The 576,716-nt window shown below is 38.6% G+C and overlaps 1 protein-coding gene, 1 long non-coding RNA gene and 3 pseudogenes across 7 annotated transcripts; 1 reads left to right on the top strand and 4 right to left on the bottom strand.

Moving 5' to 3' along the window:
* Positions 1 to 15,115: 15,115 nt before the first annotated feature.
* Positions 15,116 to 16,206, bottom strand: LOC117077925 (annotated as a pseudogene).
* A 194,193-nt stretch (positions 16,207 to 210,399) lies between these two features.
* Positions 210,400 to 248,918, bottom strand: LOC117077758 (annotated as a pseudogene).
* Positions 248,919 to 258,950: 10,032 nt separating this feature from the next.
* Positions 258,951 to 325,615, bottom strand: LOC117077757 (annotated as a pseudogene).
* Positions 325,616 to 326,441: 826 nt separating this feature from the next.
* ZC4H2 (zinc finger C4H2-type containing) lies at positions 326,442 to 447,228 on the bottom strand. Of its 4 annotated transcripts, none has more exons than XM_033200848.1 (5): positions 447,114 to 447,228; positions 332,071 to 332,242; positions 330,348 to 330,520; positions 329,321 to 329,483; positions 326,442 to 328,181 (listed from the first exon to the last, which is right to left on the bottom strand). In XM_033200848.1, the coding sequence occupies exons 2-5, from the start codon at positions 332,224 to 332,226 to the stop codon at positions 328,068 to 328,070; spliced, it is 606 nt and encodes a 201-aa protein (XP_033056739.1). In that variant the 5' UTR covers positions 332,227 to 332,242; positions 447,114 to 447,228; the 3' UTR covers positions 326,442 to 328,067. The 4 variants fall into 4 exon arrangements, with proteins under 4 accessions (XP_033056739.1, XP_033056740.1, XP_033056738.1 ...); XM_033200849.1 differs by lacking the exon at positions 447,114 to 447,228 and adding an exon at positions 426,538 to 426,617; XM_033200847.1 differs by lacking the exon at positions 447,114 to 447,228 and adding an exon at positions 385,400 to 385,611.
* Positions 447,229 to 447,235: 7 nt separating this feature from the next.
* On the top strand, positions 447,236 to 542,186 carry LOC117077217. Of its 3 annotated transcripts, XR_004434701.1 has the most exons (6): positions 447,236 to 447,754; positions 467,586 to 468,242; positions 494,671 to 494,856; positions 495,030 to 495,098; positions 532,420 to 532,524; positions 540,562 to 542,186. It is a non-coding gene; the product is annotated as an uncharacterized LOC117077217 (long non-coding RNA). The 3 variants fall into 3 exon arrangements; XR_004434702.1 differs by lacking the exons at positions 532,420 to 532,524; positions 540,562 to 542,186 and adding an exon at positions 495,636 to 496,063 and having other exon boundaries at positions 447,238 to 447,754; XR_004434703.1 differs by lacking the exon at positions 467,586 to 468,242 and having other exon boundaries at positions 447,256 to 447,754.
* Positions 542,187 to 576,716: the final 34,530 nt, after the last annotated feature.

Below are 576,716 nucleotides of genomic sequence, written 5' to 3'. Positions count from 1 at the left end.
GCCACTAATTATCATTTGAATTTCCAAAAAATCAATAGTAATGTCTCCTTTTCCATTTTTCATTTTATTATTTGCAACTTCTGTCTGTTTTTTCTTAGTCTAGCTAAAGGTTTGTCAATTTTCTTTAAATTTCCAAAAACCAACTATTTGTTTTATTAACTATTAATTTTAATTTTATTTATTTCTGCTCTATTTATTACTATTTATATTCTTCTGCTAATTTTGTTTGGTTTGCTCTTGCTTTTCTAGTTATTTAAGATGCATCGTTACAATGTATATTTCAAGGTTTTCTTTTTTTGATGTAGGCACTTACAGGTATAACTTCCCTCTTAGTACTGTTTTTGCTGTATCCTATGAATTTTGGTATGTTATGTTTCATTATCAATTGTTTCAATACATTTTATATTTTAAAAAATTTCTTTATTATCCCACTGGTCATTCAGGAGCATATTGTTTAATTTCCATGTTTTTATGTATACTTTCTAAAATGCCTCTTGTTATTAACTTCTAGTTTTATCTTATTATGGTCAGAGAAGATGCTTGATATATTTCACAATTTTTGAAAGTTTCAAAGCTTTTTTTGTCACCTAACATATGGACTATTCTTGAGAATAATTTATGTGCTGAGAAAAAACATGTGTATTCTGCAGCCATTGAATAAAATTCTATGTAAATATTCATTTGACCTATAGTGCAGATTAAGTTTGATGTTTGTTGATTTTCTGTCTGGATGATCTGTCTAATGATAAAAGGAAAGTGGTGTGTTGAAGTCTCCAATTGTTATTGTATTAGGGCCTATGTCTATCTTTAGCTTTACTAATATTACCTTTTACATCTGGGTGCTCCAGTGTTGGTGCATATATATTTAAAATTGCTACATTCTGTTGATGAATTGACCCCTTTATCATTATATAGTGACCTTCTTTATTTCTTCTTATAGTTTTTTATTATTATATTTTAAGTTCTAGGGTACATTGTGCACAACGTGCAGTTTGTAAAATAGTTATACACGTGCCATGTTGGTTTGCTGCACCCATCATTTACATCAGGTATTTTTCCTAATGCTATCCTTCCCCCAGCTCCCCACCCTCTGACAGATCCCAATGTGTGATGTTCCCTGCCCTGTGTCCATGTGTGCTCATTGTTCAATTCCACTTATGAGTAAGAACATGCAGTGTTTTGTTTTCTGTCTTTGTGATACTTTGCTGAGAATGATGGTTTCCAGCTTCATCCATGTCCCTACAAAGGGCATGATCTCATTGTTTTTAATGACTGCATAGTATTCCATGGTGTATATGTGCCAAATTTTCTTAATCCAGTCTATCACTGATGGATATTTGGGTTAGTTCCAAGGCTTTGCTATTGGGAATAGTGCTGCAATAAACGTAGGTGTGCATGTGTCTTTATAGTAGCATGATTTATAATCCTTTGGGTATATACCCAATAATGGAATTGCAGGGTAAAATGGTATTTCTAGTTATAGATCCTTGAGGAATTGCCACACTATCTTCCACAGTGGTTGAACTAATTTACACTTCCGCTAACAGTGTAAAAACGTTCCTATTTCTCCGCATCCTCTCCAGCATCTCTTGTTTCCTGACTTTTTAATGATTGCCATTCTAGCTGGCGTGAGATGGTATTTCATTGTGGTTTGGATTTGCATTTCTCTGATGACCAGTGGTGATGAGCATTTTTTCATGTTGGCTGCATAAATGTCTTCTTTTAAGACGTGTCTGTTCATATCCTTTACCCACTTTTTGATGGGGTTGTTTGTTGTTTTCTTGTAATTTGCTTAAGTTATTTGTAGATTCTGGATATTAGCCCTTTGTTGGATGGGTAGATTGCAAAATTTTTCTCCCATTCTGTAGATTGCCTGTTCACTCTGATGGTAGTTTCTTTTGCCATGCAGAAGCTGCTTAGTTTAATTAGATCCCAGCTGTCTATTTTGGCTTTTGTTGCCATCGCTTTTGGTGTTTTAGTCATGAAGGCTTTGCCCATGCCTTTGTCCTGAATGGTACTGCATAAGTTTTCTCCTAGGGTTTTTATGATATTAGGTCTAACATTTAAGTCTTCACTCCATCTTGAATTAATTTTTGTATAAAGTGTAAGGAAGGGATCCAGTTTCCGCTTTCTACATATGGCTAGCCAGTTTTCCCAGCAACATTTATTAAATAGGGAATCCTTTCCCCATTTCTTGTTTTTGTCAGGTTTGTCAAAGATCAGATGCTTGCAGATGTGTGATATTATTTCTGAGGACTCTGTTCTGATCCATTAGTTTATATCTCTCTTTTGGTAGCAGTACCATGCTGTTTTGGTTACTGGAGTCTTGTAGTATAGTTTGAAGTCAGGCAGCGTGATGCCTCCAGCTTTGTTCTTTTTGCTTAGGATTGTCTTGGCAATGCGGGCTCATTTTTGGTTCCATATGAACTTTAAAGTAGGTTTTCCCAATTCTGGGAAGAAAGTCATTGGTGGCTTGATGGGGATGCCATTGAATCTATAAATTACCTTGGGCGGTATGGCCATTTTCACGATATTGATTCTTCCCATCCATGAGCATGGAATGTTCATCCATTGTTTGTGTCCTTTTGTATTTCACTGAGCAGTGGTTTGTAATTCTCCTTGAAAAGGTCCTTCACATCCCTTGTAAGTTGGATTCCTAGGTATTTTATTCTCTTTGAAGCAATTGTGAGTGGGAGTTCACTCATGATTTGGTTCTCTGTTTGTCTGTTATTGGTGTATAGGAATGCGTGTGATTTTTGCACATTGATTTTGCATCCTGATGCTTTGCTGATGTTGCTTATCAGCTTAAGGAGATTTTGGGCTGAGATAATGGGGCTTTCTAAATATACAATCATGTCATCCGCAAACAGGGACAATTTGACTTCCTCTTTTCCTAATTGAATACCCTTTATTTCTTTCTCCTGCCTGATTGCCCTGGCCAGAACTTCCAACACTATGTTGAATAGAAGTGATGAGAGAGGGCATCCCTGTTTTGTGCCAGTTTTCTAGGAGAATGCTTATCAACTTAAGGAGATTTTGGCCTTAAGTTTATCAGCTTAAGGAGATTTGGAGAGGGTGGGGTTTTCTAAATATAGAATCATGTCATCTGCAAACAGGGACCATTTGACTTTTCCTAATTGAATATCCTTTATTTCTTTATCTTGCTTGATTGCCCTGTCCAGAACTTCCAACACTATGTTGAATAGGAGTGGTGAGAGAGGGCATCCTTGTCTTGTGCCGATTTTCAATGAGAATGCTTCCAGTTTTTGCACATTCAATATTATATTGGCTGTGGGTTTGTCATAAATAGCTCTTATTATTTTGAGATACGTTCCATCAATACCTAGTTTATTGAGAGTTTTTAGCATGAAGGGATGTTGAATTTTGTCAAAGGCCTTTTCTGAATCTACTGAGATAATCATGTGGATTTTGTTGTTGGTTCTGTTTATGTGATGGATTGCGTTTATTGATTTGTGTATGTTGCTGACTTGATCATGGTAGATAATATTTTTGATGTGCTACTGGATTTGGTTTGCTAGTATTTTATTGAGGATTTTCCCATTGATGTTAATCAGGGATATTTGTTTAAAATTCTCTCTTTTTTTTGTTTTATCTCTGCAAGGCTTTGGTATTAGGATGATGCTGGCCTCATAAAATGAGTTAGGGAGGAATCCATCTTTTTCTATTGATTGGAATAGTTTCAGAAGGAATGGTATCAACTCCTCTTTGCACCTCTGGTAGAATTCAGCTGTGAATCCATCTGGTCATGGACAATTTTGGTTGGCAGGTTATTAATTATTACCTCAATTTCAGAGCCTATTATTGGTCTATTCAGAGATTCAACTTCTTCCTGGTTTATTCTTGGGAGGGTGTAGGTTTCCAGGAATTTATGCATTTCTTCTAGATTTTCTAGTTTATTGTGGGATTGGTGGTGGTATCCTCTTTACCATCTTTATTGCATCTATTTGATTCTTCTCTTTTTACTTTTTTATTAGTCTTGCTAGTGGTCTATCAATTTTGTTGATCTTTTCAAAAAACCAGCTCCTGGATTCATTGATTTTTTGAGGGATTTTTTTGTATGTCTCTATCTCCTTCAGTTCTGCTCTGATCTTTGTTATTTCTTGCCTTCTGCTAGCTTTTGAATTTGTTTGCTCTTGCTTCTCTGGTTCTTTTAAGTGTAATGTTAAGGTGTTGATTTTAGATCTTTTGTGCTTTCTCTTGTGGGCATTTAGTGCTATAAATTTCCCTCTACACACTGCTTTAAATGTGTCCCAGAGATTCTGGTACATTGCGTCTTTGTTCTCATTGGTTTCAAAGAACATCTTTTTCTCTGCCTTAATTTTATTATTTACCCAGTACTCACTCAGAAGAAGGTTGTTCAGTTTCCATGTAGTTGTGTGGTTTTGAGGGAGTTTCTTAATCCTGAGTTCTAATTTGATTGCACTGTGGTCTGAGAGTCAGCTTGTTGTGATTTCTATTCTCTTACATTTGCTGAGGAGTGCTTCACTTCCAATTATGTGGTCAATTTTAGAATAAGTGCGATGTAGTGCTGAGAAGGATGTATAATCTGTTGCTTTGGAGTGGAGCATTCTATAGATGTCTGTTAGGACCGATTGTGCAGAGCTGAGTTAAAGTTCTGGATATGTTTGTTAACCCTCTATCTCATTGACCTGTCTAATATTGACAGTGGGGTGTTAAATCTCCCATAATTATTGTATGCCAGACTAAGTCTCTTTGTAGGTCTCTAAGGACTTGCTTAATGAATCTGGGTGCTCCTGGATTGGGCGCATATACATTTAAGATAGTTAGTTCTTCTTGTTGAATTGATATCTTTACCGTTATGTACTGGTCTTCTTTGTCTCTTTTGATCTTTGTTGGTTCTGTTTTATCAGAGATGAGGATTGTAACCCCTGCTTTTTTTTTGCTTTCCATTTCCTTTGTAGATCTTCCTCCATCCCTTTATTTTGAGCCTATGTGTGTCTCTGTACGTGAAATGGGTCTCCTGAATACTGCACACTGATGGATCTTGACTCTTTATCCAATTTGCCAGTCTGTATCTTTTAATTGGGGCATTTTTGCCCATTTGCATTTATGGTTAATACTCTTATGTGTGACTATGATCCTGTAATTAAGATGTTAGCTGGTTATTTTGCCCGTTAATTGATGCAGTTCCTTCATAGCATCGATAGTGTTTGCAATTTGGCCTTTTTTTGCAGTGGGTTGGTACTGGTTGTTTCTTTCTTTGTTTAGTACTTCCTTCAGTAGCTCTTGTAAGGCAGGCCTGGTGGTGACCAAATCTCTCAGTATTTGCTTGTCTGTAAGGGATTGTATTTCCCCTTCACTTATGAAGCTTAGTTTGGCTGGATATGAAATTAAGGGTTGAAAACTCTTTTCTTTAAGAATGTTGAATATTGGCCCTCACTCTCTTCTGGCTTGTAGTGTTTCTGCAGAAAGATCCACTGTTAGTCTGATGGGCTTCCATTTGTGGGTCACCCGACCTTTATCTCTGGTTGCCCTTGACATTTTTTCCTCCATTTCAATCTTGGTGAATCTGATGATTATGTGTCCTGGTGTTGCTCTTCTCGAGGAGTCATTTTGTTGTGTTCTCTGTATTTCTTGAATTTGAATGTTGGCCTGCCTTGCTAGGTTAGGGAAGTTATCTTGGATAATATCCCAAAGTGTGTTTTCAAACTTGGTTCCATTTTCTCCATCACTTTCAGGTACACCAATCTAACGTATATTTTGTCTTTTCACATCGTCCCTTATTTCTTGGAGGCTTTGTTCATTTCTTTTTACTGTTTTTTCTCTAATCTTATTTTTTCACTTTATTTCATTAGTTTGATCTTCAGTGACTGATATCCTTTCTTCCACTTGATTGAATCAGCTATTGAAGCTTGTGCATGTATCATGTAGTTCTCGTGTCATGGTTTTCAGCTCCGTCAGGTCATTTAAGGTCTTCTCTACATTGTGTTTACTAGTTAGCAGTTTGTCTAATGTTTTTTCAAGGTTTTTAGCTTCCTTGTGATGGGTTAGACCATGCTCCTTTAGCTTGGAGAAGTTTGTTATTACCAACTTTCTGAAGCCTACTTCTATCAACTTGTCAAATTCATTCTCCATCCAGCTTTGTTCCATTGCTGATGAGGAGCTGCAATCCTTTGGAGGAGAAGAGGCGCTCTGGTTTTTAGAATTTTCAACTTTTCTGCTCTGGTTTCTTCTCATCTTTGTGGTTTTATCTACTTTTGATCTTTGATGGTGACCTACAGATGTTGTTTTGGTGTGGATGTCTTTTTGTTGATGTTGTTGCTATTCCTTTCTGTTTGTTAGTTTTCCTTGTAACAGTTAGGTCCCTCAACTGCAGATCTCTGGGATTTTGCTGGAGGTCCAGTCCAGACTCTGCCTGGGTATTACCAGAGGAGACTGTAGAACAGCAAATATTGCTGCCTGATTCTTCCTCTGGCAGCTTCCTCCTAGAGGGGCACCCACCAGGATGAGGTGTCATTTGGCCCCTACTGGGAGTTTTCTCCCAGTTAGGCTACATGGGGGTCAGGGACTCACTTGAGGAGGCACTCCATCCATTCTCAGTGCTTAAACACCATGCTGGGAGAACGACAGCTCTCTTCAGAGCTGTCAGACAGGGACGTTTAAGTCTGCAGAATTTTCTGCTGCCTTTCCTTCAGCTATGCCCTGCCCATCGAGGTGGAGTCTATAGAGGCAGTAGGCCTCGCTGAGCTGTGGTGTGCTCTGCCCAGTTTGAGCTTCCCAGCAGCTTTGTTTAACTACTCAAGCCTCAGCAATGGCGGACGCTCCCCCGAACCCCCAACAGGCTGCTGCTTTGCAGGTCGATCTCAGACTGCTGTGCTAGCAGTCAGCAAGGCTCTATGGGTGTGGGACACCCTGAGCCAGGTGCAGGAGAGAATTCTCTGGTCTGCTGGTTGTTAAGACTGTGGGAAAAGCACAGTATTTGGGTGGGAGCTTCCCATTTTTCTAGATACAGTTTGTCTCGGCTTCCCTTGGCTGGGAAAATGAAATCCCCCAACCCTTTTCACTTCCTAGGTGAGGTGACACCCCACCCTGCTTTGACTTGCCCTCCATGGGCTGATGAACTACATACCTCAGTTGGAAATGCAGGAATCACCCATTTTCTGTGTTGATCACACTGGGAGCTGCAGACCAGAGCTGTTCCTATTCAGACATTTTGGAACTGCCTCCTACACTGATTCCTCTTCTTATAGTTTTTATGTTGAAATCTATTGTAAGTATAGTGACTCTTTCTCTTTTTTTGATTTCCATCAATGTGGAATGTCTTTCTCTATTTTTAAAGTTTTAGTTTATGTGTGTGTTTACAGGTGATATGTGTTTTTTGCAGGCAACAGATCATAGAGTCTTTTTTTTTCATCCATTTATACAGTTTATGTCTTTTGTTTGGAGAGTTTAGTTCATTTACATTCAATGCTGTTATTGATATGAACTTACTCCTGTCATTTTTTAAATTTGTTTTCTGATTGTTACATGGTTTTGTTTTCTTATCTCTTTCCTTTCTACTTTTTTTATTGAAGATAATTTTCTCTGGTAATATGATATAATTCCCTGCTTTTTATTTTGGTGTGCATTGTATATTTTTTGTTTGAGTTTACCCTGAGGTTTGCAAATGCTTTATTATAATCCATTATTTTAACCTGACAACAACAAAACTGTTTGCTAAAACAAAAAGAAAACTAATAAAAACTCAGTGCCTTTACAGTAACCAAAACAGCATGGTACTGGTACCAAAACAGAGATATAGACCAACGGAACAGAACAGAGTCCCCAGAAAAAATACCACACATCTACAACCATCTGATCTTTGACAAAACTGACAAAAACAAGAAATGGGGAAAGGATTCCCTATTTAATAAATGGTGCTGGAAAAACTGGCTAGCCATATGTAGAAAGCTGAAAATGGATCACTTCCTTATGCCTTATACAAAAATTAATTCAAGATAGATTAAACACTTAAATGATAGACTTAAAACCATAAAAACCCTAGAAGAAAACCTGGGCAATACCATTCAGGATATAGGCATGGGCAAGGACTTCATGTCTAAAACATCAAAAGCAATGGAAACAAAAGCCAAACTTAACAAATGGTGTCTAATTAAACTAAAGAGTTTCTGCACAGCAAAAGCAACTACCATCAGAGTGAACGGGCAACCTACAGAATGGGAGAAAATTTTTGCAATCTACCCATCTGACAAAGGGCCAATATCCTAAATCTCCAAATAAGTTAAGCAAATTTACAAGAAAAAAATCAAACAACCCCATCAAAAAGTGGGTGAAGAATGTGAACAGACATTTCTCAATAGAAGACATTTATGCAGCTAACAGACACATGAAAAAATGCTCATCATCACTGGTCATCAGAGAAATGCAAATCAAAACCACAATGAGATACCATCTCGCACCAGTTAGAATGGTGATCATTAAAAAGTCAGGAAACAACGGATACTGTAGAGGATGTGGAAAAACAGGAACACTTTTACACTGTTCGTGGGACTGTAAACTAGTTCAACCATTGTGGAATACAGTGTGGTGATTCCTCAAGGATCTAGAACTAGAAACACCATTTGACCCAGCCATCCCATTACTGGGTATATACTCAAAGGATTATAAATCATGCTGCTATAAAGACACATGCACATGTATGTTTATTGAGACACTATCCACAATAGCAAAGACTTGGAACCAACCCAAATGTCCATCAATGATAGACTGGATTAAGAAAATGTGGGACATATACACCATGGAATACTATGTAGCCATAAAATGATGAGTTCCTGTCCTTTGTAGGGACATGGGTGAAGCTGGAAACCATCATTCTGAGCAAACTACCACAAGGACAGAAAACCAAACACCGCATGTTGTCACTCATAGGTGGGAATTGAACAATGAGAACACTTGGACACAGAAAGGGGAACTTCACACACCGGGGCCTGTCATGGGGTGAGAGGAGGGAGGAGGGATAGCATTAGGAGATATACCTAATGTAAATGATGAGTTAACGGGTGCAGCACACCAACATGGCACGTGTATACATATGTAACAAACCTGCACATTATGCACATGTACCCTAGAACTTAAAGTATAATTTAAAAAAAAAATCTAAATGCTTTAACTTTGTTCCCCAGCTTTTTATCTTTTTGTTTTCTCTATTTATGTTTAATTATACTACTATGTTTTGAAAAGTTATTGTAGTTATTATTTTTGATTAGTTCATCATTTAATCTTTTTACTTAGGATAAAGGCAGTTTACACACCGGTTTAGTGTTATAATATGTTGTGATTTTCTGTATACTTTTTTCATCTTTTATTTTAAGTCCTGGGGTACATGTGCAGAATGTGCAGGTTTGTTATATAGGTAAACGTGTGCAATGGTGGTTTGCTGCATAGATGAATCCATCACCTAAGTATTAAGTTCAACATCCATTAGTTATTCTTTTTGATGTTCTCCCACTCCCCACTTCCTCCTGACAGGCCCCAGTGTGTGTTGTTTTCCCATATATCTGTGTGTTATCATTCAGCTCCCACTCATATGTGAAAACGTATGGTGTTTGGTTTTCTGTTTCCTCGTTCGTTTGCAGAGAATAACAGCTTCCAGCTCCATACATGTCCACACAAATGACCTAATCTCATTCCTTTTTATTGCTGCATGGTATTCCATGTTGTAAACATACCATATTTTTTTTAATTCACTCTAACATTGATGAGCATTTTGGTGGATTCCATGTCTTTGCTATTGTGAATAGTGCTTCAATGAACACACACATACATGTATCTTTGTAATAGAATAATCTATATTCCTTTGGGTATATATCCAGTAATGGGATTGCTGACTCCCATTGTATTTCTGACTCTAGGTCTTTGAGGAATCACCACACTGTCTTTCACAGTGGTTGAACTAATTTACACTCCCACCAATAGTTTAAGAGCATTTTTTTCCCTGCAACCTGGCCAGCATCTGTTGTTTTTTGACATTTAATAATTGCCATTCTGACTGGTATGAGATGACATCTCATTGTGCTTTTGAGTTGCATTTCTCTAATAATTCTCTGATGATTGTTTATGTATTTATGTGGAGTCAGTGATAATATTCCCCTTATCATTTCTGATTGTGTCTGTTTGATTCTTCTATTTTTTCTTCTTTATTAGCATAGCTAGCTGTCTACTTATTTTATTCATTTTTTAAATTTTTTTTTGAAAATATCAGCTCCTGGATTGGTTGTTTTTTTTTTTTTTTTTTGCAGGGTTTTTAATGTCTCTATCTCTTTCAGTTCCTATCTGATCTTGGTTATTTCTTGTCTTCTGCTAACTTGGGGTTTGTTTTCTCTTGGCTCTCTAGTTCCTTTAGTTGTGATGTTAGATTGTTAATTTTAGATCTTTATAGCTTTATAACGTGGGCATTTAGTGCTATAAATTTTCCTCTTAACACTGCTTTAGCTGTGTTCCAGAGATTCTGGTACATTGTCTCTTTGTTTTCAGTAGTTCCAAAGAACTTCTTGATTTCTACCTTAATTTCCTTATTTACCCAGGAGTTATTCAGAAGCATGTTGTTCAATTTCTGTGTAGTTGTGTATTTTGGGTGAATATTTTAGTCTTGTATTCTAGTTTGATTGCATGGTGGTCTGACAGACTGTTAAAATTTCAGTTATTTTGCATTTATTTAGGAGTGTTTTTCTTCTGATTATATGAGCAATTTTAGAGTAACTGTTATGTGAGAATGAGAAGAGTGTATATTCTTATTTTTTTTTGAGAGGGGGGTGTGGACAGTTCTATAAATATCTATGAGGTCCCCTTTATTCAGAGCTGAGTTCAGGTCCTGAAAATCTTTGTTAATTTTCCACCTTGATGATCTGTCTAGTATTGTTATTTGAGTGTTAAAGTCTCCCACTATTATTGTTTGGGAATCTAAGTCTCCTTGTAGGTGTCTAAGAACTTGCTTTATGAATCTGGGTGTTCTTGTACTGGGTGTACATAAATTTAGGATAGTTAGCTCTTCTTGTTGAATTGCTTTCCTTAAGTATCAAGCTGATTGGTTGTTATATCTTCAGGTACAATCAGAGCTTAGCAACTTGTTGAATAAAATATTAGAAATGTCAAAAAAGCAAACAAAATTTCAAACTAGAAAAAAATCCATTCAATTATTACATTCAGTTTTCAAAACATTTGCTAACATGACAACAGATTTGGTTTCAGGTGCTTTTGTATACACTCACACTCACAAGAGGCACTCCAGCCACTGGTCTGCTTTGCAATACAAGGCCATATGGTCAAAGATGGCATTTTCCAAGCCAAACTTTAAATAGATTTTTAAAAGTAAATTTTAATTTTACAGAAATGCTTCTTCAAAAAATGTTTCCTCTCACTCCCTCATCTATTATACTAAAGAGTGTAAATTTTTTTTCTTCCAAGCTAAATCCAAAGCCTCAAAATTGATTCCTGGAAAAAAAAAACTCTGCAAATATTAATCAAAAACAAAATTATAGAAAAATTCTGCTTTTTAATCTATGTATGTGTGGATAACAGATAGATAAATTAATGGATAGATAGATAGGAATCCTTCAGCCTTTAAAAATCACATTAAAGGTGAATTTTGGGATTGTATCTGATACGGCTTGGCTGTGTCCTTACCAAAATCTTATCTTAAATTTTATTCCCATCATCTCCACGTATCATAGGAGAGACCTGGTGGAAGGTAATTAAATCATGGAGGAAGTTACCTCATGCTATTCTCGTGATAGTGAGTGAGCTTTCTTGAGATCTGATGATTTTATGAGAGACTTTTCCCCCTTTGCTTGGCACTTCTCTTTCCTGCTACCATGTGAAGGGGGACATGTTTGCTTCCACTTCCACCATGATTGTAAGATTCCTGAGTCCTCCTCAGCCCTGCAAACTGTGAGTCAATTAAACTTCTTTTCTTTGTAACTTACCCAGGTGTGGGCAGCTCTTTATAGCAGCATGAGAATGAATTAATATAGTAAATTGGTACGGAGGGAGTGGGACGCTGATGTTAGACTACTCAAAAATGTGGAGGTGACTTTTTAACTGGGTCACAGGCAGAGGTTGAAACAGTTTGGAAGGCTCAGAGGAAGACAGAAATATGTGGGAAAGTTTGAAACTTCCTAGAGACTTGAATGACTGTGACCAAAATGCTGATAGTGATATGGACAATAAAGTCCTGGCTGAGGTGGTCTCAGATGGAGATGAGGAACTTGTTGGCAACTGGAGCAAAGGTGACTGTTGTGATGCTTTAATAGAGACTGACAGCATTTTGCCCCAGCCCTAGAGATCTGTGGAACTTTGAACTTGAGAAAGATGATTTAGGGTATCTGGTGGAAGAAATTTCTAAGTGGTAAAGCATTCAAAAGGAAGCAGAGTATAATAGTTTGGAAAATTTGCAGCCTGATGATGAGATAGATAGAAAAGAAAAACCAATTTTCTGGGGAGAAATTCAAGTCAGCTGCAGAAATTTGCATCAATAACAAGAAGCCAAATGTCAATCTCCAAGAAAATGTCTACAGGGAATGTCAGAGACCTTTATGACAGACCTTCCCATCAAAAGCCTTGAGGCCTAGGAGGGAAAAATGGTTCCTGGGCTAGGCCCAGGGTCCCCTGCTCTATGCAGCCTCAGGACATGGTGTCCTGCATTCCAGCTGCTTCACCTCAAACTGTGGTTTAAAAAGCCTAAGATACAGCTCAGGCCATTGCTTAAGAAGGTGTAAGTCTCAAGCCTTGGTGGCTTACACGTGGTGTTGAACCCGTGGGTGCACAGAAGTAAAGAACAGAGGTTTGGGAACCTCTGCCTAGATTTCAGAGAATATATGAAAATGACTGGATGTCCAGGCAGAAGTTTGTTGCAGGGGCGGAGCCCTCATGGAGACCCTCTGCTGGGGCTATGTGTGACAAAAATGTGGGGTTGGAGCCCACACACAGAGTCCTCACTGTAGCACAGATTAGTGGAGCTGTGAGAAAAGAGTCACTTTTTTCCAGACCCCAGAATGTTAGATCTACCACCAGCTTGCATAGTGCAACTGGAAAAGCCACAAATAATAAATTCCAGCCTGTTAAAGCAGTTGGGAGGGAAGCTGTACTTTGCAAAGCCACAGGAGTGGAGCTCCCCAAGCCATGGGATTCTACCTGTTGCATCAACCTGAGCTGGATGTGAGACATGGACTAAAAGGAGATCATTTTGAAACTTTAAGGTTTAGTGACTGACCTATTGTATTTCAGACTTGCATGGGGCCTGTAGTCTTTTGTTTTGGCCAATTTCTCCTACATGGAATGGATGTTTTTACCCAAATGCCTGTACTTCCATTGTATCTGTGAAGAAACTAACTTGCTTTTGATTTTACTGGATCATAGGTGGAAGGGACTTACCTTGTCTCAGATGAGACTTTGGAGTTGGACTTTGGGGTTAATGTTGGAATGAGTTAAGACTTTGGAGGACTGTTGGGGAGGCATGATTATGTTTTGAAATGTGAGTACATGAGATTTTGGAAAGATCAGGGGTTGAGTAATATGGTTTGGCTGTGTCCCCACCCAAATCTCATCTTGGATTGTTGTTCCCATAATCCCCTCTTGTTGTGGGAGGGACCCAGTGGAAGGTAGTTGAATCATGGTTGAAGTTACCTCATGCTGTTCTCTTAATAGTGAGTGAGTTCTCATGAGATCTGATGTTTTTTTATAAGCGTATTTCCCCCCTTTTCTTGGCACTTCTTCCTGCTGCCATGTGAAGAATGATGTATTTGCTTCTTTTTCTGCCATGATTTTGTTTCCTGAGGCCTTCCCAGCCCTGGGGAACTGTGAGTCAAGTAAATCTATTTTCTTTATAAATTATCCAGTCTCAGGCAGTTTTTTATAGCAATGTAAGAACTGCCTAATACATTATCACTCACAACTCCAAAATCCATAATGATTTAAGGATGTACTTTCTCATGTTTCCTTCCTGGTTACCACCTCCACTCCAAAGCAGTTCAATATAGCCATGGCTCAAGATTAATAGGAAAAAAGAGAAACTTTTGAATAGTTTTTTGGGGTTGCCTTTGTTGTTTTGTACTTTGGTGATCTGGGTGGTACGTATTCCTCTTTGCCATTATATTGAGTAATTCCCTGAGGTATAGTCCTATGGCTAAACTGGCATCTCTTTTCCTTGATTTTTCCACGTTTTCCCTGAGAATGGTATTGGCTCCAAAGCCAGAATAATCCTTACTCATCTTGGCTTCTGGCTTCTCATGTGGTTCCTCAATGGATTTCTCAGGAACTTCCTTGTCTTCATTTTTGGTGGTAGACACTACAGTGAGTGACTTTCCCAGAGTGGCTGCACAGAAACTGAAGATGGCTCTTTAGGGAGCTTTTGGCACACTTCAGCATAAATTAACTTTAGGAGTTCCTGTAGATCCACAGCTGCATCTGCATTTATGTTATTATTATATGGTGAAGCAGTATTTGTCATTGATAACTTTGTAGCACTTGGAGGAGAAACTGATATAGTCATCTGGTTGAAACTGTACCTCTGAACAGTGGAATTGTCTATTAGATCTTTTTCTTGCTGAGTTGTGGTTAATGTAGGAAGCTCAGCTGCACATGGAGAACTGGTACTCGAGTTGATTTACCCTGATCAGAAGTGCATTGTCTGCTCATCTATAGGCACTGGAAAACAAACAACTCTATTATCCTTTTCTTTGTAGACACCTTTAACAGCATGAGAAATCCTATCCTCCAAAATGAGTTCCCCTGGCATTCTTGATAAAGGTGGAAAATTTGAGGCTAGTAAGCCAAACTTTGTTGTTGGATCCTTTGGTTCAGCTGTTGAAGGATGGGGTCTTGGGATACTATCATTTTCTCATCACCTTCAACCTCTGAAAAGAGTTCTTTTGCTTCTACCATAGTCTCCATTCTGTTTTATCTGCACAGTGGAAGTCTCCTTTTGAAGGTAAGTTTGCTCCAGATGCTTCATTACTGTAGGATTATGTTGTTCAGTTTGGAAAGTTTCTTGAACTACATGTGTTCAATGATCCACCCTCCAATAATACAAAGCCCTCTATTTAGTGTTCTGAACCACTAGATGACCTAAAATGAGGTTTCACACACTTTTTTTGGATGGTAGACCCATATTCATAGCAGCAGCATTTATTTTATGAGACCCTAGTGAATTAAAATTATTTGCAAAACTACCATTGGGAAAGGAAGCCAGTGGTGTTTCACAGCAAAGTGCAAGATTTGGAGGTCAAGACTGAGGCAAAATACCGTAGACCGAGTACTGTTGGTGAGGATTATATACAAGCTGCATAAAGACTGGTGAGGCATACTGTGCTTGAGTTTGAATGGGCTGGCTATATATACTAGAATCCATCAGTTGATAATCATTCTTGGCAAATAAAATGTATTGATGGCCTTTATCCTTGCAATGATTGGCTTGCCCTGAAATGTTTTGACTTATTCTCTTAAGCATTTAAAAACCTGTTGTGTGTCTGTGTCTGACTGGAAAGGGATATATCAGTTGCGATTGTGTGCAAACTCACAGATTATCACTTTGGTTCAGTTTGCACTTTTGATCAAAGCTTTTACTTCCTCTATTGATGTTCCAGAAATCTAAGAATCGCAATACAATGCTTATGACTTGATCTCACTTTCTCACCCTTCTTGTCAACTTGTACCATAGGAGAAGATCTCAACACTTCAAGAATTAGATCAGGGTCTGTGGTCAACTTTTTTATTTCTTCTATGTTGGCAACTATCCAAATTTAGATGAAATAATCAATATCCGTGGAGATATCAAGTAAAGATCCTTTGACAACTTTTTGTGTGTGTGTGAAAAACACAATTTTAATTGTTTCTTCAAACATTCTTTTAAGTCTTCTGTAGAAATTGCTGAATTGTTTTCTGTAAAAACATCATATATTTGGTAATTCAGATCTTCTGGGCTTGAAATTAGTTTTCAGTTGATTCTTCAATGCCTGTAGTATTTATTGTAATTTCACAAGATAAAGAATACATTACTTTATATTCTTTACACATGTCTCCTGAGAGCTCTGCATTACACTCAGGATGAGCACCTGATGTAGTTGCTGTTTCATGCCAAGATATTTCAGTTTCATGAGTTACTTGGGTGGCATCAGTATTTCCAGAAGCAATTTTTTGCCATACTTTGGCATTAGGATTTAAACCAGTTCCTTTAGATGTTACCTGCGCATTTCACCTTTCTCCCTCCGCAGCCTCACATGTTGTTCGCCTCCCTCCAGAGGGCCACAAAATGTCTCCCTGTGTACTTACTATTACCAGTGAGGTTTTTACCCTTGGATAATTTCTTACTGTTTATTAATGTCTTTTCCTTTCATATTGAATTGTTTCCTTAGCATTCCTTTTAAGACAGGTATGGTGTTGAAGAAAACCCTCCACTTTTTTTTGTTAGGGAAAGTCTTTATTTCTCCTTCATGATTAAAGGATATTATTGTCAGATATACTATTCTAGGATATTATTTTTCTTCAACACTTTAAATGTGTCATGCCATTTTATCCTGGCCTGTAAAGATTCCCCTGAAAAGTCTGCTGTCAGACATGTTGGAGCTTTACTGTGTGTTCCTTGTTTTTTCTTTTTCTCTTGTTGATTTTAGAATTTTTTCTTTATCCTTGGCCTTTGGGAGTTGGATTATTAGATTTCTTGAGAAAGTCCTTTTCGGAGTTAAATCTGCTTTGTGTTCTATAATGTTCTTTCACTTGGATATTGATATATTTCTCTGGGCTTGGGAAATTCTGTTACTATAGCTTTGAGTAACCTTCAAGCTCACTATTTTTTTCTTCTTCTTCTTGATCAATTCTGCTATTAAAGAACTCTGATGCATTGTTCAGCATGCCCGTTGCATTTTTCAGCTCCAGAATTTCTGCTTGATTCTTTTAAATTATTTCAATCATTTTGTTAACTTTATCTGATAAAATTCTGAATTCCTCATTCATGTTATCTTGAATTTCTTTGAGTTTCCTCAACACGGCTACTTTAAAGTATCTGTCTGAAAAGTCCCATCCCTGGTGCCTTACTTAATTAACTTGGTGAGGTCATATTTTCCTGGATGGTGTCAATGCTAGTAGATGTTCTTCAGTGACTTGACATTGAGGAGTTAGGTATTTATTGTAGTCATCACTGCCTGGACTTATTTGTACCTGTCCCTGGGATGACTTCCCAGATATTTGAAGGGGCTTGCTTGGGTGTTGTGCTCTAAGCTGTTTCTTCTTTACAGGGCACCTGTAAACCCACTAATGCTCTGGTTCTTGCAGACTCGTAGAGATATCATCTTGATGGTGTTTGACAAGATCCAGGAGAATTATCTGGATTACCAGCCAAAGATTCTGATTCTCTTCCCTTGTTTTTTCCCAAACAGAGTCTTTCTCTCTCTCTGTTCTGAGTCATCTAAAGCTGGGGTTCAAGTTGCACAAGCACCTCTGTGGCCACCAGCACAGCACAGCACTGGGTTTCTCTCAAGGCTTGGTGTAAAAACTCCCTGGCTACTGCCTTTGTTCACTCAAGGCACTGGGACACTACAATCAGCAAGTGGCAAAGCCAGCCAGGCCTCTTTTCTTTTTTCTTAAGGGTGGCAAGGTGCCCCATGCCCTTGTTGGGTCCAGAGGTGCCAACCAGGAGTCGGGGACTAGAGTTAAAAATCTTAGAAGTCTACCTGGTGTTCTATTGTACTTCAGCTGAGTTGACACTCAAACCACAAGTCACAGTTTTTCCCACTCTTCCCTCCACTTTCCAAAGGCAGAGGAGCTTCACCCTGTAGCTACCACCACACAAGGCATACTGCAAGAATACCACTAAAATTTTTTTAGTGCCCAAGCGCTCTTAAATCAGATTGTAATGAATACTGCCTGGCCTGGGACTCACCCTTCAGGGTAGTTGGCTCCCCTCTAGCCCAGGAAATGTCCAGAAATGCCATCCAAAAGTCAAGTCCTAGAATCAGGGACCCCAAGAGCCCACATAGTGCTATACCCCACTGTGGCCATGTTGACACCTAAGGTGCAAGAGAAAGTCACATTTACTCTTCCCTCTCCTTTTCTCAAGCAGAAAGAGTTTTTCCTCATAGCCGCTATATCTGGTAATGTGGTGGTAATGTGCTGAGTCTCACCTGAAGCTAGCAAGGGTCAGAGTTTCATCCAAGGCCATCAACATAGTACCTATGTATCACTGCTGGTTATTCGTGGCCCACGGGCTCTCCAGTTAGCAGGCAATCAATGCTGCCAGAACTGAGTCCTTTCTTTTAAGGCAGAGGGTTCCCTTCTGGCCCAGGGTGTGTCTAAAAGTGACATTTCAGAGCTCGTTTCTGGAACAGGGGCCTCCTGGCTCTGACCAGTGTCTTATTCTGCTGTGGCTGAGCTGGTATCCACGACGCAAGACAAAGTCCTCCCCACTCTTCTCTTTCCCCTCCTCAAGTGGAAGGAAGGGGTCTCTTTTGGACCCATAAGCCATGCAGCCTGAGTTTAGGGGAGGGGTAATGCCAGCACTTTCTTGGCTGGCATTACCCAGCAGTTCCTTGGCTGGCTGCTCCTGTTGGTGTCTCCATAGGTCACATACTGCACCCCCAACCACCACCACCACCAAGTCTACTATCTCTGGGCCTAGTTTAGTGCTAAGACTCTACTAAGAGTTGCAGTTCATATGGCCTAGACTGTCTTTCAATGTAGTTGGAGACACAGGGAGCTCTAGCTCTTGGTAATGCGGTTTGTGGGAACTCAAGATTGGGCCACTGGAATTGGCAATTCCCCTCTGGCTAGAGTTGGTTTAAATGCACCCTTCACGGACGGGTGCTAGCTGAGTTTTGTCCAGTTTTTGTTTCATCGGTAACAGGAGAGTGCTGAGTTCAATGCCTAACAATTGCTGTGTTCCCTCTCCCCTGGAGCCCAGAGACACTCTCCACAACATGCTACAGCTGCCAGGAATGGGGCAGGGGTAGCGTTGGTAATTTAAGACTGCTTTTTTTTCTATCTATTCAGTGTCTCTTTCCGCGATATGAAGTTCAAACAAGTGCTCACCTGATTTTTGGCTCTTATGAAGGTGTTTTTTCAGTGTAGATAGCTTTTAAATTGATGTCCTTGCCAGGGAAACAATCAATAGACCCTATATTGTGTCATCTTTCTCTGCCTCCTCTTCCTTAAAAAAATATATGTATATGTATATATAAAATATTATATATATATAAATATATTATATATATATATTTATCTCCTCTAATTTTAGGTTCAGGAGTACATGTGCAGGTTTGTTATATAGGTGGTAAACCATAGGTCATGGGGGTTTGGTGTGCAAATTATTCCATCACCCAGATAATGAGCATGGTACTCAATAGGTATTTTTTCTACTCCTCTCCCCGCTCCCACCATCCCCGCTCAGGTAGGCTCCGGTGTCGTTGTTCCCCTCTCTGTGTTCATTATTTCTCATTCTTTAGCTCTCACTTATAAGTGAGAACTTGTGGTATTTGGTTTTCTGTTTCTGCATTAGTTTGCTTAGGATAATGCCTCCAGCTCCATCCATGCTGCAGGAAAGAACAAGATCTCATTCTTTTTACTAATTTTTAATTTTAATTAATCTATTTATTGTTGTTTCAATAGTTTCAGGGGAACAGGTGGTATTTGGTTACATTGATAAGTTCTTTCAGTGGTGATTTCTGAGATTTTGTTTCACCCATCACCCAAGCAGTGTACACTGTACCCAATATGTAGACTTTTATTCCTCATCCCCCTTCCCCACTTCTCCCCTCAAGTTTCCAAAGTCCGTTGCACCATTCTTATGCCTTTGTGTCCTCATAGCTTAACTCCCACTTACAGGTGAGAACATACAATGTTGATTTTCCATTCCTGAGTTACTTCACTTAGAATAATGGTCTCCAACTCCATTCAGGCTGCTGCGAATGCCATTATTTCATGTCTTTTTATGGCTGAGTAGTATTCCATGGTGTATATATGCCACATTTTCTTTATCCACTCATTGGTTGATGGACATTTGGGCTAGTTCCATATTTTTGCAATTTGAATTGTGCTGCTATAAACATGTATATGCAAGTGTCTTTTTCATATCTGGATCTCATTCTGTTTTATGGCTGCATAGTATTCCACTACATATATGTACCATATTTTTTATACTGTCTACTGTTAATGAGAATTTAGGTTGATTCCATGTCTTTGCTATTGTGAATAGTGCTGCAATAAATAAGTGTGTCTTTATGTTAGAGAGATTTGTATTTTTTTTCAGTACATACCCAATAATGGAGTTGCTGGGTTGAATGGTAATTTGGTTTTAAGTTGTTTGAGGAACCACCACACTGCTTTCCACAATGGCTGAACTAATTTACACTCTCACCAGCACTGTATAAGCATTCCCTTTTCTCCACAACCTCACCTGCATGTGTTATTTTTGGACTTCTTAACAATATCCACTCAGACTGGTGTGAGATGGTATTTCACTGAGGTTTTAATTTGCATTTCTCTAATGATTAGTGATGTTGAGCATTATTTCATATGCTTGTTGGCTGCATGTAGGACTTCTCCTGAAAAGTGTCTGTTCGTGTCCTTTGCCCATTTTAAATAAGTGTTTTTGATTCTTGCTTGTAAATTTAAGTTTCTTATAAATTAAGGATCCAACTTTTGTTGGATGCATAGTTTGAAAAATTTTTCTCACATTCTGAAGGTTGTTTACTCTATTGATAGTGTCTTTTGCTGCAGGAGCTCTTTAGGTTAATCAGGTACCGTTTGCTCGTGTTTCGTTTTGTGCAATTGCTTTTGCTGTCTTCATCATGAAATCTTTGTCAGTTTCCAAGTTCAGAATGGTATTTCCTAGGGTTTTTATAGTTTTAGATTTTACATTTATTTCTTTAATCTATCTTCAGTTGATTTTTGTATATAGGGTAGGAAGGAATCCAGCTGTAATCTTCTGCATATGGCTAGCCAGTTATTCCAGCACCATTTATTAAGTAAGGAATTCTCTCCCTATTTCTTTTTTTTGTCGACTTTGTCAAAGATCAGATGGTGGTAGGTGTAGGGCCTTATTTCTGGGCTCCCTATTATGTTCCATTGGTCTATGTGACTGTTTTTGTACCAGTGCCATGTAGTTTTGGTTACTGTTGTCTTGTAATGTCAGGTAGCATGATGCCTTTAGCTTTGTTCTTTTTGTTTATATTTGCCTTGGGTATTTAGGCTGTTTATGGTTTCATATGAATTTTTTTAAGACAGTTTCTTTTTCCTAATTCTGTGAAGCATGTCATTAGTAGGTCAGCGGAAATAGCATTAAATCTGTAAGTTGTTTTGAGCAGTATGGCCATTGTTACCACATTGATTCTATCTATCTATGAACATGTAATAATTTTTAATTGTTTGTGTCATCTCTGATTTATTTGAGCAGTGTTTTGTAATTCTCATTGTACAGAACATTCACCTTTCTGCTTAGCTGTATTTCTAGTTATTTTATTCTTTTTGTGGTAGATGTGAGTTGGATTATGATCCTGATTTGGCTGTCATTTTGCATGCTGTTAGTGTGTAGAAATGCTACTGAGTTTTATAGGTTGATTTTGTATCCTGAAACTTTGCTGAAGTTGTTTATTAGGTGAAGAAGCTTTTGGGCAGAGACTGTGCGATTTTCTAGATATAGAATCATGTCATCTACCAATAGGGAGAGTTTAAGTTCTGCTTTTCTTATTTGGATGCCTTTTATTTATTTCTCTTGCCTGATTTCTCTGGCTCGGAATTCCAGTGCCCTGTTGAATAAGTGTGATTAGAATAGACATCCTTGTCTTGTTCTGGTTCCAAAGGGGAATGCTTTCAGCTTTTTTTTTTTTCATTTGTTGATGTTGCCTATGGGTTTGTCATGGATAGCTCTGATCTCAAGGTATGATCCCTTAATGCCTAGTTTCTTGAGAATGTTTAACACGAAGAAATGTTGAGTTTTGTCACAAGCTTTTTCTACATCTATTGAGATGATTATGTGGTTTCTGTTTTTAGTTCTGTTTATATGATGAATTAAATTTATTTATTTGCATATGTTGAACGAACCTTGCATCCCAGGGATAAAATCGACTAGAGCATCGTGGATTAGCTTTATGATGTGCTGTTGGATTCAATCATCTATGTTCATCAAGCAAACTGGCCTGAGTTTTTCTCTTTTCGTTGTGTCTCTGCCAGGTTTTGGTATTAAGATGATGTGGGCCTCATAGAATGAGTTGAGGAGGAATCTCTCCTCCTCAATTTTTTTGGAATAGTTTCAGTTGTAATTGTAATAGCTCTTAATAGAGCTGGCATAATTTAGTTGAGAATCTGTCTTATCCTGGGCTTTTTTTTTATTGATAAGCTTATAATATCAACCAATTTTTGAACTCCATATTGGTATATTCCGGGATTCAACTTACTAGTTCAAACTTGGGAAGGTGTATGTTTTCAGGAATTTGTGTGTTTCTAGGAAAACATAGGAGGTTTTCTATTTTGTGTGCATAGATATGTCTGTAGCAGTCTCTAAGGTTTGCTGTATTTCTGTGGGGTGAGAGGTTAATTCCCCTTTGTCATTTCTGATTTTGCTTACTTGGACCTTCTCTCTCTCTTTCTTTATTAGTCTAGCTAGTGGTATATCAATCTTATTTATTCTTTCAACATACCAGATCCTAGATTTGTTGACATTTTGTATGGTTTTCACATCTCAATTTCCCTCAGTTCAGCACTGATTTTGTTTTATTCTCATTTTCTGTTAGCTTTGGGGTTAGTTTGTTCTTCTTTTGGTAGTCCTCTGGATGTGATGTTAGGTTGTTAATTTAAGATCTTTCTATCTTTTTGATGTGGGATTTTAGTGCTATAAACTTGCCTCTTAACAATGCTTTAGCTGTGTCTCAGAGATTCTGGTATGTTGTATCTTTGTTTTCAATGTTAAAGAATTTCTCAGTTTCTGCCTTAATTTCATTGTTTACCCAAAAGTCATTAAGGAGCAGCTTACTTTATTTCCATGTGAATGTATGATTCTGAGTGATTTTCTTAGTATTGGCTTCTATTGTTATTGGGCTGGGGTCTGAGATTATGTTTGGTATGATTTTGGTTTTTTGAATTTGCTGATAATTGTTTTATGGCTGATTTTGTGTGTGATTTTAAAGTATGTGCCATGTACAGATGAGAATGTGTATTCTGTTTTTTGGGGGTGAAAAATCCTGTAGATGTCTGTTAAGCCCATTTGGTGAAGTGCCAAGTTCAGGCCCCAAATATCTTTGTTAATTTTTTGCCTCAGTTGCCTAATACAGTTAGTAGGGTACTGAAGTCTCTATTATTGTATGGGTATCTAAGTTTTTTCATAGGTCTCGAAAAACTTACTTTATAAATCTGGGTGCTCCTGTGTTGGGTGCATATATACTTAGGAAGGTTAGGTCTTTTTGTTGAATTGAATCCTTTATCATTATGTAAGTCATTTCTTTCTCTCTTTTTTTAAAAATTATTGTTGGTTTAAAGTTTTGTTTGAAATTAGAATAGAAAAAAAAGAAATTAGAATAGAAACCCATTTCTTCTGTTTTCTGTTTGCTTGGTAGATTTTTCTCCATCTTCTTACTTGAGACCTATGGGCGTCACTGCATGTGAAAAGGGTCTCTTGAAGACAGTGAACAGTTGGGTCTTGCTTCTTTATCCAACTTGCCACTCTGCCTTTCAATTTGTGGTATTTAGTCCATTTACATTCAAGGTTAATGTTATGTCTAGATTTTATCCTGTCAGCATATTGATAGCTGGTTATTTTGCAGACTTGATTGTGTGATTTCTTTTTAGTTTTAATAGTCTATATAGTTGTGTGTTTTTATGTTGGCCAACAATAGTCTTGCTTTTTACATTTAGCACTTCCTTAAAAACCTTTTATAAGGTGGGTCTGGTGATAATAAATTTTCTTAGTATTTGCTTTTCTGAAAAGGATCTTGTTTCTCTCTTGCTTATGAAGCATAGTCTTCCTGGATATAAAATTATTGGTGGAATTATTTTCTTTGGGTATGCTTTATATAGATACCCAACCTGTTCTGACTTGCAGGGTTTCTGTTGAAAGTTCTGCTGTTAGCCTGATGGGGTTCCCTTTTTTAGGTGGACTCCTCTCTAGCTGCCTTTAACGTTTTTTCTTCCATTTCAACCTTGGAGAATCTCATGTGTGTTTTTCATGGGGATGGCCATCTTGTATAGCATTTTGATGGTATTCTCTCTGTATTTCCTGAATTTGAATGTTAACCTCTGTGTTTTTCATGGGGATGGCCATCTTGTATAGCATTTTGATGGTATTCTCTCTGTATTTCCTGAATTTGAATGTTAACCTCTCTAGTGAGTTTGGGGAAATTTTAATGGATGACAGCATCACTTATGTTTTCTGTGTTGCTTGTTTTCTCTCCTTCTCTTTTAGGAATGCCAATGAGTCATAGATTTGGTATGTTTACATAATCCCATGTTGCTCAAAAGGGGTTTTCTTTTTCTTCATTTTTAAAAATTTTTGCTTACTGAGTTATTTCAGAGAACTAACCTTTGGCCGGGCGCGGTGGCTCAAGCCTGTAATCCCAGCACTTTGGGAGGCCGAGACGGGCGGATCGCGAGGTCAGGAGATCGAGACCATCCTGGCTAACACGGTGAAACCTCGTCTCTACTAAAAATACAAAAACTAGCCGGGCGAGATGGCGGGCGCCTGTAGTCCCAGCTACTCGGGAGGCTGAGGCAGGAGAATGGCGTAAACCCGGGAGGCGGAGCTTGCAGTGAGCTGAGATCCGGCCACTGCACTCCAGTCCAGGCAACAGAGCGAGACTCCGCCTCAAAAAAAAAAAAAAAAAAAAAAAGAACTAACCTTTGAGCTCTGAGATGCTTTCCTCAGCTGTGTTGATTCTGCTGTTAACACTTGCAATTGTATTATAAAATTCATGAAGTGAGTTTTTCTTAGCTATCATGCAGTTTAGTTTTTAATGGCCATTTTGTTATTCATCTCCTGTGTTATTTTGTTCTTTTTCTTAAATTTCTTTGATTTGTTTAAGCTTTCCCCTGAATTTCCATGACTTTTTTTTCTATCCATATTCTAAATTATATTTTTGTCATTTCAGCCATTTCAGCCTGGTTAAAATTCATTGCTGGGGAAGTATAGACTTGTTTGGATGTGAGAAGACATCTGGCTGTTTGAGTTGCCAGAGTTCTTGTGTTTTTTATTTGTCGTCTGTGTAAGCTGATGTTCCTTCTATCTTTGAAGTTGTTATCCTTTGGATGGCTTTTTTATTTGTTTTCTTTGTTGATGCCCTTGAGAGTTTCATTGTTGTATAAGGTAGCTTCACTCAACTGGATTTATTTCTGAAAGATTTTAGGTAACTAAAACTCAGTTCAGCATTCCTGGTCTGCATATTCTTACTCTGTGTTCCTGATACCAGTACCTTTGCTTTGTTCTCTGGCCCCTCAAAGTTAGGAACCTATAGCATTGGAGGTGCTGATGTGTTCCTGGCCCACTGGCCACAACATTCCAATGGGTAGTGCCAACCTATGTGCTTCTTTTGGGCTGTGGAAACAGGATCTATGCTCACTTACATATGCCAGGATCCATGGCAGCAAAGTGGGGTAAACATATGTCAAGAGGGGAGAAGGAACAGTGGAAATGAGACTGTGGTTTATTTCTTGTGTGTGCTTACTCCAGTGGCAGGACTCAGGTGGGGATGGGGTTTAGAGTCCATCACCACTTTCTAATTTCAGAACTTGTTCATCGTTCCCAAGAGAAACCTCATTAATAGTCATTCCCCATCCACTATGTCCCCACCCTCAGCCCTTGGTGAAAACTAATATATTTTATATTTCTATAAATTTGCCCATTCCAGGGATTTTATATAAATCAAAATATATGACATGTTATATTTTGTAACTGGATTATTTCACATAGTATGTCTTCAAAGTTCATCCATGTTGTAGCATGTATCTGTACAAATATTGTCTCCCTGTTGTTTGTCATTGCATTTTCTAGTGGTGTCATTTGGAACACAAACATTTATAATTTCAATGAAGTCCAATTTATCTATTTCCTTTTATTGATTGTGCTAAACCAGAGCCTGTACTGGAGGGGGGAAAGCTATAAAAAGAAATTATTGAGTCAGTTGATAAAATTGAAATACAAATGGTAGGTTAGATACAAGTATTAGGGTCAGACAAGGTGGCTCACACCTGAAAGCCCAGCACCTTGGAAGGCCAAGGTAGGAGGATCACTTGAGCCCAGGATTTTAAGACCAGCCCAGACAAAATAGTGCGATCCCACTTCCAAGAAAAATAAAAGAATTAGCCAGGCATGGTGGTGCATACCGGTAGTCCCAGCCACTCTGGAGGCTAAGGTGAGAGAATCACTTGGCCTGAGAGGTTAAGGCTGCAGTGAGTTATGATAATGTCACTTACTACAAACTGAAAGGCTTTCAGTTTTTCGCCATTCAGTGTTATACTACCTGTGGGTCCTTTGTATATGGCTTTTATTATGTTGAGATATGTTTATTCAATAAACAGTTTTTTAAGGGTTCTTATCATGAAGGGATGTTGAATTTTATCAAATGCTATTTTAGCATCAATTAAAATAATCATAAGGTTTTTGTCATTTATACATATACTAAACCATACTTGCATCTCAGGGAAAAATCTCACTTGATCATAATGGATGATCTTTTTAATGTATTGCTGAATTTGGATTGGTAGTATTTTGTTGGAAATTTCTGCATCACTATTCATCCGTGATAATGGCGTGTAGTTTCTTTTTTTTTTTTTTTAATGTGTCTTCAGTTTTGGTGTCAGGGTAATACTGGCCTCATAGAATGAGTTTACAAGTATTCCCTTTTCCACTGTTCTTCAGAATAATTTGAGTAGATTGGTATTAGTTCTTCTGTAAATATTTGGTAGAATGCAGCAGTGAAACCATCAGATCTTAGCTTTTCTTCACTGGGGAAGTATTTATTACGGCTTTGATTTTCTGTATTTGTTATTGGTCTGCTTAGGTTTCTAATTTCTCCATGGTTCAATCCTTGTAGGTGGTATGTGTTTGGGAATTTGTCTATTTTTTCTAGATTTGTTGATTTATTGGCATATTGTTGCACATAGTAGCCACTAATGATGCCTTCAATTTCTGCAGTATCAGTCATAATGTCTCCTTTTAAATATCTGATATTATGTATTAGGGTCTTCTCCCTTTGTGCTTAGTCTCCTTAAATATTTGTCAATTTTGTTGTTCTTTTAAAAATCCAACTTATTGTTTCCTTTATCTTTTATGTTGTTTTCTCCATTTCAAATTGATTTATTTCTGCCCTCATACTTATGTTTTTCTTTAATAATTTTGTGTTTGGTTTGCTCTTACTTTTCTAATTTTTAGACATGTATTGTTAAAGTTATGTATTTTAAGTTTTATTTTTCTTTTTTGATGTAGGCACTTATAGCTATAAACTTTTCTCTTAGTACTGCTTTTGCTGTATCCTATAGGTTTTGATATGTTATATTTCCATTACAGTTTATCTCAAGAAAGTTTTCAATTTTCCTTATAATGTGTTCATTGTCCCACTAGTCATTCAAAAGCATATTGTTTAGATTCCATGTGTTTTTAGTTTCCAAATTTCCTCTTCTTATTGATTTAGCATTTAATTCCCTTGTGGTCAGATAAAATGCTTGATATATTTAAATTTTTTGAATGTTTTATTCCTTGTTTTGTCACCTAACATATTGTTTGTCCTTAAGAATAATCTATGTTCTGGGGCGGAGCAAGATGGCCGAATAGGAACAGCTCCAGTCTCCAACTCCCAGGGCCAGCCACACAGAAGACCGGTGATTTCTGTGTTTTCAACTGAGGTACTGGGTTCATCTCACTAGGGAGTGCCAAACAATCGGTCCTGGTCAGCCGCTGCAGCCCGACCAGCGAGAGCTGAAGCAGGGCAAGGCATCGCCTCACCTGGGAAGCACAAGGGGGAAGGGAATCCCTTTTCCTAGCCAGGGGAACTGAGACACACAACACCTGGAAAATCGGGTAACTCCCACCCCAATACTGCACTTTAAGCAAACGGGCACACCAGGAGATTATATCCCACACCTGGCCGGGAGGGTCCCATGCCCATGGAGCCTCCCTCATTGCTAGCACAGCAGTCTGCGATCTAACCACAAGGCAGCAGCGAGGCTGGGGGAGGGGCGCTTGCCATTGCTGAGACTTAAGTTGGTAAACAAAGCCACTGGGAAGCTGGAACTGGGTGGAGCTCACAGCAGCTCAAGGAAGCCTGCCTGTCTCTGTAGACTCCAGCGCTGGGGACAGGGCACAGCTAAACAACAACAACAACAACAACAAAAAGCAGAAGAAATCTCTGCAGATACAAACGAATCTGTCTGACAGCTTTGAAGAGAGCAGTGGATCTCCCAACACGGAGGTTGAGATCTGAGAACGGACAGTCTGCCTACTCAAGTGGGTCCCTGACCCCTGAGTAGCCTAAATGGGATACATCCCCCACCAGGGGCAGACTGACACCCCACACCTCACACGGTGGAGTACACCACTGAGAGGAAGCCTCCAAAGTAAGAATCAGACAGGTACACTCGCTCTTCAGCAATATTCTATCTTCTGCAGCCTCTGCTGCTGATACCCAGGCAAACAGGGTCTGGAGTGGACCTCAAGCAATCTCCAACACCTACAGCTGAGGGTCCTGACTGTCAGAAGTAAAACTATCAAACAGGAAGGACACCTACACCAAAACCCCATCAATACGTCACCATCATCAAAGATCAGAGGCAGATAAAACCACAAAGATGGGGAAAAAGCAGGGCAGAAAAGCTGGAAATTCAAAAAATAAGAGCGCATCTCCCCCTGCAAAGGAATGCAGCTCATCGCCAGCAATGGATCAAAGCTGGACAGAGAATGACTTTGACGAGATGAGAGAAGAAGGCTTCAGTCCATCAAACTTCTCAGAGTTAAGGAGGAATTATGTACCCAGCGCAAAGAAACTAAAAATCTTGAAAAAAGAGTGGAAGAATTGCAAGCTAGAATAATTAATGCAGATAAGGTCATAAACGAAATGACAGAGATGAAAACCATGACATGAGAAATACATGACAAATGCACAAGCTTCAGTAACCGACTTGATCAACTGGAAGAAAGACTATCAGCGATTGAGGATCAAATGAATGAAATGAAGCGAGAAGAGAAACCAAAAGAAAAAAGAAGAAAAAGAAATGAACAAAGCCTGCAAGAAGTATGGGATTATGTAAAAAGACCAAATCTACATCTGATGGGGTGCCTGAAAGTGAGGGGGGAAATGGAACCAAGTTGGAAAACACTCTTCAGGATATCATCCAGGAGAACTTCCCCAACCTAGTAGGGCAGGCCAACATTCAAATTCAGGAAATACAGAGAATATCACAAAGATACTCCTTGAGAAGAGCAACTCCAAGACACATAATTGCCAGATTCACCAAAGTTGAAATGAAGGAAAAAATCTTAAGGACAGCCAGAGAGAAAGGTCGGGTTACACACAAAGGGAAGCCCATCAGACTAACAGCAGATCTCTCGGCAGAAACTCTACAAGCCAGAAGAGAGTGGGGGCCAATATTCAACAATCTTAAAGAAAATAATTTTAAACCCAGAATTTTATATACAGCCAAACTAAGATTCATAAGTGAAGGAGAAATAAAATCCTTTACAGATAAGCAAATGCTTAGAGATTTTGTCACCACCAGCCTGCCTTACAAGAGACCATGAAGGAAGCACTAAACATGGAAAGGAATGACCGGTACCAGCCATTGCAAAAACATGCCAAAATGTAAAGACCATCGAGGCCAGGAAGAAACTGCATTAACTAACGAGCAAAATAACCAGTTAATATCATAATGGCAGGATCAAGTTCACACATAACAATATTAACCTTCAATGTAAATTGACTAAATGGTCCAATTAAAAGACACAGATTGGCAAACTGGATAAAGAGTCAAGACCCATCAGTCTGCTGTTTTCAGGAGACCCATCTCACATGCAGAGACATACATAGGCTCAAAATAAAGGGATGGAGGAAGACCTACCAAGCAAATGGAGAACAAAAAAAAGCAGGGGTTTCATCCTAGTCTCTGATAAAATAGACTTTAAACCATCAAAGATCAAAAGAGACAAAGAAGGCCATTCGAGAATGGTAAAGGGATCAATTCAACAGGAAGAGCTAACTATCCTAAATATATATGCACCCAATACAGGAGCACCCAGATTCATAAAGCAAGTCCTTAGAGACTTACAAGGAGACTTAGACTCCCATACAATAATCATGGGACACTTCAACACCCCACTGTCAACATTAGACAGATCAATGAGACAGAAAGTTAACAAGGATATCCAGGAATTGAACTCAGCTCTGCAGCAAGCAGACCTAATAGACATCTACAGAACTCTCCACCCCCAAATAAACAGAATATACATTCTTCTCAGCACCACATCACACTTATTCCAAAATTGACCACATAATTGGAAGTAAAGCACTTCTCAGCAATTGTAAAGGAAGAGACATTATAACAAACTGTCTCTCAGACCACAGTGCAATCAAACTAGAACTCAGGACTAAGAAACTCAATCAAAATCGCTCAACTACATGGAAACTGAACAACCTGCTCCTGAATGACTACTGGGTACATAATGAAAAGAAGGCAGAAATAAAGATGTTATTTGAAACCAATGAGAACAAAGATACAACACACCAGAATCTCTGGGACACATTTAAAGCAGTGTGTAGAGGGAAATTTATAGCACTAAATGCCCACAAGAGAAAGCAGGAAAGATGTAAAATGGACACTCTAACATCACAATTAAAAGAACTAGAGAGGCAAGAGCAAACACATTCAAAAGCTAGCAGAAGGCAAGAAATACCTAAGATCAGAGCAGAACTGAAGGAGATAGGGACACAAAAAACCCTCCAAAAAATCAATGAATCCAGGAGATGGTTTTTTGAAAAGATCAACAAAATTGACAGACCACTAGCAAGACTAATAAAGAAGAAAAGAGAGAAGAATCAAATAGACGCAATAAAGGGGATATCACCACCGACCCCACAGAAATACAAACTACCATCAGAGAATTCCTTCTGAAACTATTCCAATCAATAGAAAAAGAGGGAATCATCCCTAACTCTTTTTATGAGGCCAACATCATCCTGATACCAAAGCCTGGCAGAGACACAACAAAAACAGAGAATTTTAGACCAATATCCCTGATGAACATTGATGCAAAAATCCTCAATAAAATACTGGCAAACCGGATTCAGCAGCACATCAAAAAGCTTATCCACCATGATCAAGTGGGCTTCATCCCTGGGATGCAAGGCTGGTTCAACATTCACAAATCAATAAACGTAATCCAGCATATAACAGAACCAAGACAGGAACCACATGATTATCTCAAGAGATGCAGAAAAGGCCTTTGACAAAATTCAAAAGCCGTTCATGCTAAAAACGCTCAATAAATTTGGTATTGATGGAACGTATCTCAAAATAATAAGAGCTATTTATGACAAACCCACAGACAATATCATACTGGATGGGCAAAACCTGAAAAATTCCCTTTGAAATCTGGCACAAGACAGGGATGCCCTCTCTCACCACTCCTATTCAACATAGTGTTTGAAGTTCTGGCTAGGGCAAAAAGGCAAGAGAAAGAAATCAAGGGTATTCAGTTAGGAAAAGAAGTCAAGTTATCCCTGTTTGCAGATGACATGATTGTATATTTAGAAAACCCCATTGTCTCAGCCCAAAATCTTAAGCTGATAAGAAGCTTCAGCAAAGTCTCAGGATACAAAACGAGTGTGCAAAAATCATAAGCATTCTTATGCACCAGTAACAGAAAAACAGAGAGCCAAATCAGGAATGAACTTCCATTCACAATTGTTTCAAAGAGAATAAAATACTTTGGAATACAACTTACAAGGGATGTGAAGGACCTCTTCAAGGAGAACTACTTCATTGCTCAGTGAACTATTTCACTGCTCAGTGAAATAAAAGAGGACACAAACAAATGGAAGAACATACCATGCTCATGGATAGGAAGAATCAATATCGTGAAAATGACCATACTGCCCAAGGTTATTTATAGATTCAATGCCATTCCATCAAGCTACCATGAGTTTCTTCACAGAATTGGAAAAAACTGGTTTATAGTTCATATGGAACCAAAAAAGAGCCCGCATTGCCAAGACAATCCTAAGTCAAAAGAACAAAGCTGGAGGCATCACGCTACCTGACTTCAAACTATACTACAAGGCTACAGTAACCAAAACAGCATGATACTGGTACCACAACAGAGATATAGACCAATGGAACAGAACAGAGTCCTCAGAAATAATACCACACATCTACAGCCATCCAATCTTTGACAACTTGAGAGAAACAAGAAATGGGGAAAGGATTCCTATTCAATAAATGGTGCTGGAAAATTGGCTAGCCACAAGTAGAAAGCTGAAACTGGATCCTTTCCTTACTCCTTATATGAAAATTAATTCAAGATGGATTAGAGACTTAAATGTTAGACCTAATACCATAAAAACCTAGAAGAAAACCTAGGTAGTACCATTCAGGACATAGGCATGGGCAAGGACTTCATGTCTAAAACACCAAAAGCAACGGCAGCAAAAACCAAAATTGACAAATGGGATCTAATTAAACTAAAGAGTTTCTGCACAGCAAAAGAAACTACCATCAGAGTGAACAGGCAACCTACAGAATGGGAGAAATTTTTGCAATCTACTCATCTGACAAAGGGCTAATATCCAGAACCTACAAAGAACTCAATCAAATTTACAAGAAAAACACAACCGCATCAAAAAGTGGGCAAAGGATGTGAACAGACATTTCTCAAAACAGGAGATTCATACAGCCAGCAGACACATGAAAAAATGCTCATCATCACTGGCCATCAGAGAAATGCAAATCAAAACCACAATGAGATACCATCTCACACCAGTTAGAATGGCAATCATTAAAAAGTCAGGAAACAATAGGTACCGGAGAGGATGTGGAGAAAGAGGAATGCTTTTACACTGTTGGTGGGATTGTAAACTAGTTCAAACATTATGGAAAACAGTATGGCGATTCCTCAAGGATCTAGAACTAGATGTACCATATGACCCAGCCATCCCACTACTGGGTATATACCCAAAGGTTCATAAATCATGCTGCTATAAAGACACATGCACGCGTAAGTTTATTGCGGCACTATTCACAATAGCAAAGACTTGGAATCAACCCAAATGTCCATCAGTGATAGACTGGATTAAGAAAATGTGGCACATAAACACCATGGAATACTATGCAGCCATAAAAAAGGATGAGTTTGTGTCCTTTGTAGGGACATGGAAGCAGCTGGAAACCATCATTCTTAGCAAACTATCACAAGAACAGAATACCAAACACTGCATGTTCTCACTCGTAGGTGGGAACTGAACGATGAGGTCACTTGGACTCAGGAAGGGAAATATCACACATCGGGGCCTATCATGGGAAGGAGGAAGGGGGGAGGGATTGCATTGGGAGTTATACCTGATGTAAATGATGAGTTTATGGGTGCTGATGAGTTGATGGGTGCAGTACAGCAACATGGCACAAGTATACATATATAACAAACCTGCACGTTATGCACATGTACCCTAGAACTTAAAGTATAATAATAATAAAAAAAGAATAATCTATGTTCTGAGCAGCAGAATGTGTATTTTAGAGCCATTAGTTGTAATGTTCTATAAGTATCTGTTAAGCCCATTTGCCGTGTAGTGCAGATTAAGTCTGATATTTCTTTGTTGAGTTTCTCTCTGAAAGATGGGCCCAATGCTGACACTGAGGTTGTAATGTCTACAGCTATTATTTTATTGAGATATATTTCTTTCTTTAGCTTTAATAATATTGCTATATATATATCTGAATTCTCCAGTGTTAGGTGCATAAAGATTTACAACCATTGTATTCTGTTATTGGATTGACCCTTTTAGCATTATGTAACAACCTTCTTTATCTTTTACAGTTTTTTCCTTGCAATCTGTTTTCTCTGATATCAAAATAGCTACTCTTGTTCTTTTTTGGTTTTCATTGGCATGAAGTATCTTTTTCTACCTCTTTATTTTTAGTCTATGAATATCTTTGTAAGTAAAGTGTGTGTTTTTGTAGGCAACAGATTATAAGGTCTTGCTCTTTCATGCATTCAGCCACTCTATGTCTTTTGATTGGAGAGTTTAGTCCATTCACATTCAATGTTACTAATGATAAGTAGGAACTTACTCCTGCCATTTTGTTAGTTCCCTGAATGTTTTGTGGTATTCTCTTCCTTCTTTCCTTCCTTCCTGTCTTCCTTTTAGTGAAGATAAATTTTCTCTGGTGGTATGATTTAATTTCTTGCTTTTTATTTTTATTTTTGTATCTATGGTATGTTTTTTGATTTGAGGTTACTCTGACACTTGAAATTACTATCTTATGACTTAGTATTTTAAACTGATGACAACTTTACACTAATTGTGTAAACAAACAAAAAAACATGCAGAAGACACTAATAAAAACTCTACACTTCAACTTTATCCTCTCACTTTTTAACTTCTTGTTGTTTCTTCTTATGTCTTGTTGTACTGTGTATGTCTTGAAAAGTTGTTGTAGTCATTTTTTTATTGGTTCATCACTTAGTTTTTCTACTTAGATATATTGATACACCACAATTACAGTGTGATAATATTCTGTGTGCTGACTATTACTAGTGATTTTGTATGTTCAGATAATTTATTCTTGCTCACTGAAATCCTTTGCTTTCAGATTGAAGAACATTTTTCAGCATTTGTTTTTAGGACAAATCTGGTGCTGATGTAATCCCTCAGCTTTTGTTTGTCTGAGAAAGTCTTTATTTCTCCTTTGGGGTTGAAGAATGTTTTCACCAGATATCTTCTTCTCAGGTAAAAGTTTTGTTTGTTTTTTTCCTTCAGCTCTTTAAATATGCCATGACACTCTCTCCTGGACTGTAAGGTTTCCACTGAAAAGTCTGCTGCCAGACGTATTGAACCTCCATTGTATGCTATTTGTTTTCTTTTTTCCTTTTGCTGGTTTTATAATCCTTTCTTTATCTTTGACTTTTGGGAGTTTGCTTATTAAATGCCTTGAGATAGACTTCTTTGAGTTCTATCTTCTTGGTGTTTTATAGCCTTCTTGTATCTGAATGTTGATACCGTTTTCCAGATTTGGGAAGTTCTCTAATATTATCCCTTTGAATAAACTTTCCACCTGATCTTCTTCTCTACTTCCTCTTTAAGGCCAATAACTCTCAGATTTGCCCTTTTGAGGCTATTTTTGTATTTTATTTTGTAGCTTTGTTTATTATTTTTTGTTTTTTCTTTTGTTCTCCTATGACTGTGTACTTTCAAAGAGACTGTCTTCAAGCTCACTAATTCTTCATTCTGCTTGATAAAGTCTGCTATTAAGTGATTCCAATGCATTATTTGGTATGTCACTTGCATTTTTGCTTAATTCTTTTAAATTATTTTAATCTCTTTTGTTAAATTTATTTGATAGAATTCTGAATTCCTTTTCTGTGTTAACTTCAATTTCTTTGAGTTTTCTCAAAAGGGCCATTTTGAATTCTCTGTCTGAAAGGTCACATATGACTGTTTCCCCAGGACTAATCACTGGTGCCTTATTTAGGTCATTTGGTGAGATCATATTTTCCTGGATGGCCTTGATGCTTGTAGATGTTCATCCGTGTCATCAGGGCATTGAAGAGCTATATATTTATTGTAGTTGTCACTGTCTGGGCTTGGTTCTGACTGTCCTTATTGAGAAGTCTTTTCAGGTATTCAAAGAAACTTGGGTCTCAAGCTAAATATTGCTGTTGTTTTTGCAGATTTGTAGAGGTACAAAATTGGTAGTTTTGGATAAGATGTAGAAGAATTCTCTAGATTACTGTGCAAGGACTCTTTTTTTTTTTTTGCCTTACTTTCTCTCAAATGAATGGTGCCCCTCTGTCTATGCTGAGTCACCTAGGACTGGGGGTGTGGTGGTGCAAGTATCCTTTGCCTGACACTCCTGTGCTGGGTCAGACCTGAAGTCAGCACACACTGGGTCTTGCCCAAGGCCTGCTGTAACCATTAACCGGCTACCACCTATGTTTATTCAAGGTCCTAGGGCTCTACAATCAGCTGGTGATAAAGCCATCCAGGTTTCTGTTCTTCCCTTCAAGGCTGCAAGTTCCCCTAGGCCTCAGGCAGGTCCAGAGATGCCAACTGAGAGTCAGAATTTGAAGTCAAAAACCTTAGAAGTTTGCCTGATGTTCTATTCTACTGCAGCTAAGCTGGGACTCAAACCACAATATAAAGTCCTTCCCACTTTTCCCTTCCCTTTCCACAGGCAAAGGAGCCTCTCTCTTTGGGCACAACCACCACCAGCCCATAGAGCAGGGTGGGTCGTTCTACTAGTCCACCACTAATGCTCACAAAGCCCAGATCTTTTCAGTCATTTTGTGTTGAATGATGCCAGGTCTGAGACTCACCCTTTAGGGCAACGGACTCTACTCTGGCCCAGGACAGGTCCAGAAATGCTGTCCAGGAGCCTAGGCCTGAACTTGGGGACCCTAATAGTCTGCTTCTTGCTCTATCCCATTGTGGTTGAACTGGTACCTAAGGTACAAGACAATGTGCCCTTACTTGTCCCTCTGCTTTTTCTCAAACAGAAGGAGTCTTTCACTGTAGGTACTACAGCTGGAACTGTACTGGTCACATCTTTAGTCAGCACATCTCGGAGCGTAGGGCCCATGGTGTACTGCCTGGATATTGCTGTTTGTTATTTAGGGACTAAGGACTTTTTAGTCAGCAGGTGATGAACTCTTCTAGGTCTGGGTCTTTCCCTTCAAGCAGCGGGTTTTCTTTTGGCTCAGGCTGTGTATAGAAATGTCATCCAGGAGCTCAGACCTGTAATGGGAACCTTACAACTCTGCCTGGTGACATATTCTACTGTGGGTTAGCTGGTATCCAAGATGCAAGACAACACCTTATTTACCCTTTATTATCTTCCCCTAAGAAGAAGAAAGAAGATGCTTTCATTGTTGTGAGCTACACTACCTGAGGTTGGGGGAGGGGTGGGGCAAGCACTCCTTTAGCTGCCCCAGCAGGTGTCTCCCTAGGTCACATGCCACTCTAGTTCTCTGGCTCTGAGCCCAGTCTAGCACTAAGAGTTGCCTAGAAATTGCAGTCCTTGTGTCCTAGATTGCCTTCCAAGTTTATCTAGTACCCTAGATCACTTTGGCCAAGTTGGCGAGGCTTCCTGAGAAACTCAAGTTCTGACCGATAGGATGGGCAGTTCTCCTCTGACTAGAGCTGGTCCAAATACTTCTTCATGCACAAGTACTCACTGAGCCCAACACTTCTGTGCTGTGACAGGGTAGCACAGAGTTCCACAGTCACTGCACTCTCCCTCCCCAAGTGCAAAGACTCACTGTGCTTCATGGTGATCTCTGGGAGATGAGAGATAGGTGTCATTGGGGATTCAAGACTGTCTCTCCAACCTTCCTCAATGCCTCTTTCAATGATATGAAGTTAAAACCAGGTACTGTGATTGCTCAGCTGATTTTTGGTTCTTGTTATGATGCTTTTCAGTGTGCAGGTAGCTGTTAAAATTTGGTGCTCCTGCAGGGGGTATAAATGGTTGTAGGCTCCTATTCTACCATCTTCTGTGTGTTATTTCTATTTTGAGAATGCTTTTGTAACTTGGAAATTATTTCAAAATATGCTCAGAGCTTCAAAACTGCTCACAACAGGAAATCTAACTGGCACAATTTGGATCATGTGCCCATGCCCAGTCCAATCAACTATGCTCAGTGCCTTGGCTGTCCTTTTACTAATATGGGTGCTGGACATCAAGATAGTGAATAAAGGAGTTCTTTTTTTTTTTTTTAAAGGTAAAGGGTAACAGCTTGTGGGATGAACAGACACCCCATAAGGTGATCATAATATGTCACATGCCCCCATTCATGAGCACCACATCCTGTTTCTTCAGAGGAATCTCACCATCACCAAGACTAAAGTAGTATTTTAGCCAGGAATTTCCCCTTCATCTCTACGTAAAGAATGTCAAAGGGATGAGCCTCATCATTTGTTAAGGATGAAAAAACAAGGCCCAGAGAAGAAACTGATATCACACAATGGGACAGTATTACATACAGATTCTCTCACTCAGTTTCATGTTCTTTCTCCCAAATGAAATTCTACTTTAATCTGAGAAAGGACTCAGAGTCTCATCTGTAGGGTTACACATTGGTTCTCAGTTGGCTAAAGCCTAATTTCTGATTTCAGGAGATTTATTAATATATATGTATGGGAGTGAGAATCTTCATCCTTTCCCACCCTGGCTGTTCTACCCCTACCTTCTCCTTCCCCCATTCCCAATTTCACCTCTACCAGACTTTCTTGGTAAGTTGGAAGATGTCGGGCCCATTCCTCAGTAGGGGATGTTAGTGATTCTGGGTAAACTTGTGTTGTGTTTTTGGCCAAGTCCAACCTCTTAGTGTGTGATTGGCTTTCCTTTTCTCTGCAGACTTTACCAATGGTTCCAATGTCAAAATATCTGGAGGTTCATGAACAAATTTTTAAAATATGTATTTTACAATATATTTTATTGTGTGATTCCTTTCTGCTATCATATGCATTTTTGCAACAGCTGCAGGTCTCCTTTCAAATGTGAAATTCAGCCTCACATTAGGAAGCTGGATCAGTAGGTTCAATCCACCTCCATTAAGACCACCCTCATCCCATACTACCTGGTTCCATCTAAAAAGGGATCTCCAGCATACTCTTATCATTTGGGGTTACTTCTAGACTGCTCTTTTTGACTGAGTCTTCACAATAGATTCTTTTTATTCAAAATTTACTTTATTTAAAATGTTTTTTATCAAAGCAATATATAGCTGGAATAGCAGGGTATTCCATCAACCCCATTTCTCAATAGATGTCAGTAACTCCTTCTGAATCCCCAGCCTATTTCCCAGAGTTAAACATCTCTAAATCCTTTTTTTTTTTTTTTCTTTTTTGTCTGGTTAATTTTTGTATTTTTAGTAGAGACAAGGTTTCACTATGTTGGCCAGGCAGGTCTCGAACCACTGACCTCAAGTGATCCTCCTGCCTCGGCCTCCCAAAGGGCGAGGGTTACAAGAGTGAGCCACCACATCCAGCCCACGTTTCTCTTTCTACATCTCCTAGGAGACACTGACCAGTTAGTTGATGGGTCTGTGATTCGAATCGGACATCTAGCAAAGCCCCCACGAAGCATTACTCACTCTTGCGGGAGAAATGAGGAAGAGTTTTCAGTAGGCTGTTACAATGAGAAGAATCAGATTCTTAGTTCCATGGAAATGAATGCCTCTTGGAGTGTTTCATCTTTTAAAATAGAGAAGGAAGCTGAGAGTCCTTCAGGCCATGCTCAGAGATGTCAGCTCAGGAACTCCAGGAACCCAGTATTATTTTGATTTCTTTCTTTTTTTTTCTTTTCCTATTTTTTTTTTTTGTAGCAATGGGTTTTCCTCATGTTGTCAAGGCTGGTCTTGAACTCCTGGCTCAAGTGATCCACCTGCCTGGCATTGGGCTCCCAAAGTGCTGGGATTACAGGTGTGAGCCATTGTAGGCAGCCTATTGTGATTTTTTCTTTCTTTTTTTTTTTTTCTGAGACAGGGTCTCATTCTGTCACCCAGGCTGGAGTGCAGTGGCACGATCTCAGTTCACTGCAATCTCCGCCTCCCAGGTTCAAGCGATTCTTGTGCCTCAGCCTCCTGAGTAGCTCGGATTACAAGTACCTACCACCACACCTGGCTAATTTTTGTATTTTTAGTAGAGACGGGATTTCTCCCTGTTGGCCAGGCTGGTTTCAAACTCCTTATTATTATTATTATTATTATTATTATTATACTTTAAGTTCTAGGGAGCATCTCTAAATCTTTAGTTTTTCTTCTGCTAGATGTTATTATGGCTCTAACCAGAGGATGAAAACTAGCTGCCCGCAGACATGATTTATTGTGCCCATGAACTGTTTTAAACTCCTTGGAATTCATTGGCAATATTTAGTAATTGAATGTTTTCATAATAGAAATCCAATTTTTTAACAGTTCTGTAAAAATTAGTAGAACTGCCAAAAGTAGGCTCACATATCCACATGGAAACAATGAATTATAGTGGAGCAGTAGCTGTCTCCTTTTGAATAGGACCGGAGTTCTTCAATTTTTCAGTTTCTCCTCTTTCACTCATTTATGGTATCTAGCATATAAACATTTGAGTTGCAATATCTTTTGTAAAAGTTTTGCTTCTATAACTATTTCATGATTTATCCCTTTACAATATGATATATTATTTCTTACCCATGATAGTGAAAGCTTTAGCCCTTATAATCCTCCTCTTCCATCCTTTCTATTTTTTTTTTGTTGTTGTTGTTATACTTAAATTTTAGGGTACATGAGCACAACGTGCAGGTTTGCTACATATGTATACATGTGCCATGATGGTGTGCTGCACCCATTAACTCATCATTTACATTAGGTATATCTCCTAATGCTATCCCTCTCCCCTCCCACCACCCCACGACAGGCCCCGGTGTGTGATGTTCCCCACCCTGTGTCCAAGTGTTCTCATTGTTCAATTCCACCTATGAGTGAGAGCATGCGGTGTTTATTTTTCCATCCTTGCGATAGTTTGCTCAGAGTGATGGTTTCCAGCTTCATCCATGTCCCTACAAAGGACATGAACTCATCCTTTTTTATAGCTGCATAGTAGTCTATGGTGTATGTGTGCCACATTTTCTTAATCCAGTCTATCATTGATGGACATTTGGGTTGGTTCCAAGTCTTTGCTATTGTGAATAGTGTCACAACAAACATACATGTTCATGGGCCTTTATAGCAGCATGATTTATAATCCTTTGGGTATATATCCAGTAATGGGATGGCTGGGTCAATTTCTAGTTCTAGATCCTTGAAGAATTGCCACACTGTCTTCCAATGATTGAACTAGTTTACAGTCCCACCAACAGTGTAAAAGCATTCCTATTTCTCCACATCCTCTCCAGCATCTGTTGTTTCCTGACTTTTTAATGATCACCATTCTAACTGGTGTGAGATGGTATTTCATTGTGGTTTTGATTTGCATTTCTCTGATGGCCAGTGATGATGAGCATTTTTTCATGTGTCTGTTGGCTGCATAAATGTCTTCTTTTGAGAAGGGTCTGTTCATATATTTTACCCACTTTTTGATGGGATTGTTTGATTTTTTTCCTGTAAATTTCTTTAAGTTCTTTGTAGATTCTGGATATTAGCCCTTTGTCAGATAAGTCGATTGAAAACATTTTCTCCCATTCTGTAGGTTGCCTGTTCACTCCGATGGTAGTTTCTTTTGCTGTGCAGAAGCTCCTAAGTTTAATTAGGTCCCATTTGTCAATTTTGGCTTTTGTTGCCATTGCTTTTGGTGTTTTAGTCATGAAGTACTTGCACATGCCTGTGTCCTGAATGGTATTGCCTAGGTTTTCTTCTAAGCTTTTCATGGTTTCAGGTCTAATGTTTAAGCGTTTAATCCGTCTTGAATTAATTTTTGTATAAGGTGTAAGGAAGGGATCCAGTTTCCGCTTTCTACATATGGCTAGTCAGTTTTCCCAGCAACATTTATTAAATGGTGAATCCTTTCCCCATTTCTTGTTTTTGTCAGGTTTGTCAAAGATCAGATGCTTGCAGATGTGTGGTATTATTTCTGAGGACTCTGTTCTGATCCATTGGTTTATATCTCTGTTTTGGTAGCAGTACCATGCTGTTTTGGTTACAGGAGTCTTGTAGTATAGTTTGAAGTCAGGCAGCGTGATGCCTCCAGCTTTGTTCTTTTTGCTTAGGATTGTCTTGGCAATGCGGGCTCTTTTTTGGTTCCATATGAACTTTAAAGTAGTTTTTCCCAATTCTGGGAAGAAAGTCATTGGTGGCTTGATGGGGATGCCATTGAATCTATAAATTACCTTGGGCTGTATGGCCGTTTTCACGATATTGATTCTTCCTATCCATGAGCATGGATTGTTCTTCCATTTGTTTGTGTCCTTTTTTATTTCACTGAGTAGTGGTTTGTAATTCTCTTTGAAGAGGTCCTTCACATCCCTTGTAAGCTGGATTCCTAGGTATTTTATTCTCTTTGAAGCAATTGTGAATGGGAGTTCACTCATGATTTGGTTCTCTGTCTGTTATTGGTATATAGGAATGCGTGTGATTTTTGCACATTGATTTTGCATCCTGATACTTTGCTGATGTTGCTTATCAGCTTAAGGAGATTTTGGGCTGAGATGATAGGGTTTTCTAAATATGTAATCATGTCATCTGTAAACAGGGATAATTTGACTTCTTTTCCTAACTGAATACCCTTTATTTCTTTCTCTTGCCTGATTGCTCTAGCCAGAACTTCCAACACTATGTTGAATAGGAGTGATGAGAGAGGGCATCCCTCTCTTGTGCCAATTTTCAAAGGGAATGCTTCCAGTTTTTGCCCATTCAATATGATATTGACTGTGGGTTTATCATAAATAGCTCTTATAATTTTGAGATAGGTTCCATCAGTACCAAATTTATTGAGCGTTTTTAGCATGAAGGGCTGTTGAATTTTTTCAAAGGCCTTTCCTGCATCTATTGAGATGATCATGTGGTTTTTGTCTTTGGTTCTGTTTATATGCTGGATTTTGTTTATTGATTTGCGTATGTTGAACCAGCCTTGCATCCCAGGCATGAAGTCCACTTGATCATGGTGGATAAGCTTTTGGATGTGCTCCTGGATTCAGTTTGCCAGTATTTTATTGAGGATTTTTGCGTCGATGTTCATCAGGTATACTGATCTAAAGTTCTCTTTCTTTGTTGTGTCTCTGCCAGGCTTTGGTATCAGGATGATGCTGATCTTGTGAAATGAGTTAGGGAGGAGTCCTTCTTTTTCTATTGATTGGAATGATTTCAAAAGGAATGGTACCAGCTCCTCTTTGTACTTTTGGTAGAATTCAGCTGTGAATCCATCTGGTCATGGACAATTTTGGTTGGTAGATTATTAATTATTGCCTCAATTTCAGAGCCTATGATTAGTCTATTCAGGGATTCAACTTCTTCCTGGTTTAGTCTTGGGAGGGTGTATGTGTCCAGGAATTTATCTATTTCTTCTAGATTTTCTAGTTTATTTGTGTAGAGGTGTTTATAGTATTCTCTGATGGTAGTTTGTATTTCTGTGGGATCGGTTGATATACCCTTTATCATTTTTTATTGCATCTATTTGATTCTTCTCTCTTTTCTTCTTTATTAGTCTTGCTAGCTGTATATCAATTTTGTTGATGTTTTCAAAAAACCAGCTCCTGGATTTATTGACTTTTTGAAGGGATTTTTTGTGTCTCTATCTCCTTCAGTTCTGCTCTGGTCTTAGTTATTTCTTGCTTTCTGCTGGCTTTTGAATGTGTTTGCTCTTGCTTCTCTAGTTCTTTTTATTGTGATATTAGGGTGTCAATTTAGATCTTTCCTGCATTCTCTTGTGGGCATTTAGTCCTATAAATTTCCCTTTTCACACTGCTTTAAATGTGTCCCAGAGATTCTGGTATATTCTGTTTTTGTTCTCATTGGTTTCAAAGAACATCTTTATTTCTTCCTTAATTTCATTATGTACCAGTAGTCATTCAGGAGCAGGTTGTTCAGTTTCCATGTAGTTGAGCAGTTTTGAGTGAGTTTTGTAATTCTGAGTTCTAGTTTGACTGCACTCTGGTCAGTGAGATAGTTTATTATAATTTCTGTTCTTTTACATTTGCTGAGGAGTGCTTTACTTCCAACTATGTTGTCAATTTTAGAATAAGTGCAATGTGGTGCTGAGAGGAATGTATATTCTGTTGACTTGTTGTGGAGAGTTCTGTAGATGTCTATTAGGTCTGCTTCATGTAGAGTTGAGTTCAATTCCTGGATATCCTTGCTAACTTTCTCTCTCGTTGATCTGTCTAATGTTGGCGGTGGGGTGCTAAACTCTCCCATTATTATTGTGTGGGAGTCTAAGTCTCTTTGTAGGTCTCTAAGGACTGGCTTAATGAATATAGGTGCTCCTGTATTAGGTGCATATATATTTAGGATAGTTAGCTCTTATTGTTGAACTGATCATTTTACCATTATGTAATGGCTTTCTTTGTCTCTTCTGATCTTTGTTGGTTTAAAGTCTGTTTTATCAGAGACTAGGATTGCAGCCCCTGCTTTTTTTGTTTGTTTTCCATTTGCTTGGTAGATATTCCTCCATCCCTTTATTTTGAGCCTATGTGTGTCTCTGTACATGAGATGGGTCTCCTTAATACAGCAAACTGATGGGTCTTGACTCTATCCAATTTGCCAGTCTGTGTCTTTTAATTGGAGCATTTAGCCCACTTACATTTAAGGTTAATATTGTAATGTGTGAATTTGATCCTATCATTATGATATTAGCTGGTTATTTAGCTCATTAGTTGATGCAGTTTCTTCCTAGCATTGATGGTCTTTACAATTTGGCATGTTTTTGTAGTTGCTGCTACTTGTTCCTTTCCATGTTTAGTACTTCCTTCAGGAGCTCTTGTAAGGCAGGCCTGTTGGTGACAAAATCTCTCAGCATTTGCTTGTCTGTAATGAGGCTTAGTTTGGCTGGATATGAAATTCTGGGTTTAAAATTCTTTTCTTTAAGAATGTTGAATATTGGCCCCCACTCTCTTCTGGCTTGTAGAGTTTCTGCCAAGAGATCTGCTGTTAGTCTCATGGTTTTTCCTTTGTGGGTAACCTGACCTTTCTCTCTGGCTGCCCTTAACATTTTTTCCTTCATTTCAACTTTGGTGAATCTGACAATTATGTGTCCTGGAGTTGCTCTTCTTGAGGAGGATCTTTGTGGCATTCTCTGTATTTCTTGAATTTGAATTTTGGCCTGCCTTGCTAGGTTGGGAAGTTCTCCTGGATAATATCCTGAAGAGTGTTTTCCAACTTGGTTCCATACTCCCTGTCACTTTCAGGTACACCAATCAGATGTAGATTTGGTCTTTTCACATAGTCCTATATTTCTTGGAGGCTTTGTTAGTTTCTTTTTACTCTTTTTTCTCTAAACTTCTCTTCTTGCTTCATTTCAATCTTTTGATCTTCAATCACTGATACCCTTTCTTCCAGTTGATCGAATTGGCTACTGAAGCTTGTGCTTGCATCACGTAGTTTTCGTGCCATGGTTTTCTGCTCCATAGGGTCATTTATGTTCTTCTCTACACTGTTTATTCTAGTTAGCTATTCATCTAATCTTTTTTCAAGGTTTTTAATTTCTTCGCAATGGGTTCAAACATCCTCCTTTAGCTCAGAGAAGTTTGTTATTACCAATCGTCTGAAACCTTCTTCTCTCAACTCATCAAAGTCATTCTCTGTCCAGCTTTGTTCTGTTGCTGGAGAGTAGCTGTGTTCCTTTGGAGGCATAGAGGTGCTCTGATTTTTATGATTTTCAGCCGCTCTGCTCTGGTTTCTCCCCATCTTTGTGGTTTTATCTACCTTTGGTCTTTCATGATGGTTATGTACAGAGAGGTTTTGGTGTGGATGTCCTTTCTGCTTGTTAGTTTTCCTTCTAACAGTCAGGACCCTCAGCTGCAGGTCTGTTGGAGTTTGCTTGAGGTCCACTCCAGACCCTGTTTGCCTGGGTATCACCAGCGGAGGCTGCAGAACAGCATATATTGTTGAATAGCAAATGTTGCTGCCTGATCCTTCCTCTGGAAGCTTCATCTCCGAGGGGCACCCAGCTGTATGAGGTGTCAGTCTGCCCCTACTGGGAGGTGTCTCCCAGTTAGGCTACTCAGGGATCAGGGACCCACTTGAGGAGGCAATCTGTCCCTTCTCAGATCTCAAACTCTGTACTGGGAGAACCACTACTCTCTTCAAAGCTGTTAGAAAGGGACGTTTAAGTCCGCCTAAGTTTCTGCTGTCTTTTGTTCAGCAGTGCCCTGTCCCCAGAAGTGGAGTCTATAGAGGCAGGGAGGCCTCCTTGAGCTGCAGTGGGCTCCACCCAGTTCGAGCTTCCAGGCCACTTTGTTTTCCTCCTCAAACCTCAGCAATGGCAGGCTCCCCTCCCCCAGCCTTGCTGCTGCCTTGTAGTTCAATCTCGGACTGCTGTGCTAGAATGAGGGAGGCTCCATGGGCATGGGACCCTCTGAGCCAGGCACGGGATATAATCTCCTGGTGTGCTATTTGCTAAGACCATTGGAAAAGAGCAGTATTAGGGTGGGAGTGACCCAATTTTCCAGGAGCCATCTGTCATGGTTTCCCTTGTCTAGGAAAGGGAATTCCCCGACCCCTTGTGCTTCCTGGGTGAGGTGATGCCTCACCCTTCTTTGGCTCACTCTCCGTGGGCTGCACCCACTGTCCTGCACCCACTGTCCTGTACCCACTGTCCAACAAGTGCCAGTGAGATGAACCCGGTACCTCAGTTGGAAATGCAGAAATCACCCATCTTCTGCGTCGCTCACGCTGGGAGCTGTAGACTAGAACTGTTCTTATTCAGCCATCTTAGAACTTAACTCCCATCCTTTCTATTTTTGTACTATTACTTTCAGCTCCTCTATTGGTACCTTTGTAACAGTAAGTAATATTCCAACACCACTAGTTCTTGTTCCACCCACCATGAACAGTATCTTCTGGCTCACTACTTTTGAAGACGAGAATATTAGTATCTATGCCCTTCCCTTTGGCCCTCATTCCTCCTTCCTGCGCCCACTATCTACAACTGTTCTTTGACTTTTTCCCTGTCAAGGTTGATGACAATCATGTTCTGTTTTGTAGATGTAATTTAGTCTGCTTGTTTCTTAGGTTGATTCTAAAAGTTTAACATCAATAAACCCATGATTACATTATTATTATTATTTTTCTTGTGCAGCTTTTATTTTTCTGAAGTGTCTAGTTGCATTTCTATTCTTTTCTTTTATTCCCTTTTTGTTTTCTTGCTCTGTTTTAATCACATACTGGAGTTTTTTTCAATCTCTTCACTCAATTCAGTTTTCTATTAAGTTCCCCCTTTTCCTTGAGTTCTCTCTGCTTTGATATTCCATGCCTTTGCTCCAGTCTGACTGGTAACCTTTAAATTTGAAACATAATAGCTTACTGGGTTTTTCCTTCACTGTCTGTCTGGGTTGGAGACATTCTTTCCTGGGTTCCATGTCTTCCTTTTGCTTCTTTTGCAGATAAAAGTTTCCTGTAGCTTCTTAAGAATGGGTATGTGGAAGGTAAATTTTTATCATATCTATCTTAAAATATCATTTTTCTACGTTCAGGTTTCATTGATAAGCAGAATGAAATTAATTTCCCCTAGCGCTTGAAGGCATTGTTCAACACAACCAGTGTTGAAAAATCAGACACAGTTTTGGTTCCTGATTCTTGATTGATAATCTGTATTTTCTTTCTTTGAGCTTTTTGTGTGTTTCTTTTTAATCTCTGATGTTCTCAAATATCACAATAAAGTGCCTAAGTGTAAATCTTTATTATTCTAGGCCTTGGGTGGGCCCTTTCAATCTGGAATTTTTGTCTTTTCACTCAAGAAAATTTTCTTTTGTTATTTCTTTAATAATATCCTCCCTTCATTTTCTTTTTTGTCTCTTCTTAGAAGTTCGTTAGTTGGATGTTGAATCTCTTGGATTGATTTTCTAATTTTTAAACCTTTTATCTAATGTTACTTCTTTTTTGTTTTTGTTTTACTTTCTAAATTTTCTCTGCTTTGTCTTCCAACCCTTATTTTGAAATTACTCATTTTGGCAATTATTTTTAAATTATGGGGTATTTTTAAATCTTTTTTTCTACATAGAAATTTCTTCTCATTTTATCAAAAAGGTATCTTCTCTGATCTTCCTGAGGTTTCTAATGGAAGTTTTACAAATTCTCTTCTGTTCTTTTCATTGTCTCTTTTCCTCCTGAGTCTTTTGCTTTTCTACTTATTTATCTTGATCACTCTCCTTACTATTGGAGACATTTTATTAAACATCTGATGATCTTTGGTTGTCCATTTTTATTTAAGAGTGAGACACTGTAAGTATGATTGGAAGCACTATGTAAGTGGACAAAACTGGTCTGGATATGGGCTACAGTTTTAGATTATTGAGTGGAGTTCTGGGAAAGTCCTGAATATCAGAACAAGCTTTTCTCCAAAGATGTTCAATTTCCTTCATTACAAACCCTGATGGTTGGATGTCCAGCTGCTTAGAAGTCTGCACATCAAGGAGTGGGAGTTCAGTCAATTATTATGTACAGATTTCCAATCCTTTACTACAGCATACACCTGTCCTCTGTTGTTCTTTGCCTAAGTCCCAGTCATCTGTTGGATTGTTTTTGTTTGTCTAAATCAAGTCACATTGACCACTATTTTAGCTCTTTCTCTTTGTATATTCTAGACTGTGGCTTCCTCTGTCCTGCATAATTATGTCGCCCACCTGCTCTCCAGCTTCTAGAAGTTTATTGAAATCTTTTATCCACTAATATGCACTCATTCTCTTTATATTAGACCTTCATACTTTTCTTATTCCTTACTTTCAATTTAGGGAACCTCAAAGGGAAAAGGAGAGAAATATGTGTGGTCATTCAGCCATCTTTAATGATAAGTTGTTTGGTGATTAAAGTATGAACTTTGGAGCAAGGCTCCCTGGATTCATGCTCTTTCTTTCCAATTTACTGGCTGTATGCCCTTGCCAAGTCATTTAACCTCTCTACTTCATCATCTGTAAATCAGGGATAATAATAATGCAGCTATCCCATAGAGTTGATTTGGAAGATTAAATGAGCCAATATTGAAAAATACTTTGAATATTCCTTACACATAGTAAGGGGCCTGCAAGGGTTTGCTATTATTATTGTTGTTACTCCTATATTTCTAACAAAATTAGAGCTTCTATTCATGTTTTTTAAAATTTTTATTACACACACAAGCTACATGCTTATTATAGTAAAAATAGGTAACAAAGAAAAATAGAAGAAAATGAAAAACACTGGTAATCCCAGTACCCAAAGATGACTTATGTTAGTATTTTGATGTTTTTCTTCATGTTTTTTCACTAACTCAAACTTGATTCTAGTCTGCTGTAACCAGACTGGCTACTGACAGCTGTTCTCATTCTCTTGTTTTAGAACATGTTTCACCCTTCAGACACTTGGCATCTTTGTCCTGGTTGTGACCTTGGCTTCTCTTGAAAAGCCTCAGGCTACCTTCAGTAGGTCTGTTTCTAATCTAATAGTGTCCCCTTGTTTATTGCTGTCATGGTGTCACTCTAGTCTTGGCCATCAAGTGATAAAAGCAAACTTCTACTTCTAGAATCCCTCAGCGCCCTTTGAAAATTTTCTAGGCCAGGCTCAACATGGTGCTGAAGATGAGGCTGTCATGTGAGGACAAGACCTCATCAACCCACTACCAGAGGTCAGTGCAGAGTTTCTGATCTCATGCACAAGCTTCAGCCTGCACAACTATGGGCACTGGCTCTGCAGCTGTGCTTGCACTGGATGCTTTTGTAGGAATACTTTGCTGGCAAAGCAACACAGTTTCCTGGATTCCTCATGCAAGTGGGCAACTTCTTGTACACTCAGGCTTTGTGTTTCTCAGGTGAATCACAACAGACAGAATTTTTGGTTTCCTGCCTGATGAAGGAGATAGGGAGTTCAGTCTTGGTAGGCTTCCCAGATGTTTGGCAATTTTAGATTTTCTCTTCTTTGCAAGGAGAGAAAGTAAATCAGCAAATAGGTGACAAAGTTCTGACTGCTAAGCCTAGTTCTCTCCTCAAAAGACACCAGGCAGGGCTCGCCAACTTGAATTGGCCCAACAGCTGAAGTTGGCAACCATCTGGAAAACTACTGACTAGGATGTGGTCAGGAAAGCAGCTGTCTTCCTAGCTATGCCTACTGGGAAATAGTCTGCAATGAACATAAAGTGGGTCTCCCTGTGAGATTTAGGATAAGACCATGTGAATAGGGGAAGCATATCTCCTGCCAATTATAGCTCATGCTAGCAGCCAAAAACTATGTTAATATTTACCTCCTGAGGCACAGAACCTCAGATCATTAGGAGTAGGAGAACTGGCCTGGATCACATTTATCTCTCCACTTTTCCCTTCCCCAGCTTTAGGGGTGCTCTAGCTACATATGACTGTATAAAGTCACATGCAGTGAACCCCAGATGGTGGTATACTCCAAGGCATCAAATAATTTTGTCATTTAGGTTTTGTCCAAACAGGCCTATTTTTATTGCTACTATTATTAATATTACTGTCACTGCTACTACTACTACTGCCATTGCTACTACCATTTATTGAGAATCTACATTCTCAGAAACTGCACTAAGTACTTTACATATATTATTGCATTTAATTATCACTGTAATGAAAAAGGTACCTCTATTATCTTCTTTTCACAAATGAGGAAAGTTAGGCCCAAGGGCCTGTGGATAAAAATGACAGAACCAGGATTTGAACCCAGTCTGCCTGATTCCAAACTGTGGCTCTTTCCACTAAACTATACTACCTCCAAACTTGCTACAAGCTCAGGCTTGTCAAGGTGGGCACTGTCAAAATGTGTTCCTGATTAGAAAGACCTGCCATTGCCCATAAGGCCCTACCTTTGGAAGTCAAGGTAGGTGACCAAATGAACCTTCTGGTCCTATTATTCACTTTCCCCTATGCTACCTGTGCTAAACCTTGTATGGTCTGAGCTCTGCTCTCTAACAGTAGTCTGGAACATCCAGGTCATGTCCTTCATTTTGGCTGTTGGCTGCTAACATTTTCAGTGGGAACTGAGGCAGCTGATCAGCTTGTGTCACAGGTACCTAGAGTGCCAGGCTAGTAACTTGCCTGCTGAGAAGCCTTCTTAGAATAAGGCATGGAATAAGGACTACAGTTATGCCATTAACTTTATGATTAGGACCTAAATTCTGGTGAAATGTGTATATACTCTTGTAGAATAAACTTTTGAGAGTACATTGTCAAGGACCTGTATTTAGGGTCCATCTGACCTGAAACATTCATTGCTGACAGTTCAATCTTGGTCATCAAAAAGACAAATTGAGGAAGTTGGGCACTATTAGGCTAAGTGAAGCCTAAATTTGGTGATGACTCAGAATTGCTCCCTACCTCATACCTGCTGGACCAGCACTGAAGAAATTCAACCTCAGAAATTATACAGGAGTTACATTTGAGAAAAAAAAATGTTAAAAGACAGCATTTCAAACCAGATTTCAACAATTCAAATATTAGGTAAAACCCTTCTTCACCTGAAGTAACATGGTTTCAAAGTCCCACTGCTCTAAATGGCATCTTCCATTATGTTCTGACCCTTTGTATAAGGGAGCAGAAACTATGAAAATACAGAGAAAGCAAGTCAGTAGAGACATTCCCTGATATCTGTGCTTTATTAGAGAGAGATCAAAAAGAGGCTAATTTTACTCTGACGAACAAGAAATGAAGTTAAAGCACTTTACAATGCCTGAGTCCTGGTAACACAACAGATTAAAATGGTGGCTTTAAACTCAATCTCATTGCCTAGTTTTTTCTATTAGATTTTTTTTTTTTTTTTTTTTTTTTGAGACAGGGTCTCCCTCTGTTGCCTAGACTAGAGTGCAATGGTGTGATCACAGCTCACTGCGGCCTTGAATTCCTAGGCTCAAGGAATCTTGGCACCTCAGTCTCCCAAGCAGCTGGAACTACAGGGGTATGTCACTACACCAAGCTAATATTTAATATTTATTTATTTATTTTAGAGCTGGGGTCTTGCCATATTGCCCAGGCTGATCTTGAACTCCTGGCCTCAAGAAATCTTCCTGCCTCAGCCTTCCAAAGGGCTGGGATTATAGGCATGAACCACAGTGTCTGAAAAGTTTTCTTTAGAACAGGTAATATAAGCGCCTATAGCTGAACTGTGGCCAAGAGGAGCCATTAACACTGAGTCTGCCACAGGCCATTTATCCTGAGTTGAAGAATGCTCAGATCCCTAGACAATTCACATCATTTTATTCTTTTTCCTTTTTTCCACATACTTGGTAAATGGATCTCTTCTCATTCTCTCTCTCACTGTTTTGTTTTTTAAGCACCTGGCATTAAAGACAGGTTAATTGAGATGAATCATGTGGGTGGACAAGGAAGAAATGAAATAGACTATAACTTACTGAAATCAGCCCATATGAGTCAATTTTGCAATAGACATACGATCTGATTACTTAAGCCTGAAGCATCTGCAAACTCAGTCAGTGACAGATGCAGGGCTTCCTAGGTTCTTATATATGGAAGTTTCATAGCACCTAAGTACTTGGTAAACAAAAGCAAGGCAACACTTTACACTTTCAAGACTTCCAGTAGTCCCACATCTGATAAGATGATCAAAAGTATATCAAATGTGTGGAATATTTCCAGAATTTTCCCAGTGGTGTTGATGCTGTTGGTCCAGGGCCCACACTTTATAAACTACTGATGTAGACTAAGTCTTGTTCAAGTAGCTTCTTGACACTTATCTTCTCCCTAGGACTGCAGCATAACTGGTCTAAGCTTCCCTCTTCATAGCTTCTTTCCTATGGAGCCCACTGATCCTACTGGGCTTACCACATTAGCTATATGGAAGTGAAAAATAAAGAGTTATCTAAATGAGAGTGCACCATGAAGATGCATACTATCAGTAAGTAAAGACCTATTAACATCTCTTACCCCTACTAATTGTACCTTTCTTTCTGTCCTCAACCCACCAACCCCTAGCAATTCCTCCACAGTAGTAGTAGTGATAGTGGAAATCTTGACCACTTTCTGTAGTTAGCATGTGTTACAGACAGTTCTCTACATTTTCTTCCTCCTCTAGTTAAATAAAATGAGCCTAACAGTAGGGCCTGCAGTCAACCAGGGTTGCTTTTGTCTTCTTCGTGGGAAACAATCAGCAGAGTACCAGAAAAGTCCTGTTGTACCACCAATAAAGCTGTCTGTCTAGTTTTTGGCACTGTACTTGGGACCAATAAGATGATTAGATCATTAGATCAGCCCCTCAAGGTCTTCAATGAATGTCTCTCTGAAACTCTCCTTAGAGTCCACTTAAATGCATAAGGGCATTGCTTCAATTAAGCTAATTCCAAAGCTATGCTACAAACAATGCCAGGAAGTCATGTTCCTATTTCCCATCTTTAGTTGTGCTCAACTATATTATACCAGATAATAGCATCAGTATAGTTCCAAGAATTCAGTTCCAGTAATACAAAATGTACCAATTTTCTCCCTTCAAAAACTTATTTAACTTAGCAGTAAAAATACACCACATTAGTCCTTTGTTATCAGAAAGAAATTTGACTTCCCAGAGATACAGCAGTAACTTTTCTTCCTACTTGATTGTCATTATGCTTATTCTCAGACCCACTGAAACAGAAATTCTGGGCCTAAACCCTTGCTTCTCAAAATGTTGTCTGTACAACGACAACATTGATATCACCTGATAACTTGTTAGAAATGCAGAATGTGAGGCCCTGCTCCATATTTACAGAATCAGAATCTTCATTTTGACAAAAGTCCCAGAAAGTTCCTACAGATCACAAGAATTAGGCATCACTGGTTCTTAACACTGGCTGCTCTTAATCTGAGAAGTTTTGTAAAATCCCATTGCTCAGACCACAGCTCAGAGCAATTACAACACAATCTCTGAGTACGGGATCCAGGCATAAGCATTTTCAAAATCTCCTCAGGCAATTTCGATGTGTAGTCAATGTTAAAAACTCTTGCTCTAGACCATAAGCTATGGGGCCAAAATTAGGTCCATGGGCTTATACTTGGTCTAGTTCCATTTATCATGGAAGGAAAGCACACAAGTATTTGGGGCCAAAGTTTCTAGCTAGTAATAATATATATTTGCCCGGAGTAACTCTGCATATGGCCCACAAGGACATGCAGGAACCTCTGGCCAGTTTCAAGGACTTGCGATTCCAGTCAAATATCTCATTCTTTCTCTGAAGGCAATCTGGCTTATGATTTCTAAGACTCACATCTCTGAGACCTATTCTGGGAATAGGTCATCACGTTTGCCACAGTATCAGGTAGTCTGAATGTAGTGCCAGTAGAGCAAAATAAGTTTCTCCCCTTGGATGACCCTCTCTGATGCCTGGTGCTTGCTGGCAAAGGCTTGGTAATGGTATTTGTTTTGCCAGTCTTCCCAGCTAGCCTAAAGCTCTTGCTCTAGACCATAAGCTATGGGGGGGAAACACCTCTAATTTTGGCTCCTCTAGATTCTGACTAGGTTACAGAGTTATGATGGTGTGCTGCAAGAAAGAAACAAGGTGGACACCAAAAATACTGTGGTGAAGGATGATCTGTTTAGAGTAATGACAACATTAGGGAATTAATGTGACAGGGACAAAAAATCAATATTTAAGTACTCACAGGCTTTTCTGTTCCTTGATATTCTAACCCATAGGTTGGCAAACTATGGCTCTTGGAACAAATCTGGCTCCATGACTGTCTATGTATGGCCCTCAAGCTGAGAATGACTTTGATTTTTTTAATGGCTGGAAAAAAGGCAAAAGAAGCATATTTTGTGACAATGTGAAAATTATTCCATGACTGCTTTTAAGCTTCAACAGTAGAATTAAATAGTTGTGACAGAGACTATATGAATCACAAAGCCTAACATATTTACTATTTGGCCCTTTATGGAAAAAGTTTGCCACCCCTTGCCAGTGCTTCTCAAACTTTTAATATGCGCTGGAATCAAATCATCTGGGGATCTTGTGGAAAAGCAGGTTTTGAGTCAATAGGTCCTGGGGGGAAGGGGTTGAAATTCTTCATTTTTAACAAGCTCCCAGCAAATGGTCCATGGGTCACACTTTGTTTGTCAAGGGGCTAGGAAGATTGTTTGTTGGTTTGTGTTGCTCAGCTCCCAAGGTTTTATTGTGCTGATCAAGTTAATGGGTGATTATCCCACAGGTGAAAAATAGCCAGTCAGAAAGCCAAATTCATTTCACTGGTGTGTTTTCTGTGTTTTAGAGATCTCTGACTTCCCATGAAATACTGAAAGATCATGGGCCTAATTTTCAAATGGCAACAATTGTCTGGGCTGAATATAGGCTGCCCCCTTCAGACAAGACATGCACTCTCTGATTTTCCACAGTCTTCACCATTCCCTCCAGTATTACCCTTGGCCTATTTTACCTTTAGGTTACCTGCCTGGCCCCCGTAGTTACTGGAGCTTGCTCTTCCTATGGAAGAGACTTCTATGTGCCATCCAATATTTATTATCCCACTTTCTCCTTATTAATGGAATCACTTAGTTTTAGTTTGCACATAGCTGACCCAGCCTCTCCCAGCCTCTCTGTAGCTAAATGTGACTACACAACTAAATTATAGCCAAGGAGATATGAGTAAAAGTGATGGGTACAACTTCTATGATGCATTTTTAAAAGGATGAATATGCCCACTCCTTATACTTTCCCCCTTCCTAATGTCCGTGATATGGTTAGACTTTGTATCCCCACCCAAATCCCATCTTGAATTGTAATCCCCAGGTGTTGAGAAAGAGACCCGGTGGGAGGTGATTGGATCATGGTAGTGGTTTCCCCCAGGCTATTCTCATGATAGCTAGTGAGTTCTCTCAAGATCTGATGGCTTTATAAGGGGTTTTTCCCTTTCCCCCTTTGCTCCTCCACTTTTCTCCTGCCACTATGTAAGGAAGGTCCTTGCTTCTTCTTTGCCTTCCACCATGATTGTAAGTTTCCTGATGCCTCCCCAGCCATGTCGAACTGTGAGTCATTTAAACCTCTTTTCTTTATAAATTACCCAGTCTCGGCTATTTATAGCAGTGTGAACATGGACTAGTACAGTCTGGAAAGCAGATGTGTAAGCAGGAGCTAGAGCAGCCATCTTATTCCATAACATGGTAAAGCATGTTGAAGATGATACAACAACATGATCTCCAACACCACGGAGCCATCATGTCAGCCCTGGACTGCATTTTCTCAGAAATTTACATGAGATAAAACTTTCACCCATAAGCCACTACAATTTTTTTTACAGTAGCTGAACTGGTAACCTAAGTTATATACAACTCTCAGACTACTCCAAAATGAAGTGTCAGTTGTATCATGTATTCAATGGCTCCAGCAAGCTATCAGAGCATATAAACATCTCAAAACATACCAAAATAAATTTCTAGAACCAAATTGATCTACTGAAGCTGTTTACAATCTTATTCCACCCTCCAAATCTACATTGTTATTATCAGCTGTAGACCATGGCAGATATGTAGTGTAACTTGACAAATAGGGCAAGGAGATAATCAGGAGAAAGAAAAAGAAAATCACTAGAACTTCATGGTTTCTGCTTCTCCAAGTATCAGGCCATCCAAGGACATTGTCCAGAGGGTGTACATGTGATCTGCAAACTCAATTGAAAGAATTGTCCTAACAAAAGGTTAACGGTGGTACTAAGATTTCCACATCCTTGAGAGGTTAGGACCCTCCATGATTGTAGTTTTCCTCTTCTTCTGAAAAATAGTATCTGAAACATGTCTGTATTCTAATAAAATTAGAAATTTGCTTTGCTGGTCCTTCCATGTGGGCCTTCTCCACTTCTCCAAAGTGTCCTTTTTTTTTTTTTCAACACCTTTTAAAAGCTGTAAAACTTTTTATTTTCCTAGTTTATAATATTTCAATATATTATTCATCCATATTCTCTTCTTCCCATGTCCTGTCTCCTCACCCTAAAACGAGTGTGGACTGTCTACAGACATGACCTCTAAATTTTCTTGTGTGCAAGAGTCCTCACATTGATAATAGACAACTTTCTAGGCAAAACTTGATTTGAAGTGGTTGAAATCTGTCATCTGCTTAGGACTTCTGGAACTCCTTTTCATGCAAGTCCAGTTGAATTTGTCAGATATCAACTTGCCTCATAAGATATTAACTAACAAGGTTGGCTGTGTCTTGCTACAGCCTCTGTGACCTCCCACCTCGTTCCATTCATTCACCCCATTCTCTCTGAAACACATGCTTAATAGTTGGAGCCTCCTTGAAGTCCAAGAATCAAGGTAAATCTGAATCATAGAATACAAGGAAACAGCATTGGCCTTACTTGCATTATGGAAGCAGGAAATTTTACATCTGAAACATAACAAAATGGGTATATATTGATCAAGTAAAAAAAGAGAAAACCTCCCATTGCAACATTTTAATTTTATAATCTTCTCCCAGTTCAGCACCTTTACAATGTCCTTCTCATGGCAAACAACAGGACTATTATGAGGAGTGAAAAAAAAGGCATGCACCGACAGATCTTTGATCGTCAGGTGCAGATAGGTTTGTTACAGATATCTCAACCAATAATCTTATCTTTATCTTGGGGACATTTGGCTTTTTGTGTCATAATCAGCACCTGCCCATGCAATATATGCAGTTTCCAGATGGGCTTTCTAAAAAATGTGGCACCAAGTAAACTACTTAGGCCAACCCACAAGAGTGTTGTCTCTTCAAGTGTGGACTGTGGATCACCAATACAAGAATCACCTATTGAATCAGAAACTTTGGGAAAATGGATCTGGGGAATCTGCATGTTAACAAGCTCCATTTGTTTTCTTATATAAAAATAATTTTTACCACATAAAAGTACATAGATATTAGTATAATAGAAACCCATATACTAACCACCCAGCTTAAGAAATAACTTCTGAGATAATCCCATGTGCATCACAGCCTGTGAACCAGTGAATTTGGGAAAAATGAAAGCAAAGGATTTTGAGTCAAGAGAGTGCAAGTAACTATAAAATAGCCTGGATTAATGGGTGAGAATAAAACAACAGCAAGAATATGGGGAAAAATAATAATAAATTTTCAAAGAAATACTAACAATCATCAAAGTATATTATGAACACTTCTATGCACATAAACTAGAATATCTAGGAGAAATTGATAAATTCCTGGATACATACATCTCCCTAAGACTATACCAGGACGAAACTGAATCCCTGAACAGAACAATAATGAGCTCGAGGCAATAATAGCCTACAAACTGAAAAAAAATAAAATAAAAATGCAATACCAGACAGACTCACAGCTGAATTCTACCAGATTTACAAAAAAGAGCTGCTACCATTCCTACTCAAACTACTCCAAAAAAATTGGGAAGGAGGACTTCTCCCCAATTCATTCTATGAGGCCAGTATCATCCTGATACCTGGCAGAGATACAACAACAAAACAAAAACTTCAGGCCAATATCCTTGATGAACATCAACGGAAAATTCTCAACAAAATATTGGCAAATCAAATCCAGCAGCACATCAAAAAGCTTACCCACCTCGAGCAAGTAAGCTTTCTCAAGGTTATCAACTTTATGCAAGATTGGTTAAACATACACAAATCAAGAAATGCGATTCATCACATTAACAGAACTAAAGACAAAAAGCACATGATTATCCCAATAGATGCAAAAAAGACTTTCAATAAAAATTCAACGTCCATTCATGTTACAAGAAAACTCTCAATAAACTAGGTGTTGAAGGAACATACCTTAAAATAATAAAAGTTGTATATGGCAAACCCACAGCCAACATAATACTGAATGGGCAAAAGTTGAAAGCATTCCCCTTAAAAATCCACACAAGACCAAGATGATCTCTCTCACCACTCCTATTCAACATAACATTGGAAGTCCTGACCAGGGCAATCAGGCAAGAGAAAGAAATAAAGCACATCCAAATAGGAAGAGAGGAAGTCAAACTATCCCTGTTTGCAGATGACGTGATCCATAATCCTGTATCTACAAAACCCCATAGTCTCAGCTCAAAAGCTTATTAAGCTGATAATCAACTTCAGCAGTCTCAGAAAACAAAATCAATGTGAAAAAGTCACTAGTATTCCTATATACCAACAACAGTCAAGCCGAGAACCAAATTAGGAATGAACTCCTATTCACAATTACCACAAAAAGAATAAAATACCTGGGAATATAGCTAACTGGGGTGGCTAAGAACCCTAAAAGGAGAACTACTCAAAGAAATCATGCCCATAGAAATTAGAGATCATACAAACAAATGGAAAAAAACATTCCATGCTCATGAATAGGAAGAATCAATATCGTTAAATACCCATACTGCCCAAAGCACTTTATAGATTCAATGCTATTCTTGTTGAACTACTATTAAGACTATTCAGAGAAGTAGAAAAAAAAAAATTGTAAAATTCACATGGAACCAAAAAAGATCCTGAATAGCCAAGGGAATCCTAAGCAAAAAGAGCAAAGCTGGAGTCATTTCACTACCTGGCTTCAAACTATACCACAGAGCTGCAGAAACCAACAGAGCATGGTACAGGGGCAAAAGCAGACATGTAGATTAATGGAACAGAATAGAGAACCCAGAAATAAGACCACACACCAACAACTATCTGGTCTTTGACAAACTGAAAAAAAAAAAAAAAAAAAAAAAAAGCAATGTGGAAAGGATTCCTTATTCAATAAATGGTGTTGAGATAACTGTTTAGCCATATGAAGAAGATTGAAACTGGACCCCCTTTTAAAATTGTTATTACACTTTAAGTTCTAGGGTACATGTGCAAAATGTGCAGGTTTGTTACATATGTATACATGTGCTATGTTGGTGTGCTGCACTCATTAACTCGTCATTTACATTAGGTATATCTTCTAATGCTATCCCTCCTCCCTCCCCCCTCCCCATAATAGGCCCTGGTGTGTGACGTTCACCTTCCTGAGTCCAAGTGATCTCATTGTTCAATTCCCACTTATAAGTGAGAACATGAGGTGTCTGGTTTTCTGTTCTTGTGATAGTTTGCTGAGAATGATGGCTTCCAGCTGCATCCATGTCCCTACAAAGGACACAAACTCATCCTTTTTTATGGCTGCATAGTATTCCATGGTGTATATATGCCACATTTTCTTAATCCAGTCTGTCACTGATGGACATTTGGGTTGATTCCAAGTCTTTGCTATTGTGAGTAGTGCTGGACCCCTTTTTTTATACCATATTCAAAAATTAACTCAAGACAGATTAAAGACTTAAATGTAAAAACCAAATCCATAAAAACCCTGAAAGACAGCTTACGTAATACCATTCAGCACATAGGCACAGGCAAAGATTTCATGGCAAAGATGCCAAAAGCAATTTCAACAAAAGCAAAAATTAACAAATGGGATGTAATTCAACTAAAGAGTTTCTGCACAGCAAAAGATAGTATCAGCAGAGTAAACAGATGACCTATAGAATGTGTGAAAAATTTTTGCAAACTCTGCATTTGACAAAGGTCCAATATCCAGTATCTATAAGGAACTTAAACAAATTTACAGAAAAAAACAAACAACCCCATTAAAAAGTGGTCAGTGAACATGAACAGACATTTTTCAAAAGAAGACACACATCACCATCAATTGTATGAAAAAAGCTCAATACCACTGATAATTAGAGAAATGCGACTCAAAACCACAATGAGATGCTATCTCACACTAGTCTGAATGGCTATTACTGTAAAGGCAAAACATAACAGATGCTGGTGAGGTTTTGGAGAAAAAGAAATGCTTCAACCCTGTTGATGGGAGTGTAAATTAGTTCAGCCATTGTGGGAGACAGTGTGGCAATTCCTCAATGACCAAAGGCAGAAGTACCAATCGACCCAGCAATCCCATTACTGGGTATATACCCAACCAAAGGAATACAGATTGTTCTGTTATAAGACACATGCATGCCTATGTTCACTGCAGCACTGTTCACAATAGCAAAGATATAGAATCAACCTAAATGCCCACCAATGACAGATTGAATTTGAAAATGTGGTATATATACACAATGGAATACTATGCAGCCATAAAAAAGAACAAGATTATGTCCTTTGCAAGGACATGTATGGAGCTGGACACCATTATCCTTAGTAATCTAATGTAGGAACAGAAAACCAAACACTACATGTTCTCACTTATAAGTGGGAGCTAAATGATTAGAACACATGGACACATAGAGGGGAACAACACACACTTGGCCTACTTGAGGGTGGAGGCTGGGATGAGAGAGAGGATCAGGGAAAATAACTAATGGGTACTATGCTTAACACTTGGGTGATGAAATAATCTGTACAACAAACCCTCATGCCAGAAGTTTACCTAAGTTAACCAACCTGCACATGAACATCTTAACTTAAAATAAAACTTAATAAATAAATACAAAAGGGAAAGCTAAAAAATTAATGGGTAAGGAAATGCAGGGCATTTCTAAACTGAAGAACAAAGTAGAGGAAAGACCAGCTAAGGCCTATTTGGTTCAAAACTCCAGCTCCTTAAGTGAAGATTTCTGATAAATTATTCCTGAATTAAACCTGATTTTTTTTTTTTTTTGTATTTGAGACAAGGTCTTGTTATGTTGCCCAGGCTAATCTTGAACTCCTAGCCTCAAGTGATTCTCCAGCCTTGGCCTTCCAAAGTGAAAATGATTTTTAAGCCTCCTTCACTAGTTCTAAATGGCTGTCTCCTTTAACCTCTCTTGTTGCCACAGTTCATCTTTTGAGGACCAGATCAAAATCTGCATTTCTATAAGGTGGTTCTATTCTTCTGGATATGGTTTTCTTTTCTCTCCAAAGCCAGGGAAAGTTTTCTCATCACTTGACTGATCCTGAAAGCTCTAGATACTTTTTCTATTTCTGCACAAATGTGATTTCCAGAGCCAAGACACCAGAGCTACGTTGGTTAAAACTAACACTTTGGCCATTGGATTTGTAATTAGTTTAATTTCCACTTCACTTCAGTCCACAGGGATAACTCCTTCCTTATAGAGCTTATGCCCTGCTCCCTCTCTGTGGTATATATGTGTTTTGGCCATGGAAGAACCCCACTGATACCTCTCAGGCTCCTGACATATAAGATCAAGGCCAAGTATCTCCTCTTTTTGTAAGAGGGCCAGAAGAAAGAGGCAAAGAGAACATGGGGCAGTGGCCATGGGGTCACAGACTATTTTAGAAGTCTATACAGGGGAATGTGGCCAATTCTAATGTGACCCAACCCTGGCCAAGGAAAGAAATCCCTGGTCCTGCCAGGAACAGATTCCTGCCTGCTCCTGGCAGCTTCAAAGATTCATTTTGTCCTTGCCCAGGTTTGACTATATTTTCCTGTGGGGTGGGACTTTAGGGAGCAGAGTTCTGATCTCCTCTGTTTGAAGGTGCAGCAGTTATACTGACAGTAATGATAATGATGATTTCACAGCTTGACTAAAATGCTACTTCCTTTAGGAGGCAATCTGATTTCTCAACTAGAAATGAGCCTAGCTTGCTCTTTCTCCCATAGCATATATATTTGTCTTATTATACAGGCCCCATCTCCTCTGTGTTGAAGTGATTCAGGTATCAGTTAACTTTCACTTGGTTCTGTGCTATTTGTAAACAAGGGTCATGTCTTTTTTATGCTTCTACTTACCACTGTGTCTATCATAGCGCTCTGCACATGGCTGGCCTTTAAATATTTTGCCATCCACGTTGTTGTGAGCTCTTCAGCTCACCCTGCCAGTGTCCGTGTTGACTAAAAATTATTTAATATATTCAGTCAAGAAGAAGCTCTTCTGGAAACTGCACTGTGCCATGTATTTTGGCCTGTGGCCAGAGCAATGTCAGCAGATCCACAATAAATCAAAATTGGAATGCCATTATTTCAAATCCAGAGATCCTTTCAGTCCATATGAAAGTACCTCAATGAAAATCTACAGTAAACCCTAAAATTCCTCTTCACTGGAGTCATGGAGGCAAAAAGAGGAATACGTTACAACCTTGCTGAGACTATGGTGCACTGAAGAGGGTAGTGGTGTAGGAGCCAACATATGTCTCTATTGCTCTTCCCAGACCTTCTGTAAGGGACTTCCCGTTTGTGTTCCCACCTTTGTACTGCTGTCCTCTTCCTTCTTTTCCTACCTCATTATGCATTTGAGGTCAAGCTTCTGCAATCTTAGGCAGCTCCAGCCTCCAAGAAGTTAAGCTGGAAGGCAGCACACATTCCAGGTAGCAAGAACCATGTACAAATGCTCAAGCCCACTAAGTGTGTTGGAAGCTTTCCTTTATCAAAAAATCTCCTACCTTGAACATATTGTTGTCCTGCATTTCCACCAGGAGCTCAAGGTTTATCTAGTGACTGCAGATGAGACACATACATGGTTGAATCTCCAGGATTACTGGGTCCTGGCCCCAGAAAAGGTCAAGTGCAAAAATTTCTCATAAACTCAAATCTACCTAAAAGTCTTATAGGCAAGGCCCAAACCCAGTTAAGCATATTGCTCTTGTATAGAACATGAACTAAGGCAGCAATCTCTAAACTTGCATTAGTCAAGTAAGCTCAATATAATGGAGGAGCTTCTTTGGTTGAAGACAAGGTAAGGCCTTTTCCTTTCCCTCACCGTGTTCTCTAGTGAATCTCCACTGAATCCAGGAATAAAACTCAGACTTCAGAAATTTTAAGGCCTTGGCATAGAGGGCTATTGGGCCACTAGAGAAGTGATCATGAACTTTTTTCTTTTCTATCTACACTCACTTCCTAGGTTATGGTTTTAAATACCACCTGTACACTGATGAACTTCAAATGTATATATTGAGCCCTGATGATTTTCCTGAAATTGAGAGTCAGGTGTCCAATTGCCTACTCAATATCTCTATGTAAATATCTAATACTTATCCCAAACTTAACATGTACAAAATTGATCTCTTGTTCTTTCTCTTAACCCTTGTCCCTCACTCTTCATTTTATTAAATGGCAATGTCATCCTTCCAATTTCTCAGGCAAAATATCTTTGAGTCATTTTTTACTCCTCTCATTCACGCCATATCATCAAGAAACTGTATAGGCTCCACTTTGAAATATGGAGGAGATACTGAAATACATTTTATAAAATCTAACTCCCTCTCATAATAAAAACACTCAATGCATTATAGATAGAATGGAATTTTCTCTACCTGTGAAAAGACATCTATATAACCTGACAGCTAACATCACTCTTAATGATGAAAGACTGAGTGCAAACATCAGGAACAAGACAGAGATGTCTGTTCTTACCATTGCTATTCAAAATTGTAGTGGGGATTCTAGCCAGGGCAATTAGGGAAGCAAATGAAACAAAACACATCCAGATTGAAAAGGAAAAAGAAAAATTACTCTATTCACAGATGCATGATTTCATATATAGAAAACTCTAAGATATCTACTAAAACAGTATTAGAACTAATAAACAAGTTCAACAAGGTTGCAAGATAGGAGACCAATATAAAAATTTAATTGTATTTCTATACATTTGTAAAGAATAATGTAAAAATTAAATTAGGAAAACAATTCCACTTACATTAGCCTCAAAAACAATGAAATAGTTTGCAAGGATTTAACAAAAGAAAGGCAAGATTTGTACACTGAAAACTAAAAAACGTTTTTTGAAAGAAATTAAATAAGACCTAAAGAGAAACACAACAGCTAATTCCACTGCCTGCAACATCCTGGTTAACCAGAGGTCCTGAGTCTGTCTGCATGACAGCTTCACTGCTAGCATAACCAGCATGCAAGAAAGCCAGCACACTAGTATCTACAACCAAGGACTCTCACAGAGTCTACTTTTCTCCTCTCTACCAGAGGAAGTGCTGGTATTCATTGCCAAGAGACCTGAAGACAGATCACAACACAGGATGCTTTGCAAACATTTCCTAGCACCAGCCTGGAGCCTGGTAGCCCCATTGGCTGGTTATACTCAGAAGAGCAATTACAATCACTGCAGGCTGGTTTTCAGCAAGCCTCATCCCTAGGGGAAGGGGGAGAGCACCACATCAAGGGATCAGCTGATGGGACAAAAGGATCTGAACGGATCTGAACGGCAGCCCTTGAGTTCCAGGCCTTTCACTGAAATAGTCTACCCAAATAAGAAGGAAGTGGAGAAGTAATTCTGGTAATATGAAAAAACAGGGTTTTATAACCCCCCAAAAGATAACACTAGCCCTACGGCAATGCCTAACTAAGAGGAAATCTCTGCATTGCCAGATAAAGAATTCAGAAGGTTTATTATTAATCTACTCAAGGTGATACCAGAAAAAGGTGAAAACCAACTTAAAGAAATTTTTAAAATTCAAGATATGGATGAAAAAATTATCCAGGAAATAGCTATCATAAAGAAAAGACAATTGCAACTTGTGGAACTGAAAGACACACTTAAGGAATACAAAAAGCTCTGAAAGGATTCAACAATAGACCAGTACAAGTAGGAGAAAGAACTTCAGAGCTTGAAGACAAGGCTTTCGAATTAACCCAACCAGACTAAGACAAGTAATTAAAAAATGAATAAAACCTCCAAGAAATTTGGGATTATGTTCAATGATAAAACATAAGAATAATTGGTGTTTCAGAGGAAGAAGAGAAATATAAAAGTTTGGAAACATATTTGAGAAAATAATAACGAAAACGTTCCCAGCCTTGTTAGAGCTCTAGACATCCAAATACAAGAAGCTAAAACAAATGAAAACACATCCCATGCTAAAGGATGGGTAGAATCAATATTGTGAAAACGACCATACGGCCAAAAGCAATCTACAAATTCAATGCAATTCCCATCAAAATACCATCATCATTCTTCATAGAACCAGAAAAAAAATTTTAAAATTCATATGGAACCAAAAAGATTCTGTATAACTAAAGCAAGGCTAAGCAAAACAAAACAAGACAAAACAAGAAAAAACACAAATCTGGAGGTATCATATTACCGAACTTCAAACTATACTACATGGCTATAGCTACCAAAGCAGAATGGTACTGATATAAAAATAGGCATGTAGACTAATGAACAGAATAGAGAGCTCAGAAATAAAGCCAAATACTTACAGCCAACTTATCTTCAACAAGCAAACACAAACATAAAGTAGGGAAAGTACACCCTATTTAACAAATAGTTCTGGGATAATTGACAAGCCACATGTAGAAAAATGAAACTGGATCCTCATCTCTCACCTTATACAAAAATCAACTCAAAATGGATCAATGACTTAAATCTAAGATATGAAATCATAAAACTTCCAGAAGATAACACTGGAAAAACTCTTCTAGACATTGGCTCAGGCAAAGACTTCATGACCAAGAACCCAAAAGCAAATGCAACAAAAACAAAAATAATAGATAGCACTTAATTAAAACCAAAATGCTTCCTCACAGCAAAAGAAATAATCAGCAGAGTAAATAGACAACCTACAGAGTGGGAGAAAATATTCACAAACTATGCATCAGACAAAGGAACTTACAAGAAAACTATAAGAAACTCAAACAAATCAGCAATAAAAAAACAAGAAATGCCATCAAAAACTGGACAAAGTATATGAATAGATCATTCTCAAAAAAATATATACAAATGTTTAACAAACATATAAAAATGCTCAATATCACTAATTATCAGTGAAATGCAAATCGAAACCACAATATGATACCACCTTACTCCTGCATAATGGGCATAATTTTAAAAATTAAAAAAAATAGATGATGGCATGGATGTGGTGAAAAGGAAACATTTTTACATTACTGGTGGGAATGTAAACTAGTGCAATCACTATGGGAAACAGTATGGAGATGTTTCTGAGAAACTAAAAGTAGAACTACCAATTGATCCAGCAATCCCACCACTGGGTATCTACCCGGAGGAAAAGAAGTCATTATATGAAAAAGACACTTGCACAAACATATTTATAGCAGCACAATTTGCAATTGCAAACATATGGAACCAGCACAAGCACCCTTCGACCAACGAATGGATAATGAAAATGTGATATATATACACCATGGGTACTACTCAGCCATATAAAGGGACAAAATATTGGCATTCACATAAACCAGGATGGAGTTGGAGACCATTATTCTAAGTGAAGTAACTCAGGAATGGAAAATCAAACGTCATGTGTTCTCACTCATAAGTGAGAGCTAAGCTATGAGATGCAAAGGTTTAAGAATGATGCAATGAACTCTGGGAACTTGAGCGGGAAGGGTGGAAGGGAGATGATGGATAGTTTTAAGGAACTAAAAGTAGAACTACATTGGTGCAGAGTACACTGCATGGGTGGTGGGTGCACCAAAATGTCAGAAATCACAACTAAATAACTTATCCATGTAACCAAACACTACTTGTTACCCTAAAACCACTGAAATAAAAAAAAAAATAAGGAAAGTCTTAAATCAATAACCTAAGTTTCTACCCAAAAAAGCAGAATAGGGTAGAAATTAATAAAATGGAGAAGAGAAAAGCAATACAGAAAATGAACAAGGCCAAAGTTTGGTTATTTGAAAAAATAAAATTGACAAATATTTACTTAGACTGATGAGAGACAGAGAGAGGAGAGAGAATAAACATGAGAAAGACTACAATTACTAAAATCAGAAATAAAACAAGTATCAGTACTCCTGAATATTATTTCATGGCTAAATAATATTACATTGAATAGATATACAAACACTTTCCTACATTTTGTTTTCAATTCACCAGTTGAGGGATATTGGGTTGTTTTCAACTTTTAGCTACTATTAATGCTGATATGAACATTCATATACAAGTTTTGGTGTGGACATATGTTTTACCTTCTCTGGGGTATATACATAGGAGTGGAGTTTTTGGATCAAATAACAACTTTATATTTAACTTTTTGAAAATTGTTAGACTGTTTTCCACCAGCAAAAGTAGCTCACTGGCAATGTATGAAAACTTCAATTTCTCTACATCCTCTCCAACACTTACTGCTATTGTGTGACTTTTTGTTATTACAGCCATACTAATATGCATGAAGTGGTATCTCATTGCAGTTTTGATTTGCATTTTCCTAGTTACTAACAATGTTGAGTGTCTTTTCTTATTTATTGACTATTTGTATTATATCCACCTTGGAGAAGTGTCTATTCAAATCATCTGCTCATTTTAAAATTTAATTATTTGTTGCTATGGTCCAAACGTTTGTGTCCTCCCCAAATTCATATATTGAAATCCTAACCTCCAAGGTGATGATATTAGGAGGTGAGGCCTTTGGGTGATGATTAGGTCAGAAGAGTGGAGTCTTCATGACTGGTATTAGTGCCCTTATAAAGAGACCCCAGAGAGGTAGCAAGTCCATTCCACCATGTGAGGACACAACTAGAAGACGGCATCTATGAACCCCAAAGTAGACCCTCATAAGACACTGGATCTGCTGACATCTTGATCTTGGACTTCCTAGCAAAGAAATAAATACATTTTTGTGTTTGTAAGCTACATAGCTTAGGGTAATTTTTTGTTGCAGCCCAAAGAGACTGAGATGTTTTCTTTTTTATTGTTGAGCTGAAAATATTCCTTATATATCCAGAAACAAGTTCCTATCAGATACATTATTTGGTAAAACTATCTCCCATTTTGTGGCTTGTAGTCTTTCTTGTAATGCCATTTGACGCACAAAAGTTTACAATCTTGGTAAAGGCCTATTTATCTATTTTTTGTCTGATGTTGCTGTGCTTATGGTATCATATATAAGGATATTTTTTCCTAATCTAAGATTTCAATGATTTATGTTTTTTTTTTTCCTAAGAGTTGTATGGTGTTAGTACTTACATTTAGATCTGTGATATATTTTGAATTAATTTTCCTGTGTGGTGTGAGGTACTTTTTTAAACTCCATTCTTTTAGAGATGGGTATCTAATTGTCTCAACACAATTTGTTGGAAAGATTTCTTTCTCCTTTTAATGTCTTGATATCCTTTCAAAAAGAAATTGAAGATAATTGTATGGGTTCAACTCTTTTATATTCCATCAATCTATATTTCTTTATTTATGCCAGCACAACACTGTTTTGATTACTACAGCTTTGTGGTAAGTTTTGAAATCAGGATATATAAGTCTTTAAAGTTTGTTCCTCTTCTAAAATATTATTTTGGTTATTGTGGGTCCCTTGCATTACATATGAATTTTAGGATTAGCTTGTCACTTCTACAAAGAAGGCCTTAGGTGTTATTCTTAGCTCTCTTTTCTTTTGACTTTATATCTCTTTATTAGCCAGGGATCTCTGGGTAAACAGAATGAATAGGAGAGAGAGAGAGAGAGAGAGAGAGAGAGAAATTCATCTAGATAATAGATAAATAGATTTATTATAAGGAATTGGCCCATATGATTATGGAGGCTAGCAAGTCCAAAATATGTAGTGTGGGCTGGCAGGTCCGAGACCCAGGAGAGTTATAGTGAAGTTTCAGTCCAAAGACTGGGCAGCCAGGAAATCCAAGAAGGCTGATGGTGCAGATGAATTCTGATGGCATTATTCTGGGGAATTTTCTTTTGCTCAAGAAGTCTGGTTTTTATTCTATTTAGGCTTTCAACTACTTGTGTAAAGTCCATTCACATAGACGGCAACCTGCTTTAGTCAAGGTTCAATGATTTAAGTGTCAGTCTCATCCAAAAAAACCTTCAGAGTTGACACATAAAATTAACCATCACAACCTCCTCCCCAGCATTTGAAATTTTTATCATAAATTACTTATGATTTACAAGCCGCTATCTTCTGCTAAATAGTTCTCTTGAGAGATTTATTTATATACACACACAAACACCTACTTCCATATATCCACTTACTTTTTCACATCTTCATCTGAATATCCATCAAGCAACTCAAACCAGGTTTGTTCAAAACTAAATTAATCTTCTCTCTCTCCTTCACCAAGGAAGCAAACAAATCTGCTACTCATCCTCACCATTCACCCACTCAATTGAGCCAGAAACTTGGAATCTCTCATTCCTATCACTCATCATCCAACCCAGTGAAATCCTAACTATTCCTCCCCTGTATCTCTCCTATCACCTCTTTCTTTTCATTGCACCATCTCATTGTTACTGCCACTGCCTTGCTGCAAGCTCTTATCCTCTGTTACCTAGGTGAGAGTCTACTAACTGTTCTCCCTTTTCTAGACTCACTTTCTGTGTCCCCAACCTACATGTTGATTCCAAAGTTGCCTGTTTAAAATTAACATCTGCTTAGATCTCTTCTTGCTTAAAACCTTCTGATGGTCACTTAACACCTAAGGTACATCCAATCCCCATGATGCCACCAAGTTATTTCAAGATGTGGGTCTTGCCTCTCTCTCCAACCTCACCTCTATCTAGACCTCCTTGGCACTCTGTCACATTTTATGCTCCAGCAATACCAAATTGGATACTATATCCAGAATACACCATGTCGTTTCTCACCTTTGCACACACTACTGCCTCAATATAAACTTTTGCTCCCATCTCCTTACTCCTCTGGAAAACTTGAATGCATTGCTCAATATCTTGCTGCCATGGTTTCTCCACAATGATGCTCCCCATGACCCCCAGAGTTATAGACAATCATCATTTCTCCGTGTTACTGCCATAAAATATACTGGTTTACATTTTTGCTCTTTTCATAATGTCTTGGCTTTAGATTTATTACACATCTCTCCTATTAGTCAAAAAAGATGAAACTATGTCATATTCAGCACTGATCTCCAATGCCTTGCTAAGGGCTTAGCTCATACAGGACTCAATAAATATTTGAGAAGGAGTTATTGTTGAATACATGTTCAAGCAACTGATTGAAGTGAAAATGGTTTCACCTGATACTTATATGCTATTGGCTCCCAGATCTTTCTTGCCAGTCCTTTCCTGAATTCTAAACTTATGTGCAGCTATTACCTAAACATTTCCACTTGGATACAATAACTCCAACTCAACCTATTCAAACTTACTTTGTCAAACCTGCTCCTTCAACTTATGTAGGTAAATGGCATCACCCAGAAACACAAGTTCAGAATCTGAAACTTATCGGGAGAACCCATTCCCAATGTTTAATGTGGGTTCTTTTCTATTTCCTAAGTGTCTCGACTGGGTTGAGAAATAAAGGGAAAGAGGACAAGAGAGAAAAATTTAAATCTGGGTGTCCGGGGGAGACATCACATGTCGGCAGGATCCCTGATGTTCCCCGAGCTGTAAAACCAGCAAGTTTTTATTAGCGATTTTCAAAAGGGGCGGGAGTGCACGAATAGGGTGTGGGTCACAGAGATCACATGCTTCACAAGGTAATAAAATATCACAAGCAAACGGAGGCAGGGCGAGATCACAGGACCACTGGATGAGGTGAAATTAAAATTGCTAATGAAGTTTTCGGCATGCATTGTCATTGATAACATTTTATCAGGAAACAGGGTTTGAGAGCAGATAACCTGTCTGACCAAAATTTATTAGGTGGGAATTTTCCTCATCCTAATAAGCCTGGGAGCACTATAGGAGACGGGGCTTATTTCATCCCTTCAGGATGGAACATAAAAGACGGGATGCCTTAAAGGGGGCCATCTATAGGCCTACCTTCAGGGCGCATTTTCTTTCTCAGGGATGTTCCTTGTTGAGAAAAAGAATTCAGCGATATTTCTCCTATTTGCTTATGAAAGAAGAGAAATATAGCTCTGTTCCATCTGGCTCACCGGCGGCCAGTTCAAAGTTTCCTCTCTTGTTCCCTGAACATCGCTGTTATCCTGTTCTTTTTTAAAGATGCCCAGATTTCATATTCAAACACACATGCTCTACAAACAATTTGTGCAGTTGATACAATCACAGAGTCCGGAGGTGACATTCATCCTCCTCAGTTTACAAATAAAATGACGGGATTAAGAGATTAAAGTAAAGACAGGCATAGGAAATCACAAAAGTATTGATCGGGGAAGTGATAAGTGTCCATGAAATCTTCACAATTTATGTTCAGAGATTACAGTAAAGACAGGTGTAAGAAATTATAAAAGTATTAATTTTTGGAACTTATAAATGTCCATGAAATCTTCACAATTGATGTTCTTCTGCCGTGGCTTCAGCTGGTCCCTCCGTTAGGGGTCTCTGACTTCCCGCAACAGAAACTTATCCTAAACTTTCCACAACCCTGCCCTTCAATTTCTGTCACTTCCCCTCTAATCAGTCACAAAGCCCTCATGATTTCAATTCCATAACTTATCTTATATGTGTTCCCCCATCTCCCATCTGGCCTAGTGGGGGCATTTAATATGGCAGTCTACATCAAGGTATGGGTTTCTAGGAATTGTGTGGAACCAGAAGAGTTGTGAAGCTCAAATAATATAGTAGGTGAGAAAGACCAAATAACACTCTAACATGTTCCTAATTCCTATTCCGATATGACTGTAAGCACCTCCTCCTCTCTTCATCACTTATCAGAAATCATCACTTTGCCAATGCCACACATCAGCCAGAGAAAATGACTGAATACCTTTTGCACCGGCTGGAGCAGACCAGGCAGGAATGCTGGCCTTATCATCTGACACCAAGGTATGGCCCTAAGAGTTGCGCTTAGGTAAGACAGCTTTGTTCACACAACAAAAATGTTTTGTGTGACTAATAAGCCCTCAGAGAGACAAGATAGAACAGCAATTAAGAGTAAACTGCTAGGTTTGACTTACGCTACTGAGGTATGTGACTTTGGAAAAGGAACTTAGTCTTTTCTCTTTATATAACAATGTACCTATAGGATAATTATAGTACCTACAGATTATGAGGTTGTTGTGAAAGTTAAAAGAATCATTACATAGAAGGCTCATTGAATCATACTTGACACATTATAAACACAATGTAAATATCTGTTATATATTATCATTATTTTATGGGCCAGGCCCTGTGTTCCATGCAACATTGTTGCTCCTATCGATTGAGACAAATAAAATGCAGAAAGTGAAAATGCATTCTATGTGGAGAAGAGACAAGGCCTGTGTTGGAGTTGTAATATCAAGTGTCACTTCCAAGGATCAAAGGGAAAGCCAAAGACAAGAGAGGGTGAAATAAACAAAGACCAAAGATAAAACCAGAGGTGGAAATCAAGTCAAGGAGAGAAAATATATGGGTCAGGAGATGGGACAGAAGACACCAACTAGCAGTGGGGGTCAGAGCCTAGGAACTGCATGAGACTAGATGAACTGTTTTACTGAAGCAGCAGAAAGTAGTATAACCAGAAAAGCAGTGTGGGGGAATAGAGCCTGGATGGAGCTGGGAGAACCTTCCCAAGTGTCAAGGATGAAGAAAGATGAAGAGCTGTGTAAAGGTGTCAAACTCTGTGAAGATCAGGGCACGAGAAGTAGGATGAAGGCATTTGTGTATTTTGGGGTTGAGGGAGGGTCTGCCAGGGTCTTAGGGCCAGGCCACATGTAGGGTGCAGGCTGGGGTCTAAGCAGATGGGCTCTGATAAGGAGTAGTAACAGTGATTGTGGTAATATTAAATAATAACTAAGTCTACTAATCACTTGGTATGGGAGCTAAACCCACTCAACAATTAGTATGGGCTGGAAAAAGTGGACAGGATGGTTGTGCCAGACTGGAGGAGAGGAAGCTGGAAGGACACAAGGCTGGGCCATGAGCTCTGAGATTTTGACTGGGGCTAGGAACAATTCCTTGACATTGGTCTGGGGCAAGACATGTAGTCAGGGTAGGAAGAGATCCAGAAGGAGGCACCTACCTGCACTAATTGCCTAGGGCCCAAGATCTTTGGCAGAAGTGATATTAATATCTTGAGTCAATCAGAAAGAACCCTGCTTGTTCCCATGGGCAGGCTGGCACTTCTCCAGAGAAAGACCAGGATTTGAGGCTGTTGTGATGTTATCAGTAAAGAACCGACTGGAAATGAGAAACAGGTGGGTAGGTATCTACATGGACATATTCGGAGAGGTATATCCACATAGAAACAGTGTGTTGGAGAGGAAAAGATCATTTGACCTGGAATATGTCATGCCTGTGGTGGAATATAGACTCTGTGACCTTAGGCAAGTTGTTTAGCCTTTCTGGGCGTCTGTTTCTTTCTTGTCATACAGGACCCAAGAGTCATGCTTCTCTCATGAGCCTCTTGTGAAGGTTAAATGATATGGTGCCTGTGAAGCACTTAGTGTGGCATCTGACATAGAGTGAGTGCACGATGAATACTAGTTATCATTATCATCAGTATTATTACAATACCCTCAAACAGAGGGCATCAGGACTATGCTCCCAAAAGTTCCATTCCAGAGGAAAATAAATCAGACCTGGGGAAGGACAAAATGAAATCTTTGAAGCTGCCAGGAGCAAACAGGAATCTGTTCCTTGCAGGACCAGGGATTTATTTATTTTACCAGGGATGGCTCACATTAAAATTGTCCTCGGCCAGGCACGGTGGCTCAAGCCTGTAATCCCAGCACTTTGGGAGGCCGAGACGGGCGGATCACGAGGTCAGGAGATCGAGACCATCCTGGCTAACACTGTGAAACCCCGTCTCTACTAAAAAATACAAAAAAAACTAGCCGGGCGAGGTGGTGGGCGCCTGTAGTCCCAGCTACTCGGGAGGCTGAGGCAGGAGAATGGCGTGAACCCAGGAGGCGGAGCTTGCAGTGAGCTGAGATCCGGCCACTGCACTCCAGCCCGGGCGACAGAGCGAGACTCCGTCTCAAAAAAAAAAAAAAAAAAAAAAATTGTCCTCATTTCTCTGTGTGGACTTCTGTGCAGTCTACAGTCCTCTGCTCTACTGGCTGAGCTATTGAACAGTGCACCTTTGGGTGGACTTCCAAAACAGTGTATGACCCCATGGCCACTGCTCCACATTCTCTGTGCCTTTTTATCCTGATCTTCTTGGGGTCTGGGGAAAAGAGGACGTACTTGGCCTGATCATGTATGTCAGCAGCCTGGAAGGGATGGGTGGGGTTCTCCCATGGCTGAAACACACACACACACACACACACACACAACCTAAACAGACAAAGAGAGAGCAGAGCCTGAGCTATATAGGTTATGAGTCATCTCCATGGGCTGAAGTGGAGTGGAAATTAAACTGATTACAAATTCAATGGCCAAAGAACTATTTTTATCTCCCTATACCTGTTGTATCTTGGCTCTGGAAACTACATTTGTTCAGAAATAGAAGAAGAATCTAGAGTTTTTAGGATGGGTAAAATGATGAAAAGACTCAGGTTTTAGAGAGAGAGAAAAAAATCATGTCCAGAAGGATAAGACCACCTTACGCAAATGTAGATTTTGACCTGGTCCTCAAAAGGTGAACTGTGACAAAGAAGTTAAAAGGGGCAGCCATTTAGAACTAGTGAGGGAAGCTTAAAAATCATTCAGAATTCAAGGATGATTCAGGTGGAATCCCCACTTAAGGGACTGGTGGTTTGAAGCCAAATATTCCTTAGCTGGTCTTCCCCTTCCTCAGTTTGTCCTTTTGTGTATATATATACATGCAGAAGATACAAAAATCATTCACATTTTTATACAATATACATACATATACAAAAATGATTTTCAAAGAAATAATATAATAATTGAAATTAAAAAGAAATTTCAATGGACATATACAAAAAGAAATGAACCACTGAATAGATTTGAAGAAATAGCCTAGGATAAAACATAGATAGCATAGAGATGGAAAATATAAATGAGAGACAAAGAAACTAGAATGAGATGCTGTAATATATGTCTAATTGGATTTCCACAAAAAGACAATAGAAATATTTTTTCGAATTGATGAAATACACCTGTGGTTGAATTCAGATAGCCTAATTGATCTTACACAAACATTCTAACATGTCTCACCCTAGAACCATTATGGTGAAACTGTAGAGCCCCAAAGACAAAGAAAAAAAATAATTAAAAAGAACCAAAAAAGATGTATTACTTACTCAGGAACAATGATTAGATTGGCAATTTACTTCTCATAACAATAAAAATGAGAAAAAATAAATTTATATTACCAGCATGCTGAAAAAGAATAATTGTCAACCAGGAATTCTATACCTTGTAAACTGTCTTTCAAGAATGAGGGAAAAATAAAGACTTTTTAACCAAACCAAACCAAAGTCAAACCAAAACTGAGATGGTCTGTCATAAAGAGACCTTTCCCACAGGAAATTCTAAAGGATACATTTGAGTCAGAAAGATAACCCAGACGGAAGATCTGAGATGCAAGAAGGAAGGATGGGTAAAATAAGAAGGTAAATATGTGAGCAGATGTTTAACTATTGACTGAATAAAAAATTGATAATAATGTCTAATTTGTGGGTTTAAAAATTAACTTAAATACTAAGAAGAAAACCATAAATATTGGTATGTAGTAAATGCAGCTAAGATTTTCTGTTGCTTCTGTATTTTTCTGGATGAGTATATGAATGTTGATTTTTTTGACTTTGTTAAACATACATATTAAATTTTCTAGAGTGATTGCTAAAAGCATAAAGCAAAAACAAAAAAAAGAGTGTGCTTCCAAAGCAGTAGACAGAAAAAAGAAAAGAGAAATATAAATTAAAAGGAAAGTTAAAAAAAAATGTGGGTTAAAGAGACTGAACAGGTAACCTACAGAATGGGAGAAAATTTTTGCAATCTACTCATCTGACAAAGGGTTAATAACCAAAATCTACAAAGAGCTCAAACAAATTTACAAGAAAACAAACAACCCCATCAAAAGGTGGGCAAAGGATATGAAAGAAGAAATTTATGCAGCCATCACACACATGAAAAAATGCTCATGATCACTGGCCATCAGAGAAGTGCAAATCAAAACCACAATGAGATACCATCTCACACCAGTTAGAATGGCAGTCATTAAAAAGTCAGGAAACAACAGGTGCTGGAGAGGATGTGGAGAAATAGGAATACTTTTATACTGTTGGTGGGACCGTAAACTACTTCAACCATTGTGGAAGACTGTGGCAATTCCTCAAGGATCTAGAACTAGAAATACCATTTGACCTAACCATCCCATTCTTGGGTATATACCCAAAGGATTATGAATCATGCTGCTATAAAGACACATGCACATGTATGTTTCTTGCGGCACTGTTCACAATAGCAAAGACTTGGAACCAACCCAAATGTCCATCAATGATAGACTGGATTAAGAAAATGTGACACATATACAGCCATAAAAAAGAATGAGCTCATGTTCTTTGTAGGGACACGGATGAAGCTGGAAACCATCATTCTGAGCAAACTCTCGCAAGGACAGAAAACCAAACACCACATGTTCTCACTCATAGGTGGGAATTGAACAATGAGAACACTTGGACACAGGAAGGGGAACATCACACACTGGGGCGTGTTGTGGGGTGGAGTGAGGGGAGAGGGATAGCATTAGGTGATACACCTAATGTAAATGACGAGTTAATGGGTGCAGCACACCAACATGGCACATGTATACATATGTAATAAACCTGCATGTTGTGCACATGTACCCTGGAACTTAAGGTATAATAAAAAAAGAATTTTTAAAATTCAAAAAAAAGAGAGAAATTCCAAAGTAAAATGGTAAAAAAAAAAAAAAAAAAAAAAAAAAAAAAAAATCCAATACATCAGTATCAACAAGTGTACTAAATTATCCAGCTAAAAGAAAGTTTTTTCAAAATGGAAAAATCTGTCTATATTCTGTTACAAAGGATATATTTAAACATAGTAATATAGAGAGACTGGCTGTAGTAAAAACAATGGGGAAAAACGTATGAGGCAAATACTAACTGACAGAAAGCTGATGTAGCTATATTAATGGCAAATCAAATAGATCAAGGCAAAAAGCGTTATTAGAAAAAAAGCCACTACATAATTGTAATAGATTTAATTTACTTTAAAGATACAAGAATTTTTAACTTACATGTATCTAATAACACAGCTTTAAATATTTATATTAGAAAGTAAGTAAGGCTGAAAATTAAGATGTTGAGCATATCTTATTAAATCAAAGAAGATCAATGGAATTAAAGTAAGGAAAATAAAAAGAATGAGCAAAGCATGGTGTAATCCCAGCACTTTGGAAGGCTTAGGTGGGTAGATTGCTTGAGCCCAGGAATCTGAGACCAGCCTGGGGAACATGGCAAAACTCTGTCTCTACAAAAAATACAAAAATCAGCCAGGTGTGTTGGAGCCCACTTTAGTATAAGCTACTTGGGAGGCTGAGGTAGGAGGATTGCCTAAGCCCAGGGAAGGTCAAGGTTGCAGTGAGCTATGATTGTGCCACTGCACTCCGGCCTGGGCAAAAGAGTAAGACACTATCTAAAAATAAATAAAAATTAATTAAAGAATTAAATAAATAAGAATAATGTTGGTAATCACAAGTGAAATAGAAAATAAATATATGACAAAGAGTATTAACTGAGCCAAAGCTGATGTGCTAAAAATGTTAGTAAACCCCTGGCAAGTCTTCTCAATAAAAAAAAAAACCAACAACAATGACAACAAGACATGGCGTGGTAGGATGCTGCATGCCTAAGATCTCAACAATCTGAGAGTACAAGGTGGGAGGATTGTTTGAGCCCAAAAGTTAGGGATCAGCCTTGACAACATGGAGAGATCCTGTCTTTACAAAAAATTTAAAACTTGGCCTTGGGGGGTGGAGCAAGATGGACGAATAGGAACAGCTCCAGTCTCCAGCTCCCAACGTGAGCAACACAGAAGACAGGTGATTTCTACATTTTCAACTGAGGTACTGGGTACATCTCATTAGGGAGTGCCGGACAATCAGTGCTGGTCAGCTGCTGCAGCCTGACCAGCAAGAGCTGAAGCAGGCGAGGTATCGCCTCACCTGGGAAGTGCAAGGGGGAAGGGAATCCCTTTTCCTAGCCAGGTGAACTGAGAACACAACACCTGGAAAATCGGGTAACTCCCACCCCAATAGTGTGCTTTACCAAGGGTCTTAGCAAACGGGCACACGAGGAGATTATATCCCACACCTGGCCGGGAGGGTCCCACGCCCATGGAGCCTCCCTCATTGCTAGCACAGCAGTCTGTGATCTAACGGCAAGTCAGCAGTGAGGCTGGGGGAGGGGCGTCTGCCATTGCTGAGGCTTAAGTAGGTAAACAAAGCCCCTGGGTAGCTTAAACTGGGTGGAGCTCACAGCAGCTCAAGGAGGACTGCCTATCTCTGTAGACTCCACCGCTGGGGACAGGGCACAGCTAAACAACAACAACAACAAAAAAGCAGCAGAAACCTCTGCAGATGCAAATGACTCTGTCTGACAGCTTTGAAGAGAGCAGTGGATCTCCCAACATGGAGGTTGAGATCTGAGAACGAACAGACTGCCTGCTCAAGTGAGTCCCTGACCCCTGAGTAGCCTAACTGGGAGACATCCCCCACTAGGGGCAGACAAACACCCCACACCTCACACGGTGGAGTACACCCCTGAGAGGAAGCTTCCAAAGCAAGAATCAGACAGGTACATCTGCTGTTTGGCAATATTCTATCTTCTGCAGCCTCTGCTACTGACACCCAGGCAAACAAGGTCTGGAGTGGACCTCAAGAAATCTCCAACAGACCTACAGCTGAGGGTCCTGACTGTTAGAAGGAAAACTATCAAACAGGAAGGACACCCACACCAAAATCCCATCAGTACGTCACCATCATCAAAGACCAGAGGCAGATAAAACCACAAAGATGGGGAAAAAGCAAGGCAGAAAAGATGGAAATTCAAAAAATAAGAGTGCATCTTCCCCTCCAAAGGAATGCAGCTCATCGCCAGCAACAGATCAAAGCTGGACGGAGAATGACTTTGATGAGATGAGAGAAGAAGGCTTCAGTCCATCAACCTTCTCAGAGCTAAAGGAGAAATTACGTACCCAGTGCAAAGAAACTAAAAATCTTGAAAAAAGAGTAGAAGAATAGATAACTAGAATAATTAATGCAGAGAAGGCCATAAACGAACTGACAGAGATGAAAACCATGACAGGAGAAATACGTGACAAATGCACAAGCTTCAGTAACTGACTCGATCAACTGGAAGAAAGAGTATCAGCATTGAGGATCAAATGACAGACTAACAGCAGATCTCTCAGCAGAAATTCTACAAACCAGAAGAGAGTGGGGGGCAATATTCAACATTCTTAAAGAAAAGAATTTTCAACCCAGAATTTCATATCTAGCCAAACTAAGTTTCATAAGTGAAAGAGAAGTAAAATCCCTTATACACAAGCAAATGCTTAGAGATTTTGTCACCACCAGGCCTGCCCTACAAGAGATCCTGAAGGAAGCACTAAACATAGAAAGGAACAACAGGTACCAGCCATTGGAAAAACATGTCAAAATGTAAAGTCCATCGATGCTAGGAAGAAACTGCATCAACTAGCAAGCAAAATAGCCAGCTAATATCATAATGACAAGATCAAGTTCACACATAACAATATTAACCTTAAATGTAAATGGACTAAACGGTTCAATTAAAAGACACAGACTGGCAAGTTGGATACAGAGTCAACACCCATCAGTCTGCTGTATTCAGGAGACCCATCTCACATGCAGAGACATACATAGGCTCAAAATAAAGGGATGGAGGAAGATCTACCAAGCAAGTGGGAAAAAAAAAAAAAAAAAAAAAAAAAAAAAAAAAAAGAAGGCAGGGGCTGCAATCCTAGACTCTGGTAAAACAGACATTAAACCATCAAAAATCAAAAGAGACAAAGAAGACCATTACATAATGGTAAAGGGATCAATTCATCAGGAAGAGCTAACTATCCTAAATATATATGTACCAAATACGAGAGCACCAAGATTCATAAAGCATGCCCTTAGAGACTTACAAAGACTCCCATACAATAATAATGAGAAACTTTAGCACCCTACTGTCAACATTAGACACATCAATGAGACAGAAAGTTAACAAGGATATCCAGAAATTGAACTCAATTCTGCACCAAGAGGACCTAATAGACATCTACAGGACTCTCCACCCCAAATCAACAGAATATACATTCTTCTCAGCACCACATTGCACTTATTCCAAAATTGACCACATAGTTGGAGGTAAAGCACTCCTCAGCAAATGTACAAAAACAGAAATTATAACAAACTAAGACCACAGGGCAATCAAACTAGAACAGGACTATGAAACTCAATCAAAACTGCTCAACTACATGGAAACTGAATAACATGCTCCTGAATGACTACTGGGTACATAACGAAATGAAGGCAGTAATAAAGATGTTCTTTGAAACCAATGAGAACAAAGATACAACATACCAGAATATCTGGGACACATTTAAAGCAGTGTGTAGAGGGAAATTTATAGCACTAAATGCCCACAAGAGAAAGCTGGAAAGATCTAAAATTGACACTCTAACATCACAATTAAAATAACTAGAGAAGTAAGAGCAAACATATTCAAAAGCTAGCAGAAGGCAAGAAATAACTAATATCAGAGCAGAACTGAAGGAGATAGAAACATAAAAAACCCTCCAAAAATCAATGAATCCAGGAGCTGGTTTTATGAAAAGATCAACAAAACTGATAGACCACTAGCAAGACTAGTAAAGATGAAAAGAGAGAAGAATCAAATAGACACAATAAAAAATGATAAAGGGGATATCACCACTGACCCCACAGAAATACAAACTACCATCAGAGAATACTATAAACACCTCTACACAAATAAACTAGAAAATCTAGAAGAAATGGATAATTTCCTGGACACTTATATTCTCCCAAGACTAAACCAGGAAGAAGTTGAATCTGTGAATAGACCATTAGCAGGCTCTGAAATTGAGGCAATAATTAATAGCCTACCAATCAAAAAAAGTCCAGGACCAGAAGGATTCACAGCCGAATTCTACCAGAAGTACAAGGAGGAGTTGGTACCATTCCTTCTGAAACTATTCCAATCAATAGAAAAAGAGGGAATCCTCCCTAACTCTTTTTATGAGGCCAACATCATCCTGATACCAAAGCCTGGCAGAGATACAACAAAAAAAAGAGAATTTTAGACAATATCCCTGATGAACATCGATGTAAAAATCCTCAATAAAATACTGGCACACCGAATCCAGCAGCATATCAAAAAGCTTATCCACCATGATCAAGTGGGCTTCATGCCTGGGATGCAAGGCTGGTTCAACATACACAAATCAATAAACAAAATCCAGCATATAAACAAAACCAAAGACAAAAACCACATGATTATCTCAATAGATGCAGAAAAGGCCTTTGACAAAATTCAACAGCCCTTCATGCTAAAAACTCTCAAAAAATTCAGTATTGATGGTATGTATCCCAAAATAATAAGAGTTATTTATGACAAAACCACAGGCAATATCGTACTGAATGGGTGAAAACTGGAAGCATTCCCTTTGAAAACTGGCACATGAGAGGGATGCCCTCTCTCACCACTCCTATTTAACATAGTGTTGGAAGTTCTGGCTAGAGCAATCAGGCAAGAGAAAGAAATAAAGCGTATTCAGTTAGGAAAAGAAGAAGTCAAATTGTCCCTGCTTGCAGATGATGTGATTGTATATTTAGAAATCCCTATTGTCTCAGCCCAAAATCTCCCTGAGCTGATAAGTAACTTCAGCAAAGTCTCAGGATAAAACATCAAAGTGCAAAAATCACAAACATTCTTATACACCAGTAACAGACAAACAGAGAGGCAAATCATGAATGAATCAACAGAACAAAGCTGGAGGCATCACGCTACCTGACTTCAAACTATACTACAAGGCTACAGTAACCAAAACAGCATGATACTGGTACCAAAACAGAGATAGAGACCAATGGAACAGAACAGAGTCCTCAGAAATAATACCACACATCTACAGCCATCTGATCTTTGACAAACCTGACAAAAACAAGAAATGGGAAAAGATTCCCTATTTAATAAATGGTGCTGGGAAAATTGGCTAGCCAGAAGTAGAAAGCTGAAACTGGATCCTTTCCTTACTCCTTATATGAAAATTAATTCAAGATGGATTAGAGACTTAAATGTTAGACTTAAAACCATAAAAACCCTAGAAGAAAACCTAGGTAATACCATTCAGGACATAGGCATGGGCAAGGACTTCATGTCTAAAACATCAAAAGCAATGGCAACAAAAGCCAAAATTGACAAATGGGATCCAAATAAACTAAAGAGCTTCTGCACAGCAAAAGCAACTACCATCAGAGTGAACAGGCAACCTACAGAATGGGAGAACATTTTTGCAATCTACTCATCTGACAAAGGGCTAATATCGAGAACCTACAAAGAACTCAAACAAATTTACAAGAAAAAAACAAACAACCCCATCAAAAAGTGGGCAAAAGATATGAACAGACACTTCTCAAAAGAAGACATTCATACAGCGAGCAGACACACGGAAAAAATGCTCATCATCAGTTGCCCTCAGAGAAATGCACATCAAAACCACAATGAGATACCATTTCACACCAGTTAGAATGGCAATCATTAAAAAGTCAGGAAACAACAGGTGCTGGAGAGGATGTGGAGAAATAGGAACACTTTTACATGGTTGGTAGGACTGTAAACTAGTTCAACCATTGTGAAAAACAGTGTGGCGATTCTTCAAGGATCTAGAACTGGAAATACCATTTGACCCAGCCATTACATTACTGGGGATATACCCAAAGGATTATAAGTCATGCTGCTATAAAGACACGTGCACATGTATGTTTATTGAGGCACTATTCACAATAGCAGAGATTTGGAATCAACCCAAATGTCCATCAATGACAGACTGGATTAAGAAAATGTGGCTCATATACACCACGGAATACTATGCAGCCATAAAAGAGGATGAGTTTGTGTCCTTTGTGGGAACATGGATGCAGCTGGAAACCATCATTCTCAGCAAACTATTGCAAGAACAGAAAACCAAATACCACATGTTCTCACTCATAGGTGTGAAATGACAATGAGATCACTTGGACACAGGAAAGGGAACATCACACACCAGGTCCTATTGTGGGGAGGGGTAGGTGGAAGGGATAGCATTAGGAGATATACCTAATGTAAATGATGAGTTAATGGGTGCAGTACACCAACATGGCCCATGTATACATATGTAACAAACCTGCATGTTGTGCACATGTACCCTAGAACTTAAAGTATAATAATAATTTAAAAAAAAACACACAAAAAAGTTAGCTGTGCTTGATGCCAGGTGCCTGTAATCTTAGTTACTCGGGAGGCTGAGGCAGGAGAATAACTTGAACCTGAAGGCAGAGGTTGCAGTGAGCCGAGATCTCGCCACTTCGCCACTGCATTCCAGCCTGGACCACAGAGTGAGACTGTCTCAAAAAACAAAACAAAACAAAAACAAAAACAAACAAGCAAAAACGAAACAAAACAGAGAGAAAAGAAAAAACATCCACTACACTACCTTCATACTTAGTCAATACAATAGAATGCACCCTTCCCATCAATGTCACCCCTTCACCATGGCATATTTGTCCATATTCATTCTTGCCTTTATGTCTTTGCTTATGCTGTTCTCCTACGTGGAACATCCTACCTGTTCAAGTGATCTAAATTGTTCTCTATCCTTCAAAGTATGCTCGAATCTCACTTCCTTCAGGAAGTTTCCTCTGAAAACTTGAGTCCTCAGTGACTTCCTTCTTCTTTGACAACCTGCATATGGAGTCTGAATTACATAATAAGGTTTTGTATTATTCTCCAATGCAGTGATTTGCAAATTGTATTCCAGGAAGACACAGCGTTCAATAGAGATGTCTCAGGGTCTTCCTGGGAAGAGATAAGGAGCCAAGCAGATAGGACTCAAGGCTTCCAGGTTTGACATCTTGCTCCACTAAAAGCCATTTCTTTTATCTGTTTTTCAGATATGGCTTTCACATAAAGTATTTTATGAACAAAGGGTCTGCTAAAATCAACCACAAGGTAAAAGTATAAAAATCTGCTGCTCCTTTTCAAGATGTTTTACCTCCCAAATAGTAGGCTGAACCACAAAAAGTGTCATTTTTATAGGTCAGCAGCAGTCAAATACCAACAATTTTTGTGGTTCAAATTTGGATTCCTGTTGGTTCCTGAATTGTCCAGCACAGGTTGGAAGATAGTCACAGAAGGCTTTAAATTGAATCTGTAGTGGCAACCGGATCCTATTTCATGTAGGCATTTGTCTAGGCAACTATTTGAGGATCAGTAGAAAGATCTGGGGAGGAGATGAGATACACATATACTGAAAATGATGGTTGGGGCCAGTGAGTATTCCGTGGCCTCTGAAGGCATTATATTTCAGCTGCTGAGTGAGTTTTAAGCTATTTGAAGGGTCCAATTACCCAGAAATAGGTCTGGGAGCAGGGTGTCCCCTGTAAATGCAAAACCATTGAAATATGATGCTACACATTTCTTAAAAGTGGTCTTTGAATATTCTCTTCCAAAGGCATATTTTGCATAATGCAACTGGGTTATATGAAAAAAAAAAAAAAAGATTTTTTTCAGAAGTCCTTGGGGGATGATCTCATTTGTTTTCATTAGATTTGTATAAGAAATAATTATTTGCACAAGTGGAACTACCATTGCCAAGGGCTTTATACAGAAGCATGATTTTTTTCCCTTTTTTATTATTATTGTTCTGTGGTACATGTGCAGAATGTGCAGGTTTGTTACATAGGTATACACATGCCATAGTGGTTTGCTGCACCCATCAACCCATCACCGAAATTAGGTATTTCTCCTAATGCTATCCCTCCCATAGCCCCCAGCAACCCAACACACCAAACTCGGTGTGTAATGTCCCCCTTCCTGTGTCCATGTGTTCTCATTGTTCAACTCTCACTTATGAGTGAGAACACGCAGTGCTTGGTTTTCTGTTCTTGTGTTAGTTTGCTGAGAATAATGGTTTCCAGCTTCATCTATGTCCCTGCAAAGGACATGAACTCATCCTTTTTTATGGTTGCATAGTATTCCATGGTGTATATGTGTCACATTTTCTTAATCCAGTCTATCATTGATGGGCATTTGGGTTGGTTTCAAGTCTTTGCTATTGTGAACAGTGCCACAATAAACATATGTGTGCATGTGTCTTTATAGTAGAATGATTTATAATCTTTTGGGTATACACCCAGTAATAGGATTGCTGGGCCAAATGGCATTTCTAGTTCTAGATCTTTGAGGAATTGCCACATTGTCTTCCACAATGATTGAACTAATTTACTCTCCCTCCAATAGTGTAAAACCAAGCGTTCCTGTTTCTCCACATCCTCTCCAGCATCTGCTGTTTCCTGACTTTTTAATAATCACCATTCTAACTGGTGTGAGATGGTATCTCATTGTGGTTTTGATTTGCATTTCTCTAATGATCAGTGATGATGAGCTTTTTTTCATATGTTTGTTGGCTGTATAAATGTCTTCTTTTGAGAATTGTCTGTTCATATCCTTCACTCACTTTTTGATGGGGTTGTTTTTTTCTTGTAAAATTGTTTAAGTTCTTTGTAGATTCTTTGACAGATGGATAGATTGCAAAAAAATTCTCCCATTCTGTAGGTTGCCAGTTCACGCTGATGATTGTTTGTTTGTTTGTTTGTTTTTTGCTGTGCAGAAGCTTTTTAGATCCTATTTGTCAATTTTGGCTTTTGTTGCCATTGTTTTTTGTGTTTTAGCCATGAAGCCTTTGCCATGCTTATGTCCTGAATGGTATTGCCTAGGTTTTCTTCCAGGGTTTTTATGGTTTTGGACCTTACGTGTAAATCTTTAATCCATCTTGAGTTAATTTTTGTAAAATGTGTAAGGAAGGGATCCAGTTCCAGTTTTCTGCATATGGCTAGCCATTTTTCCCAGCACCATTTATTAAATAGGGAATCCTTTCTCCATTGCTTGTTTTCTGTCAGGTTTGTCAAAGATCAGATGGTTGTAGGTGTGTGGTATTATTTCTGAGGACTCTGTTCTGTTCCGTTGGTTTATATCTCTGTTTTGGTGCCAGTACCATGCTGTTTTGGATACTGTAGTCTTGTAGTATAGTTTGAAGTCATAAAGCGTGATACCTCCCAGTTTTGTTCTTCTTGCTTAGGATTGTCTTGGCTCTGTGGGCCCTTTTTTGGTTCCATATGAAATTTAAAGTAGTTTTTTTCCTAACTCTGTGAGGAAAAGTCAATGGTTGCTTGATGGGGATAGCATTTAATCCATAATTAGTTTGGACAGTATGGCCATTTTCATGATATTGTTTTTTTTCCTATCCATGAGCATGGAATGTTTTTCCATTTGTTTGTGTCCTTTCTTATTTCCTTGAGCAGTGGTTTGTCGTTCACCTTGAAGAGGTTCTTCACATCCATTGTAAGTTGGATTCCTAGGTATTTTATTCTCTTTGTAGCAATTGTGCATAGGAGTTCACTCATGATTTGGCTCTCTGTTTGTCTGTTATTAGTGTATAAGAATGCTTGTGATTTTTGCACATTGATTTTGTATCCTGAGGCTTTGCTGAAGTTGCTTAACAGGTTAAGGAGACTTTGGACTGAGACGATGGGGCTTTCTAAATATACAATCATGTCATCTGCAAACAGAAACAATTTGACTTCCTATTTTCCTATTTGAATACCCTTTATTTCTTTCTCTTGCCTGATTGTCTTGTCCAGAACTTCCAATACTATGTCGGTTCAGAGTGGTGAGAGAGGACATACTTGCCTTATGCTGGTTTTCAAAGCAAATGCTTCCAGTTTTTTGTCATTTTGTCATTTTGTCCATTTTGTCGTTTCTATGATTTTGGCTGTGGGTTTGTCATAAAGAGCTATTATGTGGAAACACGTTCCATTGATACCTAGTTTATTGAGAGTTTTTAGCATAAAGGGCTGTTGAATTTTGTTGAAGGCCTTTTCTGCATCTATAAAGATAATCATCTTGGTTTTTGTCATTGGTTCTGTTTATGTGATGGATTACATTTATTGATTTGCGTATGTTGAACCAGCCTTACATCCCAGGGATGAAGCCGTCTTGACCGTGGTGGATAAGCTTTTCGATGTGCTTCTGGATTCAGTTTGCTGGTATTTTATTGAGGAGTCTTGCATTGATGTTCATTAGGGACATTGGCCTGAAATTTTCTTTTTTGTTGTGTCTCTGCCAGGCTTTAGTATCAGGATGATGCTGGCCTCACAAAATGAGTTATGGAGGATTCTTTCTTTTTCTACTGTTTGTAATAGTTTCAGAAGGAATGGTACCATCTCCTCTTAGTACCTGTAGTAGAATTTGGCTGTGAATCCATCTGGTCCTGGACCTTTTCTGGTTGGTAGGCTATTAATTACTGCCTCAATTTCTCAATTTGCTATTGGTCTATTCAGGGATTTGACTTCTTCCTGGTTTAGTCTTTGGAGGGTGTATGTGTCCAGGATTTTATCCTTTTATTCTAGATTTTCTAGTTCATTTGCATAGAGGTGTTTATAGTATTCTCTTATCATAGTTTGTATTTCTGAGAGGTCAGTGGTGATATTCTCATTGTCATTTCTGATTCTATTCGATATTTTTTCTTTGTGGTGAACAAATTAAAATATTTCATCCCTAAATATATTTATCGGACAAATTTTGAGTCTCTGCTCAGAGAGCCAGCAAACAGAAGTAACCCTGCAAAGTCATCTTTTGTGGGGGAGATTTGTGTCTATGAGAGAATGCATTGATAAAACTGGGTTTTCTTTAAGGCCTTCCCTTATCAAAATTTAGTAAAGATTAACAGAATCTGGCACCTTTAAAAGTCTAAAAGAAATATTTGACATCCATTTTCTATGAGGGATGCTATCTGTGAGGTTTCATCTACCTCACAACACTACGTTTGCTAGCCACTCTTTATTTTCTCCTCTTCTCATAACCTGTCCTGACCACTATAACACGATTTATCACTGTAACCTGTTTTTCACTATGATTTGAGTCCCATTATTTCTGTAACTTCAAGATAGTATGCTTCTGCACCCCACTGGGAGGATGGGAGTAGTCACTCTGTGGTTCTCCCCCATGTGCATATTAATTAAATTATACGCCTTTTCTGAAATTAATCTGCCTTTTTTGAGTTGGTTTTTCAATGGTTTTCAGTTGGCTTTTCAGAGGTCAAAGAGAAAGTTTTCCTTTGGACTCTACAATAGCAATGTCTGGCAGTGTCATTACCTCAGTCAGTACTTAGCAACTGCTAAGGAAAGTGCTGACTCTCAAAGGATTGTAGACCTCTTTGTGTATGTAAAGTGCAAACTCCAGTAGTCTACTTATCCCTTTACCATACCATAAATTAAGACCCAGCTCTCAATAGTACCAGCTAAAGCTATGCTGCTGCCAGGCCAGCAGAGGAAGGACAAGTACAGAGCACTACATTTTCCCAGCTGGAGGGGAGTGGAAGCATGAAGAGCCAGAAAAACAACCATTTCCAAAATTTTAAGGATCCTCACAAGATCCCATGTGGTGGGCAGAGCATGTGTATGTCTAAATCTGTTTAACCAGTGAGGAACGGATCTCAGGGAGGTGAAGAGACTGAGTACCTATCTCAGAGGCTTCTGAGTTTCTCCAAAGAAGCAGAAGACAGGAGACTGACTTTCATTTTCTTAATAGTTTTTTTTTATTATTATACTTTAAGTTCTAAGGTACATGTGCACAACATGCAGGTTTGTTACATATGTAGGACTTGGAGAAAATACTCACAATACATGTACCTGACAATGGATGGTTATATTATGCAAAGGATATGTGTATATTAACAGAATATAGATATATAAAGAACACCTATGACTCAGTCACACAAAGACAAAACAGAAAATAGGGCCAAAGACTTAAATAGATATTTCATAAAAGAAGATACATGAATGGTCATTATTGTCATATGAAAAGATGCTTAACATTGTTAATTACCAGAAAATGCAAATGTAATCCACAATGAGACATTATTTTGTACCCACTAAACTGGCTAAGACAAAACGGACTGACAATATTAAGTGATGGTGAGGATATGAAGCAGCTAGAATTCTTATGCTTTGCTGCTGAAAATGCAAAATGGTACAACCACTTTGGAAAACTTTGGTAGTTTATGATGAAGTTAAATATACATCTACCCTATGACTTGAAATTTTACTCCTAGGCATTTACTCAAGAAAAATGAAAGCATATGTCCATATAAAGATGTGAAAAGAATATTTAAAAATGCTCTACTCATAATGGCCCCAAACTAAAAAAAATCCAAATGCCTGTCAATAGAAGAATGAATAAAAAGATTGTGGATATCCATATAATGGGATATTATTTAGCAATAAAAAGGAACAGCTTGTCAACACAGACAACAACATGGATGAATCTCAAAAACATTATGTTTAACCAAAAATCTAGACAAAAGATTACATACAATATAATTCCACAGATCTGATATTCTAGAATAGGCAAAACTAATCAATAGTGAAAGAAAGCAGATCAGTGGCAGCCTAGGGCAGGGATTTATTCCCTAGAGGGTAGCAAAGTTAATTATAAGGGAACACAAAGAAAATATTCTGGAGTGATGGAAATATTCTGTATCTTGCTGGGACAGTGGTTACATGTGTGTATACATTTATTAAAACACAACAACCAGTAAAAAAAAAAAAAAAAAAAAAAAAAGAAACAGAACAGGATAGCCATAGAAGGAGTGAGAAAGAGCTTGCCAACCAGGTCTCTACAGGACGAGGATAGAATCCTGCACATGGGGGGGCGGAGCAAGATGGACGAATAGGAACAGCTCCAGTCTCCAGCTCCCAGCGCAAGCGACACTGAAGACAGGTGATTTCTGCATTTTCAACTGAGGTACTGGGTTTATCTCACTAGGGAGTGCCGGAATATCGGTGCTGGTCAGCTGTTGCAGCCTGACCAGCGAGAGCTGAAGCAGGGCGATGCATCGCCTCACCTGGGAAGCGCAAGGGGGAAGGGAATCACTTTTCCTAGACAGTGGAACTGAGACACACAACACCTGGAAAATTGGGTAACTCCCACCCCAATACTGCCCTTTAAGCAAACGGGCACACCAGGAGATTATATCCCACACCTGGCTGGGAGGGTCCCATGCCCACGGAGCCTTCCTCATTGCTAGCACAGCAATCTGCAATGTAACCGCAAGGCAGCAGCCAGTCTGGGGGAGGTGTGCCCGCCATTGCTGAGGCTTAAGTAAGTAAACAAAGCCCTGGGAAGATCAAACTGGGTGGTGCTCACAGCACCTGAAGGAGGCCTGCCAGTCTCTGTAGACTCCACCTCTGGGGACAGGGCACAGCTAAACAACAACTACAACAACAAGAAAAAAAGCAGCAGAAACCTGCCCAGATGCAAACGACTCTGTCTGACAGCTTTGAAGAGAACAGTGGACCTCCCAACACAGAGGTTGAGATCTGAGAACGAACAGACTGCCTGCTCAAGTGGGTACCTGACCCCTGAGGAGCCTAACTGAGAGACATCCTCCACCAGGGGTAGACCCACACCCGACATCTCACACGGTGGAGTACACCCCTGAGAGGAAGCTTCCAAAGCAAGAATCAGACAGCTACACTTGCTGTTCAGCAGTATTTTATTTTCTGCAGCCTCTGCTGCTGACACCCAGGCAAACAGGGTCTGGAGTGGACCTCAAGAAAGCTGTAGGTCCAACAGACCTACAGCTGAGGGTCCTGACTGCTAGAAGGAAAACTAACAAACAGGAAGGACACCCACACCAAAACCCCATCAGTACGTCACCATCATCAAAGACTAGAGGCAGATAAAACCGCAAAGATGGGGAAAAAGCAGGGCAGAAAAGCTGGAAATTCAAAAAATAAGAGTGCATCTCCCCCTGCAAAGGAACGCAGCTCATCGCCAGCAGCGGATCAAAGCTGGACGGAGATTGACTTTGATGAGATGAGAGAAGAAGGCTTCAGTCCATCAAACTTCTCAGAGCTAAAGGAGGAATTACGTACCCAGTGCAAAGAAACTAAAAATCTTGAAAAAAGAGTGGAAGAATTGATAACTACAATAATTAATGCAGTGAAGGCCATAAACGAAATGACAGAGATGAAAACCATGACACGAAAAATACGTGACAAATGCACAAGCTTCAGTAACCAACTCGATCAACTGGAATAAAGACTAACAGCAACTGAGGATCAAATGAATGAAATGAAGCGAGAAGAGAAGTCTAAAGAAAAAAGAAGAAAAAGAAATAAACAAAGCCTGCAAGAAGTATGGGATTATGTAAAAAGACCAAATCTACGTCTGATTGGGGTGCCTGAAAGTGAGGGGGAAAATGGAACCAAGTTGGAAAACACTCTTCAGGATATCCTCCAGGAGAACTTCCCCAACCAGTAGGGCAGGCCAACATTCAAATTCAGGAAATACAGAGAACGCCACAAAGATACTCCTCCAGAAGAGCAATCCAAGACACATAATTTCCAGATACACCAAAGTTGAAATGAAGGAAAAAATCTTAAGGGCAGCCAGAGAGAAAGGTCGGGTACCCACAAAGGGAAGCCCATCAGACTAACAGCAGATCTCTCGGAAGAAACTCTACAAGCCAGAAGAGAGTGGGGGTCAATATTCACACATTCTTAAAGAAAAGAATTTTAAATCCAGAATTTCATATCCAGCCAAACTAAGTTTCATAAGTGAAGGAGAAATAAAATCCTTTACAGATTAGCAAATGCTTAGAGATTTTGTCACTACAAGGCCTGCCTTACAAGAGACCCTGAAGGAAGCCCTAAACATGGAAAGGAACAACCAGTACCAGCCATTGCAAAAACATGCCAAAATGTAAAGACCATCGAGGTTAGGAAGAAACTGCATCAACTAACGAGCAAAATAACCAGTTAATATCATAATGGCAGGATCCAGTTCACACATAACAATATTAACCTTAAATGTAAATGGACTAAATGCTCCAATTAAAAGACACAGACTGGCAAACTGGATAAAGAGTCAAGACCCATCAGTCTGCTGTATTCAGGAGACCCATCTCACATGCAGAAACATATATAGGCTCAAAATAAAGGGATGGAGGAAGATTTACCAAGCAAATGGAGAACAAAAAAAAGCAGGGCTTCCAATCCTAGTCTCTGATAAAACAGACTTTAAACCATCAAAGATCAAAAGAGACAAAGAAGGCCATTACATAATGGTAAAGGGATCAATTCAACAGGAAGAGCTAACTATCCTAAATATATATGTACCAAATACGAGAGCACCGAGATTCATAAAGCATGCCCTTAGAGACTTACAAAGACTCCCATACAATAATAATGAGAAACTTTAGCACCCTACTGTCAACATTAGACACATCAATGAGACAGAAAGTTAACAAGGATATCCAGGAATTGAATTCGTCTCTGCAGCAAGCACACCTAATAGACATCTACAGAACTCTCCACCCCAAATCAACAGAATATACATTCTTCTCAGCACCACATCATACTTATTCCAAAATTGACCACATATTTGGAAGTAAAGCACTCCTCAGCAAATGTACAAGAACAGAAATTATAACAAACTGTCTCTCAGACCACAGGGCAATCAAACTAGAACTCAGGACTATGAAACTCAATCAAAACTGCTCAACTACATGGAAACTGAATAACCTGCTCCTGAATGACTACTGGGTACATAACGAAATGAAGGCAGTAATAAAGATGTTCTTTGAAACCATGAGAACAAAGATACAACATACCAGAATCTCTGGGACACATTTAAAGCAGTGTGTAGAGGGAAATTTATAGCACTAAATGCCCACAAGAGAAAGCTGGAAAGATCTATAATTGATACTCTAACATCACAATGAAAAGAACTAGAGAAGCAAGAGCAAACACATTCAAAAGCTAGCAGAAGGCAAGAAATAACTAAGATCAGAGCAGAACTGAAGGAGGTAGAGACACATAAAACCCTCCAAAAAATCAGTGAATCCAGGAGTTGGTTTTATGAAAAGATCAACAAAATTGATAGACCGCTAGCAAGACTAATAAAGAAGAAAAGAGAGAAGAATCAAATAGACACAATAAAAAATGATAAAGGGGATATCACCACCGACCCCACAGAAATACAAACTACCATCAGAGAATACTATAACACCTCTATGCAAATAAACTAGAGAATCTAGAAGAAATAGATAATTTCCTGGACACTTACACTCTCCTAAGACTAAACCAGGAAGAGGCTGAATCCCTGAATAGACCAATAGCAGGCTCTGAAATTGAGGCAATAATTAATAGCCTACCAACCAAAAAAATCCAGGACCAGATGCATTCACAGATAAATTCTATCAGAGGTACAAGGAGGAGCTGGTACCATTCCTACTGAAACTATTCCAATCAATAGAAAAAGAGGGAATCCTCCCTAACTCATTTTATGAAGCGAACATCATCCTGATACCAAACCCTGGCAGAGACAATAAAAAAAAAGAATTTTAGACCAAGATCCCTGATGAACATCGATGCAAAAATCCTCAATAAAATACTGAGAAACCAGATCCAGCAGCATATCAAAAAGCTTATCCACCATGATCAAGTGGGCTTCATCCCTGGGATGCAAGGCTGGTTCAACATTTGTAAATCAATAAACGTAATCCAGCATATAAACAGAGCCAAAGACAAAAACCACATGATTATCTCAATAGATGTAGAAAAGGCCTTTGACAAAATTCAACAGCCCTTCATGCTAAACCGCTCAATAAATTCGGTATTGATGGAACATATCTCAAAATAATAAGAGCTATTATGATAAACCCACAGCCAATATCATACTGAATGGGCAAAAACTGGAAGCACTCCCTTTGAAAACTGGCACAAGAGAGGGATGCCCTCTCTCACCACTCTTATTTAACATAGTGTTGAAAGTTCTGGCTAGGGCAATCAGGCAAGAGAAAGAAATCAAGGGTATTCAGTTAGGAAAAGAAGAAGTCAAATTGGCCCTGTTTACAGATGACATGATTGTATATTTAGAAAACCACATCATCTCAGCCCAAAATTTCCCTATGCTGATAAGCAACTTCAGCAAAGTCTCAGGATACAAAATTAATGTGCAAAAATCACAAGCATTCTTATACACCAGTAACATACAAACAGAGAGCCAAATCAGGAATGAACTTCCATTCACAATTGCTTCAAAGAGAATAAAATACCTAGGAATCTAACTTATAAGGGATGTGAAGGACCTCTTCAAGGAGAACTACAAACCACTGCTCAGTGAAAAAAGAGGACACAAACAAATGGAAGAACATACCATGCTCATGGATAGGAAGAATCATATCGTGAAAATGGCCATACTGCCCAAGGTTATTTATAGATTCAATGCCATCCCCATCAAGCTACCAATGACTTTCTTCACAGAATTGGAAAAAACTGCTTTAAAGTTCATATGGAACCAAAAAAGAGCCCACATTGCCAAAACAATCCTAAGTCAAAAGGACAAAGCTGGAGGCGTCACAATACCTGACTTTAAACTATACTACAAGGCTACAGTAACCAAAACAGCATGGTACTGGTACCAAAACAGAGATATAGACCAATGGAACAGAACAGAGTCCTCAGAAATAATATCACACACCTACAGCCATCTGATCTTTGATAAACCTGAGAAAAACAAGAAATGGGGAAAGGATTCCCTATTTAATAAATGGTGCTGGGAAAATTGGCTAGCCAGAAGTAGAAAGCTGAAGCTGGATCCTTTCCTTACTCCTTATACGAAAATGAATTCAAGATGGATTAGAGACTTAAATGTTAGGCCTAATACCATAAAAACCCTAGAAGAAACCTAGGTAATACCATTCAGTACATATACATGGGCAAGGACTTCATGTCTAAAGCACCAAAAGCAACGGCAACAAAAGCCAAAATTGACAAATGGGATCTAATTAAACTAAAGAGCTTCTGCACAGCCAAAGAAACTACCATCAGAATGAACAGGCAACCTACAGAATGGAGAAAATTTTTGGAATCTACTCATCAGACAGAGGTTTAATATCCGGAACCTACAAAGAACTCAAACAAATTTACAAGAAAAAAACAAACAACCCCATCAAAAAGTGGGCAAAGGATATGAACAGACATTTCTCAAAAGAAGACATTCATATAGCCAATAGACACATGAAAAAATGCTCATCATCACTCGCCATCAGAGAAATGCAAATCAAAATCACAATGAGATACCATCTCACACCAGTTAGAATGGCAATCATTAAAAAGTCAGGAAACAACAGATGCTGGAGAGGATGTGGTGAAATAGGAACACTTTTACACTGTTGGTGGGATTGTAAACTAGTTCAACCATTATGGAAAACAGTATGGCGATTCCTCAAGGATCTAGAACTAGAAGTCCCATATGACCCAGCCATCCCATTACTGGATATATACCCAAAGGATTATAAATCATGCTGCTATAAAGACACATGCACATGTATGTTCATTGCGGCACTATTCACAATAGCAAAGACTTGGAATCAACCCACATGTCCATCTGTGACAGACTGGATTAAGAAAATGTGGCACATATACACCATGGAATATTATGCAGCCATAAAAAATGGATGATTTTGTGTCCTTTGTAGGGACATGAATGCAGCTGGAAACCATCGTTCTCAGGAAACTATCGCAAGAACAGAAAACCAATCACTGCATGTTCTCACTCATAGGTGGGAACTGAACAATGAGATCACTTGGACTCGGAAAGGGAACATCACACACCAGGGCCTATCACAGAGAGGGGGGAGGGATTGCATCAGGAGTTATACCTGATGTAAATGACGAGTTGATGGGTGCTGACGAGTTGATGCGTGCAGCACACCAACATGGCACAAGTATACATATGTAACAAACCTGCACGTTATGCATATGTACCCTCAAACTTAAAGTGTAATAATAAAAAAAAAAAGAATCCTGCATATGGGAGCTAGAGCTGGCAGGGCTCAGGAAATACCCCAATCCCAAAGAATGCCTATAGAGTGAGGTTCAAGAATTGACATATAGAGGAACAGAATTTTTATGATGGAGACAGGCAGATCTGACTTAATATTTGTGGTGCTATGAACTAGATGTGTAACCTCAGACAAGTTATTTTTGCCTCTCTGAGACTATTGTCTCACTTATAAAATGGGGACAATACTTCTAATCTCATGCAATTATTTTGAGGACAAAAAGTTCAATATATGTGCAGTACCTGACAAAAAGTAGGCATTCAGTAAATGATGGCTACTATTGTGCAAGCACCCAGCAGCCAGCAGTGTGGGATATTTCAGTAGGTCCTCTCACACAGAAACCTGGGTGGACTGGGCTCCTGACACCAGGGAGGGGAAAGAACTTGCCAGATATTTTGACTCCCAGGTCTGGGCTCTTTCTGCTGCTCTGAGGGTGGTAATTACGTTAAAGAGGCTCTGTTCTTCAGGCTGTTACCCTTAGTTGCTGAAAGGAAATGAGAAAAGAAAAGAACTCTTGTCTGAGGAATGCAAGTCCTTTTAGATTATCAGGCCCTGAGAGACATTCAAATGAGACAGCAATCACATCCTACTCCTCCGTTTGAGGTATGTATTCATCTCTTGTTGGTGGGATTGTAAACTAGTTCAACCATTATGGAAAACAGTATGGCAATTCCTCAAGGATCTAGAGCTAGATGTACCATATGACCCAGCCATCCCACTACTGGGTATATACCCAAAGGATTATAATTATTCTACTATAAAGACACATGCACACGTATGTTTATTGCGGCACTATTCACAATAGCAAAGACTTGGAATCAACCCAAATGTCCATCTGTGACAGACGGATTAAGAAAATGTGGCACATATACACCATGGAATACTATGCAGCCATAAAAAAGGATGAATTTGCGTCCTTTGTAGGGACATGGATGCAGCTGGAAACCATCATTCTTAGCAAACTATCACAAGAAGAGAAAACCAAACACCGCATGTCTTACTCATAGGTGGGAACTGAACAATGAGATCACTGGACTCGGGAAGGGGAACATCACACACTGGGGCCTATCATGGGGAGGGGGGAGGAGGGAGGGATTGCATTGGGGAGGTATACATGACATAAATGATGAATTGATGGGTGCTGACGAGTTGATGGGTGCAGCACACCAACATGGCATAAGTATACATATGAAACAAACCTGCACGTTATGCACATGTACCCTAGAACTTAAAGTATAATAAAAAAAAAAAAGTGCTCACCATTGCCACAAACAGCTAGAAACTAACCTAATAAGGCCACACCAGACACTATGACATATACCCTATAGCTTAACAATGTTATTAATACTAATCAGGCCAAATATAATATTACAATTTATTTTACAAATAAATTACTCCAAGAAAAATGTATCTGTAGTGATAAAAGACTGAAAAAATGTTTTAAAACACCTGTAATGTACCTGTTATTTAGTTCTAACCTTGTCCATTGTTTTTAAGTTTCATTATTTGCCTACTTCCTGACTATGAGTCTCTTAAGAAAACCTACATTTCATTTTCTTCATGTTTTTAATTGACTCCCCAATAAAATAGTTTTTTTTCCTTCTAACATACAAATTTTCTTTTTGTTATAATCCACATCTCTAGTTCCTTTACTTCTTAAAAAACTAAATTCATAGTACTCCAATGATCCTACATGCAGCAACAGCCATAAATCAATAACTTTGACAGAACTACCCAGAAATGAGCCTTCCTGGCAATGAGAGACATCTCAACACTCAAATTTTGATCATCAATATGAATATTTCAATCTGGTGAGAGCTAAAGGGAAAATACAGAAGGGATGCAGAGTATAGATCTGGGTCAGTGGGATTCATAATGATAGCAGCAGGAGGCAGCCAAATGCCTAGGCAGATGGAGTGGGTCCCCAGTGAAACCCCACCTTCAAGCAGAAGAGAGTTTAAAGCCTGAAAGCCAAGCTACAAGTCAAATCCATGAACCAGATTGAGAACATGTCTCCCCTTTTGACACACTTTCTTCTGATCGATTCCCACCCTTCACCTATTTTACATTTCCCTTCTCTTTCCAAGTTAGTTTTCTACACTGTCATGTCCATCTTTGAGTGGTTTCTTTACCTTAACCATTTTTGCATACTCACAAACCAATCAGCATGCACTCCCCATTCTGAGTCCATAAAAAGCCCCAGACTCAGCCACACTGAAAGAAAAACCACCTGATTACGGGGATGGGTGACCACCTCCCATGTCCCCTCTCTGCTAAGAGCTGTTCTGTGGCTCAAGAAAATTCTTCTCTGCCCATCTTCACCCTTCTAATTGTCATTGTAACCTCATTCTTCTTGGATGTGGAACAAGAGTTCGGGAACTGCAGAATGTGGGTACAATCTATAACATAGGCAGGCCAAGTAGGCAGGGTGCCTCAAGTGGCAGTCCTAAGGACAAGCAACCCCCAGGCATGGGGTCATTGCCATCCATGGAGGTCCCTGGTTGACAAAGTGGCTGAGAAAAATCCTATATCAATAACATATGCATCACATATTCTCAGGCAATAATAGATACTAGTTGTCAAATGCCTACCCTTTGCCAGGCATTCCACATACATTATGTTTTTCTCCTCAAGAGAATTATATGTGATAAGTAGTATTAAACTTTATGTGTGTGTGTTTGTGTGTCATATTCAAGTAATAAGGTAAATTCAGTCAGTGGGCCAGGAGTGAGTGAAATGAGAATTGTGAGCAGCACCATGGTGTGGAGGGAAGAATACTTGTAATGTTCTGGTAAGAGCTATATTTTTTAAGTTCATATTTTGAATAGGTAAAAAACACTAATAACATAAAATCCAAACTATACAAATATATATAGTAAATAGAAAGTTTCCATCCCTCCCCTGTACCTAAGTCACGTCAAATTCACCTTCCTGGAAAAAAATCACTATTATGGTTTCTTAAATTTCCACACAAATGATAGCATACCTATAACATGCTGCTTTACATCTTGCTTTTTAAACTTAAATTATTCTGCAACAGCAGATAGAGTTCTTACTTGTCAATGGCTGCATAGTACTCTATCATACAGATAGATGTACCATAATTTATTTAAAGAGACTCCTGATAGACATTTAGGTTGTTTATAAACTACACTTCAGTGAATCTCCTTGTATATCCATAACGTGCAAGTACACCTGTGAGATAAATTCCCACGAGTGGAATTGCTGGGTCAAGGGATATGCACATAAAAAATCTTGATATAGACAAAATGCCCACTATAGAGGTGTTCTCGATTTATATTCGCACTGGCCATGTATAAGAATGACTATTTCTTTATATTCTTGCTAATACAGTGCTTACAAACATTTTCATTTATGCCAATATGATAGATGAAAATGATATAGCACAGTTTGATTTTGCTTTCCTCTTATGATGATATTATAAGCATCTTTTATGTATTTAAAAGACACTTGTATTTCCTTTTGTATAAACTGTTCTATTAATATATTTTGCCATTTTTTTGTCACTGAGTTTTTTATCTTATTCCTATGACTTGTAGGAGTTTTTATTTTTTGAGATAGGGTCTAGCTCTGTCAATCAGGCTGGAGTATAGTGGTGCAATCTCTGCTCACTGCAGATCCACCTCCTGAGCTCAAGCTGTCCTCTCACCTCAGCCTCCTGAGTAGCTGGGACTACAGGCCCATGAACCATGCCTGGCTATTTCTTTTTTCTTTCTTTTTTTTTTTGGTAGAGACAGGGTTTCACCATGTTGCTTAGGCTGGTCTTGAATTCCTGGGCTCAAGCCATCTGCCCGCCTCAGCCTCCAAAGTGCTGGGATTACAGGCATGACTCACTGTCCCAGGCCGACTTTTAGGAGCTTTTTAAACAGGAAATTAGTCCTTGTGATAAGAAAGTTGCAAATATTTATTGTTGCAGTTTGCCTTCTGTTGCCATGCAGAAAATTTGAATTTTATAGACTTAAATTTATACTTCTCTTTTTTGTGGTTTTTGGGTTCTATGTTATTGTTAGATTGATTATTAAAATGTACTTAGTGTTTTATCTTATAATAATAACTTGTTTTACACTTAAGTTATTGATCTGTGTGGAAATTATTTTGATGTATGACATGAATTAGAGAGGTATATAGCTCTATTTTTTTCCAGATGACTACTCAATTGTCCCAATGACATTTACTGCAATTTTTTTCTCTACTGATTTGAAAAACCACCTTTACCATGTATGTTTGAATTTCCATGTGTATTTGAATCAACTTCTGAACTTTCTATTCTGTTCTAATTTATCAGACAGTCCTGGATGAGTCCTGGTCCTCTCAGTTCTGTCTGTGTGAGTCTGGGCAGACTACAGTTCTTACCAAGTCTCAGTTTTCTTATCTGTAAAGTGGAAGATCACTTACCTCATGGACTTGTAAGGAATGCAAGAGATAACAGATGTGAAGATGCTTTGTAAACTGCAAACACACACAGTCAATATTATGGGAACTGTATAGTTGGAGAAAAAATTGCTAAGAATTAATTTTTAATCAAATATCAAAATAAACAGATCTGGACCCTAAAGAAAGAATCAATTGGATCCTGGCTAAATTAAAGAAAACTGGGGTCAATTGTAACAGTGAGAGTACAGTGCTATAACCTAGAAGACACTTAACAACTACGAATGTTTATGATAAGGAACTGGTATGGATTAGGGTGTAGGTATGTATGTGTGTGTGGTCGGGGGGAGGGTTATAAAGAAAAGAGCACAGAAGTAACCTTAGCAGAGACAGGCACTTGGCAGTCTGTGGGGAGAGGGCCTGGCATAGTGAGTCAGGAAAGAGAAGAGCAGAAATTAAGAGTAACTGAAAGAACAGGCCGAGATTGTTGTTACTGTGCATTTTACTGTGAAATAAATCCCCAAAACATGTAACATTTGCGCTGTAATGTTCAAGAGGTTGTCTTCTGCAATTTCCCATTTTATAGGATTTGAAAGTGAATTTCAATAAGCATTATGAATCTTATAATATGCTAAAATATTTTCAGCTTTAATATTAACAATTGAGCACCCAGCAATTCCCATGTGAACACATGTACACCCCTCTGGCCTGCACTGGTGAGAATAAAGGGAGGCAGCCAGTAAAGGAAAATGGGGGAAGGGGAGGGAAGTGGGTAGAAATCCAGCCTCTCAGCTGCTAGCTAGAGGCAGCAGGTGGCTGGGGCACGGATGGGGCCGGGGCAGGAGCAGAGAGCAGGATGAGTAGTTCAGGCTTCTCACGAAGGAGCTGTAAGGTCAGCCGAGAGAAAGGAAGAGTAGACCAAAAGCCAGGCGAGTAAGTTTATTGAACCTGCCAGGCTGATTCACCACACTCAGAGGAGGCAGCCCTGAGTTTACAAAATGAGGGGTTTATATTGGGGAGGGGAGTTTGGGGCAGTTCTTTGGTATGGCCGCATTCCAGGCTTGTTTGCTGGTTAATTTTGCCACATATCACCTTGTGAGGTTTATGGTAGCAGGAACTTACAGAAGGGTGTAGGTAAAGTTTGTTTATGCTTCCCATGACCTTCCCCTGTGCTATCCGGATCGTTTGTAATTGGGGTTTGCTTATGGCAGCAAGGTCTGATAAGTGAAGTCTGCTGGCTTCACTGAGGTGCCTTGATAAGGGCTTAGAAAAGTGAAGAGGCTTGGGGGAAGGGTGGGCAGTACCAAGAAGCTTTTTGGAGCTGTTTGTCCCTAACAGGAGCCACCTGAGAACTGCCCTGGGCTTCCAAGCAAGACAAGCTGTGGCTAATGGGTGGCTGAGCAGTGCTAGGCAATCAGAGCCACGTGTGTGGGAGGATGTCTAGGCCACTTGTTATGGGGAAGGCTCAGCAGTCTGTTTTGAGGCTGCTATTCCAGGCCAGTGCCTTGTTGCTGGCTATGTCCAGGGGTGCCATGGCTCAAGGTGAGTTCTGTCATCTCTGGATGGAAGATACCTGGTTATGGCATGCAGGCTTCCAGTGCCCGGAGGGATATGATAAGCCCAGTACTACTTTCTGCTGTGGGATCCGTAATCTGCATTACTGTTGTACAACCCTGCAGGCTCGGTTAGATCAGGGACAGTGTCCAGAGGATGCACCTTGGAACTCTCATGAGGCTATGATCCCATCTCCGGAAGCTAATCCTGGGGTTCATGTGAGTAGCAGAGGGGAGCTAAGACTGGCAGGGGAGGAAGATGTCTTCTTTCCACTGAGTTCATGTATTGGTGCCAGGGGAATTTAAGGTAGTTGGCATGGTAAATGGAGGGTCAGATGACCAATGTTGAAACTCTAATTCCACCCCATCCTAACTGTGTGACTTGAGGTCAGGCATTTTGCTTCTTAGAACCTGCTTCCTCAATACCCTGCTACTTATATCAGGTTGGGATGGAGATATGAGGAATCAGATTATTTCTTTTTCTTTTAAATTTTTTAAAATTTTTAATTTTTTTTTTATTATTATACTTTAAGTTCTAGGGTACATATGCATAACGTGCAGGTTTGTTACATATGTATACTTGTGCCATGTTGGTGTGCTGCACCCATCAACTCATCAGCACCCATCAACTCGTCATTTACATCAGGTATAACTCCCAGTGCAATCCCTCCCCACTCCCCCCTCCCCATAATAGGCCCCGGTGTGTGATATTCCCCTTCTCAAGTACAAGTGATCTCATTGTTCATTTCCCACCTATGAGTGAGAACATGCGGTATTTGGTTTTCTGTTCTTGTGATAGTTTGCTGAGAATGATGGTTTCCAGCTGCATCCCTGTCCCTACAAAGGACACGAACTCATCCTTTTTTATGGCTGCATAGTATTCCATGGTGTATATGTGCCACATTTTCTTAATCCAGTCTGTCACTGATGGACATTTGGGTTGATTCCAAGTCTTTGCTATTGTGAATAGTGCCGCAGTGAACATGCGTGTGCATGTCTTTATAGCAGCATGATTTATAATCCTTTGGGTATATATCCAGTAATGGGATGGCTGGGTCATATGGGACTTCTAGTTCTAGATCCTTGAGGAATCGCCACACTGTTTTCCATAATGGATGAACTAGTTTACAATCTCACCAACAGTGTAAAAGTGTTCCTATTTCACCACATCCTCTCCAGCACCTGTTGTTTCCTGACCTTTTTAATGATTGCCATTCTAACTGGTGTGAGATGGTATCTCATTGTGGTCTTGATTGGCATTTCTCTGATGGCCAGTGATGATGAGCATTTTTGTATGTGTCTGTTGGCTGTATGCATGTCTTCTTTTGAGAAGTGTCTGTTCATATCCCTTGCCCACTTTTTGATGGGGTTGTTTGTTTTTTTCTTGTAAATTTGTTTGAGTTCTTTGTAGGTTCTGGATATTAACCCTTTGTCAGATGAGTAGATTGCAAAAATTTTCTCCCATTCTGTAGGTTGCCTGTTCACTCTGGTGGTAGTTTCTTTTGCTGTGCAGAAGCTCTTTAGTTTAATTAGATCCCATTTGTCAATTTTGGCTGTTGTTGCCATTCCTTTTGGTGTTTTAGACATGAAATCCTTGCCCATGCCTATGTCCTGAATGGTATTACCTATGTTTTCTTCTAGGGTTTTTATGATATTAGGTCTAACTTTTAAGTCTCTAATCCATCTTGAATTAATTTTCGTATAAGGAGTAAGGAAAGGATCCAGTTTCAGCTTTCTACTTCTGGCTAGCCAATTTTCCCAGCACCATTTATTAAATAGGGAATCCTTTCCCCATTTCTTGTTTTTCTCAGGTTTATCAAAGATCAGATGGCTGTAGGTGTGTGGTATTATTTCTGAGGACTCTGTTCTGTTCCATTGGTCTATATCTCTGTTTTGGTACCAGTACCATGCTCTTTTGGTTACTGTAGCCTTGAGTATAGTTTGAAGCCAGGTGTTGTGATGCCTCCAGCTTGGTTCTTTTGACTTAGGATTGTCTTGGCAATGCGGGCTCTTTTTTGGTTCCATATGAACTTTAAAGCAGTTTTTCCAATTCTGTGAAGAAAGTCATTGGTAGCTTCATGGGGATGGCATTGAATCTATAAATGATCTTGGGCAGTATGGCCATTTTCACGATATTGATTCTTCCTATCCATGAGCTGGCACAAGACAGGGATGCCCTCTCTCACCACTCCTATTCAACATAGTGTTGGAAGTTCTGGCTAGGGCAATCAGGCAAGAGAAAGAAATCAAGGGTATTCAGTTAGGAAAAGAAGAAGTCAAATTGGCCCTGTTTGCAGATGACATGATTGTATATTTAGGAAAACCCCGTTGTCTCAGCCCCAAATCTCCTTAAGCTGATAAGCAACTTCAGCAAAGTCTCAGGATACAAAATTAATGTGCAAAAATCACAAGCATTCTGATAAGCCAGTAACAGACAAACAGAGAGCCAAATCATGAATGAACTTCCATTCACAATTGCTTCAAAGAGAATAAAATACCTAGGAATCCAACTTACAAGGGATGTAAAGGACCTCTTCAAGGAGAACTACAAACCACTGCTCAGTGAAATAAAAGAGGACACAAACAAATGGAGGAATTCGATTATTTCTATGAATTACAAAAGTCTTATTATAACTGAGAGGAAAGTGATTCAGGATGGTCTTGAACCCAGCAATCTAGGTCTTCCTTGGGAAATCAGACCCCAAGACATTTTGCCTCATAATTTTGCTTTCAAATGTGTTTGTCAGTCAGAGGTTTGGAATGTTCCCACAGTCCACCTTCACCTGAGCTCTTAGGGAAGTCTAGGACTCCCTGGCTAGGAGAAGCAGTTACTCATCAGATCCCCTTCACCCGCTAACGTGTGTTCCTGATTGGTGTCAGTTTGAGATAAATAAAATATTATTTATTTGCTTATTATTGAGCACCTACCCTGTACCAGACAGTAGAGACCCCATGCTGAAAAGTATTGCCTCTCCTTCCCCCTCCCTTTGAGGATGTGTCAGGGAAGGAAAGATTGTGGGAATTGTGACAGGGACAGGACTTTGAGAAGGCGTATCTGACCCTTCTCCCTTCAAAGTGCTTTAAAACTCATTTTTCTTGATTCGACAAGCTTTTCATGCTTCTGAGCCCACCTTGGGGCTCTCTCCCTGCCCTCTTCATTCCTGTTTGTCTTCCCTGTGCCCAAATAGTCTGGAAGTCCTGGGACTTTTGCAAGCAATTCTCCCCAGTCCCCAACCCCAAGGCTACCCTGGAGGCTTTGCATTCCTTTGAACCTAGGATGGCCTTAGCCAGAAAAATTAATACCCATGGAGGCATCAGGGAGCTCAGTATCAGATTTCCTCCAGCCCAACATGTCCTCTGTATAGTGCCTTCACTACTCAAGTCCCTAGATCTGAGGGCTTAGGGCATCCCAAAGTATTGGAAAGGGTCAGTAGGCCTAGGGGATCCTGGACCACAGTCATGTGTGGCCTTGTATAAAACAGGCCTAACCCCTGCTTTGCAGGATGGATGAGGACTAACGGAGACCATACATGTGGCATTGTGCCTGGCACATATGTATTTTAAATATATATTATAATGTCTCTACTGCCTACTGGTGTCCCCTGAGGTTCTACTATAAACTTCCTGACTGGCTGGCTCAGCTCCCCTTCCAGGGTCACTTCTGAAGTGAAGAAAGATCCCTCCTCTAACCAACAAAGCAGAGCAGAGGTGCTCATTTAGACACCTGAAGAGCCTGCCCCAATTGGTAGGCAGAAGTACCAAGAAGTACTTCCTATTTTTCCATCCTATTTTCCCTCACAGATCCCACCCCTTCCAGAATGTACCCTCATTTCTCTTACTCTGCCATCCTTATTCCTTTTGCTTGGAACTTCCATTATCTCTGTCTGTTGTCTCAAGGGTCAGCAGAGCACAGCGATTAAGAAGCATTTAAGGGTCAGTTGCCATGGTTCAAGCCTGTATTCCTGGCACTTTGTGGGGCTAAGATAGGAGGACTGCTTGAACTCAGAAATTCAGGACCAGCCTGGGCAATATAGTGGGACCCTTGTCTCTACAAAAAATATGAAATAGCTGCATGTGGTGGTGTGTGCCTGTAGTTTCCGCTATTCGGGAGGGTGAGGCAGGAGGATCCTCAGAGCCCAGGAGGTCATGGCTGCAGTGAGCTGTGATGGCACTAGTGAGCTCCAACATGGGTAACAGAATGAGACCCTGTCTTGAAAAAATAAAAATAAAACAAAATAAAAGAGAAGAAGTTGAAATCTAGAATCAGAAAGAGGTGGATTTAAATCTGGCCTCTTTCTATTTAGCAACTGGTTCACCTTGGGTAAATTACGTTATCTTTGAGACTCAATTTTTCATTTGTAAAATAAGGCTGTTGTGAGGATTAAATAAATGCATGCAAAACACTTAGCATAGCATCTGGCATACAAGCAGTGCTAAATAAATGGTACTACATTTCCTTGAAACAGCATCTGGCATACAAGAGTGCTTTTTCTTGAAATTTCTGATCTAATTGCAGCTCTTCCAAGAAGCCAGAATGAAATTCTCTCCCTTCTCACAACTCCCAAACTTCTATTACAGTGTTTGTCAGAGTCACCTTTCTAGTAGACACACTTTTTTACCCATCTCTACTAGACTAGGGAGGAGATAGTATCTTATCATCTTTGTATTCCCTACAACGGGGAGGCGCACAGTGCCTGGCACTTTATTCTCAGGAAATACTGATCAAATTTGTTCTGGCCTCCCACTAAAAGGTAGTCCCCTGTCCCATTTCTTCATAGCCTTACTCTAAGTTGTCATAACTTTCTATGATGGTGTGAGGTATTTCTCTCCAAGGTTTAAATATTCACTGGTGGCATTTCAGGAATAATGGCAGGGAGTAAAAATAAGATTGATTTGGGTAGGGAGGCCCGCTGGTACCATTCAGATAATACTCCACAATAGCTGCCATTCTCAAAAATAGCTCTGCCCTGGATTCCCTCATGGCACTACAGACACTTTTAGAGGTTTGGAGAAGGTATATAGCCATTGTTCTTGAAATGTGAGCTGATAAAACCACCTCATATGAGGATGTGGAACTTTAGTTTTTATAGAATTTTTAAATATCTAGTTCACATTGTCCTCACATTTGTTGGTGACTGTAGACCTAGTATTATTTTTTTTTTTTAATAATGAGTACCTTCTTAATTTGGTAGCTTATCGACTCCACTACAGCTGCTACAGGGGTCGGGAATTCTTACATGGCATCAGGATTTTTTTTTTTTTTTAAGACGGGGTCGCACTCTGTTACCCAGGGTCTCATTCCTTTACAGGCTGGAGCACAGTTGCATGATCACGCTCACTACAGCCTTGTGGGCTCAGGTGATCCTCTCACTTCAGCCTCCCAAGTAGCTGGGTCTACAGGCATCCATCCTCATGACCAGCTAATCGTTTTTTCTATTTTTTTGTAGAGACAGGATTTTGCCATGTTACCCAGCCTGGCCTTGAACTCCTGGGCTCAAGCAACCCATGCGCCTCAGCCTCCCAAAGTGCTGGGATTACAAGCAGAACATTTTATTAAAGACATTTTATTTGTACTTACTTCCACTCAGTTCAATATGCTCTGGCGGTTTTATGAGCCAGAAACATATCTAATTCAAGAGTGGTGTCAGCAAGAAGCATAAGATTTCCTATTCAGTCCCACATGAACCAATTAGGTTTGTTATACTAATAAACAATAGAGACCATCAGCAGTCATTCGTTCTCTCTTAATCTCAGATTTTTCACTTATAATATGGTATAATAATAATATCTGGGTTGTTGAAATTTAGAGATGATGGGAAAACATTAGACATAAATGAAGTGTCTATCAATGTGTACAGTTTACATTATGGTGCAGAGACAATGGCGTACTATAAAACCAACCAAAAATTGAAGAAGTTCTCTATAAACTGATAATGGAAAGATTTCCAGAACGTATTGTTTGGTAGAAAAAAAGCAAGTTGCAAAACAGTATGTGCTATGCTACCTTTTGTGGAGAGGAGCAGGTGTGAGAATACAGATTTGAATTTTCCTGTATTTTCATGTAGGAGCACTGGAGGGATACAAAGGACATTAATAAAAGAGGTAATCCTTGGGGGCTTCAAGGATGATACTAGTAGTATGTGAGCTGGGAACTAGTAGTAGGTGAGTAGTATAGAGCTGGGAACAAGATTTCTCAATTGCATGTCATTGTTTATGATTTTGACTTTTGAGCCATATGAATGCATTTTTTTTTTTTATTTATTATTTATTTATTTATTTATATTATTTATTTTTATTATACTTTAAGTTCTAGGGTACATGTGCATAACGTTTATATCATGTATAACTCCCAATGCAATCCCTCCCTCTCCCCCTCCCCATGATAGGCCCAGTGTGTGATGTCCCCTTCCCGAGTCCAAGTGATCTCATTGTTCAGTTCCCACCTATGAGTGAGAACATGCGGTGTGGTTTTCTTCTTGTGATAGTTTGCTAAGAATGATGGTTTCCAGCTGCATCCATGTCCCTACAAAGGACGCAAACTCATCCTTTTGATGGCTGCATAGTATTCCATGGTGTATATGTGCCACATTTCTTAATCCAGTCTGTCACAGATGGACATTTGGGTTGATTCCAAGTCTTGCTATTGTGAATAGTGCCGCAATAAACATACGTGTGCATGTGTCTTTGTAGTAGAGTAATTTATAATCCTTTGGGTATATACCCAGTAGTGGGATGGCTGGGTCATATGGTACATCTAGTTCTAGATCCTTGAGGAATCGCCATACTGTTTTCCATAATGGTTGAACTAGTTTACAATCCCACCAACAGTGTAAAAGTGTTCCTATTTCTCCACATCCTCTCCAACACTATTGTTTCCTGACTTTTAATGATTGCCATTCTAACTGGTGTGAGATGGTATCTCATTGTGGTTTTGATTTGCATTCTCTGATGGCGAGTGATGATGAGCATTTTTTCATGTGTCTGTTGGCTGTATGGATGTCTTCTTTTGAGAAATGTCTGTTCATATCCTTTCCCCACTTTTTGATGGGGTTGTTTGTTTTTTCTTGTATATGTTTGAGTTCTTTGTAGATTCTGGATATTAGCCCTTTGTCAGATGAGTAGGTTGCAAAATTTTCTCCCATTCTGTAGGTTGCCTGTTCACTCTGATGGTAGTTTCTTTTGCTGTGCAAAAGCTCTTTAGTTTAATTAGATCCCATTTGTCAATTTTGGCTTTTGCTGCCGTTGCTTTTGGTGTTTTAGACATGAAGTCCTTGCCCATGCCTATGTCCTGAATGGTACTACCTAGATTTTCTTCTAGGGTTTTATGGTATTAGGTCTAACATTTAAGTCTCTAATCCATCTTGAATTAATTTTGTATAAGGGGTAAGGAAAGGATCCAGTTTCAGCTTTCTACTTATGGCTAGCCAATTTTCCCAGCACCATTTATTAAATAGGGAATCCTTTCCCCATTTCTTGTTTTTGTCAGGTTTGTCAAAGATCAGATGGCTGTAGATGTGTGGTATTATTTCTGAGGACTCTGTTCTGTTCCATGGTCTATATCTCTGTTGTGGTACCAGTACCATGCTGTTTTGGTTACTGTAGCCTTGTAGTATAGTTTGAAGTCAGGTAGCGTGACGCCTCCAGCTTTGTCCTTTTGACTTAGGATTGTCTTGGCAATGCGGGCTCTTTTTTGGTTCCATATGAACTTAAAGCAGTTTTTTCCAATTCTGTGAAGAAACTCATTGGTAGCTTGATGGGGATGGCATTGAATCTATAAATAACCTTGGGCAGTATGGCCATTTTCACGATATTGATTCTTCCTATCCATGAGCATGGTATGTTCTTCCATTTGTTTGTGTCTCTTTGATTTCACTGAGCAGTGGTTTGTAGTTCTCCTTGAAGAGGTCCTTTACATCCCTTGTAAGCTGGATTCCTAGGTATTTTATTCTCTTTGAAGCAATTGTGAATGGAAGTTCATTCCTGATTGGCTCTCTGCTTGTCTGTTACTGGTGTATAAGAATGCTTGTGATTTTTGCACATTAATTTTGTATCCTGAGACTTTGCTGAAGTTGCTTATCAGCTTAAGGAGATTTTGGGCTGAGACGATGGGTTTTTCTAAATATACAATCATGTCATCTGCAAACAGGGACAATTTGACTTCTTCTTTTCCTAACTGGATACCCTTGATTTCTTTCTCTTGCCTGATTGCCCTAGCCAGAACTTCCAACACTATGTTGAATAGGAGTGGTGAGAGAGGGCATCCCTGTCTTGTGCCAGTTTTCAAAGGGAATTTTTCCAGTTTTTGCCCATTCAGTATGATATTAGCTGTGGGTTTGTCATAAATAGCTCTTATTATTTTGAGGTACGTTCCATCAATACCGAATTTATTGAGCGTTTTTAGCATAAAGGCTGTTGAATTTTGTCAAAAGCCTTTTCTGCATCTATTGAGATAATCATGTGGTTCTTGTCTTTGGTTCTGTTTATATGCTGGATTACGTTTATTGATTTGCGAATGTTGAACCAGCCTTGCATCCCAGGGATGAAGCCCACTTGATCATGGTGGATAAGCTTTTTGATGTGCTGCTGAATCCGGTTTGCCAGTATTTTATTGAGAATTTTTGCATCGATGTTCATCAGGGATATTGGTCTAAAATTCTCTTTTTTTGTTGTGTCTCTGCCAGGCTTTGGTATCAGGATGATGTTGGCCTCATAAAATGAGTTAGGGAGGATTCCCTCTTTTTCTATTGATTGGAATAGTTTCAGAAGGAATGGTACCAGCTCCTCCTTGTACCTCTGGTAGAATTCAGCTGTGAATCCATGGTCCTGGACTTTTTTTGGTGGGTAGGCTATTAATTGTTGCCTCAATTTCAGAGCCTGTTATTGGTCTATTCAGGGATTCAACTTCTTCCTGGTTAGTCTTGGGAGAGTGTAAGTGTCCAGGAAATTATCATTTCTTCTAGATTTTCTAGTCGATTTGCGTAGAGGCATTTATAGTATTCTCTGATGGTGTTTGTATTTCTGTGGGGTCGGTGGTGATATCCCCTTTATCATTTTTTATTGCGTCTATTTGATTCCTCTCTCTTTTCTTCTTTATTAGTCTTGCTAGCGGTCTGTCAATTTTGTTGATCTTTTCAAAAAACCAACTCCTGGATTCATTGATTTTTGGAGTTTTTTGTGTCTCTATCTCCTTCAGTTCTGCTCTGATCTTAGTTATTTCTTGCCTTCTGCTAGCTTTTGAATGTGTTTGCTCTTGCTCTCTAGTTCTTTTAATTGTGATGTTAGAGTGTCAATTTTAGATCTTCCTGCTTTCTCTTGTGGGCATTTAGTGCTATAAATTTCCCTCTACACACTGCTTTAAATGTGTCCCAGAGATTCTGGTATGTTGTATCTTTGTTCTCATTGGTTTCAAAGAACATCTTTATTTCTGCTTTCATTTCGTTATGTACCCAGTAGTCATTCAGGAGCAGGTTTTCAGTTTCCATGTAGTTGAGCGGTTTTGATTGAGTTTCTTAGTCCTGAGTTCTAGTTTGATTGCACTGTGGTCTGAGAGACAGTTTGTTATAATTTCTGTTCTTGTACATTTGCTGAGGAGTGCTTTACTTCCAATTATGTGGTCAATTTTGGAATAAGTGCGATGTGGTGCTGAGAAGAATGTATATTCTGTTGATTTGGGGTGGAGAGTTCTATAGATGTCTATTAGGTCCGCTTGGTGCAGAGATGAGTTCAATTCCTGGATATCCTTGTTAACTTTCTGTCTCGTTGATCTGTCTAATGTTGACAGTGGAGTGTTGAAATCTCCCAATTATTGTATGGGAGTCTAAGTCTCTTTGTAGGTCTCTAAGGACTTGCTTTATGAATCTGGGTGCTCCTGTATTGGGTGCATATATATTTAGGAGAGTTAGCTCTTCCTGTTGAATTGATCCCTTTACCATTATGTAATGGCCTTCTTTGTCTCTTTTGATCTTTGATGGTTTAAAGTCTGTTTTATCAGAGACTAGGATTGCAACCCCTGCTTTTTTTTGTTCTCCATTTGCTTGGTAGATCTTTCTCCATCCCTTTATTTTGAGCCTATGTATGTCTCTGCATGTGAGATGGGTCTCCTGAATACAGCAGACTGATGGGTCTTGACTCTTATCCAGTTTGCCAGTCTGTGTCTTTTAATTGGAGCATTTAGTCCATTGACATTTAAGGTTAATATTGTTATGTGTGAACTTGATCCTGTCATTATGATATTAACTGGTTATTTTGCTCGTTAGTTGATGCAGTTTCTTCCTAGCCTCGATGGTCTTTACATTTTGGCATGTTTTTGCAATGGCTGGTACCGGTTGTTCCTTCCATGTTTAGGGCTTCCTTCAGGGTCTCTTGTAAGGCAGGCCTGGTGGTGACAAAATCTCTAAGCATTTGCTTATCTGTAAAGGATTTTATTTCTCTTCACTGATGAAACTTAGTTTGGCTGGATATGAAATTCTGGGTTGAAAAATCTTTTCTTTAAGAACGTTGAATATTGGCCCCCACTCTCTTCTGGCTTGTAGAGTTTCTGCCGAGAGATCTGCTGTTAGTCTGATGGGCTTCCCTTTGTGGGTAACCGACCTTCTCTCTGGCTGCCCTTAAGATTTTTTCCTTCATTTCAACTTTGGTGAATCTGGCAATTATGTGTCTTGGAGTTGCTCTTCTGGAGGAGTATCTTTGTGGCGTTCTCTGTATTTCCTGAATTTGAATGTTGGCCTGCCCTACTAGGTTGGGGAAGTTCTCCTGGATGATATCCTGAAGAGTGTTTTCCAACTTGGTTCCATTTTCCCCCTCACTTTCAGGCACCCCAATCAGACGTAGATTTGGTCTTTTTACATAATCCCATACTTCTTGCAGGCTTTGTTCATTTCTTTTTCTTCTTTTTTCTTTTGGTTTCTCTTCTCGCTTCATTTCATTCATTTGATCCTCAATCGCTGATACTCTTTCTTCCAGTTGATCGAGTCGGTTACTGAAGCTTGTGCATTTGTCACGTATTTCTCGTGTCATGGTTTTCATCTCTGTCATTTCGTTATGATCTTCTCTGCATTAATTAGTCTAGCTGTCAATTCTTCCACTTTTTTTTCAAGATTTTTAGTTTCTTTGCGCTGGGTACGTAATTCCTCCTTTAGCTCTGAGAAGTTTGATGGACTGAAGCCTTCTTCTCTCATCTCGTCAAAGTCATTCTCTGACCAGCTTTGATCCGTTGCTGGCGATGGGCTGCGCTCCTTTGCAGGGGAGATGCGCTCTTATTTTTTGAATTTCCAGCTTTTCTGCCCTGCTTTTCCCCATCTTTGTGGTTTTATCTGTCTCTGGTCTTTGATGATGGTGACGTACTGATGGGGTTTTGGTATAGGTGTCCTTCCTGTTTGATAGTTTTCCGTCTGACAGTCAGAAGGACTGTTGGGTCTGTTGGAGATTGCTTGAGGTCCACTCCAGACCCTGTTTGCCTGGGTATCAGCAGCAGAGGTTGCCAAAGATAGAATATTGCTGAGCAGCGAGTGTACCTGTCTGATTCTTCCTTTGGAAGTTTCCTCTCAGGGATGACTCCACCCTGTGAGGTGTGGGGTGTCAGACTGCCCCTAGTGGGGATGTCTCCCAGCTAGGCTACTCAGGGGTCAGGGACCCACCTGAGCAGGCAGTCTGTCCGTTCTCGGATCTCAACCTCCGCGTTGGGAGATCCACGGCTCTCCCCAAAGCTGTCAGACAGAGTCGTTCGCCTCTGCACCGCCCCCGCTGCTTTCCCTATGGACCTCAGCTGTGGGCTGTCCCCAGAGGTGGAGTCTACAGAGACAGGCAGGTTTCCTTGAGCTGCTGTGAGCTCCACCCAGTTCGAGCTTCCCAGCGGCTTTGTTTACCTACTTAAGCCTCAGCAATGGCGGGCGCCCCCCCCAGCCTCGCTGCTGCCTTGCGGATAGATCGCCGGACGGCTGTGTTAGCAGTGAGGGAGGCTCCGTGGGCGTGGGACCCTCCCGGCCAGGTGTGGGATATATTCTCCTGGTGTGCCTGTTTCCTTAAAGCGCAGTATTGGGGTGGGAGTTACCCGATTTTCCAGGTGTTGTGTGTCTCAGTTCCCCTGGCTAGGAAAACGGATTTCCTTCCCCCTTGCGCTTCCAGGTGAGGCGATGCCTCGCCCTGCTTCAGCTCACGCTGGTCAGGCTGCAGCAGCTGACCAGCACCGATTGTCCGGCACTCCCTAGAGAGATGACCCCAGTACCTCAGTTGAAAATGCAGAAATCACCGGTCTTCTGTGTTACTCGCACTGGGAGTTGGAGACTGGAGCTGTTCCTATTCGGCCATCTTGCTCCGCCCCCTGTTTTTTATGAATGCATTTTCTACAAAAATACTTTGAAAACTGAAAATGGCTAGGATAGCAAGTTATTGTAACACCTAAAATCATTATGGTGTTTTGTATTGTACTTTATATATTTTGCTCCCTTTCTTTGAATGTTCCTCTTTCTTGTACACCTTGAAAATTCCTAAATAGTAATTCTTCAAAATTCAGCTCTAGACAGAAACCATCTTTCACTGTCTCTCCCGAATTTGTGTTTTAGAGTAGTTCTGCTTCTATCTTTACTAAGTCTTATTTCTAAATTCAGTATTTTCTTTCCGTTGAAAGTTACACCTGTTCTTTGGGAAACACATCTTCACTGTCTCAGATAGAGCTGCCCACTCACAATCTCTGATGTATATTTGCAAACTTGCCTGCTTATGGCAGGATTGTACTTGGTTGTTTGTCAGTCATCTTCCCAATTGAGCAGAGCTCCTTGCAGGACAGGGCCCACATCTCTGTCATCTCTGATTCCACAGTAAACCAGATAATCAGGCTGGCCATTATGAGTAAGACTCAGGATCCAGAAAGCCCAGGCATGTGTGATACAGAAGACTGCAGAGCCTCTCCAAGGGCAAAACCAAACATCAGCCCCGAAGAGCTTATTCTACTCTTCACAACCTATTATGGGGCTGCCATACAATAATGAGTGATATCCCCCAAATCTTACTTTCTGTACCATCTCTTAGGACAAGATTACTTCAAGCTGACCACTTCCCCACAACTGCCTATCAATAACCAATCTTTAGTGGTTCTAAGTGAATATTTTCTGAGTGTGTGAAGTTCCAATGCTCTACAAGCATAAAAACCCTTGTATTCTTCAAGTGTTCAGTAAGCTTGAAGATTTTGATTCCACTTTATTACAACCCTCCTTCCCTATTGTTTTGCCCCCTCCTTCCCTATTGGTTGGCATAATTTCACATGGACCAACCTTTGGTTCACACACCCCAGGCACACTACCATAGGACCCCTTGTTGTATCCTGAACTCATTGTTGAGGGAAGCACCAAGCAAATGGGAAAACAAAGCTCAAACCCAGCCCTGGATCTTAGAGGTGATTTTCTGTTTTCTAAAAAAATAAGTTGCTCTTCAGATGGACAAGAGTCTCATCTGCCTGGTTTTTAGTAACAGTACACTGTGGCTGCTGTCATTACTTTCTCATAAAGGGGAAGGGCTTCACTTGCAAACAGTATACTTTAGCTGATGAGTGGGGGAAACTATGTCTCTAGTGGGAATGTTCTCATCAGTTCCAGGTGGTCTTAAGGTTTGTTAACGCATTAAAAAGTGTATTCCATGTTTATGTGCTGAGGGAAACTTATAAGAAGGCAGTATTTCACTTGTGCTGGTTAATATTTACTCCAGAATTAGCCATTTAATCTCCCATTTAGAGTCTGGCTTCCTACAAGATAGATGAGGGAGTTTGGGGTTTCAGCTCACTCTGATAACTGTGGTACTTTTTTTTTTTTTTTTTTTTGAAACGGAGTCTCTCACTCTGTCACCCACGCTGGAGTGCAATGGCCTGATCTCTGCTCACTGCAAACTCCGCCTCCTGGGTTGAAGCGATTCTTTTGCTTCACCCTCCCAAGTAGCTGAGAATACAGGCGCACGCCACCACGCCTGGCTAATTTTTGTATTTTTAGTAGAGACGGGTTTCGCCATGTTGGCCAGGCTGGTCTCAAACTCCTGACTGCAAATGATCTGCCCGTCTCAGCCTCCCAAAATGTTGCAATTACAGGCGTGAGCCATCCCGGCCAACTGTGGGACTTTAACTGTCAGCGTGAAATACACGCACACATATGCATACATATAGATACATATTTCTTTTTCAGAGCAATATTTAATGGAGAACTTTAAAGACAGTTAGAGATCAATGGGGACTGCACCTGCACTTCACAGGAGAAAGAAGGATTTCTAGAAAAAGACTGCAAGGTTGCAAATTTTAAAGGAAGTAGAAAAGGATTTATTGCTCTTTTCCTAAGGGCCAAAACCTCCTGCTGCTAATAGATGGTCTGACCTCTGAGATATAATTAATCCAAAATATTTTTCAAAGGGGTAAACATGCAAAACCTCCCTAGAGTAATCTAAATGGTTTAAATTACAAGTGTTTAAGTTTACAGTTGCAAATTAATAACGTCCTTCAGCATCAATCAGGTGGGGAGAATTATTCATAATTTACTCATGAATAGTTTCTTCTGGTCCTTGAACCAATGAAGCCTGAATTAGAGACCTTAGGGACCTAGAGGTGATTACTGTTTTAGTGTAGATCAGATCTGTGGAAGAATAAGAAAGTCCACCACAAATACTGAATTTAAGGGGAAGAAAAATGCCCATCCCATTCCCCTCCCTTCATGTTGATTTGCTTGTTTATTACCAGTTTAGTGATTTTGTCAGGAATGCTCACACATGCTGATTAGATACTTTCTTGTTGTAGGCTTGGCTATCAGTTTTCTGTGTGACCTTGGGCAAGTTACTTCACCCCATAGGCCTCAGTTTCCCCTCCTGTCAAAATAGGACGATGAAATAGGTAGTTATGCTCATTTCCAGCTCTATCTGTGACAGTGGTTACTTCTGACTGCACATTAGAATCATCTGGGAACTTGGAAAAAGTCCCAGTGGGGACCTACCTCAGACCAGCTACATCTGAATGGGCCAGGGGTGGACACAGATATGAAATTTTTTTTTTTAAAAAAAGATTTCTGTGTGATGTAATGTGCAACTAGGACTGAAAACCACTGGTTTCTGTTCTGTGCCTTTCCATCTTGGGCTAGATCTGATCCAACTTAGAAGCAGTTGCAAGGTAAGTGTCTTTGCTGCCCATTGATGCTGTAACAAATTACTACAAATGTACTGACTTAAAATAATACAAATGTATTATCTGACATTTCTGGAAGTCAGAAGTCCAAAATTAGTTTCATTGCACTAAAGTCAAGGTGTGTCACCAGGATTGGTCTCTCTGGAGGTTCTGGGGTTGAGGTAGGGGAGGGGAGAATCCATTTCCTTGCCTATTTCAGCTTCTAGTGGCTGCCTGTATTCATTGGCTTGTGATTCTTTCCTCCATCTTCATGTGCATCACTCTAATATATGCTTCTGTAATCACATCACTCATTCCTTTGGCTCAGAATCCTCCTGCCTTCTTTTTATAAGGACCATTGTCATTATATTGGGCCCACCCAGATGGTCCAGGATGGTCACCCCATCAAAAGATCTTTAATTTAATCACATCTGAAAATTCCCTTTGCTATATAAGGTAACAGTCACAGGTCTCAAAGATTAGAACATGGACTTACATATGGGGGAATATTATTCAGCCTATTACAGTAATCTTTCACTTTTCCTACTGTATACACTGAGTGATTTAAGAGATAGATAAAATGTTTGATTATAGCTGGAATTTTCTCATCAAGAGAAGCAGAAAGTGTCTCAGAGTGGAATAAAAATAATACCTTGCATTTGTGTAATGCTTCACTTTTACATCCATTACCTCCTTTGATCCTTAGAGTCAGCTTGGGAGGTTGCTGGGGTTAGATGAAGCTGCAGGAAATGAAGTAAGTTATCCAAAGTAAAGTGATTGGGTAGGACTTTGTATAGGGTTGCCAAATTTAGTAAGAAGAATACAGATGCTCAATTAAAATTTAAATTTAGATAAACCACACATTTATTTTACTATATATGTGTCTCATGTAATGTTTGGAGCACACTACAAAAGTATTCATTGTTTATCTGAAATTTAAATTTAATTTGGCATGCAATTTAAATTTAATTTGCTGCAATGTCTCTTGTATTTTATCTGGCATCTCTACTTTGATATGTTCACTCCATTATACTCCAGTTGTCTCTTGTTATTCCAAGGTCCCATGCCCTGCTCCTACCATTATCAGTAGTATTTTAAAACTTTTCATTATGTATAGTTTTATAGTTTATGAAGCTCTTTGACATATTATTAACTTTGCTTCTCAAAATAAACCTGCTCTTCCCAGAGACAAAGCAGAGCACATATTGTGAATTTTCATTTTACAGATAGAAATCAAACCCAAGAGAGATCACTGACTTGCCCACTATCAACTGAAACCTGGATCTTTTACTCTTTCATCGTATCTTGGACTTGCTCCCTGTGATGCTTCACATTCATCCACAGGGCCTCAGTTATTTCCCTCTTTCCCAGATCCTTGAATTCATCCCTTTAACACTTTGAACTCATATAGGCCTTGCTGCAATGTCTGTAAGGTGAGCACTTTCTGGTCTGAACTGCTGGTCTCCCAGGGTGAGGATGTCCTCATCCTGTAGCCTCCTTCATGCAAGCTTCAGATTCTTGTTTAGCAATCTAGCTTTGCTGATTCCATGAACCACTATCTGTTTCTTACTTACGGAGGTGGAGAAGTGGTGTGCCTGAGAAATAACTTGGTTCACTCATTCATGCACACATTGTGACATGAATTTGAGGAGACAAGTGAAGTAAAATGCTAAGAATTGAAGAAAGAGAGTTTGGAAGATAGAACCAAACCTCAGTGCTCTGAATCCTGCAATGGTCCTCAGAATTTCTACTGTTTCTCCAGAAGATTCTATGGATGGGCTTTGATGGGATTGGCCACAAGTTCTGGCAGACTGGACAGCAGAGTTATTCCTTCCTTTTACAGATAAGGAAGCAGGTCCAGGGAGGAGTCATAATGTGTGAGCTACAGCGCTGGAGCCAGATCTCAGTTTTTTTTTCAATTTCCAGTCCAATTTACTTTCTACTCACAAAGATGGGAAACGTATTTTTTTGGTAGCAATCCGTTGCTTGAACAAGACACACTCTTGTCATTATCTTAGTCTTGTTTGTAGAAGGATTAGTCCGAGGCCCACTTCTAGTAGAGGTACCAGCAAGCTAGGCTCATTTGCTACTGTGTATGCCTCTAAACTTTTTTTTTGAAATGGAGTTTCACTTTTGTCGCCCAGGCTGGAGTGTAATGGTGTGATCCCAGCTCACTGCAACCTCTGCCCCTCGGGTTCAAGTGATTCTCCTGCCTTAGCCTCCTCAGTAGTTGGGACTACAGGTGTACACCACTGTGCCTGGTTAATTTTGTATTTTGAGTAGAGATGGGATTTCACTATGTTGGCCAGGCTAGTCTCAAATTCCTGACCTCAGTTGATCCACCCACCTCAGCCTCCCAAAGTGTTGGGATTACAGGCATGAGCCACCATCCCTGGCCTGCCTCTTAATTTGAATGGAAAATAGTACAGTGATCCCCTTTTTTCCTTCCCAACTGGCTGCCGTACCACCATCTCCCTCTTTACACAGAAAAAAACAGAAAAGACTCAGGTAGGCTTGATACACCTCCACATCGTGGCATTAATTGATGCTGGCTTGAAACATTTTTATGCTGAGATACTTTCCTCCTTTATATTTTTCTCTATCCAAATGTAAGGAACAGTGCTCAGCCAAGCTGGATAGATCACTGGATGCCTGTTGTACTGAAGTGCTTAAGAATGAGGCCTCTTTGACTCCCTAGCCCTTTCTACCCTCAGTCAAGAAATAATGGCGGTCCTTTCATTGTCACCTCTGCTAATGATGTGAGGCCTCAGTCCAGGATTCTAATCTTAGTTGAACAATGAACAAAGTAATGGCTTTGGACTTACATGCAAGAGACTATCAGAGGATATAAGACAGGGTTTGATAAAGTGCTACATTGTATATGAGTGCATTGGAGATAGCCAGAATTACTAAGGAAAAAATTATTCTGACAGTTAAAATGGTAAGAAAATCTTTAGGAACACTGTTAATAGATGTCAAGACTATCGCAATATGGGAGAGATCAGGCTCAACTCCAAAAGCAGCAGGGACAAGTGGGGATTTATAGCCAACAAGCAGAACCTCATTCTGCTTGTTGGGATGGAACAAGCAGATGGAAAGTTACTAAGAAGTCACATCAAGGGTAGGGTGTTTCTTGCTAAACTGATTAAACAGAATTCTTGCTGAAGGCAGGCCAGGGTGATCAGATGTCAAGGGTAAGAGATTCTCTATATACTGACTTAGAAGGATTCTTAATACCACTGGAGTAGATGGGCCAAAGATAAGGCCCAAGGACAAAGCCTAGTCAAAAAGAAGGCTCAGAGGAACCTAGCTAAAGTTTAGTCAAGGAGATGGTCTTTGTTGGAATCCAGTGGGTACCAGGAGAACAGCAATGAACTGACTATAGCATTCAATATGGTGTCTGTGAGTGCTTGATGGCAATTAATTTATTAGGCTCACATGACTGCTAGTCTCTACCAAGTTCTAAATCCCGGGGTGTAGAGGTCTTAGTGTTCTGTAAAAATCTGCAAGTACCTTGGCAATAGTAATAACGTCTTATGCTGCTCAGTGTATTTAACTCTTCTAATGTCCTCTTTTTACAAGTATACAATCTCTTGAACTTAGAAAATTTCAGAAGTGGATGTGTCCTTGTAAGTCACATCTAGTGTAATAACTATAATTATAATAATAGCAGACAAGGTTTTTTAAGGGCTTACTGTAACCTGGGCACTGCATTAAGGAGCATTACATGCAGTATCTCATTGAATCCTTACAACAGACACTGCCAGGCCCGACCCACAGACCCTGGCTGAACAATGGATGAAAAAATGTACATAGACACAGATTTTTTGCCTGGATGCATGGTAGGGGACTGGGCTGCTCACAGACATTAAGGAGGATGCCATAAAGAGTCACAGTGTCCACAGCAATGACAAACTGGCACTGCAGCCATGTATTTAGTACAGATTTAATGGCAAAGGCTTTGAGTCAACACACTTGTGGGTAATTAACATGGTAGGGAGGGGGGCCCACCCAAGTCTTGCACAGGGATAATTAAAGGCCAGGTTCCCAGGCCTAAGTAAACTAACTTATCTGGATCAATTTCTTTACATCCCCTTGTTATCTAACCATTGCTTTCAGGCTCCGGATAAGAGAATCTGGCTGCCTTCAGCCAAATCCTCTTTCAAAGCTTTTGTAAAATCTCCTGGCCTTCCAAGAAGGTTTGCATTTTTTTTTCTATAATTTCTCCCACCACCCTGACAGATCTCCTACAACCTACAAAATGTTTACTATTATACAACTTCACAGATGAGAAAACAGATTCAAAGAGGTAAATCAATTAGCCAAAGATCACACAATTAGTATCTGATGAAACTAGGATTTGAACTGAAGTTTGTCTGAAATTAAAGTCTAAGAACTCAGCCATTACTCTCACTTTACAGGACAGAGGACTTGAACCCTAGGGGTAGGAAGTGACTTTTCAAAATCACAGAGCAAATTGGGTGATCACATAAGGACTGTAATCCAGAAATCTTGGCTCTTAGTTCAGTGGGCCTCTATAGTATCTACCCTGTCTCACCAGTTTGTTGACAGCAAGGTAGACTTAAAAGAATGGCAGATTACGTCCTGACTGTCTCACCTACTGGCTGTGTGTGGCCTAGGGTTAGTTACTTAACTTGACTTCACATCAATTTCCTCATTTGGAAAACAGAAGCCAGAATTACTACTCTGACCTGTGAAGCTGTTATGAGAATCAAATGATATATGGGTATGAAAATGCTTTGTAAATAACAATGACTGTACACTTAGAGGGCAATTTTCCAGTCCAGAGCACCCAGTGAATTCTTAATGTCATCTATTATCAATAAGTCCTCATTGGAGAACTATTGGCTAGCAACGACAACTGAAAACCCGAGGCCTGACTCCAGCCTGAGTAAAGGGAACAATAATTGTTGGCTATCCATAACTTTCCAGGAGTTTAAAAGACTAATTTGAAAGAACATTGCTTTAAAGGAGGGTAGGCAGAATGAAATGATTTAAGATCTATAAAGTAGAAGACACTCCTCCAAAGAGAAGCAGTAGAATCAATGAAGACTACTGTTGCTGAGACAACCCGGATGAGAAATTGCAGTGCCCACAAGTCTCATTTGGTGTTTTAGTTTGGAGAGAATCTGTTTGCTAAGTTGGAAATGAACACTGAATTGAATTCGGTGACGGAAGATTGAGTTTCTTCAGATCTTTGCATTCTCAAAGTTTCTACTAGCACACAGAAAACAGCTTGCTTGCTAAATCCCCTTTCCTTCTCAAGAAGATGAATATTTATGATCAATACTGGAGAGAGAGAGAGAGAAAGAGAGAGAGAGAGAGAGAGAGAGAGAGAGAGAGAGCCCTTAATCTCCATGTGTTCCCTTTCCTCCAACAAGAGTTTAACAGGGAGAAGACTAGAGACAGTAGGAAAGTTTGCAAAAACACATCATGATGATTTTCACATGCAGCCTCTTAAAGAGGATGCAAGCAAAATCTCCCCTGGTTAAGAACAAAAAGGGAAAGAAAAGACTATCTGTAGCTACAAGTAAACACAGTCCCCAAAAGCCTCAGGCCCAATTTTCTATTAAGGGGCAATAAACCTAGTTTCCTTAACTGTCTGGCTTATTTCCCAAGTTGTCTCTATTTTCCAAACTCATATTTAACCAGAGGCTGCATTTGCACCACCAGCAGACCATAGTGCTGAAAGAACTGTTAGAGTTGGTCAAGTCCCAGGTAATTAGACTTGGGGCATCTGTCAAAAGAATCCTCATGTGCTTTAGGGGCATGTGGTTGACAAATTATTTTCACTTGAACTTTTCTCTTTTGCTCCTCCTTAAACTCCAGAGAAGTTGGGCTAAACAGGTATTATCCATATTTCACAATTAAGGAAGTAGGTCCAAGGGAGTGATTTGCCTAGTATCTCAGAGTAATTAAGAGGCAAAGACAGTGTAGGTTTTCTGATTCCTAGCTAAGGACTTTCCAGGAAATACTATAGCTTCCTTATCCAACCCTCCTTACTGCCCCAGGATTCTCAGAGCTCTCAAGCATTCTCTCCGTTTTCACCTATTAAATAAGGAGAGGAGGTAGTGGTAGTCATTTGCTGGGAAATATATATATTTTTGGAGGGACAATGCCTCACCCCAAAGGAATCAGTCAAATTATGAATTTCAGGTTATTTGTAGCCAGGTGAGGGTGGAGTCTGAGGAGTAGAGGACCATTTTGGCTCCAGAAAAGGTCCCATCATGTGGGCCCAGGTATGATCAGCCATGTTTATAGTAGGAAATAATAGACTGCAACCTCTGGCCTGGCTTTAGTGTCTAGAGAGACTGGAAAGTGTTTTGAGCTGAACCAGGACATCAAGTTTCCATTCTTGCCTTCGGTGATGATTCACTTCGGTTTATTCTGTTCAGCAATGGTTACATCTAGCAGAAGGCCTCAGAGACCATTTCTCGGGGACAGTGATCTGGAAAAGTCCTCAGAGACCTTTGGCTCTATCTCCATTCATTGTATAGGTGGTAAAAGAGAAGCCCACTCAGGGCACAGGCTTAGGGGGCTGAGGTTACAAGAAGAATGTGAAGGTTAGAAGTAAGGCCCCCTATATCTGGTAAAGGAGGAATAAGGAGAGTGAGTGCCTGGTATTCAACTTTGTTTGTAATAACAAAAATGTTGGTAAGCATACAAGTCCCTAAGAACACTCAAGAATGTTTAAGACAAGTATTACAGATGATCAAATATCTCCATCTATAAAGGGTGACAATGTTTATTTAATGCTTAATATATGGTTACCAAATTCATGAATATGTGCACAGTGGGTGCTCAATACAGATTGGTTGATATAAACAGAGGTGGGGATAGCTAGCAACACACTTTTGTTCCTCTTAGGCTGTTAAGAGCCATAAATAATGTTAGAAATCATCCCAATCATTTTTCCATTCTTCTTTTTAAACTGAGGCATAAAATGAGGTAGTGGTTTGCCTACAATCATATAGTTAGTGGCAGAGCTAGTACTCTAGTCTTCTGACTACCAAACCAATACTTTCCCTAAGTGTAAAATGATATCACATCATTTTACAAAGTGGGTGGTCAAAAACTGTGAAGATATTTATATCCCATGTGAGTGTGCACCAACAGATGATCTCAGCAGAGGAGGATTTTAATAATCAAGTGGATAGGATGACCCATTCTGTGGATATCATTCAGCCTCTTTCCCAAGCCACCCCCGTCATCGCCCAATGGGCCCATGAACAAAGTGGCCATGGTGGCAGGCATGGAGGTTATACATGGGTTCAGCAACATAGACTTCTGCTCACCAAGGCTGACCTGGCTACAGCCAATTTTCCGGGAGCTGAAACCAACACCAAGCCCTCAATATGGCACCATTCCTCGGGTTGATCAGCCAACTACCTGGTGGCAGGTTGCTTATATTGGACCTCTTTCATCATGGAAAGGGCAGAGGTTTGTCCTCACTGGAATAGACACTTACTCCAGATATGGGTTTGCCTATCCTAAATGCAATGCTTCTGCCAAGACTCATGGACTCATGGACTCACGGAATGCCTTATCTACCATTATGGTATTCCATACAGCATTGCCTCTCACCAAGGCACTCACTTTATGGCTAAAGAAGTACAGCAGTGGGCTCATGCTCATAGAATTCACTGGTCTTACCATGTTCCCATCACCCTGAAGCAGCTGGATTGATAGAATGGTGGAATGGCCTTTTGAAGTCACAATTACAATGCCAACTAGGTGACAATACTTTGCAGGGTTGGGGCAAAATTCTCCAGAAGGCCTTGTGTGCTCTGAATCAACATTCAATATATGTTACTGTTTCTCCCATTGCCAGGATTCATGGGTCCCAAAATCAAGGGTGGAAGTGGAAGTGGCACAACTCACCATCACCCTTAGTGATCCACTAGCAAATTTTTTGCTTCCTCTTTCTGCAACATTATGTTCTGCTGGCCTAGAGGTCTTGGTCCCAGAGGAAGGAATGCTGCCACCAGGAGACACAACAATGATTCCATTAAACTGGAAGTTAAGTTTGCCACCTGGACACTTTGGGCTCCTCCTACCTTTAAGTCAAAAAGCTAAGAAGGGACTTATAGTGTTACCTGGAGTGATTACCTGGACTATCAAGATGAAATTGGTCTACTACTACACAATGGAGGTAAGGAAGAACATGCATGGAATATAGGAGATCCATTAGGATGTCTCTTCATCAATACCAGCTACAACCATGTGACCAGCTGCAGAAATGAGGGTGGTAACTGTCATCAGTATTTCCTCCTTCTTTTGTTAAAAACATGTTTGTGCATGTTGTACTAAGGAAATATCTTCCTTTTCTTTTCCTTTATCATGTTACATAAGATTTATTGACTTCTCATAAACATTTAGTTATTTATGTAATAGTGTTGGGGTTGGGGATTGGTTTGTTTTTGGTTGTATGAAACATAGTTGTATTACATTCAGCACAATTATGACCTAATTATTTTCTTTACTTAAAAATTATGTCTGATCTCAGGAGGTATATAAGGTATATACGGGTTCAAGTTGACAAGGGACATACTTGTGACAGCTAATACTGAGTGTCAACTTCATTGGATTGAAGGATACAAAGTGTTAATTCTGGGTGTTCCTGTCTGGGTGTTGCCAAAAGAGATTAACGTTTAAGTCAGTGGGTTGGGGAAGGCAGATCCACCCTTAATCTGGTGACACAATCTAATCAGCTTCCAGCAAATGTAAAGCAGGCAGAAAAACGTGAAATGGAGAGGTGGGCCTAGCCCCCCAGCCTATATGTTTCTCCTGTGCTGGATGCTTCCTGCTTTCAAACATCGGACTCCAAGTTCCTCAGTTTTGGGACTCAGACTGGCTCTCCTTGCTCCTCACTTGTAGATAGCCTATTATGGAACCTTGTGATAATGTAAATTAATAGTTAATAAGCTCCTCTCTCTCTCTCTCTCCGTGTGTGTGTGTGTGTGTATATATATATATATATATTTATATTTATATATATGACTATATATAGTTCTCTACATAGATATAGCAATAATAAGATACATATATATCCTATATATAATATAGAGCTAATAAGAGAGAGATGTATATATACACACACACACATATATATATATATATCCTATTCTTTCCCTCTAAGAGAACCCTGACTAATGCACAGCTTTTACTGTTGATTGTTTCAATCCTAATGTCCATATGTACCCAATGCTCAGCTCCCACATAAAAATTAGAACATGCAGTATTTGATTTCCTGTTTCTGAGTTATTTTACTCATGGTAATGGCCTCCAGCTCCATCCATGTTGCTGAAAAGAACATGATTTCATACATTCCTATATTTTAAAATTATTTTTATAATTTTTTGAGTACCTAGTAGGTGTATATTTTTATAGAGTACATGAGATATTTTGAAACAGGCATACATTGCATAATAATCACACCAGGATAAATGGGGTCAGTGTGACCTCAAGCATTTATCCTTTCCTTGTATTATAAACAATCCAATCACACTCTTTTAGTTATTTTAAAATGTAAAATAAATTATTGTTGACCATAGTCATCCTGTTGTGCTGTCAAATATTAGACATTATTCACTTTATCTAATTATATGTTTGTAGCCATTAACCATCCCAACTTTCCTGACCCACTATATTTCCCAGCCTCTGGTAATCATCATTCTACCCTTTATCTCCATGAGTTCAAGTGTTTTAATTTGACTCAAACAAATAAATGAGAACCTATGATGTTTTTCTTTCTGTGCCAGCTTTATTTCAATTAACATAATGACATCCACTTTCATTCATTTTATTGCAAATGACAAGATCTCATTCTTTTTTATGGCTCAGTGGTACTCCATTGTATTTATGTACCACATTTGCTTTATCCCTTCATCTATTGATGGACACTTATGTTTCTTTTAAATATTGGTTATTGTGAATAGTGCTGCAATAAATATGGCAGTACAGATATATCTTCCATATACTGATGTTTTGGGTCTATATCTAGCAGTGGTATAGCTGAATCATATAGTAGTTATATTTTTAGTTTTTTAAGGAACCTCCAATTTGTTCTGCACAGTGGCTGTACTAATTTACATTCCCAACGATAGTATATCCACTTTTCCTTTTCTCCACATCCTTACCAGCATTTGTTATTGCCTGAATTTTGAATATTAATAAAAGCCATTTTAACTGAGGTAAGGTGATATTTCATTGTATTTGCATTTATCTGATGACCAATAATGTTGGGCACATTTTCATATACTTGTTTGCCATTTGTGTGCCTTCTTTTGAGAAACGTATATTCTTTTTTTTTTTGCCTAGTTTTAATTGGATTATTTCCTATGGAGTTATTTGAGCTTCTTCTATATTCTGCTTATTAATCCCTTTTCAGATGGGGAGTTTGTGAATATTTTCTCCTATTCTGTGGGTTATCTCTTCATGCTGTGGACTGTATTTCTTGCTGTACAGAAGCTTTTTAACTTGACATGATCCCATTTTTCCATTTATGCTTTTATTGTCTGTGCTTGTTTGATATTGCTAAAGAAATCTTTGCCTATCCCAATGTCCCAGAGAGTTTCATAGTGTTTTTTTTTAGTAGATTTATAGTTTAAGGTCTTATATTTAAGTATTCAGTTTATTTTGGTTTGATTTTTGTATACGGCAAAAGATATCCATATGCAGAAGAAGTTTTCTCAGTACCATTTACTAAAAAGACTGTCTTTCCCCAATATAGGTTCTAGGCATGTTTGTCAAAGATGAGTTCACCGCAGACATATAAATTTGTTGCTGGGTTTTCTATTTTGTTCAACTGGTGTATGTGTCTGTTTTTATTCCAGTACCATGCTGTTTTGGTTACTAGAGCTATGTAGTAAAACATAAAGTTAGATGTTTTAGTCCATTCTTGCATTGCTATAAAGAAATACCTGAGACTGGGTCATTTATAAAAAGTAGGTTTAATTGGCTCATGATTACACAGGCTGTACAGGAAGCAATAAAGCATTTGCTTCCGGGGCAGCCTCAGGGAGCTTCTACTCATGATGGCAGGCAAAGCAGGAGCAGGCACCTAACATGGCAGAAGCAGGACCAAGGGGGGCAGGATGTGCTATACACATTTAAACAAGATCTTGTGAGAACTCACTCACTATATAGTAACAAGAGGGCATAATGCTAAACCATTCATGAGATCTCCAGCCCCATGACCCAATAAACTCCCACCAGGCCTTTTATCCAACATTATGGATTACAATTCAACATGAGATTTGAGAAGGGATGCAGATCCAACATGTATTATTCCTCCCCAGGCCACTCCCAAATCTCATGTCCTTCTGACATTTCAAAATACAATCATGACTTCTCAACAGTCCTCCAAAGTCTTAACACATTTCAGCATTAACTCAAAAGCCCAAAGGCTCATTGGAGACAAGGCTAGTCCCTTCCGCCTATGAGCCTATAATTTTTTTTTTTTTTAATGTTAGTTACCCCCAAGATACAATGAAGATACAGGCATTGGATAAATACTTCTGTTCCAAAAGGAGAAATTGGTCAAAGAAGGGAATACAGGCCTCATGCAAGTCTGAAACCCAGTGGGTCAGTCATTAAATCTTAAAGCTTAAAAATAATCTCCCTTAACTCCATGTCTTACATCCAGAGCACACTGGTGTGAGGGGTGGGCTCCCAAGGCCTTGGCAGCTCTACTCCTGTGATTTTGCAGGGCTTAGCCTTGGAAGCTGCTCTCACTGGTTGGTGTTGAGAGGCTGTGGCTTTTCCAGGCACAGGGTGCAAGCTGTCAATGGATATGCCATTCTTGGGTCTGGAGTATGATGGTCCTCTTCCCACAGCTCCACTAGACAGTGCCCCCATGGGGACTCTGCAAGGGGACTTCAACCCCACATTTCCCCCTTTGCATTGCATTAGTAGAGGTTCTCCATGAGGGCTCCACCTCTGCAGCAGGCTTCTGCCTGTACATTCAGGATTTTCCACACATCCTCTGAAATCTAGTTGGAGGCTCCTAAGCTTAAACTCTTGCATACTCTGCCCCTGCAGGCTTAACATCATGTAAAGGCCACCAAGGCTTATGGTTTATGCTTCCTGAAGCAGCAGCCTGAACTGTACTTGTGTCCCTTTGATCCACTGCTGGAGCTAGAGTACCTGGAATCCACGGGTCCATGTCCAGAGGCTTTACAAGACAATGGGGACCTGTAATGGGCCCAAAAAACTATTCAGTCCTTCTAGGCCTCCAGGTCTGTGATGGAAAGGCCTGCTATGGAAGTCTCTGAAATGCCTTTAAGGCATTTTTCTCATTGTCTTGTCTACTAGTACTTGGCTCCCTTTTACTTATGCAAATTTCTGTAGCCTGCTTGAGTTCATCCCTTGAAAATGGGTTTTTCTTTCCTACCACATGGCAAGGCTGCATTTTTTAAAAACTTTTATGCTCTGCTTCCTCTTTAAGTATAAGTTGCAATTTTACAGCATTTGTTTGCTCATGCCTATGACATAGGCTGTAAGAAGCACCAGGTCACGTCTTGCATGTTTTATTGCTTAGAAATTTCTTCTGCCAAATACCCTAAATTACCACCCTAAGGTTCAAAATTTCACAGATCCCTAGGGCAAGTACACAATTCCACCAGGGTTTTTGCTAACACATAACAAAAGTGACTTTTACTTCAGTTTCCAGTAAGTTTCTCATCTCCATCTGAGACCTCATCAGCCTGTCCTTTATTGTCTATATCGTTATCAGCACTTTGGACACAACCATTTAAAGAGTCTGTAAAAAGTTCTAAAATTTACCTCATCTTTCTATATTGTTCTGAGCCCTTTTAATTCTTCCAGCCTCTGCCAATTACCCAGTTTCTTATATATGGATATGTATCATGGAATACTACTCAGCCATAAAAAGGAATAAAATAATGATATTCACAGGAACCTGCATAGAATTGGAGACTATTATTCTAAGTGAAGTAACTCAGGAATGGGAAAGCAAGCATCATATGTTCTCACTCATATGTGGGAGCTAAGTTATGAGAATGCAAAAGCATAAGAATGATACATTGGACTTTGAGGATTTGGGGAAAAGAGTGGGAAAGGGGTGAGAGGTAAAAGACTACACATTGGGTACAGTGTACACTGCTGGGTGATAGGTGCACCAAATCTCAGAAATCACCACTAAAAACTTATTAACATATATATATATATATATATATATCTGATTCATATATATATAAATTTATATGTATAACTTATTCATATATATTCATAATTTATATATATACATTTTTCTTTATCCACTTGTTGATTGATGGGCATTTGGGCTGGTTCCAGATTTTTGCAGTTGCAAATTGTGCTGCTATAAACGTGTGTACAAATATCTTCTTTGTATAATGACTTATTTTCCTCTGGGTAGATACCAAATAGTGGGATTCCTGGATCTGCATTTTGTTCTTTAAGGAATCTTCGCACTGTTTTCCACAGTGGTTGTACTAATTTACCTTCCCAAAAACAGTGTAAAAGGGCTCCCTTTTCACTGCATCCATGCCAACATCTTTTTTTTTTTTTTTTTTTTTTTTTTTTTTACTTTTTTATTATGGCCATTCTTGCAGGAGTGAGGTGGTATTGCATTGTGGTTTTGACTTGCGTTTCCTGATAATTAGTGATGTTGAACATTTTTCCATATGCTTGTTTGGCCACTTGTATATCTTTTGAGAATTGTCTATTCATGCCCTTAGCCCACTTTTTGATGGGATTGTTTGTTTTTTCCTTCCTGATTTGTTTGCATTCCTTGTAGATTCTGGATATTAGTTTTTTGTCAGGTGTATAGGTTGTGAAGATTATCTCCCACTCTGTGGGTTGTCTATTAATGCTGCTGATTATTTATCAGAAGATTCTTAGTTAAATTAAGTCCACCTGTTTATCCTGGTTTTTGTTGCATTTGTTTTGGAGTTCTTGGTCATGAAGTCTTTGCCTAAGCTAATGTCTGGAAAGGTTGTTCTGATGTTACCTTCTAGAATCTTTACGTTTTCAGGTCTTAGATTTAAGTATTTGATCCATATTGAATTGATTTTTGTATAAGGTAAGAGATGAGGATTCAGTTTTATTCTTCAAAATGTGGCTTGCCAATTATCTCAGCACCATTCGTTGAATAGGGTGTCCTTTCCCACTTTATGTTTTTGTTGGCTTTGTCCAATATCAATTGGCTGTAAATAATTGGCTTTATTTCTGAGTTCTCTATTTTGTTCCACTGGTCTATGTGCCTATTTTTATACCAGTACCATGCTGTTTTGGTGACTCTGGCCTTATAGTATAGTTTGAAGTTGGGTAATGTGACGCCTCCAGTTTTGTTATTTTTGCTTAGTCTTGCTTCAGCTATCGAGATTCATTTTTTGTTTCATATAAGTTTTAGGATTTTTTTTTCTAGTTTAGTGAAAAATGGTGGTGGTATTTTGAGAGCAATTGCATTGAATTTGTAGGTTGCTTTTGGCAGCATGGTCATTTTCACAATATTGATTCTACCCATCCATGAGCATGGAATGTGTTTCCATTTGTTGTGTCATCTATGATTTATTTCAGCAGTGTTTTGCAGATTTTCTTGTAGAGGTCTTTCACTTCCTTGGTTAGGTATATTACTAAGTATTTTATTTTATTTTTTGGAACTATTGTGAAAGGGATTAAATTCTTGATTTGATTCTCCCCTTGGTTGCTGTTGGTGTATAGCAGAGCTACTGATTTACTTACATTAATTTTGTATCCTGGAACTTTGCCAAATTTATTTATCAGTTCTAGGAGTGTTTTGGATAAGGCTTTAGGGTTTTATAGGTATACAATCATATCATCAGAAAACATCAACAATTTGACTTCCTCTTTACTGATTTGGATGCCATTTATTTCTTTCTGTTTTCTGATTGCTCTGGCTAGGACTCCCAGTACTACTTTAAATAGAAGTGGCAAAAGTGGGCATCCTTGTCTTGTTCCAGTTCCCAGAAGGAATGATTTCAACTTTTTTCCATTCAGTATAATGTTGGCTGTGGATTTGTTCTAGAGGGCTTTTATTACCTTGAAGTATGTCACTTCTATGCTGATTTTGCTGAGGATTTTAATTGTAAAGGGATGCTGAGTTTTGTCAAATGCTTTTTCTGCATCTATTGAGATGATCATGTGATTTTTGTCTTTAATTCATTTTATTGGTGTATAACATTTACTGACTTTCATATGTTAAGCCATCCCTGTATCCTTGGTATGAAACCCACTTGATTATGGTGAATTATCTTTTTGATATGTTGTTGGATTTTGTTCACCAGTATTTTGTTGAGAATTTTTGCATCAATGTTTATCAAAGATACTAGTCTGTAGTTTTCTTTTGTTGTTATGCCCTTTACTGGTTTTGGTATTAGGGTGATACTGGCTTTATATAATAATTTGGGGAGGATTCTCTCTTTCTCTATCTCTTGAATGAGTGTCAATAGGACTGGTACCAATTATTCTTTGAATGTCTGGTAGAATTCAGCTGTAAATCCATCTGTCCTGGACTTTTTTTTTTTTTTTTTTTTGGACAATTTTAAATTACCATTTCCATTTTGCTGCTTGTTATTGGTCTATTCAGAGATTCTATATCTTTCTGGTTTAATCGATAAGGGTTGTATATTTCCAGGAATTTAACCATCTTCAGGTTTTTTGGTTTATGCACATAAAGCTGCTTAGAGTAGCCTTGAGTAATCTTTTGTATTTCTGTGGTATAAGTTGTAGTATCTCCTGTTTCATTTCTAATTAAGCTTATTTGGATCTTTTCTCTATTGTTCTTGGTTAATATTGCTAATGGTCTATCACTTTTAACGATTTTTTTCAAAGAACCAGCTTTCTTTCATTTTTATTTTTTATTTTGTTTCAATTTCATTTAGTTCTGCTCTGATCTTTCTTATTTCTTTTATTCTGCTCGGTTAGAGTCTGGATTGTTCTTATTTCTCCAGTTTCATCGTGTGACCTTAGATTTTCTGTTTGTGCTTTTTCAGACTCTTTTGTTAAAATGAAGTCTTACTCTGTTGCCCAGGCTGGAGTGCAGTGGAGTGATCTCAGCTCACTGCAACCTCTGCCTTCTAGATTCAAGCGAATCTCCTGGCTCAGCCTCCCGCATAACTGAGATTACAGACATGTACCACCATGATCAGATAATTTTTCTATTTTTAGTAGAGACAGAGTTTCACCATATTGGCCAGGCTGGTCTCGAACTCCTGACCTCAAGTGATACCCCTACCTTGTCCTCTCAAAGTGCTGTGATTATAGTCATGAGCCACCGTGCCCAGCCACTTTTAGATTTTTTGATGTAGGCTTTTAAGGCTATGAACTTTTCTCTTAGCACCACTTTTGCTGTATCCCAGAGGTTTTGATTGGTTGTGTCACTATTATTGCTCAGTTCAAAGAATTTTTAAATTTCCATATTGGTTTCATCACTGACTCGATGATTCAGGAGCAGGTTATTTAATTTCCATGTACTTGCATGGTTTTGGGAGTTCCTTTTGGAGCTGATTTCCAATTTTATTCCACTGTGGTCTGAGAGAGTACTGGACATAATTTCAATTTTCTTAAATTTACTGAGACTTGTTTTGTGACCTATCATATGGTCTATTTTGGAGAATGTTTCATGTGCTGATGAATAGAATGTATATTCTGCAGTTGCTGAGTAGAATGATCTGTAGATATCTGTTAAGTCTATTTGTTGTAGGATATAGTTTAAGTCTATTGTTTCCTTGTTGACTTTCTGTCTTGATAACCTGTCTAGTGCTGTCAGTGGAGTATTCAAGTCCCCCACTATCACTGTGTTTCTGTCTATTTCATTTCTTAGATCTAGCAGTAATTGTTTTATAACTTTGGGAGCTCCAATGTTAGGTGCATATATATTTAGAATTGTGACATTTTCCTGTTAGATTCATCCTTTTATCATTATATAATGTCCCTCTTTGTCTTTTTAAACTGCTGTTGCTTTAAAGTGTGTTTTGTTTGATATAAGAATAGCTACTCCTGCTTGCTTTTGGTGTCCAATTGCATGGAATATCTTTTCTACTCCTTTACCTTAAGTTTATGTGAGTCCTTATGTGTTAGACATGTTTCCTGAAGACTGCAGAAACTTTGTTGGAGAATTCTTATTCTGCAATTCAGTATTTTTTAAGTGGAGTGTTTAAACCATTTCCATTCAATGTTAGTATTACCATGTGAGGTACTCTTCTATTCATTATGCTATTTGTTGCCTAAATGCCTTTTTTTTTTTTTTTTTTTTGAGACAGTGTTTCACTCTTGTTGCCCAGGCTGGAGTGCAATGGCACCATCTTGGCTCGCTGCAACCTCTGCCTCCCGGGTTCAAGCAATTCTCCTGCCCCAGCCTCCCAGGTAACTGGGATTACAGGTACCTGCCACCACATGCAGCTAATTTTTTGTATTTTAAGTGGAGATGGAGTTTCACAATGTTGTCCAGGCTGGTCTTAAACTCCTGACCTCAGGTAATCTGCCCACCTCCCCTCCCAAAGTGCTGGGAATACAGGTGTAAGCCACTGTGCCCAGTCCCTGAATGCCTTTTTTATATTATTGTGTTATTGTTATATAGGTCCTATGAGATTTATGCTTTAAGGATGCTCTATTTTGGAGTATTTTGAGGACTTGTTTTAAGATTTTAAGCTCCTTCTAGAAGTTCTTGTAGTGCTGACTTAGTAGTGGCAAATTCTCTCAGCATTTGTTTGTCTGGAAAAGACTATCTTTCTTTCATTTATAAAGCTTAGTTTTGCTGGATACAAAATTTTGACTGACAATTGTTTTGTTTAGTTGGCTACAAATAGGACCCCAATATCTTCTAGCTTGTAGGGTTTCTGCTGAGCAATTTGCTGTTAGTATGATAGGTTTCACTTTGTAGATTACCTGATGCTTTTTCCTCACAGCTCTTAAGATTTTTCCTTCTTCTTGTTTTTAGATAATCTGCTGACTACGTGCCTAGGTGATGATCTTTTTGCAATAATTTTCCCAGATTTTCTTTGAACTTCTTGATGTCTAGGTCTCTAGCAAGGCTGGGGAAGTTTCCCTTGTTTATTTCTTCAAATATGTTTTCCAGACTTTTAGATTTCTCCTTTCCCTCAGTAATGCCCATTATTATTAAGTTTGGATGTTTAACGTAGTCTCAAACTTCTTGGAGACTTGTTCATCTTTAAAAATTCTTTTTTCTTGTTTTTGCTGGATTGGGTTAATTGAAAGTCTTGTCTTCAAGCTCTGAAGCTTTTTCTTCTGCTTGTTTGATTCTGTTGCTGAGACTTTACAGTGAATTTTGAATTTATCTTAGTGTTGTCTTGATTTCTAGAAATTCTTATTGTTTTTATTTCTACTTATGCTATTTTACTGAATAATTTTCATTTCATATCCTGATTTTTTTTTATTTCTCTAAGTAGAAGATGGATATGATCTTTTTGGGGTGTTTGTTTTTGCTCTTCTGGGTCTAGACACACAGCAGAGCTACTGGGTTCCAGGCTGGTACTAGGGAGTGTCTGCAAAGAGTCCTGTGATGTTATCTGTCTTCAGGTCTTGCAGCCATGGATACCAGCACCTGCTTCAGTGGAGGTAGCAGGGAAGTGAATTGGACTCTCTGAGGGTCCTTTGTTGTGTTTTTGTTTAGTGTGCCGGTTTTGTCTTAGTTGACCTCCAGCCAGAAGGTGGTGCTTTCTAGAGCACATCAGTTGTGGTCCTATAGGAAGTATGCAAACTTGTCCTAGAGAATACCTGGTTAAGTATTCAGGTTTCTCAGGCAATGTGTTGGGCCATTGAGCTCCCAAGAGATTATGACCTTTGTCTTTGGCTACCAGGGCAGGTAGAGAAAGACCATCAGGTGAGGGCAGGGATAGCTGTGTCTGAGCTCATTCTCTTCTTGGATGGGGCTTGCTGTGGCTGCTGTGGGGGATGAGGTTGTGGTTTTCATTTCGGTTGTGGTTTTCATTTCAATTGAATTATATTTCCAGGGGGATTATGGCTGCTTCTGCTGAGTCATACATGCCACCAGGGAAGTGAGGGATAGCCAGAAGTCACAGGCCTCACCCTGTTCCCATGCAGCTCACAGTCCTAAAGGCCTGTCTCATGAGTCTATTTTCAGGCAGCCAGAAACCAGGGCTAAGAACTTGGTTCAGACCACGAGCCTCTCCACTGAGACAGCAAGCAGATTCACCATTTTTTTCAGTGTCTCAGGGAGCCTGCAGCAGTGATCCAGTTTCTTTAAATGGTCTGTGGGATCTCTCGGCTTTCCTGGTATACCCCTGTGCTAGTTCTTGGAGCAAACGTTTACAATGTGAGTCTCCACACACTACTCTGTTTGTCCAAGTGAGAGCTGCAAGTGGGTCCTGCCTCCTATCTGCAATCTTAAGCATTATCCTATAAATGATCTTTTAAATGTGTAGTTGAATTAAGTTTGCTAGTATTATTTTGAGAAATTTTGCATCAGTATTTATCAGTGATATTGCCCTGTCTTTGTCTGGTTTGGGTATCAGAGTAATAATGGTCTTGTAGAATAAGTTTGGAAGTATTCTTTTTTGATCTAATTTTCAGAAGAGTTTGAGTAGAATTGATATTGGTTAGTCTTTAAATGGTTGGTAAAAATCAGCATTAAAGTCATCACATCCTGGGCTTTCCTTTGCTGAGAGATGATTTATTACGGCTTTGATCTTGTTATCTTGTTACTTTTGATTGGTCTCTTCAGGTTTTGCAGTCTTTATGCTTCTATTTTGGTAGATTGTATGTGTCTAGAAATTTGTGTATGTCTTCCAGGTTTTTTAATTTATTGGCATATTGTTGCTCATAGCAGCCTCTAATGATCCTTTGAGTTTCTGGGGTCTCAGTTGTAATGTCTCTTTTTTCACCTCTGATTTTATTTATTTGGGTCTCCTCTGTCTTTTCTTTTGTTTTTTTTAGTTAGCCTGTCTAAAGGTATGCTAATTTTGTTTACCTTTTTGAAACACCAAGTTTTCATTTCATTGATCTTTTGTATTGTTTTGTTCATTTCAATTTTATTTCTTTCTGGTGTTTATTATTTCTTTTCCTTCACTATTATTGTTTCATTTTTTCTTCATCAGTAAATTGTTTATTTATAGTTTTTCTACTTTTTTGGTTGTAGATGCCGATAGCTGCAAAATTTCCACTTAGTACGTTTTTTACTATATCCCATAGGTTATGTTATCTTCTGTTTCTATCATGATTGGTGTTAAGAAATTTTTTAATTTTCTTTTTTCTTTTTCCATTGACCCACTACTTATTTAGGAGAACATTGCTAAATTTCATCTGGTTTTATAGTTTCCAAAATTCCTCTTGTTATTGAATTATAGTTTTAATCCATTGTGGTCAGTGAAGATAATTTATATAACTTCAACTTTTGAGTCTTTAAACACTTGTTTTGTGACCTAACATATGGTCTGTCCTTGAGAATAATTCATGTGTTACAGTCATTAAACGAAATGTTTTGTAAATAAATCATATGGTCTATAGTGCAACTTAATTTTATTATATTTTTGTTGATTTTTCTGTCTGGATGATCTGTCCAGTGCCTAAAGTGAAGTGTTAATTTCCCAAGTTATTTTGGTACTTGGGTCTAGCTCTGTATTTAACTCTGATATTTGCTTTATATACCTTTGTCCTCTACTGTTTGGTGCATATGATGTACTTATAATTATTGTATCCTTCTGCTGAGTTGACTTGTTTATTATATAGTAACATTTTTTCTCTTTTTTAAGTTTTTGTCTTGAAAACTATTTTGCCTGATATATTTATCATTACTCCTGCTTTTTTTTTGCTTATTTCCTTCGGCATGAATTGCCTTCTTTTATTTCTTTTTTTTTTTTTTGAAATAACTTTTTTTTAATTATTATTATACTTTAAGTTCTAGGGTACATATGCATAATGTGCAGGTTTGTTACATATGTATACTTGTGCCATGTTAGTGTGCTGCACCCATTAACTCGTCAGCACCCAACAATTCGTCATTTCTATCAGGTATAACTCCCAATGCAATCCTTCCCCCCTCCCCCCTCCCATGATAGGCCCCGATGTGTGATGTTCCCCTTCCCGAGTCCAAGTGATCTCATTGTTCAGTTCCCACCTATGAGTGAGAACATGAGGTGTTTGGTTTTCTGTTCTTGTGATAGTTTTCTAAGAATGATGGTTTCCAGCTGCATCCATGTCCCTACAAGGACGCAAACTCATCCTTTTTTATGGCTGCAAATATCCATAGTGAATATGTGCCACATATTCTTAATCCAATCTGTCACAGATGGACATTTGGGTTGATTCCAAGTCTTTGCTATTGTGAATAGTGCCGCAATAAACATACGTGTGCATGTGTCTTTATAGCAGCATGATTCATAATCCTTTGGGTATATACCCAGTAGTGGGATGGCTGGGTCATATGATACATCTACTTCTAGATCCTTGAGGAATTGCCATACTGTTTTCCATAATGGTTGAACAAATTTACAATCCCACCAACAGTGTAAAAGTGTTCCTATTTCTCCACATCCTCTCCAGCACCTGTTGTTTCCTGACTTTTTTATGATTGCCATTGTAACTGGTGTGAGATGGTATCTCATTGTGGTTTTGATTTGCATTTCTCTGATGGCGAGTGATGATGAGCAGTTTTTCATATGTCTGTTGGCTGTATGAATGTCTTCTTTAGATAAATGTCTGTTCATATCCTTTGCCCACTTTTTGATGGGGTTGTTGTTTTTTCTTCTAAATTTCTTTGAGTTCTTTGTAGGATCTGGATATTAGCCTTTGTCAGATGAGTAGTTTGCAAAAATTTTCTCCCATTCTGTAGGTGCCTGTTCACTCTGATGGTAGTTTCTTTTGCTGTGCAGAAGCTCTTTAGTTAATTAGATCCCATTTGTCAATTTTGGCTTTTATTGCCGTTGTTTTTGGTGTTTTATACATGAAGTCCTTGCCCATGCCTATGTCCTGAATGGTACTATCTAGGTTTTTTCTAGGGTTTTATGGTATTAGGTCTAACATTTAAGTCTCTAATCCATCTTGAATTAATTTTCGTATAAGGAGTAAGGAAAGGATCCAGTTTCAGCTTTCTATATGGCTAGCCAATTTTCCCAGCACCATGTATTAATGGGGAATCCTTTCCTCATTTCTTGTTTTGGTCAGGTTTGTCAAAGATCAGATGGCTGTAGATGTGTGGTATTATTTCTGAGGACTCTGTTCTGTTCCATTGGTCTATATCTCTGTTTTGGTAGCAGTACCATGCTGTTTTGGTTACTGTAGCCTTGTAGTATAGTTTGAAGTCAGGTAGCGTGACGCCTCCAGCTTTGTCCTTTTGACTTAGGATTGTCTTGGCAATGCAGGCTCTTTTGGTTCCATATGAACTTTAAAGCAGTTTTTTCCAATTCTGTGAAGAAACTCATTGGTAGCTTGATGGGGATGGCATTGAATCTATAAATAACTTGGGCAGTATGGCCATTTTCACGATATTGATTCTTCCTATCCATGAGCATGGTATGTTCTTCCATTTGTTTGTGTCCTCTTTGATTTCACTGAGCAGTGGTTTGTAGTTCTCCTTGAAGAGGTCCTTGACATCCCTTGTAAGCTGGATTCCTAGCTATTTTATTCGCTTTGAAGCAATTGTGAATGGAAGTTCATTCCTGATTTGGCTCTCTGTTTGTCTGTTACTGGTGTATAAGAATGCTTGTGATTTTTGCATATTAATTTTGTATCCTGAGACTTTGCTGAAGTTGCTTATCAGCTTGAGGAGATTTTGGGCTGAGACGATGGGGTTTTCTAAATATACAATCATGTCTTCTGCAAACAGGGACAATTTGACTTCTTCTTTCCTAACTGGATACCCTTGATTTCTTTCTCTGCCTGATTGCCCTAGCCAGAACTTCCAACACTATGTTGAATAGGAGTGGTGAGAGAGGGCATCCCTGTTTTGTGCCAGTTTTCAAAGGGAATTTTTTCCAGTTTTTGCCCATTCAGTATGATATTGGCTGTGGGTTTGTGTAAATAGCTCTTATTATTTTGAGGTACGTTCCATCAATACCGAATTTATTGAGCGTTTTTAGCATGAAGGGCTGTTGAATTTTGTCAAAAGCCTTTTCTGCATCTATTGAGATAATCATGTGGTTCTTGTCTTTGGTTCTGTTTATATGCTGGATTACGTTTATTGATTTGCGAATGTTGAACCAGCCTTGCATCCCAGGGATGAAGCCCACTTGATCATGGTGGATAAGCTTTTTGATGTGCTGCTGAATCCGGTTTGCCAGTATTTTATTGAGGATTTTTGCATCGATGTTGATCAGGGATATTGGTCTAAAATTTTCTTTTTTGTTGTGTCTCTGCCAGGCTTTGGTATCAGGATGATGTTGGCCTCATAAAATGAGTTAGGGAGGATTCCTCTTTTTCTATTGATTGGAATAGTTTCAGAAGGAATGGTTCCAGCTCCTCCTTGTACCTCTGGTAGAATTCAGCTGTGAATCCATCTGGTCCTGGACTTTTTTTGGTTGGTAGGCTGTTAGTTATTGCCTCAATTTCAGAGACTGTTATTGGTCTATTCAGGGATTCAACTTCTTCCTGGTTTAGTCTTGAAAGAGTGTAAGTGTACAGGAAATTATCCATTTCTTCTAGATTTTCAAGTTGATTTGCATAGAGGTGTTTATAGTATTCTCTGATGGTAGTTTGTATTTCTGTGGGGTCGGTGGTGATATCCCCTTTATCAATTTTATTGCATCTATTTTATTCTTCTCTCTTTTCTTCTTTATTAGTCTTGCTAGCGGTCTGTCAATTTTGTTGATCTTTTCAAAAAACCAACTCCTGGATTTGTTGATTTTTTTGGAGGGTTTTTTGTGTCTCTATCTCCTTCAGTTCTGCTCTGATCTTAGTTATTTCTTGCCTTCTGCTAGCTTTTGAATGTGTTTGCTCTTGCTTCTCCAGTTCTTTTTATTGTGATGTTAGAGTGTCAATGGTAGATCTATGCAGCTTTCTCTTGTGGGCATTTAGTGCTATAAATTTCCCTCTACACACTGCTTTAAATGTGTCCCAGAGATTCTGGTATGTTGTATCTTTGTTCTCATTGGTTTCAAAGAACATCTTGATTTCTGCCTTCATTTCATTTTGTACCCAGTAGTCATTCAGGAGCAGGTTGTTCAGTTTCCTTGTTGTTGAGCAGTTTTGATTGAGTTTCTTAGTCCTGAGTTCTAGTTTGATTGCACTGTGGTCTGAGAGACAGTTTGTTATAATTTCTGTTCTTGTACATTTGCTGAGGAGTGCTTTACTTCCAATTATGTGGTCAATTTTGGAATAAGTGCGATGTGGTACTGAGAAGAATGTATATTCTGTTGATTTGGGGTGGAGAGTTCTATAGATGTCTATTAGGCCCACTTGGTGCAGAGATCAGTTCAATTCCTGGATATCCTTGTTAACTTTCTGTCTCGTTGATCTGTCTAATGTTGACAGTGGAGTGTTGAAGTCTCCCATTATTATTGTATGGGAGTCTAAGTCTCTTTGTAAGTCTCTAAGGACTTGCTTTATGAATTTGGGTGCTCCTGTATTGGGTACATATATATTTAGGATAGTTAGCTCTTCCTGTTGAATTGATCCCTTTACCATTATGTAATGGCCTTCTTTGTCTCTTTTGATCTTTGATGGTTTAAAGTTTATTTTATCAGAGACTAGGATGCAACCCCTGCTTTTTTTTGTTCTCCATTTGCTTGGTAGATCTTCCTCCATCCCTTTATTTTGAGCCTATGTATGTCTCTGCATGTGAGATGGGTCTCCTGAATACAGCAGGCTGATGGGTCTTGACTATCCAGTTTGCCTGTCTATGTCTTTTAATTGAAGCATCAGTCCATTTACATTTAAGGTTAATATTGTTATGTGTGAACCTGATCCTGCCATTATGATATAACTGGTTATTTTGCTCGTTAGTTGATGCAGTTTCTTCCTAGCCTCGATGGTCTTTACATTTTGGCATGTTTTTGCAATGGCTGGTACCGGTTGTTCCTTTCCATGTTTAGGGCTTCCTTCAGGGTCTCTTGTAAGGCAGGTCTGGTAGTGACAAAATCTCTAAGCATTTGTTTGTCGGAAAAGGATTTTATTTCTCCTTCACTTATGAAACTTAGTTTGGCTGGATATCAAATTCTGGTTTTAAAATTCTTTTCTTCAAGAATGTTGAATATTGGCCCTCACTCTCTTCTGGCTTGTAGAGTTTCTGCTGAGAGATCTGCTGTTAGTCTGATGGGCTTCCCTTTGTGGGTAACCCGACCTTCTCTCTGGCTGTCCTTAAGATTTTTTCCTTCATTTCAACTTCAGTGAATCTGGCAACTATGTGTCTTGGAGTTGCTCTTCTCGAGGAGTATCTTTGTGGTGTTCTCTGTATTTCCTGAATTTGAATGTTGGCCTGCCCTACTAGGTTGGGGAAGTTCTCCTGTATGTTGTCCTGAAGAGTGTTTTCCAACTTGGTTCCATTTTCCCCCTCACTTTCAGGCACCCCAATCAGACGTAGATTTGGTCTTTTTACATAATCCCATACTTCTTGCAGGCTTTGTTCATTTCTTTTTCTTCTTTTTTCTTTTGGTTTCTCTTCTCGCTTCATTTCATTCATTTGATCCTCAATCGCTGATACTCTTTCTTCCAGTTGATCGAGTCGGTTACTGAAGCTTGTGGATTGTCACGTATTTCTCGTGTCATGGTTTTCATCTCTGTCATTTCGTTTATGACCTTCTCTGCATTAATTATTCTAGCTATCAATTCTTCCACTCTTTTTTCAAAATTTTTAGTTTCTTTGTGCTGAGTACGTAATTCCTCCTTTAGCTCTGAGAAGTTTGATGGACTGAAGCCTTCTTCTCTCATCTCGTCAAAGTCATTCTCTGACCAGCTTTGATCCGTTGCTGGCGACGAGCTGTGCTCCTTTGCAGGGGGAGATGCGCTCTTATTTTTTGAATTTCCAGCTTTTCTGCCCTGCTTCTTCCCCATCTTTGTGGTTTTATCTGCCTCTGGTCTTTGATGATGGTGACGTACTGATGGGGTTTTGGTATAGGTGTCCTTCCTGTTTGATAGTTTTCCGTCTGACAGTCAGAAGGCCTGTCTGTTGGTCTGTTGGAGATTGCTTGAGGTCCACTCCAGACCCTGTTTGCCTGGGTATCAGCAGCAGAGGTTGCAGAAGATAGAATATTGCTGAACAGCAAGTGTACCTGTGTGATTCTTCCTTTGGAAGCTTCCTCTCAGGGGTGTACTCCACCTTGTGAGGTGTGGGGTGTCAGACTGCCCCTAGTGGGGGATGTCTCCCAGTTAGGCTACTCAGGGGTCAGGGACCCACTTGAGCAGGCACTCTGTCCGTTCTCAGATCTCAACCTCCATGTTGGGAGATTCACTGTTCTCTTCAAAGCTGTAAGACAGAGTCGTTTGCGTCTGGGCAGGTTTCTGCTGCTTTTTTTGTTGTTGTTGTTGTTTAGCTGTGCCCTCTCCCCAGAGGTGGAGTCTACAGAGACAGGCGGGTTTCCTTGAGCTGCTGTGAGCTCCACCCAGTTCGAGCTTCCCAGTGGCTTTGTTTACCTACTTAAACCTCAGCAATGGCAGGCGCCCCTCCCCCAGCCTCGCTGCTGCCTTGCAGTTAGATCACAGACTGCTGTGCTAGCAATGAGGGAGGCTCCGTGGCCGTGGGACCCTCCCGGCCAGGGGTGGGTATAATCTCCTGGTGTGCCCATTTGCTTAAAGCACAGTATTGGGGTGGGAGTTACCCGATTTTCCAGGTGTTGTGTTTCTCAGTTCCCCTGGCTTGGAGAAGGGATTCCCTTCCCCCTTGCGCTTCCCAGGTGAGGCGATGCCTCGCCCTGCTTCAGCTCTCGCTGTTCGGGCTGCAGCAGCTGACCAGCACTGATTGTCCGTCACTCCCTAGTGAGATGACCCCAGTACCTCAGTTGAAAATGCAGAAATCACCGGTCTTCTGTGTGGCTCGCGCTGGGAGTTGGAGACTGGAGCTGTTCCTATTCGGCCATCTTCCTTCTTTTATTTCTGAAAGGTTGCTGTAGTTATTATTTTTGATACATTCATCTTTCAGTCTTTCTACTCAAGATATAAACTGTTTGCATACCAGAATTATAGTGTTATGATACTGTGTGTTTTTCTGTGTAGTTACTATTACCAGGTGTTTTTGTTCCTTCACATGATTTCTTATTGGTCACTCATGTCCTTTTCTTTCAGATTAAAGGGCTCCCTTTACTATTTCTTGTAAGGCATGTGTTGATGAAATCCTTCAGCTTTTGTTTATCTGGAAAGTCTTTATTCTCCTTTATGGTTGAAGGATTTTTTTCGGTATATATTCTTCTAGAGTAAAGTGTTTTCTGTTTTGTTTTGTTTTGTTTTCCTTTAGCACTTAAATATGTCATGGTACTATGTCCTGGCCCATAAAATTTCCACTGAAATATGTTGTCAGTTGTATGGAAGCTTCATTGTATATTGTTTCTTTTCTCTTGGTGCTTTTATAATTCTTTATCTTTGACCTTTGGAAATTTGATTATTAGATGCATTGAGGTAGTCTTTTGGTTAAATCTGCTTGATATTCCATAACCTTCTTGTATTTGAATATCAATATTTGTATTAGTTTGTTCTCACACTGCTCTAAAGAAATGCCTGAGACTGGGTAATCATAGCAGCTTCTGCTTCTAAGGAGGTCCCAAGAAGCTTCCAATCATGACAGAACGCAAAGGGGAAACAAGACATCTCACGTGTCAGGAGCAACAGAAAGAGGGGTACAGTGCTACACACTTTAAAACAAAAGGACAGCATGAAGTGGATGGTGCTAAACCATTCATAAAAAACTGCCCCCATGATCCAATCACCTCCCACCAGGCCCCACCTCTAACACTGGGGACCACAATTTGACATGAGAATTGGGTGGGGGCATAGATCCAAACCATATCAATATCTTTTTTCTCTATTTGGGAAGTTCTCTGTTATTATCTCTTTGAATAAACTTTCTACCCTGATTTCTCTTTCTACCGTGCGTTTAAGGCCACTAACTCTTAGATTTGCCCTTGGGGACTATTTTCTAGCTTTTGTGGGAGTGCTTTATTTTTTTAAAAAATGTGTGTACTTTGTCTTCTCAGACTGTGTTTGTTTTCAAGTAACTTGTCTTCAAGTTCTCTAATTTTTTTGCTTGACCAATTATGCTTTTGTGAGACTCTGATGTATTCTTCAGTATGTCAGTTGCATTCCTCAACTTCAGAATTTCTGTTTGGTCTTTATACTTATTTAAGTCTCCTCAGTCCACCTGACAGAATTTTGAATTCTTCCTCCTTGTTATTTTTAATTTCCTCTAGTTTCCTCAAAACAGATATTTTGTGTTCTCTATCCGAAGTGTTACACATCTTTGTCTCTCAAAGATTGGTTCTTGGTGTTTTATTTAGTTTGTTTGGTGAAGTTATGTTTCCCCAGGTAGTCTTAATGCTTGTGAACGTGTGATGGTTTCTGAGTATTGAAGGTTTAGGTATTCATTGTAGCCTTTGCAGTCTCAGATTCATTGTAGCTTTTGCAGTCTCGGATTGTTTTTACCCAGCCTTCTTATGATGGCTTTCCAGATATTTGATGGACTCAGGTGTTTTGATCCAAGTTTTCAATAACTGTAGTCATATCTGCATTTGTTAGTACCCCAAGCTCAGTAATGATGTGGCACTTGCAGACTTGTAGAGACCTACTCGATGGTCTTGGATAGAATCCAGATTTCTCTGGATTACCAGGCAGAGGCTCTTGTTCTATTTCCTTATGTTATCCCAAAGAAACAGAGCCTCTCTTTCTGTCCTTAGGTATCTGGAGCTGTGAGAGGGGTTACACAGGTACCCCGGTCAGGCCTGAAGCCAGCACATTATACAGTTTTGCTCAAGGTCTGTGGTAATCACTACCTGCCTACTGCCTGTGATTGTTCAAGGCCCTTGTGCTCTACGATCAGCAGATGGTGAAGTCAGACAGGCTTATATTTTCTCCCTCAGGGCAAAGAGTTTACCCAGTCACAGACCAGCCCACAGATGCCTTTCAGGAGTCATGACACATAGGCTGAAACCTTAGGACTCTGCATGGTACATTTTTCTATTGTGGCTCAGCTGGCACCCTAGCCACAAATCAAAGTTTTTTTCACTCTTCCCTTTCCTTTCCACAGGCAGAGGAGTCTCTCTCCATGGCCATCACCACCCCAGTGCCATGGCAAGTACTACCCATTTACTGTCAGTATTCATTCAAGACCCAAACGGTTTTCATTCAGCTTGTGGTGAATGCTGCCAGGCCTGGAATACTCCCTTTAGGTCACTTGGCTTCCCTCTAGCCTAGGGCACATTCCTGAAATGGCATCTAAGAGCTAAGTCCTGGAATCAGGGACCCCAAGGGCCCTCTTGGTGCTCTACCCCTTTGTGGCTGAGCTGGTACCTAAGCTGCAAGACAAAGTTCCATTTACTCTTTTATCTCCTTTTCTCAAGCAGAAGGAGACTCTCCCCATAGCCACCACAGGTCTTACTGTACTTGGCAACTTCTGAAATCATCTCAATACACCTCTGAGTCTCACTTAAGATCCACAGTGAGTACTTTTTTTTTTTTTTTTTTTGCACTGCTTCAGATTCTTCAGGGCACCAGGTCTGTGTAGTCAGCAGGTGGTGAATCTTGCCAGGACTGAGTCCTTCCATTCATTGAAACAGGTTCCATTCCGGTGAAGGGCAGGTTTATAAATGTGATCCAGGAGCTAAAGTGTGAAATGGGTTCCTCAAGACTCTGCATGGTGTTCTATCCTTCTCTGGCTGAGCTGGTTTTCAAGTTGGAAGACAATGTTCTTTTTACTCTTCACTCTCTTCTCCTCGGGTGGCAGGGTGGCAGAAGGAGTTTTTCCTATAAGGGTTAACTTTGCTGTCTGAGGTTGGAAGAAAACTGGTGTAAGCACTCTCTTGTCCACTCCAGCTTGTGTTTCACTGGGTTGTGTGTCCCCCAAGTCCACTCACTCTGAGGCCAACACAGCAACATGACTTGCCCCGAAATTGCAGTCCTTGTAGCCTAGACTGCCTTTCAAGTTTATTTAAAACCCCAGAGCACTATAGCCCACAATGGTAATGCTTTCTGGAATTCAGGTTCCAACTAGTATGATGGGTGATTCCCCTCTGGCTATAGCTGGTCGAAACACTTCCTTCATGGGCACCAGTTGATTTCTGCCCCATGTTGCTTTCTACTGTGACAGGAAAGCACCGAGTTAGTGTGCATGGTTCCACTGTGATTCCTCTCCGTAAAGTACACAGATTCTCTCTCATTGCCACATGGCCACTGCGAGGGATGAGGGATGGATAGCATTAGCAATTAAAGATGGTCTTTTCTCTCCTCTTTAGTGCCCCTTTTAGTGATATAAAGTTAAAACTAGGTACTGTGATTGTTCATCTGAGTTTTAGTTTTAATAAATGTGCTTTTTTATGTGAATAGTCGCTGAATTTGTTTTTCTTGCAGGGAGGAAGATCAGTGAAAACTTCTGTTAACCCATCTTGCTCCATGTCCCATTGATTTTTTCAGTTTTTTATGGCTGCATTGTATTTCATGTTGTGTATATACCACACTATTTTTATCCAGTCATGCATTGATGAAGAGTTAGGTTGATTCCATGACTATCTTATTGTGAATAGCATTGTGATAAACATGAGTTTGGGTGTCTTTTTTATGTAATAATTTGTTCTTTTGGGTAGATGTCCAAAGAACTACCATAGAAATGGTAGTTCTATGTTTAGTTCTTTGAGACATCTCCATACTTTTCCTATAGATTTTGTATTAATTTACATTCTCACCAATAGTGTGGGAAACAAAAGGTGATCTTTTCTCTACCACAACATCTGTTCTTTTTTTATTTTTAAATAACACCCTTACTCTCTGATGTAAGATGATATCTTATTTTGGTTTTACTGCATTTTTCTGATGATTAGTGATGTTGAATATTTTTAATAGGTTTGTTGCCCACTTGTATGTCTTATGTTTAAAAAAGTCTGTTCATGTTCTTTTCCCATTTTTAAATGGGATTTGTTTTCTTCTTGTTGAGTTTTTGAAGTTCATTATAGACTCTGGATATTAGTCCTTTGTCAGAGGCATCATTTGCAAATATTTTATCCCATGTTTTACACTGTCTGTTTAATCTGTTGATGATTATTTTTTGCTGTGCAGAAGCTTCTTAGTTTGATTAAGTCCCATTTGTCTATTTTTGCTTCTTTTGCATTTGCTTTTGGGGTCACGGTCATAAATTGTTTGGCTAGACCAATGTCCTAAAAGGTATTTTCTAGGTTTTCTTCTAGGACTTTATAGTTTTAAGTCTTAGATTTAGGTCTTAATTCACCTTGAGTTAACTTCTGTATATGGTGAGAGACAGTGATCTAGTTTTATTCTTCTTCATGTGGCTAGAAAATTTTTCTAGCACCATTTAATAAAATACAAGTTTTTCCCATTGTTTAGTTTTGTCAGCCTTGTCAAAGATCAGTTGGTTGTAGGTGCACAACTTCATTTCTGGGTTCTCTATTCTGATCTGTGTGTCTATTTTTGGACCAGGACCATACCATTTAAGTTACTGTTGCTTTGTAGTATTATTTGAGGTCAGATAATGTAATTACTCCAACTATTTTCTTTTTGCTAGGGTTGCTTTGGCTATTCAGGCTCTTATGAATTTTGTGATTGTTTTTTCTAATTCTGTGAAAAAAGGACATTAGTTGTTTTGACAGAAATTATATTGAACCTGTAGATTGCTTTGGGCGGTATGGTCATTTTATATTGATTCTTTCAATCCATAAATATGAAATGTTTTCCAATTTGTTTGTGTCATCTATGGTTTCTTTCATTAGTGTTTTGTAGTTCTCCTTGTAGGAGCTTTCACCTCTGCATTAGTCCATTTTTTACACTGCTGATAAAGACCTACCTGAGACTGGTTAATTTATAAAGGTAAATAGGGTGAAATGGACTTTTCTGCGTGTCTGGGGAAGCCTCACAATCATGGTGGAATGCAAGGAGAGGCAAGTCACATCTTACATGAATGGCAGCAGGTAAAAAGAGCTTGTGCAGGAAACTCCTTCTTATAAAACCATCAGGTCTCCTGAGATGTTATTCACTATCATGAGAACAGCATGGGAAAGACCTGTCCCTATGATTCAATTACCTGTCACTGAGTCCCTCCCACAACATGTGGGAATTCAAGATGTGATTTTGGTGGGGACACAGCCAAACCATATCAACCTCTTTGGTTAATTATATTTCTATCTATTTTATTTTTTGTGTGTGGCTCTCATAAACAGGTTTGAGTTCTTCATTATTTCTCAGCCTGTATAGTGTTGGTGTATGGCAATGCTAATATTTTTACATTGATTGTGTATCCTAAAACTTTCTTGAGGTCAGTCATCCAGTCTAGGAGTCTTTTGAAAAAGTCTGTAGAATTTCCTAGATATAAGATCATGTCATAAGCAAACAGAGCTAATTTGACTTTCTTTTTTTTTTTTTTTTCAATTTGGATGACTTTTATTTTTTTCGCTTGCTTGAATGCTCTAAGATTTTGAGTACCATGTTGAAAAGGAGTGGTGAGTGTCAACATCCTTGTCTTGTTCTAGTTCTTAGTGAGAATATTTTCAATATTTTCCCACTCAGTATGATGTAGTCTGTGGGTTTGTCACAGATGGCTCTTATTATTTTGAAGTATGTTCCTTCAATGTCTAGTTTATTAAGGGTTTTTTATCATAAAGACATGTTGGATTTTATTAAATACTTTTAATGCATCTTTTTAGATGCTCATAACATTTTTGTTTCTAATTCTGTTTATGTGGTGAATCACTTTCATTGATTTGCAAATATGCAACTGTAGTTGAATTCCTGGAATAAATTTCACTTCATCATGATAAATTATCTTTTTGATGCGCTCATGGATGGTTTGCTAATATTTTGTTTAGGATTTTTGTGTTCACATTAATCAAAGCTATTATCCTGTAGCTTCCTTTCTTTGTGATGTCCTTGCATGATTTTGGTATCAGGATGATACTGTTTTTAAGAATGACTTAGTGGGGAATGTCTCATCCTTGATTATTTGAAATAGTTTTAGTAAGATTGATATTCATTCTTCTTTATATCTGGTAAAACTTGGCTGTAAATTTATCTGGTCATGGGCTTATTTTATGTTGGAAGCTTTTTAAAAATTACCAGTTCACATTAAATACATATTGGTTTGTTCATGATTTCTATTTCTACCTGATTCAATCTTGGGAGGTTGTATAATTCCAAAAATTTATCTATTTCTCCTAGGTTTTCTAGTTTGTGCACAGAGATGTTTATAGTAATCTCTGATGATCTTTTGTATTTATGTGATATCTTTTGTCATGTCACCTTTATTATATCTATTGTGTTTTAAAATGTTCTTACTCTTTTTTTCTTGGTTAAACTAGCTAGCAGTCTATTGATTTTTTTTTTCCTCAAAAAAACTAATTTTTTGTTAATCCATTTTTTTGGTCTTAATTTTATTTAGTTCTGTTCTGATATTTTTTTAATTTTTTTCCTTTATGTTAGCTGTTGGTTTGATTTGTTCTTGCTTTTATAGTTCCTTGAAGTGTAGTGTTAGGTTGTTAATGTGAGATCTTTCCATCTTTTTGATGTAGGCATTTATTACTAAAAAATTTTCGGCCGGGCGCGGTGGCTCAAGCCTGTAATCCCAGCACTTTGGGAGGCCGAGACGGGCGGATCACGAGGTCAGGAGATCGAGACCATCCTGGCTAACACGGTGAAACCCCGTCTCTACTAAAAATACAAAAAACTAGCTGGGCGAGGTGGCGGGCGCCTGTAGTCCCAGCTGCTCGGGAGGCTGAGGCAGGAGAATGGCGTGAACCCGGGAGGCGGAGCTTGCAGTGAGCTGAGATCCGGCCACTGCACTCCAGTCCGGGCGACAGAGCGAGACACCGCCTCAAAAAAAAAAAAAAAAAAAAATTTCTCAGCACTGCTTTCACTATATCCCAGACATCTTGGTATGTTTTATCTGTAATTTGTTTCAAAAATTTTTTTGATTACTACCTTAATTTCATTGTTTCTCAAAAGTCATTCAAAAGGAATTTGTTTAGTTTCTATGTACTTGTTTCCTTTTGAGAATTTCTTTTGGTATTGATTTCTATTTTTATTTTACTGTTTTCTGAGATGATATTTGGCATTTTTTTAATTGTTAGAGACTTACTTTGTGGACAAACATATGGTCAATATTAGAGAATGTTCTATGCAGAGTTGAGAAAAATGAACATTCAACAATTGTTGGGAAGAATGTTCTATACATGTCTATTAAAGACATTGGTGTAGAGTCGAGTTGAAGTCAAGAGTTTTTTGGTTGACTTTCTGCCTCAGTTACCTGTCTAGTGTTGTCAGTGTGGTGTTTAAGTCTACCACTATCATTGTATTCCTCTCAGTCACTTTTCTTAGGTCTAGTAATATGAATCTGGGTGCTCTGGTTTTAGATGCACATTTATTTAGGTTAGTTAAGTACTATTGTTTTATTGAGTACTTTATCATTATGTAATTATCTTCTTTGTCTTTTTGAGCCTATTTAATCAGATTTAAGCATGACCACTCCCCCTTGCTTTTGTTTTGAGTCTATAGGCAACTTCATCCATATGATGGATCTTTTGTAGGTAAGAGATGGTTGAATTTTTTAAATCCAAATTACTAGCCTATATCTTTTAAATGGAGCATTTAGGCCATTTATATTCAAGGTTAATATTGATTTGTGAGATCTTGTTCCTGTCACAGTTTTGTTAGGTAATTGCTTTGTAGTCTCAATTGTGTAATTGCTCTCTAAAACCTGTGAGCTTTCTAGTTACATATTTTTTTTTATGATGATGAATACTTTTGTTTCCATGTTTGGAATTCTTTTGAGCAGTTCCTTTAGTATCAGTTTGGTGGTAACAAATTCCCTTAGTGTTTGGTGGTCTGGGAAAGATTTTATTTCTCCTTCATTTATGAAACACAGTTTGGCAGGATATAAAATTTTTGCCTAATGTTTCTATTTTCTTTTTTTAAATACAATCAAGATGGGGTCTTGCTATGTTGCTCAGGCTAGTCTTGAACTCCTGGGTTTAAGTGATCCTCCTACCTTGGTCTCCCAGTGTGCTAAGATTACAGGCATGAGTCACCATGCCCAGCCTCTTTTTCCTTCAAGAAGGCTACAAATAGGCTCCCAATCTCTTCTGGCTTATAACATTTCTACTGAGAAATCTGCTGTTAGTCTGATAGAATTTACTTTATAAGAAATTTGTCACTTCTCTCTAGCTCCTTTGAGCATTTGTTCTTGCATGCCAACCTTGGAAAGTTTGATGACTCTATTCTTTGGTGATGCTCACCTTGTATAGTATCTTCTGGATGTTCTCTGAGTCTCTTGTATCTTGATGTCTATGTCTCCAGAAAAAAATTGGAAAAATTTCCCTAAATTTTTATTCAAATATGTTTTCCAATATTCTTAGTTTTTATTCTGCTTCAGGGATACCTAGATATCATAGGTTTGCTTAATTTAAATAATCTCATATTTCTCAAGGGCTTTATTCAGGTTTTAAAATTATTTTTTCTTTTCCTTTTTTGTCTAGCTGAGTTAATTCAAAAGATCAATCTCCAAGCTCCAAATTTTTTTCTTCTGCTTGGTTTATTCTATTGCTAAAGCTTTCCACTGTGTTTTAAAATTTTTTTCAGTAAATATTCTATTTCCAGAAATTCTGCTTAGTAAAAAAACAAAACAAAACAAAACAAAAAAACTGTCCTAAATTATTATTTTTTTGTTTATTTGTACTGGTGTTCAATTTTCTCTTGTTATTAAGCCTTCTTACTTTCCATTTCTTGATTTATTGAAGTCATTGAACTTCCTTATGCTCCATTTTTAGAATTCTTTATCTGTCATTTCAAAATTTTGTTTAGGATTCATTGCTAGAGAACTAGTGTGATAATTTGGGGATGTCATAACATTCTGGTTCTTCATGTTGCAAGATTTCTTGTACCGTTTTTTCTTGTCTATAGAAGGTTCAGTTCTTATTTTTAAATTTCCTTTTCTGAGGGTGGAATTGTTTTATTTCCCCCTTCAGAATGTGACTGTTTTCCATGTTAGGTACCATCTTTTAGGTTTTCTTCTATGTGCTTTTATGAGGCCAAGACTTTGTATGAATTCCTTGGTTATGGATAGAATTAATGTAGTAGTGGTGGTCTCTCAAATGCTAGTTGTGTGTAGGTTTTCATAGTGGTATGTTGTGTGTGGTTAGGCTCACTGTCTCCTACAGAGATGGGAACATATAGGTCTTGGGAGGCTTATCTTATTTCCCATTGCCTTGCATTTCTGTCAGCAGGAATTATATTGGATTATGCAGTTCATTTTGCAGGCCAGTAAGTGCCATTTGTAAGTATGACCCAGATGAGCTCTGCACAATGATGTCAGCAACTGTAAAGGGCCATGCAGTTTGCTTCTCTGGCCAGTAGGTGGCATTTGAATGTGAGAGGTAATTTCAGTAATGACAGTGGAATTTTTACTTGGGCCTTGATTGTGGGAAGTACTGAAATGTTCCTGGCTATGAGTGGTCAGTAGAGCTCTCAAGCCTTTGTTCCATGCTCTTCTGCCATGGTGGCTGGAGAGGGCAGAGCTGGGTCGGGTTAGGTTCAGTGAGCCCACAACAAGGCTCTCTAAGGTGGGTGCAAGAACTGACCATAGTTGGGGTCTACAGGCAACTCATAGGCAGTTTAGACAACACATCAGGGAGGGTTGGAAGTGTGTTGCTTCCATCACAGAGCCTACTCAGGAAACCAGTGGCGGCATTGGGTTTTTAGCCCGTTGGTCTACAATAGGACCTCCTTAGTACCCACACTCCTGACTCAGCAGGTGTTCCTCTAGCATCTGAAAACAGGCCTGCCTCATTATGCTATTGCCAAATCATCCATGCCAAGATTGCTGAGCCTTTTTATACATTCGAGACTGTGAGACTCCTTGTAGCAGAAACCTTGGCTATCTGGTCATAATCTTCCCTGTTCAGTCTTGCAAAGCGAAGGCACTCAGCTCTTACACAGCCACACTCTTCTGAGCCACACTCTTCTCTGTTATTAGAAATTGACAGCCCCTCCCTCACTTGAAATCAATGCACAAATCTGATTTCCATACCCCTGGGCAGTATGCTTGACCACTGGGAAACTGGGACCAGGCCACAGGATTTGTCCTCTTGCCCTTCAGGGTCAAGCATTAGCTGTAATATGGGGGTAAACTGCTCCCAGCATACCAACAAACCACTCAGGCAGGGCAATGGAGGCTGTGCTATGAGTACCCCTATGTGGAAACAGCAAGGCAGGCAGCCTTGCAAGTAACCAACAGGTATGGGGGTACATGATTCAGATGCATTTCAGTCCTGTGGCAATGACAGTGGGGACTATATTGGACACGTGAGTGTGCGTGGGCTCCACTTTCTCCCTACTTGTCACATATTAGGAGCTGTAGCTTCTTAGGGCAGGATGCACAGTCTTTAGAGTTGGGCCTCCAGGGTTTGATTTTGCTGGTTTTACTCAGCACATTGAAGCCTTTTGGGCTCCATATGTGTTCAGGCAGTGCCTTACTGTGTTCCTCACGCAGCTTTCCTGCTAGTTCAAAGTTTTGTGGGGATCATGGAAACTCCTACAGGTAGGATATCAGAAGTTCATGGTAAAAATGTGGTGTCCCAGGGTTTCTTTACTCATCCTAGTTTTGAGTCTGGTCCAGGTCTTGGGGCCAGTCATTGTTCCTGGCAACATCAAGTTGGCAGCCCCACTTCCTTTATCTTCAATTACAGTATCTTCCAAAATTCCACTAAAAGTTAGAGCTAGTAAATAAATTCAGTAAAGTTGCAGGATGCAAATCAACATACAAAAATAGTAGCATTTCTACATGGAAATGACAACATAGCTGAAAAATAATCAGAAAAATCCCATATATAATAGCATCAAAATTTTAAAATACAAAGGGATAAATTTTATTGAGGAGGTGAGATTTGAACAATGAAAATATAAAACATTGAAAAATGAAAGAAGAAACAAGTGGAGAAATATGAAAAATATTATATGCTCATGGATTGAAAGAACTAATATTGTTAATGTGTCCATACTACCCAAAGCTATATAGAAATTCAATGCAATTCTCATCAAAATTCTGATAAAATTCTTCACAGAAACAGAAAAAAAATCCTAACGTTCACATAGAACCACAAAAGACCCCAAATAGTCAAAGTAATATGGAGAATTAAAAAAAAAAAAAGTTGGAGGCAGTATGCTTCCTGGATTAAAATTATATTGCAAAGCTGTAGTAATTGAAACAGTATAGTACTGGCATAAAAACAAGAACATGTAGAAATGGAACAGAATATGAAGCTAAGAAATAAATCCAAACTTATCCAGTCAGTAATTTGGGGGAAGGGCACTAAGAATATAATGAGAAAAAAAATGACCTCTTCAATAAATGTGCTGAGAAAACACTTCCGCATGCAAAAATAAAACAAAATAAAAGTTGATAAAAGGTATAAATGCAAGACCTAAAATCATAAAGTTTCTTTAAAGGAACATAGGAGAAATGCTCCGTAACATTGGTCACAACAATGAGTTTTGTGATACTACACTGGCTGCAAAAAAGCAAAAATAAATAAACGGTACTACATCAAACTAAAATGGTACTGCAATGCAAAGGATACAATCAATAAAATAAAAAGACAACCTATACATTGGAAAACATTTGCAAACCACTTGTCAGATAAGGGATTAATAGTCAAAATTTATAAAGAACTCTTCCACCACAAAAGCAGAAAAACAAATAACCCAAATAAAGCAAGGGCAAATGACCTAAATTTACATTTTTTTTCAATGAAAATATAAAAATGTTCAGCAGCTATACAAAAAGTTGCTCAACATCACTAATCACTAGTTACATACAAGTTAAAAACACTGTAGTATCACTTCACACCTGACAGAATGGCTATTATTGAAAAGTCAAGAGATGACAAATGTTGGCAATGGTGTGGAGAAAAGTAAACTCCATGATACTGTTTGTGGAAATTTAAATTGGTGCGGTCATTATGGAAAACAGTATGGAGACTCTTGAAAAATGTTAAAATAGAAAGATATAATCAGCAATATTTCTGGTTGTATTCCACAGGAGAAGAAGTTATTAACTTTTGTGAGAAGTATCTGCACTCCCATGTTTACTATGGTGTTATTCACAATAGCCAAAATATGGAAACACCTAATCATCTGTTGTCAGTGGATGAATTGATAAACACAATGTGGTATATATACAAAATAAAATACTATTCACCATTAAATATGAAGAAAATCCTGTCACTTGCAAGACATGGATAAATCTGTAGGATATTATGTTAAGTAAAATAAACCAGAAACAGAAGAAAAAATATTTTATTATGTCACATATAGATAAAATGTAAAAGAAGAAAACCAAATACACAGAGACAGAGAATAAAACAGTGGTTATCAAGGGGCTGGTAAAGAAGGAAATGGGGAGATGTAAGGGAAAAAAATTCTGAAGTGCAGACATGTAGGATCGACTAGTCCGGAGATCTAATGTACATTACGAGGAATATCGTTAGTAAACTTTTATTGTATTAGGTAAAAAAAGTAACAAGTTGCCTTAAAAAAATCAAGAAAACCATCTGATAAGGTTTGGTCCTGTGTCCCCACCCAAATCTTACATTGAATTGTAGTTTCCAATGTTGGGGGACCTGGTAGGAGGTGACTGAATCATAGGGGATAGATTTTTCCCTTGCTGTTCTGGTGATAGTGAGTTCTCACAAGACATGATGGTTTAAAAGTCTGTGGCAATTCCCCCTTTGCTCTCTCTCTCTCTCTCCTCTCTCTTCTGTTGCCATGTTACATGCTTGCTTTCCCTTCACCTTCTGCCATTATTGTAAGTTTCCTGAGGCCTCCCCAGCCATGCCTCCTGTACAGCCTGCAGAACTATGAGTCAATTAAACAGCTTTTCTTTATAAACTACCCAGTATCATTTGGTTCTTTATAGCAATGTAAGAATAGAAAAATACAAAAAAAGATATCAGAGAAGTAAAGCATTTCTATAAAGATACCTGAAAATGTGGAAGCAGCTTTGGAACTAGGTAATGAGCAGAGGTTGGAACAGTTTTGAGGTCTCAGAAGAAGACAGGAAGATTAGGAAAAGTTTTAAATTCCTAGAGACTTGTTGAATTATTGACCAAAATGTTGATAGTAATATGGGCAATGGATTCTAGGCAGAAGTGGTGTCATATGGAGATGAGAAACTTATTGGGAACTGGAGTAAGTGTCACTCTTGCTATGTTTTACCAAAGAGACTAGCAGCATTGTGTCCCTTTTCTAGAGACTTGTGGAACTTTGAACTTGCAAGAAATGAATTAGTATATCTGGCAGAAAAATATTTCTAAGCAACAACGCATGCAAGTTATGACCTGGCTGCTTCTAACAGCCTACATCACATGCATGGGCAAAGAAATGATGTAAAACTGGAACTTAAAGAATAAGTATAGTGTAAAAGTTTGGAAAATTTGCAGCCTGACTATGTGTGGGGGAAAAAAATTTTCTAAGGAGAAATTCAAGCTGGCTGCAGAAATTTACATAAGTAAAGAAGAAACAAATGTTAATAGCCAAGACAATGGTGAAAATGCCTCTAAGGTATTTTAGAGATCTTAGCAGCTGCCTCTCTTATCACAGGCCTGGAGTCTTATGAGGGAAGAATGGTTTCATGTGCCAGGTCCAGGGCCCTGCTGTTCTGTGCGGCCTTGGGACATGACACCCTGTGTCCCAGCCACTCCAGATCTAACCATGGCTAAAAGGGACCAAGGTACAGCTTGGGCCATTGTTTTAGGTGGCATAAGCCCCAATGCTTGGCAACATCCATGTGGTGTTGGGCCCGTAGGTGCAAAGAAGGCATGATTTGAGGTTTGGGAGCCTCCACCTAGATTTCAAATGATGTATGGAAATGCCTGGATATCCAGGCAGAAGTGTTCTGCAGAGGCAGAACCTTCATGGAGAGCCTCTACTAGTAAAGTGCAGAGGGGAAATGTGGGGTTGGAGACCCCACTCAGGGTACCTATGGGGGCACTGCCTATTGGAGCAGTGAGGAGAGGGCCATTGTCCTCCAGCCTCCAGGATGGTAGCTTCATCAACAGCTTGCACCATGCACCTGGAAAAACTGCAGGCACTCAATGCCAGACTGAGAAAGCAGCCATGTGGGCTTTACTCTGCAGAGCCACAGGGCCAAAGCTGCCAAAGGCCTTGGGAGCCCAACCCTTGTATCACTGTGGCCTGGATGTGAGATATGGAGTCAAAGGAGATTATTCTGGAGCTTTAAGATTTAGTGACTGCCCTGCTTGGTTTTAGACTTGCATAGGGCCTGTAGCCTCTTTGTTTTGGCCAATTTCTTCCATTTGGAATGAGAACATTTACCCAATGCCTGAACCCATATGTATCTTCGAAGTAACTGTTGCGGGAAGTCAGGGACCCCAAAGAGAGGGATCGACTGAAGCCATGGCAGAAGAACATCAATTGTGAAGATTTCATGGACATTTATTAGTTCCCAAAATTAATACTTTTATAATTTCTTACACTTGTCTTTACTGTAATCTCTGAACATAAATTGTGAAGATTTCATGACACTTATCACTTCCCCAATGAATATCCTTGTGATTTCCTATGCCTGTCTTTACTTTAATCTCTTAATCCCATCATCTTCTTTGTAAGCTGAGGAGGATGAATGTCGCCTCAGGACCCTATGATTGTGTCAACTGCACAAATTGTTTGTAGAGCGTGTGTGTTTGAATATGAAATCTAGGCATCTTAAAAAAGAACAGGATAACAGCGATGTTCAGGGAACAAGAGAGGTAACTGTGAACTGGCCACCGCTGAGTGGGACGGAAACAGAGCTATATTCCTCTCCTCTTTCATAGGCAAATAGGAGAAATATCACTGAATTCTTCTTCTCAGCAAGGAACATCCCTGAGAAAGAGAATGCACCCTGAAGGTAGGCCTATAGACGGCCCCTTTTTAAGGCATCCTGTCTTTTATGGTCGAAGCCGATAGGATGAAATAAGCCCCGGTCTCCTATAGTGCTCCCAGGCTTACTAGGATGGGAAAATTCCCACCTAATAAATTGTGGTCAGACAGGTTATCTGCTCTCAAACCCTGTTTCCTGATAAGATGTTATCAATGACAATGCGTGCCGGAAACTTCATTAGCAATTTTAATTTCACCTCATCCGGTGGTCCTGTGATCTTGCCCTGCCTCCATTTGCTTTGTGATATTTTATTACCTTGTGAAGTATGTGATTTCTGTGACCCACTCCCTATTCATGCACTCTCTCCCATTTTGAAAATCGCTAATAAAAACTTGCTGGTTTTACGGCTCGGGAAACATCATGGTTCCTGCCAACATGTGATGTCTCCCCCGGACACCCAGCTTTAAATTTCTCTCTCTTGTGCTCTTTCCCTTTATTTCTCCACCCAGTCAAGACACTTAGGAAATAGAAAAGAACCCATGTTAAACATCAGGAGTGGGAGTGGGTTCTCCCAATAGTAACTAACTTGTTTTTGATTTTACGTACTCATAGGCAGAAGGAACTTGCCTTATCTCAGATGAGACTTTGGACATGGATTTTTGAGTTAATGCTGGAATGAGTTAAGATTTTGGGGAGTGTTGGGAAGGCATGATTGTGTTTTGAAATGTGAGAAGGATGAGATTTGAGAGAGGCCAAGCATGGTATAATATGGTTTTGCTCTGTGTCCCCACCCAAATCTCATGTCAAATTGTAATTTCCAATGTTGGGTATGGGACCTGTTGAGAGGTGATTAAATCATGGGGGTGGATTTTTCTATTGCTGTTCTGGTGATAGTGAGTGAGTTATCATGATATCTGATAGTTTAAATATCTGTGGTACTTCCCCCTTCACTGCTGTCTTGTCACCAAGTGACAATATGCTTGCTTTCCCTTCACCTTCTGCCATGATTATAAGTTTCCTGAGGCTTCCTCAGCCATGTCTCCTGTACATCCTGCAGAACTGTGAGACAATTAAGCCTCTTTTCTTTATAAACTACCCAGTCTAAGGTAGTTTTTTATAGTAATGTGAGAGCAGACTAATATACCATTCCATTTATTATAGCAACAAAAAACAAAGATACATTAAAATAAATTTAACCAAGAAAGTAAACAATTTGTGTACTGAAAACTATACAACATTGATAAAATAAATTGAAGAAGACACAAATAAATGGAAAAAATATCTTGTGTTCATGAATTGGAAAAATCAATATTGTTCAAATGTACATACTCTCCAAAGTGATATACAGATCCAATTTAGTCATGCCCAAAATTCCAGTGGCATGTTTCACAAAAATAGAAAAGTAAATTCTACAATTCATATGGAATCATAAAAAACCCTCCATAGCCAAAGCAATACAGAAAGAAAAACAAAGTTGGAAGTATCATGCTACCTGACTTAAAAGTATACTGTAAAACTATAGTAATCAAAGTGGTATGTTACTGTCATGAAAACATACACATTGACAAATGGAACAGAATAGAACACCTAGAAATAAATCCAAGCATATATGGTAAACTAAGTTTTGTTAGTGACATCAAGGGAAAAAAAATTGTCTTTCTAGTACATTGTTTTGAAAAAACTGCTTACCCACAAGTAATAGAATAAAATTGCCCTAACTTCACCTTATACAAAAATCAACTCCAAATATATTAGAGGCCTAAACATAAAACCTGAATTAGTAAAACTCCTAAAAAATAGGAAAAAACTTTGACAAAAATTTTTGGCAAGACATTTTTTAATAGACAAATAATAGCACAGACAACAAAAGGAAAAATAAACAATTGAGACTACTTCAAACTTAGACATTTCTGACCAGCAAAGCAATCAATATAATGGAAAGGAAATCTATGAATTAGGAGAAAATATTTGTGAATCATATGTCTGGTAACAGGTTAATATCCAAATAGATAAGACACTGAATAACTCAATAGAAAAAGAGAGAGAGAAAAAAAAAAAAAAACTCAAAGAGCCTGAATAAAAATGGGCAAAAGACCCGAGTAGGCATTTCTCCAAAGAAGACGTAAAAATAGACAAAAGGTATATGACAAAGGAGTTCAACATCACTAATCATTAGGAAAATGAAAAAAAAAAAATACTTCATACCTCTTAGGATGACTATCATCAAAAAGAAAAGAGATAACAAGTGTTGGTGAGAGTGTGTAGAAAAAGGGACCTTTGATTAATGGTGAGAATGTAGGTTCGTGCAGCCATTGGGTAAAACACTGTAGATATTCCTAAATAAATTGAAAATATAACTACTATATAACCATGCAATTTCTCTTTTTGGTACATATCTACATTTTTTTACTATGTGCTGTTGTAATAAAATACCACAAACTGGATAATTTATAGTTTACAGAAATGTATTGGCTTGTAGTTTTGGAGGCTGGAAATTCCAATATTAGGGAGCTGTTATCTCACGAGGGCCTTACTACAGCGTTATTTCATGGCAGAAAACATCACATGGAGAAAGGGCAAGGGGAGGACAAGGGAGAGAAAAAGAGGGACAAACTTGTTCTTTTACAAGGAACCTACACCTGTAATAATGAACACAGTCCTGTGATAATGGCACTAATTCATTCATGAGGGTCATGCCCCCATGAGACAAACACATCCCATTAGGCCTCATTTCCTAACGTTGCCACATTAGGGATTAAGTTTCCAACCCATGAACTTTGGGGGACATTTTCAAACCATAGGTATACTGAAAAAAAAAAAAAAAGACATCTCCACCCCATAGTGATATATGCACTCTTAAATTCATTACAGCATTATTCACAATAGCTAAAGCATGAAAACAACTGAAATATCTGTTGTTAAATACATAAATAGATAAATTGTTATTTAAATATTATTTAGCTTTCTTTATTATTATACTTTAAGCTCTGGGGTACATGTGATGAATGTGCAGTTTTGTTACATAGGTATACATGTGCCATAGTGGTTTACTGCACCCATCAACCCATCACCTATATTAGTTACTTCTCCTAATGCTATCCCTCCATTAGCCCCTCACCCCCTGACAGGCCCCAGTATGTGATGTTCCCCTCTCTGTGTCCATGTATTCTCTTTGTTCAGCTCCCACCTATGAGTGAGAACATGTGGTGCTTGATTTTCTGTTTCTGTGTTAGTTTGCTGAGAATGATGGTTTCCAGCTTCATCCATGTCCCTACAAAGGACATGAACTCATTCTTTTTGTTGACTGCATAGTATTCCATTGTGTATATGTGCCACATTTTCTTTACCCAGTCTATCATTGATGGACATTTGGGTTGGTTCCAAGTCTTTGATATTGTGACCAGTGCCACAATAAACATACATATGCATGTGTCTTTATAGTAGAATGATTTAAAATCCTTTGGGTATATACTCAATAATGGGATTTCTGGGTCAAATGGTATTTCTAGTTCTAGATCCTTAAGGAATTGCCATACTGTCTTCCACAATGGTTGAACTAATTTACATACCCACCAACAGTGTAAAAGTGTTCCTATTTCTTCACATCCTCTCCAGCATCTGTTGTTTCTTGACTTTTTAATAATCGCCATTCCAACTTACGTGAAGATGATATCTCATTGTGGTTTTGATTTGCATTTCTCTAATGAACAGTGATGATGAGCATGTTTTCATGTTTGTTGGCTGCATAAATGTCTTCTTTCGAGAAGGGTCTGTTCATATTCTTTGCCCACTTTTTGATGGGGTTGTTTTTCCTTGTAAATTTGTTTACGTTCTTTGTAGTTTCTGAATATTAGACCTTTTTCAGATGGATAGATTGCAAAATTTTTCTCCCATTCTGTAGCTTGCCTGTCATGCTGATGATAGTTTCTTTTGCTGTGAAGAAGCACTTTAGTTTAATTAGATTCCATTAGTCTATTTTGGATTTTGCTGCCATTGCTTTTGGTGTTTTAGACATGAAGACTTTGCCTATGCCTATGTCCTGAATGGTATTACCTAGGTTTTTTTCTAGTATTTTTATGGTTTTAAGTCTTAGGTTTAAGTTTTTAGGTCTTACCTTTAAGTCTTTAATCCACCTTGACTTAGTTTTTGTATAAGGTGTAAGGAAGGGGTCAGTTTCAGTTTTCTGCATATGGCTAGCTAGTTTTTCCAACACCACTTATGAAATAGGAAATCCATTTCCCATTGCTTGTTTGTGTCAGGTTTGTCAAAGATCAGATGGTTGTCAATGTGTGGTGTTATTTCTGAGGCCTCTGCTCTGTTCCATTGGCCTACATATCTATTATGGAAGTAGTACCATGCTGTTTTGTTTACTGTAGCCTTGTAGTATAGTTTGAAGTTAGATAGTGTGATGCCTCCAGCTTTGTTTTATTTTTTGTTTGTTTGTTTTTGTTTTTGTTTTGTTTTCTTTTGTTTTTTGATTAGGATTGTCTTGGCTATGCAGGCTTTTTTTGTTCCATATGAAGTTTAAAGTAGTTTTTTCCAATTCTGTGAAGAAAATCAATGGTAGCTTGATGAGGGATAGCATTGAATCTATAAATTACTTTGGGCAGTATGGTCATTTTCACAAGACTGATTATTCCTACAAATGAGCATGGGACGTTTTTCCATTTGTTTGTGTCCACTCTCATTTTCTTAAGCAGTGGTTTGTAATTCTCCTTGAAGAGGTCCTTCACATTCCTTGTAAGTTGTATTTCTAGATATTTCATTCTCTTAGTAGCAGTTGTGAATGGGAGTTCACTCATGATTTGGCTCTCTGTTTGTCTGTTATTGGTATATAGAAATGCTTATGATTTTTGCACATGATTTTGTATCCTGAGACTTTGCTGAAGTTGCTTATCAGCTTAGGGTGATTTGAGGCTAAGAAGATGGGGTTTTCTAAATATACGATCATGTCATCTGCAAACAGAGACAATTGGACTTCCTCTTTTCCTATTTGAATACCTTTTATTTCTTTATCTTTCCAATTGTCCTGTCTGGAACTTCCAACACTATGTTGAATAGGAGTAGTGAGAGAGGGCATTCTTCTCTTGTGCTGGTTTTCAAAGGGAATGCTTCCAATTTTAGCACATTCAGTGTGATATTGGCTGTGGATTTTTCATAAACAGCTCTTACTATTTTCAGATACTTTCCGTTGATACCTGGTTTATTGAGAGTTTTTAGTATGAAGGGGTGTCGAATTTTGTTGATTTGCATATGTTGAACCAGGCTTTTATCCCAGGGATTAAGCCAACTTGATCGTGGTGGGTAAGCTTTTTGATATGCTGCTGGATTTGGTTTGCCAGTATTTTATCGAGGATTTTCACATCGATGTTCATCAGGGATATTGGCCTGAAATTTTCTTTTTTGTTGTGTCTCTGTCAGGTTTTGGTATCAGGATGATGCTGGCCTCATAAAATTAGTTAGGGAAGATTCTCTCTCTATCGTTGGGAATAGTTTCAGAAGGAATGGTATCAGCTCCTCTTTGTGCCTCTGGTAGAATTTGACTGTGATTCCATCTGGTCCTGGACTTTTTTTGGTTGGTAGGCTATTAATTACTGCCTCAATTTCAGAACCTTTATTGGTCTATTTGGGGATTTGACTTCTTTCTGGTTTAGACTTGGAAGGGTGTGTGTGTCCAGTAATATATCCATTTCTTCTAGATTTTCTAGTTTATTTGTGTAGAGCTGTTTATAGTATTCTCTGATGGTAGTTTGTATTTCTGTGGGATCAGTAGTGATATCCCCTATATCTTTTTTTATTGCGTCTATTTGATTCTTCTCTCTTTTCTTTTGTATTAGTCTGAATAACAGTTTACCTATTTTGTTGATCTTTTCTAAAATCCGCCTCCTGGATTCATTGATTTTTTGAAGAGTTTTTTTGTATCTCTATTTCCTTGAGTTCTGCTCTGATGTTAGTTGTTTCTTATCTTCTGCTAGATTTGAATTTGTTTCTCTTGCTTCTCTAGTTCTTTTAATTGTGAGGCTAGGGTGTTGATTTTAGATCTTTCCTGCTTTCTCTTGTGGGCATCTAGTGCTATAAATTTCCCTCTACACACTGCTTTACATGTGTCCCAGAGATTCTGGTATGTTGTATCTTTGTTCTCATTCGTTTCAAAGAACTTCTTTATTTCTGCCTTCATTTCGTTATTTACCCAGTAGTCATTCAGGAGCAGGTTGTGCAGTTTTCATGTAGTTGTGTGGTTTTGAGTTAGTTTCTTAACCTTGAGTTCTAATATGATTGCACTGTGATCCGAGAGACTGTTATGATTTCTATTCTTCTGCATATGCTAAGGAGTGTTTTACTTCCAATTATGACGTCAATTTTAGAATAAATGCAGTGAGGTGCTGCAAATAATGTATATTCTGTGATTTTGGGTGGAGAGTTCCATAGATGTCTATTAGGTCTGCTTGGTCCAGAGCTGAGTTTTAGTCCTAAATATTCTTGTTAATTATCTGTCTCATTGATCTGTCTAATATTGACAGTGGGGTGTTAAAGTCTCCCATTATTACTGTGTGGGAATCTAAGTCTCTTTGTAAATCTCTAACAATTTACTATATGAATCTGGGTGCTCCTGTATTGGGTGCATATATAATTAGGATAGTTAGCTCTTCTTGCTGCATTGATCCCTTTACCATTATGTAATGCCTTTTTTTTTTTTTTTTTTTTGGTCTTTTTTGATCTTTGTTGGTTTAAAGTCTGTTTTATCAGAGATTAGGATTGCAACTCCTGCTTTTTTTTTCTTTCTATTTGCTTGGTAAATATTCCTCCATCCCTTTATTTTGAGCCTATGTGTGTCTTTGCACGTGAGATGGGCCTCCTGAACACAACACACCAATAGGTCTTGACTCTTTATCCAATTTGCCAGTCTGTGTATTTTAATTGGGGCATTTAGCCAATTTACCTTTAAGGTTAATATTGTTATGTGTGAATTTGATCCTGTCATTATTATGTTAGTTGTTTATTTTGTCTGTTAATTGATGCAGTTTCCTTATCGCATCAATGGTCTTTACAATTTGGCATATTTTTGCAGTGACTGGTACCAATTGTTCCTTTCCATGTGTGGTGCTTCCTTCTGGAGCTCTTGTAAGGTAGGCATGGTCATGACAAAATCTCTTAGCATTTGATTGTCTGTAAGGGATTTTATTTCTCCTTCACTTAGTGAGCTTATTTTGGCTGGATATGAAATTCTGGGTTGAAAAATTTTTTTCTTTAAGAATGTTGAATATTGGCCCCCACTGTCTTCTGGCTTGTAGTGTTTCTGCCAAGAGATCCACTCTTAATCCGATGGCCTTCCCTTTGTAGGTAACCCGACCTTTCTCTCTGACTGCCCTTGGCATTTTTTCCTTCACTTCAACCTTGGTGGATCTGGCGATTATGTATCTTGGGGTTGCTCTTCTCAAGGAGTATCTTTGTGTTGTTCTCTACATTTCCTGAATTTGAATGTTGGCCTGTCTTGCTATGTTGGGGAAGTTCTCCTGGATAATATCCTAAAGAGTGTTTTCCAACTTGGTTCCATTCTCCCCATCACTTTCATGTACACTAATCAAATGTAGATTTGGTCTTTTCACATAATTCCATATTTCTTGGAGGCTATGTTTGTTTCTTGTCATTCATTTTTCTCTAATATCATCTGCTCACTTTATTTCATTAAGTTGATTTTTAATCTATGATATCCTTTCTTCCACTTGATTGATTCAACTATTGATACTTGTATATGCTTCACGAAGTTCTTGTGATGTGTTTTTCAGCTCCATCAGATCATTTATGTCATTCTCTAAACTGGTTATTCTAATTAGCAATTCATCTTACCTTTTTCAAGGTTCTTAGCTTCCTTGTATTGGGTTAGAACATGCTCCTTTAGCTCGGAGGAGTTTGTTATTACCCATCTTCTGAAGCCTACTTCTGTGAATTCGTCAAACTCATTCTCCATCCTATTTTGTTTCCTTGCTGGTAAGGAGTTATAATCCTTTGGAAGAGAAGATGTGTTCTGCTTTTTGGAATTTTCTGACTTTTTGCACTGGTTTCTCCCCATCTTTGTGGATTTACCTACCTTTTGTCTTTGATGTTGGTGACCTTTGGATGGGGTCTCTGAGTGGATGTGTTCTTTGAGTTTATTAGTTTTTCTTCTAACAGTCATTCCCCTCTGCTGCAAGTCTGCTGGAGTTTGCTGGAGGTCCACTCCAGACCCTGTTTTCCTGGAGTTTTGTTGCCACCAGCGGAGGCTGCAGAACAGCAAAGATTGCTGCCTGTTCTTTCCCCTGAAAGCTTCGTCCCAGTTGGGCACCTGACTTATGCCAGCCAGAGCTCTCCTGTATGAGGTGTCTGTCAGCCCCTACTGGGAGGTGTCTCCCAGTCAGGATACCAGAGGGTCAGAGACCCACTTGAGGAGGCAGTCTGACCCTTAGCAGGGCTCGAATACTGTGCTAGGAGGTCTGCTGCTCTTTTCAGAGCCATCAGTCAGGGACGTTTAAATCTGCAGAAGCTGCACCTACAGCCACCCCTTCCCCAGGTGCTCTGTCCCAGGGAGATGGGCGTTTTATCTATAAGTCCCTGACTGGGGCTGCTGCCTTTTTTTTAGAGATGCCCTGCCTAGAGAGGAGAAATCAGGCAGTCTGGCCACAGCAGCCTTGTTGAGCTGCCAAGGGCTCTGACCAGTTCAAACTTTCTGGCTGCTTTGTTTACACTGTGAGGGGAAAACTACCTACTAAAGCCTCAGCAATGGCGGATGACCTTCCCCGGAGCAGGCTCAATCCAAGTCAGACTATTTGTCGCCCTAGCTTCAGCCCTCTTTCCAGAGGAGTGAACGGTTCTGTCTCACTGGCATTCCAGGAGCCACTGGAATTTTGGCCGGTAGGGGGAGGGGAGGTGGAACACTCCTGCAGTTAGTTTGGTGCCTGTCCAAATGGCCGCCCAGTTTTATGTTTGAAACGCAAGGCCCTGATTGGCTAGGTACCAGAGGTAATCTGGTCAGCAGGTTGTGAAGACCATGGGAAAAGCACAGTATCTGGGCTGGAGTGAACAGTTGCCCATGCTCAGTCCCTCATGGCCTCCCTTGGGTAGGAGATAAAATTCCCCAACCCCTTGCACTTCCCGGGTGAGGCAACTCCCCGCCCTGCTTTGCACTTCCCGGGTGAGGCGACTCCCCACTCTGCTTTGGCTCGCTCTCCGTGGCTGCACCCACTGTCCAACCTGTCCCAAAGAGATGAACTGGGTATCTCAGTTGGAAATGAAGAAATCACCCACCTTATGCATCAATCTCACTGGGAGCTGCAGACTGGAGCTGTTCCTATTTGACCATCTTGCCAGCAATCCCCCTAAGTATTATTTAGCTTTTAAAACAGGGATCCTGCCATTTGTGACAACATGGATAAACCCAGAAGACAAGATTAGGCTAAACAAAATAACCCAGACAGAGAAAGAAAAATATCACATGTTCTAATTTATATGTGTGATCCTTAAAAAAAGACATAGGGCAGGGCCAAGATGGCAGACTAGAAGCAGCTCATGTGCACTGCTCTTGGGGAGAGGAAACAATGGCTAGTGAACATTGACCCTGCAGGCTGATCTTCTCAGAAGCCCCATCAGCATTCATCAAGGCATGAAAAGAGCACAGAAAGCAGAGAGGAGAAAAGCTGGGCACCAGCCTGTCTCAGCTCAGTGCAGAGCCAGAACAATCTCTCTATCAGGGAAAAAGGTGGGTGAGTGAGAGTTCCTAGGGGACTCACACACTCCACAAGAACCTTTGCAAGACTAGGAATAGGAGAATCCCCATCTCCCATGCGCCCCTCCCCCAACTGTGCTTCTGGACTTAGAGAGCCACCCTGTGGAAGCAACTCTGAAGCCCAAGGGATTTCTATAATCCCAGGGCTATGGAGTTGACTAGCCCTGGTCCCATAACCTCAATAGAGGCTGCAGTTATGTTGTCTTGGAGCAGAAAGATTGTTCTACCCACCATTGCCAGATGAGATCCAGCATCAGCTTCTGACCCAGCAGTCCTGCTTTGGCCCAAATTTGGCTGACTACTCCACCTACCTCCGCCACTCATAGCCAGGTAGACAATGCTTGCTAGAACTTCCAGCCTAGTGGTCCCACTTTTGGGTGAATTCAGCTGGAGGGCACAGCCTCCTGATGTCCCAGGAAACACCCAGAGGGCACATAACCTTACCCACCTCTGCCACTGATAGCCAAAAGGGCAATGCTTACAAGAGCTTCTGCCCCAGCTGTCCCACTTCTTTGTAAACTCAGCTGGAGGGCACAGCTTTCCGTTCTCCTGGGAAACACCCAGACGACAGAACACGTGACCACATATGCCCCACTACTGGTAGCCAGGTGAGCAACATCTGTTAGAACTTGCAGGCCAGCAGCCCCACTTCTGTGTAAGCTCAGCTAGAGGACACAGCTTTCTGTTGTCCCAAGAAACATCTAGATGGTAGAGCACATGACTCCATCCACACCCACCACTGGTGGCCAAGTGGGAAATACTTACTAGAGCTTCTAGCCCAGTGGCTCCACTTCTGTGTGAACTCAGCCAGAAAGCTCAGCTTCCTGTTGTCCAGGAAACACCCAGACAGCTGAATGCAAGACTGCACCCACCTCCACCACTGGCAACCAGGTAACACTTGGTAGAGCTTCCAGCTCAGCAACTTTGCTTCTGTGTAAACTCAGCCAGCAGGTGCAGCCTCCTGTTGTCTCAAGAAGCACCCAGATGGCAGGGCATGTGATATGGTTTTGCTGCATCCCCACCCAAATCTCATATTGAATTCCCACATGTTGTGAGAGGGACTGGGTGGGAGGTAATTTAATCATGTGGGCAAGTCTTTTCTGTGCTGTTCTCATGATAGTAAATAAGTCTCACAAGATCTGGCCACTGACGGCCAGGCAGGCAACACCTGCTAGAACTTCTGACCCAGTGGTCCTGCATCTATGGGAACTTAGCTGATGAACACAACCTCCTGATGTTCCAGGAAGCACCTAGACAGCAGGGTGGGCATCCTCACCCACTGTTGCCGCTGGTAACCAGGGGAGCCATGTCTGCTAGAGCTTCAAGCCCAATGGTCCTACTTCTACCTGAATTTGCCAAGGGACACAGCGTTCTGTTGCCCTAGAAACACCCAGACAACAGGGTGAGCAACTACACTCAACCCTGCCTCCCATAGCCAGATGGGACACACTCACTGGGGCTTCCACCTAGTGGCCTCACTTCTCCCTAAACTCTGCAGGAAGGGGCAACCCCATGTTTCCCCAGAAAGCACATGGACAGCAGATTAGGTCTCCTGGGAAGGATACTTTTGGCTGCTAGCAACAATGTCTGCCTGAGGGAGCCTTGTGGACCAGAACACCCAACAAAAGAAATGCAGGTAAAGACACAGTAATTGTAGGGGGCTACTCCAAGATCCAAGAGCAGACTAGAATTAAAGCTGGTGAACCAAACCCAACTTATAACATAATCAAACCCTATAGGTGTCAAAGAAGGAAAAAGCAGAGCAAAATCTGTCCAAAAAACAACAACTTTAAAGACTGAAGGAATCGGCCGGGCGCGGTGGCTCAAGCCTGTAATCCCAGCACTTTGGGAGGCCGAGATGGGCGGATCACGAGGTCAGGAGATCGAGACCATCCTGGCTAATACGGTGAAACCCCGTCTCTACTAAAAAAAAATACAAAAAACTAGCCGGGCAACGAGGCGGGCGCCTGTAGTCCCAGCTACTTGGGAGGCTGAGATAGGAGAATGGCGAGAATGGCATGAACCCAGGAGGTGGAGCTTGCAGTGAGCTGAGAGCCGGCCACTGCACTCCAGCCTGGGCAGCAGAGCAAGACTCCGTCTCAAAAAATAAAAATAAAAATAAAAAAGACTGAAGGAACATCAGCCCACCCAAATGACAAAGAACTAGCATAAGAATGCTGGCAGCTCAAAAAGTCAGAGTGTCTTCTTTCATCCAAATTACCACACTAGTTCCCCAGCTAGGGTTCTTTATGAGACTAAAATGGCTGAAATGACAGAAATAGAATTCAGAATATAGATAGTAATAAAGATCACTGAGATTCAGGAGAACATTGAAACCCCATTGAAGGAAGCTACAAATCACAGTAAAAATATACAGGAGTTGATAGACAAAATGGCTATTATAAAAAAGAACCAAATTGATCTTATAGGGCTGAAAACCCACTATAAGAATTGCGTAGGCCAAGTGTGGTGGCTCACACCTGTAATCCCAGCACTTTGGGAGGCTGAGGTGGGCAGATCATGAGGTCAGGAGATCAAGACCATCCTGGTTAACATGGTGAAACCCCATGTTTACTAAAAATACAAAAAATTAGCCAGACGTGGTGGCAGGTATCCGTAGTCCCAGCTACCTGGGAGGCAGAGCTTGCAGGGAGCCAAGATCGCATCACTGCACTCCAGCCTGGGTGACAGTGCGAGACTCTGTCTCAAAAAAAAAAAAAAAAAAAAAAAAAAAAAAGAATTGCATGATACAATTGCCAGTATTAACAGCAGAATTGACCGAACTGAGGGAAAATATCTCAGAGCTCAAAGACTGGCTCTCTGAAATAATTCAGTCAGAAAAAATAAAAAAGAATGAACGAAACATCTGAAACATATGAAATATGTAAAGAGACCAAATATATGACCCATTGGCATCCCTGGATAAGATGAAGAGAAAGTAAGCAACTTAGAAAGTGTATTAGGGATATTGTCCAGGAGAACTTTCCCAACATTGCTAGAGAGGTCAATATTCAAGTCCAGGAAATGAGGGGTACCTCTGTGAGATAATACACAGAAAGACCATTCCAAAAACACATAGTCATTAGATTCTTCAAAGTAAAAATGAAAGAAAAAATGTTAAATGCAGCTAGAGGGAGGGGCAGGTCACCTATAAAGGGGATCCCATCAGACTAACAGCAGATCTTTTAGCAAAACTCCAACATGTCAAAAAAGATTGAGGACCTATATTCAGCATTCCTAAGGAAGAAAATTTGCAAGCAAGAGTTTTATGTCTAGCCAAACTAAGCTGTACAAGTGAAGGAAAAATAAGATCCTCATCAGACAAGCAAATGCTGAGGAAATTTGTTACCACCAGATCTGCCTTACATGAAGTCCTGAAAGGACCATTATATAAGAAAAGAAAAGACCATTACCAAACACTATGAAAACACACTGAAGTACACAGATCAGTGACACTCTAAAGCAACCACACAAATAAGTCTGCATAATAACCAGCTAACAACAACATGACAGGATCAAATCTGCAAATATCAATACTGTCCTTGAATGAAAATGAGGTAAATGTCCCAATTAAAAGGTACAGAGTGACAAGCTAGAAAAGAAGCAAGACTCAATGGTATGCTGTCTTCAGGAGACCCATCTCACATGCAATGACATCCATAGTCTGAAAATAAATGGATGGGGAAATATCTACCAAGCAAATGGAAAACAAACAAGAAGGGGTTGCAATCTTAATTTCAGAAAAAGTGGACTTTAAACCAACAAATGTAAAAAAAAAAAAAAAGGAGAAACATTATATACTGGTAAAGGGTTCAATTTAAAAAGAAAACCTAACTATCCAAAATAAATATGCACCCAATACAGGAGCACTCTGATAATAAAGCAAGTTCTAAGAGACTTACAAAGAGACTAGAGTGGGAGAACTCAATACCCTACAAACAATATTAGATCATTGAGGCTGAAAATTAACAAAAATATTCAGGACGTGAACTCAACACTTGACTGGATAGACCTAATATGAATCTACAGAACTGCCCACTCAAAAACAACAGAATATACATTCTTCTCATTAATACATGGCATGTACTCCAAAGTTGACCACACAATTGGACATAAAATAGTACTAAGCAAATACAAAAAAAAAAAAATCATACCAACCACGCACTAGGGCTGCAGCACAACAAAGATAGAAATCAATACTAAGAACATCACTCAAAACCACACAATTACATGGAAATTAAACAACCTCCTCCTGAATAACTTTTAGGGAATTAATTAAATTTAGGCAGAAATCACGAAATTCTTAGAAACTGAGCACAAAGATACAACATACCAATATCTCTAGGACACAGCTAAAGCAGTGTTAAGAGGGAAGTTTATAGCACTAAACACTCACATAAAGAGTTGCAAATATCTCAAATCAACAACATAACATCACAACTAGAAGAACTAGAAAAGCAAGAGCAAACCCGCCTCAAAGCTAGCAGAAGAAAAGAAATAACCAAGATCAGAGCTGAGTTACAGGAAGTGGAGACACAAAAAAATCATACAAACTATCAATTAATTTAGTATTTTGTTATCTGAAAACATTAATAAGACATACTGCTACCTAAATTAATGCAAAATAGACAAAGATCCTAATAAACATAATTTAAAATGACAAAGGAGACATAACGACTGGCCCCACAGAAATATAAAAAACATTCAGAGTACTATGAACCTCTCTATGCAAACTGAAAATCTAGAAGAAATAAATACATTTATAGACACGTACAACCTCTCAAGGCTGAGCTAGGAAGAAATAGAATCCCTGAAACACCAATAATGGTTCTGAAATTGGATCAGTAATAAACATTTTACCAAGCAGAATAAGTCCAGGACCAGAGAGAGTCACAGGTGAATTTTACCAGATATACAAAAAAGAGCTGGTACTATTCTTACAGAAACTAATCCAAAAAATCTAGGAGGAGGATGTCCTCTCACCTCATTCTGTGAGGCAACAAGCATCAATTTGGTAGCAAAACCTTGCAGACACACACACACACACACACACACACACACACGAAAACTTCAGGCTGATATCCTTGATGAACATAGATGCAAAAATCATCAACTAAATACTAGCAAACTGAGTCCAGCAACACATTGCAAATCTAATCCACCATGATCCAGTTGGTTTTATCCCTGGAATGCGGGGTTTGCTCAACATGCACAAATTGATAAATGTAATTTATTAAATAAACACAGCTAAAAAATCAAATGACATGATCATCTCTATAAATGCAGACAAGATTTCAACGAAATTCAATGTCCCTTCATGTTGAAAAGATTCAATAAACTAGGCATTGAAAACACATACCTCAAAACAATAAGATCCATCTGTGACAAATGTACAGCTAACATCAAACTGAACGTGCAAAAACTGGAAGCATTCCTCTTGAAAACTGGCACAAGAAAATGATGCCCTCTCTCATCACTCATATTCAAAATATTATTGGAAACCCTGGCCAAAGCAATCAGGAAATAGAAATAAAAGGCATCCAAATAAAGAGAGGAAGCCCAACTATTGCTGTTGTGGATGACATAATTCTATGTCTAGAAAACTCCATAGTCTCTGCCCAAAAGCTCTAGATCTGACAAATCCAGCAAAGCTTTAGGATACGAGATAAATGTACAAAAATTATTAGCATTTCTCTACACCAACAACATCCAACCTGAGTGTCAAATCAGGAATGCAACCTCATTCACCATTCCCACAAAAAGAATAAAATACCTGTTGGGGTCTGCGTGTTTCCTAAACAAAGGAATGAACACACAAGACAACACAGGACAAGACATACATGACGGCCGCGCCAAATGGCACACACTGCTTTATTTTATCCAGCCATTTGTGGAATGTTGCCAAGTCTCAGGGCATGTGTTGCTTCTCTGACCTTTCCTTGACTCACAAAATCAGTAAACATTGACCAGTTCCCAGAGCCCACTGTTTACAGCTGGCTCCTTTGCCCTTCCTGTTTGCAGAGAAGGACCGTCCTGCTTTGTCTGCAAGAGCAGGGCTTATCGGGAACGTCTCGTTTGCGAGCACGCAGTCCTCTACAATACCTGGGAATACAACTAATGAAGGAGGTGAAAGATCTCTAAAAGAGAAACTACAGAACAGTGCTCAATATAATCAGAGATGGCACAAACAAATGAAAAAACATGTCATGCTCATGGATAGAAAGAATCAATATCATTAAAATGGCTATACACCCCAAAGCATGTATAGATTCAATGCTATCCCTATCAACCTACCAGTTACATTCTTCACAGAACTAGAAAAACAATTTAAAAATTAATATGGAATCAAAAAAGAATCTGAATATCCAAGGCAATCCTAAGGAAAAAGAACAAAATGGGAGGCATCACCTTATCCGACTTCCAAATATAGGGCCACAGTAACGAAAACAGAATGGTACTGGTAACTAAAAAACAGACACATAGACTAATGAAGCAGAATAGAGAGTTCAGAAATAAGGCTGAACACCTACATGTATCTGATCTTTGACAAAACATAATAACAAGCAATGGGGAAAGGACTCTTTTTCAATAAATGGTTCTAGGATAACTGGTTAGCCTTATGAAGAAGATTGGAACTGGACCCTTACCTTACACCACTATTCAAAAGTCAATTCAAGATGAATTAATATTTAAATGTAAAACCTAAAGCTATAATAACTCTGGAAAATAGTGGAGGACATACCATTCTGGACATAAAACTTGGCAACAATTACATGAAGAGGTTGTCAAAATAAATTGCAACAAGAACAGAAATTGACAAATGGGTCTAGTTAAACTACAGAGCTTCTGCACAGCCAAAGAAACTATCAACAGAGTCGTCAGACAACCTACAGAATGGGAGAACATATATATTTGACAAAGGTCTAATATACAGAATCTATAAGCAACTTAAACACATTTGCAAGGAAAAATGAAACAACTTTGTTAAAAATTGGGCAATGGACAAAAGCAGACATATTTTCAAAAGAAGACATACACATGACCAACAAGCATAAGAAAAAAATGCTCAACATCACTAGTCATTAGATAATATCAAATGAAAACCACAACGAGATACCGTCTCACACCAGTCAAAATGGCTATTGTTAAAAAATCTAAATTAATATATCCTAGTGAGGTTGTAGAGAATAGGGAATACTTATACATTGCTGGTGGGAGTGTATATTCGTTCAGACATTGTTGAAAGCAGTGTGATTATTCCTCAAAGAACTTAAAACATAATTACCATTCAACTTAACAATCTCATTATTCAAGATATACCATAGGGAATAAAATCATTCTACCGTAAAGACACAGGCACATGTATGTTCATCAGAGCACCATTCATGATAGCAATGGTAGACTGCATAAAGAAAATGTGGTACAGACACACTATGGAATATATGCAGCCATAAAAAAAAAAAAAAAAAAAAAAAAAGCTCTTGAAAACTTACAGAAGACAACGATGCCTTCTCTCACCACTTGTAATCAAATAATATTGGAAGCCTGGCCAGAGCAAGAAACAAGACAGAAAGAAACAAGATCATGTCCTTTGCAGCAACATGAATAAAGCTTGAGGCCATTATTCTTAGTAAACATATGCTGGAACAGAAAACTAAATACCACATGTTCTTACTTGCAGAATGGAGCTGGAGGCCATTATGCATAGCAAATGTATGCAGGAACAGAAAACCAAATACCACATATTCTAACTTATAAGTGAGAGATAAATAATGAAAACACATAGACATTAGGAGGGGAACAACAGGCACTGGGGCCCACCTGAGGGTGGAGGGTGGGTGGAGGGAGAGGATCAGAAAAAAATGCCTATTGAACACTATGTTCATTACCTGAATGACAAAAAATTTGTACACCAAACCCTCATGACATGCAATTTACCTATATAAAAAACTTTAACATGTGCCCCTGAACATAAAATAAAAGTCTTTTAAAAAACAGAATACATGGCAACAGAGAGCAGAATAGTGGTTATCAGGGGTGTGTGGGGGTGTGAGGAAGATAGGAATATACAGACCAAAGCTACAAAATTACAGTTATGTAGAATGAGTAGGTCTAGAGATATAATGTACAGCTTGTGAGTTATAGTCAGTAATATTGTATTGTACACTGGAAATTTACTAACAGAGTAGATTTTAGTTACTGTTACCAAGAAAAAGAAGAGGAAAATTAACTATGTGATGTAGCAGATACGTTAATTTACTTGACTGCAGTAATTACTCTACTCTATATATCAAAACATCATGTTGTACACCTTAAATTTAACCATACAATAATAAAAATAATTGTACAAAATAAGCTACTAAGAGTGCTATTTAACATAAAAAATAATCTTAGTAGAAGGAAAACTGAAACATTCAGAAACATGTAGAAATTAAATAGCACACTTTGAACAACCAATGAGCCGAAGAAGAAATCAGAAAGGAAATTAGAGATGATCTTGAGAAAAAAATAAAAATCCAACACGTTGAACCCTATAGGATGCAACAAAAGCAATCCAGTACTAAGAAGGAAGTTTATAGTGATAAATGTCTACTTTAAAAAAAGAAAGATCTCAAATGAGCAACCTAATTTTACTACAAGGAAATAGAAAAAGAACAAAGTAAACCCAAATTTAGCAGAAGGAATAACAATAATAAAGATCAGAGCAGAATTACATAAAGAATAAAAAACATTAGAAAAGTTTCAAAACTGAGGTTTTTTTAGAAAAGACAAAATTGATTTTCAGCTAGGCTTAATAAGAAAAAAAGAGAAAAATCAATAAAATCAGAAATGAAAGAAGAGACATTACACTGATGTCACAGAAATAAAAAAGATCATAAGAAAGTAATACGAAAAATTAGATGCCAACAAATTGGCTAACACAGAAAAACAGATACATTTCTGAAAGCATAAAACCTACCAAGATTGAATCATGAAGAAGCAGAGAATCTAGATAGAAAAATAATGAGCAAGGAGATTAAATAGGTAATAAAATATCTCAAAAAAAACAAAAACAAAAACAAAAACAAAAAAACCTGGGACCAGATGGCTTCACCTGTCTGCCAAACACTTAAAGAAGAATTATTACCAATCCTGAAACTCTTCCAAAAAATTTGATAAGGAGAAAAACTTATTTTATAATGCGAGTAATTATCCTGATACCAAATCCAGAGAAAGACACACAAGAAAACAAACTACAGGCCAATATCTCTGATGATCATAGTCGCAAAAATCCTCAATGATATACTTGCAAACTGAATTCAACAGCACATTAGAAGGCTCATACAGCATGACAAAGTGAGATTTATTCCTGAAATGCAAAAATGTTTCAAGATAAGGAAATAAATTAATGTGGTACACCACATTAACAGAATAAACAGTAAAAACATACGATATTCTCAATAGATGAAGAATAACCATTTGACAAAATTCACCATTCTTTCATGATAAAACTTTCAACATACTTTACCAGGCTAGTGTGGTGGCTCAGGCCTGTAATCTCAGCACTTTGGGAGGCTGAGGTAGAAGGATTGTTTGAGGCTATAATTTCGAGACCAGTCTAGGCAACATAAGGAGACCCATCTCTACAAAAATAAAAAAACAATAATTTTGCTTGGTGTGATAGCACACGCCTGTAGTCCCAGCTAATCAGGAGGCTGAGGTGGGAGGATCACTTTAGTTTGCAAGGTTGAGGTTGCAGTGAGAGTCATTCTGCCACTGCACTCCAGCCTGTGCAACAGAGTGAGACTGTCTCAAAAAAATAAAATAAAATAAAAAATAAAAAAAGCGAAAGTACCTCAACATAATAAAGGTTATATATGCAAAGTCTATAGCTAACATTATATACAATCTTGAAAATCTGAAATCTTTTCCTCCAAGATTATGATTGAGGCAAGGATGCCCACTCCTGCCACTTCTATTCAACATAGTGCTGGAAGTCCTAGACAAAGTGATCCTGCAAATAAATAAATAAAACAAAGAGATAAAGGACATACAAATCAGAAAGAAAGAGTTAAAACCATCTTGTTTGAAAATGACATTATTTTGTGTATAGAAAGCCCCGAATACTTCATTTAAATACTGTTAGAACTAACAAATGAATTCAGTAAAGTTGTAGGATACCAAATCAACATACAAAAACAAGTTGTGCTTTTATACACCAACAATGAAATATCTGTAAAAGAAATTTTTAAAATCCCATTTACAATAACACCTAAAGAATAAAATAGGAATAAACTTGACTAAGGAGGCAAAAGACTTGTACATTGATAATTTTAAAACATTAATGGATAAAATTAAAGATGACACAAACAAATGGAAAGACCTCTGGTGTTCATGGATTGAAAGATTTAATATTATTAAAATGTCCATAGTACTCAGAGATTCAATGCAATTCCAGTGACATTTTTACATTTTAAACATCCCAGTGGCTTTTTCTTACAAAAATAAAAAAATAAATAAATTCATGTGAAACCACAAAGGATCTCAAAAAGCCAAATCGAGCTTGGGGAAGAACACAGCTGGAGACATCACGCTGCTTGATGTAAAAATATATTACAAAGGTGCAATAATTAAGCTGTATGGAAGTAGCATAAAGTCAGACATAAAGACAATAAAATAGAATACAAGGCTCAGAAATAAATCCTTGCATATATATGTTTAATTGATCCTCTACAAGGATGCTATGAATACACAGTGTGGATGAGACTGTCTCTTCAACATATGTTTTTGGGAAAACTAGATATCCACATGCAAAAGAATGAAATCTAACCTTGTCTCACAACATATACAGAAAATCAAACTGGATTAATGCCTCACATCTAGGACCTGTAACTATAAAACTCCTAGAAAAACAAAACATACAATAAAAGCTTTATGACATTGGTCTTGGCAATGCTTTCATGGACGTGACACCAAAGCAAAGGAAAGAGAAGCAAAAATAAATAAGTGTGACTACATCAAACTCAGAAGCTTTTGCACAGCAAAAGAACAACCAACTGAGTGAAAAAGCAACTATAGAAGAGGATACCACACTCACACATTTCTGGGGATCTTGCAGAATATCATATATCCGAAAAGGAGGTTAATCTCCAAAATGTGTAAGGAACTCCAACAGCTCAACAGCAATAAACTGATAACCTTATTTTAAAAATAGGCTATAGTAATGGAGAGTCATATAGATATTTCTCCAAAGAAGATATACAAATAGCCAATAGATGTATGAAAAGATGCTCAATGTCATTAATCATCAGGGAAATGAAAATCAAAACCACAATGAGATTATTATTTCATACCTATTAGAATTGGATATTGTTTAAAAAACTATACAAAAAACCACAAGTGTCATCGAGGATGTGGAAAAAATTGAAACCCTTGTATAGCAATGGGGAGCATGTAAATTGGGTCAGCCACCATGAAAACAATATGAAAGTTCTTTAAAAATTAAAAATAAAATTATCATGTGATCAAGAAATCCCATATCTGGGTATTTATTTCACAAAGTTGAAATAAGCATCTCAAATAGACAATAGTACTCCTGTGTTTATTGATTTTAGCACTATTTACAATAGCCAATATGTGGAAACAAATGTCAATAAATGGGTGTATTGGTGAGAAAATGTGGTATACACATACAATGAAATATTATTGATCTTTTAAAGACAATTCTGGGGCATGGCAAGGTAGCTCATGCCTGTAATCCCAGTACTTAAGAGGCTGAGGCAGGAGGATTATTTGAGGCTGGGAGTTCAAGACAAGCCTGGGCAACATAGCAAGACCCTGTCTCAATATTTTTATTAGAAAAAAGTTATCTGGTGTTTGCCTGTTGTCCTAGCTACTTGGCAGGCTAAGGTGGGAGGATCATTTGAGTCCTGGAGTCTGAGGCTACAGTGAACTATTACTGTGCCACTGCACTCCAACTCCAGCCTGGGCAATGGAGCAAGATCCTTCCTCTTTAAAAAAAAAAAAAATAAGAAAATTCTGAAATATGCTACAACTTGATTAAGCCTGAGGACAGTAAATGAAATAGTCAGGCACAGGACAAATACTGCATGATTCCACTTATATGAAATCTCTAAAACGGTCGAACTCATAGAATCACAGAGTGGAATGGTAGAATAGTCAAACTCATAGAATCAGCCAGGGTTTGCAGGGAGGGGAAAATGAGCAGTTACTAAACAATAAGGATAAAATTTCAGTTTTGCAAGATAAATAAGTTCTAGAGATCTTCTGTACAACGTTGTACCTAGAGTTACAATACATTATTTATATGCTCAAACATTTAAAGATGGTAGATCTTAAAATTTGACCCTCTTACCCAAAAATAAAATAAAAAAAATTGAGAGAACAACACACACACTACAGGATAGTGTGTGTGTTAACTAGACGTTAACAAGATAAGTGGTCAAGTTCATTAATACCTTGCTTGATACAATGCAGATATTTAATAAATGGGTGATATTATTACTAGTTTCTAAATAAAAATAGAATAAATATAACTAAGATCAGAGCAGAACTGAAGGAGATAGAGACACAAAAAACCCAAAAAATCAATGAATCCAGGAGTTGGTTTTTTGAAAAGATCAACAAAATTGACAGACCGCTAGCTAGACTAATAAAGAAGAAAAGAGAGAGGAATCAAATAGACGCAATAAAAAATGATAAGGGGATATCACCACCGACCCCACAGAAATACAAACAACCATCAGAGAATACTATAAATGCCTCTACGCAAATCAACTAGAAAATCTAGAAGAAATGGATAATTTCCTGGACACTTACACTCTCCCAAGACTGAACCAGAAGAAGTTGAATCCCTGAATAGACCAATAGCAGGCTCTGAAATTGAGGCAACAATTAATAGCCTACCCACCAAAAAAGTCCAGGACCAGATGGATTCACAGCTGAATTCTACCAGAGGTACAAGGAGGAGCTGGTACCATTCTTCTGAAACTATTCCATCAATAGAAAAAGACGGAATCCTCCCTAACTCTTTTTATGAGGCAACATCATCCTGATACCAAAGCCTGGCAGAGACAACAACAAGAAAAAGAATTTTAGACCAATATCCCTGATGAACATCGATGCAAACATCCTCAATAAAATACTGGCAAACCGGATTCAGCAGCACATCAAAAGCTTATCCACCATGATCAAGTGGGCTTCATCCCTGGGATGCAAGGCTGCTTCAACATTCGCAAATCAATAAACGTAATCCAGCATATAAACAGAACCAAAGACAAGAACCACATAATTATCTCAATAGATGCAGAAAAGGCTTTTGACAAAATTCAACAGCCCTTTATGCTAAAACGCTCAATAATTTGGTATTGATGGAACGTACCTCAAAATAATAAGAGCTATTTATGACAAACCCACAGCTAATATCATACTGAATGGGCAAAAACTGGAAAAATTCCCTTTGAAAACTGGCACAAGACAGGGATGCCCTCTCTCACCACTCCTATTAAACATCGTGTTGGAAGTTCTGGCTAGGGCAATCAGGCAAGAGAAAGAATCAAGAGTATCCAGTTAGGAAAAGAAGAGTCAATTGTCCCTGATTGCAGATGACATGATTGTATTTTAGAAAACCCCATTGTCTCAGCCCAAAATCTCCTTAAGCTGATAAGCAACTTCAGCAAAGTCTCAGGATACAAATTAATGTGCAAAAATCACAAGCATTCTTATACACCAGTAACAGACAAGCAGAGAGCCAAATCAGGAATGAACTTCCATTCACAATTGCTTCAAAGAGAATAAAATACCTAGGAATCCAGCTTACAAGGGATGTAAAGGACCTCTTCAAGGAGAACTACAAACCACTGCTCAGTGAAATCAAAGAGGACACAAACAAATGGAAGAACTACCATGCTCATGATGGACATAGGATAGAATCAATATCGTGAAATGGCCATACTGCCCAAGGTGATTTATAGATTCAATGGCATCCCATCAAGCTACCAATGAGTTTCTTCACAGAATTGAAAAAAACGGCTTTAAAGTTCATATGGAACCAAAAAGAGCCCGCATTGCCAAGACAATCCTAAGTCAAAAGGACAAAGCTGGAGGCGTCACGCTACCTGACTTCAAACTATACTACAAGGCTACAGTAACCAAAACAGCATGGTACTGGTACCACAACAGAGATATAGACCAATGGAACAGAACAGAGTCCTCAAAATAATACCACACATCTACAGCCATCTGATCTTTGACAAACCTGAGAGAACCAAGAAATGGGGAAAGGATTCCCTATTTAATAAATGGTGCTGGGAAAATTGGCTAGCCATAAGTAGAAAGCTGAAACTGGATCCTTTCCTTACACCTTATACGAAATTAATTCAGGTGGATTAGAGACTTAAATGTTAGACCTAATACCATAAAAACCCTAGAAGAAAATCTAGGTAGTACCATTCAGGACATAGGCATGGGCAAGGACTTCATGTCTAAAACACCAAAAGCAACGGCAGCAAAAGCAAAAATTGACACATGGGATCTAATTAAACTAAAGAGCTTTTGCACAGCAAAAGAAACTACCATCAGAGTGAACAGGCAACCTACAGAATGGGAAAAAATTTTTGCAACCTACTCATCTGACAAAGGGCTAATATCCAGAATCTACAAAGAACTCAAACAAATATACAAGAAAAAACAACAACCCCCCATCAAAAAGTGGGGAAAGGATATGAACAGACATTTCTCAAAAGAAGACATTCATACCGCCAACAGACACATGAAATTCTCATCATCACTCGCCATCAGAGAAATGCAAATCAAAACCACAATGAGATACCATCTCACATCAGTTAGAATGGCAATCATTAAGAAGTCAGGAAACAACAGGTGTTGGAGAGGATGTGGAGAAATAGGACACTTTTACACTGTTGGTGGGATTGTAAAGTAGTTCAACCATTATGGAAAACAGTATGGCGATTCCTCAGGATCTAGAACTAGATGTACCATATGACCCAGCCATCCCACTACTGGGTATATACCCAAAGGATTATAAATTACTCTACTACAAAGACACACGCACACGTATGTTTATTGTGGCACTATTCACAATAGCAAAGACTTGGAATCAACCCAATGTCCATCTGTGACAGACTGGATTAAGAAAATGTGGCACATATACACCATGGAATACTATGCAGCCATAAAAAAGGATGAATTGTGTCCTTTGTAGGGACATGGAGCAGCTGGAACCATCATTCTTAGCAAACTATCACAAGAAGAGAAAACCAAACACCGCATGTTCTCACTCATAGGTGGGAACTGAACAATGAGATCACTTGGACTCGGGAAGGGGAACATCACACACTGGGGCCTATCATGGGGAGGGGGGAGGGGGAGGGATTGCATTGGGGAGTTATACATGTTTATAACGTCATGCACATGTACCCTAGACTTAAAGTATAATAAAAAATAAAAATAATAAAAATAAAATAAAAAAAAAAAGATGACACAACCACAAAGTGCAGGGTCATGTCAGGAACCCTGGACTTCTGTTTCAAATTCAGAGAGGGCACTCCCTCTACCACCATTGCAAGATGTCTTCTTTCTTATAATTAGCTTTCCAAAACTTCAGCTTACATTAGAGGTTATTTTCCATCATATATCAGATTGAATCATACAAAATTGCCTTTTTTGCAGGTCAGAAGAGGAACATGAGCAATTTCAAATAGTTCAATTTAATGCATATAGAACCCCTATAAATATATTTGACAATCTGCAATACTGCCCACATACAAATGTCTTATTTTAAACTATATCACAAATATTTAAGAAGTGTTTTTTTTTTTTTTTTTTTTTTGTCTTTTTGAAACTTCAGTTCTAGCACTTTAGTAGTTCAAGCTGTGTCTATGCAGAAACACACATGGGTTTCTTCAATTTGATTGATTTAGTTAAGCCAATTCAAATAAAATCACCTAATGAGTTGTTTTGAGTGAAAAAAAATAGAATAAATGAATGAATGAATGTTTGTGAGTCCAAGTAAGATAGAAAAGATAGCTATAATCTCATCTAAACTAGCACATCATTTAAATATTTTTCTAGCCATGAAAGTTTATTTTTTCTTTTTTTTTTTTTTTTTTTCAGACAGAGCCTCAATTTGTCACTCAGGCTGGAGTTCAGTGGTGCGATCTTGGCTCATTGCAGCCTCAACTTCACACGCTCAAGCTATCCTCCCTCCTTAGCCCATGAAATAGCTGGGACTACAGGTGCGCACCACCATACCAAGCTAATTTTTGTATTTTTTGTAGAGATGGGGTTTCACCATGTTGCAAAGGCTGTTCTCAAACTCCTGGACTGAAGCAATCTGCCCACCTTGGCACCCCAAAGTGTTGGGAGCACAAGCACAGTGCCTGGTGCCTTTTTATTTTTTATTTTTGCCAGAGTCTTGATCTGGCATTCAGATTGGAGTGCAGTTGTGTAGTCTTAGCTCACTGAAGTCTTGAACTTCTGGGTTCAAGCAATTCTCCACCTCAGTCTCCCAAGGAGCTGAGACTACAGGTGCAGCTACCATGGCTGGCTAATTTTTAAAATATTTTTTCTACAGAAATGGGATCTCACTTTGTTGCCCAGGCTGATCTTGAACTCCTGGTCTCAAGCAGTCCTCCTGGTTCAGCCACACAAAATGCTGAGATTACAGGCATAAGCCTGGCCTTGTTAATTTTTTAAAGAGAACATAGAGGTGTCTACGTTTTGGGGGGCTGTGGGAAGAAGATTGTAAAGTAACTATGCTGTAATGGCATTAGAGTTACAAGTGAGGCAGGAGGGCTTCAAGCACAGAGAACATGGCTAGAAAACTTAATCGCAAGGGAGGTGATGAAAATTGAGGCAATTTTATAAAGTACATCTGCCTGGAGATTAGATGCACTAGCCAAAGTGTTAAGGTGCTAGAGATATCAAACCAAATCAAATTTTGGACTCCCAGTCATAACATCCATGGTAATATTATTTCATTTTCTCAGTATTTGAGATAGCCTGAGCTCCTGAAGAATGTGTGTGTGTGTGTGTGTGTGTGTGTGTGTGTCAGAGAGAGTGAGAGAGAGAGAGAGAGAGAGAGAGAGAGAGAGAGAGAGAGAGAGACTTCTTTTCTTCTATGGAAGAAGTTTACTTCATGAAATTCCTGCAGGCTGTTTTTCACTATTTTCTACTTCCTTGCCTGGTAGGGCCCTCTAGTACTCATTCCATCACCAGAACAAGACTTGAAATGCTCCAGCTTTGGAATAAGCACCAGTTTTATCATTCGCCCACCATTTTCTTGATGCCTACAGTGTGTCAGACATAGGTTCTGGGCAAAATGCTGGGTATACAAAGATGGCTTCTCTGCTTCACTTTCCTCCTTTGAAAAAATGGTGTAATAATTGAGTATCCTTCATAGAACTGTTGTGAGTCTTAATGATTTAATAGGTTTAAACACTTGGAATAGAGCCTGCACATAGTTTAGTGTTGCTACTGTCATTAATATGAATAAGATATGGCCCTTTCTCTTAAGTCTAATACTGTGGGACTTTAGGCAAGTCTCATAGGCTCTCTATGTACTTTGCAGAGTTTGTATTTTAAAAGATAACAACTCTGCCATAGTTGATACAATAACCAGCAAAAAGTAGAGACTCAATATATGTTCCTTCTTTTCTTCTGTCCCAGGAACACTGTAACATCAAATCTGTCACATTAATTCACTTACCTCTAGAGTGAGGTTTAATGAAGTCTTGTTCTATCATTAACTACAATGTTCCAGTTTAGAACCTTGATTTGGCTAACATCTTTCTAAACCCATAGGCAGCCTTCCCTCTCCATCTCTAGCACCCCACCCCCCCCAAACAAGTTTATTCATTCTTTGTGATCCCTCAAATACTGTAAGTTCCTTTGAGAGTAAGAACCACAACATTCATTTATACATCACCTACAACATTCATTTATACATTGCCTATAACACTCAGTGTAAAACTGAACACAAATTAGGGACTCCATAAATGTTTGTGAAACTAAACAACTGATGATCAAAAATCTTTCATTATATGTCTTTTAGAAATTATGCAGTATAACTGAAAATATTTCCAGTATCTTCCAATCTAGCAACATGCTTTTTTCCTGTCTCCTTCAACCCTCTTGAGCTAAATTTCTTTGGCTTTAAACTTAGAAATTTTTCTTTTCTGAATAGGAGGTTAAAATGGACAGGTTTAAAAAATCTTTATGCCTTGTGTCTTTTCCTTACAACAACAGCACAGATGAAAACAACTAATCCTTTCCCAGACATTCAGAAAGTAAGAAGGGGGACTCAGTTTCAGCTGGTAATAAATTCTGGTGTTTAATAATAACTCAGATAACACCCCAAATAAACATGGAGAGTCACACTGAATATGTCTTCTCACTTTCTCTCTCTTTTCCTCTCCCCATTTATTTGACATTTCTGCTCTGAATTGCTATGTGAATGCTTTCAGACATTCTGAATCAAAAGACATACTGATACACCAACAGGGTGCATACATGCCTTCATTTATTATTAACCCATTCATTTATTTGTTCACGTAAACATTTATGAGCACTTGGGGCTAGACTATGTGTTATTTTCAAAGAGATAAAGATGAGCAAGATACAGCCTCTGCTTTTGTGTAACAGTTAGACATGAAAATGGACAACTATAAAGTCAGCAGAATATGAATAGATATACTTAGAAGAGCGGTAAGGTCTACTGAGAATAGGGCTATGAACTGTCCCTAGGGACGGATACAGGAATTACTTTACATGGTGCAGTATTGAAGACAATGTATAAATTTATCTGGTAAGGGTAGAAAAGAGAAAATTCATTCCAAAGAGAGGAAATATCATGTGTAAAGTCACCAATAATAAAAATGCATAAACTATTTAAGGACCTAGATGTACCCAAACAGGTATAAATTAGCAAGTGGTAGGAAATGAGATTGGAAGGGTTGGCAGGAGCCAGATTACTGTACACAATGAAGAGTTTTGGGTTATATACTTTAGGCCAGTATTCCTAACCTTTTGGCAGCAAGGACCAGTTTGGTGGAATACAGTTTTTCCACAAACAAGGGAGAGGATGGATATGGGATAAAACTGTTCCACCTCAGATCTTCAGGCATTAGATTATCATAAGAAGTGTATAACCTAGATCCCTTGTATGCACAGTTCACAATAGGGTTTGTGCTCCTATGAGAATCTAATGCTTGTAGCTGATCTGACCAGGGGCGGAGCTCCGGTGGTAATGCTTCCTTGCCCACGGCTCACCTCCTGCTGTGCAGCCTGGTTCTTAACAGGCCACAGACCAGTACCATGTTGGTGACAGCATGGAGGAGGACTTGGGAAGGAAAACAGAACTAGGGAGGCAGAGAGACCAGTTGAGAGACTATGTTACTAGTCCTGGTAAAATATAATAATAAGGGCCTGAAATAGACTGGTGGCAGTGGGGATAAAGAATGAAAGAAATTGAAAAGGCAATTAGGCAGTAGAACAGAGGTGATGTGGTAACTCATTGAATATGGAGGCAGTAGGAAGAAGGAGATGGAGTAATCAAGGACAAGTAAGTTTTTTGGGTACAGAGTGGTGCTGTTCCCAGAGCAGGGGACACAGGAGGAATGGGGGATCACAGAGAGAGAATGATTTCTGCAAACATGGTGAGTATGAAGTTCTTAAGACCCAGCCAGGTGGAGATGTGCAGTCAGCAGTTTGAAATGTGGATCTCAATACAGGAAAGGAGGTGAGTATATATTTTGGAGCAATTAGTATGTTAAGAGTAGCTACCTAAATCCTGGACATTCAATACATGCAGAAATATAAAAAAGGACGATGGAACAGTGGGAAAGAACAACATTGAAGGGGTCAGTAAAGAAGAAATTATCTAGAAGAAATAGTATCACAGAAGCCAAGGGTGGGGTAGGGGTGGTGTGGTGTTACTTGTGGCTATCATTATTACTGGTGGTGTTTACCTTTGTTGAGGATCTGATTGACAAGGTTATATTTGTACAGAGAAAATAAATCCAAATCATGGAATATTTCAATGTAACACATGCTGAATCTTAAATTGGCTACCAAACTCTCATTGGGACCACTATACAGGTAATGTAGTCAGTACAGGTAGAGTGCTGAGTTTAGTTCTGGGTCCTTTGCATTAGAGGGGAAAATTCAAATAGAAGTACATTTATTGGGAGACATCCTAGAAGATACAAGATCTAACAGAGGCAGCAATTAAAGAAACTAGCCATGCTTACCCTAGTGAAGAGAATATTCTAGAGGAGGTGATCACTGCATTCAAATATCTGAAAGGCTAACATATGGAAGGGAAATTCATCTTCTCTGTGTTGTTCTAGAAAACAGACCTAGAAACAATTAGAATCTGACTTAATGGAATACAAAGAACTGCCTAGCAAGAGGAATTGCGCATTAATGTAACTGGCCTCATTTTACTAGAAATAGTGAACTCCCTATCCTGGAGGTATTTAAGCAAAGCGTATATGGCAAAATATCAGGAGTACAGTACAGAAGGCTTCTGCACTGACTAGGAGGTTAAAATAGATCTTCAAGGCCACTTTAAAGGTTTTTTGTTTTTTTTTTTAATTTCATGTGGAGCTGTGTAGTAACAAATGAGGCTATAGATTTTTTTTTTTTTTTTTAGAGTTAACGTTCTCAATTCCTTTCACCACAGTATGGGTTTCTCTACCTGTTATTGGTCCAGTTTATTTCTTTATTGTTATAATATTCATTAACTTACGTTTATCAAGCACCTGTTCTACCAATAAAAGGTAGCACTGGTCCTAAAGAAATTTGAAAGAAAGATTAGTATCAGAAAATCAAGCAATAGGCATCTGATTCTACTTTTCAGCCTTTGGATATTAGTTTTTTGGGGTCTCTGGGTCTTGAGTGCAGAAACTCTGAGTTAAAGGGTGTAGGTATATGTTGGGTTCTGATAAGTATATGGAAATCATTGAGGCAGGGAAGGATATATCTTGGCTGGAGGTAGGAATTTGGAAACAGAGTGGGGGACACTGAAAATGCTATGTCAAAAAAGATTTTAAAAGTGAGTGAAGGATGAAAGAGGGAGGCTATGATAAGCAGAGGAGCACTTTCTTTAAAAAGTCCAAGTATCTCTCAGTGACTCACTTTCATTTTTTATTTAGGATTAATTTTACTTTTTGCTTTTTCTTCCTGACTCAAGGCTGCTATGTCACCAAAAATGAGTATTACATGTGCTGTGGTTTACATATGGTTTGTCTGTCCCTACAAAAACTCATGTTGAAATTTGTTCCCCAGTATGGCAGTGTTTGGTGGTAGGAACTAATGGGAGATGTTTGGGTCATAGGACACTGTCCTTGCTCGGGGCTTGGTGTCATTCTTGCAGTAGTGAGTTCTTTTTCTGGCAAGACTGGATTAGTTCTTGAGGAAATTAATTAGTTCCCATAAGAATGGATTTTTATAAAGTCAGGACACTACTCAGGGTTTGTCTCTTCTCATGTGTCTTCTTCCCCTTTGACTTTATACACTGTTGAGTTCCAATTAGGGAAAAGGATTCAGGGGTGGTGGGAGAAGAAGAAAGCAGAAAGAGAGACCAGATAAACTATAAGCCTGCTTTTCTTCATGGTCAAGGACACATAGCCCTCCTGTCCAAATGACTCACAATTTTCCTGTGCTCAATTATCACCAGACCTTCAACTGACACAAAAAATACAAGTTAGCTAGCTCACCGCAACCTTGGCATTATCAGTACTACACAAAGCCCTTTTCAGCTCACAGCACAGCACCAGTCTATAAAATCCCCAGCAAGCCTTTGTCTATTTGCAGTCAGTTCCTCTCATGCTGATCTGCCCATTGCTTTCTTGCAAAGTATTTTTATACTTTTTCTAATAAATCTGCCTTCTTTTACTCAGAGCTGCCTTAGTAAATTCTTCTTACCACTGTGCCAATGGCCTTGAATAGTCGCTGCTCACCCACAACATACACCACGTTATGATGCAGCATGAAAGCCCTCTCCAGAAGCTAAGACCCTTGAACTTCCCAGCCAGAAGAACTGTGAGCTAAGTAAACATTTTCTCTTTATAAATAACCAGTCTTAGATATTCTGTTGCTACACAAAACAGACCAAGACAACCTACAAATTCTGTGTTGCAAAAAATGTTGTTAAGTTAAAGGCACACTCTGCTACTGATTTTCTGTTTTGTGACAGGTGAAAACAGTTAATACAATATTTTTGTGTGTATAAATCAGAAATACAGTTAATATGTTTGTACCCCTACATGTTCTAGGTGCTTTGCATGTTACCTCATTTAATTCTAACAATACTATAAGGTTGGGAGTATTCTCTTTATTTAAAGAGAAGAGGACACAGACACACATTAAATTACTTGCATTTAGTGGGAATGTAGCTCTGGCCAATGCCAAATCTAGTCTACTTTCCTTTCTACCACATAGCCTATCTTCAATGTCCACATTTTAATGCAGATGCAGACATGTGAAGTGGCAGCATGAGTTTCGCAGCAGAATTCCTTTCCTATCAGGAGATGAGTGGCTTATGTAATGATTACCAAAATATGAGGCATTATCTGGCTGAAGAAACTAATCAGCCTGGGAAAAGGCAGCATTGAGATGGAAATGTACTCCAGACTGTCAGCCCATGTGACACAGAAAACAGTAGTCAGTATTTCCCAGCAGAGACCTTAGGAATCTATTCTGCAGAACAGAAAAGATTTGTATGTTTCTTGGCTAGTGGGGCATGAGAACCTGGGAAGATTTAGAGGAAGGAAATGAAGTCACAGGCAGCACCAGTACAGGTATCCCAATTCACTGAACAGTGGCTACCAGGTTCTGTGGGAGAATTCTCCTAACCTGGGTTGGAGGAGAAGACCCCAAATATGTTTTTCACATGGTAATATACCTTTACCAGACCCCAATAACTCTTCTCTAACAAGAGCTGCCACTGAATAATAATGAGAATCAAATTCCCGAGTATCTGCTCAGCACATGGCTATCATTTGCACAGGTCAGTACTGATGAACTGAAAGGGAAGTTTTAGGAAAAAGTTGTTACTGTTCTGGGATAAATGGCAGTGAGTAGCACATAAAAGAAAATGAATTACTTTCTGGGCCACCATGCAGTGTCAGTGCTTTTCTTCTGGAGAATGAACACTCTGTAAACTGATCCGTGTTACTGGGATTTCGTGGATGAAAGGCAATTACATGCATTTAACATTCCAGAAACTACTAAGCACTTTTTCTTTCTTTATTTCATGTGAGTGTATTGACAATCTTGGTACCCACCTATTACAATTATCCTATTTTACAGCTTAGAGCAACATGTTTCAGAAAAGCTGACACTTGTAATGTCAAATAGCCAACAAGTGGTGAATCCACACTATGAGATCCCAGGTTTTTCACTTGTAAGCAAGAATAAGTAGATGTAATTATTTCTTTGATCAAAATAAGTTACAATCATGATAGTGTGAAAGGAAAATATCTTGGACCCCCCCAAATCACTAAACTGTCAAAAAAATTTCAGCTAGAAACTGCTGAAGGCAAACCTGCCTCCCATTCTGTTCAATGTCATCCCTCTGCTTACTGAGATAAACGCCTGTCTGAACTCCTCCTTTGGAAAGCCTAATCAGAAACTCAAAAAAATGCAACTGTTTGTCTCTCAACTACCTGTTACCTGGAAGACACCGCTCCACCTTGAGTTGCCCCACTTTTTCTTCAAGTTGTTCCGCCTTTCCAGACCAAACCAATGTTCATTTTACATATGTTGATTGATGTCTCATATCTCCCTAAAATGTAAGTAAAAAACGTATAAAACCAAGCTGTGCTCTGACCACCTTGGCCACATGTTGTCAGGACCTCATGAGGCTGTTTCACAAGTGTGCATCCTCAAACTTGGCAAGATAAAGTTTTTAAATTTTTTTGACTAAAACAGTTATTGCAACAGAGGCTATTTTTGGTTTTTTATGGAACAATGTAGTTTAGACACTTAGAAATGTACTAGTTTAAAAAAAATTAAGTGCACTCTAAAAGCATCATGTGGTCTAGCCTCATAATAATTCTTCCTTTTTGGAAACCCAGGATAAAGTGGGCTCTGCCCAGAGCTTAGAGATCCAGTTAAAAAAAAAGAAAAAGATGCTCCCTATCTAAGTAAAATTGGTCTCTGTATACAATCTAACAATAGTTGCATTTTGAATTTAGTAAGGTTATCATAACTTCTAATCCTGTGACTTTAGGCAGTCTAGTCAACAGGCAGTAAGGAGGTTTGTTTTGGGAAATGACTGCTATCACCTGGTTTCAAAGCTAAACTATTAACTACGTCCTCCCAAAGTTAGTTCGGCATATGCCCAGGAATAAGCAAGGACAGCTTGGAGGTTAAAAGCAAGATGAGGCTGGCGTGATGGCTCACAGCTGTATTCCTAGCACTTGGGGAGGCCATGGCAGGAGGATCACAAGGTCAAGAAGTCACGACCATCCTGGCTAACATGGTGAAACCCTATCACTAATAAAAATACAAAAATTAGCTAGGTATGTTGGCACATGCCTATAGTCCCAGCTCCTCAGAAGGCTCAGGCAGGAGAATCACTTGAACCTGGGAGGCGGAGGTTGCAGTGAGCTAAGATCATGCCACTGCACTCCAGCCTGGTGACAGAGTGAGACTCCATCTCAAAAAAAAAGAAAAAAAAGCAAGATGAAGTCAGTTAGGTCAGATTTTTTTCACTATTATAGTTATTATTTTGCAATGGTGATTTCATAACTTTAAGTGATGATTATCACAGTTTTCATAAATAATATAGGTAAACAATTAAAATATTAGGTAAATGCAATGGGATAAATACTTGTAGACAAACTTGTCATTATTTAGAATATAAAGTTAAACTAAATAATAATACTTTATTATTTGGCTATTTTCTTTATTATACTAGAAGTTCTAGGGTACATGTGTACAATGTACAGGTTTGTTACATAGGTATACATGTGCCATGTTGGTTTGATGCACCCATCAACTCGTCATTTACATTAGGTATTTCTCCTAACACTATCCCTCCCCGCTCCTCACCCCCCAACAGGATCCAGTGTGTGATGTTCCCCTCACTGCATCCATGTGTTCTCATTGTTCAACTCCCACTTATGAGTGAGAACATGCGGTGTTTGGTTTTCTGTACTTGTGATATTTTGCTGAGAATGATAGTTTCCAGCTTCATCTGTGTCCCTGTAAAGGACATGAACTCATCCTTTCTTATGACTGCATAGTATTCCATGGTGTATATTGCCACATTTTCTTTATCCAGCCTATTATTGATTGGCATTTGGGTTGGTTCCAAGTCTTTGCTATTGTGAATAGTGCTGCAATAAACATACCTGTGCATGTGTCTTTATAGTAGCATGATTTATAATTCTTTGGGTATATACCCAGTAATGGGATTGCCGGTCAAATGGTATTTCTAGTTCTAGATCCGTGAGGAATTGCCACACTGTCTTCCACAATGGTTGAACTAATTTACACTCCCACCAACAGTGTAAAAGCATTCCTGTTCTACACGTCCTCTCCAGCATCTGTTGTTTCCCAACTTTTTAATGATCACCATTCTAACTGGTGTGAGATGGAATCTCATTGTAGTTTTGATTTGTATTTCTCTGATGACCAGTGATGATGACCATTTTATTCATATGTGTGTTGGCTGCATAGATGTCTTCTTTTGAGAAATGTCTGTTCATATGCTTTGCCCACTTTTTGATGGGATTTTTTTTTCTTGTAAATTTGTTTAAGTTCTTTGTAGATTCTGGATATTAGCCCTTTGTCAGATGAATAGATTACAAAAAATGTCCCCCATTCTGTAGGTTCCCTATTCATCCAAATGATAGTTTCTTTCCTGTGCAGAAGCACTCTAGTGTAATTAGATGCCATTTGTCTATTCTGGCTTTTGTTGCCATTGCTTTTGGTATTTTAGTCATGAAGACTTTGCCCATGCCTATGTCCTGAATGGTATTTCACAGGTTTTCTTCAAGGGTTTTTGTGGATTTAGGTCTTACTATAATTAAGTCTTTAATCCATCTTGAGTTAATTTTTGTATAAGGTATATGGAAGGGATGCAGTTTCAGCTTTCTACATATGGCTAGCCAGTTTTTACAGTACCATTTATTAAATAGGTAATCCTTTCCCCATTTCTTGTTTTTGTCAGGTTTGTCAAAGATCAGATGGTTGTAGATGAGTGGTCTTTTTTCTGAGGCCTCTGTTCTGTTCCATTGGTCTATATCTCTGTTTCGGTACGAGTACCATGCTGTTTTGGTTACTGTAGCCTTGTAGTATAGCTTGAAGTCAGGTAGCATGATGCCTCCAGCTTCGTTCCTTTTTCTTAGGATTGTCTTGTCAATGAGGGCTCTTTTTTGGTTCCATATAAAATGTAAAGTAGTTTTTTCCAAATCTGTGAAGAAAGTCAGTGGTAGCTTGATGGGGATAGCATTGAATCTGTAAATTACCTTGGGCAGTATGGCCATTTTCACAATATTGAGTCTTCCTATCCATGAGCATGGAATGTTCTTCCATTTGTTTGTGTCCCCTTTTATTTCCTTGAGCAGTGATTTGTAGTTCTCTTTGAAGAGGTCCTTCACATCCCTTGTAAGTTGGATTCCTACGTATTTTATTCTCTTTGTAGCATTGTGAATGTGAGTTCACTCATGATTTGGCTCTCTGTTGTCTGTTATTAATGTATAGAAATGCTTGTGATTTTTGCACATTGATTTGTATCCTGAGACTTTGCTGTAGTTGCTTATCAGCTTAAGGAGATTTTGGGAGGAGACAATAGGGTTTTCTAAATATACAATCATGTCATCTGCAAACAGAGACATTTGACTTCCTCTTTTCCTGACTGAATATCCTTTATTTCTTTCTCCTGCCTGATTGTCCTGGCCAGAACTTGCAATACTATGTTGAATAGGAGTGATGAGAGAGGACATCCTTGTCTTGTGCCCATTTTCAGAGGGAATGCTTCCATTTTTGTCCATTCAGTTTGATATTGGCTGTGGGTTTGTCGTAAATAGCTCTCATTACTTTGAGATACGTTCCATCAATATCTAGTTTATTGAGAATTTTTAGCATGACAGGCTGTTGAATTTTGTCAAAGACCTTTTCTGCATCTATTGAGATAATCATGTGGTTTTTGGTTTTGGTTCTGTTTATGTGATGGATTACGTTTATTGATTCACGTATGTTGAATCAGCCTTGCATCCCAGGGATGAAGTCGACTTGATTGTGGTGGATAAGTTTTTTGATATGCTGCTGGATTCGGTTTGCCAGTATTTTATTGAGGATTTTTGCATCGATGTTCATCAGGGATATTGTCTAAAATGCTCTTTTTTTGTTGTGTCTCTGCCAGGCCATCATGATGATTCTGTCCTCATAAAATGAGTTAGGGAGGATTCCCTCTTTTTCTGTTGATTGGAATAGTTTCATAAGAAATGGAACTAGCTCCTCTTTGTATATCTCGTAGAATTCAGCTGTGAATCCATGTAATCCTGGACTTTTCCTGGTTGGTAGGCTATTAATTATTGCCTCAATTTCAGAACCTGTTATTGGTCCATTTAGAGATTTAGCTTCTTCCTGGCTTAGTGTTGGGAGGTGTATGTGTTCAGGAATATATCCATTTCTTGTACATTTTTTGGTTTATTTGTATAGAGGTGTTTATAGTGTTCTCTGATGGCAGTTTGCATTTTTGTGGGATCAGTGGTGATATCCCCTTTATCAGTTTTATTGTGTCTATTTGATTCTTTTCTCTTTTCTTCTTCATTAGTCTTGCTAGCGGTCTATTTTGTTGATCTTTTCAAAACACCAGCTCCTGGATTCACTGATTCTTTTGAAGGGTTTTTTTGTCTCTGCCTCCTTCAGTTCTGCTCTGATCTTACTTATTTTTTGTCTTCTGCTAGCTTTTGAATTTGTTTGCTCTTGCCTCTCTAGTTCTTTTAATTGAGATGTTAGAGTGGTGATTTTAGATCTTTCCTGCTTTCTCTTGTGGGCATTAGTGCTATATATTTTCCTCCACACCCTGCTTTAAATGTGTCCCAGAGATTCTGATACATTGTGTCTTTGTTGTCTTCCATTTCAAAGAACATATTTACTTCTGACTTAATTTTGTTATTTACTCAGTAGTCATTCAGGAACAGATTGTGCAGTTTCCATGTATGTGTGCAGTTTTGAGTGAGTTTCTTAATCCTGAGTTCTCATTTGATTACACTGTGGTCTGAGAGACAGTTTGTTGTGATTTCTGTTCTTTTACATTTGCTGAGGAATGTTTTACTTCCTATCATGTGGTCAATTTTAAAATAAGTGGGATGTGGTGCTGAGAAGAATGCATATTCTGTTGATTTGTGGTGGAGAGTTCTGTAGATGTCTGTTTGGTGTGCTTGGTCCAGAGCTAAGTTCAAATCCTGAATATCCTTGTTAATTTTCCATTTTCTGATAAAAATAGATCGTAGAAAAGCATTCTTTCTTAAAAAATGTGTCATTTATAAAGGGTGAACCATTTTTATCTAATTCAAAGCTTATTTAAAGGTTCTGTATAAAACAAGGTAAAAAGAAGCAGGACATCAGAGAAATGTAAATAAAGTTATAGAAATAAAAAGATTTTTTTTTGTTGGTAAGAAAGCTTAAAGTGAAATAATTTTATATGAGAAAGAATCATGTGTGGTAAATTCAGAGCTAAAATAAAATGACTGATTTTTTTAAGAAAGCAGCATGTTCAGGACAAACCAGAAAGTCTAAGCTTATTATGAATGGTCTATGTAAGTTAAAATAGAGGGATATCTATATATCTATATATATTATATATATATTATATATTTTTTTACATAGGTTTTTAAATTGGCTTTGATGGAACTTTCTTCCATAGAAGGAATTTCAGATAAGACTTTTTAAACCTGAGCCCAGCCATAGATTCAAGGAGAAACTCTTGAATATATCAAGAGTATATATCAACAAATATATCCTTGAATTTCAACCAAATTTAAACGAAATTTAACTTGTATTGCATCTCTCCATTTTCAGTTTTCTTTCCCCTTTTAAAGGGCATTAAATGGTATTGCTCTCTCTCAACTTATTTTTAGCTCATATAAGTTTTTGTTTTCATTTTTGTTTTTGTGTTTGTTTTTGGAGTTCTGTTGTAATGGCCTGATGCTAAGAATGTTTCTTGAAGGTCTAAAGAAAATGTTTTCTTCCAAAATATTATTCTTTGCAGTGCAAAATGTCTTTTCTTCTAACTTTTGGTAACTGGCCTAACAGATTTACATTTTATCGAAACAATTCCTATGTCATTATTATTAAGGTTTAGTTTGCTTAGGAAAAAAAGAGATTTTTTAAATCAAAGGTTCTTACTTTTGTGTATCTCTCTGTATTGCTTTTAAAGTACTTGTGACATTGAGTTTTAGTGCTTTGACTCCTAGGTCTAAAATGGACACCAAGTCCTACTAAATGTTAAACACTGACAGTAATTAAAGCCCCATCTTCAGGCCACATAGAAGATGCCAATGAAAATAAACTGCATTCCTAAGACACAATGCCAGATATTAAAGCTATTTCGACTCAAGACCCAGGGACTATTGCAAAAGAGGTTGATGCATGATGCGTGAAATTGTAGGAGTCAATTTTGTACGGTAAAATAAGTTCAGTTTCCCTATAAATTAATCATTAATGTTAAAGTCACACTGATGCAAGACCAGCATATGGGCTACTGTGTCAAATTAAACAAGATTATCTTGAAGCATTAACCAACTCCTTAATAAGCATTATGAAGGTTAGAAAAGGCTTATGGAAGTTATATCTTACCATCACAATTAAAATTTTATATATTTTTGTCAAACTTTGAAAAACAAATTTAATTGGCTTCATGCTATTTATATTAGGGCTTATTGTTTGAAAAATTATTTCTCCCTTCTCAGAGAATGAAGGTTTTTGTTTTTCTAAATCTTTGAGTTATCATTTTGTTTAAATGAATTACTTACTTTAAAATAACTGTGAACCTATTTTGTGATATCAGTTGTTTTAAACCTTTGATATTTGACAAAATTTACAAAATCAAATTATAAATTATGTCTTTTTCTGGCCTAATTAATCCTTTAAGATATTAGGTTTCCTAAAGTCCAAAAAAAGACATAATTTGGTTTATTTGGTATAAATATTATACATGAAGAATTGTCAAATATGAAATGGTGTTTGGTTTTATTGAGGGGCTGTATTTGTATAAATATGTTACTGGTATGTTTTCCAAAATTACAGAAAACTCCTATAATTCTGATAAAATTTAGTGTGTATTATTAGTAATAGTTATAACTGCTATATTAAAGTATTGTATGCCATGAAAGTGACAAACTTTCTTGTCAATTGTGTCTTTGACTATGGCTTCCCTAAAACTTTTTGTCATCCATGGACATTGTTGTATTATTTTGGACCTCTTTAGAAGGTGGTTTTATAATCAACTATAATACTCTAATAAGTGCTCTTGAATGCAGATTTCTGATAACTTTGGAGATTGTAACTTCAGAATAGAGAAAAAGCTTTCAAGACTCATGGAGAGCTAAAACATTCATGAATATACAGCAGTCCAGGAATTAACTGGATGGACTGAACTAATCTTCTTGATTTTTTCTTAAAATGTTTCTGATCCTTTGTTTTGTTTTTCAGAGTCTTGGAACTTTTCTTTTGAGATATTGACAGTTTTAACAATTTAGTATACTCCTATGAACAACATTTGGAGCATATTTGTTTCTCTCTATGTGATTTCTAGAGAATTAGAACTATTTGTGAGTATTCTTAACTTATGGCAATACAGTTATTTGCATAAGTGTGATAAGAATCTGTTTTTATTTGTAACAGGGCACAATTGGAAAAACTGGTTATTTTATCAAGGCTTTGACTGGAATGGTGTGCTTTCCTTTAAGGAATCAAACCTGACTAATGGAACCAAGGGAAGCCCTTGGGAAAACTGGTCTCATATTTTTTGTACACAGTTCCTGTACAGGCTTTCTGACCTGTGGTAAGTAAATAAGGTCACTTTCTGACAGGACCAGCAGCCCCAGGTTTATATTAGAACCTCAAGAGGAGAGGACACACATCTATGGCTGGGCTCAGCTTTAAAAAGTCTTATCTGAGATTCCTTCTATGGAAGAAAGTTCCATCAAAGCCAATTTAAAAACCTATGTAAAAAATAATTATTGCTTCACTGTATACAAATAATTAGGCCAAGTATAATAAAGCAAACCAGTCCTGCCATGATTTGTCTTTAGTAAAAATGGAAAACTGTAGAGAGAGAAATTGTTTCAAAAACTATAGTACAGTGGGGTCTTTTTTTGGTTGCATATGAACTTTAAAGCAGTTTTTTCCAATTGTGTGAAGAAAGTCATTGGTAGCTTAATGGGGATGGCACTGAATCTATAAATTACCTTGGGCAGTATGGCCATTTTTACAATGTTGATTCTTCCTATCCATGAGCATGGTATGTTCTTCCATTTGTTTGTGTCCTCTTTTATTTCACTGAGCAGTGGTTTGTAGTTCTCCTTGAAGAGGTCCTTTACATCCCTTGTAAGTTGGATTCCTAGGTATTTTATTCTCTTTGAAGCTATTGTGAATGGGAGTTCATTCATGATTCGGCTCTCTGTTTGTCTGTTACTGGTGTATAAGAATGCAACCATTGTGGAAAACAGTGTGGCGATTCCTCAAGGATCTAGAACTAGAAATACCATTTGACCCAGCCATCACATTACTGGGTATATACCCGAAGGATTATAAATCATGCTGCTATAAAGACACATGCACACGTATGTTTATTGCGGCACTATTCACAATAGCAAAGACTTGGAATCAACCCAAATGTCCATCTGTGACAGAGTGGATTAAGAAAATGTGGCACATATACACCATGGAATACTATGCAGCCATAAAAAAAGGATGAGTTCGTGTCCTTTGTAGGGACAGGGATGCAGCTGGAAACCATCATTCTCAGCAAACTCACAAGAACAGAAAACCAAATACTGCATGTTCTCACTCATGGGTAGGAATTGAACAATGAGATCACTTGGACACAGGAAGGGGAACATCACATACCGGGGCCTATTGTGGGGAGGAGTGGGGGAGGGATAGCTTTAGGACGTATACCTAATGTAAATGACGAGTTAATGGGTGCAGCACACCAACATGGCACAGGTATACATATGTAACAAAACTCACCTTGTGCTCATGTACCCTAGAACTTGAAGTATAATAAAATAAATAATAAAATAAATAAATAAACTGTAGTACACCTGTTGCTAGATTCTACTCTTGCCTGATGTTTTTCAACTTTTATTATTTTCTACAGTTTTGACAAAATTCTAGTTTCTCTTGGCTTCAAGTCTTCAACATAAAGTTTTCAATTTTTTTCTTTCTTTTTTTCCCATTTTTCCTATTTTGGAGTCACTGAAAACTAAACTGTGCTTTCATAAAGCCCCATGAACAAAGACTAGATAACTTAAATTTCAGAAGAAAATAACAGTCACCTATTTACATGCATAAGCCATTTTCATACCTGTCTACTGATGTATAGACTTTAGAGTAGTGTGGCCTATATCAATTTCCCATGATTTTTTTGCACTTGTTGTTATTTCTCTCCCTTTCTATTCTTGTTTTCTCTTCATAGGACATGGGACTTCACAACATTCTAAAAATGCACTTTTCTAATAACTTTGGACCTACTTGTACAGGAATAAACCATCCTAGCCATGAGAGGTTAGATAAAACCTGGGACCAAAACTCTTTTTTTTTTTTTTCTAAAATGCTTTCTACAAAAAATTTTCAAAAAGAATAGGGAATAAATGTGAAAGGAAAATATCTTGGGCTCCCAAAATCACTAAGCTAAAGAAAAAAATTAGACTGGAAACTGCTTAGGGCAAACCTGCCTGCCTTCTATTCAATGTTATCCCCCTGCTAACTGAGATAAATGCATATCAGATTGCCTTCTTTGGAAAGGCTAATCAGAAACTCAAAAAAATTCAACCATTTGTTTCTCACCTACCTGTGACCTGGTAGCCCACTTCCTGGTTTGAGTTGCCCCACTTTTACTTCAAGTTGTCCACCTTTCTAGACCGAACTGATGTTTATTTTATATATGTTGCTTGATGTTTCATATCTCCCTAAAATGTATAAAACCAAGCAGTGCTCTGACCACCTTGGGCACATGCCATCAGAAACTCCTGAGGCTGTGTCACAGGTGCATGTCTTCCACCTTGGCAAAATAAACTTTCTAAATTAATTGATACCTGTCTCAAATTTCTGAAGTTCATATTGGTATGTGCATGTGCCACATTTCTCTTCATGCATGTCTGCATTAGATTTTTGGCTTATGTTTGGACCATGGACTACTATTGTGTATTATTCATCCTTTGATGACAGAATTTAGATGGAAGATTTCACTTAAATTCATCTTTTTAAAAACAAAAGCCATTTATTTTAGACTACACCGTGATACTAGGTTCTCAGGACCTTGTTCTTGTTTGGAAAGGGAAATGTGTAATACCATTCATAGAAAGGGATTGAAGGGGTATACATCAGAGTCAACCATGAAGATCAGGAGTACAGAAGCAATAGCTGTATTTCAGCAAACAACTTGCATAATTAGGCAACCAGAATGGGAAGGAGTGAAAGTCACAACTCAATTTACCAGGCTAGAGAAAAAAGATGATGGCTCCAAGATCTCATTGATACTTGTTTTATGGCATATAAAAGCAGTATATGGCCTTCAGAACACAGTCACTTCCCCCATTTCTTTTGGATGATTTAATTCATCTCCTGATTTAAAATGAAAAATGTTGACCAGAAGGAATAATAGAATATCAAACCTGTAAAGAGACTTTAGAGATCATCTAGCTCTACTTCTACTGAGAAAGCTCAGGCCATCATTGCTCAGTATTAATAGCTAGAAAGCCTTTTGTGATATCTCCCTAGATTTTCTTCCCATTGGTTCAGGATATGTCTCTGGGAGTCACAATGAAACAAATTTGCATCTTTTTTTCCACAGCAGCTTTTCAGAGGTCTGAAGGGACAGTGCTCTCCTTCAAACCTCTCTCAGCTTCTTTTTCTTCTAGATTCTGGTGACTCATCTGTCCCCACTTTATTTCTTTGGCCCTTCACAGCTGGATTAACTGGTAGGCTCTATCTGTCCCATTCCCATTCTGAATCAATCTTGACCCTACCTTGAAGTGTCATTCAGGTTGGTTAACAGTATCAGTCACACAATCCAGTGGGGCTTGAGGTTAAGTCTCATAGACCAGATATAGGACCTATAGATTTACCCCTGACTGCAGGGCTCCCACATGCCCCTATACTTCCACCCATGACTCCTTTGTTGAGGGAATGATTGTATCCTGTTTATCTTGCAATGCTTGGGAATATATAATTCCCAGGTGCACTACCCAATAGAACGAGTATTTACATATGTATAGTGTCCTAAGTTCTCCTAAGGAAAAAAGTTCCAAGGAGACAAGAATGGGTAATTCTGATAAATTCTGGGAAACACTTAGAAAATTCAGAAGTATTGACAAGCCTATTTTCATTCTATGTCCCACAATCTAAATGAAGTAAGGGTTGTGCCCAACCAACAAATGATTTATGTATTAAAGTGTGATTTTTGTATCAGTTTTTGGAACTTGATGATACATTTCCATAGAATTTTTATAAAGTTCTACTCATCCTTTAGAATCTATTTTAAATGTTAACCAACCTCAAAGCTGTTTTTGATCCCACCAGACAAACTAGATCTTTTTACTCACATAACACTTTGTGACATTTAACATATGCCTCTATTATTTATCACATTGCATCATAATTTCTTGTTTATCGATCTGTCCTTTCCTTAATTCTTAAAAGAAGAAACTGTCCTTTTATTCATCTGTAGCACATGGTATACTGTCTGCTCACCAATATAATGTCAAATTAATATACAAATAGCTTAATGTGCCCACATAATTTTTGTTCTATAATTTCCTAAATAAATGAATCTGAGAAAGTTACTTACACTTTTGAAGTTGAATTTCTTAGACTATGAACTAGAGGTAAAAACTATTTCCATGGGGTCACAGTGAGACTGTTCAATGAGATACCTGAAATGAAAATTCATGAAACAGGGTACAATCTCAATTAATGTTTGTTGTATTAGAGTGATGGAAATCAATGTTATATATGATGGTCATTTCTCAGGTATGGAGGTAATATAAAAAGAGAGAAGGAAAGTAAAATTTGACTACAGGACATCTGCAAGTTATATTTTATGTTAATTTGAAATATGATTATATCAATCAGTGATTTAGTACAAAAAAGAGACTCGAAATGCTAAGATTAGATAGCCAGAAGACCAAGATCAGGGAGAAAAGAAAGAGAAAAATAGCTGAGAAGTAGGAAAGAAGCAAAAAATCTGTAGAGACTGTAAGAGCAGAGTTTAGGAGGACAGGGTGATTATTTTGTGTCAAATTCTGCAGATGAGCATATAAGGAAGAATATTGATAAATGGTCACTGAAAATGACAAGAAAATCACCAAGTATAATCTTCAATGTACATATTTTTTAAAGTCTCCTTCAAAAAACAACCAACATAGGCTAGATGCCCACACTAACTGGAGGTGGTTTCTTCCAAGAGATCTCATTTTTTGTGGTTTTATTTGCATCCTCTTAGTAAACAGTTGGAGAAGTGTCCAAGGACAATCTTGTTGGAGCAAGATGGTAATCTAGAGGGTCTTCTGGATGATCTAGGTGCTCTAGGATGCCTCAGCTATTCAGGGACTATGCTTACTCACATCAACTGTCTCATGGAAGGACCAAAACACAGGGAAATAGTTTGATAGTTCAAATATAGTTTATAAATGACAGCATGTCCTTTGTAGGAACATGGATTGAGCTGGAGGCCATTATTCTTAGCAAGCTAATACAGGAACAGAAAACCAAATACCTCGTGTTCTCACTTATAAGTAGGAGCTAAATGATGAGAAGACATGGATACATAGAAGGGAACAACACACACTGGGGTCTATCAGAGTCAGAGGGTGGAGGATGGGAGGAGGAAAAGTATCAGAAAAAATAACTAATGAGTATTAGATTTAATACCTGGGTGACAAAATAATCTGTAAAATAAACCTCTATGACACAAGTTTACCTATATAACAAACCTGCACATGTACCCCTGAACTTAAAATAAAAGTTAAATAAAAGAATAATAAAAGTAAGCCCTTATTTGTAAAAATTAAAAAATATATATAATCTCCAAGTGTATTTCCTGCTCCTAACAATATTTAATTAATAAAGTAATTAATTCATTAATTTTTTTAAAAACTTGATGGGTAGACAAGGAAGTGTCTCCAGAAGCCACAGAACCTACTGAGGCACCTCCTAACCCCAAAACAACAACAACAAAAAGGGCAATAAAACAATCACAACAAGAATATAATTACAGTCACGTCAACTAGGGAAACATGATTAAATCTAGAACTCATCCAGCAATCAGGATGAGCTTGGTGGCCCAATTACCATCTAAACAAGAGCTGTTATGTATTGTTAAATGGACTCTCCAGATAAATAAAATTATTTTTTTACTCCAGCCCTTTGCAACATCAAAGAACATTAAACATGAGAGAGATGTGTTATAAACAAAAACACTGAGGAAACCAAAAGTAGCTTGAACCATGCTAGTGAAATCCTAGAGGCTCAAAAGATGTAACTTTGTGTGGTGTGTGTGTGTGTGTGTTTGTGTGTGTGTGCACGCATGTTTTAATTAAACACTGTTTGTTTCTCCTCATCTCCCAAATGGAGCTATGAAATATTAAGCATGCATTTCTTGCCTCCTAAAATCAGTGGATAAGTCTTGTAAAACTCAACATGGCTCAAGATAAGCAGAGCAGAATTTCTCTGTGAGTTTTCCCTTTTCCCACAGTTTCAGGGTACTCTCTATCAACATTTCTTGGATGTTGATGAAGGTTCTTTGCTTGACCAAATTTTTGTTAGGCTCTTGAACTTTTTTCTATACCTATCTGTGTACTTGCTTATAAAATCTAGTTTTAGCAAGAATCCTGATGTCAGCTTAGCAAGAAATCCCCACCCTTGATATCTGATCACCCTTAATATGTGATCGAGTTTCTCATTCTCTATTATGCCCCAGGTGATATCTGCTCACCTTGGCCTGTCTTCAGAATGAGTTCTGTCAAGCTGATTTTGCCAGAATGCCTCTTACCCCTGACATTTCCTGATGATTTTCCATTTGCTGACCCTCACCCTATTCCTTGGCTGTAAATCTCTGCTTGCCCATGGTGTATTTTGAATTGAGCCCAGTTCTGTACTGAAGTATCTTTTTACCTATTGCAATAGCCCTGAATAAAATCTGTTTTTACTACTTTGCTCTCCAACTCTGGCTTTTTTTTTTGTTTTTGATAGTGGCTCTCATTGTGTTCAGATTCTAGATGCTCAGTGAGGCCACCCAATTTCACAAGATAAAAGTACTGTGAGGTTTTCTTCTGGAAATAATTAAATAAAGAAATGAATGGTCCAAGTTTCCTTTCCTTTAATTTCCTAATGGGTTATTTAATGTGCTCTAAGGTGAGAATAAGAGGGAGAGAGGATGACGACAAAGCAGACCCTTGTAATCTAGTCAACGGATATTCAACTTTGTATCACTGGGGAGTAACTCCATAAGTACTTCTTTTTTTGCAGTTATTTCAATTCAGGTTTTATCAATGTCGTTTCTGAATATTTTTTTTCGGTGATCCTTGTTCTGATGAATGTTGCATTTCATCCTTAGTTTTGCTCATTGATTTTTGCTTTGATGTTTTAAGAACTTTTATTCATTTATAAAATCCTTTGCCATGAATGAGAGCACCAACTAGCATACCAATCCCCAACTACCTGATTCCTTTTTAGCAGTAAATAAAAGTCAGTAAAAGGTTTGTACAATCCAAGTACTAAAACACCAAAATCCCCTCTTCAAGTTAGAGTGAGCCAAAGTTTCCTTAGCATCATCTGTAAGCCAATGTATTTTCACTATACCATTAAGATGAAAATAACGAAGAGCACTGACACAATTTTCTTGCTCTTTCCATCTAAAAACGTGGGTTTCTTGTGGTGTGGCTAATTTTTAAAAAACCAAAAACTGGAGGGAAAATAAGTCAGTGAATGATTAGCTCACATGTTTTTTCTGCTCATCATTAATCAGTCTTCCCTTTTCCCTAGACTTTAGGCAGCCATAAAAAGCCAGGAAAACAATGTGCATAATAAAAATAAAAATAAATATCGGAGAGCCTACTGTAGTAGCCTTTTAACACATTTCACTTAATCCTCAAATGTTGCAAAAGAATTATAATCATTTTAGAAATAAAGAACCAGGCTCAGGAGTGTGAAATGACTGGTGCCTAAAGTCATGCAGGTGACTGAGCTGGGATTTAAGTTCAAGCCTATGCTCTATTATGCTGCTTGGCTCCCCAAAGCCCTTCAACTTGACATTCTTACTATTATAGCTTCATCTTCTAATTCTAAATTTACACTTCTAAGTCTGTAAAACTACTGAATAATAAAATAATCTAAAATTATTCTCAATTTACTTGGCAAAACGGGAGATGTAATAGAGTACTAGAAAATTCTTCTAGCCTGGGCAATGTAGTGACACCTCACCTGTAAAAACAACCAAAAAAAAAAAAACTAGCCGGGCATGGTGGTGCACTTGCCTGTAGTCCTGGCTACTTGGTAGGCTGAGGTGGGAGGATCACTTGAGCCTGGTAGATAGAGACATCTCTAGGTAGTCGTAACATTCTATACCTAAAATTATTGTTAATTCTAATTAATGTTAATTCTAACTGGTAATGATAGCTAGCAATAAAAAACATTTAAAAAAGATACACGGAGAATAATTATAATCAGTTCATTTTCTTATTGTCACCATCTGTCAATCTCATAGAAATGAAAGCAAAAAAAGACAGCTTCCTACTATGAACTTTGATTGTTCATTAAATTTACAATATACACTTAGTGAAATGTCAAAAGATGTTCTGGTTTTAAAAGCTTATCACCAGTCTTTTGATTGCATTTTAAAAGTGCTTATTTACTTGGTTTTTACGTATCTAAATCTGATGAAGATGGTAGGGCCCACAAGAAGATGGCTTTGTTGATACATTTGTGTGCTGTCTTAGAATTATCTATAATGTGTAAAAGGATAACTTTTTACCACTCCACTGACTAAGGTCATCGAGTTCTAGTAGAAATGGATTTATTTTATGAGTAGTAACTTAAACCTAAACCTATACAATCTGGACATCCAACAACATCTGATTGTCTGCTGGAAACTTATTTGCATGCCCATTAATCTTAAATGTTGGATGTTAATATCTAGGTGTTCTTTACATTCTCATTGAAATTTAGTCAATAGTTTAGAGATTCTTTTCCTTTGGTCCAGTCCTAAAATGACTACATTTTCATACTTCTGAAGCAGAAAAGGTGAGATTTGATAATTAAGGCTATTCCAACATTAAAATATCCGTAATTGACTGCCTTCCTTAAGTTTGACTGATATATCATTCATTCACTAAGTCACTTATTGGACAAATCTTTTACAGAACACCAGCTATAAGACTTAAAAAAAAAAAAGCACACATAAGCCCATTAACTCTAGGAGGTTAATATATAAAAAGTGAGCTAGATGTTTACACAAATGTGACCTAACAGATACAAAAAATAGAAAATAAAGCTTGTCAGTATAACAGAGGTAGTGATTTGTGAGTACCAACTAAAAAAAAGAAAATTCTCAGCACAGTGTTGAGTGCCTGTAGTCCCAGCTAGTTGGTAGGCGGAGGCAGGATTGCTTGATCCCAGGAGTTGGATGTCAGCCTGGGTAACACAGAAAAAAAATTGCTAAGAGGAGAGAATACTTATATTTAGATTTTTGTCACAAAAATAACATAAATAGATCAAGAGGAAACTTTAAAAAATTTCAGCAAAACTATTAATAAATGAAATGAGAAATCACGCAAATCTAACACTTTTGTCCTGATCATCACCTCCCATTATCTAATAAAGGATTATAAGGCAAAATTGACAAAGAGGAAGAGGAGTAAGGACTGGTGAAATGAGAAGTTGTAGGTAAATTATCTGAATAGAGCCATCTGGGTCATTAGCTGTTAGTGTTGCTTCAATTTGCCAGAAATGATTATATGACAGGGAAGCTGAAAATAATTTGAAGATAACTCAGAGCAAAGACAGCCTAAGGCTTTTTGGTCATTCTTGTTTGAAAGGGTCCTGGGTATCTCAAATTTCCTGATGTTCCTTGCATTCCAAGTCTCACCTAGACCTTTAGCCCCTGCAAATGGGGATGAGAAAGGATGGGTATGAGATAATGATGTGAGCATAAAGCCTATCTAGTTGGGATTACAAGGACAAAAGATGACTAAAATGAAAGAAAACAAAAGGTAAAGTCCTGAAAATCTATGTGAATAAAATAAATCCAAATGATCTAAATTTATACAAGAATAAATTTACAAGAATACAAAGAAGCTTTATCTTCTAAGTACCTAATTTTGAACCAATCCCTACCATCTCCTTTTTCCACAAAATACAAGATACTATACAATTCCTGTTATAGGGACCACTAGGAAGGAACATGTAGTTGAAAACACATAGTTAAAATAATTTTGGATTCAAATTCATCAGAGTACCAATTTTGCTAACCATGTTTTCATAAAGGCCATCGGAAGACTCATCACACTGTTCAAATTCCCAATGATAAGACTTCTGATGAGACCAAACAGGTCACATTAAATCAATAGAATATCTTAGAAATAAAACCAGTATGACTAAATCCAAAACATATCGCATGAAGTACCTCATGTACAATACAAACCTACTTTACTAAATAAATGAAACACAGGTGACTGCGCTCTGGGAGAACATTGAGTTCCTGATGGCCTCTTCACAGTCTTCTCTGAGACTCCACTGCCACTTCTACCTGGGCAAGCCTAATGGTGCAGCCATGAAGTTTGTAACCATCTTGTCTTATTAATGCCATGGTGCCAGACTGCACCACACCAGCTGGCACATGACAGAGGATTCATGCTCGTGGGAATCATATTTGTCACCAATGGGTGTCAGTTTCTCCAGGCCATGCTTGGCAAACACACTTTTCAGCTTTGCTTCTAAAAGTGACAACCGTTGGATGACCTTCTCCAGAGTGAGCTTCTGGTCCCCAGGCTCTGATTCTTCAGAAATGCACTCTGTAGTCCTCTCCAAAATGTCAGCCACCTCCACCAAGTCCTTACAGAAACTCTGGATTCCAAATATTTTGGCATCTTCCACACATCTCTGGTTCGCCTCCTTATGTTTTCACAATCAGCTACAGCTCTCTGGTATCTCACCGTTAAATCCTGGACTTCCTTCTCCAGTTTAACAGCTTTTACCCTTAAGGCTTGTTAAGCAAGAGAGGGCCCAAGCTCATCAGGACGGTCCTCAGAATGGCAGTCCTCACCAGCTGTTCCCTGGGTGGCAGTGGGTGGTTTTCTGTTTCTGCGTTAGTTTGCTGATGATAATGGCTTCCAGTTTCATCCATGTTTCTGCAAAGGACATGATCTAGTGCCCTTTTATGGCTGCATAGTATTCCTTGGTATATATGTACCACATTTTCTTTATCCAGCCTATCATTGATGGGCATTTGGGTTGATTCCATGTCTTTTCTATTGTGAATAATGCTTCAGTGAGCATATGCATGCATGTATCTTTATAATAGAATGATTTATATTCTTTTGAGTATATACCCAGGAATGGGATTGCTGGCTCAAATGGTATTTCTGGTTCTAAATCTTTGAGGAATCACCCTACTACCTTCCACAATGGTTGAACTTATTCACATTCCCACCAACAGTGTAAAAGTGTTCTTATTTCTTTTCAACCTTGCTAGCATCTGTTGTTTCTTGACTTTTTAATAATTGACATTCTGACCGGCATGAGATGGTATCTCATTGTGTTTTTTATTTACATTTCTCCAATGATCAGTGATGTTGAGCTATTCTTCATGGGTTTGTTGGCCTCATGAATGTCTCAGTTTTTTCAGAAGTGTCTGTTCAAGTCCTTTGCCCCCTTTTCAATGGGATTGTATTATTTTTAATGGTAAATTTGGTGAAGTTCCTTGTAAATTCTGGATAATAGACCTTTGTCAGATGGATAGATTGCAACAGTTTCCCCCCATTCTATAGATTGTCTTCTCTCTCTGGTAATAGTTTTGTTTGCTGTGCAGAAACTATTTAGCTTAATTAGATCCAATTTGTCAATTTTTGATTTTGTTGCAATTGCTTTCAACAATTTCATCATAAAGTCTTTGCACATGCCTATATCCTGAATGACACAGCCTAGATTTTCTTCTAGGGTTTTTATGATTTTGGGTTTTACATTTAAGTCTTTAATCCAGCTTGAGTTAATTTTTGTGTAAGTTGTAAGAAAGGAATCCTGTTTCAATTTTCTGCCTATGGTTAGCCAGTTCTCCCAGCACTATGTATTAAATAGGAAATCCTTTCCCCATTGCTTGTTTTTGGGGGGTTTGTCAAAGATGGGATGATTGTAGATGTGCTGTTTTACTTCTGAGTTCTCTATTCTCTTCCATTGGTCTATGTGCCTGTTTCTGTACAAGTACCATGCTGTTTTGTTTATTGTGGCCTTGTAGTATAGTTTGAAGTAGGGTAGTGTGATGCCTCCACCTTTGTTCTTTTTGCCTAGGATTGTCTTGGCTAAGTGACCTCTTTTTTGGTTTTATATGAATTTTAAAATAGTTTTTTTTTTTTTTTTCTAATTCTATGAAGAATGTCAGTGGTAGGTCAATTGGAATACCATTGAATCCATAAATTACTTTGGGCACTATGGCCATGTTTGTGATATTAATTCATCCTATACATGAGCATGGAATGGTTTTCCATCTGCTTGTGTCCTCTGTGATTTCTTTGAGCAGTTGTTTGTAGTCCTCCTTGAAGAGGTCCTTCACTTCCCTTGTTAGCTGTATTTCTAGGTATTTACTTTCTTTGTGGTAATTGTGAATGGGAGCTCATCTATGATTTGGGTCTCTGCTCATCTGTTGTTGGTGTATAGGAATGCTTGTGATTTCTGCACGTTGATTTTGTATCCTGAGACTTTGCTAAACTTGCTCAACAGCTTAAGAAACTTTTGGTTGAGACAATGGGGTCTTTCAGATATAGGATTATGCCATCTACAAACAAAGACAATTTGACTTCCTCTCTTCCTATTTGAACATGCTTTATTTCTTTCTCTGCTGATTGTTCTGGCCAGAACTTCTATCACTACGTTAAATAAGAGGGATGAGGGAGGGCATCCTCGTCTTGTACCAGTTTTCAAGGGGGAATGCCTCCAGCTTTTGAAATTCAGTATGATATTGGCTGTGGATCTGTGATAAATAACTCTTATTATTTTGAGGTATGTTCCATCAATACACAGTTTATTGAGAGTTTTAAACATGAAGAGGTTGAATTTTATCAATTCAAGGCCTTTTCTGCATCTATTGAGATATTCATGTGGTTTTTCCCTTTAGTTCTATTTTTGTGATGAATTGCGTTTATTGATTTTTGTATGTTGAACTGGCCTTGCATCCCATGGATGAAGCTAACTTGATCATGGTGCATAAGATTTTTTTTATGTGCTGCTGGATTCGGTTTGCCAGTATTTTATTGAGGATATTTGCATCAATGTTCGTCATGAATATTGGCCTGAAGTGTTGTGTTGTTATTGTTGTTGTATCTCTGCCAATTTTTTGTATCAGGATGATGCTGGCCTCATAAAATGAGTTAGGGAGGAGTCCTTCCTTTTCAATTGTTTGTAATAGTTTTAGAAGAAATGGTATAAGCTCCTCTTATATCTCTGGTAGAATTCAGCTGAAAATCCATCTGTACGTGTTTTTTGTTTTTGTTTTCTTTTTGGTAGGCTATTTATTACTTCCTCAATTTCAGAACTTGTTATTGGTCTAATCAGGGATTCAACTTCTTTCTGGTTCAGATTTTGGAGGGTGTAGGTGTCCAGGAATTTATCCATTTCTTCTAGATTTTCTAGTTTATTTGCATAGAGGTGTTTATAGTATTCTCTGATGGCTATTTGTATTCCTTTGGGTACAGTGGTGGTATCCCCTTTATCGTTTCTGATTGTGTTTATTTGAAACTTCTTTGTTTTCTTCTTTATTAATCTTACTAGTGGTCTATTTTGTTGACTTTTTCAAATAAACAGTTCCTGGATTTGTAGATTTTTTTTGAAGGGTTTTTTCGTGTCTCTGTCTCCTTCAGTTCCACGCTAAGCTTAGTTATTTCCTGTATTTTGCTAGCTCTGGAGTTTGTATGCTCTTGGTTCTCTAGTTCTTTTTTTTTTTTTTTTTTTTTTTGCATGGATTTATTATTTATTTATTTATTTATTTATTTATTATACTTTAAGTTCTAGGGTACATGTGCATAACGTTTATATCATGTGTAACTCCCCAATGCAATCCCTCCCTCCTCCCCCCTCCCCATGATAGGCTCCGTGTGTGATGTTCCCCTTCCCGAGTCCAAGTGATCTCATTGTTCAGTTCCCACCTATGAGTGAGAACATGCGGTGTTTGGTTCTCTCTTCTTGTGATAGTTTGCTAAGAATGATGGTTTCCAGCTGCATCATGTCCCTACAAAGGACGCAAACTCGTCCTTTTATATGGCTGCATAGTATTCCATGGTGTATATGTGCCACATTTTCTTAATCCAGTCTGTCACAGATGGACATTTGGGTTGATTCCAAGTCTTTGCTATTGTGAATAGTGCCGCAATAAACTACGTGTGCATGTGTCTTTGTAGTAGAGTAATTTATAATCCTTGGGTATATACCCAGTAGTGGGATGGCTGGGTCATATGGTACATCTAGTTCTAGATCCTTGAGGATTGCCATACTGATTTCCATAATGGTTGAACTAGTTTCTCTAGTTCTTTTAGTTGTGATGTTAGGTGTAGATTTGAGATCTTTCTAGCTTTTCAATGTGGGCATTTAGTACTATAAATTTCCCTCTTAATACTGCTTTAGGTGTGTCCCAGAGATTCTGGTACATTGTCTCTTTTTTTCTCATTGTTTTCAAATAACTTCTTGATTTCTGCCTTAATTTCATTATTTACCCAGGAGTCATTCAGGAGTATGTTGTTCGATTTCCATGTAGTTGTGTGGTTTTGAGTGGGCTTTTTAATATTGAGTCCTCATTTGATTGTGCTGTGGTCTGAGAGATTGTTTGTTATGATTTCAGGATTTTTGCATTTGCTGAGGAGTGTTTTATTTCCAATTATGTGATCAATCTTAGAGTAAGTGTCATGCGGTGCTAAAAAAATGTATATTCTGTTGTTTTTGGGTGGAGAGTTCTGTAGATATCTATCAGGTCCACTTTGTCTAGAGCTGAGTTCAAATTCTGAATATCTTTGTTAATTTTCTGTCTTCATGATGTGTCTAATACTGATAGTAGGGTATTAAAATCTCCCACTATAATTGTGTAGGGGTCTAAGTCTCTGTGTAGGTCTCTAAGAACTTGTTTTATGAATCTGGGTGCTCTTGTATTAGGTGCACATATATTTAATGTAGTTGGCTTATTTTATTGAATTGAACCCTTTAACATTATGTAATGCCCTTCTTTGTTTTTTTTTCTTTTTTTTTTTTTTTTGACCTTTGTTGGTTTAAAGTCTATTTTGTTAGAAACTAGTATTGCAGCATCTGCTTTTGTCTGCTTTCCATTTGTTTGGTAAATTTTCCTCCATCCCTTTACTCTGAGTCTATGTGTGTCTTTGCACATGAGATGTGTCTCTTGAATACAGCACACCAATGGGTCTTGTCTTTGTATCCAGCTTGCCATTCTGTGTCTTTTAATTGGGGCATTTAGCCCATTTACATTTAAGATTAATCTTGTTATGTGTGAATTTGAATCTCTCATCATTATGCTCACTGGTTAGTTTTGCAGACTTATTAATGTTGTTGCTTCATAGTGTCATTGGTCTGTGTATTTCAGTATGTTCTTGTAGTGGCTGGTAATGGTTTTTCCTGTCCATGTTTAGTGCTTCCTTGAGGAAGGCCTGGTGGTGACAAAATCCCTTAGCATTTGCTTGTCTGAAAAAGCTTTTATTTCTCCTTCGCTTATGAGGCTTATTTGGCCAAATAAACTCTGGGTTGGAATTTCTTTTCTTTATGAATTTTGAATATTAGCCCCCAATCTCTTCTGGGATGCAGGGTTTCTGCTAAGAGGTTAGCTGTTAATCTGATGGGCTTCCCTTTGCAGGTGACCTGGCCTTTCTCTCTTTCTGTCCTTAACATTTTTTCCCTTCATTTTTACCTTAGAGAATCTGATGATAATGTGTCTTGAGGTAGAACTTTTCATGAAGTATCTTATTAGGGTTTTTGGGATTTCCTGAATTTGGATATTGGCCTGTCTTGCTAGGTTGGGGAAGTTCTCCTGGATTATACCATTAAGTATGTTTTCCACTTTTCTCCATCCTCCCCATCTCTTTCAGGTACTCCAATTAGTTGTAGGTTCAGTCTTTTTACATAGTCCCTAATTATCGGAGGTTTGTTTGTCCTTTTCATTCTTTTTTCTCTAATCTTGTCTGCCTGCCTTATTTCAGCAAGATAGTCTTTATGCTTTGCTTGGTCTATTTGACTATTAATGCTTGTTTTTGCATCATTAAGTTTTTGTGTTGTGTTATTCAGCTCCATCAGGTCGTTTATGTTTCTCTCTGGACTGGTTTTTCTAGTTAACAGCTCCTGTAATCTTTTATCATGGTTCTTAGCTTCTGCATTGGGTAAGAACTTAATCCTTTGCTCAATCGAATTCATTATTACCCACTTTCTAAAGCCCACTTCTATCAGTTCATCCATCTCAGTGTCAGCCCCATTCTGTGCCCTTGCTGGTTAAGTGTTGCAATCATTTGGAGGAGAAGAGGCATTCTGGCTTTGGGAATTTGCGGCATTTTTGCATTGTTTTTTCCTCATCTTTATTGTTTTCCTCATCTTCATTGATTGTTCCTCATCTTCATTGATTTTTCCTCATCCGCCTCTGATCTTTGAGGCTGATGACCTTTGGATGGGTTTTTGTGGGGTCTTTTTTGTTGATGTTGTTGTTACTTTTTATTTGTGTTTTTTGTTGTTGTTGTTGTCGTTTGTTTTCTAAAAGTCAGGTGCCTCTTCTATAGGTCTGCTGCAATTTACTGGGGTCCACTCTAGACCCTAGACCCTGTTTGCCTTGTATTACCAGTGAAGGTTGCAGAACAGCAGGGATTGCTTCCTGCTCCTTCCTCCAGAAGATTTTCCCACAGGGGCACCAACCTGATGCCAGCCAGAGCTCTCCTGTCTGAGGTGTCTGTTGACTCCTGTTGGGAGGTCTCACCCAGACAGGAGGCACTGGGTCAGGGACCCTCTTAAGGAGGCAGTCTGTCCCTTTGCAGGACTGGTGTATTGTTGAAATGGGAAAAGTTTCCTTATCCTCCTCACAGGACATGCAATGGGGGTGTGACTCCCTTCTTTGTTGCCCCAGTGCTCAAACCCCTAGGAGAAGCAGGCAGATGGGCAAGTTGTGGGACTCTGACCTGACAGCAGTATCTAGGGGTGAATGTTTACAGCTCCTGAGGCCCCAGTGTGTGTGTGTTATTGTGTGCTCTTTTAGTTTAGCCATCTGTAGGTAGCTTGTGTTAGTCAGCTCAATTAGACCCTCTGCCTTATCACAAGGACAGAGGGTTTTTTGTATCCTGGGGTTTCTTGCCTTGGTGTACCAGAAGAGTCAGATCACATGTGGGCTTGGAGAATGAGTGCAAGATTTTATTGAGTGGAAGTAGCTCTCAGCAGATTGGGGAGCCAGAAGGGGATAGAGTGGGAAGGTAGTTTTCCCCTGGAGATGGGCCACTTAGCAGCTGGGCTCCTTTCCAACCACCCCAGAGAAACTCCGCATAGTTCTGCTGGTCGATGCCTGCTGGCCTGCCAGTGTCTGTCAGTGTGCTCTTTCATTGGCATGCTCCTCCTAACATTCTCTCGACATCCACCTGCTTGTGTTTTCTCCCAGTGATGCGTTCTTCTCAACATCTAGCTGCTCGTGTGCATGCCCACTAGGGTCTCAGGGTTTTAATAGGCACAGGATGGGGATGTGGTATGCCAGGGTGTTCTTGGAAAATGCAACATTTGGGCATAAAAACAGAAATGCTTGTCCTCACCTAGGTCTGTGGGCACAGGCCTGGGGGTGAAGCCCTAGCCAGGGACCAGACCCTTCCCTTCCCATGACTTCCCTGCCCCGCTCCCATATCACTATGTTGGGGGAATACCCCTCATTGGGATCAACCGATTTCTTCAGAGCTAGCAGGAAGGAAAAATTAAGTCTGCTGAACCCGGGACTATGGCCAACCCTCCCCCCAGGTGCTTTATACTAGGGAGATGAGAATTATGTTTATAAGCCCTTGACTGGAGCTGATGGACTTCCTGCAGGGATGCCCTGCCTGGTGAGGAAGAATCTAAAGGAGTCTGGGCACAGCAGCTTTGCTGTAATGTGGGGAATTCTGCCCAGTCCAAACCTCCAAGTCTCCTTAGCACTGTCAGGAGACAAGCACCTACTAAAGCCACAGTAATGGCAGTCACACTTCCCTCCTCTCAGAACTTGGTCATCCCAGGCAAACTCCAGACTACTGTGCTGGCAATGGGGATTTCAAGCCAGTGATTCTTAGCTTGCTGGGTTCCGTGTAAGTGGGACTTGCTGAGTGAGACTGCTTGGCTCCCCAGCTTCAGCCCCATTTCCACTGGAGTGAATGGTTATCCTGTCTCCCTAGAGTTCCAGGTGCCACTGGAGTATGTAAAAATTCCTGCAGCTCAGTGCCTGCCTGAATAGTGACACAGTTTCATGCTTAAGACCCAGGGCTTGGTGGTACAGGGCCTGATCTGAAGACTGCAAAACTCCATGGGAAAAGTGTAGTACTCCTGGTGGGTAGCACAGTTTCTCATCTCTTCCCTTGACTGGGGGAGGGAGGTCCCCCCACTCCATGCACTTCTCAGGTAAAGTGTCACCCCAACTTGCTGATGCTCACTCTCCATGGGTCACGTCCACTGCCTAGCCGGTTCCAATGAGATGAACTGGGTACCTCAGTTGGAAATGCAGAAATTACCCACCTTCTGCATTGGTCTCACTGGGAGTTGCAGACCAGAGCTGCTACTGTTCCAATTGTTTTAACTTTTCACTTCCACCAATAAGCAAGAACATGCAAAGTTTGTCTTTCTGTGCCTGGCTTATTTCACTTAAAATAACAACATTCAATCCCATCCATGTTGCTGCTAATAACAGCATCTCATTCTTTTTTATGACTGAATAGTACTCCATTGTTTATATGTACCACATTTTCTTTATCCATTCATCTCTTCATGGACATTTAGGTTGCTTCCAAATCTTGGCTATGGTAAACAATGCTGCAATAAACATAGGAGTTTAGATATCTCTTCCATTTACTGATTTCCTTTCTTTTGAGTATATATCTAGAAGTGGAATTGCTGGCTTGTGTGTTAGCTCTCCTTTTAGTTTTTGAGAAACCTCCAAAATGTTCTCTACACTGGTTGTACTAATCTAATTTCCCTTTTCTTCACATTCTCACCAGCATTTGTTATTGCCTGACTTTCGGATAAAAGTAATTTTAACGGGGGTAAGATGGCATCTAATTGTAGTTTTATATGCATTTCTCTGATGATTAATGATGTTCAGCACCTTTTCATTTACTTGTTTGCCATTTGTATGTCTTCCTTTGAAAAGTTTCTATTCAGATCTTTTGCCCATTTTTGTAATTATTTCTCTAGTTGCAAACACTAGCTTTAAAAAATATGTCTTGCATATCCGCAGCTGTTTCTATACTGCTTTCCCCTCCAATCTCCAACTGGATAACTACATGTTACTTTACCATTCCACACTCACTTTGAATAGCAACCAAGTCATTTTGGGATGATGATACTTTGAAACAACCAGTAACATCGCTGACAATCTTTCTACATTGATGTCCTTATAGGAGAATATTGTTTGCTTGTTTAATGAATGTATGAACATGTTTTTTTTTTTTTGTTTGTTTGTTTGTTTGTTTTGTTGTTTTTTTTTTTTTTTTTTTTCAGACGGAGTCTCGCTCTGTCGCCCGGGCTGGAGTGCAGTGGCCAGATCTCAGCTCACTGGAAGCTCCGCCTCCCGGTTTACGCCATTCTCCTGCCTCAGCCTCCCGAGTAGCTGGGACTACAGGCGCCCGCTACCTCGCCCGGCTAGTTTTTTGTATTTTTTAGTAGAGACGGGGTTTCACCGTGTTAGCCAGGATGGTCTCGATCTCCTGACCTCGTGATCCGCCCGTCTCGGCCTCCCAAAGTGCTGGGATTACAGGCTTGAGCCACCGCGCCCGGCCTGTATGAACATGTTAAAGTTTGTTTGTCTTTTATGGTTGACAGCTCAAGGTAATTCCTCAGACAATTTTTTGATGAGCACCTTCTTGAAACATTTGGTCTCTCCTTTTTATCAACCACTGCTCAGTGATCTTTGGAAATACTCTCAATCCTTTTCTTGATTTCGATGTTTTTCTTTTTCTTTCTATCTGTGAGGCCCTAATAATCCCAATGAAGGCCAGAAAGCAAGGGAAGGGTAGTACTAGTGATACAAAATCCTGATGTTTTTAACAGAAATAAGCAATTTAAAAAACACTCTATCATAAAATTGACAGGCAGGTGGCATGCACCTGTACTTCCAGTCACTAAGCAGCTGTAGGTATGTGGGCTACTTGAACCCAGGAGTTTGAGGCTGCAGTGAGCTATGATCACACCACTTCACTCCATGCTAGATGACAGAGTAAGACCTTCTTCCTAAAACATAAAAAATAAAGCTCTAAAGCCTTTGAAAGTGTCTACAGATCTCATTCAGAATCTCCATGAAATTCTATCAAATTCTGCAAATTACTGTGTTTAAATTTGTTATTACCTCAAGTACTGGTATTCAAACAGGGAATTTTTCTTATTCAGTTTTATTGTTTTTCCATTTTAATAACTAAAATTGCAATAATATTTTATACTATTTATTGCAAATATATGTTATTTCAGTTACAGAACAAGATTAAATATACATTGTGGGCTAATAGACATAATCACCACTTATAGTATTGCCTCTATGAAAAACTACATTTTGAGTTATTACACCAAAACTTACAAGTGAAGTTTTGAAATATGATAACTTTGTAAATTAGTGACTAACTATATATTTAGCTGTAACCTCTCATCTGCACTTCAGTATCATATTTCCAACTGCCTTCAGGACACCTCTATTTCTATATAAAGCTGTCACTAAGTTCAAAATGTCTAAAATCAAATTCATTACATTCTCTAGCCGTTCCTTTACTGCCCCTTCCCTTATATCTCAAGCTTCAAGTCTCAGTTGCTAAATAAAGTACTTTTGTTTGTTGTTTTTGTCTTGTTTTTAAACTGTTTTGACTTACTCATGCCAATGCTGAGATTTCCTTTCTCTGAACTCATGACATTTGATTCTCCAGTCATGCCAGCCTTGGGGGATGATCAAGGCTTGGCAAAAGATGCATTAGCATTTTCTTGGAGAAGTAAGCAAGGAAACATGCAGTTACTTTATTATGTTCTATACCAGGTCAGGTGCATAAAAGAGTAATATTAATATCTGCCCTCAAAGAGTATGGTCTGGGGAAGGGAAAAGAGACAAGAGAAAAACAGGTAATGAACAAACAATGTAGTAACTGTTGTAAAAAAGTAAGTGAAAAGTGCTTTTTGCTTACTAAAATGGAGGTGGGAAAAATCTTCACAGAGAAGATGACAACTGGCATACCCTGTGAAGGGTTAATAAGCACTTGTTGGTTGAAGAAAAAAGAAAAATGATATCACATGATAGAAAATAGCATCCATAAAAGTAAAGAGAAATGAAAGAGGATGGCACATTTGGAGAATGGCAATAATTATGCTGTGACTGACTTGGGGTGGAGAGCAGAGCAAGAAAGCTGATGAGTTGACGGTGCAGCACACCAACATTGCACAAGTATACATATGTAATAAACCTATACATTGTGCACATGTACCCTAGAACTTAAAGTATAATAATAATAAAAAAAAAGAAATAGAGACTCAAAAAAAAAAAAAAGAAAGAAAGAAACAGTTGAAGTGAGGAGTAGGCTGGGATCCCTCAATGAGCAGAACCTCTGCAGATTGCAAACATCTCTGTCTGACGCTTTGAAGAGAGCAATGGATCTCCCAAAACGGAGGGAGATCTGAGACGGACAGACTGCCTGCTAAGTGGGTCTTTGACCCCTGAGTACCTAACTGAGAGACATCCCCCACTAGGGGCGTCTGACACCCCGCACCTCACATGTTGAAGTACACCCCTGAGAGGAAGCTTCCAAGTAAGAATCAGACAGGTACACTCACTGTTCAGCAACATTCTATCTTCTGCAACCTCTGCTGCTGATACCCAGGCAAACAGGGCCTGGAGTGGACCTCAGCAATCTCCAACAGACCTACAGCTGAGGGTCTGACTGTCGAAGAAACTATCAAACAGGAAAGACACCTATAACCAAAACCCCAGTACGTCACATCATCAAAGATCAGAGACAGATAAAATCACAAAGATGGGAAAAAGCAGGCAGAGAAGCTGGAAATTCAAAACAAAGAGCGCTCTCCTCCTGCAAAGGATCGCAGCCATCACCAGGAACGAATCAAAGCTGGTCAGAGAATGACTTTGACGAGAGATAAGAGGCTTCAGTCCATCAAACTTCTCAGAGCTAAAGGAGGAATTACGTACCCAGCACAGAAACTAAAAATCTTGAAAAGAGTGGAAATTGACAGCTAGACTAATTAATGCAGAGAAGGTCATAAACGAAATGACAGAGATGAAAACCATGACAAGAGAAATACATGACAAATCCCAAGCTTCAGTACCGACATCGATCAACTGGAAGAAAGAGTATCAGCGATTGAGGACCAAATGAATGAAATGAGCTAGAAGAGAACCAAAAGAAAAAGAAGAAAAGAAATGAACAAGCCTGCAAGAAGTATGGGATTATGTAAAAAGACCAAATCTACGTCTGATTGGGGTGCCTGAAAGTGAGGGGAAAATGGAACCAAGTTAGAAAACACTCTTCAGGATATCATCCAGGAGAACTTCCCCAACCTAGTAGGGCAGCCCAACATCAAATTCAGAAATACAGAGAACGCCACAACGATACTCCTCCAGAAGAGCAACTCCAAGACACATAATTGCCAGATTCACCAAGTTGAAATGACGAAAAAATCTTAAGGCAGCCAGAGAGAAAGGTCGGGTTACCACAAAGGAAGCCCATCAGATAACAGCAGATCTCTCCGCAGAACTCTACAAGCGAAGATGGCCGAATAGAACAGCTCCAGTCTCCAACTCCCAGCGCGAGTAACACAGAAGACCGGTGATTTCTGCATTTTCAACTGAGGTACTGGGGTCATCTCTCTAGGGAGTGCCGGACAATCGGTGCTGGTCAGCTGCTGCAGCCTGACCAGCATGAGCTGAAGCAGGGCGAGGCATCGCCTCACCTGGAAGCGCAAGGGGAAGGAAATCCGTTTCCCTAGCCAGGGGAACTGAGACACATAACACCTGGAAAATCGGGTAACTCCCACCCCAATACTGCGCTTTAAGGAAACAGGCACACCAGAGAATATATCCCACACCTGGCCGGGAGGGTCCCACGCCCACGGAGCGTCCCTCACTGCTAACACAGCCGTCTGCGGCGATCTATCCGCAGGCAGCAGCGAGGCTGGGGAGGGGCGCCCGCCATTGCTGAGGCTTAAGTAGGTAAACAAAGCCGCTGGGAAGCTCGAACTGGGTGGAGCTCACAGCAGCTCAAGAAACCTGCCTGTCTCTGTAGACTCCACCTCTGGGGACAGCCACAGCTGAGGTCCAATAGGGAAAGCAGCGGGGGCGGTGCAGAGGCGAACGACTCTGTCTGACAGCTTTGGGGAGAGCAGTGGATCTCCCAACGCGGAGGTTGAGATCCGAGAACGGACAGACTGCCTGCTCAGGTGGGTCCCTGACCCCTGAGTAGCCTAGCTGGGAGACATCCCCCACTAGGGGCAGTCTGACTGACCCCCACACCTCACAGGGTGGAGTCATCCCTGAGAGGAACTTCCAAAGGAAGAATCAGACAGGTACACTCGCTGTTCAGCATATTCTATCTTTGGCAACCTCTGCTGCTGATACCCAGGCAAACAGGGTCTGGAGTGGACCTCAAGCAATCTCCAACAGACCAACAGACAGTCCTTCTGACTGTCAGACGGAAAACTATCAAACAGAAGGACACCTATACCAAAACCCCATCAGTACGTCACCATCATCAAAGATCAGAGACAGATAAAACCAAAAAGATGGGGAGAAGCAGGCAGAAAAGCTGGAAATTCAAAAATAAGAGCGCATCTCCCCCTGCAAAGGAGCGCAGCCCATCGCCAGCAACGGATCAAAGCTGGTTAGAGAATGACTTTGACGAGATGAGAGAAGAAGGCTTCAGTCCATCAACTTCTCAGAGCTAAAGGAGGATTACGTACCAGCGCAAAGAAACTAAAAATCTTGAAAAAAAAGTGGAAGAATTGACAGCTAGACTATTAATGCAGAGAAGATCATAAACGAAATGACAGAGATGAAAACCATGACACGAGAAATACGTGACAAATGCACACTTCAGTAACCACTCGATCAACTGGAAGAAAGAGTATCAGCGATTGAGGATCAATGAATGAAATGAAGCGAGAAGAGAAACAAAAGAAAAAGAAGAAAAAGAAATGAACAAAGCCTGCAAGAAGTATGGGATTATGTAAAAAGACCAAATCTACGTCTGATTGGGGTGCCTGAAGTGAGGGGGAAATGGAACCAAGTTGGAAAACACTCTTCAGGATATCATCCAGGAGAACTTCCCCAACCTAGTAGGGCAGGCCAACATTCAAATTCAGGAAATACAGAGAACGCCACAAAGATACTCCTCCAGAAGAGCAACTCCAAGACACATAATTGCCAGATTCACCAAAGTTGAAATGAAGGAAAAAATCTTAAGGGCAGCCAGAGAGAAAGGTCGGGTTACCCACAAAGGGAAGCCCATCAGACTAACAGCAGATCTCTCGGCAGAAACTCTACAAGCCAGAAGAGAGTGGGGGCCAATATTCAACGTTCTTAAAGAAAAGAATTTTCAACCCAGAATTTCATATCCAGCCAAACTAAGTTTCATCAGTGAAGAGAAATAAAATCCTTTACAGATAAGCAAATGCTTAGAGATTTTGTCACCACCAGGCCTGCCTTACAAGAGACCCTGAAGGAAGCCCTAAACATGGAAAGGAACAACCGTACCAGCCATTGCAAAAACATGCCAAAATGTAAAGACCATCGAGGCTAGGAAGAAACTGCATCAACTAATGAGCAAAATAACCAGTTACTATCATAATGACAGGATCAAGTTCACACATAACATATTAACCTTAAATGTCAATGACTAAATGCTCCAATTAAAGACACAGACTGGCAAACTGGATAAAGAGTCAACCCCATCAGTCTGCTGTATTCAGGAGACCCATCTCACATGCAGAGACATACATAGGCTCAAAATAAAGGGATGGAGAAAGATCTACCAAGCAAATGGAGAACAGAAAAAGCAGGGTTGCAATCCTAGTCTCTGATAAAACAGACTTTAACCATCAAAGATCAAAGAGACAAAGAAGGCCATTACATAATGGTAAAGGGATCAATTCAACAGGAAGAGCTAACTCTCCTAAATATATATGCACCCAATACAGGAGCACCCAGATTCATAAAGCAAGTCCTTAGAGACCTACAAAGAGACTTACTCCCATACAATAATAATGGGAGACTTCAACACTCCACTGTCAACATTAGACAGATCAACGAAAAGAAAGTTAACAAGATATCCAGGAATTGAACTCATCTCTGCACCAAGCGACCTAATAGACATCTATAGAACTCTCCACCCCAATCAACAGAATATACTTCTTCTCAGCACCACATCGCACTTATTCGAAAATTGACCACATAATTGGAAGTAAAGCACTCCTCAGCAAATGTAAAAGAACAGAAATTATAACAAACTGTCTCTCAGACCACAGTGCAATCAAACTAAACTCAGGACTAAGAAACTCAATCAAAACCGCTCACTACATGGAAACTGATAACCTGCTCCTGAATGACTACTGGGTACATAACGAAATGAAAGCAGAAATAAAGATGTTCTTTGAAACCAATGAGAACAAAGATACAACATACCAGAATCTCTGGGACACATTTAAAGCAGTGTGTAGAGGGAAATTATAGCACTAATGCCCACAAGAGAAAGCAGGAAAGATCTAAATTGACACTTAACATCACAATTAAAAGAACTAGAGAGGCAAGAGCAAACACATTCAAAAGCTAGCAGAAGGCAAGAAATAACTAAGATCAGAGCAGAACTGAAGGATAGAGTCACAAAAAACCCTCCAAAAAATCAATGAATCCAGGAGTTGGTTTTTTGAAAAGATCAACAAAATTGACAGACCGCTAGCAAGACTAATAAGAAAAAAGAGAGGAATCAATAGACGCAATAAAAATATAAAGGGGATATCACCACCGACCCCACAGAAATACAAACAACCATCAGAGAATACTATAAATGCCTCTACGCAAATCGACTAGAAAATCTAGAAGAAATGGATATTTTCCTGGACACTTACACTCTCCCAAGACTGAACCAGGAAGAAGTTGAATCCCTGAATAGACCAATACAGGCTCTGAAATTGAGGCAACAATTAATAGCCTACCCACGAAAAAAAGTCCAGGACCAGATGGATTCACAGCTGAATTCTACCAGAGGTACAAGGAGGAGCTGGTACCATCCTTCTGAAACTATTCCAATCATAGAAAAAGAGGGAATCCTCCTAACTCATTTTATGAGGCCAACATCATCCTGATAACAAAGCCTGGCAGAGACACAACAAAAAAGAGAATTTTAGACCAATATCCCTGATGAACATCGATGCAAAAATCTCAATAAAATACTGGCAAACCGGATTCAGCAACACATCAAAAAGCTTATCCACCATGATCAAGTGGGCTTCATCCCTGGGATGCAAGGCTGGTTCAACATTCGCAAATCATCAACGTAATCCAGCATATAAACAGAACCAAAGACAAGAACCACATGATTATCTCAATAGATGCAGAAAAGGCTTTTGACAAAATTCAACAGCCCTTTATGCTAAAAACGCTCAATAAATTCGGTATTGATGGAACGTACCTCAAAATAATAGAGCTATTTATGACAAACCCACAGCTAATATCATACTGAATGGGCAAAAACTGGAAAAATTCCCTTTGAAAACTGGCACAAGACAGGGATGCCCTCTCTCACCACTCCTATTCAACATAGTGTTGGAAGTTCTGGCTAGGGCAATCAGGCAAGAGAAGAAATCAAGAGTATCCAGTTAGGAAAGAAGAAGTCAAATTGTCCCTGTTTGCAGATGACATGATTGTATTTTAGAAAAACCCATCGTCTCAGCCCAAAATCTCCTTAAGCTGATAAGCAACTTCAGCAAAGTCTCAGGATACAAAATTAATGTGCAAAATCAGAAGCATTCTTACACACCAGTACAGACAAGCAGAGCCAAGTCAGGATGAACTTCCATTCACAATTGCTTCAAAGAGAATAAAATACCTAGGAATCCAGCTTACAAGGATGTAAAGGACCTCTTCAAGGAGAACTACAAACCACTGCTCAGTGAAATCAAAGAGGACACAAACAAATGGAAGAACATACCATGCTCATGGATAGGAAGAATCAATATCGTGAAATGGCCATACTGCCCAAGGTTATTTATAGATTCAATGCCATCCCCATCAAGCTACCAATGAGTTTCTTCACAGAATTGGAAAAAACTGCTTTAAAGTTCATGGAACCGAAAAGAGCCCGCATTGCCAAGACAATCCTAGGTCAAAAGGACAAAGCTGGAGGCGTCACGCTACCTGACTTCAAACTATACTACAAGGCTACAGTAACCAAAACAGCATGGTACTGGTACCACAACAGAGAAATAGACCAGTGGAACAGAACAGAGTCCTCAGAAATAATACCACACATCTACAGCCATCTGATTTTTGACAAACCTGAGAAAACAAGAAATGGGGAAAGGATTCCCTATTTAATAATGGTGCTGGGAAAATTGGCTAGCCATAAGTAGAAAGCTGAAACTGGATCCTTTCCTTACCCCTTATACGAAAATTAATTCAAGATGGATTAGAGACTTAAATGTTAGACCTAATACCATAAAAACCCTAGAAGAAAATCTAGGTAGTACCATTCAGGACTAGGCATGGGCAAGGACTTCATGTCTAAAACACCAAAAGCAACGGCAGCAAAAGCCAAATTGACAATGGGATCTCATTAAACTAAGAGCTTTTGCACAGCAAAAGAAACTACATCAGAGTGAACAGGCAACCTACAGAATGGGAGAAAATTTTTGCAACCTACTCATCTGACAAAGGGCTAATATCCAGAATCTACAAAGAACTCAAACAAATATACAAGAAAAAAACAAACAACCCCATCAAAAAGTGGGGAAAGGATATGAACAGACATTTCTCAAAAGAAGACATCCATACAGCCAACAGACACATGAAAAAATGCTCGTCATCACTCGCCATCAGAGAAATGCAAATCAAAACCACAATGAGATACCATCTCACACCAGTTAGAATGGCAATCATTAAGAAGTCAGGAAACAATAATGTTGGAGAGGATGTGGAGAAATAGGAACACTTTTACACTGTTGGTGGGATTGTAAACTAGTTCAACATTATGGAAAACAGTATGGCGATTCCTCAAGGATCTAGAACTAGATGTACCATATGACCCAGCCATCCCACTACTGGGTATATACCCAAAGGATTATAAATTACTCTACTACAAAGACACATGCACACGTATGTTTATTGCGGCACTATTCACAATAGCAAAGACTTGGAATCAACCCAAATGTCCATCTGTGACACTGGATTAAGAAAATGTGGCACATATACACCATGGAATACTATGCAGCCATCAAAAAGATGAGTTTGCGTCCTTTGTAGGGACATGGATGCAGCTGGAAACCATCATTCTTAGCAAACTATCACAAAAGAGAAAACCAAACACCGCATGTTCTCACTCATAGGTGGGAACTGAACAATAGATCACTTGGACTCGGAAGGGGAACATCACACACTGGGGCCTATCATGAGAGGGGGAGGAGGGAGGGATTGCAGTGGGAGTTATACATGATATAACGTTATGCACATGTACCCTAGAACTTAAAGTATAATCAAAAAAAAAAAAGAAAAAAAAAAAAAAAGAAACTCTACAAGCCAGAAGAGATGGGGGCCAATATTCAACGTTCTTAAAGAAAAGAATTTTTAACCCAGAATTTCATATCCAGCCAACTAAGTTTCATCAGTGAAGGAGAAATAAAATCCTTTACAGATTAGCAAGTGCTTAGAGATTTTGTCACCACCAGGCCTGCCTTACAAGAGATCCTGAAGGAGCCCTAAACATGGAAGGAACAACCGGTACCAGCCATTGCAAAAACATGCCAAAATGTAAAGACCATCGAGGCTAGGAGACTGCATCAATAAGGAGCAAATAATCAGTTAATATCATAATGGCAGGATCAAGTTCACACATAACAATATTAACCTTAAATGTAATGGACTAAAAGCTCCAATTAAAGACACAGACTGGCAAACTGGATAAAGATCAAGATCCATCATTCTGCTGTATTCAGGAGACCCATCTCATGCAGAGACATACATAGGCTCAAAATAAAGGGATGGAGGAAGATCTACCAAGCAAATAGAGAACCAAAAAATCAGGGGTTGCAATTTTAGTCTCTGATAAAACAGACTTTAAACCATCAAAGATCAAAAGAGACAAAGAAGGCCATTACATGATGGTAAAGGGATCAATTCAACAGGAAGAGCTAACTCTCCTAAATATATATGCACCCAATACAGGAGCACCCAAATTCATAAGCAAGTCCTTAGAGACTTACAAAGAGACTTAGACTCCCATACAATAATATGCGAGACTTCAGCACTTCACTATCAACATTAGACCGATCAACGAGACAGAAAGTTACCAGGATATCCAGGAATTGAACTCATCTCTGCACCAAGCGGACCTAATACACACCTAGAGAACTCTCCACCCCAATCAACAGAATATACATTCTTCTCAGCACCACATCGCACCTATTCCAAAATTGACCACATAATTGGAAGTAAAGCACTCCTCAGCAAATGTAAAAGAACAGAAATTATAACAACTGTCTCTCAGACCACAGTGCAATCAAACTAGAACTCAGGACTAAGAAACTCAATCAAAACCACTCAACTACATGGAAACTGAACAACCTGCTCCTGAATGACTACTGGGTACATAACGAAATGAAAGCAGAATAAAGATGTTCTTTGAAACCAATGAGAACAAAGATACAACATACCAGAATCTCTAGGACACATTTAAATCAGTGTGTAGAGGGAAATTTATAGCACAAAATGCCCACAAGAGAAAGCAGAAAGATCTACAATTGACACTCTAACATCACAATAAAAAGAACTGGAGAAGCAAGAGCAAACACATTCAAAAGCTAGCAGAAGGCAAGAAATAACTAAGATCAGAGCAGAACTGAAGGAGATAGAGACACAAAACCCCCTCAAAAAATTAATGAATCCAGGAGTTGGTTTTTTGAAAAAATCAACAAAATTGACAGACCACGAGCAAGACTAATAAAGAAGAGAGAGGAATCAAATAGACGCAATAAAAAATGATAAAGGGGATATCACCACCGACCCCACAGAAATACAAACTACCATCAGAGAATACTATAAACAGCTCTTTGCAAATCAACTAGAAAATCTAGAAGAAATGGATAATTTCCTGGACACTTACACTCTCCCAAGACTAAACCAGGAAGAAGTTGAATCCCTGAATAGACCAATAGCAGGCTCTGAAATTGAGGCAACAATTAATAGCCTACCCACGAAAAAAAGTCCAGGACCAGATGGATTCACAGCTGGATTCTACCAGAGGTAAAAGGAGGAGCTGATACCATTCCTTCTGAAACTATTCCAATCAATAGAAAAAGAGGGAATCCTCCCTAACTCATTTTATGAGGCCAACATCATCCTGAGACCAAAGCCTGGCAGAGACACAACAAAAAAAGAGAATTTTAGACCAATATCCCTGATGAATATCGATGCAAAAATCCTCAATAAAATACTGTCAAACCGGATTCAGCAGCACATCAAAAAGCTTATCCACCATGATCAAGTGGGCTTCATCCCTGGGATGCAAAGCTGGTTCAACATTTGCAAAGCAATAAAAGTAATCCAGCATATAAACAGAACCAAAGACAAGAACCACATGATTATCTTAATAGATGCAGAAAAGGCTTTTGACAAAATTCAACAGCGCTTCATGCTAAAAAAGCTCAATAAATTCGGTATTGATGGAACGTACCTCAAAATAATAAGAGCTATTTATGACAAACTCACAGCTATTATACTGAATGGGCAAAAACTGGAAAAATTCCCTTTGAAAACTGGCACAAGACAGGGATGTCCTCTCTCACCACTCCTATTCAACATAGTGTTGGAAGTTCTGGCTAGGGCAATCAGGCAAGAGAAAGAAATCAAGGGTATTCAGTTAGGAAAAGAAGAAGTCAAATTGTCCCTGTTTGCAGATGACATGATTGCATATTTAGAAAACCCCATTGTCTCCGCCCAAAATCTCCTTAAGCTGATAAGCAACTTCAGCAAAGTCTCAGGATACAAAATCAATGGGCAAAATCACAAGCATTCTTATACACCAGTAACAGACAAGCAGAGAGCCAAATCAGGAATGAACTTCCATTCACAATTGCTTCAAAGAGAATAAAATACCTAGGAATCCAGCTTACAAGGGATGTAAAGGACCTCTTCAAGGAGAACTACAAACCACTGCTCAGTGAAATCAAAGAGGACACAAACAAATGGAAGAACATACCATGCTCATGGATAGGAAGAATCAATATCGTGAAAATGGCCATACTGCCCAAGGTTATTTATAGAGTCAATGCCATCCCCATCAAGCTACCAATGACTTTCTTCACAGAATTGGAAAAACGGCTTTAAAGTTCATATGGAACCAAAAAAGAGCCCACATTGCCAAAACAATCCTAAGTCAAAAGGACAAAGCTGGAGGCGTCACGCTACCTGACTTCAACTATACTACAAGGCTACAGTAACCAAAACAGCATGGTACTGGTACCACAACAGAGATATAGACCAATGGAACAGAACAGAGTCCTCAGAAATAATACCACACATCTACAGCCATCTGATCTTCGACAAACCTGAGAGAAACAAGAAATGGGGAAGGATTCCCTATTTAATAAATGGTGCTGGGAAAATTGGCTAGCCGTAAGTAGAAAGCTGAAACTGGATCCTTTCCTTACCCCTTATACGAAGATTAATTCAAGGTGGATTAGAGACTTAAATGTTAGACCTAATACCATAAAACCCTAGAAGAAAATCTAGGTAGTACCATTCAGGACATAGGCGGGCAAGGACTTCATGTCTAAAACACCAAAAGCAATGGCAGCAAAAGCCAAAATTGACAAATGGGCTCTAATTAAACTAAAGAGCTTCTGCACAGCAAAAGAAACTACCATCAGAGTGAACAGGCAACCTACAGAATGGGAGAAAATTTTTGCAATCTACTCATCTGACAAAGGGCTAATATCCAGAATCTACAAAGAACTCAACAATATACAAGAAAAAAACAACAACCCCATCAAAAAGTGGGCAAAGGATATGAACAGACATTTCTCAAAAGAAGACATTCATACAGCCACAGACACACATGAAAAAATGCTCATCATCACTGGCCGTCAGAGAAATGCAAATGAAAACCACAATGAGATACCATCTCACACCAGTTACAATGGCAATCATTCAAAAGTCAGGAACAACAGGTGTTGGAGAGGATGTGGAGAAATAGGAACACTTTTACACTGTTGGTGGGATTGTAAACTAGTTCAACCATTATGGAAAACAGTATGGCAATTCCTCAAGGATCTGGAACTAGATGTACCATATGACCCAGCCATCCCACTACTGGGTATATACCCAAATGATTATAAATTATTCTACTACAGAGACACATTCACACGTATGTTTATTGCAGCACTATTCACAATAGCAAAGACTTGGAATCAACCCAATGTCCATCTGTGACAGACTGGATTAAGAAAATGTGGCACATATACACCATGGAATACTATGCAGCCATCAAAAAGGATGAGTTTGCGTCCTTTGTAGGGACATGGATGCAGCTGGAAACCATCATTCTTAGCAAACTATCACAAGAAGAGAAAACCAAACACCGCATGTTCTCACTCATAGGTGGAACTGAACAATGAGATCACTCGGACTCGGGAAGGGGAACGTCACACACTGGGGCCTTTCATGGGGAGGGGGGAGGGGGAGGGATTGCATTGGGGAGTTATACATGATATAAATGGTAAATTGATGGTGCTGACGAGTTGATGGTGCAGCACACCAACATGGCACAAGTATACATATGTAACAAACCTGCACGTTATGCACATGTACCCTAGAACTTAAAGTATAATAATAATAATAAAAAAAGAAGTATTGAATAGACTTTATTCTAAGGTATAGTGGAACCACAAAGAAGATTTCTGAATTGAGGAGTGATATTATTGTGTGTGGGCTTGAAACATTATTTTATTGGTAAACTGGAGAGATTAAAGCAGATTGCTTGCTGATTCATCCAGTAAATATTTATTGCACCAGCAGTATGAGTCAGGTATTATGCTAGGAACTGGAAATATAATACTAAACAAAATCATGCAAGTTCTCTGCCATTCTGGAGCTTACCCGTCTAATGGGAGAGACAGGCAGGGTAACTGAATGGATACCTCTCAAAAGAAGACATACAAATGGCTACTAGATAGATTTAAAAATGTTCTACATCACTAATCAATAGAAAGATGTAAATTAAAACCACAATGAGATATCTCCTCAAACCTATTAAAAATAGCTATAATTAAAAAGGCAAAAGATAACAAGTGTAGGTGAATATGTTGAGAAAATGGTATATTTGTACACTGTTGGGGGAATATCAATTAATACAAATGAGACAAGATAGTTCCCTTGACCCCTCCAAGGGACTCTTGAAGGCATGGCTTGCTTATTCAGCCCACAGTGCTCAATCTCCTTGTGGGCAGGAGAGCACACAGGTGAATACACAGGTGTTGGATACATTATTCTTTACGCTGCTTCTATGGGTAAAATATTTTATCACATTTTGACTATTATGTACCTCAGAAAGGACTTTTTTGAGTTTACACAGTTTGGGGACTTTCAGGATCTGGATACTAAATTATTTTCCTAATTTTATTGAATTGCCTAACTGTATTGTCTTGCATCTTGCTGAGTTTTCTCATTTTTTTTTTTTTTTCTTTTGAGACAGAGTCTCACTTTTTCACCCAGGCTGGAGTACAGGGGTGTGATCATGGCTCACTACAACGTCTACCTCCTGGGTTCAAGCAATTCTTGTGCCTCAACCACCCAAGTAGCTGGGATTACAGGTGTGGGCCACTACACCCAGCTAAGTTTTATATTTTTAGTAGAGATGGGATTTCACCATGTTGGCCAGCCTGGTCTTGAACTCCTGGCCTCAAGTGATCTGCCCACCTCAGCCTCCCAAAGTGCTGGAATTACAGGAATGACTCACTGTGCCCAGTCTAAGATTATTATTCTGTATCTTTTCAGGCTATTATAAATTTCTGCTTCTTTGAGGTCAGTTATTAGAGAATTGTTGTGTTTATTGGTAGTGTTATATTTCTCTGCTCTTTCATGTACTTTGTATTCTTTCATTAATATCTGTCCATCTGGTGGAATGGTCACCTCTTCTAATTTTGTAAGGTGTTCATATGAAAAGACTTTCTCCTGCAGGTGTGTCTAGGGTGCTGTTGGATAGGGTACATTCGTTTTGGTCTGGGTGGGTGCAGGAGGGTAGTCTCCCTGGAGTTTATTCAGCTACAATCAATATCAGCATTGTCTTCATGTGCTTTGATGGCTCAGGTGATAGAATTTTGTGTAGCTGATGTGCCTACTTGGGATATGCTTTCCTGGAGGTTGTGTGCCTGCCTGCTTCCTGCTCCAAGAAAGAGCAGGGCTGGTTATCCAGTGGATCTGCTTGGGTGCTGCTTCCCTGGGGGTGGTGTCCTAGGCTGGATCACATTCTGGGGAAGCCCAACGCTGCTTCACAGTCTTAAGACTTGCCACAGGTGAAATCAATAGCTATATGGAGCTATTTGGAAGGATTCTAAATACAGAGGCCTTTTTTTTCCCCAGATCCATCCCTCTGGCATGTAGATATATTCTTGTTTACCAGCCTGAAAGCCCTCTGAGACATGAAAGTTTTTAAGAACTGTGTGACTGTACAATAATTTGTCACAGACAGATAAATGGAATATCTTATACACTATTGATGGGAATGAAGACTTAAGAGGCAATTTGGAAATATCTAGTAAAGTTGTATATGCACACATTCTATAACCCAGAAATTACACTTTGGGATATATACCCCAGATAAAGTCTTAAACATGTGCATACATGACATGGGCAAGATTGTTCATTGTAGGCCAGGCGCAGTGGCTCAAGCCTGTAATCCCAGCACTTTGGGAGGCCGAGACGGGTGGACCACGAGGTCAGGAGATCGAGACAATCCTGTTAACACCGTGAAACCCCATCTCTACTAAAAAATACAAAAAAAAAAAAAAAAAAACTAGCGGGCGAGGTGGCGGGCGCCTGTAGTCCCAGCTACTCGGGAGGCTGAGGCAGGAGAATGGCATAAACCCAGGAGGCGGAGCTTGCAGTGAGCTGAGACCCGGCCACTGCACTCCAGCCTGGGCGATACAGCGAGACTCCGTCTCTAAAATAAAAAAAGATTGTTCGTTGTAGCATTGTTTGTAATAGTGAAAAACTAACAACTGTCTAAACGGTCATCAGCAGAAAAATGGATAAACTATGGTATAGTAAGTAATACAGAATACTATATTTCAATGGAGATGAATACATAACTACATATATTAACAGAAATAAAAACTAAAAGTGGAGTAAATAAACAAATTGCAGAAATATATGTGCATATGGAGCCATTTATAAAGAAATTTAACTCCATGAAAAATACTGCCATTTTGTAAATATTTATACATGTAATAAAAATATAAAAACAGGCATGGAAATAATAAACCTCAAATGTAAGACAAAATCATTACCTCTGAGACGTAGGAATAATGTAATCAGGGAGATAAATGAGATTTCAATTATATTTGTAATGTCTTATTTTTACAAACTGGATGGTTCATTTTCTGACCTGAGGGATTTCATCACCACTAGCTTGCCTTTGTAAAGAATGCTGAAAGGAGTCCTACATCTGAAAGCAAAAGGATGATAACTACCATCATAAAGACATCAAAGATTATAAAATTTACTTGTAGAGCAGATGCACAAATGAGAAAGGAATCAAACCAGTCACTGCAGAAAACCACCAAGCCTCAAAGATAAACAATAAAAAGAAGAGGGTGGGAGAAAAGTAGAAAAGATAACTATTGGGTACTAGGCTTAATACCTGTGTGATGAAATAATCTGTACAACAAACCCCTATAACACGAATTTGCATATGTAGAAAACCTTCACATTTACTCCTAAGCCTAAAATAAAAGTTAAAAAATTAAAAAATTTAAAAAGTAAGAATAAAGTATATAAAAAAACCAGAAATAACAAAATGACAAGGGTAAGTTCTCACCTATCAATAGTAACTATGAATGTAAGTGCATTAAATTTCTCATTTAAAATATATAGACTGGATGAATGGATTTAAAATATTTCCCAAATATATAATGCCTTCACTTTGCCTGTAAAGACACAAACAACCTAGAAAGTGAAAGGATAGAAAAAAAATTTTATGCAAATGAAAACCAAAAGCATGAAGCAATAACTATATATACATAAAATAGATGCTAGGTCAAAACCTGTAGACAGAGACAAAGGTCACTGTATAATAATAAAGGGATCAATTCAGAAAGAGGCAATAAGAATACATGCAGACCCAATACTGTAGCATGTAGATATATAGAACAAACATTATTAGAAATAAAGTGAGATCAATTCCAATACAACAATAGCTGGGAATTTCAACAACCCATTTTCAGCATTAGATATCATATAGACAGAAAATCAAAAAAAAAGAAATATCAGATCTAAACTGCATTATAAACCAAATTGATCTAACCACGATTTACAGAAGAATTCATTCAATAGTTGCAGTATATACATTTTTCTTAACAGCACACGAAGCATTCTGCAGAATAGACCACATTCTAGGTTCCCAAACAAGCTTCCACAAATTTTGAGAAAACAAAATTTTGTCAAGTATCTTGTCTGACCACGATAGAATAAAATTAGAAATCAATAACAGGGAGAACTTTGGAAACTGTACAAATATGTAGAAATGAAACAACATACCTGAATGACCACTGAGTCAAGGAAGAAATTGAGAAAGAGATTTTAAGTTGCTTAAACTAAGTGAAACTAGAAACACAGCATATAAAAAATTATGGGATACAGTAAAAACAGTATTAAGAGAGAAATTCATAGCAATAAATGCCTACATCATAAAAGTAGAAAGATTCAAATAATCTAACAGTGTACCTCAAGGAAGTAAAAAAGCAAGAAAAAAACAAAACCCAAAAATTAGTAAAAGGAAAGGAATAATAAAAATAAAGCAGAAATAAATTAAATAGAAACTAAAATATACAAAAGATTAATAAAACAAAATGTTGGTCTTTTGAAAAACTTTAAAAAAATTAGGTAGACTAACTAAAATAAAAAGAGGGAAGACCCAAATAAATAAAACCAGAAATGAAAAGGGAGACATTACAACTTACAGCACACAAATAAAAATGATCAGGGGAGGCTATTATGAACAGCTATATGCCAACAAATTGAAAACCTGGAGAAAATTATCAAATTTCTGGACACACACAACCTAACAAGAGGGAACGAGGGAGAAATAGAACATCTGGGGGGTGGCGCCCAAGATGGCTGAATAGGAACAACTCTAGCCTCCAGCTCCCAGCATGAGCAACTCAGAAGACGGGTGACTTCTGCATTTTCAACTGAGGTACTGGGTTCATCTCACTGGGGTGTGTCGGACAGTTGATGCTGGTATGTGGGTGCAGCCTGACCACTGAGAGCTGAAGCAGGGCGAGGCATCACCTCACATGGGAAGCCCAAGGGGGAAGGGAATTCCTTTTCCTAGCCAAGGGAAATTGAGACACACAACACCTGGAAAATTGGGTAACTCCCACCCTAATACTGCCCTTTACCAAGGGTCTTAGCAAACAGCACACCAGGAGATTATATCCCACACCTGGCCTGGAGGGTCCCTCACCCACGGAGCCTCCCTCATTGCTAGCACAGCAGTCTGAGATCTAACTGCAAGGTGGCAGTGAGGCTGGGGGAGGGGTGCCCACCATTGCTGAGGCTTAAGTAGGTGAACAAAGCCTCTGGGAAGCTCGAATTGGGTGGAGCCCACTGCAGCTCAAAGAGGCCTGCCTGCCTTTGTAGACTCCACCTCTGGAGACAGGGCATAGCTAAACAAAAAGCAGCAGAAACCTCTGCAGATGTAAAAGTCCCTGTCTGACAGATTTGAAGAGAGCAGTGGTTCTCCCTGCACGGAAGCTGAGATCTGAGAATGGACAGACTGCCTGCTCAAGTGGATCCCTGACCTCTGAGTAGCCTAACTGGGAGACATCCCCCACTAGGTGCAGATCGACACATCACACCTCATATGGCTGGGTATACCCTGAGATGAAGCTTCCAGAGCAAAAATCAGACGGCAACACTTGCTGTTCAGCAATATTCTATTTTCAGCAGCCTCCACTGCTGATACTCAGGCAAACAGAGTCTGGAGTGGACATCAAGCAAACTCCAACAGATCTGCAGCTGAGGGTCCTGACTGTTAAAAGGAAAGCTAACAAACAGAAAGGACACCCAAAACAACATCCCATCAGTACATCACCATCATCAAAGACCAAGGCAGATAAAACCACAAAGATGGGAAAAAGCAGTGCAGAAAAGCTGGAATTTCAAAAAATCAGAGCACATATCCCCCTCCAAAGGAATGCAGCTCATCGCCAGCAACAGAACAAAGCTGGACAGAGAATGACTTTGATGAGTTGAGAGAAGAAGGCTTCAGTCGATCACACTTCTCAGAGCAAAAGGAGGAACTACGTGACCAGCGCAAAGAAACTAAAAACCCTGAAAAAAAAATGGATGAATGGATAACTAGAATAATCAATGCAGAGAAGACCTTAAAAGAACTGATAGAGATGAAAATCATGACACGAGAACTACATGACAAATGCACAAGCTACAGTAACTGACTCGATCAACTGGAAGAAAGATTATCAGTTATTGAAGATCAAATGAATGAAATAAAGTGAGAAGAGAAACTTAGAGAAAAAAGAGTGCAAAGAAATGAACAAAGCCTCCAAGAAATATGGGATTATGTGAAAAGACCAAATCTACATCTGATTGGTGTGCCTGAAAGTGACGGGGAAAATGGAACCAAGTTGGAAAACACCCTGTAGGATATCATCCAGGAGAAATTCCCCAATCTAGTAAGGCAGGCCAACATTCAAATTCAGGAAATACAGAGAATGCCACAAAGATACTCCTCGAGAAGAGCAACTCCAAGACACATAATTTCCAGATTCACCAAAGTTGAAATGAAGGAAAAAATGTTAAGGGCATCCAGAAAGTTCAGGTTACCCACAAAGGGAAGCCCATCAGACTAACAGCAGATCTCTTGGCATAAACTCTATATGCCAGAAGAGAGTGGGGGCCAATATTCAACATTCTTAAAGAAAATAATTTTAAACCCAGAATTTCATATCCAGCCAAACTAAGTTTCATAAGTGAAGGAGAAATAAAATGCTTTACAGACAAGCAAATGCTTAGAGATGTTGTCACCACCAGGCCTGCCCTATGAGAGATCCTGAAAGAAGCCCTAAACATGGAAAGGAACAACTGATACCAGCCATTGCAAAAACATGCCAATATGTAAAGATCATCGATGCTAGGAAGAAACTACATCAAATAACGAGCAAAATAACCAGCTAATATCATAACGACAGGATCAAGTTCACACATAACAATATTAACCTTAACGTAAATAGACTAAATCGTCCAATTAAAAGACACAGACTGGCAAATTGGATAAAGAGTCAAGACCCATCAGTTTGCTGTATTAAGGAGACCCATCTCATGTACAGAGACATACATAGGTTCAAAATAAAGGGGTGGAGGAAGATCTACCAAAGCAAATGGAAAACAAACAAAAAAAGCAGGGGCTGCTATCCTACTCTCTGATAAAACAGACTTTAAACCAACAAAGACCAGAAGAGACAAAGAAAGGCATTACATAATGGTAAAATGATCAATTCAACAATAAGAGCTAACTATCATAAATATATATGAACCCAACACAGGAGCACCCAAATTCATAAAGCCAGTCCTTAGAGACTTACAAAGAGACTTAGACTCCCATACAATAATAACGGGAGACTTTAACACCCACTGTCAACATCTGACACACCAATGAGACAGAAAGCTAACAACGATATCCAGGAATTGAACTCATCTCTGCACCAAGCGGACCTAATACACATCTAGAGAACTCTCCACCACAAATCAACAGAATATACATTCTTCTCAGCACCACATCACACTTATTCCAGAATCAACCAGATAGTTGGAAGGAAAGCACTCCTCAGCAAATGTAAAAGAACACAAATTATAACAAACTTTCTCTCAGACCAGAGTACAATCAAACTAGAGCTCAGGACTAAGAAACTCAATCAAAATCGCTCAACTACACGGAAACTGAACAAACTGCTCCTAAATGACTACTGGGTACATAACGAAATGAAAGCAGAAATAAAGATGTTCTTTGAAACCAATGAGAACAAAGATACAACATACCAGAATCTCTGGGACATATTTAAAGCAGTGTGTAGAGGGAAATTTATAGCACTAAATGCCCACAAGATAAAGCAGGAGAGATCTAAAATTGACACTCTAACATCACAATTAAAAGAACTAGAGAGGCAAGAGCAAACACATTCAAAAGCTAGCAGAAGGCAAGAAATAACTAAGATCAGAGCAGAACTGAAGGAGAGACACAAAAAGCCCTCCAAAAAATCAATGAATCCAGGAGTTGTTTTTTTGAAAAGATCAACAAAATTGATAGACCGCTAGCAAAAGATGCAATAAAAAATGATAAAGGACATATCACCACCGACCCCACAGAAATACAAACTACCATCAGAGAATATTATAAGCACCTCTATGCAAATAAACTAGAAAACCTAGGAGAAATGGATAATTTTCTGGACACTTATAATCTCCCAAGACTAAACCAGGAAGAAGCTGAATCCATGAATAGACCAATAGCAGGTACTGAAATTGAGGCAATAATGAATAGCCTACCAACCAAAAAAAAAAGTCCAGGACCAGACAGATTCACAGCCGAATTCTACCAGAGGTACAAGGAGGAGTTGGTGCCATTCCTTCAGAAACTCCTTCAATCAATAGAAAAAGAGGGAATCCTCCTTAACTCATTTTATGAGACCAACATCATCCTGATACCAAAGGCTCGCAGAGAAACAACAAAAAAATAGAATTTTAGACCAATATCCCTGATGAACATCGATGCAAAAATCCTCAATAAAATACTGGCAAACTGAATCCAGCAGCACATCAAGAAGCTTATCCACCATGCTCAAGTGGACTTCATCCCTGGGATGCAAGGCTGCTTCAACATACGCAAATCAATCAATGTAATCCAGCAAATAAAGAGAACTAAAGACAAAAACCACATGATTATCTCAATAGATGCAGAAAAGGTCTTTGACAAAATTCAACAGCCCTTCATGATAAAAACTCTCAACAAATTCAGTATTGATGGAAGGTATCACAAAATAATAAGAGCTATTTATCACAAACCCACAGCCAATATCATATTGAATGGGCAAAGACTGGACGCATTCTCCTTGAAACCTGGCACAAGGCAGGGATGCCCTCTCTCACCACTCCTATTCAACATAGTGTTGGAAGTTCTGGCCAGGGCAATCAGGCAAGAGAAATAAATAAAGGGTATTCAGTTAGGAAAAGAGGAAGTCAAATTGTCCCTGTTTGCAGATGACATGATTGTATATTTAGAAAACCTCATCATCTCAGCCCAAAATTTCCTTAAGCTGATAAGCAACTTCAGCAAAGTATCAGGATGCAAAATCAATGTGCAAAAATCGCACACATTCCTATACACCAATAGCAGACAAACAGAGAACCAAATCATGAATGAATTCCCATTCACAATTGATTCAAAGAGAATAAAATATCTAGGAATCCAACTTACAAGGGATGTGAAGGACCTTTTCAAGGAGAGTTACAAATCACTGCTCAGTGAAATATAAAAGGACACAAACAAATGGAAGAACATACCATGCTCATGGATAGGAAGAATCAATATCGTGAAAATGGCCATAATGCCCAAGGTCATTTATAGATTCAATGCCATCCCCATCAAGCTACCAATGAGTTTCTTCACAGAACTGGAAAAAACTGCTTTAAAGTTCATTTGGAACTATAAAAGAGCACGAATTGCCAAGACAATCCTAAGCCAAAAGAACAAAGCTGGAGGCGTCATGCTACCTGACTTCAAACTATACTACAAGGCTATAGTAACCAAAACAGCATGGTACTGGTACCAAAACAGAGATATAGAACAATGGAACAGAACAGAGCCCTCAGAAATAATACCACACATCTACAGCCATCTGATCTTTGACAAACCTGAGAAAAACAAGAAATGGGAAAAGAATTTCCTGTTTAATAAATGGTGCTGGGAAAATTGGCTAGCCATAAGTAGAAAGCTGAAACTGGATCCTTTCCTTATTCCTTATATGAAAATTAATTCAAGATGGATTAGAGACTTAAATGTTAGACCTAAAATCATAAAAACTCTAGAAGAAAACCTAGGTAACACCATTAAGGACATAGACATGGAAAGGACTTCATGTCTAAAACACCAAAAGCAATGGCAACAAAAGCCAAAATTGACCCATGGGATCTAATTACAGTAAAGAGCTTCTGCACAGCAAAAGCAACTACCATCAGAGTGAACAGGCAACCTACAGAATGGAAGAAAATTTTTGCAGTCTACTCATCTGACAAAGGGCTAATATCCAGAACCCACAAAGAACTCAAACAAATTTACGAGAGGGCCGGGCGCGGTGGCTCAAGCCTGTAATCCCAGCACTTTGGGAGGCCGAGACGGGCGAATCACAAGGTCAGGAGATCGAAACCATCCTGGCTAACACGGTGAAACCCCGTCTCTACTAAAAATACAAAAAAAACTAGCTGGGCGAGGTGGTGGGCGCCTGTAGTCCCAGCTACTCGGGAGGCTGAGGCAGGAGAATGGCGGGAACCTGGGAGGCGGAGCTTGCAGTGAGCTGAGATCCGGCCACTGCACTCCAGCCTGGGGGCAGAGCGAGACTCTGTCTCAAAAAAAAAAAAAAAAAAAAACAAATTTACGAGAAAAAACCATAAAACCCCATCAAAAGGTGGGCAAAGGATATGAACAGACATTTCTCAAAGGAACACATGCATACATGAAAATATGCTCATCATCACTGGCCATCAGAGAAATGCAAATCAAAACCACAATGAGATACCATCTCACACCAGTTAGAATGACAATCATTAAAAAGTCAGGAAACAATTGGTGCTGGAGAGGATATGGAGAAATAGGAACACTTTTACACTGTTGGTGGGATTGCAAACTGGTTCAACCATTGTGGAAGACAGAATGGCGATTCCTCAAGGATCTAGACCTAGAAATACCTTATGATCCAGCCATCCCATTACTGGGTATATACCCAAAGGATTATAAATCATGCTGCTATAAAGACACATGCACACGTATGTTTATTGCGGCACTATTCACAATAGCAAAGACTTGGAATCAACCCAAATGTCCATCTGTGACAGACTGGATTAAGAAAATGTGGCACATATACACCATGGAATACTATGCAGCCATAAAAAAAGGATGAGTTTGTGTCCTTTGTAGGGACATGGATGCAGCTGGAAACCATCATTCTCAGCAAACTATCTCCAGAACGGAAAACCAAACACCGCATGTTCTCACTCATAGGTGGAAACTGAACAATGAGATCATTTGGACTCAGGAAGGGGAATATCACACACCGGGGCCTATTATGGCAAGGGGGGAGGGGCGTGGGATGGCATTGGGAGTTATACCTGATGTAAATGATGAGTTCATGGGTGCAGCACACCAACATGGCACAAGTATACATATGTAACAAACCTGCACGTTGTGCACATGTACTCTAGAACTCAAAGTATAACAAAAAAATAAATAAAAAGAACAAGATCATGTCTTTTGTGGGAACATGGATGCACCTGGAGGCTATTATCCTCAGGAAATTAACACAGGAACACAATAACAAATACTGCATGTTCTCACTTTTAAGTGGGAGCTAAATGATAAGAACTTACGAACACAGTGAAGGAAACAACAGACACTGGGGTCTGCTTTAGCAGGCAGGGTGGAAGGAGGGAGAGGAACAGAAATGATAGCTATTGGGTACTGGTCTTAATACAGGGGTGATGAAATAATACGTGCAACAAACTCCCACAACATGCATTTACCTATGTAACAAACCTTCACATATTCCCCCAAACCTAAAATAAAAGTTAAAGAATTGAAAAAAAAAAAGTTAATGAAATGAAAAAAGAAAAAAAAAAAGAAATAGAACATCTGAACACACCAATGGTAAGTAATGCAATTGAATTAGTAATAAAGTGTTTCCCCAAAAATAGTAGCACAGGACCAGATAGCTTCACTGCTGAATTCTACCAAACATTTAAAGAAGAACTAAAACCAATTCTTCTCAAACAATTTCAAAAAAATGGAAGGGGATATAATTATTCCAATCTCATTTTATGAGGCCAGCATTACTCTGATACCAAAATCAGACAAGGACAAAATAACAGAAGAAAACTACAACAAATACCCCTGATGATGTTGATGATACATGCAAAAATAATCAAAGTACTTGCAAACCGAATGCATAGCACATCAAAAGATTATACGCCATGATAAAGTGGAATTCAACCCAGAGATGCAAGAATTGTTTAACATACGCAAATCAATAAAAATGACACATCACATTAACAAAAGACAAAAAAAGACATATGATCATCTCAACAGACATAGAAAAGCATTTGATAAAATTTAACATCTACTCATGATAAAGAAAAAAGCCTCAACAAATTACATATCAAATGATTATGCCTAAACACAATAAAGTCCATATATATAACCAACCCACAATCAACATTATACTGAATGGGGAAAAGTTGAAACTGTCTCTGAAAAAACTGAAATTAAACAAGGATACTCACTTTGACTGCTCTAATTCAGCATAATATTGGAAGACATAGCCACAGCAATTAGGCAAGAGCAAACAATAAAACACATCTAAATTGGACAGGAATAAATTAAATTGTTCTTATTTGCAGATGACATTATGTTATATATAGAAAAATCTAAAGATTCTACCAATAAACTCTAGAACTGATTAACAAATTTAGTAAAGTTCCAGGATATAATATCAACATGTAAAATTCAGTAGCGTTTCTATACACCAATAATGAACTAGTTGAAAAAGAAATCAAGAAAGCAATTCCATTTATAATACCAACAAAAAATAACTAGGAATAAGTGGAATAAATTTAACCAAGAGTGTGAAAATCTCTATAATGAAAACTATAAGACACAGATGAAAAAACTGAAGAAGGTACAGACAAAAAAACCCTGAAAAAACATGCTGTTTCTGGATTGGAGAAATACATATTGTTAAACCGATCGTACAATCCAAAGTAATCTACAGATTCAATGAAATTATATTCAAAATATCAATGACATTCTCCAGAGAAATACAATAAAGAATCCTAAAATGTGTATGAAACTGCAATAACCCTGAATAGCCAAAGCAATTCTGAGGAAAAAGAACAAAGCTGGAGGCATCACACTATCTGACTTCAAAATATAGTATAAATATACATCAATAAAGACAACATGGTACTGGCATAAAAAAGACACACAGCCTAATGGAACAGAATAGGGAACCCCTAAATAAATCCACATATTTACAGCCAATTGATTTCTGACAAAGGTGTCAGGAATATACACTGAGAAAAGAACACACTCTTCAATAAAAAGTGCTGGGAAAACTGGATAACCACATGCAGAAGAATAAAGCTAGATTGCTGTCTCTCACCATATACAAAAAATCAACTCAAAATGAATTCAAAATTTAAATGTAAGATCCCAAACTTTAAAACTACTAGAAAATACAGGTGAAATTATCCAGTACATTGATCTGAGAAATGATTTTATGGTTGAGACCTCAAAAGTACAGACAACAAAAACAAAAATAGACAAATGGAATTATAGCAAACTCAAAAGCTTCTGCATAGCAAAAGGAATAATCAATAGAGTGAATAGACTACCTGAAGAATGGGAAAATATTTTCAATCTATTCACCTGATAAGGGATTAATATACAGAATATACAAGGAACTCAAAGAATTCAGCAATAAGAAATAATCTGAGTAAAATATAGGCACAGACTTTGAACAGACATTTCTCAAAAGTAGGCATGCAAATGACCAACAAGTATATGAAAAGCTGCTCAACATCACTAATTATCAGAAAAACGCAAATCAAAACCACAGTGAGACATCATCTCACCTCTTTTTAAATGGCTTGTATCAAATCGACAAGAAATAACAAATGCTGATCATAATACAAAGGAAAGGAAACTCTTGTACACTGTGGGTGAGAACGTAAATTAATACGACCATTATGGAAAACAACATGAAGATTCCTCAAAGAGTTAAAAATATAACTACCATGCAATCCAGAAATCTCAACTCTGGGTATATATCCAAAGGAAAGGAAATCAGTATGTCCAAAAGATAACTGCACTTTCATGTTTCTTGCAGCACTATTCAGACTGCTCAAAACATGGAATCCAACTAAGTGTCCATCAACAGATAAATGGGGGAAAAAATTGGTATATATAAACAATGAAATTAATTGTTTAATAAATTTATTTTATTAAACATAAAAAGGCCATAATAAAGAATGGAATTCTGTTATTTGCAGCAACATGGATAAGACGGGAGGAAATTGTGTTAAGTGAAATAAGTCAGGTACAGAAAGCTAAATATCACATGTTCTCACTCATATATGGAAGCTGAAAAAAGTTGTTACAGAAAATAGAGAGTAGAATAGTTGTTACTAGAGGCTGAGAAGAGGAGGGAAGAAGGGGATAGAAAATGATTAGTTAATAGATACAAAATTACAGCTAGATAGAGGAATAAGTTCCAGTGTCCTATAGCACTGTAGGGTAACTATAGCAAAAACAATTTATTGTATTTTTAAAATTTCAAGAAGAGAGAATTTTGAATGTTACTAACAGAAAAAATGATAAGATTTGAGGTAATAGATATGCTAATTGTTCTCCTTTATTTATTACACATTGTACACATGTATCAAAATCACACTGTACCCCCAAAATAGAATTATAATAATAAAAAAATACAAATTTTATGTGTCAAAGAAAAAAATATATTTATATAGTCAAAAGTTTCAAATTTAATTTTCAAATTAAAAATAGAAAATCAAGACATACAACGGTATACTCAAATTCTAGCATACAAATATTGTACTAATCCTATTTCTTTCATTTGATTCTGTACATTTTATTTTCAGTTCCAAAAATTACTCCTCCTTCACTCTATTCTTATAAGATCATGGGGAACCAGGATTATCAACAGGGTTGGGAGACTGTCCTAATTGGATTTTATTTTATTTTATTTTATTTTATTTTTTTTTTTTATTATACTTTAAGTTCTAGGGTACATGTGCATGACTTTTATATCATGTATAACTCCCCAATGCAATCCCTCCCTCCTCCCCCCTCCCCATGATAGGCCCCAGTGTGTGATGTTCCCCTTCCCGAGTCCAAGTGATCTCATTGTTCAGTTCCCACCTATGAGTGAGAACATGCGGTGTTTGGTTTTCTCTTCTTGTGATAGTTTGCTAAGAATGATGGTTTCCAGCTGCATCCATGTCCCTACAAGGATGCAAACTCATCCTTTTTTATGGCTGCATAGTATTCCATGGTGTATATGTGCCACATTTTCTTAATCCAGTCTGTCACAGATGGACATTTGGGTTGATTCCAAGTCTTTGCTATTGTGAATAGTGCCGCAATAAACATACGTGTGCATGTGTCTTTGTAGTAGGGTAATTTATAATCCTTTGGGTATATACCCAGTAGTGGGATGGCTGGGTCATATGGTACATCTAGTTCTAGATCCTTGAGGAATCGCCATACTGTTTTCCATAATGGTTGAACTAGTTTACAATCCCACCAACAGTGTAAAAGTGTTCCTATTTCTCCACATCCTCTCCAACACCTGTTGTTTCCTGACTTCTTAATGATTGCCATTCTAACTGGTGTGAGATGGTATCTCATTGTAGTTTTGATTTGCATTTCTCTGATGGCGAGTGATGATGAGCATTTTTTCATGTGTCTGTTGGCTGTATGGATGTCTTCTTTTGAGAAATGTCTGTTCATATCCTTTCCCCACTTTTTGATGGGGTTGTTTGTTTTTTTCTTGTATATTTGTTTGAGTTCTTTGTAGATTCTGGATATTAGCCCTTTGTCAGATGAGTAGGTTGCAAAAATTTTTTCCCATTCTGTAGGTTGCCTGTTCACTCTGATGGTAGTTTCTTTAGCTGTGCAAAAGCTCTTATAACATCAGCAGAGCCACAATCCTCAAACTGCAATCTGAGCCAATTTCCTCCATTATTCTTAGTTCTCCTCTCCTTCCTTCCAATATTACCACCTTCTTCCCATCCTGACTACGGTCACTTATAAATATCTAGATCACTGTCTCACATGTGCTGTCATATTTAGAATCTGTTTCAAAATCTGCTACTTTTTTCCCGGGAGATGCTGTGTGTGTGTGTGTGTGTGTGTGTGTGTGTATCTTTTTTTCCTTCAATCACTACCTATTCTCTTAGACTATCCAGATTCCAATTTTGCTTTATTTTCTTCCCTACCCAGCCCAGACCTCAGGGGCAAAAACTTCAATTGCCCTCTCACAGGCACCGTCCATTCCTTCAGTCCCTTAACCTTGTAGTGTAAATTCTCAACCTTGAAAACAAAAAACTAACAAACAAAAAACCCCACTTGTTCATTTTGTATACTCTGCTTCAGCTCCCAGGCTATACTCATATTCCATTACATTAGCTCCAGTCTCAGCTAGGCCATCAGTGATGTTCAAAATCTTTCACTGGGCACCTTTCCTTTTCTCTATAGCAACTTTTCGGAAGTGTCATCATCCATACCACTCTACCCTTTTCACTCTAAGGAAATTACTTAATTTTCTACTTAACAGAAAAAGATAGGCTTCAATTCCCTTAACATTGTTCTCTAGTATCTTCAAAATCATGTATATCTCCAATGATTTTTATCTCTTTTATAAATTTAATTTTTATCAAAATTATATGGGAACACAAAGAGACAAATAATTTTACAAGGCTCATTAAGAAAACAACAGTCCCTTACTTTTCCCCACACGAACCACTTCCCACTCCCTGGAAACAATCACTTTCAGCTTTCTTAGATAATTCTTTTGTAAATATATCTCCATCTCTCTAAGTAAGAAAGAAGTGATTGCTCATTTATTTTTTATATGTAGGGATTATCTATTGAATTTCCTCCAACAAAGATGAGGATTTTTCTCTTTCACCATCGCCAGTCTCCACCCTCAGTCACACACAGGTAGCTTCCTAATATCATATGACTAAATTGTAATTTTGGTAATAGAGATATGCAATGTTGACATTATTATGTTCAGGTAAAGCTATTCACTAACTGAACCACAAAGTAAACTATGATTACTTTTCTTTTACTGTATAACTCTAATTTTCTCAAAGTTGATAATTATCTCATTTATTAGTTTTGTATGTGCTTATTACTAGTTCAACCCAAGTTATTCACCATTCATCCCAATCCTTCAAGAAATTCAGACATATCAAGTATTTAACAAATTTATTTTGTTGAGGAAAACTCTCCAAAGAGTTTCAATTTGAATTAGTTGTCTTTTATTCAAATATTTTATTGTAAATATTTTCTACCACTTGTGGCTTATCATTTTATTTTTAAGATATCTTTGAAGCACAAAAGCTTTAATTTTTTAAAGTCGAGTTTACCTAACTTTTCTTTCTTTGTTTGTGTTTTGGGGATCATATCTCTTAAAGTTTTACAACCATGTAAAGTTTTATATTTTCAGCTCTCACATTTAGATCTCTGATCAATCCTGGGTTAATTTTCATACTTTGTGTGAGGTACAGATCTGACTTCATTTCCTTGCATGGACTATCAACCTTTCCCAGCATAATTTGTAGAAAAGATGGTTATCCCTTTTTTCCTCAGTTGAGTTTCTTGGCTTCCTTATTAAAAATCAATTGATGTTTTAGACATGAAGCCCTTGCCCATGCCTGTGTCCTGAATGGTATTACCTAGGTTTTCTTCTAGGGTTTTTATGGTACTAGGTTTAACATTTAAGTCTCTAATCCATCTTGAATTAATTTTTGTATAAGGAGTAAGGAAAGGATCCACTTTCAGCTTTCTACTTATGGCTAGCCAATTTTCCCAGCACCATTTATTAAATAGGGAATCCTTTCCCGATTTCTTGTTTTTCACAGGTGTGTCAAGATCAGATGGCTGTAGATGTGTGGTATTATTTCTGAGGGCTCTGTTCTGTTCCATTGTTCTATATCTCTGTTTTGGTACCAGTACCATGCTGTTTTGGTTACTGTAGCCTTGTAGTATAGTTTGAAGTCAGGTAGCGTGATGCCTCCAGCTTGATTCTTTTGACTTAGGATTGTCTTGGCAATGTGGGCTCTTTTTTGGTTCCATATGAACTTTGAAGTAGTTTTTTCCAATTCTGTGAAGAAACTCATTGGTAGCTTGATGGGGATGGCATTGAATCTATAAATTACCTTGGGCATTATGGCCATTTTCATGATATTGATTCTTCCTATCCATGAGCATGATATGATCTTCCATTTGTTTGTGTCCTCTTTTATTTCACTGAGCAATGGTTTGTAGTTCTCCTTGAAGAGGTCCTTTACATCCCTTGGAAGATGGATTCCTAAGTATTTTATTCTCTTTGAAGCAATTGTGAATGGAAGTTCATTCCTGATTCGGCTCTCTGTTTGTCTGTTACAGATGTATAAGAATGCTTGTGATTTTTGCACATTAATTCTGTATCCTGAGACTTTGCTGAAGTTGCTTATCAGCTTAAGGAGATTTTGCATTGAGATGATGGGGTTTTCTAAATATACAATCATGTCATCTGCAAACAGGGACAATTTGACTTCTTTTCCTAACTGAATACCCTTGATTTCTTTCTCTTGCCTGATTTTCCTAGCCAGAACTTCCAAGGAGATAGGCATGGGCAAGGACTTCATGTCTAAAACACCAAAAGCAATGGCAACAAAAGCCAAAATTGACAAATGGGATCTAATTACACTAAAGAGCTTCTGCACAGCAAAAGAAACTACCATCAGAGTGAACAGGCAACCTACAGAATGGGAGAAAATTTTTGCAATCTACTCATCTGACAAAGGGCTAATATCGAGAACCTACAAAGAACTCAAACAAATTTACAAGAAAAAAGCAAACAACCCCATCAAAAAATGGGCAAAGGATATGAACAGACATTTCTCAAAAGAAGACATGCATACAGCCCACAGACACATGAAAAAATGCTCGTCATCACTGGCCATCAGAGAAACGCAAATCAAAACCACAATGAGATACCATCTCACACCAGTTAGAATGACAATCATTCAAAAGTCAGGAAACAACAGGTGCTGGAGAGGATGTGGAGAAATAGGAACACTTCTACACTGTTGGTGGGATTGTAAAGTGGTTCAACCATTATGGAAAACAGTATGGCGATTCCTCAAGGATCTAGACCTAGAAATACCATATGACCCAGCCATCCCATTACTGGGGATATACCTAAAGGATTATAAATCATGCTGCTATAAAGACACATGCACATGTATGTTTATTGCGGCACTATTCACAATAGGAAAGACTTGGAATCAACCCAAATGTCCGTCAATGACAGACTGGATTAAGAAAATGTGGCACATATACACCATGGAATACTATGCAGTCATAAAAAAGGATGAGTTTGTGTCCTTTGTAGGGACATGGATGCAGCTGGAAACCATCATTCTCAGCAAACTATCTCCAGAACGGAAAACCAAACACTGCATGTTCTCACTCATAGGTGGGAACTGAACAATAAGGTCACTTGGACCCAGGAAGGGGAACATCACACACTGGGCCAATTATGCGGAGGGGGGAGGGGGGAGGGATTGCATTTGGAGTTATACCTGATGTAAATGATGAGTTGATGGGTGCTGACAAGTTGATGGGTGCAGCACACCACCATGGCACAAGTATACATATGTAACAAACCTGCACGTTATGCACATGTACCCTAGAACTTAAAGTATAATAATTAAAAAAAATCAATTGACCTTAAATTTAAGGATTTACATGTGGTCTCTCAACACTTTTTGCTTATAAAGTGAGACTTTATTAATATCTTTATATTAAAGTGTCAAATAGACATAAGACAAAATCAAAATATCACAAAACATGAGGATACTATACTGCCAAGTAACTTCTGTTTTAATCTGTCTAGTGAGGCTAGACTGTGAACTGCTCCAGGAAAGGCTTATGTGCTTATTTTTTATTCATTTTTGTTCCCCCATGTTAGCACACTGCCTGGCATCCAGCTCATAAAGAGCAGTTAAATGAACACAATCTAATTCAAACAATACAGTTCTGGGGTTTTTTTTCTTTTGCAGTGGCTATCTTTAAGGCTATACTTGTAAATAGTTTTGTTATCCTGGATTTATCACTCTTTGTTTTCCTCCTTTAGAAAGGGGAAGAGAGGGAAGGGACCTTAGTAAATGATAATCAAAAAGAGCAGAAGTGAGGAAAACAAAGGTGAGGAATAGGACAAGAGTTCTGTGTTAAAGAAGGGGTATCTTTATATTCAGGGTATGGAAATGGCTTATTTATCAGTTAAAGCATTTCTTTGACAGTGACAGAAACTGATTTTGGGTAACTTAACAAAACAGGGATTCAACTTAAGGCTCATGGGTGCTCCCTGGATCAAAATGAGGCTGGGAGGCTAGCCTTGGTTACAGGTACCAAGGGGGCTACCATGGAGCAGGAAGCAGAGCAGCCTAGTCAGGATGCTCCTCACAGTTTTTGTTATTGTTGTTGCTGTTTTACAAGGAGGTTGGGTGCTAAAAGGAAGGGGACGTGGGTCCTGGTATGCCAAAGGGGATATGTGTGCACCATTTGTACCACTGAATGATTAGGCTAGAGAGGATTGTGAATGTCATCTAGTCCCTCCTTGTATCACAGAAGTGGACTCTAAATTCTATTTCTTGGATCTATGTGTCTATCCCTATGCCATCACCATGAATTCCTTTTTTTATATATATATTCCTATCTCCAGTTAAAGAAAAACATAATTTCTTTTTTTATTATTATACTTTAAGTTGTAGGGTACATGTGCATAACGTGTAGGTTTGTTACATATGTATACCTGTGCCATGTTGTGTGCTGCACCCATCAACTCGTCAGCACCCATCAATTCATCATTTATATCAGGTATAACTCCCAGTGCAATCCCTCCCCCCTCCCCCCTCCCCATGATAGGCCCCGGTGTGTGATGTTCCCCTTCCCGAGTCCAAGTGATCTCATTGTTCAGTTCCACCTATGAGTGAGAACATGCAGTGTTTGGTTTTCTGTTTGTGATAGTTTGCTAAGAATGATGGTTTCCAGCTGCATCCATGTCCCTACAAAGGATGCAAACTCATCCTTTTTTATGGCTGCATAATATTCCATGGTGTATATGTGCCACATTTCTTAATCCAGTCTGTCACAGATGGACATTTGGGTTGATCCAAGTCTTTGCTATTGTGAATAGTGCCGCAATAAACATACGTGTGCATGTGTCTTTATGGCAGCATGATTTATAATCCTTTGGGTATATACCCAGTAGTGGGATGGCTGGGTCATATGGTACATCTAGTTCTAGATCCTTGAGGAATCGCCATACTGTTTTCCATAATGGTTGAACTAGTTTGCAATCCCACCAACAGTGTAAAAGTGTTCCCATTTCTCCACTCCTCTCCAGCACCTGTGTTTGCCTGACTTTTTAATGATTGCCATTCTAACTGGTGTGAGATGGTATCTCATTGTGGTTTTGATTTGCATTTCTCTGATGGCCAGTGATGATGAGCATTTTTTCATGTGTCTGTGGGCTGTATGAATGTCTTCTTTTGAGAAATGTCTGTTCCTATCCTTTGCCCACTTTTTGATGGGGTTGTTTGTTTTTTTCTTCTGAATTGTTTGAGTTCCTTGTAGATGTTGGATATTAGCCCTTTGTCAGATGAGTAGATTGCAAAAATTTTCTCCCATTCTGTAGGTTGCCTGTTCACTCTGATGGTAGTTTCTTTTGCTGTGCAGAAGCTCTTTAGTTTAATCAGATCCCATTTGTCAATTTTGGCTTTTGCTGCCGTTGCTTTTGGTGTTTTAGACATGAAGTCCTTGCCCATGCCTATGTCCTGAATGGTACTACCTAGGTTTTCTTCTAGGGTTTTTATGGTATTAGGTCTAACATTTAAGTCTCTAATCCATCTTGAATTAATTTTCGTATAAGGGGTAAGGAAAGGATCCAGTTTCAGCTTTCTACTTATGGCTAGCCAATTTTCCCAGCACCATTTATTGAATAGGGAGTCCTTTCCCCATTTCTTGTTTCTCTCAGGTTTGTCAAAGATCAGATGGCTGTAGATCATGAATTCTTAAGTACTGTAGCTTTGCAGCAAGATTAGAAATGAAGAATATGAGTCTTCTAACTTTGTTCTTTCCCAAGATTGTTTCAGGTGTTCAGGATCCCTTGTATTTCCATATGAATTTTAGAACTGTCTTGTCAATCTATTTAAAAAATGCAGTTGGGATTTTTATAGGGATTGCATTGAATCAGTAGATCAAAATTTGGAGAGTATTGCCATCTTAACAATATTAAAATTTTCCATTCATGAATATAGGATGTCTTTCCATTTATACAGGATTTTTCATTTCTGATTTTGGTAATTTAATTCTTCTTTAATTTCTCTAATAATGTTTTATAATTTTTTGTCTGTACCTTGCACTTCTTTTGTTAAATTTATTCCTCAGAATGTTATTATTTTTGATATTATTGATACTATTTGATAATATTGTAAATGAAATTGTTTTCTTTCCATTAGTTTCATATATATGTGAAACTAATAGTATATGACTATGAGCTATATATATTATGAACATATTAAACTAATAATAATATATTACTATATATGAAACTAATAATATGACTTTCCATTAGTTTCCATTATTTTTATATAAATAGATATATGAAATTTTACTTTATCTACATATATGAAACTCTCCATTAGTTTCATATATATATACATTTTTATATAGTTTCATTTCAAACATGAACTATAAAACTATAAAACTATATATAGTTTATCAAGTATAAACAACTATATATAGTTTTATTTTTGTATTGTTCATTGCTAGTGCATGAGTATAACTAAGTTTTGAATATTGGTCTTTTATACTGCTTGCTCAGCTAGTTTATTAGCTCTAAGAATTCTGTGTATGGATTCCTTAGGATTCCCAAAATACAAATCATGTCATTTGTGAAGGAATGTACTTTTACTTATTCCTTTCAAGTCTGGAGGCTTTGTATTTGCCAAATTTCCTTGGCTGTAGCCTCTAGTACAGTTTTGAATAGAAGTGGTGAGAGAAGACATCCTTTTCTTGTTCTTTATCTTAGGAGAACACTTTCAATCTTTCACTATTAGTATGATAGTAGATGTGGGTTTTTCATAGGTGTGCCTCATCAAATTTAGGATGTTATCTTTTATAATTAGTTGTTAAGTGTTATTTTCATGAAATGGTGTTAGATTTTGTCAAATGACTTTTCTGCATCTCATGAGATGGTCAGTGTATTATTCTATTAATAGAGTGTATTACATAGATTGATTTTTGTATGCTGAATTAACATTGCATTCCTGGGATAAATCCTACTTAATTATGGCATATGATCCTTTTTATATACTGCTAAATTCAGTTGCTAATATATTGTTAATGATTTTTGCATTTGTATTTATAAGGGATATCGTTCTGTAGTTTCCTTTAGATGTTTTTGCCTGGCTTTGGTCTCTGGGTAATGTAGTGCTCTCATAGAATGAGTTAAAAAGTGCTTCCTCTTTTCCTATTTTTGGAAGAGTTTGTGAAACATTTGGTAGAATTCACCAGGGAAACCATATGGTACTGGGCTTTTATTTTGGAAAAAAAAAAATATTACCACTACTCAGTCTCTTTATTTTTAAGAGATATTCACATTTTCTATTTATTCTTGACTCAGTTTTGGCAGTTTCTGTACATCTAGGAGCTTGATCATTTTGTCTACATAACCTAATTTGTTGGAACAAATTGCTTGTAGTATTTCTTTGGAAATATTTTTGTGCCTATGGTTCATAGTAATGTCTCACTTTTTATTCCTGATGTTGGTAATTTAAGTCTTCTCTCTTCTCTTTCAACATTTATCAATTGTGTTGATCTTTCAAAGAACCAGCTTTTGGTTTCATTGATGTTCTCTATAGCTTTTAAATTCTCTATTTCATGAATTTCTGCTCTAATCTTTATAATTTCCTTCTCTGCTTGATTTATTTAGCTTTTCTTTTCCTAGTGTCTTCAGGTGGAAGGTTATCAACTTCAGATTTTTTTTTTTCATTTCTAATATAGACATTTATAGCTATAAATTTACTTCTAAGCATTGCTTTACTTGCATCCTATAAGTTTTGGCATGTTATATTTTCATTATTATTCACTTTAAAGTATTTTCTAATTCTCCTATTGATTTTTTCTTTGAATCTTTGCTAGAAGAATGTTGTTGGATTTTCACTTTTTTGTGAATTTCCCAAATTTTCTTCTGTTATGTATTTTATTTGATTGTCTTTGAGTAGGAGAACATAAAGTGAACTACATTTCTATATACCAGCAACAACAGTTGTGAAATATAATTTAAAAATACACTACTCTTAATAGCAACAGAAATAGAGTGTATCTAAATCTAATGAAATATGTGCAGTATCTTTGTGTATAAATTATAAAACTTTACTAAGAGACATTAAAGAATACCTAAATCCGGCCGGGCGCGGTGGTACAAGCCTGTAATCCCAGCACTTTGGGAGGCCGAGACGGGCGGATCACGAGGTCAGGAGATCGAGACCATCCTGGCTAATATGGTGAAACCCCGTCTCTACTAAAAAAATACAAAAAACTAGCCGGGCGCGGTGGCGGGTGCCTGTAGTCCCAGCTACTCCGGAGGCTGAGGCAGGAGAATGGCGGGAACCCGGGAGTCGGAGCTTGCAGTGAGCTGAGATCCGGCCACTGCACTCCAGCCTGGGCGACAGAGCGAGACTCTGTCTCAAAAATAAATAAATAAATAAATAAATAATACCTAAATCAATGGACAGATATAAAAAGTTCATAGATTAGAATATGAAATATTACAAAGATATTGCTTTTTTCCCCAATTCATCTACAGATCTATAAAATGCAAAATAGAGTCAAATCCCAGTGAAGATTTAAAAAACATTTTTCGTGGAACTTGATGAGCTGATTCTAAAGTTTGTATGGAACAACAAAGATTAAATAGTAGCCGAAATACTCTTGAAGAACTGCCTGGTCAGGAGACTAGATCTAGTGTGCATCAGTACATTATAAAACTATAATAATTCTACCAGTGTAGACTTGGTGCTGGTATAGACAAATGAATGAGGGAATCAAATAGAAAGCCAGAAAAAAATGCTTGCATATATGAAGATCATATGTGTTGGAGCAGACATTGCTGATCAACAGGAAAAAGAAGGGATACCTTGTAGATAGTGCTGGGATTATAAAATTATTGTTAAGTACAACTCATAAATAAATAAGTGTAGAAATAATGTGCATGTTGATTAGCTTGACTTAGCCATTCCACAATGCATACATGTATCAAAACATAATGTTGTACATCATAAATATAAAAAATATTTTCAATTTTAAAATGATATGATAGTTCATATGCAAAAAGGGATATCTTTCTCCGTATATTGAATCAATTCCAGATGGATCAAGTCTGAAATAGAAAAAGTAAAACTTTGAAATATTTAAAAAATATATTAATAACAATTTTTCTTTTGACTGCAGGGTAGAGAAGCATTTCTTCCTTTTTAAAAATTTTATAAAATGTTGTATTTTATAAGTAGCAGCTTCCATCTCCCCACCCAAATCATGCACACATATACATATCTTGTCTTTGTCTTTAATACATTTCCAAAAGGGGGCACTTATCAATATTTCATCCATCTCCAAACATCTGACTCACATAGAGGAGAAAAGAGTTGCTTATTTCATAGACCAAGCTATCAAAACACTCCTTTCACTATTTCTGCTCACCTAAAAGATGCAGCCTAGAATTATTTTAAGCTGTTTATGTTATTTGCAATATTATGGGAGAGTAAATTACTAACATTCACAAGGTTATAAGCTGCAAAATAACTACTTTGTTTTTTTAAAAGAAAATTAGAATCTCATTAATGATATATTAGCATCATTAACAGAAAAAAAAGCATTTACAATAACTTAAAAACCAGCCATGTAGGAAGATAATGTGTTAACCACTACAGAGAAAATAGGTCTTGTTATTTGATTTTACTGGCACACTCAAGTGTATCTTGAACTTTGAGAGTCTCTATCCTGAATAGATGATGAAGCATTCAGGTAAAATAAGAGTTATAAGTGTGAGTTTTCAAGGGTCACTGCCTCAAAGGAGGTACAGGAGTAGCCACAGTCCTACAGTTTATTCCAACATTGAGATCTTCCTAGAAAGATCAGCATAATTTTGTTTTGAGGAGAGTTGACAATTCATCAGCCTCAGTATTCACATCTTATAAAACATTATTCCATATTAAAAAGACTTTGTCCCAAAGAAATATGTTTTTCATCACTTCTCCAACTTCTTGTACTTGGCTTCCAGTTTTTGTGTGTGTGTGTGTTTTTTTTAGTATGCATTTACTTTTAAGCTGTCTGCTCAAGAGCTGCTACCTGCTCTTCAATGACATTGATCTGATCCAGATAAGGCTGCAGTCCAGCATACTACTGAACTTAAACTTAAGTCCTTTAAGTATCTGCTAATGTTTATAGCAGTATCTTTTATTTCAAGATACTTCAAGCTGAGTAGTTTATTCATTTTCCAGGAGCTTATAGTCTTCATTGGTGGTCATCAATTCTCCAGTAAGATAAATGTCCATTTTGGGGAACATGTCCCAGAAGAGCTCAGTGATCTCAGCTTCAGCAGGCTCCTTTGTTTCCTCAGGTGTCTCCATGGTGGCAATGTCTCAAGTTAGTTTCTCACATCGGGTCACTAGGACACCTCAGGCACCATCATCATGGCAGGTTTTGTGCTGCTTGAAAAACTTTTTTTTCCTTTTTCCATTTTTTATTTATTTTCTTTCCATTTTTTCATTTTTTATTTTCTTTTGATTTTTTCATTATTTTATTTTATTTTAAGTTCCGGGATACATGTGCAGGATGTGCAGGTTTGTTCCATAGGTAAAAATATACCACAATAGTTTACTGCACCTGTCAACTCATCACCAAGGTATCAAGCCCAGCACACATTAGCTATTTTTTCTAATGCTCTCTATCCCCATGCTTGCCCTCCACTGACAGTGTGTGTTGTTTCCCTCCCTGTGTCCATGCATTCTCAATGTTCAGCTCATACTTATAGGTGAAAACATGTGGTGTTTTGTTTACTGTACCTGCATTAATTTGCTGAAAATAATGGCTTCCAGCTCCATTCATGTCTCTGCAAAGGACATAATCTCATTTCATTTTATGGGTGCACAGTATTCCATGGTGTATATATAACACATTTTCTTTATCCAGTCTATCACTGATGAGCATTTAGGTTAATTTTATGTTTATGCTATTGTGAAAAGTGCTGCAATGAACATATGTGTGCGTGTATCTTTATAATAGGATGACTTATATTCCTTGGGTATATACCCAGTAATAAAATTGCTGGGTTACATGAAATGGTATTTCTGTCTCTAGGCTTTGAGGAATCATCACACTGTCTTCCACAATGGGTGAACTAATTTACATTCTCACCAACAGTGAAAAAGTGTTTTTATTTCTCCACAGCCTCACCAATATCTATTGTTTCTTGACTTTTACTAATCACTTTTCCGACTGGCATGAGATGGCATCTCATTGTGGTTTTGTATTTGCATTTCTGTAATGATCAGTGATGTAGAACTTTTTTTCATATGTTTGTTGCTTACATAAATGTCTTCTTTTGAGAAGTGTCTGTTCATGTCCTTTGCCCACTTTTTGATGGGGTTGTTTTATTTTTTATGGTACATTTGTTTAAGTTCCTTGGAGATTCTGGATATCATACCTTTGTCAGATGGATAGATTGCCAAATTTTTCTTCCATTCTGTAGGTTGCCTGTTCACTCTGATGATAGTTTCTTTTGCTGCGCAGAAGCTCTTTACTTTAATTAGATCCCATTTGCCAATTTTTTGTTTGTTGCAATTCCTTTTGATGTTTTTATCATAAAATCTTTGCTCATGCCTATGTCCTAAATGATATTGCCTAGATTTTCTTCTAGGATTTTTAGAGTTTGGGGTTTCACAGTTAAGACTTTAATACATGTTGAGTTGATTTTTGTATAAGGTGTAAGAAAGAGGTCCAGTTTTAATTTTCTGCATATGGCTAGCCAGTTCTCCTAACATCATTTAATAAATAAGGAATCCTTTTTCATTGGTTGTTTTTGTCAGATTTCCCAAAAATTAGATGTTTATAGATGTGTGGTCTTATTTCTGAGTTCTCTATTCTGTTCTGTTGGTTGATATGTCTGTTTTTGTACCAGTAGCATTACTGTAGCCTTGTAGTACAATTTGAAGTTGGGTAGTATGATGCCTCCAGCTGTGTTATTTTTGCTTAGGATCATTTTAGCTATATGGGCTCTCCTTTGGTTTCATATGAATTTTAATGTAGTTTTTTCTAATTTTGTGAAGAATGTCAATGGTATTTTAATGGGAATCGCATTGAATCTGTAAATTATTTTGGGCAGTATGGCCATTTTCATTTCAAAATATTGATTCTTCCTATTCATGAACATGGAATGTTTTTCCATTTGTTTGTGTCCTCTCTCATTTCCTTGAGAAGTGATTTGTAGTTCTCTTTTAAGAAGTCCTTCAGTTTCCTTGTTAGCTGTATTCCTGAGTATGTTATTCTCTTTGTAGCAATTGTGAATGGGAAATAATTCACAATTGGGCTCTCTGCTTGTCTATTGTTGGTGATAGGAATGCTTCTGATTTTTGCACATTGATTTGAATCCTGAGACTTTGCTGAAGTTTCTTATCAGCTTAGGAATTTTTTAATCTGAGAAAATGGAACTTTCTAGATATAGGATCATGTCATCTGCAAAAAGAGACAATTTGACTTCCTCTCTTCCTATTTGAATATGCTTTATTTCTTTCTCTTGCCTGATTGCCCTTGCCAGAACTTCCAATACTATGTTGAATAGGCATGGTGAGAGAGGGTACCCTTGTCTTATTTTGTTTTTTAAGGGGAATGCTTCCAACTTTTGCCTGACTGGGATGATATTGGCTGAAGTTTTGTCATAAATTGTTCTAATTATTTTGACATATGTTTCATCAATACCTAGCTTATTAAGAATTTTCAACATGAAAGTGTGTTGAACTATACCGAGGGCCTTTTCTGCATCTATTGAGATAATCATGTGGTTTTTGTCTTTAGTTCTGTTTATGTTATTAATTATACTTATTGATTTGCATTTGTTGGAACCAACCATGCATCCAGGATGGAAAGATGACTTTATTGTGGTGTATAAGCTTTTTGATGTGCTTCTGAATTTGGTTTGCCAGTATTTTATTGAGGATTTTTACATCATGTTCATCAGGGATATTGGCCTAAAGTTTTCTTTTTTCTTGTATCTCTGTCAGGTTTTGGTATCAGCATGATGCTGGCCTCATAAAAAGAGTTAGGGAGGAGTCCCTCATTTTCAGTTGTTTGAAATAGTTTCAGAAGAAATAGTACAAGCTCCTCTTTGTACCTCTTGTAGAATTCAGCTGTAAATTATCTGGTTCTGGACTTTTTTTGATTGGTAAGCTATTTATTACTGCCTCAATTTCAGAACCTGTTTTATTGGTCTATTCAGGGATTCAACTTCTTCCTGCTTCAGTCTTAGGAGGATGTATGTGCCCAGGAATTTATCCATTTCTTCTAGATTTTCTAGTAAATTTGCATAGTGTTGTGTGTAGTATTCTCTGATGGCTGCTTGTATTTCTTCAGGGTCATTAGTGATATCCCCTTTATCATTTTTCATTGTTTCTAATTTGTTCTTCTCTCTTTTATTCCTTATTAGTCTAGGTAGTGGTCTATTTTATTACTTTTTCAAGAAAAACAAAAGACAGCTTCAGGATTCGGTGATTTTTTGAAGGGTTTTATGTGTCTCTGTCTCCTTCAGTTCTACTATGGTCTTGGTTATTTCTTGTCTTCTATACCCTTGGGGTTTGCTTGCTCTCATTTCTCTAGTTCTTTTAGTTGTGATGTTAGAACGTATATTTGAGATATTTCTAACTTTTTGATGTGGACATTTAGTGTTATAAATTTCCCTCTTAACACTGCTTTGGCTGGGTCCTGGAGATTCTGGTACTTTGTCTCTTTGTTCTCACTGGTTTTAAAAAACTTCTTGATTCTGCCTTAATTTCATTATTTACCTTGGAGTCATTCAGGAGCAGGTTGCTCAATTTTCAGGTAGTAGTTAATTTTGAGTGGGGTTTCTAATACTGAGTTCTAATTTGATTGCACTGTGGTCTGAGAAACTGTTATGATTTCAGTTTGGCTGCATTTGCTGAAGAGCATTTTACTTCCAATTATGTGACCAATTTTAGAGTAAGTGTCATTTGATGTCAAGATGAATGTATACTCTGTTGTTTTTGGGTGGAGAGTTCTGTAGATATTTATCATGTCCACTTGACCGAGAGCTGAGTTCTTGTCATGAATATTCTTGTTAATTTTCTGTCTCAATGAGCAGTCTAATGTTGAGAGTGCAGTGTTAAATCTCCCATTATTATTGTGTGGCAGTCGGAGCCTCTTTGTGGGTCTATAAGAACTTGTTTTAAGAACCTGGGTGCTTCCATATTGGGTGCATATATATTTAGGATAGTTAGCTTTTCTTGTTGAATTGACCCCTTTACCATTATGTAATGCCCTTCTTTGTATTTTTTGATCTTTGTTGATTTACAGTCTGTTTTGTCATAAACTAGGATTGCAACCCCTGCTTTTTGCTGCTTTCTATTTGTGGTTATATTTTTCTTTTTCCCTTTCTGTTGAGCTTATTTGTGTCTTTGCACATGAGATGGGTCTGTTGAATACAGCACACCAATAGGTCTCCACTCTTTATTCAGTTTGTCATTTTGTGTCTTTTAATTGGGGCATTTAGCCCACATACATTTAAGGTTAATATTGTTATGTGTGAATTTGATTATGTCACCATGATGCTAGCTGGTTATTTTGCAGCAGCCTTGCTAATTTAATGCTTTTTAGTGTCATTGGTCTGTGTACTGCAGTGTGTATTTTTTTTTTTTTTTTTTTTTTTTTTCTGAATGGCAAAGGTTTTTCCTTTTCATAGTTAGTGGTTCCTTCAGGAACTCTTGGAAAGCAGGCCTGGTGGTGACAAATTCCCTCTCAGCATTTGGTTGTCTGAAAAGAATTGTATTTCTCCTTTGCTTATGAAGCTTAGTTTGGCCAGATATGAAACTCTGGTTTGAAAATTATTTTCTTTAAGAATGTTGAATATTGGCCCCCAATCTCTTCTGGCTTGTAGAATTTCCACCGAGAGGTCTACTGTTATTCTGATGGGCTTCCATTTGTAGGTTACTGCCCTTTCTTTCTGACTGCCTTTAACAATTTCTTTCTTCATTTTGAACTTGGATAGTATGATGCTTATGTGACGTGGAGTTGATCTTCTCACAGAATATCTTACTGGAGTTCTACGGGTTTCTTGAATTTTAATGTTGGCTCATCTTGCTAGGCTGGGGAAGATGATATCCTGAAATATGTTTTGGATGATATCCTGAAGTAGATTTGTTAACTTTGTTTCATTCTCACTGTTTCTTTCCAGCATCCCAATCAGTCATAGGTTCAGTCTTTTTACATAATCCCATATTTCTCGGAGGTTTTGTTTGTTCTTTTTCATTCTTTTTTTCTCTAGTCTTGTCTGCCTGTCTTAATTTTGGCAATAATGGCTTCAAACTCTGAAATTCTTTCCTCCACTTGGTCTACTTGTCTATTGATACTTGTGGTTGCATTGTAAAGTTCCCTTGTTTTGTTTCTCAGCTTCATCTGGTCATTTATGTACCTCTCTCAACTGGTTATTCTATTAACAGCTCCTTGAGTATTTTATTATGGTTTTTAGCTTCTTCGCATTGGGTTAGAACATGTTCCTTTACCTCAGCGAAGTTTGTTATTACACACCTTCTGAAGCCTGCTTCTGTCAGTTCATCCATCTCAGACTGAGACTCAGCTCAGTCCTGTGCCCTTCCTGGAATGGTGTTGTGATCATCTGAAGGAGAAGAGGCACTCTGGCAATTACAGTTTTCAGCATTCTTTCATCGATTCTTTCTCATCTTCATAACTTTATCTACCTTCAATCTTTGAGGCTGCTGACCTTTGGATGGGGTTTTATAGGGACTTTTCATTGATGCTGTTGTTATTGCTTTCCGATTGTTTTTCTTTTAATAGTCAGGCCTCTCTTCCATAGGGCTGCCGTGGGATGTGCTGGGGGACCACTTTACACTCTATTAACCTGGGTTCCTCCTGAAACTGGTGATGTCACCAGTGGAGGCTGCAGAACAGCAAAGGTGGTTGCATGCTTCTTTCTCTGGGAGCTCTGTCTCAGAGGGCACCAACCTTATGCCAGCAGGAATGTTCGTGTATTAGCCATCATTCCACCCTGCTTTTTATCATTCTCTGTGGGTGATACCCATCACCTAATCAGTCTCAATAAAAGAACCTAGATACCTCAGTTGCTGGTGCAGGATTCACTTGCCACTTTTTTTCTTCTTAGTGGAGACTATGACCACAGCTGTTTTTACTCAGACATCTTTGTCTCTTCTTGAGAAACTTTTCTTTTTTTTTTTTTATTATTATACTTTAAGTTCTAGGGTACATGTGCATAACGTGCAGGTTTGTTACATATGTATACTTGTGCCATGTTGCTGTGCTGCACCCATCAACTCGTCAGAACCCATCAACTCGTCATTTACATAAGGTATAACTCCCAATGCAATCCCTCCCCCTCCCCCCTCCCCATGATAGGCCCCGGGTGTGATGTTCCCCTTCCCGAGTCCAACTGATCTCATTGTTCAGTTCCCACCTATGAGTGAGAACATGCGGTGTTTGGTTTTCTCTTCTTGTGATAGTTTGCTAAGAATGATGGTCTCCAGCTGGATCCATGTCCCTACAAAGGACACGAACTCATCCTTTTATATGGCTGCATAGTATTCCATGGTGTATATGTGCCACATTTTCTTAATACAGTCTGTCACTGATGGACATTTGGGTTGATTCCAAGTCTTTCCTATTGTGAATAGTGCCACAATAAATATACGTGTGCATGTGTCTTTATAGCAGCATGATTTATAATCCTTTGGGTATATCCCCAGTAATGGGATGGCTGGGTCATAAGGAATTTCTAGTTCTAGATCCTTGAGGAATCGCCATACTGTTTTCCATAATGGTTGAACCACTTTACAATCCCACCAACAGTGTAAAAGTGTTCCTATTTCTCCACATCCTCTCCAGCACCTGTTGTTTCCTGACTTTTTAATGATTGCCATTCTAACTGGTGTGAGATGGTATCTCATTGTGGTTTTGATTTGCATTTCTCTGATGGCCATTGATGACGAGCATTTTGTCATGTGCCTGTTGACTGTATGCATGTCTTCTTTTGAGAAGTGTCTATTCATATCCTTTGCCCACTTTTTGATGGGGTTGTTTGTTTTTTTCTTGTAAATTTGCTTGAGTTCTTTGTAGGTTCTGGATATTAGCCCTTTGTCAGATGAGTAGATTGCAAAAATTTTCTCCCATTCTGTAGGTTGCCTGTTCACTCTGATGGTAGATTCTTTTGCTGTGCAGAAGCTCTTTAGTTTAATTAGATCCCATTTGTCAATGTTGGCATTTGTTGCCATTGCTTTTGGTGTTTTAGACCTGAAGTCCTTGCCCATGCCTATGTCCTAAATGGTACTACCTAGGTTTTCTTCCAGTTTTTATGGTACTAGGTCTAATATTTAAGTCTCTAATCCATCATGAATAAATTTTCATAAAAGGAGTAAGGAAAGGATCCAGTTTCAGCTTTCTACTTATGGCTAGCCAATTTTCCCAGCACCATTTATTAAATAGGGACTTCTTTCCCCCATTTCTTGTTTCTCTCAGATTTGTCAAAGATCAGATGGCTGTAGATGTGTGGTATTATTTCTGAGGACTCTGTTCTGTTCCATTGGTCTACATCTCTGTTTTGGTACCAGTACCATGCTGTTTTGGTTACTGTAGCCTTGTAGTATAGTTTGAAGTCAGGTATTGTGATGCCTCCAGCTTTGTTCTTTTGACTTAGGATTCTCTTGGCAATGTGGGCTCTTTTTTAGTTCCATATGAACTTTAAAGCAGTTTTTTCCAATTCTGTGAAGAAACTCATTGGTAGCTTGATGCGGATAGCATTGAATCTATAAATGACCTTGGGCAGTATGGCCATTTTCATGATATTGATTTTTCCTATCCATGAGCATGGTATGTTCTTCCATTTGTTTGTGTCCTCTTTTATTTTGCTGAGCAGTGTTTGTAGTTCTCCTTGAAGAGGTTCTTTACAACCTTGTAAGTTGGATTCCTAGGTATTTTATTGTCTTTGAAGCAATTGTGAATGGAAGTTCATTCCTGATTTTGCTCTCTGTTTGTCTGTTACTGGTGTATAAGAATGCTTGTGATTTTTACACATTAATTTTGTATCCTGAGACTTTGCTGAAGTTTCTTATCAGCTTAAGGAGATTTTGGGCTGAGACGATGGGGTTTTCTAATATACAATCATGTCATCTGCAATAGGGCCAATTTGACTTCTTCTTTTCCTAGCTGAATACCCTTGATTTCTTTCTCTTGCCTGATTGCCCTAGCCAGAATTTCAACACTATGTTGAATAGGAGTGGTGAGAGAGGGCATCCCTGTCTTGTGCCAGTTTTCAAAGGGAATTTTTCCAGTTTTTGCCCATTCAGTATGATATTGGCTGTCGGTTTGTCATAAATAGCTCTTATTATTTTGAGATACGTTCCATCAACACCAAATTTATTGATCGTTTTTAGCATGAAGGGCTGTTGAGTATTGTCAAAGACCTTTTCTGCATCTATTGAGATAATCATGTGGTTCTTGTCTTTGATTCTGTTTATATGCTGGATTACATTTATTGATTTGCGAATGTTGAACCAGCCTTGCATCCCAAGGATGAAGCCCACTTGATCATGGTGGATAACCTTTTTGATGTGCTGCTGAATCCGGTTTGCCAGTATTTTATTGAGGATTTTTGCATCGATGTTCATCAGGGATATTGTCTAAAATTCTCTTTTCTTGTTGTGTCTCTGCCAGGCTTTGGTCTCAGGATGATGTTGGCCTCATAAAATGAGTTAGGCAGCATTCCCTCTTTTTCTATAGATTGGAATAGTTTCAGAAGGAATGGTACCAGCTCCTCCTTGTACCTCTGGTAGAATTCAGCTGTGAACGCATCTGGTCCTGGACTTTTTTTGGTGGGTAGGCTATTAATTATTGCTTCATTTCAGAGCCTGCTATTGGTCTATTCAGGATTCAACTTCTTCCTGGTTTAGTCTTGGAGAGTGTAAGTGTCCAGGAAATTATTCATTTCTTCTAGATTTTCTAGTTGATTTGGTAGAGGTGTTTATAGTATTCTCTGATGGTAGTTTGTATTTCTGTGGGGTCGGTGGTGATATGCCCTTTATCATTTTTTATTGCGTCTATTGATTCCTCTCTCTTTTTTCTTTATTAGTCTTGCTAGCGGTCTGTCAATTTTGTTGATCTTTTCAAAAAACCAACTCCTGGATTCATTGATTTTTTGGAGGGTTTTTTGTGTCTCTATCTCCTTCAGTTCTGCTCTGATCTTAGTTATTTCTTGCCTTCTGCTAGCTTTTGAAGGTGTTTGCTCTTGCTTCTCTAGTTCTTTTAATTGTGATGTTAGAGTGTCCATTTTGGATCTTTCCAGCTTTCTCTTGTGGGCATTTAGTGCTATAAATTTCCCTCTACACACTGCTTTAAATGTGTCCCAGAGATTCTGGTATGTTGTATCTTTGTTCTCATTGGTTTGAAAGAACATCTTGATTTCTGCCTTCATTTTGTTATGTACCCAGTAGTCATTAAGGAGCAGGCTGCTCATTTTTCATGTAGTTGAGCATTTTGATTGAGTTTCTTAGTCCTGAGTTCTAGTTTGATTGCACTGTGGTCTGACAGTTTGTTACAATTTCTGTTCTTGTACATTTGCTGAAGAGTGCTTTACTTCCAATTATGTGGTCAATTTTGGAATAAGTGTGATGTGGTGCTGAGAAGAATGTATATTTTGTTGATTTGGGGTGGAGAGTTCTATGGATGTCTATTAAGTCTGCTTGCTGCAGAGGTGAGTTCAATTCCTGGATATCCTTGGTAACTTTCTGTCTTGTTGATCTGTCTAATGTTGACAGTGGGGTGTTGAAGTCTCCCATTATTATTGTATGGGAGTCTAAGTCTCTTTCTAAGTCTCTAAGGACTTGCTTTATGAATCTGGGTGCTCCTGTATTGGGTGCATATATATTTAGGATTGTTAACTCTTCCTGTTGCATTGATCTCTTTACCATTATGTAATGGCCTTCCTTGTCTCTTTTGATCTTTGTTGGTTTAATATCTGTTTTATCAGAGATGAGTATTGCAACTCCTGCTTTTTTTTGTTCTCCATTTGCTAGGTAGATCTTCCTCCATCCCTTTATTTTGAGCCTATGTATGTCTCTGCATGTGAGATGGGTCTCCTGAATACAGCAGACTGATGGATCTTGACTCTTTATCCAGTTGCCAGTTTGTGTCTTTTAATTGGACTATTTAGTCCATTTACATTTAAGGTTAATATTGTTATGTGTGAACTTGATACTGCCATTATGATAATAACTGGTTATTTTGCTCGTTAGTTGATGCAGTTTCTTCCTAGCCTCGATGGTCTTTACATTTTGGCATGTTTTTGCAATGGCTGGTACCGGTTGTTCCTTTCCATGTTTAGTGCTTCCTTCAGGGTCTCTTGTAAGGCAGGCCTGGTGGTGACAAAATCTCTAAGCATTTACTTATCTATAAAGGATTTTATTTCTCCTTCACTTATGAAGATGCGCTCTTATTTTTTGATTTTCCAGCTTTTCTGCCCTGCTTTTTCCCCATCTTTGTAGTTTTATCTGCCTCTGGTCATTGATGATGGTGACGTACTGATGGGGTTTGGTGTAGGTGTCCTTCCTGTTTGATAATTTTCCTTCTAACCATAAGGACCCTCAGCTGTATGTCTGTTGGAGATTGCTTGAGGTCCACTCCACACCCTGTTTGCCTGGGTATCAGCAGCAGAGGTTGCAGAAGATAGAATATTGCTGAACAGCAAGTGTACCTCTCTGATTCTTACTTTGGAAGCTTCCACTCAGGGGTGTACTCCACCCTGTGAGGTGTGGGGTATCAGTCTGCCCCTAGTCGGGGATGTCTCCTAGTTAGGCTACTCAGGGGTCAGGGACCCACTTGAGCAGGCAGACTGTCCGTTCTCAGATCTCAACCTCCGTGTGGAGAGATCCACTGCTCTCTTCAAAGCTGTCAGAGAGAGTCGTTTGCGTCTGCAGTGGTTTTGCTGCTTTTGTTGTTGTTGTTGTTGTTTAGCTGTGTCCTGTCCCCAGAGGTGGAGTCTACAGAGACAGGCAGGCTTCCTTGAGCTGCTGTGAGCTCCACCCAGTTTGAGCTTCCCAGCGGCTTTTTTTGCCTACTTAACTCTCAGCAATGGTGGGCGCCCCTCCCCCAGCCTCGCTGCTGCCTTGCAGTTAGATCACACACTGCGGTGCTAGCAGTGAGAGAGACTCCGTGGGCGTCAGACCCTCCCGGCCAGGTGTGGGATATAATCTCCTGGTGTGCCCATTTGCTTAAAGCGCAGTATTGGGGTGGGAGTTACCCGATTTTCCAGGTGTTGTGTGTCTCAGTTCCCCTGGCTAGGAAAAGGGATTCCCTTCCCCCTTGCACTTCCCAAGTCAGGCGATGCCTCTCCCTGCTTCAGCTCTCGCTGGTCGGGCTGCAGCAGCTGACCAGCACCGATTGTCCGGCACTCCCTAGTGAGATGAACCCAGTACCTCAGTTGAAAATGCAGAAATCACCGGTCTTCTGTGTGGCTCGCGCTGGGAGTTGGAGACTGGAGCTGTTCCTATTTGGCCATCTTGCTCCGCCCCTCGAGAAACTTTTCTTAAGCAAGACACTAAACATCCAAACCATAATGAAAAACAGTGACAAAGTGAACTATGTTAAAATAAGAATTTATTGTCATCTAAAAGTTACCACAAAAAGATGAAAATAAGTAAGTTGCAACTGGGAGAATAATATTCAATGAATCCAGCCAGAGTATTAGTAACCAAAAATACAACAAACTTCTAGAAAGCAATAAGAAAAAGATAAACGCTTAATAGAAAAATCAGCAAAAAGCATGAATATGCCCTTGAAAGAAGAAAAAATAAATATGATACATAAATATATACAAATATATACAATATCATTGGTTATGAGGAAATTGAAAAATGAGTTCCTGAGATAACCTTTTACCAAAATCAGATGGGAAAAAATTCAAAAGTTTTGTAAACCAAGTTTTGGTGAACATGTAGTACAATGGGAACTCTCACACATTGCTGAAGAGAATTTAAATTGTAACCACTTCCAAAACTTACTATTTGTATCACCCAGAATAGTCAAGCATTTGCATACTCTTTCATCCAACAATTCCCCTTAAATTAATTCTTGCATATTTCCTCCCAGGAAATATATACAGGTATGTTTCAGCAGCACTGTTTGTAATATTAAATATAAGCAAACAACCCAAATGTCCATCAACAGTAGAATGGATAAATACATTAATGTATAAAAGATAGGAAAGTATACAGCCTGAAAAAATGAATAAACTACAGCTGTATTGAGTGACATGTATGAGTCTCCAGAAAATAATGTTGAGTGAAAAAAGCATCTAAAAACCACATGCAGTATGGTTTCATGTATTGTAAGTTAAAAAAAAAAAAAAAGATATATACACACAGTGGTCAAACTATAAAGAAAAAAAGGTATAGTTATAATACACTTAAGATAGTGTTTATCACCAGTGGCAACAAAGGACAGTGCATTCTGGGTGGGTTATACAGAGGACTTTTGCACTACTAGCCATATTCTATTTCTTGCCCTAGGAGTAAGTATACAGATGTTGATTTTATTATTCTTTAAACTGTACATATATTATAGATAATTTTATGATGTATGTTTAATGCACAATAAAAATTGAAAAGGGTATACTACAGAATTAAGGTATTGAATACTGTATCAGAAAACAACTGAACAAATGAATAATACATCGTAAAATTAAAAGGAATGAGTAATACTGTATTAAATGTTGATAGATATAAAGCCAATAATTTGGAGTCAATAATTACATAATAGTGTAAAATTAAAATTTAAAAGTATCATTTTTATTTTATTTTTTTTAAATTTATTTATTTATTTATTTTTTATTTTACTTTAAGTTCAGGTACATGTGCATAACACTTATATCATGTATAACTCCCCAATGCAATCCCTCCCTCCTCCCCTTCCCCATGAAAGCCCCAGTGTGTGATGTTCCCCTTCCTGAGTCCAAGTGATCTCATTGTTCAGTTCCCACCTATGAGAGAACATGCAGTGTTTGGTTTTCTCTTCTTGTGATAGTTTGCTAAGAATGATGGTTTCCAGCTGCATCCATGTCCCTACAAAGGACTCGAACTCATCCTTTTTTATGGCTGCATAGCATTCCATGGTGTATATGTGCCACATTTTCTTAATCCAGTCTGTCACAGATGGACATTTGGGTTGATTCCAAGTCTTTGCTATGTGAATAGTGCCGCAATAAACATACGTGTACATGTGTCTTTGTAGTAGAGTATTTATAATCCTTTGGGTATATACCCAGTAGTGGGATGGCTGGGTCATATGGTACATCTAGTTCTAGATCCTTGAGGAATCGCCATACTGTTTTCGATAATGGTTTAACTAGTTTACAGTCCCACCAACAGTGTAAAAGTGTTCCTATTTCTCCACATCCTCTCCAACACCTGTTGTTTCCTGACTTCTTAATGATTGCCATTCTAACTGGTGTGAGATGGTATCTCATTGTGGTTTTGATTTGCGTTTCTCTGATGGCAAGTGATGATGAGCATTTTTTCATGTGTCTGTTGGCTGTATGGATGTCATCTTTTGAGAAATGTCTGTTCATATCCTTTCCCCACTTTTTGATGGGGTTGTTTGTTTTTTTCTTATATATTTGTTTGAGTTCCTTGTAGATTCTGGATATTAGCCCTTTGTCAGATGAGTAGGTTGCAAAAATTTTGCCCATTCTGTAGGTTGCCTGTTCACTCTGATGGTAGTTTATTTAGCGGTGCAAAAGCTCTTTAGTTTAATTAGATCCCATTGTCATTTTGCTTTTGCTGCCGTTGCTTTTGGTGTTTTAGACATGAAGTCCTTGCCCATGTCCTGTGCCCTGAATGGTACTACCTAGATTTTCTCTCTAGGGTTTTTATGGTATTAGGTCTAACATTTAAGTCTCTAATCCATCTTGAATTATTTTCGTATAAGGGGTAAGGAAATGATCCAGTTTCAGCTTTCTACTTATGGTTAGCCAATTTTCCCAGCACCATTTATTAAATAGGGAATCCTTTCCCCATTTCTTGTTTCTCTCAGGTTTGTCGAAGAAGATCAGATGGCTGTAGATGTGTGGTATTATTTCTGAGGACTCTGTTCTGTTCCATTGGTCTATATCTCTGTTGTGGTACCAGTACCATGCTGTTTTGGTTACTGTAGCCTTGTAGTATAGTTTGAAGTCAGGTAGCGTGACGCCTCCAGCTTTGTCCTTTTGACTTAGAATGTCTTGGCAATGCAGGCTGTTTTTTGGTTCCATATGAACTTTAAAGCAGTTTTTTCCAATTCTGTGAAGAAAGTCATTGGTAGCTTGATGGGGATGGCATTGAATCTATAAATCACCTTGGGCAGTATGGCCATTTTCACGATATTGATTCTTCCTATCCATGAGCATGGTATGTTCTTCCATTTGTTTGTGTCCTCTTTTATTTCACTGAGCATGGTTTGTAGTTCTCCTTCAAGAGGTCCTTTACATCCCTTGTAAGCTGATTCCTAGGTTTTTATTCTCTTTGAAGCAATTGTGAATGGAAGTTCATTCCTGATTTGACTCTCTGCTTGTCTGTTACTGGTGTATAAGAATGCTTGTGATTTTTGCACATTAATTTTGTATCCTGAGACTTTGCTGAAGTTGCTTATCAGCTTAAGGAGATTTGGGCTGAGACAATGGGGTTTTCTAAATATACAATCATGTCATCTGCAAACAGGGACAATTTGAATTCTTCTTTTCCTAACTGGATTCCCTTGATTTCTTTCTCTTGCCTGATTGTCCTAGCCAGAACTTCCAACACTATGTTGAATAGGAGTGGTGTGAGAGGGCATCCCTGTCTTGTGCCAGTTTTCAAAGGGAATTTTTCCAGTTTTTGCCCATTCAGTATGATATTAGCTGTGGGTTTGTCATAAATAGCTCTTATTATTTTGAGGTACGTTCCATCAATACCGAATTTATTGAGCGTTTTTAGCATGAAGGGCTGTTGAATTTTGTCAAAAGCCTTTTCTGCATCTATTGAGATAATCATGTGGTTCTTGTGTTTGGTTCTGTTTATATGCTGGATTATGTTTATTGATTTGCGAATTCGAACCAGCCTTACATCCCAGGAATGAAGCCCACTTGATCATGGTGGATAAGCTTTTTGATGTGCTGTTGAGTCCGGTTTGCCAGTATTTTATTGAGAATTTTTGCATCGATGTTCATCAGGGATATTGGTCTAAAATTCTCTTTTTTTGTTGTGTCTCTGCCAGGCTTTGGTATCAGATGATGTTGGCCTCATAAAATGAGTTAGGGAGATTCCCTCTTTTTCTATAGATTGGAATAGTTTCAGAAGCAATGGTACCAGCTCCTCCTTGTACCTCTGGTAGAATTCAGCTGTGAATCCATCTGGTCCTGGACTTTTTTAGTGGGTAGGCTATTAATTGTTGCCTCAATTTCAGAGCCTTCTATTGGTCTATTCAGGGATTCAACTTCTTCCTGGTTTAGTCTTGGGAGTGTAAGTGTCCAGGAAATTATCCATTTCTTCTAGATTTTCTAGTTGATTTGCGTAGAGGCATTTATAGTATTCTCTGATGGTAGTTTGTATTTCTGTGGAGTCGGTGGTGATATCCTCTTTATCATTTTTTATTGCGTCTATTTGATTCCTCTCTCTTTTCTTCTTTATTAGTCTTGCTAGCGGTCTGTCAATTTTGTTGATCTTTTCAAAAAACCAACCCCTGGATTCATTGATTTTTTGGAGGGTTTTTTGTGTCTCTATCTCCTTCAGTTCTGCTCTGATCTTAGTTATTTCTGTCTTCTGCTAGCTTTTGAATGTGTTTGCTCTTGCCTCTCTAGTTCTTTTAATTGTGATGTTAGAGTGTCAATTTTAGATCTTTCCTGCTTTCTCTTGTGGGCATTTAGTGCTATAAATTTCCCTCTACACACTGCTTTAAATGTGTCCCAGAGATTCTGGTATGTTGTATCTTTGTTCTCATTGGTTTCAAAGAACATCTTTATTTCTGCTTTCATTTCGTTATGTACCCAGTAGTCATTCAGGAGCAGGTTGTTCAGTTTTCATGTAGTTGAGCGGTTTTGATTGAGTTTCTTAGTCCTGAGTTCTAGTTTGATTGCACTGTGGTCTGAGAGACAGTTTGTTATAATTTCTGTTCTTGTACATTTGCTGAGGAGTGCTTTACTTCCAATTATGTGGTCAATTTTGGAATAAGTGCGATGTGGTGTTGAGAAGAATGTATATTCTGTTGATTTGGGGTTGGGAGTTCTATAGATGTCTATTAGGTCCGCTTGGTGTAGAGATGAGCTCAATTCCTGGATATCCTTGTTAACTTTCTATCTCGTTGATCTGTCTAATGTTGACAGTGGAGTGTTGAAGTCTCCCATTATCATTGTATGGGAGTCTAAGTCTCTTTGTAGGTCTCTAAGGACTTGCTTGATGAATCTGGGTGCTCCTGTATTGGGTGCATATATATTTAGGAGAGTTAGCTCTTCCTGTTGAATTGATTTCTTTACCATTATGTAATGGCCTTCTTTGTCTCTTTTGATCTTTGATGGTTTAAAGTCTATTTTATCAGAGACTAGGATTGCAACCCCTGCTTTTTTTTGTTCTCCATTTTCTTGGTAGATCTTCCTCCATCCCTTTATTTTGAGCCTATGTATGTCTCTGCATGTGAGATGGGTCTCCTGAATACAGCAGACTGATGGGTCTTGACTCTTTCTCCAGTTTGCCAGTCTGTGTCTTTTAATTGGAGCGTTTACTCTATTTACATTTAAGATTGATATTGTTATATGTCAACTTGATCCTGTCATTATGATATCAACTGGTTATTTTGCTCGTTAGTTGATGCAGTTTCTTCCTAGCCTTGATGGTCTTTACATTTTGGCATGTTATTGCAATGGCTGGTACCGGTTGTTCCTTTCCATGTTTAGGGCTTCCTTCAGGGTCTCTTGTAAGGCAGGCCTGGTGGTGACAAAATCTCTAAGCATTTGCTTATCTGTAAATGATTTTATTTCTCCTTCACTGATGAGCTTAGTTTGGCTGGATATGAAATTCTGGGTTGAAAATTCTTTTCTTTAAGAACGTTGAATATTGGCCCCCACTCTCTTCTGGCTTGTAGAGTTTCTGCCGAGTGATCTGCTGTTAGTGTGATGGGCTTCCCTTTGTGGGTAACCCGACCTTTCTCTCTGGCTGCCCTTAAGATTTTTTCCTTCATTTCAACTTTGGTGAATCTGGCAATTATGTGTCTTGGAGTTGCTCTTCTGGAGGATTATCTTGTGGCGTTCTCTGTATTTCCTGAATTTGAATGTTGGCCTGCCCTACTAGGTTGGGGAAGTTCTTCTGGATGATATCCTGAAGAGTGTTTTCCAACTTGGTTCCATTTTCCCCCTCACTTTCAGGCACCCCAATCAGATGTAGATTTGGTCTTTTTACATACTCCCATACTTCTTGCAGGCTTTGTTCATTTCTTTTTCTTCTTTTTTCTTTTGGTTTCTCTTCTCACTTCATTTCATTCATTTGGTCCTCAATCGCTGATACTCTTTCTTCCAGTTGATCGAGTCGGTTACTGAAGCTTGTGCATTTGTCACGTATTTCTCATGTCATGTTTTTCATCTCTGTCATTTCATTTATGACCTTCTCTGCATTAATTATTCTAGCTATCAATTCTTCCACTCTTTTTACAAGATTTTTAGTTTCTTTGCGCTGGGTACGTAATTTCTCCTTTAGCTCTGAGAGGTTTGATGGACTGAAGCCTTCTTCTCTCATCTCGTCAAAGTCATTCTCTGACCAGCTTTGATCTGTTGCTGGCGATGGGCTGCGCTCCTTTGCAGGGGGAGATGTGCTCTTATTTTTTGAATTTCCAGCTTTTCTGCCCTGCTTCTTCCCCATCTATGTGGTTTTATCTGTCTCTGCTGTTTCATGATGGTGACGTACTGATGGGGTTTTGGTATAGGTGTCCTTCCTGTTTGATAGTTTTCCGTCTGACAGTCAGAGGACTGTCTGTTGGTCTGTTGGAGATTGCTTGAGGTCCACTCCAGACCCTGTTTGCCTGGGTATCAGCAGCAGAGGTTGCCGAAGATTGAATATTGCTGAACAGCGAGTGTACCTGTCTGATTCTTCCTTTGGAAGTTTCCTCTCAGGGGTGACTCCACCCTGTGAGGTGTGGGGTGTCAGAGTGCCCCTAGTGGGGGATGTCTCCCAGCTAGGCTACTCAGGGATCAGTGACCCACCTGAGCAGGCAGTCTGTCCATTCTCAGATCTCAACCTCCGCATTAGGAGATCCACGGCTCTCCCCAAAGCTGTCAGACCGAGTCGTTCGCGTCTGCACCGGCCCCCGCTGCTTCCCCTATTGGACTGCAGCTGTGCGCTGTCCGCAGAGGTAGAGTCTACAGAGACAGGCAGTCTTCCTTGAGCTGCTGTGAGCTCCACCCAGTTCGAGCTTCCCAGCAGGTTTGTTTACCTACTTAAGCCTCAGCAATGGCGGGTGCCCCTCCCCCAGCCTCGCTGCTGCCTTGCGGATCGATCGCCGCAGACTGGTGTTTTAGCAGTGAGGGAGGCTCCGTGGGTGTGGGACCCTCCCAGCCAGGTGTGAGATATATTCTCCTGGTGTGCCTGTTTCCTTAAAGCGCAGTATTGGGGTGGGAGTTACCGGATTTTCCTGGTGTTGTGTGTCTCAGTTCCCCTGGCTAGGAAAACGGATTTCCTTCCCCCTTGTGCTTCCAGGTGAGGCGATTCCTCGCCCTGCTTCAGCTCACGCTGGTCAGGCTGCAGCAGCTGACCAGCACCGATTGTCCGGCACTCCCTAGAGAGATGACCCCAGTACCTCAGTTGAAAATGCAGAAATCACCGGTCTTCTGTGTCGCTCACACTGGGAGTTGGAGACTGGAGCTGTTCCTATTCGGCCATCTTGCTCCGCCCCTCTCATTTTTATTAAAACATGTTTTCTCCTTATTTAAAAATGAATTGTAATAGTAATAAGAAAATGGCACAGCTAACACTTATATTAATATTTCCAGTGTTCCTTCAGCCACTCTACTAGTAAAAACAAGCAAATGAAAAAAACCACTGATCCAATCAGATTTCATAAATTTGGACATAAATTTTAAAATTATCAAGACAGGTATATGAACAGTAAAAATTAATATCTAAGCATCCATTAACAGTAAACTGTGTATTTGTTTGTTCTCACACTGCTATAAAAAAATACATGAGATTGGTAAATTTATCAAGAAAATAGGTTTAATTGGACTCAGGGTTCCACAGGCTGTACAGCAAGCATGGCAGCATTTGCTTCTGGGGAGGCCTCAGGGAACTCGTATTCATGGTGGAGGACAAAGTGGGAACAAGCATCTTATATGGCAGGAGTAGAACCGAGAGTTGGGAGGTGCTACACACTTTTAAACAACCAGATCTCATGATAACTCACTCACTCATTGTCACAAGAACAGCACGAGGCAGGTGGTGCTAACCCATTCATGAGAACTCTGCCCTCATGATCCAATCTTCTACCAGGCCCCACCTTCAACACTGGGTGTTACAGTTCAACAAAAGTTTTGGTTTGGGTAGGGACACAGATCCAAAATGTATCACGTTGTCTTTAGTCTTTGTAAAATAAATACTAAACTGCTGAAACAAATTGAATATATAATCAGAGCTTTGGATGGTCATACCAAATGTTATACCAAGATCTAAAACAAGCATATTCAATCACATTGCTACATCTAAGATAATTTTTCAGTGAGAGTAAAAAGTTTTATTTTGCCATCAATAAATACACATTTAAAATTTCAATAATGTCATTTTCATCATCCTGTCATTAAAAATGTCATATTTTGGCTGGGCGCGGTGGCTCAAGCCTGTAATCCCAGCACTTTGGGAGGCCGAGACGGGTGGATCACGAGGTCAGGAGATCGAGACCATCCTGGCTAACATGTGAAACCCCGTCTCTACTAAAAAATACAGAAAACTAGCCAGGCGAGGTGGCGGGCGCCTGTAGTCCCAGCTACTCGGGAGGCTGAGGCAGGAGAATGGCATAAACCTGGGAGGCGGAGCTTCCAGTGAGCTGAGATCCGGCCACTGCACTCCAGCCTGGGCAACAGAGCGAAACTCCATCTCAAAAAAAAAAAAAATAAAGTCATATTTTGTGTACATTATTACAATGTTTATAATGCTCATACCATGATATAAAATTTATAAATGAGTAAATATGTATGAGAATGTCTGCTCAAAAATGATTCACTGAAAGGGATGCATAATGGCAGCATCAACAAGTGTGATGACCAGCACTGTAGGTCAGCATTAAGGTACTAAAAGTGATGTAAACTCTCAGTGTGTCATGATTAGTTGTGAGGTGCTTGACAAATAATTCTATTTGTTTATTTCTTAAATTTTACATTTAGTTTTGAGTTTATTATTTTAAATGTCATAAATCTGAATGATGAAGCACCATTTTTTGTTCAGTTTTGAAGAAGCTTTTAATTCAAGTTCAGATGCAAGCATTTATGCATTTTATTTTAAATCTTTCTTTAGAACTGTTAGTGTTTTGTATTATTGTAGTTATATTGTAGTCTTGAAAATGAAATAAAACAAATGTAATATTTATAACTGTTTGAATTTCAAGGAAAATTTTCTACATTCACGACTGCATTGGCTGCTGTGAGTGGCAGGTTCCAATTCTCACTAACTCATTTATCTCACAATTTAAAAAATATTTTTATGTATTTACTTATTTTTAAATTAAATAAAAATTTTATCAATGTATGGTGTACAACATATTTTGAAATATATACACAACATGGAATGCCTAAATTGAGCTAATCAACATAAGAATTACCTCATCTAATTATATATGTTTTGTGAGAACACTTAATATCTACTCTCTTACCAATTTCCAGGTATACAATACTTTGTTATTAACTATAGTCATTATATTGTACAACAAATCACTTTAACTTTTTTCTTTGTATCTTTTGACTAACATTTTCCCCTCAACAAGCCACTGGTAACTACCATTCTACCCTCTGCTTCTAAGGGCTTTACTATTTTAGATTCTGCATACAAGGAAAGTCATGTGGTATTCATTGTTCTGTGCCTGTGCCTGTCTTGCTTCACTTTACACAATGTCCTCCAGATTCATTCATGCTCTCACAAGTGACAGTATTATCTTCTCTTTAAAGGCTGAATAGTATTCCAATTTGTATATCTACCATGTTTTCTTTATTAATATATCTATTGATGGCCACTTAGGTTGTTTCCATATCTTGACTATCATGAATACAGCTGCAGAGAACATGGGAGTGCAGATATCTCTTTAACAAATTGATTTCATTTCCTTTGGCTTTATAGTGAAAACTAAGGTTTCTGAATCATACAGTAATCCTGTTTTAAATTTTTTGAGGAACATCCATACTGTTTTCCATATTGTATTAGTCAGGGTTTTCTAGAGGGACAGAACTGAATAGAATATTAGAATTATATTAGAATAATATAATTATAATAGAATTATATTAGAATAATATTAGAATATTAGATTAAAATTATATTACAACACTGGAATAATAGAATTACATTAGAAATGTATTAAAATATTATAATATATTTTAATGTTTTCAAATTCTATTATATATACATATTCTACTCTATTAGAGCCAATCCAAGTTCCAAAGCTGAAGAACTTAGAGTCTGGTGTTTGAAGGCAGGAAGCATCCAGCATGGGAGAAAGATTGAGGCTGGGAGGCTAGGCCAGTCTCTCTTTTTACATTTTTCTGCCTGCTTATATTCCAGCTGCGTTGGCAGCTGATTAGATTGTGCCCACCCAGATTAAGGGTAGGTCTGCCTTTCCCAGCCCAATGACTCAAACGTTAATCTCCTTTGGCAACACCCTCACAAATACACTCAGGATCTATACTGTGTATTCTTCAATCCAATCAAGTTGACAGTATTAACTTTCACAAGTCCAGCCCTTGTCAACTTAAACCCATACATATCTCCTGAGATCATATATAACCTTGAAATAAAGACAATGATGAGGACATGATTATGTCTAACATAATACAACTATCCTTCATACAACCAGAAACTCACCAATCCCCAACCCAAATACTATTACATAAAGTTAACAATACTTAAATGCTGATGTGGAGTCAATAAATTTCATGTCAGATGACAAAGGAGAAAGGAAATAAAATGAAGACATTCTCTTAGTACAAGTGTATATATGCACAAACATGTTTTAACAAAAGAAGGAGGAAATACTCATGGCATTTACAGTCTTTGTTTCTGCAGCTGGTCATGTGGTCTTAGCTAGTATTGATGACTACCTTCTTCTACTACCCATTTCTGTATTCCCTTTGCCTTTAGCAAGCACGTCAGCAGATTGTGGGTTTTTTCTTGGTGGAATGACCCAAACCTTCATTCCTGAAGGGTCTGTGTCATTTGTAGTCCTGCCTGGATTACGCTGTTGTAGTTGCCCATTGACCTTAATCATAGGACATGGTAATACTAAGAAACACTCTAATGGATCTCCTGTATTCCATGCATACTCTCCCTTACCTCCACTGTAGAGTAGTAGACTGATTTCATATGGATAATCCGGGTCAATCACACCAGCAAACACTGTAATTCCCTTCTTAGCCTTTTGATTTAAAGGTAGGAGGAGCCCAAAGTGTCCAGGTGGCAATTTTAACTTGCAGTTTAATGGAATCATTGTGTCTCCTGGTAGCAGCATTTCTCCCTCTGGAACAAAGACCTGTAGGCCACCAGAACGTAGTGTCACAGGAACAGGAAACAAAAATTTTACTAGTGGATCACTAGGGGTAATGTTGAGTGGTGCCACTTCCACTTCCATCCCTTGATTCCTGGAGATGCAAATCTTGGCTATGGGATAAATAGTGCCATATATTGGACACCGATTCAGAGCATACATGGCATTCTGGAGAACTTTGTCCCAACCTTGCAAAGTATTGTCACCTAGTTGGCATTGTAATTGTGACTTCAAAAGGCCATTCTACTGTTCTACCAATCCAGCTGATTCAGGATGATGGGGAACATGGTAAGACCAGTGAATTCCGTGAGCATGAGCCCACTGCCATACTTTTTTAGCTGTAAAGTGAGTGCCTTGGTCAGAGGCAATGGCAATGCTGTATGGAGTACCATGACGTTGGATAAGCATTCTGTGAGTCCTTGAATGGTAGTCTTGGCAGAAGCATGGCATGCAGGATAGATAAACTCATATCTGGAGTAAGTGTCTATTCCAGTGAGGACAAACCTCTGCCTTTCCATCATGGAAAATGTCCAATATAATCAATATGCCACTAGGTAGCTGGCTGATCACCCTGAGGAATGGTGCCATATCGAGGGCTCAGTATTAGTCTCTGTTGCCAGAAAATTAGGCACTCAGCAGTGGCCGTAGCTAGGTCAGTCCTGGTGAGTGGAAGTCCATTCTGCTGAGCCCATGTATAGCCTCCATCTCTGCCACTATAGCCACTTTGTTCATGGACCCCTTGGGAGACAACAGGGGTGGCTGGGGAAAGAGGTTGCGTGATGTCCACTGAATGTGACATCCTATCCACTTGGCTATTCAAATCCTCCTCTGCTGAGGTCACCCGATGGTGAGCACTCACATTAGATACAAATATTTTCACAGTCTTTGACCACTCAGAGAGGTCCATCCACAGACCTCTTCCCCAAACTATTTTGTCACTAATTTTCAAATCATGCTTCTTCCAAGTCCCTGATAATCCAGCCAAACCATTGGTTACCACCCATGAATCAGTATATAATCACACATCTGCCCATTTCTCCTTCCATGCAAAGTGCACAACCAGGTGCTCTGCTTGAAGTTCTACTCACTGGGAAGATTTCCCTTCACTACCATCCTTCAGTGATGTCCCAGAAAGGGGCTGTAGTGCTGTAGCTGTTCAGTTTCAGGTGGTGCCTGCATATTGTGCAGGATCATCTGTGAGCCAGGCCCTAGTCTTCTCTTTGTGTGTCAACTGATCATAGGAAACTCCTAATGAGGCCATTGGTGCAGGCTGGGGGAGAGAAGGCAGGGTGGCAGGAGTGGAGACTATGGGCATTTGAACCACTTCCTCATGTAACTTACTTGTGCCTTCATGACCTCCTAGAGCTGGATCTCATATATACCACTTCCATTTGATGCTGGAATGCTGCTATGCATGACCCACTTTATGGCTAGATGAGTCACAAAGCACACAATTCATGATAGGCAATTCAGGATGCATGGTGACTTGATGACTCATAGTCAAATGTTCAGTTTCCATTAAAGCCCAGTAAGAGGCCAAGAGCTGCCCCTCAAAAGGAGAGTAGTTATTTGCAGAAGATGGTAAGGCCATGCTCCAAAATCCTAGAACCCTCCGTGGTGACTCACTTATACAGACCTGCCAAAGTTGCCAGGCAACATCCTTATCTGCCACTGACACCTCAAGCACCATTGAATCTGCTGGGTCATATGGCCCAAGTGGCAGAGCAGCTTGAACATCATCCTGGACCTGCTAAAGAACCTTCTCCTGTCCTGGACCCCACTCAAAACTGGCAGCCTTTTGGGTCACTTGACATATGGGCCAAAGTAACACACCCAAATGAGGAATGTGTTGCCTCCAAAATCCAAATGGACCCACTAGGCATTGTGCATTTTTATTTATTTATTTATTTTTTATTTTTGTGGAGGGGACAAATGCAGCAACTTATCTTTCACCTTAGAAAGAATATCTTGATAGGCCCCACACTACTGGAACCCTAGAAATTTTACTGAGGTAGAAAGTCCCCTGAATTTTATTAAATATTTTTCCCATCCTCTGGCATGCAAATGTCTCAACAATAAGTCCAGGGTGTTTGTTACTTCTTGCTCACTGGATCCAATCAGCATAATTTAATAGACCAATGTGAAATTTTGTGGAAGCGAAAAGCAGTCAAGGTCTCTCTGAATAAGATTATGACATAAAGCCAGAGTTGAAATATATCTGAGGTAGAAATGTAAGGGTATATTGCTGGCTTTGCCAGCTGAAGACAAGTTGCTTCTGGTGGGCCTTATAAAGAGGAATGGAGAAAAAGGCATTTGCCAAGTGAATGGCTGCATACCAGATACCAGGAGATATGTTAATTTGTTCAAGCAATGAAGCCACATCTGGTACAGCAGCTGCAATTGGTTAAGCTTGTGATAATCCACGGTCATTCTCCAAGATCCATCTGTCTTCTGCACAGGCCAAATGGGAGAGTTGAACAAGGATGTGGTGAGAATCACTGCCCCTGCCTCTTTAAAGTCCTTGATGGTGGCACTAATCTCTGCAATCCCTCCAGGGATGCAGTAATCTTTTTGATTTACTGTTTTTCTAGGTAGAGGCAGCACTTATGGCTTCCACTGGGCTTTTCACACCATAATATCCCTCATCCTACCAATGATGGAGCCGTGTGGGGGTTCTGCCAGCTACTAAGTAGTTCTATGCCAATTATGCATTCTGACACTGGGAAAATGATCACAGGATGAGTCTGGGGACCCAATGGACCAACTATAAGTAGGACCTGAGCTAAAACTCTTTTAATTACCTGACCTCCATAAGTCCCTACTTTAACTGGAGGACCACAATGATGTTTTGGGTTCCATGGAATCAACGTCAGCTCAGAGTCAGTAACCAGTAGTCCCCAAAATGTCTGATCATTTCACTTTGCCCAATGCAGTTACCCTGGTGAAAGGCCAGAGGTCTCCTTGGGGAAGGATAGAAGAAAGATTCACTGCACACATTGTTGGTAATGTAGTGGGGTCCTTCCTCAAGAGGACACAGCCTCTCTTTCATTCAAGGCATTCTGTGTTTATAAACTGGCTCAAGTCTAAAAATTGATTGAGGGTCCGTGATTCTCTGTTTTCGTTGTTGTTCTTCTTGTTGTTTTTGTTTTTGTTTTCAACAACAGAGAAAGAGTTTAATAGATGTAAAGCCACCTAAACAGGATATCAGATTTATAGTAAGATCTGCCTCAATTTAGTTTCCTCAAAAATACAGATGCTATGGGCTTTATTTTATTTTATTTTTATTTATTTTATTATTATACTTTAAGTTCTAGGGTACATGTGCATAACGTGCAGGTTTGTTACATATGTATAATTGTGGCATGTTGCTGTGCTGCACCCATCAACTCGTCAGCACCCATCAACTCGTCATTTACATTAGGTATAACTCCCAATGCAATCCCTCCCGCCTCCCCCCTCCACATGATAGGCCCCGGTGTGTGATGTTCCCCTTCCCAAGTCCAAGTGATCTCATTGTTCAGTTCCCACCTATGAGTGAGAACATGCGGTGTTTGGTTTTCTCTTCTTGTGATAGTTTGCTAAGAATGATGGTTTCCAGCTGCATCCATGTCCCTACAAAGGACAAAAACTCATCCTCTTTGATGGCTGCATAGTATTCCATGGTGTATATGTGCCACATTTTCTTAATCCAGTCTGTCACAGATGAACATTTGGGTTGATTCCAAGTCTTGCTATTGTGAATAGTGCCGCAATAAACATACGTGTGCATGTGTCTTTATAGCAGCATGATTTATAATCCTTTGGGTACATACCCAGTAATGGGATGACTGGGTCATATGGGACTTCTAGTTCTAGATCCTTGAGGAATTTCCATACTGTTTTCCATAATGGTTGAACTAGTTTACAATCCCACCAACAGTGTAAAAATGTTCCTATTTCTCCACATCCTCTCCAACACCTGTTGTTTCCTGACTTTTAAATGCTTGCCATTCTAACTAGTGTGAGATGGTGTCTCATTGTGGTTTTGATTTGCATTTCTCTGATGGCCAGTGATGAGGAGCATTTTTTCATGTGTCTGTTGGCTGTATGAATGTCTTCTTTTGAGAAATGTCTGTTCATATCCTTTGCCCACTTTTTGATGGCTTTGTTTGTTTTTTCTTATAAATTTGTTTGAGTTCTTTGTAGGTTCTGGATATTAGCCCTTTGTCCGATAAGTAGATTGCAAAAATTTTCTCCCACTCTGTGGGTTGCCTGTTCACTCTGATGGTAGTTTCTTTTGCTGTGCAGAAGCTCTTTAGTTTAATTAGATCCCATTGTCAGTTTTTGCTTTTATTGCCATTGCTTTTGGTGTTTTAGACATGAAGTCCTTGCCCATGCCTATGTCCTGAATGGTATTACCTAGGTTTTCTTCTAGGGTTTTTATGGTATTAGGTCTAACATTTAAGTCTCTAATCCATCTTGAATTAATTTTCGTATAAGGAGTAAGGAAAGGATCCAGTTTCAGCTTTCTACTTGTGGTTAGCCAATTTTCCCAGCAACATTTATTAAATAGGGAATCCTTTCCCCATTTCTTGTTTTTCTCAGGTTTATCAAAGATCAGATGGCTGTAGATGTGTGGTATTATTTCTGAGGACTCTGTTCTGTTCCATTGTTCTATATCTCTGTTTTGGTACCAGTACCATGCTGTTTTGGTTACTGTAGCCTTGTAGTATAGTTTGAAGTCAGGTAGCATGATGCCTCCAGCTTGGTTCTTTTGACTTAGGATTGTCTTGGCAATGCGGGCTCTTTTTTGGTTCCATATGAACTTTAAAGCAGTTTTTTCCAATTCTGTGAAGAAACTCATTGGTAGCTTGATGGGGATGGCATTGAATCTATAAATGACCTTGGGCAGTATGGCCATTTTCATGATATTGATTCTTCCTGTCCATGAGCATGGTATGTTCTTCCATTTGTTTGTGTCCTCTTTGATTTCACTGAGCAGTGTTTTGTAGTTCTCCCTGAAGAGGTCCTTTGCATCCCTTGTAAGTTGGATTCCTAGGTATTTTATTCTCTTGGAAGCAATTGTGAATGGAAGTTCATTTATGATTTGGCTCTCTGTTTGTCTGTTACTGGTGTATAAGAATGCTTGTGATTTTTGCACATTAATTTTGTATCCTGAGACTTTGCTGAAGTTGCTTATCAGCTTTAGGAGATTTTGGGCTGAGACAATGGGGTTTTCTAAATATACAATCATGTCATCTGCAAACAGGGACAATTTGACTTCTTCTTTTCCTAACTGAATACCCTTGATTTCTTTCTCTTGCCTGATTACCCTAGCCAGAACTTCCAACACTTTGTTGAATAGGAGTCGTGAGAGGGGGCATTCCTGTCTTGTGCGAGTTTTCAAAGGGAAATTTTCCAGTTTTTGTCCATTCAGTATGATATTGGCTGTGGGTTTGTCATAAATAGCTCTTATTATTTTGAGATACGTTCCATCAATATCGAATTTATTGAGCGTTTTTAGCATGAAGGGCTGTTGAATTTTGTCAAAGGCCTTTTGTGCATCTATTGAGATGATCATGTGGTTTTTGTCTTTGGTTCTGTTTATATGGTGGATTATGTTTATTGATTTGTGTATGTTGAACCAGCCTTGCATCCCAGGGATGAAGCCCACTTGATCATGGTGGATAAGCTTTTTGGTGTGCTGCTGAATCCGGTTTGCCAGTATTTTATTGAGGATTTTTGCATCGATGTTCATCAGGGATATTGGTCTAAAATTCTCTTTCTTGTTGTGTCTCTGCCAGGCTTTGGTATCAGGATGATGTTGGCCTCATAAAATGAGTTAGGGAGGATTCCCTGTTTTTCTATTGATTGGAATAGTTTCAGAAGGAATGGTACCATCTCCTCCTTGTACCTCTGGTAGAATTCAGCTGTGAATCCATCTTGTCCTGGACATTTTTTAGTTGGTAGGCTATTAATTATTGCCTCAATTTTAGAGCCTGCTATTGGTCTATTCAGGGATTCAGCTACTTCCTGGTTTAGTCTTGGGAGAGTGTAAGTGTCCAGGAAATTATCCATTTCTTCTAGATTTCCTGGTTTATTTGCGTAGAGGTGTTTATGATTCTCTGTTTTTACAATTCAAGTTAATCTTTTGTTCCTTTGACCTAGAAGTTTTCTGCTTGTATAAATTAAGTAGGAATGCAGTAGGCTTCCTATCAATTATACTTCTAGGAACACCATGATTAATGAGCCTATGCCAGAGCTATACACGAATCAGACTATTCTTACTAATGGTTTGCCTCTGATGTCCATTATGGTAGCTTTGTCCACCTTGCCTTTGATGGTTGAGTGCTACCACTTGATGTCTGCCACCTTGGGACTCAATTATTCCCGTTGTATTTAAATTTTGTAGTTGAGTGACTGAAGTTTCAACTGTTAGATCTGACATACAGAAAACAACAATTACAGGGCTCTTCAAAGATGCAGGTGCCACCCTCACAAATGTATTTCACAAGGCATTGGTCAAGCGTATATCTTCTGGATCTTCCCAGCTGAAATAAGTGAGTCTAAAGTGACTAATCCACCCCACCATCATTATCTCCCTAAGCCTTTGGATTCCTTCCTCTACATTAAACCAAGGGAGATCAAGCATTTCCAGCTTGCTCACAGTGGGCCATCTTGTAATCCATGTTTCAGCTAATGTAGCAAATAAATTATTAGAACTTTTTAACTCCCCAAGCTGCAACATTAAATACAGAGTGTCTACTTAGTTGGCCAAATAAATAAATTCAGTCTGATTCAACTCTATGTTCCTTCCACCATTATCCCACCCTTAATACCCATTCCCATGACTGTGTTCCAGATTTCTGTTTATATAATTAGAAAACTCAAGCAGTTCTTTTTGAGTGCAGCACACCTCCTCATGGGTCACACTCTCAACCTCACCTCTGGGGGTCCACCGAAACTTGAGTCTAGTTATAGGTCTAGAAGCAAATAGCGGTGTTGGTGGTGGCTCCTGAGGAGAATCAACATTATCTTGCCTGGCAACTTCCTCAAGATAGGCCATCACTGTTGCCTCAGGCAGCACAGGGTTTATCTCCTCAGACAAAAATGGGAAAACTGACTGCAGTATGGATCAGAGAAGGGATGTTTCCACTACTGGGGATGGGGAAGCTTTTTTTTTTTTCTTTTTTCTTTTTTTTTTTTTTCCTGGTAAAAAGATTCATCAGAATTAACAAACTTAGTGTCCTCAGTTGCATCAGGGTCCTCCCATCTGTCTTCATTCGAAGTTGCAAGGGCCCATTCTTTTCCAATCATTGCCCTTACTTTAACAATAGGAACCTAGCAAGGCTGTGCATGCACATTTCATTTCAGGTCAGCCATACATGTAAGAGCTTGTGTCTGTTTTTCTACAGTTTCATCTATTTCTCTATAGGAGATAAGACTCTCACTCAGGGCAATCTTAGTGGACTTGAAGTTCAGTATCTGCTTCTGAGGCCGGGAGCTAGAGTCTCTGAATTTATCATTCATCATTTTCTTTCATCACTTTGTCTACTGAACTTAGGAAAAACCAACCAGCTTCATTATGCTTCTTGGTTCTCCCCATATGGTCAAAGGTATTATGTATAGAGTCACTAAATTCCTTGCTTCTCACGAACAATGAATCAGGTGTCAAAGGCATTTTTTTTTTTTTTTTTTGCATAGCTCTCTAAAAAGTTCATGCCAAGGACTATCAGTGTTCTCCCCACTATTAGAAGTAGAGTCCTTAGCATTTTGGGGTCTAATCATAATAAGCAACCATCTCCAGGAAACCAAAACCAATAAATTATCCCCATCCTTAATATTCTGTTCCTCTAGAACAAATCCTGGTACAAAAATCTGTAATAGGGTTCTCTAAAGGGACAGAACTAATGGAATATATATATTCCATTATATGTGTGTGAGTATGTATGTGTGTGTGTGTGTGTGTGTGTGTATATATACGTATATATATATATATGTATATATACGTATATATATATATATACGTATATATATATGTAAAGGGAAGTTTATTAAGTATTAACTTACCCTGTCACAAGGTCTCACAATAGGCTGGGAACTTGGAGTCCAGTGTTCAAGGGCAGGAAACATTCAGCACGGGAGAAAGATGTAGGCTGGGAGGCCTGACCAGTCTCTGTTTTCACATTTTTCTGCCTGCTTATGTTCTAGCCATGCTGACACCTGATTAGATTGTGCCCACCCAGATTAAGGGTTGGTCTGCCTTTCCCAGCCTACTGACTCAAATATTAATCTTCTTTGGCAACACCCTCAAAGACACACCCTGAGTCAATACTTTGTATTCTTCAATCCAATCAAATTGACACTCAGTATTAACCATCACACATATGAATGTACAAATTTACATTTCCATCAACATTGTGCAACAGTTTTCTTCTCTACACGTCTTCTCCAACACTTGCTGTCTTTCATTTTGATAGGCATTCTAGCAGCTTTTAAGTCATGTGTCATTATGGTTATAATATGTACTTCGCTGATGATTAATGATGTTGAATTTTTTAATATGCTTACTGGGCATTTGTATGCCTTCTTTTGTGAAATGTCTGTTCAGGTCCTTTGCCCATTTTATAATTGAGTTATTTGTTTTCTAAGTATTAATTTATTTGAGTTCCTTGTATAGATTGGATATTAAACCCTGATCAGATGTATAGTTTGCAAGTATTTTCTCTCATTCTGTAAGTTGCCCTTTCATTCTGTTGATTGTTCCCTTGACATTACAGGAGCTTTTTGGTTTGGTGTATTCTCGTTTGTCTATTTTGCTTTTTTGCCTTTGCTTTTGGGGTAATATATAAAAATATCATTGCCCAGATCAATGTTATAGAGATTTTCCTCTAGGTTATCTTCTAGTAATTTTATGGTTTTAGTTCTTATGCTAGGTATTTGATACATTTGGAATTATTTTATTTCTATTTATTTTTATTGGTAATTTTTAAGAATTTCAATAGTTTGGTGGTGCAGGTGGCTTTTGGTTACATGGATAAGTTCTTTAGTGGTGGTTTTTGAGATGTTAGTACACGCATCACCCAAGCAGTATACACTGTACCCAGTATGTAATATTTTATCCCTCACCCCACTCCCAACCTTCCCCCACCCGAGTCCCCAAAGTCCGTTATATCAGTCATGCCTTTGCTTCATCATAGATTAGCTCCCACTTACAAGTGACAACCAATGAGATTTGGTTTTCCATTCCTGAGTTACTTGAATTAGAATTAAGACCTCCAGCTTATTCATGTTGCTGCAAAATACATTATTTTATTTCTTTCTATGGTTGAGTAGTATTCTATGGTATATATGTATCACATTTTTTAATCCAGTAATTGGTTGAATGGCATTTAGGTTGGTCTCATATTTTGGCAACTGCAAATTGTGCTGCTGTAAACATGTGTGTGCATATGTCTTTTTCATGTAATGACTTCTTTACCTTTGGGTAGATACAGAGTAGTGGGATTGCTGATCAAATGGTAGTTCTACTTTTACTTCTTTAAGGAATCCTTATACTATTTTACACAGTGGTTATATTAATTTACATTACCACCAGCAGTGTAAAAGTGTTTCCTTTTCACCACATCGATGCTAACATCTGTTATTTTTGACTTTTTAATTAAGGCCATTCTTGCAGGAGTAAGGTGGTATCTCATTGTGGTTTTATTTTGCATTTCCCTGATGATTACTAATTTGGGGAATTTTTATACGTTTGTTGGCTGTTTGTATATCTTCTTTTGAGAATTGTCTATTCATGTCCTTTACCATTTGTTGATGGAATTTTTTTCTCTTGCTGATTTGTTTGAGTTCCTTATAATTCTGGACACTATTCTTTTGTTAGATGCATAGTTTGAGAATATTTTCTCCCACTCTGTGGGTTCTCTCTTTAGTTATTATTTCATTTGCTATGCAGAAGACTTTTAGTTTAATCAGGTCCCATCTATTTATTTTTTAATTTGTTGCATTTGCTTTTGGGGTCTTAGTAATGAATTACTTGCCTAACCTAATGTCCAGAAGAGTTTTTTCTATGTTATCTTCTAGAATTTTTATGGTTTTAGGTCTTAGATGTAAATTTTTTATTTATCTTGAGTTGATTTTTGTATAAGGTGAAAGATGAGCATCCAGTTTCATTCTTCTACATGTGGCTTGTCAATTTTCCCAGAACCATTTATTGAATAAAGTGTTCTTTCCCAGATTTATATTTTTGTATGCTTTGTCAGAGATTAGTTGGCTGTAAATATTTGGATTTTTTTCAGGTTCTTTATTCTGTTCCATTGGTCTATGTGCCTATTTTTATACAAGTACCATGTTGTTTTGGTAACTGTAGCCTTGTTGTATAATTTGAAGTCAGGTGATGTGATGCCTCCAGATTTGTTCTTTTCACTTAGTATTGCTTTGGCTATGTGAGCTCTTTTTTGGTTCCATATGAATTTTAGGATTCTCCCACTACTTCTGTGATGGTATTTTGATGGAAATTGCATTGAATCTGTGGACTGCTTTTAGCACTATGGTCATTTTCACATTATTGATTCTACCCATCCATGAGTATGGGATGTGTTTCCATTTGTTTGTGTCATCTAAGATTTCTTTCAGCAGTGTTTTGTAGTTTTACTTGTAAAAATCTTCCACCTTCTTGGTTAAGTATATTCCTAAGTGTTTTTCTGTAGCTGTTGTAAAAAAGAATACATTTTGGATTTGATTCTCAGCTTGGTTGTTGTTGGTGCTTAGTAGTGCTGCTGACTGGTCCACATTGATTTTGTAATCTGAAAATTTACTGAATTCATTTATCAGATCTAGAAGTTTTTGTATGAGTCTTTAGGATTTTCTAGGTATACAATTATATCATCAGTGAACAATGACAGTTTGACTTCCTCTTTTCTAAGTTGGATACCCTTTAATTCTTGTGTGTGTGTGTGTGTGTGTGTGAGTGTGTGTGTGTGTATGTGTGTGTCTGATTGCTCTGGCTAGGACTTCTTGTACTATGTTGAATAGAAGTGGTGAAAGTTGACATCCTTGTGTTTTCCAGTTCTCAGGATAATGCTTTCAACTTTTCCCCATTCGGTATAAAGTTTGCTGTGGGTCATATACGGCTTTTATTACTTTGAGGTAAGTCTACTGTATGCTTATTTTATTGAGAGTTTTTATCATAAAAGGATACTGGATTTTATCAAATGTTTTTTTCTGTCTATAGATATAATTATATGGTTTTTGTTTGCAATTCTATTACTAATGTGATGTATTACATTTATTGATTTGCACATGTTAAACTATTTCTGCATCCCTGGAATGATACCCACTTAATCATGATATTTTAGATGTGCTGTTGAATTCGGTTAGTGTATTAGTCCATTTTCACACTGCTATAAGTAAATACCTGAGATTGGGTAATCTATAAAGAAAAAAGTATATTTGGCCCAAAGTTCCACAGGCTGTACAGGAAGCATGATGCTGCTATCTGCTTAAATTCTGGGGAGGCCTCAGGAAACTTAAAATCTTGGCAGAGCAGCGGAAACAAGGCATCTTACATGGTAAATAAGGAGCAAGAGAGAGTGAAGGGGGAGGGGCCCCATACTTTTAAACAACCGGATCTCATGATCACAAGAACAGCACCAAAGGGGAAATAGGCCCCCATGATCCAAACACCCTCACCAGACCCCACCTCCAACACTGGGTATTACAATACAATATAAGATTTGAGAAGGAACAGAAATCCAAATCATATCAGTTAGCTAGTACTTTGTTGAGGATTTTTACATCTATGTTAATCAGAGATATTGGTCTCTCATTTTCTTTTTATTTTATTATGTCCCTTCCTGGTTTTGATATTAGGGTTACTGGCTTCATAGAATGATTTCAAGAGAATTCCTTATTTCTATATCTTTTTGAATAGTTTCAGTAGGATTGGTACCAATTCTTCAAATACCTGATCGTATTCAGCTGTGAATCTCTCTGGCCCTGGACTTTCTTTGTTGGCAATTATTTATTAATGATTCAATATCATTGCTTGTTATTGGTCTGCTCAGGGTTTCTATTTTTTCTTGATTTAATCTAGCAGGGTTGTATGTTTCCAGGAATGTATCCATTTTCTCTAGATTTTCTAGTTTGTGCACAGAAAGATGTTCATAGTACCCTGAAATAGTATTTTGTATTTCTGTGGTATTCTTTGAAATATCTCCAGTTTCATCTCTAATTGAGCTCATTTTGATCTTGTCTCTTCTTATATTGGCTTATCTTGCTAATGGCTTATCAATTTTGCTTATTTTTCTGAAGAACCAGGTTTTGTTTTGTTTATCTGTTGTATTGTTTATTTTGTTTCAATTTCATTCATTACTGCTTTGATTTTTGTTATTTCTTTTCTTCAGCTGGCTTTGGGTTTAGTTTGTTCTCATTTCTATAGTTCCTTGAGGTGTATCATTAGGTTGTCACTTTGTGCTTTTACAAACTTTTTGTTGCAGCCATTTAATGCTATAAACCCTTAGCACTGCTTTTGCTGTATCCCAGAGTTTTTGATAAGTTTTGTCACTATTATCTTCTATATTCAACCCAAAAATCATTCCAGAGCAGATTATTTAATTTCCATGTATTGGTATAGTTTTGAGAGTTCCTTTTGGAGTTGATTTTTAGTTTTATTCCACTGTGGTCTGAGAAAATACTTTAGATTTCCTTATATTTATATGGATTTTTTTTGTGGCCTATTATATAGTCTATCTTGAAAAATGCTTCATGTGCTGATGAAAAGAATGCATATTCTGCAATTGTTGGGAAGAATGTTCTGTAAATATCTGCTAAATCTATTTGCTCTAGGGTATGGCTTAAGTCCCCCTTTTTTGTTTGTTTGTTTGTTTGTTGTTTTTTGCCTGTCTTATCTGTATAGTGCTATCAGGAAATTTTCAGTTCCCCACTATTATTGGGTTGCTGTCTATCACATACTTTAAGTCTAGTAGTAATTATTTTATAAATCTGGGAGCTTCATTTTTAGCTTTATATAAATTTAGGATTGTGATATCTTCTCATTGGACTAATCCTTTTATCATTATATAATGTATTTTTTTTTTACTGCTGTTGCTTTACTGTCTATTTTGTCTTATATAAAAATAGCTACTCCTGCTTGCTTTTGGTTTCCATTCACGTGGAATATATTTTTCCACCCCTTTCCTGTAGATTTATATGAGTCCTTACATGTTAGGTGAGTCTCCTGAAGAGAGCCAATATTTGGTTAGTGGATTTTTTAAATTCTTTCTGCCATTCTGTACATTTTAAGTGGAGCATTTAGGCCATTTACATTTAATGTTAATACTGAGATGTGACGTACTGTTCTATTTATCATGTTAGTTTTTACCTAGGTACTTTTTTTCATTGTGTTATTGTTTTACAGGCCCTGTAAGATTTATGCTTTATCTCCTGGTCAACATGGTGAAACCCCGTCTCTACTAAAAGTAAACACAAAATTAGCCTTGCATGGTGATGATTGCCTCTAATCCCAGCTACTTGGAAGGCTGAGTCAAGAGCTTGAACCTGGGAGGCAGAGGTTGTAGTGAGCCAAGATCACGTCATTGCACTCCAGCCTGGAAAACAAGAATAAAACTCCATCTCAAAAAAATAAAAACTAGATTTATGCTTTATTAAGGTAGTACTTTGGTGCATATAAAGCTTTTTGTCTCAAAATTTAGAACTCCTTTTAGCATTTTCTGTTGTGCTTGTTTGGTAGTGATGAATTTGCTCAACATTTGTTTGTCTGAAAAAGACTTTATTTCTCCTTCATTTATGAAACTTAATTTGGCTGGACATACAAATCTTGACTGAATCATTTTCTTTTGGGAGGCTAAAGATAGGACTCTAATCTCTTCTGGCTCCTAAAGTTTCTGTTGAGAAATCTGCTATTTGTTTGATAGATTTCACTTAGAGGTTACCTGACGCTTTTGTCCCACAGTTCTTAAAATTATTTACTTTGTGTTGACTTCAGATAGCCTGATGATTATGTGCCTTGTTAATGATCTTTTTGCAATAGATTTCCCAGGGGTTCCTTGAGTTTCTTGTATTTGAATGTCTGGATCTTTAGCAAGGCCAGGAAATATTTTTTCAATTATTTCTTCAATTTTTCAAGCACTTAGACTTCTATTCTTCCTCAGAAACTACAATCATTCTTAGGTTTGGCCATTTTACATAATCCCATATTTCTTGAAGAATTTGTTTGTTTCTTTTGAATCTATTTTTTAACCTTGATTGGATTAATTCCAAAGCTTTATCTTCAAGCTCTGAAATTATTTCTTCTACTTGTTAGAGTCTATTGTTGAAACTTTCCACTGCATTTTATATTTCCCTAAGTGTGTCTTTTATTTCCAGAAGTTCTGATTTTTGTTTTCTTTATGATACATATCTCTCTGGTAAACTTTTTATTTGTATCCTAATTTTTTAAATTTCTTTATGTTGGTTTTTGCCTTCCTCTAGCATCTCCCTGAATAGCTTCATAATTAACCTTCTGAATTATTTATCTAATATTTCTTGGTTTGGATACATTCCTGTGTAGCTAGTGTAATCTTTTTGGGGTTTTATAGAACCCTGGTTTCTCATATTACCATATTTACTTTTCTGGTTTCTTCTCATTTGTGTAGACCATTTCTTCAAATTGTTTTTGAATTTATTTCTTATTTTACCCAATTTTATTTTTTTCCTCTTAAGGATCTGATTTTAATGTTTACGGTTTATAATAGCCTGGTTTGATTCTTGGTGCTATTAAGGGTGAATACGCTGTATGCATTTCTTAGTTATAGAGGGTCTTGTGCACTGACTTTCCCAGATGCTGGTTGCAGTAGTTACGTACTTGGTATGTGGGCAAGTTCACTGTCTCCTATGGAGTTGGAATGGCAAGAATGTTCTAAAGCCTATTTCATCCTCCCATAATGCACACTATTTTAAGTTATTTTTTCCCAGTATTTTATTTACTGAGTTGATGATTCAAGCTTCAGGTCAGTAGGGGAAGAATCCCTGGGTAGGCAATGGTTGTAGCTAAAACAGGTAAGTTGATGTAATACCCAATGGTTTTAAGCATTTGTAGACCTTGGTTTCAGTCCAAGCTTTGTCCCTACCTAATTTTGTGATTTTAAAAAGACTATATCACTTATCCATCTTTTAGTTTTATTATAGGTAAATGAGAAAATTGGTCTGCATAATACTTGAGGTCTCTTCTGAGTGTAAAATTCTTTGATCTCATATTCATGTGCAAATCATCCAGTCTTGGATATGGAACAGGGAATTAGGCCCGAAGTACTTTACTTTTAAGAAAGTTCACTTCCTTCACACTTTCAAAGCATCAATGAGGAGAAAATCTTTTAAAAATGTTACTTATCTTATTTAACCCATCTCTAATTACAAGGGCTAGTATTAAATATTTAGGTTGCGGCACAACAACTGATTTATACTAAGGCAGGTGTCAGTTTACTATTCTCCATAGCATAAAACTACAGGATAGTAGGAGAAACCAAGCAAATTTTTGGGAGTGCAAATTAAGGCCTGACCTCAAAACTTCCACTTACAAAATTGGAACTACCATTGCATGTGGCAAGTTCCTATTTTTTTTAATTATATGGATGTATATGAAATACTATTCAGTGTGAGGCAGAAATGCAGATAACTTTGGAGTAAATGTTTAGTCTAATGCAAAACAGATGATAGGTCTAAGTATTACTTAAACTCCTGATTCAAAGACATTAATATATTAATTAGGGAATAATTGCTGTATACACCAGACTAATACCATTCCTCAAGAGCACATCAACAAGTTTAGCAAACAGTGGCTTCCTGCTTGTAATCATCAATGCTTAGACACCCAGGAACCAAGCAGGAGGTGGTTATGTTGATGGAGTAGGTGCTAAGAGAACTAAAAATCAAGCAGCAAAAAATTTATCTTCATTCTACCAAATATATAAGTTTCTAGTCAATCAAGTGTCCAGAATTTCAATCTCTAATGCTGTTACTTAAAATGAGAATCATAATGGGTACCAAAATAAGAAAAAATAAAGAAGACCTATTATTTGATGAACACAATAGGATTACCATAATCAATAATAACTTAATTGCATGTTTTAGAGTAACTTAAACAATTTAACTGCATTGCTTGTAACACACAGAATAAATACCTTAGGAATGGATGGATACCTCATTCTCCATGATGTGTTTGACTTTGCAAACTTGTATCAAAATATCTTATGTACCTGGTAAATATATACACCTACTGTGTACCCACAAAAATGTTAAAAAATTAAGAATAATAAAATAAAATGAGAATCAAACATTCAAAAGGACGGTTGACTGATACAGTTATACAGCTATCTATTCTAATAACTTAGCATTTGCATGTACTTTAAAAATTCTTTTGAGTTATTAGCATATAAGAGAGACAGGATCTAACTCTTTTCAAACTCACTAAATACAGAACAAAGGTAATGAGATTTATTTGAGAGGAAGAAGAATTGAGGAATAAAAATGATTCTACTCTGAACAGGTGAATTATGTAGGCCATCTGTAAATAAGAAGAAAGGTGAACTACAATACCCTTGTCTGAAATCAACACATTACGTTACTCTAATTAGATAATTCCCAAGATCTGTTGCAGATTAAGCAATTTATGATTAAAACTTGATGAAGAATAAGTGTCCCCTAGAAACTTTCCCTAGGTCTTTTATATTACACTAACTTCCTTGCAAGTCCCAATACAAAGAACAGGAAGCTTACTCAGAACTCAATATAGCAAGATCAAAAACTAGGTATTAAATTAGCAAGAAAATTTGCTCATTTGACCATCTAGCAGATTCCTTTTTCCAAAATAATCATGTGATCGTGTGTAAAATCTTAACCTCTCTAGACCTCAGTTTCTTTCTCGGAAAAAAGCAATGGGAGAGTGAACTAAATTATTTTTAACAATTCTTCTAATTTTATATTGTATGACTACAACTAAGGGAGACACAAAAAGAAATAATTGGCAAGACTTTAATATATAAGCCTTAAAAAGTCATTTTAAAAAGCTACTGGAATCAAAGTAGGAGGGAAAAATTGAGATCAGTCAGGTGGATTCTGTGAAATAAAATTGTAAAGGTAAACTCCCAGAGAATTGGGAGAATCACTAGCTTGCAGTATGTCTTTTCCAAACTCTCAGGTTGCTTTCCTCATGCTGATCCCACAGATACACATTTTACAAACCCACAAAGCTCATGAAACCCAGCTAGAAAGTGATTCTTGCTTACAGCTTTACATAAAAGCAAAAAAAGGTGCAATTTTTAGATAACATTATATAGTAAATTTTAACTAATTAGGTGTAATTGAAGGTGAAGTAGGGGAGTGAAAGGAGAGGGCAGTTTGAACTAACATTTAGATATCTAAATTACTGACCAGATATAAAACATGGAAGTTTGTTACTTTCAAGAGGATATAAAAACTTTCATTAAGTTCACAATGCTCTTTTTTATCGATCAAAATAAGCTGTGTCTTTCAGGTGCCACCTCTTCATTGTAAAGCCTTCTCTGATATCCCCCAGTCAGAAAGAATCATTTCTTTTTTTATTCTTTCACTGTGTATAACTATCTTCTGTTAAGTACTTATGACATTCTATAATATGGTACTGGAAAGTATTTATACTTATGTCTCACTCACTAGATTGTAAATCCACTCTGTAGACTCTCTGGGTCAAGCAAAGTACCTTGTGAATATTAGGCATTAATTAGCAGATGTTAAATTGAATCAATTGGTAGAAATAAATCAGTTGATACATGTTTACAAGAATAGACAATCAGATTTAAGTGGGCAAGTTAATTCTGTGTAACAATCCCAGCAGCTTTTAACATGGTCAAGGATGCCTAAAAATAGCTTATTTTCTTAGCTTTTATCTGTTCCTTTCTGTCCACCTCTGTCAATCTTGTTCCTATAATAAATTTTCAGGATGAAGAGAAAGTTTGTCAAGAAAAGATACACTTTTCCAGAACCTCTGTCCATAATCATAAGTTTTGAATGAACTCAAATTGAAGATTATACTATATAACATAGATAGTCTCAGAATGAGCCATGTAATAACTAATACCTACCTCACATGCTCTCAAGAAAGGTGGAGTGCTTTAAAAACCTGTAGCTATTTCTTTAACGTTTATGGTTTTTTTTTTATGATATCCTAAGATACAGTTAGTTTCAATAACCATATCGATTTTATAATAATACTAATAGCACCAGATGGATTCACAGCCGAATTCTACTAGAGGTACAAAGAAGATCTAGTATCATTCCTACTGAAACTATTCCAAAAAGTTGCTTTTATTACTTGCTTTTAATCTTTTGGGTATCCATTTTATGATATTAGATTTAAGGTAACCATGAGGCTTCCAAATACACTCTTACAACTCATTCAGCTGTAAGCTGATAGCAACTTAACACTGTTTGCATAAAGAAACAAAGAAGAGGCCTGGTGCTGTGGCTCACGCCTGTAATCCCAGCACTTTGGGAGGCCGAGGCTGGTGGATCACGAGGTCAGGAGATTGAGACCTTCCTGGCTAACATGGTGAAACCTCATCTCTACTGAAAATACAAAAAATTAGCCGGGTGTGGTGGTGGGAGCCTGTAGTCCCAGCTACTCAGGAGGCTGAAGCAGGAGAATGGTGTGAACCCAGGAGGCGGAGCTTGCAGTGAGCCAAGAGCACGCCACTGCACTCCAGGCTGGGTGACAGAGCGAGACTCTGTCTCAAAAAAAAAAGAAAAAAAGAAAAAAAAAAGAAAAGAAACAAAGAAGAAAAATAAAAACTAATAAAAATTCTACACCTTAACCTTTCCCTCTGCTTTTTTACTTTTCATTGTTTCTGTTTCTATCTTATTGTACTGTCTGTTCCTTGAAAAGTTGTTGTAGTTATTAATTTTGATTGGTTTATCCTTTAATCTTTCTGAGAGTAGTTTACACGGTATAATTACAGTTTCATAATATTCTGTGTTTTTACTATTACCAGTGAGTTTTATATCTTCATATAAATATCTCTTTTTGCTCATTAGAATCCTTTTCTTCTTTTCTTTGTGATTGAAGTACTCTCTTTAGCACTTCTTCTGTTTGTTTGGTTTTGGTTTTTTTTGAGATGGAGTCTTGCTCTGTTGCCCAGGCTGGAGTGTAGTGGCATGATCTCATCTCACAGCAACTTCTGCCTTCTGGACTCAAGCCATTCTCCTGTCTCAGCCTCCCCAGTAGCTGTGATTACAGGCATGCACCATCACACACAGCTAATTTTTGTATTTTTAGTAGAGATGGGGTTTCATCATGTTGGCCAGGCTGGTCTTGAACTCTTGACCTCATGATCCACCCACCTCAGCCTCCCAAAGTGCTGGGATTACAGGTGTGAGTCACGGCACCCAACATTTCTTGTAGGACACGTCTGGTGTTGATGAAATATCTCACCTTTGTTTGTTTGGGAAAGTCTTTATTTGTCCTTCATATTTGAAGAATATTTTCAAGGGATATACTATTCTAGAGTAAAAGACTTTTCCTTCAGCACTTTAAATATGTCATGCCATTCTTTCTTGGCCTATAAGGTTTCCACTGAAAAGTCTGCTGCCAGATGTGTTGAAGATCCATTGTATGTTATTTGTTTCTTTTCTTTTGCTGATTTTAGGGTCCTTTCTTTATCCTTGACCTTTTGAAGTATGATTGTTAAAATGCCTTGAAGTCATCTTCTTTGGGTTAAGTTTTCTTGGTTTTCTTTAACTTTCTTGTGCTTGGATATTGATATATTTCTCTAGGTTTGGAATGTTCTCTTTTATTATCCCTTTGAATAAACTTTCTGCTTCTTTATCTTTCTCTACCTCCTCTTTTAGGCCAATGACATTTAGATTTCCCTTTTTGAGGCTAGTTTCTAGATCTTGTAGGCATACCTCATTTAATTGTTTTTGTCTCTCCTGACTGTGTATTGTTAAATAGTCTAACTTCGAGCTCACTAATTCTTTCTTCTGATGAGGCTGATGCGTTTTTCAGTATGTGAATTGCATTTTTCAGTTTAAGAATTTCTGCTTGATTCTTTTTGGTTATTTTGATCTCTGTTAAATTTATCTAATATAAGTCTGAAGTCCTTCTCGTTTTCTTGAATTGCTTTGAGACTCCTTTAAAAAGCTATTTTGAATTATTTGTAGGAAAGTTCACATGTCTCTGTTTCTCCAAGATTGATTTCTGGTGTCTAGTTAGTTAGTTTGTTTGGTGAGGTTGTGTTCCTGAATGGTCTTGATGCTTGAGCATGTTTGTCATTGTCCAGACATTAAAGAGATAGATATTTTTTGTAGTCTTCACAGTCTGGGCCTCTTTGTACCTGTCTTTCTTGTAAGTCTTTCCACATATTTGAAAAGATTTAGGTGTTGTGTTTTCAGCCATATCTGCATTAGGGGGCACCCCAAGCCCAGTAACACTGTGGTTCTTGCAAACTCTTAGAGGTGCCACCTTGATGGTCTTGGATAAGATCTAAAATACTTCTCTGGATTACCAGGCAGAGACTCCTGTTTTCTTTCCTTACTTTCTCCCAAACAAATAGTCTCTGCCAGTGTGCCGAGACACTTGAAGTTGAAGAATGGAGATGTAAGCACCCCTGTTACCACCCCACTGGGATTATGCTTGTTTATACATAAAGTCAGTACAGCCCTACGTCTCACCCAAGGCCTGCTGTAACTATTACCTGGTTACCACTTATGTTTATTCAAGACCCTAGGACTATGCAATCGACAGATGCTGAGGCAGGCAGAACTTACGTCTTTTACATCAATGCAGTAAATTTCCCTGGGTGCTGAATGTGTCCAGACATACCATCGAAGAGCCAGGTCTTAGAGTCAGAAACCTTAGAAATCAATATGGTGCTCTATTTTACTGTTTATGAGCTGGCACCCAAACCACAAAATAAAGTCCTCACTTTCTTCTCTCCTTTCTCCAGGCAGTAGAGTCTCTTTTCACGTTCTTCAGCTAACAGGCCCAAGGAGAGTACTGCCAGGCTACTACCAATGTTCACTCAACTCTCAAGGGCTCTTCAGTCAGCTTGCAGTGAATACTGATAGGCCTGCAACTCACACTTCATGGAAGTGGCTTTTCCTCTGTTAAAGGGAAGTTCCAGAAGTGCTGTTCTTAAGCCAATATATGGATTGAACTCACCAAGAGCCCACTTGGTGGCTTAGGTGGTACCTAAGATGCAAGACAAAGGCCTCTTTATTTTACTCTCTGCTTTTCTTAAGCAGAAGGAGTCTTTCACTGTAGCCACTACAGCTGGAAATGTGCTGGATCTCACCTGGAGCCAGCATATCTCAGATTCTCACTTAAGACCCATGGCATAATACTTGAGTATTAGTGCTGGTTATTCAGGACCCGAGGACTTTTTAGTCAGCAGGTGATGAGTCCTGCTAAAAACTGGATTCTTCCCTTCAAGGCAGTGCTTTACCTTCTAGCTCAAGATGTGTCCAAAAATGTCATCTGAAAGCTACAGCAATGTATGGTGGCCTCACAACTCTGACTGTTAATATGTCCTACTGTGGCTGAGCTGGTATTCAAAATAAAGGACAAAGTCCTCTTTACTCTTCCCTCTCCTCCACTCAAGCAGAAGGAAGGGATTTTTTTTGGTGCCATGAGATGTGCTACCTGGGGTTCAAGAGGTGGCACAAGCACTCCCTTAGCTGCCCCATCTGGTGTCTCAATAGTTCACATGCCTCTCAAGTCTACTGGCTCTTAGCACTGCTCAGCACTAGGACTTGTCTAGATTTGCAGTTCTTGTGGCCCAGTCTACCTTTCAAGTTTATTTAGAATCCCAGAGCACATTATCCCACAGTGGTAATGTTTGCTGGAACTCAAATTCTGACCACTGGGATGATCAATACTCCTCTGCCTAGAGCTTGTCTAAATGCTCCCTCCATGGGCAAGCATCAGCTGAATTCAGCCTGGTTTTGCTTTTTGCTGTGACAGGGCAGCACTGAGTTTAATGCAAAGTCTCACAATCACTATGCTCTCCCTCTACCAAGCTGCTGAAAGATTCACTCTCCTCACCTGATTTTTGGTTCTTATGAAGGTGCTTTTTTATACTGATAGTTATTAAATTTGGTGTTCCTGTGGGAGGGCATGATCAGAGGAAATTTCTATTGTTCTGTTCCTTCCCATTTTTTTGAACTGTTACATAGTATTCCATAAAGAAGATAGTCTATTATTTATTTAGCTAGTTTCATATTCATAATATTTAAGCTGTTGTCAATCTTTTACTTTTTCAACCAGTGCTATCATAAGCACATTTGTACATTTCTCACAATGTACATGCATATGTTTTTCTTCTGAACAGATGTCCATAAATGGAATTTCTGAGTTGAAAACTTGTGCATTTTTCCTTGCAATAGGTACTTTCAAACTGCCCTTCACTAAAATTGTACTAACTTACACTATCATCAATAGCCAATGATATACCAGTTTTTTTACAGTGAGGCAATATTGAGTTTGTTAACTTGTGTATAGGCAGTGATATAGTTTGGCTTTGTCCCCACCCAAATCTCATCTTGAATTGTAGCTCCCATAATTCCCATGTGTTGTGGGAGGGATCCGGTAGGAGATAATTGAATCATGGGACAGTTTCCTCCATACTGTTCTCATGGTAGTGAATAAGTCTCATAAGATCTGATGATTTTATAAGGATAACCCCTTCACTTGGCCCTCATTCTGTCTTGCCTGCTGCCATGTAAGATGTGCCTTTTGCCTTCCACCATGATTGTGAAGCCTCCCCAACCACATGGAACTCTGGGTCCATTAAACCTATTTTTTCTTTATAAATTACTTAGTCTCAGGTATGTCTTTATCAGTAATAAAATTGGACTAATACAGGCAGCCAGTACCTCTCAGAAGTACGGAAATTTAGTTTCTCTGTATCTCCACAGCTGAAATTTCTAGGCTTGAAGACATGAGAATGAACACAGTCCTAAAAAAATAAATAAATAAATAAAATAAAATAAAATAAAATAAAATAAAATTTTACTCTTATGTAAATAAGATTGTAGAATTCATATATGAGACCTTTTAAAAACTTGCTCATGCCTATACTTGCAACACTTTGGAAGACTGAGGCGGGTGGATCGATTGTGGTCAGGAGTTCGAGAGCCTGGCTAACATGGTGAAACCATGTCTCTACTAAAGATACAAAAATTAGCCAAGCATAGTGGTGGGTGCCTGTAATCTCAGTTACTTGGCAGGCTGAGGAGGGAGAATACCTTGAACCTGTCAGAGGTTGCAGTGAGCTGAGATCGTGCCACTGCACTTCAGCCTGAGTGACAGAGTGAGACTCCGGTTCAATAAATAAAAAATAAATAAATAAATAAATAAAAATTTGCCTGCATTGTTTCATTCAGTGTGGTAAAGTTCTATAGGTATTGACAAATACATAAGGTCATGTATCTACCATTATAGTACAATACAGAAGAGTTTCACCACCCTAAACATCCTTTCTTCTTCATTATTTATCACTCTCACCTTGAACTCCTGGCAATCACTAATTTTTTTTCCCAGACAAGGGAGTACAGTTTTGAACTTCTGGGCTCACCAAACTTCTCACCTTGTCCTCCCAAAGTGCTGGATTATTTTTAGCTTGTTGTTTTGATACATTTTCAGTTTTATAAAAAGTTGCATAAATTGTTTAAAAATCTCGTAAACCCTTAACCTCTATCTTCCAAATGTGAGTATTTTACCATCTTTATTCTTAATTCTCCACTCCTCCACACACACATACATCTTTCTTTTGAAACATGTGAAACTTGTGGACATGATGTTTTTTCCCCCAAATCCTCCAGTGAATATTTCCTGAAAACAAGGGCATTCTAAGAGACTATTATTAAAATGACTTATAGCATTTAATTACATAGCAGTTAAAACAAATGAAATAGATCTGTGTGTGGTGGCTTTCATTGCCAACTGAAAAAAAAATTGTGAAATAGTATTATACCATGTTTTAAAATTAGGATTTACCAAAAAAAAAAATTCTTTTTCCGGAGAACAGAATTATGGATGATTTTTACTTTTTCTGAAATCCATTTCTGAAACTGTTGAATTTTATTTTTTATTATTATACTTTATGTCCTAGAATACATGTGCAGGACATGCAGGTTTGTTACATAGGTATACACATGCCATGGTGGCTTGCTGCACCTATCAACTTGTCATCTAAATTAGGTATTTCACCTAACGCTATCCCTCCCCTATACCCTTACCCCCCAACAAGCCACAGAGTGTTATGTTCCCCTCCCTATGTTTATGTGTTCTCATTGTTCAACTCCCACTTATGAGTGAGAAAATGTAGTGCTTGATTTTCTGTTGCTGTGTTAGTTTGCTGAGACTGATGGTTTCCAGCTTCATCCATGTCCCTGCAAAGGGCATGAACTCATCCTTTTTTATGACTGCATAGTATTCCATGGTGTCTATGTGCCACATTTTCTTTATCCAGTCTATCATTGATGAGCATTTGGATTGGTTTTAAGTCTTTGCTATTGTGAAGAGTGTGGCAATAAACATACATGTGCATATGTCTTTATAGGAGAATGATTTATAATCCTTTGGGTATATACCCAGTAGATTGCTGGGTCAAATGGTATTTCTAGTTCTGGATCCCTGAGAAATTGCCACTGTCTTCCACAATGGTGGAACTAATTTACACTCCCATCAACAGTGTAAAAGAGTTTGTATTTCTCCACATCATCTCCGCATCTGTTGTTTCCTGACTTTTTAATCATCGCCATTCTAACTGACATGAGATGGTATCTCATTGTGGTTTTGATTTGCATTTCTCTAATGATCAGTGATGATGAGCTTTTTTTCATGTTTGTTGGCCACATAAATGTCTTCTTTTGAGGTATGTCTGGTCATATCCTTCACCCACTTTTTGGAGGAGTTTTTTGTTTTCTTCTTGTAAATGTGTTTAAGTTCCATGTAGATTCCGGATATTAGCCCCCCTTTGTAAGATGGGTAGACTGCAAAAATTTTCTCCCATTCTGTAGGTTTCCTGTTTACTCTGATGATAGTTTCTTTTTGCTGTGCAGAAGCCCTTTAGTTTAATTAGGTCTTATTTGTCAAGTTTGGCTCTCATTGCCATTGCTTTTTTTGTTTTAGTCATGAAGTCTTTGCCAATGCCTATGTCCTGAACGGTACTGCCTAGGTTTTCTTCTAGGATTTTTGTGGCTTTAGGTATTAGGTTTCAGTCTTTAATTCATCTTGAGTTAATTTTTGTATAAAGTGTAAGGAAGGGGTCCAGTTTCAGATATCTGCATGTGGCTAGTCAGTTGTCCCAGAACTATTTATTAAATAGGGAATTATTTCCCCATTGCTTGTTTTTGTCAGGTATGTCAAAGATCAGAAAGCTGTAGATGTGTGGTGTTATTTCTGAGGACTTGGTGCTGTTCCGTTGGTATATATATTTGTTTTGTTACCAGTACCATGCTGTTTTGGTTACTGTAGCCTTGTAGTATAGTTTGAAGTCAGGTAGCGTGATGCCTCCAGCTTTGTTCTTTTTGTTCATGATTGTCTTGGCTATGTAGGTTCTTTTTGATTCCATATGCAATTTAAAGTAGTTTTTTCTAATTCTGTGAAGAAAATCAGTGGTAGCTTGATGGGGAGAGCATTAAATCTATAAATTACTTTGGGAAGTATGGCCATTTTCACAACCTTGAGCAGTGGTTTGTAGTTCTCCCTGAAGAGGTCCTTAACATCCCTTGAAAGTTGTATTCCTAGGTATTTTATTCTCTTTGTAGCAATTGTGAATGAGAATTCACTCATGATTTGGCTCTCTGTTTGTCTATTATTGGTGTACAAGAATGCCAGTGATTTTTGCACATGGATTTTGTGTCATGAGACTTTGCTGAATTTGCTTATCAGCTTAAGGAGATTTTGTGCTGAGACAATGGAGTTTTCTAAATAGACAATCATGTCATCTGAAAACAGAGACAATTTGACTTTCTCTCTTCCTATTTGAATAGCTTTTATTTCTTTCTCTTGCCTGATTGTCCTGGCCAGAACTTGCAACACTATGTTGAATAGGAGGAGTGAGAGAGGGCATCTTTGTCTTGTGCTGGTTTTCAAAGGGAATCCTTGCAGCTTTTGCCCATTCAGTATGATATTGGCTGTGGTTTGTCATAAATAGCTCTTATTATTTTGAGATATGTTCCATCAATACCTAGTTTATTGAGAGTTTTTAGCAAGAAGAGGTGTTGAATTTTGTTGGAGACTTTCCTCCATCTATTCAGATAATCATGTGGTTTTTGTCATTCACACCATTTATGTAATGGATTATGTTTGATTTGCATGTGGTGGATAAGTTTTGTGATGTGCTGCTGGATTTGGTTTGCCAGTATTTTATTAAGGATTTTTGCATTGATGTTCATCAGGGATATTGGCATGAAATTTTTTGGGATTTTTTGTTGTTGTTATTGTGGTTGTTGTTGTTCTTCTGCCAGGTTTTGGAATCAAGAAGATGCTGGCCTAATAAAACGAGTTAGGGAGAATTCCCTCCTTTTCTGTTGTTTGTAATAGTTTCAGAAGGAATGGTTCCAGCCCTTTTTTGTACCTCTGGTAGAATTTGACTCTGAATTCATCTGGTCATAGACTTTTTTAGGTTGTTAGGCTATTAATTATTACATAAATTTGAGAACTTTATATTGGTCTATTCAGGGATTACACTTTTTCCTGGTTTAGTCTTTGGAGGGTGTATGTGGACAGGAATATATCCATTTCTTCTAGATTTTCTAGTTTATTTGAATAGAGCTGTTTATAGTATTCTCTGATGGTAGTTTGTATTTCTGTTGGATCAGTGGTGATATCCCCTTTATCATTTTTATTGTGTCTATTTGATTCTTCTCTCTTTTTTTCTTTATTAGTGTCACTAGTGGTCTGTCTATTTTGATAATCTTTTCAAAAAAAAAGAAAACAGCTCTTGGATTCATTGATTATTTGAAGGGGTTTTCTCGTCTCTATCTCCTTCAGTTCTGCTCTGATGCTAGTTATTTCTTGTTTTCTGCTAGCTTTTGAATTTGTTTGTTCTGGATTCTCTGGTTTTTTAAACTGTGATGTTAGGATGTTGATTTTAGATCTTTCCCGTTTTCTCCTGTGGGCATTTAGTCCTATAAATTCCCCTCTTAACACAGCTATAGCTGTGTCTCAGAGATTCTGGTACGGTGTGTCTTTGTTCTCAATGGTTTTAAATATTTATATTATTTCTGCTTAATTTTATGCTATACCCAGTAGTCATTCAGGAGCAGGATTTTCAGTTTGCATGTAGTTACGCAGTTTCGAGTGAGTTTCTTTTTTTTATTATTATTATACTGTAAGTTCTAGGGTACATGTGCACAAAGTACAGGTTTGTTACAAATGTATACATGTGCCGTATTGGTGTGCTGCACCCATTAACTTATCATTTACACTACGTATATCTCCTAATGCTATCCCTCCACCCTCCTCCCTCCCCACAATAGGCCCTGGTATGTGATGTTCCCCTTCTTGTGTCCAAGGGATCTCGATGATCAATTCCCAGTTATGAGTGAGAACATGCAGTGTTTGGTTTTCTGTTCTTGCAATAGTTTGCTGAGAATGATGGTTTCCAGCTGCATCCATGTCCCTACAAAGGACAGGAACTCATCCTTTTTTATGGCTGCATAGTATTCCATGGTGTATATGTGCCACATTTTCTTAATCCAGTCTGTCACTGATGGACATTTAGGTTGATTCCAAGTCTTTGCTATTGTGAAGAGTGCCACATTAAATATACGTGTGCATGTGTCTTTATAGCAGCATGATTTATAATCCTTTGGGTATATCCCCAGTAATGGGATGGCTGGGTCAAATGGTATTTCTAGTTCAAGAAACCTTGAGGAATCGTCACACTGTTCTCCACAATGGTTGAACTAGCTTACAGTCCCACCAACAGTGTAAAAGTGTCCCTATTTCTCCACATCCTCTCCAGCACCTGTTGTTTCCTGACTTTTGAATGAGTGCCATTCTAACTGGTGTGAGATGGTATCTCATTGTGGTTTTGATTTGCATTTCTCTGATGGTAAGTGATGACGAGCATTTTTTTATGTGTCTGTTGGCTGTATGAATGCCTTCTTTTGAGAAGTGTCTGTTCATATCCTTTGCCCACTTTTTGATGGGGTTGTTTGTTTGTTTTCTTGTAAATTTGTTTGAGTACTTTGTAGATTCTGGATATTAGCCCTTTGTCAGATGAGTAGATTGCAAAAATGTTATCCCATTCTGTAGGTTGCCTGTTCACTCTGATGGTAGTTTCTTTTGCTGTGCAGAAGCTCTTTAGTTTACTTAGATTCCATTTGTCAATTTTGGCTTTTGCTGCCATTGCTTTTGGTGTTTTAGACATGAAGTCCTTGCCCATGCCTATGTCCTGAATGATATTACCTAGGTTTTCTTCTACAGTTTTTATGGTTTTAGGTCCAACATTGAAGTCTCTAATCCTTTTTGAATTAATTTTCGTATAAGGAGTAAGGAAAGGATCCAGTTTCAGCTTTCTACTTATGGCTAGCCAATTTTCCCAGCACCATTTATGAAATAGGGAATCCTTTCCCCATTTCTTGTTTTTCTCAGGTTTATCAAAGATCAGATGGCTGTGGATGTGTGGTATTATTTCTGAGGGCTCTATTCTGTTCCATTGGTCTATATCTCTGTTTTAGTACCAGTACCATGCTGTTTTGGTTACTGTAGCCTTGTAGTATAGTTTGAAGTCAGGTAGCCTGATGCCTCCAGCTTTGTTCTTTTGGTTTAGGATTGTCTTTGTAATGTGGGGTCTTTTTTGGTTCCATATGAACTTTAGAGCATTTTTTTCCTATTCTGTGACAAAAGTCATTGGTAGCTTAATGGGGATGGCATTGCATCTATAAATTACCTTGGGCAGTATAGCCATTGTCTCCGATGCAGCCCAACCAGTGAGAACTGAAACAGGGCGAAGCATTGCCTCATCTGGGAAGTGCAAGGGGGAAGGGAATTCCTTTTCCTAGCCAAGAGAAACTGAGACACACAACACATGGAAAATCGGGTAACTCACACCTTAATACTGTGCTTTGCCAAGGGTGTTAGCAAATGGCACACCAGGAGATTATATCCCACACCTGGCCCAGAGGGTCCCAAACCCATGGCGCCTCCCTCATTGCTAGCACAGCAGCCTGAGATCTAACTGCAAGGTGGCAGCGAGGCTGGGGTAGAGGCGTCTGCCAATGCCCAGGCTTAAGTAGGTAATCAAAATCTCTGGGAAACTCGAATTGGATGGAGCCCACCACAGCTCAAGGAGGCCTGCCTGCCTCTGTAGACTCCACCTCTGAGCACAGCGCATAGCTAAACAAAAAACAGCAGAAACCTCTGCAGACGTGAATGTCCCTGTCTGACAGCTTTGAAGAGAGCAGTGGTTTTCCCAGCACGGTGGTACAGATCTGAGAACAAACAGACCGCCTGCTGAAGTAGGTCCCTGCCCCTGAGTAGCCTAACTGGGAGACATCCCCCACTAGGTGCAGACTGACACCTCACTCCTCACAAGGCTGGGTACACCTCTGGGACGAATCTTCCAGAGCAAGAATCAGACAGCAACTCTTGCTGTTCAGCAATATTCTATCTTCTGCAGCCTCTGCTGCTGATACCCAGACAAACAGGGCCTGAAGTAGACATCAAGCAAACTCCAACAGACCTGCAACTGAGTTTCCTGACTGTTAGAAGGAAAAGTAACAAACAGAAAGGACACCCACACCAAGACCCCATCAGTAAGTCACCATCATCAAAGACTAAAGGCAGATAAAACCACAAAGATGGGGAAAAAGCAGGGCAGAAAAGCTGGAAATTCAAAAAAATCAGAGTGCATCTCCACTTCCAAAGGAACACAGTTCATTGTCAGCAACAGAACAAAGCTGGACAGAGAATGACTTTGATGAGCTGAGAGAGGAAGGCTTCAGTTGATCAAACTTCTCAGACCTGAAGGAGGAACTATGTACCCAGTACAAAGAAACTAAAAACGTTTGAAAAAGAATAGAAGAATGGATAACTAGAATAACCAATGCAGAGAAGTTCATAAACAAACTGTTAGAGATGAAAACCATGGTACAAGAACTACGCAACAAAGGTACAAGCTTCATTAATCAGCTGGAAGAAAGAGTATCAGTGATTGAAGATCAAATTAATGAAATGAAGTGAAAAGAGCAGTTCAGAGAAAAAAAGTAAAAAGAAATGAATAAAGCCTACAAGAAATATGGGATTATGTGAAAAGAAGAAATCTACATCTGATTGGTGTGCCTGAAAGTGACAGAGAGAATGTAAGCAAGTTGGAAAACACTCTGCAGGCTATTATCCAGGAGAACTTCCCCAACTTAGCAAGGCAGGCCAACATACAAATTCAGGAATACACAGAATGCCACAAAGATACTCCTCGAGAAGAGCAACTCCAAGACACACAATTGTCAGATTCACCAAAGTTGAAATGAAGGAAAAAATGTTAAGGGCAGCCAGAGAGAAAGGTCGGGTTACACACAAAGGGAAGCCCATCAGACTAACAGCAGATCTCTGCCAGAAACTCTACAGGCCAGAAGAGAGTGGGGGCCAATATTCAACATTCTTAAAGAAAAGAATTTTAAACCCAGAATTTGATATCCAGCCAAACTAAGTTTCATAAGTGAAGGAGAAATAAAATCCTTTTCCGACAAACAAATGCTTAGAGATTTTGTCACCACCAGGCCTGCCCTATGAGAGATCCTGAAGGAAGCACTAAACATGGAAAGGAACAACTGATACCAGCCATTACAAAAACATGCTGAAATGTAAAGTCCATCGATGCTAGGAAGAAACTGCATCAAGTAATGAGCAAAATAACCAGCTAATATCTCAATGACAGGATCAAGTTCACACATAATAATATTAACCTTAAATGTAATGAACTAAATGGTCCAATTAAAAGACACAGACTGACAAATTGGATAAAGAGTCAAGACCCATCAGTTTGCTGTATTCAGGGGACCCATCTCAGATGCAGAGAAACACATAGGCTCAAAATAAAGGGATGGAGGAAGATCTACGAAGCAAATGGAAAACAAAAAAAGGCAGGGGTTGCAATCCTAGTCTCTAATAAAACAGACTTTAAACCAACAAAGATCAAAGGAGACAAAGAAGGCCATTATATAATGGTAAAGGGATCAATTCAACAAGAAGAATTAACTATCCTAAATATATATGCACTGAATACAGGAGCACCCAGATTCATAAAGCAAGTTCTTACAGACTTACGAAGAGACTTAAACTCCCATACGATAATAATGGGAGACTTTAACACTCCACTGTCAACATTAGACAGATCAACGAGACAGAAAATTAACAAGGATATCCAGGAATTGAACTCAACTCTGCACCAAGCGGACCTAATAGACATCTACAGAACTCTACACCCCAAATCAACGGAATACACATTTTTCTCAGCACCACATCCCCCTCATTCCAAAATTGACCACATAGTTGGAAGTAAAGCACAAACAAAAGGAAGAGCACACCATGCTCACAGATAGATGGGCTCCCATGGTCTTGGGCAACTACACCCCTGTGGCTTTGAAGAGTACAACCCCTCACCCTGGCTGCTTTCACAAGCTGGCATTGTGTGTCTGTGACTTTTCCAAGCACACAGTGCATGTTTTCAGTGAATCTACCACTCTGGGGTCTGAAGGACAGTGGACTTCTTCTCACAGTTCCACTTGATAGTGCCCTGGGGGGACCCTGTGTGGGAGCTCCCAACTCACATTTCCTTCCTGCACTGCCCTAGCAGAGGTTCTCCATGAGGGCTATGCCACCGCAGCATACCTCTGCCTAGACATCCAGGAATTTCCACACATCCTCTGACATCTTGGCAGAGGTTCCCAAACCTCAATTTTTGACTTCTGTGCACCTACAGGTCCAACACCACATGTAAGCTGCCAAAGCTTGAGGCATGCAGCCTCTGAGCAACAGCCTGAGCTCTACATTTGTCCCTATTAGCCACAGCTAGGACACAGAGCATCACATCCTGAGACTACACAAAGCAGCAAGGCCCTGGTCCTGGCTCAGTAAACCATTTTTTCCTCCTAGGCCTCCAGGCCTTTGATGGGAGGGGTTGCTTTGAAGGTCTCTGTCATGCCCTGGAGACGTTTTTCCCATTGTCCTGGTGATTAACATTTGGCTCCTTCTTATGCAAATTTCTGTAGCTGGCTTGCATTTCTCCCCAGAAAAATGATGTATCCTTTTATATTGCATTGTCAGACTGCACATTTTCCAAACTTTTATGCTGTGCTTCCTCTTGAATGCTCTGCCACTTAGAAATTTGTTCTGCCAGATATCCTAAATCATCCCTCTATTTCAAAGTTCCACAGATCTCTAGGGCTGGGGCAAAATGCTGCCAGCCTCCTTGTATAGAAGAGTTACCTTTACTCCTGTTCCCAAAAAGTTCCTCATCTCCATCTGAAACCACATCAGCCTGTACTTGATTGTACATATCACTATCAGCATTTTGGTCAAAGTCATTCGGCACGTCTCTAGGAAGTTCCAAACTTTCCCACATCTTCCTATCTTCTTCCGAGCCCTCGAAACTGTTTCAACCTCTGCCTGTCACCTAGTTCCAAAGTTGCTTCCACATTTTCTGGTATCTTTACAGTAGCATCCCACTACCCAGTGCCATTTTACTGCATTTGTCTGTTCTCATGCTGCTAATAAAGACGTACCTGAGACTGGTTAATTTATAAAGGAAAGAGGTTTAATTGATTCACAGTTCCACATGGCTGGAGAGGCCTCAAAATCATGGCAGAAGGTGAATGAGGAGCAAAGATATGTCTTACATCATGGTAGGCACAAGAGAGGGTGTGCAGAGGAACTCCCCTTTATAAAACCATCAGATCTCAAGAGACTTATTCACTATCATGAGAACAGCACAGGAAAGACCCACTGCCATGATTCAATTACCTCCCACAAAGTCCCTATCATGACATGTGGGAATCATGGCAGCTACAGTTCAAGATGAGATTGGGTGGAGACACAGCCAAACCGTATCAAATCATGATGCTATTTTGGTGGAAATTCCATTGACTCTGTAGATTGCTTTTGGCAGTATGGTCATTTTCACAATATTGATTCTACTCATCCATGAGCATGGGATGTGTTTCCATTTGTTTGTGTCATCTATGTTTTCTTTTAGCAGTTTTGTAGTTTTTCTCATAGAGATCTTTTACCTCCTTGGTCAGGTATATTTCTAAGTATTTAATTTTTTGCAACTGTTGTAAAAGGGATTGACTTCTTGATTTGTTTATCAGCTTGGTTGTTGGGGCTATATAGTAATGCTACTGATTTGTGTACATTGATTTTGTATCCTGAAACTGTACTGAATTCATTTATCAGGTCTAGGAGTCTTTTAGATAAGTCTTTAGGGTTTTTTAGGTATATGATCATATTATCAGTGAACAGTGACAATTTGACTTTCTCTTTACTGATTTGGATGCCCTTTCTTTTTTTTTATGTTCTTTTCCTTTTTTTTTTTTTTTTTTTTTGAGACAGAGTCTCACTCTATCACACAGGCTTGAGTGCAGTGGTGTGATGTTGGCTCACTGCAGCCTCCATCTCCCAGGTTCAAGTGATTCTCCTACCTCAGCCTCCCAATGAGTTGGGCTTACAGGCATGTGCCACCACACCCAGCTAATTATTTTTGTATTCTTAGTAAAGATGGAGTTTCTCCATGTTGGCCAGGCTGGTCTTGAGCTCCTGACCTCAAATGATCCACCAGCCTTGGCCTCCCAAGGTGCTGGGATTACAGTTGTGAGCCACCATGCCTGGCCTGAATGTCCTTTATTTCTTTCTCTTCTTTGATTGCTTTGGCTGGGATCTCCAATACTATGTTAATAGAGATGGTGAAAGTGGGGATTCTTGTCTTGTTCCAGTTCTCAAAAGAAATAATTTCAACTTTTCCCCATTGAGTATAATGTTGGCTGTGAGTTGGTCATAGATGGCTTTTATTACATTGAGGTATGTCCTTTCTAAGAAAATATTGTTGAGGGTTTTCATCACAAAGGGATGCTGGACTACATCAAATGCTTTGTCTGCATCTATTGAAATAATCAATAATTTTTGTTTATAATTCTGTTTATGTGATGTATCACATTTATTGACTTGCATATGTTAAACCATCACTGGGATAAAACCCACTTGATCGTGATATATTATGTTTTTGATATGCTGTTGAATTTGGTTAGCTAGTATTTTCTTGAGGATTTTTAAATCTATGTTCATCAGGGATATTGCTGTGTGGTTTTCTTTTTTGGTTTAACTCTTTCCTAGTTTTGATATTAGGTTGATACTGGCTTCATATAATGATTTACAGAGGATTCCTTCCTTCTCTATCTTTTGGAATACTGACAGTATCCCAAAAAAAGTCCTGGGCTTTTTGTTGTTATTGTTATTGTTGGTAATTTTTGCAACTACTGTTTTAATCTGGCTACTTCTTATTGGTCTGTTCAGAGTTTCTATTTCTTCCTGATTTAATCTAGGAGGGTTGTATGTTTCCAGAAATATGTCCATCTCTTCTAGATTTTCTAGTTTGTGTGTGTAAAGGTGTTCATAATAGCCTTGAATGATCTTTTGTATTTCTGTGGTATTGGTTGTAATGTCTTTCATTTCATTTCTAATTGAGTTTACTTGGATCTTCCATTTTCTTTTCTTGGTTAATCTCACTGACAGTCTATCACGTTTGTTTATCTTCTCAAAAAACAGCTTTCTGTTTTATTTATCGTTTGTATTTTTTGTTTATTTGTTTCAATTTCATTGAATATGCTCTGATCTTTGTTATTTGTTTTCATCTTCTGGGGTTGGGTTTAGTGTGTTCTTGTTTCTCTGGTTCCTTGAGGTGTGACATTCAGTTGTCCATTTGTACTCTTCCAGACTTTTTGATGTAGGCGTTTAATACTATGAACTTTCCTCTAAGATTTACTTTTGCTGAATCCCTGAGGTTTTGATATATTGCACCACTGTTATTGGGCTCATAGAAATTTTTAATTTCTATTTTTATTTCATTGTACACTCAAAGCTCATTCAAGAGCAGATTATGTAATTTCCATGTGTTTGTATAGTTTTTTGGGTTCCTTTTGTAGTTAATTTCCAGTTTTATTTCACTGTGAATGAAGAGGACACTTGACATAACTTTCTTAAGTTTATTGAGACTTGTTTTGTGACCTACCATATGGTTTATTTTGGAGAATCTTCCATGTGCTGAAGAAAATACCATATACTCTGCAGTTGTTGGATAAAATACTCTGTAAATATCTGTTAAGTCCATTTGTTCTAGGGTATAGTTTAAGTCCATTGTTTCTTTGTTGACTTTCTGTATTGATAATCTGTCTAGTGCTGTCAGTGGAGTGAAGTCCCCACCACTATTTTGTTGCCATGTATCTCATTTCTTAGGTCTAAGAGTAATTGTGTTATAAATTTGGGATCTCCAGTGTTAGGTGCACATATATTTAGGATTGTGATATTTTACTGTTGGACTAATCTTTTCAGCATTTATTGTTTTTCTCTCTTTTTTTTTTAAACTGTTGTTGCATGAAACAACTGTTGTCTGATATAAGAATAGTGACTCCTGTCCAGTCTCCAAATCCCAGCATGAGCAACACAGAAGAGCGGTGGTTTCTGCATTTTCAACTGAGGTACTGGGGTCATCTCACTGGGGAGTGCTGGACAATTGGTACTGGTCAGCTGCTGAAGCAAGACCAGCGACAGCTGAAGCAGGGCGAGGCATTGCCTCACCTGGGAAGCACAAGGGGGAAGGGAATCCCTTTTCCTAGCCAGGGGAACTGAGACACACAACACCTGGAAAATCAGGTAATTCCCACCCCAATACTGCACTTTAAGCAAACGGGCACACCAGGAGATTATACTCACACCTGGCCGGGAGGGTCCCACGCCAACGGAGCCTCCCTCATTGCTAGCACAGCAGTCTACGATGTAACCGAAATGGCAGCAGCAAGGCTGGGGGAGGGGCGTCCGCCATTGCTGAGGCTTAAGTAGGTAAACAAAGCCGCTGGGAAGCTCGAACTGGGTGGACCTCACAGAAGCTCAAGGAAACCTACCTGTCTCTGTAGATTCCATCTCTGGGGACAGGGCACAGCTAAACAACAAAGCGGAAGCAGCAGAGGCCTGTGCAGATGCGAACGACTCTGTCTGACAGCTTTGAAGAGAGCAGTGGATCTCCCAACAAGGAGGTTGAGATCTGAGAATGGACAGACTGCCTGCTCAAGTGGGTCCCTGACCCCTGAGTAGCCTAACTGGGAGACATCCCCCACTAGGGGCAGACTGACACCCCACACCTCACAGGGTGGAGTACACCCCTGAGAGGAAGCTTCCAAAGTAAGAATCAGACAGGTACATTCGCTGTTCAGCAATACTCTATCTTCTGAAGCCTCTGCTGCTGATACCCAGGCAAACAGGGTGTGGAGTGGACCTCAAGCAATCTCCAACAGACCTACAGCTGAGGGTCCTGACTATTGGAAGGAAAACTATCAAACAGGAAGGACACCTATACCAAAACCCCATCAGTACGTCACCATCATCAAAGACAGAGGCAGATAAAACACGAAGATGGGAAAGAAGCAGGGCAGAAAAGCTGGAAATTCAAAAAATAAGAGCGCATCTCCCCCTGCAAAGGAGCGCAGCTCATCGCCAGCAATGGATCAAGCTGGTCAGAGAATGACTTTGACGAGATGAGAGAAGAAGGCTTCAGTCCATCAAACTTCTCAGAGCTAAAGGAGGAATTACGTACCCAGCGCAAAGAAACTAAAAATTTGAAAAAAGAGTGGAAGAATTGACAGCTAGACTAATTAATGCAGAGAAGATCATAAACGAAATGACAGAGATGAAAACCATGACACGAGAAATACGTGACAAATCCACAAGCTTCAGTAACCAACTCGATCAACGGAAGAAAGAGTATCAGCGATTGAGGATCAAATAAATGAAATAAAGTGAGAAGAGAAACCAAAAGAAAAAAGAAGAAAAAGAAATGAACAAGCCTGCAAGAAGTATGGGATAATGTAAAAAGAGCAAATCTATGTCTGATTGGGGTGCCTGAAAGTGAGGGGGAAAATGGAACCAAGTTGGAAAACACTCTTCAGGATATCATTCAGGAGAACTTCCCCAACCTAGTAGGGCAGGCCAGCACTCAAATCAGGAAATACAGAGAACACCACAAAGATACTCTCGAGAAGAGCAACTCCAAGACACATAATTGCCAGATTCACCAAAGTTGAAATGAAGGAAAAAATTTAAGGGCAGGCAGAGAGAAAGGTTGGACACCCACAAAGGGAATCCCATCAGACTAACAGCAGACTCTCGGCAGAAACTCTACAAGCCAGAAGAGAGTGGGGGCCAATATTCAACGTTCTTAAAGAAAAGAATTTTCAACCCAGAATTTCATATCCAGCTAAACTAAGTTTCATCAGTGAAGGAGAAATAAAATCCTTTACAGATAAGCAAATGCTTAGAGATTTCGTCACTCCAGGCCTGCCTTACAAGAGACCCTGAAGGAAGCCCTAAACATGGAAGGAACAACCGGTACCAGCCATTGCAAAAACATGCCAAAGTAAAGACCATCGAGGCTAGGAAGAAAATGCATTAACTAACGAGCAAAATAACCAGTTAATATCATAATGGCAGGATCAAGTTCACACATAACCATATTAACCTTAAATGTTAAGGACTAAATGGTCCAATTAAAAGACACAGACTGGCAAACTGGATAAACAGTCAAGACCCATCAGTCTGCTGTATTCAGGAGACCCATCTCACATGCATAGGCCCAAAATAAAGGGATGGAGGAAGATCTACCAAGCAAATGGAGAACAAAAAAAAAGCAGGGGTTGCAATCCTAGTCTCTGATAAAATAGACTTAAAACCATCAAAGCTCAAAAGAGACAAAGAAGGCCATTCCAGAATGGTAAAGGGATCAATTCAACAGGAAGAGCTAACTATCCTAAATAGATATGCACCCAATACAGGAGCACCCAAATTCATAAAGCAAGTCCTTAGAGACCTACAAAGAGACTTAGACTCCCATACAAAATAATGGGAGACTTCAACACCCCACTGTCAACATTAGACAGATCAACGAGAGAGAAGTTAACAAGGATATCCAGGAATTGAACTCATCTCTGCACCAAGTGGACCTAATGGACATCTATAGAACTCTCCACCCCAAATCAACAGAATATACATTCTTCTCAGCACCACATCGCACTTATTCCAAAATTGACCACATAATTGGAAGTAAAGCACTTCTTAGCAAAGGTAAAAGAACAGAAATTATAACAAACTGTCTCTCAGACCACAGTGCAATCATACTAGAACTCAGGACTAAGAAACTCAATCAAAACCACTCAACTACATTGAAACTGAACAACCTGCTCCTGAATGACGACTGGGTACATAACAAAATGAAGGCAGCAATAAAGATGTTTTTTGAAACCAATGAGAACAACGATACAACATACCAGAATCTCTGGGACACATTAAAGCAGTGTGTAGAGGGAAATTTATAGCACTAAATGCCACAAGAGAAAGCTGGAAAGATCTAAAATTGACACTCTAACATCACAATTAAAGAACTGGAGAAGCAAGAGCAAACACATTCAAAAGCTAGCAGAAAGCAAGAATAACTAAGATCAGAGCAGAACTGAAGGAGATAGAGACACAAAACACCCTCCAAAAAATCAATGAATCCAGGAGTTGGTTTTTTGAAAAGATCAACAAAATTGACAGACCGCTAGCAAGACTAATAAAGAAGAAAAGAGAAAAGAATCAAATAGACGCAATAAAAAATGATAAGGGGATGTCACCACGGACCCCACAGAAATACAAACTGCCATCAGAGAATACTATAAACACCTCTACCAAATCAACTAGAAAATCTAGAAGAAATGGATAATTTCCTGGACACTTACACTCTCCCAAGACTAAACCAGGAAGAAGTTGAATCCCTGAATAGACCAATAGCAGGCTATGAAATTGAGGCAATTATAATAGCCTACCAACCAAAAAAGTCCAAGACCAGATGGATTCACAGCTGAATTCTACCAGAGGTACAAGGAGGAGCTGGTACCATTCCTTCTGAAACTATTCCAATCAATAGAAAAAGAGGGAATCCTCCCTAACTCATTTTATGAGGCAACATCATCCTGATACCAAAGCCTGGCAGAGACACAACAAGAAAAGAAAATTTTAGACCAATATCCCTGATGAACATCGATGCAAAAATCCTCAATAAAATACTGGCAAACTGGATTCACCAGCACATCAAAAAACTTATCCACCATGATCAAGTGGGCTTCATCCCTGGGATGCAAGGCTGCTTCAACATTCGCAAATCAATAAACATAATCCAGCATAGAAACAGAACCAAAGACAAGAACCCCATGATTATCTCAATAGATGCAGAAAAGGCTTTTGACAAAATTCAACATCCCTTCATGCTAAAAACGCTCAATAAATTCTGTATTGATGGAATGTACCTCAAAACAGTAAGAGCTATTTATGACAAACCCACAGCCAATATCATACTGAATGGGCAAAAACTGGAAAAATTCCCTTTGAAAACTGGCACAAGACAGGGATGCCCTCTCTCACCACTCCTATTCAACATAGTGTTGGAAGTTCTGGCTAGGGCAATCAGGCAAGAGAAAGAAATCAAGGGTATTCAGTTAGGAAAAGAAGAAGTCAAATTGTCCCTGTTTGCAGATGACATGATTGTATATTTAGAAAACCCCATTGTCTCCGCCCAAAATCTCCTTAAGCTGATAAGCAACTTCAGCAAAGTCTCAGGATACAAAATTAATGTGCAAAAATCACAAGCATTCTTATACACCAGTAACAGACAAACAGAGAGCCAAATCAGAATGAACTTCTATTCACATTGCTTCCAAGAGAATAAAATACCTAGAATCCAACTGACAAGGGATGTAAAGGACCTCTTCAAGGAGAACTACAAACCACTGCTCAGTGAAATAAAAGAGGACACTAACAAATGGAGAGCATACCACGCTCATGGATAGGAAGAATCAATATCGTGAAAATGGCCATACTGCCCAAGGTATTTATAGATTCAATGCCATCCCCATCAAGCTACCAATGATTTCTTCACAGAATGGAAAAAAACGGCTTTAAAGTTCATATGGAACCAAAAAAGACCCCGCATTGCCAAGACAATCCTAAGTCATAAGAACAAAGCTGGAGGCATCACGCTACCTGACTTCAAACTATACTACAAGGCTACAGTAACCAAAACAGCATGGTACTGGTACTAAAACAGAGATATAGACCAATGGAACAGAACAGAGTCCTCAGAAATAATACCACACATCTACAGCCATCTGATCTTTGACAAACCTGACAAAAACAAGAAATGGGGAAAGGTTTCCCTATTAAATAAATGGTGCTGGGAAAATTGGCTAGCCATAAGTAGAAAGGTGAAAATAGATCCTTTCCTTACTCCTTATACGAAAATTAATTCAAGATGGATTAGAGACTTAAATGTTAGACCTAATACCATAAAAACCCTAGAAGAAAACCTAGGTAGTACCATTCAGGACATAGGCATGGGCAAGGACTCCATGTCTAAAACACCAAACGCAATGGCAGCAAAAGCCAAAATTGACAAATGGGATCTAACTAAACTAAAGAGCTTCTGTACAGCAAAGAAACTACCATCAGAGTGAACAGGCAACCTAGAGAATGGGAGAAAATTTTTGCAATCTACTCATCTGACAAAGGGCTAATATCCAGAATCTACAAAGAACTCAAACAAATTTACAAGAAAAAAACAAAACCCATCAAAAAGTGGGCAAAGCATATGAACAGACATTTTCAAAAGAAGACATTCATACAGCCAACAGACACATGAAAAATGCTCATCATCACTGGCCATCAGAGAGATGCAAATCAAAACCACAATGAGATACCATCTCACACCAGTTAGAATGGCAATCATTCAAAAGTCAGAAAAAACAGGTGTGGAGAGGATGTGGAGAAATAGGAACACTTTTACACTGTTGGTGGGATTGTAAACTAGTTCAACCATATGGAAAACAGTATGGCGATTCCTCAAGGATCTAGAACTAGATGTACCATATGACCCAGCCATCCCACTACTGGGTATATACCCAAAGGATTATAAATCATGCTGTTATAAAGACACATGCACACGTATGTTTATTGCGGCACTATTCACAATAGCAGAGACTGGAATCAACCAAATGTCCATCTGTGACAGACTGGATTAAGAAAATGTGGCACGTATACACCATGGAATACTATGCAGTCATAAAAAAGGATGAGTTTGTGTCCTTTGTAGGTACATGGATGCAGCTGGAAACCATCATTCTCAGCAAAGTATCACAAGAACAGAAAACCAAACTCCGCATGTTCTCACTCATGGGTGGGAACTGAACAATGAGATCACTTGGACTCAGGAAGGGGAACATCACACAACAGGGCCTATCATGGGGAGGGGGCGGGGTGAGGGATTGCATTGGGAGTTATACCTGATGTAAATGACGAGTTGATGTGTGCTGACGAGTTGATTGGTGCGGCACACCAACATGGCACAAGTATACATATGTACCAAACCTGGATGTTATGCACATGTACTCTAGAACTTAAAGTATAATAATAATAATAATAATAATAAATGTTCTGTTAAAGAAAACGTGGCATATATACACCATGGAATAGTATGCAGCCATAAAAAAGATGAGTTCTTGTCCTTTGCAGGGACACAGATGAAGCTGGAAGCTATTCTCAGTAAACTAACAGAAGAACAGAAAGCCAAACACTGCATGTTCTCATTCATAAGTGAGAGTTGAACAATGAGAACGCATGGACACAGAGAGGAAAACATCACAAACCAGGGCCTGTCATGGGGTGGGGAGCTAGGGGAGCTATAGCATTAGGAGAAATACCTAAATACCTAATAGATGATGGGTTCATGGGTCCAGCAAGCCACCATGTCATGTGTATTCCTATGTAACAAACTTGTATGTTCTGCACATGTGCCCCAGAACTTAAAGTATATATATATATATATATATATATATATATACACACACATATATATATAAAAAGGCAGCCACCTCTAGCAGAAAACATGCATACAATTAATCTCTGCTGTGTGAGGCATATAGAGAATGCTACAGTCTAAGTGATTCCCAGATTGGAAGGCTTAGGTTCTAGTTATGGCTTTGCTTATAATTTGTTATGTAATCTTTGTTGGGCAAGTTGGTTTCCTTATCTCGGCCTCATCTGTAAAATGTGTATGTTAATAATACATTCTTTACAAACAGAACAAAGTGAGCATGAAATGGAAATGTTGAAGAAAGTGCTTTCAATGTAAAGCAAATATAAAGGATATCTTGTCTTACTTCTGTTACTCTTCTTATTCACCTTCCTTTTCCTTCTTCTCTCTCTCTCTCTCCCAACCCCCTTGTCTTCTTTTTCACTATATTTTTTGTTCCTTTTCTTCCTTTCTTTATCTCCATTAACCAGGTCTTGGGTTCACCTGCAGCACTGCACTTAGGCAAAAGAAACACAGATTTTCAAGGTTGACAGACTTGAGTCTGACCTGGCTTTGCCCCTTCCTACTTGTTTAAGCAACAACTTTACCCTTTTTGAGTCAGTTTTATCATCTGTAAAAAGGGACCCATATTACATTGGTACCAAAGTAAATGTGGTGTCTACCCTTGAAAGTAGTGGCAAAAACCACAACTTTTGCATCAATCTAATGACACCTTCCTTAAAATACTGTTGTCAGAGAATGTGGTAGATTGTCTGTAAATATGGCTGGCAACAGCTCCTCCCATCAAGAGATGGAGTATATTTCCCTTACCCCTTAAACCTGAGCTGGCCCTGTGACTCACTTTGACCATAGAATGCAGAGGCAGTATTTCTATATGACTTCTGGTTTTATGCCACAAAAGGCCTTACTGTTTATATGTGTTATCATCCATTTTTACAGATGATAAAACTGAGGCTCAAAAAGGGTAAAGTAATTGCCCAAAAAGGAGGAAGGGGCAAAGCCAGGTCAGACTCAAGTCTGTCTACTTCAAAAGTCTGTGTTTCTTTTGCCTAAGTGCAGTGGAGCAGGTGAACCCAAGACTTGCTTAAGGGAGAATAAACAAATAAGAGAAGGAACAAAAATATAATGAAAAAAATAATACAAGGGGTTAGGAGAGACAGAGAAGAAGGAAGCGAAGGGTAAGTCAGTCTGCTTTGGTTTCACCTTCTTGGATGCCAGCTGCCAGGGTAAAAAGTCTGAATATTGAAGTGCAATACCAAATGGAGAGAGGCCCTGGAGGATAAAAGACTACAAAAGGTTGGAGTGGGTATTAAGACATCCAGCCCACTCCTGTTCCAGCCACCCCCGGTGAGGTGCCAGATGAGAGTGCAGCCGTCTTGGATCTTACAGCCTTAGCCAAGCTGTCTGAGGCAAGACCACATAGAACAGAAATTAGCCATTCCCAGCAAGTTCTGCTCAAACTGCAGAGTCATGAGCAAATAAATGATGGTTGTTTTAAGCCATTAAGTTTTTGTGTGGTTTGTTTCAGGGCAATAGATAAATGAACCAGAAAGACTACAAGATAGTAGTGTCCTACCAAGTGGCTGGCAGGTGCAGGTGCTCAACACATGATTATTCTCTTCCCCTTCGAAAGCATCCCTAGGAAATGGCTTGCCTGCCTGTTGGTGCTCAGAGTTCAAAACCTCTTACCATTACTACAACATAATTGACAGCCTTGACCTCCTTTGTGCCAAGGATGCAGAGCTAGGGCCATGCCTCCTGTACTTTACAGGGACTCACTAAGGCCTATACAGGTTAAGGTGTACTCCAAGTTGCAGAGATGAGTGTCCTCTCTTTGCCCAGAGTGAGCCTGAGCCACTTCAAAAGAAGGCCTGTAGCTATACAAACCTGGGGTGATAAGGTAATGTCAGGGAAGATGCATAGTATAATTTTTGACTAGTGTTCCAATCTATCTAAACCCAGAGGCACCGTGGATAAAAGGATGTTAATACTTACGAGTGCTTACTATGTGCCTCACTTTGTTTACAATCCCATGAAATAAGTGCTAATATTTTCCCCATTTTCCAGAAGAGGACACTGAGGCACAGAGAGGTTTTATTTAGCTGTTGAATTCCCTAACAAGCAGAGAGAGAGATTAGTGTACAGGATATTACTTGGGGAGCCCTTGGGATCAACACCTGTGGAAGGGAAGGGGCGGTAAAGAAGTAGGATTAGACAGAGGGAGATGCTTATCTGTGATGCAGTCTTAATGGCAAACTCAGCTTACTCTAAGGGAGCTCTGAAGCTGGAATATCCGTTCAAAGTTGTTCCCTATTGTATCCCTACAGGCAACAAGGCCTTTATATCCCTGAATCAGTCATTTGATACCCAGTTCTTGATTTCAGTTCCAAAGTTTTTTCACCACTCTCATCATCAAGCCATTCCAAAAGGGAGAAGGGTTTCTTAAAAATGATCATGGAGAAGAAGTAGAAAAAAAATGAGCTCTGGAGTTGGACAAAGGTGGCTCCAAATCCTGCAATTTCCTCTTACTAGCTGTTTAACTCTGAAAAAGCTTTTAAATTTTTGGAGCTTCACTATGCTTTTTTTTTTTTTTTTTTTTTTTTTTTAATGTGATAAGAATACTTAGCTTGTAAGGTGTTTTAGAAATCAAATATAATCGTTTATATAGAGCAACTTGCATAGGGACCTGGCACAGAGTAGGTGCTAAATAAATGGAATTATTGTGATAATTAGGTAATTATTGGCCTTGGTGCCTGGCTTTCTCATTTGTAAGGTAGAATGAATAAGAGCAAACAAGAGCTACCCAGAAGGTAAATGACATTACATCTTTTGCATTATCCAATACACAATAGATACTCAGAATTTACTCCAATGAATGCATGTTAAAAGGATTTGTACAGACACAACACTCTTACTTTCAAAGAGCAGAGGAACATTTTATATTATGACACATACACACTGTGGCAATGTAAAACTACTTAAGGAAGGAAAAATATCCCCCTCCCCAGCCAGGGACTGAGACCTAGGGCTAAAATTTTTTGTCAGTCAGCCCCCATCCCCATCCCTTATCTTCCAGTAACCTTACTAGGAAACCTGGCTTTGGTGGAAAGGAGAGCTGTGGGGCTTGGGGAGCCTGATGCCTTTTCTTTTGGGAGGAAAGGCCACCTGCACAATCCACAGGACAGGAGTGGCCAGCAGCTGTCCTGAGCTGAGGCTACAGAAGAAGTCAGAGCCAAGACAGCAAGGGATGAATGGAAGGAAAGTCCCACCCACCTTCATATGTAAAATGATTAGCATTTACTCTAATCTAAATCTACTCCTCTCTTCCCTGCAATATACCATTGCACATGTGCCAGAGTAATGGTTCTGACCAAAAGCCAACACAGATGTCAGCCTGGGGACCCTCTCAGCCTAAGGAAGCCCCTACAGCCCGCCCTTAGCCCTAATGACTTAGGCAGTAGGTTACGCAGGAGATGTAGAGTTGGTCTGGCTCACTGATTTCACTGTGGAATCTTCTACTAGCATTTGCAAAGACTAGATATTGGGGAAAGGTTCACTGATCTTAAGATCCCAAGACACACAGCCTAGTACCTAAGAATTTTAGTATATCTGGGAGACAGAAGTGGAGCAAGCTAAAGAATTACAACCAGGACTCCCAAATGATTATGAAAAGGAGGGCTTGTCCAGGCTACCTCTGGGCCTTAAGGATGAGATGAGGGTAGGAGTAGGGGGATACATGCACCCAGTCTGTTGGAGAATCCAACATGAAGACTATTGTCCCTTCAGAACCTAAGGCAAAAGTACAAGGAGGGGAAATACTGGGTCCTTTACCTGAAATAAGATATGGGCCTCCTCTGCCCCTCAGACCCTACAGCTCCTTAGGCTCCATGCCTCAGGCACAAGAGATAATCATATCTGAGCCTTTTGCCCTTCCCTTAGCTCCAAACAAGGGCAGGGGTTGAAATGTGAGTGGGAGAGAAGGGATCATCAGATACACTGTTTAGCACCTGAACCACATCTCTTCCTAAACTGGAAATCCCAAGAGCAGAAAGAAATAGGAGCAAGTGAGAGAGGGGTTGTGCTTCCATCACATTAAATAGGAGACTTCATGGGGTTGGGCAAGGGTTATTTCACATCAGGACATCAATGACTCTGGTCAAGGTGAGGGGTTATAATTAGCAAAGCTTCATGTGCTCTCCCTTTCTTTATTCATCCTGCTTCCGTTTCGGCTTTTTGGGGTTCCGGGACCGACTCTTGGCCTTGCATAGAGGGCATATAGGTGCATTCCGATGAATTTGCTGGTGACATGACAAGCAGGCCTGGTGAGGGACACAGGAAAAAGAAAGTTAGCGGTTAGATTCTTCCAGGCAACAGCTTAGACTTCTGATTCCCCAGGGGCCCAGAAAGCAAAGTGATTTCCCATCAGAAGGGAGCAATAATCAGTGAGTAGACTCAAATATTCTTAGATACCATGGAAGATGGGAGGAAGGATATAACCCAGTTCAGAGAAGGGTGTTGAGAAAAAGTATACAAAACTAGAAAGTAAGGCAAAATGAGAACTACACATCTACTCATCATTATACTGAAACATTGTCTAACAGGCCCACTTAAGGACGATTTAATTTTCTAGAAAGGGGTCAACAAACATTTTCTGTAAAGGCCAAGATAGCAAATACTTTAGATTTTTTACATCATATGATCTTTGCTGCAACTACTCAATTATGTTTTACATGAAAGAAGTGATAGACAATAGCTTGCATGCATGCTGTTTGCAATAGCTTGCAAACACAGACATGCATGTGGGCCAATAAAACTTTAACAAAACAGTGAACAGATTAGATTTGACCTGTAGACTGTAGTTTGATGACCCCTGCTCTAGAAGAATGTCTCTTTGTTTGACTATTTACCAATTGATTAGGACCCAGACTCTGTGATGTTACACTAATAAGCTGCAAATGGCTTTTGCCCAGTAGAGATGCAAATTACTTCTGTTTGGAAGAAACAGTAACTATAAAGGTTACAGTTGTATTGCCCTGTAGGATGTAAACCAGTTTTGTATCTAACTTTGCAAATTTGTTTCAGCATTCCTCTCCTTTCTTGACTATATAGATATCTGTGCCTCAAATGCTCCTGGAACCAGCTTTATAATTCTGCTGGTTCCTTCATTTATGATACATGCTCATTACATATTTGTGTAAGAGTCATTTCTAACTTTTAGAGTTGCACTTCAGCAGTGCCTGAAAATATCCCTGCATTCTAACACCTCTGGGAACATGGGGCAACAAAACCTGTGGGTCCAACACAGCACACCCATGTCACCCCTTCCTCTGTGTCTCAAGCAAAGGCTATTAAAAGAAGGCCCAGCATAAACAAGGCCAAAGCCCCAGAACTAGCCTTCCATGGCCCTTCCATGGGAGGATACTTTGCTTCCTCCACAACCCTTACCCAGCTCTCTTACCTTCATAGGAGGGGGCTGCTGCCTGAAGGTGGCCGTCTGCCGAGTGTCCTGCTTCCTAGCCACTTGGAGCTGTTGGGCGGCAGCGGCTGCAGCGGCCAGGGACTCAGGGATGGGGGGCTCCTGAGGTTCCGTCTGCCATTCTGCTTTCTGCTTCTCAAAGTAACTTTGAAGATGAGAGACACTGGCTAGATCATTCTGAAAGCAACGAGAACCTTGCTCCTCTTAAAGACTCCATGCCGTATAACCAGGGTTGAGCTGTGGCTCATTCTAGAAGGTCCCCAAACCTTCCCAAGCACAAGGCTATTGTCCCTGGGTACTAGGCCCAATGTCTGATGAGAAGGATAATCCTCTTGGTCCTTAGCTCTGATAGACCAAGAAGACCAAGAAATCTTGAGCTAGCAAGGTCCTTTAAGGGTATTCAGTCCTATATGCTATCTCATGCTGTTTTGAGTATTCCTATTAAGTATCCTAAGGCCTCTGGTGACATATCTCTAGAAAAGGAAGCTCACAAACTCCACAGACACCTTGCTCTACCTTTAGGAAATGGTTTCCTCTACCAGGCCAAATTCTGTCTCTCTGCAAGGCAAGCCTAGTTCTTAACTCTGAGCCTGAGATGAAGTCCCAGGCTAGTCCCTGAAGACCAGGAAAGCTCAGTCTTTTGCGTTTTTAGAGGTTTCTAGATATCCCCTTCTAGACCCTGACTTGGGAAATGATCTCTTAAGAGTTATAGACATAGTCTTGTATTGTTAATATCACACAAAGAATTTAAAAAGCCACTTAGCAGTTGTTCTAATTCATCTAGTAATCATCCAGTTTAATAATCCTCCTCCTGTTTTAACAAGCTGGCACAGAGACTTGCCCAAGATCACACAATGAGTCAGTCACTGAAAGGCCTGGAACTAAAACTAGGCACTCTGACTTTCAAGTTAGGCTTGTATATGTATACATGCCCATGTATGTGTAGGTACGTAGGTATGTAGGTGTCGGAGGGAGGGTATGTTGTAGAGACTGGGGGCAGGTAGCTTACTCCAAGGAAAGCTTCTCCTCTTCTTCACACAAATCAGGGAGCCTCTGCAGGCCCAGAGTCATGCGCAGGGCATCCACATGTTCTTTCAGTGGCTTATACTCATCATGCAGCCTCCTTGTAGACTCTAGCAGCTTGTTTAGGTCATTCTCAGATTGTTTGATAGTGTTTTCCATCTGGAACATAGAGTGGGACAGGCACAGAGAAAAGATCCTAAGGTTCTCAGAGAGGCTCTATAGCTGAGTGAATAATAGAACAAGCTCCAAGTTTGTTCAGTCTATATTCAAGTCCTTGATCTCCCATGTCCTCTCTATGTAACTCTGGTCAAGCCTCAGTTTCTTCATCTGTATAATGGTGATAATCTAGTGCTTAACTCATGCAATCTTGGTGAAGATTTAATGATAGAATTCATATAAAGCACTCAGTAAAGGGCTACTTTAGTATTTACTACTAAATAAATGGTATTCTTCAAATACAGTATCTTAGAGCTGGAATGTCCTTCAGAGCTCATTTAGTCCACCTTACTCCCATTTTACAGAAACTGAGGCTCAAAGAGAAAAAAGGGACTTTCCTGGGGAAATACTTCCTCGCGGCAAATGCTGCATAAAGACTTAGGGCTTCCACCTCTCAGGCCAGCAGTCTTTCTCCTAGATCAGTGATTCTCAAAATGTGGCCAAGGGATCAGAAGCATCAGCATCACCTGGGGACTCAGAAATGCATATTCTTAGGCTCCACCAAGACATACAATCAGAAAATCGGGGGTGGAGTCTAACAATATGTGTCTTAGGCTCTCAAAGTGACTTTGATGCATGCTTAATTTGAGATCCACTGGCCTATATTCTTAGCCCTCTGGCAAATATCTTCCTCATTTAACTGCCCTGCATCATTGGTTAGCTGGCAGCCAAACTGTCAATACTTTACGAGATCTAGAATTCTGTGATCTCTAACACAGAAAATCCCAATTGTTTACTGTCCAAACCTCATTCATAATTCCTTTATGATCCTAGATCTGACAACATCAGAAAATGAGTATTGCCACAGAAATGAGTTTCCAAGAAATATAACTTAGTTCCTTCGAAAGTAAATTTAAAAAATATATTCCTCATGTTTATAGGCGATAAGGGTTTGAAAAGACCTTACTGGTCAGCACTGCCAACCTCCTTCCTTGTGAAGGAATCATCAGTATAGCAGCTCATACAAGTGTCCATTAAGATGCTGCTTGAATAACTCCAAAAGAGGGGAGCTTACCACCTTAGCAGACAGTTCATATTCCATGTTCCAACAGTTTCCAAAGGAGATACCATGAGGAAGCCCCACTTTGGTAGCAGGTAGAAATGATTGTTGGTCTGATTGAAAGCTTGGAGTGCTTTAAACTACATTTCAGAAGCAGCTGCCTGCTCTGCTTTTCCCAAGACCAGCTCTCAACTCCCAGAATCTCAGAATGAGAGCACATCAAGTCAGTACATTTAGAGGGTACTGAGTCCCTCTTATAGTGCAGAGAGGGAAAATGAGGCCCAGAGAAAAGGGACTTGTCCAGTGATATACAGTCAGTTAGTGACAGAGCCAGGGCTGGACCTTAGAACTCCTGAATTCTTCCACTCCACCACAGCCTGCACTGATACCTGGTCCCGAGCTTGGCCAAAGTCACATCTCAAGGAGAGGTCCTATCATTCACCACTACCACTTTCTCAAGGGCTTTAGAGATAGGCTGCAGGCAGCCACGTACCACATTGATGTCAGCATGGATCAGTCGGAGTTCCTCCACATGGGCCATCTTCTCCTGTAGCAGAAGGTCCATCTCCTGCTTGTATTCCTTCAGGTGCCTTTCCTCTGACTCAAGTGCCTCAAACTCAGCCTTCAAACGAGCCTTGATCTTCTCCATCTGCAGGGTCTTGTTCCTGCAATTTGCAAAAAGCAGGAAACAGGTCAGCAAAAGAAGGGAGAAAACAGAAATGGAGCCAGCATTTTCTTTCTAAGCCATCTTTCCAAGCTTCCTCCTCTCCAGGCAGTCCATCTCAAAAAAGAAGGCCAGGTGTAGTGGCTCATGCCAGCAATCTCAGCAATTTGGGAGACAGAGGCAGGAGGATCACTTGAGCCCAGGAGTTTGAAATCAGTGTGGGCAACATAGTGAGACCTTATATCTACAAAAAAAAAAGAAGAAAGAAAGAAAGAAAGAAAGAATTGGCCACGCATGGTGGTACATGCCAGTAGTCTCAGCTACTCAGGAGGATAAGGCAGGAGGGTTGCTTAAGCTATGATTGCACTACTGCACTCCAGCCTAGGTGACAGAGCAAGACCTTGTCTCAAGAAAAAGTTAGGAGATGTTTTCCTCTAAGATAAAAGCTCAGTGGGTCTCGAATGGTGTTAATTTTGTTCCCTATGGGGCATTTGCAAATATGGAGGGTGTTTTGGCTGTTAGATTGACTCAAGGAAACGTGTTACCGGCATTTAGTGGACATGGGCCAGAGATACTAAATAGCCTCTCAATGCACAGGAAAGTTCTAAACGCAAAGAACTCCCACCCAAGAAACCAAAAATGACCTCTTGAGAAACTAAGGAAGCACTGTCCAATAAACTTTCTACAGTGATGGAAATGTTTTGTATCTGTGCTGTCCAGTATAATAGCCACTAGGCACATGTGGCTACTGAGCACTTGTAATGGGGCCAGTGCTACTGAGGAACTGAATTTTGAATTTTATTTAATTTTATTTAATCAAACTTAAAATTTAAACAGCCACATGTGGCTAATGGCTGTCATACTAAACAGCACAACTCTAGAGGGTGTGTTTATCAGTTCCAGAAAAGGAAGGGGAAAGGATACTGTGGGTAATTTCTTTCTTAGGAAAACAAAAACCGGTTTTGGTCATTAAATCCCAATTGTATACCCTGTGGGTCAGGAATCCTATACTTGGGAATATATTTTAAGGAGGTAATTCAAGGAAGCAAAAAGTTAATACACAGAGATGTACTTTCTGGGCTTTCAGCAAAATTAGGATATTTGACAGCCACTGAAGACTTGTGACATAGACAATGTTGGAGATAAGATACTCACTAAAAAAGTGTACACACCAAGGTTACAATTTCAAAATTTACATGCATGTGACTAAATAAGAAGAAGGTCTGAAAGAAACACAGTTTCAAGGGCCTTTAATAAGACCATTTGAAGCCTGCCTCTGGGAAACGGCTACAAAGTTTTGAAAGGGGTCCACTCTAAGGCATGTTGTTGTCTTCCCACTGGCTCCCTACCATGCTTCTCAGGATCTGCCTAGCCATTATCCCCTTACTCAGATTTCGAGTATCCTTTCTTCTCCCTCAGTAGCTGATCTTCCCCTCTGCCCCAGTCTATCCTATGGGTGATCCAACTCCACACACTGGACTCTGGCTTCTGACATCAGGCTGCTTGTCTTCAGTCTCTCTTTTCTCAACATTGCCTGTGCCTCTTGCCTCACGAGGTAGTCTTCAATGGCACAGAACTAAAGAAAGAACTGTTAGGTGGGTAGGATGGTGGGAGAAGTTTCTCTTTCTTTAGTAAGACAACATCTTTTCATGTTATTGTATTTTTTTTAACCTTAGAAATGGGTTAAAAGGTCGGTGTTACCCCATTTGTAGAGAAGGGAATTGAGTGAGGTTCAGGGTGGTAACTTGCCTAGTACCACAGAGCTAGTAATTGGATGTTGGGATTTGAACCCAGGGCTCTCTAACACCGAAGGCTACATACCATCCACTACTCTATATTGCCTTTGAACAGGGTTACCAGGCTGAAGGGCATAAAAACATCAAGGGTTCTTATTATAGCTCATCAACTGTCTTGCAGAGGATGATACTGATTTGTATTGGTTAATTCCTTATTTACTTATATTCCCATCTATCTAGACTTCTATTCTCCTCCTTTTCTAGGTTACATGAAGATAAATCTGAGCTTTGCCTACCCCATAACCATTTTACAGATGGGAAAACTAAGATTCAGAGTAGTATAGTGTCTCACCCTAAGTATCACACAACCAGTTAGGGCAGTGCTGGGCCAAGAACCTATTTCTGCAGGCAGAGTCATATCATAAAAGAAGCATGCACTTTAGACTCAGACTTCGATTATAAATCCTGGTTCTGCCTCTGATTAACTATTTGCTTTTGGACAATAATAACAACTGTATTTTAACTATATTTATTGAACACTTATTATGTATTAATTATAGAGGGTATCAATATATATTCACTCAATATTTATTGAATACTTATCATGTGCAGACATTGTACTAGGTACTAGGGTACTAGGGATAGAGCAGAGAACAGGACAGTATATAGACAGCAAGTTTCATCTAATGAAGAAAATTGATACTGAACACAGGGTTGCATGTAAACTCATATTAGTGGTAGGGAGGAGATGCAGAATGTGATAGAAGGATACAACAAGGGACCTAACATAGTCTGAGGGACACTATAGAGTAAAGGGGACAGTCAGGGGAGGCTACCCTGAGAACTGAGGATGTGAAATCTAAGCTGAGACCTGAAGAATGAATAGGAGTTAGCTGGTGCGGGCAGGTGGGCACAAAGGAGAACAGTCCAGACAAGAAGAATAGCATGAGTAATGGCCCCACAGAAGAAGAATATGGCACATTAAAGGAATTGAGTAAAGTGTGGCTGAAGCACCTACTGCAAGAAGGCCTAGATAAAACTAGGGAGGTTGATGGGGCCTAAAACACAGCTTGGAGACTGGGACGAGTTGGGACTTTTATCCTCAGAGGAAGGGGGAATTTTAGAATTTTAAGCATCAGGAGAGTGACATCTGATCATCTCACTTCACTTCCCTCAGCCCTGGCTTCCTCATCAGCAACACAGGAATAATAATGGCACCTACTTTACACATTATGTGGTGAGGATTAAATGAGCTAAGACATGTAAAGTCACCAAGCAGAGTATGTGGCACATGGTGGGCAGTCAACAAATGATAGGGTCCTTCTTTCTCCAGTCTGTCGAACTCTTCCACCATGGATATCTCCTTCACCATAGTGGTTTCCACTACAGCAAATAGGGTTTGTGTGTGTGCACATTCATGAGTGGCCAGGTATATTGCTGGTTACTGAGATTAAAATAATAATAATTAGTGGGGGAATGGGAAGGGAACGAGGGTTGAAAAATTACATATTGGGTACAATGTTCACTATTTGGGTGATGGTACACTAGAAGTCCAAACCTCAATATTATGCAATATATTCATATAACAAATGTACACATGTAGCCCCTGAATCTAAAATTTAAACAATATTAGCTAAAGTCACATAATAATGTCAACATAAATAACAGCATTTTACGAAGCTGACCCAAGCCTTCCCAATTTGTAATTAATTTGATTAAGATGAAAGTAACTACCACTAACTGAAACCAGGGGTAAGAGGGCCTCTCCCCTTGTCATTTAATAGAAATCAGCATAGTGCAGCTAGCCCTGCTTGGATGAGTCCCTTTTATCTAATCCTCCCTCCTCGCTCCATGCCTACTTCTGTTTACAGAAACCCATGTTGTTGGGCAAGAGACATGAATGCCAAAGTAACCCAAGATTTTTCACCTCATATGTCCAGGATCACAGTTAAGTGCTGACTTGGCATGGAAAATCAAAGGCACAAAGCTTTCCTCAAAGCACCAGTGGCATTTCGTCTCTTTGGGGTGGAGGGCTGCCACCAGCAAGATGGCAGCTAAATCCTTTGGGTACAAGGTACATAGCTACAATGTCTGCCTCCATCCAAGGTGTTTGGGAGCCTTTGTCTATTGCCCACTGTGGCAAGAAATACCAAGGATCATGACCCAGACTAAAGGGCAGAAAGGCCAAAACTCCTTGTTACGGGAGGGAAATGCATTTACAAAGATAGGTTTCAGAAAGAGCCTCTATTTACTATTTGTAAAGTCAGTTTCTCTGAGGGAAGCTGGCCCATACTTTAGCGGAGGGACAGCAATGTCACTGCAAGCTTTGATGGTGCCACTATATCTTTCAGTATGGTGCATCAAGTGCAGGCAGTACCAACACTCTACCCTGGGGTGAAGACAATAAGGGGTGTGCTGTGTGTAGAAAATTAAATACAAAATGAAACAACTAAAGTTGGTCTACTCTTCATTACCATCATGCAATGGCAATCTCAGACAATGTTTATTAAGGACATCTAGGCTGACTCTAATTTTTGGTAATTATGAATAAAGCCACTATGAATATCCATGTACAAGTTTTAGGGTAACCATAAGTTTTCATCCAAGAGTACAATTGCTGGGTTATATGATAATTGCACATTTAGCTTTTCAATAAACTGCCCAACTGTTCCAGAGTGTATCATTTCACATGCCCACCAGCAAAATATGAGTGGATCCAGTCCCTCCACTTGGCCAACTATTTTATTTTAACTATCATAATAAATATGTAGTGATCCTTCAAAGTGATCTTAATTTACATTTCCCTAATGCCTATTGATGTTGAACACCTTTCCACATACTTATTTGCCATCCATATATCCTTTTCTATGAAATGTCTGCTCATGTCTTTGGCTCATTTTCTAACTGGATCACCATTGACTCTTGAACAACATGTGTTTGTACTGCACAGATGCACTTGTACATGGATTTTTTTCAGCAAAATTGATCAAAAATACAGTATTTGCAGGATACAATACCTGCATATATGGAGGGCTGGCTTTTTGTATACTCAGGGCTGACTATAAGATTGAGTATGGATATGTGAGAATTTTGGTACAGGTAGAGGCCTAGGACCAATCCCCTATATACACTGAGGGACAACTGTATTTGTTTTCTCACTGTTGAGTTTTAATACTTCTTTATATATTCCAGATTTGAGTACTTCGGCAGACATGTGGCTTGAAAGTATTTTCTCCCACTCAGTAACTTGCCTTTTTGTCACCTTGAAAGGGTCTTTGAAGAGTATTTAAAAAATTTTTTAAAGTCCAATTTATCAAATTTTTCTTTCCTTTTTTATTATTATACTTTAAGTTCTGGGATACGTGTGCAGAACGTGCAGGTTTGTTACATACACATGCCATGGTGGTTTGCTGCACCCATCAACCCGTCATCTACATTAGGTATTTCTCCTAATGCTATCCCTACTGTAGCCCCCCCACCACCCGACAGGCCCTGGTGTGTGATGTTCCCCTCCCTGTGTCCATGTGTTCTCTTTGTTTAATTCCCACTTATGGGTGAGAACATGTAGTGTTTAGTTTTCTGTTCCTGTGTTAGTTTGCTGAGAATGGTGGTTTCCAGCTTCATCCATGTCTCTGCAAAGGATAAACTCATCCATTTTTATGACTGCATAGTATTTCATGGTGTATAAGTACCACATTTTTTCTTTATCCAGTCTATCATTGATGGGCATTTGGTTGGTTCCAAGTCTTGCTATTGTGAACAGTATTGCAATAAACATCTGTGTGCATGTGTCTTTATAGTAGAATAATGTATAATCATTTGGGTATATATCCAGTAATGGAATTGCTGGGCCAAATGGTATTTTGGTCTAGATCCTTGAGGAATCACCACACTGTCTTCCACAATGGTTGAACTAATTTACACTTCCACCAACAGTGTAAACGCATTCCTGTTTCTCCACATAATCAGCATCTGTTGTTTACAGACTTTTTAATGATCGCCATTCTAACTGGTGTGAGATGGTATCTCATTTTGGTTTCGATTTGCATTTCTCTAATGGCCAGTGATGGTGAGCTTTTTTCATATGTTTGGTGGCCACCTAAGTGTCTTCTTTTGAGAAGTGTCTGTTCATATCCTTCACCCACTTTTTGATGAGGTTCTTTGTTTTATTCTTGTAAATTTGTTTAAGTTCCTTGTAGATTCTGGATATTAGACTTTTGTAAGATGGATAGATTGCAAAAATTTTCTCCCATTCTGTACTTTGCCTGTTCATCCTGATGATAGTTTCTTTTGCTCTGCAGAAGCTCTTTCGTTTAATTACGTCCCATTTGTCAATTTTGGCTTTTGTTGCCATTTCTTTCGGTGTTTTAGTCATGAGGTCTTTGCCCATGCCTATGTCCTGAATGGTATTGCCTAAGTTTTCTTCTATGATTTTTATGGTTTTAGGTCTTACATTTAAATCTGTAATTCATCTTGAGTTAATTTTGTATAATGCGTAAGGAACGTGTCCCATTTCATTTTTCTGCATATGGCTAGCCAGTTTTCCCAACACCATTTATTAAATAGGGAATCCTTTTCACATCGCTTGGTTTTGTCAGGTTAGTCAAAGATCAGATGGCTGTAGATGTGTGGCATTATATCCCAGGCCTCTGTTCTGTTGCATTGGTCTATATATGTTTTGGTACTAGTACCATGCTGTTTTGGTTACTGTAGCCTTGTAGCAAGCATAGTGATGTTAAGCAGGTTTTTCATATGATTAGTAGCCATTTCTATATCTTCTTTTGAGAACTTACTATTCATGTCCTTTGCCTGCCTTCTTCTTCTTCCTCCTCCTCCTTCTTCTTCTTCTTCTTCCTTCTTCTCCTCTTCTCCCTTCTTCTCCTTCTTTCTTCTTCTTCTTCCTTCTCTTATTCTTCTTCTTCTTCTTCTTCTTCTTCTTCTTCTTCGTCTTCTCTTCTTCTTCTTTCTTCTTCTCCTTTCTTCTTCCTCCTCCTCTCTTCCTCCTCTCCTCCTCTTTTCTTCTTCTTCCTTCTTCCCTTCTTTTCTTCTTTTCCTTCGTCTCCTTCTTCTTCTTCTTTTTCCTTCTTCTCCTTCTTTTCTTCTTCTCTTTCTCTTCTTCTTCTTCTTCTTCTTCTTCTTCTTCTTCTTCTTCTTCTCTTCCTTCTTCTTCTCCTCTCCTCTTCTCCTCCTCCTCTTCTTCTTCTTCTCTTCTTCTTCTCTTCCTCCTCCTCCTCCTCCTCCTCCTCTTCTTGTCCTTCTTTTTTTTTTCTTTGAGGCAGAGTCTCACTCTGTCACCCAGGCTGAAGTGCAGTGGCATGATCTTGGCTCACTGCAACCTCCACCTTTCAGGCTCAAGCACTTCTCATGCCTCAGCCTCCCAAATACCTGGGACCGCAGGCATGAGCCACTGCGCCCAGCTAATTTTTGTGTTTTCTTTTTAGTAGAGACAGGGTTTCGCCATGTTGGCCAGGCTGGTCTCAAACTCCTCAAACTCCTGCTCAAGTGATCCACCTTCCTTGTACTCCCAAAGTTGTGGGATTACAGGTGTGAGTCACTGCACCTGCCCTTTTGCCCACTTTTTGATGGGATTTTTTTTTCTTATTTGTTTGAGTTCCTCATAGATTCTGAGTATTAGTCCTTTGTCAGATGTATAGTTTGCAAATATTTTCTCCCACTCTATAGGCTATCTGTTTACTCTGCTGATAATTTCACCGTACAGAAGATTTTTTTTAATTAGGTTCCACTTATTTATTTTCGTTTTAGTTGCATTTGTTTTTGGAGTCTTAGTCATGAATTCTTTCCTAAGCCAATGTCCAGAAAAGTTTTCCAATGCTGTCTTCTAGTATTTTATGGTTTCAGTTCTTAGATTTAAGTCTTTGATCCATTTGAGTTAATTTGTATAACATGAGAGGTGAGGATCTAGTTTCATTCTTCTACATGTGGCTTGCCAGTTTTCCCAGCACCATTTATTGAATAGGGTGTCCTTTCCCCACTTTATGTTTTTGTAAGCTTTGTCAATACTTACAGAAGGCTGTAAGTATTTGGCCTTATTTGTGGGTTTTCTATTCTTTTTCATTGGTCTTCATGCCTATTTTTATACAATTACCATGCTGTTCTGGTAGCTTATAGCTTTGTAGTATAATTTCATGTTGAGAAATGTGATGCCTCCAGATTTGTTCCTTTTGGTTAGTCTTGCTTTAGCCATATGGGCTCTCTTTTGGTTCCAATGAATTTTAGATTGCTTTTTTCTAGTTCTGTGAAGAATGATGATGGTATTTTGATTAGAAGTGCATTGAATCTGTGGATTATTTTGGGCAGTATGGTCATTTCATATTATTGATTCTACCCCCTCCATAAGCATGGAATATGTTGTCATTTGTTTGTGTCATCTATGATCTGTTTTAGGAGTGTTTTGTAGATTTCCTTGTAGAGATCTTTCACCTCCTTGGTTAAGTATATTTCTAAATATTTTACTATCATTATTTTTGCAGCTGTTGTAAAAAAGGTTGACTTGATTTGATTCTCAGCTTAGTCACTGTTAGTGTATAGTAGTGCTACTGATTTGTGTACGTTGATGTTGTATCCTGAGACTTTACTGAATTCGTTATCAGGTCAAGGAGCTTTTGGATTATTCTTTAGGGTATTCTAGGCATACGATATATCATTGGCAAACAGTGACATTTTCACTTCCACTTTTCCAAATTTGGATGCTCTTTACTTCTTGCTCTTGTTGGATTACACTGGCTATGACTTCCAGTACTATGTTGAATAGATGTGGTGAAAATGGGCATCCTTGTCTTGTTCCAGTTCTCAGGGGGAATGTTTTCAACTTTTCCCCATTCAGTATAATGTTGCCTGTGGGTATGTCATAGATGGCTTTTATTATCTTGAGGTATGCCTCTTCTATGCCAGTTTTTTTGAGTATTTTTATAAAAAAGCGATGTTCAATTTTATCAGATGCTTTTTCTGCATCTATGAGATAATCATATGATTTTTTACTTTGATTCTGTTTATGTGATGTATCACATTTATTGACTGTGTATGTTAAATTATACCTGCATCCCTAGGATAAAAGTGACTTCATCATGGTGTATTATCTTTTGATATGCTGTTGGATTTGGGTAGCTAGTATTTTGCTGAGGATTTTTGAATCTATGTTCATCAGGGTATTGGTCTGTAGTTTTTCTGGTGGTGTTCTTTCCTGGTTTTGGTATTGGGGTGACACTGGCTTCATAGAATGATTTAATGAGGACTTCCTTTTTCTGTCTTTTGGAATGGTTTCAGTAGGATTGGTACCAATTCTTATTTGAATGTCTGATATAATTCAGCTTTAAATCCATCTGGTTCTGAACTTTTTTTTTGGCAATTTTAAAATTACAGTTTCAATCTCCTTTTTGTTATTGGTCTGTTCAGGGTTTCCCTTTCTTCCTGATTTAATCTAGGAAGCTTGTATATTTCCAGGAACCTGTCCATCTCCTCTACACATTATAGTTTGTGTGTGAAAAGGTGTTCATAGCATACTTGGATAATCTTTTGTATTTCCATGGTATCAGTTGTAATATCTCCAGTCTCATTTCTGATTGAGTTCATTTGGATCTTTTCTTGGTTAATCTCACTAACAGTCTATCAATTTTGTTTATCTTTTCAGAGAATCAGCTTTTTGTTTCATTTATCTTTTGTATTGTTTTTGTTTGTTCCAGTTTCATTGAGTTTTGCTCTGATCTTTGTTATTTCTTTCCTTCTGCTGGGTTTGAGTTTCGTTTGTTCTTGTTTTCCTTGTTCCTTGAGGTGTGACATTGGGTTGTCCATTTGTGCTCTTTCAGACTGTTTGATTTAGGCATTTCACACTATGAATTTTTGTCTTAGCACCACTTTTGCTGTATCCCAGAGGTTTTGGTAAGCTGTGCAACTATTATCATTCATTTCAAATAATTTTAAAATTTCTATCTTGATTTCATTGTTAACTCAAAGCTCATTCAAGAGCAGATTACTTACTTTCCATGTATTTCTATAGTTTTGAGGGCTCTTTTTGAAGTGATTTCCAGTTTTATTCCCCTGTGATCTGAGAAAATGCTTGATATAATTTTGATTTTCTTAAATTTATAGAAACTTGTTTTGTGGCCTATGATATGGTCTATCTTGGAGAATGTTCCATACACTGAAAAAAAAAAAAAAAAGAATGTATATTCTGTAGTTGTTGGAAAGAATGTTCTGTAAATATCTGTTAAGTCTATTTGTTCTAGGGTATAGTTTAAGTGCATTGTTTCTTTGTTGACTTTCTGTCTTGATGATCTGTGTAGTGCTGTAAGTATAGTACTGAAGTCCTCCAATATTATTGTGTTGCTGTTTATCTCATTTCTCATGTCTAGTACCCATTGTTTTATCAATTTAGGTGCTCCAGTGTTAGGTGCATATAATTTAGGATGGTGATATTTTCCTGTTTTGCAAATCTATTTATCATTATATAATGTCCTTGCTTGTCTTTTTTTTTTTTTTCTTTTTAAACTGTTGTTGCTTTAAAGTCTGTTTTGTCTGATGGAAGAATAGCTACTCCTGCTTGCTGTTGGTTTCCATTTGTGGAATATTTTTACCACCCCTTTACCTTAGCTTACATGAGTCCTTATGCATTAGGTGAGTCTCTTGAAAACAAGAGATACTTGGTTGGTGGTTTATTTAATTCATTCTGCCATTATGTATTTTTAAGTGTAGCATTGAGGCCCATTTACATTCTATGTTAGTATTGAAATGTGAGGTACTGTTTTACTCATCATGTAGTTGTTGCCTAAATGCTTTGGATTTTTTCATTGTGTTATTGTTTTATAGGCCCTGTGAGATTTATGCTTAAGGAGGTTATATTTTGGTGTATATCAAGGTTTTGTTTCAACATTTAGAACTCCTTTTAGCATTTATTGTAGTGCTTGTTTGGTGGTGGCAAATTCTCTCAGGATTTGTTTTTGAAGAAGACTTTATCTTCCTTTCATTTATGAAGCTTAGTTTTGCTAGATAGAAAATTTTAGGGTGACCATTATTTTGTTTCAGGGGGCGAAAGGTAACAGTCCAATCCCTTCTGGCTTGTAAAATTTCTGCTGAGAAACCTGATGTTAATCTGATAGGTTTTGCTTTATAGGTTATCTTTTATCTCACAGCTCTTAAAATTATGTTTTTTTCATCTTGACTTTAGATAACCTGAAGACCCTATGCCTTAATGACGATTGTTTTGGAATGAATTTCCCAGGAGTTCTTTGACTTCTTCTATTGGATGTCTAGACCTCTAGCAAGGCCAGGGAAGTTTTCCTCAATTATTCCCTCAAATAAATTTTCCAAACTTTCAGACTTCTGTTCTTTTTTAGAATCACCAATAATTCTTAGGTTTGGTCCTTTTACATAATCCCATATTTCTTGGAGACTTTGTTCGTTTATTTTATTCTTTTTTATTTGTATTTGTCTGTTTGGGTTATTTTGAAAATCTTGTCTTCAAGCTCTGAAGTTCTTTCTTCTAGTTGTTCTAGTTTATTGTTAAAAATTTCCACTGTATTTTGTATTTCCCTAAGTGTGTCTTTCATTTCCAGTAGCTCTCATTGTATTTTCCTTTATAATATCTATGCCTCTGAAAAATTTTTAATTATACCCTGATTTTTTAAAATTTAAGTTGTTTTTCACCTTTCTCTGGTGTCTTCTTGAGTAGCTTAAAAATCAACCTTATGAATTCTTTATCTGGCACTTTAGAGATTTCTTCTGGTTTGGATCCAATGCTGGGGAGCTACTAGGATCTTTTCAGGATGATTTAGAACCCTGTCTTGTCATGCTACCAGAATTACTTTTCTGGTTCCCTCTCATTTGGGTAGACTATTTCATCAAATTGTTCTTGAATTTATTTTTTATTGGACTGTGTTTCTTTTTAACTTCTTTCTTTCTTTCTTAAGGATCATACTTTAATATTTATTTTAACCTAGTTCGATTCTTGGTGATTTTAGGATGAAATAGGAACACTTTTACACTGTTGGTGGGATTGTAAACTAGTTCAACCATTATGGAAAAGAGTATGGCAATTCCTCAAGGATCTAGAACTAGATGTACCATATGACCCAGCCATCCCATTACTGGGTATATACCCAAAGGATTATAAATCATGCTGCTATAAAGACACATGCACATGTATGTTTATTGCGGCACTATTCACAATAGCAAAGACTTGGAATCAACCCAAATGTCTATCAGTGACAGACTGGATTAAGAAAATGTGGCACATATACACCATGGAATATTATGCAGCCATAAAACAGGATGAGTTTGCATCCTTTGTAGGGACATGGATGCAGCTGGAAACCATCATTCTTAGCAAACTATCACAAGAACAGAAAACCAAACACTGCATGTTCTCATTCATAGGTGGGAACTGAACAATGAGATCACTTGGACTCGGGAAGGGCAAATCACAAACCGGGGCCTATCATGGGGAGGGGGGAGGGGGGAGGGATTGCATTGGGAGTTATACCTGATATAAATGACGAATTGATGGGTGCTGATGAGTTGATGGGTGCAGCACACCAACATGGCACAAGTATACATATGTAACAAACCTGCACGTTATGCACATGTACCCTAGAACTTAAAGTATAATAATAAAAAATAAAAAAATAAAAATAAATAAAAAAAATTAAAAAAAAAAAGAAAACTCTCTGAGTTCCCTATTTATAGAGCATCTTTTCCAACTGGCTTCCCTAGATGATGGTTTTAGTAGTTAAGTTCTTGGTGTGTGGGCAAGTTCACCGTTCCTTATGGGGTTGGAATGGCAGGGATCTCTTAAAGCTTATTTCCTTCTCTCATGGTGTACACTTTGTTTATTTAATTTTCCCCATGTTTATATTTGCTGAATTGATGATTCAGGCTTCAGGTCAAGAGGAAAGGTATCCCTGTATAGGTATCAGTTGTAGCTAAGGCAGGTAGGTAGACGTCATACATAATGGTAGGCTAAGTTCCCAGACTTGATGAGGGTGCTGGAGGAGCTCTCAATTAGATGTACTGAAGTTTTATCAGGGTGAAGAGTGGGAGCTACCTCAACTCCCCTGCCAGGTGAGCAGGAAAGCTATCCACCTCACAGCCTCACCCTTGTCCCAGTGTTTTGGCTATTCAGATCAGATGGACACCTCTGTTCCTATCAGCAGAAAGACCTGGGAGAGAAGGCCTGCTGTTCAGATTCTTTTGTCCCACAGGGTGTTATCTTGTTGTGGTGCTCTCCCCCTTCCCCTAGGACTGTGGCTTCCTGAGAAACAGATTGCCGTGATTGGAAGATTCTCCTTAAACATTTGGAATATTCTACAAAAATTTTAACATTTTTACTCCATTGTAACATCTGGGCCTGAAGATTCAATTTTTGGAAATTGTTAAATTACAAATTCAATTTCCTAAATAGTGACATAGGGTTATTCTAATTCTCTAATATATTGTGGGTGAACTGTGGTAGTGTTGGGATGAACTGGTCTATTTCATGTACTTTGTCCAATTTACACGTACACAGTTGCTCATAGTTGTTATTCTTTTGATGCCTGTGGGGTATGTAGCAATATCCTCTATTTCATTCCTTATATCAGAAAATTTGTGTCTTGGTTGCTGGCAAAATGGCCAAATAGGAACAGCTCCGTCTGTAGCTCGCAGTGAGATCAGAACAGAAGGTGGATGATTTCTGCATTTCCAACTGAGGTACACAGTTCGTCTCATTGGGACTGGTTGGAGAGTGGGTGTAGACCAAGAAGGGCGAGCCAAAGCAAGGTGGGGCATTGCCTCAACTGGGAAGTGTAAGGGGTCAGGGAACTCCCTCTCCCAGTCAAGGGAAGCCATTAGGGACTGCATTGTGCACTCTAGCTCAAATAATATGCTTTTCCCACAGTCTTCACAACCCGCAGATCGGGAGATGCCCTTCTGTGCCTACACCACCAGGGCCCTGGGTTTCCAGCACAAAAGTGGTGGCCATTTGGGCAGACACCGAACTAGCTGCAGGTTTTTTTTTTTTTTTTTTTCCCCATACCCTAAACAACAGCAAGAAAAAGACATTCACTCCCCTGGAGAGGGGCTGAAGCCAGGGAGCCATGTAGTCTTGCTCAGTGGGTCCCAACCCCACGGAGACCAGCAAACTAAGATCCACTGGCTTGAAATTCTCTCTGCCAGCACAGCAGCAGTCTGATACTGACTTGGGAAACTCCACCTTGGTGGGGGGGTCGGGGGTGGCATCCGCCACTGCTGAGGCTTGAGTAGGCGGTTTTCCCCTCACAGTATAAAAAGCCTCAGGGAAGTTCGAACTAGGCAGAGCCCATGGCAACTCAGCAAGTTTGCTGTGGCTAGACTGCCAGATTTCTCCTCTCTGGGCAGCGCATCTCTGAAAAAAAGGTGGAAGCCCCAGTCAGGGACTTATAGATAAAACCCCATCTCCCTGGGACAGAGCACCAGTGGGAAGGGACGGCAGTGGGCACAGCTTCAGCAGACTTAAACGTCCCTATGTGACAGCTCTGAAGAGAGCAGGGGACCTCCTAGCACAGTGTTTGAGCCTGCTAAGGGACAGATGGCCTCCTCAAGTGAGTCCCTGACCCCCGTGTTTCCTGAGTGGGAGATACCTCTCAGTAGGGACCAACAGACACCTCATACAGGAGAGCTCTGGCTGGCATCTGGCAGGTGCCCCTCCAGGAGAAAACTTGCAGAGGAAAGAACAGGCAGCAATCTTTGCTGTTCTGTAGCCTCTGCTGGTGATACCCAGGCAAACAGGGTCTGGAGTGGACCTCCAGCAAATTCCAGCAAACCTGCAGCAGAGGGGCCTGACTGTTAGAAGGAAAACTAACAAACATAAAGGAAGAGCACATCCACTCAGAGACCCCATTCTAAGGTCACTAACATAAAGACCAAAGGTAAATAAATCTACAAAGATGGGGAGGAACCAGCACAAAAAGGCTGAAAACCAGAATGCCTCTTCTCTAAAGGATCACAACTCCTCACCAGTGAGGGAACAAAACCAGATGGAGAATGAGTTTGACGAAGAGACAGAATTAGGCTGCAGAAGGTGGGTAATAACAAACTCCTCTGAGCTAAAGAAGCATGTTCTAACACAATGCAAGGAAGCTAAGAACATTGAAAAAGGTTAGAGGAATTGCTAACTAGAATAACCAGTTTAGAGAAGAACACAAATGACCTGATGGAGATGAAAACCATAGCACAAGAACTTCGTGAAGTATACACAAGAATCAATAGCTGAGTCGATCAAGCAGAAGAAAGGACATCAGAGATTGAAGATCAAATTAATGAAATAAAGCATGAAGACAAGATTAGGGAAAAAAGAATAAAGAGGAATGAACAAACCCTCCAAGAAATATGGGACTATGTGAAAATACCAAACCTACATTTCATTGGTGTACCTGAAAGTGATGGGTAGAATGGAACCAAGAGGGAAAACACTCTTCAGGATATTATCCAGGAGAACTTCACCAACCTAGCAAGAAAGGCCAACATTCAAATTCAGGAAATACAGAGAACACCTCAAAGATACTCCTTGAGAAGAGTAACCCCAAGACACATAATCATCAGATTCACCAAGGTTGAAACAAAGGAAAAAATGTTAAGGGCAGCCAGAGAGAAAAGCCGGGTTACCCACAAAGGGAAGTCCATCAGACTAACAGCAGATCTCTCTGCAGAAACCCTAGAAGCCAGAAGAGAGTGGGGGCCAATATTCAACATTTTTAAAGAAAATAATTTAAAACCCAGAATTTCATATCCAGCCAAACTAAGCTTCTTAAGTGAAGGAGAAAAAAAAAAAATCCTTTACAGACAAGCAAATGCTGGGAGATTCTGTCACCACCAGGCCTGCCTTACAAGAACTCCTGAAGGAAGCACTAAACATGGAAAGAAACAACAGGTACCAGCCACTGCAAAAACAACAAATTGTAAAGACCATCGACACAATGAAGAAACTGCAACAAATGGGAAAAATAACCAGTTAGCATCAAATTTACAGAATGATATTCACACATAACAATATTAAACTTAAATGTAAATGAGGTAAATGCCCCAATTATAAGACACAGACTGGCAAAATGGATAAAGAGTCAAGATCCATCAGTGTGTTGTATTCAGGGGACCCATCTCACATGCAAAGACATACACAGGCTCAAAATAAAGGGACAAAGGAATATTTACCAAGCAAATGGAAAGAAAAAAAAAAAAAAAAGCAGGGGTTGCAATCCTAATCTCTGATAAAGCAGACTTGAAACCAACCTTTGTTGGCTTTGTTGGTTGTGTTTGTTGGTCAAAAGACACAAAGAAGGGCATTACATAATGGTAAAGGGATCAATGCAACAAGATGAGCTAACTATTCTAAATATATATGCACCCAATACAGGAACACCCAGATTCATAAAGCAAGTTCTTAGAGACCTGCAAAGAAACACAGACTCTCCCACACAATAATAGTGGGAGACTTTAACATCCCACTGTCAATATTAGGCAGATCAACTAAACAGAGAATTAACAAGGATATTCAGGACTCGAACTCAGCTCTAGACCAAGCAGACCTAATAGATATCTACAGAACTCTCCACTTCAAATCAAAAGAATATATATTCTTTTCAGCATCTCATTGAACTTATTCTAAAATTTACCACATAATTAGAAGTAAAACACTCCTCAGCAAATGCAAAACAATGAAAATCATAACAAACAGTCTCTCAGAACACAGTGCAATTAAATTAGAACTTAGGATTAAGAAATTCACTCAAAACCATACAACTACATGGAACATGAACAATCTGCTCCTGAATGACTACTAGGCAAATAATGATATGAAGGCAGAAATAAAGATGTTCTTTGAAACCAATGAGAACAAAGACACAATGTACCAGAATCTCTGGGACACAATTAAAGCAGTGTGTAGAGGGGCATTTATAGCACTAAATGCCCACAAGAGAAAACAGAAAATATCTAAAATCGACACCCTAACATCACAATGAAAGGAACTAGAGAAGCAAGAGCAAACAAATTCAAAAGCTAGCAGAAGACAAGAATTAACTAAGATCAGAGCAGAACTGAAGGAGCTAGAGACATGAAAAGCTCTTCAAAAACTCAATGAATTCAGGAGCTGATTTTTGAAAAAAATCATCAAAATAGATAGACTGCTAGCCAGACTAATGAAGAAGAAAAGACAGAAGAATTAAATAGACACAACAAAAAAATGACATAGGGCATATCACTACTGATCCCACAGAAATACAAACTACCATCATAGAATACTATGAACACCTCTACGCAAATAAACTAGAAAATCTAGAAGAAATGGATAAATTCCTGGACACATAACACCCCTCCCCCAAGTCTAAACTAGGAAGAAGTCAAATCCCTGAATAGACCAATAACAAGTTCTGAAATTGAGGCAGTAATCAACAGACTACCAACCAAACAATGTCCAGGACCAGAAGGATTCACAGCCGAATTCTACCAGAGGTACAAAGAGCAGCTGATACAATTCATTCTGAAACTATTCCAAACAATAGAAAAAGAGGGAATACTCTCTAACTCATTTTATGAGGCCAGCACCACCCGGGTACCAAAACCTGGCAGAGACACAACAAAAAAGGGAAATTTCAGGCCAATATTCCTGATGAACATCAATGTTAAAATCCTCAATAAAATACTAGCAAACCGAACCCAGCAGCACATTAGAAAGGTTATCCACCACGATCAAGTCGGCTTCATACCTGGGATGCAAGGTTAGTTCAACATATTCAAATCAATAGATGCAATCCATCACATAAATAGAACCAATGACAAAAATCACAGGATTATCTCACTAGATGCAGAAAGGGCCTTTGACATAATTCAATACGTCTTTATGCTAAAAACTCTCAATAAACTAGGTATCAATGAAACGTATCTCAAAATAATAAGAGCTATTTATGACAAACCCACAGCAAATATCATACTTAATGGGCAACAGCTGGAAGCATTCACTTTGAAAACTGGCACAAGACACGGATGCCCTCTCTCACCATTTCTATTCAACATAGTATTGGAACTTCTGGCCAGGGCAATCAGGCAAGTGAAAGAAATAAAGCGTATTCAAATAGGAAGAGAGGAAGTCAAATTGTCTCTGTTTGCAGATGACATGATCGTGTATTTACAAAACCCCATTGTCTCAGCTCAAAATCTCCTTAAGCTCATAAGCAACTTCAGCAAAGTCTCAGGATACAAAATCAATGTGCAAAAATCACAAGCATTCCTATACACCAATAATAGACACACAGAGAGCCAAATCATGAGTAAACTCCCATTCACCATTGCTACAAAGAGAATAAAATACCTAGGAATACAACTTTCAAGGGATGTGAAGGATGTCTTCAAGGAGAACTACAAACCACTGCTCAAAGAAGTAAGAGAGGACACAAACAAATGGAAAAACATTCCATGCTTATGGATAGGAAGACTCAGTATCATACAAATTGCCATACTGCCCAAAGTAATTTATAGATTCAATGCTATCCCCATCAAGCTACCACTGAATTTATTCACTGAATTAGAAAAAAACTACTTTTAATTTCATATGGAACCAAAAAAGAGCCGCATAGCCAAAACACTCCTAAGCAAAAAGAACAAAGCTGGTGGCATTACGCTACCTGACTTCAAACTATACTACAAGGCAAGAGGAACCAAAACAGCATGGTACTGGTACCAAAACAGATACATAGACCAATAGAACAGAACAGAGGCCTCAGAAATAACACCACACATCTACAACCATCTGATCTTCGACAAACCTGACACAGACAAGCAATAGGGAAAGGATTCCCTATTTAATAAATGGTGTTGGCAAAACTGGCTAGCCAGATGCATAAAACTGAAACTGGACCCCTTACTTACACCTTATACAAAAATTTACTCAAGACGGATGAAAGACTTAAACATAACACGTAAAATCATAAAAATCCTAGAAGAAAACCTAGGCAATACCATTCAGGACATAGCACCAAAAATAATGGCACCAAAAGCCAAAATTGACAAATGGGATTTAATTAAACTAAAGAGCTTCTGCACAGCAAAAGAAACTATTATCAGAGGGAAAAGGCAACCTAAAGAACGAGAGAAAATCTTTGCAATTATTATAAAAGCGTTCCTATTTCTCTACATCCTCTCCAGCTTCTGTTGTTCTCTGAGATTTTAATGATCAACATTCTAACTGCCATGAGATACTATCTCATTTTGGTTTTGATTTGCATTTCTCTAATGACCAATGATGATGAGCTTTTTTTCATATGTTTGTTGGCCGAATAAATGTCTTCTTTTGAGAAGTGTCTGTTCATATCCGTTGCCCACTTTAATGGGGTTGTTTTTTTCTAGTCTATTTGCATAGAGGTGTTTTTAGCTCTGATGGTAGTTTTTATTTCTATGGAGTCAGTGTTGATATCCCCTTTATCACTATTTATTGTGTCTTTTTGATTCTTCTCTTTTCTTGTTTATTAGTCTGGCCAGCCATCTATTTTGTTAATATTTTCGAAAACCAGTTTCTGGAGTCATTTTTTTTTTTTTTTTTAATACTCTAATTTCTGGATACATGTGCAGAATGTGCAGGTTTGTGCCAAGGTGGTTTGCTGCACCCATCAACCTGTCATCTACATTACATATTTCTCCTAATGCTATCCCTCCCCTTGCCCCCCACCCCCAACAGGCCCTGGTGTGTGATGTTTCCCTCCTTGTGCAATGTTCTCATTGTTCAACTCCCACTTATGTGTGAGAATATGTGGTGTTTGGTATTCTGTTCCTGTGTTAGTTTGCTGAGAATTATGGTTTTCAGCTTCATCAATGTCCATGCAAGGGACATGAACTCCTTCTTTTTTCTGGTTGCATAGTATTCCACAGTGTATAATGCCACATTGTCTTTATCCAGTCTATCATTGATGAGCATTTGCGTTGGTTCCAAGTTTTTACTATTGTGAATACTGCAGCAATAAGCATACATGTGCATGTGTCTTTATAGTACAGTGACTTATAATCCTTTGGGTATATACCCAGTAACGGGATTGCTGGGTCAGATGGTATTTCTAGTTCTAGATCCTTGAAGAATCGCCACACTGTCTTTCAGAAGGGTTGAACTAATTTACACTCCCACCAACAGTGTAAAAGCATTCCTATTTCTCCACATCCTCTACTGCATCTTTTGTTTCCCGACTTTTTAATGATCACCATTTTAACTGGTGTGAGATGGTATCTCATTGTGGTTTTGATTTGCATTTCTCTAATGACCTGTGATGATGAGCTTTTCTTCATGTCTGTTGGCTGCATAAATATCTTCTTTTGAAGTTTTGTGGTTTTGAATGAGTTTCTTAATCTTGAGCTCTAATTTGATTGCACTGTGGTCAGAGAGACTGTTTGTTAGTATTTCTGTTTTTTTGTATTTGCTGAGTGTTTTACTTCCAATTATGTGGTTGATTTTAGAAAAAGTGCCATATGGTGCTGAGAAGAATATATATGAATATCCTTGTATTTTTTTCCATGTCATTGATTTGTCTAATATTGATAGTAGGGTGTTAAAATTTCCCATTATTATTGTGTGGGAGTCTTAGTCTCTTTGTATCTCTCTAAGAACTTGCTTTATGAATCTTGGTGCTCCTGTATTGGGTGCATATATATTTAGGATAGGTAGCTCTTCTTGTTGCATTGATCCCTTTTCCATCATGTAATGCCCTTCTTTGTCTTTCTTGATCTTTGTTGTTTAAGGTCTGTTTTATCAGAAACTAGGACTGCACCTCATGCTTTTTTTTGCTTTCCATTTGCTTGGTGAATATTCATCCATCCCTTTATTTTGAGCACATGTGTGTCTTTGCACATGAGATGGGTCTCTTTAATACAGCAGAGCAATGGGTCTTGAGTCTTTTTATTCAATTTACCAGTCTGTGTCTTTTAATTGGGGAATTTAGCCCATTTACATTTAAGGTTAATATTGTTATGAGTGAATCTGGTCCTGTAATCACGATGCTAGCTGGTTATTCTGCACAATAGTTGATGCAGTTTCTTCCTAATGTCATTGGTTTTTATATTTTGGTATTTTTTTGCAGTGGCTGGTACCAGATTTTCCTTTCCATATTAGTGCTTCCTTCTGGAGCTCTTGAATGGTAGGCCTGGTGGTGACAAAATCCCTCAGCATTTTCTTGTCTGTAAAGGATTTTATTTCTCCTTTGCTTGTGAAGTTTATTTTAGCTGGATATGAAATTCTGGGTTCAAATTTTTTTCTTTTTTCTTTTTTTTTTTATAAGGAGTCTCGCTCTGTCACCCAGGCTCGAGTGCAGTGGCGCGATCTCGGCTCACTGCAGTTCTGCCTCCTGGGTTCATGCCATTCTCCTGCCTCAGCCTCCCCAGCGGCTAGGACTACAGGTGCCTGCCACCATGCCTGGCTAATTTGTATTTTTTTAGTAGAGATGGGGTTCCTCCATGTTAGCCAGGATGGTCTCGATCTCGAAAATTTTTTTTTAAGAATGTTGAATATTGACCACCACTCTCTTCTTGCTTCTAGGGTCTCTGCAGAGAGATCCGCTGTTAGTCTGATGGGCTTCTTTTGTTGGTAACCTGACCTTTTTCTCTGTCTGCCCTTAATATTTTTTCCTTTGTTTCAACCTTGGTGAATCTGACGCTTATGTGTCTGAGGGTCGCTCTTCTCAAGGAGTATCTTAGTGGTGTTCTCTGTACTTCCTGAATTTGAATGTTGGCCCGTCTTGCTAGGTTGGGGAAGTTCTACCGGATAACATCCTGAAGAGTGTTTTCCAACTTGGTTCCATTCTCCCCATCACTTTTAGTTACACCAGTCAATCATAGGTTTTGTCTTTTCACATAGTCCCATATTTCTTGGAGGCTTTGTTCGTTCCTTTTCATTTTTTTCCCTCTAATCTTGTTATCATGCTTTATTTCTTTAAGTTGGTCTTCAATCTCTAATATCTTTTCTTCTGCTTGATTGATTCAGCTATTGATTCTTGTGCATGCTTCATGAAGTTCTTGTGTTGTGTTTTTCAGCTCCATCAGGTAATTTACATTTTTCTCTAAACTGGTTATTCCAGTTAGCAGTTCTGTCACCTTTTATAAAATTTCTTAGCTTCCTTGTATTGGGTTATAACATGCTCCTCTAGCTCAGAGAAGTTTGTTAATACCCACCTTCTGAAGCCTACTTCTGTCAATTCGTCAAACTCTTTCTCCATCCAGTTTCATGCCCTTGCTGGTGAGGAGTTGTGATACTTTGTAGGAGAGGTGGCATTGTAGTTTTTGGAATTTTCACTTTTTTTGCACTGGTTTTCCCCCATCTTCATGGATTTATTTAACTTTGATCTTTGACTTTAATGACCTTTAAATGGGGTTTTTGTGTGGGCATCCTTTATGTTGATGTTGATGTTATTGCTTTATTTTTGCTAGTTTTCCTTCTAACAGTGAGGTCCCTTTTCTGTAGTCTGCTGGAGTTTGCTGGTGGTCCACTCCACATCCTGTTAGCCTGGGTATCACCAGTAGAGGCTGCAGAACAGCAAAGACTGCCACCTGCTCCTGCCTCTGGAAATTTCATCCCAGAGGGGCACCCGCCAGATGCCATCCTGACCTCTCCTGTATGAGGTGTCTGTCGACTCCTACTGGGAGGTGTCTCTCAGTCAGGAGTCATGGGGGTCAGGGACCCACTTGACAAGGCAGTCTATCCCTTAGCATAGCTCTAGCACTGTGCTGGGAGGTCCTCTGCTCTCTTCAGAGCTGGCAGGCAGGAACATTTAAGTCTGCTGAAGCTGACCCAAGAGCCACCACTTCCCCCAGGTGCTCAGTCCCAGAGATGGGAGTTTTATTTATAAGCCCCTGACTGGGGCTGCTGCCTTTCTTTCAGAGATTCCCTGCCCAGGGAGGAGGAATCTAGAGAGGCAGTCTGGCCACAGTAGCTTTGCCGCTCTATGATGGTTTCTGCTAAGTCCGAACTTCCTGGTGGCTTTGTTTACACTGTGTGGGGAAAACCACCTACTCAAGTCTCAGTAAGGGTGGAAGCCCCTCCCCCCACCAAGTTCGAGCATCCCAGGTCAACTTCAGACTACTGTGCTGGCAGTGAGAATTTCAAGCTGGTGGATCTTAGTTTGCTGGGCTCTGTGGGGGTGGGGGGGGACCTGCTAAGTGAGACCACTTGGCTTTCTGGTTTCCACCTCCTTTCCAGAGGAGTGAAGGGTTCTGTCTTGCTTGGGCTCCAGGGGCCACTGGGTGCAAAAAGCAAACTCCTGCAGTTATCTCAGTGTCTGCCCAAACAGCTGCCCAGTTTTGTGCTTGAATCCCAGGGCCCTGGTGGTATAGGCCCATGAGGGAATCTCCTAGTCTACAGGTTGCAAAAACTGTGGGAAAAGCATAGTATCTGGGGCAGATAGCACAGCCTCACGGCTTACCTTGGCTAGAACAGGGAGGTCCCTGGCCCTTTGCACTTCCTGGGTAAGGCGATGCCCCACCCTGATTCTGCTCGCCCTCTGTGGGTTGCACCCACCGTCTAACCAGTCCCAATGAGATGAACCGGGTACCTCAGTTGGAAATGAAGAAGTCACCCACCTCCTGCTTTGGTCTTGCTGGGAAATGCAGATCAGAGCTGTTCCTATTCAGCCATCTTGGAAAAACCCCTTGGTTTTTAATTTTTTTTATTATTTTATTTTATTTTTATTTTTTTTTTTGAGACGGAGTCTGGCTCTGTCGCCCAGGCTGGAGTGCGGTAGTGCGATCTCAGCTCACTGCATGCTCCGTCTCCCGGGTTCACGCCATTCTCCTGCCTCAGCCTCCCGAGTGGCTGAGACTACAGGCGCCCACACCACGCCCGGCTAATTTTTTGTATTTTTAGTAGAGACGGGGTTTCACCGTGTTAGCCAGGATGGTCTTGATCTCCTGACCTTGTGATCCACTCATCTTGGCCTGCCAAAGTGCTGGGATTACAGGCGTGAGCCACCGCGCTCGGCTCCTTGGTTGTTTTAAATATACACACACACACACACACGTATATTTAAATATAAATTTCACTCGGGATCAATCCCTAGTTGTTTTATATATATTAAATATATATATATTTAGATAGATAGAGAGGTAGGTACTTAAAACAACCAGGGATTCATCCCAGGATTGGATTCACAGCACAGATAATGTGCATGAAATGTGTATATGTTGTTTTAAATATATAAATGTTTCATTCATTTCTTTGTTGCTTTTCTAGTCTCAATTTCATTGATTTCTCTGCTTACCTTTATTAGTTTCTGTTTTTTTTTTTTTTTTTTTTTTGCTTGCCTTCATCTTATTTTTCTCTTTTTCCTGAGTTTCTTGAAGTGGGAGCTTAGATTATTGTTTTAAGGCATCTCTTCTGTTATAATGTAAGCATTTAGCACTGTTAATTTTTTTCATTACTGCTTTTATACTGCATCTTACAATTTTTGATATTTTTCAGCTCACTCAGTTTAGTGTATTTATATTTTTCTTGAGACTCTATGAAATACACATCATTCAGATATATGTTGTTTAGTGTACAAGTGTGTGTAGTTTTTTTTTTTTTTCTGGCTTACTGGTTTTTAGTTTGATTTTATTAATGTCAGACAACACATTTCTGTATTTCTGTTCTTTTAAATTTGTTGGGGATTATTTCATATCCCTGGAAATGGTCTATTTTGTATATGTTCCATGAGCACTTGCAAAGAATGTGTATCCTGTGCTGGGTGAAGGGTTCTATAAATGTCAGTGAGATTCTGCTGGTTGATGGTGATGGTCTACATCCTTGATGATTTCTGGCTTGTTTTATCTAATGTTGATAGAGGTGTGTTAAAGACTCCAGCTATACTTAGACTGTATACTTAGGCTAAACTAAATTTATCTTTAAAAAATGTCTTTCTTCCATAATAAATTAAACTTAGGTTATTGTAATGTTTTTACTTTATAAACTTTAAATTTTTAAAAAACATTTACAAGATTTACAAGATTTTCATGTAATAGTAAAGGATAATAAAAGATTTTTGTTTGCCTTCTGAATAAACTACCAAAAAAGAAGGGAAAGACAAGAGACAGATTGTTTGGAAAGCTAAGTTTTCTGCCTATTAATGAGTAATGGTTTTTACCTTTTTAAGTTTTTTGAGTCATCATTTTGGCTAAATGAATGACTTACAGTATCTAGAATTCTATTTCATCATATCAAACTGTTTTAAATCTTTACCTATTTGATAGGCTTCCCAAAATCAAATTTCAGCTTCAAAATTATATTTCATGACCTCTAGCTTTGGAATGCTCCAGAGGGCCCCTTAAGCACCCAAAGGAAAGGTAAACAGAATTATTTGACCTTTAAAGTTACATGGGAAGCACTGTCAAAAAAATTAACTTTCTCCAGGTTATATTTTAGTGAACGATATTAATATATGTTCCAAAAGGTATGGATTTCAAAATTTCTAGTATATCTGAGTGTATACTATTCATCATTATTATGGTTATTATGTTAAGTTATTGTAGACCACAGAAATAATCAAATTTTCCTTTCAATTGTGTTTTTAACTATAACCATTTGAAGTCATTTCTACAGTTAATTGCTAATACTGATGCCGTTTCTGAAAAACTTCACAAGCATCCAAAATCTTAGAATATGGTGTCTTTTAGTAGGTTCATGAAAATATGGGAAGGACCCTGAAAATCACTCTTGAATACAGGTTTCTAATAACTTTAAAATCATATCATTTGGACTGGATAAGAATTCCTGAAACTTTAATGAAAAGACTGACTGGTTTATAAAACTGCTAACCCAAGTAGAACAAAATTAATTGAATAACAAGAAAATACTCTGCCAGATTTGAATGCTAAATCAGCCAATACTGAAATTGTTTAGGTATACAATTTGAATAAACTCCATGGTCTAAGTCAAATTACCTATGATAATCCACCAATTATCAGTGCTATGTACCTAATTTGGAGAAACAACTGGTATTCAAGAAAACATAAGTCTAATGTTAATTAAGCATGGACTCGTGGAGAAGCAGGACAGCCACTTTGTCCTCCCTGAGTCCTTAAAGCTTTTGTTATTAAAGGTTCTGTATTCCATGACTCATCATGGAAAAGATAAAATGATCCAAATTAATTATGTATTAATGTGGTGTCTCCTAAATTCCTAAAATAGTTTATGACCAGTATTTGGTTTGTCACACCATATTCCTGGAAAAACAATCAAAGCTTCAGGTGCATCTGGTTAGCTGATGGGCCATTTAAACATTTTATAGGAATTTCATTCAACTGTCATTTTCAATGCATATTTTCTGGTTGTAAAAAAGTTTTCCCATGCAAGAGGGTTGCTGTTATAATGGTAGATTATTATGCTACAGAGTATTTTCACCAGGTAAAGAAAGTTTTTATGGATCACTGACTGAGGACAATCAATCCCTTCACAATCTAGAACCCAAAAGTTGGATCTTCTGAGAACATCAGAGAAAGGCTCTATTTGCCATCCACACTACAACAAAACTTCAGGACCTTGAATTTTAGGTTCATAATCTCACAACTGAGAAGGGTACCTCCACACTCTTGGAACTGTACACCCAGTGGAGCCCTTAAAGTAAAGCTAACCAGGGAAGTTTCTCTCCAGAAGAAGATGGCATCTCTGATGTGAATAGCTTTTCCCAAGATCACGGATCAAGACTTCTCCAGTATCAAGAGATTCTTGTGTAACTATTTTTTTTCCTTGCTTATGCCTCATGAACAATAGAAGTGAAAAGAGGGTCTGTTGTGTGCACTTATGGGTTATACTTTTACTTGTGAAGGATTTTGCAGCCAGCCTTATGCTTTGATAGATGAAAGATGAAGGCTCAATGTAGATAAGAAGCTTTAACAGTACACATGTTGCCTCATAATCAATCAGAAAGAGAACACTGGTTCACTCCTCTTAACCACATCATGGGTTAAAGCAAACATTATGAGGAGGCCTTCACTCTTCTAGAGGGCATCATTTGTTAGATCTTTTTTCCATGGTTTGGAGTAAAAGAAGCAATGATTAAAAATGTATCCCTCCTGATAGGCTCTATAGCAGACTTTACTGTAAAGGCTATGGTTACACAACAGACTTTAAATTCTCTTATGAAAGTTATGCTAAATAATGGAATTGGCTCAATGGAAAAGTATCTGTGCAGCTGCTGGCACTTGTCGCCTATGGAGAAATACTCAAATGTAGATGATAAAAATTCAGTTGTAGGGGAATAATGGAAAGACTACTTAGCTAAGTGAGTAGACTCTATCTAGCCCATTCTTTAATCTATTTAATTTTAGGTAGTTTGATTTACGGGAACCCTAGGTAAGGAGCGTACTACAAACTGTTGGTGTTATCCTCCCAATAGTCATAATAGTAGTCTCTCTTGTGTGCTGCATTCTCTCAAAAGTATTAAATGTTTGCATGCAGCCATCTATAGAATATCAAATGGTCTCTCTTCAACTGGGATGAACAAGAGCTGAAAAATATATGCGACCATGAAGATATGGTAACTTATGAATTACATGCTGAGACCAGAAACCCAAAATGATGTTAAGTGAGAGTGGCACTAAGGCCCTAAGTTTTGGTCACACTCTCACCGAAGTGAGAACCTGACCCAAAAAGGGGAATTTTTAAACAAAATTATGGGAGGCCATTGTTTTGGACTGAGCTCTTGCATTAGGCCCTAACAGATCAAACCAAATAAACACAGAGTCACTCATGCTAAATGTGACATAATCAAATTAAGACTTTAAGGAAAACAGATCCTAGAACAGACCAGATTTTATTTTTCTCCTGCAAACAGGATGTTCCAGCATAAGGAGGTACCCTCTACGCCGTCCTTGTTCCCACCTTGTAAAACCCACTGTTCTACTGTTTTCCAGTGGGTTTCAAGACCAAATAAGTACATTTACAATGGTGATAGTGACATCAATGACTAAAGTTTTAGTCAACATCTCAAAATTGAGAAAGTAACCAAAAGGGAGGAATTGTTAAAGCAAACTAAATATGGCCTGAGAAGGTCTCTACTTCTATATTTGAGTCCTTGAGGACAAAGCATAACCTAACTTAAAAGGTAGACAAGATTGAAAACATAACTTAGGAGTATGTGCCTATAACAATAGCTGAGTCTTGGCCAGTCCTAGCAGCCATAGTTCAACCACTCATACACTGCTGAGGGTTCCAACTGTGTTCAAATAGTGCAAGCACTGAGTTGTAACCAATCAGTTGTTTCCGTACCTCACTTCCAATTTCTGTATGTCACTTCCCTTTTTTTGTCTATAAATCTTCTTCCACTACATGGCTGTACTGGAGTCTCTCTGCAGCTGCTGTAATTCTAAGGGCTGCCCAATTCATGAATCATTCATTGCTCAACTAAATTCCTTTAAATTTAATTTGGCTGAAGTTTTTCTTTTAACAACTCTTTGCAATAACATTTAGCTTGATACAAAAACATACTGTATAGCTATATAAAAATATTTTATTTCTTTATATCCTTATTTCATAAGCGTTTTTTCTATGTTTGTATTTATTATTTATTTTTTTTACTTTTTGGACGTTTTGGGTTAAACATAAAGATACAGGCTGGGCACAGTGGCTCAAGTGTGTAACCCCACATTTTGGGAGGCAAAGGCAGGAGGATCGCTTGAGGCCAGGAGTTCGAGACCAGCCTCCCGTCTCTATAAAAAATATATATATATATAAATTAGCCAGGTGTGGTGGTGCATGCCTGTGGTCCTAGCTACTTGGGAGGCTGAAGAGGAAGGGTCGTTTGAGCCTGGGATGTCGAGACTGCAGTGAGCCATGATCGTGCACTCCAGCTCGGGTGAGAGAGTGACACCAGGTTTCAAAAATAAAAAAAAATAATAAAAATAAAGACAGAAACACACATGTTAGCCTAGGCCTATACAGGGTTAGAATTGTCAATATCACTGTCTCCCAACTCTACATCTTGTCCCACTGGAAAGTCTTCAACGGCAGTAACAGGCATGGAGCTATCATCCACTATGAAAACAATGCCTCCTTCTGGAATACCTCGTAAAAGTCCTGCCTGAACCTGTTTTACAGTTATTATTTTTTTAATAAATAAGAGGAGTACACTCTAAAATAATGATAAAAATATAGTATAATAAATGCATAAGCAAGTAACATAGTCATTTGTTATCATTTTCAAGTGTTATGCACTGTAGATAATTTTACATGCTAGACTTTTATATGACTGGCAGTGCAGTATCATCACAAACGTAATACATTGCACTATGATGTTACAGCGGGTACATCACTAGGTGATAGGAGCTTTTCAGCTCCATTGTAATCTTCAGGGACCACACTATGGTATATGTGGTTCATTGTTCACTGAAACATCATTATACAGCACATGCCTGTATATGTGTATGTGTGTGTATATCTATGTGTGTGCATATATTTATGTACATATATGTGTATATATAAATTGTTATATTGGCCATTTCCAAAATATGGTTTACACACAGCAATCTCAAGTTAATATCCAGAATTCCTTGCTTCTATATATGGCTATCAACCACATTTTACCTGGTGACTCTTCCAGGGACAGATTCCCACTTTGCTTCCATCTCCCCACCTCCAAAACAACATTTAAATGAATAGCCTTGTACCCATCTCAGTAATTTTTTTTTGGTGGTGGTGGGGGGTGGTGATTTATCCCAGGAGTGGGATTTCAGGGGCCCAGGTAATGTGCATTTTTATTTTGACTAAGCAGTGCCAATTTGCTCAGCAGGATGGCTATAACAGTTCACATTCTTACCAGCAGTTCATAAGGGCTCTTGTATCTGTGTTTGCATTCAGAAAGCTGGAGAATTAAGAAGGTACTGGGGGTGGCACCCAATTGGAGATCTGTAGCAGAATATACCCTGAGCTGATCTCATTTCTCTCTTAACACAATACTTCTTGTCTCCCCAAATTCATTCTCCCCTCTTTCTATAGTAATAGACCCTCTGATTTTCAGTTGGGCATGTAGATTTCTGGAATAAGGACTATATTACCCCATACCTTTTGCAACTATTTGTGACCATATGACAACTTTCTGGCTAATTTTGTGGAAGCAGAAATGATTTCTACAACTTCTGGATTGTGACTATAAATGGAAGAGCCATTCCCATTGCTATTTTCCTATTGGATAAAATCTGTACACAACAGTGGGCAATCTTGAATCATATAGATGAGGGCAATACCCTGTATACAGTGAAGCAACAATATAAAAATAGCCTAGGTCCCCAACATCAAACACCACCACAAACCACAAATACCTTGTTCCCAGATCAATAATGTGAGGGATAATTAAAACTGTCTTGTTTTAACACTGTTATTTTAGGACTTTCTTGGATTAGCATTATTAACATCCTGGCTAATCAGTTATTTTATTTAATTGAATCTAGGATACCTTTGAATGTAAGCTACACATTATTTTGTACGCTACTAAGAAAAAATGCTACCAATTACATTATAACAAATTGTTTTCTTATAATTCAAAATTTACATTTTATACAAATTGAAAGACCTAATGTAGACTTATTTAAGAGATTATTTTATTAGAGTTTTCTGGTCTGAGTTCTTCTTCATACAAAATAGTTTTCTATTTTCATGGAGAATCATGGTGAAATCTTGTTGAGGACATTTTAATGACAATTAACCTAAATACATGGTGGCAACTATGGACAGTACATGTTGGCAACCATGGACATAATTCAGTTTAAGAGAAGACAATATGAATAGTTATGGCAAAGTTCACATGTGCTCAGATATTAACAACAACCCCACAGCTGCATCCTGGCCAACAGCAGTCACATGTTTAAGCATGATTAAAACACCAATGGATTTTAAGACACACCCTGACTTCAGATTTTTTAATGTAAAATATGTGTGTTAAATGACGAAATCTGATCTTTTGAAACGATATTTGAGAAATAACCTTGACTTTCACTTCTAGTCAAGATAGAGTAACAGGGATCAGATTTACCCTCCCAGGCATAACTAAAAACAGAAAAACTGACAAATACAGGAAAAAATAGCACTTAAGTCACTGGACTTCAGGCAAGTAAGGTCAGCGATCTCTAAAAGATGGAAAGGCTTAGATGAGCCCTAAGATGGCCATATTTTCATGCCTAGATAAATATTCTAGGCTGCAGGAAAGGGAAACTCAGTCAGAGCCTGCTAGTTTCCTTCAATTGAAAAAAATGGAGCCATGACTCTAGGGAAGCCAAGGTATCAAAATTTTCAGAAAAGAGTTTTGGAGAGTGTAGACCTATGTAGAAAGAGAACTCTATTGCAATAGCACTGTTTTTATTTTTATTTTTTAATAAAAAAAGGATTATCTCAATTTTCAGAAGATCCACCCCCACCAATATTCAGTTAAATATTGATCAGCACATGTGTATGAGAAAACTACATAAGGCCAGGAAAATAACCACCCAAAGGGGACAGTGATCAGAGCCCACATGGATCTAGGAAGAGTCACTATTTCCAACAGCCAAGGTAGAAGAACTTCACAATTCATAAAGCATTAAAGTACAAAGAAGGGTTTTGCATTAGCACTGGGGAAATGACTTCTAGACAAAACACTACTTTGGTTCCACTTAACTATGCTTAACAGCAAGACTTATAGTGATAAAACTGATACTAAGTATAGGAATACAAATACATGCAGCAACCAACAAGATAAAATTCACTATTTCTGGCATCCATTCACACTTTACTATTACCAGATGTAGAAATAGGCAGGAAAAATATAACCCTTAAGATGGGTATTTGTTCAAGGAAGCCTGCCTGTCTCTGTAGACTCTACCTCTGCGGACAGCGCACAGCTGAAGTCCAACAGGGGAAGCAGCAGGGGCCGGTGCAGACGCGAACGACTCTGTTCTGACAGCTTTGGGGAGAGCGTGGATCTCCTAACGCGGAGTTGAGATCTGAGAATGGACAGACTGCCTGCTCAGGTGGTCCCTGACCCCTGAGTAGCCTAGCTGGGAGACATCCCCCACTAGGGGCAGTCTGAACCCCCACCTCACAGGGTGGAGTCACCCCTGAGAGGAAACTTCCAAAGGAAGAAACAGACAGTACACTCGCTGTTCAGCAATATTCTATCTTGGCAACCTCTGCTGCTGATACCCAGGCAAACAGGGTCTGGAGTGGACCTCAAGCAATCTCCAACAGAACAACAGACAGTCCTTCTGACTGTCAGACGGAAAACTACCAACAGGAAGGACACCTATACCAAAAACCCCATCAGTACGTCACCATCATCAAAGACCAGAGACAGATAAAACCACAAAGATGGGGAAGAAGCAGGGCAGAAAAGCTGGAAAAGCAAAAAATAAGAGCGCATCTCCCCCTGCAAAGGAGTGCAGCCCATCGCCAGCAACGGATCAAAGCTGGTCAGAGAATGACTTGGACGAGATGAGAGAAGAAGGCTTCAGTCCATCAAACCTCTCAGAGCTAAAGGAGGAATTACGTACCCAGCGCAAAGAAACTAAAAATCTTGAAAAAAGAGTGGAAGAATTGACAGCTAGACTAATTAATGCAGAGAAGATCATAACGAAATGACAGAGATGAAAACCATGACACGAGAAATACGTGACAAATGCACAAGCTTCAGTAACCGACTCGATCAACTGGAAGAAAGAGTATCAGCGATTGAGGATCAAATGAATGAAATGAAGGAGAAGAGAAACCAAAAGAAAAAAAAGAAGAAAAAGAAATGAACAAAGCCTGCAAGAAGTATGGGATTATGTAAAAAGACCAAATCTACGTCTGATTGGGGTGCCTGAAAGTGAGGGGGAAAATGGAACCAAGTTGGAAAACACTCTTCAGGATATCATCCAGGAGAACTTCCCCAACCTAGTAGGGCAGGCCAACATTCAAATTCAGGAAATACAGAGAACGCCACAAAGATACTCCTCCAGAAGAGCAACTCCAAGACACATAATTGCCAGATTCACCAAAGTTGAAATGAAGGAAAAAATCTTAAGGGCAGCCAGAGAGAAAGGTCGGGTTACCCACAAAGGGAAGCCCATCAGACTAACAGCAGACCTCTCGGCAGAAACTCTACAAGCCAGAAGAGAGTGGGGGCCAATATTCAACGTTTTAAAGAAAAGAATTTTCAACCCAGAATTTCATATCCAGCCAAACTAAGCTCATCAGTGAAGGAAAATAAAATCCTTTACAGATAAGCAAATGCTTAGAGATTTTGTCACCACCAGGCCTGCCTTACAAGAGACCTGAAGGAAGCCCTAAACATGGAAAGGAACAACCGGTACCAGCCATTGCAAAAACATGCCAAAATGTAAAGACCATCGAGGCTAGGAAGAAACTGCATCAACTAACGAGCAAAATAACCAGTTAATATCATAATGACAGGATCAAGTTCACACATAGCAATATTAACCTTCAATGTCAATGGACTAAATGCTCCAATTAAAAGACACAGACTGGCAAACTGGATAAAGAGTCAAGACCCATCAGTCTGCTGTATTCAGGAGACCCATCTCACATGCAGAGACACAAATAGGCTCAAAATAAAGGGATGGAGGAAGATCTACCAAGCAAATGGAGAAGAAAAAAAAGCAGGGGTTGCAATCCTAGTCTCTGATAAAACAGACTTTAAACCCTCAAAGATCAAAAGAGACAAAGAAGGCCATTATATAATGGTAAAGGGATCAATTCAACAGGAAGAGCTAACTCTCTAAATATATATGCACCCAATACAGGAGCACCCAGATTCATAAAGCAAGTCCTTAGAGACCTACAAAGAGACTTAGACTCCCATACTAATAATGGGAGACTTCAACACTCCACTGTCAACATTAGACAGATCAACGAGACAGAAAGTTAACAAGGATATCCAGGAATTGAACTCATCTCTGCACCAAGCGGACCTAATAGACATCTATAGAACTCTCCACCCCAATCAACAGAATATGCATTCTTCTCAGCACCACATCACACTTATTCCAAAATTGACCACATAATTGGAAGTAAAGCACTCCTCAGCAAATGTAAAGAACAGAAATTATAACAAACTGTCTCTCAGACCACAGTGCAATCAAACTAGAACTCAGGACTAAGAAACTCAATCAAAACCCTCAACTACATGGAAACTGAACAACCTGCTCCTGAATGACTACTGGGTACATAACGAAATGAAAGCAGAAATAAAGATGTTCTTTGAAACCAATGAGAACAAAGATACAACATACCAGAAAATCTGGGACACATTTAAAGCAGTGTGTAGAGGGAATTTATAGCACTAAATGTCCCCACAAGAGAAAGCAGGAAAGATCTAAAATTGACACTCTAACATCACAATTAAAAGAACTAGAGAGGCAAGAGCAAACACATTCAAAAGCTAGCAGAAGTCAAGAAATAACTAAGATCAGAGCAGAACTGAAGGAGATAGAGACACAAAAATCCTCCAAAAAATCAATGAATCCAGGAGTTGGTTTTTTGAAAAGATCAACAAAATTGACAGACCGCTAGCTAGACTAATAAAGAAGAAAAGAGAGAGAGGAATCAAATAGACGCAATAAAAAATGATAAAGGGGATATCACCACCGACCCCACAGAAATACAAACTACCATCAGAGAATAATATAAATGCCTCTACGCAAATCAACTAGAAAATCTAGAAGAAATGGATAATTTCCTGGACTTACACTCTTCCAAGACTAAACCAGGAAGAAGTTGAATCCCTGAATAGACCAATAGCAGGCTCTGAAATTGAGGCAACAATTAATAGCCTACCCACCAAAAAAAGTCCGGACCAGATGGATTCACAGCTGAATTCTACCAGAGGTACAAGGAGGAGCTGGTACCATTCCTTCTGAAACTATTCCAATCAATAGAAAAAGAGGGAATCCTCCCTAACTCATTTTATGAGGCCAACATCATCCTGATACCAAAGCCTGGCAGAGACACAACAAAAAAAGAGAATTTTAGACCAATATCCCTGATGAACATCGATGCAAAAATTCTCAATAAAATACTGGCAAACCGGATTCAGCAGCACATCAAAAAGCTTATCCACCATGATCAATTGGGCTTGATCCCTGGGATGCAAGGCTGCTTCAACATTTGCAAATCAATAAACGTAATCCAGCATATAAACAGAACCAAAGACAAGAACCACATGATTATCTCAATAGATGCAGAAAAGGCTTTTGACAAAATTCAACAGCCCTTTATGCTAAAAACGCTCAATAAATTCGGTATTGATGGAACGTACCTCAAAATAATAAGAGCTATTTATGACAAACCCACAGTTAATATCATACTGAATGGGCAAAAACTGGAAAAATTCCCTTTGAAAACTGGCACAAGACAGGGATGCCCTCTCAACCACTCCTATTCAACATAGTGTTGGAAGTTCTGGCTAGGGCAATCAGGCAAGAGAAAGAAATCAAGGGTATCCACTTAGGAAGAAGAAGAAGTCAAATTGTCCCTGTTTGCAGATAACATGATGGTATATTTAGAAAACCCCATCGTCTGAGCCCAAAATCTCCTTAAGCTGATAAGCAACTTCAGCAAAGTCTCAGGATACAAAATTAATGTGCAAAAATCACAAGCATTCTTATACACCAGTAACAGACAAGCAGAGAGCCAAATCAGGAATGAACTTCCATTCACAATTGCTTCAAAGAGAATAAAATACCTAGGAATCCAGCTTACAAGGGATGTAAAGGACCTCTTCAAGGAGAACTACAAACCACTGCTCAGTGAAATCAAAGAGGACACAAACAAATGGAAGAACATACCATGCTCATGGATAGGAAGAATCAATATCATGAAAATGGCCATACTGCCCAAGGTTATTTATAGATTCAATGCCATCCCCATCAAGCTACCAATGACTTTCTTCACAGAATTGGACAAAACTGCTTTAAAGTTCATATGGAACCAAAAAAGAGCCCGCATTGCCAAGACAACACTGAGTCAAAAGGACAAAGCTGGAGGCGTCACGCTACCTGACTTCAAACTATACTACAAGGCTACAGTAACCAAAACAGCATGGTACTGGTACCACAACAGAGATATAGACCAATGGAACAGAACAGAGTCCTCAGAAATAATACCACACATCTACAGCCATCTGATCTTTGACAAACCTGAGAGAAACAAGAAATGGGGAAAGGATTCCCTATTCAATATATGGTGCTGGGAAAATTGGCTAGCCATAAGTAGAAAGCTGAAACTGGATCCTTCCTTACACCTTATACGAAAATTAATTCAAGATGGATTAGAGACTTAAATGTTAGACCTAATACCATAAAAACCCTAGAAGAAAATCTAGGTAGTACCATTCAGGACATAGGCATGGGCAAGGACTTCATGTCTAAAACACCCAAAGCAACGGCAGCAAAAGCAAAAATTGACACATGGGATCTAATTAAACTAAAGAGCTTTTGCACAGCTAAAGAAACTACCATCAGAGTGAACAGGCAACCTACAGAATGGGAGAAAATTTTTGCAACCTACTCATCTGACAAAGGGCTAATATCCAGAATCTACAAGAACTCAAACAAATTACAAGAAAAAAAAAAAAAACCCCATCAAAAAGTGGGCAAAGGATATGAACAGACATTTCTCAAAAGAAGACATCCATACAGCCAACAGACACATGAAAAAATGCTCATCATCACTCGCCATCAAAGAAATGCAATCAAAACCACAATGAGATACCATCTCACACCAGTTAGAATGGCAATCATTAAGAAATCAGGAAACAACAGGTGTTGGAGAGGATGTGGAGAAATAGGAACACTTTTACACTGTTGGTGGGATTGTAAACTAGTTCAACCATTATGGAAAACAGTATGGCGATTCCTCAAAGATCTAGAACTAGATGTACCATATGACCCAGCCATCCACTACTGGGTATATACCCAAAGGATTATAAATTACTCTACTACAAAGACACATGCACACGTATGTTTATTGAGGCACTATTCACAATAGCAAAGACTTGGAATCAACCCAAATGTCCATCTGTGACAAACTGGATTAAGAAAATGTGGCACATCTACACCATGGAATACTATGCAGCCATAAAAAAGGATGAGTTTGCGTCCTTTGTAGGGACATGGATGCAGCTGGAAACCATCATTCTTAGCAACTATCACAAGAAGAGAAACCAAACACCGCATGTTCTCACTCATAGGTGGGAACTGAACAATGAGATCACTTGGACTCGGGAAGGGGAACATCACACACTGGGGCCTATCATGGGGAGGTGGGAGGAGGGAGGGATTGCATTGGGGAGTTATACATGATATAAACGTTATGCACATGTACCTAGAACTTAAAGTATAATAATAAAAAAAAAAAAAAAAAGATGGGTATTTGTGAATTTTCCAGTTTTCCTTCTACTGTTGAATTTCACTGTAGTCAGAAAAGATACTTCGTAGGATTTTGATCTTCTTACATTTGTTAAGATGTGCTCATTGTCCTAATGTGTTATATCCTGAAGAATGTTCTGTGCACAGTCAGGAAGAGCATCTATTCTGTTGCTCTTGGGTTTAATGTTTTATATGTCTGTAAGGTCCATTTGGTCTGTAGTGTTACTCAAGCCTGCTGTTTTTTTTATTGATTTTCTGTCTGACTGTTCCATTCTTCATTAAAAGTGAGGTGTTGAAGTCTCTCACTATTATTGTCTTTCTGTCTATTTCTTATCATCATTTGTCAATGTTTCCTTATATATTCAGTGTTCTGATATTGGGTGTATTATAATTGTTATATATTTCTGGTGAATTGATGTTTTATCATTATATAATGTTCTTCTTTGTTTTTTAATGACAGTTACCTGTATTTTTAGCCAAATGAAGTTGTCCCATAATTTGCTCTTACTGTTTATTTTTAAAAATCTTTAACTCTATGTATTTTGTTGGGGATAATTTCTATTACTATTTCTGGAAGTTCACTAATCTTTTCTCCCTCTTTTTTCTAAACTAAGAAATTTTTAAATCTTAGACATAATAGTTTTCATCTATAGACTTTTTATTTGAATCTTTTTTATCTTTACTATGTCTCTACTTGGTCAGTTTTTCCTCAAGCTTTTTGAACATATTAAATGTATTCATAATAACTTTTAATGTCATTAGCTAATAATTCTATTAACCATGTGATTTATTGGTCAGTTTTGAAGGAAATAATGAAGAGAGAGCAGAAATAAGCCAAATAAAGAATCAGTTTTTAAAAATTCAACTAAGAGGAGTTTTTTAAATTAAAAAAATTGACAAATCTTTAGCTAGACTAAGAGAAAATAGAAAAGAATCAACTAATTGAAATCAGAGATGAAAGATGACACACTACAACTGATGCCAAGGAAGTAGAAAGGATCATAAGAGACTACTATGAAGAATCCCATATCAACAAATTGGATAACATAAAAAATGGATAAATTCCTAGAAACATACAATCTGGCAAGACTGAGTCCTGAATAAATAGAAAATCTGAATAGACCTGTAGTTAGTAAGGAGATTGAAACAGTAATTTAAAAATTCCCAACAAAGAAAAGGCCAGGACCAGCTGGCTTCACTGGTGACTTCTGACAGACACTTAAAGAAGAGTTAATGCCAATCCTTTTCAAGCTTTTCCAAAAAGTGAAGAGGCGACACTTCCAAACTCATTTTATGAGCCTAGCACTACCCTAATAATAAAGCTAGATGAAGATACTGCATGAAAAGAAAACTAGAGGACGCTATCTCTGATGAATATACACGTAAAAATCCGCAACAAAAGACTAGCAAATTGATTTAACAGCACATTAAAAGTATCATACAACACGGCGAGTGGAATTTGTCCCTGTCATATGAGGATAGATCAGTAGGCAAAAATCAATTAATGTACTATATCACATCAACAGAATGAAAGATAACAGTCACATGATCATCTCAATAAATGCAGAAAAAGCCTTTGACAAAATTCAACATTCTTTCCCGATAGAAACTCTCAACAATTAAAGATAGAAGGAAATGACCTCAACATAATAAAAGCCATATATGAAAAGCCCACAGCTAAGTCATACTTAATGGTAAAACACTAAAAGATCAGCAAAAAGACAAGGATGTCCACTCTTGCCATTTCTATTCAACATAGATCCTAGAGACCTAACCAGAGCAATTAGACAAGAAATGAAATAAAAGTCACCAAAATTGAGATGGAAATGATAAGATTATTGCTGTTTTCAGTTGACATAATCTTATTTGTAGAAAACCCAAAAAATTCCAAAAAGACTGTTAGAACTAATAAACGAATTTAGTAAAGTTACAAGATGCAAAATCAACATACAAAATCAGTTGTGTTTCTGCACATTGTCAACAAACTATCTGAAAAGGAAATTCAGACACAATCCCACTTATGATAGCACCAAAAAGAACAAAATACTTAGCAATAAATGAAACTATAACATATTGATGAAAGAAATTAAGGTAGACACAAACATATGGGAAGACATCCATGTTCATGGATTGGAAAACTTAACCATACTACTCAAGGCAATCTACAGATTCAATACAATCCTTATAAAAATACCAATGACTTTTTTTTAACATTCATGTAAACTCCAAATAGCCAGAATAATCTTATTCCCTGATTTCATAATATATTACAAAGCTGCACTAATTAAAACAGTATGGTACTCCCATAAAAACAGACATAGAGGCCATGGGAAAACATAGAGAGCCCAGAAATGAATCCACCCACATATGGTCACTTGATCTTTGACAAAGTTTACAAGAATACACAATGCAAGAAATGAAAGTCCTTTCAATAAATGCTATGGGAAAAACTACGTCCACATGCAAACATACAAAATTGGACCCTTATCTTATACCATACACAGAAATTAACTACAAATGTATTAAACACTGAACATAACTTCTGAAACTACAAAACTCCTACAAGAAGCCATAAGAGAAAAGCTTCAAGACTTTCCTTGTGGCAGTGATTTAATGGATATGACACCAAAAGCACAGGCAACAAAAGCAACAATGACCAAGTAGGATCACATCAAATTAAAATGTTTCTGCATAGCAAAGGAAACAATAAACAGAGTAAAATGGCAACCTGCATAAAGGATGAAATATTTGCAAATCATATATCTGATAATGGATAAATTTGTATAAAATATAAGAATTTTCCACAAATCAATAGCACAAAAACTATTAACCCGATTGAACATTGGGCAAAGGAGTTCCATAAACATTATTCCAAAGGACATAAAAATGGCCAACAGTTATAAAAAGAGATGTTCAATGTTGCTTATCATCAGGGAAATATAAATCAAAACTATAATGAAATACCACCTTGCACTGGCTAGTATAGGTATTATTTTTTTAAAAAGTATGTTGCCAAAAATGACAAGAAATTGTAGCCCATGTTCATTGTTGGTGGGAATGCAAAATAGTATAGCCACTATGGAAAATAGTATGAATGTTACTTGAAAAATTAAAATACAACTACTATATGATCCAACACTCCTACTTCTAGGTATTTGTCCAAAATAATTGAAATCAGGATCTCAAAGAGATATCTACACTCCCATGTTTATCACGGCATTATTTACAATAGCCAAGATATGAAAACAACCTAAATAAATGAATTAACAATGTAATATATTTATGCAATGAAATATTATTAAGCATTAAAAAGAAGGAAGTCCTACAATATAAGATAACAAGGACATAATCCTAAGTGAAATCAGCTAATCACAGAAGGAGAAATACTGCATGATTCCACTTATAAGAAGTATTTAAAGTAGCCAATTCATAGAAGCAGAGAGTAGAATGGCAGTTGCCAGGAATTGAAGGAGGGGGAAACGTAGAGCTGCTATTCAATATGTATAAAGTTTCAGTTGTGCAAGATGATAACTGCAAGAGATCTGCAGTACAACATTATGCTTCTAGTTAACAATACTGTATTATAAATATAAAAATTTGTTGAAGGTAGATCTCAAGTTCTGTGTTCTTACCACAGTAAAATTAAATTAAATTAAATCAAATTAAATTAAATTAAAAATACAGATAACTGAAGACCAAGAAGAAAGAGGAAGATAAAAATATTTGAAGAATAAATGGCCAAAAATCTTTCAAATTTGATTAAAGCTATACACCCACTGATACAATAGATTCATCAAACTCCAAGCATAAAATCCATAAAGAATGTGACACCAAGCTATATCATAATCAAATTGCTCAAAACTAGTAAAGCAGTCAGAAAAAAAGGACACATTACACAAAGAGTATCAAAGAATGATGGAAGCAAGATGACAGTGGTGTATCACTTTTAAAGTACTGACAAAATCCATGCCAATAAAGAATTATTTACCAGGGAAAACAACTTTGAAAACAAAGGTAAAATGAGAACTTTTCACACAAGGAAAGATAAAATGCTATATCATCAGCAAACCTGCACTACCATAAATGTTAAAGGGAGTCCTTCAAGGAAAATGATAGCAGAGGGAAATGTATCAAAACAAAGGAATACAGAGCACTGAAAATGGTAACTACATAGAAAAATATCATGATTATTTTCTTCCTTAATTAAGTTACTTAAAATATAATCAATAGTTTAAACCAAAAAGTACCAAAATGCAATAGCACAGAGGCTAGAAAGGGAGAAATATAGTGTTGTATGCTTCTTACATTATATGTGCAGTATTATGAGCTCAATTGAAGGTAGGTTGTGATAAGTTAAGGATGTATATTATAAACTCTAAAGCAGTCACTGAAATAATAAAACAGCATTATAGCTAATAAGTCATAAAATAAGTTAAATGGAATCATAAAAATGCAATCTTATATCTTGGATTAGATCCTAGAACAGAAATAGGACATTATTTCATTTCACACTGGTGAAATCTAACAAACTAATCTATAGATCCAACAAAATCCTATTAAAATCCCAGTATGGTTTTTGGTAGAAATTGACAAGGGGAATCTAATACTCATAGAAATTCAAAGTGCCTAGAATAGCCAAAATTATTTCTGAGGAAGAATAATGAAGTTGGAGAACTTACATGACCTGATTTCCATAATTATTAAAAAGATATTGTAATCAAATCAGCAAACTATTGGCATAAAGATACACAAATAAAGAAATGATGCAGATAGGTCAGAAATAAACCCACAGATATAAGGACAAGTCTTTCAAACAAATGATAGTGAAACAACTGAACATCCAAATGCAAAAGAAAATCCTTAACCCATACCTTGCACCACACAAAAAATTTAAGTGAAAATGGATCATAGACCTAAACATGAAACCTAAAAATAAAAATTCTCGTAGAAAATATAGGAGAAAATCTTTGCGAATATAACTTAGGCAAAGATTTCTCCTAAATGGCACAAGAACTGACAATCCATAAAACATACTGATAAATTGGATTTCTTCATCAACATCAAAATTTTCTGGCCGAGTGCAGTGTCTCACACCTATAATCACAACACTTTGGGAAGCCATGGCGGGAGGATCACTTGAGCCCAGGAGTTCATGACCAGCCTGGGCAACATAGTGAGTGAGACCCTGTCTCTACAAAATATTTAAGAAAAATTAGCTAGGCATGGTGGCACAAGCCTTTAGTCCAGTTATTGGGGAAGCTGAAATGGGAGAACTTCTGGAGCCCAGGAAGTCAAGGCTTCAGTGAGCCGTGATGGCACTGCTCAACTCTAGCCTGGGTGGCGGAGTGATTATATATATATATATATATATATATATATATATATATATATATATATAAATAAAAGTCTGTAATTCAAAAGACACTCTTAAGACAATGAAAAGATAAGTCCCAGACTGGGAGAACATGTTTGCAAATCAAGTTTCTGGTCAAAATGTGTTTACAGAAAATTTAAAGAACACTCAAAACTTAACAATCAGTAACCAAACAGCCCAACTGAAAAATGAACAAAAAGTTTGTAGAGAAACTGGGACCCTCATACACTCCCTCTTGGTATGGAAACTAGGACATCCACTTTCAAAAACACTTGTATCTTAAAAAGTTATACATACACTTACAATATGAAACAGAAATCTCACTCCTGAGAATCTAAGCAGTAAAAATGAAAACATTTTTCCACACAAAGACTTGTATACAAATGTGCAGAGCAGCATTATTCATAAGAGCCAAAAAGGTGGAAATAACTGAAATGCTCCTTAACTTGTGACTGAACACCCAAAATGTGGGATATCCATGCAATGGGATATTATTTGTCAACAAGAAATGAAATACTGTTACATGTTACAATGTGAATAAATCTCAAAAACAATAAACTAAGTGACTGAAGGCAGACCCAAAAGGCCACATTTGTATAACTATTTATATGCAGCATCAAGAAAAAGCCATTCTATATAGACAGAAAATATATTACAGGTTTCCTGTGGCTGTGAATAAGAACAAAGATCAATTGAAACTGAACCAAGAGCTCATTTTGGAATGATGGAAATTTTCTAAAATATTATGGTCATGATTGCACAACTCTTTAAATTTATTAAAACATGCGGAATTGTACACTTGAAATGGATGTTTCCTATGGTATATAAAGTACAACTCAAATTATTCTGTAATGACCTTTTACTGTACCCAGAATTAAATCTAAACCTACAACTCCCAGTAAACATAACTTCTAAACACGCTCATGTTTTCCCAGAAAAATAAATGACTTGTCAAAAGGCTTACGTAGAGGGAATGGATTTTTTTTAAGTTTGCTGATTAAGGCAGCCAGGAGAAATGAGAAGGAGCTTAACGGCTTAATAATAAATAAATAAATAAATAAATAAATAAATAAATAATTTGTTGCATTTGAGGTAGATTGTCTTTATTATGCTCTTCAGGATTTGCATCTAATTCCCAGCCTTCCATTCTTTGTCCAGCAATTGAGAAGTTTGAGCTAAGATTACATCTAAATAAAAGGCCCTTCCTCTCTCTAATGTGCACTGAGTGTCATGCCAGTCACTGCTTAGATGTACTCACAATACCAAATTCACTCTTTACAAACTTCCATCAATCAAGCAGACTTAAAGATTATATTAAGCAAGCACCATTTATCCAGAAGTGTGCTGGTTCTTGTGGATGAATGATAAGATCCGTTCCTTCAAATAAAATAACTGATTGAGATCCAATATAGAAAATAGAACAAATCATAACTGTTATGGTTAAAGTGGAAGTGGGACCCCCAGAGTCATTAATCTGTCCTCAAATTCAACCATCACCTGACTCTATCACAGTGGCCCTTTATTACCCTCCCTAGAATTCCCTGGGCTATTTCAAAGTCACCCATGAAATCTATCCTCTTTATTTCAGAGGTGAATAAATAAAGGTTCAGGATGGGAAAGGGACTAGCACAAGGCATATAGTCATGGTTCTCTGAGTCCTCTAAAAAGTACAGATTTATGCATGAAGCAACTTGAAATCAGAGTATATACATGAGAGCTTTCTAGACAGTGGCACTATACCGTATTTCTCTCTTTAACCTCCACATCACCTATCATTCTGCTTTGGCCATAAGTGGGGCTCAATCATTACATTTGGAATGAAAAAATACTGAATGCAAACAGGTGGTAAATCCAGGGGAGTGATTATAGTATCAGTAGCCTCAGAGAAGAAAAGACATTACCATGGGTGGCAAGGATTTCTTTCATTTGGTTCACATTTATTAAGAATCTGTAAGTGCCAGGAACTGAAAGCAGCCATCTGTTAAGAAAGGCTTTATTTAATAATAGCTTATTTAATAACAATAGCTATTATATTTGTGGTGCCTACTATGTTCCAGCAACTGTATTAGGCACTTTTTATGCTATCAAAATTTAATCTTCACAAGAACCATACCAGCAGGTATGTTTTGCTTCATTTTTACACATGAAAAATTTGAGGCTGAGATAAGTAAAGTGACTTGTCCAAGAACACAAATTCAGGAAGTGGAAAATCCAGTGTTGTAAATCTGATCACCTTTCCATCACACCAAGGAATTTTCATCATATGATGGATTTAAACTCATAAAAACCAGGCCAGTAGGGTGAATTCTTGTCCTGGCTCAGTCATCAATTTTCAGGGTGAAATAGTGCACTTCATGGAATCTTTTGGCACCTTGGAAATTCTACCTGGAAAGTAGGACTCAGTGTAGCCTTGCATGGAATTGTTGGATGATTCAATGAGATGAAATCTGTGGAATGTTTGGCCCTACAAGTGAGGAAGGCATCCAGATCATTAAAGATGCAATTTTACATATAAAATGTCCTAATGAGATTCTTCCAAGAGGCTAAAGCACAGCTAGTATGCCTAGTGAACCACAGGAAAACCACAGGGTTTTTAGGGTACTTTAGGGTTTCCACAGTCACCAGGATGACAGTCTTAGGTAACTTTTGGACCAGTATTCCTGAGCTCCTGTCCTAGTCTGTCTGTGCTTCTGTAACACTATACCATGGACTGGGTAATTTGTAAAGAACAGAAATTTATTTCTCACAGGTCTGAAGGCTAGGAAGTTTAAGATCAATGTGCCAACAGATTTGGTGTCTGGCGAGGGGCTTGGTCTCTCCTTCCAAGATGGCACCTTGTTGCTGCATTTTCAGGAGGGAATGAATGTTGTATCTTCATATGGTGGAATCACAGAAGTAAAAAAAAGGTTCTAAACTCGTTCTAAGTCATTTTCTAAGGCACTAATCCATTCTTAATGGCAGAGGCTTCATGACTTAATTGCTTCCCGAAAGGTCTCTCCTCTTAATACCATCAAAATGGTAGGATTATGTTTCAGCACATGACATTTGGGGTACATTCAAATCATAGCAGATTGCTAGGCCACAGGTTCTCCAGACAGACTCCTGAGCCAAGACTAAAACATTCAGCTGGATACCTTCTTTTCAATGATTTCTTTCTGGCAAGTATGGAAGAGGACAGGTGCAAAGACGGAAAAGTTCTAGGGCCATGGATCATCCATTGCCAGGACAAACTTGGCAGGCTTATCTGTCACCCAGCTTCAGAGGTGACTCAGTCCCAGTGCTTACTCAAAAAGCAGGGTAGAATAGCTGGGACCTGTAGGCCTCGAAGATGGGAAAATTAAGTGAAAAGATACTGTTTACTGGAGATTGATATAAAAGTGCTGGTATTTGTTAATAAGTTGAGGGGATGATAAGAAGTGGACAATTCCAGATTATATTGTATAGGTATAACTGGCCAGGTCTTAGTAATGCAGTTGTTCTACACATGTAGTCCCTGCACCACCACCAGCAGCATTTCCTGGGAACTTGTTAGAAATGTAAATTCTCAGCCGGGCGTGGTGGCTCAAGCCTGTAATCCCAGCACTTTGGGAGGCCGAGATGGGTGGATCACGAGGTCAGGAGATTGAGACCATCCTGGCTAACATCGTGAAACCCCGTCTCTACTAAAAAATACAAAAAACTAGCCAGGCGAGGTGGTGGGCGCCTGTAGTCCCAGCTACTCGGGAGGCTGAGGCAGGAGAATGCTGTGAACCTGGTAGGTGGAGCTTGCAGTGAGCTGAGATCCGGCCACTGCACTCCAGCCTGGGGGACAGAGTGAGACTCCGTCTCAAAAAAAAAAAAAAAAAAGAAATGTAAATTCTCAGGCCCCACTCCAGATCTACTGAATCACAGACCCTGGAAATGGGGCTCAGCAATCAATGATTTAACAGCCCTTTAGGTGGAGCCTCCTGCATGGTCAAGTTTAATAACCACTATGCTAATGGTATGGATGGAGAGGGTCACATAAAAAGAGGAATAAAGAATGGCTTCCAGATTTCAGCATAGTGAGGCATTTACTGAGATGGGGAAGACTGGGGAAGAAAAATGTTTAGGGGTGGGGTTGGAGTTAAGGCCTGTTCAAGATGCTAGTGATCCATGCAAGGGTGTAAGTTAAATGGGCAGTTAGATATGCGAATCTGGAACTCAAGGGAGAGATCAGAGTTATTGACTTTGATTAGAAGATCCTTCCAACGGGTCTAATTTATCGTAAGTGATGGGCCACCACAGGATAGCCCAACCCTGATTATGGCCCAGATCAGGTGCTCAGTAAATGCCACTGAACACAAAGGAGCTAGCTTTTCCTACTTACTCCAGTCTGGTGAGAATATTGCCTAAGCACTAAGCATTCTTCCATGCAATATTTATTTGCTCAACTGGAAACAAAGCTACTGTCAGCAAAGTAGGTTTCTTATAACAGTTCATTCTGAAAACTTTCTCACATCTCAATACCAAATGCCAACAACTTTTCACTCTCTCTCCTCTGGCCAGCATTGTTTGGCTTAACTTGCCCATCCACAATTCCCAGAGGTTCCAGTTGTCCTGTGCCTTGCTCTTGAGTAAGCACTGGTTCTGAGTCAATCCCCAAGCCAGGTAACAGAGGAGCCTACCGAGGCTGCCACAGCAATGGTGGAAGGAAGGGAAGAAGGGAGGAAGAGAGGAAGGGAGGAAAGGATGGAGGGTGGGAGGAAGGAAGGAAGGAAGGAAGAAAGGAAGGAAGGAAGGAACATACAAATTCAAAATTGCATCATTAGATGGGATAACTTGAGTGCTATAATAAATCTCCCTTTGGAGACTGTGGTGGGGGTATTGTATTCATTTTAACTGGGGAACTTGAGAAGGTTTTGGAGAAGATGAGGCATTTCATATAGGTCTTCCTTGAAAAATGAGTAGGATTTAGATGCTTGGAATGGGAGAGTGGCATTCTAGAATGAGGAATCTGCAGAGGCAAAGGTCTGGCGGAATGGAAATACATAAAACAGTTAGAACTTCTATATGGCTAAAGGATAGGGTGAATAAAAAGCAGTAGTAGCAGATAAGGTCAGAATGGTGGGTATGGGACAGATTTCTGGGGAGGCAGCATGAATGCTATGGAAACATTGATAGGCAAATGTGTGTTCAACAGAGACACAGTAAGAAATGACGTAAGTGAGAAATGAATTTCACCTCATGACACAATACACACATACACATATTTAAAACTAAACAAAACCTTCCCCAAAGTATACCTACTTCTTCATATGCAATGTAAGTTGATAATTTCCTTTTTAGTTTAAGAAAGGTTTTTTAAAAATGCTACTAGGGACCAACCAAATTATTTTATGAGCTAATAGTGGGACGCAGCCTGTATTTTTCAAAAAGATTGTCATACACAATGAAAAGTTAGTGAAGATGTTTGAGAAATAAAATAACACCATGCTTTAGGAAGGTAGTTCTCATAGCTTCCTATGTGGATGACATTGCAGATACAGCAGAAACTGTATACAGGGAAGTAATTCTTCAGATGGAAATGGATACTGCATTACAAATATCCATGCCAGTTGTAATGAAGGCTTGAAATGGAGCAGTGAACTGGGAGGTGGAGAGTGGGGCAGGTACTGAGTAAGATATTCAGGATAGAAATAGAATTTGCTAAGTGACTGCAGGTGAGTCATTAAAGAGAAATGGGAGTCAACATTGACTTTCAGATTGCCATCTGAGGTAACTGTGCAGGAAATGGTGGCATTAAACCAAAGGTTTAGGGGGAGGAGCTTGATTGCTGTAGGAAGAGATGTAGATATAAAGCTGAGATTTATCTGTGAAACTTCCAGGCGGACAAGCCCACTAGGCTGTCATATGTATGGGCTAAAGCATGAATGTCGGGGTATACAGGTTGGAGATTTGGAAGATAATAGTTGAAGCCATGGATGTACAGGAATTTACTCAAAAGAGCGTGTAGGAAGAAAAAAAGAAAAGAAGGACCCAGTCGAGAAACATTCATTTAAGAGTATCTACTTAACACAACATCTCCTTCCAAAATGGTTTTTCTTTTTTTCAAATGAGGAAAGCTCTTTGTGTATGGATATGTGCACATCAGGGTGTGAGTGTATGCAATACACATGAATGGATGGCATGTGCATTTTAAGGAAACATTGTTATGTACTTGGGGAGCTGGTGTAGGGCTCTGGTCCATTTAATGGTGCCTGTACTCACTGTCTCTGTTTTATTACTGTTATCCTCCCTTTCCCTCTTTTCTATCACTCTTCTTTTGTTCCATTCTTTTCTCTCTTCTTCCACTTATCTACATGCTCCTTCATCACCATTTAAAAGTCCAAGGAAAACATGGGCAAAATAGATTAGTTTGGGTTTTGGGGGCTGAGGTTGGGAACATAATGTGGGAGTGTGATTGGGATTGGGCGGAAAGACAGGGGTGGGCGTGTGTTCAGAGTTAGAAGCAGAAAATGGTCTGTGGTGGGAGAATCCACTTCTGATGTTTTTCCCACTGCAAATTCTGCCATTGGTGTGAGTGCTGAGTATTAATGTGTATATTTCTGGGCTCGTGTCTGAATGCGTGTAAGGCTCTTAGCTTGACTTCAATAGGTCATTAGATGATGCTGCCGTCATCATTCCTGCCTCTGTCCAGCAAACATTATGTTTTTTTTTTTTTTTAACAGAAATATGCTGCTGTGCTTATACTTCAGGAGATTTAGGATTAGAGTAGTTAGGAAGGAAGGAAGGAAGGAAGGAAGGAAGGAAGGAAGGAAGATATCAATTCAAAATTGCATCATTAGATGGGATAACTTGAGTGCTATAATAAATCTCCCTGTGGAGACTGTGGTGGGGGTATTGCAATTCATTTTAACTGGGGAACTTGAGAAGGTTTTGGAGAAGATGAGGCATTTCATATAGGTCATATAGGTCATATTCACAGTGAATATAAATAATGGTTAATCAGATAATTAGCATTTGTAAGGGCAGTTAATAACATTGGAATGTGTATGCCATGTGAATAGGAGGATATATTATTTTTTCTTTCCTAGCTGTGTAACCATGGGAAGGTTGCCTAACCTATCTGATCCTCAATGTCCTTATCCGTAAAATGGGGTTAATAATTCCTATCCCAGATTTTCTTTGGGAAGACTAAAGAGTAAATGAGCCAGGAGCATTGAAATTAAAAGGTGCTTGACAAATATTAGTTCCTTTCTTCAGTTTCTTTGACTCTTTGCTCCTTCCTTCTTTCTACCTCCCATACATGTTTACCTGTCCATATGTGAACGTGAAGTATATGTTTATAGTACTTTCTCCAGTTTAAATTCTTAAACCAAGTGGCTTAACCTTTGTATATTACTGTAAAATTGTCAAAAGCAGGTTAATTTAAGTCACTTTTGGAACACACACGTTTATTTTTCATTATGTAATATCCATCTCTGTCCCTAGGAATTTTCTTTGCTCTGAAGTCTGTATTATTTGATATTAAGATGGCCATTCCTGCTTTATTTTGATTAATGTTTGCATGGTATTTAGATCATTTGTTGTGAACATAATTATTGATACATTAAGGCTATGTCTGCCTTTTTATTTTTTGTTTTCTGTTCATTCTCTGTAATTTTAGTTTCTCCATTTTCTTTGCCCTGCCTTCCTGTGGTTGACGAGCATTTTTAAAAAATTCATATTGATTTATTTATAATGTTTTGAGTACATTTCTTTGTATATAGCATTTTCAGTGTTTCTCTCAGTAATATATATATATACATAACTTATTTAATAATCTTCTGACTTCACCACTTTACATGCTTGAATGAAGTGTACAAGCACGTCCTCCCTTTTACATCTCTTTACATTCCCCAGTTTACAATATAATGTGTTAAATATTTCCTCTACATATGCTGAGACCACATTAGATAACATTATAAATTTAGCTTCAATTATCAAACATAAGAAATTTCAAGAGGAAAGAGAAAGTCTGCTGTATTAACCATGTTTTTGCTTACTGTTTATTGTTTCTTTTCTGTTTTCAGAGCTTACTATCATCTTTTTTTAGGGTATATCTAAATTTCCTTAGTATTTCTTCATTGGAGAATGTCTTGATTATCCATTCAGTACTGAATGATATTATTATTGGAAATAGATTTCTGGGTTGTCACTTCTTTTCCTTCAGCACTTAAAAAATGCTAGGGCATCATCAGTTTCTGATGATAAATCTGTTATTCTAAAGTTATTTTCCTTTGTAGAATTGTTTCTCTTTAGCTGCTTTGAAGAAGTTTCCTTTTTCTTTCATTTTTCAGAGTTTGATTACAATGTGTCCTGGAGTGTATTTCTTTGTGTTGATTATGTTGCTGTTTACTCCTCTTCTTGAATCTAAATGTTTATGTCTTTTGCAAAATTTGGCAAGTTTTTAGTCATTATTTTTCCCGATACCTTTCCAATCCTGCCCTCTTTCTCGGGGAATCTGTTGGCATAAATGTTAAAGCTTTTGTTATAGTTCCACAGTGATTTCTACTGTTTTATATTTGTAAGCTATTTTTTTCCCTCTGTCTTCTCCACCTTAATGTTGAACCTATCCATTGGGGTTTTTTTTGGGGTTTTTATGTTACTGTATTTTTCAGTTCTAAAAATGTCACTTTGTTCTTCTTTATGTTTTATATTTCTTTGTTGAGACTTTCTATTTATTTTCTGAGATTTTCTACATTATCATTTGTTTCAAGTGTATTGTAACTGCTCACTGAAATGTTTTTATGACAGGTGCTTTAAGATCCTTATCAGATAATTCTAACATGGGTGTCATCTCAGTATTGGCATCTGTTTATTTTCTCTTCTCATTCAAGTGGATATCTTAGTATGGAAAGTGATTTTTTGATTAAAAGTTGGATACTCTGGATCTTATTTAAATCTTTTGTTTTAGCAGTTCTCTAACACTCTCCTGGATGGAAGAGGGACAGCAGAAGTCCAGTTTCTCCACTGTCTTTTGACATCCAGATTGGGGAGGGGCTGTTTGTTACTGCTGGTTAGAGGTGCAAGTTTGGCCTTTTCTCTGGGCCTATGCTGATTCCATCCTAGCTGGTTGAGGTAGAAACTCCTAGCTACCACTGGTAAGGGTAGAAGTCATGATTCTCCATGTGGTCTTCACTGGGAAAGGTCTATTTTCACTGGGGATTAAAGTCCTTGCTCACAACTGGTCCTTTTCTGGGCATGGGGTGGTGGTTCCTTTGAAGCTTGGTGAGAGTGGAAGTCTAGGCTCTCCATTTGCAAGCCTAAGCTTCTGACTAGCTGCATCGTTATTATGACAGCTGGTATTCTACTGTACCAAGGTGTCACACTTTCTAGCTAACTTCTGATGCTTTTGCAAAAAAAAAAAAAAAAAATTGCAACATATTCCTTTCTCCTTTCCAGACTTTGCCTAGGACATAGTGGGAAAAGGAATACCTTTGCAGGCAGACCAACAAAATGTGGCACTTTCAAGCTGGGTGGCTGTGGGAAAATCACTCAAATTCTCTGGGCCTCTATTTCCCCAGCTGTAAAGGAGGAGTAGGAAGCTCACAGGACTCTTGCTGAATGAGCAAAAGTAGGTCCAAGGGCCTGGCACACAGGGGCGTGAGGGGGTCAATAAATGATAGTTCCCTTCCTTTACCTCTCCTGTAGAAAGAGAGATGAAACCCCTCAAGAGGAAGAAGAAACCAAGGTGTTTTACCTACCACCACTAATCACCACGTGTAGGTCTCATCCAACACTCTAAGGGTTAAATCTCATGCTCAAAGTCTTATTTCTTAAAGAGACACACTTGACATCTTCCACCTTGGGTTCTCAGAAAACACTCCAGGGAGACAGCTTGACCCAGGCCACTCTCAGAGTGAGAGCAAAAGCCAAAGCAGGGGCTCACGCTGAGAAGGGGAGGTGAAGAAAGACCTTGTGACAGCCCACACAGCCCGGCGCTATTGTGTTCTGAGCAAGGACAGTATCATCGCTTTGCCAAAAGCTGCTCCAGAAGCAACCGAGTGGCGGACTCCACTTCGGCAACTCCCATTTTGCCAGCCCGCCTGTCACCTCCAGCTCCTCAGAGCAGCTGTCGCGATCCCACCATCAGCGCAGGAACGCGTCCCCAATCCCCATTGCTCCCATCCCCCTCCCAAGCGCGGGATAGGAAGGAAGAAAGTGGCGAGTGAGTGAAAGGAAAACGAGCGCGCGCCATTCTCCCAGCTCCGCCCGCTGAGATTCCCCTGCAACCCCTACTTGGCAGCCCCTGGCAGCAGCCACCAGCCCCGATGCGCTAGACTTTGCTCTCAAAAGCCTTTCCCAAACTCCAGGTTCTCAAGAGACTGGAAAAAAATCTCGACTCCTAAAGAGCAAGGAGCCAAAGACACCTTGGGGCACACAAGTACTTTTTAAAAACGTGACCATGAATGCAGAGCCCTGACCCCCACCTCGAAAAATAAAACTGTCTTGGGACCAACCCCGTGTTTCTTCATCTTTGCTTTCTCAGCCACATCTGGCAAGAGGTCTCTCTCTCTCAACTCTCCTTAGCGCCCCTCCCATCCTCACCTCGCCTGCAAGTCTGTGGTGAATGGGCCCCTTTCCAGCTACCCAGACAAGCAGCCCAACAATAGATAATTAGCCCTCTCCCGCAACGAAGGGTTGGTTGAGGGGGGCGGGGGGTTGAGGGGGACAACGTGCCACTTACCTGATCTCTTTAATGCTTTCCAATTTGCACATGATTTCTTGCTCATCTGCCATACTTTTCACTGTCAATTTCACGTCCCGAGAGATGTACAAATACACCAGCCAAAGGATACAATAGACACAATGTAGCCACCTCCTCGGGCTTGGGGCTCTGAGCCTGTGCGTTAGGGGCTTGGAGAGGCCTGGGAGCTGTAGTCCACCGCTTCAGGGCCAGCCAGGCAGCCCGGGGGCCTGTAAGACTACAACTCCCAGAAGGCCAAGCGAGACATGCCTGTTTCCCTTCCTGCAGCCGCACTTTAAATCAATTTGTTATAGATAATTATGTCCAAGGTTGTGAAGAGTGCAAAGGAATGGGGATATTCATCTGGCCCGTGTGTGGGAAAATGGGGAAAAAAATACTCCTGAAGGCAATTGGAGAGATGAGAGACGTACCCATTCGCTCCCCGTCGGGGGTCCTTGCACCTACTCACCCGCAAAAGATTAGCGGTAGTTGCTAATTATGCCTTGGGGATGGAAACAAAGCCTGCAGGGAAAGTAGCTTCGGAGACGTGGAATGTGCTAGCTGCTGCCTGGGGACCAGTAACTTCGGCATTCAAATTAGGGTGGGGCGGGGGTGGGGAAGAGGAGGATGGGAGGAGGAAGACGCTGCAAAAGCTGGGGGAAAGGAGAGTAGGGAGGAGAACCTTGTTATTTCTAGCTACCCGTTCAACAAACAATTACTTAAGCTCAGACTTTGTCAGTCAATGGAAGAAGTCCTGTAGGAGTCACTAGGCGAGGCAGATAGATAAAAGCAAATCCTTGCCTTTGAGGAACAGAAGAGGCTGAAAATTTACCTATTAATTACAGTACAGCGTGGTGTCAAACAAAATACAGGAATAGATAAGGTGTAACCTGTGCAGAGAAGATGTAAATAGGTCTCAAGAGTGACTAAGGATTTGTCAGACCATAGAGGAGAATAGGCTTTCCAGGTGAGGATACAACAGAGAGAGAAAGGAAAGGATGAGTGGTTCAGAGTGCCTGAAATATAGGGTTCTTATATGAGGTGTAGAGGTGGAAAAAAGAAATGGGAGATGTAGTATTTAGAAAAGGCAGGTAGGAGCCAGACTATGAAATACGTTAAATGTGAGACTAAAGGGTTTGGACTTAATCCTATAGGCAGACATTTATCTAATAAACTTTTTAATTAATTAATTAATTAATTGAGACAGTCTCACTCTGTTGCCCAAGCTGGAGTGTAGTGGCACAGATCTCAGCCCACTACAACCTCCTTCTCCTAGGTTCAAGCAATTCTCTGGCCTCGGTCTCCCGAGTAGCTGAGATTACAGGCGCCCATCCACCATGCCCAGCTAATTTTTGTGTTTCTTAGTAGAGATGGAATTTCATCAAGTTGGCCAGACAGGTCTTGAACTCCTGAGCTCAAGCGATCCACCTGCCTCAGCCTCCCAAAGTGCTGGGATTACAGGCATGAACCACCACACCTGACCCTAATAAGCATTTTTTAAGTGCTTACTCTGCACCAAATAATGTTTAATTATTGTATGTTTCAATGCACGGTAGTGATAAGGTTGGAGGAATATTTTAGGGAGGAACTCTGGAAGCAAAGTAGAGAATGATTAGAGGACATGAGACCAGGTAAGAGGCAGTTACTCAGAGTGCACAAATAGGCCTAGAGAGCTGAACTTCGGACAAAAGGAAGATGGTGACTCACTCCCAACTAAAGGTGAGTCAGAAATCTCTCTGAGTTTGTCCTTTCTTTTACTGAGCTTCAGTTTCCTCATCTGAAAAATGTACCTAGTGAGCCCACCTCAAAGGCTTGTTGTGAGGCCTCTATGAGATCATTCCCATGATCATGCTGAATACAGGGCTTGGTATATTGTAGGAGCTTGAGAAGTTGTGGAACATGAATCTCATGTCATTCTGGATGTCCACAGTGATTTTAAGCATTCTCCAGGGAAGAAATTAAAGCCCTTCTCTTCTTTGGATCAAAGATGTAATAACTTTCTTAGCCATAAAATTCTCCCTAGTGTCTACATTTTCCTATCATCTTGAAGGTTGCTATCTTGTAGAGCCACTAGTTGGTATTTAAAGAACACTGAGTTGGTTAGTCACAAACCCTGTGGATCCAGAGCCAAGAACTGGCCCCAGCTCTGTCTCGTAAGGGGAGGAGGTAAGTGGCAAGCCTGTGTAAGTGCCTGGCATATACTGGCTACTGTGCTGAGTCTGATATGTACAACCTATCATTTTATCCTCACAACCAATATGAAGGGGGCAAGTAGATTCATCCCCTTTTAGAAAGAAGAAAACTGACTCAGATAGGGAAAGTTGTTTTGCCAAGGCCACACAATAAGTTATGAAGCTAGAGCCTGTGCCCAATTTGGACCAAGTTACTTGCAGATTAATGAAGATAGCGTGTCTGGAAAAAAAAAATAGCAACCAAAACTAAAACGGCGTCCTGAGTGTACGTATCTATGTCAAACATAAAGTGGTTTATAATGTGTTAATGCTGGCTTGGGGAGAAGTGAAGGGTTTGTAAGGGATATGTGGGAAGCAATTTATGAAGCGTCTTTGAGATTTTAAATCTAATGTCTCTCTCTTTTTCCACTATCCCCTTCACCCTAAGAATCCTTACCACTGACTATTTTCACATGTCTGGTAAAAGTCTGGATGTGGCTACGTATCTGTTTCAATTAAATATGTTAATGGGTTTAGAGTCTGATTTGGTAATAATTTGGGAACTATCTTGTCTTTCAAGCCTCACAGAAATCCTAGTTTACAGATGAGGAAACTGAGACCAAGAGAGGCAAAGGACTTGTCCGACGTCACCCAACTTGGCTGAAACAGAACCAAGACTCCTGACTCAAGGGCCTGTGCTCTTCCTATGGCCCCACGCGGCCTGTATGAAGCTGCTACTGCTACCATGGGGCCTGAATGCCTCTGTTAACTTTTCAGCCAGAAGGTACACTCCAATATACGGTGTCTGCAGAGGGCCAAGCATGTCCCATGCTTCCAATCTATGGACATTAAAGGGAGATAACAGTTAATCTAAGAGAAGAGGCTGTGGGAAAACCTGGAGCTTAGAAGAAGGCTTGCGCTATTTGTAACAATTAAAATGTCCAAATACAGAAAGAGTAATATGCCTCTTAGCTTCTGTTGGTTTGCTTTTGGCTCCTTGACCTCTTTGAGAACAGATGTTTCACCTGTTCCTTGCTGAGTTTTAAGAATCCAGGCTAGCAATGAAAGGAAGGAAAATGTTGTAGAGAAAGTATGGGGAAGAGAAGGAAACCATAGCCTTCTGCCCCTTCTTCTGAAGCAGCACTTAAAACAGTATCTGCAAGCCAAGGTGGTGGCTTTTCCATAGTAAGTGTTCAGTAGCCCTCAATTGATCAGAAGTTTGCAATGACTGAAACAATATTTAACATATGGGCTAGCAGTGAGTTCTAATGCATGATTTTATTAGAAGAACTGATTGGTTTGAGGGGGTAGAAATAAAAATTCTTAGTTTTATCAGGGCTAACATTATTCTTATTGCTAAGAAACAGGTAAGTCAGGCAGGGTATGTTGGGGTTAATACCATTAAAATGCAAGAAATTAGCAAAAAGGAAGTCAGTCAGTCTCTTGTTAACATGATTATACTTTCGGGGAATAGATCAAGACTTTAAAAATGGAGGCCAGAATATTGAATTCACAGATCTTTCTTTGTACTTCAACAGTGAACTGAACTAAGAGGAGGCAGAGATGCAACAACATCCTTGGTCCCAAATTGCCTTTCAAAAAGTAGTGCAAATTACTTATTAAATTTCTCATTATATTTCTTAATCAGCATTTCTAAGAGAAAAACACGAGCCAAAAGTTTTCAGCCCAAAAATGTTTATTGTATACTTATGATGTGTCAAGAACCATCAAGGTTTCAGTGAAGATTTCATAGCAGATATGACAGACATGGGCCTTGCCCTTACCAAGCTTACCATTTAGTGAGAGACCAGCTATTACAAAGATCATGCATACATATATAGCTATACCTAGCAATCAGGGCTTGAAATAAGTCTAGGTTCTGTGAGCACACACATAAGGGGAGAACCAACTTAGTCCTGAGAAGTGAGCAAGGAGTCAGGGAAAAGCTTCCTGAACAAAATTAGGCAGGAAGGGAGAGGAAGGGAGGGAAACAGCAGGAGGCATCGAGGATTAATTCATGCAAACAGCTAACAAATATTTACTGAACACTTACTACATGCCAGACACTCTCCTAGGTTCCAGGGATATATAGTGCTTTGCAGGTATTAAGTTAGTTTAATCCTTGCAAAAATTTCACAGGAAATATATATTATTATCATCCTTATTTTACAGAAGAGGAAGTTGAGGCACAGAGAAGTTAAGTAACTTGCCCAGAGTAACACAGCTAGTAAGTGGCAGAATTGAGATTCAAATTTAGAGAGTCTGCCTCCAGAAGCCATGCTCTCACCTACTGTGTTCTATTAGTTACCCAGGATCCCAGCTCTCAGGAAGTTTACATTCTAGTACGAGGAGCCAGACAATAATGACAGAAAAGAAAAAGAAATAAACATAATAATATTAGGGGGAGATAAGCCCATAAAACACTAATTGAGGATAATAGGAGAGAATGGTGGCAGGAGGGGGAATGTTTTAGTTAGGATGTTCAGGGAAGCCTGCTGTTCAGAGATGACATTGTAGTGGAGACGTAAGGAGTTTGCCATACAATGATCTGGAGGAAGAGTATTCCAGGCAGAAGGAATAGCCAGTGCAATGGTCCTGAGTCAGAAAATGCTTAGCCTATGAAAAAAAAGCAGGTAGGGCTCTGGCTGATTAAGGGGAGCAGAAGTAGACTGAGGAGACAGTTTATGTCATTGAACTTTTATTCTAAAAACAGGGTATTGTAAACTATGGTGATGAGTTTGGGTTTTATTCTAATTACAATAGGCAGATATTGAGGGTTTTAAGCAGGGGAGCAACATGATCTAGTTTTTAAACATCACTGACTGCTGTGAAAACAGATTTTATTGGGACAAGAGTGGAAGTAGGAAAACCAGTGAGAAAACTATTACAGTTGTCCAGGAAAGAAATGATGGTGGCTTGAATTACAGTAGTAATAACAGATATGAAGAAAAATGGGCTGATTGTAAACATATTATTGGGCACAGAACTGATATGATTAGCTCATGGATGGGATGAAGAGGTATGGAGGGAAAGATAAGGCATCTAAAATGACTCCCGGATTTTTGGCTTCAGTAATAAGGTCAGTGCCATTCACTGAGACAGGAAAGACTGGAAGAGAACCATACGATGTTAGAGCTGGAAGGCACTCATGTGGTATATGGAAAAACTGAAGAACAGAAATGGTAATTGACCTCCCTAGGTTAGGGAGTTAGGAGCTGAGATAGGTAATCTCATTCTTCACACTCTCTCAGAAAATTTTCATGTCCTCCATCACTTCAGCCCTTCAGCTGGGGTGTTGAGGGGTGTGTTTGAAGCCTTAACTTTGAAGATTCCCCTAGGAGATGGGACTTGTGGATGATTAGCTAGATTTTGTATCTGCCTACATAGACTGTGCTAGGTATTCTCAGGCAATGTTTCAGCTGAGATTCTTGCTGTGTTTGATGGCTTTATGTCATTGAACTTTCACTCCTGTATTCTTTCTCACCTACCCAATGTCACTGACCTAGATCCCCCAAATGCAAATTTCAGGGAACAAAGATCTGGCAGTGGGAGTAGGGGAGTCCCACTTTTCCCCTTTCCAAGTCTGAAAAACCCTAGTGTAAAAAATCCTATTATAAAAGCAGTCTAGTGTACATCTACTGCATTTTCTTAGTAAACTTTCATCCACACCCTCCCCCTTCTTCAATTCCCACCTCTTTGAGAGTGACCAAAACTGACTGTCTAGCTCCAATGACCTTCCATTTCTAGCGGCCTCCTTTATATCACCAGAACTAAGTATGCGATTGAGTTTCCAAAAGGACTGAGTCTTACCAGGTTCCCTGCACATCTTTCCCAGGCTGGGGTACTTTAGAAGTATTCACAGGGCCGTTGTCCCCCTCATAGAGCTGTTTAATGATTAAATGAAAATAGATAAGGTATGAGAAAGCACCCAGCACGCTGATTGAAATATAATAGGCATTCAGTACAGGTAAATATCTCTCATCCTTCTCACCACTTCCCCTAATTCTCAGAGTCATTTTGAGAACCCAAATTTGGAGATAATTCAGTGAATAGAAACAGGAGAGGATCATGAAAAACTACAAATAAGTTGTCTTGATTTACGCTTGAGAAGACAATGATACAGGCTTCATTTAAAGATCTCAAAATGGACAGGGCAGCATTTGATGTGAAGGTTGTAGCCATTATTTCCCCTGAGTCTGGGGCAAAAATGGTTTCAATTATAGTAGAGGCTTTAGAGGGATGATAACTTGTAAAGCCACAATGACAGATAAGCAACCCCAAGGAAAAGATGGACAGATTCAACTGTATAAAAATGTACAATGAAAAGTGACACTCACAAAATAAAAATGAAACAGACTGGGAAAGTAAAAATAACTCATAAATCTTAGTATTACCCCACCCAGGGGTTGGTTGCATTGTAAACAATAGACCAAACCTTATGCCTATGAATGAAACATCTGGCATCTGCAAGTAAATGGATTGGGAGAGGAGTGGGAAGGCAGATGTTCTCTCCTGGGCCTTCAAAATCCCCTTGCATATATCACATGTAATTTCCAGCTTGACTTCCCAGATAGCACTTCCTTTCCTAGCACAGGTGGCAGTATGCATAGTGGCGAGGCACCCAGACTCTTCAGTCAGGCTGCCTGAGTTCACCTCTGGTCTCTACTGTTTTTAGCTAACTGACTCAAGGGCAAATAACTTCCCCTCTATGGGTTTTGGTCTTGTCATATGGAAAATGGAAATGATAGTGATTGTGACTAACTCTTAGGGTTGTAATTAAATTAATATATGTAACTGGCTAAAACAGCATAATAAATACTATAAAAGTGTCTGCTATTATTAAGATGGATATTCTTCAATAAACTTTCTTGTTACCTCCTTGTTTTCCATCATTGGCAGCCTAGCTACCCTACCAGACAGGTTCCCATTATCCTCTAAATCACAAGACTTGAAAAGGATTGTGCTTATCTACTTGGAAATGAAAATACCAAATAAATGCATCATAGATATGGCCAATCTGTCATAAAATTGAGGATATAACAAATTTAAACATCTGACATTATTTAAAAATAGTAAAATCATGTTCCCAGTCCTATAAAATGATCATAAATTTACTATATACACTTATTACATAATCTACTCTTCCAATTAATAAGATAAATCATATATAGTGTATGTTAGCACATAAAAATATATCTCAACTTACATCATAAACTGGATCAAAAAATAACATGTAGCTCTACTGAATACTATTCAAACATTTAACTTAAAAAAGTTTTGTCTTCTAAAATTTAGATAAGCTTTTGGGGAATAATTTGAATGATTTTGGATTTCTTGAGGGAAAAAGAGTAATTGAAGAAACAAAAGAATTTAAGGAATGTCTTCCTGACCCAACATTTCACTTCAACACATTTATTAGTACCCTCCTTGTTTTCTTTGTTGAAATTTTAGATTCAGGGGGTATATGTGCTTGTTTGTTACATGGATATTGTATGCATAATGGTGGGAGTTGAGCTTCTAGAATACCCATCACCAAAATATTGGACATTGTACCCAGTAGGTAATTTTTCAACCTGCACCTCCCTCCCATCCTCCATGGTTTTTGAGTCTCCAGACTCTATTTTCTCCACCTTTATGTCCACGTATACCCTTTGTTTAGCTTCCACTTATAAGTGAGAACATGTGATATTCTATTTTCTACTCCTGTCACTTAGGATAATGTAATCACCCAATGGCTTCATCTTGATCACTGCCCAGAAAAGCCAATGCATTGAGAACAGAAGGTTTTCACAATAGAAAAAGAGTTCAATAAATGCAAAGCCAGCTAAACAAGAGGATAGGAGTTATTATTACTCAAATCAGCCTCTGTAAAAATTTAGAGGCTAGGGATTTTTAAGAACAGTTTGGTGGGCAGAGGGCTAGGGAATGGGGAATGCTGTTTGGTTGGATTAAGGATGAACTCACAGGGAGTCAAAGCTTGTTTTCTTGCCCTGAGTCAGTTCCTGGGAGTAGGGGCACAAGACCGGATGAGCCAGTTTACTTGTCTGGGTGGTTCAGCTGGTCCATCAGAATTTAGGGTCTGAAAAATACCTCAAACACCAATCCGAGGTTTTACAATAGTGATGTTATCTATAGGAGCAACTGGGGAGGCTAGCAATCTTGTCACCACTGGCTGCATGAATCCTGAGCCATTATTTCTTATCTTGTGGCTACTTTGTTAGTTTTACAAAAGAGGACTGATCCCCAAGCAAGAAGGGGATTTGTTTTGGGAAGGGGCTGTTACCATCTTTGTTTGCTAAACTACAAACTATATTCCTCCCATAGTTAGCTTGGCATATGCCCAGGCATGGGCAAGGGCAACTTGGAGGTTAGAAGCAAGATGGAGTTGGCAGTTAGGTCAGATTTCTTTCACTGTTAAGAGTTTTCATATGTCAGATTTTCCTCACTGTCACAATGTTCACAAAGCTGGTTTCAATAATGGCCTCCAACTCCATCCATGTTGCCGCAAAGAACATGATTTTGTTCTTTTTATGGCTACATAGTATTCCGTGGTACATATACACCACATTTTCTTTATCCAATCAACTGTTGGTAGACACTTAGGTTGTTCCATGACTTTGCTGTTGTAAATAGTGCTGCAATAAACATACGAGTACAGGGGTCTTTTTTGTTATGACTTCCTTTCCTTTGGATAGATACCCAATAGCGGGACTGCTTGGTTGAATGGTAGTTCTGCTTTTAGTTCTTTGAGATATATCCACACTGTTTTCCATACAGGTTGAACTAATTTACATTCTCATCAACAGTGTACAACCATTCCCTTTTTTCCAACATCTGTTGTTTTTTGACTTTTTATTAAAAGTCATCGTGACTGGTGTAAGATAGTATCTCAGAGTAGTTTTAATTTGAATTTCTCCAATTATTTCTGATGTTGAAAATTTCTTCATATGCTTGTTTGCTGTTTGTATGTCTTCTTTTGAGAAGACATGCCCTTTGCCTGCTGTCCTAGGGGCTGGAGATCCAGAGAAATAAGAACAGTTCCTGCTTTGAGGATGCTCATAGCTTATTTGGAGATGGGCCAGTAAATAAGTAATGACAATACAATGTGAACTGTGTTATAATGGAGGAGTGAATAGTAAACTTTGGGATAACGTAAGAGGGATTAAGAAACTCTACCAGGGATAATCTGAGAGGTTTCCCAGACAGGTGTTTTCAGAACTAGATCTGTGGCAGGTACCATTAGAAACCTTGAATCAATTTTCCTATGGCAAGCAGAGGCATGCTGGTTGCTAGAGCCCACACTCCTCTAAGCCATCACATTTTGAGTAGAGGCTAACTGAACATTTCTCCTCTTGACCCTCTTACTTCCTCAGCTTATTTAGCCCTATAAATGTTAGTGGGCATCAAAGCTGGAAAGGCCTCTCAGAAGACAGCTATATCCATGGTTTTCAAACTGGGTTTGGCAGAACCCTAAGATTTTAGAGTGAAGGGAAGCCACCCCTACTCCTTTTTAAACTAGAACTTAATTGGTATTATTTTCATATTTGAGGATTTTGTGGAAGATATTTTTCAATACAGTGATCTGTTGCTTAAAAAGTATTTGAAAAACAGTGATTTATTCCAATTTGTCCTTATTCTAAAGATAGAAAAACAGGATCAAAGTAAGCAAAGCTTGGCCAAAGATCAAAGAAATGCAACAACAAAACAAGTGCTATCAAGACAAACATGCTTATCTTTTACTTGTCAAAGACAGTTTTTTGGTCTATTAGTCCTCCAGTCCCAAGCTAGATGCTCTGCCTTCCATGTTTCAAGATGTGGCCTGGTATAGCTTTATTAGCAGTGGCAAGCCAGGTCAAGCTAAAAGGGGCCAGAATCTAAGGCCAGGCATTCCTCCAATCTCCCTGCTGCTATATAATGACATTGGAGTTAGTGAGTGAGGAGAGAAGACTCAGGCTCCAGGTATAAAGCTGGACTACGGTATATTAAGTGGCAAGCCACAGTTCAGGGAGTCAGTGGAGTATGACGTAAATTAGTAGGGGCATCCCAACAGGTGGAAGATGCAGAACAAAGAGGGCTTCAAGGCAGTCCATGTTTTGAAGGTCCCAGTGGGCAGTTGGTTCCAAGATGGTGTGTCCATAGAAACAGGGGTTTCAGCTACCAGACTTCAGGTAGTCTCTAAGATGGAAGTAATGGAGGAAGGTAGACAGATTGTCCAGTGAGAGAAAAGCAGGTCTTCATTTTAGAGGACCTGGTGACCTGGACAGCAAATTGGGGCATAAAGAACAAGGCAGGAGCCTAATGATAAACACTGGGACAAAATGTCAATTATCTCCAAATTTACATACAGTTTAATGGCAACTGACATCAAAATCCAGAAATATTTTTGGTAGACACAGACAAGATAGTTCTAAAATTTATATAGAAAGGCAAGGGAACTGAAATAGCTAAAAACAATTTTGAAAGAGAATAAAGTGGAATAAATCGTTCTACCTGATGTCAACATTTATTAGATAGCTACAGTAATCAAGGCTATGTAGTATTGGTGGTGGAATAGACATATGGATCAATGGAACAGAATACAGGACCCAGACAAAGACTCACACATATATGCCAACTGGTTTACTGTTTTTTTTCTTTTTTCTTTTCTCACAAAGGTGAAAGGAAGATCTTTTCAACAAATGATGGTGGAGAAAGTGAATATCTGTTAGGAAAAAAAAAATTTACTCGAAAGACTTCACATCTTATGCAAAAATTAACTCAAAATGGATGACGGATTTAAATGTAAAATGTAAACCTATAAAACTTTTAGAAAAAAAAAAAGGAGAAAACCTTTTGGATCTCAGACTAAGCAAAGGATTCTTAATTTGACACCAAAAGCATAATCCATAAAAGGAAAAGCTGATAAAATGGACTTTATCAAAATTGAAAATTTTTTTCTATGTGAAAGAGGATGAAAAGACAAGCTAATACTAGCAAAAATATTTGAAAACTACATATTCAACAAAAGACTAGTATCTAATATATTAAGAACCCTCCAAGTTCAACAGTAAAACTTAATATAATTTAAATAATTGTCAAAAGATATGAAAAAACATTTCACTGAAGAGGTTATACAGATGGTAAATACATGAAAATTTCTTCAATATCATTAGCCATTTGAGAAATGCAAATTAAGACCATAACACAATATCGCTATAACCTATCAGAGGCTAAAATAAAGAATGGTGACAATACCAAATGCTGGCAAAGATACAGAGAACAGAGTCACTCATACATTGCAGGTGAGCATGCACAGTGGTACCACCATTATGGACAATGGTTTGTCAATTTTGTATTTTTAAAAAAGAAACACACAACCACCACATGACCTAGTAATTGCAATCCTGAACATTTACCCCAGAAAAAAGTGAAAATTTATGTTTACAACAAACCTATACATATTTATAGTAGTTTATTTATAATAGCCCAAAACTGGAAACAACCCATATGTTTTTCAACAGGGGAATGTTTAAACAAATTGGTATATCCATACCATGGAATACTCCTCAACAATAAAGAAAACTATTGATATATCTGTGGGTAAATCTCCAGAGAATTATGCTGAGTAAAAAAAGTCAATCCCCAAAGGTTACACACGATATGATTCTATTCATGTAACGTTCTGGAAATGACAAAATTATAGAAATGGGAAACAGATTTGTGGTTATCAGAGGTTACAGAGGGAATGGTAGTGGGAGGGAAGTAGGTGTGGCTACAAAAGGGCGATATGAGGGTTCATTGTGGTGGTGGAAATGTTCTGTATCTTGATTATATTAATGTCAATATCTTCTCTGTGGTATTGTACTATAGTTCAGCAAGGGGTTACTTTGGGAAAAACACAGTAAAATTTACATGAGATCTATCCGTATCATTTTTCTGCAACTGCATGTGAATCTATAATAAAAACAAAAAGTTAATTAAGAAAAAATATTGTTTATCTTGATTACTGAGATTTTCGGCATTCCCTTAAAATTATGCTCAAGGCAACTACCTCCACTCACCTCACTCTAGTTTCAGCCCTCTTCCTTCTCTTTCTGTGTCTCCAGGGCCTAGTATAGACCCAGCCCTCAGTGAATTAATGCTGTACAGATGGGGAATGAATGACTTCCCCTCAGATGAATTATTCCCAGTCATACTATGCTCACAGAGAGAAACAATATGTCTTCTCTCCTCCTCTCCAATTTCTTTCTTTCCCCTCTGGTGTTAATGATCAACTTTCAACATTTTTGAGGCTGTCTGATTTCAGTTTGCAAGCCCAAATATATCAGCAATCTTCTACCTTTTTCAGAGGCACATAGGGGCAAAGACTACACTGAAAGGATCCTAGACCAGGTGTTGAAAATCCTAGTATTCAATGTAGGCTTAACAACTGATTGGATGTGGGACCTTGGACAAGGCACTTTACTTCTTGGAGCCTCAGTTTCCCATCTGCAAAAATGGGAAAATAATAATGCCTTCCTGCAAAGAAAGTATCATTACCTGGAAAATTCAGTGTACTGAAAGATTTGAATATTCACTTTACATGTCCCTATCTCTGTGAAATGAAGATAAAAGAGGGAGGGTATGGAAGATGTAATGGTGATTGTATAAGAGCTTACTTACGGGTTGTGGTGCTACATTTTCACTGTTATCTCCACTGGACCTTCAAGATCATCCCAGTGGTCAATACTGGTTAAGCATAGGACTTAACAGTTGTTGAATGGCTCAAATTTCTTTATATTTTTTAAGAATCCTGACATATTACAAAGTGGAGGGGTGCAGTGGTGTGGGCCTGTAAATCCAGCTACTCGGGAAGCTGAGGCAGGAGGAGTGCTTGAGCCTAGAAGTTTAAGACCAGGCTGAGAAACATAGCGTGACCCTGTCTCAAAATAAAACAAACAAAACTATTCTCACAGCTTGCCAGGAGTAAAAGAAAAAAAGTAGAAACATTGGCAGTTCCTCAAAAAGTTAAACATAGAATTACCCACATGACTCATTAATTCTACTCCTAGGTATATACCCAACAGAAATAAAAACATATATCCACACAAAAACTTGTATGTGAATGTTTATAGCAGCATTAACCTTAAGAGCCCAAAAAGTAGAAATGAACCCAAATACCCATTGATTGATGAGTGGATAAATAAGGTTTGGTCTGTCTTTACAATGAAACATTATTCATCCATAAAACAAATGAAGTATTGATCACATGCTAAAGCAAATGAACCTTGAAAATATGATGTTAAGTAAAAGACACAAAGGACTATATGTTGTATGATTGCATTCATGTGAAATCTACAGTATAGGCAAGTACATAGAGACAGAGAGTAAATTAATGGTTGCCAGGGGCTGCCGGGAGGAAAAAATGGGGGAGTGACTTCTTAATGGGTATGGGGTATGAAAATGTTCAAGAGTTAGTCATGATGGTTCCAAAACATTGAAAATGTACTAAATTATACACTTGAAACATAACCGTATATATTTATTGGTGAAATTGTAATAAATATGTCAAACCATGCCTTATTTCATTAACAATATAAACTCTTCAGTCTCAACGTAAGACCTTTCATAAATGAGACATTCAGAGCAAATGAGTGTTCTTGTTCCCCTTCCCCTCCTGACTCCAATCTCTGATAGGCTCAGATTGAACATCCCTCAATCTATGTCATCTACATGTCTGCTAAGATTGTAGCTGTATCCACTAATGCCTACATAGAGGCTCAGATATGTTCCAGTTTATAAGCTCATCAGCAAGACTTATAATAACCTCTGCCCACTGCCTTGTGGGATTCAGAATTTATTCACATTCTCAAACTTGGTTTGGGTGATCCCTCACAATAGCTGAATTCCCCAAGCTTCCTTTATCCCAAGCATACCCAGAGTTCAGTGATCCCAGGGATCAGACCTGGTCATGTTGGTACATCATTCCCTAACTCTAACTTGCCTGCTCTGTCTCACGGTGTGCCCAGTCTTCAGGGCTACATTTCTGCTTTTTTCCCATCTTTTGTGCTGATGGTTTACTGTGGTCGATACCGCCAAGTTCCATTACCTCTTTTCCTCCCACACATACCAAGCACTATCAAGGCTCATCATTCTCCACCCTGCTTTCACTGTCTGCTAAAACCCTTACTTAAGACAGATCTGATCCTCGCACCTCCTGGATGCAGACCGTGTCCTGGAGCAGAATCTTCCAAAATCCCAGGTGCTACCTCCTTGGTGATTCCTGAGTATTTCACAGAATCTGGATCCTTGGCTGCCTGACACACCTACTAGAAAGCTTAACTTAGTGATGTCACATCAGGTATTGGACCCTGGTCCTGGGCCACTTAACTGTGCTCTCATTAGCCAACTTCTGCAAGCAAGACTGTTGCATCCTCCACCATAGAGTTGCAAGATTTAGCAAATAAAGATACAAGATGCCCAGTTAAATTTGAATTTCAGATGAACAACAAATACGTTTTTTGTACAAGTATGTGCCATGCAACATTTCAGACATATTAGATTTTTTTGTTTATAGAAAGTTCAAATTTAACAGGCATCTTGTATTTTATTTGACAACATTCCCCCAGTGGAGATGGCATCAGCTTAGCCACCTCTTCCCTTCAAGCTCCCTGTCTTGGTGTTATCACCCTGCCATTCATGTGTTGTCTGATTTATTGATTTTAGTTCTTAATCCCAGGTTTCCTAGTTGCTATTACCTGAATCTTTGTGTTCCCCTAAAAAAAAATTATGTTAAAATCCTAATACCCAAGGTGATGGTATTAGTACCCAGGTCCTTTCTGAGGTGATTAGGTCAGTGTTCTTATAAAAGACGACAGACAGAGGTTCCTTCCCCTCTGCGATGTAAAGTTACCGTGAGACGAGAGCCATCTATGAGGAAGCAGGCCCTCACTAGACATGGAATCTGTTAGTCCCTCCATCTTGGATTTCTCAGCCTCCAGAAATGCAATAAACAAATTTCTGTTGTTAATGGGCACCCAGCTTATGATATTTTGTTATAACAGTGCAAATGGAATAAGACCCTACTTATTGCTAAGGTCTTCCTCTACCCTACTCCCCCAGAGCTCCCCTCCTCTTAATTTAAACCCCCGAATCTATTTTTCAGAATAATAATAAGAAATGTGTGAGCACTTATGTGCAAACACTCTGCTTGGTGCTTTGCCTGCAGTCTTTCATTCATCCTCAAGGCAGTTATTAGTTCAACTCTCGTTTTAACAGATGAGGAAACTCAGATGCAAATAGATGAAGTAATTTGCTCAAAACCACTTACTAATGGCAGAGTTAAGATCCTACTTATGTGTATTTTCATGTGTCTAAGATAATTATTTCCTATTGAAAAGGTCTATATCAGAATTTTAAAATGTTTGTGTCTCCACTTAAAAAAATGCCTCAAGTATTTTATTTTGCCAGTTATAGAATATAACTTCACTTTTGCATGATGATTCATCATTAAATAATAAGTAACCTTCATTGAATGATTAATATAGCCTAGGCACTGTTAACCCTTTACAGGTATTAATTACTATGATTCTCACAACAATGTTATGAATTAGGCTCTATTATTATTCTCATTTTTAAAGCAGCAGAAACAGACTCACAGAGAGGTAATGTAACTAGTCAAGGTCACCAAGTTCATAAGTGACACAGCAAGGGTCAAAGCCAGGCAATCTGACTACACAGCTCATATGTTGACCACTATGCAATACTTCATATAAACAAGTCAAATAAAACGTTATTATATCTATGTTGTTCAAATTAGGATATTCTTAGGGATCCATGAAAAGTTTTGCTTTATATTATTCAAGTTTCAGAAACCCTGCACTCTTTTTTTTACTTCCAATTTGTTCCTGTTAACTTTATCATTTCCAGCCTATGAACTTCATGTTTGAAAGGCAGGTTAAGGAATTCATTTCACAATTATGAATTATTATCTGTGATATACTTTTTGTACTCTGCTTGGCTTTTTTATTTACTGAAGCAATATTGTGGTGTTAAAGCAACAGAATTTCAACAAATACTTATGGTAGATTTTTTAACAGTTTAAAGGTGACCCAGTAGTAGGTGAAAATATTAGAACCTCAATCCTATTCCCTTATTTGTCTCTCACTTTCTTCCACAAAAAGAATTTCATGCAGTTTACAGAGATACAAACATTGCAAAACAAACAAACAAAAAACAAAGAAAATGAAAGAGTAAAGAGGGACAAATGGGAAATAAAAGCATAAAGTAAGATACATACAGAAGTAGAACTAGAAACCAAAATCTTACATAACTGCTAGTGGTAGCCACAAATCTATCTCAGAGCTTCTTAACAGCCAAGTCATAAGGAAATTACAAAATCAGTCATGCTTTTCTAGGATTCATGGGAAAAAAGTAAATCAGTTTCACACAATCCCCTTGTCATTAAAAAACAGAATGGACTTTCTAGGTATATCAGGAAAATGGCAGAGTAAACGGCTCCATTCCCATCCCTCTATAGGAATATTTAAAAAGAAGCAGAAACTATCAGAATCAACTTTATCAGCCTCTTAAAAAGATGGTTTATAGTAGCTGAGAACATGCCAAATCAAGAAAAAGACAACTTTAAAATGGTAGATATCTTGTGATGTTTTTACTTGCCTTTGCCCCGCTGCCTCTCAAGCTTAGCAGTGGTCTTTTGTTTTGTTTTGTTGAGATGGGGTCTCACTCTGTCATCCAGGCTGGAGTGCAGTCCATGTCTCACTGCATCTTATGCCTCCTGGGCTAAAGTGATCCTCCCACCTCAGCCTCCCCAGTAGCTGGGACCACAGGCATGTGCCACCACGCCTGGCTAATTTTTGTATTTTCAGTAGAGACGGGGTTTCACCATATTGCCCAGGCTGGTATCAAACTCCTGAGCTCAAGCCATCCATCTGCCTTGGCCTCCCAAAGTGCTGGGATTACAGGCGTGAGCCACCACATCAGGCCTTAGGTACACCTAGCTACATCTTGAAGATGGTAGCTACACTCTCAGAGTGGAATCCTGGTCCCTGGTTCTGGAAGAAGCATAGCAGACCTCACATGCCAAGTATTTTCTAACTGTCTGGCGGCTGCCTGAAGGAATGATGCAAGGTGCTCTTTTCTGTTTTACCTACCTTGGAATCCACTCAGACCAGAAAAAAAAAAAATTGCTTAAAAATATTGTAAAGTAAGGCAAATAAACAACATGAAGATGCTTGGGGCAATAGATTACCAATGAAATATGCAATACGTCTGGGAGAAAAATCTGAGGGAGTTTGCTTGGGAAATCAGGGCATTCAAAGTATCTGTGTATATGAAATAATTTAGAAAGCCACAGTTACGCCCAGGACAAGATGCATACTCAGAAAAGACCTGATAAGAGCACAGATTTCCACCTTGGGCTGATCCCTAGGCTCAGTGTTTAAAGGCTAAGATCAGGCTAAGTGATGATGGAGTGGCCCAGCATAGAGAAAATTTGTAAAGACAGAAATAGGTGAATGTGTTGTTTGTTTGTTTTAGCTCCTGGAATTCAAGGAAATATGTGAAAGCCATAGGTGAACACAAGCTATGAAACATAAACTTCAGTAACCACAGACAAGAAATTCAGTATCTGCAAAAATAGGAAAAGTAATTAAACTATTACAGTGTTAAAAAAAGAAACAAAAAACAAAAACAAAAAACAGCTAACTCTGAGAAGGAGAAATAATCAGATTTCCAGAGTTACCACATTATAATATTCAAATGTCCAGTTTACAACAAAAAAGCACAAGGCATAAAAATAAACAGGAAAAGAAGGCTTATTCAAAAAGAAAATAAACAGACAGAAGCCATCCCTGAGGAAGCACAGATGCTGAGCTTACCAACAAAGACTTTAACACAACTGTCATAAATATGCTAAAAGAGCTAAAGGAAACCATGAGCAATGAACTAAAGGAAATCAGTAAACAATGTATGAACAAAATGAAAATATACATATAGGAATATTAATTTTAGAAAGGAAACAAACAGATTTTTAAGCTGAAAAGTACAATAACTGAAATAAAAACAATTCACGACAGGGGTTCACTAGCAAATCTGAGCAGGCAGAAGTCAGAATCAGCAAACCTGAATATAGGACAACTGGAAGTACCCAGTCCTAAGAACCACAAAGAGAAAATAATAGAGAAAAGTGAATAGAGCCTAAGGGACCTGTGGTATACCATTAAGTGGACCAACATACAAATAGATAAAATCCCCATCTCCCTGGGACAGAGCACCTGGTGGAAGGGGCAGTTGTGGCACAGCTTCAGCAGACTTAAATGTTCCTGCCTGCCAGCTCTGAAGAGAGCAGTGCATCTCCAAGCACAGCACATGAGCTCTGCTTAAGGGACAGACTGCTTCCTAAAGTGGGTCCCTAACCCACATGCCTCCTGATTGGGAGAAACCTGCCAGCTCACTTCACACAGGAGAGCTTGGGCATCTGGCAGATGCCCCTCTAGGAAGAAGCTTCCAGAGGAAGGAACACATAGCAATCTTTGCTGTTCTGCAGCCTCTGCTGGTGACACCCAGACAAACAGGGTCAGGAGTGGATGTCCAGCAAACTCCAGCAGAGAGGCCTGACTGTTAGAAGGAAAACTAACAAAAAGAAGGAATAGCATCAACAAGAACAAAAAAAGAATGTCTAGACAGAAACCCCATCAGAAGGTCACCAACACCAAAGACCAAAGGTAGATAAATCTACGAAGATGAGGAAACACCAGCGCAAAAAGGCTAAAAATCCCAAAACCCAGGATGCCTCTTCTTCTCCAAAGAATCACAACTCCTCTCCAGCAAGGAAACCAAACCAAACAAGAATGAGTCTGATGAATTGAGAGAAATAGGCTTCAGAAGGTGGGTAATAACAAACTCCTCTGAGCTAAAGAAGCATGTTCTAACCTAATACAAGAGAGCTGAAAACCTTGGGAGAAAGGTTAGATGAATTGCTAACTAGAATAACCAGTTTAGAGAAGAACATAAATGACCTAATGGAGGTGAAAAACACAGCACAAGAACTTTGTGAAACATACACAAGTATCAATAGCCAAATTGATCAACAGAAGAAAGTATATCAGAGACTGAAGATCAACTCAATGAAATGAAGCACGAAGACAAGATTAGAGAAAAAAATAATGAAAAGGGACGAACAAAACCTCCAAGAAATATGGGACTATGTGAAAAGACCAACTACATTTGATTGGTGTACCTGAAAGTGACGGGGAAATTGGAACCAAGTTGGAAAACACTCTTCAGGATATTATCTAGGAGACCTTCCCCAACCTAGCAAGACAGGCCAACATTCAACTTCCAGAAAAAAAAGAGAACACCACTAAGATACTCCTTAAGAAGAGCAACACAAGACACATAATCATCAGATTAACCAAGGTTGAAACAAAGGAAAAAATGTTAAGGGCAGCCACAGAGAAAGGTCAGGCTACCACAAAGGGAAGTCCATCAGACTAACAGCAGACCTCTCTGCAGAAATCCTAGAAGCCAGAAGATTATAGGTTATTCAGGGGTCAATATCCAACATTCTTAAAGAAAATAATTTTCAACCCAGAATTTCATATCCAGCCAAACTAAGCTTCATAAGCAAAAGGGAAGTAAAATCCTTTACAGACAAGCAATGCTGAGAGATTTTGTCACCACTGGGCCTGCCTTACAAGACATCCTGAAGGAAGTACTAAACATGGAAAGGGAAAAACTACCAATCACTGCAAAAACATTCCAAATTGTAAAGACTCTCAACACTATGAAGAAACTGCATCAACTAATGGGCAAAATAACCAGCTAGCACCATAATGACAGAACCAAATTCACACATAACAGTATTAACCTTAAATGTAAATGGGCTAAATGACCCAATTAAAAGAAACAGAATGGCAAATTGGATAAAAAGTTAAGCTTATTGATGTGCTGTATTCAGGAGACCCATCTTATATGCAAAGACATGTATAGACTCAAAAAAAAGGGATGGAGGAATATTTACCAAGCAAATTGAAAGCAAAACAAACAAACAAACAAACAAACAAACAAAAAAAACACACACACACAGGGGTTGCAATCCTAGTCTCTGATAAAACAAATTTTAAAACAACAAATATCAAAAAAGACAAGGAAGGGCGTTACATAATGGTAAAGTGATCAATAAAGCAAGAAGAGCTAACTATCCTAAATATATATGCACCCAATACAGGAGCACCCAGATTCATAAAGCAAGTTCTTAGAAACCTAAAAAGAGACTTAGACTCCCACACAATAATAGTGGGAGATTTTAACACCCCACTGTCAATATTAGACAGAGCAAAGAGCCAGATAATTAACAAGAATATTCAGGACTTGAACTTAGCTCTAGACCAAGTGGAACTAATAGACATTTAAAGAACTCTCCACCCCAATTCAACAGAATATACATTCTTCTCAGCACCACACCACACTTATTCTAAAATTGACTACATAATTGGAAGTAAAACACTCCTGAGCAAATGCAAAAGAAAGGAAATCATAACAAACAGTCCCTCAGACCGCAGTGCAATCAAATTAGAACTCAAGATTAAAAAACTCACTCAAAACTGCACAACTACATGGAAAGTGAACAACCTGCTTCTGAATTACTACTGGGTAAATAACAAAATTAAGGCAGAAATAAATAGTTATTTGAAACGAATGAGAACAAAGACAACATACCAGATTCTCTAGGACAAGCTAAAGCAATGTTGAGAGGGAAATTTAGAGCACTAAATGCCCACATCAGACAGTGGGAAAGATCTAAAATCAAACACTAACATCACAATTAAAACAACTAGAAAAGCAAGAGCAAACAAATTCAAAAGCTAGCATAAGATAAGAAATAACTAAGATCAGAGCATAACTGAAAGAGATAGAGACATGAAAAACCCTTCAAAAAATCAATGAATGAAGAAAAGATTAACAGAATAGATAGACTGCTAGCCAGACTAATAAAGAAGAAAAAAGAGAGAAGAATGAAATAGACATGATAAAAATGTTAAAGGGGGGCAGGGCGCAGTGGCTTATGCCTGTAATCCCAGCACTTTGGGAGGCTGAGATGGGCAAATCCCGAGGTCAGGAGATCAAGATCATCCTGGCTAACATGGTGAAACCTCATCTTTACTAAAAATACAAAAAATTAGCCAGGCAAGGTGGTGGGTGCCTGTAGTCCAGATACTTGGGAGGCTGAGGCAGAAGAATGCTGTGAACCTGGGAGGTGGAGATTGCAGTGAGCCAAGATCCTGCCACTGCATTCCAGCTTGGGTGACAGAGCAAGACTCCATCTCAAAAAAAAAAAAAAAAAAAGGGGCGGAGCAAGATGGCCGAATAGGAACAGCTCCAGTCTCCAACTCCCAGCGCGAGCGACACAGAAGACCGGTAATTTCTGCATTTTCAACTGAGGCAAATAGGGTTTGGAGTGGACCTCAAGCAATCTCCAACAGACCTACAGCTGAGGGTCCTGACTGTTAGAAGGAAAACTATCAAACAGGAAGGACACCTATACCAAAACCCATCAGTACGTCACCATCATCAAACACCAGAAGCAGATAAAACCACAAAGATGGGGAAAAAGCAGGGCAGAAAAGGTGGAAATTCAAAAAATAAGAGTGCATCTCCCCCTGCAAAGGAGCGCAGCCCATCGCCAGCAACGGATCAAAGCTGGTCAGAGAATGACTTTGACGAGATGAGAGAAGAAGGCTTCAGTCCATCAAACCTCTCAGAGCTAAAGGAGGAATTATGTACCCAGCGCAAAGAAACTAAAAATCTTGAAAAAAGAGTGGAAGAATTGACAGCTAGACTAATTAATGCAGGGAAGGTCATAAACGAAATGACAGAGATGAAAACCATGACACGAGAAATACGTGACAAATGCACAAGCTTCAGTAACCGACTCGATCAACTGGAAGAAAGAGTATCAGCAATTGAGGATCAAATGAATGAAATGAAGCGAGAAGAGAAACCAAAAGAAAAAAGAAGAAAAATAAATGAACAAAGCCTGCAAGAAGTATGGGATTATGTAAAAAGAGCAAATCTATGTCTGATTGGGGTGCCTGAAAGTGAGGGGGAAAATGGAACCAAGCTGGAAAACACTCTTCAGGATATCATCCAGAAGAACTTCCCCAACCTAGCAGGGCAGGCCAACATTCAACTTCAGGAAATACAGAGAACGCCAGAAAGATACTCCTCGAGAAGAGCAACTCCAAGACACATAATTGCCAGATTCACCAAGCTGAAATGAAGGAAAGAACTTAAGGGCAGCCAGAGAGACAGGTCGGGTTACACAGCAGATTTCTCAGCAGAAACTCTACAAGCCAGAAGAGAGTGGGGGCCAATATTCAATATTCTTTTTTTTTTTTTTTTTTGAGACGAAGTCTGGTTCTGTCGCCCAGGCTGGAGTGCGGTGGCCGGATCTCAGCTCACTGCAAGCTCCGCCTCCCAGGTTCACGCCATTCTCCTGCCTCCGCCTCCCAAGTAGCTGGGACTACAGGAGCCCGCCTCGTCGCCCGGCTAGTTTTTTGTATTCTTTAGTAGAGACTGGGTTTCACCGTATTAGCCAGGATGGTCTCGATCTCCTGACCTTGTGATCCGCCCATCTCGGCCTCCCAAAGTGCTGGGATTACACACTTGAGCCACCGCGCCCGGCCAACATTCTTAAAGAAAAGAATTTTAAACCCAGAATTTCATATCCAGCCAAACTAAGTTTCATAAGTGAAGGAAAATAAAATCCTTTACAGATAAGCAAATGCTTAGAGATTTTGTCACTACAAGGCCTACCTTACAAGAGACACTGAAGGAAGCCCTAAACATGGAAAGGAACAACCGGTACCAGCCATTGCAAAAACATGCCAAAATGTAAAGACCATCGACGCTAGGAAGAAACTGCATCAATTAATGAGCAAAATAAGCAGTTAATATCATAATGGCAAGATCAAGTTCACACATAACAATATTAACCTTAAATGTAAATGGACTAAATGCTCCAATTAAAAGACACAGACTGGCAAACTGGATAAAGAGTCAAGACCCATCAGTCTGCTGTATTCAGGAGACCCATCTCACATGCAGAGACATACATAGGCTCAAAATAAAGGGATGGAGGAAGATCTACCAAGAAAATGGAGAACAAAAAAAAGCAGGGGTTGCAATCCTAGTCTCTGATAAAATAGACTTTAAACCCTCAAAGATCAAAAGAGACAAAGAAGGCCATTCCAGAAAGGTAAAGGGATCAATTCAACAGGAAGAGCTAACTCTCCTAAATATATATGCACCCAATACAGGAGCACCCAAATTCATAAAGCAAGTCCTTAGAGACTTAGAAAGAGACTTAGACTCCCATACAATAATAATGGGAGACTTCAACACTCCACTGTCAACATTAGGCAGATCAACGAGACAGAAAGTTAACAAGGATATCCAGGAATTGAACTCATCTCTGCACCAAGCAGACCTAATAGACATCTATAGAACTCTCACCCCAAATCAACAGAATATACATCTTCTCAGCACCACATCGCACTTATTGCAAAATTGACCACATAATTGGAAGTAAAGCACTCCTCAGCAAATGTCAAAGAACAGAAATTATAACAAACTGTCTCTCAGACCACAGTGCAATCAAACTAGAACTCAGACTAAGAAATTCAATCAAAATCGCTCAACTATATGGAAAAGAACAACCTGCTCCTGAATGACTACTGGGTACATAACGAAATGAAGGCAGAAATAAAGATGTTCTTTGAGACCAAAGAGAACAAAGACACAACATACCAGAATCTCTGGGACACATTTAAAGCAGTGTGTAGAGGGAAATTTACAGCACTAAATGCCCAAGAGAAAGCAGGAAAGATCTAAAATTGACACTCTAACATCACAATTAAAAGAACTAGAGAGGCAAGAGCAAACACATTCAAAAGCTAGCAGAAGGCAAGAAATAACTAAGATCAGAGCAGAACTGAAGGAGATAGAGACACAAAAAACCCTCCAAAAAAACAACGAATCCAGGAGTTGGCTTTTGAGAAGATCAACAAAATGACAGACTGCTAGAAGACTAATAAAGAAGAAAAAGAGAAGAATCAAATAGACGCAATAAAAAATGATAAAGGGGATATCACCACCGACCCCACAGAAATAAACTACCATCAGAGAATACTATAAACACCTCTACGCAAATCAACTAGAAAATCTAGAAGAAATGGATAATTTCCTGGACACTTACACTCTCCCAAGACTGAACCAGGAAGAAGTTGAATCCCTGAATAGACCAATAGCAGGCTCTGAAAATGAGGCAATAATTAATAGCCTACCAACCAAAAAAAGTCCAGGACCAGATGGATTCACAGCTGAATTCTACCAGAGGTACAAGGAGGAGCTGGTACCATTCCTTCTGAAACTATTCCAATCAATAGAAAAAGAGGGAATCCTCCCTAACTCATTTTACGAGGCCAACATCATCCTGATACCAAAGCCTGGCAGAGACAATACAAGAAAAAGAGAATTTTAGACCAATATCCCTGATGAACATCGATGCAAAAATTCTCAATAAAATACTGGCAACCGGATTCGGCAGCATATCAAAAAGCTTATCCACCATGATCAAGTGGGCTTCATCGCTGGGATGCAAGGCTGCTTCAACATTCGCAAATCAATAAACGTAACCCAGCATATAAACAGAACCAAAGACAAGAACCACATGATTATCTCAATAGATGCCGAAAAGGCTTTTGAGAAAATTCAACAGCCCTTCATGCTAAAAACGCTCAATAAATTCGGTATTGAGGGAACGTAGCTCAAAATAATAAGAGCTATTTATGACAAAACCACAGCTAATATCATACTGAATGGGCAAAAACTGGAAAAATTCCCTTTGAAAACTGGCACAAGACAGGGATGCCCTCTCTCATCACTCCTATTCAACATAGTGTTGGAAGTTCTGGCTAGGACAATCAGGCAAGAGAAAGAAATCAAGGGTATTCAGTTAGGAAAAGAAGTCAAGTTTTCCCTGTTTGCAGATGACAGGATTGTATATTTAGAAAACCCCATTGTCTCAGCCCAAAATCTCCTTAAGCTGAGAAGCAACTTCAGCAAAGTCTCAGGATACAAAATTAATGTGCAAAAATCACAAGCATTATTATACACCAGTAATAGACAAACAGAGAGTCAAATCAGGAATGAACTTCCATTCACAATTGCTTTAAAGAGAATAAAATACCTAGGAATCCAACTTACAAGGGATGTCAAGGACCTCTTCAAGGAGAACTACAAACACTGCTCAGTGAAATCAAAGAGGACACAAACAAATGGAAGAACATAACATGCTCATGGATAGGAAGAATCAATATCGTGAAAATGGCCATACTGCCCAAGGTTATTTATAGATTCAATGCCATGCCATCAAGCTACCAATGAGTTTCTACACAGAATTGGAGAAAACTGCTTCAAAGTTCATATGGAACCAAAAAAGAGCCCGCATTGCCAAGCAATCCTAAGTCAAAAGGACAAAGCTGGAGGCGTCACGCTACCTGACTTCAAACTATACTACAAGGCTACAGTAACCAAAACAGCATGGTACTGGTACCACAACAGAGTATAGACCAATGGAACAGAACAGAGTCCTCAGAAATAATTCCACACATCTACAGCCATCTGATCTTTGACAAACTTGAGAGAAACAAGAAATGTGGAAAGATTCCCTATTTAATAATGGTGCTGCGGAAAATTGGCTAGCCATAAGTAGAAAGCTGAAACTGGATCCTTTCCTTACCCCTTATACAAAGATTAATTCAAGATGAATTAGAGACTTAAATGTTAGACCTAATACCATAAAAACCCTAGAAGAAAACTAGGTAATACCATTCAGTACATAGGCATGGGCAAGGACTTCATGTCTAAAACACCAAAAGCAACGGCAACAAAAGCCAAAATTGACAAATCAGATCTAATTAAACTAACGAGCTTCTGCACAGCAAAAGAAAGTACCACCAGAATGAACAGCCAACCTACAGAATGGGAGAAAATTTTTGCAATCTACTCATCTGACAAAGGGCTAATATCCAGAATCTACAAAGAACTCACCAAATATACAAGAAAAAAACAAACAACCCCATCAAAAAGTGGGCAAAGGATATGAACAGACATTTCTCAAAAGAAGACATTCATACAGCCAACAGACACATGAAAAAATGCACATCATCACTGGCCATCAGAGAGATGCAAATCAAAACCACAATGAGATACCATCTCACACCAGTTAGAATGGCAATCATTAAAAAGTCAGGAAACAACAGGTGTTGGAGAGGATGTGGAGAAATAGGAACACTTTTACACTGTTGGTGGGATTGTAAAGTAGTTCAACCATTATGGAAAACAGTATGGCGATTCCTGATGGATATAGAACTAGATGTACCATATGACCCAGCCATCTCATTACTGGGTATATGCCCAAAGGATTATAAATCATGCTGCTATAAAGACACATGCACATGTATGTTTATTGCGGCACTATTCACAATAGCAAAGGCTTGGAATCAACCCAAATGTTCATCTGTGACAGACTGGATTAAGAAAATGTGGCCATATACACCATGGAATACTATGCAGCCATAAAAAAGGATGAGTTTGCGTCCTTTGTAGGGACATGGATGCAGCTGGAAACCATCATTCTTAGCAAACTATCACAAGAACAGAAAACCAAACACCGCATGTTCTCACTCATAGGTGGGAACTGAACAATGAGATGACTTGGACTCAGGAAGGGGAACATCACACACCGGGGCTATCATGGGGAGGGGGGAGGGGGGAGGGATTGCATTGGGAGTTATACCTGATATAAATGATGAATTGATGGGTGCTGACGAGTTGATGGGGCAGCACACCAACATGGCAGAAGTATACATATGTAACAAACCTGCACGTTATGCACATGTACCCTAGAACTTAAAGTATTATAAAAAAATTTAAAAAATAAAAATAAATAAAATAGAAAAAGTATATAGTAGATACCACCTTAAAAAAAAAAAAAAAAGCATGACAATCTAAGGACAGTGAGTATACTAACAATATTTATAATCTCGAAGTTATTTTAACAAATTTGAAATTTTGTTTCTGATAAGAGCTATTGCTTTCTTGCTTAATTTCCTCATTGACATACAGTAAAATATGTACATAACAATAAAATTTTGTTGTATTAAAAAAAGAAAAAATATAAAGGGATATCACCACCAATTCCACAGGAATACAAACTAACATCAGAGAATACTATAAACACCTCTATGTAAATAAACTAGAAAATCTAGAAGAAATGAATAAATTCCTGGACACATACACACTTCCAAGACTAAATCAGGAAGAAGTGAATCCCTGAATAGACCAATAACAAGTTCTGAAATTGAGGCAGTAATTAATAGTTTACCAACCAAAAAAAAAAAAAAAAAAAAAAGCCCAGGATGGATTCATAGCCTAATTGTACCAGAAGTACAAAGAGGAGCTGGTACCATTCTTTCTTAATCTATTCCAAACAATAGAAACAGAGGGACTCCTCCATAACTCATGTATGAGGCCAGCATCATCCTGATACCACAACCTGGCAGAGACACAAGAAGAAAAGAAAATGTCAGGCCAATATCCCTGATGAACATTGATGCGAAAAACCTCAATAAAATACTGACAAACCGAATCTGGAAGCACATCAAAAAGCTTATTAACCACAATCAAGTCAGCTTCATCCCTGGGATGCAAGGACGGTTCAACATATGTAAATCAATAAACTTAATCCATTACATAAACAGAACCAATGACAACAACCACATAATTAACTCAATAGATGCACAACAGGCCTTTGATAAAATCCAACATGGCTTCATGCTAAAAACTCCCAATATTGTAGGTATTGATGGAACACATCTCAGAATAATAAGATCTATTTACAACAAACACACAGCCAATATTGTACTAAATGGGCAAAAGCTGGAAGTATTCCCTTTGAAACCTGGCACAATACACGAATATCCTCTCTCACCACTCCTAGTCAACATAGTATTGGAAGTTCTGGCTGGGACAATCAGGCAAGAGAAAGAAACAAAGGGTGTTCAAATAGGAAGAGAGAAGTCAAATTGTCTCTGTTTGCAGATGACATGCATGATTGTATATTTAGAAAACCCCATCATCTCAGCCCCAAATCTCCTTAAGCTGATAAACAACTTCAGCAAAGACTCTGAATACAAAATTAATGTGCAAAAATCACAAGTATTCCTATACAACAATAATAGACACACAGAGAGCCAAATCATGAGTGAACTCCCATTCACAATTGCTGCAAAGAGATTAAAATACCTAGGAATACAACTTCAAAGGGATGTGAAGGACCTCTTCAAAGAGAACTACAAACCACTTATCAGGGAAATAAGAGAGGATACCAACAAATGGAAAAACATTCCAGGCTCATGGATAGGAAGAATCAATATCGTAAAAATGGCCATACTGCCCAAAGTTACTGATAGATCCAATGCTACCCCCATCAAGCTACCACTGACTTTCTTCAAAGAATTGGAAAAAGCTACTTTAAATTTCATATGGAACCAAAAAGAGTCCTCAGACCCAAGACAATCATGAGCAAAAAGAACAAAGCTGGAGGCATCACGCTATCTGACTTCAAACTATACTACAAGTCTACAGTAACCAAAACAGCATGGTACTGGTACCAAAACAGATATATAGACCAATGGAACAGAACAGGGGACTCAGAAATAATGCCACACATCTATAACCATCTGATCTTTGACAAACCTGACACAAGCAATGGGAAAATGATTCCCTATTTAATAAACGGTCTTGGGAAATCTGGCTAGCCATATGCAGAAAACTGAAACAGGACCCCTTCCTTACACCTTATACAAAAATTATTACTCAAGATGGATTAAAGACTTAAGCATAAGACCTAAAACCATAAAAACTGTAGAAGAAAACCTAGGCAATACCATTCAGGACATAGGCACGGGGAAAGACTTCATGACTAAAACACCAAAAGCAATGGCAACAAAAGCCAAAATTGACAAATGGTATCTAATTACACTAAAGAGCTTCTGCACAGCAAAGGAAACTATCATCAGAGTGAACAGGCAATCTACAGAATGGGAGAATATTTTTGCAATCTGTCCATCTGGCAAAGGGCTAACATCCAGAATCTACAAGGAATGTAAACACATTCAAAAGAAAAAAGAAAAAAAAACAAAAGAAAAACAAAAACAAAAAGAAAAACAAACAAGCAACCCAATTAAAAAGTGGGTGAAGGATATGAACAGAAACTTCTCAAAGTAAGACATTTATGCAGTCAAAAAACATATGGAAAAAAAGCTCATCCTCCCTGGTCTTCAGAGAAATGCAAATCAAAACCACAACAAGATACCATCTCACACCAGTTAGAATGGCAATCATTAAAAAGTCAGGAAACAACAGATGCTGTAGAGGATGTGGAGAAATAGGAACGCTTTTACAGTGTTGATGCGAGTGTCAATTAGTTCAACCATTGTGGAAGACAGTGTGGTGATTCCTCAAGGATCTAGAAGCAGAAATACCATTTTACCCAGCAATTCCATTACTGGGTATATACCCAAAGCATTAAAAATCATTCTATTATAAAGACACATGCACAGGTATGTTTATTGCAGCACTATTTACAATAGCATAGACTTGGAACCAACCCAAATGCCCATCAATGAAAGCCTGAATAAAGAAAATGTGGCACATATACACCATGGAATACTATGCAGCCATTAGAAAGGATGAGTTTATGTCCTTTGCAGGGACACTGATGAAGCTGGAAACCATCATTCTCAGTAAACTAACACAGGAACACTCATAAGTGGGAGTTGAACAATGAGAACACATGGACACAGGGAGGGGAACATCACGCACAGGGGCCTGTTGGGCGATGAAGGGCAAGGGAAGGAAAGCATTAGGAGAAATTCCTAATGTAGATGACAGGTTGATGGGTGCAGCAAACAAACCACCATTGCACCTGTATACCTATATAACAAACATGCACGTTCTGCATATGTATCCCATAACTTAAAGTATAATAATAATAAAAAAGTTAAAAAAGTAATTACTGATAAGAATGGATGTACTTAACCATTTTGCTTTGTGATTTTTTTATACTGCTTTTTTATCCCTCATTTCCTGCATTACTGTTTTCTTTTTTAGTTGATTTGGGAGTGAAATGTTTGATTTGTTTTTCATTCTCTTTAATGTATAGTCTGTTGCTATTTTCTTTGTGGTTTCCATGAAGATTACATTTAACATCCTAAAGTTATAACACTCTAATTTGGTTTACAGAAGCTTAACTTCAATGACATACAAAAACTCAGCTCCTTTTCAGTTCTGTTTACACCCATTTGGGCTGTTGATATGAAATTCTATCATATACATCGTGTGCTGCAAAACATAAACTAATAATTGTATTACATGCATTACTCTTTTAAATTATATAGAAAACAAAATGTTGAGTTTCAAAGGAAAATAACAAAATGCTAGCTTTTAGATTGATAATTGTTTTTCTCTTTTATCCATTAAAACATTAGAAAACAGAAAGCAGTTACAAAATGCTACAGTAATATTAGCTTTTAAAATTGTCCATGTATTTATATTTCTTGAGATTTTATTTTTTCATATGGCTTCAAGTTACTGTCTATGGTCCTTTTATTTCATTGTGCAGGACTCCCTTGAACATTTGTTGAAGGGCAGGTCTAGTGGTAATGAACTCCCTCAGCTTTTGTTTATCTGCAAATGTCTCAATTTCTTTCTCACTTTTCATGAAAAATTTTGCTAGATATAGGATTCTTAGTTTTTTTTTCTTTTAGTCCTGTAAATATATCAGTTCACTATCTTCTGGCCTAACTATCCTAAATATATATGCATAACTATCCTAAATATATATGCACCCAAAACAGGAGCACCCAGTTTCATAAAGCAAGTTCTTAGAAACCTAAAAAGAGACTTAGACTCCCACACAATAATAGTGGGAGACTTTAACACCCCACTGTCAATATTAGACAGAGCAAAGAGCCAGATAATTAACAAGAATATTCAGGACTTGAACTCAGCTCTAGACCAAGTGGAACTAATAGACATTTAAAGAACTCTCCACCCCAATTCAACAGAATATACATTCTTCTCAGCACCAGTGTTTCTGATGAGGAATCTGCTGTAATGTTATTGAGGAGTCCACGTATGTGATCAGTTGCTTCTCTCTTGCTGCTTTCAAAATTTTTTGTTATTATAATATGTATTGCTGTGGGTCTCTCTGAGTTAATCTTACTTGGAGTTCACTGACCTTCTTGGATGTTTATATTCATGCTTTTCATCAAATTTGGGGAGTTTTCCACAACTATTTCTTTCAATATTCTCTCTGACCATTTTTCTTGCTTTTCTCCTTTTTGTATTCCCACAATGCATATAATGGTCAGGTTGATGGCTGATGTTCTATAGGTCCCTTAGGCTCTATTCATTTTTTTTCAATCTGTTTTCTTAATAATTTCTATTGCCTTACTCTTGTTTGTCAATTCTTTCCTCTGCCTCTTCAAACCTGCCCTTGAATTCCTCTAGTGAATTTTTCATTTCATTTGTACTTTACAACTTCAGAATTTCTTTTTGATTTTGTTTCAGATTTTCTCTTCTCAAGGATATTTCTATTTTGTTCAAAGATTGTTTACTGTTTTTCTCCACATCTTCCTTTAGTTCTTTGAGTATCTTTAAGACAACTGTTTTAAAGTCTTTGTCTGATATACCTGCCACCAGATCTTTCTGAGGGACAGTTTCTGTTTATTTATTCATTTCCTTTAAAAGGGCCATACTTTTCTCTTTCTTTGTATGCCTTGTTATTTATCATTGAAAACTGGACATTTGGCCGGGCGCGGTGGCTCAAGCCTGTAATCCCAGCACTTTGGGAGGCCGAGACGGGCGGATCACGAGGTCAGGAGATCGAGACCATCCTGGCTAACATGGTGAAACCCCGTCTCTACTAAAAATACAAAAACTAGCCGGGCGAGGTGGCGGGCGCCTGTAGTCCCAGCTACTCAGGAGGCTGAGGCAGGAGAATGGCGTAAACCTGGGAGACGGAGCTTGCAGTGAGCTGAGATCCGGCCACTGCACTCCAGTCCGGGCGACAGAGCGAGACTCCGCCTCAAAAAAAAAAAAAAAAAAAAAAAAAGAAAACTGGACATTTGAATCTAGTAATGTTGGTAACTCTGAAAAGAAAACTGTCTCCCTTACCCAGGGTTTTCTAGTTTTTGTTACTGTTTTTATTTATTGCTTTGAAGTTTTTATTGCTGTAGACTGTCTCTATGCCAAGTATCAGGCTGAAGTGTAAATCTAAAGTCTTCTTGGGTAATTTCTGAGCCTTTCCCTGGGCAGGCACAGTCATTTTCTAATTTTCCCCATATATACAGTTGTTTTTGAATGTCCCGGTCTTTAACATCTGGCTCTGAAGAGGGGAAAAAGAGAAAAGTAAAAGGGGAAAAAAAGGGTGCCAGCCCTCAAACTTCTTGGAAGTCACTGCAGCCAGAGGAGAAGGGACTTGTAACAATTGGGGAGGTGCAACAATAATGGCTTCTGGCTTCTTTGTATCTCTGTGATCAGAAGAATCAATCACTCTTCAATAAATGGTGCTGGGAAAATGGGATATCCATATGCAGAAGAATGAAAATAGACCCCTATCTCCACCATATACAAGAATCAAAATCAAATTTAATGGGATTAAATATTTAAATATAAGACCTGAACTATGAAAATACTAGAAGAAAACCTTGGAGAAACACTCCAGAACATTGGTTAGGGCAAACTTTTCTTGAGTAAGGCCCCAAAAGCTCAGGTAACCAAACAAAAATGGACAAACAGGATCACATCAAGCTAAAAAGCTTCTGCACAGCAATGGAAACAATCAACAAAGTGAAGAGACAGCACATAGAATGGGATAAAATATTTGCAAAGTACCCATCTGATAAGGGATTAATAACCAGAATATGTAAGGAGTTCAAAAACTTAACAGGAAAACAACAACAAATAATCTGATTAAAAGATAGGCAAAATAAGTGAAAAGAATTTTCAGAAGACACGAACAGCCAACAGATACAAAAAAAAGCTCAACATCACTATTTATCAGAGAAATGGAAATCAAAACTACAATGAGATTTTGTCTCATCCCAGTTAAAATGGCTTTTATCTGAAAGATAGGCAATAATGGATGTTGGTGAGGATGTGAAGAAAGGAGAACCCCCGCACACAGTTGGTAGAAATTTAAATTAGTACAGCCACTATGGAGAACAATATGCAAGTTCCTCAAACAACTAAAAATAGAACTACTATATGATCGGGCAATCCCAATGCTGAGTACATCCAATACAAAGGAAATCCGGAGCAAGATGGCCGAATAGGAAGAGCTCCAGTCTCCAACTCCTGGCGCGAGCGACACAGAAGACCAGTGATTTCTGCATTTTCAACTGAGTTACTGGGGTCATCTCACTGGGGAGTGCCGACAATCGGTGCTGGTCAGCTGCTGCAGCCCGACCAGCGAGAGCTGAAGCAGGGCGAGGCATTGCCTCACCTGGAAGTGCAAGGGGGAAGGAATCCCTTTTCCTAGCCAGGGGAACTGAGACTACAACACCTGGAAAATCGGGTAATTCCCAACCCATACTGCGCTTTAGCAAACGGGCACACCAGGAGATTATACTCACACCTGGCCGGGAGGGTCCCACGCCCAGAGTCCTCCCTCATTGCTAGCACAGCAGTCTGCGATCTATCCGCAAGGCAGCAGCGAGGCTGGGAGAGGGGCACCCGCCATTGCTGAGGCTTAAGTAGGTAAACAAAGCCGCTGGGAAGCTCGAACTGGGTGGAGCTCACAGCAGCTCAAGGAAACCTGCCTGTCTCTGTAGACTCCACCTCTGGGGACAGGACACAGCTAAACAACAGCAGGGGAAGCAGCAGAGGCCTGTGCAGACGCGAACGACTCTGTCTGACAGCTTTGAAGAGAGCAGTGGATCTCCCAACACGGAGGCTGAGATCTGAGAACGGACAGACTGCCTGGGCAAGTGGGTCCCTGACCCCTGAGTAGTCTAACGGGGAGACATCCCCCCTAGGGGCAGTCTGACACCCCACACCTCACAGGGTGGAGTACACCCTGAGAGGAAGCTTCCAAAGTAATAATCAGACAGGTACACTTGCTGTTCAGCAATATTCTATCTTCTGCAACCTCTGCTGCTGATACCCAGGCAAACAGGGTCTGGAGAAGACTTCAAGCTATCTCCAACGGACCTACAGCTGAGGGTCCTGACTACTAGAAGGAAAACTAGTACACAGGAGAACACCTATACCAAAACCCCATCAGTAGGTCACCATCATCAAAGACCAGAGGCAGATAAAACCACAACAATGGGGAAAAAGCAGGGCAGGAAAGCTGGAAATTCAAAAAATAAGAGCGCATCTCTCCCTGCAAAGGAGCACAGCTCATCGCCAGCAACGGATCAAAGCTGGTCAGAGAATGACTTTGACGAGATGAGAGAAGAGGCTTCAGTCCATCAAACTTCTCAGAGCTAAAGGAAGAATTACGCACCCAGCGCAAAGAAACTAAAATCTTGAAAAAAGAGTGGAAGAATTGATAGCTAGAATAATTAATGCAGAGAAGGTCATAAATGAAATGACAGAGATAAAAACCATGACACGAGAAATACGTGACAAATGCACAAGCTTCAGTAACCGACTCGATCAACTGGAAGAAAGAGTATCATGATTGAGGATCAAATGAATGAAATGAAGCGAGAAGAGAAACCAAAGAAAAAGAAGAAAGAAAAGAACTGAACAAAGCCTGCAAGAAGTATGGGATTATGTAAAAAGAGCAAATCTATGTCTGATTGGGGTGCCTGAAAGTGAGGGGGAAAATGGAACCAAGTGGGAAAACACTCTTCAGGATATCATCCAGGAGAACTATCCCAACCTAGTAGGGCAGGCCAACATTCAAATTCAGGAAATACAGAAAACACACAAAGATTTTTCTCGAGAAGAGCAACTCCAAGACACATAATTGCCAGATTCACAAAGTTGAAATGAAGGAAAAAATCTTAGGGCAGCCAGAGAGAAAGGTCGGGTTACCCACAAGGGAAGCCCATCAGACTAACAGCAGATCTCTTGGCAGAAACTCTACAAGCCAGAAGAGAGTGGGGGCCAATACTCAATATTCTTAAAGAAAAGAATTTTAAACCCAGAATTTCATATCCAGCCAAACTAAGTTTCATAAGTGAAGGAGAAATAAAATCCTTTACAGATAAGCAAATGCTTAGAGATTTTGTCACTACCAGGCCTGCCTTACAAGAGAGACACTGAAGGAGCCCTAAACATGGAAAGGAACAAACGGTACCAGCCATTGCAAAAAATGCCAAAATGTAAAGACCATCAAGGCTAGGAAGAAACTGCATCAACTAATGAGCAAAATAACCAGTTAATATCATAATGACAGGATCAAGTTCACACATAACAACATTAACCTTAAATGTTAATGGACTAAATGCTCCAATTAAAAGACACAGACTGGCAACTGGATAAAGAGTCAAGACCCATCAGTCTGCTGTATTCAGGAGACCCATCTCACATGCAGAGACATACATAGGCTCCAAATAAAGGGATGGAGGAAGATCTACCAAGCAAATGGAGAACAAAAAAAGCAGGGGTTGCAATCCTAGTCTCTGATAAAATAGACTTTAAACCATCAAAGATCAAAAGAGACAAAGAAGGCCATTACATAATGGTAAAGGGATCAATTCAACAGGAAGAGCTAACTCCCTAAATATATATGCACCCAATACAGGAGCACCCAATTCATAAAGCAAGTCCTTAGAGACTTACAAAGAGACTTAGACTCCCATACAATAATAATGGGAGACTTCAACACTCCACTGTCAACATTAGGCAGATCAACGAGACAGAAAGTTAACAAGGATATCCAGGAATTGAACTCATCTGCACCAAGCGGACCTAATAGACATCTATAGAACTCTCCACCCGAAATCAAGAGAATATACATTCTTCTCAACACCACATCGCACTTATTCCAAAATTGACCACATAATTGGAAGTAAAGCACTCCTCAGCAAATGTACAAGAACAGAAATTATAACAAACTGTCTCTCAGAACCACAGTGCAATCAAACTAGAACTCAGGACTAAGAAACTCAATCAAAAATGCTCAGTACATGGAAACTGAACAACCTGCTCCTGAATGTACTGGGTACATAATGAAATGAAGCAGAAATAAAGATGTTCTTTGAAACCAATGAGAACAAAGATACAACATACCAGAATCTCTGGGACACACTTAAAGCAGTGTTTAGAGGGAAATTTATAGCACTAAATGCCCACAAGAGAAAGCTTGAACGATCTAAAATTGACACTCTAATATCACAATTAAAAGAACTGGAGAAGCAAGAGCAAACACATTCAAAAGCTAGCAGAAGGCAAGAAATACCTAAGATCAGAGCAGAACTGAGCGAGATATAGACACAAAAAGCCCTCCAAAAATCAATGAATCCAGGAGGGTTTTTGAAAAAATCAACAAATTGACAGACCGCTAGCAAGACTAATAAAGAAGAAAAGAGAGAAGAATTAAATAGACGCAATAAAAAATGATAAAAGGGATATCACCACCGACCCCACAGAAATACAAGCTACCATCAGAGAATACTATAAACACCTCTACGCAAATCAACTAGAAAATCTAGAAGAAATGGATAATTCCTGGACACTTAACACTCTCCAAGACTGAACCAGGAAGAAGTTGAATCCCTGAATAGACCAAAAGCAGGCTCTGAAATTGAGGCAATAATTAATATAGCTACCAACCAAAAAAAGTCCAGGACCAGATGGATTCACAGCTGAATTCTACCAGAGGTACAAGGAGGAGCTGGTACCATTCCTTCTGAAACTATTCCAATCATTGAAAAAGAGGGAATCCTCCCTAACTCTTTTTATGAGGCCAACATCATCCTGATACCAAAGCCTGGCAGAGACACAACAAAAAAAAGAGAATTTTAGACCAATATCCCTGATGAACATCGATGAAATCCTCAATAAAATACTGGCAAACGGATTCAGCAGCACATCAAAAAGCTTATCCACCATGATCAAGTGGGCTTCATCCCTGGGATGCAATAAACATAATCCAGCATATAAACAGAACCAAAGACAAGAACCACATGATTATCTCAATAGATGTAGAAAAGGCTTTTGACAAAATTCAACAGCCCTTTATGCTAAAAACGCTCAATAATTCGGTATTGATGGAACGTACCTCAAAATAATAAGAGCTTTTTATGACAAACCCACAGACAATATCATACTGAATGGGCAAAAACTGGAAAAATTCCCTTTGAAAACTGGCACAAGACAGGGATGCCCTCTCTCACCACTCCTATTCACATAGTGTTGGAAGTTCTGGCTAGGGCAATCAGGCAAGAAAGAAATCAAGGGTATCCAGTTAGGAAAAGAAGAAGTCAAATTGTCCCTGTTTGCAGATGACATGATTGTATATTTAGAAAACCCCATTGTCTCAGCCCAAAATCTCCTTAAGCTGATAAGCAACTTCAGCAAAGTATCAGGATACAAAATGAATGTGCAAAAATCACAAGCTTTCTTATACACCAGTAACAGACAAACAGAGAGCCAATCAGGAATGAACTTCCATTCACAATTGCTTTAAGAGAATAAAATACTTAGGAATCCAACTTACAAGGGATGTAAAGGATCTTTCAAGGAGAACTACAAACCACTGCTCAGTGAAATAAAAGAGGACACTAACAAATGGAAAACATACCATGCTCATGGATAGAAGAATCAATATCGTGAAAAGGGCCATACTGCCCAAGGTTATTTATAGATTCAATGCCATCCCCATCAAGCTACCAATGAGTTTTTTCACAGATTGGAAAAACAGCTTTAAAGTTCATATGAAGGAAAAAAGAGCCCGCATTGCCAAGACAATCCTAAGTCAAAAGAACAACGCTGGAGGCATCACCTACCTGACTTCAAACTATACTACAAGGCTACAGTAACCAAAACAGCATGGTACTGGTACCAAAAGAGAGATATAGACCAATGAACAGAACAGGCCTCAGAAATACTACCACACATCTACAGACATCTGATCTTTGACAAACCTAAGAGAAACAAGAATGGGGAAGGATTCCCTATTTAATAATGGTGCTGGGAAAATTGGCTAGCCATAAGTAGAAAGCTGAAACTGGATCCTTTCCTTACTCCTATACGAAAATTAATTCAAGATGGATTAGAGACTTAAATGTTAGACCTAATACCATAAAAACCCTAGAAGAAAACCTAGGTATACCATTCAGGACATAGGCATGGGTGAGGACTTCATGTCTAGAACACCAAAAGCAAAGGCAGCAAAAGCAAAAATGACAAATGGTCTCTAATTAAACTAAAGAGCTTCTGCACAGCAAAAGAACTACCATCAGAGTGAACAGGCAACCTACAGAATGGAGAAAATTTTTGCAATCTACTCATCTGACAAAGGGCTAATATCCAGAATCTACAAAGAACTCAAACAAATTTACAAGAAAAAACAAACAACCCCATCAAAAAGTGGGCAAAGGATATGAACAGACATTTCTCAAAAGAAGACATTCATACAGCCAACAGACACATGAAAAAATGCTCATCATCACTCGCCATCAGAGAAATGCAAATCAAAACCACAATGAGATACCATCTCACACCAGTTAGAATGGCAATCATTAAAAATCAGGAAACAACAGGTGTTGGAGAGGATGTGGAGAAATAGGAACACTTTTACACTGTTGGTGGGATTGTAAACTAGTTCAACCGTTATGGAAAACAGTATGGAGATTCCTCAAGGATCTAGAACTAGATGTACCATATGACCCAGCCATCCTACTACTGGGTATATACCCAAAGGATTACAAATCATGCTGCTATAAAGACACATGCACATGCGTGTTTATTGCGGCACTATTCACACTATTCACAATAGCAAAGGCTTGGAATCAACCCAAATGTCCATCTGTGACAGACTGGATTAAGAAAATGTGGCACATATACCCATGGAATATTATGCAGCCATAGAAAAGGATGAGTTGCGTCCTTTGTAGGGACATGGATGCAGCTGGAAACCATCATTCTTAGCAAACTATCACAAGAACAGAAAACCAAACCCTGCATTTCTCACTCATAGGTGGGAACTGAACAATGAGATCACTTGGACTCGGGAATGGGAACATCACACATCGGGGCCTATCATGGGGAGGGGGGAGGGGGGAGGGATTGCATTGGGAGTTATTCCTGATATAAATGACGAATTGATGGGTGCTGACGAGTTGATGGGTGCAGCACACCAACATGGCAGAAGTATACATATGTAACAAACCTGCACGTTATGCACATGTACCCTAGAACTTACAAGTATAATAAAAAAAAAAAAAAAGAGAATAGAAACAAAGAAAGAAGTCTAGTACATTGCAATCTTTACGTCACATGCTTTAAAAAAATAACTCAAGTATTCATGCAAGGCATGTTGGTTGCCAGTTACAGAAATTAGCTCAAGTATTGAGGGTTATTGTAATGATACTGTAGGGAATCTTGTGTAACACACTTAGAAGAATGCAGTTATGTCTCAGAGAACTGGAAAATCTTTCCATCTCTTGCTCTCATTCACTCTCTCTTGTACTACATAATCTTACTTCTTCTCTCAAAACATCTGCTCAACAATCATATTTTTAAATTTATCCTCTGCTCGCTATCTGAGTATGCTTAGCTAATCATAGCTGTCCAAAAGTGTAAGTGCCAGTTCTCTACATGAATACGTCAGGTAGGCATGGTTTCAGCAGCAAAAACAATTCCAACTACAGTGGCTTAAACAGGGTTTTTCTCATTCAATAAGTATAGATGCAGGGGATTATTGATGTTGATAGATTAGCTCAATGATAGCAGGACCAACATTTCAGTGACCTTCTCCATGTGCTTGCAAGGTGGTTACATCACTTCTGGCCACGATATCCGCATTCGTGGCAGGAAAAATAAAGGAAGAGATAGAAAGAAATTCTATCTGTTTCTGTCCCTTTTTATTGGGAAAGAAAAGCATTTTCAGAAATGCCCATCAAATTTTCCCTTACATTTCATTGGCTAGAAATAGCCTTATGGCCACCCCAAGGTACATCCAAAGGGAGCAGGGGAAGTGAACTAGGCACATGGTGGACCTGAAAAAAAATCTCAGGTGTGCTAGCAATGAAGAATATGAAAATGGATACTATGTTGGCAGTTACAAGTCTCCGATACAAGGACCTGCCAGGTTAAATCACTGCAGCAAGTGACATAGTCTCTGTGTGGTCTAATCCAAGTCAGTGTCTAACCTCCAACCCAGGGCAATCAGGAAACAGTGAGAAGGGTTACCTTGTGGGGCTTTGCCAGGGATAGCTATTCTAAGGAGTGTAGAAGTATTCATGTAATAGGTAAACTTCTAAAGTGGCCTCCAGTGATCCCTGCCTTCTAGTATCCATTTCTCTGTGTAACCCCCTCCTATTAGGGGTGGCCTAGACTTAATGACTTGCTTCTGATGAACAGAATATAGCAAAACTCATGGCATGTCCTTTTCTAGATTAGGTTACAAAAGTTTGCAACTTCCCTCTTGCTAGCAGACTCTCTTCATTGATTTTTTAGCTTGCAGGCCTTGATAAAACATGCTGCCATATTGAAGAGGCTCTTGTGACAAGGAACTAATAGCAGTCTCTCTTCAATAGGTAGCAAGGAACTGAGGCCCTTCAGTCCAACAATCCACAAATAACTGAATCCTGGCAACGACCATGTGAACTTGAAAGTAGATTACACCAAAGTTGAGTCTTGAGATGACTAGAGCCCAGCCAACACCTTGACAGTTACCTGTGAAAGATCCTGAAGCAGAGGACTCAATCAAGCTGTGCTTGGATTCTTGACCCGCAGAAACAGTGAGATAATAAATGTCAGCTGTTTTAAGCTGCTAGATTTTAGGGGTAATTTGTTATGCAGCAAAACAATTACAGGAAATAAATGATGGACATCTCCAGAACATCCATTTAAACATTCTGCCATGGGCTAACAACTCACGATTCAGATATTTTCTCTTCTGCTCTCTCTTCTCACAGCTGTCTGCTTATGTAGAAAAAAAAGTTTTATAATAATCAGGTTAGAGCAGTCTAAAATTGGAACTAATCTTTCATAGGTGAACGAGTTCCCCATCTTTGAAGGTATTCAAGCAGAATCTGACTATCTGTTAGAGATTTTTGTGGAAAGGATTCAGGCCTTATATGAGTGGATGGACTAGAAGGATGCTTTCTAATTCTTTTTACATGATAGAAAATAATACTTGTATGTATAGCAAACTGGAGGTAAAACAACAAGGCTGCCTGTGGCTTGAGTGACTAGTTTCTCTAGGTCCTACACAACCATTTTGAGCGCAAAAGGGATTCCTCTGCACACTTATAATTCACACCAGTGTACCTTGGTCCACTGATTTGGAAACCTAAGATGAGATGACTTCAGGCTTTTATATACTTAGATTTCCTGGAGCTATGGTTCCCATGGTGTCATTCCAAGAACAGCACGGTCAGCATAAACTGGGCACTTTTAGAATGCAAACTCTCAGCCTTTCCCTAAACCTACTAAGTCAGAAATTATGGGAGCAATTCATGGGATGAACTGTGGGAGTCCAGCAATTCATATTTCACCATGTTCTACAGAAAAAACTGGGTTTAAGTCTTCATATTTGCACTTTTTGTCTGTAATCTGTGGGAAAGTCACTTTGCCTCTCTGGAACCCAGTTATATAATCCATAAAATTGGCTGAATAAACTATCTCCAAAGATTAAATGCTATATTTATAAAGTGTGTAGTGTAGTGCTCAACACATAATAGTTATTCAGTAAATGTTAGTTCTAGTCCCACCAAAAAAAATGAACTGAATTTATTTTAAAGAGCACTTATGAACATATTCAGTAGCTTGAAAATTGCACAAAATGATACAGAAAGCAAAAATCACCTACAATTTCATATAATTCTCAACATTATGTGTCTATCATTCCAGTCTTGTTTCTGTACCCAGTTATACTTAGAATAAATGAACTGCCTAAGCAACTTCTAATTGTGAGTAATGGTTGTACACTGCCAATTCTTGATTATCCATTTGGCTAATCATTGGTGGAAAATTAAAATCCAAACTGGTTTCCCTCTGCCACACGGCATGTATCTGTGCAGCTTTCCCCTGCCATCAATTAATATTTGCTTGAGAATAAAAATTCATTTCCATATCGCCTAAGGGAAACAAAATGCCAAGAAATCAGAGCCAGTGTTCCAGAGCATGCTAGAAATAGGACTCAGATTACCTGGCACATTATTTCTCTCCATAAAAGCAAGGCTTTGAAAATTGGCCCTTTAAGCACCTAGTATGTTTTAGGCATCTCGTTTAATAAAACACTGAATCAGACACACTCTTAATGGACAGTCTATTACTAAAGGAGTTAAAATAGGTATATTGAGAATTTCAATATAGGTCAGGTCTATTCAATTTAACTCAACAAGTATTATAGATTATCTATGTTCCATGCAATGATGGGTATGATGGTACCTCGCTCCTCAAGGGGATCACCACTTGGTAAGGACAAGAAACACATATAATCCAAATGTTGGCTGGGTTAGCCTTACTCCTCAGAGATCTTGGAATAATTGGTTTAGGCCTCTCTCATTCCATGATATGTGAGCTCCTGACTTTCCTCATGATTCTATGATAATCTGTGGGGCTTATACACTCTTTTCTCAGGTTCTTTTCTCTGCCTCCTGCATCTGCACATGCTATACATATTTCACTCTAATACAATATACATATGGACCTCAACCCTTCACTAGTTTACACAAGAAATCTATTCACAATAATACTTTCATGAGTTCTAGACTTTGTTAAAGATTTGGAGGTAAAGAGAAAGCTCAGAGGAGGAGCCATGTGTCCTTCCATCATCTTCTTTCTCTTCTTCCCATCTCTTCTCTTAGTCCTCTCCCTCCAAGATTGCTCCCATAGTTCCAAGCACATTCCCCTCTATTATGCAGAACACTTTTGTCCTCCCCAATTCCTTCCTACTAGCTTGCTTACCTCAATACATAAGATATATAGCCAAAAAAGTTCATTTTTAAAATGAATTACTCTCCTTGCAAGGCAGCTAGGTTTATATTTAGCAAATTTATTTTGCATTATATCTATAAATAAATAAATAAATTAACGTGGCAGACCCTGTTAATTCCCTTCCTAATACCCATTCCCCTTTTATTCCTTGACAAAAGAGACTTAAATTTGTTCTGGGCATCAATGTGGCCAGCTTCAGGTGAGATACTAACTTGTCTAGCTTCCTTCAAGTCAGGGTGGCCATGCACCCCGTTTTGACCAATGATCTTAAGTGGGAATCAGCTGGGGAAGCTTATGGAAAAGCTCTTGCTTTTCTGATAAAAGAGACAGATGCTGCTTCTTTACCCTAGGGAAAGTACTGACTGGCCTGCCTGAAATAATGTACTTATCCCCTGGTCCAATCAACTATGTTTAGGGAGTATGATCATGTTGTAATAATATAACAACTCTTGCTGCAACCATGTAGGTTGTAGGATGGACAAAAAAGATGACAGCAGACTTTTAAGAGAGAGTTTTGGAGTAGATAATCCCATAAGTACCTGCTAGAATAAAGTTAGAAGATGAATAGTACTGGGAATGTGAAGAGGTTTTGTTGGGTTTGGCTAGAATAACCAAGAATGCTCAGATTCTGCCTTACTCTTCATTCTCAATTGCTCCCTGAGAACAGAACAATTAAAAAATTGGGAACAGAGCATCATGTTATTATTAGTTGGACCAGGGCCCAATATATCTAATACAGAGTTCTGGGAAACCTGATTTGAAGTACATGGCTAGAGTTCTAAGAGAGTCTAGTATTCCCCTAACTCAGGATGAACAAAAATATTACCTTCTATCAACTGCATATAGCTAAAAAGAAAGAACTTTGGTGATCCCAGCAAAATGGAAGGAGGAGCAGCCGGGACCAAGGCTTTGCCCACCTGCCTGGTCTGTAGTCCAGTGTTCCAATTCTTTGGCCTACAAGTAAATGTGATCCAGCCATATCTCGCATTATGATCTATTGGTTTGATGTTCCCTTCCGTTTAGAAAGAGGGAAGAAAATAGGAAAATATGTGGAAACCATCTGCTAGAGTTATTTCTGATGTGAAAAGAGGCATCGGGACACCTCTCCCCTTAGATTATTCTGCATTTTTTCTCTCACCTCTTTGGGCTTAATAGTCAAGATGATGGTCAGCCATAACCATCCCCCTTGTGAGGAAGGCCCATGGACTATCAGAAAAGAAGTTCTACCCCTCCTTTTCTAGTACCATCTCCCTGACATTCATCAATTATTTTGCTTATCCTCCCAGGATCAAAGCTGCACAGCAGTTCAAACATTTACCTGCTATTTTATTTCACATACCAAATTATGCATATCTACAGTTGTCAAACCTGGTACAATGAGTACTGCATGGTAGCATAGTCCAAATAATGCAACATCAGCACAGCAATATCAGAATGTCTACATTTGAACAATATGAAACCACTCTAAGTATTAAGTTTCAGGAAAGTTAGTTTCATGCTGAAATCTATGTACTATGTAGAAATTGAATTCGCCAAGAAATTAAAGCCAAAAATAACTTTCTCCCCAATTTATTATTTTGCTGTATCTCAGCCAGAGGAGGTTTCACCCAGATTCCTAGGTGGAGTCTATTTTCCTTCAGCAGTTGCATGCTTGGCTGTATTTCACTAGGGTTGTAACTTCTCTGAAGCTGCAATGATACAAATTCAAGTCTCCCTTGGATACCACTTTTCTTAAGTTCTAGTTCCACACTCATGAAATGTAGGATCAAGTGCTTATGACAATATTAAGCAAAAATAACATTATCATATTGCTGTTACCAAGCCTATTGTTAAGATAACAAGGATAGAGGGTGAAACAGAAAAAAATTGGGGTTTTAACTTCATCTCTATGCCTGTCAATTTGTGCTAATTGTGCAGTGTCTATAATCCATTAAATAAAATTCAACTGAGAATTCTACCACTGAACCACCAATGCCAGTATCTAAAGAGCTTCTGCATAGCAAAAGAAAACATCGATATACAACTCACAGAATGGGATAAAATATTCAAAAACTATGCATCTGACAAGGGTCTAATATCCAGAATCTATAAGGAACTTAAATCAACAAGCAAAAACTAAATAACTCCATTAAAAAGTAGGCAAAAGACATGAACAGACACTTCTCAAAAGACGACATACAAGTTGCCAACATGAAAAAATGTTCATTGGTTGCCGGCAAGATGGCCGAATAGGAACAGCTCCGGTCTGCAGCTCCCAGAAGGTGGGTGATTTCTGCATTTCCAACTGAGGCACCCTGTTCATCTCATTGTGACTGGTTGGATCGTGGGTGCAGCCCATGGAGGGCGAGACAAAGCAGAGTGGGGCGTTGCCTCACCTGGGAAGCTCAAAGGGTTGGGGGATTTCCTCCCCTAGCCAAGAGAAGCCATGAGAGACTGTACTTTGAGGAATGGTGCACTCTGGCCCAGATACTGTGCTTTTCCCACAGTCTTCACAACCAGCAGACCAAGAAATCCCTCTAGTGCCTACGTCACCAAGACCCTGGGTTTCAAGCATGAAACTGGGCAGCTATTTGAGCAGACACAGGGCTAGCTGCAGGAGCTTTTTTTTTTTTTTTTTTTTTTTTTTTTTTTTTTTTTCCCATACCCCAGTGGCACCTGGAATGCCAGCAAGACAGAACCGTTCACTCCCCTGGAAAAGGTGCTGAAGCCAGGGAGCGAAGTAGTCTGGTTCAGGGGCTCCCATCCCCACAAAGCTGAGCAAGCTAAGATCCACTGGCTTGAAATTCTCACTGCCAGCACAGCAGTCTAAGGTTGATCTGGGACACTCAAGCTTAGTTGGGGGAGGGGCGTCTGCCATTGCTGAGGCTTGAGTAGGCAGTTTTCCCCTCAGAGTATAATCAAAGCTGTCAGGAAGTTTGAACTGGACGGAGCCCACCTTAGCTCAGCAAGGCCACTGTGGCCAGAAGGCCTCTCTAGATTTCTCCTCTCTGGGCAGGGCATCTCTGAAAAAAAAGGTAGCACCAGTCAGGGGCTTATAGATAAAACCCCCATCTCACTGGGACAGAGGACCCAGGTGAGGGGCAGCTGTGCGTGCAGCTTCAGCAGACTTAAATATCCCTGCCTGACAGCTATGAAGAGAGAAGCAGATCACTCAGGACAGAGTTCAAGTTCTGATAAGGAATAAACTGCCTCCTCAAGTGGGTCCCTGACCCCCACGTATCCTGACTGGGAGATACCTCCCAGCAGGGGCCAACAGACACCTCATACAGGAGAGCTCTGGCTGGCATCTGTCAGGTGCCCCTCTGGGACGAAGCTTCGAGAGGAAGGAACAAGTAGCGATCTTTGCTGTTCTGTAGCCTCTGCTGGTGATACCTAGGAAAACAGGGTCTGGAGTGGACCTCCAGCAGGCTCCAGCAGACCTGCAGCAGATGGGTCTGTTAGAAGGAAAACTAACAAACCGAAAGGAATAGTATCGACATCAACAAAAAGGATGTCCACTCAGAGACCCAATCCAAAGGTCACCAACATCAAAGACCAAAGGCAGATAAATCCACAAAGATGGGGAGACTAGTGCAAAAAGGCTAAAAGTTCCAAAAACCAGAATGCCTCTTCTCCTCCAAAGGATCACAACTCCTCACCAGCAAGGGAACAAAACTGGACAGAGAATGAGTTTGACAAATTGACAGAAGTAGGCTTCAGAAGGTGGGTAATAACAATCTCCTCTGAGCTAAAGGAGCATGTTCTAACCCAATGCAAGGAAGCTAAGAACCTTGAGAAAAGGTTAGATGAATGGCTAACTAGAATAACCAGTTTAGAAAAGAACATAAATGACCTGATGGAGATGAAAAACACAGTACAAGAACTTCGTGAAACATACACAAGTACCAATAGCTGAATTGATTAAGCGGAAGAAGGGATAGCAGAGATTGAAGACCAACTCAATGAAATAAAGCATGAAGACAAGATTAGAGAAAAAAGAGTGAAAAGAAAAGAACAAAGTCTCCAAGAAATATGGGACTATGTGAAAAGACCAAATCTACGTTTGATTGTTGTACCTGAAAGTGACGGGGAGAATGGAACAAAGTTGGAAAACACTCTTCAGGATATTATCCAGGGAAACTTCCACAACCTAGCAAGGCAGGCCAATATTCAAATTTGGGAAATACAGAGAACACAACAAAGATACTCCTTGAGAAGAGCAACCCCAAGACACATAATCGTCAGATTCACCAAGGTTAAAATGAAAGAAAAAATGTTAAGGGCAGCAAGAGAGAAAGGTCGGGTCACCCACAAAGGGAAGCCCATCAGACTACAGCAGATTTCTCGGCAGAAACCCTAGAAGCCAGAAGAGAGTGGGGGCCAATATTCAACATTATTAAAGAAAAGAATTTTCAACCCAGAATTTCATATCCAGTCAAACTAAGCTTCACAAGTGAAGGAGAAATAAAATCCTTTACAGACAAGCAAATGCTGAGAGATTTTGTCACCACCAGGCCTGCCTTACAAGGGCTCCTGAAGAGAGCAATAAACATGGAAAGGAACGACCAAAACCAGCCACTGCAAAAACATACCAAATAGTAAAGACCATTGATGCTCTGAAGAAACTGCATCAACTAATGGGAAAAATAACCAGCTACCATCATAATGACAGGATCGAATTCACAGATAACTAACAATATTAACCTTTAAAGTAAACAAGATAAATGACCCAATTAAGACACAGACTGGCAAACTGGATAAAGAGTCAAGTCCCATCTGTGTGTTGTACTCAGGAGCCCTATCTTACCTGCAAGACATACATAGGCTCAAAATAAAGGGATGGAGGAATATTTACCAAGCAAATGGAAAGCAAAAATAAAGCAGGGGTTGCAATCCTAGTCTCTAAGAGACTTTAAACCAACAAAGCTCAAAAGAGAAAAGAAGGGCATAACAGAATGGTAAGGGATCAATGCAACAAGAAGAGCTAACTATCCTAAATATATATGCACCCCATACAGGAGCACCCAGATTCATAAGCAAGTTCTTAGAGACCTACAAAGAGACTTAGATTCCCACACAATAATATTGGGAGATTTTAACACCCCACTGTCAATATTAGACAGATCAATGAGACAGAAAATTAACAAGAATATCCAGAACTTGAACTCAGCTCTGGACCAAGTGGACATAATAGACATCTACAGAACTCTCCACCCCAAATCGACAGAATAAACATTCTTCTTAGCACCATATCACACTTATTCTAAAATTGACCACTTAATTGGAAGTAAAACATTCCTCAGCAAATGCAAAAGAATGGAAATAATAAGTTTACCAATCCACAGTACAATCAAATTAGAACTCAGGATTAAGAAACTCACTCAAAACTGCACAACTATATGGAAACTGAACAACCTGCTCCTGAATGACTATTGGGTAAATAACAAAATTAAGGCAGAAATGAAGATGTTATTTGAAAACAATGAGAACAAAGACACAACGTACCAGAATCTCTGGGACACAATTAAAGCAGTGTGTCATGGGAAATTTATAGCACTAAATGCCCACAAGGGAAGTAGGAAAGATCTAAAATCGACACCTTAACATCACAATGAAGAAAACTGGAGAAGCAAGTGCAAACAAACGCAAAAGCTAGCAGAAGACAAGAAATAACTAAGATCAGAGCAGAACTGAAGGAGACAGAGACATGAAAAACCCTTCAAAAAATCAGTGAATCCAGGAGCTGGGTTTTTGAAAAGATTAACAAAATAGACCACCAGCCAGAATAATAAAGAAGAAAAGAGAGAAGAATCAAATAGCTGCAATATAAAATGTTAAAGGGGATATCACCACCGATTCCATAGAAATACAAATTACCATCAGAGAATATTATAAACACCTCTACGCAAATAAACTAGAAAATCTAGAAGAAATGGATAAATTCCTGGACACATACACCCTCCCAACTCTAAACCAATAGGAAGTTGAATCCCTGAATATACCAAAAACAAGATCTGAAATTGAGGCAGTAATTAATAGCCTACCAAGCAAAAAAGTCCAGGACCAGAGAGATTCACAGCTAAATTCTACCAGAGGTACAAAGAGAAGCTGGTACCATTCCTTCTGAAACTATTCCAAACGATAGAAAAAGAGGGAAGCCTCCCTAATTCATTTTTTGAGGCCAGCATCATCCTTATACCAAAACCTGGCAGAGACACAACAGAAAAAGAAACTTTCAGGCCAATATCCCTGATGAACATCAATGCAAAAATCCTCAATAAAATACTGGCAAACCAAATCCAGGAGCTCATCAAAAAGCTTATCCACCACGATCAAGTTGGCTTCATCCCTGGGATGCAAGGCTGGTTGAACATATGCAAATCAATAAATGTAACCCATCATATAAACAGAACCAATGACAAAAACCACATGATTATCTCAATAGATGCAGAAAAGGCCTTTGACAAAATTCAACACCCTTCATGCTAAAAACTCTCAATAAAGTAGGTATTGATGGAACACATCTCAAAATAATAAGAATTCTTTATGAAAAACCCACAGCCAATATCATACTGAAAGGGTAAAAACTGAAAGCAAAGTCTCAGGATACAAAATCACTGTGCAAAAATCACAAGCCTTCCTATACACCAATAACAGACAAACAGAAAGCCAAATCATGAGTGAACTCCCATTCACAATTGCTACAAAGACAGTAAAATACCTAGGAATACAACTTAAAAGGGATGTGAGGGACGTCTTCAAGGAGAATTACAAACCACTGCTCAAGGAAATAAGAGAGGACACAAAGAAATGGAAAAACATTCTATGCTCATGGACAGGAAGAAACAATATCATGAAAATGGCCAAAATGCCTGAGGTAATTTATAGATTCAATGCCATCCCCATCAAGCTACCAATGACTTTCTTCATTGCTTCTTTTTATCAGGTTTGTCAAAGATTAGACGGTTGTAGATGTGCGGTGCTATTTCTGAGGCCTCTGTTCTGTTCCATTGATCTATATATCTGCTTTGGTACCAGTACCATCCTGTTTTCGTTACCGTAGCCTTGTAGTATAGTTTGAAGTCAGGTAGCATGATGCCTCCACCTTTGTTCTTTTTGCTTAGGATTATCTTGGCTATGAGGGCTCTTTTTTTGGTTCCATATGAAATTTAAAGTAGTTTTTTTCCAATTCTGTGAAGAAAGTCAATGGTAGTCCTGAGACTTTGCTGAAGTTGCTTATCACCTTAAGGAGATTTTGGGCTGAGATGATGGGGTTTTCTAAATATACAATCATGACATCAGCAAAGAGACAATTTGACTTCCTCTTTTCCTAATTGAATACCCTTTATTTCTTTCTATTGCCTGATTGTCCTGGCCAGAACTTCCAATACTGTGTTAAATAGGAGTGATGAGTGAGGGCATCCTTGTGTTGTGCTGGTTTTCAAAGGGAATGCTTTCAGTTTTTCTCAAAAGAAGACATATATGCAGTCAACAAACACATGAATAAAAGCTCATCATCACTGATCATCAGATAAATGCAAATCAAAACCACAATGAGATACCATCTCATGCCAGTTAGAGTGGCGATGATTAAAAAGTCAGGAAACAAGAGATTCTGGTGAGGATGTGCAGAAATAGGAATACTTTTACACTGTTGGTGGGAGTGTAAATTAATTCAACTATTGTGGAAGACTGTATGGCGATTCCTCAAGGATCCACAACTAGAAATACCACTTGACCCAGTAATCCCATTACTGGGTATATACCAAAAGGATTATAAATCATTCTACTATAAAGACACTTGCACACGTATGTTTATTGTGTCACTGTTCACAACAGCAAAGACTTGGAACCAACTCAAATGTCCATCAATGATAGACTGGATAAAGAAAACGTGGCACATATACACCATGGAATACTATGCAGCCATAAAAAACGATGAGTTCATGTCCTTGAAGGCACACAGATGAATTTGTAAAGCATCATTCTCAGCAAACTAACACAAGAACAGGAAATCAACGACCACCTGTTCTTATACATAAGAGGGGGTTAAACAATGAGAACACACGGACACAGTGTGGGAAACAGAACACACCGGGGCCTGTCAGGGGTTGGGGGGTGGGGGCTAGGGGAGGGATAGCATTAGGAGAAATACCTAATGTAGATGATGGGTTGATGGGTGCAGCAAACCACCATGGCATGTCTATATGTGTGTAACAAACCTGCATGTTCTGCACATGTACCCCAGAACTTAAAGTATAATAAAAAAAAAATGTTTACCATCACTGGTCATCAGAGAGACGCAAGTCAAAACCACCATGAGATACCATCTCACACAAGTCAGAATGGCTACTATTAAAAAGTCAAAAAACAATAGATGCTGTTGAGGCTGCAGAGAAAAGGGAACACTTATACACTGTTGGTTGGAATGTAAATTATTAACAGTTCAGCCCCTGGGGAAAGCAGCTTGAAGATGTCTCAAAGAACTTAAAGTGGAGCTACCATTTGACCCAGCAATCACATTCCTGGCTATATACCTAAAAGAATATAGATCATTATACAAACACACACACACACACACACACACACAAAACAAAACAAAACAAAACAAAAAAAACAAACCACATGCACTTGTATGTTAATCGCCACACTATTCACAATACCGAAGACATGGAATCAACCCAGGTGCTCATCACTGGTAGATGGGATCAATTAAATGTGGTATATATACACCATGGAATACCACACAGCCATAAAAAATTGACACCATGTCCTTTGCGGCAACATGGATGGAGCTGGAGGCCATAACCTAAGCGAATTAATGCAGAAACAGAAAACCACATATTCTTACTTGTAAGTTGCCACTAAACATTGAGTAGACATGAATGTAATCATGAGAATAATATATACTGTGACCTGCTAGAGAGGGGAGAAAATGAGTGGGGCTTGGGTTGAAGAACTACCTATTGAGTATTATGCTCATCACTTTGGTACAATATATCCATATAACAATCCGACACATGTACTCCCTGTATCTAAAATAAAAGCTGAAAATAAAATAAAATAAAATTCAACTGAGAGAATTACTTGTGGAGAGAGCGGTTGAGCTGCCATATTTATTTTCTAAAAACTTCATGAAATTCCAAATCCATGGTTTTTTTGTTGGTCTGTTTTTTGCTTTTTTGTTTTTTTTTTTTTGTCACGGTCTTGCTCTGTCACCCAAGCTGTAGTGCAGTGGCACAATTACAGCTTACGGCAGCCTCCACCTCCTAGGTGCAAACCATCCTCCCACTGCAGCCTCCCAAGTAGCTGGGACCACAGGTGATCACCATGTCTGGCTAGTTTTTTAAAATATTTGGTAGAGACGAGGTCTCAATATAGTGCCCAGGCTCCAAATCTTTACTAGTTCTGTGCTGCTACTATTGGCACTTATCAAACATCCATAATCGCATTGCTTTCCTTCAGATTTTGAATTCTCCAGACTTTGGTTATCTAAATGGTAATATAAACATTTCTCCTGCCATTTAGATTCCTGCCACAAAAAGATGTGATCTCTCTGGAGAAATATACCACTCCTCAGCTCCGGGTGAGAGAGTGGGATTGGGGAAAGCAAGATGCCATCCCTCCAACCAATGCCCCAAAATATGCAAACCAAAATCATTTTTATCCATAGAGGCCATAAGGAGAATTTTGCTTTCTCCATGTGGAACTCTGCCTTCTAATCTAGCTTAAGTGCAGCTCTCCTCTTCAGTCTACATTCCCCAAGGATATCCTATTTCAGGAGAGAATCTCTTTCCCTCCAAATACCAGCTGCAACTCTGATTACTAAACATAGGATGCTGCACAAAATATTTTCTGTATAGAGCTATGGGAAAATGTGATTAAAAAGTGGCTCACTTGAAGCCTTAATGAGGCTCCCTAATGGCATTCCTGTCCCCAAGCTCAAATCCAAATGTTAGTGTTCTCTGACCCAGCCACATAACACATAAATCTGAATTGATGCCAGTCTTCTTAGATACAGAAAGAGAATATTGCTGAAACTGCCTCAAGATAGGCCCTGGCCCTCTTACAGTATCCACCCACAGGGACAGAGGAGGAATAGGAATGGAAGGACCATGATGGGCATGAGACCTATTTGCAAATATCGACCCTACCCTTTATTAAATCTGACCTAATCAGTGTCATGCCATCTGACCTATAATATAAATATTTCCCTTTGGGGAGGAAGGAATGAAGTAAGGGCAGAGTAGAAATATAGGTACCTTCTGGATACAGGTAAAGGGCCATTACAAATATAAATTATTCAGGCAAAACGGTTGTGGAAATAACTACTGTTTTGCAGACAAAGGGAAAAGAATAAGCAAAGATACAGAAGAGCTAAGCAGCTTAATATGGGAGAGCAGAATGTTTGTATAGTTACTCAATTCAAACTAGCTTGAGCAACAAAAGGAATTTAGCACAAGGATAGAGGAGTGTCTTATGGAACCCAAAAACAAGAAGGCAGGTGGGCTTCAAGGAATAAGCTGCAGCTAGGAACTCAACTGCTATCTGAACTCTCTCCCTCTCTCATTGCTGCATCTCTCTATGTTTCTGCTTCATCTTTTATAGCAGACCAGCATTTTCTTTTTTCCCAGACCATATGGTAGAAAAATGGCTGCTGCCAACAGCTATGAAGTTTATACTGCTCAGCGTAAGAAAGCAACCAGACCAGGATGAAATATCTTAATCTAGATTCCAGATTCCCAAGGAAGGACTATAATAGTTCCAGATTGGTTGGTTAACTGTGGCCAATGGGTCACATAACATTAAAAACTTCTACAGTAACATTAGGATGGAAGTGGTGGAAAGAGAAGCTCCAAGAAGGGTGATGCTCAGCAAAGAATTGCAAGGAGTATTAGATTCCTGAGCATGAAGTAGAATGTAGAGAATGGTAGGGGATATGACTGGAAAAGAGACAGATTATGAAAAGTAATATGGAGTTTGAAGTGTAATCAATAAGGAATGGGGAATAGATCTGAAACATTTTTAAGCAGAGAGAGAATGTGATAAGGTTTGCATTTTTAGATAACTTATTCAAGAAGCAGTGCAGAAGATGGTTTGGAAGAGAGGTAAGAACGAAGGTAAGGAGCCTGATTAGAAAGTTGCTGAAATACTCCTGAAAAAAATTAGAAGGAAATAAATAAATTAGGGCAAAACTGGTGATGGTGCAGGTGTAAAGGAATGATGAATGAATATGAGAGCTATTTAGGAGATAGAATCAGCAAGGCTTATTAACTTAATTAGATGTAGGAGGTTAGAAAAGAGAGTCTGAGGTGACCTTTATGTGTTTCGTTTAGGAGACAAGGTAAAATACACCTACCCAGAGAGGGACGATAGGACCGTTGGGGGCCTGCCAAACTTGGAAGTGCATCCACTCTTGGGATTAGATCATACTTTGCTTTGTTTGGTATCAGTGAGACAGAAATTTCAGCACACCGAGAGAGAGAGAGAGCTCAGGCAAAGGGGTTCACGTGTCCTTTATTCACTATTGAATATAATGCCAAATGAGGTACCAATCAACCTTCTGTTTGAAGTGGGCATCTTCAGTTGCCTGAATTGTCTTGATTCCAGAAGATGACATTCCTCATGCAGGAACTGAAGGCATAGTACAAAGGAGATTTTCCTAAAGCAGAGATCTGAGCATCTGGAAGAGCTGAAGAACTACCAAATGGCTATTCCAAGAGGCAGATATAGTGTTTTTATCCCTCCCTCCCTCCTTTTTCTTTCCTTTCAATAGGCAGAAATCTGGGTGAAGTGCAGTTATAATTTCCTTTTGTCCTATTTCAGACACAAAAAGATATATACCTCCTTAATCTATGTATACACATTGATATCTATCTATATCTATCTAGCCAGCTATCTAGCTAGCTAGCTAGCTGCTACAATCCAGTGGAATTCCTAAAGGGCCTTTAAGAAGAGGATATAGAAATTCATCCATTCATTTATTCGACAAAGATTTATTGAGAGCCTACTATGTGGCAGGTACTATTCTAAGCATTAGAGATACAGCAGTGAACAAAGTAGGCAAGAATCCCTGTCTTCATGAAGTTTCAATTCTAGTGATTCAACTTATTCTTCCTTGGTGCATATATGCAGCTTATTTTTCAGGAAAAGGTACAGAAGTCTTGGCTTGACTCACATAAAATGATCATAATCCAGTCATTTAATCTGTTTCTGTCAGAAGGTGAAATCATTATGTGACAATACCAGGCTCTCCCTTTGGGGATTTTTTTTTTTTTTTTTTTTGAGACAGAGTCTTGCTCTGTCGCCCAGGCTGGAGTGCAGTAGTGCCATCCCGGCTCACTGCAACCTCTGCCTCCTGGGTTCAAGTGATTCTCATGCCTCAGCCTCCCAAATAGCTGGGACCACAGATGTGAGCCACTATGCCTGGCTAATTTTTGTATTTTTAGTAGAGACAGGGTTTCACCATGTTGGCCAGGCTGGTCTTGAACTCCTGATCCGCCTGCCTCAGCCTCCCAAAGTGCTGAGATTACAGGCATGAGTCACTGTGCCAGGCCTCTCTTTGGGGAAATTTTTGGGGAATCTACCCCCCAAAAGACAAATAACCCATTAGCATGGGAAAATATATTCAAGCATGGACAGGTTGAATTTGAACTGCTTGGGTGGCATCCAAGTCAGGATGTCAAGTGGACAGTTGGACCAACTTATCTAGATCTCAGGATGGTGGTCTGAGCTAGTAATATATATTTTAAAGTCATCCATGTGCAGGTAATAGAGCATGGAGAGTAGAACAAAAGAAATAGGCCAAAAGTGGAACTATGGGAGGGGGAAAACTAACATTTAATGGGTAGGTTGAAGGAGAAGAGTCCATGAAAGTTATATAAATAAAAAAGATAAAGAGGAAGGAAAAGGACAGAGAATGTATGTCTGGAATCAAGTGGAGTCGAAACTTTCAAGCAGACCCAAATGATAAATACTATCATATGTAGCAGTGAGGTCCAATAACAAACGTACTGAAAAGTGTCCATTGCGTAGGGAAATTTGTCAGTAACTGGTGTTCTTAACAAAATAGCTTTTAGTGGAGAGGTAGAGGTTAAATCCCTATTACAGTGGTTGGAAGGTGAATGGGAAGTGAAGAAATAGAGGCAGTGAATGTAAGATAACCACTTTTGAGACCTCTGGGTGAGAAGGAAACATGATAGGGTAACAGGAGACACTTCCAGGAAACTGAAGGAGGCTCCAGGATCACAGGAGAGTATGTCTTTTAAGAACGGAAGAGTCTTGAGTATGTTTACAGGCTGAGGAGAATAATGTAGTTGAGAGGGAGAGTTGTAAGGTACGTGAGATAGAAAGAAAAAGTGGGTAAGACCTGTACGGTGCTAGATGAGACAAAGATCAGGAGCTCAAATAGGAGATTTAGTCTATGTGAGACTGGAGGAATAAAGGTATAATACTGGAGCAGATGCAGATTGTAGGTGAGAAAAATTCCTGTTACCTGCAATTTTTTTAAGTAACATAGGTAATAAAGTCACCAGTTGGGTGGCAGATTTGCTGAGTGAAGGATGAGGTCATCTGTCATAGTAGAGAATGGTTAAAGTTTGGAGAAATAGCTGAGGGGAACTGGAGAAGGACTGACCATGAAAAAGGATTGCGAAGTAGTTCAGAGATGAGAAATTAAATCTGTGGTAACATCAATTTGCATTAAAAGGTCATAGTGATTTTCTTCAGAGGAGCTTGAATAGAAACAGTAAACAAAAGATGAAGACCTATAGCATACAGACACAAAGGGTTCAAGGGTCTGAAATTCTGGGAATTACTTCAATTCTGGAGACTCTTTATTTTTTTATTTTTTGAGTCAGGGTGTGGCTCTCTTGCCCAGGATGGAGTGCACTGGAGCAACTGCAGTTCACTGCAACCTCTGTCTCCTGGGCTTACGTCATCCTCCCACCTCAGCCTGCCAAGTAGCCGGGACTACAGGCACATGTCACCAAACCCAGCTAATTTTTGTATTTTTTTTTTTTGTAGAAACTGGGTTTCTCTGCATTGCCCAGGCTGGTCTCAAGCTCAAGCAATCCACCTGCCTTGACCTCCCAAAGTGCTGGGATTACAGGAGTGAGCCACTGTGTCTAGCTGACCCTTTATGTTATATGTCAAGATGAAATCATCCAAGGAGCTTTCTCAGAAACTTCACTCAAAGTCTATTGCCAATCTCATACCCTCTCCCACAAATACATCTGTCAATTTGATTTCATTTATGTAAATTATTTATTAACTTGTCTTCCTGCATCATTAGATTATAAGCTCTTTGGGGCTGGAGCACTGTTTAATATTTGTGCTAGACTCCTAAACAAGTAATAGTACCTTGCCTCTGACAAAGACTCTCTCCTTGACCAAATTTGAGTTAGGCTCTTGTGAGCCTTCTTTTCAACTAAGCTCTGACCTTGGGCTCTGTCCTTGGCTTGCTTAGTTCAGTTTTAGCAAGAATCCTGCTGAGTCAGTTTAGTGGAAAACACCTACCCTTGGTATCTGATCATTCTGGATATCTGATTAGATATCTCATCTCCCACCCCTGATATCTTATTACCCTGGTCTGCCTTTAGCAAGATTTTCATCAAGTTGGTTTAGCAAGAATACTCCTAGAATTAGTGTTTCCTCTTAGTAATTTTCCATTAACTGACGCCTCCACTCTGCTCCTTGTTTATAAATTCCCACTTATAAATGTTACTCCCCCCTTGTTGGACTCAGAGTTAAGCCTCATCTCTCTCCTCTACTGTAAAACTCCATAACAATAATCCTCCTTGAATTAAGTCTTTCTTACCATCTTTAACAAGTATCATGAAAAAATTTTCTTTAACATCATATTTAGCCATCAGATATAGACCTTTTCCAAACTTTGGCGTGGCATACAAGGCATTTCACAATCTTTGCTCAATCTACTTCTCTATATTCAACTCCATTACAACTTTACACTTCCCGGCTCATAAACACAGATAAAATAAGCATACGTCACACTTTTCTACTTTTGCTGAATACGTCATGCACTTTCAAATTTTCTGGGCTTTTGAATATACTTTTTACTTTGCATGGGATATTTTTATCCCCCTTTGGCAAATTCCCACTCATCTATTGACACTTTGTATGACTTTATTTATTCAAGGAAGATCTACTCTTGATTTACTAGGTGCATCTACTGTGCCAGCACAGAGTTCTGTTTTTGAAGAACTCACTGATTTGTAATTGTAAAGGTAAATGAAGGTGAATAAGGAAAAAAAAAAAAAAAGAAATGAAAAGAAGGTGAATAAGGAGAAAGAGATTATTTTCTCCCCCTTAGCTCTTAATGTATCTCCTTGCAAGGCAGAGTGAACCTTTATCCTTTCTCTAACTTTTGGAATGTAGATAAATCTCTCCAGAGACCACAGAGAGACTACACACACATATGTTCAAGGTCAAGGTCACATTTCTCTTTGAAATGTAAAGACATGTCTTCAAAGTTAATGTAGGAGCCCATCTCAAGGTGTAACCATTTGTCTTTCAGGAAGACGAGAGGTATCTTTGGGGAGGTAAGAAAAGTTTTATTATTCTGTTGGAAGAATTCAATTAACTAAACAAATAGCTGCCTCAGTTCTCAAGTGGACTTGGTATCTTGTAATATATAAGTTGTGTAGAATTTCATTTTGAATTTGCAGTCTCTTGAAGGCTACTTATATGCATGTACTCTGTTGTGCTTACTCGATAATAAATCAGCTTTCTTTTTTTTTCCATGTTGACATAGAGAGGTCTGTTTGTTATAGGAGTTTTTACCTTTCTATCATAGTAAGGCAGACGCACTGATGTGGGCAAAGGAGATGAGATTTTATCTTGAAACCCCAGGAAAGATACTGAAGGAGTTTAAGTACAGCAGTGACACAGTTCTCTATCTAGAAAGGAACACAGAAGAATTAAAGATGATCAGCAGGATTTATATATGTATTCCTCTATTCACTGTTAAAAAATGTGTGATAGAATGTGATTAGTTCAATAAGTGAACAGAGAATGTACGTTTTATGTGGCAAAATACAGGCTTTAGAAGATATAAGCAAATTTTGTAAAAAGTCTTCCCCGTGAGTTACTGATGGTCATTAGAAAAGGCTGAACACTACGGAATTGTTTTCCTTTGAACCTGAAAGGCATGTCTGTTCCATATGGAAGGAAAGGTATGAGCTGTGTGAGAACTCTATCCAAGCTCATTGCTACATTTATACTTGTAATATATTCCCTATGTTATGGTCCTCCACACTGGTTACAGCTTGTTGATGATGTCCAATCTGATACTTCTATTTAATTAGTTCTAGAGTGATTCACTCTTTTCCCCTTTCCAATTGTTCTTCTCTTTCTTCAGTACTTTTTGGCTGATCTGTATAAAGTTTCATTTTAGTGTGACAGTCCATTTGAGCTCTCCTCTAATGTTTCTTTTTTTTCTCTCTCTCTATCTCTCTCTCTCTTTCTTTTTGGGACGGAGTCTCGTTGTGTTGCCCAGGATGGAGTGCAATGGTGCCATCTCGGCTTACTGCAACCTCCACCTCCCAGGTTCAAGTGATTCTACTGTCTCCGCTTCCCAAGTAGCTGGGATTACAGGCAAGTGCCACCACGCCTGGCTAATTTTTTCATTTTTAGTAGAAGAGGGGTTTCGCCATGTTGGCCAGGCTAGTCTTGAACTCCTGACCTCAGGTGATCTGCCCACCTCGGCCTCCCAAAGTGTTGGGATTACAGGCGTGAGCCACCGTGCCCAGCCCTCTACTAATGTTTCACTGGCACTTATCATAGGACTTCTTAGAGTTTTTACACATGGCGTAGCTATTTTTACACTTCCTAAAATGTTTAAATATTATCAAATAAACATCCAGCAGGGCACATTTTGTAAATATGTTTACATATTGTATTAAGTTTAATACAGAAACTCTAAACCTAATCTCAAAACATCAAGTAAATAAGTCCCTAGAATATCACACAAGTTTGTACACAGCCATTGCCTACATGCCAATTCTCAGTGTCAATATTTTAAAATTAAAAAGTGCAGTTTTGGAAGAATCACTGGATATTTACATGTTCATTAACTGGAGGGTTTATGCAGATTTCTTACCTTGTGAACCTTTGGGAAAGATGTCTAATCACTTTATAGATCTAGATGTATCTCAGAAAAGGTAAAAACTGATCTGTGGCTGAGTGCCTAAGGAGGCGTGGAAGGAGCTAGGGCTAGAAAAATAAGAGGCAAGATCTTAGAGGACTTTGAATGTTAAGCTAGGGAATCTGTACTTTCTCCTTTATTATAGATAATGAATCTACTGAAAAATAACTCCAATTTTTACTAAGTGCTTACTCTGAGCCACAGTAAGTTATGTATATTAAAGGCTTTACATTCACTTTTCCATTTAATCCTCATAACTACTCTATAGGTATTATAATTATCCCCATTTTACCGATAAGGAAACAGATTCAGACAGGTTAAAAATCTCAGCTCAGGCTGGGCGCGGTGGCTCACACCCATAATCCCAGCTCTTTGGGAGGTGGAGGCAGGCGGATCACTTGAGGTCAGGAGTTTGAGACCAGCCTGGCCAACATGGTGAAACCCTGTCTCTACTAAAAATACAAAATTTAGCCAGGCGTGATGGCTACTCGGGAGGCTGAGGCAGGAGAATCACTTGAACCCGGGAGGAGGAGGTTGCAGTTAGCCGAGATGGCGCTACTGCTCGCCAGCCTGGGCGACAGGGTGAGACTCTGTTTCAAAAAAACAAAACAAAACAAAACAAAACAAAATCCTAGCTCAAGGAAACAGAGCTACTTGGTGGTGGAGCAGAAATTCAAATTTGGCTGTAATTTCAAAGCCCATTCTCTAAGCCAGAAGGAAGTGAGATTAGCTTTTCATTTGATCACTGGTACAAGTATGAGAACAAATTGCAGAAAGACAAGTCTAAGCATTTACTACTGCAACAGCATACCAGAGTATGCTGTTGAAGTAGTAAATAACTGTTAGGCCCTATTAAGGGAGGTGACCCTTAACCACCTGAGTTATGCAGACCAGTGACATAGAGAAGTTATTTAGAAAATTACCCTGGCAGCCCTTGTGAAGGATGAATTGGAGGAGCCAAGACAAATAAGTAGGCAAATAAAATAAAAGGCAAATAAAATAAAAGGCAAATAAAAGGCAGCTAGACAAGTAGTGAGGTTGTTGGTACTGTCACTCTTAATTAAACGCAGAGGTGCCTGTCGAGGGGCTGAGAGACTGTCGTACCCCAAGTCCTCGGGCCTCTCGAATTGCAGAGCATCCTGGACCTCTCCTCACCCACCCTTACCTTCACGTCGCTCCTTCTAGGCCTTAGGAAGTGGGGTTTTGAGCACTTTCTAGGTCGCAGGCCTGCTGGTCTGAGCTCCGACAGCGGCGCCAGCGGTGGCAGCAGTCGCCGACAGGGGTGGGGCGCATGCGCACAGTTGCTAGGCAACGGCGGTCGGGCGCCGCGGTGGTAACCGCGCCGGGGCTGTGTGTGTAGGCAGCGGCGCCAGAGGAGGAGGAGCAGGAGGATGCAGATGCGACCGCGGCCCCAAGAGGGAGCCGCCGCTGCTCTGTGGCCGGGGGGGCCCAGGGACGGGAATCAGGCCTGGGGGTCGCGTTGCTGAGGGGACTGGGAACGGCGGTCACTTCAGAGGCTCAGGCCTAGTACCCCAGGAGGGTCCGGGCCGCTGGGCGAGCGCCTGCCCCTCATCGTCTCCCTTTGTCCCTCCACGTCGATGGTGGTGAAGTTGGCGGCGCCACGGAGCGCAAGGCACCAAGCTGTCTCCCTTGCACCCAGCTTCTCTCTAGCCCCGGCTCTTGGACACCTGCGCCGCCGCCTTCTCTCGCCCGCCGAGCCCACCCCCGGCGGCGGGCGGGGGAGGGGCTCCCCCCTGCAGGGGCTGCGTCGAGCAGGGCGACGACGGGGACCATAGGAGAGTAGGGGTGAGTAGTGGCACCGCACTCGCTCGGTTCTAGGGCGCCTTTCCGGCCTCCGGGGCCCCGGGAGGCGAGCGAATCGCTGCTTTCGCCTGCAGAAGCTTCTGACGCCTCTCCCACATCTGCTCGCAGCTCTCTATTCCCTTCGAGGTAGTTTTCCTTCTCATAGCCACCACTTTTTGGTCTCAACCCTGGCGTCCAGGAATGCGGGGTGGGTGCTTAAGGCCTGGCTTTGCTTCTTAGATGCCATAGATGCTGATAATTCTACGTACAGTCACGCAGCCTGGTTCCTGATTCGTGGACAGACTCTCCCAGTGCCGTGCTCGCCCCTTTCCCCTCGCTCTGGCTCTCGCTCTCAGGAGGCTCAGCCTGACCGCGGGCTTCTCAGGAGCCCATTCCCCGGGCTGCTGCCGCTCCATGCCTCAAGGCTTGAACAGATAGCTGGAGTGGCCCCTTACTTTTCAGTGTTGTTGCTATTCGTGTGCTGAGAGCTCCCGAAAGCCTTGTGCCTGGCTTCTGACTCCTGACATGTACGTTAGGAAGATAGTACTTATATTAAATAATAAAAACAATAAAACAAACACAGACTCCACTTGACTTCTAAAATGCCATCAAACTTGAGAAGTAGGCAGAATGGCTGATTGATAGTAGGGGAAACTGGTTTTACAAACTACTTTTCATCGAGAATGGCATACTTCTTTTTTATTATAAATATGATGATGAAACCTAAAATATCCCAAATAAAAGCGAGGATGGGTTGTGATATATCTGTTCTTCCTGAGGTAGCCTGCAGTTGAAGATAGTTCTGTAAGCAGACAATAAAAGATGCGTTCTTTTCCCTCCCTATGGTTTTTAAGCCATTTCAGGTTTCTTTTATCTGATAAGACTTGGCGAGAAAGAAGCGTAATAATGGAAAAGCTAAATTTTCCTTTCTTTGTAAACGCTTTTGAGCTAAAGATTTTTTAAAAGGATATATAGATGCCATTTATGATTAAATGTATTGGATGAATCTGTCAAGACTGCAAACTTTATTAGTTTGGGGTAAAATGCTTTGCTTTGGGAGCTTTCATGTTGTTTGAAGTTCTTTGGGGGTATAGTTTGAATTAAAGCACAATATAATTCTAGTACCACTGCAAAATAATCTTGGACCTCAGAGAGTATTGTTTGTTTTGTGCGTTAGCAAGCTGACATGCTTCTAGTTGCTAGACTCCAAAGGTAATTTTTTTTTTGTTTTGTTTTGGAAAAGCTTTTGATGAATTTAAGTCTGAATTATTTGGAATAATAGTGTATCATATGAATACTTGCTCTTCACCTTCACATACTTAGAGAACCTGGCAGTAATTTGAATCCAATCTAATATTCCATTGAAATGAGTATGGCTATGAAGGTGCCACATACTCTAAGAGCATTTACCTAGGGTGTCATAACCACATTATAAAATGAAATTGATGGCTTATTTTGCAAATGCTATCAAAGCACTTGATCAGTGAACTCTGGAATGAAGTTTTTTTTTTTTTTTTTTTTAAGTGACTTTCAACGAGTTTTTATTTTCTAGCTTCTAATGAATGCCTACTACTATACTAGGTATTGTGGAGAATAGAAGAGAAACAGCAGTTTACCTGTTGGGTAAATTGCTTACCCATTAGAAAAAGGAAAATACATATATGAGACATCATGGTCAACAATTGGAACATAGAGTCATGTTGAATAAGGACTAAAAGAGTTATGAGTAAAGGGAGATTACTGTAGGCTGGATTTGTCTGAGAAAGCTTTGTAGAGAAAGTCATACTTGATTTGGTTCTTAATAGAAGTATACGCTTTCTTAGAAGGGGGAAGAGTTCAGCATAGCGTGAGCTAAGGCACTTGATTTTCTAATCCTTGTGCATATTTTCTCCTAGATAAACCTAAAGGAGAAGAGGACTGTCAGTGGCAATTAACTTCTTTGTAGTGGGCATAATTTTCTATGATAAACTATATACTAAATTAACAAATTAAATATAATTTCACAGATATACATGCTATAGAAATCAGGCTTAAAATAATCATCCTATTACCTGAGGCAATTGAGAATGTTTTCTAAGCAGATGTAGGTAGAGTGTTAAGTTCACATGTTTTTGTAACCTGTACATTTTTTACTGTCCACTAAGAGACGGTTATATTCTGAGTGTTTCATACAACACTGGTCTGATTAGTACAGCCTTAAATTATTAATATGCTCCAAAGACTATTTCTTGATAAAATAAATTAGGGAAATTTTATATGCAACATTCATTTTGATCCATTAGTATATGATAACTTAGTTTTTAGTACTACATTTAGTACTGCTATTGCTATCATTTTCTGAAAACAAAGGGAGGGGTACATCAGAGTCCCACAAATTGATGTCTGTCAAAGTTCTAATATCATGTTATTAATAATGTATGTATTAATAATTGACAACTAACATAAATGTTTAAACTGCAATTACAAACCTCTGCAAAGCTTGTTTTGGTACATTTCTAACATCCTTCTGCTATATTGAAAATTAGTCAGATGACTAATTGTCTCCTAGGTTTTAGTCAGCCATTGTAACTTGGCATTTACACATAGAAAAATAACAAGATATGGAGTTATTCTATCCATAGAGAGGTATGTCTCCTAACATAAATTCACATATTAGAATTCCAATGTAAAGAATTCACAGATTTACTCTCAGGAACAATATACTTGAAATTTTTGAGGATTTATACAACTTCTGTACCTTTTATTTGGTATCTTTTGCTGCCAGCAATAGTCTCCTTTGATTAAAGTTAACTTTAATTCACAGTAGCAAATAGTTTCTAGGCTCAACAAATATAATTATTATTTTGAACATCCTCTACTTAGAACATCAGCTATTAAATAAACAAGTTATTAGAGAACAGAATGGCCTATCTGGACACAGTCAGCAAACAGCTATGATTATTGTTGGAAATTAACCAGTTAACAGATAACAAAGTATATTCAGAAGGCATTGGAGTAAATCATTTTTGCTAAGTTAGTATTGTACATTTCCGGTCTTATGACAGTATCAAAGGGATGATCTTTGGAAAAAGGAGGGAAACTGCTAAGAAAATTAAAATTACCTTGTATGTCAAATTGTAAGTACTATGGTGATTTGAGGCAGGTACATACTTTAGTTAAATTGCTAGGGCTCAGTGGTGGCAGCATGTAAAATAGGGTAAAGAACTGTCAGTTTCTGTTAAGTAAAATAGGCTCATTCTCAATATTTTTACCTAATGACTGCATCTGGAGGTAGGACAGTATTACATTAAGTACCACTGATGCATCTATAAGTTATAATTTTCCTTAAGTATGTGGTTTTAAAAGAATTATATTCTAAAGTATGATCTTTATTATATCATTGGACTAAAAATTTTCCCAGCTGAGCACACATCTCTCAATTGTATGATGGAAGTTTGTGAGATAAATGACTTTTTCCCAGTGATTCTTTTTAAGAGCAAGTTTTCCTGGAACATAACATTTTTTACTAAGTGAAAGATACCTATAGCCAATTCAATGTAGGAAAAAAATGTGGAGACTAGAATTCCTTCTTAAAGTGTGCTATCCACAAAGAAAATACAACAAAAACCTTCATATATAAGTTGTAAACTAATATCCTCAGGAACTGTCTCATACACAGTTATCATTCTCTCAATATCATATCTTATGAATTGTTAATCCCCTTTAGACTTTTGGTATCTGAAAGTTCCCGTGTAGTCTGACTCATTCTTATTTTCCTATTGACAAGTGCACCACTGGGATTTGACAGGGAGATTAACTTTGTTACTGACAGTATTCTACTGTAATAAGTTTTTTGTAACAATTTTTAAAATGCAATAAATATTAACTGAAACCTGAAATTGAATTTTGACATGATTAATAATGTGAAAATGGATATATTTCTAAAATAATATTCACTTAAAGCCATTGTACAGTAAGTTTTAATATCACTATAACCTTTCACAGCCTCGAATTACATAACTCCTCATTATGCTCACTTTTCTGTACCTCACTTCTAGTTTTCCTAACTACTGTGGATTATTGGTTTGTTCTCACTGTCGCTCTTCAGCTGCTTCTTTGGCCCTTAAATTAGTTTCACAAAAGATATCTATCTTTTTATAAAGTTATTTAGGAAAGATTTTCTGTGATTGTCTAAAAAGCCAAACCCAGACTGGATAAACTGCATTTAAAACTGGGTGATTTGACTGGAAGTGGTATTGAGAGGAAGAATTGCCCAGGTTCTTTTAAAATACTGTGACTAAATCAGGCAATTTTTGAATCACTAGGTTTTTATTTCAAAAATAATTTATTTTCTTTACCCTAGGAAGTAAAAAGTCAGAAGAGGTTGGGTCCTTCTGGAATACAAGTAGGGATCTTTTCATTTGGATTCTTTCAGATTTCCTCATTGCGTTTTTACCATCTAAACTTTACGTAGTTATACTTAGGAACTTTTTCATTTTAGAATAAAGAGGAATATCTTCTCTATTCTTCCAGGCTATCTTATTACTACTGCTTTGTATTTATGTAGCATCTTTTATCAGATGAATTCAAATAGTTATTTTTTATTATGTGACATTTCTTACCATCTTTTTGGGAATTAATTTTATTTTTCTTTCAAATTGAATACTAGTTGACATATTGGATGTGACCTAAGTAATAAGTTTGATTCCACAGGTCGTATATAAGCCAGTCTCATGACTTTTAAGTTGCTCCTTGCCCTTTTTAGGGCTGGATGTATATTATATACTAATATATGTAATGGTTCTTGCTAAGTTTAATCTTTAAACGTACACATAGATCCTTATATTCTGTTTCTCTTCCTGCATACTTTTAGGACTATCATTATTAACTTTTTTTTTTTTTTTTTTTTTTTGCTTGTTATCAATAGATTTAATCTTGGATTATGTAGTTGTTGCTGCCAAATTGGTTCAGATACCTGTGAGTCTGTAGAAACAAGGAAAAAAAATAGGGGTATGAGAAAAATTAGTCTTAGATTTTACGTTTCAAATTTTTCTTAATTTGCAATAATTTAGGGAGAACAAGTCTAAAATGGGTGAAGTTTTCAATTTTAGAAATTTTTTGTGAACTGTAGTTTTTATAGTTTTCTTGTACATACATTAACCAGGATTAGATCAAGATCCCTTAGGGATCTTGATTTAATAAATATATGAGAATGATTTATAGTTAGTGTATCAATGGATTGATTATATGTAAAGAAATATTTCTAAAGTACTTAAAGGTGCTTGGAAGCATTGTTTAGTTTTTTTGTTTTGTTTTGGGAGGGGGAAGTTGAGACAGGGTGTCACTCTGTTCCCCAGACTGGAGTGCAGTGCCATGATCTCAGCTCATGGCAACTTCCGCCTCCCTGGCTCAAGCGATCCTCCCACCTCAGCCTCCTGAGCAGCTGGAACTACAGGTGTGCGCCACCACGCCCGGCTAGTTTTTCTATTTTCAGTAGAGACTGGGTTTCACCATGTTGCCTAGACCGATTTTGAACTCCTGAGCTCAAGTGATCCACCCACCTCGGCCTCCAGAAGTGCTGGGATTACAGATGTGAGCCATCGTGCCTGGCCACATTTGTTCTTTTAAGTAGTTTTAATATCCTTTCTACTATCTTGTTTTTAAATTTGTTTAGTAAACTCTTTATGCAAAAATAACCCTAAAGTCACTTTATTTCAGCTCCTTTCTGAATTATTACAAATTCTGAATCAGTGGGGTCCAGATTACAGTACAACAAAATTTCATTATTTCAGGCCCCACTAACCAAGAACTTGTTATAGGCTAGATGCATATATAGTAATCATGCTAAAAATGAATTACACTCTACGGGAGAAGCAGCCAGAGTCCTATAAGAGGTTAGGCAGTATTGGAGCTTCTTTACTGGGTATCTGCATATGATACTGAATTAAAATAAGTGACAAGAATGGAGGAACATCTAGGTTTTGTGCATTTAAAAAATCTTCTAAGTGCTGTATTACTAATCAGAGCCATTAATTGTATCGGGTTGTTTACAAGAAAAGGGATTTGAACATCACTTAATGTAAGCAAAATTGAGGCAGGTTGTGGTAAACTGCTTTCATATGTTTTAAAAACTGTAGTACCAATATTATCTGCATGTAAATTCTGTGCACTTACAAACTCTTCCTATCAATTCATCAGAGTAAGAAAGTAAAGTATGCATTAAAAGTTACACTTAGTAGTCTTTGTTGATGGTGTTGCTGCAGCTCTAAAAGTAGTAAAACTTCAGGACCTTCTTCTTCCCCATTTCTGAAATAATAATCATATAATGAATGGATGCATATTGGTACTGATTTGTTCTATTTATGTTATGATGCAAGAAGCACTAAAATCCAGCATTTCTGATGTTCTGAGATGAAATTCTTCTGACAATAAACTGGAACTTCTGGTCTGGCTAACTTGTTAAAGTTACAAGGTTAACTTGTTAAAGACTACAACTAGGGTGAAGCAGTCCATAGAGCACAACTACACCTAATACTAGAGTTGCTAGAGGCATGTTATTTACTACTTCTGCTCTTTTTTTTATCGATAAACTTTTTTTTTTTCTTTTTTATTATACTTTAAGTTCTAGGGTACATGTGCACAATGTGCAGGTTTGTTACATATGTTTACTTGTGCCATGTTGGTGTGCTGCACCCATCAGCTTGTCAGCACCCATCAACTCATCATTTACATCAGGTATAACCCCAATGCCATCCCTCCCCCCTCCTCCTTCCCCGTAATAGGCCCCGGTGTGTGATGTTCCCCTTCTAGAGTCCAAGTGATCTCATTGTTCAGTTCCCACCTATGAGTGAGAACATGCAGGGTTTGGTTTTCTGTTCTTGCGATAGTTTGCTGAGAATGATGGTTTCCAGCTGCATCCATGTCCCTACAAAGGACAGGAACTCATCCTTTTTTATGCCTGCATAGTATTCCATGGTGTATATGCGCTACATTTTCTTAATCCAGTCTGTCACAGAGGGACATTTGGGTTGATTCCAAGTCTTTGCTATTGTGAATAGTGCCACAATAAACATACGTGTGCATGTGTCTTTATAGCAGCATGATTTATAATCCTTTGGGTATATACCCAGTAATGAGATGGCTGGGTCATATGGTACTTCTAGATCTAGATCCTTGAGGAATCGCCATACTGTTTTCCATAATGGTTGAACTAGTTTACAATCCCACCAACAGTGTAAAAGTGTTCCTATTTCTCCACATCCTCTCCAGCACCTGTTGTTTCCTGACTTCTTAATGATGGCCATTCTAACTGGTGTGAGATGGTATCTCATTGTGGTTTTGATTTGCATCTCTCTGATGGCGAGTGATGACGAACATTTTGTCATGTGCCTGTTGGCTGTATTCATGTCTTCTTTTGAGAAGTGTCTATTCGTGTCCTTTGCCCACTTTTTGATGGGGTTGTTTGTTTTTTTCTTGTAAATTTGTTAGAGTTCTTTGTAGGTTCTGGATATTAGCCCTTTGTCAGATGAGTAGATTGCAAAAATTTTTCCCCATTCTTTAGGTTGCCTGTTGACTCTGATGGTAGTTTCTTTTGCTGTGCAGAAGCTCTTTAGTTTAATTAGATCCCATTTGTCAATTTTGGCATTTGTTGCTGTTGCTTTTGGTGTTTTAGACATGAAGTCCTTTTCCATGCCTATGTACTGAATGGTATTACCTAGGTTTTCTTCTAGGGTTTTTATGGTATTAGGTCTAACATTTAAGTCTCTAATCCATCTTGAATTAATTTTCATATAAGGAGTAAGGAAGGGATCCAGTTTCAGCTTTCTACTTATAGCTAGCCAATTTTCCCAGCACCACTTATTAAATAGGGAATCCTTTCCCCATTTCTTGTTTTTCTCAGGTTTGTCAAAGATCAGATGGCTGTAGATGTGTGGTATTATTTCTGAGGACTCTGTTCTGTTTCATTGTTCTATGTCTGTTTTGGAACCAGTACCATGCTGTTTTGGTTACTGTAGCCTTGTAGTATAGTTTGAAGTCAGGTAGCCTGATGCCTCCAAGTTTGTTCTTTTTGCTTAGGATTGTCTTGGCAATGTGGGCTCTTTTTTGGTTCCATATGAACTTTAAAGTAGTTTTTTCCAATTCTGTGAAGAAACTCATTGGTAGCTTGATGGGAATGGCATTGAATCTATAAATAACCTTGGGCAGTATGGCCATTTTCATGATATTGATTCTTCCTATCCATGAGCATGGCATGTTCTTCCATTTGTTTGTGTCCTCTTTTATTCTGTTGAGCAGTGGTTTGTAGTTCTCCTTGAAGAGGTCCTTGACATCCCTTGTAAGTTGGATTCCTAGGTGTTTTATTCTCTTTGAAGCAATTGTGAATGGAAGTTCATTCCTGATTTGGCTCTCTGTTTGTCTGTTACTGGTCTATAAGAATGCTTGTGATTGTTGCACATAAATTTTGTGTCCTGAGACTTTGCTGAAGTTTCTTATCAGCTTAAGGAGATTTTGGGCTGAGATGATAGGGTTTTCTAAATATACAATCATGTCATCAGCAAACAGGGACAATTTGACTTCTTCTTTTCCTAACTGAATATGCTTGATTTCTTTCTCTTGCCTGATTGCCCTAGCCAGAACTTCCAAGACTATGTTGAATAGGAGTGGTGAGAGAGGGCATCCCTGTCTTGTGCCAGTTTTCAAAGGGAGTGCTTCCAGTTTTTGCCCATTCAGTATGATATTGGCTGTGGGTTTGCCATAAATAGCTCTTATTATTTTGAGATACGTTCCATCAATACTGAATTTATTGAGAGTTTCTAGCGTGAAGGACTGTTGAATTTTGTCAAAGGCCTTTTGTGCATCTATTGAGATAATCATGTGGTTTTTGTCTTTGGTTCTGTTTATATGCTGGATTATGTTTATTGATTTGCGTATATTGAACCAACCTTGCATCCCAGGGATGAAGCCCACTTGATCATGGTGGATAAGCTTTTTGATGTGCTGCTGGATTCGGCTTGCCAGTATTTTATTGAGGATTTTTGCATCGATGTTCATCAGGGATATTGGTCTAAAATTCTCTTTTCTTGTTGTGTCTCTGCCAGGCTTTGGTATCAGGATGATGTTGGCCTCATAAAATGAGTTAGGGAGGATTCCCTCTTTTTCTATTGATTGGAATAGTTTCAGAAGGAATGGTACCAGCTCCTCTTTGTACCTCTGGTAGAATTTGGCTGTGAATCCGTCTGGTCCTGGACTTTTTTTGGTGGGTAGGCTATTAATTGTTGCCTCAATTTCAGAGCCTGCTATTGTTCTATTCAGGGATTCAACTTCTTCCTGGTTCAGTCTTGGGAGAGTGTAAGTGTCCAGGAAATTATCCATTTCTTCTAGGTTTTCTAGTTGATTTGCATAGAGGTGTTTATAGTATTCTCTGATGGTAGTTTGTATTTCTGTGGGATTGGTGGTGATATCCCCTTTATCATTTTTTATTGCCTCTATTTGATTCTTCTCTCTTTTCTTCTTTGTTAGTCTTGCTAGTGGTCTATCAATTTTGTTCATCTTTTCAGAAAACCAGCTCCTGGATTCATTGATTTTTTGGAGTGTTTTTTGTGTCTCTATCTCCTTCAGTTCTGCTCTGATCTTAGTTATTTCTTGCCTTCTGCTAGCTTTTGAATGTGTTTGCTCTTGCTTCTCTATCTCTTTTAATTATGATGTTAGGGTTTCAATTTTAGATCTTTCCTGCTTTCTCTTGTGGGCATTTAGTGCTATAAATTTCCCTCTACACACTGCTTTAAATGTGTCCCAGAGATTCTGGTATGTTGTATCTTTGTTCTGATTGGTTTCAAAGAACATCTTTATTTCTACCTTCATTTTGTTATGTATCCAGTAGTCATTCAGGAGCAGTTTTTTCAGTTTCCATGTAGTTGAGCGGTTTTGATTGATTTTCTTAGTCCTGAGCTCTAGTTTGATTACACTGTGGTCTGAGAGACTGTTTATTACAATTCTGTTCTTTTATATTTGCTGAGGAGTGCTTTACTTCCAACTATGTGGTCAATTTTGGAATGAGTGCGATGTGGTGCTGAGAAGAATGTATATTCTGTTGCTTTGGGGTGGAGAGTTCTGTAGATGTCTATTAAGTCCGCTTGGTGCAGAATTGGGTTCAATTCCTGCATATCCTTGTTAACTTTGTCTTGTTGATCTGTCTAATGTTGACAGTGGGGTGTTGATGTCTCCCATTATTATTGTATGGGAGTCTAAGTCTCTTTGTAAGTCTCTAAGGACTTGTTTTATGAATCTGGGTGCTCCTGTATTGGGTGCATATATATTTTGGATAGTTAGGTCTTCCTGTTGAATTGATCCTTTTACCATTATGTAACGGCCTTCTTTGTCTCTTTTGATCTTTGGTGGTTTAAAGTCTGTTTTATCAGAGACTAGAATTGCAACCCCTGCTTTTTTTTGTTTTCCATTTGTTTGGTAGATCTTCCTCCATCCCTTTATTTCGAGCCTATGTGTGTCTCTGCATGTGAGATGGGTCTCCTGAATACAGCAAACTGATGGGTCTTGACTCTTTATCCAATTTGTCAGTCTGTATACATAATAAAGGTGTACATCAAACTAGCTTAAAGTAAAAAAGAGTTTATGTTAAGTATAAGAGGAAAAAGAAAGAGCAGAAAGTGTAGTCTAGGTACATGAGAGACTTCAACTAAGTTGAGGAGCTGTCCATAGCTAAAGGAATTTTCCTCCCTCTTTCTCTTTTCCTTCACCACCCCTGGGGCTGTAGGGTCATCTGTTTATCTCTGTTTCAGTGTATGTGCTTCATTATTCTCACTTCTTCAGCACACAGCCAAACCTGGTTTATTCAAGAGATCTCATGTTTACATATTCTGAATTCAGGCAATCAGAAGAGACTCAGTATCTCCGAATTCCAGTTGCCAATTCTCATTGACACAGGTTGGGCTACATGTCCAGCCAGGATCTAATTATTCATGGCTAGAGGGGCAAGATCATGTCATATAAATATGGTTATAAATATGGTTATTAGGCCCCAAGTCTAAGTGAAGGGACATACAATTCCCAGAGAAGGGAAGATTGTGGGTAAACAGAATCTCAGGTAGTGTCTACCACGAAGTATAAACTGTGGTACATGGAATAAACTATATTAATACACATGTATGTTTCTAAAAAGAAAGCAAAATAGAGCACATTTGCCATATGTTTCTCTTCATTCACAGAACAATAATGAACATTAGAGATCATATTATGTACCCTCCTCCTTTTAAGGAGAATCAAATTGAGGCCTAGAGATAATTAATAAAATATAAAAACTTATCTAATGTTTTATATATAAATTTATATACATAATTATATACATTATCACAAAATATTAATAGAAAACTGTGACTATAGTCTCAACCTTGTGGTTTCTAGTTTTTCCTAGGTACTAGCATCCCATTAACCAGATTATCTGATAAAATGTTAACACACTTTAAAGAAGTCTCATAAAATATGCAGCAATGTTTGATAGATATTTTTGTCTAAGCAAAGTAAATAAAGAGGTGAAGGAAAACCATTTCCCCATATCAATATGGTGAAACCAAAATAATATTAGAAGCCCATACATAATTTCGGATTTTTTCAAAAATAAAATCTTAAAAGATATGTAAAAACAAAAGATTTGAATAACAATAATTAATTTGATTATATAATATGAAGTTGCTACACTTAAGGAAGCAATGATATAAATATGATATCTTGGCTACTGGGAAACCTAGATTGTGATCAAATCAGTTTTTCCCTTTTGATCTATATATTCATTCAACATTTATTGAGTGTTGCTACATGCACAGCCCTGTTTTAGGCACTAGGGAAACAGTGGTAAACAGAACAAAGTCCCTACATTCATGAAGTTTGCAATCTAGAGGATGATACATACAGTGAATAACAAATAATACATATATATAACATCAGATAATGATAAGAGCTATAAGGCTAATAAAACAAGATAAGGAAATAAGGAGCAATAGATGATGCTATTCTAGATACAGTGGTCAAGAAAGGGTATCTGATGAGGTGACATTAAGCAAAGACCTAAATGAAGCAAGGGCGTAGGACATGTGAATATGTGGAGGAAGAACATTTCAGGCAGAAAGAATAGAATATGCAAAGACCCTGAGGTGGAGCCTGCTTGGTATGTTCAATGAATAGTGAGGAGGCTAATGTATCCAGAATGTAGAGAGTGAGTGAGACAGTGGGATAAGATAAGGCCAGATATGTATTCAGATGCCAAAACATATAGACTTTTTTAGGATAAAATAGGAATTTGGGATTTTATTCCATGTGATGGGAAGGCATTGAAAAATCGAGAGAGGGTGATTTGATTTGATTTATATGTAAAGAGAATATTAACTTGATTTGATTTACATGTAAAGAAAATATTCTGGCTTCCACATGGAAAGAGCAAGAGAATAAGCAGGGAGACCAATTAAAGAGGATGTTACAGTAACCCAGGTGAGAGAAAATTGTTGGATTAGGGTAGTAGTAGTGGGGAAGTGAAAATTAGTCAGATTATGAAGATACACACACACACACACACACACACACACACAAATACATATGTACAGTCACACCTCACAGATATTGCAGGTTCAGTTTCAGACGACCACAATAAAGTGAATATCACAATAAAGCGAGTCATGCACATTTTCGGTTTCCTAATACATATAAAAGTTACATTTGTGGCCAGGAGTGGTGGCTCACACCTGTAATTCCAGCACTTTGGGAGGCTGAGGTGGGAGGATTGCTTGAGCTCAGGAGTTTGATACCAGGGTGGGCAACATAGCAAGACCTCATCCCTACTTAAAAAAAAAGTTATGTTTATACTATACAACAGTCTCTTAAGTGTGCAATAGCACTATGTCTAAAAAATCTTAATTATTTTAATTAATAAATACTTTATTACTAAATAAAATGCCAAGAATCACTTGAGCTGTCAGTGAGTTGTAATCCTTTTGCTGGTGGAGGATTTTTCCTTGTTGTAGGTAGCTGCTGACTGATCAGGGTGGTGGTTCCTGAAGGTGGGAGTGATACATCATTTTCTTAAAATAAGACAAAAAAGGAAGTTTGCTGCATCAATAGACTTTCGTTCACAAGAGGTTTATCTGTAGCATGTGATGCTGCTTGACAACATTTTACCCACTGTAGAACTTCTTTCAAAATTAGAGTCAGTCCTATCAAATCCTGCTGCTACTTTATCAACCAAGTTTATGTAATATTCTTAATTCTTTGTAGTTGCTTCCATAGTGTTCCTAGCATTTTCTCCAGCAGTAGATTCCATCTCAAGGAACCACTTTTTTTGCTCATTCATAAGAAGCAACTCCTCATCCATTATCGTTTTATCATGAGATTGAAGCAATTCAATTACACCTTTTGTCTCCCCTTCTAATTCTAGTTCTTTTGCTATTTCTACCAAATCTAGTTACTTATTCTGGTATAGTCTTGGACCTGTCAAAATAATCCATGGGGATTGGAATCCACTTCTTTCAAATTCCTGTTAATGTTGATATTTTGAACTCCTTCCATGAAGCAAAATGTTCTTAATGGCATCTAGAATGATGGATTGTTTCCTGGTTTTCAAGACCCAGCAGAGGAATCATTATCTCTGGCAGCTGTAGATTTATGAAATGTATTTCTTAAAGAGTAAAACTTGAAAATCCAAATTACTCCTTGATTCATTGACTGCAGAAGGGATGTTATGTTATCAAGCATGAAAACAACATTAATCTCTTTGTACACATCGATCAGAGCTCTTGGGTTACTAGGTATATTTTCAGTGAGCAGCAATATGGTGAGAGAAATATTTTCTTGGGAACAGTAGGTCTCAACAATGGGCTTAAAATATTCAGTAAACCATGCTATAAACAGATGTGCTGTCATCCAGGCTTTATTGTTCCATTTATAAAGCATAGGCAGAGTAGATTTAACATAATTATTATGGGCCCTAGGATTTTTGGAATGACAAATGAGCATTAGCTTCAATTTAAAATCAACATCTACGTTAGCCTATAATAGGAGATAAAGTCTGTCCTTTGAAGCTTTGAAGCCAGACATTGACTTCGCTCTAACTGTGAAAGTCCTACATGGCATTAGATTCTTCCGATAGAAGGCTGTTTTATCTACGTTGTAAGTCTATTGTTTAATGTAGCTACTTTCATCCATTATCTTAATTAGATCTTCTGGATAACTTGCTGCAGCTTCTTCAGCACCACTTGATGCCTCACCTTGCATTTTTATGTTACGGATACAGCTTCTTGCCTCAAACCTCATGAATCAACTTCTGCTAGCTTCCAACTTTTTTTCTACAGCTTCTTCGCCTCCCTCAGGCTTCATAGAATTAAAGAGAGTTAGGGCCTTCCTCTATGTTAAGCTTTGGTTCAAGAAAATGTGGATGGTTTGGTTTTTCATCCAGACCACTAAAACTGTCTTCTTAACAGCCATAGGTTGTTTTGCTTTTTTATTATTCATGTGTTCAGTGGAGTAGCACTTTTAATTTCCTTTAAGAACTTTTCCTTTACATTCACAGTTTGACTAGCTGTTTGGCACAAGAGACCTAGTTTTTGGCCTATCTTGGCTTTTGATATGCCTTCTTCACTAAGCGTAATCATTTCTGGCCTTTGATTTAAAGTGAGGGATGTGCTACTCTTCCTTTCACTTGAACACTTAAAAGGTCATTGTAGGGTTATTAATTATCGTAATGTCAATATTGTTATGTCTCACAGAATAGGGATGCCCGAGGGGAGGGAGAGAGATGGGGGAATGGCCAATCAGTTTAGCAGTCAGAACATGTACACATTTATTGATTATGTTTGCCATCTTATATGGGCACTGTTTGTGGTGCCCCCTAACAATTACAATAATAACATCAGAGATCACTGATCACAGATCACCATAACAGATAAAATTATAATGGAAAAGTTTGAAATATTGTGAGCGTTAACAAAATGTAAGAGAGACATGAAATGAGCACGTGCTTCTGTAAAAATTGTGCCAATAGATTTGCTCAATGCAAGGTTGCCACAAAACTTCAGTTTGAAAACAAAAAACAAAAAACATAGTATCTGCAAATTGTAATAGAATGAGGTACCCCTGCATATTATTTTTGAAATGAAGATTCATAGAAAGTTGCAATAAATGTACAGGAGATCCTGTTCATAGCTCACCTAAACCACTTCAATGTTATGTTGCATAACTACAGTATGATACAGAAACCAGGAAATTAATGTTTATCTTATTCAGTTTTCCTTACTTTTGTAAGCACTCTGTGTGTGTGTGTGTGTGTGTGTGTGTATGTGTGTGTGTAGCTCTACTCATCTTCTCACATGTGTAGTTTCTAACAATCATCACCACTCCAAAGGCTCTTTCAGGATAACACTTTATAAAGACACACTCACCTCCTTTTCCTCCTTCTCAAACATCTGATCTCTAATTTGTTCTGTCTCTCTCTGTAATTCTGCTATTTCATGAATATTATATAATGTCCCTCTTTCTCCCTAGTAATTTTCTTTGCTCTGAAGTCTTCTTTATCTGACATTAGTATATGTACTGGTGTTTTAAAAAAATCATGTTTCAATGATATATCTTTTTCCACCCATTTACTTTCAACCTACCCATGTTGTTATATTTGAAGTGGATTTCTTGTAGACTGCATATAGCTGGGCTAATCTTTTTTAAAAAAAAAGACTACTGTGCCAGTCTCTATCTTTTAATTGGCATATTTAGACTAGTTTATATTAAAATAATTACTCATATGTTAGGGCTAAGTCTTTAATTTTTAAAATTCTGGTAAAAAATAACATGATATCTACCCTCTTAAGAAAATTTTGAGTGTACAGCACAGTATTATAAATTATATGTACATTAATGTCCAGAAGATATCTAAAACTTTGTATCTTGCATTATTAAAACTCTATACTCATTGAACAGCATCTCCACATTTCCCCTTTTCCCTGGGTTCTATCACTTTGATTACTTTTGTATACCTCCTGTAACTGAAATAATGTAGTATTTGTCCTTCTGTGACTAGTTTATTTCACTTAGCATAAAGTCCTCAATGTTCTTTCATGCTGTATGCCTGGATTGTATGACTGGATGTGACAGGATCTTCTTCTTTTTAAAAGCTGAGTAATATTCTTTTATGCACATATGCCACATTTTCTATATCTATTCATCCACTGATGGACATTTAGGTTGTTTACACATCCTGGCTATTGTGAATAATGCTACAATGAAGATAGGAGTGCAAATATCTCTTCTAGATACTGTTTTCAATTCTTCTGGATAAATACACAGTGGTGGGGTTGCAGGGTCATATGGTAGTTATATTTTTAATTTTTCGAGGAACCTCCATACTGTTTTCCAAAGTGGCTACACCATTATATAGTCCCAACAACAGTGTACAAAAGTTCCATTTTCCAGTAACACTTGTTATTTTGTTTTTAAAGTAAATGTTATTATACATAAGTGAGGTGTGTGTGTGTGTGTGTATAATGATGTTATGAGGTACACATATATAGTAAAAATATTACTATAGTGAAACAAATCAACATATTGGGTCATCTCATATAGTTACCTGTTTTCCCTCCTGTGGCAAGAGCAGCTATAGTCTGTTCATTTGGCAAAAATCATAAATGCAGTGCACTACTTTAGCTATAGATGTCATCTTTGTAAGACCTAATGTACGACACTAGTTATTTTCTGGTTTTTGTTTTGCTTTGTTTTAATCATGGCCATTTTATTAGGCATGAGGGGATTATTCATTTTGGTTTTGATTTGCATTTCCCTGATGGTTAGTGATGTTGAGCATCTTTTCATATACTTGTTAGCCATTTGTATGTCTTCTTTGGAGAAATATCAAGTCCTTTGCTCATATTATATCAGTTCTTTTTTTCTACTGAGTTGTACAAGTTCTTTTTACAGTTTGGATATTAACTCCTTATCAGTTGTGTAGGTTTTCAAATATTTTCTCCCATTCTGTGGGTTTCCTTTAACTCTATTGATGTGTTCCTTTGCTGTGCAGAAGGTTTTTAGTTTGATTTGGTCTCACTTGTCTATTTTTCCTCTTGTTGCCTGTGCTTTTGGTGTCTTATCCAAAAAATCATTCCCAAGACTGATGTTATGAAGCAATTTCCTTATGTTTCCTTCTAAGAGTTTTATAGTTTCAGGTATTACAGTTAAGTCTTTAATCTGTATTGAGTTGATTTTTGTATATTGTGTAAGATAAGGGTTCAGTTTCATTCTTTTGCATGTAGATATCCAGTTTTCCCGGCACCATCTGTTAAAGAGACTATCATTTTCCTATTGTGTAGTCTTGGCATCATTGTTGAATATCATTTGACTGCATGTGTGTGTGTTTGTTTTCGGGCTCACTATTCGAAATTGGTTTATATGTTTGCCTTTATGTGAGTTTCATAGTTTTTTAAAAAATTTTTCAACAGAAATTTACTTATTATACAGCAAATAAAACTTAAAGTGCATGATGGTTTACTAATTTCTTACAGAGTTTAAGGTGGAGAATTAAAATGTAATTAGACAAAGCACTGATAACATCAAACAATTGGAGGAAACATTAAGATTTTTAATAAATGTTGAGATAATATCCTATTGGAAAAATATTTCTGGAATTATAGCAAAAGTCACTATAGAATATGACATAATATATAAATACTATGAACTAAACACTGCTTAGTTGTAGACAACCAAGTACAAGTTTTAAAGTAGGCGTTAATGAAAAAATCATTAGTCACATACTATGTTTGCCCAGTGATATCATTTAATATTTCTTTATTTTATTTTATTTTATTTTATTTTATTTTTATTATTATACTTTAAGTTCTAGGATACATGTGCATAACGTGCAGGTTTGTTACATATGTATACTTGTGCCATGTTGGTGTGCTGCACCCTGTAGCTTTGTAATATGTTTTAAAATCTTGGAGTGTGATGTCTCCAGCCTTGTTGCTCTTTCTCAATATTGTTTTGGCTATTGGGAGTCTTTTGTGGATCTATGTGAATTTTAGGATTGTTTTCTATTTTGTAAGAAATGCCATTGGGATTTTGATGGGGATCGCATTGAATCTGTAGATCGCTTTGGGTAGTATGGACATTTTAACATTATTAAAGTCTTCCAATCCATTAATACAGATGTATTCCAACTTATTTGTGTCTTCTTTAGTTTCTTCCAACAATGTTTTGTAGTTTTGTAGATGTAAACTTCGGTTGTTAATTGAGATCTTTCTTTCTTTCTTTCTTTTTAATGTAGATTTTTATCTCTATAAAATTCCCTGTTAGTACTGCTTTTGCTGCATCTCATAAGTTTTGGTATGCTGTGTTTTCATTTTTGTTTGTCTGAAGATATTTTGAAATTTTTTATTAAGATTTCCTGTTTGATCTATTGGTTATTCAAAAATGTGTTTCTTAATGTACATATTTTGAATTTTCCAACTTTCTTTAAGCTGCTATAAAAGTCCTTTGTCACCTTGGTTAAGTTTATTTCTAAGTATTTTATTCTTTTGATGCCATGGAAAATACAATTGTTTTCCTAATTTTTTTGGATTGTTCATTGCTAGTCAGTGGAAGTGCAACTGCTTTTAATTTGTCGATTTTGTAATTCTCCAACTTTATTGAAATTGTTTATTAATTCTAACAGGTATTTTTGTGGAGTCTTTAGGATTTTTTATATATGAGATCACTTCATCTGCTAAAAGAGATAATTTTTCTACTTTCTTTCCTATTGGATGTTTTCATTTATTTTACTTAGCTAATCGCTCTGGAGAGGATTTCCAATGTTCTGTTGAATAGAAGTGGTGACAACAGGCATCCTTGCCTTGTTCCTGATATTAAAGGAAAAACTTTCAGTTTTTTATCATGAAGTATGATATTAGGTGCAGACTTTTCATATATGATTTTGTTGACCATATATGGTTTTGTCGAAAATTGTTGAGGCAATTTTCTTTTGTTCTTTGTTTAGAGTTTGTCACAAAAGGGTGTTGAATTTTGTCAAACAATATTTCTGTGTCTATTGAGATGACCATGGAATTTTTATTCTTCACTTTCTTAATGTGATGTATCATGTTAAGTGATTCTTTATATGATTAGCCATCCTGGATTCACAAGGATAAATCTCACTTGGTCATGATTTAATAATCTTTTTAATATGCTGTTGGATTTGACTTGGTAGTATTTTGTTGAAGATTTTTGTATCTATGCTTATCAAATATATTGGCTTACTGATTTATTTTCTTATTATGTCTTTGTCTGGATTTGTTAATAGGGTAATGCTGTCTCCATAAAAGAGTTTAGAAGTATGCCTTCCCCTTCAATTTTTTTGGAAGACTTTAAGAAGGATTGTCTGTGGGAGGTGGGGTTATTAACTGATTTAATCTTCTTAACTAGTTATAAATATGTTCAGATTTTCTTTTTCTTCATGATTCAGCGTTGGTAGGTTATAGATTTCTAGGAATTTATCCCTTTTTTCCAGGTTATTCAATTTATGGACAAATTGGTCATATGGTTTATTTTAATCCTGTTAATTTCTGTGGCATCAGTTTTTATGTTTCCTCTTTCATTTCTGATTGTTTTGAGTCTTCTCTTTTTTCTTAGTCTAGCTAAAGATTTGTCAATATTTTTTATCTTTTAAAAAAAGCAGCTTTTAATTTTATTGATCTTTTCTATATTTTTTTCTTCTCTATTTCTGCTCTGGTTTTTATCATTCCTTTCCTTCTGCTCACTTTAGTCTTAGTTTGCTCTTCTTTTTCTAGTGCCTTCAGATGTAAAGTTAAGTTGTTAATTGAGATCTTTCTTTCTTTTTTAGGTGGAAGAAATATGGATATGCTGTATTCTGTTTGAAAGGATTCATCATGAACCAGAAAAAATCAATGAAAAGGGACATTTCACCTAGATTAAATTTTGCAATTTTTAAAAAGCATATGAGCAAAGAAACTATCCTTCCAACATCCAAATAAGGAAGAATAGATTACCTAACAATAGGAACAAATTAAAAATAATTGATTCAGCCTAAGACTTTTTTTTTTTTTTTTTTTTTTTTCCTGCAAAGAAGTAGTTTAATAATTGCAGGGCCAGCCAAGTAAGGAGAAAGGGAAAAAATTTCTCAAACCCATCTCTCTGAGAATTTGGAGGCTAGAGTTTTTAAGGACACTTTGGCAGGCAGGGGATAGGAAACTTTTTAAAAATGATTGATTGGGGATGAAATCACAGGGGTGCCTGAAACTGTCTTGGCTTAGCTGAGTCAGTTCCTGGGAGGGGAGTGTCTTAGGACCAGGTGGCATCTCTTGGTTGGCTCTTGGTCTGCTGCTAAATCTGAAAAATATGTCAAAGACCAGTTTTTTTAAGTTTCTTAATAGTGATGTTATCTATAGGAGTAGTTGGAGAAGTGTAAAACTTGTGACCCCCACTTATATGACTCGGCAGCTGTAAGCAACTTATAGAAAAACACATAAAGCAATGGCAGGTAATTGTTTAACTATGTCTATCGTTTAGCAAAGTTCAGGGCCCCACCATAATTCTTTTTCTAATTATTATTATTTTAAAAATGTTTGTGGATACATAGTAGGTATTTATATATTTGGGGTACATAATATGTTTTGATACAGACATCCAATGTGAAAAAGCACATCATAGAGAATAGGGTATATAGCCACTCAAGAATTTATTCTTTGAGTTATAAGCAATACAATTCCACTATTTAAGCTATTTTAAAATGTACAATTAAGTTATTGATTATAGTCACCCTATTGTGCTATCAAATAGTAGGTCTTCTTTGTTCTTTTTATTTTTTTTGTACCTATTAACCATACCCACCTCCCCCTAGCACCCTACTTCCCAGCCTCAATTGTTTTGATTTTCAGATCCCACAAATAGGTGAGAAAATGTGATGTTTGTCTTTCTGTGCCTTGCTTATTTCTCTTAACATAATGATCTCCAGTTCCATCTATGTCATTGTAGATGACTGGATTTCATTCTTTTTTTATGGTTGAATAGTACTCCGTTGTGTATATATGCCACATTTTCTTTATCCATTAATCTGTTAATGGACAAATAGGTTGCTCCCAAATCTTAGCTATTGTTAACGGTGCTGCAAACACCATAAAAGTGCAGATATCTCTTTGACATACCGATTTCATTTATTTTGTATATATACTCAACAATAGAATTGCTGTTATATTTGCGATCTCAATTTTTAGGTTTTTGAGGAATCTCCAAATTGTTCTCCATAGTGGTTGTTAGTTTACTTTCCTACCAGTATGTAAGGGTTCACTCTTCTCTACATCCTCACCAGCATTTGCTATTGCCTGTCTTTTGAATATAAGCCATTTTAACTGGAGTAAGATAATACTTCCTTATAGATTTGATTTGCATTTCTCTGATGATCAATGACGTTGAGCCCCTTTTCACAATTTAGAAGTATTGCCTCCTGCTCTGTTGTTCACATGCCTGTTTGCCATTTGTGTGTCTTCTTTTGAGAAGTGTCTATTTAAATATTTTGCCCAATTTTGATCAGATTATTAAATTATTTTCTATAGAGTTCTTTGAGCGCCTTATATATTATGCTTATTAATCCCTTGTCAGATGTGTGCTTTGCATGTATTTTCTCCCATCCTGTGGATTGTATCTTCTCTTTGTTGGTTGTATCTTCTGCTGCTCAGAAGCTTTTTAACTTGGTGTAATCCCATTTGTTCATTTTTGCTTTGGCTGCCTGCACTTTTGGGGTATTGATGAAAAAATCTTTGCCCAGACCAATATCCTGGAGATTTTCCTCAACATTTTCTTGTAGTAGTTTTATATTTTGAGGTCTTAGATTTAAGTCTTTCATCAATTTCAATTTGATTTTTATATATGGCAAGAGCAGAGGTCTAGTTTCATTTTTCTGCATATGGATATCTAGTTTTCCCAGCACCATTTATGGAAGAGACTGTCTTACCCAGTGTATGTTCTTAGCATCTTTTTTGAAAATGAGTTTAGTGTAGGATTGGGGATTTGTTTCTGGGTTCTCTGTTCTGTTCCATTGGTCTGTGTGTCTGTTTTTATGCCAGTACCATGGGGTTTTGGTTACTATGGCTCTGTAGTATTATATAATTTGAAGTCACGTAATGTGATTCCTCTAGTTTTCTGATTTTTACATAGAATAGCTTTGCGTATTCTGGGTCTTTTATCATGCCATATAATTTTAGGATTGATTTTTCTATTTATGTGAAGAATGTCATTGGTAGTTTGATAGGGATTGCATTGAATATGTAGACTACTGTTAGTATGGGCGTTTTAACAATGCTGATTCTTCCAATCTATGAGCACGGAATATTTTTCCATTTTTTGGTGTCCTCTTCAATTTCTTTCATCAGTGTTTTATAGTCTTCATTACAGCCATCTTTCACTTCTTTGGTTAATTCTCGTCATTTAATTTTATGCATGGTGATTGTAAATGGGATTACTTTTTCAATTTCTTTTTCAGATTGTTCACTGTTGACATATAGAAATGCTACTTAGTGTTGTTATGTTGATTTTGTATCCTGAAACTTTACTGAATTTGTTTATCATTTCTAGTAGTTTTCTTGTGGAATTTTAAGGATTTTCAAAATATAAGATCATATCATCTGCAAACAAGGATGATTTAACTTCTTCCATTCTAATTTGGATGCACTTTATATATTTCTCCTGTCTCATTGTTCCAGCTGGGAATTCCAGTATTGTCTTGAATGATAGTGATGGCAGTGGGCATCCCTGTTGTGTTCCAGATCTTAGAGGAAAGGCTTTCAGTGTGAAACTAGCTATAGGTCTGCTGTTTTTGCCTTTAATTATGTTGAAGTTTTATGTTTCTTCTATCGCCAGTTTTTTTAGGGTTTTCAACATGAAGGGATGTTGATTTTTTATCATGCTTTTTTCCACATCAATTGAAATGATCATATGATTTTTATGTTTCATTCTGTTGATATGATGTATTGCATTGATTGATTTGCATATGTTGAACCATCCTTGCATCACAGGGATAACTCCCACTTGCTCATGATGAATGATATTTCTAATGTATTGTTGATTTCAGTTTGCTAGTATTTTGTTGAGGATTATTGCATCAATATTCATCAGATATATTCACTTGTAGTTTTCTCTTTTTTTGATCTATCTTTGTCTGGCTTTGGCATCAGGGCAATACTGGCCTCATAAAATGAGTTTGGAAGCCTTCGCTTCTCCTCTATTTTTTGGAATAGTTTGTGTAGGACTGGTTATTTGTTCTTCTTTCAATGTTTGGTAGAAATCAACAGTGAAGCCATCAGGTCCCAGGCATTTCTTTACTGGTAGACTTGTTACTATAGCTTCATTTTCATTACTTGTTATTGGTTTGTTCAGGTTTTGGATTTCTTCCTGTGTCAATCTTGGTAGGTTGTATATATCTAGGGATTTGTCCATTTACTATAGATTTTCCAATTATTTGACATATAGTTGCTCTTTGTAGCCACTAATGATCCTTTGAATTTTTGCAATATCAGTTGTAATGTATCTTTTTTCTTTTCTGATTTTTTTTATTTTTATTCTTATTATTATTTTTGTATTAGTTCTGGGATACATGTGCAGAACGTGCAGGTTTGTAACATAGGTATACATGTGCCATGGTGGTTTGCTGCACCCATCAACTCATCATCTAGGTTTTAAGCACCACATGCATTAGATATTTCTCCTAATGCTGTCCCTCCTTTTGTCCGACATCCCCCAATAAGCCCTGGTGTGTGATGTTCCCCTCCCTGTGTCCATGTGTTCTCATTGTTCAACTCCCACTTATGAGTAAGAACATGCAGTGTATTGTTTTCTGTTCCTGTGTCAGTTTGCTGAGAATGATGGTTTCCAATTTCATCCATGTTTCTGCAAAGGGCATGAACTCATTCTTTTTTATGACTGCATAGTATTCCATGGTGTATATGTGACACATTTTCTCTTTATCCAGTCTATCACTGATGGGCATTTGGGTTGATTCCAAGTCTATGCTATTGTAAATAGTGCTGCAATAAATATACATGTCCCTGTGTCTTTATAGTAGAATGATTTATAATCCTTTGAGTATATACCCAGTAATGGGATTCCTGGGTCAAGTGATATTTCTGTTTCTAGATCCCTGAGGAATCGCCACACTGTCTTTCACAATGGTTGAAGTAATTTACACTCTCACCAACAGTGTAAAAGCATTCTGATTTCTCCACATGATGTCCAGAATCTGTTGTTTCCTCTTTAATGATTGCCATTCTAACTGACATGAGATGGTATCTGGTTGTAGTTTTGATTTGCATTTCTCTAATGACCAGTGATGATGAGCTTTTCTTCATATATTTGTTGGCTGCATAAATGTCTTCTTTTGAGAAGTATCTGTTCATATACTTTGTCCACTTTTTGATGGGGTTGTTTTTTCTTGTAAATTTGTTTAAGTTCCTTGTAGATTCTGGATATGAGAGTTTTGTCAGATGGATAGATTGCAAAAATTTTCTCCCACTCTGCAGGTTACCTGTTCACTCTGATGATAGTTTCTTTGCTGAGCAGAAGCTCTTTAGTTTAATTAGATCCCATTTGTCAATTTTGGCTTTTGTTGCCATTGCCTTTGGTGTTTTATCCATGAAGCCTTTGCCCATGCCTGTGACCTGAGTGGTACTGCCTAGGTTTTCTTCTAGGGTTTTTATGGTTTTAGGTTTTATGTTTAAGTCTTTAATCCATCTTGAGGTAATTTTTATTTAAGGTGTAAGGAAAGGTTCCAGTTTCAGTTTTCTGCATATGGCTAGCCAGTTTTCTCCGGAACCATTTATTAAATAGGGAATCTTTTCTCCATTGCTTTTTTGTCAGATTTGTCAAAGATGAGATGGTTGTAGATGTGTGGTGTTATTTCTGAGGCCCCTGTTCTCTACCAGGTCTATATATCTGTTTTGGTACCAGTACCATGCTGTTTGGTTACTGTAGCCTTGTAGTATAGTTTGATGTCAAGTAGTGTGATACCTCCAGCTTTGTTCTTTTTGCTTAGGATTGTCTTGGCTATATGAGCTCTTTTTTGGATCCATATGAAATTTAAAGTAGTTTTTGTAATTCTGTGAAGAAAGCCAATTGTGCCTTGATGGGAATAACATTGTATCTATAATTATTTTGGGCAGTGTGGCCATTTTCACGATACTGATTCTTCCTATTCATGAGCATGGAATGTTTTTCCTTTTGTTAATGTCCTCTCGTTTCCTTGAGCAGTGGTTTGTAATTCTCCTTGAAGAAGTCCTTCCAGTCCCTTGTAGGTTGTATTCCTAGGTATTTTATTCTCTTTGTAGCAATTGTGAATGGGAATTCACTTATGATTCGGCTTTCTGTTTGTCTATTATTTGTATACAGAAATGCTTGTGATTTTTGCACATTGATTTTGTATCCTGAGGCTTTGCTGAAGTTGCTTATCAGCTTAAGATGTTTTTGGACTGAGACCAAGGGGTTTTCTAAATATACAATCGTATCATCTTCAAACAGAGACAATTTGACTTTTTTCTTTCTATTTGAGTATCTTTTATTTCTTTCTCTTGCCTGATTGCCCTGGCCAGAACTTCCAACAATATGTTGAATAGTAGTGGTGAGAGAGGGCATCCTTGTCTTGTGCCATTTTTCAAAGGGAATGCTTCTAGCTTTTGCCCATTCAGTATGATATGGCTGTGGGTTTGTCATAAGTAGCTCTTATTATTTTGAGATACATTCCATCAGTACCTAGGTTATTGAGTGTTTTTAGCATGAAGGCCTGTTGAATTTTATTGAAGGCCATTTGTGCGTCTATTGAGATAATCATGAGGTTTTTGACATTTGTTCTGTTTATGTGATGGCTTATGTTTACTGATTTGCATATGTTGAACCAGCCTTGCATCCTGGGGATGAAGCCAACTTGGTCGTGTTAGGTAGCTTTTTGATGTGCTGCTGGGTTCAGTTTGCCAGTATTTTAGTGAGGATTTTCACATCGATGTTCATCAAGCATATTGGCCTGAAATTTTCTTTTTGTGTTTTTTTACCAGCTTTTGGTATCAGGATGATGTTGGCCTCACACAATGAGTTATGGAGGAGTCCCTCTTTTTCTATTGTTTTGAGAAGTTTCAGAAGGAATGGCACCAGCTCTTCTTTGTACCTCTGGTAGAAATTGACTGTGAATCCTTCTGGCTTGGGCTTTTTTTGGTTGATAGGCTATTAATTGCCGCCTCAATTTCAGAACTTGTTTTTGGTCTACTCAGGGATTCGACTTCTTCCTGGTTTAGTCTTGGTGGGATGTATGTGTCCAGGAATTTACCCATTTATTCTAGATTTTCTAGTTTATTTGCATAGAGGTGTTTATAGTGTTCTCTGATGGTAGTTTGTATGTCTGTAGGATCTTTGGTGATATCCCTTTTATCATTTTTTATTATGTCTATTTGATTCTTTTTTCTTGTCTTTATTATTCTGGCTAGCAGTCTATCTATTTTGTTAATCTTTTCAAAAAACCAGCTTCTGGATTTATTGAGTTTTTGAAGGGTTTTTCATGTCTCTATATCCTTCAGTTCTGCTCCAATCTTAGTTATTTCTTGTCTTCTGCTAGCTTTTGAATTTGTTTGCTTTTGCTTCTCTAGTTCTTTTAATTGTGATGTTAGGGTGTTGCTTTTAGATCTTTCCCAGTTTCTGATGTGACTATTTAGTGCTATAAGTTTCCCTCTAAACACTTCTTTAGCTGAGTTCCACAGATTCTGGTATGTTGTGTCTTTTTTCTCATTTTTTCAAAGTACTTATTTATTTCTGCCTTAATTTCGTTATTTACCCAGTAGTCATTCAGAAGCAGATTGTTCAGTTTCCATGTAGTTGTGTGGTCTTGAGTGAGTTTCTTAATCTTGAGTTCTAATTGATTGCACTATGATCTAAGAAACTTTTTGTTATGTTTTCCATTCCTTTACATTTGCTGAGGAGTGTTTTACTTCCAATCGTGTGGCCAATTTTTGAATAAGTGCTATGAGATACTGGGAAGAATGTATAGTCTGTTGAATTGGGGTGGAGAGTCTGTAGATGTCTATTAGGTCCACTTGGTCTAGACCTCAGTTCAAGTTTGAAATCTCCTTGTTAATTTTCTGTCTCGTTGATCTGTGTAATATTGACACTGTGCTGTTAAAGTTTCCCACTATTATTGTTTGGGAGTCTAAGTCTCTTTTTCATTCTCTTAGAACTTCCTTTATGAATCTGGGTGCTCCTCTATTGGGTGCAAATATATTTAGGATAGTTAGCTCTTCTTGTATTGATCGCTTTACCATTACGTATTGCCCTTCTTTGTCTTTTTTCATCTTTGTTGGTTTAAAGTCTGTTTTATAAAGACTAGGATTGCAACTCCTGCTTTTTTGTTTTTCTTTCCATCTGCTTGGTGAATATTTCTCCATCCCTTTATTTTCAGCCTATGTGTGTCTTTGCACATGAGATGGTCTCCTGAATACTGCACACTGATGGGTTTTGACTCTTTATCCAATTTGCCAGTCTGTATCTTTTAATTGGAGCATTTAGCCCCTTTACATTTAAGGTCAATATTGTTATGTTTGAATTTGATCCTGTCATTATGATGCTAGCTAGTTATTTTATCCATTAATTGATGCTGTTTCTTCATAGTGTCAATAGTCTTTGCAATTTAGTATGTTTTTGCAGTGACTGGTACCAGTTTTTCCTTTCCATATTTAGTGCTTCCTTCAGGATCTCTTGTAAGGCAGGCCTGGTCGTGACAAAATCTCTCAGCATTTGCTTGTCTGGAAAGGATTTTCTTTCTCTACTGCTTATAAAGCTTAGTTTGGTTGAATATGAAATTCTGGGTAGAAAATTCTTTTCTCCTAGAATGTTGAATATTGGCCCCCACTCTCTCTCTCTTTTTTTTTTTTTTTATTATGCTTTAAGTTCTAGGGTACATGTGCATAACGTGCAGGTTTGTTACATATGTATACTTATGCCATGTTGGAGTGCTGCACCCATCAACTCGTCAGCACCCATCAATTCATCATTTATATCATGTATAACTCCCCAATGCAATCCCTCCCTCCTCCCTCTTCCCCATGATAGGCCCCAGTATGTGATGTTCCCCTTCCCGAGTCCAAGTGATCTAATTGTTCAATTCCCACCTATGAGTGAGAACATGCGGTGTTTGGTTTTCTGTTCTTGTGATAGTTTGCTAAGAATGATGGTTTCCAGCTGCATCCATGTCCCTACAAAGGACACAAACTCATCCTTTTTTATGGCTGCATAGTATTCCATGGTGTATATGTGCCACATTTTCTTAATCCAGTCTGTCACAGATGGACATTTGGGTTGATTCCAAGTCTTTGCTGTTGTGAATAGTGCCGCAATAAACATATGTGTGTATGTGTCTTTGTAGTAGAATAATTTATAATCCTTTGGGTATATACCCAGTAGTGGGATGGCTGGGTCATATGGTACATTTAGTTCTAGATCCTTGAGGAATTGCCACACTGTTTTCCACAATGGTTGAACTACTTTACAATCCCACCAACAGTATAAAAGTGTTCCTATTTCTCCACGTCCTCTCCAACACCTGTTATTTCCTGACTTCTTAATGATTGCCATTCTAACTGGTGTGAGATGGTATCCCATTGTGGTTTTGATTTGCATTTCTCTGATGGCCAGTGATGATGAGCATTTTTTCATGTGTCTGTTGGCTGTATGAATGTCTTCTTTTGAGAAATGTCTGTTCATATCCTTTGCCCACTTTTTGATGCGGTTGTTTGTTTTTTTCTTGTATATCTGTTTGAGTTCTTTGTAGATTCTGGATATTATCCCTTTGACAGATGAGTAGGTTGCAAAAATTTTCTCCCATTCTGTAGGTTGCCTGTTCACTCTGATGGTAGTTTCTTTTGCTGTGCAAAAGCTCTTTAGTTTAATTAGATCCCATTTGTCAATTTTGGCTTTTGCTGCCGTTGCTTTTGGTGTTTTAGACATGAAGTCCTCACCCATGCCTATGTCCTGAATGGTACTACCTAGATTTTCTTCTAGGGTTTTTATGGTATTAGGTCTAACATTTAAGTCTCTAATCCATCTTGAATTAATCTTCGTATAAGGGGTAAGGAAAGGATCCAGTTTCAGCTTTCTACTTATGGCTAGCCAATTTTCCCAGCACCATTTATTGAATAGGGAATCCTTTCCCCATTTCTTGTTTCTCTCAGGTTTGTCAAAGATCAGATGGCTGTAGATGTGTGGTATTATTTCTGAGGACTCTGTTCTGTTCCATTGGTCTATATCTCTGTTTTGGTACCAGTACCATGCTGTTTTGGTTACCGTAGCCTTGTAATATAGTTTAAAGTCAGGTAGCGTGACGCCTCCAGCTTTGTCCTTTTGACTTAGGATTGTCTTGGCAATGCAGGCTCTTTTTTGGTTCCATATGAACTTTAAAGCAGTTTTTTCCAATTCTGTGAAGAAAGTCATTGGTAGCTTGATGGGGATGGCATTGAATCTATAAATAACCTTGGGCAGTATGGCCATTTTCACGATATTGATTCTTCCTATCCATGAGCGTGGTATGTTCTTCCATTTGTTTGTGTCCTCTTTTATTTCACTGAGCAGTGGTTTGTAAATTCGGTATTGATGGAACGTACCTCAAAATAATAAGAGCCATTTATGACAAACCCACAGCTAATATCATACTGAATGGGCAAAAACTGGAAAAATTCCCTTTGAAAACTGACACAAGACAGGGATGCCGTCTCTCACCACTCCTATTCAACATAGTATTGGAAGTTCTGGCTAGGGCAATCAGGCAAGAGAAAGAAATCAAGGGTATCCAGTTAGGAAAAGAAGAAGTCAAATTGTCCCTGTTTGCAGATGACATGATTGTATATTTAGAAAACCCCATTGTCTCAGCCCAAAATCTCCTTAAGCTGATAAGCAACTTCAGCAAAGTCTCAGGATACAAAATGAATGTGCAAAAATCACAAGCATTCTTATACACCAGTAACAGACAAGCAGAGAGCCAAATCAGGAATGAACTTCCATTCACAATTGCTTCAAAGAGAATAAATACCTAGGAATCCAACTTACAAGGAATGTCATGGCCCCCACTCTCTACTGGCTTGTAGGGTTTCTGCAGAGAGATCCACTATTAGTCTGATGGGCTTCCCTTTGTAGGTAACCTGACCTATCTCTCTCTCTCTGCCCTTAACAATTGTTCCTTTGTTTCAACCTTGGTGAATCTGACGATTATGTGTCTTGACGTTGCTCTTCTCGAGGAGTGTCTTAGTCGTGTTCTCTGTATTTCCTGAATTGAATGTTCGCCTGTCTTGCCAGGTTAGGGTAGTTCTCCTGGATAATATCTTGAAGTGTATTTTTCACCTTGGTTCTATTCTCTTTGTCAGTTTTAGGTACACCAATCAATCAAAGGTTTGATCTTTTTTTTTTTTTTTTATACTTAAGTTCTAGGGTACATGTGCATAACATGCAGGTTTGTTACTATGTATACTTCTGCCATGTTGGTGTGCTACACCCATCAACTCGTCAGCACCCATCAATTCATCATTTATATCATGTATACCTCCCAATGCAATCCCTCCCTCCTCCCCCCTCCCCATGATAGGCCCCAGTGTGTGATGTTCCCCTTCCCTAGTCCGAGTGATCTCATTGTTCAGTTCCCACCTATGAATGAGAACATGCGGTGTTTGGTTTTCTCTTCTTGTGATAGTTTGCTAAGAATGATGGTTTCCAGCTGCATCCATGTCCCTACAAAGGACGCAAACTCATCCTTTTTTATGGCTGCATAGTATTCCATGGTGTATATGTGCCACATTTTCTTAATCCAGTCTGTCACAGATGGACATTTGGGTTGATGCCAAGTCTTTGCTATTGTGAATAGTGCCGCAATAAACATACGTGTGCATGTGTCTTTGTAGTAGAATAATTTATAATCCTTTGGGTATATACCCAGTAGTGGATGGCTGGGTCATATGGTACATCTAGTTCTAGATCCTTGAGGAATTGCCATACTGTTTTCCATAATTGTTGAACTAGTTTACGATCCCACCAACAGTGTAAAAGTGTTCCTATTTCTCCAAATCCTCTCCAACACCTGTTGTTTCCTGACTTCTTAATGATTGCCATTCTAACTGGTGTGAGATGGTATCTCATTGTGGTTTTGATTTGCATTTCTCTGATGGCGAGTGATGATGAGCATTTTTTCATGTGTCTGTTGGCTGTATGAATGTCTTCTTTTGAGAAATGTCTGTTCATATCCTTTCCCCACTTTTTGATGGGGTTTTTGTTTTTTTTCTTGTATATTTGTTTGAGTTCTTTGTAGATTCTGGATATTAGCCCTTTGTCAGATGAGTAGATTGCAAAAATTTTCTCCCATTCTGTAGGTTGCCTGTTCACTCTGATGGTAGTTTCTTTTGCTGTGCAAAAGCTCTTTAGTTTCATTAGATCTCATTTGTCAATTTTGGCTTTTGCTGCCGTTGCTTTTGGTGTTTTAGACATGAAGTCCTTGCCCATGCCTATGACCTGAATGGTACTACCTAGATTTTCTTCTAGGGTTTTTATGGTATTAGGTCTAACATTTAAGTCTCTAATCCATCTTGAATTAATCTTCGTATAAGGGGGAGGGAAAGGATCCAGTTTCAGCTTTCTACTTATGGCTAGCCAATTTTCCCAGCACCATTTATTGAATAGGGAATCCTTTCCCCATTTCTTGTTTCTCTCAGGTTTGTCAAAGATCAGATGTCTGTAGATGTGTGGTATTATTTCTGAGGCCTCTGTTCTGTTCCATTGGTCTATATCTCTGTTTTGGTACCAGTACCATGCTGTTTGGTTACTGTAGCCTTGTAGTATAGTTTGAAGTCAGGTAGCGTGACGCCTCCAGCTTTGTCCTTTTGACTTAGGATTGTCTTGGCAATTCGGGCTCTTTTTTGGATCCATATGAACTTTAAAGCAGTTTTTTCCAATTCTGTGAAGAAACTCATTGGTAGCTTGATGGGAATGGCATTGAATCTATAAATAACCTTGGGCAGTATGGCCATTTTCACGATATTGATTCTTCCTATCCATGAGCGTGGTATGTTCTTCCATTTGTTTGTGTCCTCTTTGATTTCACTGAGCAGTGGTTTGTAGTTCTCCTTGAAGAGGTCCTTTACATCACTTGTAAGCTGGATTCCTAGGTATTTTATTCTCTTTGAAGCAATTGTGAATGGAAGTTCATTCCTGTTTTGGCTCTCTGCTTGTCTGTTACTGGTGTATAAGAATGCTTGTGATTTTTGCACATTCATTTTGTATCCTGAGACTTTGCTGAAGTCTTATCAACTTAAGGAGTTTTTGGGCTGAGACGATGGGGTTTTCTAAATATACAATCATGTCATCTGCAAACAGGGCCAATTTGACTTCTTCTTTTCCTAACTGGATACCTTTGATTTCTTTCTTGCCTTATTGCCCTAGCCAGAACTTCCAACACTATGTTGAATAGGAGTGGTGAGAGAGGGTATCCCTGTCTTGTGCCAGTTTTCAAAGGGAATTTTTCCAGTTTTTGCCCATTCAGTATGATATTAGTTGTGGGTTTGTCATAAATAGCTCTTATATTTTGAGGTACGTTCCATCAATACCGAATTTATTGAGCGTTTTTAGCATGAGGGCTGTTGAATTTTGTCAAACACCTTTTCTGCATCTATTGAGATAATCATGTGGTTCTTGTCTTTGGTTCTGTTTGTATGCTGGATTACGTTTATTGATTTGCGAATGTTGAACCAGCCTTGCATCCAAGGGATGAAGCACCCTTGATCATGGTGGATAAGCTTTTTAATGTGCTGCTGAATCCGGTTTGCCAGTATTTTATTGAGAATTTTTGCATCGATGTTCATCAGGGATATTGGTCTAAAATTGTCTTTTTTTGTTGTGTCTCTGCCAGGCTTTGGTATCAGGATGATGTTGGCCTCATAAAATGAGTTAGGGAGGATTCCCTCTTTTTCTACTGATTGGAATAGTTTCAGATGGACTGGTACCAGCTCCTCCTTTTACCTCTGGTAGAATTCAGCTGTGAATCCATCTGGTCCTGGACTTTTTTTCGTGGTAGGCTATTATTGTTGCCTCAATTTCAGAGCCTGCTATTGGTCTACTAAGAGATTCAACTTCTTCCTGGTTTAGTCTTGGGAGAGTGTAAGTGTCCAGGAAATTATCCATTTCTTCTAGATTTTCTAGTTGATTTGCGTAGAGGCGTTTATAGTATTCTCTGATGGTTGTTTGTATTTCTGTGGGGTCAGTGGTGATATCCCCTTTATCATTTTTTATTGCTTCTATTTGATTCCTCTCTCTCTTTCTTCTTTATTAGTCTAGCTAGTGGTCTGTCAATTTTGTTGATCTTTTCAAAAAACCAACTCCTGGATTCATTTTTTTTTGGAGGGTTTTTGTGTCTCTATCTCCTTCAGTTCTGCTCTGATCTTAGTTATTTCTTGCCTTCTGGTAGCTTTTGAATGTGTTTGCTCTTGCCTCTCTAGTTCTTTTAATTGTGATGTTAGAGTGTCCATTTTAGATCTTTCCTGCTTTCTCTTGTGGGCATTTAGTCCTATAAATTTCCCAGTACACACTGCTTTAAATGTGTCCCAGAGATTCTGGTATGTTGTATCTTTGTTCTCTTTGGTTTCAAAGAACATCTTTATTTCTGCTTTCATTTCGTTATGTACCCAGTAGTCATTCAGGAGCAGGTTGTTTAGTTTCCATGTAGTTGAGCGGTTTGGATTGAGTTTCTTAGTCCTGAGGTCTAGTTTGATTGCACTGTGGTCTGAGAGACAGTTTGTTATAATTTCTGTTCTTGTACATTTGCTGAGGAGTGCTTTACTTCCAATTATGTGGTCAATTTTGGAATAAGTGCGATGTGGTGCTGAGAAGAATGTATATTCTGTTGATTTGGGGTGGAGAGTTCTATAGATGTCTATTAGGTCCGCTTGGTGCAGAGATGAGTTCAATTCCTGGATATCCTTGTTAACTTTCTGTCTCGTTGATCTGTCTAATGTTGACAGTGGAGTGTTGAAGTCTCCCATTATGATTGTATGGGAGTGTAAGTCTCTTTCTAAGTCTCTAAGGACTTGCTTTATGAATCTGGGTGCTCCTGTATTGGGTGCATATATATTTAGGAGAGTTAGCTCTTTCTGTTGAATTGATCCCTTTACTATTATGTAATGGCCTTCTTTGTCTCTTTTGATCTTTAATGGTTTAAAGTCTGTTTTATCAGAGACGAGGATTGCAACCCCTGCTTTTTTTTCTTCTCCATTTGCTTGGTAGATCTTCCTCCATCCCTTTATTTGGAGCCTATGTATGTCTCTGCATGTGAGATGGGTCTCCTGAATACAGCAGACTGATGGGTCTTGACTCTTTATCCAGTTTGCCAGTCTGTGTCTTTTAATTGGAGCATTTAATCCATTTACATTTAAGGTTAATATTGTTATGTGTAAACTTGATCCTGCCATTATTTTATTAACTGCTTATTTTGCTCGTTAGTTGATGCAGTTTCTTCCTAGCCTCGATGGTGTTTACATTTTGGCATGTTTTTGCAATGGCTGGTACCGGTTGTTCCTTTCCATGTTTAGGGCTTCCTTCAGGGTCTTTGTAAGGCAGGCCTGGTGGTGAGAAAATCTCTAAGCATTTGGTATCTGTAAAGGATTTTATTTCTACTTCACTTATGAAACTTAGTTTGACTGGATATGAATTCTGGGTGAAAATTCTTTTCTTTAAGAACTTGAATATTGGCCCCCACTCTCTTCCGATTGTAGAGTTTCTGCCGAGAGATCTGCTGTTAGTCTGATGGGCTTCCCTTTGTGGTAACCCGACCTTTCTCTCTGGCTGCCCTTAGATTTTTCCTTCATTTCAACTTTGGTGAATCTGGCAATATGTGTCTTGGAGTTGCTCTTCTCGAGGAGTATCTTTGTGGCATTCTCTGTATTTCCTGAATTTGAATGTTGGCCTGCCCTACTAGGTTGGGGATGTTCTCCTGGATGATATCCTGAAGAGTGTTTTCCAACTTGGTTCCATTTTCCCCTCACTTTCAGGCACCCCAATCAGACGTGATTTGCTCATTTTACATAATCCATACTTCTTGCAGGCTTTGTTCATTTCTTTTTCTTCTTTTTTCTTTTGGTTCTTTTTTTTTTTTTTTGAGATGGAGTCTCGCTCTGTCGCCAGGCTGGAGTGCAGTGGCCAAATCTCAGCTCACTGCAAGCTCCGTCTCCTGGGTTTACGCCATTCTCCTGCCTCAGCCTCCCGAGTAGCTGGGACTACAGGCGCCCGCCACCTCACCCGGCTAGTTTTTTGTATTTTTTAGTAGAGACGGGGTTTCACCATGTTAGCCAGGATGGTCTCGATCTCCTGACCTCGTGATCCGCCCGCCTCGGCCTCCCAAAGTGCTGGGATTACAGGCTTGAGCCACCGCGCCCGGCCTTTTCTTTTGGTTTCTCTTCTCGCTTCATTTCATTCATTTGATCCTCAATCGCTGATACTCTTTCTTTCAGTTGATCGAGTCGATTACTGAAGCTTGTGCATTTGTCACGTATTTCTCGTGTCATGGTTTTCATCCCTTTCATTTCGTTTATGACCTTCTCTGCATTAATTAGTCTAGCTGTCAATTCTTCCACTCTTTTTTCAAGATTTTAGTTTCTGTGCGCTGGGTACGTAATTCCTCCTTTAGCTCTGAGAAGTTTGATGGACTGAAGCCTTCTTCTCTCATCTCGTCAAAGTCATTCTCTGACCAGCTTTGATCCGTTGCTGGCGATAGGCTGCGCTCCTTTGCAGGGGAGATGTGCTCTTATTTTTTGAATTTCCAGCTTTTCTGCCTTGCTTCTTCCCCATCTTTGTGGTTTTATCTGTCTCTGGTGTTTGATGATGGTGACGTACTGATGGGGTTTTGGTATAGGTGTCCTTCCTGTTTGATAGTTTTCCTTCTGACAGTCAGGACCCTCAGCTATAGGTCTGTTGGAGATTGCTTGAGGTCCACTCCAGACCCTGTTTGCCTGTGTATCAGCAGCAGAGGTTGCTGACGATAGAATATTGCTGAACAGCGAGTGTACCTGTCTGATTCTTACTTTGGAAGCTTCCTCTCAGGGGTGTACTCCACCCTGTGAGGTGTGGGGTGTCAGACTGCCCCTAGTGGGGGATGTCTCCCAGCTAGGCTACTCAGGGGTCAGGGACCCACCTGAGCAGGCAGTCTGTCCGTTCTCAGATCTCAACCTCCGCGTTGGGAGATCCACGGCTCTCCCCAAAGCTGTCAGACAGAGTTGTTCGCATCTGCACCGGCCCCCGCTGCTTCCCCTATTGGTCTTCAGCTGTGTGCTCTCCCCAGAAGTGGAGTCTACCGAGACAGACAGGCTTCCTTGAGCTGCTGTGAGCTCCACCCAGTTCGAGCTTCCCTGTGGCTTTGTTTACCCACTTAAGCCTCAGCAATGGCGGGCGCCCCTCCCCCAGCCTCGCTGCTGACTTGCGGATAGATTGCTGCTGACTGCTGTGTTAGCAGTGAGGGAGGCTCCGTGGGTGTGGGACCCTCCCGGCCAGGTGTGGGATATATTCTCCTGGTGTGCCTGTTTGCTTAAAGTGCATTATTGGGGTGGGAGTTACCCGATTTTCCAGGTGTTGTGTGTCTCAGTTCCCCTGGCTAGGAAAACGGATTGCCTTCCCCCTTGCACTTCCAGGTGAGGTGATGCCTCGCCCTGCTTCAGCTCTGGCTGCTCAGGCTGCAGCAGCTGACCAGCACCGATTGTTCGGCACTCCGTAGTGAGATGACCCCAGTACCTCAGTTGAAAATGCAGAAATCACCGGTCTTCTGTGTCGCTCACGCTGGGAGTTGGAGACTGGAGCTGTTCCTATTCGGCCATCTTGCTCCGCCCCAGGTTTGATCTTTTTACATAGTTCCATATTTCCTGGAGGCTTGTTTGTTCTTTTTATTATTTTTTCTCTAATCTTGTCTTCATTCTTTATTTCATTAATTCATCTTCAATCTCTGATATCCCTTCTTCTGCTTGATCATTTTGGCTATGGTACTTGTGTATGCTTCACAAAGTCCTTGTGGTGTGTTTTTTCAGCTCCACCAGGTCTTTTATGTTCTCTAAATTGGTTATTCAAGTTAGCAGCTCCTGTAACCTTTTTCAAGGTTCTTTGCTTCCTTGCATTGAGTTGGAACATGCTCCTCACCTTGGAGGAGTTTGTTATTACCCACCTTCTCTATCCTACTTGTGTCAATTCATCAAACTAATTCTCCATCCAGTTTTGTTCTCTTGCTGGCAAGGAGTTGTGATCCTTTGGAGGAGAAGAGGCATTCTGGTTTTTGGAATTTTTAGCATTTTTGCACTGTTTTTTCCTCATCTTAGTGGATTTATCTACCTTTGATCTTTGATGCTGATGACCTTTGGATGGGTTTTTTGGGTGTTCTTTTTATTGATGTTGATGTTATTGCTTTCTATTTGTTAGTTTTCCTTCTAACAATCAGACTCCTCTTGTCCAGGTCTGCTGAAGTTTGCTGGAGGTCCACTCCAGACCCTGTTTCCCTGGGTATCACCATCGAGGCTGTAGAACAGCAAAGATTGCTGCCTGTTGTTTCCTCTGGAAGCTTCGTCCCAGAGGTGCACCACCAGATGCCAATCTGAGCTCTTCTGTATGAGGCGTCTGTCGACCCCTGCTGGGAGGTATCTCCTAGTCAGGAGGCATGGGGGTCAGTGACCCACTTGAGGTGGCAGTCTGTCCCTTAGCAGAGCTCAAGTGCTGTGTTGGGAGATGCACTGCTCTCTTTAGAGCTGGCAGGCGGGAACATTTAAGTCTGCTGAAGCTGCACCCAGTCGCCCCTTCCCTCATGTGCTCTGTCCCAGGGTGATGGGAGTTTTATCTATAAGCCCCTGACTGGGGCTGCTGCCTTTCTTTCAGAGATGACCTGCACAGTATGCAGGAATCTAGAGAGGCAGTCTGGCTACAGCCGCTTTGCTGCCCTGTGGTGGGCTCCACCCAGTCTGAACTTCCTGGTGGCTCTGTTTACACTGTGAGGGGAAAACCACCTACTCCATCCTCAGTAATGGCAGATGCCCCTCCCCCAACCGAACTCCATTGTTCCAGGTCGACATCAGACTGCTCTGCTGGCAGCAAGAATTTCAAGCCAGTGGATCATAGCTTGCTTGGCTCTGAGTTTTTGTTACTTTCCTTTTTGCTTGTTTGTTTTTTTCGTATATTATCGTATAATTCATTGTTTTAACACTCTGCGTAAAAAAAACCCACTGAGCAAGACCACTTGGCTCCCTGGCTTCAGCCCCCTTTCCAGAGTGAATTGTTCTGTCTCGCTGGGGTTCCAGGGGCCACTGTGTTAAAAAAGAAACTCCTGCAGCTAACTCAGTGTCTGCCCAAACGGTTGCCCCATTTTGTGCTTGAAACCCAGGTTTCTGGTGGTGTAGGCACCGGAGGCAATCTCCTGGTCTGCCGGTTGCGAAAACTGTGGGAAAAGTGTAGTATCTGGGCTGGATAGCACCATTCTTCACAGCCCAGTCTCTCACAGCTTCCGTTTCCTAGGGAGGGAGTTCACCAGCACTTGAGCTTCCTAGGTGAGGTGAGGCCCTACCCTACTTCTGTTCACCCTCTGTGGGCTGCACCCACTGTCTAACCCGTCCCAATGACATGAACCATGTACCTCAATTGGAAATGAAGAAATCACCCTCCTTCTGCGTTGGTCTCACTGGGAGCTGCAGACCGCAGCTGTTCCTATTCAGCCGTCTTGCCAGATCCCATTTCTGATATTATTTATTTGCATTTTCACTCTTTTTTCCTTAGTCTGGCTAAAGGTTTTTCAATTTTGTTTAATTTTTCAAAAAATCAACTTTTTGTTTCATTGATCTTTTTTTTTTTTTTATTTCAATTGCATTCATTTCTACTCTGATCTTCATTGTTTCTTTTCTTCTACTAATTGGCATTTGGTTTGCACTTGCTTTTGTAGTTCTTTATGATGCATCACTGGAATGTTCATTTGAAGTTTATTCTTTTTTATGATGTAAGCATTTGTACTATGAACTTCCCTCTTGATATTGCTTTTGCTGTATCCCTTAAGTTTTGGTATGTTATGTTCCATTATTATTTGTTTCAAGACATTTTTCATTTTTTTTCTTAATTTCTTCATTGACTACTGGTCATTCAGTGGCCTTGTTTAATTTTCATTTATTTGTGTAATTTCCAAAATTTCTCTTGTTATTGGTTTCTAGTTTTCCACTGTGATCAGAGAAGATGCTTGATATTACTTTGTGTGTGTGTGTGTGTGTGTGTGTGTGTGTGTTAAGACTTGTTTTGTGAACAGATCAGTGTGTCTTTTTTTTTTTTTTCTCATTCAGCTAGGTTATTTCTTTTAATTGGAGGGTTTTGTCCCTTTACATTCAATGTTATTACTGATAAGTAAGAACTCCTGCCATTTTGTTGTTTTCTGGTTGTTTTCTGGTCTACTCTTGCTTCTTTGCTTCCTGTCTTCCTTTAGTGAAGTTTCTTTTCTCTGGTGATATGACTTACTTTGTTGCTTTTTATTTTTTGTGTATCCATTATATGATTTTTGGTTTGAGGTTACCATGAGGCTTGGAAATATTATCGTATAATTCATTGTTTTAACACTCTGCGTAAAAAAAACAAACAAGCAAAAAGGAAAGTAACAAAAACTCTATGTCTTAACTTTGTCCCCCTGCTTTTTATCTTTATGCTGCTTCTATTGATATCTTATTGTACTGTCTGTCTTAAAAGTTGTTGAAGTTATTACTTTCAATTGGTTCATCATTCATTCTTTCTACTTAGTATAAGAGTAGTTTGCACACCACAATGACAATGTCTGTGTTTTTCTGTGTACTTAATATTACCAGCGAATTTTGTACCTTCAGGTGATTATTTATTGCTAATTAGCATCTTTTTCTTTCTAGTTGAAGTATTCCCTTTAACATTTCTTGGAGAATGTCTTGTGTTGATGAAACCTCTCATCTTTTGTTTTTCTGGGAAAGTATTCTTTTCTTCTTTATGCTTGAAGGATATTTTGGCCAGATATATTATTCTAAGATAAACTTTTTTTTTCCTTAAGTATTTTAAATATATCTTGCTACTCTCTCCTGGCCGGTAAGGTTTCCCCGAGAAGTCGGCTGTCAGATGTATTGGAGCTCCATTGTATATTATTTGTTTCTTTTCTCTTGTGCTTTTAGGAATTTTTCTTTATTTTTTTACCTTTGGAGTTTGATTATTAAATGCCTTGAGATAGTCTTCTTTGGGTTAAATCTGCGTGGTGCTGCATAAACTTCTTGTATTTGGATAACAGTATCTTTTTTTAGGTTTGAGAGGTTCTCTGTTATTATCCCTATGAATCAACTTTCTTCCCCTGTCTTTTTTTCTACCTCCTCTTTAAGGCCAATAACTCTTAGATTTACCCCTTTGAGGATATTTTCTATATCTTGTAGGCGTGTTTCATCATTTTTTATTCTTTTTTCTTTTGTATCCTCTCAATGTGTATTTTAAAATAACCTGTGTCCAAGCTTACTAATTCTCTCTTCTAATCACTAATCCTTCAGTTCTGCTACTGAAGGACTTTGATGCTTTCTTCAGTATGCCAATTGCATTTTACAGCTCCAGAATTTCCATTTGATTATCCTTAATTATTTCAATCTCTGTTAAATATATCTGATAGAATTCTGAATTCCTTCTCTGTGTTATCTTGATTTTCTTTCAGTTTCCTGAAGGCCCTGGGGTTCTGAAGTCAACAGGTGGCAAAGCAAGCCAGGCCTGTGTCCTCCTGCTTTATTGAGAGTTTTTAACATAAAGCGATGTTGAATTTTATTGAAAGCCTTTTCTTCATCTATTCAGATAATCATGTGATGTTTGTCCTTAGTTCTTTTTATGTGATGAATTGCATGGATTGATTTGCATGTGTTGAACCAACCTTGTATCCCAGGGATGAAGCCTACTTGATCATGATGGATTCACTTTTTGATGTGCTGCTGGATTCAGAATACAGTTTGCCTGTATTGTGTTGAAGACTTTTGCATCTATGTTCATGAAGGATATTGGCCTGAAGTTTTACTTTTTGTGTCTCTGCCAGGCTTTGGCATCAGGATGATGCTGGCCTCATATAATGAGTTGGGGATGAGTCTCATGTTCTTAATTTTTGGAACAGCTTTTGTGGGAGTGGTACAGATTTTTTTTTTTTTTTTTTTTTTGTACATCTTAGAACTCGACTGTGAATTAGGGCTGTTTGTTTGTTTGTTTGTAGGCTATTTATTACTAATTAAATTTCAGAGCTCATTGATCTTTCAGGGATTCAATGTCTTTTTTATTTTCAGTCTTGTGAGTTTGTATGTGTTCAGTAATTTATCGATTTCTTCTACAGTGTCTAGTTTATGTGCATAGAGTTGTTCATAGTGGCCCCTGATGGATATTTTTATTTCTGTGAGGTCAGTGGTAAAGTTCCCTTTGCCATTTCTGATTGTATTTATTTGGATCTTTTCTTTTTTTCTTTATTAATGTAGCTACTGGTTGGTCTAGTTTCTTCAACCTTTGGGATCATTGATGTTTTGTATGTTTTTTTGTGTCTCAATCTCCTTTATTTCATCTCTGACTTTGGTTATTTCTTGTCTTCTGCTAGCTTTGCAATTGGTTTTCTCTTGCATCTGTAATTCTTGTAATTGTGATGTTAGGTTGTTAATTTGAGATCTTTTTAACTTTTCAATGTGGTGTTTAGTGCTATAAATTTCCTTCTTAACACTGCCTTAGCTGTGTCCCAGAGATTCTGGCTTGTTGTGTCTTTGTTCTCATCAGTTTCAAAGAATTTCTTGATGTCTTCTTTAATTTGATTATTTACCCAAGAGTGGTTCAGGAGTCACTTGTCTAAGTTCTATATAATTGTATGATTTTGAGCAATTTTCTTTGCCTTGATTTCTATTTTTATTGCATTGTGGTCCAACAGTGTGGTTGGTTTGATTTCTGTATTGTTTTTGTTTTTGTTTTTTGTTTGCTGAGGGTTGTCTTATGTCCATTGCATGGTTGATTTTAAAGTATGTATCATGTGGCAATGAAAAGAATCCATACTCTGTTGTCTTTTGGTAGAGAGTTCTGTAAATGTGTTTTAGGTCCATTTGGTCAAGTGTTGAGTTCAAGTCCTGAATTTTTTTGTAATTTTTTTTTTTTTTTTTTTTGAGATGGAGTCTCGCTCTGTCCCCCAGGCTGGAGTGCAGTGGCCAGATCTCAGCTCACTGCAAGCTCCGCCTCCCGGGTTTACGCCATTCTCCCGCCTCAGCCTCCCGAGTAGCTGGGACTACAGGCGCCCGCCAACCTCGCCCGGCTAGTTTTCTGTATTTTTTAGTAGAGACGAGGTTTCACCATGTTCGCCAGGATGGTCTCGATCTCCTGACCTCGTGATCCGCCCGTCTCGGCCTCCCAAAGTGCTGGGATTACAGGCTTGAGCCACCGCGCCCGGCCATTTTTTGTAATTTTTTTAACCTCAATGATTTTTTTTCATATTGGCAGTGGGGTGTTGAAGTTTCCCACTATTATTGTGTGTGAAACAAAGTCTCTTCATAGGTCTCAAGGAACTTGCTTTATGAATGTGAATGCACCTGTGTTGGGTGCATATAGAGTTTGGATGGTTAGATCTTCTTGCTAAATTGGACCCTTTACCATTATATAATGCCTTTCTTTGTCCTTTTTGATCTTTGTTGATTTGAAATCTGTTTTCTCTGAAATTAGAATTGCAACCTCTGCTTTTTTTTTCTGTTTTTCATTTTCTTGGTAGATTTTTCTCCATCCTTTATTTTGAGCCTATGGATGTCATTGTATGGAAGATGGATCTCTTGAAAACAGCATACCATTGGGCCTTGCTTCTTTATCCAGCCCACTTGTGCCTTTTAGTTGGGAAATTTAGCCCATTTCCATTCAAGGTTGATATTGTTATGTGTAGATTTTCTCCTGTCATTATGTTAGCTAGTTATTATATAGACTTGTTTTTGTGGTTGCTTTTTGTTGTCACTGGTCTATGTACTTAAATGTGTTCTTGAAGTGGCTTGTAATGATCTTTCCTTTTGATTTGTAGTGTTTCCTTCAGGAGCTCTTGTAAGGCAGGTCTGGTGGTAACAAATTCCCTAAGCATTTGCTTTTCTGGAAAGGATCTTATTTCTTGTTAGCATATGAAGCTTAGTTTTGCTGGATATGAAAATTTTGATTGACATTTCTTTTCTTTAAGAATGTTGAATATTGGCTCCCAATTTTCTTCTGGCTTGTAGGGTTCCTGCTGAGAGGTCCATTGTTAGTCTGATGGACTTCTCTTTGTATGTGACCTGACCTTTCTGTCTAACTGTCTTTAACATTTTTTCCTTCATTTTGACCTTGGGTATGTGTCTTGATGATGATCTTCTTGTGAATTATCTTGTATGGGATCTCTGCATTTCCTGAATTAGAATATTGGCCTCCCTAGCTAAATTGGGAAAGTTCTCATGGATGATATCTTGAAATATAATTTCCCAGTTGCTTCCATTCTCCTCATCTCAGGGACACCAATGGGTTATGGATTTGGTCTCTTTACATAATCTCGTATTTCTCAGAGGTTTTGTTCATTCATTTTCATTCTTTTTTCTTTATTCTTTTCTGACTATCTTATTTCAGAAAGGCAGTCTTGAAGCTCTGATTCTTTCTTCCTCTTGGTCCATTCTGCTATTAATTCTTGTGATTGCATTATGAAATTCTTGTAGCGTGTGTTTTCAGCTCTATCAGATTAGTTATATTGTTTTCTATGCTGGCTATTTTGCCTGTCAGTTTCTGTAACATTCCAGTCCACATTTCTAATGTTGTTTCTGTAATTTCAGCCATCTTGGCCTGGTTCAGACACCTTGCTAGAAGGCTATTGTGATAATTTGTAGGAAAGAAAGTACTCTGGCTTTTTGAGCTGTCAGGTTTCTTGTGCTGGTTCTTTCTCATCTTTATGGGCTAATGTTCCTTTATTCTTTGAGGTTGCTGTCCTGATGAATTGTTTTCCTCTTATCCTATTTGATGACCTTGATAGTTTGTGGTATTTGGTGGGTACAGTCAACTTGCTTTGTTTATGAAGATATTAGGGGGCAGGGCTCACTCTGATGGGTGGCGGCAGCCAAAGAATTTCATCGGGCTGTGGCAGTGAGATCTGTTCTTGTTCACATGTCCTAGGAGCAGTGGCAGCAGCAACATGCTTGTTGGCTACCACAAGGCATTAGCAGGTGTCAGGGTGCAGGCCTCCATATGAGTGTTTGCAGAAGCAGAGGAGGTAGCATGGCTTGGGCACTGGGGGGGACCCCTACTTGTTACTGTGCACCTCGTCATGCCAGTGTTGTTGTCAGCACAGAGGTGGGGTATTGGCAGAAGCAGTACTGTGTGTGCCCCCTGTGCACATTCACACAGGTAGAGGTGGCCTCTCAGGGTGGCAGAGTGTCATTTGTTTTCTAAGCCTAGTTTTACTCCAGTGGCAGTGTTAGCCCAGAGACAAGATGCTGATAGGAGTGGTGCTAACAGGCTCTGTGCCTGCAAAGACTCTGACTGCAATGGCCATATGGTTGGGGGATGGGAGGAATAATGCAATCACACTGCAGCAGTGGCAGTGCAAGGTATACGTACACAAACACACACACACAGGCACATGCACATGCACACACACACACACACACAATGGTGGGACAGAGAAGGCAACGTGTGTCCATGCATATGCATAGTGGCAAAGCAATGGTGGGGGGGAGGTGTCCATGCTCTCATGGGAAGCTGCAGTGGAGTGTGGGAAGGGACAGGCTGTTATGTGTCTGTGGGGGTCACTCTGCTGGAACTCTTTTCTGGTCGGGCATGGTTCACCAGTGCAAGAGCTACAATGTAGGCCCCCAGGGCACCTGAAGTCACACTGCAAGCAAGTCCAGCCAGGCTGAGGCCCTGGGAGAGGCCAGCAGACCAAGGGGTGTTCAGATTGGACTGGTTTTGTGTAATGGGCAGGAAAATTCTGTAGAGTTCAGGCATGGACAGTTCCCCCAGGACTAAAGTTTCCTATGGAAGCAAGTTGAGCCTAGGAAGATGGCCATTCCTGGCTGCACTTCACTATAGACATTCCTACATCAAACCCTCTGGGCTCTACACCAGCTGGAGTGCTGCCCCCACCACTTCTCTAATGGCTTTCCCTGTCAACTCAAGTGTCCATGGTGGGAGGGAGTCTCCTCCTGCCAGAATTCCAGAAGCCCATTGTAGAGCATGTTGCTTCTTGCCAGTTCAACTCACCCATTCTCCCAGAGTTGTCGGAGGCCAAGAACAAGTCCTAGTGCACTGTCGCCCTGTGCAGGGTTTCCAGCTTCCTCCTCCTTCAGCCAAGCTTCTGGTCTTTCCTCCCTCCACTCTTAGTGCCATACCTCTGAAGACCTGTTAGGAGTGCACCAGTTGTCCCAGTCCCTCAGTGGCAGCTGGTTCACCTGGATGCATCTAGTCAGCCATCTTGCCCGGCTTCTCCAGTATTATAATATTTTGTTTTGTCCATATGTTTACTTTTAGCAGTGGAGGTTATACTTTCATTTGTCTTTGTGCTGTTTTCTGTTATCCTTTCATATCAGCTTCAAAGGACTCACTTTAGCATTTTTTCATAAGGCACATCTAGTGGTCATGAACTCTTTCTGCTTTTGTTATATGGGAGATCATTTCTCTTTCTATTTAGAAAGACAGTTTTTCTGGATATAATATTGTTAGTTAACAGTTTTATTTTATTACTTCAAATCTATCACATCGTTCTTTTCTAACCTGCAAGGTTTCTGCTGATAAATCTACTGATAGTTTTATGGGACTCTCTTATATGTCATGAGTCACTTCTTCTTTAAAAATTTTCTCTTGTCTTTGACATTTGACAATTAGCCATAATGTCAGTTTGAAGTCCTTTGGTTTCCTATTAGTTGGGTTCTGTTGGGCTTCTTGAGTCTAGATGTCCATATTCTTTCCCAGATTTTGGATATTTAGGCCATTGTTTCTTTAAATAAATGTTTGTCCCTTTATGTCTCTTCTTTTTCTTTTAATATCATAATGCATATATTGATCCACTTGATTGTGTCCCATAAGTCCTTTTAGACTTTCTGCACTTCTTTTTTATTATTTTTGTTTCTCTGACTAATAATTTCAAATTACCTGTATTCAAGTTTGTGGCTTCTTTCTTCTGGTTGATCAAGTGTGATGTTGAAACTGTCTAGTGAATTTTTCAGTTCACTTATTGTATTCTTTAACTCGTAATTTTCTGTTAGGCTCCTTTTATGTTTTCAGTTGATTTGTTATTTTCATTTTATTTATGTATCATATTCTGAGCTTGTTGAGCATCTTTATGATGGATATTTGAATTGTTTGTCAAATAATTCATATATCTCCTTTATTTTAAGGTCAGTTCCTGGAGACTTATTTGTTGTTTTGGCTTTGTGTCGTGTTTTCTTGTTTCCTTGTTTGCTTTGTACCTTTATGTTGGATCCATGCATTTAAGAAAATGACCACCTCTCCAAATCTTTATAGGCTGGCTTTGTGCAAGGAAAGACCTTCACAAATCAGCCTAATTAGAGGGTCCTTTCAGACATTTTATGTGTATATTTCTTCTCTGGACTTGTATATGGAAATTTTTAATTAAAGAGATTTATTAGTTCACATCTCCCTTTAGTTCTTAGTTTCTCCCAAGTTTCTAGAGTGTACTGAACCATATCAGTGCTTTTTATCTAGTAAAATAAATTAAAGTCTGTTTTAAAGTAAAACAAGTTTCTTGGTCAGACCCCAAAAAGCTATAATGTTAAACACACACTTTACTCTTCTGTCTCCCCTCCCTGAAGGAGAAGCCTTTGAGCTGTGTTAACATCTGTCTTCTCTACTGCATGTCCTGTGGAATAACAGCAAATCACTTACATTTCTTTTATTTTCAGCATCCCCCAGACATCTAGAGTATGCCAGCCCTGTCCACCTTCTGAGAGCGATGAGACAGAAACCCATTTCCCCCAAAAAAGACAGAATGTGGGACACATGCCACAACTTTTTCCCTTCCTAGAGAGAAGCTGAGAGTTGGGAGTTTTACCCTCTCGTTCTATGCTGACCTGGGAGGAGGGAGTATGGTGAGTGAGTGCTTTTTGTCTAAACTTTTGCCCTTGTTCTCAGTAGCCTTCAACCTAGCACACTTTTTCACGAGTCTCCAGATACAGGGAAGACAGAAATTATTTCCTCAGCCTTCCCCCGAAAAAGTCTTCATGTTGGACATATGTTTCAGCCTTCTTCTTTTTCTCTCTAGGAAGAAGCCAAGAATTGGGAGTTTTCTGCTGATCATGCTATACTAAGCTGGGCAGAGAGACCATGGCGAGTGAGTACCATTAATTTTCCTACCAGCTTCAGTGTGGCTGGTTTTAGCTTGTCTGTGATGCAGGAGCCTTTTAACTAGTTTCTGGATTTCTCTTGAAGGGAATTGATCTGTGTATTTTTGCTTGTTGAATTGGTGTCTCCTTTGGGGGAAGGAAGTTTTCTGACTTTCTATTCTGCCATCTTCCTGACATCACCAGTCTCTATTTTATTATTTGTTTTCTTTTTGTTACTTTTGTTTCTTCTTCTCCTTTTTCCTTCCCCCCTTCCTCCCTCCCTCCCTCCCTCCTCCCTCCCTCCCTCCCTCTTTCTTTCTTTCTTCTTTCTTTCTTTCTCTTCTTTCTTTCTTCTTTCTTTCTTTCTCTTTCTTTCTTTCTTTCTTTCTTTTCTTTTTTCTTTCTTCAAGGTCTTGCTCTGTCACCTAGGGGCTGCTGGAGTGCAGTGGTGCGATCAGAGCTCACTGCAGCCTTGAACTCCTAGGCTCATGTGACCCTGTAGGCATGTGCCACCATGCCTGGCTGATTTTTGTTTCATTTTGTAGGTATCAGGTCTCAACATGTTGCCCAGGCTGGTCTCAAACTCCTGGCTTCAAGCAATTCTTCCACTCAATCTTCCAAAGCACTGGGATTACAGGAATGAGCCACCATGCCTGGCTTGTTACCCCTGTTTCTTGTTATTATTTAACTACTATTTCAGCCCCACATTGTTTCTCATCTCCTACTGGGATTCTGATAATAACAGACAGTGGTCCTGTCTTTTGTTATTGTTCCACAGATCCCTGAGACTATCTTCTTTTTGTTCTTTTTCATGATATTTTCTCTTTGTTTGGATTGAATAAGTTTTGTTGATATGTCTTTAACTTCATTGATTCTGTTCCTCACCTCTAATCTAGTATTGAGTCCATCTGATAAGTTTTAAATTTTATTTTGGCTATTTGTATTTTTTTTATTTTTATAATTTACATTTGGTTCTTTTATAAAAATAAATAACTGCTATATCTTTGTTGAGATATTCTGTTTGCATTTGTTTAAAGATATTTTTAATTACTTGTTGAAGCATTTTTATGAGAGCAGTTTTAATTTTCTTATCAGTTGACTCCAACTTCAGAATAATCTTGGTATTAATATCAGTTAATTATGTTTTCTCAGTCAAATTGTAGTTTTCCTAGTTCTTTGCATAAGGAATGATTTTCCATTTTATCATGGATATTTTGGTTACTATTTTAGGAATTCTTGATTCTTAAATCTATTTTAGCAAGCAGTGATCCTGTTTAGGTTTAGAATATAGGTTCTGGCCTATTTTTGTGGTTTTTAGGTCTAATGACAATTTAGTTTTCAGAGCCATTCTGATGTGTTTTGTCTTTCTGATGGTGCTTCAGTTCCATTTATTCCCTATTAGTGCCATCTGCCATGGCACAAAGCACTCTGCTGGGCCACCTAGTGTCATAGAGCCACATTATCCTGTAGGGGTTGAGGCAGAAGCTACTGGGACTGAGTCTTCTTGTGCCAATTAATAGAGGACTAAGAGATGATGGTGCCCTGGGTTTGGAATGGAAATTGGGTGGACCAGCCCTTCTCTGCTTCCACAGCAGGTAGACCAGCCTACAAGCACTACAGGTGTTTAGTCTGCAAGCACTACAGGTGTTGAGCACTACAAGTGTTGGGTTGGACTGCTGGAGCTTCACTGCTACTCCTGTGAGCTGTCAGTGTCCTAGTTGTGTATCAGGAGTTAAAATGGCCCATCAGGGTTCTGAAACTACTTATGTGGGCAGATTAGCTCACCTGCTGATTACCTCGTTGTGGGTGGAAGCTGGATTTTCCAGGAGCTTTGCAGATGCCTCTCTGTGCAAATCAGGTTATTCTCAGGTACTTTGGTTGTAGAACAGGAGTTGGGGCTGTCCGCTAGGTCTCTGTTGGGCTTTTTATCAGAAGATAGATCAGAGAAAGCAAGGTTAAGTTTGTTTTTGTTTTTGTTGTTTATGCCTGTTGGCAGTTCTGGATTGCAGGTGTCCCCAGTGCCTAGTCTGAGATATTTAGGAGGTAAAAAGAAAACTCAGGGAAATCATAGCATTCTTATTCCTCAAATCTTTAGGTTGCTAACTCATATAGTTTCTTACCATATTTCAGAGTCCTTTTATTTTTTCTGTTCAGTAATTTCCACAGTATTTACTTGAATTTAGAGGATGGTAGCATGGAAAAGAAAGTTTACAATATCTTGTTCCAGAGATTCTGGATATATATTAATGGTGAAAGTAACAAGATTTGGTGATGGATTGCATTTTGGATGCGAGAGAAAGAGATTCAAGGGTCGTTCCAAGGATTTTATCCTAAGCAACAAAGTTAGTGGTGGCAGCATCTACCAAGAAGGGAGACAATGGAGGAAGACCAGGTTTTGCAGGACTAGGGCTGGGAATTAAGAGTTTGTTAAGTTTGAGATATGTGAGTGATAATGTCTATTACAAAGTTGGATTTACAAGTATGTATTTCAAGGATGGAGATATACATTTGGAAGTCATCAGATTATAAGTTGTAAATACAGCTGTGAGACTCAGTACAATGACTTAGTGAATAAGTATAGATAGAGAATGAGTCCAAGGACCAGCTCTGGCACATTCCAACATTTCAAATTCAGGAAGGAAAAGAATCGAGTGAAAGAGATGAGAATGAGTAGCTGGTAAGGTAGGAGGAACATAAGAAGAAATTATTGTCACGAAATACAAGTGAAGTATTTCCAGAATGAGGGCAAAATCAATTGTCACAAATGTTGCTGAGCGATCAAACTAGATGTGATTTGAGGATTGACTATAGGATTTGACAATATGGAGATTATCAGTGACCTTAGTGAGAGAGATTTCAGTTGGAGGCTTGAAATCAAAGATTGATTGAAGTGTGACAAGAGAGTGACAATACATGGTATGGAGACATGGAGAATAGACAACTCTTTGGAGGAATTTTCTTTTAATTTTTAATTTTTTTGGGTACATAGTAGGTGTATATAGTAATGGAGTACATGAGATATTTTGATATAGGCATGTAAGACACAATAGTCACATCATGGAAAATGGGTCATCCATACCCTCAAGCATTTATCCTTTGCGTTAAAACAATCCAATTATACTTTTTAAATTAATTTAAAATGTACAATTAAATTATTATTCATTATAGTCACCATTTTTTGCTATCAAATATTAGGGCTCATTCATTCTTTCTTTCTAATTTTTGTATCGATTAATCATCCCCACTTTCCCCAAAAACCCCTACTACCCTTCTCAACCTCTGATAACCATCCTTCTACTCTCTATCTCTACAAGTTCAATTGTTTTGAATTTTAGATCCCACAAATAAGTGAAAACGTGTGATGTTTCTCTTTCTGTTCCTGGCTTATTTCACTTTACATAATGACTGTGTCATGTGATTTGAATGCCAACTCAGTGGCAGTACAAGAGAACACTAGATGGACGTCTAAGGTTTTTTACTTCAGTCCCTGACACCGGGATAGCACCTCTGGACCCACCTGGGACCTGAGGGACCTCACTGCCCTGAAGGGAAGGATGTAGGCCTGGCCTGGATTGCTTTGCCACCTTCTGATTAAAGAGCTGCAGAGCTTGGAGTGAACATAGACAGTAACCAAGGAGTGGTTACATCAGGCCTTGGGTGAGACCTAGTGCTGTACTGGATTCAGGTCTGACCTAGCACAGTCATAGTGATGGTGGCCACAGGGGTGCTAGTGTCACTCTACTCCCACCTATAAGTGGCTCAGAGTGCAGAAAGAGACTCTGTGTGGAAGAAAGGGAAAGGAACAAGCATCTGCCTGGTAATCCAAAGAATTTTTCTGGGTCTTGTCCAAGACCGTCAAGGCAGTACCTCTGTAAGTCTGCAAGAACCACTGTGTTACTGGGCTTGGGTTTCCCACAAAAGCAGATACAGATTAGAACAAAACACATAAGTACTTTCAAATATCTGGAAAGCCTCCCCAAGAAGGAAAAGAACAAACAAACTCAGACAGTGAAGACTACAATAAATCCTTAACTCTTCAATACCCAGACACCAAAGAACATATACTAGCATCAACACTACCCAAGAAAGCATGACCTCACCAGGGGAACTAAATAAGCCACCGGGGCTAATCCCAATAAACAGAGATACATGCCCTTTCAGACAGAGAATTCAAAATAGCTGTGTTGAGGAAACTGCAAGAAATGGAAGATAACACAGAGTTGGAATGCAGATTTATCTCAGATATATTTAACAAAGCAATTAAAATAATTTTTAAAAATTAAGCAGAAACTCTGGAGCTCAAAAATTCAGTTGACATACTCAAGAATGCTTCAGAGTCTCACAACAGCACAATTGACGAAGCAGAAGAAAAAGTAATGAGCTTGAAGACAGGCTATTTGAAAGTACATATTTAGAGGAAACAAAAGAAAAAAAATGAATCACACCTATGGGATCTAGAAAATATCCTCTAAGGGCCAAATCTAGTGACCTTAACGAAGAGGTAGAGAAAGAAAGAGATAGGGCCGAAAGTTTATTCAAAGAGATAATAACAGACAAGTCTCAAACCTAGAAAAAGATATTAATATCCAAGTACAAGAAGTTTATAGAACACCAAGAAGATTTAACTGAAAGAAGACTAACTCAAGGTATTTAATAATCAAGCTCCTAAAGGTCAAGGATAAAGAAAAAATCCTAAAAGCAGCAAGGGAAAAGAAACAATTAACATACAATGGAATGTCAAAATATCTGGCAGCAGACATTTCAGTGGAAACCTTACAGGCCAGGAGAGAGGGCATGATGTATTAAAAGTGCAGAAGGGAAAAAACTCTCACCCTAGAATAGTATATCTGGTGAAAATATCCTTCAAACCTGGACAAATAAAAGCTAAGGGATTTAATCAATAACAGACGTGTCCTACAAGAAATGCTAAAGGGAGTAATTCAACTAGAAAGAAAAAGATGGTAATAAGCAATAAGTAATCACCTGAAGGTACAAAACTCACTGGTAATAGTAAGTACACAGAAAAACACAGAATATTATAACATGTCACTGTGGTGTGTAAACTACTCATGTCTTAAGTAGAGAGACTAAATGATGAGTCAATCGTAAATAATAACTAAAAACTTTTTAAGACGTAGACAGTATAATATCAATAAAACAGTAAAATATTAAAAACAGGGGGACAAAGTTAAGTAATAGAGTTTCTATTAATTTTCTTTTTGCTTTTTTTTTTTTTAATGCCAAGACCATTAAGTAGTTATCAGGTTAGAATAATGGATTATAAGATAGTTTTGCAATCCTAATGGTAAACCTTGAACTAAAAAACATATGGATACAAAAAAAAATTAAATAAAATAAATTATATCACCAGAGAAAGTCACCTTCAGTAAAGAAAGACAGCAAGAAAAGGAAGAAGAAAGGGAAAATCACAGAACAAACAGAAAACAAATATCAAACTGACATGAGTAAGTTCTTATTTATCAATAATAACATCAAATGTAAATGGACTAAACTCCTGAATCAAAAGATGTAGAGAGACTGATTGGATGAATAAAGAAGATCCATTGATCGGTTGCCTACATGAAACACACATTACCTATAAAGACACACATAGTCCAAAAATGAAGGGATGGAAAAAGATATTCAATGTCAATGGAAACAAAAAAGGAGTAGGAATAGCTATACTTACATCAGACCAAATAGATTTGAAGACAAAAACTATAAGAAGAAACACAGATCACTATAAAATGATAAAGGGGTCAATTCTACAAGATGATGTAACAATTTAAGTGTATATGCACCCAACACTGGAGCATCCCGGTATATAAAGCAAATATTATTAGTGCTAAAGAGAGAGACAGACCTCAATAAAATAATAGCTAGAGACTTCAACACCCCAATTCCAGCACTGGACAGATTTTCCAGACAGAAAACCAACAAAAATAATCAGACTTAATCTAAACTGTAGGCCAAATGGATCTAATAGATATTTATATAACATGTCATCCAATGGCTGCAGAATACACATTCTTTTTCTCAGCACATGGATCATTCTCAAGGATAGACCGTAAGTAAGGTCACAAAACAAGTCTCAAAAAATTGAAATAATATCAAACATCTTTTCTAACCACAATGGAATAAAACTAGTAATCAATAAGAAGAGGAATTTTGGAAACTATACAAATTACACAGAAATTAAACAGTGTGCTCCTGAATGACCAGTGGTCAATGAAGAAATTAAGAAGGAAATTGAAAAATGTCTTAAAACAAATGAAAGTGGAAACACAACATACCAAAACCTATGTGATGCAGCAAAAGCAGTCCTAATGGGGAGTATATATCTATAAGTGTCTGCATTAAAAAGGAGGAAACCTTTGAAATAAATAATGTAGTGATTCATCTTAAAGGACTAGAAAAGCAAGTACAAACCAAACCCAAAATTAGTAAAATAAAATTGATAATAAAGATCAGAGTAGAAATAAATCAAATTGAAATGAAGAAAACAATACAAAAGACCTAGGAAACAAAAAATTACTTTTTTGAAAAGTTAAGCAAAATTTACAAACATTTAGCTAAACTAAGAAAAAGGAGAGAAGATACTAATAAAGTTAGAAGTGAAAAAGGATACATTACAACTGATACTGCAGAAATTCAGAGGATCATTAGTGGCTATGATGAGCTATATATGTCAGTAAAATGGAAAATTTAGGAGAAATGGACAGTTTACTAGGCACATACAACTTACCCAGCTTGAACAAAAAAGATATCCAAAACCTGAACAGATCAATAACAAGTAATGAGATTGAAGCTGTAATAACAAGTCTACCGATAAAGAAAAGCCTGGGGCCTGATGACTTCACTGATGAATTCTACCCAACCTTTAAAGAACAAAAAACAATCCTACTCAAACTATTCCAAAAATTAGAGGAAGTGGGGAGACTTCCACAATCATTCTATGAGGTTAGTATTACCCTAACAAAACCTGATAAAGACATATCAAAAAAAAGAAAACTAGAGGTCAATATTGTTGATGAGCGTTGGTGCAAAAATCCTCAACAAACTCTAGCAAACTGAATTCAACAATGTATTAGAAAGATCATTCATCATGACCAAATTGGGTTTATCTCTGGGATGTAAGAATAGTTCAAAATACACATATCAATCAATGATGTACATCATATCAACAGAATGAAGGATAAAAAACATATGGTCATTTCAATTGATGCAGAAAAAGCAGGTGATAAAATTCAACATCACTTCATGATGAAACCTGCAAAAGAACAGGGGATAGAAGGAACTTATCTCAAGATAATGAAAGCCATATATGACAGACCCACAGCTGGTTTCATACTAAATGGGGAAAATCTGAAAGATTTTCCTCTAGATTCTGGAACACAACAAGGATGCCCACTGTCACCACTGTTATTCAACACATTACTGGAATTCCTAGCTGGAGCAATGAGACAAGAGAAAGATATAAAGGGCATCTACATTGGAATGGAAGAAATCAAATTATCCTTGTTTGCAGATGATATGATCTTATATTTAGAAAAACCTTAAAATTCCACAAGAAATCTACTAGAAATGATGAAAAATTCAGTAAAGTTTCAGGATACAAAATCGACATAACAACATTCAGTAGCATTTCTGTATGCCAGCATTGAACAATCTGAAAAAGAAATTGAAAGAGTAATCTCATTTACAATAGCCACACATAAAATTAAACACCTCAAATTAACCAAAGAAGTGAAAGATTGCTATAATGAAAACTATAAAACACTGATGAAAGAAATTGAAGAGGACACCAAAATATGGAGAAAGTATTCCATGCTCATGGATTGGAAGAATCAATATTGTTAAAATGTCTACACCACTCCCAGTACTCTACAGATTCAATGCAATCCCTATCAAAATACCAACGACATTCTTCACATAAATAGAAAAAAAAAATCCTAAACTTTATGTGCATGAAAAAAGACCCAGAATATGCAAAGCTATTCTAAGCAAAAAGCAGAAAACTGGAGGAATCACATTACTTGACTTCAAATTATATTATCCTACAGAACCATAGTAACCAAAACACCGTGGTACTGGAATAAAAACAGATACACAGACCAATGGAACAGAATAGAGAACCCAGAATTAAATCCACAGTCTTACACTGAACTCATTTTCAACAAAGATGCTAAGAACATACACTGGGGAAAAGACAGTCCCTTCCATTAATGGTGCTGGGAAAACTGGATATCCATATGCAGAAGAATGAAACTAGACCCCTACTCTTGCCATATACAAAAATCAAATTGAAATGGATGAAAGACTTAAATCTAAGACCTCAAAATATGAAATTATTACAAGAAAACATTGGAGAAAATCTGCAGGAAAATGATCTGGGCAAAGATTTTTTCAGCAGTACCCCACAAGCACAGGTAGCCAAAGCGAAAATGAACACATGGGATCACATCAAGTTAAAAAGCTTCTGCACTGCAAAGAGTACAACCAACAAAATGAAGAGACAATCCACAGGATGAGAGAAAGTATTTGCAAAGTATGAATCTGACAAGGGATAATAAGCAGAATATATAGGAGCTCAAACAACTCTATAGAAAAAATAATAATCTGATCAAAAATGGGCAAAATATTTTAATAGGCATTTCTTAAAAGAAGACATACAAATGGCAAACAGGCATATGAGAAGTTGCTCAACATCGTTGATCATCAGAGAAATACGAATAAAAACTGCAATGAGATACCATCTCACCCCAGTTAAAATGGCTTATATTTAAATGACAGAGAATAACTAATGGTCATGAGGATGTGAAGAAAAGGGACCCCTTGTACACTGTTGGTGGCAATGTAACTTATTACAACCACTATGCAGAATAGTTTGGATGTTCCTCACAAAAATGAAAATTGAACTACCATATGATCCAACAGCCCCATTGCTAGGTATATACCCAAAGAATGGAAGTCTGTATATTTAAGTGATAGTTGCACTCTCATGTTTCTTGCAGCACTTTTCACAATAACTAAGAGTTGGAATCAACTTAAGTGTCCATCAACAGGTGAAGGGATAAGGAAAACTGGTACTTATACACAACGGAGTATTATTCAGCCATAAAAATAATGATATCCTCTTATTTGCAACAAGGTAGATGGAACTAGATATCATTATGTTACATGAAATAAGCCAAGTACAGAATGACAAACATCAATCACATGTTCTCATTTGTTTGTGGGATCTAAAAATTAAAACAATTGAACTCATGGACATAGTTGAAGGATGGTTACCAGAGGCTGACAGAGGTAGTGAGAGGATGGGAGTGGGAAGGTAGAGATAAGTGATGGATACAAAAAAATAGTTAGAAAGAATGAATGAGACTACTGTTTACTAGCACAACAGGGTGATTGTAGTGAATAAAAACTTAAGTGTAAATTTAAAAATAATTAAAAGAGTATAATTGTACTGTTTGTAACACAAAGAATAAATACTTGAGGAGATGGATGCCCTATTCTCTTTGATGTGATTACTTGACATTGTATGCCTGTTTCAAAACATCTCATTACCCCATAAACATATACACCTACTATGTACTCACAAAAATTAAAGATAAAAAGAAATCAAAAATGTGAAACCAAATCAACATGGTTTTGTGGTATTTTGTTTTTATTCTTAAGATTCAGAGGCTGGGTGTAGTGGCTCACACCCCAGTTTGTGTGGCTGAGACTGAAGGATTACTTGAGGCCAGGGGTTGAAGACCAGCCTGGGCAACATGGTGAGACCCCATCTATACAAAAAATAAAAAATTAGCCAGGCCTGGTTTGAAGCACTTGTAGTCCCAGCTACTCAGAAGTATAAGATGGGAGGATCACTTGAGCACAGGTGTTTGAGGTTATAGTGAGCTATGATTGTGCCATTGCACTTCAATATGGGCTATACCCTGTCTCAAAAAAAGAAAAAAAAAAAAGATTTTGAAAGAATCACATATTTAGGAAGACGTTGGACATCTAGTACAAAGAACTTTTTAAAACTACCATTTGAGAGTCAGTTGCTGACCTGATTCATTATCACCCTTGAATATTTTAATACATATTTCCCACAAACAAGGACATTCTCCGACATGATCACAGAGCATGCAACAAAGTAACAATGATATCAGATATTAGATATTAGATAACAATCTAATCCTCAGATTTAATTCACATTCTACTAATTGTGTTAATAATGGTTTTTTTTTTTTTTTTTTTTTTTGGAACATAGATCACTTCAAAATCGTGTTACATTTATCTGTCATGTCTTTTTAGTATCCTTCAGTTGGGACAGTTTCCTACTCTTTCTTTGCCTTCTATGATCTTGGCTCTTTTGAAGATTTCACACACAGTATTTACATCTGTATTTATTTTTATCTATAAATATTAAAAACCATGAATTCTAAAGCCAGTCCTATATCACAGGGTTTGTTCTTGTTTTCTCTTTTTCTTTGTAACAATAAGAAACTTGACTTTTTTTTTCCTTAATATATTTACTTGTTTGAGAAATTTCCTTGTAACCAATCTTCCATTTCCACCAGGATGCAGATAATCTCCTTATCTTGTTCAGGAATTGACCTCTCATTTCAGCACACCCTTTCCACACATTTATCATTTTCACTGCTGTGGTCTGAATGTTTGTGTCCCCCACCGAAATCCATATGTTGAAACCTAATTACTGATGTGAGGCCATTAGGAGTTGGGGCCTTTAGGAGGTTATTAGGTTATAAGCACAGAGTTTTCACGAATGTTATTAGTTATTGCCATTATAAAAGATCCAGGTAACTTCTTTGCTCCTTCAGCAAAGAAGGTTGTCTGTGAGCCAGGAAGTGGCCGTCATCAGGCACTGAATTTTGGGTGCCTCGATCTTGAACTTTCCTGTCTCCAAAACTGTGAGAAATAAATTTATGTTGTTTATAAGCTACCCAATGTATGGTATTTTGTTATAGCAGCCCAAACAGACTAAGACATTCTTCATTCTTTGACTCTGATAACTCATGCCAGGCTTTGCCTCCACAAGGATAGGGTCCTAAGCTTGTTTCAGCTCTGATACCCAATGCTGGGCTGGCCTCCAACATGGATACCCACCTTACTCTGCTTGGGCTCTAATATCCCAAGCTAGAGCACCCTCAGCATGGATACCTCCCTTATCCTGCTGGGGTTCTGATACACTGGCTGGCCCTGTAAATGGACACCCTCTCTAACACACCCAGTCTCTGAGTCTTCTTTTTAGGTCTGCTCTCTGAGTCTAATGGATGCCTTCATCATTACATTTAGCTCCGATACCCACAATAGGTGCGTTCCCCTCATCATTGATGCCCTTCTCACCTCCCTCGGGCTCTGGCGTACCAGGATGCCCTGTAGGTGAATGCCCTCCTCATCCTGTCAGGGCACTGACACCCTATGCTAAGCCAACACAGGCACACCCCCTACTGTGGATATCTTTCTTGCTTTTGCTTTATTCTGCCTAATGGCTTTAGTACTGAATTGTTTGAAAAAGGAGAAGGATTAATTGAATTTAACTAAAGTTGGCAGTTTGCCAAGGCAGTATGACAAAGCCAGAGACTGGCAAGGGAGTTGAAGATATATACAAGGGATAATTAAGGTGATGGATTTTAGAATCTAAACTGAATAAAGACACGAGAGGGCATAGGGGCGATCGAGAGTCAAAGGTGACAAGATGAACAGAATAGATGTGCAATCAAAGAATTTTAGGAGTGCTTCTATTCTAGAAAGCCAGTAAAGATAAGGGTGATAGAAAGTAGTATGCATGAAAGTGAGACTTTGGAAGTGATATCATTACAGATAAAGGTCTAGGATCTGACATAGGACAGGGTAGCTAAGCTAAGGTGGAGGAAGATTAGTTGAAGGTCAATAAAGGAACTGAGAGTACAGAAAACTATTGTTTGTGTCAGTAGAAAACTTCAGAAATACTTGGGGTAACAGGTAAATACTACTCTTAGCTCAAAATATTTCATACCATGAGTTGAAACCCATTGGTTGGAGTCATGAAATCAATTTCATGTGTTATGGTCAGTAATTTTTAAAAGTTGAAATAGGAATAGAAAATATCAGAGTGCATGGTACATAGTAAGGAGAAGTACTATTTAGTAATTTTACACTTAGTAATGATGTAAAATGTATTGGCTATTAGGGGTCATGTTTAAAACTATTTGGAGACTATTGCTTTAATGTAATCTGTGGCCTCCAGATATATCATTGAGATGGTGACGGTGATAATGTTTACATTAGCCTGTGTAAGATTCCCAGCCTGCTGGATAAAATTAACATTCATAAAATCTTTCAAGTTACTGCTGAATCTTGTAATCTCTCTTTAAAAATCATCTATGATAGTGACTCTCAAAAGGGTGATAAGACTGCCTTTTTGGGTGGTAGTAAGAGTTCCTCTGGGGGGACTTTTGCAAACTACCCAGACCTACTTTCCACCATGTTTGCAATAGTGGAGTTTTCTTTAGTGCTAGCAATGATTTGTACTCAGAACTCTATCTAGATACTAGAACATTTTCAGCAGTGGATGGATGCCCTTACATTCACTCGCCACTCACTCATTAAGTCACCCAGAGCAACTTCTAGTCCTGCAAGCTCCATGGATGGTAAAAATACTGCATAAAAGGTTAAAAATGGTACTTCTCTATAGGATACTTACCATGTGTTCTTTTTCAGCTTCTGCTTAATCATTTATATTAATGGGAGACACATAACCTCACAAAGCAGATTCAGAATGACCTATTGAACTCCTTCAAATTGGTAATTTTAGCCCTTAGTCTTGGTCTTGCTTTCTATAATGACACAGACTAATTCTAATTCCTCTTCTACCTGATAATTCTTCAGTTATTTAAGGATTTTTTTTCACCTTCTGAAATTGCTCTTCCATTTCCTGCTATGTTAATAAAACAATATAGCTAAGTTGTGGGCTCTGGAACTGGATTGCCTGGGTTTGAACCTGGCCTTGAAGTTTACTATTGTATGTGATTCTGAGCAAGTTACTTGATTTGTGCCTTGGTTCTTCTGGAAAATGGGGACAATTAAAACATAGTATCTACATCATAGAGTTATTGAAATAATAAAATTAGCCAATATAAGTAATATATTTAGAACAGTGCCTGGCGTATTTACCATAAATGTTAGTTATTTTTATGGATCTAACTTTTTAGTTCTTTGATGATCATAGTTATTTCCCCCTAGAAATGCATCAGTTTTTCATTGTTTCTTTTTAAATTGTGGTAACAAACTACTGTCTTGTGTTACTTAATGTTGGGAATATATTCTAAGAACTGCATTATTAGGCAATTTTGTCATTGTGTGAGCATCATAGAATGTACTTACACAAACCTAGATGGTATAGCCTACTACACACCTAGGCTATAGGGTATAGCCTATTGCTCCTAGGCTACAAACCTGTATGGCGTGTTACTGTTCTGAATACTATAGGCAATTATAATACAATGGTATTTGTGTATCTAAACATAGAAAAGGCACAATAAAAGTATGGTATAAAATATTAAAAATGGTACTTCTCTATAGGATACCTACCATGAATGGAGCTTGCAGAACTAGAAGTGGCTCTAGGTGAGGCAATGAGTTAGTGGTGAATGAATGTGAAGGCCTGAAACATTACTGTACACTACTGTAAGTTTTATAAAACACTGTACACATAAGCTATACTAAATATATTAAAATATTTTCTTCAATAAGAATTAATTTTAGCTTAGTATAACATTTTTACTTCATAAACTTTTAATTTTCTTAACCTTTTTGACTGTTTTGTAATAACACTTAACTTGGAATAAAAACACATGTACAGCTGTACAAAATATTTCCTTTTTATATTCTTATTGTATAAGCTTTTAAAAATTATTTATATTTACTTTTTAAACTTTTTTGTAAAAGCTAAGACACAAACACGTACATTAGCCTAGGCCTATTCAAGGTCAAGATAATCAGTTTCACTGTCTTCACCCTCTACATCTTTTCCCACTGGAAGGTTTTCAGGGACAACAATATATATGGAGCTGTCATTCCTATGATAACAATGCCTTCTTCTGGAATGCCTTCTGAAAGACCTCTCTGAGGCTGTTTACAGTTAACTTTTAAAAATGAGTAGATGGGGTGCACTATAAATCAATGACAAAAAGTATAATATAATAAATACATAAACTAGTAACAGTCATTTATTATCAAGTATGTACTATATGTAATTGTATGTGCTATGTACTTTTATATGCATGGCAGTACAGTAGGTTGTTTACATCAGCATCACCAGAAATATGTGAGTAATGCCTTGTGCTACAATGTTGCAGAGGCTATGATGGCACCAGGGGATAGGAATTTTTAAGCTCTCTTATAATTTTGTGGGACCACCTTTGTGTATGGGGTCCATCCTTGACTGAAACATTGTTGTGTGGTACATAGCTGTATAATATTCTAAGTGTGATATAGCTAGGCCTCTTATCTCATATTCTGCACCCTCCACTTCTTTTGATAAATACATGTAGGATTTTTTTTTTGTAATCAAGTCACACTGATGATCACATTGATTGCATCTACTAATCTTGTTTTTAAATAATCTGCTGTTTATCTAGGTTCTTCCCTACTCTGAACTTGAAACAGTTTTTTTTTTTTTTTTTTTTTGAAAAAGTTTATTTTTTAACCTAGATGGTGACTTTACTTTTATACTTGTAGTTGGCTCTGGAAGATATCCAGCCCTACTCCCTGGAACCTGTGAATGTACCTTATGTAGTAGAAGGGACTCTGCAGGTGTCCCTTTTAAATAAAGGATCTTGAGATGGGGAGATTATCCTTAGACAATCCAAGTGGGCCCTGTTATAATTTGGATATGTAGCCCTACCTATATCTCATACTGAATTGTAATTCCCAGTATTGGAGGTGGGGCCTGGTGGAAGTGATTGGATCATGGGAGCGGATTTTTTATGAATGTTTTAGCACTATCCTTTTGTTGCTGTCTTTGCGTTAGTGAGTTTTCATGAGTTCTGGTTGTTTAAAAAGTGTATGGCATCTCCCTGCGTCTCTCTCTTGCTCCTGATTTTGCCATGTGAAGTGGTTTCTCCCATTTCACACTATGATTATAAGCTTTCTGAGACTTTCTGAGAATCAGATGCCTCTTGCTTCCTGTACAACCTGCACAACTGTGAGCTGATGAAACCTATTTTCTTTATAAATTATCCACTCTCAGGTGTTTCTTTATAGCAATGCAAGAATGGACTAATACCGCTCTAATGGGTTATACATGTCCTTATAAGAGGGAGAGACAGAAGGAGATGTGTGATCAAACATGAAGGCAAGTGGTGACTGAAACAAGATATGATACTGATGTTTTGAAGATGGAGGAAGTGGCAAAGGAATGCAAGGAATGCAGCTCTAGCAGTCAGGAAAGTCAAGAGTCTCTGGGTCTCTGGAAAGAGTGTGGCTCTGTTGACACATTGATTTTGGCCAAGTGAAATTGATTTTCAGTTTCTGACTTCCAGAACAGTAGAAGAATAAGTGTTTGTTGTTTCAAGCCACCAAGTTTATGGTGATTTGTTTCAGCAGCCATAGAAAACGAATACATACCTATTATGCTTCATTTTGTTATTTTTAGCCTATTATTCTAGCCTGTCAAGATTATTTGGTTGTTAAATAAACCTTTTGTATTTTTAGATGTTGAGTACTAGCTATGGACGAGGTGTGATGTAACATGTTACTTAGAGTGTCTCTACTCCTCTTGATGATACTTTATGTGAATATTATTAACTCATTTTATAGATGGGAAAACTGAGGTTCAGAGTAAGTGGTTTGTCCAAGATCATACAAAAAAATCTTACCTGTGTTCAATACCAGTTGTAGTTAGGAAGGTTTGCATATATGGAGACAAGGGTTATATGGGAATTATCTGTATTTTGTGCTCAATTTTGCTATGAACCTAAAATGCTCAAAAATTAAAGTTTATTAATTAAAATAAAACAGGGTGATATGGTTTGGATCTGTGTCCTCACCCAAATCAAATGCTCAAATGTAATCCTCAGTGTTGGAAGTGGGGCCTGGTGGGAGGTGATTAGATCATGGGAGTGAATCCTTTGTAACTGGTTCAGCACCATCCCGTTGGTGCCATTATCATGATAGAGCTTTCATGAGATCTTGTTTAAAAGTGTGTAGCACCTCATTTCTCACTGTCTCTTCATCCTCCTCTGGCCTTGTGAGGTGCCAGCTCCCCATTGCCTTCCATCATGATTTTAAGTTTCTTGAGGTTTCCTGAGAAGCGAGCAGATGCCAGCATTATGCTTCTGTACAGCCTGTGAACCATAAGCTAATTAAATATCTTTTCTTTATAAATTACCCAGTGTCATGCATTTCTTTATACCAATGAGATAATGGACTAATACGGAAAATTGGCACAGAGAAGTGGGGCATTGTTATAGAGATACCAGAAAATGCGGAAGCAATTTGGAACCTGGTAATGGGCAAAGGTTGGAAGCATGTGGAGGGCTCAGAAGAAGACAGGAAGATGAGGGAAAATTTGGAAATCTCTAAAGATTGGTTAAATGGTTGTATTCACAATGCTGACAATGAAGGCCAGGCTCAGGAGGTCTCACATGGAAATGAGGAACTTATTGGAAACTGAAGCAAAGGTCACTTTTGTTATGTATTAGCAAAGAGGAAGGCTGCATCATGCACAGATCTAGGAATCTGTGGAAATTTGAGCTTGAGAATGATGATTTAGGGTATCTGGCAGAAGGAAATTCTAAGCAGCAAGACATTTAAGATGTTGACAGACTGCTTCTAACAGCCTATGCTCATATGTGTGAGCAAACAAATGACAGAAAACTGGAACTTATATTTAAAAGGGAAGCAGAGTGTAAAAGTTTGGAAAATGTGCAGCCTGACCATGTGATAAAAAAGGAAAACATTTTCTGGGGAGGAATTCATGGCAGTTGCAGAAATTCGCATAAGTAAAAATGAGGCAAGTGCTGATAACCAAGACAATGCGAAAAAGGCCTCCAAGGCTTCAGAGACCTTTGTGGCAGCCCCTTCCATCATAGACCCAGAAACCTAGGAGAGAAGAATGGTTTCATGACCAGGCCCAGTGCCCTTCTGCCCTGCACAGCCTTGGGACACTGCTCTCTGCATTCCAGAAGCTCTAGCTCCAGCTGTGTCTCAAAAGGGCCCAGCTGCAGCTTGGGTCACTGCTCACGAGGGTGTAAGCTGTAATTCTTGGGTGCTTTCACGTGATGTTAAGCCTGTGGGTGCACAGAATCCAAGAGTTGAGGCTTGGAAGCCTCCACCTAGATTTCAGAAGATGTATGGAAAAACTGGATGTCTAGGCAGAAGCCTGACGCAGGAGCAAAGCCCTCATGGAGAACCTCTGCTAGGGCAGTGCAGAGGGGAAATGTGGGGTTGGAGTACCTATACAGAGTTCCCACTGGGTCACTGCCTAGTGAAGCTGTGAGAAGAGGGCCACTGTCCTCCAGACTCCAGAATGGTAGATCCACCAACAAGTTGCACCTTGTGCCTGGAAAAGCTGCAGACACTCAACACCAACCCTGAGAGCAGTGTGGACTGAACCCTGCAAAGCCACAGTGGCAAGGGTGTGCAAGGCCTTGAGAGCCCACCCCTTACATCAGAATGCCCTGGATGTCAGAAATGCAGTCAAAGTAGATTATTTTGGAGCTTTAAAATTTTTTTTTTTTTTTTTTTTTTTTTTTTGAGACGGAGTCTCGCTCTGTCGCCCAGGCTGGAGTGCAGTGGCCGGATCTCAGCTCACTGCAAGCTCCTCCTCCTGGGTTTACGCCATTCTCCTGCCTCAGCCTCCCAAGTAGCTGGGACTACAGGCGCCCGCCAACTCGCCGGCTAGTTTTTTGTATATTTTTAGTAGAGACGGGGTTTCGCCGTGTTAGCCAGGATGGTCTCGATCTCTGACCTCGCGATCCACCCGTCTCGGCCTCCCAAAGTGCTGGGATTACAGGCTTGAGCCACCGCGCCGGCCGAGCTTTTAAATTTAATGACTGCCCTGCTGGGTTTTGGACTTGAATGTGGCTGTAGCCCCCACTTTTTGGGCTGATTTCTTTCTTTTGCAATAGGATTATATTTACCCAATGCTTATACCCCCATTGTATCTTTAAGTAACTAATTTGCTTTTGATTTTACAGACTCATAGGTGGAAGGGACTAGCCTTTGTCTCAGATGAGACTTTGGATTTTGGACTTCTGAGCTAATGCTTGAATGAGTTAATACTTTGTCGACTGCTGATAAGGGATGATTGTATTTTGCAATGTGAGCACAGGTGATTTGGGAGGGGCTGGGGTGGAACAGTATGATTTGGACCATAACATGATATTTGGATCCAAATATCATGTTGAATTTTAATCCCCAGTGTTGGAGGTGGGGCCTGGTGAGAGGTGACTGGATCATGAGAGTGGATTATTCATGAATGGCTTGGCACCATTCCTTTGGTGCTGTTCTCATGCCAGAGTTCTCATGAGATCTGGTTGTTTGAAAATAGGTGGTATCTTACTCTTTCTCCTGCTCCAGCCACGAGAGGTTCCCACTCCCCCTTCGCCTTCCACCATGATTGTAACTTTCCTGAGGCCTCCCAAGAAGCTCAGCAGATGTCACCATTATGCTTCCTGTGTGGCCTGTGGAACTATTATGAGCCAATTAAGCCTCTGTTTTTTAAAATAAATTACCAAGTTTCAGGCATTTCTTTATAGCAATTCGAGTACTGACTAATACATTGCGGATGAAGATAATGAAAAATGAAACAAGTTTGTACAACTGCAAAGCCTATAGAGGAAGCAGTGGTTAACTCTAAGTTTGTATGATTACAAAACCCATTATTCTTTTCAGCGTACAAATGGCTCTCAGAGTGTGGTCCAAGTACACCCGGAGTTCATGAGACTTTCAGGGGCCCCAGGAGGTCAAAACTATTTTAATATAGGGCCTACTAAGTTATGATTTGGATTTAAAAAAAAAAGTTTTGATAGTTTCACTCTTGGAGAAAAAAACAACTGTATCTGAGCACAAATTACAGCAGTGGTACTAAACTGTACTAGTAGTTATTGTATTCTTCAATACCACACAGAGTAAAATTAAAAAGTCAGTTTTCATTAAAAATGTCCTTGATGAAACAAATAAAATTGTTGTAATTATATTATATTTTGATCTGGAGTACATAGTCATTTAATATTCTTTGTGACAAAATGGGAAGTACACATAAAACATGTTTCAGCATGAAGAAGTATGGTGGTTGCCTTGAGGAAAAAACTCGTGTGTTTGAGTTGCAAGCCAATGTAGCCATTTTACTTATGGAATTGAACCCAAAGGAACAATTAACAGAAAAACAGTTATTCAGACTTAGGCATTTTGCAGACATTTTTCTCAAAAATGAATGAAATGAATGAGTTTGTCTTGTCAAGACAAACTGGGAATATTTATTACCAGTGATAAAATTTGAGCTTTCAAATGAAAATTACAATTTTGGGAAACTTCTATCTATCACTGTGAGCTTGACAGCTTCCAAATACTTAAAAGCTGTTCTGATGAAATCATTGGTGATATTAAGTCAAATGTTTTTATTTTGTTAGATTACAAAATGGATCAGTATTAGGAAAATCTGCATAGTTCAGTGGATCAATACAGATGACCAAACCATGATGTTATAGAATCATGATTTTAAAAGATGCATTCAAAGTATAAGACAGATACTTCTGATTTATGGCCTGGCATGTAAAGAACTTGGAAGTTGTAATCCGATCCTGACAACAGATAAAAGGCTGAACAGACTGAAAAACAACAACTCTTCATAGATCTGTCAGATAATTGAGGTCTTGAGGCAAATTACTGGCCCCAAATTGGAGAGAGAGAGAGAGAGAGAAGAGAGAGAGAGAGAGAGAGAGAGAGGCAGGCAAATTAAGAGAATCATGTCTTACCAGTACAGAAATTCACAAGCAGAAACCTCTGTAGGAACCAGTACTGGGTGAGGAAAACCTGAACAAAGAACTCTGCTTGGTTCTTACAATGAGGTGAAAGAGAAATACCTGTATGATTCTAGCAATGGGAGGAGAAAAGTAGGTAGCTCTTCAGAAATATGTCAAAGCATTCTATTATTCTTTTTTTTTTTCTCTTTTTTTTTTTTTTTTTTTACTTTAAGTTCTAGGGTACATGTGCTTAACGTGCAGGTTTGTTACATATGTATACTTATGCCATGTGGGTGTGCTGCACCCATCAACTCGTTAGCACCCATCAAGTCATATTTATATCATGTATAACTCCCCAATGCAATCCCTCCTCTCCCCCTCCCCATGATAGGCCCCAGTGTGTGATGTTCCCTTCCCGAGTCCAAGTGATCTCATTGTTCAGTTCCCACCTATGAGTGAGAACATGCGGTGTTTGGTTTTCTGTTCTTGTGATAGTTTGCTAAGAATGATGGTTTCCAGCTGCATCCATGTCCCTACAAGGATGCAAACTCATCCTTTTTTATGGCTGCATAGTATTCCATGGTGTAGATGTGCCACATTTTCTTCATCCAGTCTGTCACAGATGGACATTTGGGTTGATTCCAAGTCTTTGCTATTGTGAATAGTGCCGCAATAAACATACGTGTGCATGTGTCTTTGTAGTAGAATAATTTATAATCCTTTGGGTATATACCGAGTAGTGGGATGGCTGGGTCATATGGTACATCTAGTTCTAGATCCTTGAGGAATTGCCATACTGTTTTCCATAATGGTTGAACTAGTTTACAATCCCACCAAGAGTGTAAAAGTGTTCCTATTTCTCCACATCCTCTCCAACACTGTTGTTTCCTGACTTCTTAATGATTGCCATTCTAACTGGTGTGAGATGGTATCTCATTGTGATTTGATTTGCATTTCTCTTAACAAATGTTCTGAAGAGAAACTATTTTACCGGAACCTAACCCGTTGGGGTTTTATGAGTCTAACTGGAGGGAAGGAAATTACCAATTCCAGTGTCTTCTAGCCATCCTGTTTCACCTAAGGGGAGGATAAAACTGTGCAGCATTTGCAAAGTTCACAGTGCAGGGGGCCATGCTCATTAAAAGACTGAGCTCTAAATCGTAGGACTGTAGAACTCTCCCCTTCCTGTACAACTTACAACCACATCACTAAAGGCCTATTTACTGCAGTTTCTTTAACTGTGCATTATGCCCATCTTTCAACAAAAGATTACAAGGCATATTAAAAGACAAAAAATACAGTTTGAAGAGACAAAGCAAGCATCAGCACCATAGTTAGATATGGCAGAAATATTATAATTATCAGATCAGCAATTAAAAATAACTGTGATTGTGAATAGTGTTGCAATAAACATACAAATGCATGTACCTTGTAATAGAATGATTTATATTACTTGGGCACAGGGAGGGAAACAAAACACACTATGGCCTGTCGGGAGTTGGGGTGGGGGGAGGGAGAGCATTAGAAAAATAGCTAATGCATGCTGGGCTTAATACTTAGGTGATGGGTTAATAGATACAGCTAACCACTATGGCAAACGTTTACCTATGTAACAAACCTGCACATCCTGCACATGTACCCCAGAACTAAAAATAAAAACAAATTAAAAAATGATGATTAATACACTAAGGGTTCTAATGGAAAAATAGACAACATGTAAGAATAGATGAGTAATGTAAGCAGAAACATGGAAATTCTAAGAATCAAAAAGAAATGCTGGATATAAAAAATATTGTAACAGAAATGAAGAATGCTTTTAATGGGCCTATTAATAGACTGAGTATGGTTGAGAAAATACATTCTGAGCTTAAGGATATATCAGTGGAGAACTGCAAAACTGAAAAGCAAAAAGAAGAAAGACTGAAGAAAATGGAACAGAGAATCATTTTTTGGCCTCTTGGCTAAGAAAGATCAAGTTAAAATGGAGTAGACTAAAAATTTTGCCACAACTGCACAAGTGAGACATTGAAGAGATTTGTAAAAGTCTAAAACAGTACCACTTTTCTCACTTTCTTTTGTAAAAAATAATCATTTTTATATAAATGTAAAGGGCCTATTATTGAAAATATATTAATAATTAAAAATTGATCCATTATAATATGATTACTATTGATAGAATTCACATAAACAAAAGTTCTGTGGAGTCTTGTAAACTTTTCAAGAGTGTAAAGGGACCCTGAGACCAAAAAGGTTGAGAAATATTATACTATACCATGTTGCATTCTTCATCCCACTAGCCATCCAACCCAGACTTGGCAATCATGCCTCCTTTGTCCATAAATTGTTAAAATTCTTTAGAAGAAAGGGACAAAAGTGGAGCCTTTACTGATTTGTTCCTAGATACATTTCTCCAAGTTGACATTAGTTCATTAATCTTCTCCTTTCTTTGTAACCTACTAGTTACAAATTCATCTAACTTTGGAGTATCTTGAAAAATATGTCAAATCTTAAACTGAACAAGATAGAGCATATCTCTGGTGTGTGTTAGCTGTTTCAGTCTAATCAACCAAAAGAGGTTAACTTGGCATTACTAGTTGTATTGGGTTCATGCTGGCTACTACCAATTTCCTTTCTAGGTTATTCATGAATCATCTATAATGGTAATTTACTCTAGAATTTTTTTGGGCTTTCATGTTACTTTTGATATTCTATAGTTTATATAGTTGTTGGTTTTTCCCTTTCCTCCATTTTAGAAAAGCCAGAAAATGTTATATACAGTGTTCAGGTATCTCTTCTACTTTCAAACTCCTATCAGCCATTTTATGTGTACGAGTTTATAATGTATCTGGTCCTGGAAATGATATTATTTTAGAATAGCTGAATATTCCTTTACTCTGTCCTCATATATCCTAATGTACTTCAGTTCTCTCATGACCGTATTTGTTCACTTTCTAGTTTGATAATCATTTTCATAGAGAAAATGAAACAAATAGAGGTTGAATAGTCCTGCTTTTCATCTGATAACATGATAGTGTATTTTAAAAAGAGTGAGTCCGTTACTATATGGGACTTTTTGGTCTGATTCTACTTTTAATAAACCATTTTGCATTGTTATTAGCATCTTTGTAACCCTTATGCCACTCTGGGCTTTAGTCTTAATACAATTCTTAGAGTTATTACGCTGTGACTTTTGTGTTCTCATCCTTTGTCAAATGTCCCTTCTTCCATTTTGATATATCTTTCTTTCAAATATGACTTCATTAAAGAGCTGCTTAAGGGCTGTTTGATGCGTCATATGTCTTGTTTAAACACCATTTTGTTTTTTATCAGAATCCTTTAAAATTATTTTGGGAAAATTTTGCTTTTGAAAAATGCCTTTCTTAAACCAGCTCTTAGAATGTGTGTGCATCTCATTTATTAAGCACCTGTTATGAATGAGGGACAAAGTTCAAACTTTTAAACTGTGACCCATAGTTATAAATGTATTTTACAGTCATGTCCTAGTACACACGCGTGCGCACGCACACACACACACAACTAGAACAACAGTTTAGAAAATAATTTTATTGTGTCAAAGAACAATCAAGAGATATTAATAGAAACCAGAAAGTAATTTGAACACAGAAAGTTATTATAAGGAATTAACAACTATAACAAAAGACTGGAGTAGTGGGAGACTGACTGATGGGGGATAAAGATAATTCCAAAGAATACAGGAATAGGGGGATCTGGCAAGGTGGTGGAATATGAATTGCTCCGGTCTGCAGCTCCCAGCGAAACCAATGCAGGAGGCAGGTAATTTCTGCATTTCCAACTGACGTACCCTGTTCATCTCATTGGGACTGGTTAGGCAGTGGGTGCAGCCCATGGAGGGCGAGCAGAAGCAGGGTAGGGTGTCACCTCACCTGGGAAGTGAAAGGGGCCAGGGACCTCCCTTCTCCAGCCAAGGGAAGCCATGAGGGACTGTGCTATCTGGCCCAGATACTACACATCTCCCACAGTTTTTGCAATCCACAGACCAGGAGATTCCCTCATGTGCCTACACCACTAGGGCCCTGGGTTTCAAGCACAAAATGGGACAGCTGTTTGGGCAGCGATAGAGCTAGCTGCAGGTTTTTTTTTTTTCCCTGCCCCAGTGGTGCCTGGAACCCCAGCAAGACAGAATTGTTCACTCCCCTGAAAAGGGGGCTGAAGCCAGGAAGCTAAGTGGTCTCACTCAGCGGGTCCCATTCCCACAGAGCCCAGCAAGCTAAGAACCACTGGCTTGAAATTCTCGCTGTCAGCAGAGCAGTCTGAAGTCCACCTGGGATGATTGAGCATGGTGGGGGAGGGGTGTCCACCATTACTGAGACTTGAGGAGGTGGCTTTCCCCTGACCCTGCTAAGGACTGGGCGGAACTAAACACAGTGAGGCAAAGCAACTGTGGCCAGACTGCCTCATTAGATTCCTATGAACTGGGCAGGACACCTCTGAAAGAAAGGCAGCAACCCCAGTCAGGGGCTTATAAATAACACTCCCATCTCCCTGGTACAGAGCACCTGGGGGAAGAGGTGACTGTGAGTGTAGCTTCAGTGGACTTAAATGTTCCTTCCTGCCAGTTCTGAAGAGAGCAGCGGATCTTGACAAGGGGAGTTCTCCCACCACAGTGCTCGAGCTCTGCTAAGGGACAGACTGCCTTCTCAAGTGGGTCCCTGACCTCTATGCCTCCTGACTGGTAGAAACCTCCCAGTGGGTTGACAGATACCTCATACGGGAGAGCTCTGGCTGGTACCAAGCCAGTGACACTGGGACAAAGCTTCCAGAGGAAGGAGTAGGCAGCAATCTTTGCTGTTCTGCAAAGCTTCCAGAGGAAGGAATAGAAAGCAATCTTTGCTGTTCTGCAGCCTCTGCTGGTGATATCCAGGCAAATAGGATCTGGTGTGGCCCTCCAGCATACTACAACAGACCTGCAGAAGAGGTTCCTGACTGTTGGAAGAAAAACTAACCAACAGAAAGCAATAATTTCATCATCAACAAAAAGAGCCCTCCCCACCCACACACACAGAAACCCCATCCAAAGGTCATTAGCCTCAAAGACCAAAGGTAGATAAATCCATGAAGATGAGGAAAAACCAGCTCAAAAATGCTGAAAATTCCAAAAACCAGAAAGCCTCATCTCCTCCAAATCATTGCAACTCATCTCCAGCAAGGGCACAAACTGGACAGAGAATGAGTTTGACAAATTGACAGAAGTAGGCTTCAGAAAGTCAGTAATAACAAACTCCTCTGAGCAAAAGGTGGATGTTCTAACCCAATGCAAGGAAGCTAAGAACCTTCACAAACGGTTACAGGAACTGTTAACTAGAATAACCAATTTAGAGAAGAACATAAATGACCTGATGAAGCTGAAAAAACAGTACAAGAACTTCGTGAAGGATACACAAGTATCAATAGCCGAATGCATCAAGTGGAAGAAAGGATATCAGAGGTTGAAATCAGCTTAATGAAATAATGCATGAAAACAAGATTAGAGAAAAAGAATGAAAAGGAACGAACAAAGCCTCCAAGAAATATGGGACTATGTGGAAAGACCAAACCTACGATTGATTGGGGTCACTGAAAGTGATGGGGAGAATGGAACCAAGTCATTAAATGCACTTTGAGATATTATTTAGTAGAACTTCCAAAACCTAGCAAGACAGGCCAACATTCAAATTCAGGAAATACAGAGAACACCACTAAGATACTCATCCAGAAGGGCTGATTGCCCCAATTAAAAGACACAGAGTGGCAAGTCGGATAAAGAGTCAAGACCCATCAGTGTGCTATATTCAGGAGACCATTTCACATGCAAAGACACACATAGGCTCAAAATAAAGGGATGGAGGAATATTACCAAGTAAAGGTAAAGCAAAAAAAGAAAAGAAAAAAAGCAGGGCTTGCAATCCTAGTCTTTGATAAAACAGACTAAACCAACAAAGATAAAAAAAAAAGACAAGGACATTACATGATGGTAAAGGGATCAATGCAACAAGAAGAGCTAACTATCCTAAATATATATGCACCCAATAGAGGAGCACCCGGATTCATAAAACATAAAGCAAGTTCATAGAGTCCTACAAAGAGACTTAGACTCCCACACAATAATAATGGGAGACTATAACACCCCACTGTCAACATTAGATCAACGAGACAGAAAATTAACGAGGCTATTCAGGAATTGAACTCAGCTCTGGACCAAGCAGACCTAATAGACATCTACAGAACTCTCCACCCCAAATCAACAGAATATACATTCTTCTCAGAACCTCATAGCACTTACTCTAAAATCGACCACATAATTGAAGTAAAACACTCCTCAGCAAATTCAAAAGAATGGAAATTATAACAAACAGTATCTCAGACCACAGAGCAATCAAATTAGGACTCGGGATTAAGAAACTCACTCAAAATGGCACATCTACATGGAAACTGAATGACCTGCTTCTGAATGACTACTGGGTACATAATGAACTAAGGCAGAAATAAAGATGTTATTTGAAACCAATGAGAACAAAGATACAATGTACCAGAATTCTGGGATACAGCTAAAGCAGTGTTTAGAGGGAAATTTATAGCACCAAATGCCCATATCAGAAAGCGAGAAAAATCTAAAATCAACACCCTAACATCACATTAAAATAAGTAGAGAAGCAAGAGCAAACAAATTCAAAGGCTAGCAGAAGACAATAAATAACTAAGATCAGAGCAGAACTGAAGGAGATAGAGACAAGAAAACTCATTCAAAAAAAAAAAAAATCAATGAATCCAGGAGCTGGTTTTCTGAAAAGACTAACAAAATAGACCACTAGCTAGACTAATAAAGAAGAAAAGAGAGAAGAATCAAATAGACACAATAAAAAATGATGAAGGGGACATCACCACTGATCACACAGAAATACAAACTACCATCAGAGAATACTATAAACACCTCTATGCAAATAAATTAGAAAATCTAGAAGAAATGGATGAATTCCTGGACACATACACCCTCCCACGACTAAACCAAAAAGAAGTCGAATCCCTGAATAGACCAATAACAAGTTCTGGAATTGAGGCAGTAATTAGCACCCTACCAACCAAAAAATCCAGGACCAGATGGATGTACAGCCTAATTCTTGCAGAAGTACTAATAGGAACTGGTACCCTTCCTTCTAATACTATTCCAAACAATAGAAAAAGAGGGACATCTCCCTAACTCATTTTATGAGGACAGCATCATCCTGATTCCAAAACTTGGCAGAGACACAACAAGAAAAGAAAGCTTTAGGCCAATATCCCTGATGAACATTGAGGCAAATATCTTAAATAAAATACTGGCAAACTGAACCCAACAGCACATCAAAAGATTATTCACCATGATCAAATTCGCTTCATCCCTGGGATGCAAGGCTGGTTCAACATATGCAAATCAATAAATGTAATCCATCACATAAACAGAACCAATGAGAAAAACTACATGATAATAGGTGCAAAAAAGGCCTTTGATAAAATTCAACAAAACTTTATGCTAAAAACTCTCCATAAACTAGGTATTGATGGTACATATCTCAAAATAATAAGAGCTGTTTATGACAAACCCATAGCCAATATCATACCAAATGGACAAAAGCTGGAAGCATTCCCTTTGAAAACTGGCACAAGACAAGGATACCCTCTCTCCCCACTCCTATTCATCATAGTATTGGAAGTTCTGGCCAGAGCAATCAGGCAAGAGAAAGAAATAAAGGGTATTCAAAAATGAGGCGAGGAAGTCAAATTGTCTCTGTTTGAAGATGACATGATTGTATATTTTAAAAAGCCTATCATCTTAGCCCAAATACTCCTTAAGCTGTTAAGCAACTTCAGCAAAGTCTCAGGATACAAAAATCAATGTGCAAAAATAACAAGCATTTCTATACACTAATAATAGACAAACAGAAAGCTAAATCATGAGTGAACTCCCATTCACAATTGCTACAAAGAGAATAAAATACCTAGGAATACAACTTACAAGGCACGTGAAGGACCTCTTCAAGGAGAACTAAAACCACTTCTCAAGGAAATAAGAGAGGACACAAACAAATGGAGAAACATTCCATTTTCATGGATAGGAAGAATCAGTATCATGAAAATGGCCATACTATCTAAAGTATTTGCAGATTCAATGCTATTCCCATCAAGCTACCATTTACTTTCTTCACAGAAAAAAACTACTTTAAATTTCATATGGAACCGAAAAAGAGCCTCTATAGCCAAGACAATCCTAATCAAAAAGAACAAAGCTGGAGGTATCATGCTAACTGACTTCAAACTATACTAAAGGCTACAGTAACCAATATAGCATAATACTGGTACCAAAACAGATATATAGACCAATGGAACAGAACAGAGGACTCAGAAATAACACCCCATGTCTACAACCATCCGATTTTTGACAAACCTGACAAAAACAAGCAATGGGGAACTGACTTTCTATTTAATAAATGGTGCTGGGAAAACTGACTAGCCATATGCAGAAAACAGAAACTGGACCCCTTCCTTACACCTTATGCAAAAATTAATGCAAGGTGGCTTATAGACTTAAAACGTAAACCCAAGAAAACCCTAGAAGAAAACCTAGGCAATACCATTCAGGACATAGGCTTGAGCAAAGACTTCATGACTAAAACACCAAAAGCAACTACAACAAATGCCAAAATTGACAAATGGGATCTAATTAAACTAAAGAAATTCTGCTCAGCAAAAGAACTGTCGTCAGAGTAAACAGACAAGCTACAGAATGGGAGAAAATTTTTGCAATCTAACCATCTGCAAAAGTCTGATATCCAAAATCTATAGTGAACACAAACAAATTTACAAGAAAAAAATCAAACCCATCAAAAAGTGGGTGAAGGATATGAACAGACACTTGTCAAAAGAAGACATTTATGTGGCCAAAAAACATATGAAAAAAGCTCATTATCACTGGCCATTAGAGAAATGCAAATCAAACTAAAAGGAGATACCATCTCATGCCATTTAGAATGGTGATCATTAAAAGTCTGGAAACAACAGATGCTGGGGAGGATGTAGAGAAACAGGAAATGTACATTGTTGGTGGGAGTGTAAGTTAGTTCAACCATTGTGGAAAACAGTATGGTGAGTACTTGGGGACCTAGAACCAGAAATACCAATTAAACCAGCAATCCCATTACTAGTATGTACCCAAAGGATTATAAATCACTCTACTATAAAGACACATGCACACGTATATTTATTGCAGCAGTTTGTACAATAGGAAAGAGTTGGAGCCAATCCAAATGCCCATCAATGATAGACTGGATAAGGAAAATGTGGGGGGTGGAGCAAGATGGTCGAATAGGAACAGCTCCAGTCTCCAACTCCCGGCATGAGCGACACAGAAGACCGGTGATTTCTGCATTTTCAACTGAGGTACTGGGGTCATCTCACTAGGGAGTGACAGACAATCGGTGCTGGTCAGCTGCTGCAGCCCAACCAGCGAGAGCTGAAGGAGGGCGAGGCGTTGCCTCACCTGGGAAGCACAAGGGGGAAGAAAATCCCTTTTCCTAGCCAGGGGAACTGAGACACACAACACCTGGAAAAGCGGGTAAACCCCACCCAAATACTGCACTTTAAGCAAACGGGCACACCAGGAGATTATACCCACACCTGGCCGGGAGTTTCCCACGCCCACAGAGTCTCCCTCATTGCTAGCACAGCAGTCTGCGATCTAACCGCAAGGCAGCAGTGAGGCTGGGGGAGGGGCGCCCGCCATTGCTGAGGCTTAAGTAGGTAAACAAAGCCGCTGGGAAGCTCGAACTGGGTGGAGGTCACAGCAGCTCAAGGAAACCTGCCTGTCTCTGTAGACTCCACCTCTGGGGACAGGGCACAGCTAAACAACAACAGGGGAAGCAGCATAGGCCTGTGCAGACCCTAACGACTCTGTCTGACACCTTTGAAGAGAGCAGTGGATCTCCCAACACGGAGGTTGAGATCTGAGAACGGACAGACTGCCTGCTCAAGTGGGTCCCGGACCCCTGAGTAGCCTAACTGGGAGACATCCCCCACTAGGGGCAGTCTGACACCCCACACCTCACAGGGTGGAGTACACCCCTGAGAGGAAGCTTCCAAAGTAAGAATCAGACAGGTACACTCGCTGTTCAGCAATATTCTATTTTCTGCAACCTCTGCTGCTGATACCCAGGCAAACAGGGTCTGGAGTGGACCTCAAGCAATCTCCAACAGACCGACAGCTGAGGGTCCTGATTGTTAGAAGGAAAACTGTCAAACAGGAAGAACACCTATACCAAAACCCCATCAGTACGTCACCATCATCAAAGACCAGAGACAGATAAAACCACAAAGATGGGGAAGAAGCAGGGCACAAAAGCTAGAAAATCAAAAAATAAGAGCGCATCTCCCCCTGCAAAGGAGCGCAGCCCATCACCAGCAACGGAACAAAGCTGGTCAGAGAATGACTTTGACAAGATGAGAGAAGAAGGCTTCAGTCCATCAAACTTCTCAGAGCTAAAGGAGGAATTACGTACTCAGCGCAAAGAAACTAAAAATCTTGAAAAAAGAGTGGAAGAATTGATAGCTAGAATAATTAATGCAGAGAAGGTCATAAATGAAATGACAGAGATGAAAACCATGACACGAGAAATACATGACAAATTCACAAGCTTCGGTAACCGACTCGATCAACTGGAAGAAAGAGTATCAGCGATTGAGGATCAAATGAATGAAATGAAGCGAGAAGAGAAACCAAAAGAAAAAAGAAGAAAAAGAACTGAACAAAGCCTGCAAGAAGTATGGGATTATGTAAAAAGAGCAAATCTACGTCTGGTTGGGGTGCCTGAAAGTGAGGGGGAAAATGGAACCAAGTTGGAAAGCACTCTTCAGGATATCATCCAGGAGAACTTCCCCAACCTAGTAGGGCAGGCCAACATTCAAATTCAGGAAATACAGAGAACGCCACAAAGATACTCCTCCAGAAGAGCAACTCCAAGACACATAATTGCCAGATTCACCAAAGTTGAAATGAAGGAAAAAATCTTAAGGGCAGCCAGAGAGAAAGGTCGGGTTACCCACAAAGGGAAGCCCATCAGACTAACAGCAGACCTCTCGGCAGGAGCTCTACAAGCCAGAAGAGAGCCAATATTCAACATTCTTAAAGAAAAGAATTTTTAACCCAGAATTTCATATCCAGCCAAACTAAGTTTCCTAAGTGAAGGAGAAATAAAATCCTTTACAGATAACCAAATGCTTAGAGATTTTGTCACCACCCGGCCTGCCTTACAAGAGACCCTGAAGGAAGCCCTAAACATGGAAAGGAACAACCGGTACCAGCCATTGCAAAAACATTACAAAATGTAAAGACCATCGAGGCTAGGAAGAAACTGCATCAACTAACGAGCAAAATAACCAGTAATATCATAATGGCAGGATCAAGTTCAGACATAACAATATTATCCTTAAATGTTAATGGACTAAATGGTCCAATGAAAAGACACAGACTGGCAAACTGGATAAAGAGTCAAGACCCATCAGTCTGCTGTATTCAGGAGACCCATCTCACATGCAGAGACATACATAGGTTCAAAATAAAGGGATGGAGGAAGATCTACCAAGCAAATGGAGTACAAAAAAAAGCAGGAGTTGCAATCCTAGTCTCTGATAAAGTAGACTTTAAACCATCAAAGATCAAAAGAGACAAAGAAGCCCATTCCAGAATGGTAAAGGGATCAATTCAACAGGAAGAGCTAACTATCCTAAATTTATACCCCAGTACAGGAGCACCCAAATTCATAAAGCAAGTCCTTAGAGACTTACAAAGAGACTTAGACTCCCATACAATAATAATGGGAGACTTAAACACTCCACTGTCAACATTAGACAGATCAACGAGACAGAAAGTTAACAAGGATATCCAGGAAATGAACTCAACTCTGCACCAATCGGACCTAATATACATCTATAGAACTCTCCACCCCAAATCACAGAATATACATTCTTCTCAGCACCACATCGCACTTATTCCAAAATTGACCACATAATTGGAAGTAAAGCACTCCTCAGCAAATGTAAAAGAACAGAAATTATAACAAACTGTCTCTCAGACCACAGTGCAATCAAACTAGAACTCAGGACTAAGAAACTCAATCCAAACCGCTCAACTACATGGAAACTGAACAACCTGCTCCTGAATGACTACTGGGTACATAACGAAATGAAGGCAGAAATAAAGATGTTCTTTGAAGCCAATGAGAACAAAGATACAACATACCAAATCTCTGGGACACATTTAAAGCAGTGTGTAGAGGGAAATTTATAGCACTAAATACCCACAAGAGAAAGCTGGAAAGATCTAAAATGACACTCTAACATCACAATTAAAAGAACTGGAGAAGCAAGAGCAAACTCATTCAAAAGCTAGCAGAAGGCAAGAAATAACTAAGATCAGAGCAGAACTGAAGGAGATAGAGACACAAAAAACCCTGCAAAAAATCAATGAATCCAGGAGTTCGTTTTTTGAAAAAATCAACAAAATTGACCGACTGCTAGCAAGACTACTAAAGAAGAAAAGAGAGAAGAATCAAATAGACGCAATAAAAAAGATAAAGGGGATATCACAACGGACCCCACAGAAATACAAGCTAGCATCAGAGAATAGTATAAACACTTCTACGCAAATAAAGTAGAAAATCTAGAAGAAATGGATAATTTCTGGACACTTACACTCTCCCAAGACTTAACCAGGAAGAAGTAGAATCCCTGAATAGACCATAGTAGCTCTGAAATTGAGGCAATAATTAATAGCCTACCAACCAAAAAAAGTCCAGGACCAGATGGATTCACAGCTGAATTCTACCAGAGGTACAAGGAGGAGCTGGTACCATTCCTTCTGAAACTATTCCAATCAATAGAAAAAGAGGGAACTCTCCCTAACTCATTTTATGAGGTCAACATCATCCTGATACCAAAGCCTGGCAGAGACACAACAAAAAAGATAATTTTAGACCAATATCCCTGATGAACATCGATGCAAAATCCTCAATAAAATACTGTCAAACCGGATTCAGCAGCACATCAAAAAGGTTATCCACCATGATCAAGTGGGCTTCATCCCTGGGATGCAAGGCTGCTTCAACATTCGCAAATCAATAAGCGTAATCCAGCATATAAACAGAACCAAAGACAAGAACCACATGATTATCTCAATAGATGCCGAAAAGGCTTTTGACAAAATTCAACAGCCCTTCATGCTAAAAATGCTCAATAAATTCGGTATTGATGGAACGTACCTCAAAATAATAAGAGCTACTTATAACAAACCCACAGCCAATATCATACTGAATGGGCAAAAACTGGAAAAATTCCCTTTGAAAACTGGCACAAGATAGGGATGCCCTCTCTCACCACTCCTATGCAACATAGTGTTGGAAATTCTGGCTCGGGCAATCAGGCAAGAGAAAGACATAAAGGATATCCAGTTAGGAAAAGAAGAAATCAAGTTGTCCCTGTCTGCAGATGACATGATTGTATATTTAGAAAACCCCATTGTCTCAGCCCAAAATCTCCTTAAGCTGATAAGCAGCTTCAGCAAAGTCTCAGGATACAAAATGAATGTGCAAAAATCACAAGCATTCTTATACACCAGTAACAGACAAACAGAGAGCCAAATCATGAATGAACTTCCATTCACAATTGCTTCAAAGAGAATAAAATACCTAGGAATCCAACTTACAAGGGATCTAAAGACCTCTTCAAGGAGAACTACAAACCACTGCTCTGTGAAATAAAAGAGGACACTAACAAATGGAAAAACATACCATGCTCATGGATAGGAAGAATCAATATCGTGAAAATGGCCATACTGCCCAAGGTATTTATAGATTCAATGGCATCCCCATCAAGCTACCAATGAGTTTCTTCACAGAATTGGACAAAGGCTTTAAAGTTCATATGGAACCAAAAAAGAGCCCGCATTGCCAAGACAATCCTAAGTCAAAAGAACAACGCTGGAGGCATCACACTACCTGACTTCAACTATACTACAAGGCTACAGTAACCAAAACAGCATGGTACTGGTACCAAAACAGAGGTATAGACCAATGGAACAGAACAGAGGCCTCAAAATAATACACACATCTACAGCCATCTGATCTTTGACAAACCTGAGGGAACAATAAATGGGGAAGGATTCCCTATTTAATAAGTGGTGCTGGAAAATTGGCTAGCCATAAGTAGAAAGCTGAAACTGGATCATTTCCTTACTCCTTATAGAAAATTTAATTCAAGATGGATTAGAGACTTAAATGTTAGACCTAATACCATAAAAACCCTGGAAGAAAACCTAGGTAGTACCATTCAGGACATAGGCATGGGTGAGGACTTCATGTCTAAAACACCAAAAGCAATGGTAGCAAAAGCAAAAATTGACAAATGGGATCTAATTAAACTAAAGAGCTTCTGCACAGCAAAAGAAACTACCATCAGAGTGAACAGGCAACCTACAGAATGGGAGAAAATTTTTGCAATCTACTCATCTGACAAAGTGCTAATATCCAGAATCTACAAAGAACTCAAACAAATTTACAAGAAAAAAACAACCCCATCAACAAGTGGGGAAAGGATATGAACAGACATTTCTCAAAAGAAGACATTCATACAGCCAACAGACACATGAAAAAATGCTCATCATCACTGGCCATCAGAGAGATGCAAGTCAAAACCACAATGAGATACCATCTCACTCCAGTTAGAATGGCAATCATTAAAAAGTCAGGAAACAACAGGTGTTGGAGAGGATGTGGAGAAATAGGAACACTTTTACACTGTTGGTGGATTGTAAAGTAGTTCAACCATTATGGAAAACAGTATGGCGATTCCTCAAGGATCTAGAACTAGATGTACCATGTGACCCAGCCATCCCACTACTGGGTATATACCCAAAGGATTATAAATCATGCTGCTATAAAGACACATGCACACGTATGTTTATTGCGGCCCTATTCACAATAGCAAAGACTTGGAATCAACCCAAGTGTCCATCTGTGACAGACTGGATTAAGAAAAGTGGCACATATACACCATGGAATATTATGCAGCCATAAAAAAGGATGAGTTTGTGTCCTTTGTAGGGACATGGATGCAGCTGGAAACCATCATTCTTAGCAAACTATCACAAGAACAGAAAACCAAACACCGCATGTTCTCACTCATAGGTGGGAACTGAACAATTAGATCACTTGGACTCGGGAAGGGGAACATCACACATTGGGGCCTATCATGGGGGCGGGAGGGGGGAGGGATTGCATTGGTAGTTATACCTGATATAAATGACGAATTGATGGGTGCTGACGAGTTGATGGGTGAAGCACACCAACATGGCACAAGTATACATATGTAACAAACCTGCACGTTATGCACATGTACCCTAGAACTTAAAGTATAAAAAAAAAAAAAAAAAAAGAAAAGGTGGCACATATACACCATGGAATACCATGCAGCCATGAAAAAGAATGGGTTCATGTCCTTTGCAGGGACACAGATGAAGCTGGAAACCGTCATCCTCAGCAAACTAACACTGGAACGGAAAGCCAAACACCACAAATTTTTACTCATAGGTGGGAGTTGAACAATGACGACACATGGACATTGGGAGGGGAACATCTCACACCAGGTCCTGTCAGGTGGTGGGGTACAAGAGGAGGGAGGGAATTAGGACAAATACCTAGTGTATGTGGGGCTTAAAACCTAAATTACTGTTTGATATGTGCAGCAAACCACCAAAGCACATGTAAATCCATGCAACCAACCTGCATATTCAGCAGATGTATCCCGGAACTCAAAGTTAAATTTTAAAAAAATAATACAGGAATAGCCGACATAAGGAGCCGTTACTACTCTTAATGCTGGGATAGAGTGCCCAGTGAAGGAATAAACCTAGAAGACCGCCTTTCCCTTGGCCCAGGACTGAGATCTAGACCTTGTTGGAAAGGTCATGATCATGACTCACTGTTTGGTAGAGAAATTAGCTGAGATGCTACACTGAAATGACTCACAGAGAATCTGGGGAAATTTGTTTTCTGAAATTCTATGGGGAATTATTCATGAAGAGGTACCTGCCTTGGAACCTACTTCAGAGGTGCCTGAGGAGGTAGTAGGGGTAGCCATTCATGTGGAGGTGTCATGCAAGCAGCATTTTTTTGGAAACTGCTTGGGTGGTGATAGGGAAGCATTTTATGCGAAGAAGACACACTGATGGCACTGTATGCGTAAAGGGTTGCCAGAGAGAAGCTTCCCATGGGGTGATGCTGCACATTGCTGTTCACCATTTACTGGATGAGTCTGCTGAGAAGGGCTTTTGGAACTGAAGGCAGTAAATTGATAACTGGAATTTTATTCTTATTATGTGCAGTGCTCTCTGATATCTTTTATTCTGTTTTATTTTTTAAAACAATGCTAGTGTGACACACTTAATTGCTTTAATTGGTTGTGGCCTGTAGTTTAGAAAATAATGAAGTAAATATATAGAGAGATATAAGCAATGGTTCTTGACTTTGGGGAGCATTAAAACCCAATATTCCAAGAGAATATTTTCATAAAGAAATGAAATGTAAGGTAATATAGATCAAGGGTTGCACAAATGCTATGGTCTCATGGGCATCCACTAATCATTAATAGCTTTGAAAGGTATAAATTAGATAAGTAGATAAGTTGGTATATATAGTAACGAATTAGATAAGTAGAGAGGAGTGTGGGGGGCATTGTGCTTGGACTTAAGCAAGTGTATGAATTGCCATTACAGAATTGTAAATATGGACATGACTTGGTCAGACTAGCATTCATTATTTATTTTAACTTACCTTTTAAGTATATTGCTCTGTGGGTAGTTTAGAGGATGAATTTGAAGAAGACAACATCAGAGGAAGGGAGATTGTATAGGAGGTGTTATAGTTCTTAAAGGAGATGAATGCCTAAAATTGAGTATAGGTAATAATGATAGAGAGGGAAAAAAGACTAAGAATAATATGGGTAAAGCCATTTCGTATTTGTTCTTGTTTTAATAAGAAGAAAAGGAAGGAGGTAGTTAAGAGTCCCAAGTTTTTGGTTGCAGAGACTGGAGAGATAATGAGGAAAGAACACATGGGAAGGACCAAGTAAGACAGGAAGATGATACATTCAGTTTAGTGAATAATAGTAGTTATAATTTAAGCTAACATGAACTGAGCACTCACCACACTGCAGTCAGTGTCTTAAGCAATATATATGTATTAATTAATTTGATACTCATAAGAATCCTATAAGGTAGGTACAATTATTAGTATTCCAATTTTCATATAAGATTATGTAACTTTTCCAGGGTCACACAGCACAAGTTGAAGCCGAGATTCAAACTCAGTCTGGTTCCAGAGCCTGTGAAGTGCCTATGGAAGACATTCACGTGGAGATGGATACTCAAATGAATGTAGGTTGAGATTGGAGATGTAGATATGGAAGCCATTAGTAAGTTGGTTGATAGTTTAAAAAGAAGAGGTGAATGAGATCACCTGAGAAGTATATTGAAGAGTGCAAAAGTTAGGAGGCGGCCAGATTAGGAAGGACCTTGACTGACAAACTTTGCATGTTTAGCTCTTGAAAGTGGAGTGCTGCTAGAACTTTTTACTTAAAAGGAGATGAGGCAGGGATGTGCAAATATGGCTGTAAATGTAGGCAAAAGCTTTGTGAGGCAGAGAATAAAAGGAAAAAGACCAATTAGTGGGTTTTGGTCATCAGTTATGAGACAATAAAGACCTAGGTCAGTGTTAACAAAGAGGCTACAGAAAAAAGGGGTCTCTAGTCATCATGTGGGCAGCATTTGAATACAGTCATGTATCACTTAACTGTAGGGATTCTTTCTGAGAAATGAATTGTTAGGCAATTTTGTCATTATGCAAATATCATAGAGTATACTTACACAAACTAGATGGTATACCTTGATATGGTTTAGCTCTGTGTCCCCACCTAAATCTCACCTTGAATTGTAGTCCCATATCCCCATGTGGCATGGGATGGACCCGGTATTCAGAGGTAATTTAATCATGGGAACAGTTACCCTCATGCTATTCTCCTGATATTGAGTGAGTTCTCATGAGATCTCATGGTTTTTTAAGGGGCTTCCCCCCTACTGCTCGGCACTTTTCTCTTTTGCTCCCATGTGAAGGACACGTTTGCTTCCCCTTCCACCATGATTGTAAATTTCCTGAGGCCTCCCCAGCCCTGCAAAACTGTGAGTCAAACTTCTTTCCTAGTCTCGGGCAGATCTTTGTAGCAGCATTAGAATGGACTAATACAAGTCTATTATACAACCAGACTATATGATATAGCCTCATGTTCCTAGGCTACAAACTTCTCCAGCTGTTACTATAGTAAATACTGCAGGCAATTGTGACCCAAAGACAAGTGTTTATGTATCTAAACATAGAAAGTGGAGAGTAAAAATATGATGTAAAAGATTAAAAATGGTACACCTGTGTTTGACACTTACAGTGAATGGAGCTTGTAGAACTGGAAGTTGCTCTGGGTACATCAGTGAGTGGTGATTGAGTGTGAAAACCTAGGACATTGCTATACATACTGTAGACTTTATAAATACTGTATGCTTAGGCTACAGAAAATTTATTTTAAATTTTTATTTAATAATAAACCTTCACTTACTATAACTTTTAACTTTGTGAATTTTAAAAAGATTTTAACTTTTAAATTTATTTATAATAACACTTAGCTTAAAATACAAACACATTGTATAGCTATACAATAGGTATTCTTTATATCCTTATTCTATAAGCTTTTCAATTTTAATTTAATTTCATTTCTTTTAACTTTGAAAACTTTTTGTCAAAAGTAAGATACACACACATTAGTGTAGGCTAACACAGGACCAGGATCATCAATATCATTCTCTTCTGCTTCCACAACTTGTGCCACTAGAAGATCTTCAGGGGCGATAACATGCATGAAGCTGTCACCTACTATGATAACAATGCCTTCTGGAATACCTCCTGGAGGGCCTGCTGAGGTTGTTTTACAGTTAACTTAAAAAAAAAAAAAAAAAAAAAAAAAAAAAAAAAAAAAAAAAAACAACTAAGTAGAAAGTGTACACTCTAAAATAACAATAAAAAGTATGGTGAAGTAAATACATAAACCAGTAACATAGTTGTTTATTATCATTGTCAAGTATTCTTTACTGTATATAATTGCATATGCTCTATGTTTGTGTGACTGGCAGCATAGTATGTTTGTTTACACCAGCATCACCACAAACATATGAGTAATGCCTTATTCTACAATGTCATAATGGTTGCAGAGTCATTAGGTGATGGGAATTTTTCAGCTCTATTATAATCTTATGGGACCACCAACATATATGTGATCCATTGTTGACCAAAACATCGTTATGTGATGCTGACTGGACATATCTTCAAGGTTTTCTGGGTTTGCCCCAGCTTTTGCCTGAAACGTCTAGTTTCACCATGGTGCCAGTACTTCAGGGTTAATTCAGGTACTAGTACAATTCAACACAAACTACCTCCTTCAGTATATTCCTAGAGTACATAATGACTAAAATATTCTTATTAGCCACCAGATTATTGTTGCCTTCATCATTATATTTTACTTTGGGGACAGCTTTACTGAGATATAATTTATACATCATACAATGCACATGCTTAAAGTGTACAATTTGGTGGCTTTTAATGTTTTCAAAGTTATGATTCCATTATGACAATTCATGTTAGAACATTTTCATTACCCCAGAAAGAAATCCTGCATCTCTTAGCCATCATCCCCTAATCAACGCATTTCTTCCAGCCCAAGGCGACCACTAATCTACTTTCTGTTTTAACAGATTTGTCTATTCTGAGCATTTCATCTAAATGTAATCATAGCATTTGTGGTATTTTGTGACTAGTTTCTTCCACTTCGTATGTTTTCCAGATCTATGCATGTGGTAGCCTGTATCAGTACTTCATTCATTTTAATGCCCAAACAATATTCCATTTATAGATGTACTACATGTAATTTATTGATTCACTAGTTAATGAACATTTGGGTTGTTTCTGTCTTTTGGCTGTTATGAATAATGCTGCTATGAACATTTTTGTACAAGTCTTTTTGTTGACATATGATTTCAGTTCTCGTGTGTATGCACCAGGGAGTGGAATTGCTGGGTCATGTGCTAACTTTATATTTAATTTACTGAGAAACTGTCAGATTATTTTGCAAAGCAGATGTGCCATTTTATATTCCCTCCAGCAAATGTATAAGGGTTCTAATTTCTCCACATCTTCATCAACACTTGTTATTATCATTTTGTTAATAGCCATCCTAGTGGGCATTAAGTGTATCTCAAGGTTTTGGTTTGCATTTCTCTAATGAGTAATGATGCTGAGCATCTTTTCCTGTGCTTATTGGACTACTTTGTATTTTAGCCCATCTGACAGGTGTGCAGTGATATCTCAGTTTTGTTTTTAATTTGCATTTCCTTAGTGGCTAGTGATGTTGATCATCTTTTTATGTGCCTGTTTGCCATCTGTATATCCCCTTTGCTAAAATGTATTTTCATGCCTTTTGCTTACTTTCTAATTTGATTTATTTTTACTCTTGAGTTTTGAGAGCACATTCTAGATACTGGTCTTTTATTGGATGTGCAGTTAAATATTTTCTTCTAACCTGTAGTTTGTCTTTCATCTTCTTAACAGGGTATTTCATGGAACAAAAACTTTATATTTGATAAAATTCAGTTTATCGATTTTTCCTTTATGAATTGTGCTTTTGGTGTCAAGTCTAAAAATTCTGCCTAGCCCTAGATCCTATGTATTTTCTTCTGCTTTTTGTTTGCTAAAAGTTTTATAGTTTGTTGTATTATATTTAAGTCTTTGATCCATTTTGAGTAACTTTGGTAAAAGACATGAGAATCAGATAGAGGTTTATTACCTATGGATGCAGAATTGCTCCAGCATTCCATTTTTGAAAAGGCAACTTGAATTTGCACCTCTGTCAAATATTAGGCATATTTATGTGGGTCTGTTTCTCTTCCATTAGCCTGTCTATTCCAGCATTAATTCCACACAATCTTGATTACTGTGACTATATAACTGTTCAAATCAGGAAGAATGTTTCTTTCCACTTTCTTTTCAAAATTGTTTTAACTGTTTTAGTTTCTTTATCTTTCCATATACATTTTAGAATAATCTTGTCTATATCTACCAAATAGCTTGCTAGGGTTTTTGTAGGAATTGTCTTAAGTCTGTATATTTATTTAGGGAAAATATACGTATTTCTATTTTAAGTATTACAATCCATGCATTCATACCTCTGCATCTATTTAGATCTTCCCTAATACTTTTTCATCAGCATTGTGTAGTTTTCATCATACAGATCTTCTCTATATTTGTTATATTTATACCTAAGTATTTCAGCCTTTGGGCCAAATGTAAATTATAAATGGTATTGTATTTTTAATTTTGTTGTTCACATGGTCATTGCTAATATTACAGATACACTTGATTTATGTTGATCTTGTATCCTGAGACCTTGCTGAATTCACTTATTAGTTCTGGGAGTGTTTTGTGGGTGCCTTGGGATTTTCTACATAGACAAGTATATCAGCTACTAATAGGGATACTATTATCTCTTCCTTTCCAATTTTATATTGTTATATATAACAATATATACTGTTATATATAACTATATATACTATTATATCCTTATATTGCCTTATTGCAGTGTCTGGAATTACTAGAACTATGTCGATTAGGAGTAGTAAGAGCATACATCCTTGCCTTGTTCCCAATTGTAGGGAGAAAACATTCAGCTTTTCACCATCAAGTATAATGCTAGCTGTAGGCATTTTGTAGATGTTCTTTATCAAGTTGAGGAAGTTCCCATGTATTCCTGGTTTTCAGAGAGTCTGTATCATGTACATGTGTTGAATTTTAGCAAATGCTTTTTCTGCACTGAAGGATATATATATATACACACACACACACATATATATACATACTTTGTCTTATTGTGCTTCATTTTATTGCAATTTGCAAGTATTGCAATTTTTTTAACAAATTGAAGGGTTTTGGCAACTCTGTGTCAAGCAAGTCCATGGGTGCCATTTTTCCAGCAGCATGTGTCACGTTTTGATAATTCTCACAATATTTCACCCTTTTTCGTTGTCATTATATCTCTTATGGTGATTTGTGATCAGTGATCTTTGATGCTATATTCTAATTGTTTTGAGGTGCCACAAACCATGCCCATGTAAGATGGCAAACTAAATCAATAAATGTGTGTGTTCTGATTACTCCATGGACTGGCCATTAACCTCCTTCCCCTCCCATTTCCTGTCTCTTTTCCTCTTGTCTTGTCTCCCTATTTTCTGAGACACAATGGCCTCTAAATGTTCAAGTGAAAGGAAGAGTAGCATATTTCTCACTTTAGATCAAAGGCCAGAAATGATTACAATTAATGAAGAGGGCATTTTGAAAGCCAAGATAGTCTGAAAACAGGTTGCTTGCACCAAACAGCCAAGTTGTGAAAAGGAAATGTTCTTAAAAGAAATTAAAAGTGCTACTCCAGTAAACACATAAAGGACACAAAAGTAAAACTGTCTTATTGGCAGTAGGAAGAAACTTCTACTGGTCTGGATATTAGATCAAATAAGCCACAAAATTCCCTTAAGCCATAGCCTAATTCGGAGCAAGACCCTAACTGTCTTCAATTATATGAGGGCTGAGAGAGGTGAAGAAGCTGCAGAATAAAAATTGGAAGCTACCAAAAGTTGGTTCATGAGGTTTAAGGAAAGAAGCTGTCTTCATAACATAAAAATACAAGGTGAAGCAGCAAGTGCTGATGGAAAAGCTGCAGGAAGTACTCCACAAGAACTAACTAAGATAGTTGAGGAAGGTGGTTACAATAGACAGCAGATTTTGAATGTTGATAAAACACCCTTCTATTGGAAGGAGCTGCCATCTAGGAGAAGTCAATGTCTGGCTTCAAAGCACAGGCTGACTCTTGTTAGGGGCTGATGCAGATGGTGACTTTAAGTTGAAGCTAATGCTCATTTACCATTCTAAAATCCTAGGACCATTAAAATTATGCTAAATCTACTCAGTCTAAGCTCTGTAGATGGAACTATAAAGCCTGGATGACAGCATACCTGTTTAGAGCATGGTTTACTGAATATTTTAAGCCCACTGTTGAGACCTACTGCTCAGAAGGACTCATAAAATATTACTGCTTATTGACAGTGCATCTAGTGACCCAAGAGCTCTGATGGAGATGTACAAGTAGATTAATGTTTTCATGCTTCATAATGGAATATCCCTTCTACAGCCTGTGGATCAACGAGTAATTTTGACTTTCAAGTCTTATTTAAGAAATATATTTCATAAGGCTACAGCTGCCAGAGATAATGATTCCTCTGATGGATCTTGGAAAAATAAATTGAAAACCTTCTGGAAATGATTCACTGCTATAGATGCCATTAAGGACATTTGTACTTCAGGGAGGAAGTCAAAATATCAACATTAACAAGAATTTGGAATATGTTGATTCCAACCCTTATGGATGACATTGGGGGTTAAAGGCTTCTATGGAAGAAGCCACTGTTGATGTGATGAAGATAGCAAGACAAGTAGAATTAGAAGTGGAGCCTGAAGATGTGACAGAATTGCTGGAATTTCATGTTACAACTATAACGGATGAAGAGTTGTTTCTTATGGCTGAGCAAAAAAAAAGTGGATTCTTGAGAGGAGTCTACTCCTGGTGAAAATGCTATGAACATTGTTGAAATGACAACAAAAATTTTAGAATATTACATAAACCTAGTTGATTAAGCAGTGGCAGGATTTGAGAGGATTGACTCTGGTTTTGAGAGAAGTTCTCCTGTGGGTAAAATTCTGTCAGGCCAGGTGTGTTGGCTCATGCCTGTAATCCCAGTGATTTGGGAGGCCAAGGTGGGAGGATCACTTGAGGCCAGGAGTTTGAGATTGCAGTGAGCCATGATTACACCACTGTCCTCCAACCTCCGTGAGAGAATGAGACCTTGTTTTTAAAAAATGCTATCTAATGGCGAGTGATGATGAGCATTTTTTCATGTGTCTGTTGGCTGTATGAATGTCTTCTTTTGAGAAATGTCTGTTCATATCCTTTGCCCACTTTTTGATGGGGTTGTTTGTTTTTTTCTTGTAAATTTGTTTGAGTTCTTTGTAGGTTCTGGATATTAGCCCTTTGTCAGGTGAGTAGATTGCAAAAATTTTCTCCCATTCTGTAGGTTGCCTGTTCACTCTGATGGTAGTTTCTTTTGCTGTGCAGAAGCTCTTTAGTTTAATGAGATCCCATTTGTCAATTTTGGCTTTTGCTGCCGTTGCTTTTGGTGTTTTAGACATGAAGTCCTCACCCATGCCTATGTCCTGAATGGTACTACCTAGAATTTCTTCTAGGGTTTTTATGGTATTAGGTCTAACATTTAAGTCCCTAATCCATCTTGAATTAATTTTCATATAAGGAGTAAGGAAAGGGTCCAGTTTCAGCTTTCTAGTTATGGCTAGCCAATTTTCCCAGCACCATTTATTAAATAGGGAATCCTTTCCCCATTTCTTGTTTTTCTCAGAGAAATGCAAATCGAAACCACAATGAGATACCATCTCACACAGTTAGAATGGCAATCATTAAAAAGTCAGGAAACAACAGGTGCTGGAGAGGATGTGGAGAAATAGGGACACTTTTACACTGTTGATGGGTTTGTAAACTAGTTCAACCGTTATGGAAAACAGTATGGTGATTCCTCAAGGATCTAGAACTAGATGTACCATATGACTCAGCCATGCCATTACTGGGTATATACCCAAAGGATTATAAATCATGCTGCTATAAAGCCACATGCACACGTATGTTTATTGCGGCACTATTCACAATAGCAAGGACTTGGAATCAACCCAAATGTCCATCTGTTACAGACTGGATTAAGAAAATGTAGCACATATACACCATGGAATGCTTTGCAGCCATAAAAAAGGATGAGTTTGTGTCCTTTGTAGGGACATGGATGCAGCTGGAAACCATCATTCTTAGCAAACTATCACAAGAACAGAAAACCAAACACCGCATGTTGTCACTCATAGGTGGGAACTGAACAATGAGATCACTTGGACTCAGGAAGGGGAACATCACACACCGGGGCCTATCATGGGGAGGGGAGAGGGGGGAGGGATTGCATTGGGAGTTATACCTGATGTAAATGATGAGTTCATTGGTGCTGATGAGTTGATGGGTGCAGCACACCAACATGGCACACATATACATATGTAACAAACCTGCACGTTATGCACATGTACCCTAGAACTTAAAGTATAACAATATTAAAAAAATAAAATAAATAAAAATGCTATCTAACAGCATTGCATGCTAGAGAGAAATCTTGCATGAGAATCCATTGATGTTGCAAACTTCATTGTTGTCTTATTTTAAGAAAACGCCACAGCACTCCAACCTTCAGGAACCACCACCCTGATCAGTCAGCAGCCATCAACATCGAGGAAAGACCCTCCACTAGCAAAAACATTCCAACTCAATGAAGGCTCAGATAGCATTTTTAACAATGAAGTATTTTTAAATTAAGGTATGTACATTTCTAGACATAATGCTGTTGCACACTTAAGAGACTGAAGTGTAGTATAAACATAACTTTTATATGCACTGGGAAACTGAAAAATTTTTGTTCCTCACTTTATTGCGATATTTGCTTTAGGCAGTTGTGTGGAACTGAAACAGCAATATCTGAGATATGCTTGTATATATATTTTTTCATCTTTAGCCTGTTAATATGGTGAAGTACATTGATTTCTGTATGTTTGAATATTGAGCAAGTCTATACCACTGGAATGAAGCCCACTTGGTCATGATACATGTTAAAATTTTCTGCTGAATTTTATTTGCTAGTAGTGTGCTAAATAATTGTTGTATTTTGTTCATGAGGGATATTGGTCTGCAGTTTTCTTGTACTATTTTATTTTCTAAATTTGATATCAGTGAAATAGTAGCTTCACAAAATGAATTGGAAAGAGTTCTTTACGTTCTGGAAAAGATTATAAGGAATTGGTTATAATTCTTTTAATACTTGGTAGACTGATTTGGTGAAACAATCTGTGATTGGAAATTTCTTTTTGGGAGTTTTACAATTATGAATGCAATTTTCTCTAGGGTTCTAGAGCTATTCTAATAATATATTTCTTATTGAATTTCTTGTGAGAGTTTGTATTTTTTAAATAAACAGTTTATTTTACCTAAGTTGTCAGATGTCTGTGTGAAGAGCTCATCATATATTACCATATTATTGTTTTCATGTCTGGAGGTTTTATAGTCACATCCCCTGTTTCATTCTTGATACTAATAAATTGTGGTTTTATTTTTTTCTTTGTCCATCTTGATTCAGATTTACTAATTTTATTGATATTTTCAGAGAACCAGATATTTAATTGATTTTTTCTCTAATATTAAAATAATTTCTTCAAGTTCATTAAGTTATCTGATTTTATTTACTATTTCCTTTCTTTCACTTCTTTTGGGTTTATGTTCTGTTTCTAGGTTCTAGAGGTGGAAACTCAGATTATGAACTTGAGACTTTTATTCTTTTATGGCTTATTCAATTAGTGCTATGAATTTCTCTTTCAGCACTGCATTAATTGTGTCTCAGGATTTATTTTACTTTCCATAAATGTTTACAATGTATTTTTTACATTACAAAGTTTTTAAATTTGGGGGGGTACATAATAGGTTTATATATTTAGAGAGTACATGAGATTTGTAATTTTTGTTATTTTTCTGTTTCCATAGGATTTTTTGGAACAGGCGGTATATGATTACATGAATAAGTTCTTTAGTAGTGATTTCTGAGATTTTGGTGCACCCATCATCTGAGTCGGGTCAACTGTACCCAATGTGTAGTATTTTATCCCTTGCCATCCCCCACCCTTTTCCCCGAGTCTACAAAGTCCAATATATTATTCTTATGCCTTTGCATCCTCATAGTTTAGCTCCTACATATGAGTGAAAACATACTGATATTTAGTTTTCCATTCCTGAGTTACTTCACTTAAAATAATAGTCTCCACTTCCATGCAGGTTGCTGTGAATGCCATTATTTTATTCATTTTTATTGCTGAGTAGTATTCCATGTTATGTATTTACCACATTTTCTTTATCCACTCATTGATTGTTGGGCATTTGGGCTGGTTCCATATTTTTGCAATTGCAAAACATGCATGTGCTATAAACATGCATGTGCAAGTATCTTTTTTGTATAATGCCTTGTTTTCCTCTGGGTAGATACCTAGTAGTGGGATTACTGAATCAAACAGTAGACTTACTTTTAGTTCTTTAAGGAATCTCCCCCCACTGTTTTCCATAGTGGTTGTACCAGTTTACATTCCCACCTATGGTATAAAAGTCTTCCCATTTCACTGCATTGATGCCAACATGTATTTTTTATTTTTTTTATTTTTTGATAATGACCATTCCTGCAGGAGTGAGACAGTATCACATTGTGATTTCGATTTGCATTTCCCTGATTGTTATTGATGTTGAGCATTTTTCCATATGCTTTTTGGCCATTTGTATATCTTCTTTGAGAATTGTCTCTTCATGTCCTTTCCCTACTTTTTGATGGGATTGTTTTTCTTTTTCTAGTTCATTTGAGTTCCTTTTAGATTCTTGATATTAGCCCTTATCAGATGTATTGATTATGAAGATTTTCTCCCACTCTGTGGGTTGTCTGTTGACACTGCTGGTAATTTCTTGTACTGTGCATAAGCTTTTTAGTTTAAGTAGGTCCCATCTATTTATCTTTGTTTTTGTTGCATTTGCTTTTGGGTTCTTGGTCATGAAGTGTTTGCCTAAGCCAATTTCTAGAAGAGTTTTTCTGATGTTATCTTCTAGAATCTTTACAGTTACAGGTCTTAGATTTAAGTCTTGGAGCTATCTTGAGTTGATTTTTGTATAAGGTGACAGATGAGATCCAGTTTGATTCTTCCACATATAGCGTGCCAATTATCCCAGCAACATTTGTTGAATAGGGTGTCCTTTCTTTATGTTTTTGTTTTCTTTGTCTAAGATCAGTTGGATGTAAGTATTTGGGTTTATTTATGGGTTCTCTGTTCTGTTCTATTGGTCTATGTGCCTATTTTTATACCAGTACCATGCTGTTTTGGTGACTATGGCCTTATAGTATAGTTTGAAGTCAGATAATATGTTGCCTCGAGATTTATTCTTTTTGCTAAGTCTTGCTTTGCCTATGCAGTCTCTTTTTTGGTTCCATTTGAATTTTAGAATGCTTTTTTCTTTCTTATAAATTATACTTCAAGTTCTAGGGTACATGTGTACACTGTGCAGGTTTGTTACATAGGTATACATGTGCCATATTGGTGTGCTGTACCCATTAACTTGTCATTTACATTAGGTATATCTCCTAATGCTCTCCCTCCCCCTTCCCCCACCCCACGACCCTGGTGTGTGATGTTCCTCACCCTGTGTCCAAGTCTTCTCATTATTCAATTCCCACCTGTGAGTGAGAACATGCAGTGTTTGGATTTCTGTTCTGGTGACAGTTTGCTCAGAATGATGGCTTCCACCTTCATCCATGTCCCTACAAAGGACATGAACTCATCCTTTTTTATGACTGCATAGTATTCCATGGTGTATATGTGCCACATTTTCTTTATCCAGTGTATCATTGATGGACATTTGGGTTGGTTCCAAGTCTTTGCTATTGTGAATAGTGCCACAATAAACATACATGTGCATGTGTCTTTATACCAGCATGGTTTGTAATCCTTTGGTATATACCCAGGAATGGGATGGCTGGGTCAAATGGTATTTCTAGTTCTAGATCCTAGATGAATTGCCACACTGTCTTCCACAATGGTTGAAATAGTTTACAGTCCCACCAACAGTGTAAAAGTGTTCCTATTTCTCCACATCCTCTCCAGCACCTGTTGTTTCCTGACTTTTTAATGATCACCATTCTAACTGGTGTGAAATGGTATCTCATTGTGGTTTTGATTTGCATTTCTCTGATGGCCAGTGATGATGAGCATTTTTTCATGTGTCTGTTGACTACATAAATGTCTTCTTTTGAGAAGTGTCTGTTCATATCCTTCACTCACTTTTTGATGGGGTTGTTTGATTTTTTCTTGTAAGTTTGCTTAAGTTCTTTGTAGATTCTGGATATTTGCCCTTTGTCAGATGGGTAGATTATAAAAGTTGTCTCCCATTCTGTAGGTTGGCTGTTCACTCTGTGGGTAGTTTCTTTTGCTGTGCAGAAGCTCTTTAGTTTAATTAGATCCCAATTGTCAATTTTGGCTTTTGTTGCCATTGCTTTTGGTGTTTTAGTCATGAGGTCCTTGTCCATGCCGATGACCTGAATGGTATTGCCTAGGTTTTCTTCTTGGGTTTTTATGGTTTTTAAGTCTAGCATTTAAGTCTTTAATCTATCTTGAATTAATTATTGTATAAGGTGTAAGGAAGGGATCCAGATTCTGCTTTCTACATATGGCTAGCCCATTTTTCCAGCACCATTTATTAAATAGGGAATCCTTTCCCCCTTTCTTGTTTTTGTCAGGTTTGTCAAAGATCAGATTGCCGTAGATGTGTGGTATTATTTCTGAAGGCTCTCTTCTGTTCCATGGGTCTGTATCTGTGTTTTAATACCAGTACCATGCTGTTTTTGTTACTGTAGCCTTGTAGTATAGTTTGAAGTCAGGTATTGTGATGCCTCCATCTTTGATCTTTTGGCTTAGGATTGTCTTGGCAATGCAGACTCTCTTTTAGTTCCATATGAACTTTAAAGTATTTTTTTTTTCCAATTCTGTGAAGAAAGTCATTGTTAGCTTGATGGGAATGGCATTGAATGTATAAATTATCTTGATTCTTCCTATCCATGAGCATGTTGTGTTCTTCCATTTGTTTGTGTCCTCTTTTGTTTTGTTCAGCAGTGGTTTGTAGTTCTCCTTGAAGAAGTCCCTCACATCCCTTGTAAGTTGGATTTCTAGGTATTTTATTCTCTTTGAAGCAATTGTGAATGGGAGTTCACTCATCATTTGGCTCTCTGTTTGTCTGTTATTGGTGTATAGGAATGGTTGTGATTTTTGCACATTGATTTTGTACCCTGAGACTTTGCTGAATTTGCTTATCAGCTTAAGGAGATTTAGGGTTGAAGCAGTGGCGTTTTCTATGTATATAGTCATGTCATCTGAAAACAGGGACAATTTGACTTCTTCTTTTCCTAATTGAATACCCTTTATTTCTTTCTCCTGCCTGATTGCCCTGGCCAGAACTTCCAACACTATGTTGAATAGGAGTGGTGAGAGAAGACATCCCTGTCTTGTGCCAGTTTTCAAAGGGAATGCTTCCAGTTTTTGCCCGTTCAGTATGATATTGGCTGTGAGTTTGTCATACATAGCTCTTATTATTTTGAGATGCGTCCCATCAATACCTAATTTATTGAGAGTTTTTAGCGTGAAGGGCTATTGAATTTTGTCAAAGGCTTTTTCTGCATCTATTGAGATAATCATGTGGTTTTTGTCTTTGGTTCTGTTTATATGATGGATTACATTTATTGATTTGCATGTGTTGAACCAGTCTTGCATCCCAGGGATGAAGACAACTTGATCATGGTGGATAAGCTTTTTGATGTGCTGCCGGATTTGGTTTTCCAGTCTTTTATTGATGATTTTTGCATTGATGTTCATCAGGGATATTGGTCTAAAATTCTCGTTTTTTGTTGTATCTCTGCCAGGCTTTGTTATCAGGATGATGCTGGCCTCATAAAATGAGTTAGGTAGGATTCCTTCTTTTTCTATTGATTGGAATAGGATGGGTTTTTCTAGTTCTGTGAAGAATGATGGTGGTATTTTGATTCGAATTGCATTGAATTTGTAGAATGCTTTTGGCAATATGGTCATTTTCACATTATTGATTCTACCCATCCATGAGCACAGGATGTGTTTCCATTTGTTTTTGTCATCTATGATTTCTTTCAGCAGTGTAATATAGTTTCCTCATAGAGGTCTTTCATGTTCTTAGCTAGGTATATTCCTAGTTTTGTTTGCTTGTTTGTTTGTTTGTTTTGCAACTTTTGTGAGAGGGCTTGAATTATAGATTTGATTTTCAGTTTGTTCGCTGTTGGTGTATAGCAGAGCTACTGATTTGTGTAAATTAATTTTTTATACTGAATCTTCACTGAATTCATTCATTAGTGCTAGGAGCTTTTTGGATGAGTTTTTAGGGTTTTCTAAGTGTATGATTATATCATCAGCAAGCAGTGACAGTTTGACTTCCTCTTTACTGATTTGGATGCCCTTTATTTCTTTCTCTTGTCTGATTTCTCTGGCTAAACTTCCAATAGTGTGTTGAATAGAAGTATAGAAGTGGTAAAAGTGGGAATCATGTCTTGTTCCAGTTCTCAGTGGGTATGCTTTCATCTTTTCCTGTTCATTATAGTGTTGGCTGTAGGTTTGTCATAGATGGTTTTTATTACATTAAGGTATGTCCATTCTATGCCAGTTTTCCTGGAAGTTTTCATTGTAAAGAGTTGCTCGATTTTTTAATGCTTTCTTTGTGTCTATTGAGATGATTATGTGATTTCTGTTTTTGATTCTGTTTATTGGGTGTATCGCATTTATTGACTTACATATGTTAAACCATCTCTGCATCCCTGGTATAAAATCCACTTGATTATGGTATATTATCTTTTTGATCTGCTGTTGGATTCAGTTTGCTGGTATTTTGTTGAGGATTCTGCATCTATGTGTGTCAGGGACATTGGTCTGTAATTTTCTTTTTCTATGTTATTTCCTGGTTTTGGCATTAGGGTGATACTGGCTTCCTAGAATGATTTAGGGAGGATTCCCTCTTTCTCTGTGTTTTGGAATAGTGTCAATAGGATTGTTATCAGTTCTTCTTTGAATATCTCATAGAATTCAGCTATGAATTTCTCTGGTCCTGGACTTTTTTTTTTATTGGCAGTTTTTAAATTACCATTTCAATCTTGCTGCTTGTTACTGGCCTGTTTAAAGATTCTGTATCTTCTTAGTTTAATCTAGGATGGTTGTATATTTTCAGGAATTTATTCATATCCTCTAGATTTTCTAATATATGCATGTAAAAGTGTTCATAGTAGCCTTCAATAATGTTTTATACTTCTGTGGTATCAGTTTTTATATCTCCCATTTCATTTCTTATTGACCTTATTTGGATCGTCTCTCTTCTTTTCTTGGTTAATCTCACTAATGGTCTGTCAATTTTTCTTATCTATCAAAGAACCAGCTTTTTGTTTCATTTATCATTTGTAATTTTTTCATTTTAATTTCATTTATTTCTGCTCTGATCTTCATTATTTCTTTTTTTCTGCTGGCTTTGGGTTTTGATTTTTCTTTTCTCTCCAATTTTTTGAGGTGTGATCTTAGATTGTTTATTTGTGGTCTTTCAGAGATTTTTGATGTAGGCATTTAACGCTATGAACTTTCCTCGTAGCACCACTTTTGCTGTAACCCAGAGCTTTTCATAAGTTGTGTCACTATTATCATTCAGTTCAAAGAATTTTAAAATTTTCTTCTTGATTTCATTGTTAACCGATGATTGTTCAGAAGCAGGTTATTTCATTTCCATGTATTTGCTGTATTTGCATGGTTTCGGAAGTTCCTTTTGGAGTTGATTTGCAATTTTATTCCACTGTCGTCTGAGAGAATTCTTGATACAATTTTGATTTTCTTAATGTACTGAGACTTGTTTATGGACTATCATATGTTATATCTTGGAGAATGTTCCAAGTGCTGATGAATAGAATGTATATTTGGGTAGAATGTTCTATAATTGTCTGTCAAGTCCATTTGTTGTAAGGTATAGTTTAAATCCATTATTTTTTGTTGATTTTCTGTCTTGATGAGCTGTCTAGTGCTGTCAATGGATTATTAAAGTCCCCCGTTATTATTGTGTTGCCATCTATCTCATTTCTTAGTTATAATAGTAATTGTTTTATGAATTTGGGAGCTCCAGTGTTAAGTGCATATATATTTAGAATTTTCCTGTTGGGTGAGACCTTTTTATCATTATATAATTTCCTTCTTTGTCTTAGTAAACTGCTGTTGCTTTAAAGTTTGTTTTGTCTGATATAAGAATAGATAATCCTGCTCATTTTTGGTATCCATTTGCATGGAATATCTTTTTTCACTCCTTTATCTTAAGTTTGTGTGAATTCTTACGTGTTAGGGGATTTTCTGAAAAATAGCAGAAACTTGCTTGGTGAATTTTAGTGAATTTTTATCTATTCCGCTATTCTGTATCTTTTAAATGGAACATTCAGGCCTTTACATTCAAAGTTAGTATTGAGATATGATGTACTATTCTATTAATTGTGCTATTTGTTGCCTGAATACCTTGTTTTTTTCTTTTGTTTGTTTGTTTGTTTTATTCAGAACCTTTAAGGAGGTTCTGTTTTGGTATATTTTGAGGATTTATTTCAAGATCTAGAGTTCCTTTTAACAGTTCTCGTAGTGGGGGCTTCGTAGTGGCATGTTGCCTCAGCATTTGTGTGTCTGGAAAGTACTGTATCTTTCATTCATTTATGGGGTTTAGTTTTTCTGGATACAAAATTCTTTGCTGATAATTGTTTTGTTCCAGTAGGCTAAAGATAGGACCCAAATCCCTTCTAGTTTGTATGATTTCTGCTGAGAAATCTGCTACTAATCTGATAGGTTCTCTTTAATAGGTTACCTGACACTTTTGTCTCATAGCTCTTGAGATTCTTTCCTTCATCTTAACTTTAGATAACCTGACGCCTGTGTGCCTAGGCAATGATCTTTTTGTGATGAATTTCCCAGATGTTCTTTGAGCTTTTTGTATTTGGATGTCTAGATCTCTAGCAAGGCTGTGGAAGTTTTTCTTGATTATTCCCTCAAATAGTTTTTTCCAAACTTTTGATTTCTCCTCTTTCTTGGAACCCCATTATTTTTTAGATTTGAACGTTTAACATTGTCCAAAACTTCCTGGAGATTTCGTTCAATTTTTTTTTTTTTTTTTTTTTTTTTTTTTTTTTTTTTTTTTTTTTACTCTTTTTTTCTTTGTGTTTGATGGATTAGGTTAGTTCAAAAGCCTTGTCTTCAAGCTCTGAAGCTCTTTCTTCTGTTTGTTCATTCTATTGCTGAGAGTTTCCAACGTATTTTTCATTTAATCAAGTGTGTCCTTGATTTCCAGAAATCAAGATTGTGATTGTTTTTTATTTATGCTATTTCGCTGAAGAATTTTCCTTTTATATTTTATATAATGCTTTTGTTTAAGTTGGACTTCACCTTTTTCTGGTGCCTTCTTGATTAGCTTAATATTTGACCTTCTGAATTATTTTTCTGGCAATTCAGAGATTTAATCTTGTTTTGGATCCATTGTTGGTGAGCTGGTATGATCTTTTGGGGCTGTTAAAGAACCTTGATATGTCATATTAGTCAGAATGGATTTTTTGGTCCCTTCTCATTTGGGTAGACTATGTCAGAGGGAAGATTTGGAATTAAGGGCTGCTGTTCAGATTCTTTTGTCCCACAGGGTGCTCCCTTGGTGTGGTGTTCTCCCTCTTCCCCTAGAAAAGGGCCTTCCTTAAAACCGAATTGTAGTGGTTGCTTTTGCTCTTCTGGGTCTAGTCATGGCAGCAAAGCTGCCGAACCCCAGGCTAGTACTGAGAAATGTCTGCAAAGAATGCTGTGACATGATTCATCTTCAGGTCTTGCAGCTGTGGATTCATCTTCAGGTCTTGCAGCTGTGGATTCATCTTCAGGTCTTGCTCTAGTGGAGGTAGCAGGAGAGTGAAGAGGACTCTGTGATGGTTTCTGGTTTTTTGCTTAATGCATTGGTTTTATGTTGGTTGGCCTCCAGCCAGGAGTTGCCACTCTTATAGGGAGGATGCAAACTTGCCCTAGGGACACCTGGTTTAAGTATTCAGGTTTTTCAGGTGGTGGGTAGGGCCGTAGAGCCCCTAAGAGATTATGATCTTTGTCCTTGGCTACCAGGGTAGGTAGAGAAAGACCACCAGGTTGTGGCGGGGATAGGTATGTCTCAGCTCAGCCTCTTCTTGGGGTTGGCTTTCTGTGGCTGCTGTGGGGGATGGGAATATGGTTCCCAGTCCACTGAAGTTATATTCCCAGGGAGATTATGGCTGCCTCTGCTGAGTCATACAGTTGTCAGGAAGTGGGGGAAAGCTGGCAGTCACAGGCCTCACCCTGCTCCCACACAGTCTGCATTCCCAAAGGCTAGTCTCACTTTCATTGTTTTCTCCACCAATGGCACCAGTCTATTTCCAGGCAGCCAGTTTACCAAGACTGAGAACTTACCCCAGACCAGGAGCCTCCTTGTTGAAAAAGCAAGCAGACTCACAGTTTTTCTGGCATTTTAGAGAGCCTGTAGCAGGGACCTAGTTCCTTCAAAGGGTCTGTGGTTTCTTGGCTTTCCTGGTATGCTTCTGTGGTAGTTCTTGGATGAAAGTTCGCAATGTCAGTCTCTACATGCTGCTTTGTCTGTCTGAGTAGGAGCTGCAAGCTAGTTCTGCCACCTATCTGATATCTTAATCCAAGTCCAGAGATGTTTTGATACAGGCATAGAGAATGGGGTAGTATCTTAGGAATTTTGATGTTATATTTTTGTTTTTACTCAGTTCAATGTATTTTATTTCTTCTGAGATTTTCTTCTTGACTTATGGAATACGAAGACTGTTGTTTAATGTCAATATGTTTGTAGATTTTTGTATTATCTTTCTGTTATCAATTTCTAGATTGATTCCATTGTGGTTGGAAAACACACTTGGTATAATTTCAATTCTTTTAATATTCGAAGTTAGTTTGTGTTTCAGATATGTTCTATATTGACATATATTTTGTTGGTCCATTGAAAGAATGGTATTTGTTTTGGAGTGGATTACTCTAAATAATATTGATTAATTCCTGTTGATTTGTAGTGCTCTTGCATTCTCCTATATCCTTGTTTATTTTATAATTGTTCTATCACTTGTTAAGAGAGGGGTGTTGAAGTCTCCACTAAAATTGTAAGATTTGTCTATTTTTCTTTTCAATTCTGTCAGTATTCGCTTCACACATTCTAAAGGTATATTATTTGGTGCATTCACAATTATGGTTGCTGAGTCTTATTGGTGAATTGACCTTTTATAATAACATAATTTTCTTCTTTGTCTCTCATATTTTCTTTACTCTGGTATCTACTTCAGCTAATATCAATATAGGCACTCCTGATTTCCATTGGTTAGGGTTTGGATGTTGTATCTTTTTCTGTCTTTCACATTCAACTTGTTTATTATGTTTGAAGTGATTATCTTGTAGGTGGCATATTGTGTTAGGTCATGTTTTTTAATCTACTCTATCAATCTCTCTTTTATTTGGTGTATTTATTTTATTTCCATTTAATGTAATTATTGACATGTTAGGGCTTATAAGCCTGCCCTTTTATTGTTTGCTTCAGAGTGTTCCTTGTTTCTTTTTTTGTTCATCCTTTCTTGCCTTCTTGTTGGGTACTTGAACGTTTTTTAGAGTTTCGTTTTGATATATCTATAGTGTTTTTTGAGTGTATCTCTTTGTATATCAATTTTGATGGTTCTGTTATGTGTGTGTATTTATATATATACACTAGAATATATATATATCACGTGGGTCTGTGTGACGAGACCACCAAACAGGCTTTGTGTGAGCAACAAGGCTGTTTATTTCACCTGGGTGCATGCAGGCTGAGTCCAAAAAAAGAGTCAGTGAAGGGAGTTAGGGGTGGGGCAGTTTTATAGGATTTGGGTAGGTAATGGAAAATTACAGTCAAAGGGATTGTTCTCTGACAGGCAGGGGCAGGGGTCACAAGGTGCTCAATGGGGGAGCTTCTGAGCCAGAAGAAGAAATTTTGAAAAGTAGTGTCATCGATTAAGGTAGGAACCAGCCATTTTTACTTCTTTTGTGATTCTTCACTTGCTTCAGGCCATCTGGATGTATATGCGCAGGTCACAGGGGATATGATGACTTAGCTTGGGCTCAGAGGCCTGACATTCCTGTCTTCTTATATTAATAAGAAAAATAACATAAAATAATGTTGAAGTTTTGGGGCCACGAAAATTTTGGGGGGTGGTATGGAGAGATAGTGGGCAATGTTTCTCAGAGCTACTTCGAGCGGGATTATGGATGGCGTGGGAACCTAGAGTGGGAGAGATTAAGCTGAAGGAAGATTTTGTGGTAAGGGGTGTTATTGTGGGGTCGTTGGAAGGAACATTTGTCATATAGAATTATTGCTGATGGCCTGGATACGGTTTTGTATGAATTGAGAAACTAAACAGAAGACAGAATGTCCGAATAAGATAATGAGAGAAACAGGTATTAAAGGACCCAGGTATTAAGGGTATTAAGAGGACCCAGGACATTTAATTAGAGAGTGTCCAAGGGAGTTTAGTGTGATTATTTGCTTGGTTAGCGAGTTTTGGGGCTCTATCCTTGACAGAGTTCTCTATTATTAAGTTGGAGGCTGAGCTTGGTGAGGTGTGTTTTTAAAAGACCATTAGTCAGTTTTACCTTTCCTGAAGATTGAAGACAGTAAGGGGTATGAAGGTTTTACTGAATACCAAGAGCCTGAGAAACTGCTTGGGTGATTTGACTATTAAAGGTCGGTCCATTGTTGAACTATATAGAGGTAGGAAGGCCAAACCTAGGAATTATGTCTGACAGAAGGGAAGAAATGACTGTGATGGCCTTTTCAGACCCTGTGGGAAAGGCCTCTACCCATCCAGTGAAAGTGTCTACCTAGACCAAGAGGTATTTTAGTGTCCTGACTCGGGACATGTGAGTAAAGTCAATTTGCCAGTCCTGGGCAGGGACAAATTCCCGAACTTGATGTGTATGGAAGGGAGGGGCCTGAACAATCCCTGAAGAGTAGTAGAATAGCAGATGAAACACAGAGAAGTGATTTCCTTGAGGATAGATTTCCACAATGGAAAGGAAATGAGAGATTCTAAGAGGCAGGCTAGTGGCTTGTAACCTACATGGAAGAGGTTATGAAATGACGACAGAATAGAATGGGCCTGTGAGGCTGGAAGGAGATATTTTCCTTGGTCCAGGAACCATTTGCCTTGTGTGGGAGGAGATTGATAAGTGGAAGTTTCAGCAGGGGAGTAGGTGGGAGTGACCGATTAGGAGAAAAACTGCCATAAGGGATAGAAGTTGGAATTGTAGCTGCTTTTTTAGCTACCTTATCAGCATAATGTTGTCCTGAGTGATGGGATCTGATGCCTTTTGATGGCCCTTGCAGTGAATGACTCCAGCTTCCTTTGGAAGTAAAGCGTCCTTAAGGAGTTTTTATTAAAGAGGCATTAATGATGGAGGACCCTTGCATAATGAGGAAACCTCTTTCAGCCCGTATAACAGCATGGTGGTGCAGGATATGGAAGGCATATTTAGAGTCAGTATAAATATTGACGTGTAATCCTTTTGTAAGAGTGTGGACTCGAGTTAAGGCAATGAGTTCGACTTGCTGAGAGGTAGTGGAGTGGGGCAGAGCAGTACTTCAATGATAGATGTGGAAGACACTATAGCATAGTCTGCCTTTGCTGGTGAGGGGCAATTAGGTGTGGTGGAACTGCCATGAATAAACCAAGTGTGATCAGGGTGAGGAAGAGGAAAGAAGGAAATATGGGGAAATGGAGTGAATGCCAGGTGGATCAGAGAGATACAGTCATGGGGATGGGGGCCAGCCCAAAACAGTAAGGTTACGTTGTTTGGACAGAAAGGCTACAGGGCACGGTCCCAGGTCTTGTGTAAGAATTTTGACTTCACAGCCCTGTACTTTGGCTGTGTGTGGTGAAATGGGTTGGGATGAGTTAGAGAGAGTTAATGTGGGAGCAGCTTCTAGGGCCATTTTTAAGGAATGGAAAGAGGGGTGGCAAAAGGATTTAGGATCTATGGGGTCAGCTAGGTTTGCTTTTGTGAGTTTATGTAATGGTTTAGTCAGGATGGTAAAACAAGGTTTCCAAAGGCAGAAGTACCTAACCAGGCTTAGGAAGGAAAGGAGTTGTTGTTTTGTAGAAGGGTTTGGGGTTTGGGAGATTAGCTGGACACAATCAGCAGGGAGAGCACATGTGTTTTCATGAAGAATTATACCAAGGTAGGTAATGGATGGAGAAGAAATTTGAGCTTTGGAGGGGGATAACTGATATTCCTTGGTGAGTAAATGTTGAAGGAGCAGGAGGATGTCTTGTTGAGAAGATTCAAAGGAGGGGCTACAAAGTAGGAGTCATCAGTATAGTGAATAAGGTGAGAAGCGGAGGGGTGGAAAGAAAGTAAGTCATGAGAAAGAGCTTGGCTGAAGTAATGAGGGCTGTCCCTGAAGTCTTGTGGCAGTACAGCCCAGGTAAGCTGCTGGGACTGATGGGTGTCAGGGTCACTCCAGGTAAAAGCAAAGGGAGGCTGGGATGAGGGGTGTAAGGGAATAGTGAAAAATGCATCTTTAAGGTCAAGAATGGAATAGTGAGTTGTGGAGGAAGGTATTGAGGACGAAAGAGTGTATGGGTTGGGCACCACAGGGTGGATAGGCAAAACAATTTGGTTGATAAGGCGCAGATCCTGAACTAACCTGTAAGACTTACCCGGTTTTGAACAGGTAAAATGGGAGAATTATAAGGAGAGTTTATAGGTTTTAGAAGCCCATGCTGTAGCAGGGGGTAATAACAGGCTTTAATCCCCTTAAAGCCTGTTGTGGGATGGGATATGGCGTTGAGTGGAGTAAAGGTAATTAGGTTTTAATGGGATGGTAAGGGGTGCATGATCAGCCCTAAGGAGGGAGTAGAGGTGTCTCATACTTGTGGATTAAGGTGGAGAGATACAAGGGGAGGATGCGAAGGAGGCTTTGAACTGGGGAAAAGGGTGGCCATGAGGTGTGGCTGTAGCCTAGGAATACTTAGGGAAGCAGATAATTTAGTTAAAATGTCTCAGCCTAATAAGAGAACTGGACAAGTGGGGATAGCTAAAAAGGAGTGCATAAAAGAATGTCCAAGTTGGCATCAAAGTTGGGTAAGTTTAGAAGCCTGGCTGTCAATACCCACAACAGTTGTGGAGGCAAGGGAAACAGGCCCTTGAAAAGAAGGTAATGTGGAGTGGATAGCCTCCGTATGGATTAAGAAGGGAACAGACTTACCCTCCACTGTAAGAGTTACCCAAAGTGTCTGTGATGGTCTAGGAGGCGTCCGAGGTAATTGGGCAGCGTTAGTCTTTAGCCGATAAGCTGAGAAGATCTGGGAAGGAGTCAGTCAGAGAGCCTTGGGCCAGAGTTCCAGGGGCTCTGGGAGTGGCTGCTGGGTGAATTGGACAGTCCAATTTCCATTAGGGTCCCACACAGATGGGACATCGCTTAAGAGGAATTCCAGGCTGCAGGCATTCCTTGGTCCAGTGGCCAGATTTCTGGCACTTGAAGTAAGATTCTGGGGGAGGCAGTCCTGGAGGAACTCCTGGCCACTGTGGTTCAGGCATTTGGAAGTTCTTGTGTGCTGGAGATGTGGCTAGGGTTTGTCTCACAGTGGAGGCAAGGAATTGCAACTCAGAAATACGTTGCTACTTGGCTGCCTCTACTCTATTATTGTACACCTTGAACATGAGGCTAATTAAGTCCTGTTGTGGGGCTTGAGGGCCGGAATTTAAGTTTTGGAGTTTTTTCTAATGTCGGGAGCCAATTGGGTAATAAAATGCATTTTGAGAATAAGACAGCCTTCTGGCCCTTCTGGGTCTAGGGAAGTAAAGCGTCTAAGGGTTGTTGTCAAATGGGCCATGAACTGGGTTGAGTTTTTATATTTGATGAAGAAGAACCTAAATGCTATCTGATTTGGGAGAGGTGGGATAAAGAAAAAGGAACATTAACCTTGGCTATGCCTTCAGCTCTAGCCACATCTTTAAGAGGAAATTGTTGGGCAGGTCGGGAAGGGCTAGTCGTGGAAAGAAACTGTAATCCGGACTGGGTGTGAGGATGGGAGGTGATAAAAGGATTATAGGGTAGGGGAGCAGAGGCTGAGGAAGAATTGGGACCTGGCTTGGCCGAGCGAGGAGCAGCCTGGGGAGTAAGGGAGAGGTCACATGAGTCTGTAGAAAAGGAGGATTCAAAGGACTCAGATCTTGGGGTGGAGACTGAAGGAACAGACAGGAGAGAAGGAGGAAAGATTTGGGATGAGTCGCATTGGGAGCAGAGATGAGGAGGGACCAATGTGTAAAAGAATGCTTGTATGTCAGGCACCTCAGACCCATTTGCCCATTTTTTTTCCAACAGAAATCATCCAGGTCTTGTAAAATGGAGAAATCAAAAGTGCCATTTTCTGGCTATTTAGAATCATTATCGAGTTTATATTGGGGCCAAGTGGTGTTGCAGAAGAAAATAAGATGCTTAGGTTTTAGGCCAGGTAAGAGTTGAAGAGGTTTTGAGTTTTTGAGAACACAGACTAAGGGAAAAGAAGGGGGAATGGAGGGTGGAAGGTTGTCCATAGTGAAGGAGGCAAGCCCCGAGAAAAAAGAGGGTAGAGACACAGAGAAGTGGGGTGGTGAGCAGCCCTGAGCTGCAATGTGGGTTAACAGCCAAAACAGGCATCCATGCAATTGACTTGCCACAACGGGAACATGGGTGAATGACCAAGGCAGGCATCCCTGTGGTGATCAGACATCAATGATGTCTGGGTGAATAATCAGTCATGCGTCCCTGCAGTGATTAAACACCAACAGAAGACTGTCTTCCCGAGTCCATGACCGGTGCCGGAGTTTTGGGTCCACAGATATAATGTGTCTCCTTTGTCTCTACTAGAGAGGAAAAAGAACTGGAATTGGAAGGACAGGGAGATTGAAGGGTAGCAAGGGAGGCTGGAGAAGAGAGTGAAAAGACTGCTTACCCAATTTGAAATTCATGAGATGTTCCTTGGGCTGGTTGGTTTGAGGACCCGAGGTCATAGGTGGATCTCCTCACGGAGTGAGGGTGAGGACAGGGGACCAGTCTCCTGAAGGAGTCCTGTCCCAAGTCTTCGGCACCAAATGTCATGGGTGTCCATGTGAAGAGACCACCAAACAGGCTTTGTGTGAGCAACAAGACTGTTTATTTTACCTGGGTGCAGGCGGGCTGAGTCTGAAAAAGAGTCAGTGAAGGGAGTTAGGGGCGGGGCAGTTTTATAGGATTTGGGTAGGTAATGGAAAATTACAATCAAAGGGGTTGTTCTCTGGCAGGCAGGGGCAGGGATCACAAGGTGCTCAGTGGGGGAGCTTCTGAGCCAGGAGAAGAAATTTCACAAGGTAATGTAATCAGTTAAGGCAGGAACCAGCCATTTTTACTTCTGGAAAAACAGTCTACCAGTGTTATCATTTTTTCCTAGTGAAGTGTATAAAGCCTACCAACTTTTATGTTACTTGACTTTCCCACATTTATAGTTTTCTTCCCTCTATGTAAATTAGAAGCACATCAGACAGTGTTGTAATTTTTGCTTAAACTCTCAAACATAATCTGGAAAACTCAATAGAGAAATCTATTTACTCATTTTTTGTTACTAGGTTTTTTTTTATTTTATTTTTTCTGAAAGTCCAAATTTTATTTTTTTAAATTTCTTTTCTGTTTAGAGGACTTCTTCATCCATTGTTTTGGACTTACCTTAAATAAGGTGTTCTTTTTCTTTGGTTGCTTTAGGATTTTCTGTCTTAAGTTTTACATGTTTAATTATAATATATATAATAATGGATATATTTGAACATATTTTTTCTGGGTTTTCTTCACCTTCTTGAATCTGTAATTTTGTAACACTGGCTAAATTTGGGATGTTTACAGCCAGTTATTTCTTGTAGTACTTTTTCAGTCCCAGCCTTTTTCTTCTCTCCTTTTGGGACCTCAATGATACAAGTATTGGTTATATATTTTTTTTTTTTTTAGCCACGCATGTTTCTGACACTATTTGTTTGTTTTCTTTCTTTTTTTTTTTTTTGAGTAATTTTTTCTCCCTTCCAGTTTACTGATTTTTTTAATTTCATCATCTTCTTCATTCTGTTGAGCATATCCATTGGCCTTATTTCAGTTATTTTTCAGTTCTAAAATCTCCATTTGGTTCTTCATTATATCTCCTGTTTCTTTGCTGAAGTTGTCTATTTTCATTTGTTTCAGGTGTTTTCATAGTTGTTTACTATTATATATATTTTATTGTTCTATTATATCAACTTTCAAACATTTGTCAGATTATGGAATTTCTCTATTTTCTGAGTGTTGTCATCTATTAATTGTCTTTTAAAATTCTGGTTGAGACCTTTCTGGTCTTAATGTGATGAATGATTTTCATTTGAAACCTCAGAATATTTGCTTTATGTGATGAGACTTTGGGCCTTGGTTAAGTGTTCTGTTTTTTAAGCTGGCTTTCACTGATACTACAACAGCTAATGGGAGAAATGCCTCATTACTTGTAGGTGGAGGTAATAGTCCAGGTTTCTGATTGAGCCTCTGTTGACAGAGGACCAATGGGGAGGGCCATTCATGACTCCTGAGTAGGGATGAGAGTTTTGTATCCCCATATGGCCTTTACTGACACTGTGTGTGTTTGGTGGGAGAGTTTTATTACTCGCTGATGAGATGAAAGTCTTGGCTTCCTACTTGGCCTTCTGAGACACTGTGTTGGTGGGAGTGTTGAGGCTGCTTGTTATAGCCTTGCAAGAGTGGCTATCTAGGCTCCCCATTCAATTTTTGCTTGCATGGTTTGGGGTCATCTCACATTTTTTTCTGTGGTGTTTTGCTAAAAGATTTTGTCCTGCTAGACTGCCCTTTTTATGGTCCTTTGGCTAGAGAGAGCAGGCTTTTATTGAGACTTTTATTGTCTGTCCCGGTGGCATTTCTGGAATGCTGGCTTCTTCATTTTCAAGTCTGGGATATGAGACAAAATGAAAACCCAGAGGAACTCATTGCTGTGTTGTCCCTCAACTTGTGAAGTCCCTAGCTAGGCTGCCTTCTTTTCTTCACCTTTCAGTCTTCTTATTTTTGTTTTATATATAATGTTCAAGAGTTTTGTTTGTACTTAGCAGGAGAAATAGGAAAAAGAATGTCTATTTCATCTTCCTGGAAGCAGAAAGTGGACCATGTGATAAAGATTCATTATTTCTCTAAAGTTCTATATTAAACCATCTAAAGTGCATGTGATTGTCTTTATAGCCTCACAGCTGATATTTTATAAATTCATCTGGAAAAAAATACTACTTAAAAAACTCACTTTAAGGAAATATAATTTAATAAAACAACTTTACGTTATTTACCATTTAGATTATTTCCACTAAAAGACTATTTCAAATTTAGCAAACTTTTATTTAATTATACCGTCTACTAATAGAAATTGAAAGTATTTTAGAAGCCTTTATAATGTTAAAAAAAGCTAATGAGTTTTTACATAAGATTTTCCAATTTAAAATCTTAGCATATCTGTTTAACAAAGACACAAATAATTTATTTTGATTTTAAATTTAGGGATGCCAATATTCACTGGTGTGTCAAAGCAATATTTAAGCTTTGTGAAAACAGTTTGGATCATGAGTAAAGAAAAAAATAATAAAATTTCAGTGTTACTTGTTTGAGAGAACACTTTCTGATGCTTAAATTTGCTATCTCTGACCTTGATGTGGTTTTGAATAGTTCATTATGATGAAATTCTATTTTTGAGGCTGAGAATATAGAAACAAGTAATCTAGAATAAAATATAACTCTCTGTTTAATGCAATTTAAGCCACTCATAAGTAAACTGTAGATAACTTAATTTTATATCACATGAGGAAAAATTATAAAAGCAGTGGGTCAAGATCTGAATTATCTTTTTATTTCTAAATGTAAAAATTTGTTTGAACTAGATTTGTGTCATTTTTCAGTGTCATATTTATTTTTTAAATTAAAAGTGGTCTCTCACATTTAAATATTTTGGGGTTAGTTTTTAATTTAAGAAAAAAAATGTGAAATAATTTTAAGTATCTGAAAGTTCAAAACAGTAAGATTTATTGTTTCTACTTAATATTTATTGACCATAGTCACATGTTTTTTTTTTTTCTTTTTGAGACGGAGTTTCACTCTATCGTCCAGGCTGTAGGGCAGTGGCATGATCTCGGCTCACTGCAACCTTCACCTCATGGGTTCAAGTGATACTTCTGCCTCAGCCCCCCGAGTAGCTGGGATTACAGGCATGCAACACCATGCCCAGCTAGTTTTTGTATTTTTAGTAGAAACGGGATTTCACCATGTTGGCCATGCTGGTCTTGAACTCCTGACCTCAGGCGAGCCTCCCGCCTCTGCCTCCCAAAGTCCTGGGACTACAGGCATGAGCCACTACACCTGATCCAGAGTCACATAATTCTTAGGGGAGTTTTATATATTGGTTCCAAGCATACTTTGGATTATCCCTAGATCACATTCTTGGGAAAATGCTAAATATTTTTTACTTCAATAGAACATGCTGAAAAAGGATTGTGAAAGATAATGAATTTACTGAAAAGGTGACTTAGAGCTTCTTTAGTCCACGGGACTGGAATAATTTTAAATGTATTCTGTGTTTGGCATCCTCTTTTCAGAGTTCTTTTTTTTCTTTTTGGAAAAAAAAAAAAAAGATATTATTATTTCATCTATCTTTTAAATTTTAACATTTTTGTTTTAAATTTTATTTTAACAAATATTGTACATATCTGTTTTATAAAGCATAATGTTTTGAAGTATATATACATTTTTGAATAGCTTAATCAAGGTAATTGACATATGCTTTACCTCGCATATCATTTTTTTGTTGTGAGAACATGTAAAATCTACTCTCAGCAATTGTTAATAATACAACACATTGCTGCTAACTCTAGTCACCAAATTGTATAATAGATCTCTTGAACATATTTCTAGCTAACTGAAATTTGATATCCTTCGCTACATCTCCTCACTCCCTTTCTCCTCCACCCTAACCCTTTCCAACCATCATTTTACTCTCTGATTTTATGATTTCAACTTTTTTAGATTCTACCTGTGAGATTGTGTGGAATTCGTCTTTTTTGCCTGGTTTATTTTATTTAACATTGTGTCCTCCAGGTTCATTCATATTGCCACAAATGACAGGATTTTCTACTTTTAAAAGGCTGAGGCCGGGCGCGGTGGCTCAAGCCTGTAATCCCAGCACTTTGGGAGGCCGAGACGGGCGGATCACGAGGTCAGGAGATCGAGACCATCCTGGCTAACACAGTGAAACCCCGTCTCTACTAAAAATACAAAAAACTAGCCGGGCGAGATGGCGGGCGCCTGTAGTCCCAGCTACTCGGGAGGCTGAGGCAGGAGAATGGCGTGAACCCGGGAGGCGGAGCTTGCAGTGAGCTGAGATCCGGCCACTGCACTCCAGCCCGGGCGACAGAGCGAGACTCCGCCTCAAAAAAAAAAAAAAAAAAAAAAAAAAAGGCTGAATACAATTTTATTGTGTATATATACCACATTTTCTTATTCCATTCATCCATTGATGAACACTTATTTTTTTTCATATTTTGACTATTTTGAATAGTACTGCATGAACATGGGAGTGTAGAACCTCTTTGAGATACTGATTTTATTTATTTCTATTTTTTGCACATATACCCAGTAGTAGGATTGCTAAATTATATGGTCATTTTATTTTTAATTTTTCGAGGAACCTCCATACAGTTTTTCATGATGGCTGCATTAATTTATTTCCCTCCAACAGTGCACAAAGGTTCCTTTTTTTCTACATACTTTCTACCACTTAATATTTTTAATCTTTTTAATAATAGCCATTGTAACAGGTGTGAGATGATATCTCATTATGATATTAATTTGCCTTTCCCTGACGATTAGTGATGTAGAGCACCTCTTCATATACCTGTTGGCCATCTGAATGTCTTCCTTTGAGAAATGTCTACTGAGATGCTTTGCCCATTTTTAAATTGGATTGTTTGTTTGTTTGTTTGTTTACCATTGAGTAGTTTGAGTTTCTTATATATTGTGGATATTATCCTCTCGTCAGGTGTATGGTTTACAAATGTTTTATCCCGTTTCATAGGTTGTCTTTTCACAGTGTTGATTGTTTACTTGGCTGCACAGAAGCTCTTTAGTTAGACATAGTTTCATTTGTCTGCTTTGTTTCTGTTGACTGTGCTTTTGGTATTATATTCAAGTAATCATTGCCAACACCAATGTCAAGAAACTAGTCTTCTATGTTATCTTCCATTACTTTTAGAGTCTTCTGTCTTATCATTAAATCTTTAATCCATTTGAGTTGATTTCTTCATATTGTGTGAAATAAGAGTGTAGTTTTATCCTTCTGCATATGGATATGCAATTTTGCCCACACCATTTATGGAGGAGACTTTCCTTTTTCCATTATGCATTCCTGGTAACTTTATGGGAAATTATTTGACTATAAGTGTTTGGATTTATTTCTAGATTATTTTTCTGTGTTGGCCTATATGTCTGTTTTAATGCCAATAGCATGCTGTTTTGGTTGCTATAGCTTTGAGGTTTACTTTGAGGTCAGGTAGTGTGATGCCTCCAGCTTTGTGATTTTTGCTTAAGATTCGTTTGGGTGTTTGGCACCTTTTGTGGTCCGTTATGGGTTTTAGGATTCCTTTTAATATTTCTGTGAAAAAGTAATTGGAATTTTGATAGGGATTACATTGAATATATAGATTGCTTTGAGTAGTATGGACATTTTAACAATATTATGATTTCAATCTATGAACACAGGATAGCTTTTCATTTATTCATTTGTATCATTTTCAGTTTGTTATCAATGTTTTATAGTTATCAGTGTAGAGGTATTTGACCTTCTTGGTTACATTTATTCCTAAGCATTTTACTTTTTGTGTAACTATTATAAATTGAAGTGTTTTCTAGATTTATTTTTCCCAATAGTTTTTTGTTAGTATATAGGAATGCAATTAATTTTTGAACATGGATTTTGTATCCTGCAAATTTACTGAATTCTTATATTAGTTCTAAAAGTGTTTTTTGTTGGAATCTTTAGGTTTCTTTCTGTATAAGACCATGTTGTCTGTAAACAGGGACAGTTTAGCTTCTTTCTTTCCAATTTGGATATGTTTTATTTATTTTTTTTGCTTAATTGCTCTGACAAGAACTTCCAGTACTATGTTGAATAAAAGTGTTGACAGTAGGCATTCTTGTCTTGTTTTTGATCTTAGAAGAAAATCTTTCATCTTTTTACTGTTGAGTAGAGTATGATGTTAGCTGTAGGTTTTTTATATATGGCCTTTATTGTTTTGTGGTACCTCCCTTCTATACCTAAATTGATGAAAGTTTTTATTACGAAGGGATGTTGAATTTTGTTGAATGCTTTTTCTGCATCTATTTAGGTGATCAACTAGTTTTTGTCTTTTTGTCTGTCAGTGTGGTATATCAAATTTATAAATTTGTGTGTATTGAACTATCCTTGCAGTTCTGTGATAAATCACACTTGATCTTGATGAATAAACCTTCTAATGGGCTGCTGATTCATCTTGCTAGTATTTTGTTGAGGACTTCTTATATCTATATTCATCAGAGATTTTGACCTTAATTTTCTTTTCTATTATTTTCCTGTTGTGTCCACTGTAGTGTCCACTGGCTTTGGTATTATGTCTTCAATTTTTTGGAAGTGTTTGAGACGGATTAATATTAGTTTATCTCTAATATCTGGTAGAATTTAGCAGTAAAGGCATCAGTTCTTGGGCTTTCCTTTGATTGGAGAAATTTTATTAGTGATTTAATCTCCTTACTTGTTATTGATCTGTTGAGATTTTATGTTTCTTCCTTATTCAGTCTTGTTAGGTTGTATGTGTCTAGGAATTTACCTACGTTTCTAGGTTGTCTAATTTGTTGATACATAGTTGTTCTTAGTGGTCACGTATGATCCTTTGCAGTTTTATCATATTGTTTGTAATGTCTTCTCTTCCATTTCTGATTTTGAGGATTCTCTTTGATTATCTGTTAGTTTAACTAAAGGTTGTTGATTCTGTTTTATGCTTTCAAAAACCCAACTCTTACATACATTGATTTTTTTTTTTCTTTTAGTGTTTTCTAGTCTCTTTTTCATTTCTTTCTTTTCTAATCTTTATTATCTTCTAGCTCCTTGAGGTGTAAAGTTATGTTGTTTATTTAAGATCTTTCTTCATTTTAATGTAGGCATTAATTACTAAAAGCTTTTTTCTTAGAACTGTTTTTGCTGAATTTTGGAAGGGTTGGTATGTTGCATGTCAATTTTCATTTGTCTCAAGATTTTAAAAAAGTTTCTGTTTTCATTTCTTCTTTGATGCACTTTTGTTCAGGAGCATGTTTACTTTTTTATTTTTTATTTAATTGATAATAATTTATTAATATAAATCACAATAGCATTTTGAAGACATACTACACATACACGGGCTCCTTAATTTACCCTCATAATAGTGTTATTATAATAAGGGTTCTATTATTTCCATTCAATAGCTACATATGCCCTCTTTGGCTTTTTTTCTATTTTATTATTATTATTATTATTTTAATTTTTTTTATTTCCATAGGTTATTGGGGAACAAGTGGTGTTTGGTTTCATGAGTAAGTTCTTTAGTGATGATTTGTGATATTTTGGTGCACCCATCACCAGAAGAGTATACACTGCACCCTATTTGTAGTCTTTTATCCCACTTCCCACCATTTTCCCCTACGTCCCCAAAATCCTTGTGTCATTCTTATGCCATTACATCCTCACAGCTTAACTCCCACATATGAATGAGAACATATGATGTTTGGTTTTCCATTCCTGAGTTACTTCACTTAGAATACAGTCCCCAATCTCATCCAGGTCTTTGTGAATGCCATTATTCATTCATTTTCATGATCAAGTAGTAGTCCACTGTATATATATACACCACAGTTTCTTTATCCACTTGATTGATAGGCATTTGGGTTGGATTCATGTTTTTGCAATTGTGAATTGTGCTGCTGTAAACATGCATTTGCAACCAACTTTTATTGTATAATGATTTCTTTTCCTCTGGGCAGATACCCAGTAGTGGGATTGCTGAATCAAGTGGTAATCCTACTTTTAGTTTTTAAAGGAATCTCCACAATTTTCCATAATGATTGCATTAGTTTACATTCCCACCACAGTGTAGAAGTATTCCCTGTTCACCACATCCATGCCAAAATCTACTATTTTTGATTATAGCCATTCTTGCAGGAGTAAGGTGGTATAACATGCTGGTTTTGATTTGAATTTCCATGATCATTAGTGATGTTGAGCATTTTTTTTTTTTTTTTTTTTTTTTTATTTTTATTTTTTATTATACTTTAAGTTCTAGGGTACATGTGCATAACGTTTATATCATGTATAACTCCCCAATGCAATCCCTCCCTCCTCCCCCCTCCCCATGATAGGCCCCAGTGTGTGATGTTCCCCTTCCCGAGTCCAAGTGATCTCATTGTTCAGTTCCCACCTATGAGTGAGAACATGCGGTGTTTGGTTTTCTCTTCTTGTGATAGTTTGCTAAGAATGATGGTTTCCAGCTGCATCCATGTCCCTACAAAGGACGCAAACTCATCCGTTTTGATGGCTGCATAGTATTCCATGGTGTATATGTGCCACATTTTCTTAATCCAGTCTGTCACAGATGGACATTTGGGTTGATTCCAAGTCTTTGCTATTGTGAATAGTGCCGCAATAAACATACGTGTGCATGTGTCTGTGTAGTAGAGTAATTTATAATCCTTTGGGTATATACCCAGTAGTGGGATGGTGGGTCATATGGTACATCTAGTTCTAGATCCTTGAGGAATCGCCATACTGTTTTCCATAATGGTTGAACTAGTTTACAATCCCACCAACAGTGTAAAAGTGTTCCTATTTCTCCACATCCTCTCCAACATCTATTGTTTCCTGACTTCTTAATGATTGCCATTCTAACTGGTGTGAGATGGTATCTCATTGTGGTTTTGATTTGCATTTCTCTGATGGCGAGTGATGACGAGCATTTTTTCATGTGTCTGTTGGCTGTATGGATGTCTTCTTTTGAGAAATGTCTGTTCATATCCTTTCCCCACTTTTTGATGGGGTTGTTTGTTTTTTTCTTGTATATTTGTTTGAGTTCTTTGTAGATTCTGGATATTAGCCCTTTGTCAGATGAGTAGGTTGCAAAAATTTTCTCCCATTCTGTAGGTTGCCTGTTCACTCTGATGGTAGTTTCTTTTGCTGTGCAAAAGCTCTTTAGTTTAATGAGATCCCATTTGTCAATTTGGCTTTTGCTGCCGTTGCTTTTGGTGTTTTAGACATGAAGTCCTTGCCCATGCCTATGTCCTGAATGGTACTACCTAGATTTTCTTCTAGGGTTTTTATGGTATTAGGTCTAACATTTAAGTCTCTAATCCATCTTGAATTAATTTTCGTATAAGGGGTAAGGAAAGGATCCAGTTTCAGCTTTCTACTTGTGGCTAGCCAATTTTCCCAGCACCATTTATTAAATAGGGAATCCTTTCCCCATTTCTTGTTTTTGTCAGGTTTGTCAAAGATCAGATGGCTGTAGATGTGTGGTATTATTTCTGAGGACTCTGTTCTGTTCCACTGGTCTATTTCTCTGTTGTGGTATCAGTACTATGCTGTTTTGGTTACTGTAGCCTTGTAGTATAGTTTGAAGTCAGGTAGCGTGACGCCTCCAGCTTTGTCCTTTTGACCTAGGATTGTCTTGGCAATGCGGGCTCTTTTTGGTTCCATATGAACTTTAAAGCAGTTTTTTCCAATTCTGTGAAGAAACTCATTGGTAGCTTGATGGGGATGGCATTGAATCTATAAATAACCTTGGGCAGTATGGCCATTTTCACGATATTGATTCTTCCTATCCATGAGCATGGTATGTTCTTCCATTTGTTTGTGTCCTCTTTGATTTCACTGAGCAGTGGTTTGTAGTTCTCCTTGAAGAGGTCCTTTACATCCCTTGTAAGCTGGATTCCTAGGTATTTTATTCTCTTTGAAGCAATTGTGAATGGAAGTTCATTCCTGACTTGGCTCTCTGCTTGTCTGTTACTGGTGTATAAGAATGCTTGTGATTTTTGCACATTAATTTTGTATCCTGAGACTTTGCTGAAGTTGCTTATCAGCTTAAGGAGATTTTGGGCTGAGACAATGGGTTTTTTCTATATACAATCATGTCATCTGCAAACAGGGACAATTTGACTTCTTCTTTTCCTAACTGGATACCCTTGATTTCTTTCTCTTGCCTGATTGCCCTAGCCAGAACTTCCAACACTATGTTGAATAGGAGTGGTGAGAGAGGGCATCCCTGTCTTGTGCCAGTTTTCAAAGGGAATTTTCCAGTTTTTGCCCATTCAGTATGATATTAGCTGTGGGTTGTCGTAAATAGCTCTTATTATTTTGAGGTACGTTCCATCAATACCGAATTTATTGAGCGTTTTTAGCATAAAGGGCTGTTGAATTTTGTCAAAAGCCTTTTCTGCATCTATTGAGATAATCATGTGGTTCTTGTCTTTGGTTCTGTTTATATGCTGGATTACATTTATTGATTTGCGAATGTTGAACCAGCCTTGCATCCCAGGGATGAAGCCCACTTGATCATGGTGGATAAGCTTTTTGATGTGCTGCTGAATCCGGTTTGCCAGTATTTTATTGAGATTTTTGCATCGATGTTCATCAGGGATATTGGTCTAAAATTCTCTTTTTTTGTTGTGTCTCTGCCAGGCTTTGGTATCAGGATGATGTTGGCCTCATAAAATGAGTTAGGGAGGATTCCCTCTTTTTCTATTGATTGGAATAGTTTCAGAAGGAATGGTACCAGCTCCTCCTTGTACCTCTGGTAGAATTCAGCTGTGAATCCATCTGGTCCTGGACTTTTTTTCGTGGGTAGGCTATTAATTTTTGCCTCAATTTCAGAGCCTGTTATTGGTCTATTCAGGGATTCAACTTCTTCCTGGTTCAGTCTTGGGAGAGTGTAAGTGTCCAGGAAATTATCCATTTCTTCTAGATTTTCTAGTCGATTTGCGTAGAGGCATTTATAGTATTCTCTGATGGTTGTTTGTATTTCTGTGGGGTCGGTGGTGATATCCCCTTTATCATTTTTTATTGCGTCTATTTGATTCCTCTCTCTTTTCTTCTTTATTAGTCTTGCTAGCGGTCTGTCAATTTTGTTGATCTTTTCAAAAAACCAACTCCTGGATTCATTGATTTTTTGGAGGGTTTTTGTGACTCTATCTCCTTCAGTTCTGCTCTGATCTTAGTTATTTCTTGCCTTCTGCTAGCTTTTGAATGTGTTTGCTCTTGCCTCTCTAGTTCTTTTAATTGTGATGTTAAAGTGTCAATTTTAGATCTTTCCTGCTTTCTCTTGTGGGCATTTAGTGCTATAAATTTCCCTCTACACACTGCTTTAAATGTGTCCCAGAGATTCTGGTATGTTGTATCTTTGTTCTCATTGGTTTCAAAGAACATCTTTATTTCTGCTTTCATTTCGTTATGTACCCAGTAGTCATTCAGGAGCAGGTTATTCAGTTTAGATGAGCGGTTTTGATTGAGTTTCTTAGTCCTGAGTTCTAGTTTGATTGCACTGTGGTCTGAGAGACAGTTTGTTATAATTTCTGTTCTTGTACATTTGCTGAGGAGTGCTTTACTTCCAATTATGTGGTCAATTTTGGAATAAGTGCGATGTGGTGCTGAGAAGAATGTATATTCTGTTGATTGGGGTGGAGAGTTCTATAGATGTCTATTAGGTCCGCTTGGTGCAGAGATGAGTTCAATTCCTGGATATCCTTGTTAACTTTCTGTCTCGTTGATCTGTCTAATGTTGACAGTGGAGTGTTGAAATCTCCCATTATTATTGTATGGGAGTCTAAGTCTCTTTGTAGGTCTCTAAGGACTTGCTTTATGAATCTGGGTGCTCCTGTATTGGGTGCATATATATTTAGGAGAGTTAGCTCTTCCTGTTGAATTGATCCCTTTACCATTATGTAATGGCCTTCTTTGTCTCTTTTGATCTTTGATGGTTTAAAGTCTGTTTTATCAGAGACTAGGATTGCAACCCCTGCTTTTTTTTGTTCTCCATTTGCTTGGTAGATCTTTCTCCATCCCTTTATTTTGAGCCTATGTATGTCTCTGCATGTGAGATGGTCTCCTGAATACAGCAGACTGATGGGTCTTGACTCTTTATCCAGTTTGCCAGTCTGTGTCTTTTAATTGGAGCATTTAGTCCATTTACATTTAAGGTTAATATTGTTATGTGTGAACTTGATCCTGTCATTATGATATTAACTGGTTATTTTGCTCATTAGTTGATGCAGTTTCTTCCTAGCCTCGATGGTCTTTACATTTTGGCATGTTTTTGCAATGGCTGGTACCGGTTTGTTCTTTCCATGTTTAGGGCTTCCTTCAGGGTCTCTTGTAAGGCAGGCCTGGTGGTGACAAAATCTCTAAGCATTTGCTTATCTGTAAAGGATTTTATTTCTCCTTCACTGATGAAACTTAGTTTGGCTGGATATGAAATTCTGGTTGAAAATTCTTTTCTTTAAGAACGTTGAATATTGGCCCCCACTCTCTTCTGGCTTGTAGAGTTTCTGCCGAGAGATCTGCTGTTAGTCTGATGGGCTTCCCTTTGTGGGTAACCCGACCTTTCTCTCTGGCTGCCCTTAAGATTTTTTCCTTCATTTCAACTTTGGTGAATCTGGCAATTATGTGTCTTGGAGTTGCTCTTCTGGAGGAGTATCTTTGTGGCGTTCTCTGTATTTCCTGAATTTGAATGTTGGCCTGCCCTACTAGGTTGGGGAAGTTCTCCTGGATGATATCCTGAAGAGTGTTTTCCAACTTGGTTCCATTTTCCCCCTCACTTTCAGGCACCCCAATCAGACGTAGATTTGGTCTTTTTACATAATCCCATACTTCTTGCAGGCTTTGTTCATTTCTTTTTCTTCTTTTTTCTTTTGGTTTCTCTTCTCGCTTCATTTCATTCATTTGATCCTCAATCGCTGATACTCTTTCTTCCAGTTGATCGAGTCGGTTACTGAAGCTTGTGCATTTGTCACGTATTTCTCGTGTCATGGTTTTCATCTCTGTCATTTCGTTTATGATCTTCTCTGCATTAATTAGTCTAGCTGTCAATTCTTCCACTTTTTTTTCAAGATTTTTAGTTTCTTTGCGCTGGGTACGTAATTCCTCCTTTAGCTCTGAGAAGTTTGATGGACTGAAGCCTTCTTCTCTCATCTCGTCAAAGTCATTCTCTGACCAACTTTGATCCGTTGCTGGCGATGGGCTGCGCTCCTTTGCAGGGGGAGATGCGCTCTTATTTTTTGAATTTCCAGCTTTTCTGCCCTGCTTTTTCCCCATCTTTGTGGTTTTATCTGTCTCTGGTCTTTGATGATGGTGACGTACTGATGGGGTTTTGGTATAGGTGTCCTTCCTGTTTGATAGTTTTCCGTCTGACAGTCAGAAGGACTGTCTGTTGGTCTGTTGGAGATTGCTTGAGGTCCACTCCAGACCCTGTTTGCCTGGGTATCAGCAGCAGAGGTTGCCAAAGATAGAATATTGCTGAGCAGCGAGTGTACCTGTCTGATTCTTCCTTTGGAAGTTTCCTCTCAGGGATGACTCCACCCTGTGAGGTGTGGGGTGTCAGACTGCCCCTAGTGGGGGATGTCTCCCAGCTAGGCTACTCAGGGGTCAGGGACCCACCTGAGCAGGCAGTCTGTCCGTTCTCGGATCTCAACCTCCGCGTTGGGAGATCCACGGCTCTCCCAAAGCTGTCAGACAGAGTCGTTCGCCTCTGCACCGCCCCCGCTGCTTTCCCTATTGGACCTCAGCTGTGGGCTGTCCCCAGAGGTGGAGTCTACAGAGACAGGCAGGTTTCCTTGAGCTGCTGTGAGCTCCACCCAGTTCGAGCTTCCCAGAGGCTTTGTTTACCTACTTAAGCCTCAGCAATGGCGGGCGCCCCTCCCCCAGCCTCGCTGCTGCCTTGCGGATAGATCGCGGCAGACGGCTGTGTTAGCAGTGAGGGAGGCTCCGTGGGCGTGGGACCCTCCCGGCCAGGTGTGGGATATATTCTCCTGGTGTGCCTGTTTCCTTAAAGCGCAGTATTGGGGTGGGAGTTAAGCGATTTTCCAGGTGTTGTGTGTCTCAGTTCCCCTGGCTAGGAAAAGGGATTTCCTTCCCCCTTGCGCTTCCAGGTGAGGCGATGCCTCGCCCTGCTTCAGCTCACGCTGGTCGGGCTGCAGCAGCTGACCAGCACCGATTGTCCGGCACTCCCTAGAGAGATGACCCCAGTACCTCAGTTGAAAATGCAGAAATCACCGGTCTTCTGTGTTACTCGCGCTGGGAGTTGGAGACTGGAGCTGTTCCTATTCGGCCATCTTGCTCCGCCCCTACTGTTGAGCATTTTTTATATGCTTAGTGGCTATTTGTATATCTTCTTTTGAGAATTTTCTATTCATGTCCTTAGCCCACTTTTTGATGAGATTGTTTGTTTGTTTTTCTTGTTTATTTGAGTTCCTGTAGGTTCTGGATATCATTTCTTTGTCAGATGTATGGATTATTAAAAACTTTTTCCCACTCCATGGGTTGTCTGTTTACTCTGCTGACTGTTCCTTTTGCTGTGCAAAAGTTCTTTAACTAATTCCCGGCAATTTTTCTTTGTTTTCATTACATTTGCTTTTGGGTTCTTGGTCATGAAATTCTTGCCTAAACCAATGTCTTGAAGGGTTTTTCCAATGCTATCTTCCAGAATTTTTAGTTTCAGGTCTTAGATTTAAGTCCTTAATCCATCTTGAGTTGATTTATGTATGAGGTGAGAGATGCGGATCCAATTTCATTCTCTTACATGTGGTTAGCCAATTATCCCAGCAACATTTCTTGAAAAGGTTGTTTCTTCCCCACTTTAGGTTTTTGTTCACTTGGTCAAATATCTGTTGGCTGTAACTATTTGGCTTTATTTCTGGGTTCTATGCTTCTGTTTCGTTGGTTTATGTGCCTATTTTTATACCAGTACCATGCTGTTTTGATGACTATGGTCTTATAGTATAGTTTGAAATTAGGTAATGTGATGCCTCCAGATTTGTTCTTTTTTACTTAGTCTTGCTTTTGCTACAAGGGCTCATTTTTTGTTCCAAAAGAATTTTAGAATTTTGTTTTCTAATTATGTGAAGAATAATGGTGGTATTTTAATGGGAATTGTGTTGAATTTGTAGATTGCTTTTGGCAGTATGGATACTTTCACAATATTGATTCTACCTATCCACGAGCATGGAATGTGTTTCTATTTGTTTGTGTCATCTGTGATTTCTTTCAACAGTGTTTTGTAGTTTTCCTTGTAGAGCTCTTTCACGTTCTTGGTTAGGTATATTCCTAAGTTTTGTTTGTTTGTTTGTTTGTTTGTTGCAGCTGTTGTAAAGGGGGTTGAGTTCCTTATTTGATTCTCCACTTGGTCACTGTTGGTATACAGCAGAGCTACTGATTTGTGTACATGAATTTTGTATGCAGAAACTTTGCTGAATTATTTTATCAGTTCTAGGAGCTTTCTGGGGTAGTCTTTAGGGTTTTCTAGGTAAACAATCATATCATCAGCCAACAGTTACAATTTGACTTCCTCTTTACTAATTCGAATGTTCTTTGTTTCTTTCTCTTGTCTGATTTCTCTGGCTAAAACTTTCAGTACTATGTTGAAGATAAGTGGTGACAGTGGGCATCCTTGTTTTGTTCCAGTTCTCAAAGGGAATGCTTTCAATTTTTCCCTATTCAGTATGATGTTGATTATGGATATGTCATAGATGGCTTTTATATATTGAGGTATGTTCCTTGCTTGCCGATATTATTGAGAGTTTTAATCATAAAGGGATGCTGGATTTTGTCAAATGCTTTTTCTGCCTCTATTGAGATGATCAAGTGACTTTTAAAATATTGTTTATGTGGTGTATCACATTTATTGACTTGTGTATGTTAAACCGTCCCTTCATCTCTGGTATGAAACCCACTTGATCATGGTGAATTATCTTTTTTTTTTTTTTTTTTTTTTTTTAATGTCACCCAGGTTGGAGTGCACCAGTGTGATCATGGCTCACTGCAACTTCCACCTCCCAGGTTCCAGTGATTCTTCTGCCTCACCCTCCTGAATAGCTGGGACTAGAGGCAAGCACCACCATGCCCAGCTAATTTTTTTTTTTTTTTTTAATTTTTAGTAGTGATGGGGTTTTGCCATGTTGTCCAGACTGGTCTGGAACTCCTGACTATGGGTAATCTGTGTGTCTTGGCCTCCCAAAGTGCTGGGATTACAGGCGTGAGCCACTGCACCTGGCCTTGACTTATCTGTTTTATGTGTTTTTGGATTTCGTTAGCTAGTATTTTTATTAAGGAGTTTAGCATCAATGTTCATCTGGCATATTGGTCTTTAGTTCTTTTTGGGATTATGTCCTTTTCTGATTTTCATATTAGGATGATACAGGCTTAATGGAATGATTTGGGTAAGGTTCCCTCTTTATTTTGTGGAATAGTGTCAGTAGGATTGGTACCAAGTTTTCTTTGAATGTCTGGTAGAATTCTACTGTGAATCAGTCTGGTCTTGAATTTTTTTTGTTGGTAATGTTTTAATTGCAATTTCAATCTCACTGTTTTTTATTAGTCTGTTCAAGGTATCTGATTCTTCCTGATTTAAGCTAGGGCAGTTGTATCTTTCCAAGAATTTATCCATATCTTCTAGGTTTTCTAGTTTATCTGCATAACGGTGTTCATAGTAACCTTGAATGATCTTTTGTATTTCTGTGGTGTCACGTGTAATATCTCCTGTTTCATTGCTTATTGAGCTTATTTCAATTTTCTGTCTTTTTTTCTTGGTTAATCTTGCTCATGATCTACCAATGTTATTTATCTTTTCAAAGAACCAGCTTTTTGTTTTATTTATCTTTTGTATTGTTTTTATGGTTTCAATTTTATTTACTCTGATCTTGGTTATTTCCTTTCTTCTGCTAGTTTTTTGGGTTTGGTGTGTTCTTTTTTCTCTAGTTCCTTGATGTGTGACCTTAGATTGTCTGTTTGTGCTCTTTCAGACTTTTGGATATAGGTGTTCTGGGCTATGAACTTTTCTCTTAGCACTGCCTTTGCTGTGCCCCAGAGGTTTTGATTGGTTGTGTCACTATGGTCATTCAGTTGAATATTTTTTTTTAAATTTCCATCTTGATTTCATCTTTGACCCAATGATCATTCAAGAGCAGGTTATTTAATTTCCATGTATTTGTATGGTTTTGGAGGTTCCTTTTGGAGCTTCCAGTTTTATTCCACTGTGGTCTGACAGAGTGCTTGATATAATTTTGATTTTCTTAAAGGTATGAGGTTGTTTTGTGGCCTATCATTTGGTCTATCTTGGAGAAAGTTCCATGAACTGTTAAATAGAATGTATATTCTGCAGTTGTTGGATAGAATGTTCTGTATTTGTCAATAAAATCCATTTATTCCAGGGTATAGTTTAAATCCATTGTTTCTTTGTTGATTTTCTGTCTTGATGACCTCTCTAGTGCTGTCAGTGGAGTATTGATGTCCCTCACTATTATTATGTTGCTGTCTATCTAATTTCTTACATCTACTATTAATCATTTTATAAATGTGGGAACTCCAGTGTTAGGTGCATATGTAGTTAGGATTAGGATTGCGGTATTTTCCTGTTGGAAAGGCTTTTATCATTATATAATGTCCCTCTTCTTTTTTTATTTCTTTTTAACTGCTGTCGCTTTAAAGTTTGTTGTGTCTGATATAAGAATGGCTACTCCTGCTCACTTTTGGTGTCCATTTGCATCATGTCTTTTTCCACCCCTTTACCTTAAGTTTGTATGAGTCAGTATGTGTTAGATGAGTCTCTTGAAGGCAGCATATAATTGGTTGGTGAATTCTTATCCATTCTGCAATTCTGTATCTTTTAATTTGAGCATTGAGGCCATTTACATTGCATGTTAGTATTGAGATGTGAAGTATCATTTTATTCATCATGCTATTTGTTGCCTCTATACCTTCTTTTTTTTGTTTGTTTTTTAAATTGTATTTTGGTTTTATAGGTCCTGTGAGATTTATGCTTTAAAGAGGTTCTGTTTTCATGTGTTTCCAGGATGACTTCAATATTTAGAGCTCCTTTTTTTAGCAGTTCTTGTAGTGCTGGTTTGGTAGTATTGAATTCTCTTAGCATTTGTTTGTCTGAAAAAGACTGCATCTTTCCTTCATTTATGAAGCTTAGTTTCACTGGATACAAAATCCTTGGCTGATATTTGTTTTGCTTGAGGAGGCTGAAGAGAGGGTCCCAATGCCTCTTAGCTTGTAAGGTTTCTGCTGAGAAATCTGATGTTAATCAGATATTTTTTCCTTTATAGGTTACTTCATGCTTTTGTCTCATAGCTCTTAGGATTCTTTCCTTTGTCTTAACTTTCAATAACCTGATGACAATGCCTAGGTGATTATCTTCTGTGATGAATTTCCCATGTGTTCTTTGTGCTTCCTGTATTTTGATGTCTAGGTCTCTAGCAAGTACAGGGAAGTTTTCCTCGATTCCCCCAAATATGTTTTCCAAACTTTTAGGTTTCTCTTCTTCCTCAGGAATATCAACTATTTTTAGGTTTGGTTGTTTAACATAATACTAGGGTTTTTGGTGTCTTTGTTCATATTTTCTTATTCTTTTTTCTTTGTCTTTGTTGGATTTGGTTAATTCAAAGACCTTGTCTTCAGACTCTGAAGTGCTTTATTTTACATGTATAATTCTACTGCTGAGACTTTCCAGAACATTTTGCATTTCTATGTGTGTCCATTGTTTCCTGACGTTTTGATTGTTTTTTTATTTATGCTGTTTGCTTGAATATTTCTCCGTTCACTTGGAATTTCTTACATTGGGCTTCACCTTTGTCTGATGCTTCCCTGATTCACTTAATAACTAACCTTCTGAATTCTTTTTCAGGTAAATCTGGGATTTCTTCTTGGTTTAGGGCCATTGCTGATGAGCTAGTGTGATTTTTTGGGGGTGTTAAAGAACCTCGTTTTATCATATTAGAGTTGGTTTTCTGGTTTCTTCTCATTTAGGTAGTCTCTGTCAGAGGGAAGGTCTAGGGCCGAAGACTGTTGTTCAGATTCTTTTGTCTCATAGGGTGTTCCCTTTATGAAGTACTCTCCCCCTTTTTGTATTTATGTGGCTTCCTGGGAGCCAAGCTGTAGGGATTATTATCTCTCCCCTGGATCTAGCTACCCAGTGAGTCTACCAGGCTCCAGACTGTTACTGGGGATTTTCTTCACAGAGTCCTGTGATGTGAGCCATCTGTGAGTCTGCCAGCCACAGATACAAGCACAGTATTTGGGATGTCTCCCAGGTCCTGCAGGAACAATTTGCTTCCTTCAACAGGGGTCTGTGGGTCCTCTCAGGTTTTCTGATTTATTCTTGCAGTTGTTCTGGAGCAAAAGTTCATGATGCAAGCTTCCACATGCCCCTCTGTCCATCCAAGTTGAAGCTGAAATCTAGTCCTGTCTCACATCCGCCATGATCCCTCCTTTCACATGTTGTTTATTTTTTATGTATTTGTGAACTTTCCAAAATTCCTCCTGTTATGGAATTAGAGTTTTATACT

The sequence above is a fragment of the Trachypithecus francoisi genome, unplaced genomic scaffold, assembly GCF_009764315.1.
Source record: "Trachypithecus francoisi isolate TF-2019V2 unplaced genomic scaffold, Tfra_2.0 Lachesis_group6, whole genome shotgun sequence".
Taxonomy (NCBI): domain Eukaryota; kingdom Metazoa; phylum Chordata; class Mammalia; order Primates; family Cercopithecidae; genus Trachypithecus; species Trachypithecus francoisi.
This window is presented reverse-complemented; position numbering and strand designations above follow the sequence as displayed.

Excerpts from the sequence above, each read along its gene's own strand:
- ZC4H2 (XM_033200847.1), bottom strand. The coding sequence starts at position 385,452 with ATGGCAGATGAGCAAGAAATCATGTGCAAATTGGAAAGCATTAAAGAG. Across the intron at positions 332,243-385,399 it reads GAAAGCATTAAAGAGATCAG|GAACAAGACCCTGCAGATGG; the intron begins GTAAGTGGCACG and ends TGCAAATTGCAG. Across the intron at positions 330,521-332,070 it reads TCCATGCTGACATCAATGTG|ATGGAAAACACTATCAAACA; the intron begins GTACGTGGCTGC and ends TCTATGTTCCAG.